General features: G+C 47.7%; 1 protein-coding gene across 1 annotated transcript; it reads left to right on the top strand.

The window, feature by feature from the left end:
* The first annotated feature begins 135,651 nt into the window (after positions 1-135,651).
* On the top strand, positions 135,652-573,865 carry SCAMP2 (secretory carrier membrane protein 2). Its single transcript, XM_069624513.1, has 9 exons — positions 135,652-135,930; positions 324,561-324,641; positions 325,519-325,611; positions 354,486-354,597; positions 366,078-366,206; positions 390,600-390,759; positions 413,036-413,137; positions 514,721-514,838; positions 571,334-573,865. The coding sequence occupies exons 1-9, from the start codon at positions 135,874-135,876 to the stop codon at positions 571,478-571,480; spliced, it is 999 nt and encodes a 332-aa protein (XP_069480614.1). The 5' UTR covers positions 135,652-135,873; the 3' UTR covers positions 571,481-573,865.
* The last annotated feature ends 2,851 nt before the right edge of the window (positions 573,866-576,716 follow it).

Here is a 576,716-nt window from a genome sequence, read left to right as displayed (position 1 = left end):
CCTCCTAAAGTTGTTCTTCCCCTTGGCCCTGGTTTGTCTGGGAAGTTCCGATGGAATTTCTTCACCAACCGAGGTGCATGAACGTGGTCACTAGGCTCCCATGACCTTTCCTGTGGTCCGTAACCTTTCCAGTCGATTAAATAAAAAAGTCTTGATTTAACCAACTTAGAGTCCAGGATATTCTTTACCTCGAATTCAGGTTCTCCATCTATTAGGATGGGGTCAGGTGGTTTGGCAAGTCTTGTTCCGGGTTGAACTGGTTTCAGAAGTGAAACATGAAAGACAGGATGGATCCGCATATTAGAGGGTAATTCCAACTTGACGGCCACCGGGTTGATAATGGCCTTAATAGTGTAAAGTCCCAAATACCTAGGATTAAAAGTCTGAGTTCCTTTTAGAGGTATGTGTTTTGTAGCCAGCCAAACTTGATCCCCAATCTGACATTGTGGAGCATCGCTTCTATGTTGATCAGCATTTTTCTTATATTTCTCTTTCGCTTGTTTTAAATGTTCTGTTGCCTCCTTAAAGGCTTGTGTAATAGTAGAGTGTAAATGACTAACTGCAGGCATTTCTAAGTGCTGAGGCGAATCGAGTTCTGAGGTTCGAGGGTGATGTCCGTATATGGTATAGAAGGGGCTTTGTCCGGTTCCAGAATGTACTGAGTTATTGTATGCATATTCGGAAATCCATAAAATATCCTTCCAATTGCTTTCGGTCTGGTGCAGCATGCAACATAGGTACTGTTGAAGGGTCTGGTTGGTCCTCTCCATCTGACCATCGGTCTGGAGATGGTGACTGGTTGATAACCTCACGTCGATTTGCGACAATTGACAACATTTCTTCCAAAATTGTGAAATGAATTGACTGCCTCGGTCAGAGACCAATACGGAAGGAAATCCGTGTATTCGAACAATGTTTTCGAGGAACTCCTTGGCCAAAATTGAAGAAGAAGGTAATCCTTTTAAAGGAATAAAGTGGGCCATCTTGGAAAAAACATCACAAATGACTTTACGTCTTTTCGCCAAGTGGGCCACCAGAACTGTCTCTTAATTTTCGCTTCAGTTTTTGCGATACCTGGGTGCCCTTCCATCAGGGTGTCATGGTAATTGGAGATGACTAGTTCTTGTATTTCCTTGTGTGGTAGAAATAGTCGTCCTTGATAGTAAGGTAGGTCATTGACGACTGAGTAGTCCGGGCCTTTCTTTACCCAGTCATGCAGGGTTGCGGGATCGAAGAGTTGTTGGATTTTTGAATGAATATCTTCTAGTGTCTGTTGAGTAGTTATGCCAAGAATTCTTTGCTCTGGAATTATTGGCACCGGTTCCGGGTTTGCATATGCTTCTCCCATCCCTATTCGGGATAAGGCATCTGCTTTGCCATTTTTGCGGCCTGGTCGATAAGTGATCACGAAATCGAATTCGGCAAAGAACAATTAATTAATTAATTACATTTATAAAGCGCTCACACATCGAGGCGCTGTTACAGGAATAGTTTTTTTGTCTTAGTTACATATTTATAACGCGCTTAAACAACCAGAGGTTTCTAAGCGCGGACCCGGGGATCGAACCTGTGTTGCTTCATGTCGTCTTGCTTCCAAGACACGCACGCTGCCGCTGAGCTATCCTCCCGGGACAATGCCCATCGAAGTTGTCGCGATGATTGGGCTTTTAGCTGTTTTTAAATACTGCAGGTTCCGGTGATCAGTGATTACGGTAATGGTATGTCTGGCACCAAGAAGGTAGTGCCGCCAAGCCTTAAAGGCGGATTTGATAGCTAATAGCTCTTTGTCGGTAATCGCATAGTTTAACTCAGGTGCTGAGAACTTTCTGGACCAAAATGCCACTGGGTGAAGTTGACCGGTTTCAGGATCCTTCTGGGACAAGACAGCTCCCATGGCTAAACTGGATGAATCAGTTTCTACTATGTATGGAAGCTCAGGGCGTGGATGCTTTAAGACCGGTGCTGATGTGAATTTCGCTTTCAGCTCTTGGAAGGCATTTTCAGCCTCTTCGGTCCACAAGAAGCGTTTGTTTTTTCGCAAAAGTGCTGTGATGTGGTGTACAACATGGGTGAAGTCCGGAATGAATCTGCGGTAGAAATTTGCAAATCCGAGCATGCTTTGTACCCCTTTGACTGAGCTGGGTGATGGCCACTTGAGAATTGCATCCACCTTTCGAGAGTCCATTCGGACTCCCTTTGGAGTCAGGATAAATCCAAGAAATTCAACTTTCGTAGCATGAAAAACACATTTTTCCAATTTTGCATATAACTTGTGCTGGCGTAGTTTCTCAAGGACCGCACGCACGTGCTTAACATGGTCTGATTCTGAGGAGGAGTACACTAGAATATCATCTATGTATACGACGACACAGACGTCAATGAGTTCACGAAGGACATCGTTCATAAAATACTGGAAGGCTGCTGGTGCATTGCACAACCCGAAGGGCATCACCTGATATTCGAATAATCCGTACTTGGTGCGAAAGGCCATTTGTCACCTTTCTTGACACGTACCAGATGATATGCCCCTCGGAGATTTAACTTAGTGTAGATACAAGCATCCTTTACTTGGTCTAGTAATTCGGTTCAGCGGCAATGGGTATCAGTTTTTTACCGTAATCTAATTTAATGCGCGGTAATCTATGCACGTTCTAAGGACACCTTCCTTTTTTGGCACGAAGAATAAAGCTGAGGATGCAGGAGACTTGGAAGGACGAATAAAGCCATTAGCAAGGTATTGGTCCAGGTATTGCCGTAGGTGAAGATTTTCAGGTTCCGTGAGGGCGTAGATTCTACTGCATGGGGGTTGTGCACCGGGTAGGAGGTCGATTTAACAATCGTATGATCTGTGAGGAGGTAATGTATTGGCCTGTTCTTTTTGAAAAACATCCTGAAATTCTTGGTATTCCTGAAGTAACTGCACGACTGGGTTAACGACTGTAGCCCGGCCTGTGTTCAAAGTTTTCTCCGGGTAACAGGTGTGTGCACAATCCGGGAAGGTTATTCTCTTCTCTCGCCATTCTATACAAGGATTATGTGTTTCCAACCATGGCATCCCCAGTATTATCTGGAACTGTGGGGCTTTGATTAGATCAAACACAATAGTCTCTCGATGCCCATCTTGACTCAACAGTGTCATCTCTGTAGTGGGATGAGTTACAGGCCCTGAGGCAATCTCAGTTCCATCAACTGTGGTGATGACATCCGAAGTGGTCTTTTTGCAAAGAGGTAGATTCATCCTTGACACCAATTCGTGGTCCATATAGTTTCCTACGGCCCCGCTATCTGCGTGCATACGTGATGGCTGCCTGGGATCAAGTATGACCATTGGGATGATCAGATGCAAGGTTTGAGTGTTCTTCTTTAAGCTCGGCAAGCGGACCTCTACGCTTGTCGGACGTGGTCGTTTCCCGAATCAGGCTCTATGTGGCTTTTATCAGCAACTCCTACCACCTTCTTGGGTGGTTTTGTAGGGCAATCCCGTAGAAAATGTCCTGAGGTTCCACAGTACAGACACAACTGCATCTGTCATCTTCTTTCTCTTTCCTTTTGAGTTAAGGGTCCTTTAACCCCCCCGATCTGCATAGGTTCAGATGCATCTGTTCCTTTGTGGGCAACGTTGGGTTTAACCAATACCCGATTCTCGAACTTAGCTCGATCAGTCTTTCGGTTCTGAAGTCGGTGGTCTAGCTGGACCACTAAGTCCATAAATTCTGTGCAATCCTAAGGTGGGTTCACAACTTGAGCCAAGACGTCTTTGAGTTCTCCCCGGAGTCCAAGATGAAACAATGTAATTCGTTTTTCCTCCGGCCACCCGGTTTCCACCAACAACCTATTGAAGGTTGCAATATAGGTTAGCAGATCCTGGTTACCCTGTCGTAAGGATAAAAGTTTGTTGTCCAGGGCTTGACCCTGTGAGTGTCTGGCGAATAGTTTTTCCATGCTCCTTTGAAAACCCTGAAAATCCCGGAGAAGAGGATCATCCTGGTTGACTAACGGAATGGACCAATCCCCTGCGCTGCCACTAAGATATGACAATACAAAGGCTACTTTGGCTTGGTCATTTGGAAAGGCTCCTGGTCTGCATAAAAAGTACAAGCGGCATTGGTTCATAAACACGGCGAACCTTTTGGGGTCCCCAGCAAAGCGTTCGGGTGGAGCTAACAGAATATTTCCTGGTAAAACCACTTGCACAGGATTGCTTGATGAAACGGGGGTTGGTTTTCCCCCATATCCAGGTAGGGGCGTTTGCCCAGCTTGGTTTTGCAGTAGTTGCCTAGCCAGATCATCAGTGCGTTACTTTAAGACAATCAGTTCTCTCCTGAGGGCATTAGTCTCTTGGTGAGCGGCATGTACTTCCGCCCTAAGGTCCCCCAATAATTGGGCCCGTTGGTCGGTTTCTGAGGTTTCCATAACACCCGGGTGGGTATTTTTAGAAAGGCTTTGTGTTCTGTTACGCTCACCTGGACCCCACAGGGGTGTCGATCGGACCCGGACAGCTGCGGTCTCCGTCAACGTGATGGGTAGTGCAAAGATGACTGTCTGGACTGGCCCGCCTAGTCTTGTCTGCTGGACCCGAAGAAGTATTTTCCTCGCTCTCCCCCACTAATCACCTCCGATATCCCCTTAGTAACCTCACCTTATGTTTGTAAAAGATGAGCTCTCCATCCTGCGTGTCTTGCAGGGGCGCGTAGATACCAGTTACTTTACTGGTTTGAAGGCGTTGGGAAAGTTCCAGTAAGCATTGACTCTGAAGTCCCAGGCGGGATTGGTAAGTATCAAGTTCAAAGAGTTCAATGTGCCCGATGTTCACTCTTGTCCCCTTCCTTCCTTAAGTTGCAACTGAGTTCGTGAGAAGAAGGTCTCGTAGCTGCTGCTGGCGTTCAGGTAAGAGTCTGTGTTACCCAACGCTGTCCGGTAACTATTGCATGCGTTAACGTGTTGTTTTTCTCCCTTTTTACAGATGCGGTATATGAAGATATGGAGAATAATACCCCCGGTGGTAAATCGGGTAAGTCTATGGTGGTAAGAGGTATTTGTTGATTCCCTTGGCTCACCTTGTTATTCTTGTGCCCCTAGGTGCCGGAGTACGGCGAGGAAATGATGGAGACAGTGCCGGATCGAAGATGCTGTGAGAACTGGTGAGTATGGCGCCGTGCTGGAGCTGGCGAAGCGACGCGTGCAGGACTGATGTACTTTCCAGGTCGGGAGATGAAATGGATCCGGAATCAGTTGAGGAATTTGAAATAAGTTTGTTTTCTAACCATGTCCTTTTCTTCCTCTTTATTCTAGGAGCTCCGGATTCGAGGCGGGCGTGGCAGAAGACTGGATGCTGGCTGCAGGCGCGGTGAGAGTCACGCTGCTGGATGCAGAATAACACGAAGCATGTGCTGCTGTTCGGGTGTGGTTTAAATAGCCTCCAAAGTAGTCCCAGGAAAGAAGTTCCCCAGGACCACACCCGAGTAAAAAATAGTCCCTGTAGTAAAATAGTCCCATCCAGGCCTTACGTTGGCTTGGATTTATTTGCAGCATGGTCTGCATGAGGTAAGTAATGTCTATGAGCCTGGCGTCTATGGCGCCAGGAGTGATTTTTATTATGAGCCTGGTGCCTACGGCACCAGGACTGAACCCAGACAGCCCCTAGCTGGGGCTGCTGGGGTTTTTGTAAATGTCTGGATGCTTGCTCCCGGGGCTGATGGGCTTGATCCGGATGCCGGGGTAGGCATCATGACAGTATGTATCTCTCACCCCCCAATCACACCCAGTTAGAGTATGTATCTCTCCCCCCCAATCACACCCAGTTGGAGTATGTATCTCTCCCCCCCCAATCACACCCAGTTGGAGTATGTATCTCTCCCCCCCCAATCACACCCAGGTGGAGTATGTATCTCCCCCCATCACACCCAGTTGGAGTATGTATCTCTCCCCCCCAATCACACCCAGTTGGAGTATGTATCTCCCCCCCCCAATCACACTGCCACGTGCTTGCCCTGCTACTCACCAAGTAGCCACAAACGTTGTCTGGCTTGTCGCTCCATGTAGCGTGGTATGGGTGAGTTCCGCAGGACCATTGAATCATGGGTTGATCCAGGAAATCAGGCACAACAATGTGTGATTATCTTGTTTGCGTCACATACCATTTGGACATTGATAGAGTGGAATTGCTTTCTGTTTCGGTAGACTACTTCATTGTGATGTGGGACCACCAATTCCACATGGGTACAGTTGATGGCCCCGATGCAAATTGGGATGCCTGCCAGTGAATAGAAGCTAACTTTGGTGTTTGCGATCTCCTGGGCAGTCCGTGGCAGGAATATGTGTTCACGTGCATGCTTCAGGAGAGCATTGAGAACCTGGTTCAGCGTGCGTGAGAATACTGGTTGTGAGATGCCATGCATCTGCCTCACTGTATGCTGGTAGGTGCCTGTGGCCAGGAAGTGGAGCACAGTCACCATCTTCAGTAGAGGGGGGATGGCAGTTGAGATGTCTATGAGGCTGACAATGTCGTCATGTATCATGTCCACGATGCTGGTGATGGTATCCCGGTCCAGACGGTACAGGGTGTGTATCTGCTCAGGGGTTAGGTTAAATGGACTGGCTCGGATCCTGGCGATTGGTGGCAGCCTCTGTGGTATTACTAGGTGCCCTGGTGGTGCATGCTTGCCCTCCTCCTCCTCCTGCGTCTCCTCTGTGCTGCCTGTTGTTGTTGCTGCTGCACTGCAATCATGTCCTCCAGCCTATGTAATGCTGCTAGTATTGGAACCATCTTGGTGTGGGAAGGGGTGTGTGAAGGGGTGTGGTGTGCTCCTTTTGTGCTGCCACAGTCTCCATTGCCTCCACCTGTGCTGATTGTGTCCACCTGTGGCAGGTGGGAACACTGCTAAGTTCTCTTAACGGGTGGTTCGCAATGCCGGTATTAGCGCCATGCCGGTAAGGGGTTTTTGGGGCTTTACCATGCCGCTATTAGCATGTCCGCATGGCTTGTGATGGTGTGCTATTAGCGCCATGCCGCTATTTACGGGATGCGCCCGCGAACTAGCCGCTATTAGTGGCACCGTACTTAGCGGTGCCTCTAATAGCAGTAACCCGGGTTGTAATTGGCCTGGGTATTTAACGATACCGGTATTCCCTTACCGGTAACGTTAGTCCCTTACCGCACAACGTGTAATGAGGCCCACAGTCATTAGACCCTCAATTCCCATTCTAACAGTCATAATTTGTGTATTATATACACTAAGACAATTTGATATATGTTGATTTGTTTTCTTATTTCACATGTCAAATTGTGCAAGCGTCAGTTTCTACCCAGACAGGATGGTTGTGAAAGGCCTGCGTGTCATACATTAGGGCCACTACTGGCTCTGCCTGGCTTTGACTAGCTTTTACTGGCTGTTGGTTCCTATGGTGTAGTTGTTGATGGTGATTTTTAGATAGATGTGCAGGAGGACACAGATTTGGCCCTGAAGATGGACACTGTCCGAAATGCTTTGGTCTGGGTATGTTTTAATATTATGGATGGATCTGTTTTCCTCATTGATCGGCACAGTTTGATATGGGAAATAAAAAATCAAATCACTATATGTAAAATTGTCTTAGTGTTTATAATACACACATTATGGCTGTTAGAATTTGAATTGACCTTTTGGGGAGCACACAGCACATAGAGGACACTTTAGGTTTATCAATTGCCTTATAACTATACCTCCCGTGTGCCTCAGATGGCTTACTACTGCAGTGCTCCATACACTAAAGCATACAATTTAAATAATCAAACACATTATCAAGCAGTGCTCAGTCAATTCCTATCCAAACTCTGTATCAAGACTACATAAATGATATAACACTGCACCTCTCAGAGATATTGTTGCTTCAAAGTATTTTACTTTTTTGGATACACACAGGTTTTTTAGGGGCAGATCAGAAGCACTCCTTAAAACGAACAGCTGTCACCTTTCTTCATTTCTTTAATGACACATGTGCATCACTTAATTTAAACAGTGTTTACAGTTAGATCAGAATGTTTAGCTTAAAACACCAATGACAATCGTGTACAGGGCACCCCAGCTTGCCCATGGCATGCATGTCAAGTCCCCCAGACTTTCCCTTTGTCTTTGTATTCTTGAAGGTATGAACTTAAAATGGGGAAAATATGCTCCAAGGTCCAGAATGCAAAGAGTAAAACCAAGACTGGACAACATGCTCAACTATGGAATTAACACACTTGAGAGCTATGCTTGTGAGTCTGTGCCCCTTTATTCCACTCCTGGTCTCTTATGCTGTGGCAAAGATATGGTTTCCAAAGTCAGGATGCCAGCAAGGGTTCATAAAAGAATTAGGCTACGGGGAATGAGTGCGCGTGGTACTGTCTTGCCTCTCAGCTGCACAGTACGTTTGAGGCCAGTCCATAGAATGAACAAACTGAGTATTGTGAAGGAATCATGAAGTACGACACAGACAACTGATTCAAGATTCAAAACAAAGTAATTAATTACTGTCAGGATGGTAGAAGGCCTAACTTGCCCTATGCTAAGGTGGGAATTTTCTACCTGTACGAAAGTAAGGAAAGTCTGAGTCAAAGAGTCCAACTTAACAGTATGTCTGTGTCCAAAATCTATGCTTGCCCTCACATCTAAACCAAACAACATGTCGGGATGTTAATAATCAAATAAAATTAAACCTGGAGAACAACACAGAGATTTTCTTTTTGGAGCCATTGAATGGATCGCAGTTTCCGAGTACCCTTCAGAGTCTCAGCTTGTGAACAAACACGGGTAGTTGTACTGCATTGAGCAGTGGAAAGTGGGTCACAAGTGGTCTGTCGTGGAGTCTTGGACAGTCTGCTTACCACTTCCATTGTTGAGGAGGCGGAGACTCTGACCTGCAGAGTCCAACAGAGACTATATCAAGGCATTTACAGCGCGGAGCACGTGCGGAAAGTGGGCGACAAGTGGTCTGTCGTGGTCCGTCGGGTGCCGGAGGACGGAGGACGGAGGTGCCCTCCTTACTACAGTGGCAGGACCACGCGCCACCCTCCACCCGGTGACATACAATCAACATACAATCGACCACGGTAAGTGGAATTTGAACGTGTGAGTCTGTTCAATCGCCGATCTGCCCACTTACAAACACCAGCGCGCACAATCACACAGAGAAACACACTACGCCCCAAGTAAATGACGTCTAAATCCACAAGAACTATGTCAGGCAATTTGGGGCTCGAGGAAGAGGATGGGCGCTGCCTCAGAAGCTCCCGTTCGAAACCTGATGGAGGCAATACATACAGTAATCCTCCGAACGAAAAGAGTATATGCATGCTAAGCACCAAGCAAACTCTTCAAACCAGCAGCAAATCTGCTCGGTATTACAATCAGCCGAGCGGCATACAGTTAGTTAGGCCTAACTGCTACCTCAAATAGAAACACATGCCCTCCCTTATGCCCTCCCCACCTACCTGGAAATTCCGGGGATGGACGCGAGCTCCATGCCGGCGCTGCTACACGGCCGAGTCCCTAGTGTAGAGAACTCGCCGCCGCGGCAGGATGACTCTAAAGCCGCCCCACTAACGCCTTCCGGAGGGAGGGCGGAGCATGCCGATGCTGGATACGTCGAACCGGCCGGTTAGCGGCCTGCAATGGTCTCATCGCAGGGGCTAAGCAGATGCACAGAGGTGGACAATCCAGTACCCCTGTCAACTAAGCGATCTGATGCGGAGGCTGTGCATGTCCATGAGCGTGTGGTGGTGGGCGAAGTCGACATTGTGACGGCTCCAGAAAGGTAGCGTGCGGAGCCAAGCTCCGTGTCAATCACAGCTGCACAAGTACACGCCTCAGCAGACGGCTTGCCAGAGCTAAAGACTATCACACCTGATCTGGCAGTGATAGAACTTCATCCGTCAGAGGCAACCCCAACTCACAACACCAAAAAGAGATCTAGAGAGAACAGTGGACAGTCTGCAAGACCTAGGAAAGCAAACAAAAAAAGAAATGGACCTTGCCAGGTAAAAAAACAGTGGGCGAAAAAAATTACAATCACAAAACAAAAAAGGCAGGGCGATCACCACAACAAGTCTTAGTACTACAACAAAACCAACCACAATGCGGATACTAACTGATTTTTTCAAAAGCCAGCTATTAACAAAAAACAAAGACTACAGAGAACTCACTGATGATGAAATGCTTGCCGCTGTCAAGGGAAATTTCCCTTGCTATAAACAACGCAAAATTGACGACAGAAAAACTGCAACTCAAGTTCTTCTGGAAACAGTATAAACCACTCCTTTGGTTGCACTGTGTGCGACCTCGCCAGAAGCGAGGCCAGGAACGACCTCGCCCCTTAAGCACAACAGCAAAATTGTTCAAGAAACCCATCTAGTCTTGCTGCAACAACAGATTTCGGCAAAGACAGCGATAAATGGCAAAGCTGTTAATAATCACAACTGCAATAAGGAAAGCTTCAAAGAAGGGCGGATTGTACTAACAGAAGCCATAATTAACTTAGAACCAGCCGCAGAGATGTCCCGGCCAGCAACCGAAACCTAAGATCTAACCTTCCCACAGCCCGGCGGTCCCTTGCAGTCATATGACAAACAACACAATGTAGGCTCCTGCCCTGACGAAGATATCCATAGTGGTCTGGCAATTTCAACACCACTGCTTGAAGATAAGCTGCATGCAGTGAAAGTCTCCAACATTATAAATTCACTCGCTGGAAGACCACGATGGGAAGAAGAAAAAGTGCAGGCCAGGACCCTTGACAAAAGGAAAAATGCCATAGAGCCACCTGGACACAGTTCAATTCATAAACTACATAGTCACACTAACCAGTGCCAAACGCCCAGACGAAGATCTAGCGATCAACTTCACACCCCGGGAAAGGACCACTCTGCGCAACCTGTTCTCCTCATTCCTGAAACACCAACCAAAAAATCAGACTTGTTGAGCATAATGTCCGCCATCACGATTTCCTTAGCTCCTTTCTGTAAACTTTACGAGGCGATCAATGACACCGCAAAAGATCAACAATCCATGATAAACACGATCTTAACCAAAGTAATTCACCTGGAGGCCTTCATTGTAGCAAACGACGAGCAAAATGCTCATGACAACAGACTGGACACATTGGCGAACCATCTAATAGAGAAAATCATAACAAAAATGACAAAACAAGCTGCACACGACAACAAGTCTCTCACCACAGCAGCAAGCAAAGACTCAGGTTCCCAAATGGTACCAATCATCGATTTAACTATAGACAACAAACTGATACCTGTGCCGGTACAGAATCTCACAAAACCAGGAATTGAAAATTAAACAACACCTAATTCAGCCTCTAATCCCAGTACATCCTCGGTGGTATTAGTCGTAGACAAAAAAACCGCAAACTCCAAGACAGCAACTGAGTCTCCAGAGATGGCATATCTAATTTTTGGCAAAGCCAATTCCAAGACCAAGGAACCTAAGATCCACAGCAACACTACTATCTACGATAACGCTGACCAACCAAAACAGTCATCCAACATACAGGCACAAGCTCAACCCACGAGTATTTCACACAGTAGCATTATTCCACATCCTATATGCAGTAAAGTCATCCACTCTAACTCCAAGCAGCCGGAAACTGACTCGTCCACTTTATCAGCGGATCTGCTAAAAGATGACATTCTAATGAACGTCTGTGTCTATTCAGATGATGACACATCGCTAGTCACAACATCTGCACCAAGCGCGAAAGACAAGACACAAACATCATCGTCTGATAGCGAAACACCATCAAAATCAAAAAGTAAAAAAACACAGTGCACTTCATTCGAGATTTCGAAACTTTAGAAGAAAGACGTAACCGTCTATCCCATGAAATATTTCAAGACAAAATCAAGAAGGCGCAAGCCCATTCTCCCAAACAATCTCAAGAACCAGAAGTACAACGCAACACTTCTCAAAACAAAAGACAGATTCCAAGTCTTCATAAAGGGACTCAAGTTCACAATCCCAAACAACTGCGAGAATCGGAAGCTAAACGTCATGAATCTCAAAATGAAAAACCAACTCCAAAGAAAAAGAAAACACGAAATCTGACGGCACACTAAAAAATGATCCCAATGCTCAAACAAGGTCCAGATATGAACCAGACAGAGTCAGTAAAAAAGTTAACTACAGATCAAGAACAGACACTCACGGGAGACACAACGACAAGTGCACTAAGGCAAAGGGGATTATACAAATGTCGCAACGATCTAGTAACAAGGATGAACTCACTCTAAACAGAAGAACAGTCATGTCGATCCTACACCAAATTCCCAAATTGAGAGATATAAAGACAGAAGATCTACTCATTGTTGAGCCCTGGCACGACCGGTACAAAGTGGAAACACTTATATATATTGGATCCTCTACAATTTACAATCAGATTTATAAAAGCAAGCACAAATTTTACAGCCTTGGCTTCAATCTAGAAGCCACAACACATCAAGAAAAACATACAAAAAAAGAGAGCAATAGAATGAGTGGAAATAACAACATCTGTACTACACGCACAAACAACAACAACAGAAACAATCGGAACAATTCTGAACAAAGGCAGGAAAGTCAGTGTGCACCGAAAAAACCAACATAAGGACCTAGACTCTTCTAACAAAACATATGAACGGCGAAAGAGCAAAGACAAAACCAAGAAGATGGATAATCCGAAAAACATGAGTCATGCTAGCGACCACCGAGGAGACAGGAAACAGTACTCACAGGGCAAACCCAGCGCAATAAAAAAGACCATCTTACAAACAGTGCAAATCAGCTCCACATCAATGGATACGTCCCAACATGTAGACAACAAACAAGGGATTTGCGCCTGGTTACCAAAAGCCTTCCCAATGCATCGGAAAAAATAGCAATCCATCCACAAAGAGCACAACCCCACAGCAACACGACAAGAAGAAGACCCGTATCATAAACTAAAAATATGCTCGTGCAATACAAGGGGGCACTCGCATCTAATGGTACCAGGAGACGTCAACCTTGGAGAATATGATATCATATGTCTCCAGGAGACATGGCTAACAAGCCGCCCAACTATAGAGGGATTCCAAATAGTATTGGCCCGATCAGCCAAGGGCCATTTAGGACGACCGATGTCGGGGCTCATGATCGCGTGCCGCACCGGTAGTGGCCTTTCCATTGGACCTACCCTGATCGCAAATCTGTCCATCTTGGCAGTAAGTGTTACATGGAAACAAAAAAATAACACCAAAGAAACAGAGAATATAATAGTCATTGCCAACACATACTAGAATCCGGCGGCAATCAGTGAAGAAAGCTTCATCACAATGTGCGAACAGGTGATTGACGACACAATGGCCAAGCTGTTAGTGACCTCCCTAATGATATGTGGTGATTTAAATGCGGTCTGCAACATTCAGAAGCATACCCGAGCAAAAAAACAGCCCAAGGCAGCTGAACAGCGTGGCAGAGCGTGGCTCGACCTGACTCAATCTCGCGAACTGCACAATCTCGATGTCGCCTTCCCACAACCAAACAGAATAGCGACCTGGGAACGAGCAGACTCGAGTGAGACAATCGACTACATATTTGTTTCCAAACCGCTACTAACAACACCATCTACTTCAATGTACGATACACAATTGCCAGCGATCACAACCTCCTAGAGACCTGCTGGTTAATTCACAGTGCAAGAAATCTTCCAGCAGGCATGGACATTGAGAACAATGCCCAAGGAACACGGCTTAAACTAAGTACAGCTGCGATTAAAGAACTAACGCACAGATACAAAGGAGACGTCCAGATGACAGAAATCAAAGCAGTCGATTACCAACCACTGCTTGTGGCATACGCACGCCCAAAAACAAGCTTGAAGACCACAGGTGTCAGCAAAAAACACATCTACAACTCCGACCTGGTAGCCAGAAGACGTGAGTACAGAAGAGCTCATAAGGAATGCAAAAAAAACCCAGCCAACTGCAGACGGCAACGTCACACTCAAAGTCCTGAAATCAGAGTACAAAGCCTGGGTACGAGTCCATCGAAGCAACCTATATCAGCTGGACGCAGAAAACATCACCAAAGCATTAACAACGAACAACGCCAGAGACTTTTGGTCCTTACTGAAAACAACAGAATCTCTGGTAGAAAACTTGATAACAAACAACATCCCTCAATGCACCTGGGAAACACACTTTGCCGAAGTGTTCAAATCTGTCACACCAGAAAACGCAGGGGAGTGTCAGCACCACAACGCAAAATGGATTAATCTAGAAGACAAAGAGGACATCCTAGAAGTTATCAAAAAAATCAAAAACTCACGAGCGCCTAGCCCAGACGGGATTACCAACTTTGAACTTAAAGCGCACCCCAAAGAATGGGCTGCTTTTATCAGCGCGTATTTTCAACGCTGTGCAGCGTCAAATTTTGTGCCTAAATCGTGGACCACAGCAACGAAAATTCCCATCTACAAAAAGTGAGACATAAAGGACCCTATGAACTTTCAGCCGATAGCGCTGCTCGACTGCATAGGTAAAGTTTTTGGTTCCCTACTTCTCAAGAAATTTCAAACCTGGGCCGCTTCAGCTAATTGCAATGACCATCTGCAATCAGGCTTAAAAAAAACGCCGGGACATCAGCCAACATATTAATCTACAGCATACTGAAAAGCAGAGCCCTACAACTTGATCAACGGCTCTTTGTCACGTTCGTTGATTTTACGCAGGCATTCGACTGCATTGAGAGACACCGCCTTTGGTCGAAACTGAGAGACTGGAACTGTCCGGAAGACATATTGGCTCCCATACAAACTTTGCATAATAACACTTCGATGTGGGTGCGTCTAAGTCGTGAAGGTGACCTATCCGACGAAATTCCGATCACACGGGGAGTCAAGCAGGGATGCCCATTAGCATCAGCTCTATTTTTAGCCTATATAGGCGATCTACAAGAAAGTACAACTACTATGCATGCTTTCCCACCAAAAATTGGAAACTCCACGATAGAACGACTCCTACACGCTGACGACCTCACATTATTCGACCAGACACCGGTAGGCCTGCAACAACAACTTACCGGTCTACAAGAGTACACAAGTGAAAACTTTTTGGAAATTAATAGAAGCAAAACCAAGGTATTGATCCTGCGAAAGAGGAAAAAGAAAATAGAAATCCTAAAATGGTTTCTCGGTGATACAAAACTAGAAATTGTCCAGAACTTCAAGTAGCTGGGGGTACAACTTGACAGCTCAAAAAGTGAAATCACCATGCAAACAGTGTTGTTTAAGAAGATCAAAAAATGTGCCGCTCAGGCCAAGACAATCGACCGTAAATATGGGAAATTTTCATTACAGCCAACACTCAACTTCTATAAAATTAAAGTGGTGCCCGCTGTAACATATGGCACTGAGGCCATGCCAACCATCCCAAAAAACATCTGGCCCAAATTGGAAGCCTCATTTGAAAATCAGTGCTCAAGCTCCCGAACTCCACCTCAGGAGTGGCGATAAGACGTGAACTGAGCCTCCAGTCCATGGAATGCACAGTGAATTGCAACACACTAATGCTATACAGAAAGTGCAGAATGGTCGATGGCAATGAAATTTATAAAATGATTTAAGCGTGAGATGGATGTAGGCAAATCCGAGATATTAACAACCTGGCAAAAAAACAACACCTTGCTATTGAACACCATTGCATCGGACGGAGAGGACCTCATCCATAATCCATGCAGAATTCTGCGAAAATTGAAGGAAGCAGACTGGGCAAAGACGACCGAATTAGCTGCGACCCAAAGGCTCACCGCTCATCTCCCTGGCAACACAAAAAAATTGAATGAGTTGCAAAACTTCATAAAGAAATTTCCAAACAGACGTGCACACAATCTGATATTAAGAGCACGACTTAATCTCTTACCAACGAATGAAATTTTGCACAGAAGAGGTCTACCAGCAACTGCAAATTGTCGTTTCTGCCAAGGCTTTGTGCCTCCACCACAAGAAACTATTCGACATCTCCTGATGGTTTGTCCCATGACGCGCTTAATAAGACAAAGGTACATTTTGCATGTATCAAGAGACGACCCACTGATGGAAGAACAAACATGGTGGTGTAGACTCATAGGTGGCGACAGAACCAGCTGGCAAATAATCACAGCAAAAATACTAGAAAACATTACGACTGAGTTACTAAAAGATAAAGAATAATCCAAAAAGACTTGCGGGAGTATAGTCAACTCGCAATTCGCTCAACCGATATAACCTCAAGGATGGGAGGCAAGCTTTGAGACATACGAAGAGACAATCATATTGTAAAAATCTTATTTTTGATTAAAACAATAATAAAAAAAATTGTGATCAACATAAAGTCCTGAGCTTCTTGCAGCTCTCAGCTTCCTCTTCAGCTCCCCTTCTCCAAGTTCAAGAAAGTTCCATGATTGGTCTCAAGATTACCTTTCTCAATTCAAGGTGCTACAGTTCCATACAATCCTTGGGGTTCCCTTCCCCCAAGTTCAAGACACCACAGTTAACACAAAAGATGTCTTGAGTTGGCTCAGAGCACTCCTTGGTTTATTACGAAATGTCTTTTGAGGTTCACCATTTAGGGCTCACTGGCCTAGGCGCAGTTGTCAGACCATACGGTCCACCCATCACAGGTTGCGCAACCAGGAACTGCAGTCAGGCAAGATGCGCGCTGAAGATGCAGAGCTGGAATCAGGTAAGCTGCGCTCCAAGCGATGGTGTGGCTGGAATCAGGTAGATGCACGCTGAAGAGGATGTTTCAGAACCTGATGAAATGCGAGCTGAGCTGGAGACAGGTAAGAGAGCTTCAGACGGCGGTAAGCGTTATGCTGTACACAGCAGATTAACGTAAAGCGCCTGCATGCGAGTAGGGCTGACTTAAATAGCCTTGCCCCAGCTACTCCCCTTTAGCCCCGCCTTGAGGCTCCACCTTGCCACTCCCAAAGACTCCTGCATGTGCCTTCCAATGCTTCTCAATGGCCACGCCCGGCCTGGATGCACGTGTTCTAGACACAAAGTGTGCAGAGCACACTTTCTTATGAGCTTGGCTCCAAAGGCGCCAGGACTGGGTCCATTTGGACCCTTTGGATAATGGTCCTTGACTAGTGGCCATGACAGCACTCCCCCTCAATGCCCCTCTCACGGGCGTTCCTCTTCCTGGTCCTGGTTCGGCGGGATTGTCTCGGTGGAATTGTTTGACTAGTCGTGGAGCATGTACAAATTGGACTGGTTCCCATGTTTGGTCTTGAGGTCCATAACCCTCCCAGTTGATCAAGTAGTAGAGTTTTGATCGCACTATCTTGGAATCCAGAATGTTCTTGACTTCATATTCTGGTTCTCCTTCTATGATTTCTAGGGTCTCATTGGTTTTAGAAGGGAAACATGGAACACCGGATGGATTCACATATTGGCTGGTAAATCCAATTTCATGGCAGCAGGGTTAATGATGGCTTTGATGGGACAAGGTCCTAGGTATCTTGGGCGGAAGGCCCGAGGTCCTTTCAATGGGATGTTTTTAGATGCCAACCATACTTTATCCCCGACTTGATAATGCAGAGCCTCTTTTCTATGTCTCTCTGCAAACTTTTTTTGTTGTTCCTTGGCTTGGTTCAAGTTTTCGGTAGCTTCTTTAAGGGACTGAGTAATGGTTTTATGTAAGGAGGTGATTACTGGCATTTCCAATTCGTCAAGCAGATCAAAGGAGGATGTCCGAGGATGCCGACCATTCATTGTGTAGAATGGGGTCTGTCCGGTACTAGTATGGATAGAGTTGTAGGCAAATTCAGTTAACTAGAGAATCCTTTTCCAGGATCCTTCCATCTGCTGTAACATACACCTCAGGTATTGCTCCAGAGTCTGAATGGTCCTTTCCGTTTGACCATCGGTTTGGAGATGGTGACTCGTGGATAAACGAAGGTTGATTTGGGCTATCTTACAACACCTCCTCCAGAAAGCTGAGACAAATTGAGTTCCACGGTCAGGAAACCAATACAGACGGGAAACCGTGTAATTTGACAATTTGCTCCAAGAATACTGTGGCCAGAGCAGCAGCAGTGGGAAGCCCCTTTAGTGGAATAAAATTCACCATCATGGAAATAGGTCTACCACTACCAGGATTGTATTAAACCCATCGCAGGGTGGCAGATCGGTAATAAAGTCCATAGACAGAGTATGCCATGGTGCTGGTGTTACTGTTAATGGACGCAACAACCCTGTGGAACTTAACTTCTGGGATTTGTGTTGTGCACAGACACCGCAAGTTGCAATAAACTGGGCAACATCTGTTCTCCAGGTAGGCCACCAATAATTCTTTTGGATGTTGGCTCGAGTCTTAGCAATTCCAGGATGTCCTTCCACTAACAACTCGTGATAATTGGCTATTATTTTGTTTTCTACTTCCTTGTCTTGGATATATAGTCTTCCCTGAAAATAGGGTACATTATTTTTGATGGAGTACCGGTCCCCCTTGCCCAACCATTCCTGTTGGGCTGTCTGGTCTATTCGAGATTGGAGATCGGTCTTAAAGTCTTCCCAGCAGGCGGTTGCAGCAATCTGGCTTCAAATCCGTTCCTCTGGAATAATGGCCACTGGTTCAGATGGAGTAAAGGCGTCTTTGTCCCCTTCCATGCGTGATAGGGCATCTGCTTTTCCGTTACGCACTCCTGGTCTGTAAGTAATAACAAAATCATATTCGGCAAAGAAAAGAGCCCAGCGAAGCTGACGCGAAGATTGGGCCTTAGCAGTTTTCAAATATTGTAGATTACGTGATCTGTGATAACAGTGACCGTGTGTCTTGCTCCTAGAAGGTACTGTCTCCAGGTTTTGCGGGCTCCCTTAATTGCTAGTAGTACCTTGTCGGTGATTGCGTAGTTCATTTCTGGTGCAGAAAATGTACGGGACAATAACACTATGGGATGTAGCTGTCCTGTCTCTGGATCCTTTTCTGATAATACTGCCCCCATGGCTACACTGGAGGCGTCTGTTTCTACCACATAAGGCAGGTCGGGTCGGGGGTGCCGAAGAATAGGTGCTGAGGTGAAGGCCCATTTTAGTTCCTGGAAAGCGTTCTCTGCTTCGGAGGACCAGAAGAATGTTTTATTCTTTCTCAGGAGAGAGGTGATTGGGTGGACGATCTGCGAAACATCTTGGGTTAAACCATCTGTAAAAATTAGCAAACCCGAGCACACTTTGCACTCCTTTGGTAGTTGTTGGGGATGGCCACTGGAGAATAGCATCCACCTTGCGTGTGTCCATATGAACTCCACGTGGAGTAAGCATGAAACCCAAAAATTCGACTTCTGTTACATTTTTCTAATATGGCAAACAGCCGATGCTGACAAAGCTTTTCCAGACCTGCCCTTACATGGCCAACATGGTCTTCCTTGGACGTTGAGTAAATGAGGATATCGTCGATGTAAACGAGGACGCAGACGTCCAACAGTTTGTGAAGCACATTTTCATGAAGAACTGGAACGCCGCTTGTGCATTGCATAACTCAAAGGGCATCACCTGATACTCGAAAGCCCATATTTGGTTTGGAAGGCTGTTTTCCACCCGTCGCCCCTTTTAACTCTTACAATGTGATAGGCCCCTCGTAGGTCTAGTTTTGTGTAGATTTGAGCATTCTTCACCTGATCGAGCAATTTGGGGATGCGTGGCAGAGGGTATCTATTCTTCACTGTTATGAGGTCACCCTCCTTGTTGGGTATGAAGAAGAGAGCCGAGGAGGCAGGAGACCTAGACGGGCGGATGAATCCGTTAGCTAGGTACTGATCTAGGTAAGTCCTCAGATGCTGATTCTCTTGCTCTGTTAAAGCGTAAATTCGACTGCAAGGGATTTGTGCTTCAGGGACCAGATCGATCTGGCAGTCGTAAGGCCTATGTGGAGGCAGGGTGTTTGATTGCTCCTTTTGGAACACATCCTGGTAGTCCAGATACTCAGGGGCTAAGACACCCGAGAGCCCGAGGATAGATTTCGTCTTGACTTTCAGGCTCTTCACGTCCTTGTGGTAGCAACTTTTGTCTCATTCTTGAGGAAAGGTCAGCACTCGTGTTCGCCAGTCAATCGTGGGGTTATGGATTTCTAGCGATGGCATTCCTAGGATCATCTGGAATTGGGGGGCCCCAATAAGATCGAAAGAAATGTCTTCCTGATGACCATCCTGACACATCAGCATCACTTTGTCGGTATGTTGTGTCACTGGGCCGGATGACAACTGAGAGCCATCCACTGCGGTGATATTTTCCGATTGTAGCTTCTGCTGGAGAGGAAGGCATATCCGTGTGGCCAGATTCTGATCGATATAATTTCCCACCGCTCCACTATCAATATACGCTTCCAAGGCATGTAACTTTGATGGTTGCTGGTGGTGGACCAAGAGTACTGGGATGATCAGGTGTGAGGTCTTTACAACTTTCTTAATTTCGCTCGACAAGTGGACCCGTAGGATTGTCGGGCATTCGAGTTTTCCAGGGTTTGTTCTTTTTCATCATTGCAGTTGTCCGTTGCACCTACCATTTTCTCAGGAGGTTTTATTGGGCAATCCCAAAGAAAATGTGCTGCCTTGCCGCAGTGTAAACAGGGTTGTTGTTACCTCCTTTTTTCTCTCTCTGCCTTGGAGATAGGAGCCCGTAATCCCCCAATCTGCATGGGTTCTGTCGGGGGGAAATTCTACCGGGGTCGGCTGGGCCGTCCGCGGACCTCCGGGCAGGGAGGCCCCAACTCCTCCCGTATATCCCAAAAAATGAGTATGAGACACACGCAAGAAGCAAGGTGATTCTGCTGTTTATTAGACAAACGGCAGGGATGGGTCAAGGAACGTACGCGTCCGTCCTGACACTCTCTTTGTCGGTGGGCTCGCAGGCCCTTTTTATCTTAGTATGACGCGCTACTTGCGCTCCCTGGGAAAGTTTAGCAAAAACCTATCGCCACCCTGGATTGGCTCCTCGAGTGGTAGGGTTAGTATAGCATACGTATAGAGAGCATTGTTAGTGGTTAAGGGTTAGTCAGGTGGTATAAATGGGTTGTCCCTTCAAATTGATACACGAAAATTGTTACATGAGGATCCCTGGGGATTGGTCAATGCTAATGGCGTCAGTGATAAGAGCCTCATGTTCTGATTGGTCCACGCACGAGCCCCCGAGTCTGGGACCATCGTTGTTCCCAGCTCGCGGTGCACCTGTCATTTGCAACAATGTTTCACTATGATTATGTGCAGACAACGTGGAGATTTATTGGTATGCCTGAAGGCCGACTACTCCCACCGCCGCAGATGTCCATTGGATCACTTCATTGTATCTGCCGGTGTCTTGAAACGGGGGGTTTCGGTGCCTCCCTCCTCCTGGGCCTGGCACCCTGTCAGATTTGGTTTGATCACGTGAGGTGGGACCGTGGTCGAGGCAGAATTCTGCACAATTAATATTGTATTTTCTACTGTGTGCCTGGTTTTATTTGCAGGTGTGACCTTGGCGTCGGCTTGCGGCATACGAGATTGCAACATTGTGCCCTTGACTGTCAGTCATCGCCAGGCTTATTCTGCAGGGTCAGCAACTGTACTCTTGCTCATTCAATGTTCATGGGAGCTCTTGCTTGCGGCCTACTTGGGCCTGGTGCATAGGTGGAGACGTTTGATACACCGCGCTTTAGGTTATGGTATCATATTGTTTTATCCCCAGTATCGTGTCTTCGTTATATTCCTTATTGCAATGCATGGGTTGTAGGAGAAGCGTGAGCAAGCGTTATAGATGAGTTCATTATGCGTCTTGCGTTTCAGCATTTTGAAAAGCCTATGTGAAAAATAATAAAGGTGCGCGTCAGTGAGTGTGTCCGTCACCTACGTTGGAGCACTGAATATGTTCTTCGTGTGGATTGGTGTGGGAGTGTCCAGTGTGCATGTTTGCACGGGTGTGCTGACCTGTGGCTAAGTCGTCATGGCATCTCTAACGATGTGTTCATTTACTGCTGCATGGTTCAGTCGAGTTCATCCATGCCGCAGGTGTTGGCACGGGCAGGACAGGCTGGTGGGCACATCCGTATGTTCTTGTACCAGGGTATTTGATCGTCTGGTAGATGGGCAAACTCCTCTCGTGGCGGGTGCCTGGGCCGTGATCCTCTAGGCCAGGGGCGTGAGGGGATTGGTGGGAGCCTTTTGTTCCATTTTCCCACTTCAGTCCCCCCTCTGGTCGACTTGTCGACCACAAACATATCCTTTTCCTTATCTCCTCTCACTCTCCATATTTTAGTTACTCCTCCCAAATGTCCATAGTGGTTGACATGGTCTTCAAATGACCAATACATGTATGCACATGTTCCTCCAGGTGTGCAGTATACCCATTTCCCTACGTAGCTCCTTGGGTTTCTTGGGTTTTCGAGTTTCACAGACGGCGGGTCCAGGTGGTTGGTGATGATCTGGTTGCGCAGTTTCTCTCTCTCTTTTATTATTGTGCCTGTGTGTTGGCCGTCATCTGCTGGCATCAAGGGGTGCATACCAACCATTTTGATCATTTCGTCTGTGGTGCATGCCTTCCGGGCCTTCCAAAATCTTATTATGATCAGTGCAGCTCCAGCCAAAATAGTACATCCAACTATAATCTTCAGACCGTCCGACAGCCACGATGGCATCCATGACCATAATAGCGAAAACCAGCTGTCATCCTTCTTCACACCTTTACTTTCATTCATCATGTTGGAGTGCATCTGGGCCAATTGTGATACTGCTTCTGTTAGTGTACCATTGTCAGCATCGTTAGCAGGAATGAATGTGCAGCATGATTGTCCTATCTTTGCGCAAACTTCTCCTTCCATTGCTGTGAGGAGGTCCAGTACATATCTGTTCTGTAGTGCTACCATCCTCACTGCTCGCAGTTCCTCTTTTATTTCGTTGAATCCATTTACTGTGGAATTAATTGTCATCATCAATTCCCATCGAGTTATCTGGAGCCATTTTGCATTTGCGTAGGCCTGTATTCCTGGATGTATTATTGAGGAGAAAAACATAGCTGCTCTGCTGAATAGTCTGTGTTCTGGTGGGATTGAAGTGAGTGCTGTTTCCGACCTTCCCCATAGGTAATTTCCTGTCAGAGGTTCTCCTTGTCTTTTCTTTCTATTCAGGACAGTGTCGTCGCCGTTGTTTTGGTCCTCTGGCCCCTTCTGGGATTGTACAGATCTCTTATCCCTCTTGTTTCCTTCAACCATTTTAGGGAAGCTTGCCATGTTCACATGTTTCTGGGGTACCACTAGTGATGGTACATTAACGTGTACCAACGTGCATATACCATTCCACAGAGGGGGCAGTGTGTGGTATGCCTTGTCTCCGCAGGCCCAGTAATGGTCCATTAATACCGCTGTTCCCGCTCCCCCCTCAGGTAACTCCGTCACGCTTGCACAGTTGGTGTTGTACCCCACGTTCACTTCTCCTTTATGTTGATAGCATACCTTAGGTGCAGATAGCGGCAGTATTGTTATTGGGTCTTCATCCTTCTCTATCCATGTTAGCATGGGTGCGTACTTGATCCAAATCGTCCAGCATCTATTGTTGTGTTCAGCAATAGTTGCAGTATCCTCTCTCGTTACCATGTTGCTGCCAACCACTCCTATGTCCCATTTGTTATCCAGGTACACCTTCCCTATTATTGTTATCAGTGGTCTTTCCCAACATCCTTGTTTACCAGGAACTTCAGTGGCGTACCAATCACATGGTAGATATTGTAGTGTTACTTTCTTTGTCTCTCCTTTTTCAAGGCCGCTTGTTATGAATCTGAACGCTTCAGCATGCAAACTGGTCTTGTGGTAACTCAAATAAGTCTTGAGGACGTTGTTTTCGTATGGATATGTGTCTCGCGTCTTCCATACCAGGTGCACCGTGCTTCCTTGAAATCTCCCTTTCGTTTGGAACAGTGCCAAGTATATTATACATCGTGCTGTCTTTTCATCTATTTCTGTGGCAACGAAAGTTCGGGAGGCGCTCATGGCGTATGGGATCAACGAGCAGACGTAGCAGCTATCTTCAGTTGTCTGCTTGCCTATTTGAGTCATGTGTTTGTACCACATGTTGTTCGAGACGTGTGCTGACTCTCGTATGTAGTTGTCGATACCTTTATTATCTGAGTATGTGCTGCGTTTAACTCTATTCCCCTTGTGTGGAATTTTGCTAGTACCACCTGACGTAGCACCTGTTGCAGCCGGGGGTGGGGGTATATTAGGTTTGGGAACAGCCAAAATATTGATAGCATAACTGTTCTGCCATACAGAGGCAGCCAAGAACCCGGTGATCATCAAAATCCCTATCATTTTTATTACAGATGCTAGTCTCACCGGCATTTTGCTCTTACCTTGCTGCAGTCCAGCAGCTAATTCTTGCGACGTTAAAGTTGCCCGCCTGAAAATACTCAATATGCTTGTTATTGGTGTTAGTTGTTGGTTTCAAGCTCTCCCTATCAAGTAGTCATTCAGTGCCCAGGCGAAGAGCTGTTCCCACGCCAGTCTAAGCGATCTATCTCTTAGGACAGGCAAGTATGGGTGGAGGTGGGGCATGGATTGTTCTATGGCCAGGAGAAATGCTGTGTAGTAGACACGTACCCTCCTTCTTTGCAGGTACTTTGGCCTTTTAATGTGATAGACAAATTGGTGTGACAGCTCTTCAGGGTGGTTATCGTCTGAGGGTAGCTATCTGTTTTCTAAACAGTACAATAATATGCGATACCTGCATGTGCGAGAAAGAAAAAGAGAACATTCAAGTGTTTACATGTGTAAATGTGCAAGATAGTGTCCTTTAGTCCGATCGTTACTGCATTAGGTAGGACATTGATAGGCAGAGGATTTTGGGCTCAACTGGTGGAGGTCACTTTACTCTTTGATCGTGTGACCATGGGGTGGGCGGTATGGGGATTGCCCTTCTCTATTTCAGTAGTTGTCTCTGGGGAATCTGTGGGGTGGTATGGTAGGGGGACACTTAGGTCGTTTGCTGTGGTAGAAGTCTCTTCCTCCGTTGGGAATGTCGTTGCTGTCCTCCCAATGGCCCTGTCGGTGACGCTAGGGCGGGTCTGGAGTTTGCAGATCTTTACGTCGTGTAGGTGATTCCAAGCGCGTTTGTCCTGTAGCTTTACTGCTCTCGTTGATACTTCCTCTACCAGATGGGGGCCTTTGAAACGTGGGCTGTTCCACTTTCTGTTGAAATTGCGGAGTAGCACGTGGTCCCCTTTAGCAATTTTGCACAGTTTTTCTTTTCCCAATTCTTTGTCCGCGTCTTCTTGTTGCTCACTCTTAGACCCGCCCCGCGTGTGCTCGAGCTGTTGAGACACAAACACTACACTAGTAATCAAAGAAGACACATATTGGTACATTTCATCACAGAGAACAGTTGCAGTATTTTCATAGTCGGTGAATGCTCTTGATGTTGGCGTTAGGGGGAGGCGCATTTGACGGCCGGTCACCACCTCGTGAGGAGTGAGGTGGTGGTCGGAGCCTGGCCTATTCCTCAACTCAAATAGGGCTAGTGGGAGGCAATACAACCAACTCTTCTTTGTTGTTTGCTGTATTTTTGCAATTGCCTCTTTTAGTAGGCCATTCAGACGTTCGCATATACCATTGGCCTGTGGGTGATATGCACATGCAAATTTATGTTTGATGCTCAGTAAGGATGTGATGTGCTGGAACATTTCATTGGTGAAGTGTGGGCCATTGTCTGACCGCAGTATCTCGCACACTCCCCACCTGGGGAAGACCTCCCTCACTAGAAATGTAGCTGCTCTGAATGCATCTGGGTGTGAGCAGGGTCCTGCTTCAATCCACCTGGAGAATGGGCATACTACTACAATCATATACCTATTTCCTTGACATACGTTGATCATATCAACATAGTCAATATGGATATGTAGGAAGGGTCCCTCTGGCCGGGGTATAGTACCTTTTATCACCTTTAGCGTGTGACCGGCCGTGAATTGTTGACATGTGAGGCAGTTGCTTATAAAATTTGTCACATGGGAATTTAACTCGGGGCAGAACCAGTCTTCCCTAATTCGTGCTGCAATGACCTCCTTGCCTGTATGGGCTGGGTGGTGTAATTGGCTCAGGGCGGTGTTCAATAGTGCCAATGGCATTACCATCTTTCCAGTGTTACCCTGGCGCCATAGTGCGTCAGTTGGTGACATTGTACATCCTCTTTTAACCCATATTTCTTTCTCTGCCATTGGTGCAGCTGCTTGTAGCTCCATTATCTGTGTGGCTGGGAGATGGGTGTACCCTTCTCTTATCAACATCTCTGTAGCTATCCCCCTCCCTCTCCCTCTCTCCGACTCTGGGGGGTTCCATATCTCACCAAAATATGCAGCATACTTCGCATGTGCGTCTGCTGCTGCGTTTCCTTTTGAGATATGATCTTCTCCATTAGTGTGTGCGGTGCATTTGACCAATGCTAATTCTTGGGGGTTATTTATTACTTCAATTAGTTCAGCCAACAAGACGGCACTGGGGTGCCGTCAGCTCTCCTAAACCCTCTTCTCCTCCATTTGGAGAATCCTGAGTGAACAGTAGACGTGACATATGCGCTGTCAGAATATATGGTCACTCGTTTGTCAAAGCTTTCCTGTAACACCAAGATCAGTGCAGCTAGTTCAGCTGCTTGAGCAGAGTAATGCTGTGGTAATTGTACACATTTCATCGCCACACACACCGGTACCTCTGTCATTTTTACCACTGCTGCCCCAGTTCTCCTTATCCCATCACTTTGGTCAATTATTGATGACCCATCAATGAACAAGAGCTCACCTCCATCTAGTGCGTTCTCTTCAACTTTTCTAGTACATGCGTTCATTTCAGTAGTCTGCGTACAATCGTGTGCATCGTCCCCTTCCTCAATTACTTCTGCCATAAACCTTGCAGGGTTAACCGTGCTGCATCTAACAATTGATAGTTCTGGCCTAGATAAGATGATCTCATAACCTGACGCCCTCTGTGTGGTCAGTGTGGACTTAGGTTTGTTCAATATTGCAAATAGTGCATGTTCTACAAATAATGTGGTTGGGCACCCCATGGTTATTGCTGATGCTTTCTCTACCACAAAGGCAGCTGCGGCGAGACCTTGTTCACAAGGGAAATGTCCTAACATCACAGGGTCCAGGTGGCCGCTGTAGAACGCTACTGGTTTGTAGCCCATGCTTGTTTTTTGAGCCAACACTGCTTTCATTACTGCTGAGTCGCAATGTGAAAATATAAAAAATTGTCGTTCATAATCTGGGGTGGCCAGTACCGGAGCAGTTGATATTGCATCTTTCAGTTCATCAAAAGCCTCTTTCATTTCCATTGTCCACCCCTACTTTTTCTCCCCTTTGTTAGCTTCTTTTAACCCTTCAAGTAGGGGACCTATGTATGAGCTGTAATCAAACACCCATGCTCTACAGTAGTTGCACAGTCCCAGGAACTGTTGTAGTTCCCGCACTGTTCGGGGCAGTGGCATTTTTGAAATGGCCTGTGCTCATTGTGGTGCGATCTTTCTTCCGTGTTGGGATATGAGCTGACCAATGTAAAGTACCTGTTCCTGACAGTACTGTAACTTTTCCTTGTCTACCTTGTAACCCTTTTCAGCCAATATTGTCAACATCTTTAATGAGTCCTCTCTGCATCTTCTTTCGTTTGTGCTGCAAATTATTATGTCATCAACATACTGCAAAACTGTGCTTTCCACTTCAATGTTGCCCAAGTCCATCTGTATTACTCTGTTGAATATTGAGGGTGACTCGCAGTACCCTTGTGGCAATCTGGTGTGTTTCCACTTTGTGTTTCTGTATGTGAATCTTGTCAAATCTTGTGAGTCTGGGTGCAGGGGTATTGAGAAAAAGGCATTTTTGAGGTCTACCACTGTAAATCGTGATGCTTCTGCTGGAATACCGCACAATATTGTTGCCGGGTTTGCTGCTATTGGATATTCTGCTTCTACTATATTGTTCAAGGGCCTGAGGTCCTGTATGAAGCGCCAAGACCCCCTCTAGCCTTGCGCACTGGGTATACGGCTGTGTTACATGGTGATTCTGATGGTACCAGTATGCCATTATTTATAAGGGCCGTTATTGTTTCATATATGCCCTCATCTGCCTCTTTTGATAGTGGGTACTGTTTCACTCTGGGGAGTATTGCACCTTTTTTCAATTTTATTCTTACTCCCCCTATACTTTTTATGCACCCCACGTCATAGGGACTAGTAGTCCATAATGATGTTGGTACCTTTGCCATATCCTCCTCAAAGAAGGGAACTGGGGTGGATGTGGGTGCTTCAAGTGCCATTGCAATTTTCTGTGCCACTTGTGTGTATGACACTCTTAGCCATATTTCTACACTCATCATAAACACCATTTCACCTTCTTCCTTTCCTTCAGAGTAGAGCTCCTCGTCTGACACCTGGGTGAGTCTACATCCCTCTGCTAGTGCTATCACTGCCCTCCATGCTCTTCCTTCTCTGTCTTGGGCATGTACTGCAATGTAATCAGCAGTTGCTATAATGCTCTCTATGTCCACTGAAATCACCTTTCCTTCTGGTTCATTGGCTCGTGTTTCTGGTCTAAAAAAATAGGCTCCTGGCCTTCTCCAGATCTTTCCTTCTATTCCAGGCATTCATGCAAATGTCATGTCTGTCCCGTACTGGAACAGTTCACCATCTACTGGCTCAGCCCTAATCACAGTCTGTCCGCAGTATGCTTGCATAATTTGTCGTGCAGTGAGCATGTTAATTCCTGGAGTGGAGCAAACTATGCCGTCCTCAGTAAAGGAGATCGTCATATTCAACCTACTCATTATGTCTCTCCCCAGTATATTCACTGGTGAGGCCCTATAATACAAAAGTGGCACTGACATGTCATAATCTCCTATTGATAAGGGAACGTTATCAGTAAAGGGAACCAACCCCCTAGCCCCAGGGAATCCTTGGGTGTTCATGGCTTCACCTGACATTTTAAATGTACCTTCCTTTATGCAAGACCGGGTCGCCCCGGTGTCAACAAGAAATGATAATTTTTTGTCACCTATCGTTACCTCTATGCGTGGTTCCTCCGCACTTTTAGGTGTTACCGACAGGATGGGACACACCAAGGCCATCTGTGGGCTGTCCTATTGAGGGTACAATGATTGACCACTTCCTGTGTAAGGGTTGTGTCCCAGGACCGTCACCCTTCCCAGTTGTGTTTGCTGTAGTTGTGTATTGGTAGAGGTTATGTTATGGTCTTGGGTTTGGGCAGGTTGCTGTACTTGCTGTACTTGGGGTTGTTGTGTTACTAGTTGTTGCTGCTCATTTCCTTGTTGCAAGTTCTGTTGTTGCCAAGTGTTCTGCTGGTCCTGTGCGGGCCCTTGTTGTCCCTGTTCATTCCATGACGGTGTGCCTGGTCCTACTCTACACGTGCGTGACATGTGCCCTACCAATCCACAAATCCAACACACCGGTGGTTCCCTGTTTTGCCATGGAAAGCTTCCTGGGTTGTCCTGGTATGCTGGTTGTCCCGTGGGGTAGAAATTTCTAAGTCCTCCCCCCTGCTGTTGAGAGTTATATCTGTACCCTCTCCCCCTCATCATTCCTCCCCTTCCCCTGTTGTAATTATAATACCCCGCCCCTGGCGTTGAGTATCCTCCTCCCATGTTGGCCGTGTATGGTTGGGGTGGCGGAAGCTGTTGTGTTACAGTCTGTGATGGTTGTATTTGATAGGGATCTTGCGCAGCCACTACTTGCATGGGGCTTTGAGTCAATGTTGCAAGTATAGTTATTAGTGCACCTTCCATCGTGTATTTAGTAAGTTTTTTCTGTACTAATTTAGCCTCTTCCGTTTTTCTATCCTCTTCCTTCTGTTTCATTTTCTCTTGCCATGTCCTACAATGATGTACTATTGTCAGTTGTATTTCTGGCCAGGCTTTTGCTTCCATCCCCACCACTTTCTTCAATTGTTTCTGAACTGCTTCTGGGAGCCCTTGTACTAGTATATGATAGAATATTGCTGGTGTCTTGTCCCATTGTTCTCTAGTTTCCATGCTCCACTTCTCTTGAATTTCCTGGATATAATCAACAGGATCTTCGTTCTCATGCATCTTGCGTGAGGTAATTGCTCCTATGTCTGACGTGTCCGGGTACTGTACCCTCAGTGCCTGCCATAATGCATATCTGCAGTTTGCGAATGGTGCCCCATCGTGCGAGGTGTTTGTTATTGTGACCCCGGGGAAGCCTGCTCTCTTCCAAATGTCATCTGCTGCATCCCCTAGTATTGATATTAAAAGGCCCTTTACATCCCCCACTGCCAATTTCTGTCCTGCAGTGTGTTTTTCCATTTCATATATCCATTTTCCAGCAGCTCCGCTTAATGATGGGAGCCTGCACTTTATATTTTCCTTGTCTGCGTGCTTCCAGGGGACGTATTGTGGTCTAACCCCTCCCTTCTCCAGAAGTGGCATTAGGTTGTGTCCTGGTAGGCCCTTTGGGTCCCACACAATCGAATCCGTACACCCCTCCTCATCCGACCTGTCTTCTACAACGTCAATGGGGTCCATATTTCTTCTGCTCGTAACCGTTTCTCCTCCATCTCTTCCCTTTCCTTTATCATTTACTGTGGGCGTGTGCATTCGTTCTCCCTGCCTGCGTCCAGGGAGGTCTCTAAGCCTACCTGCGTAGGGTGTCAGTTCGTGTGGGAAGAGCACTAGTTTAGATGGGCATGTTGCACGTAATGAGTGCAAGGTATTGGAGCATGTGGGAAGGGATGGTGACGGTGTGGCTGTACGTGTGTGCCTTTCCGCTATTCCTTGCTCTTCCTCCTCACTTCCCTCTAGTTCTTCCTTTCTCCTGCAGATCCATGGTGATCCTCTATTGGTCCGGGTGATGTATAATTTATCTAGGCTTTCCCTTTCACTCTCTCTCCCTTCCTTCTCTATTCCTTCTCCTTCTTCACTGCAAAAATCCTCCATTAATTCCAGCCCCCAGTCTGTCTTTTTTCCCATAATCGTTACTGATTCCAAGTCTATTAGGTCCGTTCCTCCCCTGTCATTCTTTCCAATTCCCCCCCTTTGTGCTGATGTTGTTGTTACTCCTGTGTCTCCATATACATATCTCCTTCCTTCAATCCCCCCTCTCCTTTCTTCTCTTTTCCCTTCATTTTCCTCCGCTATTTCTCTATCAATTTCTTCTCTTTTCTTTTTCAATTCCTCCATTACTTCAATACTCATTCTTTTCATTAACCTTTCTTCTTCTTTCTTCCTTTCCCATCTCGCTCTTTCTTTCTCTAATATACCCTCTATCAATCTCCATTCTTCATATTTCCTTTTGTTTTCTAATAATAATCTCCTTCTACATATTTCTATTTCCTTTTCTTTCTCTTCTTCCTCCCTTTTCTTCTCACGCAGTGCTGCTCTCGATTCCCTTTCTGCAACTGCCTTCACCCTTTCTGCTTCTCTCCTCTTCTCCTCAGTTCGTTCTCTCATTTTGTCCAATTCATTCTTGCTTTCTTTCTTTTCCCGTGCTCTCTCCCTTTCCTCTTTCTCAAGCTGTCTGATCAGTGTATTCTGCTCATCCCTTAATTCTGCTAATCGTTCTTCCAAAATTTCTTCCTTCTGTCGTAACAACTCCTCCTTTCTTTTCCCCTCTTCCCCTTTCCATTCCTCGTCCATTTTCATTACTGCCTTCTCTTCTTCTTCTGTTAATGAACCTCGTAATTTTAATAATACCTTCGCAGCTACCCACTCATCCTGTCCTATCCCTGCGATCTGTTCTTCGCCAATGCCCCCTTCCCCTGCGGGCATTTTTGTGTGAACTGGTCCCGTCGTGCTACTCTGCTCCCTTCCGGTGTGGCTACCTGTTACTGTATATGGTGGCGGGCTGTATGCCGGGTTCGAGTACCCCTCAGCCGCCTTAAGTTGGACCATGTCTCGTAGTTCTGTTAGGGGATATAACCCCCCTCCCTCCTTTTCCACTACCTTCGCTAGGGGTATATCGTCGCTCTGTTCCCTTTTTACTTCCTTTTCGTTTATGTTGTTACTCTTTTCTCCTCCCTCTTCTCCGTTCCCCGTGTTCCGTGTGCTTTCACTCTCTTTTTCCCCATTCTCTCTTTCCTCCTTAATCTTCTCTTCTTCCGTTTGTTCCCCCATAATAAACATTCCGTTCGGTCCTGGTCGGGACCCTTGGAACATCCTCCATAAGTTAAACACCTCCACGTGGTGCATTAACTTCTTCCCTTTGTATGTGTTATGCAGATGGTTTAATAGTGAATGTTGGGTATATGGATCGAAACTGCCATTAGGCGGCCATGGTGTCGTCATTTTGTTGTCCGTCCCCTGTGTCCATTCTATGCTATACTTGATCAGTTTCTCTCTATGGGGTAACAGTGTTTTACATATGTGCTGTAGCGGGGTAGTGAGGGTGTTCCCCCACCCTCCCGATCCTGCCCCGTATGACATAGTAGCGCTTTACTTGTTGTCCTTCCCTTATTTGGTAGCGGTTGTCTTACTAACAGTTTACACTATACAGCCTTAGATCTTTACCTGGCCCCGTAAGTTTGGGGACTTGCGATAGTCCGCTAAGAAAAATTTGTAAAATATAACGTTGGCATTTGTATATTCTTTTCTTTCTTTTCTTCCTTTACCGAACACCTGCACGGCCCCCTGCGGCCGAAGCGCACATAGCCCCCTGTGGCTCCGTTCCCTTTGTGACGTTCTTGTACAGCCGTCCCGCTTTCTCTTACTCCTCCTCCCCTTTCTTCGCTTGCTGTGCCGGCGTTCTCCGTGTGTAGCCACGCCCCCTTTTCACCTTCCCCTCGATCAACTCTTTACCATTTACCTCCGCTTCCACACCTTTACCATAATTCTCTTCCCCACCACTCTCATAAAAGATTCCTTGTGTTCGAAAATATCCTAAAAAAAAGCCCTACTGGTGACGTCACCGATGTCTTCAAACTACCGGTAAGTTCTTCATATGTTTTTTTTTTTTTAAAGTTCAAAATATGCTTGCAATCTACCCCCGTAACCCCACAGCTGTCTTCCTGTCACGCCTGGAACAAGGTAATCAACAATATAATCGGACTGCGCACGCTGCGTCGCCTCGCGTGTGATACGCCCCTCGACAGGAGGGCTTAACCAGCCAATTATCTTCCGTATTAGGCCACCAGCTAGCTACCACCTACAGGGAAACGTCATCTATCTATCGAGTTTCCTGCTCGACCAATAGGGATCCTCATCTACTCATTGATCAATAATCACCAAATCGTAGGAAACCGCACTCACACACACCCTTACATGCGGTCGCGACCTAGGCCAATCAGTGTCTACGAGCAGCCGCACGTGATGTTTTCGTGCTCTGCCCCCTTCTCTTCCGTAACGCAGTGGACTGCTCTCGCACGTGTCCAGTTGCCATTCATTGCACCGTCAACACTAAGTTGTCAAAACCTTCGCCGCGCACCTGTGTAACACCTCCCGCCTCCCGTATTCAATTCCTCCCCCCTCCCTCACAATTTCACATTGCTTGTTGTGCGCGGTATACTCACCAAGTTCTCTTGATGCGGGGCCGCTCGGCTGCGTGCACCCCTCCAAGCGGCTCGCCACCTCCCCTCGTCTGGACCACGTCCGGACACTCGCCAACCGCGGGCGGGATACTTCTCAATCGGCTCCCGAAGGCCAATATCCGGATTGCGCCGTCCAGTCTTCTCTCAGTTCCGCGATGGTCCTGTAGTCCTCAAAAGGGGGCAGCGGCAGAGGGGGCCGCGCCGCCGGGCCTCCTCGCAACGTGAGTACTCGGAAAAATAAAATAAAAGCAGACCTCAAACAGATCTCAGCAGTGCCTCCAACTTGTCGGGGGAAATTCTGCCGGGGTCGGCTGGGCAGTCCGCGGACCTCCGGGCAGGGAGGCCCCAACTCCTCCCGTATATCCCAAAAAATGAGTATGAGACACACGCAAGAAGCAAGGTGATTCTGCTGTTTATTAGACAAACGGCAGGGATGGGTCAAGGAACGTATGCGTCCGTCCTGACACTCTCTTTGTCGGTGGGCTCGCAGGCCCTTTTTATCTTAGTATGACGCGCTACTTGCGCTCCCTGGGAAAGTTTAGCAAAAACCTATCGCCACCCTGGATTGGCTCCTCGAGTGGTAGGGTTAGTATAGCATACGTATAGAGAGCATTGTTAGTGGTTAAGGGTTAGTCAGGTGGTGTAATTGGGTTGTCCCTTCAAATTGATACACGAAAATTGTTACATGAGGATCCCTGGGGATTGGTCAATGCTAATGGCGTCAGTGATAAGAGCCTCATGTTCTGATTGGTCCATGCACGAGCCCCCCAGTCTGGGACCATCGTTGTTCCCAGCTCGCGGTGCACCTGTCATTTGCAACAATGTTTCACTATGATTATGTGCAGACAACGTGGAGATTTATTGGTTTGCCTGAAGGCCGACTACTCCCACCGCCGCAGATGTCCATTGGATCACTTCATTGTATCTGCCGGTGTCTTGAAACGGGGGGTTTCGGTGTCTCCCTCCTCCTGGGCCTGGCACCCTGTCAGATTTGGTTTGATCACGTGAGGTGGGACCGTGGTCGAGGCAGAATTCTGCACAATTAATATTGTATTTTCCACTGTGTGCCTGGTTTTAATTGCAGGTGTGACCTTGGCGTCGGCTTGCGGCATACGAGATTGCAACATTGTGCCCTTGACTGTCAGTCATCGCCGGGCTTATTCTGCAGGGTCAGCAACTGTACTCTTGCTCATTCAATGTTCATGGGAGCTCTTGCTTGCGGCCTACTTGGGCCTGGTGCATAGGTGGAGACGTTTGATACACCGCGCTTTAGGTTATGGTATCATATTGTTTTATCCCCAGTATCGTGTCTTCGTTATATTCCTTATTGCAATGCATGGGTTGTAGGAGAAGCGTGAGCAAGCATTATAGATGAGTTCATTATGCGTCTTGCGTTTCAGCATTTTGAAAAGCCTATGTGAAAAATAATAAAGGTGCGCGTCAGTGAGTGTGTCCGTCACCTACGTTGGAGCACTGAATATGTTCTTCGTGTGGATTGGTGTGGGAGTGTCCAGTGTGCATGTTTGCACGGGTGTGCTGACCTGTGGCTAAGTCGTCATGGCATCTCTAACGATGTGTTCATTTACTGCTGCATGGTTCAGTCGAGTTCATCCATGCCGCAGGTGTTGGCACGGGCAGGACAGGCTGGTGGGCACATCCGTATGTTCTTGTACCAGGGTATTTGATCGTCTGGTAGATGGGCAAACTCCTCTCGTGGCGGGTGCCTGGGCCGTGATCCTCTAGGCCAGGGGCGTGAGGGGATTGGTGGGAGCCTTTTGTTCCATTTTCCCACTTCAGTTCGGTAGGCTCATGAGCCTTGACTTGGTTGTCCCAGGGTTGCATATAAACCGACCTCCCTTCAGTACTTATGCGGTCCATCTTTCAGTCTTGTAACCAATGGTCCAATTGTACCATCAGATTAAGGTACTCTGCACAACACTCGGGAGGGTTGACCACTTGGGCTAGCACATCCTTTAGTTCCCTACACAATCCCTGATAAAACGGTGTGGTCCTCTTTTCTTCCGGCCAGTTGGTTTGTTCTACGAGATGATTAAAGGTGGCAATATAGGTCAGCAGATCATGGTTTCCCTCTCTGAGGGACAATAGTTCGTTATCTAAGGCTTGTCCTTGGATGTGTCTAGCTCCTGTTGGAAATCTCCAAAATTGCGAAGTATCGGATCATCCTGATTTACTAATGGTATGGACCAATCTGCTGCGCTGCCTCCCAAATATGAAAGTACAAAGGCAACTCTTGCACTATCGTTAGGGAAGGCCCCAGAGCGACACAAAAGTGAAGACGACACTGGTTCATGAATATGGCATATTTGTTGGGATCGCCGGTGAAACATTCAGGCAGGGCCAAATGCACAGCCCCCGGGAGTACCACTTGGACTGGTGGTGATGGCTGCGGCAAAGGGGTTGGTGCGATTCTGGGTAATGGAACCTGCCCTGCATGAGTCTGGAGCATCTGTCTTGCCAGATCGTCAGTTCGTTCTCAGGCGACAATAAGGTCTCTTCTGTCTCTTGTTTGGAGACATGCACTTCGGCCAATAGTTCTCCCAGCAATTGGGCCAACTGGTCATTTTCCGAGGTGTCCAAAACGCCCAGGAAGAGGTTCAGAGAGGCTTTGCATTCTGTTACGGTCACCTGGCCTCTGAAGGGACGTTGGGGTGCAGTTGGAGCCCTCCCTGGACTTGGCTCCCCCGGATCAGCCTTTACCCCCAGCTGCTGTAGTGCGGACTGCTCTGGTTGCTGGCACTGCCCTTGGGAGAAGGTAAGAGACAGTGAGAATGCTGCGGTTGTATTGCGATCCCCCTCGAACCCTTCATTCTAGAATGAGATGAGCATGCGTTTTCCCATATGGTCTCACCTGTTATCTCGTAAGGATGAGCTCTCTGTCCTGCTTCTCTTCAGCAGGGGTGCCGTTGATGGACCTAGTTGCTTCACTGGTCCGAGTGCGTGGCGGCCCAGGCCAGCTGCTACCAATCCACTTTGAAGGTGTTAGTAACAATGATTATTGTTCGTATCCTTTTGCAATGTCTTTCCCAATGATTATTGTCCGTAATTCTTGTAATGTCTTTTCTCTCCCCAACAGGTGTGAAGATGGCCACGCGGAGTCGCAGTGTTGAAATTAAGTCCAAACGAAGCCAGAGGGAATTGAGCGGTCCCCACTGGAAGGTAAGTAGGGTTTCAAGGTTGTACGCAAGGTTTATGTGTTGCGCGGCCAAGCGTAACATGTTTTATGCAGTTCTAATTTTGTGCGTTCCTTTTCTCTTGCAGGGATGGCCTGGCAGAGACTGATAGAGAGCGGCTATCCGAGGACCTGTTGGCAGGTGCCAGATGGATGGATCTGTGAGGATGCTGGGCGAGAAGAAGACTCCTGCGTATTTGGACGCTCGGAACAAGTGAGGATGCGGCCCGACTCCGATGGCTCCGGGAATCAGGTAAGGTTCTAAGTGCTGTAGGCAATGGGTTTGCAGAGGCTGGTAAGATGCGTGCTGAAGATGCAGGGTTAGAATCAAGTAAGCAGTGCTTTGAGCAATGGTATGGCTGGAGTCAGGTAAGATGCACGCTGAAGATGTAAAGTTGGAATAAGGTAAGCTGCGCTTCGAGCAATGGTGTGGCTGCAGTCAGGTAAGATGCACGCTGAAGATCTAGAGTTGGAATAAGGTAAGCTGCGCTCCGAGTGATGCTGTGGCTGGAATCAGGTAGTTGCGCGCTGAAGAGGATGTTCCAGAATATGAAGAAATGCGAGTTGAGCTGGAGACATGTAAGAGGGCTTCAGACGGCGGTAAGTGTTACGCTGCACACAGCAGACTAACGCGAGCGCCTGCATGCGGGGGAGCTGGCTTAAATAGCCTGGCCCCAGCCACTCCCCTTTAGCCCCACCTTGTGGCTCCACCTTGCCACTCCCAAAGACTCCTGCACGTGCCTTCCAATGCTTTTCAATGCAACGCCCGGCCTGGATGCATGTGCCCTAGACACAAACTGTGCAGATCACACTTTCTTATGAGCCTGGCGCCAAAGGCACCAGGACTGGGTCCATTTGGACCCTTTGGAGATTGAGGATAATGGCACTTGACTAGTGGCCATGACACTCTCTCGCGCTGTACCTTCAGTTTCACTTAATGCCTTATCTGCTCGCAGGGAGCCTTTTCGTTGTGCGTTGAATTTGACAATGCTTTCTCTTCCCTTGTAACAGTATCACAAGGTTTTCGCGTTCGCTTGCGAAGCAACTCGGCGTCTCCGTTCACGCAGAGACTCACCAGTGTTTGAACGTGCTTGTGCCAATGACGCGGACCTCTTGGTTGTGTGGCCTCGCCAGTAATCCACTCCTTTTGACTTCCTCTGCTGAAAGGGGGTCTCTGGCTGCCCTCGGGCACTCTGGTGTCAATGCCACACCCAGAGGTAACGAGCATTCAATTACAAACTTATTAGAACGGTCCAACTCAGCACTGTTGTCTGCTGCTTGACCTCTACAGAAAGTGACAGCAGTTCCTTTGCCACTCATGAGACCTGTCACAAGCCTCACAGGGACTCTGGCCTCAGCGCCCTCTCCCTCGTAATTTAGTCAGTCACAGCCTCCTTCAACACCACGGCTTCTGCCTCTCCTAATGCAACAGCTTCCCCCTCTCTTGCATGCAGCCCCACCTCTTATACTCCCATCGAGTCTTAAGGGTTCACAGGTGTTGGTCAATAAGTTCAATAAGCTGACCTCTATCCAGCCTATTTGTAGGACATGCCTGACATTCACAATGGTATTCTTGTGCAGTCTTCTTCTTTGTCCCAGTACAAGAGTGGTAAATGTATCTATTGGTGTTTACTACTCCTAGTCGCCTGTTCCTCATCCCAGTACTGTCAAGTGTCACATGTGGGGAAATGAGGGGAACAGCTTTATAGTAACCCATAAACGTCGGGGAATGGTTACGTTGGTCCCCAAATTTGAAAATGTTGGACAGAGTAGCATATAATCAAATTTCAGTCTTTTTGGAGGAGAATCGTATCTTCCATGACTACCAATCAGGATTCAGAATGAATCATGGAACTGAGATGGCGCTGCTGGCCCTGAAGTCTCATTTACTTCAGGGAATGGACAAGGGTCTGATCTCCCTTCTTATGATTCTCGATCTCTCAGCAGCTTTTGACCTGGTGAACCATTCCATTCTGTCCACCAGGTTGAAGAATAATGCCAAGTTTTCCCAGGAAGCTATTGAGTGGATCACCTCCTTCTTGAAGGGAAGACAAGTTAGGGTTGCTAGTGATAATGTAGAAGCTAAACCCATGACTCTCATGTATGATGTTCACAGGGAGCCTGTGTGTCGCCCTGCTTTTATAATATCTTTATGATCCCTTTTTCTCAGATGTTGGAAAATGTGGGGATTGTATTTGCTAATTACGCGGACGACACTCAGTGTGTTATTCCCATATAAGGTTCATACTTGGAGGATGAAAAACTCATTAACAACATCTATCAGAAGATTCAGCACTGGATGGTGGCTAATGGTTTAGCTAGTAACAGTTCTAAAACCGAGCTCTTATTAGTTGGGTCAGAGACCAAACTTGAAAAATGGGGTCCCAGCTATAAGAATTGTAATATAGACGATTGCAATATCAGTGTTATGAGTAAGGTGAAGACCTTAGGAATGTATTTAGATAAGAATCTGAATATGAAGGCCCACGTCAATAGTCTGATTGGCAATATAGGTCAGCAGATCGATTTCATTAAATTATTCCGTTGCCTTAGACCAATATTGGAAAAAAAATCAGAAACATTGGCAAGGGCAATCATAGGATCTAAAATAGATTATTGTTGTAGCCTTCTGGTGGGCTTGCCGTTATCAGACTTTCACCGACTCCAGGTTATCCAGAATGGGGCGGTGAGAGTTGTTAAATGTCTCACGAGAAGAGATCATGTGATGGAGGCAAGAAGAAGTCTCCATTGGTTGCCTATTCAGGCCAGAGTATCCTTTAGGCTACTTCTTATCACCCACAAGTGCGTGCAGGGACAAATGCCCATGTATTTAAAAGAAGTAATCATTTTCAAGCAAAACATAAGACCTTTTAGGTCAGATGACTTCAACCTTCTCACTATCCCCCGATGAGACTAAGAAGTCCAAGGATGCTGCTTTTGCATCAGCGGCTCCCCAGGCATGGAACACTCTAACGCCTTCATTGAAAATTATTGCATCTACGGAGGTGTTCAAGAAAAAGCTGAAAACAGCACTCTTCTTCTAACCCCTCTTCTCCTCTGCACTCTCTCGATGACTGACTAGGCACTCTTTTTGACCTGCTACTGGGCGTGTTCGTGCAGCCCGCTCTGTTTAGCCTGTGTTTGTATGTTGAGCTCTGTAAGCCTTTGGGTACCTGGTGCACTATATAAATTCCATTACACAACATAACATAACAACAGAAAAAGGGGGATACCATATCTAGCCTGTCGGTACCCCACTCCCACTTTCCAAGGACCCTCCACCCAGGTGATCTTCCCTCGCTTCTCTATCACCATGGTCGGGATCCAAAAGCGATGGCCTTTCCCTGGCCATCTGAGAAGAGGATCCCGGGGTCCTAGGAGTGCGAGTACCCTAAGATTTCTCACAGTACATGCCATGCTATGCAGTGAAATTATTTGTAAAGACATAGTGGGAAAAGAAGGTATCAACACATTAGTGAATAATATTAAACCAAATAAAAAATGTTCAAAATGCTGCACAGTATTTGTAAAACAATGTTTCTTTATTGGACTAAAACAATGCAGGTTGTGCACATTCCATCATAAGAGAGATAAGTCTTCCAAGTGCCTTGAGCTGCAACCGTCCTCAGGACCATAAAAGCAAACGGCAGGGTTGAGTCTCTCTACACCAGTGCTCTTCAAACGTTTCTATTCCAAGCCCCCCTTGCGGAAAGGTTTTGCAAAATGTCTTTTTAGGTTCACCATTTAAGGCTCACTGGTCTAGGCACAGTTGTCAGACCACATGGTCCACCCATCACAGGTCTCGCAACCAGGAACCCCAGGCTCTCCGGCCCACACAGGTTCTTCGGCTCTTGTTCCTGTGTCCAGATTCACATTCGTACGCTTTCTCTTTATGGATCTTATGGCACTGTGTGTAATCCAGCACTTTCCTGGTTTCTCCTGGTTAGCCTCTTGGCTTTGACACCATGGGTCACACTCTTCCCTATTGTTATATTTCGACTTTGTTTTAAAGTTGCAATCAGTTCGGCATTTTTAAGATGGATTTCTGAACTTTGACCTGGTGGCCAGAGGTTTAGAAGGCCAGCCTAATTTCTTGGAAATGGGTAACCTTCTGGACAAGCCTAACCAATCATGGTAGCATTGGCGGCGGTCAAGACTAGGTCTCAGGAGGGGTGAGGGTGATCAAAAGTCCACAATGAGCACACACAGTAAACAACACCACAAACTACTCTCAGTCAGCTGTATATATAAAAAATACATATACATTTATTAAAGGCCTTTTAAATCAAACAAGATGAAACCACAGTAATATTAATAACACTAACACAACACTATAATAGGAACCATATATACAGTAACTATTAGTCTAAAGCAATATTCAACAAGCAGAAATCCACACCCTCAAACAGAAGGGGTACGACAGTGCAAATATACTTTAGGCAGTCCTTCAACAACTCAAACCATAGCTAACAGGCAGTCCAATCCCTACGAAGTGTGGAGCCTTGTGCTCCAAAGTATTTTCAGCATGGGAGCCCTTGATTGTACGGTTAAGTACAAAACAGGTCTCTTCAAGGGACTTTAGTGGCTCAGGAAGGTGGGTGAGGGGATGAAGAATAAAGTTTCACTATTCAAGGAGGGTCTCCACAAGAGGGCAGAGTGATTTCCAGGAATCAGGAATAGGATGGTACCACAGGCTACCCTAACAAAGGAGAGTGGCCCTTGAAGGACACTCATGCGTAAAAGCCTATGGATGCACAAGGGACCACCGGTAAGTGTTGCAAGTACTCACCGACCCTCGAAGCACTCCAGACCAAACTTCACCAGTGAAGTCCAGTTCGCTTGCAGGCTCGAGTCCAGCAGTTGCGCGTCTCTCCGGCTTTCAGGGGTTGTGTTCTGGGACCTCAGTCTGTGGCGGGACAGTGGCGTTTTCTCCACTTCTGGGGAAGGGATTGGGCCAGTTCCACTGCAGCTCGTTTTAGGGCACAGGGGGGCACAGCAGCAAGGCACCCACAAAGCTCGTCACCACAGCAGAGCGACACAGGTACCGCATAGGATCAGGTTCAGGTGGACTCCCCTAATTCCAGACCAAGGAAGGCTAGGTGTATGAAACACTGCAGGAGAGTGTCTTCTACAAGGAGCTTATGGTTTGCAAAGTCTCAGTTCAAAACTCGGCAAAGGTCCGATACGAGCTGGTTAGTTCACTGGGCGGTCCAGAAAAACTTCTGAAGAGGCTTGTTTGCAGGTTAAGCAGGAGGTGCTGAGAGTAGTTAGTCCCACTACTCCTACAGGTCAAATCTGTAATCGATGAGATACAGGGCCTCCAATGGGACAACAGCAGGTTCAGGGTGCCAAACCTTCCAGCGGGTCACCAGCGGTTCCACGGATCCGCTTCTTCGGTTCAGGATACTTAGCCCCTTTACTAAGTTCAGTGTGAACTATGAAGATAGACCTGGAATAGGTTTAGAGTGCCTTCTCCTATCCAGAATTATTTGCGCCAAAACAAAGGGAAACCAACAGGAGATCTGCTCACATTCAACCATTCCAGACGTGGACCAATTACGGACCACAGTGGTCCCAGTCATCCCAGCACACAAAACATCCGGGCACCCAGGATGTGTATTGGAACTAGACAGCTCCAACCCGCATCCTGGCAGCACCCACACAAGGCATGCAGAAGCCTGCAAAAGCTTCGGTTTCCAGGGGGGTCTGCATGAACAAATAAGGAATTTACTGGGCCTGCTCGACCTGGGTAAGGCAAAGGGCCAAAATTGCCAAAGGACAGAACAAAGGACCTTGTGGCATGGCCATTTTAGGCACTGGCCACTTTCCTGTGCCAAATGCGTTAAAAACAGTGTGGACCATAAAAAAGAGTCAAAAATGCTTTCAAAGTTACTGTTGCCACCAGCTCTGTCCTGGGCGTACATTCACCAAAAATCCTTTGAGGGTGTCTAGGGCCTTAAAATGAAAGAGAGTCCCCAGCCCACTGCACTGCAAGGTACATTGTGCACTGATAAAGTGTTGCCAAGAAATGGCAACAAAGTGAAAGACTAAGGGGAACAAAGTCTCCCAGTACAGACAGTCTGAAGGGCATGTCAGTTTCCCCTTAACAAGAGGAGCAAAAGCCCAGTGGAGTTCAGAAGGCTGGGCTCTACTGGTAAAAGTCAGGCTAAAATGGTTAGACAAAAGCAACAAGTTAGGGGGTTCACAACTGGAGAGAAAATTACCCATAAATGAAAATCGTTCGAAAGTATTTCAGCTTATTATTTTTTTTTTGTAAGGCTATCTCACAGTTTTCTGAGATTCCCCAGAGTTCTTTTGGCTTTAGTCAATACTTGTTTCATATAATTCTTCCTTTGTGCTTCTTTATACTAGCTGCAAAATTCCCTTGGCTTGGGAAATGCATATTTCAGTTTCTTCCTCCCTTTGCGTTCATTCAACATCAAACGCTTTATAAACAAAAACATTCAATCATTAGACAAAGAAAAAGTTCACCCGCGATCTGCCTCTCTCACTGTACCTTCAGTTTCATTTAAACAATGCCTTGTCATTTTTGACTGTTGGCAGAGGGCCATTTCATTGCGCGTTGAATTTTGCCACTCACGAGACGTGTCTCAAGCCTCAGAGGGACTCTGGGTTCGGCACCGTCTTCCTCATAATTCGGTCGCACACAGCCTCCTTCAACACCACGGCTTCTGCCTCTCTCCTGATGCAATGGCTTCCCCCTCTCTAGCAGGCAGCCCCACCTCTTATACTCCCTTTCAGTCTTAAGAGTTCACAGGGGTGGGTCAATAAGTTCAATTGTCTGACCTCTATGCAGCCTATTTGTGGGACATGCCTGACTTCCCCAATGGTATTCTTGTGCAGTTTCTTCTTCGTCCCAGTACAAGAGTGGTAAAAGTATCTATTGGTGTTTACTCCTAGTCGCCTCTTCCTCCGCCCAATACTGTTAAGTGTCACATTTGGGGAAAAGAGGGGAACAGCTTTATAGTAACCCATAAAGGTAGTGGAAGGGATAAGTTGGTCCTCAACAGGAAAAGGGGATACCATATCTCGCCTGTGGATATGAAACTCCCACTTTCCAAGGACCCTCCACCCAGGTGATCCTCCCTCGCTTCTCCACCCCCAGGGTCGGGGGTCCAAAAGCAATGGTCTTTCCCTGGCCACCTAAGAAGAGGATCCAGGGGTCCTTGGAGTGAGAATACCCTCAGGTTTCTCACAGTACATGCCATGCTATGCAGTGAAATTATATGCGCACCTCGAGCGAAGTACCTTGTGGAAAGTACCACTTTGCCCTCTCTCCCGCTCTGGAACACTGTTTACTGACTGCTACTGTGAGCCTGAAGTTTGGTTTTTCCAAGTACTGGTAATGCCCACAGGAGGGCTGGACTATTGACACTAACGCTCAAAAGCGTGCTCGCCCGCGCACCCGTGCGCACGCACCTCAAGCAAAGTACCTTGTGGAAAGTACCGCTTTGCCCGCTCTCCCGCTCTGGAACGCTGTTTACTGACTGCTACTGTGAGCCTGAAGTTTGGTTTTTCCAAGTACTGGTAACGCCCACAGGAGGGCTGGACTATTGACACAAACGCTCAAAAGCGTGCTCGCCCGCGCACCCGCACGCGCGCACCTCGAGCGAAGTACCTTGTGGAAAGTACCGCTTTGCCCACTCTCCCGCTCTGGAACGCTGTTTACTGACTGCTACTGTGAGCCTGAAGGTAGTGAAGCTTGTTCAACACTGCGCTGCTCAAGCAATCATTTGACCCTGTCTGTGAGTGAAGAGATTCATTTTTTTGTTTGTTTGTTTGTTTTTAGTTTGGTTTTTCCAAGTACTGGTAACGCCCACAGGAGGGCTGGACTATTGACACTAATGCTCAAAAGCGTGCTCGCCCGCGCACCCCCGTGCGTGCACCTCGAGCAAAGTACCTTGTGGAAAGTGCCGCTTTGCCCGCTTCGCCCAGCGCAGCTAGTGCAGCGGCGTATTGTTTGGTATTAGGTATTACTCTCTATTTCAGACAAAGTCTTATTTCTCGACCATTACACTCATCTTGATTAAGATTTCTCGTATAGACTTTGTTATCCTTGTTGAGATCATACAATGTTTAATCATCTCCATACTTTAAAGTCAGGCATGCCTGACCATGGCAGTATTGCTTCCAAAATGTCTACTGCTGGTAACCGCCATGCTATGTGCCGAACTCACGCCTCAAATTCTCTTTCCCCAAACCCTAATCATAATTCCACGACATATAATGCCATGCGCTCAAATGTTCCCATGCATGTAACATTATCTACCGTGCTTCCATCTATACACAGGACGACCCTAACAAACAGTTTTCCTGCCTCTAATTATTCCCCTCTCCGTGGCACAGCGCGACCATATTGACCTGCTTTTTTTAATTTGGATTCGCACAATGTGACAACTACTCCCTGATACTACTCTACTTGCCTCAGAAAACCGCAGAACTCACATCCCGTTGAATGCATCAGCCTCCATTCCACCTCCGATTTCTCACCATTGTACAACAGTACATGAGGATGACGCTTCTGTGCCCCTGAACCAAGGAGGCTCACCTATTTCCATTTTGAGCGAAAAACAAGATGATCAACCAGAAGATCAACAAGACATCTCCTCCATAAGTAGTGCTTCATAAGAGCCCTCGCAATATGTGCACCCCACCCCTCGCCATCCAACCATGTTTGCTTCCCAACAAATCCACTCCAACACTTCTCCATCCATGTTGGAAATCACCCTTGCTGCTATCAATACTACAATCCTAAGTGTTTTTGAACTTTTAGAACACCTGGATGAAAAAGCATCCCTCCAAGCCATGCAGATTAACTCATTATATGAATGGATGACTTCTCTGAAAAATACAACCCTCCCGGGGCACTCTTTGTATCCCTTAAATGCTAAGTATGGAACGTTTTACCCGATGGTACCAGCTTTTGATAACATCATACGGCCGCTCTCCAGTCCTACACCGGTCACAGATCCTAAAATGGCGGAAACCTCATGGATAAGTTTATCCCCTGATCAACAGCCTCTTCTTCAAGAGATTATAACAATCCCTGATGCTATACACATCAATTTGCCTCTACCATCTATACCGCCCCTTGAGAATCCCACTTTACCATTAGTTTGTGCACTGGAAAAGAGACAAAAGAAAAAGAGGCCAACTTCACGACAATCCTTGATCAAGAAATCCAAGAATATGGATATGCCAAAAATTCCAAAGAACTCAGTCGCAACCTTTTTTAAAGCGGTGTCATCTACTTTACCAAAAGAGCCTTCCACTCGCAAACATACCAACATATCTCCACCAATAGAAGCAGCCCAAGAGCCTTCCATTTCTAATCTCCAGTACTCCCCATTGAACAATCTGCTTAATGCCATGGAAGACATCACTCCTAGTCTTCCTCTTCCTCCTACAAGTGATATCTTTCTGGTTGCTAATGCACTTAAGGTATCGGTGCCAGCTTGCAACCGCAAGCAAACCACTAATTCCGTCCCACCACCTCTTCCCTCATCCAGCAGCTGTTTTGATGCTGCATCTCGTGATCATGTGAGAGGAATGATTGAAGAATATTTTAAAACAAAACACATATCACCGACACCTCAAGCTTCATCAAGACCATCAACAGTTATTAACCCTCCTCTGGTTATCTCTAAACAAGAGTCCCCTCGTTTATTAACTACTCCTATAATTGAAAACTTGCAGCTCATAGACTCTAGTATCCCACAGATGTATCCTACAGATACCAATGTGATTGCCTCACAGATTAAATCATTATAGATGCCTTCTTTACAAAAGTGACAACCACACAAGCAGACAACCACCTCTCAAAACTAAATTTTGATCCTTTGCTACAAGGTGGTTCAACTGTATTAACTAATACCCTTCCATCTGAAATAGAGAATATCAGCAGGACGCATGTTAATTCTACTTCTTGGGCATCCAGATCGACACCGCCTCCCTCGCATGATAGAGGCTCTCTGTCCTTACCAACTATGCCTACATCATCACATGCTGATACTTCTAGCAACTTTAACGTCTCTAAACCAACCCAGACGGCGCAACCATCAGGTTTGACTAGTCACTCACTCATTATGAAATGTCGAGGAAACAATTTTCCCCTTTATGATCTTAACAGGCAATGCATTTTGAATATTCTCAATGACATCGACCAGTTGGAAAATATCAGCACAAGCGATATTGACTTGGTAGAATTTATCGGTTGCAATGATTTCACCACAGTCCGCCTGTGGATTCCATCAGCAATAGTTGCGAAAACCATTTGGAATGGGAAATTTCACCTTTTTGATATGGGCTTCATCATTCCACAAGATCCTGACAGGTCGCAAGTCCTTTTTTTCCCGATGAAGCAATGTTTAACGAAATCCACATGCCCAAAAACTAAGACACGTACATATATGCCCATTAAAAAAACAAGCTCTTCATAACTGACTTGCATACTCCACACTTGCGCCATCAGGTTTTGTTCCTGGAATACACGTGGCCATGCTCATCTTCAGAAATCTATCTCTCTGTGGCCTCACTCATTTGATATTTTAATATTCCAGGAAACTTGGTTTATGCAACCACCAGTTTGGGCCAACTATACCGTTGCATTAAATCCTGCTTTGAAAGGTGATAAGGGACGACCAATGTCGGGTCTACTGGTGGCAGCTTGCTCTTCCTCGTACTTTTCGCTTGAACCGTGGCTTATACAATTAGTGAAACTCACCAGTCTAGCAGGAAACATTGTACTATTTAACATTTATCGTAACTTGGTGAAAGTCTCAAATTCTGTTTTCTTAGAGGCTCTCTCTGACATGTTAGAAATAGTGGCTCTCTCCAAGGATATCATAGCAACGCTCCTCGTTGGTGATTTCTCTCCAAGGATATCATAGCAACGCTCCTTGTTGGTGATTTGTATCCACCCCAAAAATGAAGCTGCCGTCCAAGAGGCCCGAACATAGTGCTCTTTTATGACTGAACGTAATCTCATAATGATTAATGGAACTGTTCCTGGTGTTATTCCCGCTGCCACCACTTGACACAGAGATGATAATGTTAGCACAATTGATTATATGTTTGTTGATTCCATTCTGTATCATGATATTAACACATTCACTGTCCTACCTCAGTTATGTAGTGATCATAACTTACTATCTCTTCTTATATCGAGGTCAGTTTGGTCTAACAGCTCTCAGAGTCAACGGTACAACTCATCTCTCACTATTAACCAGGAAAAATCTCGCTTTTCTTGGAATCCTTCTAAACTTAATGGCTTTAACTCTGCTATTACGAATATGATTTCAGATAGTGTGTCTTCAGACTACACTAATATTCTACAGAAATGTACAAATAACATTATCATTGCTAAATCTACACCTGTAACTCATTTACATACTTTTGACCAAGCACTTAAGCTCAGAAGAGCGAGTTATAGAAAAGAACGCAAGACTCTGCTTGCTTCCTCACACTTATCCCGCTTTGATGACCTCAAAAAGGCCAAAACCTGATATCACAATTGGACACGATCTCATAGAGCTATTCTATTCCAACGAGATAGTGAGAAAATGTTGACCACTCTTAAAGCGAAAAACTCTGCTGACATTTGGAAGCTTTTAAAACATACTAACTATGCCCATCAGTTAGATGCTCAAGCCAATGGTGTGAACGAAGAGCAATGGGTCTTGCACTACTCTAAATGATATGCTGGTCCATTATATGACACTTTGGATTATCATTTACAAACAAAATGTAAATGGTCCCTTGATTATGACATTGAAACATTAACTTCTTATATTAGAATGTCTAACAACTCAAGAGCGGCCGGACCGAATGGTTTACAAATAACATGTTAAAGAACAATCCTGATCTATAGGCACAAATTTTATATCAAGTATTCCAACATGTATTAGCCACTAAAAAGCTTCCTCTATCTTGGAAAAAATCTGTCTTTGTTCCCATATATAAAAAGGGTGACCGTTCCTCTCCTCATAACTACAGACCCATTGCACTGCTTGATACGCCTGGCAAAATCTTTGCTAAAGTAGTCTTGCATGATTTTTCAGCTTGGTCCCAATGCTATCATCTCCGAGACCCTTGTCAATCAGGCTTTGTTGCAGGTATGGGTACAGTAATCAACTTATTCCTTTTGAACGCCATAAAACAACAATGCTTGGCACAAAAGCAACAGATGTACTTTGCGTTTGTAGACTTACATTCTGCATTCGATTCGATTTCTAGAATCAAACTTATGTCCAAATTAGCCAGAGACAACTGTCCTCCAACATTGTCTGATATAATATATCATTTTCACTCTGACACTTCTGTGCGAATCTGGCTTAATTTGAATGGCCTACTTTCAAATCCAATCCCTACTGCACATGGCCTGAAACAGGGTTGTCTTTTGGCTTCAGCTATTTTCAATTATTTTATTCAAGATGTAAAAACTAACTTTAGAGCGGTCACTTCAGACTCCCCAAAAATCAATGGCATCCGGATAAAGGCACTTATGTATGCTGGCGATATTGTTCTAGTGTCTAAAACACCTGTAGGGCTTCAAACGTTACTGACTACCTTTCATTCATATATTCTTGAAAACGAACTCAAAGTTAATACAGCAAAAACACAAGTGCTTATGCATAATCCACATCATGGAATTCATACACTTAAGTATTGGTCTATTGACAATGTCAATCTATCGATTACTTCTGCCTATACATTTTTGGGCATCTTTTTGAACCAGTTCTCAAAGCAACTAAACATTTTGATCTCATAGACTCTAAACATTTGTCATTTACCTCTCAAACTCGGATTCTTTTGGCCAGATATGGTAAATTTTCCATTTCTCCGGCCATCACTTTCTGGAAAATGAAAGTTATCCCATCCATTTTATATGGACTAGAAACAGGCCCTCCTATATCTTCACAGATTTTAGACAAATGGGAAGCCAAATTCTGGCGTAAAATACTTCACTTGCCTCAATGTATCCCCATATCTTGGATACGCTATGAACTAGGAATCAATCCTCTGTATTCCATATATCAATGGAAACAATGTGCTCTTTTGAGAAAGTGCCTCATATCCACACAGTTAGACCCCTTACTTAAAATGCTCTCTTTTTATATGTTCAGTGCAGAACACATATTCATTCAAGATTGGCTTACTTCTACATATAAGACTCTGATACATGCTGACGTCAATATTGAGCTTCTAATAACAAATCCAGACAAGGCAAAAGAAAATTGGCCAAATAGCCTGGATTGACAATCAACAGCAATGCCTTTGATACAAACATGCAACTACCTATCGTTTCCCACCAAAATCTAGTGGCATCATGGAAAGTTACTTGTCTAAAGCGCCATCTCCATATTATCGACAGCTGATTCTGTGCTTTCGTTTTCACATTTGGCAAACGAGGGACCTCTTATGTACCAGAAAACTTTTATCACAAAATCAAAATATATGTCGTTTCTGCAATGAATCAGATACTCCTGAAACTTTAGAGCATCTTATTACACAATGCTCCATGTTATCCTTTAAAAGACAAATACATTTTCATAAATATTGTGCTCCATATATATTTTGTGAACAACAACATTGTTGGGCTCTTATTTATGGTTCTCAGTCAATGGCAGTACAACTTGCAACAGTACATTTTTTACGTTCACTACAGCTAGACACTACAGATACTCTTAAAATCAGTTATGCACAAACTTTGTTAATAAATGACTCTCATTTAGCTGAAAGTCTATAAGATCGTTGTTTCAACAGCATCTGTGTTCCACATATTCACCACACAATTTTGTTATTTGCTGACTTAGTTGTTTTTAATATAACTTGACGAATCAAGAATTTCTTTAAACAAAATGTGTGACATTCAACTATGGTTGTTTTTATATTTGTAATTGTTTTTTATGTCAAATGCATTATATTGAAAAGTTGATGTAATCAACTAAATCAATAAAAAAAATATTTGTAAAGACGTAGTGGGAAAAGAAGGTATCAAAACATTAGTGTATACTGTTACACACAATTAAAAATGTTCAAGATGCTGCACAGTATTTGTAAAACAATGTTTCTTTATTGGACTAAAACAATGCAGGCTGTGCACAGTCCATCATAAGAAAGATAGGTCTTCCAAGTGCTGTGTGCTGCATCCGCCCACAGGACCATAAAAGCAAACGGCAGGGTTGAGTCTCTCTACACCAATGGTCTTCAAACTTTTCTACCCAAGCCCCACTTGTGGAAAGGTTTTCAAGTCGCCCCCCCCCCCCCCCCGCCCCTCTCCACCCTAGTGCAATGAGGTTCTTGGCAGTATAAAAACGTTAGCTACTATGGGTGGATTTACACAGTATGACTTAGCAGCAGACTCCCTAGAATCATTATCACTTTTTAAATTCCTTCTCACCTGCCTCCTTATCCCTGCTGTATCCCACTTCTTCCTTATACCGTCTCTCTCACCCTAAACTCCCTGCTGTTTCTCTCTTCTTTCTTTACTGCGCCTGTTCTGTCCCCCTTCTTCTTCTCTGGGCTTGAGTGCCATTCTCTTGTCCTGTCACCTTACTACTTGCAATATCCCTTTTTTTCTAATTCCCTCAAATTCAGTCTTTTATCGTTCCTTCTTACGCATTTCCAACTCCACATTCTAGCTCCCCTTGACCCCACCCATTCTGTCTTTCCTCTTCCTCCAGGTCTGTCTCTTATTTCTCTAGCCGTGCACCCATTTGGTCTGCTGGCTCTCTAAACCTCTCATTCTGTCTCTTGACTTCATATCATTCTTGATTGGTGTCTTCTCTTTCTCTCCCTGCTGCGGTTTCTGCTCTCTCTCTGCTCCCCACCAATTCTCTCTTTTTCCCCTTGCTTTCTGTCTTTTGGTTTCTCTCCTATTCTGTTTTTCTCTTTTACTGTTCTGTCTCTTCTCTTATTGTTCTGACTAGTCCATTGCAGCTTCGCTTTTCCATATTCGCTCATCTTTCAATATTCTGCCTTCTATCACCCCTTTTACATTCTCTTTCCCTCACTCTCCTCCTCTTTCACATAGTCTTTCCCCTTCAATCTAAAGTCTTTCCTTTCCCATTCTGGCACGCTGCCTCTCTCCCTCTCCTCCTATTTTGCCTCCTAGTCCCCCGCTCTTCCTCACTCCCTTCACTCCTGCTCTGTCTTCATTCTTCTTTCCTGCTCTGCCTCCCTCCGTCCACTTCCATTCTGTGGAACTCCCATTCTATTCTGTCTAAACCTCTCCCTCCTGTGTCTGTCTCGTTTTCTGTCTACGCCTCCTGTCCTGTCCCTCATTATGTCCCTTCCTTCTTTCCTGTTTCAGTTCATCCTCTGATCCATGAAAGTAGCACCATACTAAAAGGCATAATGCAAAGGCAGTGCCTGTCACAACACAGCCAAAGGGCCTGTGTTGTGGCAAGCACTATCTTGGCATTCTGCCTTTCAATCTGGTGCTTTTTTCATGAAGTGAATATAGCGTGGAAAAGTCTGCACCGAGTTTACTTCATGAAAGTAGCTCCTGACTGAAAGGCATAATGCAAAGGCAGCGCTTGCCACAACATATCCAAAGAGGCTGTGTTGTGGTTAGCACTGACTTTGTATTCTGCCTTTTAGAAAGGTGATGCTTTCATGAAGTGAACACAGCATGGAAAGTCCACACCGAGTTTACTTCTTGAAAGTAGCTCCTTACTGAAAGGCACAATGCAAAGGCGACTCTTGCCACAACACATGCAAATCGGCTGTGTTGTGGTTAGCACCGACTTCGCCTTCTGCCTTTCAGCAAAGTGCTCCTTTCATCAGGTAAACAAAGCGTGTAAGCGCCCATGCTGTGGTTACTTCTTGAAAGGGATACCTTACCGAAAGGCAGCGCTTACCACAACACAGTCGCTTAACAGCTGGTCAGTATTTATTGCCCTTGGTGCGACAAGCGCTGCCTTTGCATTCTGCCTTTGTCAGGTGCTCCTTTCAAGAAGTTAACACAGCTTGTAAGAGTTGTGACGAATCAAGGGATTTAGACACTTCTCCCAAGGGGGGGACCCTTCCAGTAAGACTAGGGAGGTGAGCCTGCTATGCAACATTCCCTCTAGGGATGGCGGTAAGCAGGACCTCACAGGGAGAGACTTGCCTCGTGTGGTAAGGACTCCCTGTCCTATAAGTAACTCCCTTATTATTATCCCCAAAAACCAGTACGACAGTATTAACTAAGAGACAACTTAATTTCTCTTGCATGTGTTGACACAAAGAGGGCAACAGGTAGCATGGTGAATAAGGCCCCGACACAAAGGAAGGACTTTCCTTGGAAACTGGGAAAGCCCCAGAAGTACGTCATAAAAAGAGGAGGGCCAAGAGAACAAGGAAGCGAGACCCGGGAGTTTCAAACAGGCCGTATTGAGGAGGTGTAGGAAACCTTGGGAGACGGTGACTTGCTTGTCAGATAGTAGACACAAAGAAGAAGGGACAGCAGCACGCTGCCCGACCAGAGTGGAAGAAACCCATAAGAGTCCCTGGAGGGATGCTTGAGAAGGGTCAGTGAAGAAGAGGCCTGCCATTGGTGTGCCGGGAAGGCAATATGCCACTAACACACTGGAAGAGGTCTGTTCATGGGTAGAGTATCCAACCAAAATCCGAAAGGAGGAAGGTGGTGGTGTGCAAGGAAACTGGAGGAGAAATTCTTGTCCGACACCAAAACCGCCAAAGAAAAATGAAGCTTGTTGAGAGAGGGACACAGAAGAAACTGGAAAATCATCCAGACTGACCACGGACAAGAGAAAGAGAACGCCTACCCGGTGACGCAGAACCACTGTAATACAGGTACAGGGGCGAGCATGAGACCTGGCGAGCGAGGCTTGAAGAGTGAAGAGCTGTTGGGGACCTTGCATACTCGACCCAGTAATTGTCAAAAGTATATAAAGAGTAAGATCACTCAGGGAACCTGCATCCTCGTCCCAGTGATTGTCAAAAGTATGTGAAGAGTGAAGATCACTCAGGGACCATGCATCCTAGTCCCAGTGATTGGCAAAAGCATATTAATAGTGATGATCAATCAGGGACTCTGCATCCTCATCCCAATGACTGTCAAAAGTATATGAAGAGTGACGATCACTCAAGGACCCTGCATCCTAATCCCAGCGATTTGAAAAAGTATATAAAGAGTAACAACCACTTAGGGACCCTGCCTTCTCGTCCCAGTGATTGGCAAAAGTGTGTGAAGAGCGATGATCATCCAGGGGGCATATATATTCGTCCCAGTGAGTGGCCAAAGTATAGTACTACTGTGAATGGCAAGACTGTGAGAGGAATAATAATCAAAGAGAGACTTTGTTTATACATCCTAAGAAGGGGAAAAGTATTTGGAGAAAGTGGGGCAACAAACATCCAAAAGTCTGGAAAGACCAATTGAAAGAACTGAAGGAGCTAATATAAGGAATAGCAAGAGACTATTTGAAAATATCCTTGTGAAGAGACTTGTGCTGAGAAGCATCCGCCAGGAGAAGCAAGTCATTCTCCCGGCCTTTTTGTTTTGTAGTAATAGTGCTAGGGTCAGCTGAGGCCAGTTCTGACAGAGGACGCACTATCAAGTTTGGACTTCACATCTGTTGACGAGCACCCTAGTTTAGTTTTGTTACGTAGGGCGTCCCATAGATTAGGGTTAGGGAGGCATTATTATTATTATTATTTGAATAAAAACATGGCACATGATAGTCTGTCTCCTCCTTCTGACCTACAATAGCGTCCTGCTGTGTTTACTTCTTGAAAGTAGCCTTTGCAATGCTTCAGCACAGCAGATAAACGCTGATCAGCTTTTGTTCTTCAAGCTGTGCGATTCAGGACACTCGCAGGCAAGGTGCTGCGCACCACAGGGGGAGAGCACGTCCCAATGTTTGAAGAACACTTCTCTACATAGATGTGCAGCAATCAGTCTCTGTACATCAAAGGGCCTGGATGACCGATCCTTATCCCCTGCGCTGTCACACTTTTTGTGCACTGTCACAAACAGGAAGGTGCTCAAAATGCCATACATATGGGGCATCCCCTGAAAGTCAGTAGAGCAGAGAGAAATCAACCAAGTGAGAGCAACACAAAGTGGCTAGCAATAGACTGACAGTTGTTACATGAGGGAAGCAGAAAGTGAAAGAAAAATAGCCATGATAGGATTTCTTGACAGCAGAGATGGAGCCACCTAGGAGGAGGGGGGCAATTACAGAGAGGGAGAGAACCCGGAACAAAGAGATGCACCTACAACCCTACAACAGGAAAGAGGTGATAGCTTAGCGGCAGAATGACAGATATTGGAAAACATGAAATCACACACAAGACAAGCCAAAGCGGAGACATGCTTGCATGTGCTTCTATTTTTTTAACTGCCTTGTCAAAATTTGTATTTCAAACTTTGTAAGCAACTTTTGTACTGTAAAACACTCACCACTGTGTCTCATGGTGATACTAGTATACATCGCTTGTAGTTCTTAAGAGTGTTCCAGTGTCCCAAGATGCAGTTGTGTAGCACGCACCTACAAGTTATTGTGTGGGTGAATATTTTCCATAAGTGTAATAAATTATTTGTAGCCAAATAACTTTGCTACACAACTCTTTCCTTTCTGAAATTTCTTTAATGAAATTTTAACTTTTATGTGCACATTGTGTGTATTTCAGGTACCTTTTACTCTCTTGTGAAAGAATAAACTAATTTTTACTCTCTTGAAATTGGATTTAGTCTCCAATTCTAAAAATAGTGTATAACATACTCCAACATCAAAATCATACCTGGAGCACTGGACATTTGAATAAAATAAACAATGGATGGTATTTATTGTTATTTAATTGTTCTAATCTTGATTATTCTTGTTGTACTATTTGTTTGATGGTTTTTACTGAATTTAACAATATGTAAGAAAACAATCAAATACAATAAGAAGAAAACAATCAAATACAAAAAGAAACACAGAGAATGGAGAACGTGTATGTGAAAGGGCACCCTGCATGGATAAGCAGGGCTCTTCAGGCAAGGGACTTTGCAACATTGTCAATTTTTCAAGTATATGTCTATGGAAGGTATATAAGAGGACCTAAAGGTCACAGTTGTCCTTTAGAATTGACCAGATGTACAAATACCTTGGTTCATGTCTCTGTGTGCTCAACATTGCTGTGCAGGGCTTATGTAGGGTTTTCGCTGTAGAGGAACCAAAGTTGAGATATTTGAATTGTGCAGTCCCACTAGCGAGTCGGTTCAAAGTGCAGGCTCCTGCTGGATCGAGTTGGCATGGAGACAATTAAGTTGATGGCTTCCTACAGTTCGGGATGGTGGTTGGGTTAGCAGCAAAACAATACTTCTGCTGAGTCTGATGGCTTCCATCAGTTTCAGTCTGTGGTTGAGTCATTTGCCTCCCCAGAGTTCAGCCGGCAATCAGGTTCATCGCTGCGATCTGTCACAAGGGGTCAAGCATGTGTCTAGATGGCTCACAGAGCAGCAAGTGGTTTGAAGGTTTAGAGAGTACCAAAAGCAGTACCATGGAACCTGTGGTACCTCGGAGCATGTAAGCATGGTGGAGCCAGTGTAAAGATGTCATGAGGCGGTGAAACATGGTTCAAGCTGCTTCTGGACTTCTGGATTTCTGAGGGCTCTATCCAGGGTCAACACAGCAATGTGTGGCCTTCAGCTCAGCACTTTCACTCCCTGAGGTTTACTGGCACCTACAGGGGCAAATTCACTTCCAGTGAGCAGGATCCTAGTTCCAGTGCAACAGCCAGTAAGGAGTGCTTGGACCGCAGCAGTTCTCCCCCACTATTCCTTGGAGATAGTTAGGCAGCCAAGGTAGAGGATAACTTGCCTCTGCCTTGGATACCTTCTGTATTCACCTCTCTAGAAGAGTACTTTGGAAATTGCTGTATGTCCAACCAATGTCCAGTGAATCCTTCTTCTTGTCTTGAGAGTCCAAAGATGAATCTAAGGAGGGGATGCATTCTCCTTATGAAGGCATCATGCCACATGGTATTTGATATCAAATGTCAGTGGCTATATAATTGTGTGAATTCTGATTGCCACCATGACACAACCAGGCATGGCTTATACTAAAAGATTAACATGCCACCAGGCTGACCCAGGCACACAGTTATAATATTTTAAACCAGTGGTGCTGAAAATTAAAAAGCCACCTCTACCAGCTGTCACTTTGTGTTCCAGCAGCTGCCAGGAATGCACGTGAATTTTTAACCTGCTGTGTGCCACTGCAAGGCTATTGCTGAAAGTGTCAGTAGACTATCTCAGCAAAGGCACATGTTTGCACTATCATTTTGTCATGGAGCATATTTGAAAGGGGTTCTGAGTTAGCTACCCAAATATATGCCTTCTTTCAAGACAACGAAAATATGTGAAAGAAAAACAAAGTTTTAAACTATCTCCTTTACTTTTATCAACACTTATTTGAGACCAAAAAGCATTTTTTGTACAATGTCACATGTTCTTCTTATATAAAGCAAGCCTTTGTGAAACTGAAAAAAACAGGCTACATTTTCACACATTATTTTTCCTTGGTAGTCTAAGGACATTGTTATAAATTGCCGTTGCGTAATTAATGTGCCAGTTTTAACGTATGCCGGCACGGTTCTGCACCAGGTGTCGGAATGTTGTCAAGTTAAAAGCTGGAAGTCATTCTGCTACGGCACCGGCAAAAACCACTGGCATTGCAGGCGCATGGAATGCCAGCAGACTCCCCCATGGAGTCCTAGAGGACACCATGGAATAGGGAGTTGCACCATCACCCTGGCACTCGTAATCCCGCGGACATTCCACTGGACCGAATGCCGGTAATGGTAATACCGTTTACCGGTATCCTGGTGGATTTACCGCCAGTAAACTTGCAATGAGTCCAAATCTTGAATGCACATTTACAAAATACAAATGGCATTTTCTAAACCCACACTGAATTGCATTTTGGTATTTGTAGCCTTCAATTCATGGTGGGGGACCTAATACTACAATAATTCCTGTTTTGCTTAACATACTTCTTTAAGGATTCATATATTTGTCTGATGGTTTATTGTGAATTGTGCACTTTTTAAGTCGCCTCTATGAAATAGAGAGTACTATTGAAAGTCAGACATGGGTGTGAGGAGGGCAAAGGAGGAGAGGACAAGGTACTGGGATATGGGACGGAAGGTTGCTGGTCTGGAGGTGTCGGGTCCCTCGTTCCGGCCCTGTGCTGATTTATTTAACATTTGACGACCTCTAAAATGGCTTACTCCTACTACCTCAGGATCTCTCAGGTAAATAGGCTCTGCGCCAATCACAGGCTCAGTTCCTGTCCCGATGCCCTCCGTCACAAAGGGAGAATTCTTTAGCTATGTAGCTCACCTTACATTTTAAAAACAATCATTGCTGGGAGATTCATTTCTTCTGACGGTCAAAATAATCCTCATTAGCAACTTCAAAATGAAAAGCATATTTTTACTTCGGACAATATGGGTGCGTTTACACACACTCACACACACCATACAAATAATAGCAAACATCAAACAGCTGCAAAAAAACAGTCATTTAACATATCATAGGACAATTGTTTCCACAGTATTCCAAATTCAGATCGTACTGTCAAACCAAAGTTTCAAAAGGACTTTCAGAAAACAATATTTCATTAATTACAGCTGGGAAGACGTGTTCAAGTACCGAGCTGCCGACTGATCTCAAATCCCAACTCGCCCCTAAACCAAAGTGAGTCCTCTTGGGGAAATCGTTTTATCTCACAATGGGCCTGATTCACAGACGCGTTTTATAATGGCGCAGTCCCACTGGAAAACAGTCTGTGAATCAGGCCCTATTTCTTATCTGCCAAAATCAGAAGTCGCTATAAGTGATTCAGTTAACCCTGTCCGGTACCCCAAAAAAGAATATCTTAAGTTACAGCCCCATACAGAATACATGACCAAATAGATATTGGGCCTCATTCCGAGTATGGCGGTAAGGGATAGCGGCCACCGCTAACGAGAGCGGTGGCGGTAATCCCTTACCGCCATACTCCGAGTTCCCTTAGCGCCATGGTGCTTTTAACACCTGCTTTTAGCAGGCGTTAAATACCATGGCGCTAAGGGACCTTGATGTTAATTACGCCACCGTAATTTACGGTGGCGTAATTGACGCCTTCCCCACTCCCATTATGCCCTATGGGGCAAGAATGGGAATGGGGAAGGGTAAATGGGGATTGGGGAATTACCGCCCCGCCAACCTTGGAATGGGGCGGTAATTCCGCCAACCACCAAGGCGCTGCCGGTCCGGGTACGGCGTCAACCAAGGCGTTAATAGCGCCATTGGTTAGCGCCGTACTCGGAATGAGGCCCATTGTATATCACTGCATTTATTTGTTGCATAGGGCACTCCTGACAGCTCTTCATGTAACTTCCCATGATCCCCTTGAGTATCAAAGACTTGTTCTGTGCTATACATTTCTGTGATGTTACTTCATATGCAAATTAGGGGCCTCACAAATCCTATGCCAATAAAGGGCCCCACAAATGCCAGGGCCGATTCATAGTGAGGCCCTGCCTATGGCTGCGAAGGTAGTCGAAGATGAGGGGAGGCTAGAAATATACGGGATACCAAGCATTCTCCAGCATTGGATCTGTCATAGATTCACATACAGTTTGAATATTCCCTGTCAATCTGTCATCAAGCTGGGAATCCTCTGTAATAGTAAAGCAGTTTATGTTTACATTTTAAAACTGCTGTCACTTTAGTGCTCTATCAGAGTCATTTTAGATGATATTGGCCCACAGCCAATTGACAGGTCTCCCTTAGCACCTCCACCAGAGACCATCTTCAGATCTTTTACTGCACATTCTGTGTTGGGAGTCCTCAAAAAATTTCAATTTTCTTCAACCATTGTTTTACTATTTCTACAGTTTTTTTGAGTATTCATCAACTCTTCATGACGCCAGGAACTTTCTCTGGCCGTCAGTGGTTTAGTTACAGCTTCCCGGCTGTTACGGAGATACTGTTTCAATATCCGCTCGTTGAAGCCTAGGACCTGTCTGTGAAGCTATGACTGGCATCAGGAAGAAAAACCTTTTCAAAGCCTGTACAACTTGTCGTTTAAAGAACGTCTATGTGGAGGATCTCTATGATGACGGCCTCTACTGTCTTTATCCTGACTATGAGATAATTGACAGTCGTTCTCCAACAAGACCTTTCAAGACTGTCACCGGCGGATAGTGACATAGCTAGATGATGGTGCTGGAGCCTCTGATATGCCCTCTGCTATAACCATGCTTCCCAAAGGCAGAGCAGGCCCCTGGAATTCACCTCTTCATCAAAGAGGTTAAGGTCTCACAATGACTCTTCCCGTAGGAAAAGAGCAAAAAAGGGTTATTCGACCCAAACTCAGGCTGCCACCTCGTCCACAACAATGTTGACATCTTCATCCACAACCCCATTGGTGACGATTTTGTCTGCAAAGATTGCATCTTCGGCAGCAAATAGCCAGTCGGCATCTTCTTCTGGTCTACACCCCCCAGCCTGTAAAAAGCATGTATGCACACCTCCACCTGGCTTGTCGACAACTTCTTCGTCTACGACTGCGTTAATGACTCACAAGCAGGCCTAGTCCTCTGCCCCATCAATGCCTTTTCCGACAATGACGTTGTTGATGACTGTGTCTACGATGCAATGAATTCCATCAACGATTGTCACCACAAAGACCACCTTGTCCGTGACAAATGTGCACACCTCCTGGTTGACGGCTCCATGATCCGTCTCACCGGCTGGGGATTCTGCTTCTGCGCTTTCTGTGCTACAAAAGCCTGCACATACCCATCAACTGGATATGTTGGCCCATTCACCCTTCATGCAGTTCCTGGATTTACTATTCTTCCGCCTAAGGTCACACTGCAACCTGCCAGTGATGGAGATTTTGACCAGGGAGGTGTCTTCCCTGATGATGCCACCCAAGTGGATGATATCCAAGTGGAGTTTCGACCACCTGCTCCGGCCAGTCTCCACAGCTATGCCGCCGCCAATGGCCGCTTTGGGTTCCTACTGGGCCATCTCCAAGGCTTGCTCCCACTCCACCAGAGCTTCAAGATCTTTCCTTGGATATCCTATCCACGCTGCAAACTTTGGCATTGGAGCTGCAGCAGAGTCTTTGTGCACCACCTGTACCTCCATGCCAGGAGCTTCCTGCTGGCCCAATGCCTGTTCCTCCAACGCCTACTGGGTGCCCTTCATGCACCCACATGACTGCTTTTCCTCCTTCTGCCACCCTTACGGATACTGATACAGAGGATGATGTCTCCCAAGGTGATGTCTCTACTGGAAGGAAAGCATGGCAATCAACAGTAAAACAGACACAAGTGACCACAGTGCAAGGGTGTTTATTGAATTTCAAATAATGATGAGATGAATGCCTATCGAATCCTAAATCTACAGATGGGAGCAAGCTACAACCATCAAATAATAATAACACAGTCCTAGTGGTGTCTTGTCAAAATAAAAGGGCCTATACTATAAAAATATATATATATTGCCAATCCTTACGGCTAAATACAAATAGTGTGGGAAATATTGTTATGAAAAAGAAAGAAGTGTTCAAAAATGATATGTCAGGTTTTCAGGCCATTGGCCTCCCTTCCCCGCGTTTTTAGCACGGGATAAGGCCGTACAGTTGAGCATAACATAAACTCTGGCTTTCTTAGCCCGAGGTTACAGTTCACTCATCACCATCAAGGCCTCCGGAACGTAAGTCTGCTTGCTTCCCAAAGTCTCTTCACTCAAAGGGCCTGATGCAACCAAATATATAACAAGTTATTTTCCCCTTTTAGATTTTCACAAGTATTCACATTGGGTGATTCAATATCCACCCCGGATCCTTTTCAGCCGGACTCAGATCCTTTTAGCATAAAGTTCTGCACAGGCTTCCCTCTGCCGGGCTCGAGTCTGTCACATAATGTTCGTAGGTTCTTCCTTTTCGGGTGACTCACAGTTCACCCCGGATACCCCTCAGCAGGGCTCAGATCCTTTCTACACCATTAGTCTCCCTCAGTCAGGCTCGTACCAATGTCAATTTTACATCAAGTATTGAAGAACTTTCGAATGTGCATGGGGTTTGCTTAACCCGTTGCAGGACCACTTCGATTTCATAATTCTCTTTCTTTAACTTTCGCACCCTTCCGGGTGGATACCTGACAGAGACCTTCGAATGAGCACCCACGTGATGCCCGACCACTCTATCTACAGTATAGTATTTTAGCTTCAAAGTTCATTTACTCATCTGGTCTCTTAATAATCTTTTTCATACAATGTTGCGGCTTGCAACCTTGATTTCCACACAGACCGGTCTGATATCAGTCTCCCCATCTCACCGGCTGTGCTGCTTTGTTGTAGGTACCAAGGACAATACCACCCTGGCTACCACTTTTCCTCGCCTTGACTATCGGCGCGGAAGAGCCCTGGGCACCTCCGAGACACAATGCAGGGTTCTTTAGCTTCAATTCCAGGTATTACGCTTTCTACTTTTTCTACTTTTGAAGGCTCATGAAAGATGCGGTTTGCGAGTAAATGGGCCAAGGGTATTTCCCTCCTTGCAATTCTCTTCAGTCTTGCCTTCTTCCACCTTGTTTTAAATTGCCATCTTGGAACTGCTGCTTCCTCGTGTGCTTTTCCTTGCTCGGGTTGTGTTTTTGTGCTCCGCCTTTTATCCATGTGGGGAAGTGTGATGGAAGTATGGTGTGTGTAATTATCAGTAATTGCCTGACTCGGCCTGACCCTTGTGCTGGGACATGCTAGGTGTACGGCTCAGGTGTTAGTCCGTTTTCTCCCACAATGAGCTGTCTGTGAGAAAGTGTTCATGTCTGAAGGGGGGTTGAGGTCCTAAGTATCCTACCTGGTAGGATGGGGAAAAGGTGTTACAGGGAAAGAGGATACCGCGTCTCACCGTCTGGTGTCCCACTTCCACTCCCTGAAGACCCCTCATTCAGGTGATCCTCCCGCATTGGTCCACCCCCAGGAACAGGATCCAAAATCAATGGCTGTGGCCTAGCCACCTGGATGGCAAATCCCTGGGAACTAGTGGGTGACACACCTTCAGGTTTCTCACATACCCTGCCCCTATGCAAGGTGGATATGACTGGTCTTTGTCCAGGTCATTTACTTTTAAGACCTGGGAAAGAACAGGGATGAGATGTATCCAAGGATTTTCGCATAGTCCACTGCTCTCTCAGGGGTGACTCTAATCTTATGGATTCCCTAGGTCTTGTGTGAGGGTCATGGGGTTTTTGTTTCTTCCCAATCCCATTTTGGGTAGTTTTGGGAGTAGTAATAAGAATGCCAGCAATCCTGGGGTGAAAATTCTCTACAAGAAGATGGGATTTCCTGCAAAAGAGTGGAAAATGCAGGGAAGTCTCGACCTACAATGACTTCTTCGGGGAACCCAGGAATGATGGACAAAGATATAAAGAGATGACTTGCCCCTGATGGTAAAGTACAGGTATCTTAGGGTACATTTCGTTGTCCCTGTGCACACAGGTAACTCTAACGAGGGTAGCATTCTCGAGGTCCGTTGTTGTGACCAAGTCAGCTCTTATGGCAGTTTGCGTGCTACCTGAGACAATTAACGCCTTCACTTTCTTCCCATTCACCCAAGCTTTTTGATACATGAAGTCAGCAGAAGACTGACATAAACATATGCTAAAGGTCTTCTTTGGGTTATTTCCACACTTTTCCCTTTAAAAAGCCTATTTCCATAGGTTCTTCTTTTAGGTTTTTCCGACAGTGCCTAGCCAAATGCTCAGTTTCTCTACATGAAAAGCAGATAAGTGGAGGTGGTCTACTTCCTTTAGGTTCCTCCGTTTTACTCTCTTCTCTACTTTTAGGATCAGATCTTTTGGCTTCTATTCTTTCCTTCGGTAGCCATTCCTTGATTTTATATGACCCTCCCTGTTTGTCTACGCCCTGAGGTTGGGGTCAGTGGGTAGGTTTGTAATCTTTCCATTCCTCACCTCGATGTACTGAGTGGAAGTGTTTGGCTGCATCTGAGTGGTTTTGGGCAGTTTCAATGGCCATGGCTAGGGTAGGTCAATTTAATTGTAATACAGCCTTTTGCCAGAAAGGGGGTAAGGAATTGGTGAACTGTTCTAACATAATCATTTCTATCAATTCTTCTAGGGATTTGTTATAAATCCAAAGGGCTACAGTATTTTTGGTACGTTCACCTATTTCAAGGGGGGTTTCTCGAGATTTAATCTAATGGCCCTCAATTTTTGACGATAGAAGTTACATGTTTGGCCCACTCTCTTCATTAACCCTTATTTTATGGATACAAAGGTGGCTCCCTGGGCTAGATTGAGTAATTGGTAGGCGGTCGGTATTTCACCTTTCAACAGGGGCCCCCAATAACATCTTTTTAGGTTTTCTTCCTATCCTAATTCTTCTGCTAAGCATTCGAAATTCAGAAAGAAGTTCCCCAACTCTTTGCCTTCTAGGTATGGTTGAAGTATCCCCTGTGGTAGTAAGGTCCCCTGTGGTAGTAAGGTTTTGGCTTGTAACACTACCAATTTCGTAAAGTTTTCTTGAAGCCTAGCTTTGGCCTGCATTTGATGGGCCGCCAACTAGGCATTGACATCTGCTAGGTCAGCCATTTCTTCCGGTGGGGTAAGGGTTCTTTCGGCGTTTCTTTCTGAATCAGAAAAAAAACGGGTTTCGACTCCTTTGGATAAAGTTTCGAAGTCATCCGATCCCCCTGAGTCTGATTTCATCCAGGGGTGGGATTTAGGTAGGTTGGTCTCTAACCATGATGGCCCTGCAACTGATTGTAATTGGGTACCAAAAACAAAAGGTTCAGGAGCAGGGGGATTTAGGACACTAGGTCTAATGATGGTGAATGCTGGTTGGATTTTCAATAGTATTCAATCCCACTGTTGGATATTACTTGAGCTTTGAAAAACAGGCATTGGTGACTCGTTGGGATATGTAGTTGAGAGAGGAAAGCCTTGTTAACCCCTTAAGTGCCAGGCTATTATGCAAGTCTACGCAAAAAGGAAGAGCATACTCGTCCTTAACAATTAAGGGGTTAAGAGTGGATACACGATCAGAGTGAAGAAGTTCAACAATTCTATTTTCCCCTTCTGGTAGTACAACAATTATCAGCATGGATTCTCAATTTTTATCAATTTAATCAGGCTCATGAAAGATGAGGTTTTCCGGTAAAAAGATCAAGGGTATTTCCCTCCTTGCAATCCTCTTTTTGTTCTTGCATCTTCCACCTTGTGTTAACCTGCCATCTTGGCACTGCTGCTTCCTCGTGTGCTTTGCCCTTCCTCAGAGTGTGCTTTCGTGCTCCGCCTTTTATCCGTCTGGGCAAGTGTGATGGAATTCAGGTATGTGTAATTATCAGCAATTACCTGACTCTGCCTGACCCTTATGCTGGGACATGTCAGGTATACGGCTCTGGTGTTAGTCCGTTTTCTCTCACAGTGAGCTGTCTGTGAGAAGGGTTTGTGTCGAGAAAGGAGTGGGTGGGGGGGTTGAGTTCCTAAGTATCCTACCTGGTAGGATGGGGAAAAGGTGTTACAAGGAAGGGGATACAGTGTCTTGCCCTCTGGTGTCCCACTTCCACTCTCCAAAGACCCCTCATCCAGGTGATCCTCCCACACTGGTCCACCCCCAGGAACTGGATCCAAAAGCGATAGCCATCCTGGACACCTGGATGACAGATCCCTGGGGACTAGCGGGTGAGACACCTTCAGGTGTCTCACACTACCCACACTAATACCTCTGATGCGTTTGATAATGTTGTACCAGGGGAGGATGAACCAAAGGACCCTCCTCTTCGAGATTCTCCTCCTGATGAAAGTGGCTCCTTTCACACCCTTATGTCCAGATCTGCCAAGTTGTTTGATCTCATCCCATTGGAGCAACAGAAGGAAGGATTCTTATACCAGCAATGGGAGCAGACAAGGAAATCTGTGGTTGCCATACCAGTCCTTGAAGAAATCTGGGAAGACGGTCTTGTGACCATGAGAAATCCCTCTTCTGCCCCTCCAAAAAAGAACAGATTTGAAATGTAGTACAAGGCTCCGGATTCTGCACATATGTGTCTGCAAACACAACCCAGTCCAGACTCTGTTGAATCAGCAGCAGCACAGAAATATTCTGAAAAACCTTCCTTGCCTTTGTTCAATATCACCTGACAAGGAGGGGAAACTGCTAGACTCCTTTGGGGAGCGCATCATATTTGTTTGTTTGTTTATTTGATAATGCGCGGCAAACCCTTAGGTAGATGGGTGCAACAATACAAGATTTCTCGAAGCTTAGTTACAGTGCCTATCTCAGGCAGCTACATTACTGTGAGTACAATACAATATGATACAATACAATACAATACAATACAATATAATACAGTGTATAATACAAGATATAGCTGATCAAGGTGCAGGTCTCGTCCAGGCTAGGCATTGCTTATGCTTAGGGAGGGTATATAGGTGAGAGTACGACATATGCTACAGTGTGAAATATAAAATCTAACTGATCAATGGAGCAAATCAAGGACTAGGCTAAATAAAGGCTATGTTAAGGTGGGGGTAGGGTGGAAGTAAGGGAAGGAGAAGGTTATGAGTCGTTAGTACGGAGCCAGTTGAGAGCATTGTATCTGAATTTGGCATAGGGTAGGGTACGTCTAAGGTCAATTGGGAGAGTGTTCCAGGATTGCGCAGCTTTGACTGGGAAACTGCTTCCTCCAGCTGTGGTCAACTTAAATCTAGGAGTTTCAAGCATGAATGAGTTTGCAGATCTGGTGGGTCTGGTCGTGGTTCTCCTAGAGATTATTTCCGCTAGGGACGAGGGAGCTAGGTTGTTTAAGCATTTGGATGTGATAGAAATGGTTTTTAGTAAGATTCTGGGCCAAATTACGGCTTTGGCAGTAGCCATGCCGCTACTGGCGGCATGGCTGCCACCAAAACCGGGTCCGGGTCGGGGTTCCCTGAATGGGGAATAACCAGGCCATTCTGAGTTTGGAGGGCCCGGTAATTCCCCCCACAGGGAACCCGGGCCTGGACTTTCCCCATTCCCATTTAGGAATGGGGGCAGGGCGCTAACAATGGGCCGATTACGACCGGCCCGTTGTTAGCTCCCTGCTCCCCTCGCGGGACCCTGTAACGATGCCTGGTTTTACCAGGCATCCTTACCGGGTCCCGCAAGGGGACCTCGTAATCAGGCGGAATGGGTTTAACGGGTCCGCATCCATTTGCGGCATCCGTTAACCCATTCCGCCACTCTTATAATGAGGTCCTCTGTCTTTTATTTTTAGCCAATGGGTCTCTTTCCTGAATTTAGTGATGTGGTCTCTAGTTGGGATGTGCAGTGCTGCTCTTAAGGCATTATTTTGCAATTGTTGAAGTTTGTCAATGACATATTTGTTAGCTCCTGGGTACAGGGCGTTACAATAATCTAGTCTGGACATGATAAGGGCATTAGCCAGGGTGATACAGCTCGCACTGGAAAGGAATGGTCTGGCAGCTCGGATTAATTTGCAAGTGTAAGCTGTTGTGGAGGCAAGGGAGCTAACTTGCTTTTTAAGAGTGAGGGAGGAGTCTAGATAGAATCCTAGGGTTTTGTAACGCTCACCTGATTCCCGTAGAGGCGCCGGTCTTGACTGGGCGTATACCGTTTCTTCAAAGGTGATGTGTAACACACGGCTGGCTCTTTGGGCTGGACCTCTGTGCACTTGTTGTTTGACTCGAAGGGTAAGATGTCTGCAGATAGAAAATATCGGATTAAGGAACTGGGTTATTGAATGTCTCTCTCTTCTTCCCTTTCTCTTCTCCTGTAGAACCCCAAAGGTTAACGCTCTCACCTTAGGTAAGTGAACGCCGTGCTCTCCATCTGCCTCGGGGCAGGGTGCTGTAACCAGTTTCTTCACTGGATAAGGGGAGCAGGCCTCTTGACTTCAGAGGACTGCTGTCCGTCGTTTACTGCACGAACGGTAAGTTTCGAGTAATTCTAATGTCTTTAAAGTCTTTAGTAATGATGTTTCTTGTTTTGCAGGGTTCCGGCGATGGCGGATGACGGGCTGAAGTGAGTTGAAGATGGAGCCCGTGTGATGAATAGAAGCGCCTGGAAGCACGTAAGTAAGCGCTTGTTGCCTGCTTCACGATGCGCTCTAACTGTCTTTTTATTTTGCAGGTACAAGTTCGGAACGGCTGCAGGGTGCCGGAATACCCACTGGGTTAGATGTGGAAAGGAGTAATGGCACGTGAGTATTAAAGTTCCCCAATGTCTTTAAACGCACCTTGTTTTGTCTTTCAGATGCGGGATGCAGCGCCGAAGGCCTCCGGAGCGTGCGAAGAGTTGGTAAGCTTTTGTCTTTCAGATGCCGGAATGCAGTGTGAAGACCTCCGGAGCGCACGAAGAGTAGGTAAGCCTTTGTCTTTCAGATGCCGGAATGCAGCGCGAGGCGTTGGTGACAGCCGATGGACCAGGTAAGTGAAGAGCTGTCACTGAAGACCGTAATGCTAACCTGTTCTTTCTTGTCTTTATAGGTGTTGCTGAAGACTGGATTCAGGATGGTAAGCCTTTTTCCTTATGCCCAGGATCAGATGCAGAAGACACGATGAGCGTTCTGCTGCAGAGGATGCAGAATAACGCAAAGCAAGATTCATCCATCGGGTGTGGTTTAAATAGCCTCCTGTAGTGCTTAGGTGTCTCCTTCCACAGCCACGCCTAGGTAAGAAAAGAGTTCCTGCTTTCCAGAAGAGTTCCAGTGTTCTGAATCTAGGGAGTGGCTCCTGCCCCAAACAACAGGAAAAGTAGTTCCAAACAGAAGAGGATCAGAGGCTCAACTGGCAGGCAAGTAAGCAGCATGGTCTGCTGCAGGTAAGTCCACCCAAGCATTATGAGCCCGGCGCTTCCAGCGCTGGGACTGGGCATATTTATGAGCCTGGTGCCACTGGCGCCAGGACTGGGTCCAAAAGGTCCCAATTGGGACTGGTTGGCACTCGGAACCTGGGTTATGGATCTGCTTCCAAGGGAGTTGGGAAAACCCTGACCTTTTGGAAGCAGAGATCATGACAGGTTTTTACTACAGGCATGACTTTATTGATATTGTTATCAATATTGAAGGATGCGTAGTTTGGGGGTAGTTTATTTTTAGGTTAGTGTCAGATCCGAGCAGCAGTATCTCAGTTTTACCGTCATTCAGGCAGAGGCCACGTGTCGCCATCCATGCCTGAATGAGGATGTTAATCTTATTCACCAAGGCCAAATCCATTTCATAGTTGCCCAAAAGGGGTATGAGGATCTGGGTGTCATCTGCATAGTTAGTGTAGATGACACCCAGTCTGTCCAACTTGTCAAATAGTGGCTTGGTGAAAAGGTTATACATGGTGGGTGAAACACAGGACCCCTGTGGGACTCTGCACGTTATTTGGATGGGATCAGAGAAGGTTGAGGCTGAGAAGACTCTCATAGTCTGATTGGCTAGAAAGGATTGGACCCAAGCTATAGCTTCTCCTGTGAAATTGGCAGGAACCTGAGGTGGTTGCATAAAACTGCATGATCCACAATGATCCATCAGGACGAAGGCTGCAGACAAGTCCAGTAGAAGTAGCAGAGCCGTTTTCCCGCAATTCTTTAGCTCCTCGATTTTAGTCTTAAGGTCTAGCAAAGCAGTTTCAGTACCATGGAGGGGACGGAAACCTGATTGCCGAGAGCCTAGCAGGTGGTTAGCTTCCAAGTAGTCCTGAATTTGTAAGTATGCTACTCTGTCAATAATTTTGAGAAGGAATGGCACGGTGGTGATGGGTCTGTATGTTAAGATCTTGATGGTCGTGCAGATTAATAATGCCTCCGTCCCCAAGTACCACACAGACAATTGGTATATAATGCCTGTGCAGTCTTTGAGGCCACAGGTTTTTTGTGAGCCGTCAGGTCTGGAACCGGGAACTGCCAGAAGGACCCCTTGAGCGCTGTAAGGCAATGAGTGGTTATCAGATAATGTGCGATTTATACAAGGTATACCCAGCAAGGAAACAAAGCACCTCTTACCTAGAAATACGGGAAGTGACACCCTGATGGAAAAGGCAGTGAAACCCGGGACAGAGGGCTTGGTGAGCTTCTCGGTGTGGAAGGTGGGTGTCTGGTATCCAAACCCTGTATAGCGGCACACAAGAGGCTTGTGGTAATGTAGGTCAGGCAAACGCCTAGCAGGAGGCCAATGGCCAAAGTCACTGAATCCAAAAAACGAAATCCGTAAGACAGTCCAATTTCAAAAACCAAGGTCGGGTAACAAATGCCAGGGGTTGACAGAACAATCCAGTAAACAGAGTCCGAGGTCTAGTAACGTGTAGATCCGAGATTCAAGAAGCAAGAAGTAGACAAAGCAATCCAGTAGACAAGGCAATCCAGTAGACAATGTCCGAGGTCGTAGTAACAAGATTCAAGCATGCGAACAAGAGCCGCATAGTCCTGAAGGTAATCAGCTGTGAAGCAACGCTATCGATTTCAGGACGCCTTTTGAGCCAATGGGGAAGGTCACATGATGCGCTGGAATGGTCATGTGACGTGCCTCAGGTGATGCAGTCACATGAGGTGTTGTCATCATGTGACGTTTGATCGTGCTGGCCCGATCACGTGACGTGTAGATCTTCGTGGACAATATGGAACGTTGCGGGCCAGCAGATGTTTCCATTGTAGACGCCAGCGATGCGAAGGCCGGTAAACACCTGATCCGAAAAACAATGTTCTGGCATAACGGGTGAGAGGACGCAGCCTCCGTATGCCGGAATGTGTGCGTGGGCTACCCTTGTTTTGAAGTGTAGAGGGGTTAATACGTGTACCTGTGGGTTGTTTGGCAGGGACAGGGCGTGTTGTGGGAAACGTAACACTGTAATTGGTTGGAATGGATGGGTCAAGGATTTGTTTTTTGAGTAGGGGAGGACCCAGGATTCTTTCAGGTTGGTGGGTACTGTATTTGATTTAAAAGAGGAGTTTATAAGCTTCGAGATGAAAGGGGCTAGGTCCCTAGCTGCATCCTTTATTATTTGCGCTGGGCAACAGTCGCCCTTACAGTTGGACGGTTTTAGGGAGAGAATGACCTTTTCAGTATCAATAATGGAAATTGTTTTGAAGCTGAAGGGAGGGATAGAGTTAGGCTCGGTAGGCAGTGGGGATTGTTGAACAGAGAGGGGCAGAGAGTCCTTTTTTTTGTTATTTTGTGTTGGAAGATGGTGATTTTGTTAGATAAGGCATTTTGTATGTTAGTACACCATGGGCCTCATGGTTGCCGCCGGTAATTTACCAATCCTGCCATGGTGAATGGCGGAATTACCACCCCATTCCAAGGTTGGCGGGGACGTAATTCCCCATTCACCATTGGCCCTTCCCCATAGGGCTCAATGGAAATGGGGAAGGCGGCAATTACGGTACCGCAAATTGCGGTTCCCGTCCTTAACGGCTGGTAAAACCCCTCGGTGGCAATATATCAGCACCAAGTACCATGAAACTGAAGAACGCAGTAACAATAAAAAGACAATGGGCCTCATTACACGGAAGGCGGTGATCGAGGGTGCTATTAGCACCCTGGACCATGCCGGTAAATTACCGGCACCGCCTTGGCGGTAAGGGGATTTACCGCCCCATCCCAAGGTCGGTGGGGCGGTAAATCCCCCTTCCGCCATTGCCCTTCCCCATTCCCATTTCTGCCCCATAGGGCTCTATGGGAATGGGGAAGGCGCTAATTACGGCACCGCAAGTTTGCGGTGTCGTAATTAGCTCTGAGGTCCCTTAGCGGGTTGGTTTTTAACGCCTGCAAAAAGCAGGCGTTAGAGCACCAACCCGCTAAGGGACCTCGTAGTACGGCGGTAAGGGTTAACGGTCACCGTTGCCATTAACGGTGACCGTTAACCCTTACCGCCGTCTGTGCAATGAGGCCCAATGACTGCAATATATTATTCGGCATGGACTACGACTGCAACAATATTATGAGTGGTACTAATCCATAACAGGAACAACTGAACAACTAAACCATAGACCGTAAATGAGTAGTTTAAAATTACCGGGTGCACAGCGCACTGAGCACAGACACGGACACAGACACACTTCTACAATGCACCTCCGCAGTGTGCGTGCGCTTGTGTGTGTGCTCGTTCCTTTTTGAGGAAGTTGCGTGAGAAGGTGGGCGGGACCTGAGTAAAAACAGGTAAAATCAGGCAATTAATAGCTATTTGGCAATGTGAGGGTCCACATTATAGTCCACATTAAGGATAGGAGTCAAAGTTAGTGCAAGAGTGTTTTTCCTAAGGCGTACCAGATAGATCTACAAAGTGAACACCAACTGTAATCCAGTAGTCCGGAGGGGCCAGGAAGAACGGCAGACTCCACAGACACACTTCTACAATGCACTTCCGCAGTGCGCGTTACAGTTAAGGTCTGATACCCAGTCAAAGGTTCTACCTTTGATGTGGGTAGGGGCGAGGACTTTTTGGGTAAGCCTGTGATCATTAAGTCGAGTTACTATTGAGTTAGCATTTTTGTTGTCTGGGTCATTTAGGCCGATATTGAAATCGCCCATCAGCAAGGTTTGGGAGTGGTTTTGAGTGTTGTTTACTATAAGGCTGGTGAGGTCGTCTTCGAAAGTTCTTATTGGTCCTGGGGGCCTGTAAATCAAATGGATAGTCAACGTACGGTTATTGGATAAAAGCAGTTTGACGGTGAGTATTTCACAGGAACAACACAGGGGAGAGGTGGCGAGCCTAATGGGCAAGTTGGTTTTGGAAATGATGGCTAGGCGGCCACCTTTGGCATTGGGTCTATCTGCCCTAAGGATCTGGTAGTTGTCAGGTATGGCTATCATCAGGGTGGGACCGGCAGCCTCTTGGAGCCAGGTCTCTGTTATGGCGAGTAGGTCCAGGGTGTCATTGTTAAGGATGTCTGCAATTTCGGTGGAATGGGCAACCATAGATATGGCGTTGATGAGTGAATCAGTTAACGTTAGGGTAGTCTTAGGGTTAGGATTGTGCAAAGGTTTAGTTGTATGTCTAATTTGGCTCGAGTGCTTTTTAGTGTGAGGGTGGGCCAGCACTGAGATTGGGGTATCTGTTTTGGCTGCCTGTGCTCGCTTGGCCAGGTAGTCAGAGGTGGAGAGGGGTCCAGTGGTGTTGCTTATTTTATTTCTTTTGGGTTCATAAATGCAGGGTAATCTTGACCTAAGTCTCATATTTCTATCTATAGGTGGCTTAGTGCGATAGGTAGCAGAAGCCATGATTGTGATGAGACCAAACGTGAACATAAGAGTCAGGGTATTTATTTTTTTACTCATGTTAGGCAGGGAACTTTGCTAGCGTTATAGGTAGTAGTAATTAATGTGGGTGTCGCTAAAGGGCTACTATATATTGGTGGCCGGAAGCAGATAAAGAGTGCACAATGTAGGTTTGACTCGTTTAAGCAGTGAAGGTTCACCTAGATCTGAAAATCACAGTATATGCTGAGAATGCATGTGACTAGTTTACACAATGAGGGGACACCTAAATTCGAAAATCACAGTAATATAGGCTGAGAATGCATGTGACTAGTTTACACAATGAGGGGGCACCTAGATTCGAAAATCACAGTATAGGCACAACATAGGCAGAGAATGCATGTGTCTGGTTAAAGCAATGAGGGTTCACTTAGATTCGGAAGTCATAGTGTGGGCTAGCAAAGCGATATGCAGGTGGGTTCAATAGTAAAGGTTCAATGGTAAGCAGTTAGACTGTGGCTCCTCTATGGATGTGCCTTGCCGGTATCAGGATAGATAGGTGGGGTGTGGATAATCTAAGCCCAGAGAAAGCCCCAAAAAATGTCGCAACTATGGCTAGTATCAACAATAGATGGCTAGTGTCAAGTCAACAATGCAGTAGTTATGGCCAAATACACATATATATATATATATGCAGATGGCGCCTGTCTTGAAGCTAGGTTCTCAAGCAGCACAAGAGTTCAAGTACAGGTGCTTAATAATTGAAAAGTGTGAGCAGACATACTTACAATTGCAATACAGTATAACAGTTAGAGACATAAGCGCAAGTCTCATAAATGCAGTGAAGAGAAACATAACAGGAGAGGATAGCCAGGGTAGCTGGTGGGATCAGGCAAGTATGCAAGTCAGAGTAGTAATGGGGAACATTGTGATATGCAAATCTATGGTAGTGTGAGCAGGACAAGGTGTCGGGGGTGCTCAGGTGTGGGACAAGCACAGTATCTTTGTTTGCGCCTTGGTGGGGGGCTCTGTGGAGTCGAGCAGGGGTTCTGGCAGCAGGCAGTTCAGGCAATGGACAGGCAGGAGAAAGGCGCTGGCCTTATTAGGCGGGCCTTAGTGCACTTGGGCCGGCTAACGTCAACCGGCGGCACCGCGCAATTTAAATGCACGCCGTGGCCCAATCAGGGTCGTTTCCTCATAGGGTGGTTGCTTAACAACCTAATAAACAAAAACACGGTTGGCCATTTTCTAGGGCACGATCTCGTGTGTAGCAATGGCAGCTCACAGGACGTCTCACAGGGCGATGCAGTAGGTAGGCATTAAAAATGAAATTGGTGCAGGAAGGCGCTCACACGACTGCAACTACCTCGACTGCAATATACACGACTGCAACTACCTCGAAGGCAGCTAATGCTATGGCCATTCTGTCCTACTACGACAGGGAGCAATGGTTCAAGCTTGACCCAATATTGGATTTCCTTGCAGACGACAAGAAGGATGAAGATTTTTCCCACTTTCATGAAGGGCAGGCCGCCTCTTACCATGCAATTTAAGTGTCAGTGACTATTGCGGACACTAGCTTCCGGAAGATGGGAAACTGCGCTGCCCTTCGCTTTCAGGTTTGGCTCCAAGCCACTAATTTCTATCTGGAAGTACAATTCAAAGTGGTGGGCATGCCCTTCGAAGGGCAAAACCTGTTTGGCAAGAAGCCTAATGACACACTTCAAGCCATCAAAGCATACAGACAATGGCCTTTCCCTGGGCAATCTGTAACAATTGTGCCTGTCCTTTTGGTCTGGGAAAACACATTTTTTGAGGACATCCCGCAATTACAAGCCTTCTGTAACGCTCACCTGATTCCCGCAGAGGCGCCGGTCTTGACTGGGTGAATGCTGTATCTTCAAAGGTGATGTGTAACACACGGTTGGCTCTTTGGGCTGGACCTCTGTGCACTGTATGTCTGACTCGAAGAGTAAGATGTCTGCAGATAGAAAATATGGGATTAATGAACTGGGGTTATTGGGTGCCTCTCTCCTCTTCCCTTTCTCTTCTCCTGTAGAACCCCAAAGGTTAACACCCTCACCTTAGGTAAGTGAACGCCGAGCTCTCCATCTGCCTCGGGGCAGGGTGCCGTAACCAGTTTCTTCACTGGATAAGGGTGCAGGCCTCTTGACCTCAGAGGACTGCTGTCCGTCGTTAACTGCACAAACGGTAAGTTCTGGGCACTTCAAATGTCTTAAAAGTCTTTTGTAATGATATCTCTTGTTTTGCAGGGTTCCGGCGATGGCGGATGGCGGGCTGATGAGAGTTGAGGATCGAACCCGCGTGAGGAATAGCAGCGCCTGGAAGCACGTAAGTAAGCGCTTGTAGCCTGCTTCACGATGCGCACTAACTGTCCCTTTTATCTTGCAGGTACAAGTTCGGAGCTTTAGAGAAGCTGAAGGGTGCTGGAATACCCACTGGATTCGGCGTGGGAAGGAGTAATGGCACGTGAGTAATAAAGTTGCCCAATGTCTTTAAACGCACCTTCTTTTGTCTTTCAGATGCGGGATGCAGCGCCGAAGGCCTCCGGAGCGTGCGAAGAGCTGGTAAGCTTTTGTCTTTCAGATGCCGGAATGCAGTGCGAAGACCTCCGGAGCATGCGAAGAGTAGGTAAGCCTTAGTCTTTCAGATGCCGGAATGCAGCGCGAGGCGTTGGTGACAGCCGATGGACCAGGTAAGAGATGCGCTGCCACTGAAGACCGTAGTGCTAACCTGTTCTTTCTTTGTCTTTACAGGTGCTGCTGAAGACTGGATTCCAGGATGGAAAGCCTTTGTTCCCTTAGGCCCAGGATCAGAAGCAGAAGACACGATGAGCGTTCTGCTGCAGAGAATGCAGAATAACGCAAAGCAAGATTCATCCATCGGGTGTGGTTTAAATAGCCTCCTGTAGTGCTTAGGTGTCTCCTTCCACAGCCACGCCTAGGTAAGAAAAGAGTTCCTGCTTTCCAGAAGAGTTCCAGTGTTCTGAACCTAGGGAGTGGCTCCTGCCCCACCCAACAGGAAAAGTAGTCCCAAACAGAAGAGGATCAGGGGTTCAATTGGCAGGTAAGTAAGCAGCATGGTCTGCTGCAGGTAGGTCCACCCAAGCATTATGAGCCCGGCACTTCCAGCGCTGGGACTGGGCATCTTTATGAGCCTGGTGCCACTGACGCCAGGACAGGGTCCAAAAGGTCCCAATTGCGACTGGCTGGCACTCGGAACCGGGGTTATGGGTCTGCTTCCAAGGGAGTCGGGCAAGTCCTGATCTTTTGGAAGCAGAGATCATGACAGCACCCCCCCTCAAGGCCCCTCCCAAACCGGGCTTCTCCGGGGGTTTGGGCTTGTTAGGAAATGTTCGATGAAATCTTTTGATTAGACGAGGCGCATGGACATTTTCTGCAGGTTCCCAGGATCTTTCTTGGGGACCGTAGCCTTTCCAGTCAATCAGGTAAAATAGTTTAGATTTGGAAATGTTGGAATCCAGGATGCTTTTGACTTCAAACTCGAGTTCTCCATCAACTAGAATAGGTTTTGGAGATGTAGTTAGTCGGGTTTGAGGTTGCACGGGTTTTAATAGAGAGACGTGGAAGACCGGATGTATCTTCATGTGAGGGGGCAAGTCCAACTTGACCGCTACTGGATTTACTATGGTAGTGATGGAATAGGGACCAAGGTATCTTGGGTTGAATGTGCGTGGTCCTTTTAGAGGTAGATATTTGGTGGATAACCAGACTTGATCTCCTACTTGATATTGGGGGGCTTCCTTCCGATGTTGGTCTGCTCCTTTCTTGTATTGTTCTTTAGCCCTTTGAAGGTGAGAAACGGCTTCCTTAAAGGCTTGGGTGATTGTAGAATGCAGGTGGTCTACTGCTGGTGTTCCAAGATCTTGGAGTGGATCCAACTCCGAGGTTCGAGGGTGACTACCGTATAAAAGAAAAAACGGGGTCTTCCCAGTTCCCGAGTGGACAGAGTTATTGTAGGCATATTCGGCTATCCAAAGGATATCTTTCCAAGTTTTTTCAGTTTGTTGTAGCATGCAGCGCAAACACTGTTCCAGAGTTTGATTGGTCCTCTCGGTTTGTCCGTCGGTTTGAGGGTGGTGGCTGGTCAAAAGTCTCACATCAATTTGAGCCGACCGACAGCAACTTCGCCAAAAATGAGAAATAAATTGACTACCTCGATCCGAAATTAGAACTGAAGGAAAACCGTGCAGTCGGACGATGTTTTCGAGAAATTCTCGGGCCAGAGTTGCTGCTGTTGGTAAGCCTTTGAGTGGAATGAAATGCGCCATCTTGAAGAATAGGTCCACGATTACTAGGAACGTATTGTATCCGGAGCATGGAGTTAGATCGGTGATGAAGTCCATAGAAAGCGTATGCCAAGGGCAAGGCGGGATGTCAATAGGGCGTAAGAGGCCGGCTGGTTTTTCCTTTTGACTCTTGTTTTGGGCGCATACTCCACAGGACATTATAAAGTCTCTGATATCTTTTTTCCAAGACGGCCACCAGAAGTAGCGCTTGATCTTTTCCGAGGTCTTGGTCATACCGGGATGTCCTTCCATTAAAGAATCGTGATAACAAGAGATTACCTTTTTCTGTAAATCTGTGCTGGGCAGGTATAACCGTTCTTGGAAATATAATAGGTTGTCCTTCACCGTAAAGTTCTTTCCCTGCAGATGCCAATTCTGTATGTCTGCTGGAGTTACCAGTAGCCTGGCTTTATCCTTAACTTCCTCTATGGATTGTGTGGCGATTACACCTAGAATTCTTTGTTCGGGAATGATAGGTACAGGTTTAGGATTGATCAAATGTTCTTCCACTCCCATCCGAGAAAGGGCATCAGCTTTACTGTTTTTTGTACCAGGTCGATAGGTAATTATGAAGTCAAACTCGGCAAAGAATAGTGCCCAACGGAGTTGCCTAGAGGATTGAGCTTTTGCGGTTTTCAAATATTGCAGGTTTTGGTGATCTGTAATCACAGTAACGGTGTGTCGGGCCCCCAGAAGATAATGCCGCCAAGCCTTAAAGGCGGACTTGATAGCTAGAAGTTCCTTATCAGTAATAGTGTAATTGATTTCAGGAGGCGAGAATTTGCGGGACCAAAATGCCACGGGATGCAACTGATTGGTTACTGGGTCCTTTTGTGATAGAACTGCCCCCATGGCAAGGCTCGAAGCATCAGTTTCAACGATGTAGGGGAGTTCTGGGCGAGGATGTTTTAAGATCGGTGCAGAGATAAATCTAGTCTTCAAATTCTGGAAAGCTTGTTCCGCCTCGGTAGACCATTCAAAACGTTTTTTTTTCTTTAACAAGGCGGTGATGGGCTGGACTATTCGAGAGAATTCGAGGATAAACCTGCGGTAAAAGTTAGCGAAGCCTAACATGCTTTGAACACCTTTTACGGAGGATGGCGATGGCCATTTGAGAATTGCATCGACCTTCTTTGAATCCATACGCACTCCGCTAGGTGATAATATGAATCCCAAGAATTCAACTTCAGTCACGTTGAAAACACATTTTTCCAACTTAGCGAAAAGTTTGTTTTGACGCAATCTCTCGAGGACCATTTTCACGTGTTTCCGATGAAGAATAAACGACGATGTCGTCAATGTAAACAACAACACACACATCTATGAGCTCTCTGAGGACATCGTTCATAAAATATTGAAAGGCGGTCGGGGCATTGCAAAGTCCGAAGGGCATGACCTGATATTCAAATAGCCCATACTTGGTGCGGAAGGCCGTCTTCCATTCATCGCCCTCTTTTACTCGTACCAAGTGGTAGGCTCCTCTAAGATCCAGCTTTGTATATATGCATGCTTTTCTGACTTGGTCCAGGAGTTCAGGGATCAAAGGTAACGGATATCTATTCTTAACGGTGATCTGGTTCAGGGCGCGATAATCTATACAAGTTCTAAGGTCCCCTTCTTTTTTTGGAACGAAGAACAAAGCTGAGGAAGCAGGGGACTTGGAAGGACGAATAAACCCATTCGCTAGGTATTGATCCAGATATTGTCGGAGGTGAAGATTCTCAGGCTCGGTGAGGGCATAAATTCTACTACAAGGAGGAGTAGATCCAGGTATCAGGTCTATCTGGCAGTCATAAGACCTATGAGGAGGTAGAGAGTTAGCCTGATCCTTCCGGAAAACATCTTGGAATTCTAGGTATTCAGGAGGTAACTGGGGAGCCTCCGAGGAAATTGCTGCCAGTGCAACACCGGGTCGAGGGTGACAAGTAGAGACACATTCTGGAAACTGAACCGTTCTTGCTCGCCAATCGATCTGAGGATTGTGCTTCTCTAACCAAGGAATTCCTAGAATAATCTGGAACTGAGGGGCCTTGATCACATCGAACACGATCTTCTCATGGTGTCCATCTTGACTTACTAGCGTCACTTCTTGGGTGGTATGCGTTACTGGTCCGGAGGCTATCTCCGTACCATCCACCGTAGTAATGACGTCCTTTACAGCCTTTGGACAAAGAGTCAGATTCATTCTCAAAACCATTTCATGATCCACATAATTGCCGATGGCACCGCTGTCGACGTAAGCTTCAATCGCATGTAATCGATCCGGATGTTCAGGGCTAATGAGGACCATAGGTATCACGAAATGCGAGGTCACGGAACCGGTTTTAACGCTCGGCAAGAGGACCTCTATTCTTGTCGGGCGAGGCCGTTTCCCTGCTCAAAGTTTGTGACCCTGGTAACTGCAGCTCCTACTGCCTTCTTGGCTGGTTTCACCGGACAGTCTCGAAGAAAGTGCCCCGAGTTTCCGCAATAGAGGCATAATTGCAGCTGTTTTCTCCTTTCCCGCTCCTTTTGTGTTAGTGGTCCTTTCAGGCCCCCTATTTGCATGGGTTCCCCGGAGTCTACTCCTTTGGTAGGAGTTGGTGGTTTGGAAAATACTCGAGCATCAAACTTGGAACGATCGGCCTTCCTGTTCTGCAGTCTGTGGTCAATTTGAACGACTAAGTCAATATAGTCCGAACAGTCTTGCGGGGGATTCTCTACTTGGGCTAACACATCATTGAGCTCTCCACGTAGACCTCTACAAAACAGCGTAATCCTTTTGTCCTCAGGCCATCGAGTTTCCACTATCAGTCTGTTGAAAGACGCAATATAAGCCAAAAGGTCTTGATTACCCTGTCGCAATGAAAGGAGCTCATTGTCCAAGGCCTGCCCCTGTGAATGTCTTGCAAACAGTTTTTCCATACTGAGCTGAAAAGCTTGAAAATCATGGAGGACCGGATCATCTTGATTAACTAGAGGGATCGACCAGTCTGCCGCATTGCCACTAAGGTACGAAAGCACGAAAGCTACCTTAGCTTGATCAGTTGGAAAGGCTGCTGGCCGGCATAAGAAGTGCAACCGGCACTGATTAATAAATACTGCAAACCTCTTTGGGTCACCAGAAAATCGTTCGGGCGGAGCCAGAGGTACATTCCCAGGTAGGTTGATCTGCACTGGGTTCGTAGAGGATGTTGAAGGAAGATTTGCCCCTAATGCCGGTAACGGAGTTTGTCCGGCTTGTGACTGTAGCAATTGTCTAGCGAGATCGTCTGTTCGCTCCTTGGAAATAATCAGTTCCCTTCTTAGAGCATTCGTTTCCTGACGGGCTGCATGCACTTCTGCTCTTAGTTCCCCAAGTAACTGGACTAGCTGGTCGGTATCCGAGGTCTCCATAGCGCCTGGGTGGGAGTTTTGCGATTGGCTTTGCGTTCTGTAACGCTCACCTGATTCCCGCAGAGGCGCCGGTCTTGACTGGGTGAATGCCGTATCTTCAAAGGTGATGTGTAACACACGGTTGGCTCTTTGGGCTGGACCTCTGTGCACTGTATGTCTGACTCGAAGAGTAAGATGTCTGCAGATAGAAAATATGGGATTAATGAACTGGGGTTATTGGGTGCCTCTCTCCTCTTCCCTTTCTCTTCTCCTGTAGAACCCCAAAGGTTAACACCCTCACCTTAGGTAAGTGAACGCCGAGCTCTCCATCTGCCTCGGGGCAGGGTGCCGTAACCAGTTTCTTCACTGGATAAGGGTGCAGGCCTCTTGACCTCAGAGGACTGCTGTCCGTCGTTAACTGCACGAACGGTAAGTTCTGGGCACTTCAAATGTCTTAAAAGTCTTTTGTAATGATATCTCTTGTTTTGCAGGGTTCCGCCGATGGCGGATGGCAGGCTGATGAGAGTTGAGGATCGAACCCGCGTGAGGAATAGCAGCGCCTGGAAGCACGTAAGTAAGCGCTTGTAGCCTGCTTCACGATGCGCACTAACTGTCCCTTTTATCTTGCAGGTACAAGTTCGGAGCTTTAGAGAAGCTGAAGGGTGCTGGAATACCCACTGGATTCGGCGTGGGAAGGAGTAATGGCACGTGAGTAATAAAGTTGCCCAATGTCTTTAAACACACCTTCTTTTGTCTTTCAGATGCGGGATGCAGCGCCGAAGGCCTCCGGAGCGTGCGAAGAGCTGGTAAGCTTTTGTCTTTCAGATGCCGGAATGCAGTGCGAAGACCTCCGGAGCATGCGAAGAGTAGGTAAGCCTTTGTCTTTCAGATGCCGGAATGCAGCGCGAGGCGTTGGTGACAGCCGATGGACCAGGTAAGAGATGCGCTGCCACTAAAGACTGTAGTGCTAACCTGTTCTTTCTTTGACTTTACAGGTGCTGCTGAAGACTGGATTCCAGGATGGAAAGCCTTTGTTCCCTTAGGCCCAGGATCAGAAGCAGAAGACACGATGAGCGTTCTGCTGCAGAGAATGCAGAATAACGCAAAGCAAGATTCATCCATCGGGTGTGGTTTAAATAGCCTCCTGTAGTGCTTAGGTGTCTCCTTCCACAGCCACGCCTAGGTAAGAAAAGAGTTCCTGCTTTCCAGAAGAGTTCCAGTGTTCTGAACCTAGGGAGTGGCTCCTGCCCCACCCAACAGGAAAAGTAGTCCCAAACAGAAGAGGATCAGGGGTTCAACTGGCAGGTAAGTAAGCAGCATGGTCTGCTGCAGGTAAGTCCACCCAAGCATTATGAGCCCGGCGCTTCCAGCGCTGGGACTGGGCATCTTTATGAGCCTGGTGCCACTGGCGCCAGGACAGGGTCCAAAAGGTCCCAATTGGGACTGGCTGGCACTCGGAACCGGGGTTATGGGTCTGCTTCCAAGGGAGTCGGGCAAGTCCTGATCTTTTGGAAGCAGAGATCATGACACCTTCCTAGAAGTGCCAGTCCTACCGATCCAGCACCTACCGCTTATCTGAAAGATACAAGTGGAAGTCTCCAAACAGGCCTGATCAGGCTCCTCCCTCGCTCCTCCACGTTCACACCCCAGTGGGAGAGCGTCTCTTGAAGTTTGTCGAGCAGTAGCGTTCCATCACCACAGGGCATTGTGGCTGACCCAGCAGAGCCACATGCTAAAATTCATCAGGCACCCGCCCTCTGTTCCTCCCTTGTCAAAGGTCGAGAATCCTTTGCCATTAGTCCTGCGAGAAGTTCAGTCTCTCCTCTCCAAAGGGGCCATTAAGCACATCCCACGCCAGCAACAAGGTCAAGGAGTCTACTCAAGATACTTTCTCGTAAAGAAATAAATTGGAGAGTTGGAGACCCGGGCTCAAACCCTCAAGATGGTCACTGTGATGAATCTAGTAAGATCATCCCTAAAACTTTACAGCTCAAGGCTTGTTGGTGCCCCGCAGGAGGGACACGAATGCTCACCCTACTGCCCAGAACCCATTCAGGAGGCCCAGTACCCTCTTTCATCACACGATACGTCGCTTTTCAGCACCGTTCCATAGGCATTGGGAATTGCCATGGAGGCGGGCCATTGCTGCTATTTCCAACATTAGGGCTGGACTACGTTTCCAATCAGACCCGTGCCGTGTCCCTGCAGTAACCAATGGGACCCCAGAGCCTTGCTTCCAGTCAGTCAAACCTCTGTGAGGGACGCGGAGCTCTGCTTCCAATTGAAGTTGATTCCGGCGTCTTGGTGAAGTTCCGTCTTTGACCTTTCTGAATCCTATCATGTACCAGACCTCCCTTCTGCCTTAAACAGACTAGTTTGGATTACGTTTTGCTGTCTTGAACGTCCGTGTACAAGACTTCCTCCCTGCTTACACGGACTGCCTATGGATCACGTCTCGTTGAAACAACACAATACTAAGTACCTACCTGCTCTTGTTTGTTGCCTCATACTGCATGAACTGCTCCCCGCCCATTTATCTGTGTTGTAAGGATACTCCCAGTTTCCTGCATTCCCTTGCACTATTGACTCTTCTTCTTGTGACTCATTATCTACTCCACAGTATTGCCTTGAAGGATTCCAGCTGTACGTGCACATTTGGGACGCTTTGCTGAACATGCACCACCCTGACTCTAGTGCGCTCCTCGTTCCACCGGGGTAGCCCCTGCACTAACCTACCTCTTTGTTATTTTATCCCTTCATTGTGGTACTACCCAGTTCTTCTTGCCGTGCCATAACAACACGGTAAGAACTCAGACACTATCATTGGATTGATTTTCCCTCCCCCCTACTCCCACCCTTGTTTTACTTGTGTTCTTCTCTCCCATCTAATAGTTGAGTAGCTAACCTTCCTCTCTTCTATAGGAAAACTAAGGGCGGGGATATCTTCGAAGAGGAACAGGACACCACAGTTCAGGTATACCCCAGACTTACCCAATTGTACCTTAGTCGTCACCTCCAACTAAAGTACTAAACTGTGTTTCTTCCTTTGCAGCTGATGTTCGTGGCAGAGCGTGCTCCCGCTCTTTTAAGTGATCAGCCTTCCTTGCCTGTCTAATAAGATCAGTCTTGGGGCATATCATTGAAAAGAGTTATATCCCTCAACAGAGAGGAGGCCCCGGTTTAGGTCTAACCAGAGCTCTACAATCAAGCCAGGTTCGGGTCTCTCCGGTATCATTAGGCATTCCATCCGGTGAGTGACATAAAACCCTGGTAGAGGCCTACTCTTGTGTGGCCAGGGGAAGGCAGCCACTACCTGATCCTGACCCTGGGGGCGCTATTACGAGGGAGGATCACATAGGAGGAGACTCCTGTCAGGGGGAATTGGTGACCACTTTAACTCATGATTTCCCTATTCTCCCTAAAGCATTGATGGCATATTGTAAGGTAGAGCAAATCAATGTAACTGCTATGCATATGACATCTTCTAACTAATAACATTCAGTTCAACAATCAAACAGAAATGAGTAGACAAAAATACTTAAATCCATTATGGAGCCCAAGATCCATAATGCCTTTGGTACTGGGACGAGGAAGAAGGACCAAGAGTCAATGAGGATAAAAAGTACCAGTGAAGAGAAAATGAAGTCTAGTTTTTTGAAGGCAAGGCACCTGAGCGGGACACTTAAAACTGAACAGGAGCCACAGCTGGGTGAAAGAGGAAGGGAAGGAGCAGCAGAGGCAGAAGCAGTCCGGGAATATACTGAAGTGGTTGAAGCTGCAGGTGAAGCAAGAAGAGACGTCACTCTTCCAAAGCTGCCAACAGTAAACGATGAGCCTCAGAAGAGATACAGGGCAACGGGGACACTTTGTAGCATTTACCGCTCCTGCAATTAAGCCACAGGGAGTCCGAAGGCCAAGTCAAACAAGGAGGGGGAGGCAAATAGACTTAAATGAATGCCTTATTTAACCCCTTAATTGGTGAAATATAAGAGGGCAAACAGGGCGCAATTCTCAATTTCTGAAACGTCAACTTCAGGAAACATATAACCCACATTGCCAAAAGCCACAAGGCTATCCAGAAGAAGTAAGAGGCAAAAGGGCACAATTCTCCTTTTATGAGATGTCAACTTGCGGAAACCTGCAACCCACATTGCCAACAAAGCAGAGACTATAACAAAGAGATAAAAGGGTAACAAGAACACAATTCTCCACTCCTGAGACACCAGTTTGGGGAAATCTGTAACCCATTTTGCCACTAAGAAGAGATCAACTGTAGTATTAGGAGTTTTCTTCCTGGCAGGAGAGTGAATGGGGAAAGGGACCACTTGTAGTTAGTCCTGGCAGGCGAGTATACCAGGAAAGAAACAGTTGCTTTGAAGAGATGTGGTTGGGGTAAAAATGTGTTGTGGAAAGACATTGGTAACTTTATCATGCTGACAAACTGTTGCCGCATCAAAGGGAGTTGCTGTTCTATACTGACCAAAGTATTCCATTGAAAGAATAGTTGTGAAACTGATATTTGCCTTACATGCTGAGAAAGCCATTGAGTGCAGGAAAACAATTGCCTTGGTTTATGAACTACAGTTTTGTGTAAAAGAGACATTTACCTTACCAGGAAGAATTCTGTTGAGGAAAACAATTGTTTGGATGTTTGGATTTTTGAACAAGTGTTGTGAAAGAGACATTTACTTTGGAAAGTAGGAAGATGCAGTGGATGGAAAAGAAATGTTTTGTTGAACTGAACAGAACTTTGTTGAAACAGAAGTTTCCCAAGGGTATCCCTGAATTGTTCATGGGAAGGTCAAAAGGAATATTCCTTAAAACCTATAAGTTGGAACTTTTGCACTGTTTTATTGAACTGAAGACAGCCAATTATTCCTTGTACACTTTTGGTAAATGTAGTAGTGTGAGGGTCAGATGATCTTTGGAAACTAGGTCATCTTTCTTTATTTTCTTTTTTCTATGTAGAGACTTTCTCATTAGGATAGGGAAAGATAGGCGTTCATCTCAATCCTTTTTATTTTAATAAATGGCAGACATTGAAAAACCTTTATCTTTGTGTCCGTCTCGCATCTCTGACTCCTCACGTTACCCTCCAGCATATTCTCATGCAACTGCAAGAAGGGGATTTCCTGTCATCCTTAGATCTAGAAGACACAAACGTTCATGTCCCGATCCATCTCCGACACTGAAGGTACCTACTATTCACTGTTGCGGGACAACATTTTCAGTTCAAGGTCTTGCCCTTCAACCTCCCCTCAGCACCAAGGGTATTCGCAAAATGTCTGCCTCTGGCGGCCACTGATCTACACTGTTCAGGGGTGAACGTCTTCCCGTACCTCGACCATTGCTACTCTCTTCTTCTGGCTCATCGGTAAACAGAGACCATAATTCATTGCTTAACATTGCTGGGTTTCTCCACCAACTTTGCCAAATCCTACTTAACCACCTCGCAACACGCTCTGTCTTTGGTAGCTTGACTGGACATTCTGTCCTGCAATGCTACCCCTTCAGAGGACAGAGTGAAGTCCATGCTAACGAAAACTCTACTGCTATTGCCGAAGGTGTCTGCATTATTTCAGCACAGCAGGCTTCAAATGCAGCCTCTCAAGGAGTTCCTCGAAGTTCATTGGAAACAAGTCTCCGGAGCATGGGAAGACAAGACTCGGTTAACTCACCAAACTCACCAAGGGAGCATACTTTCACCTGCTGGACCATCAAGTCACAGTCACAACTGATGTGTCCACAGGGGTGATCTCCGTGACAGGGGTCTCTGGTCACAGGAGGAGAAAATGTCGCACATCAACATCCTGGAATTGCATGCTGTGTTCTGCACCCTGATGCCCTTTCTACTGCAACTCCAGGACCGGGTGGTCCTTGTGTTTACCGAAAACACACTACATTGTTTTACATCTCCAGCAGGGCTACAACTGGTCCTCTGTTCTGTCAACTTAAGCTCAGGACCTATGGACTTGGGTTCTGGTCCGCAACCTCTTCCTCATCCCTTTCCACCTACTAGGGATACACAGCACAGTCGAGTGGGAACTTCTAGACAATCATCTCCTCTACATCTTTGGCAGGTGGGGAACACCAGATGTCGATCTGTTTGCAACTTGGGAGAACAAGAAATAGAGGGCGTTTGTCAGCAGATACCATCAAGCAAGGCGCCTCAGGGACACCTTTACACTCTTGGGGGAAGGCATGTTTTGTAATGCGTTCGCCCCAATTTCTCTCTTCCATCGAATGATAGATGTGTTGAGATAGCATCAGTTATGAAAGCATCATGAAGTAAGACACAGACAACAGATTCAATTTTGCAATCGAAAGCATTCTTTATCTTTACATGTCAGGATGGAGTAAGTCCTAACTAGACCTACACTAAAGTGGGATTTCCTTACCTAATGAAAACTAAGGATAGTCTGCATCAGTAAGTTAAAATAACAAGTCTGTCTGTGCCCAAAATCTATGCTTGCCCTCACAACTAACTGTACACAATGTGTAGGGTTGTTTCTTCACTTCAATTCACTTCAACAAATGTGGCCAAACACAAACCTCTTGACATTTGCTTTCCTTGGCTTTTCTGAATTCTGGGTCTTTCGGTCTAGGCGCAGTTGTCAGACCACATAGTCCACCCAATTCAGGTCATGCAACTGATACCCATGTGCACTTCAATATGCTGTCTGTATTCCTATGACTTTTACCAACACAGGTTTTCTCTCTCTCCACCTGTGGTTTCTCAAGGATAAAAGGATCCAAATCTCAATTTCACATCTCATATTTTTTCATTGCAATCTTTTAACTTGGCCACCACTTGTGGCTTGCACTGTTATTTACAGCTTTCTGGCTTTGCTACCACTGGTGTCTCACACCTCTCAATTCCTGGTAATTCCATCAGTACCACTTTGCTTCAATTTACTTCATAAGTGTTCATTATGTGGCTTTGTTTTATACAGCATCCAAATATATTCTTACTGTCTTTCAGTCACTTCGTTATTCAATAGTACATGTTTCAACTTTGAAACACACTTGTAATTGTTTGCAGCTTGTTTGGTATTCAAATATACTGGCTTTGACCTTCCACAATACTTATACTTATAATTGTTCTTTCATAACATGCTTAATAACGGTGTGAGAAACCTGAGGGTATTCTCCCGAGTAGATCTCGAGAATCCTTTATTGAGGTGGTCAGGGAAGGGCTGGCGCTCTCAGATCCCAACCCTGGGGGTGAACAAGTGAGTGAGGATCACCTGAGTAGGGGAGCCCAGGGTTATGCTTGGGAGAATCCCCCAGGTGAGACGCTGTATTCCATCCGGGAAGAGGACAAGGAGGACAAAGTCTTTGAGGCATTTATAGGCTGTTCCAACTCAACCTCCTTTTCACCCAAAGAATCTCCCTTACCAGAACCCCTCCTTATCTGTTAAGTCCAATAGCAACTCAAACCCTGCTACACTAGGAAACTGCATCTCCCAGAATCCCTGTTTTCCTGTTGCATACCCAAATACGCACAATCAGTCTTATCCACATCCCTCTGATTATTATTTCCCGAACTCCCAATCTGTTTTGACAAAACAATACCTTCCCCAAAATCGCCCCCATTCATTTGACAACCCCTACAAATCTCCCCTTTCAGAGTTGACCAACAACTCCCACTTTTCCTACACAAACATTTTCTCACACCGTGACAGACAACGGACTAACAACAAAGCTGTTTACCTGACATGTACCAACACATGGGTCAGGCAGAGACAGGCAATTGCCACTAATTCCACACACCTGATGGCCCTTTCTCTTCCCCATAGGGATGAAAGACAGAGCCCGAGAGCACACTTTAAGCAAGGCCGAACGCACAAGGAAGAAGATATTCAGAACCAACAGTTCAAACAGAGGAGGAAGGCGGCGAGACCTAAAAGGACGAGGAGGAGGGAATTGCGCTTGCCCTTTTCAACTCAGACCTGCAAAGCCTCCGGAAGGGAAATCATAAGACTGAGAAGGCCAGCTGAAGTGTGGGGTCACAAGTGTCAACCATACACAGAGCCCTCCTGTGCTGATTACAAAAGTGGGGAGAAGCGCTTGCCGTCGTGGTGCCATCCTTGACTCCCGAGAAGAGAAACTCAAACCGTTTGTCACGCCTTGTAGAACCCTCCTCACCTGGTTCGTCCAATGAGCTGTCTTGGGCTTCTGAATCCTTTTTCTTGCAAAGCCTTCTGGATTTGGAGGCCACCATGATCTAAAGCAAAACCCTGAATCCGGGGACCCCGGGGAGCTGACCCCAAGTTCAGGAAAAAAGCCTGAAAGGCTGAAAAAATCCTGGATGATGAGATGTTGTCCTGTCTTTATTCTTGGAAATATGTCTCTGAAGCGGCATAAGATCTCAGGTATCCAAACTACAAAGGTCCGTATTGGAGAGTAGATCTTGTTAGGTTAAGAATGTTCTTCAGGCATAGAAAGGGTGATAAATGTCTTTCAGGCACAGGACGAAGTGTAAAGTATTCCAAAAGATCTGGGAGCTGCACCTCCAGTGGAAGGTAATTCAATGCAGCACGGAAACACAAGGTAAGAAACTGAAGGCACCGGAGTGCTGAAGTGAAAGAATGAATGCAGTCAAAGGGGCATAACAGCCGATACAATAAAGGGAAGACGAGAGATGTATGTGCAGATCACGTGAATAAAAAGGTGAGTATAAACAAGTACCAAACAGAAGTTTGGAAAGGCAAAGAAAAAGTAAGACAGGACCGTCGCCGCTAAAGAAAATGAAGCGAGATGAGTAGTAGGAGTGAAAGTAAATAGATAGGATATACCAGCAAGTAACAGAGAGAGAGCGAGAGATACCAGACCCGACAATTCAGTATCCGGAAGCGGGAAAGAAGTCCAAAGAGGATAGCAAAGCATAGCAGAAACACAAACAAAGCAGGAAAATCCAAACCCCAGACAGCAAAAGAAAGGAAAACGGAGATAGGGAGGACTGAAAAGGGTCACGAAAGCAGGAATCAACAGAGCGTAGGTGCGAAAACACCATAAAACGGATACAACACAGAGAAGGAAGTCTCTGCACCCCTTTTACACCAAGCGGCCATATTGGTGGAAGACTAGACCGCACGTGTACAAAGGGGAAACTGAAATGAATTGCCAGTGTTTCCAGCATTGCCACAGCCTCCATGAACGGCACTTGACACTGTTCAGCACAGCCGGTGAGTCAGAGAGAACTGATAGAAAACCAGACTGTGTTGAGCACAGGTGGCGAACAGCAACATTGCAGGAACTTGTGAACAAGAAACTTGTGTATTTGCACTTTTAAAGAAACCCCAATGAAGGTCCAGATGCAGAGTGGTCCGGCGTCGCGTGTGTGCTCATTCGAAGGACTCTGACTGGTCCCCTTTGTTGAAACTACAAGTACCCCAAGGCCCTAGGAGAGGCCGGTATAAGGAGTCGGAGGTGTCATACAAGGGATTAGTCAAACCCCTTGTACAATCTAAAGTCTCTGACGCATTGACAAGAAGGAAAGTAAAGGGAAGTGAATTGTATTAATTGAACATCGTGAAGCTTGGCTGGGGGCTTTAAGGAAAGCCTGACTGGGGGCTAAAACCTAGACTTAAGTAAACAGAAGAACCTAAGGGGTCTAGAGTGACTTTTTTGTGAGCTGTGGCAAGTGTGAACCGGACAGAGGGATGCCAAGAGAAAGCTAGGGAAAGGGAACCCCCGCTTTCTGATGAGATTGTGAACATTGTGAATTAAGGCAAGTCTGAACCCGACGGATGGCGGCCGAAAGATAGCTTGGAGAAGGGAACCCTGCTTTCTGATGAGAATTAGCAAATCATGAACTGTGTTAGAATGGCTACGTGAACCCGGCAGAGGGATGCCAAGGGGTAAGCTAAGGAGAATGAATCCCGCATATTGATAAAGCAAAGTGAACTGTGTATTTGGCAAATGTGAACCCAGCTGAGGGATGCCTGCGAATTGGGGTGAACAGTAATACACCTGTGAACATTGTGTCAACAAGAGTAAACCCGGCCGACGGTTGTCCACAGTGAATGGTTGGTTAAAAAGACATTCAGACTCTTGAATGTTACAATGTGAATGAAAGGGCATAGTGAACCCAACGGAGAGAGGCCCACATTGTACGAGGGACCGGAACCCGGCAGAGGGGGGTCTTAAAGTGAAGAGAAATCACCCCCCAAAGATTTAAGCACGTGATCGCGTTCTCTGAACGCATATTTAAATCCTGCCTAGCTACACAGCAGCGCTTCTGATTGAAGTTGGTACGCCAACCTCTAACTCCCGTTCCGTGTTCGGTTCAGCTCTTGTTTCTCTGCTGATCGTCCGTTTCTCCCTTAACTCCAGATTGTATTACGGACTGCCTTGTTAAATCCCTTGCTTGTTGCCTGCCTTGCACACCCAGACCACAGAACGCATTACAGACTCCCTTGTTTAATCCCTTGCTTGTTGTCTGCCTTGAACACCCAGACCACGGAACGCATTATGGACTGTCTTTGTAAAATCCTTTCCTTATCTCCTGCTCTTGAAATTCCAGACCTCAGAACATATCACGGACTGCCATCGCCTAATCACTTGTTTGTTTCCTGTCGTGGAGCTCCAGGAAACATTCTTCACCTGTAATTTTAGTTTTTGTTTTTAAGAAATCACCAAATTCGATTGTGACCTAGACTTTGTTAGATCCTGAATCTACTTACTTGGCTTATGGATTATTGGACACTATGCAGTGCTCCATCACATGCTGCCCTTTTCATCGGTAGTGCATCCTCGTTCCGCCCGGTGGTAGGTCCTACTAACCAACTAAGTCCCCATCCCTCGGTCAGTCCTTTCTCTGTCCAATCTGATTTAATTTAACTCGCATTCCAAGAATCTTGGCCAGTTCAGTTTTCTGCACACACCTGGAGTTGGGCCCAGGACATTACTATTAAGGTTAGTTCTGCGTTAGCTCATTTATCTGTACTAGTTCTTTCAATGTTGGTTCTTTTTCAAATAACACAGTCCTCTCCTTCTTCCTCAGCTTGGCATATACTGGTAGTACTAACGCTTTTGTCTGAATCACAGTGGAACCCTTTTTATTCTACGAGTACCATGGTGTCTCAAGTGAAAGGTTGCCGTCTATTGGGGAGACCCTCATTGGGTTCAATTCATGATCTGGGCGGTAGCAATCCAGTCGGATCTCGAGTATAACAGTCTTCAGGCGACCTGATCATTGGAACGTGAGTACTGACATTATTGAAGGAACTTTTGAATTTGGTTGGTTGTGACACATCAGGTCCTCTGAGGCAAGAGACTTTGTGTGAAAGATACTTGGCCACAGAAGGCCCTGATATTTTGAAAACTAACTGTAACCTTGTGCTGGCGAGGGTCAGGAGTGTTCTGTGTTCAGGAGTCCCGCCTTGTCCCATGCTAAAAAACATGGGGAAGGAGGCCCCAGCCATACCATCGTGACTTATCATTTTGAGAACACTTCTTTCTTTTCTGATGAATATTATCCCACACTATTTTGTAACTTGGCGGTAAGGATTGGCAATAGTTTTTTTAGTATAGATCCTTTTTATTTGACGAGACGCCACTAGGACTGCCTTATTGTTATGTGATGGTCGTAGCTTGCTTCATGTTAGATTTAGGTTTAGATTAGGCGTTTTTCTCACCCATTTGTACAGTGTAATAGACACTGTGATCACTTGTGTCTGTCTTTACTGTTGCCACCATGAGTTCCGTATACCGGAGACCAGTTTCTAAGCGCGAGATCAGGATTAGCGCGAGATCAGGATTCAAACCTGTGTTGCTATGCGTTGTCTTGCTTCCAAGACAAACGCGTTGCCCCTCAGCTATCCTCCCAGCCCGAGTATATAGCAGTTCTTAGCTTGTTCAGCATTCATACACGTTCATTTCCAATCACTGAAGCACCCCGGTTTGAGTGTTCCCTTCTTGTCACTGACTGGTGTAGTGCGGCAGCTCCTTCAGGTTTCACAGCTTTGCTTCTCTGCTTCTCTCCACCTCTCTGTCACAGAAGCTACAGCGAGCAGCGTTTGCCGTCCTGGAATGTTGTAGCGCATAGCTCCATTCTTCCCAAGTGGACGCTACCGAGAGTACCACTCACTCTCTTGGAAACTTGCAATGATCAGGAGGCTTTGGTGCTCCCCAGCTCCTGTGGTGAGCATCTCACTGCCAGCCTTGGCCTGGCGTCTTTTCTGCACTCCTGCTCTGCACAGCTCCTCTCGAGCCTGTACCTCTCCCACCTGCTTCACTTCTCCAGAGCGCGTCCTTCTCTCCAGGTCGTCTCCCTTCTTGTGTTGCACGATTACACTTTTTATACACCTGTGGCTTGGCAAATGACTGCACGTGTGAGTCCTTAATGTTGATTGCCTGACCATGATAAAATCTATCTGTTGGACATGCCTGGCTACAACTGAACTCCTCAGAGGCCATCTTTCTTGTCTCAGTACCAAAGTAGTGTTTAGGCGAGTTTTTTCTGAATGGAAGGGTGCATAACTCCTTGTCAAAATCAGCAAGCAATAAGCCAGGGCTCACCTGAGTAGACTAGGATGCGGTCTTCTTCCAGAATGGTGACTTGTTCTTTTTTCTAGTAGTTCGGGTCTCGCGTAGAAAGGGGCGAACTTCCTCCGACTCCACCCTGCTGGTTCAAACAGACCCAGCAGGCTGACTCCGGTGACACTGCCCAGGACAGGGGAAAAAAACGGTATCAGGAAAAACCCTGCAGATGACGTGTAGGAAGTCTGCTGGCAGCATGATGATAACCGCTGAATGATCTTCAGTAAGCTACGTTGAATGCAGCAATCCAAGCGATGCAAAGGTAGGCACAAAGATGCTTGCAAGGGGAGAATCCAGGAAGTAGGCAAGGCTAAGAGGTGGAGCAGCAGCTCACAAGATAGCAAGGATCCAGGAAGCAGGCAAGGCAAGGATGCAGAGCAGAGACTCCTTCCTGTTCCATCCTTCCCTCTAGAACCTGTCTCGCTGGAATCCCCGGAATCGAACTGGTAACGCTCTTTGACTCCCATGCACCTGCCGATTTCAACCCTGAACTTGTTCTCCTAATAACAAAACCGGAACGCTACCTGACCATTATACTGTCTGCCGATTTCAACATTTGTCCTTGCCAGCATAAAGACGAACCCGGACCGTTAACCGTCCATTCTTCCTCTCGCTAACTTTTGATCCTTCGTTTCTTTGCACGATGACGAATTCGGAACAACACGAACCGCACCCCGAATAACATCAGGATTTGCCTCCTGCCATTCGGATTCAACTGCCATTACGTAAACACAGCCCAGATCCATATTATTATCAGTCTTCAGGATCCAACATGGAAACCTGCTCTGGGGGCAGCCCAGTGTATTCCAAAACTAGCGCACAAACTTGGGACTCCCACCACTGGTGCTTACGTTAGGCGTCCTCATTCCGTCGGGCTAGACATATGGGACTAGAGACTTGCTGCTTGCCGTTTTAGGCATCCTCGTGCCGTCATGGGTAGGGATAGCTGTTGGAACATACTGGGTGCCCGATTGGTTTCCATGCCTGCTCCTTGCCCAACCTGGTAAATTCCTTTCTGGCTTGTTCTATACTCTGTCTGGGCATTCTCTATGCACTCCACTAGTCCTACTATTCCACGCCCTGTTTTTTAGGTCTTGTTCTGGATATCCTTGACAAACAGAATAATTAAGAACCGTGACCTTGGCTAGAAAGGAAGGAGATATTGTTTCACTGGTTAGTCTTGTTCTTCATATTTGATTCCTTGTATACTGGAACCTACTTTCCAAGTGACCTTATTGTTTGTTCCCTTACAGTTCCTGGCCTTTCGTGTGGTGCTTCCCTCTTCCGACTAATAGACTTCTCTGCATTTAGGTCATTGTGTCCGGAGGGGTACATTGGTAGGAAGAACTCGACAAGGGCCATATGTTAATGGATTCACGGGTGCTTCTTGTTGTAAGCCTATTGGAATTGAGGACCAATCCCATACAGAAGATGTGGGTACAAAGGATTCTTCTTGCCAGGTTTTAAATGGGGAGAACTGTGAATGTCATGTGTTGACCCCCTGTAAAAACCGTGGAAAATTACGGAAGTCTGTCCCGATAATAGTTTCTTCTGGTAGACCTGGGATAATAGCTAAAGGGAAATTGGTGGTTGTTCCTTGCACTCTAATGGGTATAGCCACTTTGGGGTAAATCTCTTGGTTTCCATGTACACAAGTGATTTTTACTTATGTTGCCCCTTTTAATTTTTCAGGTGGTATTAGATCTGCTCGTACTGCTGTCTGTTTACTACCAGAATCGACTAAGGCCTGAATCGAGATTCCATTCACAAGAATAGATGTGTGAGAGGACTTGGATCATGTTCCACAAAAGAAAATGCTCTGAGGTTCAACATTTTCACAAAGGCCTGGTTCTTCCCACTCTTATCCTGCCATACATTCAATTTCCATAGGTTCCTCTCTCTTGTTCTAGCTACATGTCCTGGTTCTTTACATGAAAAAAGAATCAGGATCATGGGGTTTGTTGGCCTACTGTTTTCTCTCCTGCCCTCTTCTTTGGTGTTATGGTCTGACCTTTTCTCTATCTTTCCCCGCTCCCCACCAATAAGGTACCTGGACCAGTTAGGGAAGTCCAGATTTTCCTTTTGGGGAAATTGTGGAAGAGGAGGTCCCCTATTTTCTTTCCTCTCTTCTGTTTGGTGTAATAAATGGAAAGGCTTGTTAGCATCTGCAAAATGTTGTGCTGTTTCAACGGACAAAGAGTGGGTGGGCTTGTTTAGTTGTAGGATGGCCCTTTGAAGTGATGGAGTTAATGAGAATTTTTCTATACTTAGAGCCTCCAACACTTTAGGTAAGGCCTTCATTCCTAACTACAAAGATAGCACATTCTTAACTCCCTCTCCCAATTCCACAGGTGTTTCCCTGGGGTTTAACTTCAGGCTTCTTAACTTCTGCTAATAGAAATTACTGGTTTGGCCCACCCGCTGTAAGAGGCCCTCTTTGATCTTAGCAAAAGTGGCTGTCCGTGGGAGGTTTAGTAATTGGTAGGAAGTTTGTAATTCTCCTTTTAACAAGGGTCCAAACTAACATCATTTTAACTCGTCCTCCATTGGAACTCGGCTGCAAATCTTTCAGAGTTTAACAAAAAATGTCCTGGTTCGTCCCCTTCTTTGTAGGGCTGCTGAACTCTGTGTGGAATGTTTGGTTGTTTTTGAGTGGCAATCAGCCATTTCAACCCTGTTTGAAACTACTCTTCTACCTGGATTTGATGTGCAGCTAACTGGGCTAACCTCATCTAAAGATGCCATAATGCCTGGGGGTGATATGGTTCCACTTGAACTCCCTTCAGAATCGGACATAGAAAAGAATTTGGAGTGCTCTGCTGTTTCAGAACTTGCCTGAATTTCAGGTAATCATGTGGTTTCTTCCTCTTTTATTGATTGAGGGAGAGGAGTAGGGGGGGTGACACGGAAGACTTCCCATTCCAGACTAAAAGGGCCCAATGCACCAGGTCAAATGAAGGTTTGGGGTTTTCTAATGGTCAAAAAGAATGTTGTGCCAGTGTTTCAAATGATAAGTGACTATGGGCAGGGTGTCAAGAAGGATCTGTAATCTGTAAACTAAATCTTGACACTTAATTGGGATCTGCAACTCAGTGGAAATTAACCTTTTTATTGTTGACACTCAGTCTTGAGTCTGAACTCTCACAATTGTTTCTTTCCCTTAGGGTTGTTGGACTACAAGTAACATAAGGGTTCCCCAATGTGTATCAATTGAGTTTATCCCACCCTGACACCATTTGTAAAGTCATTATGAAGTAAGACACAGAGGCATCATGAAGTAAGACACAGACAACAGATTCAACTTTCTTATCTAAAGCTTTGTTTTTCCTATTTGTCAGGATGGAGTAAGGCCTAACATGCCCTATACCAGCAAAGGTGGCTCTCCCTGTGAGGTTTAGTAATTGGTAAGAAGTTTGTAATTCTCCTTTTAACAAAGGTCCTACGTAACATCATTTTAACTTGTCCCCCCACTGGAACTGGGCCGCTAATCTTTCAAAGTTCAAGAAAAACCCTGTAGATCGTCTCCTTCTTTGAAGGGCTGCAGAACTCCCGGTGGAATGTTTTTTTTTTCCTTGGGCGGCAATCAGCCATTCCAAACCTGTTTGAAACCGCTCTTCTGCCTGGATTTGATGTGCAGGTAGCTGGGCTAACACCTCATCTAAAGATGCCATAATGCCTGGGGGTGATATGGTTCCACTTCATCTCCCTTCAGAGTCGGACATAGAAAAGAATTCTGAGTCCTCTGCTATTTCAGAACATGCCTCAACTTCAGGTAAACTTGTTGTTTCTTCCTCTTTTATTGATTGAAGGAGAGAAGGAGGGGGAGTGACAGAGGAGACTCCCTGTTCCAGACTTAAAGGACCAATGCCCCAGGTCGAATGAAGGTTTGGGGGTTTCTGATGGTTAAAAAAAAAGTTGTCCCAGTGTTTCAAATGATAAGTGTCAAGAAGGATCTGTAAAATATATACTAAATCATTTTTTAAAAGAAACTTTATTTAATACTGGCAGATTATCACAGCAGCAAGGTCACATTTTAATTATGGCAATACAGTGTACATACATGGCAAGGGTCTAGATTGGGGCATGTTAGGGAGAATTCTCTGTTAAGGCTAATTTCCCAAACCTAGTGAGTCCCCCAGCATCTTTGCTGGATTTTTGGGGTTTCTTTTTTTCTCCTGCTAGGAGTGAGACTCTTTTACTCCAACTCTTAGACATGATTTGAGGCATTCCTTTGACTTTGTATGTGTGTGATGGGCTATAGGGTCCTTTACCCCATAGGGCTTCATGTATTTTTGGTATGTGGGTTACACAGCACCCTCCGTGCAGTAACCCAGGGGTGTCGTAGTGACCCCCAAACATAGACTCCATACCCTGGGACTGACTACTGTCTCCCAAGGCATGTAAAGTCACCATTGGCTTTACTAGTCTCAAATTGTGAACAGAACCAGTACAAACCATCATATTGTGGACGTACTGGTCGGGGCAATTCGATTGCCCCGGGGTCTGTTATTCGAGGGGGCACTGTCCAGTTCCCCCTGACCGAGTTTTGGCTGGTGGCAGTGGATACTACTTTTTATATTCGACCGCAAATATATTCCTATGGGATTTTCCCGTTGTTCGAGGCTGCCACTTTTTAAAAGAGCCTCGAACATACCGCCGGTTTATTAAATTAATATAAAATCACCGGTTGGTATTTTTTGCCGAAACTCGGTTCCAAAATGGCGTTTGTGTTCACTTCTGTGACTCCAACCCAAGTCGGGCCCTTTGTTCCACTTTTTTGCGGGATTCTCCACAGAAGCCTCCAAAAGTGGTGCCACTCTGCCTGGGCACCACGGGGGGTATAGGAGGGGGTTTAGGCACCCTGGACTGAGTTGCCTCGGCAACTCAAGTCGCACTCTTGTGTGATTGGCCCAAGTGGTGAGCAGCCCGGCTCACCACTTAGCATGTTTGAGTGACAGCTAGGCTGAATGAATGGGGGTTTTCTGCATAAAAGCAGGGCTTTGGGGACTGGAACTTCAGAAGTCGCCACAGGACCTAAAGAATCTGAGGAGGGAGAAGCTGAGCTGACCTGCAATGATGACACCACCGGTGGAGCCCTGCTGAACCGTCTCACCACTTTTCCCGACGACAGAGGAGATCTCCAGTCCGGAGAGTCTTCTTCCTTTGACTAGTGGGGATAACCAGTTTGCCCGTCTTTTCGCCTTCCTGGAACATCTCGTGGCCGCCTTGCCTGTGCCAAGCACACCGGCAACCGGAATACCACAGTTTACCACTACCGCAAAGAAAAGGGGTAGTACCCTGTAACCGGAGCACTCTGCGGCTGGTTTCTTCCCTGGCAGTGCAACGACCTTCATCTTTCCTCCACGACGAGACCTCCTCTTCCTCTGGACGAAACACCAACTTGCACCCGCTGCCAGGAACAACTGCCCCCGCTGGAACGTTCTTCCCATTTTCAGGTATTGTGTCCCGCTTGGCTTCCCTTGCGACAGATCGTTCGGGGTGACAGTAAATCCTCGACTTTCTAACCTGGGTTAGCCTGGGGCCTATTAACTAACTTTTCCTGACTTGATCTCATCTTTTGTTGAACTATCTACAAAGACTCTTTGGGCATAACACCACTGTGTGATCCTGGCACATTTTGCTTGCTCTCTCTAAGAGTGGGCCTGGCATTTGAACTTCCTTGCTCTCCAGTAGACTTTGCCTAACCTGCCTCTCTGTGGTTCTTTTAAAAGTATTGAAATTGTGTGCTTTCATAACTCTGCCTTTTCCCTCCCTTTTTTAAAACTTATTAGAGTGCTATCTTAGGTTAAGCGCTCAACTCTGTCTGAAAATAAGTGGTGTTTCTCACTAAGACTTGTCTAATAAGTAATCAGGGTTGTATATATATATAATAGTGACTGTGTGTTGAATTTACTTACCTCTTTTTGTGCTAGTGTAATTTACAAGTGTGTCTTTAAATAAATAATTATATACTTTTACACCAAAGCTCTGGTCAGTGTTTGCTTGTGCTACTGTATCTCTGTACCTATTGTGTATACTCTATATTCTGCCTAGCTCATCTTGAGAGAAGTCTGGCTGCTCAGCCACAGCTACCAGGTAAATCTGGGTGATACAGACTGCTACCAATTGGGTTTACTGCCAACCACCTGTAGTCCTAAATCTTTTGCAGTGGTCCCTAAGGGAACTGTACAGGTTTCTGCCTAACACTGGTGTACAGCAGTGGGATTTGTATTGAGTATACATTTTAGTGTGCTTATAGATACCTTATTGCAACTAACCACAAAGCTTAGCACTCCAAAAAGTTATTTTCTAACCTGTCATCTATGGAAAGTTATAGTCAAGAGTCCCTTGCTACAAAAAGTGCTGATTGTTTAAGAGTTCTCTGTAAGCATAAGAATCTCCTGACTTAAGGCAAGAAAATAGAGCTTATAGAAAGGTTGTTAGCAAACCAAAGTCTGGATGGTGGTTCAGAGGAACCTATCACTCCAGCAACTGTAGATAACAGCAATGATATTGATATTAATGTTAGTATTGATAACTGTGAGTCAGAAGCAGAAGAGGAGGGTGAAGATGATAGTTGTCTCCCCTGGGCCTCTACCTGCCCTGCCAGCTGTACCTACTGGACCTTTACCAGGTCCCACATTTAATCCCTAATATATGGAACTAGAAAATATGAAGCTTGAATTAGGATTCAAAAGAATTAGTGCTCAAACAGAACAACGGCACCAAGAACAAAGGCTCAGAGAAACGGAGCTCAACCATGAGCTAGAAATGAAGAAATTGTCTGTGGAAAGGGCTTCTCTCTCCGAATCCTCTAGGAGTTCCAGTCCCAAAAGACCCCGGATGCCTAAGGAGTTGGTGCGTATGTATGAGCCTAAGTTGGATGTGTTAGATTGTTTGAGTTTGTTTGAGTATAATCATGGGCTCCAGAACATTACATGAAATGAGTTACTTTCCTGGTTGTTCTCTAGGCTCCCCCCTGTTGCAACTGATGTGGTAATGGAGTTGGGGGAGGAGGATAAGAAGTATTATGAATGTGTGAAACTAGCCTTAATAGCTAGATTTGGGAAGACCCCTTCCCAGTACCTTCAGAGGTTTAGGACCCTCAAAAAGCATGATGGTACCCCTTGGGCTACCTGGGTGAGTGAAAGTTTGAAGAACTTAGAGGGATGGATTAAGGGTTACAAGGTGAACACTTATGAGGGAATGAAGAATCTTGTGATGTTGGAGTCAATTTATGATGCCTGCTCTCCTGAGCTCAGACAGCACTTGGCTGATTCAAAGGAATTAGATTCCAGAAAGCTAGCTAAGGCTGCTGACTTGTGGGTTGCCAACAGGGCTACTCACAAGGACTCTGGAGTAACTCAGAAAAAGGATGATGGGAAACAGCCAAAAAAGAACTCCAAAGAGAATTCTAATAATTCCAATCCCAAAGAGGGCCCCAAACAAAACAATAAGGGTAAGCCACAAGGGAAACCAAATCAGAGTAGTGCACCTTCTGGTGGTAAACCAGAAGGAGGTCAGAGAAAGCCACCATTCCAGAAAGCATTTGGTAAATGCTATGTTTGTGGCTCGCCTGACCATGTGAAAGGAGATCCCAGATGTAAGGGTAAACCTTCAGGGGTCCAGCTTGTCTCCTTAGCCTTCGCTCCAGAGGAGGAAGTACAAATGGCAAGTGGAAACTTTCTACTACTGGCTGATGAACCCATTGGAGTCTCAGCCAGTGTTTCTTTAGTGTCTCTGAGTCTGTGGGAACAACAGAATTTAGAGGTCTATAACTCTATCCCAGATAATACTAAAGAGTATTATAAGGACAGTGTCCAGGTGAATGGTCAGGAGACTCCTGCCATTAGGGACACTGGAGCCAGCATAACTGTGGTGGATAAATCATTTTTTTCAGGCAGAGGATGTTGCTAAGGCACCCAAACGCCTCACCAAGTTAGCTGGAGGGCCTGCGCAGATGCTTCCCCAGTTACCAGTTCTCATCCAGTGTAATGACATGACTGTGAAGATACCTGTCAGCATATAAAGTGAGGTACCAGGAAGGGTTCTGTTGGGTAATGACTTGAAGACTCCTGGAGTAGTGTCACATACCCCCAGACCTCCTAGTAAAAGGTTACAGGAGCTAACCAGACCTGCAAGGGAGAAAACCATGAGAGGGACTCCCCAGGAGATGATGAAGAAAGATATCACTCCTACTCCACTGGAGTTACAACTTGCTATCACTGAACAAAAAGAAGCAAAGGGCAAACCCAAGACTTCTAGGAAACAGCCAACAGCAAGCACTCCAGTGCTTCCAACAAGGACTTCCCCTAGGTTGTCCAAAGTTACACCTGTAACTCCACCTCCAGCTGAGGCTGAGAGGGAGGTACAACCCTATGTGGTTGAACTAGACTCTGAAGAAGAGCTAGTGGAAGGCCAAGAACTCATTGGAGATCTGGATCCTGTTGACCACCCTGAGCTGCAGTCTTTACTGGCAGAAGGTGGACCCAACAGGGCAGACTTCAGTAAGGGACAGAGAGAATGTCCAACTCTGGAAGGTCTTCGCCAAAAGGCAGCTTCTCAGGCTGATGGGCAAGAGCCTGGGAAGTATAGGTTGCACTGGGAAGATGGCCTCTTCTACAGTGAACCAACTGCGTCTGCACCTGGAGACTACAAGCGGCTTGTAGTACCTCAAGGAAACAGACAACAGTTCTTGCAACTGGCCCATGAGATTCCTTTGGCTGGTCACTTGAGTTTCAAGAAGACCAAGGAAAGGCTCTCACTCTACTTTTATTGGCCAAAGATGGGGGCTGAGGTAGATAGGTTTTGCAAGAGCTGCTATACCTGCCAGACTTCTGGTAATGTTGGGTCCAAGAATGTGGCACCTTTAGTGCCTCTCCCAGTTGTGGGAGTCCCATTTGAGAGGGTAGGGATTGACATTGTTGGTCCCCTTGAACCCCCAACCTCCTCAGGCAACAGGTTTATCCTTGTTGTAGTAGACCATGCTACTAGGTACCCTAAGGCAATTCCTATGAGGACTGTTACAGCTCAGGCTGTGGCAGAGGCCCTCCTTGGTATTTTTACCAGGGTTGGATTTCCTAAGGAAGTAATCTCTGACAGGGGGTCAAACATTATGTCCCACTATATGAAAACCATGTGGAAAACCTGGGGAGTTACTTACAAGTTCTCTACCGCCTACCACCCTCAGACAAACGGATTGGTAGAAAGGTTCAACAGAACCATGAAGAGCATGATAGGTGCTTTAGAGGATCCCCTTAAAAGAAAGTGGGACCTTCTATTGCCATGCCTTCTCTTTGCTTATAGAGAGGTCCCTCAGGAGGGAGTAGGTTAATCTCCCTTTGAACTTTTTTATGGCCATCCAGTCAGAGGTCTATTAGCCCTGATTAAGGAGGGGTTGGAGAGTGCTCCTTCCCCCAAGCCAGTCAGAGGGACTGACTATGTGATAGGTCTCTGGAGGAGAATCTCACAAATGATGGCAGAAGCTAGTGATAACCTGGAAGCTGGACAAGCTTTGGTCAAGCATTGGCATGACCAAAAGGCTAACATGGTTGAGTTCATTCAAGACCAGCTAGTTCTAGTTATGATCCCAACAAGGCAGAGGGCCTTGCAAGATAAATGGATGGGACCCTTCAAGGTGGTGGGTAAACTTGGAGAGGTGAACTATCTGGTGGACTTGGGCAATCCCAAGGAGGCTCCCAGAGTCTTCCACACCAACAGACTAAAGGCGTATGTCTCCAGGCCTGAAGTAGGAGCCTTGCTTCTAGCTTCAACAGAAGAGGAAGAAGAGAGTGAAGCTCTCCCTGATCTCCTCAGAGGCTTACCCTTGGACGAAAAGATTGAAGGAGTAAATCTCTCTTCAAATCTGTCACCTGAGCAACAAGAAGAGTGCAAAGCTATGTTAAATCAGTTTGCCTCTCTGTTCTCACTTTCACCAGGCTTGACCCCTTGGGGACAGCATGATATACTCACTGGTGACTGTCTGCCAGTCAAAAGCAGAGGATATAGAATGTCAGAAAATGTAAGGACCCACATCAAAGGGGAGGTCAAGAAGATGCTTGATCTCGGGGTAATACAGCCCTCTACTAGTCCATGGTCTAGCCCAGTTGTGTTAGTACCAAAGGCAGGATCCAAAGAACTGAGATTCTGTGTGGACTACAGAGCTCCTAATGCAGTCACCAAGACTGATGCCCACACTTTGCCCAGGACAGATGTGTTGGTGGTTAGACTTGGTTCAGCCAAGTTCCTCAGCACATTTGACCTGACGTCAGGCTATTGGCAAATAGCCCTGACAGACCATGCCAAGGAGGAAACTGCATTTTCTACCCCAGTTGGCTTATACCAATTTAAGGTTATGCCTTTTGGATTGAAGAATGCTCCTGCAACATTCCAAAGGATGGTAAATCAGGTTCTGGCTGGGATGGAGGACTTCTGCATGGCATACTTGGATGACATGGCAGTATTCAGCCAATCCTGGGAAGAGCATGTTAACCACCTAGAACGTGTTTTTGCAGGCTCTTGGACAGGCCAATCAGACCATAAAGGCAAGTAAATGCCAAATTGGTCAGAGTAAGGTGGTCTACCTTAGGCATGAGGTAGGAGGTGGAGAAATAAGGCCTTTGCTCAGTAAGATTGAAGCTGTGCAAATTGGACAACACCTACTACTCAAACCCAGGTGAGAGCCTTCCTAGGCCTCACTGGGTATTACAGGAATTTCATAGAGAACTATGGGACCATAGCTTCTCCACTGAATGTAATCTCCTCTCCTAAGTTCCCTAAGAAGGTCAAATGGAATGAGGAATGCAATCAGGCCTTTGAAAACCTGAAGAAAGCTCTTTGCCAAGCACCAGTATCGAGAGCTCCTGACTATCACCAAACTTTCATTGTGCAGACAGATGCTTCTAATGTAGGTATAGGTGCAGTCCTTAGCCAACTAGATGAGAAAGGTAGGGAGCACCCAATTTGCTTCATCAGCAGAAAGCTGAAGGATCCTGAGACAAGGTGGGCAACAATTGAAAGAGAATGTTTTGCTATTGTGTGGGCACTGAAGAAGTTTCGGCCATACTTGTATGGTTCTACTTTTGTCATTCAGACCGACCACCAACCCTTGAGATGGTTAATTCAAATGAAAGGGGAAAATCCAAAACTATTGAGATGGTCAATCTGCCTGCAAGGATTTGATTTCACCATTGTGCACAGGTCAGGGTGTCACCACCAAAATGCTGATGGTCTCTCTAGTATGTATGTGATCGACTAGAGGTATGAGATTCATCCAGGAGTGGATTAAATCCTCCTGTCCCTTAGTCTGGAGGGGGGCGAGTGTTAGGGAGAATTCTCTGTTAAGGCTAATTTTCCAAACCTAGTGAGTCCCCCAGCAGCTTTGCTGGATTTTTGGGGTTTTATCTTTTTCTCCTGCTAAGAGTGAGACTCTTTTACTCCCACTCTTAGACAAGATTTGAGGCGTTCCTTTGACTTTGTATGTGTTTGATGGGCTATGGGGTCCTTTACCCCATAGGGCTTCATGTATTTTTGGTATGTGGGTTACACAGCACCCTCCGTGCAGTAACCCAGGGGTGTCGTAGCGACCCCCAAACATAGACTCCATACCCTGGGACTGACTACTGTCTCCCAGGGCATGTAAAGTCACCATTGGCTTTACTAGTCTCAAATTGTAAACAGAACCAGTACAAACCATCATATTGTGGACGTACTGGTCGGGGCAATTCGATTGCCCCAGGGTCTGTTATTCGAGGGGGCACTGTCCAGTTCCCCCCGACCGAGTTTTGGCTGGTGGCAGTGGATACTACTTTTTATATTCGACCACGAATATATTCCTATGGGATTTTCCCATTGTTCGAGGCTACCACTTTTTAAAATAGCCTCGAACATACCGCCGGTTTATTAAATTAATATAAAATCATCGGTTGGTATTTTTTGCCGAACTCGGTTCCAAAATGGCGTTTGTGTTCGCTTCTGTGACTCCAACCCAAATCGGGTCCTTTGTTCCACTTTTTGGCGGGCTTCTCCACAGAAGCCTCCAAAAGTGGTGCCCCTCTGTCTGGGTACCACAGGGGGTGTGGGAGGGGGTTTAGGCACCCTGGACTGAGTTGCCTCGGCAACTCAAGTCACACTCTTGTGTGATTGGCCCAAGTGGTGAGCCGCCCGTCTCACCACTTAGCATGTTTGAGTGACAGCTAGGCTGAATGAATAGGGGTTTTCTGCATAAAAGCAGGGCTTTGGGGACTGGAACTTCAGAAGTCACCACAGGACCTAAAGAATCAGAGGAGGGAGAAGCTGAGCCGACCTGCAACGACAACACCACCGGTGGAGCCCTGCTGAACCGTCTCACCACTTTTCCCGATGACAGAGGAGATCTCCAGTCCGGAGAGTCTTCTTCCTTTGACCAGTGGGGATAACCAGTTTGCCCGTCTTTTCACCTTCCTGGAACATCTTGTGGCCACCTTGCCTGTGCCAAGCACCCCGACAACCGGAATACCACGGTTTACCACTACCGCAAAGAAAAAGGGTAGTACCCTGTAATCGGAGAACTCTGCGGCTGGTTTCTTCCCTGGCAGTGCAACGACCTTCATCTTTCCTCCACGACGAGACCTCCTCTTCCTCTGGACGAAACACCGACTTGCACCCGCTGCCAGGAACAACTGCCCCACTGGAACGTTCTTCCCATTTTTAGGTACTGTGTCCCGCCTGGCTTCCCTTGCGACAGATCGTTCGGGGGGACAGTAAATCCTCGACTTTCTAACCTGGGTTAGCGTGGGGCCTGTTAACTTACTTTTCCTGACTTGATCTCATCTTTTGTTGAACTATCTACAAATACTTTTTGGGCATAACACCACTGTGCGATCCAGGGCACATTTCGCTTGCTCTCACTAAGAGTGGGCCTGGCATTTGAACTTCCTTGCTTTCCAGTAGACCTTGCCTAACCTGCCTCTCTGTGGTTCTTTTAAAAGTATTGAAATTGTGTGCTTTCATAACTCTGCCTTTTCCCTCCCTTTTTTAAAACTTATTAGAGTGCCATCTTAGGTTAAGTGCTCAACTCTGTCTGAAAATAAGTGGTGTTTCTCACTAAGACTTGTCTAATAAGTAATCAAGGTTGTATATATATATATAATAGTGACTGTGTGTTGAATTTACTTACCTCTTTTTGTGCTAGTGTAATTTACAAGTGTGTCTTTAAATAAATAATTATATACTTTTACACCAAAGCTCTGGTCAGTGTTTGCTTGTGCTACTGTATCTCTGTACCTATTGTGTATACTCTATATACTGCCTAACTCATCTTGAGAGAAGTCTGACTGTTCAGCCACAGCTACCAGGTAAATCTGGGTGGTACAGACTGCTACCAATTTGGTTTACTGCCAACCACCTGTAGTCCTAAATCTTTTGCAGTGGTCCCTAAGGGAACTGCACAGGTCTCTGCCTAACAGGGAACATTATACCAGACACAGGGTATGGGGAAAGAGGGGCGGAGAAGACAAGACATGATGGGTCATTCAAGCAGTGTTACAGTTCACATGGTCTCTGTCGCCTCCTCCTCGGTCAGTAGGTATGTTCTGAGGGGGGCCCATATGTCTTTGGGTCTAGAGGTCGATTGGATCCCTTGAACGTAGGACTCTTCATAGTCTTGTGTGCTGATTAAGTCCCGTAGCCAGCATTGGTGTGTGGGGGGGTGTTTGGATTTCCATTTCATAAGAATGTTCCGTTTAGCCACGGCTCCCCCCACTGTGAATAATCTATGGGTTTTGACAGGTGCTTTGTATTTGTATTTGTTTATTTGTATTGCGCACCTTGCTCTGGAGCATCTGGGCACATAATTTGTAGCATATGGTTACAGTGGTTACAAGTTAACATAAAGACAGCTTTCCACAAGGAAAGGGAGAGAAGAACATCTTGAAGAGACGGGTGCAGGTCTGAAGATACAATCAAGGTATAGAAACACAGGCAAAAAACAAGATATATACAGGCATGTGGATGGGTTACAAAGGACGATTGGTAACAACAACATGAACCAATTATGCAGAGTGTGTGGCTGCAGTAGTGCGGCGGGTAGGAGTGAGATGGGCGGGGACCCAACTTCACATAGTGGTCCCATGGAGTTTAGTCAGATAAGGAGGGTACATCAAGTTCGTGTAGCCAGAGTTTGGTTTTATTTTTGAAGGAATAGACGGAAGGTTCTGTTCTGAGGGGGTTGGGGAGAGTGTTCCAAAATTTGGCCGCAAGGACTGGGAAACTCGAGCCCCCGGCTATCTGTAGCTTGAAGCTAGGTATAGTCAGTGTGTGTACTTGGGCAGACCTCAGTGATCTGGATGCGGTGTGTCGCGTGAAGCGATTGGCCAGGTAAGCAGGAGCCAGGTTATTCTGGGCGTTGTGTGTTAGGGCAAGGGCTTTAAGAGATATGCGACGTGTGACCGGGAGCCAGTGTAGATTACGTCTTGTGTCAGAGATGTGTGATCTCCTCGGGATGTTAAGGGCAGCCCGGATGGCATTGTTCTGTGTGACCTGTAACTTATCCAGATTTCTTTGTCTAGTCCCTAGATAAAGTGCATTGCAGTAATCAATTTTGGACATGATGATAGTTCTAGCGAGGATAATACAATTGTCAGTTGTCAGGAAAGGTCTGCATGCTGTGATGAGTTGCACTTGTAGGCCGAAGTAAACACAACTGCATTAGTTTGTCTGATAAGGGACAGTTTTGAGTCTAAATAGATGCCAAGTGTTTTTGTGACGTTGGACACTTTGATAATGTTCCTATCAATAGTAAAGGATTTGTATTCTAGGTCAAGTTTGGTAAGTTTGGACGGGGAGCCTAGGATGTTTTTTCGTCATTAAGGCAGAGCCCATGGTGAGCCATCCAGGCTTGGATGACTGAGTAGACTGCATTGAGTGCTTTGGCATCGGTAGTGTAGTCACTAGTGATAGGGATGAGTATCTGGGTGCCATCAGCATAGTTGGTGTATGAGACACCCAGAGACGTTTTTATGGGAGGGCAAAAGGGGCACTTGCCCAGGGCCCCCACCTTGGAGGGGGCCCCACAATGCTACCTGATCTAAAGAAATAAGATTCCTTTGTTCACCAGACTTAAATAGCACACATACAAATATTTTATGGCATGGTGCTGAGGCTCTAAACCTATTGCCTGTCTGTTTTGGCAAGTGCATTCTGCCTCGATCAATTCATCATGTAATGCTTTCTGTGTTCACTGTGGTATATTTAGTTTGTGTGTTCCTTGCGGCACAACTCCTGTAAAATTATTTCCTTCCTGTAGGAATTATGTTGATCATGTGCAATAGCCACATTTAAAATGCATATTGGTAAATTTCGTGCCACGATGGTTCAGAAGTTAGCTCAGTGTGTTCAGCACTCATTGCAGAGATATGTGTTCCTATGCAAGATTAGAATAGCACATTGCCAGTCCCTAAACCTTTCACAATTGTCAGCCCTTCAGAGAGATTTCCTTCTCAGGGTATGATCTTCAAAGCCTCTAATCTGCATCCACTATCCATGCTATGGTATGTGTAGCTTTCTACTTCCTACCAATTGGTCTCCTCTATCCATGCTTGAGCACGTTTGCGTTCTGTAAGGCAGCAAATGTGAGATTTCTGTCTATTCTGGGTTACATGTACCTTTTACATACAGTCCTACAGGCTCCATACCTTCCTGGATTCTATTGATAAAAAGTCTCCTGAATCTATGCTAGAACAGAAGTAACCTCTTCGCAGACTGATAATGTTGGCCTTCAAATGGTACTTGTTTATCACTCTGATTAGAGCAAGAATAAAGAGGGTAAGGGGACTTAAAGGGAGTAAACATCCTTATTTTTAATGCTGTGAGGCAGCATATCAACCTATGGGTATGATTGCGGCAGGGGGAGGGGGCGGGCAGATATTCTTGATCACTTAATTCCTTTGGTTTGGTTGAGGGGGGCCCCAAAGATGTCCGTGCCTAGGGCCCCAAAAGTGCTTAAGATGGCCCTGGCGACACCCAGATAGTCAAGTATATCGAAAAGCGGTTTAGTAAACACATTGTACAACGTGGGAGAAACACAAGAGCCTTGTGGGACGCTGCACGGGACGTGTGCTGGTTCAGCTGAAGCAGACGTAGAGAAAACCCTCATGGTTCTGTTAGATAGAAACGATCCAATCCACGATGTGGCTTCATTTGAGAAGTGGGCCGCTATTTTGAGGTGGTGACATAGGATTTGATGGTCAACCAGATTGAAAGCTGCAGAAAGATCAAGGAGAAGTAGGAGTGCCTGCTTGCCCTTGTCTTTCAAATCCTCAATTTGGGTTTTTAAGTCAATCAAGGCTGTCACCGTCCCGTGTCTGGGTCAGAAGCCTGATTGTCTAAGGCCTAATAGCTTATTGGTTTCAAGGTAATCCTGTATTTGGAGGTAGACTGCCCGGTCCAGGATTTTAAGTAAGTAGGGCACCGTGGTGATGGGCCTGTAATTGGAAGGGTTATTCGGGTCGAGTGTGGGTTTTTTAATTAGGGGGATGACCCACGCATCCTTAAGGTTGTCTGGGACAATGCCTGATTCGAAAGATGCATTTATGAAGGTTGTGATGAATGGTGCGAGGTTGTGTGCCGTCTCCTTAATGATGGGGGCAGGGCAAGAATCCCCTTGGCAATTAGATGGCTTGAGTTTCTTAATAATATTTTCAACTTCCTCGATAGAGAGAGATGCGAAGCTGAATGGTTTGAAGAGGTGTTTAAACGTGGGGATGTTGAACGATGGAGGGTTGCCTACATGATCAGAGAGATGGTTTCTTTTTTGCATTGATTTTAGCTTGAAGTTTAGTGATTTTGTCTAAAAGTGCCTTTTGGATGTTTGAGCACCAGGCCGTATCATGGGTGCATGTGTCAGGAGGGGCTACTGGAGTCTCTAGTTCCTTGAAGATTTTAAAGAGTTCCTTGGTGTTTGATTGAGCTAGGAATATCCGTTGGTTGTACATATCTTTTTGGCGTCTAGTATGGCTTGTTTGTAGGTAGATGAGGCAGTGGTCAGGTTGTTTTTATTAACTAGAGATGGTAAGCTTTTCCAGTGAGCCTCGGCTTTTCTTTTGTCCTTGCGCAGGTCTCGGAGATGTAGGGTGAACTAAGTATTGAGGTGGAGGCAAATTTTTGTTTGCGCAGTTTGAGAGGTGCACTCGTATTGAGGGCTTTTAATATAGCCTGATTGTATGAGTCGACTAGGACTGTAGGGTCGTTGCAAGTGGCAGAAGCTCTATTGAGCAGTGGGAGGATGAGAGGGAGAAGTTTCTCTACCGTGATATCCTTCTTGTTGCGAGTATGTGTAGGTGGGGCGATGTTTTGTTTGGCTATTTGTGGGTTAGAGTTGATAGAGAAAACAATTTTATAGTGATCAGACCAAAAGCATGGGTTCACAGAGATCACGTTAAGCGAGCAGTTCAGGTCAGAGACCCAATCAAGGGTGCGTCCCTTGATGCGGGTAGGCTCTTTGATGTGCTGGGAGATGCCGAAATCGATGAGTGTGCTTGCTAAGTCGAGGGCTTTAGTGTCATTCACATCCTGGTACCCTAGATTGAAATCGCCAAGTAATAGGATTTGTGAGTTGGGCTTGGTACTCGTGGCTAGGATGGAGGAGATGTCTTCAGCGAACGAGGAGATAGGTCCCGGTGGCCGGTAGATAAGATGTACTGTGGCAGTATGATTAGGTGAGATGGGTAGTTTAATGGACAGTAATTCAGCAGACGGGATTCATAGACTCGGGATAGATTTAGGTTCAAGTGAACTCTTGAAGATGAATGCTAGTGCTCCATCCTTGGTTTGGTTGGTGTCCCTGTCACACCTAATGATAGAGTAATTGTCTGAGATTGCCAAGGGCAGGGCAGGGCCTGATGCCGCATGCAGCCAAGTTTCTGTCACGGCTAGGAAGTCTAGGTTTTCAGTTGTAATGAAGTCAACGATATCTAGGGCATGAGCTGGGAGGGAGCACGTATTGATGAGCGCACCTTTGAGCTTGAAGTCTTTGGCAATGCTCGTAGCCAGAGGTGCTGGTGCATTATTGTTGAGGGTTTGCGCAGTGACTCTAGAGGTGTTAGGCGCAGGTGATTTGTTATTAGGGGTGTGCACCTGATGATAGGACATATGGTGACATCTGGCGGCCAGTCTCCGGTTTCTAGCCTGGGTGGCACAGGGTTGGCTAGAATAAGTCAATGTGCTCTGTTTAGCTGACTGTGGATGAGTATTGGTGTGAAGCAGCGGGGGACTGTTGGCTGTGCAGGCCTGAGAGGGTGTAAGGCATGGTCTAGTACCAGATCTAACGTTACTCGTGTCAGACACGGTGTGGTGATTGGTTGGGGGGGCTTTACTGTATAGCAGTGGGGTCTGGTTGCGGTAAACGTGGCAGAGGTGCAAGCCTAACCTTAAGTTTCTGCTGTAGGTAGGGCAAGGTTGATTAGGGGTGGGTTTGCTTGCAAAGTGTTGTAACCAGAGGGCCGGTGCATTCAGGTAGGGGTTGGAGATTGACATCAGGGTTGCAGGAAGATTGAGTATGTGCAACAGTGTTATGCAGGTGGTGGTTGAGGGTGTGTGATGGAGGAGGGAGGTGGTGGTGCTAGGTGTGTGGGTATCGAGCAGTGACCAGATCAGGATCCAGATTGCGGGTAGGAGGTACGTTCTGTATTGTAATACAGATAGGTGTATAGGCTTAGGTGTATATCTGACAATAGTCTGGAAGATAACCTGGGTACAGTACATTTTCCAAGGCAAGTCAGGAAGTAATTAGGTAAATCGACTGCCTGAGTACAGCTTACCCTACAGGAGGATTAATAGACAAATATGTGAGCTGTAAGTTGCCATGCACAGTGCCACAAAGACCAGCGAACAAAAAATAGTGTAGTGTGTAGGCTACCAAGTAGTCGAGATAATACAGGATTAACAACACGTTATACAGGCAATAAAGACCGTTGTACCCTGTGAACAGAGGGTAGCCACATCACTAAGTCCGACTGCCTTTTGGGATGGATGGCGTTACCATAGCAAGTACTGGCAGCAGGGACAAAAAGCATATAAGCAACATGGAATAGTATAAACAGCGATGCAATAGTAGGATTATGAGCAAGGATTGAGTAGGTCCAACTGTAGTCCTGCCAGATTAGTGAGTTGGACGTATTTTGAGACAGCATGTGCAAAACAAGTGCTCATGTAAGGACAGTACACATGTTCGCATTAAAGGTCACAGTAATGGTTACATGCTGATGAGAAGTGTATCACGCATAATAACAGCAGTGACATTTACAGTGGGTATTAGACGCGGTCAGACAATGGGGGGCCCACAGCTGAGTGTACACCCGATATCTCCTAGTAGGTATTTCACCGGTATGACCGGGATGTTTGTATTTAATATGGAATCCATAGTTGTCGCTACTTCTTTCCAGAATTGCTCAATTGGTGGGCACTCCCAATACATATGAATAGCTGTTGCAGTAGATGCACCACATTTGGGGCATGACTGTGGTTTGCAAGGGTCAAACTTAGAGATTTGCTTGGGAGTAATATGCAGGTGGTTCGGGATTTTGAATTGGATAAGTCTAAAATTTGGGAAATAGTTTTTGTATATCTGCAGTAGTTTGTCCATTGCTGCTCATCTATCTGGATGTTCAGGTCTCGTTCCCACTTGCTTTTCATTTCATTCTTGGATGGCGTGTTAGACCCAGTTATAGAGACACTGCCTACGAAGCCCTCCTCCATCAGAATCTCAGATAGGAATTTGTGAGTTGGTGGTGCAATCGGGAAGGATGGCCACATCTTCTTGCAGGACGCCTTTAACCGTTCCTGATGTAGAGTTGTGGATAGACCTTTACCTGCTCTGTTTTGGATCTCTACGGCAGTGAGGAACCGGCCACCTGGGAAGAGATCTCCGACCCTGGCCTGTGTTTCGGGGTCCCATGTCGCTTGTATAGTGCGGTCCATTGTGGGTTCCAGACCTGGGTAGTGCCATAGGGGTAGGAGCGGCCAGTTTGGTATTTTACATCCTACTTTCTTGAGGATCTGTGACCATGCTCTCACTGTCGATTCTATAGGGTCGGCCATTGTCTTTTCCCTTGGTACCTTAGCAAATATCATGCTCTTGAGGTTCTGGGAAGATGCTGCAAATGTTTCTGCTTGTATCTGTGCAAATTGTTCAGCAGTGTTAGTCCAGTATTTAGCGAAGTGTGCTTGTGCTACGTAGTAATATAGCTGGAAATCCGGGGCTGCCAGGTCTCCAGTATCATAGTTCTCGCATAATTTGGACCAGCTTAACCTGGGCGCCTGTCCTCCCCAGACGAAACGCGTGGCGAGCTTGTGTAGTGTGTCAAAGAATTTCCTTCCCGGCCAGATCGGGATGCCGTCAAATAGATAGAGTACCTTCGGTACTACTAGCATTTTCAGTAGGGATATGTGGCCATATAAGGACAATGGCAGCTTGATTCATGAGCTGAGTTTGCATTCTAATAGTGTCAGGTATGGGGCATAGTTATTGGCAAACAAAGATTGCTTGTCCGGCGCTATTATGATGCCCAAGTATCTTGCAGTGGTGGGAGACCAACGTAAGTCAGTCGTGGCTGCTGTCTGGATTGTGGACTCGGTCATAGGGATTATTTCGGACTTGGCGCGGTTAATTTTGTATCCGGAGTATCTGGTGAATTCGGTTATGTCTCGTAGCACCGGTACTAGATGAAAGTCCGGGTTACTGATGTATAGCATCGTGTCATCTGCATAGAGAGAGATGAATTGTGGAGATCCCATTATACGAATCCCCCTCCAGGCGTGCTTATATCCCATGCCCTCTATTGTTAGTGCAAAAATTAAAGGAGAGAGTGGGCCGCCTTACCTAGTACCCCTCTGTAGTATAAAGCTGGATGATATCATTTTATTAGTCCGCACTCTGGCTGTGGGATTATGATACAGTAGTTTTATGAATCGGAGGAAACCTGAGCGAAACCCCATTTTCCCAAGGATTGCGTACATGAATTTCCATGAGATGGAGTCAAACGCTTTCTCCGCGTCTAATGTAACTGCCACCGTCTGTGCCCGGTGGTCCATTTGGGATGTAATGGGGAAGATGTGTCTAAGGTTCAGAGCAGTGGAGCGCCCAGATATAAACCCAGTCTGGTCCGGGTGTACCAGTTTAGTCATATATGGGTTTAATTTGTTGGTTATGGCCTTAGCGAAAATGTTAGTGTCGACATTGGTGAAGGACAGCTGTCTGTATGAGGAAGGAGAGTGTGAGGGTTTGTGCGGTTTTAGCAAAACCGTGATGATGGCTTCTCTCATTGATGGCGAGATTGTTCCATTTTCCAGGGATTCTTCCCATACTTCTAGGAGCGGTGGGGTAAGATCGTCAGTAAGGATTTTGTAAAGATCTGCAGGTAGGCCGTCCGACCCTGGTGCCCTTCTGGCCTTGAGGTCCTTAATCGCTTGTTGTATGTCTTCTAGGGTGAGAGGCAGATCTATAGTGACGCTTTCTTATTGGGTGAGCGTGGGGAGTCCAAATACTCATGCAGCTCTTCTGTTGTTACTTGGTCCAAATTCGTGTAGAGCTTGATGTAGAATTCTCGGAACACCTCGTTCACCTTCAGGTGGTTGACATGCGTCCAGCCCAGTTTGTTCGTAAAGCTGGTGATCATGCTATGTCCCTGTTCAGTCTTGATGAGGTTGGACAGCAGCTTGCCGGATTTGTTGCCCTCACCATATTTCCTGGCTCTGATGGTTGAGACGTATACCACACCTCTCGTTCCGCCAATGCCATGAATTTGGCCAGAGCATCATGTAGGATGGTTAGTGTCCCGGGTTCTGGTGTTCTGGTGTATGCTGCCTCTGTATCTTTAATACGATCTTCGGCTAGGGCTAGTTGGGTGCGTACGTCTCTCAGTGTGCCATGAACCTTGGAGATCAGGTGTCCTCTTAGCCACACTTTAAAGGTCTCCCAGATTGTGTGGTGTGATTTTACTGAGCCTTTGTTGAGATCGAAGAAGTCATTCACCTCGATCCGCAGTGGTTCGTGGAACGAGACATCTCGCAGGAGGTCAGGGGGCATTCTCCATAGGCAGTGTTCCAGTGCGGGTGACCCAATCTGGATTTCAAGTACCACTGGAGAGGGATCTGAAAGTGTTCTGGGCAATATAGTGCAAACCTTCAGGTCCGGGGTGAAGCTTGTGGAGCAGAGCCAATGGTCAATTCGGGAGCTTGAACCATGGACATAAGAATGGAATGTATAGTCTCTGGCATTGGGATGTAATTCTCTCCAGGGATCAGTGAGCGGCAGAGAGGACATGGCCTGTTTTATGGTGAGTGCTGCTTTCGAGTTCGTCCGTTGAGCCGTGGATGTTCTATCAAGGGAGGGGTCAAGGATGGTGTTGAAGTCTCTGCCCCATATCACTCTTGTTTCCTCAGCTGGGGATATTAGAGACACAATCTGCTGATAGAATTCAGGTGAGTCAATATTGGGCCCGTAAGTGTTTATGATTACTGTTTCGTGTCCGTGAGGTGTGCCCCATATTATTATGAATGTGCCATTTGGGTCTATTGTAGTTTTCTGCACCAGGAATCCAAGTCTGCGGTGGACCAGCGTCAGGACCCCTCAAGACTGTGCTTAATTTGTCATGAATACCTGTGGGCCAAAGGATCGACTGAGTGAATTAGACATTTGCTCCATGGTGTGTGTTTCTTCTAGTAGGAAAATGTCAATTTTGTGTCTATTGGCATATGCACCAATTTCCCTGGCCTTGATTGGATTAAGGAGTCCCCTCACATTCCATTCCAGGATAGAAGTCTGGTGCCCCTAGTTACTTGTTGAGGTGTCATTTGTAGTATATAAGTAGCGTGCCCTTTATGACCACAGTGTAATGAAGATCTTCTTCCCTTCGTAGCGATTCCAGGTTTTTCTAATTATTATACCAACATTCAGTAACTATACAAACTGTTCCGCGGTGCATCATATTATGGAACTTTGTTCCGAACAGGCAACTGCCCTGTTTTCCCTCTCTCCCCCCACCCTCACCTTCCCCCCAATTGAGCGGTTGTTAGGATGTGCAGTGTTTCCAATGTTTACCTGTTAAACCATGAGTGTATAATATTTCCTTCACTATGGGCCTCATTAGGACCCAGGCGGAGTGGGTTTCCGCCAGCGCTAATCGCGGCGGACCCGTCCGCCGTACTACGAGTTCCCTTAGCGCCATGGAGGTTTTCTCCGCCTGGTTTTACCAGGCGGAGAAAACCATGGCGCTACGGGACCTCGTTGTTAATTACGCCACCGTATTTTACGGTGGCGTAATTAACTCCTTCCCCACTCCCATTATACCCTATGGGGCAAGAATGGGAATGGGGAAGGGCAGAATGGGGATTGGGGATTTACCGCTCCGCCGAGGTCGGAATGGGGCGGTAAATCCGCCAACCCCCATGGCGCTATCGACGGCTTTCCGCCGTGCTTCGCGGTGCATTTAGCACCGCGAAATCCGCCTGGGTCCTAATGAGGCCCTATGTCTATTGTCACTTAGATACTATAGAACATAGAACTGCATCTTATGTAGCAGGGTTCCAAGGAGAGCCAGTGAAGAAGCAGGGCCTTAGTGGGAAGATTGTACTCCTCCTGCTGGGGGTCGTCTTATGTCATCAACTTGCAAATAAAAGGTTCTTTACCTTTAAACTACTGGTTATGTGAAAGCCTCCCTTTGTACATAACATTTGGCGACGAAGGTGGGATTTTGACTGGGACCCGGAGGACGACCCCCAGCGCCTTTTCTACAGATCAAGTGTGCTGGCTGTGGAGCGGAGCCAGCCTGACTTGCCTGAGGGAGGGCCTTTTTCAGTGGATTATTGACGGCCTGACATCCAGTGTGTGGCATCCACCGGAGGGACATTGCTAGCGCCAGAGGAAAACCCCTGGAGGCTCCGTGGTCTGTGGGAGCTGGAATTGGACCCCTGCAATTTTGTTGAACTTGTGGAGACCGGGCTGGCAAAGACACGGCTTTGGCACTTTTATAATTGGATTTTGGGTTGTGTGTTTTCCGAGCGGCCCCACACTGAGCAAGGTTGAGAAAGGAGTCGCCGCCGATGACCCTGGTGAGGCGCTCCAGGGTGAGTACATAACCAAGCAGCTATCTTTTAATTAGTGTCACCTACCTGTTTGGGTGGGAGCTCTATTGGTTAAACCAGAATTGCAAGCTTGTTATTCTATTCTGCAACTTTGAGACATGGCAAATGTGCCTGCTCCTGTGTTTTTTCTGGCAGTGCCAGGTGAACCCAGGGTTAGATGGGAAGACTGGAAGGAAGGATTCAGCAAATATTCCTTAGCAGTGTTTGGTGCCAACTACTCCAATGAGCGCAAGGAGGCATTGCTATTTCACTGTTTGGGAACTGCAGGCCAAGAGGTCTTAAAGAGATTGCCGGAGCCTTCTGACATTTTGGATGCTGGTCCATATGAAAGGACATTAGCCAAACTGGACAGGCATTTTAGAGTGGAGGAGAACATTATATTGGAAAGATATAAATTTGCCACGAGAGAGCAGAAGAATGGGGAAAGTATCGAGGATTTTGTCACGGCTTTAAGGGGCTTAGCAGTGAAATGCAAATTCACTCACTGTCAGGATGAGCACTTGAGAGACCAGCTAATGATTAAATGTTCCAATGACAGTATTAGGAAAGAACTATGGAAAGAGAGGAACCCCACTTTGGATCGAGCAATTGAGATAGCGAAAATGGTGGAACACACAGATAAGTGCATTGAAGTTCTTCAATCGGATACTGTGAACAATGGTAAACCCAAGTTGGATGAGAGTCAGGGTTCAGTGCTGAAGGTGTCAAAGGTTGTTCAGAGGCAGAGTACGTGGAATCCAAGACGCGCCTCGCAGAATGCTAAAAGGAGCGAAGAGAACAGACCGGCAACTGGCAGAGGATGGCGTCAATGGGTTCCTGCAAAAGATAGCAGAGGGATTCCCAAAGACATGAATTCTTTCAAGATGGTTAGGGATTCAGGACAATCCAGAGGTTTTCCGGGGAGAAGATGCTTTAGATGTGGAAGCTTGTCGCATATAGCCTCGGATAAGGATTGCTTTGCTATTCATATCATATGCAATGAGTGTGGTGTGAGAGGGCACATTGCCCGATGTTGTAGAAATTTTAATGCTGGGTCAAATCAAGTGCATGAAATAAGTGCAAGTTATGAAGATGAGTCATATTGTGAGGATGGCAGAGAAGTGGTATTTACAGTGAATGCTGTCAATGGCAGAGTGAAAATGCAGAAACCTTATGCTGAGGTTGTAATTCGAGGTGTACCCGTACGCATGCTAATGGATAGTGGTGCTGACTACACCTTGATAAGTGTGGAAGTGTGGAGGAACAAATTCGATAGTTGTACTCTGTGGGAAAATACTGTTAAAGCAAATGCTTATGGAGATGTTCCCATAGATATTATAGTTTGCTTTGATGCTGAATTACAGTTTAAGGACAGGAAGGCCAAAGGTTGTGTGTATGTTACCAACAGAGGGGGTGAATTGTTGTCATGGAGTGATCAAGCTGAATTGAAGATAAGGCTTGAGGCAAGTCATCCCGAGCAGGTAATGTCTGTTGCGGGAGGAGAGCCCACAGAGATACAAAACACGTTATCTGGGAAATTGGGGTGTCTTAAGGGCTTTGTACATGTAATTCGCCTAAAGAAAGGAGCTGTCCCTAAGATTGCAAAACTGCGAACTATTCCTCTTGCTCTTAGAGGAGATGTAGAGGAAGAACTCAAGAGAATGGAAAGAGATGGTGTCATTGAAAAGATAGAAGCATCTGAATGGGTCAGTCCTATAGTTGTAGTCAGAAAAGGCAATGGGTCTTTGAGGCTCTGTATAGATCTTAGACATCTAAACAGCATGGTTGTGGCAGACAGGTTTCCTCTTCCCCGAATAGATGATTTGATGGTAGGAGTAGCTGGTTCAAAAGTGTTCTCCATACTAGATCTTAAATCGGCCTACCATCAGGTTGAATTGCACCCTAATTCCAGGGATCTCACCGCCTTCATCACCCCGATTGGATTGTTCAGGTGTGTTCGCATGCCATTTGGTTTGGTCTCAGCCGCAAGTGTGTTTCAGAGTATTATGCATAAATTACTTGGGGGTGAAAAAGGGGTGATGTCTTATCAGGATGATGTTCTTGTATGTGGGAGCGATGAGAAGGAGCATGATGTTCGTTTGAAAAGAGTTTTGGATATTTTGAAGGAGGCAGGCCTCACCGTTGCCTTGGAAAAATGTACTTTTAAAGCCAACAAAGTGGTGTACCTGGGTCATGAGATCACTGGGGAAGGGGTTAGACCCAAGGAGGAGGCTATTGAGGCCATAAAAAGAATGGAGGAGCCTAAGTCTAAAGGGGACATACTATCATTTTTGGGACTGGTGGAGTTTTACGGCAAATTTGTCAAGGGGTTAGCAGAAATGTCGAGGAATATGAGATTTCTCACTCGCAAGGGAGTCGTTTTTAAATGGTGTGACCGGTGCAAGAAAGAATTTTTGATGATAAAAGAGGCTATTGTCAATGCTCCCATTTTGAAAATATTTGAGGAAAGTAAACCCACATTGCTTTTTGTTGATGCCAGTGATTATGGTGTTGGGGCTGTTCTGATGCAGGAGGATCAGACAGGTTTACAGACTGTGGCTTTTGCGTCCAGGTCTTTGAAGGGCCCAGAATCTAGATATTCAGTTATTGAGAAGGAGGCTCTAGCATGCGTTTGGGGTGTCGAGAAATTTAAAAGATTCTTGTGGGGGAGGAGTTTCACCATTTGCACTGACCATAAACCCTTGGTTGGAATTTTTACGAAAGGTGGTTTGGAGCGAGTGTCAAGACGCATTATGAAATGGGTCACGGCATTGCAAGGGTTACAGTATACCATGCTCCACGTAAAGGGGGAGGTTAATGTGGTTGCAGACGCCTTGTCTAGATCTGTCCAGAGGGAAATTTCTGACGATAGTGACTTTACAAGTTCAGAGGAGAGTGCAGAAATATTCCAGGTGCATGAAACATTAAAGAAAAGTGAGTGGGATGTGTCTTGCACGGAGGATGTTGTATATCAAGGAGTACTTACTCTGGTTGCAGAAGGTAAAATTAAGAGCCACAGGGGCGAGATGAATGGTTTTGCCAAAGTGAGGGAGGAACTATGGATTCAGGATGGTTATTTATACAAGGGTCACCAGATGGTTGTGCCAGTCGGTATGAGGAAGTCTGTCTTGGAGTTGGCCCATGTTGGGCATTTAGGTCTGGCCAGGACGAAGGGACTTGTGAGGTCTGAATTTTGGTGGCCTGGTATCGACAAGGACATAGAGGAACAAGTCAAAGACTGTGTGGAATGTATTGAGGGAAACAAAGGCTTGAAAGTGCAAAAAGTTCCCATGGTAGTGAGGGAGTCCCCGCGTGTCCCTTGGGACGAAATTGCGTTGGATCTCCTCGGTCCATTTAATATTGGTGGTGGCAGAGATAGCTACCTATTAGTAGTCATGGATTTATTATCAAAATGGCCGGAGGTATGTGTACTCAAGGACATATCCAGTAGTAGTATAATCAGATTTTTGGAACAACTGTTTTGGAGAGAAGGGTTTCCAAGAAAGTGTTTGTCTGACAATGGGACCCAACTTGTTTCCAGAGAGTTTAAAGAATTCTTAGAGAATCATGGGATTGAGCAGGTGAATACTTCTTTATATCATCCCCAGAGTAATGGGTGTGTGGAACGATTTAATAGGACTCTGATGGAGGCTATTAGGATAGCGGTGGCTACTGGAGGAGATTGGGTGAGAACAGTGATGGAACGCACGTTCCAGTATAGGCTAACTACCCATAGTGTCACAGGCGTGAGTCCATTTGAGATCTTGAGAGGAAGAAAACCAAATACTCATTTATGTCCAGGTTGGATGGGCAAATCAAAAATGGTGGATGTGGATCTAGAGAGTGTAAAAAGGAGAATTTTTGAGGCTGGAGTTAGATCCAAGGAGAGGTATGATCAGAAGAATTGTTGTAGGGAACTCAAGGTCAAAGAGGGTGATTGGATTAAAGTCAAGCTCCCCACCAAAGTTCGTAAAGGAGCCTCGTTGTTTTCTGAACCCAAGCAAGTTGTGAAAGACTTGGGTTCGTCAGTGTTGGTCAAAGGAGGAGCTATTTGGAATAAGGAAAGGGTGGCTTTTCCGTTTCAATGTTAATTTGTCTTCAGTTAGTTGGAGACAGGGACTTTCTTGTGACTCTACCTAATCAACCACTAGATGTCATATATCTATGCTCTTGATTTGTGCCAGGACTTGCAGCGCATCCAATGTTTTACCTGTTAAACCGAGAGTGTATAATATTTATTTTACAGGTTTCAATTTCAGTTGTTCAATATGTGTTTTACAGGTTTCAGTTTTAGTGGGTCCTCACCCACACAGTTACTTGTTATGTTTAAGGAGGAGAGGTGTTAGGATGTGCAGTGTTTCCAATGTTTACCTGTTAAACCATGAGTGTATAATATTTCCTTCACTATGTCTATTGTCACTTAGATACTATAGAACATAGAACTGCATCTTATGTAGCAGGGTACCAAGGAGAGCCAGTGAAGAAGCAGGGCCTTAGTGGGAAGATTGTACTCCTCCTGCTGGGGGTCGTCTTATGTCATCAACTTGCAAATAAAAGGTTCTTTACCTTTAAACTACTGGTTATGTGAAAGCCTCCCTTTGTACATAACAGCGGTGTACCCCAAAAAACCATATGCAACTTTGCAAGAGAAACTTCAAACAGAAATAAAGCGGGGGGGTCCTGCGTGGACCTGCCCCATTGCAGGGCCGCAGCTTCCATCGTTGTGTTGATCGGTGTGCTGCTATTTCTGCAGGAGCGTGTGATATGGGCCTTTGTTTCATTTCTGGTTTATTTGCTGGGAATATGGTTTTCAGGTCTCGTTTGGTACCTCCGGAATGTGGCTCTCAATGAATGCCATGGTGTCTTCTGGCGACTCAAAGAACTGAGTCTTGCCTGCGTGTTGAATTCGGAGCCTGGCGGGGAACAGCATTGCATATACTATTTTCCGCTCTCTGAGTACTCTTTTCATGGGGGCAAAGGATCGTCGAACAGTTTGTATCCCTGTTGAAAAATCTGGGTATATGTGGACTCGGTTAGATTCAAAGGATAGGGGGCCTTGCTCTCGTGCCAGGAGGAGGACAAGGTCTCGGTCTCTGTAGTTAAGTATTCTAGCTATAATTGTTTGTGATGGTGCCCCGGGTTTAGGTGAAGGGATTGGTACCCTGTTTGCTCTTTCAACAAGGAATTGTTTTGAGAATTATGCATTTGGGAATAGAGAGTGGAGCATATCTTCCAGAAAGTATTCCATGGGCACATTAGTTTTGCGTTCTGCAACCCCGACCACCCTTATATTATTGTGTCTAGATCGGGATTCTAAATCCTTGCATTTATTCTAGAGTATTTTGACGTCTTTTTGGATCTTAGCGATGGTTTTTCTTTGAGTGGCTGATGTGTCTTCCAGGGTGGAAACCCGGTCTTCTGCCTCAGAGACTCTGGTGTTAACTTTCTTAATGTCCGTTCGGATAGAGGCGATGTTGTCGCCTATGTCATCTAATTTGGCGTTGATTGCTGCAAACCCTTTCTCCATGGAAGCCATGTATGGAGCCATACTCTGTGCTGGAGGGTCAGGCAAGGGGTTGCTGGAGGATTCAGTGAGTTCTGCATAGTGGTCTTGGTTAGGTGAGTTGGTAAATGCGTCCATGGGACCCCTTTTCTTATCTTTGTTTTTGGCGCCTCCGGCCATGGTTGTGTAATGGTTATGGTGTGATGTTGTCTCCAGTCCCGGGGGTTTCTGAGTAATGGCATAGGGAATCTGATGTCCCGTCTGTGGTGTTTGGTGCTTGGGTATGGTGCCAGACAAGCAGTCTCAGCATATGCCCCTTTATGTTCCAGTGTGCCTGAGTGTGCAGAGGGAGTTTATGAAGGGGCTTTGTGTCTCAGCTTCCTGTGCCGAGTATTGCTGATCTGATTAGGAGTTGTTGAGGGGCTTGGATGGAGGAGATATAGACTGTCACACGTCCTTACTAGTGGTGCGTTGGTTATGCCTCCTCATAAGGCCCCTGAGCAGTGGGCTGGATATGGTTTCTGTTCATAAGTTTCAGGCAGGCGGAGGTTGTGGCAACGGAGTTGGCGGCTAGACCTCTGTTGTGAATAGTGGCCCAGGAGGCTGGAGGCAGTGTGAGGCAGGAAGCCGCGCCTGGTGTCGTGTCCTTGCTAGATGGCGGAGCGGGTAGCGGGGGTGAGGGTGCCACGGTACATTACTTCAGGGGGAACGGTGGTGTTCCGTTCGCCCCCCGACGTACCTTGATGGCTGCGGTTGAATCTGGCTTTTCTTGGATCAGCTCCGCCGCCAGCGAGCGGGGTGCTGTGAGCACTGAGACCAGTCCTAGTCGTGCCCCGTCTGCTGAGGTTGCAGTAGATCAGGGTGTCGTCCACCGGAGTGGGAGAGGGACGGTCTGGTCAGCGGGACACTCCCTTCAGTTAATTTTAGCAGCCTTCGTGCCAATCGCAGGGACAGGTCGAGCGGCAGCGGTCAGGATCTGTGGGAAACCACCTACCCCGCATTCCTCCACTGGGGCCGCACTTGGGTTCCGTCTGCAGGATACTTTCGGCGAGAAGGAGTGCAGCCGTTAGATGGAGTGCCTTTTATTCCGGGCGACATCTCTCAGGAACGGAGGGTCGGATGTTCCCCAGACTGGCTCAGGTTGTGCTAGGGATGGTCAAACACACTCCCACAAATGTAGCGTTATCGGCAGGAGCACCGTTTCGCAGGATATCGAGGACAGGATATGTTTAGCTGCGGAGCTCACAAGTCAGGCGGCCATATTGTTCGGCGCGTCACCATATATACTAAATTTTGACACTTAATTGGGATCTGCAACTGAGTGGAAATTAACCCTTTTATTGTTGACACTTGATTCTGAACTCTCACAATTGTTTCTTTCACTGAGGGTTGTTGGACTACAAGTAACATAAGGTTTCCCCAATTGAGTTTATCCCACTCCTGACACCATTTGTGAAGGCATCATGAAGTAAGAAACAGAGGCATCATGAAGTAAGACACTGGGGGTCATTACAAGGTTGGAGGTAGCCATGGTGCTAATGGTACCATGGCTACCCACTTACTGCATACCGGGTCCGGATTCCTCGAATAAGGAATTACCGGGCCATTCCAACCTTGGAGGGCCCGGTAATTCCTCATTGAAGGAATCCGGACCCGGTACCTCCCCATTCCCATTCGAGCCCCCATAGGGCTCAATGGGAATGGGCAGCATGCTACGGGCCTGTTATTAGCATGCTGGTCCTTTAGCGGCTCCCACTAAGGGCGTCTGGTAAAACCAGCCGCCCTTAGTGGGACCCGCTAAAGGACCTCGTAATGCGGCGGTAAGGGTTTAACGGCACCATTACCGATGCCGTTAACCCCTTACCGCCAAGGTCAGAATGAGGCCCACAGACAACAGATTCAACTTTCTAATCGAAAGCTTTATTTTTCTTATTTGTCAGGATGGAGTAAGGTCTAACTTGCCCTATACAAGCAAAAGTGGCTGTCCCTGGGAGGTTTAGTAATTGGTAGGAAGTTTGTAATTCTCCTTTTAACAAGGATCCTAAATAACATAATTTTAACTCATCCCCCCATTGGAACTGGTCCGCTAATCTTTCAAAGTTCAGGAAAAAATTCCTTAGATCGTGCCCTTCTTTGAAGGGCTGCAGAACTCCTGGTGGAATGTTTGTTTTTTCTTGTGCAGCAATCAGCCATTCCAACCCTGTTTGAAACCACTCTTCTGCCTGGATTTGATGTGCAGGTAGCTGGGCTAACACTTCATCTAAAGATGACATAATGCCTGGGGGTGATATGGGGCCACTTCAACTCCGTTCAGAGTCGGACATAGAAAAGAATTCTGATTCCTCTGCTATTTCAGAACATGCCTCAATTTCAGGTAAACTTGTTTCTTCCTCTTTTATTGATTGAGGGAGAGGAGAAGGGGGAGTGACAGAGGAGACTCCCTTTTCCAGACGTAAAGGACCAATGCCCCAGGTCGAATGAAGGTTTGGGGGTTTCTGATGGTTAAAATAAAAGTTGTCCCCTTGTTTCAAATGATAAGTGGATATGGGCAGGGTGTCAAGAAGGATCTGTAATATACATACTAAATCTTGACACTTAATTGGGATCTGCAACTGAGTGTAAATTAACCCTTTTATTGTTGACACTTGGTCTTAATTCGGAACTCTCACAATTGTTTCTTTCACTGAGGGTTGTTGGACTACAAGTAACATAAGGGTTCCCCAATTTATATCAATTGAGTGTTTCCCACCACTGACACCATTTGTAAAGGCAACTTTAAGTAAGATACAGACAACAGTTTCAACTTTCTGAGCAAAAACTTTACTTTTTCTTATATGTCAGAATGGAGTAAGGCCGAACTTGCCCTATACTAAGGTGGGATTTCCCTACCTAAAGAAAACTAAGGATAGTCTGCGTCAATAAGTTCAAATAAAAAGGCTGTCTGTGTCCAAAACCTATACTTGCCCTCACAATTAACTGTTACAATGTGTCTGGATCTTAGTAGCAAAAGAAATAGGGCCTCATTATGAGTCACCCGGTATGGAAATAACGGTGGTGTTAAACCCGCCGCCACCGTTGTTTCCATACTGGGTGATCTCGAGTCCTGCAGGCGGAGGTGTCATTCCCGCCATGTCTGTCTCGGGGTTCCCTTCCCCAAAAGTTCAACTCTTCGAGCTTTCAAAAACCAATATCAGTTCAAATCTTTAGTCATCCAGGTTTTCCAATAATTCACTTTGTTTTCCCTGCCTCTTCACTTTTGAGTCACTTCAACAACTGTGGCCAAACACAAACCTCTTGACATTTGCTTTCCTTGGCTTTTCCTAAGTAGGGGTCTCTCGGTCTAGGCGCAGTAGTTGGACCATACGGTCCACCCATTACAGGTCATGCAACCGATACCTCTGTGCACTTCAATATGCTTTCTGTATTCCTCTGACTTTTTCCAAAGAGGTTTTCTCTCTCTCAACCTGTGGTTCTTTGGATTGTTTTATTCTTGGCCAGTGCTCAATTTCACAACGTATATCATTTTGTAGCAATCTTTTAACTTTAACACCACTTGTGGATTCCACTTTAATTTCCAGCTTTCTGGCTTTGCCAATACTGGTGTCTCACACCTCTCAATCTGTGGTAATTCCCATTGGTACCACCTTGCTTCGATTTACAATTTTCAAACACACGTATAATTGTTTGCAGATTGTTCCATTCAAATATACTGTATTTGATCTTCCATAATACGTATAGCAGTTCTTAGCTTGTTCAGCGTTCATACATGTTTGTTTCCAATCCCCGGAGCTCCCGGGTATGAGTGTTTCCTTCTTGTCACTCACCAGTGTTGTACGGCGGCTCCTTTGAGTTTCCCAGCTTCGCTTCTCTGCTTCACTTTGCTCTGCCTCACTGTCACGGAACCTACAGCGGGCAGTGTTTGCCATCCTGGAATGGTGTAGCGCGTAGCTCCGCTCTTCACAAGTGGATGCTACCAAGAGCACCACTTGCTCTCTTGGAGACTTGCAACGGGAGGCTTCGGTACTCCCCAGCTCCAGTGGTGAGCCCCGGGCAGGAAGGACAGCAGGTTCGCAGACCCTCTCACGGCCAGCCTTGGCATCTTTTCTGCATTCCTGCTCTGCACGGCTCCTCTCGAGCGTTCTCCTCTCATGCCTGCTTGAATTTTCCAGACCGCGTCCTTCTCTCCAGTCTGTCTCTTTTCTTGTGTTGGGCGATTACCCTTTTTATACACCTGGGGCTTTGCAAATAACTGCAGGCGTGAGTCAGTTGATTTTCTGACCATGATAAAACCTATTAGCTGGACATGTCTAGCTACAACTGAACTCCTCCAATGCCCTCTTCCTCGTCTCAGAACCAAAGTGGCGTTTAGGGGAGTTTGACTGAACAGAGGGGTGCATAACTCCCGGTTGTTTATTTCTTCTTTTTGGCATCAAGCTGATATGTGTCTCTATTAACAAGGGAAGGCGTATATGTATTGATCCTGCCTAAATGAGGGTGTGTCCTACTAGTTGTTCTCTTCCTCATCCCAAAATAAAAGTGGCATTTTGGGGAGCCATTGGGAAAGGAAGAAAAGGGGAACGGTTGATGGTAACCTCTAAAGGCGGTTTGGATAGAAGGTTCCTCATGAAAAAGGAATGGGGGATACCATGTCTCAACCAAGGACATCCTCCCCCATTCCCCAGGTTCCCTCCACCCTGATGATCCTCCCTCGCATCTCCATCCTCAAGGTAGGGATCCAAGAGCGATGGCCTTTCCTTGGCCACCTGAGCAGAGGATGCTGGGAAAAAAGAAGCAAGGATGCCCTCAGGTTCCTCACACAGTGCAAACTGATCTTGGTGGCCCCAGCTTGGCCAAGGCAATATTGGTTCTCAGATCTCCTCAGCCTCTCGCCGACACCTCCCATCAAACTATCACCGCTTGTCAACCTTCTGGCCAGGGACCAAGGAGCAGTGCTGCACCACGACCCAGACTCCCTCAATCTGATGGCCTCACCCCTGCTTTCTTAGAGTTTGGAGGAAAACCTATGCCATCAAACTGCCGTGAGGTTCAGGCCAAAGCTTGGGCTGCCTCGACACTTTCCTGCTACAAGAGCAAGTGGTTGCGTTTTTCCACATGGTGTTCCGGTCGTGGCCTCTACCCCTTCCATGTGCAGGCTCAGGACGTCTTGCCATACCTTTTGTCTTTGTTGGGGGCCGGTCTACCCTGTTCCTCCATCAAGGTACATCTGGCTGCCATCTCCAGGTTACGCGTTCCACAGGGACACGTCCTATGTGGACTGTGAGGAACCTGAGGGCGTCCTCACTTCCTTTTCCCCAACATCCTCTGCTCAGGTGTCCAGGAAAAGGCCATCGCTTTTGGATCCCGACACTGGGGGTGGATATGCGAGGGAGGATCATATGGGTGGAGGAGATTTGGGGAGTGGGTAGAGGATATCCTTGGGTGAGACATGGTATCCCCATTGCCTTTTCACAATGAACCATCAGTCCCAGCAGCCTTTGTAGTTTACTGTCAACCCCTTCCCTTTCCTGCCTTTCAAACTGACCCTCGGAAATGCCATCATTATACTAGGATGAGGAAGAGACCAACTGGGAGGACACCCTCTTATTCGGACAGGTTAAACACACATCAGTCTCCTCTGATTATTTCAGGGAAATATCAGATCAAGGCCAAAACAAAGAAGAAACAACAGGGAGTTATGCATACTTCCATTCATTCACACCACTTTGGTACTTAGACGGGGAAGAGGACGGTGGAGGACGGTGGAGGACTACTATTGCAATAGCCAGGCATGTTCAGCTAATAGGCTTAACTATGGTGAGGCAACTGAAGACAAGGGCTTGCACATGCAACCATTTAACAGGCCCCGGGTGCATAAAAGATTAGACTGACACAGAGAAAGGGAAACCCTGCCTGGAGGACAGGATGTGGCTGGCAGACGTGGAGCAGGCTGCAAAGGGGCTGGCAGGAAGGACGCTGTGCGCAGCAGACGGGTGAAAAAGGCGCAGGGCCCGGGCGTGCCGTGAGAGGGTTGAAACACCTGCAGCACCCCTTGCCTTGTGTCCAAAGCCGGAGCTGTGGGACACTGAAGGCTCCCAACCATTGCAGGCCGCCGGTAGCTTCTGCGAAATAAGAGCAAAGCTACACGCAATGAGCAGCAAGGTTTGAAGACGGGGAGCGCTGCTGAAGTGAACACTCAGACCGGGGCACTCCAGGGGCTGCAAACAGGCATGTGCTAATGCCGAACAAACTAAAATATATGACTGTTGGTTTTGGAAACCAAATTGAGGGTCTGTGAAAGCCGAACAAACTGCAAAGTGTTAATGAGACTTTTTAGAGTGCAACGAGTAATATTGACTACCGAACTAAGGGAAAGATATAATGAACTTATGAACAAAGTGAAAAGCAAGTGATGAGAACTTATGAACAAAGTGAAAAGAGAGTGATGACAACTTATGAAAACTGTGGAGGCAAGGTGATGGAAAAGGGTGAATACCAGGGAGTGAGTTGTGTGGAAAGCACTTTGTGAAAACGCCAAGAGACTGCCAAGGAGAACCAGAAATTAATGTAGACCAATGACACAGGTTCAGAGAGAGAAAACCTGTGTTGGCAAGAAAGCCCAAAGAGGGGAGAAGCATCACAAAAGTGCCAAGGGTTATTGGTTGCGTGACCTGTGATGGGTGGGCTATGTGGTCCGACAAATGCTCCTAGACCAAGTGACCCCTGCCTGGAAAGAGCCACGGAAAGCAAGATACAGAAGCTGTGTTTTACAATAGATTGCTGTAGTGGATGAGAAAGAAAGCAATAAATTGAACTGGAACTGTTTTGAAAGCCAATAGATTTGAGCCGGTTATAGTTTGGAAACGGAGAGAGCTAACTTCTTGGGGAAAGGAACCCCACGACCTTGTGAACTATGTTGAATCATTGGGGAAAATGAACCCCAAGGCTTTTTGAAACTGTTCTAAACTAGATTTGAACTGATTGTACTTTTGAAACTGGAAGAACTGACTTCTTGGGGAAGGGAACCCCCGATACCTTGTGAACTGTGGTGAACTCTTGGAGAAGAGAACCCTGAGTCCCTTTTTGGAACTGTTTTGAACTTGTGGAAGGGAAAGCTGGCAAGTAAGCCAAGAGCTGGAAAAAGCTTAGAACTTTATTTGGAACAATGTTTGTTTTTTTGCTGACATCCCTGCACATTGTATATCTTTAGTTGTGAGGGCAAGTATAGGTTTTGGACAAAGAGAGACTTTTGAGTTGAACTTCCTGACACAAACTATCCTTAGTTTCTATAGGTAGGGAAAAACCACTTCAGCATAGGACAAGTTAGGCCATACTCCATCCTGGCATATGGGAAAAAGATAGCATTATTTTGAAAAAAATTGAATCTGTTGTCTATGTCTTACTTCATAATGCCTTCACGGGTCACACAGACTCATCAATGACTTAAACAGCTGTTTCTGCTCTTTCCCTTCTGTCACAGTACCTGCTCCCGCATGGGAGTTGGACGTGGCCTTCTTCAAGCTCACAGAACATCTTTTTGAGCCTTTGCACAAAACCTCTAATGGTTTTGTCCTGTAAGACTGCTGTGTTGGTTGCCATCACCTCTGCAAGACGTGTGCGGGAAATCCAGGCTCCCTCATACAAGCCGCCATACTTGACTTTTCACAAATCCAAGGCAGACCTTTGCACATATCAACGTTCATGCCCAAGATTGCCTTCTTAGTTTCACCTAAACGAACTGATGGTGCTACTTTGTGAAAACATAAAAATTGATATGAGGCTGGGAAGCCCAAAAGAAACACACCAACACAGGTTACAAAGGACATACAAGTGCTTTATTTAAAAGCTACAACAGTTACCAAAAGTCAATTGACAAACGGATAGCTATTCGGCTCTCAGAGTAACGTAACGAACTTCAACGAGGGTTCGATGCATTAGTAGAGAGACCGTACATTGGAATACTTGGGCTTTTATATCCTTTATCCAGCCCTTGGCCAACCCCCTCGCGGGTTAACCATTCTTGGGACCAGACCTAGGGTTCCTTGCCAGGTCAATCCTATAATGTATGCATTTTGATCAGTTCCGCTGACACAGTTGTTCATTTACACATAGGTCAGGGATAGGACAAGGTCTCAGTTCGCGACCCCGACAAGTGGCCTGCAGGCATATTAATTATTCGTGTGTGCGGAGGTCACAACGGCCAGAATCTCACTCAGAATGTTATTCGGCCTCCATTTTGATGTTCAGGGTGACTTCCACTTTACAAGAGAACCTAAAATGGCGGCTAAATCGAAGATGGCGACTTACATAACTTTTCGATAAGGTCAAGACCTTGCCGCGGAGTCTATTTACATGATATTTTTTAGACAACTTGGCGTAGGCCAATACACATTCAAATACTGCGATAGAAGGCATAATATCATTTCAATTCCAACAACTTGTCTTTTTTCATTCTGTGTCCTCTACTGCAGAGCATTTGTTGCACTCCTTGGGCGTGGTGTGAGGATTGAAGTTCTACGTGTCCTGCACAAAAAGCTTTTGCAAGTCCTCACAACTGTGACTTTTGGTCAGGATGGCATGAGCAATGCTCTTTCCAAAGCCTCCATTGCTTATTGTCTGTCTTCCTGAATTTCCTACTGGCACCAACTGGCTAACAGGCCTCTTCCGGCCAGGCCCAGAGCCCATTCTACAAGCGATGTAACTGCTACCCCGGCTTTCTTTTCCGGTATTCCCCTGCAGGACATTTGCACGGCTGCCGCATGTAGATCAGCGCACAGCTTCGCAAGGTTTTACTTCGATGGCGGGGATTCCACAGAGGAGTCCAGGGTCAGCCACGCAGAGCTAACCATCCTTTGGGGGTGGGGGGTGAGTCTTTCCTTTAGGTGAGCTTTACCTACACCCATTGTCGTACATGCCAACCCTCCCAATTTAGGCATAGATGCATGATTATTTCATTTTTTGGGGTTATTAGCATTTATACATTGAAATAACAAACAAGAACAATGCTCACGTTACAGCTGAACTTGATCTCCCCTACGTGCGGGAGAAATTGCTGAGACAATCAGAATGAAAAATCTCAAAACAATAGTCGTACAAAGAAACATCCAAACCAGGAGGTAAACACTATCTTATTCACACATGCCTAACGATAGAAGCCGAGGAGTGGCAAGCGTGTGACCGTAGGAGCATTCCAGCAGACCCATGGTCTATAACCTGGCTGGGCAAGTCGATTCTCTATTGTGTTCACATGCATATTTCAAGAACTCTCTCCACCTCAGGAAGAATGCCATCTCCTCTGCAGCCATCACTGACCACATGCTAGTCATCCAACTTAGGTACCCTTGTAGACTTCCAAAAGGACGCTATCACGGCCCTTCCCATAAGGAGCATAGTGCGTAACAAGGGGATATTCTGGTTATGCCCGACACTCTCCCTTGGAAGGATCCTAGCAGGCACAGGACTGGGTCCCTTTCGAGAGTTGGCCCCAAAATGCAGTTCAACGTGTTTACGACCTCCATCCAATATCATGTAAGCTTGGGCCAGCACCACCATATATGCAGGTAGGTACCTGCGCTCCCTCCAGCACTGACCACTTACCCCTTCTCCCCCATGCGCTGCATCTGGTCTGGTGTAAGGTACCCCCTAGCCAGGAAAATACATTTTTTCCTGCATATTGAATACTCCTAGTTGCCTTTTTCAACCCTCGCCATATCTCCCTCCAAGCCTTGGGTGGGATCTCCCGACCCATCTCGTTGTGCCAAGCCTGTATGTAAGCCAGCGGAGCACTCTCCCCTCATCCCCAAACAAGCATAGAGGCTAGATACGAGGCCCTTGGGGGAAACGGCTGCGAATTTCAGCTTCTCAAACTCAGTAAGCGCCCTAGTTCAGTGAAATGCTGTGTCCTCAGGATGGACAACATCTCTGCGGTGAGGTACATCAATCACCTGGGGGGTACGTGCTCACGGCTGCTGGCGGAGCTGGCAAAGGACCTTTGGCAGTACTGTTTGGAGTGGAACATCTCACTTCAAGTGGAATACCTCCCAGGGTTGGCGAACGTCGTTGCTGATTGGAACTCACAGCATCAAGGGGATCAACCGACAGCTGGAGAGATTTTACAGCTGGAGGCCGGGCCCGGAGGCAACAGCGACAGACGCCCCACTCCAGCAATGGGGACCCGACACAGAGTACGCCTTTGCCCCGTTCATCATGATCATGCAAACGCTGGCAGCAGTCTGGGAATCAAGCAGTGAGGTTAGTACTGGTTACCCCGTGGTGGCCGGTGCAAGCTTGCTAACCAATCATCATGGAGCTCTCAGTGGAGCCACCCATGTTACTGCCCAGAATACTGCATATTCTTCAAGGCCCAAAAGGAGAGTTGGACCCGTTGCTGAGAGACAGAATGATGATGTTGATGGCGTGGAAGATTTCCAGAGCTCCTGGCAAAGGCCAGGCCTTTTGAGATTCGCTGGATGGTTTATCAACAGCTCCTGGTTACCAGGCACTGCCAAGGCATACAGGGAAACCTGGGCTGGTTGGCGTAGTTGGTGCATGGAGAGGAACGACGATCCCTTTGAAGCAGATGTGGTAGAGGTGATTAACTTCCTCTTCGAGTTAGCGACTGAAGGCAAAGCCTACAGGACGGTGAACATGTACAGTTCAGCAATCACAGCAAGACATGCAGCCACAAACAGTACGCCTATCAGAGAACATCCTTTGGTAAGAAGGTTCATGAGGGGAGTGCGGTTCCTGAAGCCCCCTGTTCCTAGATATTCCAAACTCTGGGATGTCAACGAAGTTCTGAAGTGGTTCCAGAGATGGCCACAGAACAAGCAATGGCCCAGGAAAGCGATGATGGCAAAGCTGACGACTCTCTTAGGTCTGATTTCCTGTAAAAGAGTGTTGGGCGTAAAAGCACTGGAGTTTACCAGTGGGAGTTATACGCTGGAAGGGGAAACCTTTCACGTAGTCAGGTGCACTAAGATGAATATAGCCTCAGTGTTCCATCCGAGTTTCCCCGATCAACCGAAGATCTGTATAGTTAAGTGCCTTAAGGTTTACGAGGCAGAGACAGCAAACCTTAGACCCCTCAGGGCGACGCAGCTGCTAGTGGGTTTGACCAAGCCGTTCAAGGCAGTTTCTTGCGCGACACTTGCCAAGTGGGTAACATGGGTCAATGCCGCATTGGCTTCAAAAGCATTCACAGTAGGTTCAAGACTGGAGGACATTATGAAAGCTGAAGACTGGTCAGCGGAGTCCGCTTTTAAATGTCCTATTTTAAGCCGATCAACCAGGTGGCATTTCTGGTGGTAAGCTTTTAACAAGCATAATATGAGCCTCCGGTCTTGAAATAGAAAACAGATTTTTCACACTAATGTTCTGGAAACTCATGATTCTATTAAAGACACCGAGGTGAAGTATTATCCCACCCTTGCAAAGGAGGAAGAGAGCGTTATGATATCGTACACAAGTGTTTCAGAGCGTGACCAAGCCAAGAGAGGGGAACAAGGGAGAAAAAAAAATAAGAAAAACGATCTTACTAGGCCCAGTGACATTAAGAACGTGCAAGTGCACGGAGAAGGGAAAAGAGGGAAAGTACGTGGAAGGGGGAGAAGTGGAAAGTGCAGAACAGAGGAGAGAAAAGAATACATAATAAGTGAAATAAATAAATACAGGCAATGAAGAGGTGGTAGTGCAGCCAGCAAGTGGCAAGTGCATGATTGCTCAGATAGGGTATATCTGATAAGTGCAGAAGAAAGATGGGGGGCTGTATGGGTACAGATATAGATCCCAGTGCAATAGGTGGGCCGGAGGCAGGACAGGGGGGAGGCAGGCTGAGCAGGTACCTGGGCCCTAAGGACAGTGGGTGGCCAGGTGCACAGTGCCAAGAGAGAAAACAGGTCAGCAGGGGAGAAGAGGGGCAAAGGAAGAAGCGAAGAGGAAGGTCTTGAGGTGCTTCCGGAACCGGAGATGGTTCTCCTCAAGCGTTTAAGCTGACTAGAGTGGCGGTACTTTAGGGCACGACTGAGCGCATGAGTAGCTGCAGTATGGGAATACTAGTGGGGAATGTATGAACTAATGTTATAAGTCACACTATGAATATGCCATGCTTTTAATATGTATCAAGGAGCTGCAGAGCCCAACCATTGTTGGCATTCTTGCGCTTAAGTTTCAGGCACTGATTCGAAGGCACCCTGAAAAGGCCTGAAAGGGAACTGGTGCAGCTCACGGAGGTCCTTCGGGATCCACGGTAGCCGGCCAAAAGAGCAGGAGCTTCACATCAAAGAAGCGGAGTTGATGCAGGGGAAGCATTACTTTTACAACAGCCAGGACGTGATTAGTTAAGGACTGTTACATGCTTTTGGACTGAACTACACTTCTTTTCCATCGATTTTTGGGAAATGCAATTTAGTTATGTTTGGTTGTTCATGTTTTTTTTTTTTATAATTCTTTGACATTAAAGTAAGAGAAGCAAGCATAATACTTCACCTCAGTGTCTTTAACAGAATCATGACTTTCCAGAACGTTAGTATGGAAAATCTGCATTCTCGCACAGTTATTATTTGTTTTAAGGGTTATGTGATACATGTAGGTTTTGGAAAATAACTCCGGTCTGGGTGAGGTGAACAGACAGAACCGTCTCTGGCTTTTCGATACTTCTTCGGCTACGTTGTGCGGAAGGGGAGCCCTCTTAAAAAAAAGAGAATACATTCAAGTCTTTCCGCCTGACTCTAACTAGGCCGCTTCTCGCGGACACTTTTGTGCACATGCGCATCGCCGGGACTACCTGCTCCGTACTGTCCTAGTTTTCTGTCTGTGAAGTCACAAAGAGTCACGCACTCCGCATTCCGCAGGTCCCCCAGCCCAGTAACACTTTTAGTTTGGACACGCCCCTATCTTTGAACGTCATAGTCGAAGCAGGCGCCACGGGAACACAACACACCCACTTGAGCACGACACTGGAAGGTGGCGGAAGGAGTTTGCACAAGCCCGGGCGAACCCGGAAGCATCCCCCAATCCAAGAAACGAAGGCACTGACAGACACTAAGACGAACTGTACTCTCTGCCGCTTCGCCTTCTGCCCAGTGCCCCCTCCGGGGGCCCAGCACACGCTGACATGTCTGGATTCGACACAAACCCCTTCGCTGATCCGGTGGACGTAAACCCTTTCCAGGTAAGAAGCGCTCGGCAGTGCATTCCGTGTTAGACTCCTGACAGTCTGAGCAGAGAGACTTTGCGTTCGATAAGAAAGGGGTCTCTTCCAAAGGGGCGTTTGTTGTTACAGACGTGGCTTGAGGGAACATCGTCTGTAGGATATTCTGTACGGAAGTAGACAGCCAGTCGTGGGGCGGGCTCACTCGTGACAGTCGACTCACTTGAATAATATATGTTTTATCCTTAACTACCCATGAGTCCGTGTGTACCATTTATCGATGCCCCTGAGAGACATGTCGAGTGTTTGCCGGTCAGTGAAGCCCCTAACTGATGGTGGACTATTGGTTAATATCCATAACATGGGGTGTGTCGTCTCCAATAGCCCCGAGCAGCGGGCGCATGACAAGCAATGACAGGTGTGTGTCAACCACTGATGCTCCTGATCAGTGATATGCAGGTGTTAACTAATAATACCCCAGCCCCACATACATCAATATATCCCACGATTAGCTGTTTATCAGCCATTAACACACTTCAGTAGCACGTGCGTCGCCCATTGTTGCACCGTCACTAGCATCTGTAGTCACCGCCCTACCCCACCTCTGAGCAACAGGTTTATCGCAGCAACCATCGAATATTCGTTGTGTAAAGGTTACTGTCAGCTAGAGTAGGAGCTGGCTGAATTATCAGAAACTAAATGTTCGTTAAGTGTACTTGCACAAGGAGTTGAATGTACGAGGGGAATTCTACATATCTGTAGGGTTCCTCACAAGCATGGTAAATGGGAGGGTAAGTGTAACTTTTATGTATCCGGTTCCTGGAATGTTACCTCTGGTCTGCAGCAAAAAGAACAGTTAACCTCACCTACCTCTGGCCTTCCCGACATGCTTTTCCTCTCCAGTATTGTTCCATCTTGTGCTGTTAAGCTAGTCGCTGTTGTTTTACAAAAAAACAATAACACAAATGTTTTTCTTCATTGGCGTTGGTATTGAGAAAACTAGCCTTTGATGAAGCTTTACATGCTCTGAAGGGTGGCGCAGGTTAGATGCTTAGTGACGTGAGAAACGGAAACCAAGGTTGTGAGGGGGTGTAAAATGCACTTGAGGTCTTCGCTCAGGTGATTAATCTTAGGGGTTAGAACTCTAAATCACTGCTGAGGTATTCGGTGTAGTATTGTGTTCAGTCCCTTGGACATGAACCACATCTCTGGAAGGATTAAGGCAGATGGTACATGATGTATAGGAGAGCTACATAGATGGCAGGATATAACTCCCAGGCAGGTGGAGGAGGGGTGGAGGTCCTTGGAGTTTGTTATCAGAACTCATAGAAGGCCTAAATCCTTCCCTTCCCAAAAGGAACACAAGCCCAGATAGACAGCAAGTTCGAACTGTGGTTGATTACAACCAAAACCAACGGGGATCGGTACAAGGGACAGAGCAATCCGTGGACATCTCAGTGAGCTCTGGCTCGCAGGCCAGTTTTGTCGCACAATGTCGTCGGCATGACACCACAGTCTTGGCCCTTCTCTAGAAAACCTATTGAGTGAGTGAATTGGGCGCTGAGTGGTAGTCCCCCACCCCCCATAGCAGCCCCTATAACTGTTAGATTATTGGCTCTCCCAGGTCAGATTGCTGGCCTGGATCATTCCTGAATAATGCTACTTCTACAATGTTGGAAGTGTGAGGGTCCGATCATTGGTCCGTGCCCGTTGCTACCCACCCCTATGGTCCTGATCTGCGATTGGTTAGAGCTGTTGCCCCCAGGCCTGAACTGAAGTCGGTTCTTAGCTCGAAGTGTACCTTTTCAAGGTAATAAGAAAACCTATGTGTCTGCATTATAACATGTGTGAACCACCACAGACTGAGTGCTCTTTCTCGTTATGCAACACATGGCTCCTCTGTAGCAACTTTGTTGCAAAACGTTGTGAGACTGTTCTGCTTTCCCATCTGCTAGTTTCGGTACATCATTGGCTTGGCCGGTCACGTGTCCAGAGACCTTGTACCTGAGCTCTGCAGCTCTGAATCAGTCTGAATTTGTGGGGAATTATTTGTATTTTCTGTGCTGGTGTTACTGCAGTTAAGGGACTGGAATGCCACACGCATCATGGCGAACTTGGCAGCAGGCACTGTCCCACATGGTTTGTTCTTCTGTTTGCTCTGAATTCAGCTCAGCTTTCTCTGAGATGGTTGTGACATATTTATAATTTGCCTCAGCCGTGGCGTGGCTCCTAGCATGGTTGTGCTACTCTGTAGTATCAATAGGTTAATTGTGTATGGCGCTGTAGGTCCCTTAGGTGCTCCTGCAGTTCCATAGAGTGAATCACACATAAGCCTCTGCAAGCCTTTACACAGGATCTCTTGCTTCTTGCGGTTTCCATGTTGCTGCGGTCAAGCTAATGACAAAATATGACAGTATGTATATGTAACTGTCCTATCTTATAGAACGGTATGCACCTGTTCTTCATGTATTCTGGTGCGTGATTATGTCCCGATGTGCAGATGGCATGTGTGCTTCATGTCTAACGCTGCTATGTCGTGGTGTCTCTAATGAGGTTGAGTATGTTTCTCTGCACTTTAATCAAGGCTGTCAATTGAAGTGTCTTTAAGGGCATCCGGAGGCTCCTCATCCACTCTAGGCAGTGTCTGTGCTTGACCTGGGCTGTAGGGTTGGCGGAGTGGGTACCTGTCCTCGTATTTATCGATCAGAGGAGCATTGGGGGGGTCGGTCCCAAATGTTATGAACGGTCATGATTCCTTCAGTTCTTCTTATGATTTGTATTCCTGGGGAGGGGAGAGTAGGGGTAGATTTCGGCCTTCCCTCTTCAGTCTCCCCTCTGGTCGACCACATCACGATAGAACCACTCGTCTTCCTTAAGTCGGCATATCTTCTTCACTCCTCTGAGGTGTTCATAATAATTTACGCGATCATCAAAGGACCAGTACATGTAAGCGCATGCTCCTTCGGGGGTTGCACCAAGCCCACTTCCCTTCATTCTTCCTTAGGTCACATGGATTGTCCACTTTTGTCCCTGTCGGGAACAGGTCTCTCATCGTTATTCTCTCTTTATTCTCTCTTTAGTCTGTCTATTTCTTTTACAATGTCATCCATTGCTCCTCGCTCCCGGTACAAACTCTGGCCATCGGTTCGGTATATCAGCTGCATTCATTTCATGTTTATCAGCTGCACTATCCCCATCTTTGTCATTGTGGCATATCACCAGTTCCAGTGCACCAAGTCGAACGCCTTAGTCGCATCTAATGAAGCAACTGTGCACAATCCCTTGTGATCCCAAGGTTCTGTGGTGGTCTCCCCCCTGAGTACATAACTGCTCTGATCCGGGTGGATCAGCACCTGTATCATCCTGCAGAGCCTATTTGCCAGGATTGCCATAGGGATCTTGCTGTCTTGATTCAACAGTGGCCTATAGGATCTGCAATCTGTGCTCATCTTATCTGGTTTTAATAATGGCACTATCGGGGCTTCTCTCAAACTGTCAGAGTATGTGGTCTACATAGGTCTCATTATACATCTTCGCCATCAGCAGCGCCAGCGTATCTCCGTAGGCCTTGTAAAATTCACTGGGGAGTCGCAATGTCCTGATGGTAGCTACCACTTCCTCTGGCGTTCTGGGTTCCTCTAATGACTCCGCTTGAGTTGCATCAAGTCGGGGCAGAATAATGAGGTCAAGCACGTCCAGCAGGTCCCTATCCTCACCCACCGGGGGTTCTGCGCAAAGTGCTCTGTAGTATTCAGAGAGAACCTCATTTAATACCCACCTGCGTGTTTATCATCTCCCGGGCCCTGTTCTCGATGGAACATATAGGGGATCTGGTGTCGCTCCGCCGACGCAACCAGGCTAGCATTCTCCCAGGCCTGTCCCCTTGAGCATGGCTCCTGTCCAAATATTTCCCATAGTTGAACTTTCCCAATCTATCCCACTGTTTTAGGCATGCCTGTTTCAGATCTAGTACCCCCCCCCCCACATGCTCCTTATTCACCTTCGCCATCCCTTCTAATACCTTCAGTTTCTCTTCCATGTCTGTAGTTCATTAATAATAACTTTTTGTACATCCCCTGTCTCTATCATTTCCCCTCTGATAACTACCTTGTACGCCTCCCACACTGTGTCCATCTTCTGTATACTCCCCTCATTCACTACAATATACTCAATTGTCCTCTTATGAATGTGCTCAGCAAATGCATCGTCTAGCAGTGAAACACTTCTCAGCTTCCATGTAGGTATGGGCAGACACTCACCATCTCACTATGAGCGGGGAATGGTCTGACGGGACCCTGGCTAGATATTACGCCTCAGATAATTCGATTTTGTTTTGCCAACTTGCGAACACATATAACCTTGTATATACCTTATGTGGGGCGGAATAATGAGAGTATTCCCTGCTTTCTTTGCGCGCCCTCCACAGATCCCGAAATCGAAAGTGTTCTAGCAGTGAGTTCAATACCTTGGCATACAGCAGAGACGGCTGTTTGTTTCTCATCCGATCTATCCACTGGTTTGGTCTAATGTGCAATTGAAGTCCCCTCCCCAAATCAGAGTCCCACTCCTGTAGGGACCCAAAAAACACTGGCGTCCTGGTTGGGGGCATATGTATTAACAATGCATATCTCGTGGTTCTCCAACATGCCGTGTACCATTGCCATCTTGCCCTCTTTATCGGTTTTCACGGTCAATAATTTAAATGGGACATCAGGTTCCACCCAGATGAGGACCCCTCTTGTATATGTCGAGTAAGCAGAGCCCACCATTACTCCTCCCCATACCCTCGCCAGGTTTACCTGCTTTTGTGCATCCAAATGCGTTTCCTGTAACAATGCTAACCCCACCCTATTCCTCTTGATATTCATTCTCACTCTTCTATGTTTCACGTAATTCATAATTTGTCAGTCATTGTATTATCAAGACCGGGGTATCTGAGGCCACCAACCTGTTACCCGCCTCAGTAGGAGTTTGATCCAGTGTTTGTCTATGCATGTCAGGCTCCAACCATAACCCCATCTCAAACCATACTCCACTTGTCCCGCTATGCGAAGCATGCTGGGACTTCCCCGTTTCTGCTCCATACAGCCTAGCTGCTAGACCAGGCTACTGGCGCCCTACGGGCGGGCTCTGTACTGAGGCTCTAAAACTACTACTATTCGGGGGCAGGGTTGGTGGAGGGGGGAGCAGTGGGTCTGCTCTTGACGTTCCCTCTACTGAGATTCGGTGCCCACTGTATCGCTCCTGTTACCTTGTTAACAAATCTTATTGCTTCCATGTTACATTCATATTTCTATCACTATGTACCTTAAACATGCCTGCGCCCAGTTCCACGTATCACATGTACATTATGTGTTCTATAACTGCAGGCTGTACAGGGTTCTACTCTACTCGTACGTTGGCTCTGGTCCGGCATGTCCGGTATCTGGGCACTGTCCATACAGTTGTGTGCTTCCACCGGCCTCTCAAAGAAAAGAACTTTGCCATTGTGTATCACCTTCAACTTTGCCGGGTAAAGCAACATATACCTGAGGCCCGCCTTCCTGAGCCTGGCCTTGGTCGTGATGTACTGGGCTCTCCTTTTCTGGACCTGGAATGTGTAGTCAGGGTACACTGAAACCTTTGCGGACGCCATCTGTATCTCGCCGCCTGCCCTGGATCTTTTCACAGTCCTTATAGTTTAGTACCTTGGCAATCACAGGCCTTTGAGAGCGGGCGCACCCAGTGGTGGTCTTCTGATGAGTGAACCATGTGCTGTCTCTATCGTTAACCCCTGCGTGAGTTTCTTCTGCTCCGATTTCCTGGAGCAACATGTTCTCAATGTATGTATCCTGATGTTCCTGCGTGCCCGTCCTTCCGCTTCCTCAGCCCTATCTTCCAGTAATTTGACTTTCTGCTGGAGGACATCAATGTCCTTTGCTGTTTGTGCCCTCCCTTCTGTGTTCTCTTTGACCTGCTCCTCCAGTTTACCGGTGCGTTCTGCTATAGCTCGGACGTCTTGCCGCAACAGCACCACGTCTATGGCAACTGCATCGATCTTGGCCTCTAGCGTTGCTTGGAGTGTTGCTATGGCCACCAGGATCTGCTGCAGCCCTGTTTCCGCCATGTTTTCAAGGGCCGATGCCTGTCTCTTGCCTTGATGTTGTAGCGCCCCCGCTTCCGCTAGTTTTAAGGAGGTCCGGCCCGCTCTGTTATGTTCCCCAAATGTGGTGCGCACTGCTGTCTCTCCGGAGTTTATCAACTTCCCTCGTAGGATGCAGACGCTGCTTGCCCTGTCAAGGAGTCTGTCCACCCTGTCCTGATGCACCGGGGCTCGTGGGTTGGTGCCTCTGTTCCTCTACTCTTTACAGTGCAGCTCCAGCCCCTTGTAGTCTCAGGATGCACCTTGTCCCACTGGACTAAGCTATACCCATTTGACCTTCCACTCTCCGGGCGAATATAATGTATCGGGACTCTGCAGCGCACTTTCCTCTGGCCTCCCGGCTACTTCCAATGCAGACCGTCGGGTCCTGTCATTGCCTGCCACTGTATCGGCTCTGGTCGGTGGTGGCATCTTTTCGCATCCATCGTTCAATATGGCCCCTGCGGGTATACGAGGTCGGGACAGAGGGAGGAAGTCCAAGGCCTGTCCTGCCCAGCCACCCTGCTTATTCAGTTCAGTTGGCCACTTTTAATTTTTAACTACTCCCCAGACTGCCCTTGTGGGCTCCTGCGCACTTCCCCTTTAATGTGGCAGTTTCTTAAATTATTGCAGAGGCAATGTCTGTCGTCCCAAACGGAGGCCTATACACCAGATTCACGGTCTAGTAGGGCATGGGCATGCACAGTCCTTTGCAAGCACTCAGCTCTCTACCCCCCCCCACCCCCCCCCTTGCGGTGTCACCATCTGCAGGGGTCCAGTCTCCTGACTACTGGTCTACACTCCAATTTCACGGCCTCGTTAGTAATGGTGGAGGGGGAGGGACTCTTTCACCCAGTAATGGTGGAGGGGGAGGGACTCTTTTACCCCGATAGGAATTGTCTTTTCCTGGGGCTTTTTGTTGGTGCACACATCTTGTGACCCGTTGTCTGCCACTCAACATAAAGCTTCCACTTGAAGGGCCCTTGCATGTCTCCCACGTTTGTCTTTCATCTGTTCTCAGTCATCCTAGCCACCAATCTGCCCCTCAGTACCTCTTGTCGGTGGGCACTGTATCCGAGGCTTGCAGTCACAGTTCCCTCTTTGCCTGCATTGTCCCTCAGTAGAAAAGCTCTGTCTTGCCTGTAGGCAACGGTGCAAATTCCAGCGGCCTCCTGTTACACCCGCTGCCGTGCCACCTCTGTGTCGCAGGTGGGGGATCGGGGTGCCATCATCCCAGCTAATAATGCAACACTGCTTGTGCGCTGGGCCCCCGCCCCCACTCTCCTTACTGCCACTTCCAGCAGCAATGGGCCACGCCGCTGGTCTCAGTCCGGCCTCCGCCGTGTCCGCATCAACCGCTCCTGTCTCCCAGGGGAAGTTCGCTAGTCTCTTCCGTGGCGGTTGGAAGTGATTCGCTGACCGCCTCCCAGATATATCTTCTTAACTGTGGTGCTCGATTCTGTGCACCACTATGTACTACCACTTTCTTTTCGGTGTTGCTAGAACGATCAGGCTTTCCCATCTGCCGGCAGACCTCACTTACTTCAGTAGGAGCTTTTAGGAGCCGCTGTCATACTGGAGAATCGGCTTCCCTCCGCTGTGAGCGATCTGTTTCTACGGCTTCCTGACTCCTCTCCCTCCGAACTCCTACGCCACCATCTTCTTATCGTTCCTCTTCCAGCTGTGTTAGTACGGAGCAGTGCTTCTCAGCGCAGGAAGCACTGTTGGGCTTTTATCTTGGCTCACCGCCTCCCATGCCGTTGCTAGATCTTGCTTCCCTGTCATTGCGTGGCTTATACAAATGTAGTTACAAAGCTTCTTGCCGCTGGATCCTCAGGAGCTCTGAGTGAGTACGTCTATCTTGCATGGCTCCAAGCCACGCCCCCGTCTGGGTCTCCTTATATAGTGGACAAACATGTTGTGTAATGCTTCAGGGTGGTCTGTAGGAGGTAAAATCAGGGCAATTCCCTACACAATTATAACAACATATGCATCAGCCTGCATGTGCGAGAGAGGGAGAGGACAACCACAGTGTTTGAGCTGTATAGTGCACATATATTACAGTTGTTAATTCACGACCTGCGTGTGTGAAAGAAGAAAAACAAGCAATGTTTTTCAGCTGTCAAACTGCACCAGAATGTCGGTTGCTACGCCAGCTGTTTGGCAATGACGGACCATGGGGTGGCCATGCTTCCCTAATTGAGGAGTATTTGTGCTTTCTTGTAGTCCATCGAGATCTGTAAAGTTGGCCCTGTTTTCGTTGCTGTGCTGCTAGGCAAGGCCACCGCTTTGCAGGGCTTGATGTCCTGGATGTGGTTCCAGACACTTTTACCTTCCAGTCGGACAGCTCGATCAGTAACGACCTCCACTAGGTGAGGTCTGGTAAACCTAGGCGCATTCCAGCGCTGTGTAAAGTTTATCAGGAGAACCGAGCCTCCCACTTGCACCAAATGTTTTATTGCATTCTCTGGTTCTGTCATCTAGGGTTACTTGGTTGTTGTCTTGGCCCGTGTCCTCTGTATCTGGCGAGAGATAAAAGTAGCGCTAGAAACCAGGGAACTGACATATACATACATTTCTTGACCTAATATCTCTGCACTGTTCTCACAATCCTTCAATGCCCTATTGGGAGGAGCCAGGGGGAGATGCATGTGCCATCCTGTCGCCACCTCGAGGGGCGATAAAGGGTGGTCGGACCCTGGCTTGTTGCACAGTTCGAAAAGAGTGCCAGAGGCAAACGGTGAAGCCAGTTCTTTTTGGTGTTTTGCTGAGGCTCCTTCAGGTGGCCATTGAGGCGTTCACACATTCCATTTGCTTGCGGGTGGTACGAACAGGCAAATTTGTGATTAATTTCTAGCAGGGTGGTGATATACTGGAACATTTCATTGGCGAAGTGGGGCCCATTGTCAGACCGCAGGACTTCACACACGCCCCATCTTGGGAATACTTCCCGGACCAAAAAACGTTGCAGCTCTGTGGGTGTCAGCATGGGAACATGGCCCAGCCTCTCTCCACTTTGAGAATGGGCAACCATGATAATGTCCACACAATCTCCAGTAGCAGAAATGGGCCTTCGGGTCTGGGTATGGCTCCTCTGACAACTCTCAGGGTGTGTCCAGGCGTGAACTGCTGGCAAGTCGACAGGTACTAATGAATATGCCTACATGTTTGTTTAGATTTGGGCAAAACCACTTTTCTCCAATATGTGTAGCAAGGACCTCTTTTCCTGTGTGTGTTGGATAGTGTAGCTGTGCCAGTGTTTTCAGTAGGGCCAATGGCATGACCACCTTCCCTGTGTTATTCTGTCGCCATAAGGCATCTGTTGGAGACATGGAACATCCTCTCTTCACCCAGAGCTCCCTTTCCTCTGCTGGTGCAGCTCCTTGCAACCTTGGAATTCCATAATTTGAGTTTGATAGGTGTACCCTTCTCTCATCACCATGTTTCTCACTCCTCCCAGGACCATGGGCCTTTCCTCCAGTTCCCGCCGTTTTCCAAAATGCGCTGCACATTTTGCCGCCTAGTCTGCTGCTACATTTCCCCTTGAAATGGCGTCCTCCCTCTTGGTGTGTGCCTGACACTTCACAAGTGCTAGCTCCCGCGGATATGTGATCACTTCAATCAATTTGCCTAAGCAGCAGCGCGTGCTGTACAGGGGTCCCATCTGCTCTTCTGAACCCCTTCCTGAGCCATCACGCTTTTCCAGAATGTACTGCTGATGTGACGTGAGCTCTGTCAGAATGTATCGCCACATTTTTGCCTACGCTGTGCTCTAGGGCCAGTATTAGGGCCACTAGTTCTGCTCCCTGTGCTGAATAGTGATATGGTAACCGTGCACTCACAGCTACCTCACTTGTCCAGTCCTCCTCCAATCTCACTGCAGCAGTCCCAGTCCTTCTGACACCATCAGTCTGATCAATAGTTGATGATCCTTCAATACAAAGCACGTCTTCCCCCTCAAGTGCATCTTCTTCCACCTTGCATGTCTCTGTCTCACTGAATTGCTCTGTTTTTTGTGCAGTCATGGGCGCTGTCCCCTGGTTAGTAGATACCTGCCACAAATAATGCTGGGTGTACAGTCTTGCACCTTACTATCCTCAATCCTGCCTTGGTGTCATGATTCCTGCCCCTCATGTCCCCAGCCCTCCCAAGATGTCAGGCTGGAGCCAGGTCACAATCTCCCACATGGCCCTCAAGGGCCTCTCCATCCCTCCAAAGACCCACTTGGAGTCAGACTTGGCGCTTGTGGCACCAGACTCACTCACTCCCATAGGATAACATTGGGGATTGGACTTGTAGTGCTTTGATGGGGACAAGATGGATGCCCCCACATATTTTGGTTCCCAGAGCTGCATGTGCAGTCTAGTCTTTTGGGTGTGGTTCAGCCCAGTGACACCTGGGATACCCAGAGACTATTTAAGCCACGCCCAGGCTGAGAAACATGCTTTTTGTTTTCTGCTCCTGCAGCGTGACACTGTGTTCAGATCGGTCTCCAGTAGGCCTGCATCTTTTTTCTGCGCTCAGTTCCTGCAAGAACACTTTTAGGAACAGCCTTACCTTGCAGCGCTTCTGCGCATCATTCATCGCTCCTTCTGTTCAGCGGGCATCTTCGGCGGTGTCATTCCCACCCCGGCACGCCGCTTCCTAAGGAAAAGGGAGAAGAACAGAAAAAAGGCATTAGTAAGCATTCAGCAAATCTTCGCTTATTTTTAAAGACTGTACGAGCTTCAAATGCTTACCTGAATCTCAGCCGCTCTGGGGGAACTCTGTCTCCAGAACTTCTTTTCCCTCTTGCAGATGGATTAGACACTCCAGGTTAGCGTGGAAACATCTAGAGGCGCCGCATATCTCACTTACTCACCGCATTTCTTCTTCATAACCGGCATCCACGCTGAAAACGTCACCTAAAAGACACAGAAAAAGAACTCCGTTCAATACAAATACGAAAGGGGTGCATTGCGCATCGCGCTCTCACTCACCTTCAGCGCTACTCATCTCAGCAGCACGTCACTATCCCCGGACGCTGGCCATCATCTAAGGAAGGAAAGGAACAAAGTTGTAGAACTGTTCAAAAGACTCATTATACTTACCTGTCGGACTCTTGCCAGTGAAGTAACTAGGCAGCAACAAGCCCGCATCAATCAACGCGCGCCTGCGCTGAAACCAGAACGGAGAGCACAATTTCTAAGAAAACAAGGTGAGCTGTGGATCAAAGGGAAAGGTTGGACCCCAGAAAAGAAGGGGTTCAAGCACACAGAGACAGTAGAGTTAAACTCTACCAATCATCCTGTGTTTCAGGCCCCGTCCCCAGTCGAGTAGACTCCAGGGAAGGGTTTGAGGTCGTAAGAGGTCAGAACAGGCTGAGTGACGTCCCTGTGGATGCCATGTGAGCGTTACACTTGGATAGTATGACCTCATAGCCTGATTCTCTCTGTGTAGTCAGGGTGCTATTTGGCTTGTGCAGTATCGCAAACAGGGCGTGCTCCACATAAAGAGTGGTGGTGCACCCCCTTGTCACTGTCGATGACCTTTCCACTGCGAAGGCTGCAGCAGCCAATGATTTTTCGAATGGCTAATGTCCTCTCATCACTGGGTCAAGCTGTCCACTGTAGTAAGCAATTGGCTTATGGCCCATGCTCGTCTTCTGTGTCGGAGCTGCCTTCATCTACAAACCATCAGTGTGGGAAAAAGAACTCCTTTTTATAGTCCGGGGTCCGCAACACTCGAGCTGTACATATTGCCTGTGTCAATTCTTCAAAGCCGTCAGACATGTCTGCAGTCCAGGTGAGTGTCTTTGCTCCCCTCTGCTCCTTTTTCAATGCAGGAGCGGTCTGGTCTATGTGCTATAGTCAAAGACCCATGCCCTACAATAATTGCACAATCCAAAAACTGTTGCATTTCCCTCACTGTCTTTGGCTGTGGCGTGTTGTGTATTGTCTGTGCTCTCTTTGGGGCAATGTGTCTCCCGTCCTTTGATATCATCTTTCTGATGTACAGCACCTCCTTTTGACAATACTGGACCTGGCCTTGTCTACCTTGTACCGTTTGTCTGCTAGAACTATCAGCATGTGCACTGAATCTGTCCTACATTGATCTTCTGTCTTACTGCAAATAAAAATGTCATCTACGTACTGTAGGACTGTGCTCTCTGTCTCAATATTGCCTTAATCCATCGGAATCACCCTTTTAAAGATAGATGGTGACTTGCAGTTACCCTCTGGCAAATGAGTATGTCTTGTGAGTCTGGGTGTAGTACTACCGAAAAGAACGTGTTGGTGCAGTATTTGCTGCTACTGGATACTCTACGATGTGGTTAAGAGGCCGTAAATCCAGAATTAAATGCCATGCCCCCTCCCCCCCCCGGTGGCCTTGCATACGGGGTACACTACCATTTTGCATGGTTATTCTGAGGGTACCAGAATGCCTTTTTCAATGAGGGCGTTGATTTGTCTCATAGATGAACCCATCTGCTTCTTGGTCAGGGGGGTACTGTTTTACTCTTGACAAAGTTGCTCCTGGCTTCAATTTGATCTTTACTCCTCCTATGCTCTTTATGCACCTCACGTCATAAGGACTTGTGGTCCATAAGCTGTTGGGTACCTTGGCCATGTCTTCCTCCCAGAATGCAGGCACCGCCTCCATCGCCATTCTCTGTGGCACTTCTCTTTAACCAAAACGTTACTCATTTCGAACACCATTTCCAATTCCAGCCTTTTCTCCGAATAGTTCCTCATCTGTCAATGTTGTAAATGTGCACCCTTCTGCAACTGCGATTATTGCTCTCCACGCCCTCCCAGTGTCATCTGTTGCATGTACTGCAATCCAATCCTCTGTAGCCAACACTGCTTGCATCTCAATAGATACTATTGTCCCTTCTGGCTCGTCCATTGTTGTCTCTGGCCTGAACAGATATTCCCCTGGCACTCTCCGCACCTTCCCTGCAATGCCTGGCATCCATGCAATGGCAATGTCTGGCCCGTATTGGAACATTTCTGGGTGCATTGGCACCCCTCCCTTCTGTACTGTGTTACCACAATATGCTTGCACAATCTGTGTTATGTTTAACATGTGTATGCCTGGTGTTGAGCATATTATGCCTTTGTCAATGAATGAAATGGTCATGTTCAGTCTGCTCATGTTGTCACGGCCCAATATGTTTACAGGTGTCTGTCGAGAGTAAAGGAAAGGTAGTGATAAGTCGTAATCTCCTATTGATACAGAGATATTATGAGCGAAAGGAACCACTTCTCGAGCCCCACAGAATCCTTGAGTGTTCATGGCCTCGCCTGACAACGCAAAAGTCCTTTCCCGGATGCATGACCTAGTTGCCCCAGTGTCGCCAAGAAAGGACAACGTTTTGTCACCTATCGCCACCCCTGTGCGGGTTTCCTCTGCAGGATTGGGTGTGACTGACAGGATGGGACACATCAAGTTCGTCTGTGGGCTGTCCTATTGAGGGCACAATGACGATCCATTCCCAGTGAAAGGGTTGTTTCCCACCATGGTAACACCTCCTAGTAGTCTAACTGACACCGTCGCCCCCTGTGTCCATGAGCTCCGGTGTGTCACTGTCATGTATTTGTGCTAACTGCTGTGCACTTCTTCTGGGTTGCGATGCTTGTACGTATTGGGGTAATGGTGCTGTCATTTGTGGGGTCTGTACCTGTGGTAGTGGTGTTGGTGCCTGTGTTTGATCTTGTGGCATCTGCTGATAGATGCCCTGTATCTGTCCCTGTGGTTGTTCACCTTGAACATAATAATAATAATAATCATCCTTCCCCCTTGATACTTCTGCTGTCCCTGATCTGTTGAACCCCTCTTAATCTACACGCTCTTGAACTGTGCCTTAGCTGTCCACACGTCCAGCACTGATGTGGCTTCCTCCCCTGTCCTGGAAAGCCCCCTGGAAAGTCTCCTGGCCCCAGCTGTATCTGTTGATTGTACCCCCGGAAACCTCTTTGATTGTGATGTTTTTGGTCCAAAGCCACGTCCCCTCTGAAACCCTGCCCCCCCCTCCTCGGAATCCTGGCTGCAACCCACCCTTCCCCATGTATCCTCCTCCCATGTGCGTTGCGTACTGCTGTGGTTGTTGGCATTGCTGCTGCGATGCTGGTGCCTGTGGGGTGGGGCTGGTCATGACTACCTCTCCCATTGCATATTTTGCTAATTTATTTTGCACTAACTTGGCCTCGTCTGCCTTCCTTTCCTCTGTCTTTTTGTTTAGCCTTATCCTGCCACAATCTACAGTGGTGCACTATTGTGAGCTGGATCTCTGACCATCCCTTTGCTTCCATCCTCACCAGTTTCTTCTAACTCTTCTGTACTGGTTCTGGGAGTCCCTGTACTACTATGTGATAAAGAGATTGCTATTGTTTTGTCCCACATCTCTCAAGTTTCAAGGCGCCAAAGCTCTTGAATCTCCTGAATATATTGAACAGGATCCTCAACCTCATTAATTTTGCATGACGCAATTGCCCCAATGTCTGACACGTCTGGGTATTGTGTCCGTAATGCTTGCCATACTGCTGCTTTGCAATTTGCGAATGGCGACCCGTCGTGTGCTGTGTTTTGTATCGTCACCCCTGGGAACCCTGCCCTCTTCCATAGATCAGCTGCATCACCCAATATTGATACCAACAGTCCTTTGACATCACCCACTGCTAGCCTGTGGCCCGCTGTCAGTTTCTCCAGTTCCTAAATCCATTTCCCAGCTCCCGCACTCAATGAGGGTAATCTGCCCTAAGATTTTCCTTGTCTGTGTTTCCAGGGCCCATACTGAGGCCTTGTCCCTGCTCTTTCTAACAGGGGCATCTGTGAGTATGCTGCCCTTTCCTCTGGCATCCTTCGATACTGTCTAATCTGAATAGGCCCTCTCGTCCTCAATGTCTGTGCATATGTCCACTGGCTCTAGTGTGCGTACTGTTGGGTATTTTGTATAGATTTGGGGCCTAGCAGTATTTTCTTACTGCCAAAATAAAAATAATTCAGTAATAATCACTCTTTGCATTCAGATTAGATTTGGTATATAGTACTACAGTATACATACATTATTTCAGCACTCAGATACATTTATTGGTATACATTATGTTGGTATGCCTTATTGGTGGTATTTCTGGTGAGCATAATTCCTTTGTTTTATATGTGGCCCAATATCCAGAACCCCTTATTTTTGCTTAGTTTGTTCGTGTGATCACTAGAGAGGCCTCAGGCTTACATTTCAGGGACACCACATTTTCAATTGGAGTGCCACCATGGGCTGTCCTCACTGACTTATCTACGGCAGCGAGCTAACATGTGGTATTCATCACCAACTTATCTACATCGGTGAACTATGTCCAGGGCCTCTCTTTCTGCTGACTCATGTACCTCCAGCAGCAGGCTATTTCATTATGCTATTATTATGTTCCGTTCAGAAAACACACCATGCACACAGCTACCACCAAGTCTTATTTTTAGCTACCTTAAAAATGACAATTGCACTGTCTAAACCTCTCCCCATATTATCAGTACTGTAATGGTAGATGCACAAATAAAAGAAAAAAATAAAACGCACTATCCGTCTGCTTTCAGATATTTTTGTGTATTATAAAAAATTACATTTCAACACGATCTTACTCTTTTTACAGAAATAAATGGAAATTGCACAGTAACAACATTATCTGTAACAAAATGAGAAGAGAGCGGCGAGAACATATTCAATTTGCAACATTAAACATGTTGATTAAAACACTGGCATTCCCTCTTCTACTCTGACTGGTTTCGCACACATACACACTGCCCACGCACTCTGCAATATAATTACCAAGCCTGTCCAGCATGTGAAATTCTTCGGCTGGTCGCCTTCTGGAAGTCCCTCTTAAATCACCCCAGCAAGGACGAGCATCTGCCGTCACTCAAACCGGGGCTTATTGACTGGAATTCCCAGTCTCTGCAGCAATGCACTGGGTCTGCTTTTTCAATCAGGAAGCTCCCTATCCACCAGCCAGGTCTTTCTCCCATCTGTGTAAAATGTCTTCTCCTCTCTTCTTCCCCGAGGTTCATTAGAAAAGCTCTGTTACAGCCTACCAAATGAGTTCAACCAATGAAATTCAATCATGTCCTACCCTCCTTCTCTTGAACAATGGATTGGCTTATACAGTTGCAACTGTAACCAAACTGATTTCCTGCTTATTCGAGTCTTTGCTTCCTGCAAATACTGTGGACAGAGCACAGATAGAAGCAAAGAAAAAAAAATCTGGATGCGCGTTTAAAATGACTTTCAGAGCCTGTCATTTTCCATCTCATTTTGCACTGGAGAATACATTATATTATTAATGAGTTAGAATGGTTGGTATTGTTAATGAGGTTAGTTCATTAATCCTCAAATGTGTCTCCTGCAACAGAGGAATTTCAGGTGGAAAAAATATATGCTTTTAACTATGAAAAAAATCATTTGCATTTTAGATGTAGAATCGTTTTTGACTGAATAGCCTGTTTTCATTTACATGTCCATGTCACACTGGCAACACATGCCTTGCTGTACCGCATTATAGCAATGCACCAAACCCATGCAGTGGTGCTGCATAAAAATAATGCTAAATACTCTTACAGTACTCGCTTGCTTTCATCATGAGCTCCAGACAGGGAATGCGCCAGTGCTGTCTCCTCTCCCCTGCTTCCTGCGAGATGCCATAGTCTATTAACATATGTGCTATATGGTTGTGGGTGAAAGGATTGAATCCAAAGGATCGAAATGCAATACATTCGAGTCAAAAGTACCGAAAAAAACCTTTTTTTTAAAAAAAAAAAATTCTTTTTTTGGGGGGGTCCACCCCCAAACTCCCATTTTTAGACAAAAAAACATTAATTTTACCTATACCGAAAACCCCCCAAAAAAATGCATTCAAAAAGGCATTCAGTCTTTTTTTCCCGGTCCTTTTGATTCAAATGTATTGCATTCGATCCTTTTGTTTTAGAATGAATGACTGGACACCGTGCTATATGTGGTGCACTTGTCGGTTGCTTGCTGTTCTAGATCGACCCCTTCTTCTCTCTGTGGGTGGGACCTGCACTCCCATGATGCTCCCTCCCTTATCCTTGTGAGGTAGTCTGCTCCACTCCGCCGTCTCGTCACCGCTACATCTCGTCATTGTCGGACCCCACGTCCATTTTGCTACAGAAATCATCAGAGAAACTCATTTCCTTGATGTCGAGTCGGTGTTGGGTAATGTCCATTAATTATATTTGCTATCTCCTCTCCATAATCCTAAACGTGCTGCACCACTTCCTACTGAGCTTCTCCCTCTTAATTCATGCTGTCTCGTTCTACTCATCTCTCCCCCACCCGTTTCAAGGGCCCTTTGTTGGCTAATCACCCTTATTGCTCGTTCATCCTCCTCCTTACATTCTCGTTGCCTCGCCAGTCTGTCCAGCTGGAATTTCCTCTGTTCCCTCCTCCTGTCCGCCTTCTCTGCTTCCCTCTTTGCTCCCTTATCTCTCTCTGCCCTTTTCTTTTTCCTCACAATCCAGTTCTATGCTTTCTGCTTGCTCCTTTTCCATGAGTTCCTTCTCCTCCTCCCTTCTTTGTTCCCTTTCCTCCCATTCCAGTTTCTCTTCTCTCCTTCTCTCCCCCTTTCCTCCCATTCCAGTTTCTCTTCTCTCCTTCTCTCCCTATCATCACGTTCCAGCCTTATTTCCCCATTCTTTTCCCGCTCCTCCTCCATTCACGCTGCCCAGTCAAGTCTTTCCTGATCCTTTTCCAAGGCCTCTATTGCCCTTGTCGCTCCTTCTGCCTACCCTGTTGCCCTCCCTTTCAGTTTTAAGTGCATCTGTGCTGCTATCCATTCCTCCGTACCTATGCCTTCGAACTCCGCCTTCACACGATGCAGCCCCTCCTCGCTCGCTCCTGTGCCACTGGCTGGTTGTCCTGTACCCGTCTGTTTCTCTTCCTTGGTTTCTCTTCCTTGGTATATAATGGTGGCTTGTATGTCGGATTTGAATATCCCTCTGCTGCTCTGTTCCCTTACTGGATATATCCCAGGGTCATCATCTGTGTCATCGGATAATACACTGGGAGGGGCAGGCGAGGGTGTGGAAGGATAAGGCCCGTCTTCCTTCACCTCTTGCTGGTTTATCATCCATGTGTGCCTTGCCTGTTCTCCCACCTCCCTGCTGAAACATGCGCAGTTCAAATCTAGCCATGCGCTTGGCCAACTTCTTCCCCTTATAGGTGCCCTGCAGATGGGTCAATAGTGATTGCTGCACGTCCCTGGAGAAACTGCTGCAAGGCGGCCATGACCTGGTTAATTTTCCTTCAGTGCTTTTGGACCATTCTGGACTGTATTTAACAATTCTTTCTTTATACGGTATCAATGTCTTACACAGATGCTGAAGGGGAGTTGCTCCCCGCTATTTCCATGGTACATTGTATGACACCTTTTACCTGACCTCAAGTCGAGGTTTTCGATAATCCACTGGTCAGGGGAATAACAGTTACACTTGTTATGATAATGCGTTTCAATTTCTATGAGCCTTTTCAGCTCTGTACCTTTTTTATATGGCGTGCTCCGCGCACAGCCCTTCCTTCAGTCGCTGCCTCCTCAGGCACACCACCACAATCCTGCGCACCGGCACTGGTTCACCTCGTCTGCCAATCGCAAGTTCACAACACTAGCTCCTCCCTGTCAAAACTCTGTCCTATACACCAACCTGGTGACTTCAATCTAAATCACAATACGAATAAATGAATAATTGTGCTCACACAATGACCCATTACTCCAACCCAAACAGCTGTCTCCCTGCCTCTATTCTCTTGTGACTGGACTACACCCGCTGCGTCGTCTAACGTGTGAAACGCCTCTCTCCAGGAGACTTAATCGGCCAATTCACCTTCCGCAATCTAGGATAGCACCAGCTAACCCTTACAGGAATACCGTCATCTGTGACCTAAGTTAAAACTGCCAAACCACAGGAATACCTTTTATTTACAAACTGTCATCATCCAAGTCCTCTAAGACTGAATGTCACGCAAACATAGAAAATGGACTTCTACCTCCGCTCAGGTCCCTACTACTTGAAGCCACTTACACAATACTAAACACTACCAAACCATCCCTCAACACTACACCCCCATACCCTACAATTGCTGTTAGTCTGGACCAATACTTACGTTACGTGCTGTACTGGTGCTGCTCAAGTGGCTGAATCCCTCCTCAAGGCGCTCTCCTCCCCGCCGTGGTCTGCTTGGACAACTCGCTGATTCCGGGTGGGATGGTTTCCAAAACTGCTCCTGACGACCTGTATCTGATTACGCGTTTCCCTGTGTTCTCGAATGCAGTTGAGGGTCCCAAAGCCTCGGCAGCGAAGGAGTCGGTTTGCCATCCATCCTCTGCCTACCAACCTGTTGGGAAAGAACTCGCGAAGAACTAACGGAATGCCTAACTGCTTCCCTTCCCAAAAGTAACGCAGGCCTAGACGGAGAGCAAATACAAGCTGTGGTTTATCACAGCCAAAACTAACAAGGATCAGTACAAGGACAGAGGAATCTGTGGCCCCCTCAGTGAGCTCTGGCTCGCAGACCAGTTTTGTAGCACAATGTCGGCCCTTCTCCAGAAAACATATTGAGTGAGTGAATTGGACGCTGAGTGGTAGTCCTCCCCCCCCCCCCCCCCCCCCCCATAGCAGTCCCTATAACTGTTAGATTATTGGCTCTCCCATGTCAGATGGCTGGCCTGGATCATCCCTGAAAAATGCTACTTCTACAATGTTGAAGTGTGAGGGTCCGATCATTGGTCCGTGCCCGTTGCTACCCACCCTTAGGGTCCTGATCTTTGCTTGGTTAGAGCCGTCGCCTCAAGGCCTGGGACCCAAGTCAGTTCTCAGCTCTAAGTGTACCTTTTCAAGGTTAAGAACTATGTGTCTGCATTATAACGTGTGTGAACCACCACAGACTATGAGAGTGCTCGTTCTCGTGCAACACACGGCTCCTCTGTAGCAACTTTTTTGCAAGCCATTGTCTGGCTGTGCGACTGCTCTGCTTTACCAGCTGCTAGTTTTGGTTCATCATCTGCTTGGCCGGTCACGTGTCCAGAGACCGTATTCCTGAGGTCTGCAGCTCTGAATTAGTCTGAATTTGTGGGGAATTATTTGTATTTTCTGTGCCGGTGTTACAGCAGTTCAGGGACTGGAATGTCACACGCATCATGGCAACCTTGGCAGCAGGCCCTGTCCCACATGGTTTGCTCTTCTCTTCGCTCTGAATTCAGCTCGGCTTTCACTGAGATGGTTGTGGCCTATTTGTAATTTGCCTGGGCCATGGTGTGACTCCTGGCCTGGTTGTGCTGCTCTACAATATGCCGCTGTAGGTCCCTCAGGTGCTCCTACAGTTCATAGAGTTAATTGCAAATAAGCACCTGCAAGCATTTACACAGGTTCTCTTGCTTCTTGCAGTTTCCATGTTGCTGCAGTCATGTATTTATGTACTGTCCTCTATCTTCTAGAACGGTACGTACGTGTTCATGTATTCGGGTGTGTGATTATGTCCTCATATGTGGAAGGCACGTGTGCTTCATGTCTAACTCTGCTATGTCGTGGTATCTCGAACGACATTGAGTACGTTTCTCTGCGCTTTAATCGAAGTGTCTTTAAGGGCATCCAGCGGCTCCTCATCCACTCTAGGCAGTGTCTGTACTTGCCATGGGCTGTAGGGTTGGCGGAGTGGGTACCTCTACTTGTATTTGTCGATCAGAGGAGGAGTGGGGTCGGTCCCAAATGGTACGAACGGTCATGATTCCTTTGGTTCTTCTCCCGATTCGTATGCCTTGTGGAGGGGAGAGTAGGGGTAGATTTTGGCCTTCCCTCTTCATGGCACAACATTGGTATCAGAAATGAAATCCCTTTACCCATCGAACAAAAATATCCATTTTATATGGGGTAGAAGAAGATTGTGGCGGGGGGAATTAGCTTGATGAAATGGGTGATAAAGGCTTGAAAATATTTGGTAGGTTAAGACCTAATACAAAAAAAGACTAGATGTGTACAAGGGGGAACCTAGGCAAATGTGTTAACTAGACATTTATGTGCCATGTGCCACCACCAAGAACGCCCCTATCCCCTTCTCATGTAGCAGTTATGTGCTCTCCTTTGACTCCAAAAGACATGTCACAAGCACCATAATGTTACCACTTATATTGGACCTCGCTGAAGTTAAACCAAACCCTGAATTTTCAACCTCGCCCACTTAATTCTGCACAAGTATATTACAACCTTGCTTAATGCCATCCCAGGATCGCGATTGCTTCAAAACATTTTGTGATTTATATGACAAAATGACTACTGCTCTGCAGGAGTACAAGCATGAGTAGTGGCCAAACCCCCTTCTGAGCCCCACACTACTACTACTACTTCCTTGCCCTCTTTTGGTAGCTCAGGCAGAGGACGGGCTATATCTTCAGCAGGAGTCTGAGCTGATACAGTTGCAACATATCCTTTAACATAGCACAACAATTCTACGGTGGTACCAAATTAAGACTGCCCAGCCGTGGTACTCTATTAAAATAAATGGATACTTCAATACAAACGGGCGATATAAACTAATGTAAAATACTAAGGACCCAGTATTTTACACCAAATTAATCCTTCGATGTTGTCTGCCCAAGAGGAGCAATCTATGACTCTAGAGCATAGAGGAAGGCGGCAGATAATTTCTGTTTATAAAAAGTATGGATGCCATATAAGCTGTACCAGGACAAAACCGCACCCATAGTGGACAAAACCTTGGATCTCTTTTTCAACTGCAGTGACTCATGGACACAGGCATTGCCTGAGCTAACCTTATATCCCATGTACTTGCATATATATTCACCCCTTTGATATCACCAATAGGGCAAGAAATAATGGTCTTTTTACACTGCTGTTGACCTATAGCCATGATTTATGTTTTTGTAAGATTTATTTTCAGGCCATTGCCATCTGCATAGGCACAAAAGGCCTTTGCACTATTACAGATTCCACTACAGGTATTGTCAAAGATGACAATATCAGCGTAGCAAATCCAGCCCACCTTATTTATGCCGTTCTTGGGGGTGCTGGGGGGTGGGAGCATTCATTTTTAATAAATATTTCCCCAAAGTCTGCCATAAACGGATTGGAAAAACATGGGGGCCAGTGCACATCCCTGATGTACTCCCCTCCTAACAGTTATCCAATCAGACATAAGGCCCAAATTGTTAAGCCTTGTTTTCTTCATTCATTAGCTTACAGATATAGTAAATGGGATGGCATGCCCATACGCTTCAGTTTTACCAAAAGCATACTTCTATTTACCATATCAAATGCGGATGTGAAGTCCACAAAAAGAATAAACGGAGGCAGGTCAGACGGACATTTAGCCTGCTCAATGAGAGTATTGACCAAAAAGGAATGATCAGCGGTAGCATATCCCTTGTGCATCCCTGTTTGGGCCTTATCCAGAATGTTATTTTCGGATATCCACACATTTATTTCCTGAAGGATGAACGTGCAGAATATTTAGCTGGGCACATCTGTCCATTTTTAAATATAGTGATAGAGGTCTTCCATGACTTGGTTATTATTTCAGGATCTATGATTTTGCAATGGGTAATAACTAATATATCAGCCCAGATGTCTGTGTTTTCCTTAATAATATTGTTGCACATACCATCCGGGCCTGGGGCTCGAGATGTCTTCAAGTTCATAATAATAGCCTTAACATCTCGATTTATTAAGAGATTTTTGATAGGCTTCTTTTCCGACCTCACAATCTCTCCCTTAAATTTCTCCACAAGATGTTTCACCCAGATTTCACCATTGATGCAACAGACCAGCTCATGGTTGCCTTTATTAGATATAGCCCTAAAGTTTGCCCACAATATTTTTTAGTATCACCTGCCAGAAGAATATTAACCATGGTTTTCCAATTAACATTGTTATTAGAGGCTCTATAGAGATATATCCAATTCTTGTAGATGTTCATTTTCTTTCTCTTCTCCCAATTAAAGTGGGCAGGAGAGGAGGTAGTATATTCGAGAACTTTTAATGCTTTGCACATTTTTCTTTTTTTCAGAATAATGACCTTATCAAAAGGAAAGACTTGATGTGAAGACGATTGTTGGGGAGGCAGTTTACATCTCGGCATCATACCATGCATGCAGGTCGAAACCCACCCAACAATCTCTTCAACCAAGCACTTGGCAATTTCTTCAATTTCAAAGTTCATGCTCTAGGTACTAGCTTTGGCCAAGTTCCGATCTGTCCTGCCCAACCGGTTTCCCTTACCCAGAGCACCAACTTCCCTGATATCATATGTTAACACTTCATGGGCTTTTAGTGCTAAAATGCACATCAGCACAGAGTGGTCACTAAAGGAGGTAGGCTGGATGTGGAACTGAGCCAACAGGTCAAAGAGTCTGGTACTGAAATGCATATAGTCAGTGGCATAGGAATAGGCCCAATTCGTCCAAGTCGAACCTACACCCGTTTTTTCCTTGCCAAACCCATTGGCCATATGCAATTCAGCATCCTCCATCTTTCCAGTTTTACATTACCTTTGCAGCCCACTTCATCCCTATTCCTATCGTACTGATAATCAGACAGGTTGTTCATTAAGATAACCCCCAAGTATAACATTGACCTCCCTATCCTCAGCATATTTATCAGTAATACATTGGTATAGATTCAATTGAATGTCCCTGGTACACCCATCTCCAGGAGGATCATATATATTAGCCAATACAATTTTCAGCCCACCATCAAGTAGAACTTCAACCCTCAGCAGATTAGAATTACTGTTCATTTGAGTACATTCGCAAGAGTTGATGTTGTTTCTGACCAGAATGGCTAGTCATCCATATGGCCTACCCCTTTCCCCTTTCTTAGCCTGATTAAAATAAGCATTATAGCCATCAAATAGAGGATTGTGGAGCAACCAGGTCCCCTGTACAAAAAAATTCTTTCAGCATCTTCAAATAGGCCATAAAATCCAGCAGGATCAAATGGATGACTAGGGCCACGAGTATTCCAGGAGATTATGGCTAATTTACCTCATTTGTGGATATTAATTGGTGGCAGAAATGAGCAGAGTCACTCCCAATGAGACTTGGTGATGTCATATTTATCCACTGGGATTTTCGATTTCATACATTGCAAGGGCTCAACATTTTTTACGTCCACATTTTAGAATTTTTTTCTAGGTATTTGGCCACCATAAACTTCATAGCCAAACATTTTTAGGTCACATTTAGAATTTCTAATAAGTGCTACCACCGCCTCAGAAAAACAATGTACTTTAGTCACTGCATTGGGACATTGCTCTACAAACAAAGTCACTTCTTTTCACAATCCTCAAAGGGAGCTCTGACTGGAGTATCTCAAGCAGCTACTTCTATTTATTGAGTTCTTTTGCCTATTTAAACCTTTGCAGGGACCAATTATCATTGGTTTTTAACCTGCCGTCCCTGATAGCCTTTACATTAGTAGTGGGGCAAGCAGGCATTCGACTCTTTGCTTTAGAGGCTTTACGGACAGGTGTTCTGACAGATATACTATTTTCAGCTGAAGTATCCATCTGCTCAGTATCACTTGTGCTCAAATCCTCATCCGATTCCAAATTAACCTTTTCAGGCATATTCGACTTTTCCTTTTGCATCGATGCCCAGAGGAGCCACGTTGTTAAATTACCAGTTTTTTAAGGCATGTCTTTTGGAATTCCTAGCAACTCTCTTTCCTGCCCTCTTAGAGGATCCTTGCTTAGAAAGAATTGCAGGGGGAGCACTTAAAGAGTCGACCACCGCTTCCACTGGCAATTTGGTCTTCAAGTCGGAGATCAATTTAATCTTCCTATGTCTCTCTTTTATATGGCACTGCTCATTTCCATCAGTTTCATCACCTGCCAAAATCTCCACTATGTGGAGTCAAGATTGGAAGGGACTATCCCTCCCTGATCTACAGGGATAGACACCATGGGCTTAAGTGGTTGTGATAAACCCACAGATGACTCAGCATTTCCTTTGGCCACAGTATTCAACATTATAGAGTTCTTCTCCACCAAACACAGAATATTATGGGATAGTTTCAATAGAATTTTTCAGTGCGTAGAAAAATTTCTACTACTGTGCTAGTAGAAATGTGATATGCTTCCATGTCTTTGAATTTGGCATAACAAATACAGTTCACATTTACTTGATTGTCCCTTTACTTTCCATGGAAGACCCACTAGAACAGTCTGCCAATCCAGTAAGCCGTGGAGAGCACGAAAGTCTATCAGGGATAGGTACAGAAGCATTCTCTAAGGAATCCGTGTGAGCATTGGGAACACTACTAGGCGCCGTATCACCTAGTGTAGAGCCCTCACTCAATCCATTATGCACCAAATTAGCTATCTGACCTTCAAGGCTATAGCACAGGTTGAGTAAAGAATTATCAAATTCTGCCGATATAGAGGCGACTTCACTCAGAGCCCCTGCAGACACTGCTGGTTCCTCGTGAATTTTGACCACCACTTGTTACCCCAGAAAGAAGTCAGTGATCTTACTTTCTTTGCCATTTGCAGTCTGCGTACTCGCTTCACCAGTAGCATTGTTGCCATTTGTACTTCCATTTTGCTTGTTTGCTTTTAGTTTGCTCTGCAGTTTCATATTTATCAACACTTTTTTTTTTTTTTTTTTTTTTTAAATGAGCAAGACTTCTGATTGGCCGTGTTAGTCTCCCGGCCCTCTCTAGTGGCTCAAAGTGCAAACTCTGCAGTCGCCACTAGTGAGATCAATATCTCTGGGGGCTCGAAGACCACTAATCGGCAGCAAACCAATGGAGACTCAGCAAGAAGCAGCAAATCAATCACAGTAGAGTGCTACAGATAATTCCCCCTACAGGCTCAAAGAACATATGGCTTCTCACTTCATCTCTAAAACTCGGGACATCCAGTCCCCTCTCTCTCTCCCTCTCCCCCTACCCCCTCTACTCCCTGCTCTTCCTGTAGCCCTTATTTGGCCACCTCTCCTCCCTCCTTTTCTGCCTTTCCCCTTTCCTCCCCAAACAAGGTTTCTAGACCAGTCCAATCTATGAAAGTCTCATCGAAACCGGTTCAACCCTGTTCCTCCAAACCTATCAAGGACCACATTGATTCCCTGGCTCCTGCCCTGGCTGATTTCTGCAACCACTCCTTTGCCACTGGAGTCTTCCCACCCCCCCTGAAGAACTTGTGCACTCTCTCCTTAAGAAACCCTCTGCCGACCGGTCCTGACCGGCTAACTATCGCCCAATCTCCATCACTCCCTTCTTGGGCAAACTCCTGGAAAAGCTGGCCATCTCCCAGCTTAATATTCACACTGAATCTGTTGGTTGTCTTCATGACTATCAGCCTGGCTTCAGAGCTGCCAGAAGCATGGAAACTGCTCTCCTGAACATCTGTGAAGACCTGCTCTCAAACCTTGATTCCAACACCCCCTGTGTCCTCATCTTACTTGTTGTCTCTTCTGCCTTTGACACAGTCAAACATGCCATCCTGCTCAACCGTCTCCATGATGAGCTGGGTATCACCGGTCAAGCCCTGGCATGGCTGACTTCTTTCGTCTCTGATCAACCCTCCCAGGTCCAACTTGTCCTTCCTCGCCTCTATCTTTACCTCTACCTGTGGTGTCCCCCAGGGGTCTAACTTCTCTCCCTGGCTGTTCAACCAATACCTGGCACTTGTCCACCGAATTGCTGCGCTCTGCGCCAACTTTCAGTGCTATTTGGGTGACACTCAGCTCATTTTCAGGCTTCCTTAGGCCACCTCTTCTCTGTCCCTCACCTCTGACTGTCTGCTATCCAGGAGTGGTGTGCCACCAATGATCTCTGCCTTAATGCCAGTAAGACTGCAATTCTTCTCATCGGCACACCCACTCCCTCCTTTCCTGTCACTCTGGTCGGCCTCTTGGCCCTGTTCCTGCTCACACCTGCGAGGCTAAAAACCTTGGGTCATCTTTGACTTCACACTCTCCTTCTCTCCTCACAAAGAAGTCACATTACCAGATGCACCTCCTCAGAGGTATTCTTTCTTTCCTCTCCTTCCCCGAGAAGCTCACTGTCTCCAGAGCTCTGGTGCTCTCTAGGCTGGATTATTGCAACAGCCTCTTTCTAAATCTTCCTGCTTCTACTCTCCGCCCTTTGCAACTCATCCAGACCAGGACTGCAAAACTTGTTCTTGGCCTCAAGCCCAGGGATTGTATCTCTACAGGACTGAAATCTCTGCACTGGCTCCCAGTGGCTGCGAGGATTAAGTTCAAAACCCTATGCATTGTCCACAAGGCCTTCTGGGGCCAGGTGCCTCAATACCTTCAACTCTCTCTTCCTAAATGTCTACCTTCTCAAGTTCTTCGTTCAGCCACCTCCAACTCCCTCAGGGTCAGTCGCTTCTCCAAGCAACAAATTGGTGCTAGATCTCTTTGTTTGGCTGGGGCCTCCCTCTGGAGCAGCCTCCAGAAGCACCTCAAAACCTTCCTCTTTGCTTCTGCTTTCTCTCCTCTCCTCTGCTGAATTCCTGGCCAAAACTGTACTGATAACCTGGCCACCCTCTGATCTCGGGCCCAGATCACCTGCCCCGCCAGTTACACATCTGCACTGCCTCCCTGCCAACCCCCGCACTTGGGGACTGTTTCTGTATCCTTACAGTCCCCCATCAGCACTTGACACCTGATATCTGCACTTACCCTTGCCACCAGCTGGTCCTCCTTCTCTTATTGTTTTATTTATTCTATTACCCCTTGTACTGCACTGCCCCCAGCCGCCCTCCCACTCCATACTTTTCCTCCCCCCCCCCCACTTCCTTTGCACTTGTGCGATCTGAATGACAGTTGGCCAAGTAGGATCGATGTCTGTCTTTCGTCTGTTCCCCCTTCATTGCCGCATCGCTCCTTGAAACACTTGTATAGGCGTGTTAAAAATGCCATATAATAGATTACGCAGTCACTAATAGGAAAAAGTCAAATTTACCCACTTGATTGTAGCAGCGCAGTCTCAGCTTGTAAGTAATAATGGGCAGAGCCAGTAAGCAGAGCAAGGTTAGGATCTTACCCAAGTAGCCTCTGTAAAACAGTCCCCGCTCGCCAAGCACCAAACGCAAAACACACTGAGTACACCGCGCAGAGCTCTGCGCATGCGCAGTGTATTTTGTTGGAGAATCCTTGCAAAAAGGTAGGAAATAGAAAGCAGACTGTTGTAGATCCAAGCAGCAGAGTAACAACGGGAGCAATCGCGGACACGAACCTCCTTCCAGCCTTCCACAAAACACACTGCAAGCACACCACAGCACTATTATATACGTGGCTGCCTTCCTAAAAAGGCACCCTTTTAGAAAAAGGACCTACCCTATTCTCGGATCCCTGCTGTTATGGTTTTTTCAACGTTTTTGGAAGTTTCGTCTTGCGGCACTGTTCCTGCAAAACAAAATTGGTATGGCGTTCGTTGGACAAGTGTCGAGCATGAGACGCTCAGAAGTATTGGATATTGATTCATTGGTGGTACTAACCAACGTATGCATAGTGTCGCTGCCTATTCGTACCTCACAATATATCTCAGTTGTACGCATTTGTTTTTGTTCACTTGGCGTGAGGTAAAGCACTGTTGCAAGAGGTTTTTATAAATGATTCTGGCAGTTTGGGTTGGGTGGATGCAGTATTCTGCAGTCGGTTGAGCTAATGTCAGGGTAGCTCTATGAACAGGTCAGTGGTTCGAAGTACAGAGTGCCAAAATCAGCCTGGCGTGTCCTGTGGTGCCTTGGAGTGGGATGAGCATGGATGGGCTGGCTCGAAGATGCGTTGAGGTGGTAAAACGGGGTCCCAGTCACTTCTGGACTTCTTGGTGGCGGGCAGGCCCAATCCAGTGTCTCCTGGTACGAGGTGAGTCATAAGTTCCTACCCTCCGGTCCAGGAAGTTGTCTGGCATCCCACATGGGTCTACTTAACTTTGTTCCCTGGGAATGGTTAAGGAGCAGAGCTTTCCTTTATCTTGGAACTCTCTTTATGCACCTCTCTGGCAGAGGACTTTGGAATACACTGTCTTCCCAACAGAGTTTCATCAAATCCTGCCTGTCCTTGTAAGAGTCCAAAGATGAATTGGCTAAGGATATGATTTCCTGCCTTCACAAAGGTAAACTTTAAACCCTCTTGTCCAACCCACACTGCTGTAACAAATGTATTTTGCCTTCTAACATCATACCCAGAGACCATGACTGCAGAAAGTGAGCGGGGGACACAAGTGGTAGATAGCCCTAGCAGAAACCAAAATGGTGGAATCCCTCTCTTAGCCTGCCTCTCTCCTCATGCAGCTGTAACTCTACCCCTTCCCGAGTATGTTAACTTCATAAGGACTCCAGCGATCAAGACCCCCCCTCACCCCACCCCTTGCCCCGGTCCATGTGGCTTTATGTCAAGACTGCCTTTTGAAGCCCTGGTTCCCAGCGAGGGTTCCTGTGCCATGGAAGGAGAGTTTTGTCCTTCACGGGGATGAGAGGCAGTTTCCTGGGCATTGTCCTCCATGGCATTTGTGGAGACTACCAGGTCAGACGGCTAAAGAACATCACCTGGAGCACTGGTCACAAAGCTGACACTAGCATGCTAGATACCCAAATGCTGTGGCGGTGTAATTGTGCGACTTCAGTAGCCGCCACGCCATTACCAGGCATGGGTTATATTTACATTTTAATGTGGCACCAGGTTAAGTAGGGCACGTCATTTAGTATGTTTTGATCAGAGGTGCAGAAAATTAAAAAGCCACGTCTCTCTGATGGAACTTAGTGGAGTGTGTGGGGAATCCAGATGACCTTTGTGGAGATGAAGGGGTTACATAGCTGTTCTCAAAGAAGAATCTGATTTCAAAGTATCCCCTCCAAACTCGGACAATTTCGTGTCCTAGCAGGAATGCATATGCAATCTTAAATCCCAAGGTTGTGTTGATGATCTCCGAATTCACTTTTTTGAGACCGACGTGCCTTGACTGTTAGTGCGAAAATCCACTGGGCTACTCCAATTATAGTTCAAGCCCTTCCAGTTCTATTTACATTTTTGATGTTTTTGTCTTTTTATTTGCAATTTAAACTTTTAAGTACTACATAGCTCTGTGTTGGGAAACCTTAGTTCATCGTACATGGATGACGTAATATAATACCAGGGTTTTTGAATACCTTGGTGAAGAAGATCCTGTAGACTAGTGTAGGATGTTTTGGTGAACGGCTATTACTCGGTCACATAGCATTAACATCCACTTAAGTGGAGAGTGGATCGTTCCTTCTCCCCGATTTAGGACACCAAGCATAACGCTGATGAATGTAGAACGCCTTTAAACTTCCATGGAACCTGCTTAGATGAAGAATTCTCTAGCAAAGCTTACAAAACTTTGTACGTAATTTTATTGTGCAGCCTGCCGACATCAACTATTTAAAACGGAAACGCTGTAATTGTAAATAAACTGTAATTGCTATTAAAAAGAAAATGCACACGTGGCATCTTGGCAAATCCGGAACAAGTCTTATTGTATGCTTTATGGAAGGTTGTTACTGTGCATTTGAACAGGTACGCAGCTTCTGGAAAGTAGTTTGGGGGACACCACCGTTTACACTAGGTTCACTTAAGATCATTTTGCCAGGTGCTGCTGGTCAAGGGGCTCTTTATAGCCAGTTTTGGAGAGACCAGTTTTTGGTTGCTTGCCGGGCGTTCTGATTATCAGTGTGGGATAGTGCCCTGGTTTTACATGATGCAAACCACTTCAAAATCAGAAGCACAGTATAGAGTAGAAAAACACTGTCACTAAACTGCTAATTTGTGAATTTTTATGACTACATTAGGGAATCTGTGGCCTATGTTTAAAACATAATGGGAGTTATGTGACAGCTTGCATCTCATTCGGCTTGGAGTTTTGGTGTGCAGGCACCCCGTTCTCTAGATTTGGATCCTGCTTCTACTGGCTGCGCTTAGGGCCTGCTCGTCACATTTTTATTTTTATCGCCGAGTGCGCCTACTAATTTGTTTGACGGAGACCAATGTGTGCAATCGGGAGTAGTTTGGGAGAGACATAAGGTAATTTTTCATATTCGCCTTCTGGTTGAGGAAGAGTCCAGGCTAGATTTTTCGTTTGTTGCTGTGTTTGGCAGCAACGTATGTGATCATACACCATCTAGTGGTGGGTTTATGTGGAAGACTGTGAGTGTCCAGAGATAATGGTTCAGAAAGAGCTGATGAAAGGGACGCTGTTGGAATACATCCGCAGCTGTGACTATGAACCATTGGATACTGGAGCAATGAAGTGTGTCTGAGTGGCAGCAAACGGCAGGCACCGCAACTAGACCTCTGTTTAGTCCTGTTGTCAAAACGGCCCTCGCTCCCCCTACATCGTATTATACATCTTTATTTGTTCAATTTTAATCTCGCCCTCTATTTACCCTTCTTATTTTGTTTCTGTGATTAGTAGCCGCCCCACAGTTTATAATCTTTTTTTACTGTTGTTCTAAAGACCCCATGGGTAAACGTGGATCCATAAGTAATACAATTAAACAGCCTTTGGCTATTCCATTTTCCTGACAACATAGAGCAGTTTATTTATAATTTTTTGTTTTAAATCTCACATAAAGCTTTATAGCTTGTACCCACCGGCCCAATGGAGATCTGAGCAGGTTTGGTTATGCTCGTGGGACTGGTGTTTTGCTCGTGATAATCATTGCCTCATCAAATAAATAAAACCATACAGAATATTTGGGTAGTTGCATGCTCGGACCTCTTGAAGAGAGAGGTTCACTACTGAACACAATCGCTGCTTGGGTCAGTCCAATCCGAGATGAATGTCGTAGCCTCCCTTCAGCAAAACCAAAAGGTGATGGCTAAAAGGCTTTGCATCAATGATATGCCACCACCTTTCCTCCACCGCCAAATTCTCCCCAGAGGCCACAGCTTGGATCACCTCCTTCTTACAAGACACAACCATGCAAGTATTCTCTGACCTAGCCGCCGCATCACCAACTACTATACTTTGTGGTGTACCCCAAGGCTCCTGTCTCTCCCCCACCCTGTACAACATCTTCACACGACCCCTCTTCCTCACCCTCGACGCTATGGGCATCTCATACACCAACTACGCCGACGACACCCAGATCCTCCTCACTCTCACAGGTAACTATGACACCGACTCCCTGACCCTCAACAACCTCTACAACACCATCCGACGGACTATGCCTCAACTCTGACAAGACGGAACTCCTCCTGGTAGGTTCCCCCGACACGCTAAAAAACCTAGATGTCCAATTTAGCCACTTCACCATTGACGCCATTAAAATCCCGGTCTCCGATTCTGTCAAAACTCTGGGAATCTACCTGGACTTCAGCCTATCCATGGATAGACGAGTCAACGCAATAGCATCCGGAGCTGCATATCATGCTAAACTTATCAACGCAATCAGGCCCTTTCTATCCAAAGAGAACTGCACCAACATAGCCAGAGCCATCACCGGCTCCAGGCTAGACTACTGCAATGTACTCTTTCTAGGAACCTCCAACAAAAACTTAGTGAGACTACAAGTAATACAGAACAATTCTCTCCGGGCAGCCCAAGGCATTGCTAAAAGAGAACACATCTCTGAAGCCAGAAAACTAGCCCACTGGCTCCCAATAAAGGAAAGGATCGTATTCAAAGCCCTGACACTGACGCACAAGTGCATTCACTTCACTTGCTTACCTTTCTCAAAGGATCCACCCTGTCGCCACCACCAGGCCAACCAGATCCCCGTACACCAACATGCTCTCTGTGCCACTAGTAAAAAGAGTAAAAGCGGGTGGATCCAGCTTCCCCTACCTCGCGCCCACCCTCTGGAATGCCCTACCTCCCACCATCCGTGGCGAATGCCCTACCTCCCACCATCCGTGGCGAGGACTCCCTCACCACCTTCCGCAAAACACTGAAAACTACCCTCTTCACATAAGGACCGACACATCAGCACAAATACTTATCATTTATGTTTGTAATATACGCCCAAATGCAATATTTGTAACAACAGTATGATTTCCTGTACTACTCATAATGTGTCAACAATCGCTATCATATGTACCATGTAACTAAGTCATTGCAAGTAACAGCGCCTCAATGCCCCTGGGCTGCTTGCGCGCTATATAAATTTAAATAAATAAATTAACACCTGAAAAGCTCTGCCAGCCATGCATACCAGTCTTTTCAGCCTGTCAAGCCGTTGTAGCAGGGGAAAGACCATATTGCTCTCACCCCAAATTGGCAGAGCAAACCAAACTGCTAGGTCACATCCCTTCTGCATGAGACCCCCGTACAAAACCCATACACTTTTTGGCCTCATTGGACCAGACAGTTGTTTGTCCCTTGCTTGCAGCGCCAAAGGGTTGAAGGCAAGACCCTCTTTATGCACACTCCAGAATAAAGACAACCCACTAGGGAAATAGGCCAGGAGATAGCGTTCCAAGGATGGCAAGGTTTAATTGTACAGAATACAAAATCAGCGAAGGATTCTGCTGCTCGATAGTGCGCTGTTCTCGCAATTGCATACAATGGTTTATAAATTCAGGAATCGTCGCAACATAGGGTACATTCCAGGGCCAGTGAGTGGAGGCACCCTACAGATGGGCTTGCTCCATAGGGGATGCCAAGCAGTAATTGGCTGGTACTTCCCTGTCGATCTGGATCCACGTGGGTCAGTTGGGCTCATCCTCACGGGGACGGTTGGGGGCATGCATAAAATAATTGTTCCCTTCTAAACTAAACAAGCTAAGACTGAATATTCACTCATTGTGGCAGGCACCAGGGCGGCACAGGAAATGATGCCAGGGAGAAGGGAGGGTAAAATACAGTTGGGCTGACTCCCACATTCAGAACTTACGTAGAAATACATTTGCGCATGCTTGTATCTTTTGGTGGACAATTGTGTGGGGGATAGGATTTGGGAGAAGGGGGTTCTCTTGCTTATCAAGAATGCAAAGTGTGTCAGTGGCGGGAGGCCGGCTCCGGCCTGACTGGATGGGGACTAGAGACCTACTGGCAGTTTAGTGGGGATGGATGGACCCAGCTCAGAGCCTGGTCTTGTCTCACGCTCTTGCAGGGCGCATTCTTGTAGAATATACTAAATATTCGCAACACTGGAGGGACGAAGGGAAATGGACTTCCGTGGGGGAACAGGTCTTGTGCGGGGTCTGTGTGTTTACACAGAAACTGGGACCAGGGACGAACCGTGTGGGCCTGCAGTTTTATTCCTTCTGGTTCTAATACAAAAGGGAGTCGAGGGCTATGAGCTTTTCTAGTGCCACACATCTACTTCTAAACACTGCAGGGCCTCTACCTGTTGTCTAACAATGCAGATATATTTCCCTTTGTATGTTATATCACCTTATATGGTGTCTGCCTTATTTGGAAGCGCCTGAAGGGGCGGATAGGCTCATTTCCATCCCTACACCTCACTGGCTAACTAGGCTGAAACAAGTTTGCAGTTGCTTGTGTTTCCATGCACAGGGGGCATAGCAATTCAGGCTTGACTGCTGCCATAGGTGGCAGGAACAAAACTTATTTGACTGTGGCTGGTTCCCTTTTGCAGTGGCACAGACGGGCTAAAAACCATTGACTGGAAGGTTGCCCAGAACAATGGCAGTAGGTTAAGATGAACCTTCCCATCACTTTTTTTTAGTTTTTCAGCAGCCTTAACTTCTTGGTGGAACAACAGAGATGTTCATGCACCCCAGCCTGATGTTCCGTTCCATTGGCCAGATTCTCAACATTTCTACTGGCTGTTTGTTCATCTGAGTTAGAAGCACCAGCAGTGTTTATCCTGCATACCATGTATTTGAGCATATTTTTGCTCAGGCTTGGAAAGGCTTTTATGCTAGCTTTACATGTGTGGATAATGCTGGTAAGATCGGATCTTGTTTAGACTCGTGGGGTTGGACTGGAACATTATATGCTTTTTTGACTGCTGCGCAGAGAAAGGGGACCCAAGTGTGCATCATGCATGGCAACAGTCTTTATTCTGTCTCTCTGCATCTCCATGCTTTCTTTCCACTATGTTCAGCTCACAATTTCCCCCACAAATATTTGTTCTATGGGTCTCGGCCACTGCTGCTCTCTTCTCAGTTTACTGCCTCGTTCCTGCATTTGCACTGTCTGCTTGACTTCTCAGAACACGTGCCCCTGTCGATCCATCTGTGATTTCTTTCCTTGTTGGAAGACTCCTTCACTGGCTGTTGGATTTTTGTGATTTGCCACTTGCAACATCCTGCACTTCATAACACCTCAGTTATGTAAACCCAAAGTGGTAATTGCCCTTTTGTGGCGATTTGTCTTAACAATGGCATAGTCCCTTTCTAGCTCCAGTCACGTTATTGGATTCTGTATTCTTACTGGGCGCATCTTAACATGCGCTGTATGCAGAGTACCATGATGTGTCCCAGGTTGCTATTCTGGCCTGAATCTTCTGTGTTAGTGTAAAGGTGCTACTCCAACCCAAATCCACCCAGTGTTCTCTAGAATATTGCAATTGCCACTTAAAAAATATTTGCAGTTTAATCTTTGTCCAGGAGCAGAAAGCTTTCAGTGAAGAATGCTTTGCAAGTAGTGGTCCGATGAACACCCAGGACTTTCATTTGCCGGACACCACAATGCTTTATTTGGGCCTCTCGTGTGCCAAATAAGCAGCCCTGAATTGAATTTTGGCCCTGAGAAGTAGCCAGAGTAGTTATTAAAGGCGGGCATGACGTGGCCGAATTTCCTTGTCCCACCAACCATTTTAACTGCAGAGTGCAAAACTACCTTCAGCGTAGCAAGTGTGGCCTGAGGAAGTCTAGCAAGAACTTAATTACCAGTGAGTTGAGAAGAGGAAACCAAGGATTTAGCAGTTTAAGCAAATGAAAAGGAATCCCTGGGATAGAACCTGTAGAAAAGAACAGAAATCCAGGGGTTAGCACATCTTGGAGGTATCCACTTTCAGTAAATGAGAAGCGGTTTCACTTTTCAAGCTGTCTGCAAGAAGCCTCTTTGGGTAAAATTGGGATTTGTCTGTGTACTGGTGCGTGGGAAAGGCTCTTGTTGGCAAACTGATCTACCTGTGGCTCAGTGTATAGACTGACAAAATGGACACCCTGTATGGTATGGGCAGTGGACTGATTGCTGGGGTCCCCCACCTAACCAGTTGTGACTGCTTGGCTAAGAAGAAACAACCCTATTAAAGCACCATTTCCTTGCCTTGCGGCCCATCTGATAAAAAAAAGGAAGCACCCTATGGTCAATCAGATTAAAGGCTTCATAGTGATCCTGTACCGCTTCAGCATCATGCACGTGGTCTTCCTCATCCATGCCCCGAAGAGTAGTGTTCTCTGCCCTTCAAAAGACACCATTAAAAATGTTGTTTACTATACCCACTAGCATTATTCTACACGTATGGTTTAGTCTGCTTGTCTATTGCAAAAGGGGCCCTTTGGTGGATTTCCTCTCTTCCCCCCGCCCCTTCCCCCTCCCTGACGGAGTCCAGCCTTCACACCCTACGCTCTTGACTTGACGTATGTGTCAGGAGTTGCCGTAACATTTGCCATTTGTTTTGCAGTTTTTATTAACACTACTCCCTTGGATGTTGGCCAAGCACCCTTCTTAAAAACCTGTGATGCCACACCCTTCTTTCTAATATTCCTTCAGTATGAACGGAAAGAAAAGGTCTGATGCACTGGGGCTCGCAAGCGAGTATGCCTCATGGATATCAATGCCGATATCCGACTGCCAGTCCTCGCATCCCTGTAGAGAGCAACTAGTGCTTTTACGTTTACAATTTATTTTTTGTGTATGCGTGCTTTGCAGCCATTCCCCTCCCAAATACTGTATAGAAATAGTCAATTACTGCCCAGTTCAACCAAGTTAAAGCCAGTTTTAAAATCTAGTTATTTGAATTTTAGCGTCTTTTTATGTTTATCACTTAATAGCGATGGCAACAGTTACGTCAAATAAGATTACTTATTCCTGCTTTGGAAATACTTTCTAACTCCTATTACAGTGTGTCATCTCATGTGTTTGGGTGATTCCATGTGTCAATCGGGGCTATACAGACACAGAACGGGTCACATCTTATAAACTATTTAAACTGACTCATAAGCAGGACCGGTAGTGTTTGGAGAGCTAAAGATTCATATCGCTCCCACAGCCTCGTGCTCCTAGAACCGTACTAACCTTATAAACTATTTAAACGGACTCATAAGCAGGACCGGTAGTGTTTGGAGAGCTAAAGATTCATATCGCTCCCACAGCCTCGTGCTCCTAGAACCGTACTAACCTTTAAGCAACTTCTTTGCCGTGGTGGCTGGACCTGGCGATAAACCAATTTCCCTATTAAGCACGCCATTCCGGGAAATCGTTGCACCCATTTGTCTGATGGCTCAAGTACACCTAACAAACAAGCGAACGGTGATTTTGGCACAAAGCAACCATTGTTTTCTGCTTTCTAGACGAGAGTGCATGCCATTATGTTACTATTGGCAAGGGGAAGCAATGCCAGGAGATATGAAATAAGCCAGCCCTGTACCTACGGCATGCATCAGTTTTGTTGCGCGAGAAGCTTGCTAATTCTTTAGTGCTTGGTAAAATTGCATGACATACTCATCTTGCAGAAGTATGTGTGGGTTAATCAATTAAACAGTTTTTGTGTCGTAAAATTCAAGCTTGCCGTACAGTCAATGGTCCTCCGATAGGTCTGCCTTACAGCACCTCTTTGGGGCTATGCCTGCCATGTCAGAGATGCATGCAGATTGTACAAGGCCTGGAGGGTTCTATAGTATCCCTTCATATTGATAATAAACCATACGTTTTCTTTTTCGAGTGGACCTGCTGGGGAAAGTCAAAAAGTAGGTGCCGGAATGTTGCAGCCTCATATACTAGTTAAGCTGCATCCGTGACTCGCAATACCTCTTTATGTATAGTAAACTAGATTGAGGAAAGTTCCATTTGAAAAATTCACAAATTCAATGAGGCAAGCCCGAGTTCAAATCACAGTGAAAAACCCTCTTCTGTATTTTTATCTTTTTTAATTAAGCATTTAGTGTAAATTAATACCAGATTTTTTTGCTTTATTCGTTAGTTTGTTCCCTCTCCCACCTAGCCAAGCCATTGAAAATGTGTCCGTCCTTTCTAGATCATCGGTTTTAGTTCCTCATGTGTAAAATTGGTTTGGCTAGGCACTGTTATGTTTCAAATTCCGGAGTGGATTTGTCTTCCAAACCTGTTAACTTTGTTAACATTTTTTCCCAAAAAAATGCGAAGTCCTCTTGTTAAGTTCAACATACAGGGCTTCCCACCATAGTTCAGAGTCTTGTGCACACATCACAGACAAAATGCTTTGTAGATGCTTTTCTTTCTTCATTTAGATATTTACAAAACATTAGCAGATGTTGTAGAGATTCTTTGTTTTGTTTGCATAATCTACATTTATCATTTTTTGCTAGTGCATATTTCTTTAAATTTTGTTTTTTTCGTAAAACATTTAACCTGAAACGTAAAATCAAATCCCTATGTTTGGGATTCACACTCTTCCTTAGGTAGTTCGGTAGGGTGTTGGAGAAGTTAACCAAGTTACTTGATAGACTGTGGGACTTGGAACCTGTACAAACAGCCTCCGTTTGATCCCAATCTACTGATAAGAGCAATGTTTTTACTCTCATGGGATGGTACGAAGTGTTTCAACGTTGATTTGTATTTTATTTATATTGCGCACCTAACCGGGAGGTAGCAAGGCGCAGAGGCAACGAGGTTTGCAAAGCTTGGTTACATACAAGGTACGCGGTCCGGCTGTGGTTACAGTGCTGGACGCGTAAAAATGGAAACCATGCATGCCGAGGAGGCATAACTTACAAAGAAAAACAATGTAGGCAATATTATATACAAGGAGCAGGTTGTCACATGACTGATGTCTACGTCAAAGCAGGTGGCAACCTAAATGTACATATTTACAAACATAGTAGTCTGGAGCATCAGGGCAGCAAGAGAGCAGGTGGTCGTTTATATGTCGTGAGTCTTGAGCCAATGGATGGTTTTGGATCTAAATTGGCGGTAGGGATGCACAGGTTGATGCACAGGTTGTCCAAGATTTCATTACATTTAAAATGGTTGGCCAGACTCATTCCATGTGAAACGGAGTGACGAAAGGGCCATTCCAGGGAATCTTTCTGTGTCTAGTACCTGAAATGTTTACATCGATTTGATCACACAAGCGCCATATATTGTACAGGGTAGTTCTGCCGGGAGTGACAACTGACTGGTTCGACAGGGTCTGCTAGTAATGATATATAAATGGAAACTGGTTACCCCTCTTTATGTATCACAAGCATTCGTAGTTGCACTACCTTATGCTTCACTCACTTTCAGCATCTGGCCAGACAGAGGTTTATCTTATTCCAAAGTATACATTTATTTACATTAAAATGTTTGTTATTTTGGATAACGTACACGGGTTATAACCATTAAAATACAACAAATGCATTAATTACAACTTCGTTCGGACAGATGCCAACAATCTAAAAAAAAATATATATATATTGTACCTGGGGGTTTGTAAGATGCGACTTTAACATTTCTGCCCCCATAACACCAAAAATAGTTCTGACATATTTCATCACAGTCAAAAGCGGAGGATAATCTTCATATATCCTTTCGGGAAGAAAAGGGGGTGGGGGAAGGATATCTGGTCACTCCAGCTATGATTTTTGTCTACACTTGTTTCGGCCCCTATGCCGCAATACGTTTTTTCCCAAACGTTCCTGGTCAGTTGCTTTATGGGGCGCCTTCAGGACGGAATTCCTATTTCGTGTGTGGATTAATCGGATGTCACCCCACTTGTGCAAAGCGGACACTGTACAATACGAAAAATCATTGGAAAAATGGAGAGGACTCTCCTTCCAAATGTGTAGCCTCTAGTCTTTGCTGTTTCAAAATGTTATATACAATGAAGCTGTGTTTGGTTGTGTGCTATCATGCTTCAGCAATGATTACAACTTATAAGTTGCATTATTTCTTTCTTTTGCTTTTTCAAACCAAAATTCAAAACGTTTTTGCGAAGACATTCTTGTAATCTGTCTCATTGGGTCATTTACAGCATATTCAATGGGTATTGCGGTTGCCTAGCTGCGGATTCTAAAAGCTATCCTTAGTTTCTATATCCCCTCGTTAGATAAAAATAACTGCACCAATTTGATTCTGGAAAAAGGCCTTGGCGTCTGATAATACTTACATTCTGCCATAGTATTATGAGTATATCGTTTGTATACACGGGTCTTATCTGTTAGAGCGTTATTACCTGTTTAAACAGCAGCCTCGTACAACACTGTGCCTGTCTGCTCGTGTTTGTTAAGAAGCGCGACGGCGCCGGCACAAGTTTAAGCGCTTGAATGAATTGTTGGTATCTGTCCGAAAGAAGTTGTAATGAATGTATTTGTGTTTAATGGTTCTAAACCATGTATGTTTTTCAAAATAACAAAAAAAATGTAATGTAAATAATGAATACTTTTATACTTTGGAATAAGATGACCTCTGTCTGACCAGATTCTGAAAGTGAGTGAAGCATAAGGTAGTGTAACTGTGAATGCTTATAATGCATATGAAGGGTTAACCAGTTTCCATTTATATATTAGTATTTGCTGCATTTTCCCCTTTTGTAACTGGTCCCCCAACAACTAAAAGTTGGGAAATTACCCATATGTGATACAGGATCAGCCAGGACAGAATTGAACATTTCAAGTTGCAATCTACTAGCGAACCAAAAAGTCATTTTTCATGCACCCACCACACCATTTCTTACTGGCCAGGATTCCATTATCACTAATCTGTGGCTTGTAGAGAGTGCAAAGTTTGAGGCCTGAGCGATGGCATACGTGGAGCGTAGTTGCTTTCCAAGAAGCTATCAAATATTTGATTGCTAAAATTAAGGCGTGATGGGGCGGCCCTACAAGCGGAACATGATGGACGCTCTTTGCTTGCTTTGAATATGACCATTCTATGCGCACCATAATCATTTTAGATAGATCACTCTTTTCCAGTGCTACTTTATAAACATGCAGCAGTCTTGTGGCATGTAGATAACTGTTAATCAAATTCTAGGACCAGTCCATCAGGCCCTGCGGCTTTACCAACACGGAGGTCTGCGATTGCTTCTTTGATCACGTACATTGTCCACTCCGTGACCATCCACTGCCTGTGCCCATCTTCTGTCCAAGCTAGTGTAGTCTGTGGCCCATTAAAGGCCCGGTTAGAAGGAGCTGCATGCATATCCCCTACGGGAATACCTGGGAATAAAGACCCCAGTGGGTTAATACAAAGTTTATTAAGTTTGTGTAATGTGAACCAATCCATCCCGCCCACCATGTGGCTTTTTGAAATGTTTAAAAGAGAAAAAGGAAGATAATAAAGGGACAGAATTTCACTGCCCAAGAATGGGATGGGCGGGTAGAGCAGAGTCAAAAGAAGACTTGAGTTGGGAAGACCAAAAAATGGTGGAAAAGGGGAAGAAGAGAAAAATGATACTGCACAGGGAAGAAGAAACCAGCAGCCCGAACCAGGCAGTCTGGCTGTGCATCCATGTCAGCACACCTCCTCGCCCGGCGAGCTGAACCCTGCTGAAAAGGTCTCCTGTGCCGTGTCTGTCAGGCGGCGTCAAAGGTGAACTGTGGAGGAAGTCTGCTCTGTCCACCAGAGCGGCCTAGGAGAAGAAAAGCCCTGGGCTGCCGGAGCAGCCCAGGTGAAGGGAGAAAGTCCCAGGCCATTTGGTCATTGTGCCCTGGTTAAAGACAAGCCCCGGGCCACTTGGTCATCATGGCCTGGGTGAAGACTGTTCTGCCCGCACCTCTATATTCCATAGATACAGCGACGAGAGAGGGTGGGGTCTGCGAATGAGCACTGAACACGGCGGCAAGTATGGCAGCGTCCCCATTGCAACTCTTGACGCCGCCTGGAATGAAAATGATGCCATAGGCGTGGCTGTGACAAGTCCCACAGCAACGGGGCAGCCCACCAGACTTTAAGTGGCTGTGCATTCGGTGGTGAGGGTGGGTGGCTGGCTGGCTCACTGCAGCCTGTGGGCCACACTGATGATGTAGAAGACCGGAGGCCTCGGCGGTGAGGTCGGCGAGCCTCCACTCTGCAGCGGCCACCCAGCAGCTATTAGCAAGCATGGGCTGTTAAGACGGATTTCTGAACTCTGTCCTGGTGGCGCAGAAGTTCAGAAGGCCAACCTAATTACTTGGAACAGGGTAACCTCTGGACAAGCCAGACCAATCAAGGTAGCGATCGCGGCGGTCAAGACTAGGTCTCAGGAGGGGTGAGGGTGACTGAAAGCCCGCAATGAGCACACAAAGCAAGAGCGCTTACAAACTACTCCAAACAGGTGTTATATCAAAAATATAAACACATTTATTTTAAGGCCTTTAAAACAACGACCGTAGCGAGAAAATCACAATATCACAATATTAAACCAACACATACCATATCAACACAATATATATACAAATACACAGTCGCAAGCGTTTAAAGCACGAAATATGTAGTCCACCTGAAAGGAAAGGAAAACAGGAGTGCGATAACGCTTTAGACTCAGTTCGCCTTCAGAGGCACCTAACTAGATGGAAGTCCGAGCCCTGCGAAGAGTGGAGCCTTGTGCTCAAAGTACCTGCCACGCCGGTGCCAACGGGCAAAAGGGGAAGCTCTTCGGAGGAAGTCAGGCAGTTCGGGTTAGTGCATAGCAGAAGGAGAACAGGTTCCGCAACTCAAGCGCAGCCTCCACAGCGAGCAGAAGCAGAGCGCGAGTACGGCCAAAAGGGTGCTGTTTTTACACAGCAGGGAAAAGCAATGGGATACTGCAGGAGGGCGACCAGATCCTAGCTAAACTACTCACCGGTCCCCGAAGCAAGCAGACCCAGGCTTCTCCACGTTAGTTTCAGCAGCTGGCAGGTTCAGAAGAGCAGGGAACGCCTCGTAGTCGTGTAGAGCAAAAAGACGTCCCAATCGACGAAACCAGCACAGTTTTGTTGCCGCAGCAGGACAACGGAGCGGCCGTGTGTATTCAAGCCAAATGTACACTCCTCCCTTCAGACTTGGGAACGTCAAGTGTACGAAGCGTGGGAGAGTGACAAGGACTCGAAATACAACACAACCTGGCGGCAGTTACAGAGCAGGACTCCCTTGTAAGCTGGTCAGTCAACTGGATGGCCCAGAGACACTTCCGAAGGCTTACTTGGCAGGAGATGATGAAGTCGCCGGGAATAGCTGTTCCTGCTATTCCAAAGGTCGAAGCACCAGTACAGGCCTTCTGGTTCGATCCAAGGAGGAAAGGGTTTCACAGGACGACAGCAGTGCAAAGGAGGATTCCTTCAGCGGGTCACCAGCGATTCCTCGGTCCAGCCTCTTGGTTGCAGGATACTTGGCTCCTGTATTCCTTCGTTCGTTAGAACTCAGGAGATCGACATGGTAGTGGTGTTTCCAGCCCCCTCTTATCCACGGTTCCCTTCGCGCCAAAACGGAGGGGAGCCAATGGGAGATCCGCTCATCAAAACACATACCATACGTGGACCAATCACGGACCACAGTGGTCCCAGGCATTCACACCACCCTAGACTCTCTGGCACCCAGGATGTGTATTGGGACCAGACATCCCAGCCCACACCCTGGAGGCACACAAACGACATGTAGAAGCCCGCGAAAGCAACCACGTTTCGCGGGAAAGTACATGCCCAAATAAGGAAGGCCCCGGGTCGCCGGACCTGGGGAAGGTGACGGGAGCAAGACGGTCAATGGACAAGACAAAGGAGCCTCGCGGCCTGGCCATTTTGGGAGCCAGGCCACCATCCTGGGTTCAGTGCAAAAACGTGCTCAGAACGCCAAAAGGAGCTCAAAATAAACAAAACGATCGCTGCCACCATTCGAGTCCCCGAATGACCCGCACCGATCAAATACCATCCTAAAAGAGTATCTAGGGTCTGTAGAAGGCTAGAGACCCAAGAGAGCTGTAACTTAGCTTACAGTGCCCTCTTGTGTCATGTTGCACTAAAGCCGCAACACGATAAAAGAAACTACGGGAAACTGCGTTCCCTGGTACTGACTGTCTTAAGGGCATGTCAGTTTCCCCGTAACAAAAGGAGCGAAAGCCCAGAGAAGTGCGGCAGAAGGCTGTACTTCTCTGGCAAAGTCAAGAACAAGGTTAAAAACAATAGCAAAAAGTTTAGGGGTTGCCACATGGAAGGAAAATTCCCTACAATTACGAAATCTTTCCTAACATGGGCCATGGCTGGAAAACATGGCCTACACTAGTGTGATGTTCACTAGGAATGTTTTGACCATTGCTAGACTTGGAAGTAATATTTAAAGCTGTGATTTTGAATTGCTGCATCATTCATATGTATGACCCCTGTTTCGACTTTAATATAAGTGATGGGGTCCTTGTTGCTCTCATGTCTGATCAACAGAGAGGAACTGGCCAGGCCTATCAACATCTCCACATTTCTGTTACATGATTGTACACTTAACAGACCGTCCTATCAGCTAGATAATAGTCTGGTGCTTTTTCACGCAACAAGCTGAGCTTGGATTGGTCCCTATAAGCTTCGAAGCTGGTTTTGAAAATACTCTGTTCTTTGGATTTAAGAATATTAAACTCTTTGGCCAAGCAGATTGCCTGTATATACATTACGTATGTTTCACACATTAGTAGATCATCAATAGTTTGCTAATTTAAGATGAGACCCAGCGGTCCGCTCCTCTTTCAGTGGTAGCCTGTTGGGTACAGATTAACTGGGTCTTTTGCAAAAATGCAATATGCATACTGTGTTTACGAAGATGGGTAATATCTTACTAGTCCTGTTCCTCATATTCCAGCAGATATGTACATTGGCAGTACTGAGCTTATCCAGCATATGTGGTGTAGGGTAAGACCCATAAGTCAAGAAACATTAATCCAGATGAGTAAAGTGCACTGGAGCAAGAAAAACAAAAATGTATTTCATGCAACCATGGCCGGGAATCATTCACAAAAATAATTCGGAGAGCATTACAAAGTGGAGTTTTATAGTGCAGAGGTTTTGACATTTACATTGTCACAGAACAGTTAGGCAATGTCCTCTTCCCATTGGTTGCTCGCGGAAGCTCTATAGGAGATTCTATACAATTTCTTAGCCCTTTTGGCATATTCTAAGCCTTGTGACTAGTATTAGTAAAAATTACTTCATATTAATTTCAGCTACTTCGTTTTGTTTCTCTTGGTGTTTGATTGGTGGAACTCCTGTGGTCATCCTGGGATGGACACTTCGATCATCGCTAACCAATGCCAAAGTGGGGTGTGAACAGTGTGGCAACAGTTGTAGACTGTACATCCTGGTCTCATGTGAACTGACCTGCTGGCACCATCTTACCGGTCCTTCCCCTTCCCGCTGCGTCAACCAGCAGCATACTATTGCAACGTCTGATGTTTCCATTCTCATGGCTGATTTGCATGACCTCATGTGCTGTGCTCTCAGCCTGTTGCTTTCACCTGAATACTGGTCAAGATTGTGCGTGTATATTCCGTTCTATAAACTAGTGAACAAGGCAACTATACAAGACAATGGAATAAAATAACAATGATGAGCGAAAGGAAGAGGCGGTCCTACTAGGCCTGTGAACCTTCTGAATGTGGAAGTGCAGAAAGAGAGAAGGGACGGGGAGGTGGATAAGTGTTAGAGGTTCCACTGAGGGGGAAGTTCCAGGCAGTGACCACTTGGTGGGAGAGTGGTCCCCTGCAAGTACTCTAAGTGCGGGCCTGTGAGGCCACACAGGCCAGTGGGGTGCACAAAGACAAGTGCAGGGGGAGGGCGGAGGTTGCAGGCGATTGGACAGAAGGCAAGGGCCCAGAAGGACACACAAGGGCCCAAGCCACCAATCTCAGCGACTGGGGGTTAGCGGTTAGCCCGGGAGGGAGAGGGGGAAGGAGGAGAAGAGGAGGAGCTTGCAGAATTTGAGGCGTTCCGGCTTAAGACTGAGATGAAGGGGGAGGCTGTTCCAGAGGAGGGAGTCAGCCGAGGAAAGACATCGGCCACCTGCTTGCTACTTAGAGAAGCGCTTGACAAGCAGAGAGTTGGAGCCAGAAGAGAGATCTGGAGGGAGACTAATTGTTGAGAGCAAGTTGTAGATAACGATGTCCCAGGCCCCAGACAGCCTTATGGAAGATGCAGAGGCATTTGAATTTGATCCTTGCAGCAATCAGGATCTTTTGGGGAGTTTTTAGGAATGGAAAAATGCCGTTCCTGGGCTTGACTAAGGTTAAGTCTTGCAGCCATATTCTGGATTAGCTGGAGGGGGTAAAGAGAGGAAGAGGGTAGATTAAGGAAGAGGCTGTTGCAATAGGCCAGCCTATAGAGTACCAGAGCTCTAGAGATGCAGAGTTTCAGGGGGGGAGGAGGGTACCTCGGAGGAGGTGGAGGTGGAGTTGGAAATGGGCCTTCTTGGCAAGGTTCAGGATGTGAAGGTTTCTGGCTTCAGAGGAAGGGGGGGGGTTGGGGTAGAGCACATCGAGGGTGGCTAGAGTGAAGGGAGAAAAGAAGGAACAGAGTCCCTATAAGAAGCATCTCAGTCTTGCTGGCATTGAGACGGAGATCTTTAGAGGCTCACTAAGACTGGATATCGGACAAGCAGTCTAGAATGGTAGAGGAAGTGGGAAAAAGTTCAGAGGGAATTTTGAAAAAGAGTTTGGTGTAATCTGCATAACACAGTGCGGGGAGAAAGTGGAGATAAGGTGAGCAAGCGGGGTGAGATAGATGTTAAAGAACCAGGGCAAAAGGAAGGAGCCCTGGGGAAGTGACAAGTGGAGATGGAGGTGGGGGAGGAGAAGCAAACCAGGCTAACCTGTGATGGATGGTCCGTGCGGAAGGAGGCCAGCCAGTCATGTGCCTGCTCTGAGATACCCAGGGTATCGTGGAGCCGCTTTGAGGATAGTGGTTGAATATATCGAAAGTAGAGGCGAGATCTTATAGGATATTTTATTTGCATCCCGCTCATACACAAGTGGTTCAGACCGTGAATGAGAACAGCGGGTGAGTTGGAGTCAAGAAATGCAAGCATTTCTTCACGTGTGTTCAGGAGAGCAGTTTCCGTGCCTCCTGGATAGTTGGAATCCAGATTGATGGTCATGTAGGCAACTAACAAGCTCAGTATGCTGGGTTAGTTGGGGGAAGACAACTTTTCCAGAAGTTTCCCAAGGAAGGGAGTGATGGAGAGGGGGTGGTAGATGGCTGGACACGAGTGGTCGGTGGATGGCTTTTTCAGGAGGGGGTAGCACAACGGAGTGCTTGAGAGGAGGGGAAAGACCTGACAGAAATAGTATCATTTTAGAGATCGGCAAGTGCAGGGGCAAGGGAGCTGATGTCCTTTTAATAGTTCTGGAAGAACAGCGGGAGACCTGTTTGGAGGAGACCTTCATAGAGCGGACGGACAACTTTAGTGACCTCTTCTGATGTGATAGGAGAGAGAGGATGAGGGAGCATGATGAGAGACCAATGGTGGCCAGGAGATCGTAGGATGCAAGGGGGAAAGGAGGAGGAAAGAGTACTCCTGTTTTTATGCAGTGATTTAGGTGGTCTGTGCAGTACAGAGGTTCTGGGAGGGAAGTGGCAAGGTGGAGACTGCAGAAGGATTAGCTAGTTGCAGATTTTAGAGTTCAACCGTGCTGTTGGATGTTCCAGAGATGCGAGCCTGGGTGTGGGCCCCCCTTTTTTTTTTTTTTTGGGCTCAAATGTAGACAGGCCACTTTGTTAGAGGATGAAGTCTGCCACTTCCGTTCAGCAGCTCTGCACTTGCATTTCAGGTCTTCTAGATCAGAGTCATGCGAAGTGTTCAGCTTGGCAGCAGGTTTCAGGCGGATCCTCATGACCTGGGCAAGAATGTCGAGAGTGTTAGCGATTGCGAGGTGGAGGTTGTTGAGAGCTGAGTCAGAAGTAGAGTCTGCAGTGTGAGTTTGGGGATGGGGGAGGGGAGTGGGTGGCGGTGAAGGCAGCAACTGACACTCTTCATCGGTTGGATGTCCGTGAGCAAGGCTGGCAAAGCTGGGGGAGGTACGGGCAGAGGGCCGAGAGGACCCAGGTGGGAGGAGAGGGAGTGGTCCAACCAGGAGAGCGGGGTGGAGCAGAGAACAGAAGATCAGTATGGATGAAGGCATCAAGAGTGTGAGCAGCCGAGTGGATAGGACCAGAGGGAAGAATGGAGTGGGAGAGGGAGGTGCAGAGGTCATGGGAGAGTGGAAGCCGTAATTGAGTCAGGTGCAGAGGTCATGGGAGAGTGGAAGCCGTAATTGAGTCAGGGTGTATGTTGAAGTCACCGAAGATAGAGGTAGATGTCAGGAGGGAGGAGGAGAAACTGGCCCGTTCAGAGAGGACCAGTGAGATGGGGCCTGGTAGCCTCTAGATAGTGGCAATGGTCAGAGAGGTAGGAAAGATGGCAAGCTTGCAGAGTCTTTTTGAGGAGGTGTAGGGCTGGGTGGGTATGAGGGAAGAAAGGACCCACTCAGGGAAGATCAAGGCAAGGCCAGCGCGGTTAGGGCGAGGCTAAGAGATGAGTTGTAGCCATCAGGGAGAAGGGAGTCAAAAGCAGTGACTGAACTGCCATTGAACCACGTCTCAGTGAGAGCGAGGACGTCGAGATCAGTCTTCAAAGATGAGGCAGATGTCAGAATAATGTTTGAGGCGAAGTGGAGCCGGTCATCAACTTCAAAAGTTTTCCGAGGTGGGGCACAGGGGGGGCAATACACCCATCGGAGGTGGTGAAGGAATAGCAGAGCGAGGGGAAGCAGGAGTGGGAAGGAAGTTGATGAGACGTTGGGCGCCAGTCAAAGAGTAGGAGATTGGTTGGTGAATACTTTTCTTAAAGGGGGCGATGTGTCTCTTTTGTCTGAATGACTTTGCCTAATGCCTGTCTCTGCTCAGGGTCTGACTGTCTCCAGGGCTGTGATCTTGTATTGGTTAGTTTTTGGAACATGGGCAGAACTTAGATTTGTTATGTTTCACTTGCTGACTGTGTGGGACAAGATTTAACTTTCTTATTTGCAGCCAATCAATGCACAGCCTTCTACCCCTTCCCCTTGTGGGCCCTACTTCTCTTAGTAATGTTTGATTAGGTCATGCTTCTTTGTGTTTTCGCCTGGGAAAAGTATTTCTCATATTTCTGACCAATTACTGCACGACTTTACAGTGTTCAAGGCTGTCGACCCTGCCACTGCATTCCTTTGTGATGTCCTAAACTGACTGCCTTTGCTGTGTACAACAATTCCTAATGCTCTGAGGCCTGTTATTCGAATGCTTAGGCTGTTCTCTCACTGTTGAGGTTTATTAAAGTTCAGGCATCTTTACAGTGTTGATCAGTGCACTCATATGCGTCTAACTGTATCGTGTCACGACCCTCGCCCATAACCCCCTCTGGCAAACCCATTGGCCAGGTGAAGTCAGGACTCTGGCCTCTAGAGCCTGGCATCCTCTTCAAAAGCCCTCATGGGGCCAGTCCTGGCACCTATGGCGCCAGGCTCATACACCATGAAAAACAATGTGTTTGGGAACTATTTTATTGTATTGTCAGCCAACAGGCATCCACATAGCTTGGTTCATAAGAACCAAGCTATGTGGTCTAGTGTTTTGGGTGTGGTAGCCTAAGGACTACTTTACCTGAACTCTTTTGTGGGGGCTATTTAAACCACACCCGAGCAAGACAACACGCTTGGCGTTACTTTGCAGCTTGCAACGTGACGCGCACCATGTCCAGCTATTCCCTCGAACCTCGGAGAAGCAGAACATGCAAGGAGACAAAAGGAACATCATTAGCAGCAGCATCTTACCTGCAGTCTTCATCTTTAAACACTTGCAGCTACTGAGAACAGCTTCCTCGAATCTGCACGCCTCCCGGACAGAACGACCTGAAAGAGGAAGATGGAGGCAACAGTAAAGAAAGCAGTAGAGACATTTACAAATTACGAGCTGCTCAAAAGGCTCACCTGGTTGGTCGCCTCTCGGCTGGCACCACTCCGGACATTCCACTCTCACTAAAGAACACCGCAACCTACAAGGAAGGAAAACACAGGTTAGCAAAGGCAAGACTTTGCAGCGCTGTGCATAGCGCTTACTTACCGCATCATAGCGCTCTTAATGCGCCATCATTTACCATCGGGGCTCAACCAAGCCAGTTCGCTGCGATGAAGCTCCGCATACCTAAGGGAGAAAAAAGACATTTTAAACCAAGAAAGGCATGCAGGATAGCAGCAAAACTAAAGAACAGCAATAAGACCTACCTGAACAATATCAAACGGGCCGGCGTCAGTGAAGTAACTGGACCGCACTCGCCCATGAAAGACAACGCGCCCCTGCAAAGAAGGCAGGACGGAGAGCATGCCTCTACCACAAGGTGAGGAGAGGGCGCCAGAAGGACTGAAATCATACGGGGGTGGAGGAAGGATACTTCCCCCAGTCGGTCAGTCCTGAACACAGTCCTCCTGTATTTTCAGGCAGAACCTTCCCCGCAGACCACATCAGGGCAAAGCTGAGAAGCATACCAGCGAGTAACCCGGCTGGCTGGCGCCCCTGTGGATACCAGGTGAGCGTAACAATCGTGTCATATTTTGTATTAATGTTGCCTTCACAAGCTCCTACCTACCTAGTGTAGCGATCGTGAAAATAATGTGCTTTGATTAGGCCCCAGCGTCTGTTCCAGTGTTGCTCTGTCATCGCGATTACTTGCATAGCGTAGTCTATTTGTATATGCTCATTGGTTGTGTGATTTCCTTTTCGTGTGACCTCGAACTATTCCTGCTACTGGCATATTATATTCATAGCCTAAATCTATCGCAGCGTTCTTGCCTACTATATGGCTGCTCTAGCTTCTATTGCGCTTCTTGTCTCATAGGTCTACATGCTGTACCTATCCCTAAGTTTGTCATATCGACCTTTTGGAGTATACTATGTGTTTTTTTTTTTTTTTTGACACCCTAGCACATCTATACCTATTGTGCATGTATGTGTGCTATCTTAAAATTCTCTCTCTTAGTGAAGGGATATATATGGTGGGAATGACAAGGTAATCTGCTTGCGACCTCTGCCTTTGTTTTTTAGGGGGTTCCCTGACTCGTACTTCATGGGTTATCTTAGTTTATAATTCCTCTTGCGGGTGGGATGTAGGGCGTTCATCCCAACAGGTGACTATTTGGTACATGGCAACACTTTTACAGAGATTAGATGTTACAAAAGACCTATCAAGTGATAATTTTTTAACCTCCTCTCACTGTCCTTTGATATCGTCTCCATAGCCTCACAGCAAACCCCAACTGAGCAGTGAATAAATCGCCCCAAGCAATCATGAAATGGAAACAAGGACATTGCAGAAGTGGAGCTTCCTAACACCCTGAGCAAAATCGCGTCTAGAGTAGTTCCTGTGTGCTGGGTACAAGGAGCATGCAGGGCCCTCAGTAGTATGACCTTCTGATACATCCACTGAAATATTTAACCTACATGTGCACATTGCTATAACGTGCAGAATGTACTTTCGAGGCTTACATTTGAGTAATTTGTAGTTTAAACTATGCAGGTAGGAGGAGAATTATTTAAATCAGATTGTAGCGCAGCTATTACAGTGAAACATGGACCGTGCTGTCTATACTCCTAATCTGCTTTACCCCATAATCCTTTTTGCAGATTGAAATTCAGGATCTCAGCCTTGCCACTCTGGCAGTTAATCTGCATAAGTAAAAATACAGTTTAGTAAGCATCCATGTCGTGGATGGCCCGTGTCGGCCGCCCGGCGATGTTGCTGCTGCATGGGCCGGTGGCCCTCTCTGATTCAGGCCTCTCCCGCGTTGGGCTGCGTCAGTCGCGCTCCGCCAGATCCGCGCCCAGCATCGAGGGCCGGGGGGGAGGCCCCGATGCACCGCGGGTGCACGGCCTCGGGTTCTTCCTCTGTGCGACGCCGCCTCCTCCTCGCCCGCGGCTTCCTCACTCCGACAGTGGCCGCGTGTGCGCAGCAGCTGCGGCCTCCCTCAGTGCGCCGTGCCGAGCCGCGGGGAGGGGCCGCGGGAACTTTCAGGCCCATAGAACTCTGCTCAGGGGTGTCGGATTGGCACCGGAGTTGGGTGTAGCGGGGGGGGGGCACAGGTTCCCACAGTGTATGGTGGGGGTCACGTGGCTCATGGGACCCTCGTTCCGTGCTAGCGCCGTCGTTCACCCGGGGCTGGGTACGGAGCTCGAAGCTCAGGCGACGATCCTGCCTGCGCCCCCTGTTGACCTTTCCACCATCAGTATTTTTGAGGGTCCTAAACCTCTTAAGGTACTGGGAAGGAGTTTTCCCAAATCTGGCTATTAATGCCAGCTTCACAGATTCATAATCCTTTCGCTCAATGGCACACAACTACATTCCAGCATTGCAGGCATTCAGAGGGTGTCTAGATGTTAGTGAGAATTCTCAGAAATGTGCTAATTCCCTCCACCTTGGAGACCCCCAGCAACTTTGCTGGATTTTGAGGACTTGACTTTTTTAACCTGGAGAGAGTGAGATCCTTTTCCCCACTGATGTATTATAAGGTGATTTCTGAGCTTTGTTTCTTTTGGTCGTGGAGTCTGACAAACTCCATAAGCATCTTTTACATTGTCACACAGCACCCTCCGTGCAGTGGCCCAGGGAAGTCTTTCAGATTTCCCAAAGGTTTAAATACCTTCTCTTGGTTAAACTACTGTTTCCAAGAGCAGTAAAGTGAAATTGACTTTACTTACATTTGTAACTTTCTAGACCCAGCACACACTATCTTACTATAGGGTGCTGGAGGGGGTTACCTAGGATCCCCTTAATCTAGCTTCTCATGTAACATTTTTTGTTACCCTTTCTTCACTGAATGGCTGGTGGCAGTGGTTTCGTTTTAACTACCATGGTGTTTGTTACCGCGGGCTGCGTTTGCAGCTGCAGTAAAGCGCCCAAGGGTGCCATTTTTGTCAAAATGGCCCTGGTCGTCTTTTTTTTCATAATTTCTTTGTGGAAAGGTACTTCTTGAGATTTACTCTGCGCGCCAAACCAGGTTTGGTCCCATTGTTTGCTTTGCCTTTGGCGGGATTGACGCGTTAAGCCCACCTCTTGCTCCAGGGTGTCTGCGGTAAGCAGGAAGTGAGGGAGGTGCCCGAAACTCCCTGTACTTAGTCTCCTAGGAGACCCAAATGCACTCTGTAGTGATTGGCTGGCTGACTGTCCGGCAAGGACAGCCACCCTGCTGGGTGACTGACAGCTGGGCTGGAATGCTGCACCTCCCTCTGAGTTTGGTAACTTGATGTTTGACTTCAGCTTGAGCATTCCGTTTTTTGAACTCCAACTCTAATCTCGTTCTATCAAGAGAAACATATTCTGGGCTTAAAACTGGACCTTGTGGGGTCTCAATGGAAATAGACTGGCATAATGGCAGGCTATGGCAAAGAGGGGCTCTCTTCCTGAGACTCCCCTACCTCTGACTCCTCTTGCAGATTGGAGTTGGTAAACGGTCATCCTCATTGTTAGGGAGAATTCTCATAAATGTGCTAATTCCCTTATCCTTAGACCTCCAGCAACTTTACTGGATTTTGAGGACTTGATTTTTTTAACCTGGAGAGAGTGAGAGCCTTTTTTCCCACTCGTTCATGTGTTTTACACTTGTGTTCTTTGAATATGGGGTTTTAGATAACTCCATAGGCATCATCTTTTCATGTGTGTTACACAGCACCTTCAGTACAGTGAGACGGGGATGTCTTTTAGACTTCCCAAAGGTTTAAATCCCTTCTCTGGGATAAACTACTGTTTCCCAGAGAATGTAAAGTGAAATTGACTTTACTAGTCTTTCCAGATTCCCAGACCCAGCACACCATCTTACAATGGAGTGCTGGAGGGGTTACATAGTATCCCCTGTCTAAATACTCATGTAGCAGTCACATGCTACCCTTTCCTATTGAAAAGGCTGGTGGCAGTGGTTTTACAACAAACTACCATGATTTTTCCCGACGGAGAACACCGGTAGCTAAAAATCACGGGAACCATATTTTTCAAGATGGCGCCTTAAGCCCCTTTGTTTAAACGGGTTCCAGGCTTCTTTTTTTGCCGTTTCTTTTTGGAAAGGTCCTTCTAGTGTTTGTCTCTGCACGCCAAACCAGGTTTGGTCCCTTTGTTCGTGTGCTTTTGGCGGGCTTCAGGAGTGAAGACCGCCTCCCGCGTCGTGAGTGTCTGGGGGTGGGCAGTAAGTGAGTGAGGTGCCCGAAACGCCCTGTCCTTAGTCTCCTTGGAGACCCAAATAAGCTCTGGCGTGATTGGCTGGCTGACTGTCGGCAAGGACAGCCACCCTGGTGGGTGAATAACAGCTAGGCTGGAATGAATGGGAGAGAACTGTTTAAAAGCTGAGTCTCTTGGACTGGAAAGCGGAGTCGACCACTGGAACGAAAGAAACTAAGACTAGCTGGAAGAGGACGGTTGCTGCAACTCCTGGACCGCTGGTTTGCCTGGTGAAGCCCTGCCGAATCTCCAAGTTCATCTCGACAGAGAATTCTTCAAAGACGGCTTCTTCCTTTGAGTTGGTGGGACCAATGACGCCTGGATACCATTCTCAAGGCTGGTTAGGATTAACCAGGGAGAGGGACACCAGTTTGTGTTCTTGAATCTACAGCTACTGAAGTGACTCCATCTTGCTTGCTTTCTTCAACGATCCCATGCAGTGCAGGAGTCCCCAGACGTCCTCCCTCTTGTCCCCACGACTGAGGCTCATGAACAGCAAGATCTGCAGGAACTGCCAGGAACCAACGTCTTCAGCTGCATCTTTTTCTTCAAAATAAGGTATTGTGAAAACCCGACCGAGTGAACTTACCTCTCACTGTGAAAGTGCGTACAACTTTGTTTGCTTGTGACCCGACATACAAACCTTTCTTCCGTGAACTACTTCTGAGAACCGTGGCAAAGACTTTTCCGTTTTAAATACCAAAACTGTTTTTACCTATACAAGACATTAGTCCATTGACTTTGTCCTACCTATTGCATTGAATCAACTCCTCTGGTGAACTCAAACTATTTGCACTGTTTTAGAGTAACTGTAATATTCGTTTGATTAACTTATGCCTTTTTGCTCCTACTTCAGGGGAGCTCAACTGCTTAGTATTCAGTATTGTAGTATAACTTTTGTGTGATATTGGTTGCCTCATTTAGTGAATGCTTTATAAATGATTGTGTAATAAATTAAGAAGTGTTTTTCCAAGAAACCTTGAGTCTAAGTGTCTGTCTGAATACTTGTCATTGTAGATCTTTGTGTAACACCCTTACAAGCTCACATTCCCTCTTGAGGAGCCTGGCTGCTCAGCTTGCTATCAAAAACTGTGTGGTACAGACTTGTATCAAAGGTTGGTTTTGCTTACACCTGTAGTCATAGTTGTGTGTAGTGGTCCAAGAGGGGACTGCATGCAAACTCTGTCGAACACTCATCATTTTCCATCTTACTTGGAATAGTAGGTGTTACGGGCCTACTATCCATACATTGGTGATTCAAAAACATTGCAACTAATTCTCTTTTGTTTCCATTCAGTCAGACCCCTGATAGAGCAACTGAAAGATAGGTGCACAAACTATCTGAACAATCAGGGCCTCTTCTTTGAAGTTATCCAGATTTGGCGTTTTACAATTGATTCAATTTTTTTGATGGATCTTAGCCATGGGGCTGATTTAGTTGGGCACAAGAACAGCAAATCGATGTAACCACTCTACACAAATCCTCATTGCCTGCGACCAGTGTTGAATTGGAGTAGTAACCCCGTGGGAGACTACACCACCCTTGTCCTCTTGGTAATTGGTAACCCACCTATTGGTATAGGTCTGTACTACACAAGTTGGTAGTGTGACTGAGCAGCCGGACTTCTCTCGTGGGGTAAATGTGAGCTGTAGCAATGAAATCCACCAGTACAAGTATCCAAATAATACTTGCACTCAAGGTTTTCTAGTAAAATAATTAAACGGTCAGTTTTAAATAAGCAATCTTTGAAAAGGGCAATGTGCAACGATATAATACACTTCAAAATAGGCTCCTAGGATCAAGGTAAAGCAAGTAGATGCTCTTTAGAGATGCCTCATACACACTTCACTGCAGGCAGCCGGCGCGAGGTGAGGAAGCCCATCCGGGCACGCCGCCTATTTTTCGGGCGCCAACTGGGCCCCCAGGCCCTCCGAGCGTCCCTCTCCCACCTGCACCCTCTTCCTGATTCCCGCCTCCCAACCCGCCCATCCCCGCTCTGATTGGGCCGTGAGCCCTTCATCACTTGTCCTCCCAGGGCAGCCCTCTGCCCGGCAGCCCCAGCGGCTAAGGGCCCCGAGGCCAAGGGCGGCTCCAACAGAGGCGGCTCCAGAAAGTGTCTGCAGGTGTCCGCAGGGGACGCCAAGGAAGCCAGCAACCAACTGACACCAACAAAAACCGTGAGTGTGGCATGGGTGGGGAGTAGAGCAATCACTCTACTCCAGAAAGTTCCTGCCACTCTAACTTACCTATCAATGGCCTAGACTGCTACAGACCTGCACCATGCATTATTAGAGAGATGTGACCACCAGCCCAAACCTATTAATGGCGGGACATCAAACACTGCCTGCAGTATAATGCTAACCATACCACGAGTGAACCACAAAGACGAGCCCGCGCCAAATCTAGACAGAAACATGATTGTTAGCATGGATTCTCAAGTTTTATGAATCCTAGCATGTCCACACTTAGATAGAATTGTGAATGTTAGCATGTCCACACTTAGACAGAATTGTGAATGTTAGCATGCCCGCGCTCAGATGGAATTGTGAATACTGGCTTATCCACACCTAGATAGAATTGTGAATGTTAGCATGTCCACTCTTGGATGGAGTTGTGAAAGTTAGCATGTCCTCATTTGAATAGAATTGTGAAAGTTAGCATGTCCACACTTGGATAGAATTGTGAATGTTAGCATGCCCACTCTCAGATGGAATTGTGAACACTGGCATGTCCACACCTAGATAGAATTGTGATTGTTAGCACGTCCACATTTGGATAGAATTGTGAATGTTAGCATGCCCACTCTCAAATGGAATTGTGAATGTTAGCATGTCCACACTTGGATAGAATTGTGAATGTTAGCATATCCACACTTAGATGGAGTTGTTAATATCCGCCTGCGTCGCATCTAGATGGAATTATAAATGTTAACATGTGAAAGATGCATTAAGAAAGCGTGCCCTATAGCCTCTCCATAAATTTAGAAATGTGCCCAATTGCCTGTCTGGTAAACTGAATTTAGAAGTGTACCCAAGATCCTCTGTGACAGTTGCATTTAGAAGTGTGCCCAATAGACACTCTGGAAAGTTGCATCTAGAAGTGTGCCCAATAACCTCGCTATGAATTTAGTAGGGTTCCCAATAGACACTCTATGAAAGTTGCATTTAGAAGTATGTCCATTATCCCCTCAGTGAAATTTAGAAGTGTACCCATAGCCTCCCTGAGAGTTGCATTTAGAAATGTGCCCAATAGTCTCTCTAGTAAATTGAATTTAGAAGTGTTCCCAACACCCTCTCTGGAAAAGCCTCTCTGAAAAACTGACTTAATAGTGCGCCCAGTAGCCTCTCCGTAGAAAATGGAATTTAGAAATGCGCCCAATAGCATCGCTGTGAAGGTTGCATTTTAGAAGTGTAACCAATACCCTCTGTGAAAGTTGATTATAGAAGTGCATCCAATAGACGCTCTGTAAAGTTGAATTTAAAAGTATTCCCAATTACATCTATGAAAGTTGACTATAGAACTGTATCCTATAGACACTCTGGAAAGTTTCATTTATAAGTGTGCCCAATAGCCTCTAGTAAACTGAATCTAGAAGTGTGCCCAATTAGCCTCTCTGTGGAAAACTGTATTTAGAAATACGCCCAGTACCCTCTCTGGGAAAGTTGCAATTAGAAGTGTGCTCAGTGAAAGAGCATATAACCGATCATACCACACCACCATGCTTACTCTCTCCTTACATCACCACTCAACTAGAACACAGAGATACTATGACACCATTCGGTATAACTGTTCTCATACCAACATTCCGCCGCTTACTCCACATCATTCTATGTAATCACTGCTGGTTCCACACCCCCAGCCAGGCGTTTTCCTCAGGCCTAACGCAGCCACATCCGTTCCGGATAAATCCTGCCAGAACGAACACATTCTCCTGATCTCTCAACCACCACACCTACCGCTAAGAAGCAGCTATTACACGAGTACCGCACGAGCTGCACACATACCCGGTGCTCACACGCACCTTTTGACTCTCCCTACTCTCTCTACTGATCTGAACTTCGGTTCCCAAGGGCGTTCAACCTACAAGCGCCTTCAGACCATACCAATGGTATATAAGGCGCTATATAAGTGCAAAATAACAATAACAATAACAATGTACTTTTCGCCATTGTTTCCCCCATTAGTATGCTAGCCTTTAACATCACAGTATAAAAGAAATACATTTTTTATTGCACTGATATACAGATGGATAATTTTCCTCTGGCATGGCAAAGATAAAACATATTTGTAAATGGGCACAGTCTCACGACTGGTTATTTGGCCTTGTTTGCTACCCTGAGAGGGGTGCTCTTGCTTTTGTCTAATTACAATCTATTTAAATCAAAATGTCCTTCTTGCAAAATAACAAAACCAGCATCCCTGGTGGGCGCCCCAGTTCCTGTATTAGTTTTTTTTAAAGTTTTTTTTTTTTTAAAGTACTTTGTCAATGAGAGTTTTGAACGTCAAAGCATCGTACAGTTTATGCTGCAGCAAAATGAGACCAACAAGATCTCTCTTTAAAGTGGCTCCCTATCGGCATCAAGGTTAACTAGTTGTAGAAAGGTTTTGTGGAAACACGTTCAATTCTGTTGTGAAGTGAGGTTTGATGTCGGGTGCTTTTTCTTATTTTTGTGTCTCCTTACTGATGGTTGCATCACCACCCATCCAACTAGTTGGGGAAATTAGAGCTCAGCAACGGGCCTTCATTGTTGAAGGGTACTCTTTCCTTCATAAATTATGTTCATTGCAACCTGCTTTCATTGGATTTCTAAAAGCTGCGATCTGAATTGCCTGTTCAATATGTTAGTATTATTTATAATGTATATTTGGAGAGTTTATATTAATGTACATGATGAGTTTGCTTTTGGAAGCTCATGGTCTACTACTATGGCTCTTTTGCCCCACCGTATAGGTTATTTGGCAAACTTATGGGTCCAAAACCTTTTAATGATTGTTATCCCTCTCCTTGCACACTTGGTCCTACTTGGTTCTAGCAATCACTACAGTCCTTGGTGTGGTTGGGTCACTTTATTTGCTTCTGCATTCACAGTCGAGGTTCCCAATACCTTTTTGTCTTTTCTAAAGCCACACACTGGTGTATATTTGGACACAGCCTCCTAGTGTTCCCCTTGCATCCTCTGAAGAACCTTGAAGCTAGGAAGGACGATGGCGGAGTCCATTGGACGTGCAGGGACTGTGACTCTAATTGTCAAACACCCGTCGGTCCACTGTCTGCAAGGAGGTATAAGCATGTGGTGATACGTTGAGGAATTTGAGCGCCTCTTTGATGGCTTGTGTCGAGGACAGGTTGTGGAGGGAATAAAGACTGGGTTTACTGGCAGTAGGTTCAGGACCTCGATGCACCAGTGTGCTAGAACCTGACGAGGCACCTAGACCCTCTTGTCCGAACTCTCCTTTGAGAGACCCTGAAGCACTTTCTGGAACAGATCCTGGGACTTCACCATGAATACATGCAACACTTGAGCAGCATTCTATCATCTGTGCCCTGCAGGGAGAGGACAACCAGTAAACAGTAGGACACTATCTAGTCAGGGCAACTTTGCACCTGTGACCTCGGTGAGATGTTTGCAAGTGCCTTTCGAAGCAGCAAGACTGTGTGTATTTCGGACCCCCTCTGAATTATTCAACTTTGTGTATGATCCCAAATAAACATTTCAGAATTAAATCCTTGAATTGTCCTCTTGGGCCTTGTGACAGCATCATAGTTGGGATCCACTGAGGTCTGACTGGAGGCCTGCTCATCTCCTCCCGATGTAACATTTAGAATAGAGATGATTTAATCAATGGTTGAGCTGCCCTTCCCAGGCACCCTGCCAGCTTTCACCTTCTTTAGCATTGCAGAGCTGGACGTTTCCTCCAGTGGTTCAATGTTGGGACCTACAAGGGTAGGGTTCTAGTTTGCAGAGGGAACCTTTTTGGAGGGTTGCTGCCAAATTTGGAATTGCTTTTTAAGTGTGGCATAGATGTGGGGCCATTCGTAACCTGTAACAATGGTGACGGAGGGAGAAGGTTAACCAGTTGCATTTCAGTCCTAACAATGAGACTTTCATATTGGGAAAGGGGACACATTAACACAAATTGTGTCGAGTATGGTGATGGAAACTACAGATCTTGGACATGGCATCCTTCACTTCCATTCACCACTGCAAGTTTTAGCTCTGTGGAGGGTGGGCTTTGGCAGAGAGGGATGCATTTTGTAGAATGAAGGGGGCCCACATACCGGGTAGAAACATTCCCTACTCGGAATGGGCAAAAGGTATTGCCAGTAGCTGGTACTACCACCATTTATAATGGCGGTAGTGGACCGTGCCCATTCTCACTTAATCACTGGCACCAGGAAATAATCAAGTGACATGACCATGTATTAAAGTCTGGTCAAGTCGGGATCTGTTCAAGGGCGAGTCCTTTAGGTTCCGTTTTTGGTCTAGCTGTCAGCACGCTAAGGCTCAGTTTATTGTGACTGTCACAATAACGCACAATAGCTTTTTACTTCCAATCTGAACCATTCAAGCAGTGCTCTAGCTATTCTTTTTACATAGAATACATACTCGCATGTATTGGTATTACTTAAATTCTTTTATTCCATACTTCATTAGTTACTCTCAGGGTAGCATACATCTGTAATTAACTTCTTACAGTTCATTCGCCCCTCTTTTTAGATCATCAATTGTATCTTCAATGACCATGTATTAAGTTGTTGTTTTGGGCACCAATATTCTAGTGGGAGCATGCATTCTTGCGAAACGTGTCCCATAACTCAAGTCATCTCCCAGTGATCTCAGCTTGTCTCTCTTGCATCCTCTTTGCTTTTCTGATGTCCTCTTCTCTCGATTAGTAGTGGACATCATGGGACCCCTCAGACCTTTGAGCAGCAATAGTAACTACATCATGGTCCTAGTAGATGATGCCACCAGAGAGCCCAGTGCCTTACCTAATTTGATGGACATTGGAACATAATCGTGTAAAAACATATGCTTAACCTTAAGAATCCCCTCAACCCCTGTAGCAAAGTACAGATTAAGAAATGGCTCTTCTCGGGCAATGCCTCTTCACTTGTGGGACGCTCATCCTTTCCACTGGATGCTTGCTCTCCCTGCAAAAACTTAAGAAAGAACATCAACTATTCTTTTCATACCCTCCTTCCAACCCATCGACCCTGTTTCTTCCACCTACCCATTGGTTTGGATTCTGGGCCTAGGGGAACGGTACACTTTGTCACCTAATTCTAAACCCTAGATCACTTATCACTTGCAGTGATCTATGAGCTCCTTAACCTCTCTGTCCTTTGGACTTTCCCTACCTCCTTCAAACCTGCAAATAATGTACCCCTATTGATTACACCCTCTGCTGACCCCAACGTCCTAGCAAACTATCGCCCAGTTTATCTCCTTCGCCACTATTCAAAAGCCCTTGAGTGGGTGGTCTTCGTGCGGATCACCAAGTATCTAGAGGGTAATAGTGTAGAACAACCTTCAATCTGGCTTTCGTACGTGGTATATACTTGAGTCTGCACTCATGCATGTCTCAACCTTTCTTTCTAATGCTCACCACTCCAAACTCTCTTCTATACTTATACGTTTGTAACTGTCTGCTGCTTTCGACGCTGTCGTCCACTCCTCTCCTTCTCAATCTCCAGGGCTTCAGGTTTCACAAATCTGCTCCTTGCTTGATTTGCCTTCTACCTAGCAGGTTGATTCTATAAAATCTGATAGAACTCTCAAACCTCTGGCTGCCTTCCTCTCTACTCCTTCCTCCTTCTAGACAAAGTCCTCCAATTATGCTACCCGCACTCTACAATCTACCCAGCTCCTCCCCCGCTTATACTTCTACCTACCGACAATGCGTTGTCTGTCCATGCACAATTGCTCTTAAAGTTTCTTCTCCTAGTGTACAAAGCTGTCGGTGGTATTGCTACCCGGTTTATTCACGATCCTGTTCCCTCTAATCCTCTGCACTCTATCTCACTGCCCCATACTCTCCCTGTGCGTCCTCTTCCATCTGCTTTTTCTCTCTACATACTCGCCTTGCTCAACTGGTACCCACTGCCCATAACAAAGCACGTCCAATTGTGAATGTCTTCAAAGCTCGGCTTAAATATCACTTAATAGCTGAAGGGGGAGCGCCCCTGGTTCGTCTCCATCCTGGCTACATGACCTCACCATGGCCTCCAGTGATGCTTAATGCAATTGTGTAAGTTTAAATAGTACTCTTCTTAGTTTAAAGCACTTGTCCTCTTAGGTTAATGTTACATTTTTGTAATAAAAAAAAAAAAATACAGACCTTGCAAATGCTTAAACATCTCCTTAGACCTGCAGGGCGAGTTCCTTTGTTTACAAACTCTGCCTAAGAGAAATGCACTCGTTCCATGGTTTGCGGGTGAGAAAAACATTTCCCAGTGCTTTCTGTAAAATGGTTAATGTCACCATAAGCATACTTCTTACTTGGTACAGTGGCTGCCAGAAAAAGGCCAGCCATGCACAGTGAAACTTTATTCACTATGTTTGCAATAAATATAAAGTTTAAAACATCCCCATACTCGCCAGTAAGATAATACAAATGGTACGCTCATTTCACAAAATCTACTTTCCAGTGTGAGTGGTTTAGTAGATTTTTCAAGCCCTGATATCTTTTTTTTCTAGTTTTTTTCCATCCCTGATATGTCCCTTTTTTTAAAAAAATGTTTTATTTATTTTTACACACTACGCCCTCATGAACTGGCTCACCACTTGTTCTCATCTTTGCGCTATTCTACAGGCACCCTTCGGAATGCTGTCGCCATCTGTAAATTGACCCCCCTGTTCTTAAAATAATTAAATGTTATAATAGCACTTGCAAAATGCCTTTCACTAAAATGTTGACGGGTTTGTCCTGTTTGACCATGCTATAATTTTAGTCGGGTGACCTGACCCGCCACCCACGTAGCATCCAGCCTTCCCTGCCTACACTTTGCTCTCCCGTTTAGCTTGGCATATTTTTAATTATTTCTTTTTACTTTTAACAGTTTACCCTCTTGCCAATATTAATTGTATGTCTATTCTTGGGCTTTGCAGGGTGGATCGTAGTGTTCAGTATGGCCGGCATTAGAAAGTTCTACGTTGAGTGCTTCTGCCTAGCCATATTGTATGGACTGGAGGTGCTTGTTTTGCCTGATTATGACTGGCTCAATGTCCTTGAGGGCTGTTTTTGGAAGCGTATGTTGAATCTTCCTCAGGCGGTCCCAATGCATATATTGAGGTTGGAACTTAGTTTGACTTCATTGAAGACTATGGCATTGAAGCGTACAGGCGAGTTGTACCCAACATAGTTGGATTCTCCTAAGTGTCCTGTCTTGGGCGCTCCGGCAGGGTACTATGAGAAGGAACTGATTATCCGTGGGGGGGTGGGGCTAATTTAGCATTGGCTATTCGTTCTCTATTTGAATCAATCAATTGGTCTTTGCCCACTTGTAACGGTGGAGAAAGGGAGGACTATTATTGGCTAAAACGTTCATTCTATAATAAAATCTAGTTGTGGGATTGGAACTTTAATTTTTCACATCTAGAGAAATTGTGCTCTTTTCAGATGATGGGACGATTGGTGTATACATTATTGTGCCCCTCCCCCCCAAAAGTACCTAATGGAGTGCCCTGATTCTGAGGTTAGAAGGTTGATATTACAATTACTTATCAACCAATTGCCGGTTCTTTCAATCATGGGCTTCTCGACTAAAAATAGATTCTGTAGGATTTGCAAATTGCCCCACATGCTAGAGACCCCATAGACATGTAATGACAAGATGTTTAAATCTCAGGAATATTTACATGTGCAATCTACGAGCATTTATAACAGAGTACAACGAAATTAAGAGCAAATATTTCTGGTTTTACTGCCTGAATACGAGTTTGGTACCTTTTACATATTGCCTTATTTCAATTCTGGACAACAGTGGAGAAGGGTTTGATTTCTGAGTGAGCATAAATTATATTACATGATTAAGATCTAATCTGTAGTGAAGATGTTGGTTATGTTAAATGTTTAACTTGTTCTTAATGTGATTTTTATCTTTTTTTATGATTGTTGATTTTATATGTGAAAAGTTCAATGTGAGCTAAAAAACATTAAATGGAAAATAAAGAAAAATTTCTGCGTTTTTCTGATCCATGTTTTCCAACTTTATTTCAAGTTATTAACGTGGTGACTGTAAACATCCAAACCTCTGTCTGTAAATCTGCACAGCTCTGTATGTGTGTTTACTACATTCTGCTATGTGAAGTGCTCCACAGCCGTCGGGCCAGGTCCAAGCCACATTACCAGCTCCCCAGAATTATCAATACAAAATATTTGTAAATAAAAAGAAATGTGTAAACTATACTAAACCTCTTTTAAGCTTCACTCTCAATCATATCCAGCTTTTCCAAAAAGATACTTCTACTGAAGGTATGTACTGTTTAATACCCACTGTCGTTTTTAGACCGTTTATTTTTTTGTTTTGATGTTGAGTGTTATTCCCATTTACAATGTGGTTCTTAAGGATCACGGGCTGTGGCCTGACTTGGAGACCCGTACAACTCTACCATGTTTTCGTCATTTGTTTTTGGGGACAAACCTTTTTTGGGAGTAAATGCCTAATAACACAAATTAAATACTACTAACACTTTCATCCCCACCCATTCATTATTCATAGTATGTGCCACAGAATGGTAGGTATTTTTTACCCACACCTTTTTATCAATTCATTTTTTCCCTGAGTTGCAGATATTTTGGATATTAAAATGAATAGGAATCTTTGAATACTTTGAACATGTATTCCCTCTCAAATGTCTCCATCTACACAGATCGTCTAATTTTTTTTTTTGCCTAAATGGAAGTTCTGTTGCTTACAACATTTTAGAATCCAAATTTAATGTCAGGCTCAGTTAGAAAAATCATACTGTCCCTTGCATATAGTAACGCTAAATTTACATTTTTATTGTAATGTTTTATGCTGGGTATCCTCTCCAAGGATGCTCTTCTTAGGCTCCATGCTTTTCTCAGTTCAAAGGTGAATGGGCGGTCGATGGACACCCGTGTGTTTTTACATCGTCATGATAAAAAGTATTTAGAAAAAACTCCCTCAGTTTTCAACTCTTTAGCTTCCCTGGTTTAGTAAATTGTTTTAAACCGCCATAACGAAAAGCACTTTCTAGTATTCCCATTTGAACCTTTTGCAGCATTGGCACACACTATTGGAGTTGGAATATTAATGTTTTTGTACGGGGCTTGCAAAATCTACTAGCCATCTCTCATTGGTGAGGAGATTTTATGAAGGGTGAGCACTATTTGAATGGTCCCGACCTTACTGGTGAGTATGAGTTTGTTTGAAACTTTTGTTTGACTGCAAACCAGCTGTTTGCAGTCAATGGCAAAAGTTCCACTGTGCATGGCTGGCTCTTGGGTGGCAGCATTGCACCAACTTTGAAGTGTGCAAATGGTGACATGCACCATTTCACAGAAAGCGATGGTACATACTTTGTCATGCATTGCTAAGGAGCGAGTGCATTTCTTTTAGGTAGTGTGTGTAAACTAAGGAACTTGTCTCACTTCTAGCAGGGATTTTAAGAATTTGCAAGGCCTGATTTAAGATTGTTCATGACCTCCTTATGTAGGTCTTGGGTTCCATTTAAAAAAAAAAAAAATAAAAAAATAATAATAATAATAATTGAAAGTGCAAGAGTACTACCTGTCTTGCATAAGTTAATATTTATGATCTGTCCACAAAAGTTTAACCCATCAACAGCCAGTGTTAATTCAGTTGTGGGGATTAAAATACATGGTGTTCTGTCTGCATGTGGTTTGAAACTTGATATTTTTCACCCTGGTATCTTTTCATATCTTCCTTCGAACTGGGTGAAATGCCTCTGCTTATATTACCATGCACAGAGTGTTCTTGTTTCTTTTGTTTTAATCTTACCAGGTTTCAGAATCCTAGTAACCGAGACATCCTATCATTCTATAACTTTATTACATTACTTTGTAATTACGGTAATGATTGCTGGACACAGTTGATCTTGTTTTGCTGATATGATGGTGCAAAATTGTTTGTTTATTATTTTGTTCCCTCTGTTCCGTCCGGGGTGGTATATTACCTTTAGCATTTTGTGGATTTTTAAAAACGTTTTTGATTAGTTTTCCTCCCACTGGCCCTATTGATTGTGAGAGACTGCAGATGTGTGTGTGCATTTTGCAGTAATTTTAATTTTCTGTTTTGCTAATCGGATTATAGACTTTTTTTTGTGGATAAACCACTTGAGACTAAGGGCCCGATTCCGAGCTTGTGATAAAAGTAGTGAAGAAAGCAGACATTCTCCACTCCAGTTTTCAGCACCACCATTCTGACGTGGGTGGAACAATTGAAGGGGAAAAATGCTTTCCGGCAGCAAAAGCTGCTAAAATGTATGCTTTTGATAGAAACATGTGCTCTAGTGGCAAAGCGAGCTTTGCTTAAGCCTGATTCAAGAACGTTTCCTTAAGCTTTCAGTAAACTAGAAAGTGGTTCTGCAGTCTAAGAAATGATAGTTTAATAAAGGGAAATGGTGTTCAGTATAGATTAACGCCACCTCGCAATCAGTGTATTTTACCTCCCTTTTTATTTTATTTTTTTAAATCAATTTTTGCAGAAAGAAGCACAAAACAGTGTACCATCAGCAGAACAGCAATTTGTGTCCCATCTGGCTACCATATCCCCCTGCCCCTTCCCACAAGAACAAATATCTTAAACAAGAGTAGTCAACATCCACTGTTTCACCGAATCCATACTGGCCTCCAGACCATAGAGGTCAAACATCGTTTACACAGCTCCGTGATCTCACGAACCAGCTCTCAATGACCAGCTGGGCTACCCCGGTACGGACTCCCCATTCCAGAATTCTATTCAGGTTCCTGCAGGGCCCAACTATCTCCAGTTTCCACAAATTTAACCCGAAACTGTGACCATTCACCTTCCACCCCTGAACTCTCCATGCAGTGCAGCCGTAATCTTTTCCACTCTGTAGATCTCCCGGGCCTTGGGAGACCACTCTCCAAACCCGGGCAATCTCTCCTTCTTTCATTGCTTAGCCAGGCACGCCCTAGCCGCCACCAAGAGAAAGTGTGCCATGCGCGTTAGTCCCCTCCAACCCTCCTCCTCCTGCTGCTCAAGACCAAAGGTACCACCATAGGGTTGATGCAGTGCCCCACTCCCTCCTTGATTCACCCCAAGACCTTGTCCCAAAACATGTGCACCCTTCGGCACCCCCACCACGTATGCCAGAAATGTGCTTTTCCTCCACAGGATCATATTGCCACTGATGTAGTAATTTACCTTTGTGCATCTTATATTGATAGGCCATGGAGGTCTTAAAAGCCCTCCTGCACATCTTTTTCCACAGTTGTTCATCCAGCTCAGGACCCAAGTCCCTCTCCCACCTTTTTGCGAAGCCCTTCAGTGCTACCCGTCTCCACCGCCACCAGTGCTGCATATAAGTGTGATATCAACCCCTTCATATCTCTCTGGGTATCTACATCTTTTCCATCATAGTAGGCTACCTTTGTACTGATTCTTTCCACTTCTCTGTTGAGGACCCCCTTTAACCTTAAGTACAAGTAGACCGATGCCTAACCACGATTCCAGCTCTTGAATCATAATTAAGTTCCCCTTCACCCACAGTTGTCCCACCCTAGCCAATTCTGCCTCAAATCATTCCTGGTACCTCTCTGGTTCTGGGATGTAGTCTCCTATCAAAGTGGCCCACAACTGACTTGGGGCAGAGGGCCACGTTTTGACCCCTCTCATCCCGGGCCACCTCGCCATATGTTCCACAACACCCCCAGTGTGGGGTGTTCTCTAAATCTCCAGAGTACCTTGTACCGTGGGATCCAGAGCCATTTACCCACTGTAGCTGGATGTAGATGGCGGTTCTCAAGATACACCCCCTGGTTGTCTGGGTCCTCGCATAAATGCAGCACCAGTACTGTTGGGCAGCTTTGTAATAACGGATCAAGTCCAGCAGATCCCCCTCATACCCCCCCCCCCCCCAAGCCCCCTGCTCTTTGGACAGTACTAGGGTGTCATAGGCCACCCACAGCTTTTTCCCCTTGAGAAAGAAACTTGAGCATCCGCGCTTTAGGCTCTCTCAGCATGCGTCTCGCACTTCTATTGGCAAAATTTGAAACTTATATTATATCCTCGGCAGGAAATTCATGTAGCCCCACGCCTTCATACACTGGTACCATTTTTTGAGGGGAGAGTAGTTGGCTCTGCTTAGCTTTGGTAAGGATCTAGTAAATAATGGATGCTATCTAGTTGGGTCTCCATACCGAAGGCATGGAGCTTGGGCACTTCACTATCCCCATCCACATCGAAGGGGAGCAATACATACTTGTGTCTATTAACTTGGAACCCAGAGAAGGACCCATATTTCTGGTGCAGCAGGAACGTCTTCTGCGTACAACCCCAATTTGATTTCTCTATTCCCCCACTCTAATTCCTTCCACTTGAGGTGCCCTTCTCAGCTGCTCTGCTATAGGTTCCAACGACATTGCAAATAGCAAGAGTGAGAGTGGACATCCTTGCCTGGTACCCCTCTGCAGTGGGAGCGCCCTAGAGAGTTTACCATTAACGCCCACCCGTGCCCGAGGACTAGTATAAAGTGCTCTGAGCCCGGTAGGGGTTTTCACTCCAAAGGCATACTTTTGCATTACCTTGTACAGAAAGGCCCTCTCCGCTATATATCAGGCGCCTTTTCGGCATCTAGGGAAAGCAACATGGCATTGCTACCACCAGGAACCAGGCGGGGCATGAATCGCTCCAATCTGGAAGCCATCACTCGTGTGAACATTTTAGCATTCGCTTTGAGGAGGGGGATATATGCCGACATGACTTAGTTATGAGTGTCCTTCCCTTCCTTTGGGATTACTGATATCCGAGCCCGACCAAACGAGCTGGGAGCCCTACTCGTATCCAGGATGTGGCTATAAAGTCTTACCATGTGTGGGACTAACTCACAGGCCAGTAGCTTGTAAAATCCCACTGCGCAGCCATCATCCCCTGTCACTTTCCCCTTCTTCATTCTTTGAATGGCTAACAGCACCTCCCTTTGGGTTATCGGGGCGTCCAGCTCCAGAGCCTCCTCTCCTTAACTGCAGAAGGGATACACCCTGCAGATACCGCTTGAAATCAGCCTCATTCACCTCACGCTTCACCTTGTGTAACGCCACATAACGCTGCAAATTCCCTAATGATTTCCTCTGTCGTTGTGCATACCCTTCCCTGCGTATCCATAAACCACTCCACCCAACTCTGTGCCTGCTGACCGCTGAGCCTCAGTGCTACACGTGCGTCCACCTCATAACCCTTCTCATAGAATCTCTGACAGAACTGCAACTGGCGCACCACCCTACCCAACTTTAGTGCCTTCAGGTCCTGTCTCTTTTCCCTTGCCGCCTTTCTCCAACCTATCCCCTTCCAACTGGTCTCCTCACTTAGCCTATCGGCTATCTGGTTCCTCTCTCTTTTATTAGACTTCCCGTCCCCCCATCAGCAAGCCTTTCCATATCGCCTTTGCTGCCTCCCACACAGCGCACAGATCCACCTCCCAGGTATCATTCGGTTGGGAAAACTCTGACAGCCATTTTCATTTCTTATCAAAAAAGACTTAGTCATTCAACAGCATATCATTCTACTTCCAAAGGGATTCCCTAGTGTGCAGCCCTTGCAAAGAGATGTTCATAAACACCATATCCTGGTCCGTCCAGCTGACTGGAACCAAATCGCATGACGCCACCCTGCCGAAGTGCTTCCTCTATAAGCTTCAGTAATCGATGCGAGTATGCATACTGAGCAGCATGGAAAAAAGGCGTATCCTCTGACAAAACATCCAGAATACCCTGCAGTTCCAGATAGTCACTCAGTCCCCACATCCCTGAGCCTACCCCAGCCCTTCACCCTCGCCAGCCCCACACCTATCTATACTCTGGTCCACCCACAGATTGAGGTCGCCTCCCAAGAGTAATACACCTCTGCTTTCCTGCAAAACCTCTGTTGGAGCCTCCCTCAAAAATCTCTGCTTGCCCTGATTAGGGCAGTAAACAGTCACCACCATCACCTGCACCCCTCCAATGGTTTCAGAAACAAACTGTGCCCTCCTGTCCACCCTCTTTCACTCCCTCTGATCCTCCATCCACAGCCTTTTGTGTGAAAGGGTCCCCCAACCCCCTTGGCATTTCCCGAAGCCCAGAACCCCCTGTCCAGTCTGTCCACCCACTGCCTGTCTTTCCTCCCCCGCAATGAACCTAGTCTCCTGAATCAAGAGTATGTCCAGCCCCACATGTCGTAATTCCCTAGCCACCAGAGAATGATTGGTGGGCGAATTCATAGCCTTTACATTGAGAGCTCCCACCCGACGCCGGTCAGCCAGTCCACCCCTATTCTCTCCTATCAAAGCCATCATTTTGGCAGAAAACCTTTCCCCTGCATCCAGTGGTAATCACGTACCCAACTATTAAAAACGTCCTTCCTCTTTCCCCAGAACCCCCTTCCCCGCCCCCCTCCCATTTCCCTTTGCACACCTTCACCCACCACCCCAGTCATGTTCAAGATGCCCAGAACCCCCTTCACCGCCCCCCCTCCCATTTCCCTTTGCACACCTTCACCCACCACCCCAGTCATGTTCAAGATGCCCATTTATCAATGGGCCACCAAAGGTGGCTTATTCTGCATCCCGTTCCTCACTATCACTACCAATATTACCACTCCTGTCCCGCCTACAAATCAACAAACCTGACGCACAATTTCCAGTTCCACATCAGCGTCACTTCACTGGTGATGGAGTATTCAGTGTATTATAGTTTCTTCTGCCCGGTACTCTATTCCTCGGAGGAAGCCCCCACGTTTTATTCTGGTCCACAGGTGCTCCATCAGTCTCCTGCTGCCGTGCCCAGTCAGGGTTCATGTCCTTTAGAAGTCGCAGCACCGGTTGCGCTTCCTGGCCATTGGTGACTATAGTCCCCGTCACCGACCTCGTAGTACAGGGCTAATGGGGGAAAGCCCTGCGGTATCTAATCTTCCTTCTCGGACAACCATTGTGTGATGGGGTGGCAATCCCTATTACGTGACAAGGTCAGCCCAGAGCGGTCTTGATAAATCCAGACACCATCTCCATCATGTTGAACACTCCCAAGTCGCTTTTCCGTCTCAGTATTTCCATTTTCTCTCCATACCAGAGGAATCCTGCCACTATGGACCTCGGCCCCTTTCCTCCACCGCCTCTGCTCTCTCCCCAGCTCCACCATCTTCCTGACGTCTGACAGGAATATAGTGTTGATCAATTCCTTTTTCCTGGCCACATCCACCGCCATCTCTCCTTTCTGTTCCCTCAGACTTAGAACACGTAAATTGTTCCTCTATTCTAGAGGATGCCCATTTTTAGGACTGTATCCTCCTCCCTCGTCTCCAGGTTTGTCAATCTTGCCTCATTTCATATTTCTGAGCTCCACCTGCAGTTGATTATTCTAAACTCCCTGCATTTTGTTCTTAAGAGTATCTACCCTTTCTTTGAGGTCCAGTATTAAGGCTTGGATCACTCCTAATTGCTGTGATCTCTTTAAAAATATCTCGGAAGTAGTCCCTTGTCAAGTCTCTTGACCTGCTGCTCCCCACAGCTTCATGTTTCTGGACATCCTTCTCCCCCCATTGCCGTCACTGGATTCCTCCTAAAACGTAGCGCTTGGGTGCCCACGCTAGACTGCTCCTCCAGCCTTCCAACGCACTGATGTGCCTGCCGCGCACTCCACCTAGCACCAGGGGACCACAATCCACCTGTGAGAGCCACGTGCACACCCTGCCTGAGGCCGCCTTCCATGGTTTTCACCTGGGCTGGTCCGTCCAATCAAGGCCTCCAGACACTAGGTCCTTCACCAGCTATCTCGCAGGGGATCCCAGCCACCAACTAAGCAACGCGCCAGGTTGGCCCTATGTCAGATAACTGATGGTCCTGGGCGCAGCCCCAACAGAGGCAACAAGTGCAGGCCCAGCAGTAGGCTTCACCAAGAGATCCTCGCAAGCACTGCAACCTCACTCTGTGGCAGGCCACCCCTGCAGCTGCCTCCGGTCCTGCTGAGAGACTGTTGGGCTTGGGCCAGGCCCTGCAGGCACAATCCTTCACCCACCTTGACTGGTGGGGTGCTGCGGGCATGTCCTCTCCCAGCCTTGTCTCCTCTCCCCTCGCTTATCACTCCGCTCTGGGCCTCAGCTCCCATGGACAGTCTCCCAACACAATGTCCTCTGTTGGGGCCACCTTTCACCATCGGCATTGTCGTATCAGCAGTGCTCTTTACTCCTGTGCTGAGCATCCTGTCTCGCCGCACACTGCCAGCCCTGTCACCTCGAGCTCTCTTTACAGGCTGCCAATGCCTGACCGCAATTCTCATCGCACCTTGCTCCCCACACTCCGTAGGTGCTGCAACCATTCTGCGGGAGCCGCAGGGATTCTGCGGCTCAATCCCTATCGGGATCCGACAACAGACCTTGGGGAGAAACCTCTCTACAGTTCACTGGACGGGGTCTGACAGAGCTTAGCCACAACACAGCCATTCTGGTCTGCGCCCCCTGGTGGTCTCCCGACTCCTTTTTGATGTGCATAAACTAGAGCTTTTGGAACAACCCTCACAGTGCCCCTAACTGCATTCCTGAAGATTGCTAGGGCCGTAAATCGGGCACATCAAGAGCGCCACATTTTCACTTTGATAGAATATGGTGCTGTTACGGAAGAACACTTTTATTTTTGCATGCACCTCAGAATGGGGCCCCATTTCTGACACCAAAGAGGGAAATCCTGAGCATGTGCCACGTGGTGCATTTGACCGCCTTTGTGAAAACATTTGGACAATTAATCCAGCAATCATTTTAGGTATGAAAATATTGATGGCACTTTGCACAATTTTTTTTATTATTAGTGTTTGGATTTCGCCAGATCAGTTGCATGCAAAATTTGGGGAACTTTCATGAACGAGAACAAACGTTAGAGGTAGGAATGACTTGCAAGCCTCGTTTGAATAAGGGTGCGAACAGCACACCAGACATGTGTTTTGGCCTAGTCGGGCCTCATCAGTGAGGTGGAGCTGTGCCTCTCTGAGCACAGTGAGCAAGGCGTCCACGTCTGTGTCCCCCAGGTAATTTAGGGTGACCAACCCCGTTTTCCTTGTAAAAATACAAAAAAGGTAGCAGGCTCCCCTCTCAAGACTATGTACTACATACATTTGATATGGAGCAAAAACCTTTACTGAATGGATAAATAACTATTGTGTTTTGGCCATTGGATCTGAACTGTAGGTGTTTTTCCAGGGATGGTTAATAGATGGTGCTGTTACATGCAGCTTGTTTGGCCTATTGTATTGTCATCTTGTCCTGATCCACCCGATCGCCAAACACAGAATTTGCTAATTTCCTGCCGAGGTTCACAATTTCCAGTACCACCTACCTTGCGGTTCCATTCTCGCAAGCAAACCAAACAATAGAAGGAAGAAGCATCCATGAAATTGAAACCTCACGCAGATCGCATCCAGATCATTTAAGAAACGTACCATAAGACTTTCGTCTCAGTCTTCTTCCATCCCATCAAACCGGATAAACTGTTGCATGCTTTCAGCACCACTCTACATTAGATTGCTGATCGCAACCCTCACTTTGCCTACCTAAAACACATTTCCAAACAAGGGAGCAAAAATTAAAGTTGATTGCTACTAGCCAGCCATAAAAGATTCACTTGCAACCTCATTTCTATATATACAGACAGCACACCATTTCTAACTCGCCACGAGTAAAATATACCAGCCAATGGCTAGTAGCGAGTGCACATTTTGTACCCAGCCCAACTCTTCGCCCGTACATGCATAGGAACTCTGCGAAGAAATTAAAATAGGCAATCTTTAACTCAATCTGTATCCCTTGTTGACATTTGTCAATTTCGATGTAGCTTTCGCCATTTGAAAATGCTGCATTGCTTGAACCAAATTTCATGGTTCTCTCCGCCTCATCACAGAAACCTGAAATGCAGAGCACTTTTAAAGGCAATCCAGGAATTATAAAGGTGGAATACATCAATAGTTATTAACCGTTGTCCCCAAAATAAACGCACACAAGCCTTCACACACTCCTCCATCCACACACCTGCCCGCAAGTATCTGCCACTGACTTGAGATGACATTGCCTGCCTCTCTTTGCACAGTACTGCATATTATGAAGATGATTTTGCTCTGGGAAACCCTACCTTTCAAAGCTCTGCTCTACAGTGTGGTAGTTGACGCCTTCATCTAAAATGCGCCCTAACTCTATACACTGGTTCCTCCCTTGCCTGCACACAATCCACTCTGGGCCAAGCTGAATATCCATCTACGTTTTCCATTGCCTGCCTCTCCTTTTGGGAACGATCCCTTAAAGAGCTGCAGCAATTGAGCTGCAGGAAAACATTTATACTGACTTTATACTGATTGATCTTGGGGCGGCCCACGCTGTAGCACAGAGACTTTAACCGAAAGAGACTAACGCCCCCTCTGAATAATGGGCACACTACACAACTCCTTGCTTACAGTTCTCAACCTGCCTGCTGCCTTTTGTTGACAATAATGCACACCTCGCTTCGCATGTACTTCATTGTATTATTCTGCCAGCAGTGTTTTTACCATGGTGGGTTTTACTGGTCAACTGCATTTTCCCCCTTCATTTATGGAATTGTTAATTGAAGCTGTGGTATTTGACAGTTACTGCTTGTGAAATTAGCAAAACATGGGGGGGAGGGGTCTGGGAATCTCTCTACCAGCACAAACGCAGCCCAATGACCTTTTCTTGGGTGAATAACCCCTGGGAGAGAGACTACCAAGTCTTTAGCTGACTGTCCCTTTCACAGAGAAGACATTGCCCTACATCTGATATTGTGAAATTAGTCCTGCCTTTTCTGAAGTATGCCTCGTAATGTCTTGTCTCAACCCTTTGAGTTCGATTTGTTAACCTGTTGGCAAATGATCTTACCCCTAAATGTCTAAACTCATCGAACCATGATTAATGATTATCTGTATTCTAATGAACAATAACTTCAACTTCTTGTCTCTGATTCTCTCCTAATTGTTTAGTTTTGCGATAAATACAATGCAACACATAGCAAGGTGCCGATATTCTGTCAAAGGCGGTTTCAGACTGCTTTGGAATGTCCATTGTAACATGTAATTGTTGAGAATTAAAATATAATGGACCAACAGGAAAAAACCACCTTGCTACGGCAACAGGATGGAAGGCCGAAAAAGTCTGGGAAGATGAGCAGCGAGTCAAGCGCGCAAATTAGTAGTAGTATCATGGTTGGAGAGGGGTTTCTGGCTTTTACAGAAGCTAGTGCCGGTTTGTATTTTTCACTGCTGTGGGTAGAAGTTATTTAAGGATTTGATGTAGATCAGAGGAGGGAAACCCTCATGGTTTTTCTTGCTAAATTTGGCAGCGATTCGGTAATTAGACTGTACTGAACGCAGAGCTCCATGAGGTTTGATCACTTTTTTGTGGACATTTATAAGGAACACATTGAACTTTGTGGTTGATGGATTGCAAGTCGGTCTACTTTATTTTTGGATTAATGTATGTGCTGGCTTAATGTTGCAGTGCAGACGAGGCTCGCTGCTTAGTTTTAAACTCGGTCCAAAGTGGAACTTTCTGCATTTAATGATAGTCGGAGAGAAAGAGCACCAGCTACGGTATCTGATTTGTTTTGTGCTGTCGCAGCAAGAGAATGTTTAAGCTTGAACTAGGTGCGAACCATTTTAACTGACTCCATTGGGCATACTTTTGGAGGCTGTGGGACCAGATCCTAATTTGGATCTGGTGCAAGGACCCTGTTGATTTCCCCACCCCACCACCTGAGCCTTTTATAATTCCATGACGTATCAGCAGCACAAATCCTTCACCATTTTGTGTTACCGATGTGCGCAGTGTTGCATAGTCGAGGGACCACAACTTATCTGGTAATGTCATGTACTCCCACTTTCTCCATGTGAGCCTCAAACATCTTGCTGTGGGAGCTTTGCTGGTTGTTGGTAATCTGTTCTCAGTTTTCCAGGTTAAGCTCCAACCGGTGACCCTGTTACCCTCTGCCCCCCCCCCCCCCAACCCAAAAGTCCAGTGCAGAGCACTCCTGTGTCTCTTGGCATTGTTTTTATAAGTGCGTAAATGGATGAATATTTGACATGTATTATTTCTGCTGGCCATAGTGTTGGGGTTGCTAAAGCTGTGACCGTATGAGATCAGTTTATTTGGCAACCTATAGGAAAATTAGTCCGCTACACAAGTCGACAAACCATAAAATAGGAAGGACTGAATGCAAACTAAAATTGTGACATGACCTACACGAAAAATAGGTACAACTGTGGCGGCTGCTCTGATGTTGAGTACACATCACTTCGTGCTCTATGGACTACATTTCCCAGCAAACCCAGGATTCTGCACAAGTGATGTCTCACATGCTCTGCTCTCCAACGTGACCCGGAAGATGCTTGTAGTTAAGAATTATAACTTGCCGGGTGGCGCTCCTTAACCATCATGTTCTACCCGGCAAGCAGCTTTTCATGTATCCTGGTCTCCTTGTTTTCTTTCCAGCTTCCAGACTCTTTTGGGTCTTGTTTTTGGACCCTGCCCTTGCCTTGCCCTTGTCTGTTCTGGCGTTCGATTCCTTTTGACTGATCTCCTGGCTCCCCTTGAACTCAGCTTCCATTTCCCGGACTGCTCCTTCTTAATACCTTTTGGCTGTGACTACTGATTAATTTGTCGTATGATTCTCCTTGTTTGTCTGCAGATTCTTGTTTCTACGCCCTGGATTGCTTTGGTTTTCTTTATTTTCTACATCTGAATCGAATTTGGCACAAACTTAGATTGACTTGGATTCTTTTGTACATTTTTTTTTTCTTTTTTTTCCCTTTTTTTCTGGTCATCGACTTCGAGACTCTCGCTGGGAACTGCTTGCATATTGCAACTGGACAAACTGCCCTTCACCTAGATTGCGCCCGTGTGCCATACGGGTCTGGAATCTTTCGCAAAGAAGACTTTGTTGGACCTCTCTGACACTTTTTCCTTTTGGTATCCTGGATTCTCTGTACTACCTTGGCAGGAGCTTGCAAGTAGGTTCATCACCTCCATATACATCGCAGCAGGTAGGAGTTCGTAACTGTCTGAGGGAGGTGTGGCCTATATAGCTAAGAATTGGAAGAAATACTGATATTGTGTATTTGTTTCCTTTACCTTCTCTAGCTCTGCTGGTTGCTCCTGACTTTTCACCTGAGTCCCTAGCCTGACGGGTCGTCATAAATCTCTGTAGGCTGCGCTCTGGGGCAGTGGGGTGGTGGGGGGATGGGGGATCTGCCTGTGAAAGGAGTCCCTGGTTGGCATTATAGACTGGGGTTATCAGAGCCAGACTTGATCCTGACCCCCCTTAATATTGATCATCCAAATGGGATTTTGCAGTCTAATATGAAAATCTCGGGGTTCCACCTCCACACCGTCTCCTAAATCTATTGAGGATCTGGTTAGAGGCCACCAGTCTAAAATTACTTTGGTCTCTGAACACGAAAAAATCTGGTTCCACTATTTCCTCTACTTCTGAGTTAGCCGATAGTCGGCTACCAACATTGCTTTCTACTGCTCAAGTTGTTAGTATGGCTGTACTGCCAGCTGCAGAAGTGGTATCTCCTGCTGTGACCTCAGTTTTCATTGGGACATGCCAACTAACCTTGGGTCAGGTGCTTCACATTTGAATAATGAATAGCCAGTACCAATTGACCTTACTTCGACCTGTTCTTCTAAGATCATAGGGTGGGAGGCCAATAAGGTTGAATATAGAACTAAGGTACTTGACATATTTAATTTGATTCCTCCTTTAAGATCGTTGCACTCTGGAGACATCGACTTTATCTCCCTTTCTCTTGCAAACAACAATCGTATGGTCTCCTACTCAAATATCATTGTAAACATGATCTGGGCACAGTGAGGGATCCTATATTGCTTGAGATATGATCCTATTGAACTTAATCTATGGAAGCGGTCAAGTTGTATCTAGGACGCCGAGAGGTTGTGCAGAAATTGCCTGCATCATCTGTCAATAATGTTGTGTACTTTACCCTCTACACAACCTGATAGCACACTTCATTTCAAAGCTTAAAGAAGTCCAGGAACGGTCCTGGGTTGAGTCAGCGATCAAAACGTTTGCGTCTTTAACTCAAGGACTTAACCATAAAATCGATGGTATTAAGATCTTATGCTAGAACGCTTGCCAAAAGTTGTTAATTTGACATATGTGGTAAGGGTTTGTGTACCTACGAAAATGTAACTTCTTGTTTATCCAGTAAACTATGCGTATGGAGAATACTGAATTTAATGGCCTTTCGACTTGTTGCGTTACAGCAACTCGATCGACTTGTGTTCGGCCTATTGGTGGTCTGATCATAGCGATGGATAATAATCTCAAAACCACTTCTAACTTGTGCTTTGTATGCAAGGGGATTTTGGCATTGCGTGTTCGTTTCCCTGATGTAGTGGGGGAATAATTATTAGTGAATATATATATTGGAACCCGGCCAAACATCCTATTGATACTTTTCAATCTGTACTGCTACAGACCTTCGAAACATGGTTACTAGAGGGCCACCAGCATACAATGGTTGTGGGAGGAGGCTTTAATGCCAATTGTGCTACTGGCCAGTTATATAATCATCGTACCTGTATTCCAAAACCAATAAATAATCTCAAGTGGTGCCTTGCTTGGCATTATTTTCTGTTGATTGGAATTTACAACAAATAGATATTGTTTCTACTACAAATGATGCTTTTTATACCTGGTATAGGGTTGATGCTGCTTTTTGGATCAAGTACTTTTTGCTTCTTCCATTCTGAAACCTATGTGTAGCAATATGGATTCTCATGATCCTCAATTAGTAGATCATTTATTGATCTATTTTACTTTGAAATTACAGATTGCTTTACACAAAGTCTGTCCTATGCGGTTTCCTATGAGACCCGATAGGAAGGGTCAAGTTTGTCGTTGGGATGGAAAACTGTATAATAGGCTAATCAGGCTTCTTTATGAATGTGAAATGGTGTACCAGAATGATTTGGTGGACGAGGATGGGGATTTTTCTCAAGTGAGCTATAAACCCCTGGACACAGGAATTATTGAATGCTTTAAGAAGGTGTCCTTTGAAGTTAATGTTCAAAATAAATGCATCCTCGTTACTTCGATCCCAGAATCAAGGCCCCAAGGGTCAAAAACGGAAAGACATTAAGTTGTTGAAGGCAAAGGATCTTCCCCATAATGAATATCTTACTCACAGGAGGCACGCCTGCCAGCGACATCGAAATTTTGTCAAATCTCTCAATTATAATCTGTATTTTAGAGCCAATCGGACAATGCTTAGGATTCTTTTAAAAATCAAATTCTAAACAATTTTGGACACACATTAACAACAAAGCTGGGACCGATGCTTCATGTGTTGGAGATGTCATCCAGGAATCTTTAACGTAGGGAGATGACAGGCTATTGACTAAGAGAGGGGAGCAAACCTGGAATGTACAAAACAAGAACACTAGACCAGCTCCCAATCTTTTGTATTCTGTGGTGTAGGTCTCTAGGGGTTAAGGATTTAAAATAAGTCTATGCAAGGTTGCATGTGTATAGGTCGTCTATGTTGTCGAAATATTCTACCTGACTAATAAAGTTAACCATCATTGGTATGTATGAATGAATTCTCATTTATTTAATACAAAAAAGCTTAAAATACATATTCAATTAAAACCATAAGTAAAGTGACTCGTGCGAGATAGTCACCGATAAAGGCGTTATGCACTGGTCACTTTGAAGTGCAAATACAATAAAATACAAAAGTTTACAGATTGAGTATAATCTATGTTCGTCACTCTTATTTAGAGGGACAAGTACATTGTTATAGACCACGAATCTCGTTAATGTCAACAATACATGTTCAACACTCTGTCCGATATTGCATGTACAGGCAAAACTTCAGTAAGCCTTTCAATTAGTATTCTCAGTTTAAATCATGAAATGAAACAAAACCACTGTATGGTATTGTTAAATATAAGGCCTACCTGGGTTTTTTAAATTTTTTATTTTATTTTTTTATTTATTATTTTTTTATTTATAAGTTGATAATATAGTATGGGCCATAGAAAAACTTAAACCATCTAGGGCCTCCGTCCATTTATATAGAAAAGGGACCCTATGGCATGGGCCCATTTGCTCAAACCCTACTTTGACCACATCAATGCAACACACATAGTACCAGATTCTTGGTTGTGCTCCACTATCATTCCCATCTATAAAAGGGGAGACCTAAATGATCCAGGTAATTATAGGCCAATTGCTTTGATGGACTCGGTAAGTAAGGTCTTTGCAACTTTGCTGATGAGAGATCTTAATACCTTCTTGAATCATGTGAAATTTGCCGTAGAGGCCACAACTTATCAGCATCCCATAAACACACCTGACCCTGCTGACCCTATCCTCTGCCCAGCATTTCCACGTACTGCTTAACCCTACTGCCTGCTACTGCATACTTCTCCCACATGAAAGATATTGTCAATACCTCCCACGGCCCGGCGGGACGTCAGACCCTTAGAACTACTCTGACCCTAGCCTTGCCACGCCTAGTCACTTGGTCCTTTTAGCCTACTGTACTGCTAATCTAGGTACTGCATCTTAGCCTACTGTGCTGTCTCAAATCTAGGTGATGCCCTGCTCTGTGTTTTTTAGCCTACTGTACTGCTAATCTAGGTACTGCATCTTAGCCTACTGTGCTGTCTCAAATCTAGGTGATGCGCTGCCTTGCGCTTTTAGCCCACTGTACTGCTAATCTAGGTGCCGCACAGGTATCTGCCACCCAGGCCCTACCTCCAACCTCCGAATTTCAGTGAACCCTGTTTGCACATGCATCTTAGCCCTACGTTTGAATCCCTGACTTTAGATGAACCTGCTTGCACATGCATTTTAGCCTCACTCCTGATTTCTGAATCTGAGTGAACCCTGTGTACCTAGACTCATTCGCGCAGCCGTTGTGTTGCCTTACCAAGCCATTGTGCAGCCCACATCTAGCCACCGTGTTGCCCACACCTAGCCAATGAGCTGCCATTACCGAGCCATTGTGTTACCACTGCCCGTACTTGGCCACTGTGACAGCCATTGTACGCTCTATAGAATGATCCCCATCCTCTTCCTCCTGATCACCCTTTGCCCTACAATGACAACAGCAAACCACCCACCGCAGTCTATGCCTACTGCAACGTCAAACTCTGATGACGAGCCCCGACCGATCAGCACCCCAGACACTAACCCACAAACTATAGAGATAAAGATACCTACCACCCACCACCCCATAACAAATATCCCATGCGATACCTTAAGTAGAAATGCAAAATTACGATCTAGACTACCCAAAATCTATGAACCACTAGCCAGACTAGCCACCAAACCTAGCTATACAAGAAACCACCAATGCAATGCCCCCAAACTAGACACCTCCCCCACCAAAGAATATTCCCACACTGACAGTCCCACTAACAACCACCGCAAATCAAGCAACAGACCCACCAAAAAGAAAAGCCATGTCGCCCCTGCGACACCCAAACCAAACATACCGCTGAAGGGTGCCCTCATTAATGCTAGATCATTGATGGCACACGCCACCGAAATTGCCGATCTCATCCAAATAGGCAATTATGACCTTCTAGCCATAACAGAAACCTGGCTTCACCAAGCAGCAGGACCCGCTTTGATGCTTGCCCTGCCCCCTAACTACAACATTCTCAGAGAGGACAGAACCAACTCTTGAGGAGGCGGCCTAGCCATCATCGCTAAAAACAACCTCGCCATAACAATAGAAATGCCTTCAATCACCAAATCTTGTGAATCCTTAACCGCCAAACTCTCAACATCACCCTCCCAATCTATCAATATACACCTCATCTATAGGCCACCAGGTCCCATTGGAACCTTTGAGGAGGACATCTCTATGATCCTCTCAAACAATCTAAAAAACTCATCGCAAGCCATCCTCCTGGGAGACATGAACTTAGGCTTCAATGACCACAAAGACTTGCAAGCGACTAACATCGCCAATGTCATCACAGAACTGGGATTTACCCAAAGAATCTCACAACCCACCCACGAAAAAAAGTCCGAACACTCGACTGGGTAGCCAACCACAACTGTAATGTAACAATTACCGATGTCTGCCCACAAATCTGGACAGACCATGCACTAATAACCTTCCTCATAAATGAAAACACCACCCAACCCAAGGAAATTGTACTGCCCCCCCCCTACCGACCAGAAATAAAAAAAAAACATAACCACAGACAAACTGCTACCACTTATCCTCCCAACCCTAAATTCCTTATCTGAATCGCTAAACCCAACAGCCCTAGTGAACGTATTCAACTCAACCATGGCCACAGCCTTGGACACTATCGCCCCGTTGAAAATGAGAAAAAGCAAGCCCAGAGCACACTTAAATACTTGGTTCACCCCTCACCTCAAATCCCTAAGAATTGAAAAACGCAAATGCGAATCCGCCTGGCGACTAACTCCATCAGAGACTAACAAAATAGCTCTTATCAGTGCCTCTAAGATCTACAAAAATGAAATACGGAAGGCCAAAAAAGAAACAGAATATCACAGGCTAAGTCTGGAACCAAAGAACTATTTCTTATACTAAAGGAACTGGAAAAACCCTATCCCTGCTCCAGACAACTGCGATAAAAATAAAACGTGGTGCTCCAACATACAAAAAGCTCTAAACAACAAAATTGCCACACTCCAAACCAAAATTGAGAAAAAGAAACAAACTATACCCACCTCAACCAATCCAAGCGGTAAACCACCCACCTCCACCAAGCCAGAACACAAATTCAACTTCAACAAAGTAACAATCCTGGAGATTGAAAAAATAATACTCTCGCTCAAACCAACTGTCGAGGCGACATATGCCCAGCCCAACTGATAAAAGACGCGGCCAGAGACCTTTCCCCATTTATCACCAAACTTATTAATGCTTCCTTTGCATCAGGCACTATACCAGACAATCTTAAGCAATCATGGGTCCTCCCCCTCCTTAAAAAGCAAACCCTGGACCCCGCCATCCCGACTAACTACAGCCAATCACCACGGTACCATTTCTGCTAAAAATCCTAGACAGAGTGGCCTACCTACAAATCCAAAAATATCTGGAGATGCACCAACTATTAGGTACCAGTCAGGCTTCAGGCCTCAGGCCTCAACATGGCACCCACCGAAACTGCACTTATCGATCTCAAAACCCAGGTCGATGAGCTGAGAGATCTTGGAAAAACTGCCCTACTCCTCTTGCTGGACCCATCAGCGGCATTTGACCTGGTGGATCATGATGTGCTTTGTACCCACCTGGAAACCGCGGCCCACTTCTCCACACATGCCATTGCATGGATCAGGTCGTTCCTAAGCGGCAGAACCATGAGGGTTTTCTCCACCTCCGCAGCGGCTGACCCAGTACCCATCACATGTGGCGTCCCCCAGGGATCCTGTGTCTCTCCGACCATGTATAACATCTTTACAAAGCCCCTGTTCGATGATCTGGACCTTCTTGGTGTCACCTACACAAACTATGCAGATGACACTCAGATTCCCATCCCACTTTCGGGGGATTATGAACAGGATTTGGCCTTGGTGAACAGAATATACCTCATTCAGGCATGGATGGCCCGTCATGGTCTATGCCTGAATGATGACAAAACGGAACTCATCGTACTGGGGAACACTCAAAATATCAAAAAACTGAACGATAACTACTCATCATTTGTCATAGATGGCAACACCATTAAAGTAGCGAAACAAGTAAAAACACTAGGTTTTTACCTCGACTCTTGCCTCTCCCTAACAAAGCAGGTGAATGCGATGGCCTCTAGCACCGCTTACACCTGTAAGCTGATTAGAGCAGCTAAACCATATCTATCCTCCGCCAGCTGCCTCACCCTATCAAGAGCCCTGGTATTATCCAATTTGGACTACTGCAATGCACTATACATAGGGTCCAATAAACACACACTGCAAAAAATCCAAACCCTGCAGAACAACGCCCTTCGAGCCGCCCTAGGAATCCCAAGAAGAGAGCACATCTCAGACGTCAGAAGACAATCTAATTGACTATCCACAGCTGACAAAATTAAACTCAAAACAGCATCACTGACTTTCAAAAGTATTAATGACCTAGCCCCCAAATACCTAACAGAAAGATTCAAAAGGAGAACTTCTAGCAGACCTACCAGAGAAGCATACACCAACCAACTAGCCGTGCCCCCATTTAAACTGAGCACAGCCGGAGGCACCAGCTTCCCTGTCAAAGCGGCCCAGCTATGGAACTCCCTCCCATCATCCTTAAGATCTGTCCAATCTTATCCACACTTCAGACTCAATTGCATTAAATGGCTCAAAGAAAATGACCTATAACCTACTAGACTAGGACTATTCACATCTGACCCACCTGTTAATCCGCAGCCGAACGCATACCGCGTTCATCACCCGCTTAACCCACCTTGCTCCTGACACTCATGCTTACTGAGTACACATCCCTGTGCACACTCACCTGCGCATGTAACCACGCACACTGTCATCACTTACTAATGATACACCATGTAACGTTCCTGAAATGTGTAACTGTAACACGTACATTGTCATCATTTACTGCTAATGCACCTTGTAACCCTCCTGAAATGTGTAACTGTAACATGTAAGCTTAGGTATTCTTGAACATGCGCCCGGATACCCTCGGGTCTGGCGCGCGCTACAAATAAGATGTTATGTTTGTTTGTTTATTTATTTATCTCCTTTTCACATAGATTTTCCTCAAAATATGGGTACGTCTCTTAGTGCCACTATGCTTAAAACTTCTGTTGTGTAAAGTTAAACATAATAAAGGTGGCAACGTATACATGGCTCTGTTGGGCTTTTCATCAGCCTTCAACTATGAGAACATCTATGGAATAAATTGATCAAATACAAAACTCCACCCAAACTGGTACAGCTGATTTCTCTCTTACTTCAAAAATCTTTGAGAGTTCGCTTGAACCCCGAAGGTGCGGTTTCACGGCCGATCGCTGTCAAATTGGGATTTAGACAGGGATATATCCTGACGCCTACACTTTTTAATGCTTACTTAAGCAAAATAGTGGACTTGTGGCGGAATAGCAACATGCTACTGGTAGAATTGGGTCATATGAAGATTCATTGGTTGGCCTTTGTTGATGATCTTATTTTATTCGACAGGACTCTGCAAGGTCTCCAAAGAAAAATGGAATCTATTCTATGTGTATTGCATAAGTAGTAATTTGGTGGTTAATGGTGCAATATTGCAGGTGGTTATCCTTTCGAGCAACAAAAATCCCAAACTATGTGGTACTGAAAGCATTGAGTTGGTTTTGTTTATTCCTTTATCTTGGCTATAATCTTAAGAATATGCCTTTTTATAAATAGAAGTATAGGTTTAGGCACTAGCCTTACTCGGGGTGTTTTTGGTTTCTTGCAGTTTGGCCTGAGCTGCAAGGTTGCCGGTGGTTGAGGTGTTGCCATCACCTTGTCTTCTCTAGAAAGTGTATTTTCCCGCTTTACCTTGCGCTTAAGATCATTATAAACCCTAATATTAAGAGTCTTTAGTGTTGAATTTGAATCTCTAATATCATTATTATTGTCAGCCGACACTTGTTTTGACCCCTACGGGTTGTTATCAAAGCTAATATTCTTTAGAGTGGTTCCGTGGTTACTGGGGCTCAGTTTCTCATCGTCGCCCATGGGTGGGCCTTTGTAGGATCGGTTTGCTCTTTGGATATTTTGCATTCCTTTCGGGGTTGCTAACAGGGGTCGAAACGGGTGTTGGTGATGATAATTATTAATGATATTTAAAGATTAAATCTCAACAATATCCCTAATATCGAGTCTTTAATGATCTTAAGCGCAAGGTAAACCAGGGAAATGCAGTCTTCTATGAATATGTGGACGGTGTCCTTAAAAGATAGTGTCTCCACTGTTGGCACACATGAAATGGATGAAACTGGTATTTGGAAAATTGTCGATTGTCTGTCTATTCTTCCAACTCTAAAATATATGTAGGTAACATTGAGCCAGCTCTATTGTATTGGCTGGATATGGCATCTATAAATATGGGTCCATATCTTGACCTTCTCCAAGGTACAATCTGGAAGAATATATTGGGGCTTTCTCTCTCTATTTCTAACCCTATTATACGTCACAAACTGAAAATAATTTCACTCCAAGCTCGACATCAGTGGCAACAACTGGCATCTTATTATAGGTTTCCGTCTCTGCCGCACAATTCCTTGTATATTGATTTGAAACAGATATTGGTAGACTGCTCTGCAAAAACAGTTGCCTTATTTAGGGATGAAATACAAAATCTGTTGGAAAGGATTGGTTCTTTAGGAGATGGAGCTTTTATCTAATCATGATGTGGTGAAGCAAAAGCTTTTTGATGATGATTGGAGATTGACTCTCAAAGCTCGTTCTAAATATTCCTCATATGGTGAATATGCCAGGTTTCCTCGTAGGAGTGGTCAAATGTCAACTTGCTTGAAGGGTTTTCCATGTAACAATAGTCGCTAGATGTATATGCGATTTAAACTTAACCAGATTCATACCAAAGAGAGAATGAAAAACTGGTCTGCAATTCAGTATGAGGATGCAATGTTGGCTTGTCGTTTTTTGTAACTCAATGACTGGTATTGAAAGCTTAAAACACTGGATCATTGGTTGTCAATCGCTGAATGAGATTAGATTTACCTCATTGTGTAAAGAATTGAATTGTTTTTTGACTATTCAAAGGAATTGTTGTGGTCGAGAATTGTGGGGTGATAATTTGTCGTTAATTATTTTACATTAGTTTGCTTTCTGAATACTTGATTCTGTTATTTTAAGAATGTGGATGGTTTTAATATTTATGTAGTATAAAATATATTTTTGTATGAATGTTCTATTTTATTTGTGTAGGGTTTTATGTAAACCGTTTCACAATTACTATAATTCTTTCACAATTACTATAATTCTTTTTTTAAACTTATCTCTGGCAAAAATAAGAGTCATAGTAGTCGGCTTTGTTTGGAAATAAGCACCAGAAAAGTTGTACTTCATAAAATCGGTGCATATGAATGCTCAATTTGAATAAGTTATTTAACACAATAAATGAATTATGCATTCTTATTTCAAATTAACATTTTATTGTCATTTTAACATACAACGGTACATCAGACATTTCATAAAGTTTTGTTACAACTCATCGCATGCTAAATTCTTAGTTTAGCCATTTGTCCATCTGTGTGGGCGGGCTCTGGGCACTGGGTTCTGCTTCAGTTCGGTCCCTAGTGATATGAGGTGGGGAAGGAAGTTCGATTGCTCTGGCGCTTCTTAGGTTCTTATCTAACCTAGCCAGTGGGTAAGCGGGGGGGTTGGGGGGGGTCTGCGGGACAGAGTTGGGAATTGTTGTGCGAAGTCCATGAATGGGGCCCAGGTGTTCCGGGTGTTGCTCGGGTTCCCTGCGCGTAGGGCCGTGATCTTCTCTGCGACTACTGTGTCCCAGCATTTTGCCCACCACAGCGGGATTGATGGACCTGCGGGGTTATTCCAATGGCTGGCGATCACGATTTTTGCTGCTGTTAGGAGGTGTGTGCACAGGCGAGCCAGGTGTCCGATGAGGGGGAGTGCCGGTGTCACCCAACAGAACTATCCCTGGATCCCAGGGGATGGTAAGGCCTGTGATTGCTTTTATATGGCTCTGGATTTCTCCAGTATGCTTCTGCCTGCGGGCATGTCCATAACATGTGGAACAGGGTTCCTTCGGTTTTGCATCCCCTCCAACAGCCCGATGGAATGTTCGGGTCGATTTTTGTGCAATTGGGCAGGCGTGATGTAGTATCTGTAGGACACCTTGTAGCTGCATTCTCTGTTGGTGATGCATTGGGAGCTTTTATGGTTCCTCGTCCATATCTTGCTCCAGGTGCTCTCATCCATGAGTCGCCTCAGATCTCTTTCCCAGTTGGTCATGTACTTTTCTTTGGTTGCAGTGTCGTGTTTGTCCAGAAGCCGGTATAGTGTGGAAATCCTCCCTTTAGGCGGGACTGCTGTCTTTGTGCGTTCTAACGGCGTTCGTTCTCTGGAGCCTTTCTCTTTGATGGTCCTTTGTGATAGCCAGTGTCTTATCTGGGTGTATCTGAATCTTTCGGTTTCTGGAACCTTGAATTTGGCTTTAAACTCTTCGAACGTCAGCAGATTACCTCCAACCAGGAAGTCTGATACTGTCTGTAGGCCTCCGGAGTTCCATGTAGCAAAGCTCAGGGCGGTAGGCCTGGGGAGAAGTCTGGGTTGCCCCAGATCGGTGTTAGTGGGCCTGTGATGCCTGTGGATCCCCATTTGTGCGCTGCTGCTTTCCAGTTCGCTATTGTATTGTATGTCGCATTCCGGGGTCGAGCGTTTGTTTGATTTCTTGGTATCCGTATGTGCGGGAGATCATGCAGGGGAACTTTGCACCATGCTTCTTCTATTTGTGTCCAGTATGGGTGGTCAGTGGCTTGTGACCATGTGAATGCTGGGGCTAGTTGAGCGGCTTGTTCTGGTGACCTCTGTGACTCCTCGCCCTCCTATGTTTTGGCCTCTTGTCATTATGCGTCTCGCTATTTGGGCTCTCTACCCACCCCGCCCTCCCCATGTGAATTTCAGTATTGCTCGCTGTAGTTCTTTTTCTGGGCTATAGGTTGGCAGTGCCATGCAGTGATAGATTAGTCTTGGGACTAGGTTCATTTTTGTGGCTGCTACTATCACCAACCATGGTATTTCCTGCTTGGTCCAGTGTGTTAGGTCCTTTTTCAGTTCTTTGAGTAACTGTGGGAAGTTGCTCTGGTATATCTGGGTGTTGTGTTTGGGGATGCGCATGCCTAGGTACTGGATCGTGTCTTCGGCTCATGGGATGGGGAATTTGGGAAAGAGCTCTTCTTTTTGGCTCTTTGTGATATTGATTGCTAGTGCGGCTGATTTGTCATAGTTCACCTTAAATCCTGAGGCCTTTCCAAATGCTATGATCTCACCTCGTATGTAGTCGATGGAGGTGGTCAGGCGGGCGATTGTTAGGACATCTTCGGCGTATAGTGCCGCCTTGTATTCCCTACCGTCCACAGTGATGCCATGTATGTCTGGGTTCTGTCCAATTCTTCCGGCGAAAGCCTCCATGGACAGTGTGAACACCATGGGGGAGAGTGGGCATCCTTGCGGAGTTCCCCGGTTGATATGTATGCTGTCGGACCTGTGGCCATTTATTCTCAGTTGGGTTGTTGGTGATTGGTAATTTGCTATTATCCAGGTTGTGAATTTGGGTCCGAATCCCATATGCGCAAGAGTGTGCTTAATGTATGTCCATTCCACCAGGTCGAACTCCTCGGATATTAGTTCTTCTTTCTGCCGATTTGCGCTCTATTAGGTCTATTGTTCGCCAGATGTTGTGGAACATGCTTCTCCCGGGGATGAATCCGGTTTGGTACCCGTTTGTCAAGTCTGGGAGCAATCTTCCCAGTCTGGCAGCCAGGACTTTGGAGTAGATCTTCCCGTCTAGGTTCATGAGGGTAATCGGTCTGTATGCTGTTACTTGCTTTGGGTCTTTTCCCGGCTTGTGAGGGACTCTCCCATAGATTTGATGATGTTCCGTGAGTCTAGGAATGAGTTGAACACTTGGGAGAGTTGTGGTGCTGGGTATGTGAGAATGATTTGTAGAGTTTCGCTGTTAGCCCGTCAGGGCCGGGAGCTGTGTTCTTCAGGGTTTTGATGGCTTCTCCGACTTGTTCGGATGTTATGCTGTTTGTTGCTGTTTGTTGCTGTTTGTTGCTGTTTGTTGCTGTTTGTTGCTGTTTGTTGCTGTTTGTTGCTGTTTGTTGCTGTTTGTTGTGAACGACTGTAGATATTGCTTGCTCTGGTGTTGTGTTTCAGGGTTGATGGGTGGGCCCGTCATTATCGTTTTGTGATGGGCTGTGAGGGCGTTCATTTTACCTTGGTCTGAGTATTGGGCGGAACCGTTTTCCCCGGTAATGCATATTATGTTATCCTTTTTGTGTATCTGCTGCAGTTTGTGGACCATGATGCGGTTGGCTTTGTTGCTTTTGTTGTAGTAAAACTGCTTGGTATATGCGAGGGCTTTGGCTGATCTGTCTGCCCAGTGCGTTTCTAATGCGATTCTGGCTTGTTTCAGCTCTCTTTCTAGCTTTCTGGTGTGGCGAATTTTAAGTAGTTTCTCTATCTCTGCTACCTTGATCTCCAATGTGCTGCTTGAATCCCTGTGACGCGCTGATACTGTCATTGCGCTGATTATGGTGCCCCTGATTACTGGCTTCATTGCTTCCCACACAGTGCCAATGGGCGTGTCGGGCGGGGTTGTGTTTTCCTGGAAGTAGGCTGTCGGTGCTTATTTAATTTCCGTTTTGATCGTTTTGTCCAGGAGGATGGAGTCGTTCAACTTCCAGTATCTTGGCGGTGGTGCCGGGAGTCTGTTTATGGCTAGGTCCGCTGATACTGGTGCATGGTCAGAGATCATTCTGGTGTGTATTCGTATGTTTTCCAGGCATGGGAATAATGTCCCTGTTATCAATAGGTCGATTCGGGAGTGCCCTTCGTGGGCGTTGGAGTAAAAAGTGAAGTCGTTGGTGCCATTGTTTGCGAGCCGCCATGAGTCTACGGTTTCGGTTTCTCATTAATTTTGCAAGTGCTAGGGCGTGGGTGTAGTCCGCGTTGGATGCTGGATGAGTTTTGTCCATAGCGGGATCTGGGACCATGTTGAAATCCCCTCCTATGATTAGGTACCCCATGGTGAATGCCGCTAGTTTTGGGATTAGGTTCTGCAGGAATTTGGCTTGGTCTGTGTTCGGGCAATATATTCCCACTATAGTGACTGCTTGTTCCATTAGGTTTCCCTTCAGCATGAGGAACCTGCCTGCTGGGTCTTTTTTTTACTGTAAGGTCTTGAAGCGGGAAGTTCTTGCTTAGTAGTAGTGCTATGCCTGTTTCTTTTCCCCCCGAGGTGGCGAAGAGGGCCTGCGTGAATCGGCGGAACCTAAGGTGGTGTTCGTCTGCTACTAGTAGGTGGGTTTCTTGCAGAATTACAATATCCCTGTCTAGGTTATTCAGCCTTCCGTCTACTGATTTGCGCTTCCTTGAGTTAAGGCCGCCCACGTTCCAAGTGAGGATGCATATGTTCCTATACTCCATCTGCGCTAGTGTGTTTGTATCGAAGAGTCCTTCCAGGATTGTCTGTTCTACCCCCCAGGGCCCATTATTGACTGTCCCCTCTTGGTGAATTTATCTGCGATGTGTCTGATTCTTTCCAATGTAAACTGTCTGTTTCCCATTCGGGGGGCAACGTGCCCCAACTTTACCTCCCCCCCTCACTCTTTCCCAGTTTCCTGGATCAAGACCAGCCTCATCCAATGGGGATGGCTGGCTGAACCGTAACGTTGGACTCTTTGTGGCCAACTGAGCCTGAGTGCTGCCGATGTATTGTTTGAGGAGCTCGATGACAGCTAAAGTGGGGTCCGACTCCCATGCAGTGCGTTGGAGTGATTAGGAACGTGGACCGTGTGGTAGTAGTGGGACTCTTGGCTATTGGTGCTGTTTGACTTGTTTTGAAGTTCCCCCGGGACGTGGTCCTCTATTAGTACTGCAGTATTGCCTTGTGTGGGCGGCATTTTGTAGTGCGGGGCTAAGTTTTGGGTGTATCTCATTCGTGTATCTCAGTCCGGTTCCTTGGTCTTCTGAGGGCCTCTGAGTGTACGCTTTCTGGTGACTCTGGAAAAGGCTCCTTCATTCAGGGTTTTCAGTTTGTGTTGGCTGTGTGTCTCAGATTCTGAGGCTTTGCTTTCCGGTCCTGCCCCCTGTTAAGATGGATTTCTGAACTCTGTCCTGGAGGGGCAGAGGTTCAGAAGGCCAGCCTAGTTTCTTGGAACAGGGTAACCTCTGGACAAGCCAGACAAATCAAGGTAGCCATCGCGGCGGTCAAGACTAGGTCTCAAGAGGGGTGAGGGTGACTGAAAGCCCGCAATGAGCACACAAAGCAAGGACGCTTACAAATTACTCCAAGCAGGTGTTATATTAAAAATATAGACACATTTATTACAAGGCCTTTGTAATATTGACCATAGCAAAGAATCACGATAAAACTCAAGTAAACCAATACATCACAATCAAATACAGTATATATACAATTACCGAAGGGTCTAAAGAAGCACGAAATATGCAGACCACCTAGATGGGAAGGAAAACGGGCAGTGCAAGTAATCGTTTAGACCCAGTTCGCCTTCAGAGGCCACCTAACTAGAAGGAAGTCCGAGCCCTAAGAAGAGTGGAGCGTTGTGCTCAAAAGTACCTGCACACGCTGGTGCCGATGGGCCAAGGGGAGTCTCTTCAAGGAAGTTGGGCAGTTCAGAACGGTGAACAAAGGAGGGCGAACAGATCTCCGCTACTCAAGCGCGGCCTCCACTTGCGGGCAGAAGCAGAGCGCAAGTGCGAAAAAGGTGTGCTGTTTAACACAGCGAGGAAAAGCTACGGGCTACTGCAGAAGGGCGACCAGTTCCTAGCGTTGCTACTCACCGGTCCCTGATGCAGGCAGACCCAGGCTTCTCCGCGTCAGTTTCAGTGCTGACAGGTTCAGATGCGAGCAGGGGACGTCTCGGCGTCGTGTAGATTCCGTGGCAGCAGGAGTTAGAGTTGAGGATGTCCCAAACGCAGTGAACCCGCACAGATTGTTACCACAGCAGGGCAGCGAAGCGGCCGTGTGTATTTCAGCCCAATGTACACTCCTCACTTCAGACCTGGGAATGCCAAGTGTATGAATCGTGTGAGAGTGTCAAGGACTCGGAATACAACACAACCTGACGGCGGTTACAGAGCAAGACTCCTGGGTAAGCTGGTCAGTCCACTGGATGGCCCAGAGACGCTTCCGAAGGCTTACGTGCAGGAGATGATGAAGATGCCGAGAATAGTTCCCACTATTCCAAGGGGTCGAAGTACCTGTACAGGCCTTCTCGTTCGATCAGAGGCAGAATGGTTTCACAGAGCGACAGCAGTGCAGAGGAGCAGTCCTTCAGCGGGTCACCAGCGATTCCTCGGTTCAGCCTCGTGGTTGCAGGATACTTGGCTCCTGTATTCCTTCGTTCGTGAGAACTCAGGAGATCGACATGGTAGTGGTGTTTCCAGCCTCCTCTTATCCAGAGTCCCCTTCGCGCCAAAACGGAGAGGACCCAATGGGAGATCTGCTCACAAAACACTCGCACCATACGTGGACCTATGACGGACCACGGTGGTCCCAGGCATTCAAGACACACTAGACTCTCTGGCACCCAGGATGTGTATTGGGACCAGACATCCCAGCCCACATCATGGAGGCACACACAAGGCCTGTAGAAGCATGCAAAAGCATCTGTGTTTCGCGGGAAAGTACATGCCCAAATAAGGAAGGCCCCGGGTCGGCTCGACCTGGGGAAGGTGAAGGGGGCAAGACGGTCAGCAGGCAGGACAAAGAGCCTCGTGGTCTGGCCATTTTGGGAGCCAGGCCACCATTTTGGGCTAAGCGCGAGAAATGCGCTTAAACAGCCAAAAGGAGCTCAAAACGCAAAGAAACGATGGCTGCCACCAGTCCCGTCCGTGATTCACTTGCACCGTTGGTTAACAATCCAAAGAGAGTGTCTAGGGCCTGTAGAAGACTAGAGACCCAAGAGAGCAGTAAAATAGCTTACAGTGCCCTCTTGTGTCATGTTGGGCGAAAGCTGCAACATGATAAAAGAACTACGGAAAACGTTTCCCGGTACTGACTGTCTTAAGGGCATATCAGTTTCCCCGTAAGAATGGAGCGAAAGCCCAGAGGAGTGCGGCAGAAGGTTGCGCTTCCCTGGCAAAGTCTAGATCACGGTGTAAACAGCAAAAAGTTTAGGGGTTGCCACATGGAAGGAAAATTACCCACAATTAAGAAATCTTTCCTAACACCCCCATAAATTTGTCCGCTTCTTTGGGGGTGCGGATGTATTTTCTGGTCCCTTCCCAAGTGAAATTCAGAGCTGTTGGGGAAGCTCCATCTATATTGCACCTTGCGTTCGATCAGCCATGTTGTGAGCTTACGGAGTGCTTTCCTTTTCTGTAGGGTCACTGCCGACGGGTCCTGATATAGTGAGATGTTTGCTCCTCTGAAGAGGATGTGCTTGGTTGCTCTGGCTTCTCTCATGATCTCTTATTTTATCTTGAAGTGTATGCATGCTAGGACGTCTAGCGGGAATTGTGATGGTTGCCGTTGGTTTGTGCGGTAGACCCGATCGATCTCCATGGGGGAGCTGTCTGGTAGGGTCAGGATGAATCTGAATAGTTCTCTGGTGAAGTTCTCCAGTTCGGCTTCCGTGATCGTTGTGGGAATTCCTCTGAGGCGGATGTTGTTCCTCCGTGAGCGATTTTCCATGTCTTCTTTCTTGAGTTCTAGCAGGCCATATTTTGCTTCTAAGGCTACTATTCTGTCTAGGTTCCTTTCCATGTCGAAGGCGTGGTCGCATATGGTGTTTTCTAGGTCACCGGGGGGTGTTGTTCCACCTCCGCTACCCGTTTATCTAGAGCAGTGATTTTTTTTTGTGACCTCTTAGGTGCCTTTCTGAATTTCTTTAGTTATTGCTGATGGTAAGTCTTTTAGATCGGACTTCATTGCTGATTGGGTTGTCTCTGGGCCCGTGGTGGGGCCGGCAAGTTCTGAGGTTGGGACCTGTGTGTGGTCAGTTTTCTTTGGCTTTTCCGTTGCTGCAGCGGCCATTAAGGCCGCAATGTCTGTCTGCTTCGTTGTTTTTCTGCTTTTTGTCATGTTGGTGCTGGGATTTGTGTGTTCACTGGAAATGTGTGGATTCGGCTGCGGCCAGCTTGTTCTTTGGGTTTTGCTGGGACCCCTGGGCTAATATTAGAGTGGTTCTTTCTCCCCCACTGGGTTTTCACGTCCTGGCGGTCGTAGTTGCTGCACTGGTGATCTTTTTGTGTTGCGGGTTGGTTTGGGTGGTAGGTGGGCAGCTGGACGCGTGATGTGCACAGGGGGGTGGAGAAGGGGCAGGGTAGTCGGGTGGCTGCAGGTCCTTTGGTTCTGTAAGAAGCCAGTGAGTTATGCTTTCCGGATGCAATGACTTCGCCCTACTTTGTGGGGGAGTGATGTGGTTGCCAATTGGGAAGCACCTTTGGCTTGGGTTTGCTTGGTTTGGGGAGGCAATCCTGGGGTCAGGCGCTTTTAGGGTCCTTGCACTTGTGTAACTCCCTTTATTGCGGCTCAGATTTCGAGGGGAGTATGAGGTGTGGGTCCATCTGGCGGAGATTTGCTCAGGCTTTATGCTGGGAGGTGAGGAGTCCTCTGCCCCTGCTTATGGGGTGCTGCTCTGAGTGGCTCTGGGAGGGTGTATGGCTACTTTTCCCCGGTGGTGAGGGGCATGTAGGCTATTTGGTTCAGGCGGGGGCCCTCCTAGTCCAACACGATATTGGTGGTGTGGGGCCTCCCTTCCAAGGGCTTTGGGTGAAGGGGGGGGTGGTGACTCACCACTGCCTTTGTATGTGGGATCCTCGTCTGGTCGCGCTTGGTTCCTCGCGTCACTAGCTGCAGGGTCTACCGGCAGGTGTTCGGTGCCTCGGCCGCAGCTCCGGTGTTGTGGATGTTCCACTCCCCTGGGTTGTGGCTGGGAGGTCTGCCAGGCGGACGGCTCGAGGATCCTGGTGTGTCAGGGGCTAGATCCTGGTGTTGTGGTCCAGTGGCTGCCGGGTGCTGTGGCTGTTTGGGAGGTGCCCTCTGGGCGTGCCCAGGTGTGTCGAGGGGCAGCACTCCTCGCTCCTGGAGCTCTGTGTATTGGGCTTGGGTCCCGCGTTGGGAGCCGGACGTGGATGCTCCGGTCCCGCTTGCCCCCGTATGCTGATTTGTGAGTATGCTGTGCTTGCACACGCCGTCTGTGCCATGGACGGCTCACGTTCTCTCCCGGTGCTGCTGGGGCTGACACAGGGACCCCAGTGCCGTGGTCCCGCAGCTGTCGGGTGCTATGGCTGCTTGGAGGGGTTCATTCTAATCTGTTCCCACTTGGTCCGGGGGCTGCTCTCCACCCTTCAGGAGATGTGTGCGCCTGCCTCGAGTCTCGTGAATGGAGTCCGGTATGGATGCTCCGGCTCCGCTTCCCCCGGCGCACCAATTCTTATTGTGGAGTTCGGATACACTCCGTCTGTGTCGCGCTCCCCTGTGGCAGTCTCTCAGGCGGATCTTATAGTGGCCATGCTTCTGCTCCTCCTAGGTGCTTGGTCCGCCCTGGGCTCTGGCAGGCTGCGGCCGCCATTTTTGTTCCCGCAGATGAGAGCGGGTGCTGCCTTAGATTGGCGCTTTCTTGAAGGTGGGGGTCTTTTGCTGCAATCTGCATGGAGCGCCGGGCTGGGGATCGCTTTAGGTCTGCATGCTGCGTTTTTGGAGTAAAAACGGAAGAGGAGTTGCTGCGTGAATCGGCCCGAATGGTCGGCTCAGCCAGGAGCTCTCAGGGAGCCATGTTGTCACGTTGGCGTCAAGCCACGCCCCGATTTATGCATTCTTATGAGGGAGAAAAACCCATGGGTGACACTTTTATGCTTTTTAATAAAAATGTAAAAATGTACTCTTTTTCTCTATCTACAACAGGTGATTGCATTGTTAAAAAGAAAAAACCAACTGGGTCATGCTACTGAACTGGGTTCTACTATATGTCATACTTGTAAACTGAAACAGTATTTTATATTTTCCTATAAGTAGTGGCAATGCATGTATCGGAGGCACAACAGCACTACAGCTATGATGAGGAATATGACATGGTACGAAACAAGGCAGGAATCTGTAAACCCACACAGACTATACGGCTGTTAAGTTAGTCTCTGTCCAGTGTTCATGCACGCCCAGTGGTGCATCACACGTCGCACGTGCGTGCGTCGTACATGCGCCTGAGACCAGGAATAGGGTGATATGGGTGCGTGTCATCTGGCCAACACCCGTTACCTATGATGGAGGGGGCAGGTTTGACTGCAGACCGATAATATCACATTTGTTGGCTAAGCAGTATTGTACAGACCATGTACGGTGCTGATAATTCAAGCCCCTACTACCCCCATACCTCCGCCAGCCCCCAAAGTCAGATAATCTTCTGTTGGGAAGCTCCTTGTTAATGTATCCGACTAAATGTCCTTGTTAATGTATCCTGCTATATTTTTTTTATTTTTTCTGTATGAATCTCGATATGTAAACCCTATAAAAGCTGGTGTATTTTGTGCTTGGGGTGGCGGGTGGACTCTTTTCCGGGAAAGGGATACTTTGCTGATTTGTCTGTCCTATTTTCTGCACAGCTGTATGTTAATATACCAGAGTCTGCTGCTTGGTTTCCCTTATTGGATTCATTGGCAGGTTTCTACACTTGCAAACAGATGAATGGGGAATATATTGAACATGAGGAGGAATACGTGGCTCAGAGGGTATGCAACCCATATTCTCCCATGGGCATTACACATATGGTTGTATTGGAAAGAAGCCATGCCACAGCAACCCATTTTGCCTTGAAATTCATTGAGAAATGGAGTCCCCAGGGAACATATGGCCCCGTGTTTGAATCCTAGCTTGCTGCCATGGCATATGGACTGTTATCCAAGAGGGATATCGCTGTAAAGGACAGAAACATCCATCCTACAGAATTTTCCACCCCACGCAACCAGGAATATCCTGACTGGATGAAAGGGAGCGTCCTTATAATGGGTGCTGATAATTCCATTCCCCAAATCTAATTGGTCAGAAGCTTGCCTTTCAACTTTAAAATGTGGTAACGTTCAATTGGCCTTAAACAAACATGGCGCGGATTGTGTCTGAGCACCATATGGAAAGTACCATTCCAACAGTATCAAAATTCTGAGACTGTTCTAAGAATTTCAGTAAAGAAGGCCCAGCCTCCCCAGATGGGTACAGCTAAACTCTGTATCCAGGGAAGATATGTACCCAAGTCTACCCATCTCTATTTTCTTACCTCACTTCTCTCTAACCTTTCCCTTCTTTCCTCATCTTTTCCCACATAATTTAAGCAAACCACGATTCTTCCTATTCTAAAAAAGCTGTCCCTCGACCCTTCTCTCCCTTCCAACTTCCGGCCCATATCCCTTCTTCCCTATTTCGCCAAGCTTGTGGAATGTCTCGTCTGTTCTCCAGTTTCTACTTTTATCGCTACTAACTATTTTCTTTGCTTCCTATCAGGTTTGCAATCCCACCTCTCTACAGAGACTGCACTACTCTCTGTGACACTCTTCCTCGTGTTCTACGAAGCACTCTTCTCTTCTGATTCTTCTCAACTTATCAGCCGCTTCTGACACTGACTATCACTTTCTGCTTCTTTCTTCTTTCCTATTCTGGGTTTTCTAGCTCTGTTCTGTGCTGTTTTCAGTCTTATCTGTCCAATCGCACTTACTCTCTTTAGTGGGCTAGCAAATCTTCTTCCACTTTTACTCTTCACTGAGGTGTCCTCGTGGCTCTGTTTTGCATCCCTTTTCTTTTTTCCCTCTACATTTCCCCTCTTGCTTCAGTTATTTCTACCTTTGGGCTTCCCATCGCCTTTAATGCTGACAACACCCGACTTTGTATATCCTTTTTCTTCTTTCTTCTCTATCCACTCCACTTTAACCACCTGTCTTCTGGCCATCAAATCCTGGATGTCCGATCACTACCTTGTTCTTAACTCTTTGAAGACTCAAGTCCTTTTCTTTACTGCTTCTTTTCCCCCTAGACCCCTGCATCTATTCTCCCCTTCATCTCCCTATTTCTTTTTCCTCTAGTAATCTTGCCGTACTCAGATTCCTCTCGCTTCACTTATCTTTACTTTCTCGTTCCTGCAGGGCCCACCTTTTTGACATCCGTAAGGCAAGGCCCTTTATTACTTTCCAGGCCGCTAAGTTATTCATTTCCACAATTATCTTTTCTCTTCTTTTCTAATGCCCTTTCCTCCTCTTTGGCTTCCACATCTCATCTTAGTCCCCTCAAGTCTTTTTTTCAAATCTTCAATTGTCTCCTCTGTTCCCTCTCTCCTGCGATTCAATCTCTTCTGCTCTCTTTTCTCTTTGCTTGCTACCTTTTCACTTCAGTCTTAAATTCTGCTTTATTTGTATGGTCTTTCAATACATCTGTAATCTTGCTCCCCCTGAACATTCTTCCTTTCTTTCCTTTTAGTCTCTGCCTCATACTCTTTGCTCCTAGTCTTTCTTTTAACTGTTCCTCACTCGGCCCCGCTTTCGCTCATTCTCTCTTGTAGCTAGTTTCCATTGGAACACGCTTCCGCTCTCCCTTCATTATATTTCTTCATACCCTCCTTATTTGCTATGCTCTTAAAGCTCATCTTCTCTATGGTTATTCATATCATATTTATTTTTATGGCGTTGTGATGATGCATACAGCACTTTGGCGTAAAGTGCTTAATAAATAAAAACTAAACCTCCGCCCCCCACCCCCCCATCCCACCCAAAATGCAAGCCATCAGCATATAGAGGTGTGTCACCTTGATATCACTATTCCTAAGTAGGTAATTGTTGCGGGCGGGGAGCATCTAAAATCACTCATGTCTGGATGAATTAAAGCTCTGGGAGCCAGTTGAAAACTTTTCTGCATTTAACATTGTGGAGAACCTGAGCTGGCAGATCAATCTGTGAAAAGGTACAAATGAGTGGAAGTCCAATGCTGTGAACTTGCCAGGAAACAACCTGGATCGATTTTGGTCAGTCAAATGTGGCATAGTTGGAAGTAGAGGGGGTTGCGAGAGCTTGTGCAAACATTTTCAACTACTGTTTTGGGCTTTAATAGTAAAGTGATGAGTCTCTCTGGGGGAACATGGGAGAAGTCTAGTTGCCAGTGCCTCCTCCATAGTTGTAGATGCTCTTGGGCCAGAAGCGCCCAATATTCTTTATAAAATGTATAGACCATTTAGACAACCCTGGTATGGCGAGGAGATACGGGGAGGGTGAGCGCCCTGGCCGATTTCTGGCGAGACTTATCCGTCATGAGATGGGGTCTCCGCATATCCTTGGGATTGAAAGGCCCGACGGCTCTATGGCTGTTACCTCACAGGACATCAACACAGAATTTTTCACATTTTACGAAACCCTGTACTCCAGCTCAGACGAGGTATCAGCGGCGGAGATCAACTCCTTTCTTGATACCCTTCCCCTGTCGGCCCTTTCTCAGGAGACCGGGGGATCCCTTGATTCCCCACTTACCCTTGAAGAGCTCTCTGATGCTATGGACTCCCTATCCTCGGGGAAGGCCCCCGGCTCTGATGGCATCCCAATTGAATTTTATAAACGCTAGAAAACACTAATACTCCCTCACCTAATGGCTCTCTGGGAAGAATCGGTTGAGGCGGGTGTATTTTCCCCTTCACTCCGAGAAGCCACAATAACGGTACTGCTTAAACCTGGTAAATCTCCCTCGCAGTGCGGTTTCTACCGCCCGCTTTCACTTATAAATTGTGATGTCAAAATATACGCCAAGGCACTGGTGCTCCGGCTGGCTCCCTTTTTACCATCCATCATCCACCCAGATCAGGCGGGCTTCATCCCAGGTCGCTCTACCTCTCTGAACCTGAGGCGTCTCTTTAATATAAGCAACAGAATAAACCCCGAGACACATGCGGTGGCCGCCACGCTTGATATGCAAAAAGCGTTTGATTCGGCCTCTTGGAGGTACTTGTGGCGGGTTCTTGAGTGCTGTAAATTTGGTCCCACCTTTCTCTCCTGGGTTAGATTGCTTTAACCGGATCCTGTGCCTAGGGTCCGCACTGACGACCATTACTCCCCTCTCTTCGAGATCGCCAGGGGGACGAGACAGGGATGCCCCTTCTCTCCCCTGATCTTCGCTATAGCAATATAACCTTTTGCCGACATGCTCAGCCAATCCCATGCACATAGAGGGCTCCATACTGCGGGCCAGGCTGACATAGTGTCCCTATATGCTGACAACGCATTGCTATTTATACGCTCCCCCTCCATCAACTTATCCCCAATACTGGAGGACGTCATCCACTTTGGCCGTATTTCGGGCCTCAAGGTGAACTGCTCGAAATCCACACTCTTCCCACTCACAGATGGTACCCTCCCCCCTCCTGACACCCAGAGGTTCACATGGGCTCAGTCTAAAATTACCTATCTAGGGATAGAGGTAATGCGTCACCATGCGTTGACCTTCGAAGAGAACTATCGGAATTATCTTACACATCTGTCGCTAAAGGACTAGCCTGGGATAAACTCCCGATATCCCTCGCAGGCAGAATCGGACTACTTAAAATGGTAGTTGCCCCAACTACTTTACAGGTTCACCAACATCCCCTTATGGCCAGGCGAGGGCTTCTTCCGAGGGTTGACCCGCACTATCAATTCCTTTCTGTGGAGCTCGGGTGCAGTCCGCCTTAAACTTGATTCCTTGTCTACCCCTATGACCCACAGTGGCTTTGGCGCCCCTGACTTTCTTAAATACTGGCTGGAATCCCAAATCCAATATGCATCCTATTGGTTCAACACAACGGACCCCCCTCCACATGTTAGACTCGAGAAACTAGCGGTTAGTGACCGCGACATCCGCTCACTGGTGATACAACCCGCCCCCCTAGCGCTGGACTCGCAGAACCCGGTCGCCTGTACATCCTTGGCATTGGCGAAAGCATGGAGGTTGACCGGTACCGCTTACACCTTCCATGGTAACCTCCCTCTCTGGAACTTTCTCCCGGAGGTCCCACGTGTGCCACCGTCCATGGTTCGACGCTGGGCCGAAGCCGGATACGAGCTACTCTGTGACGTCTTTGATCAGGGTATATTTGTTGAATAGCCTGACCTCCCGATGTCCCTAAGGAGAGGCCAGTGCGCATGGCTTCAGTATTCGTCCCTTCGTAAGACCCTTAAACGTAACTACCAGATGTTCCCGGCATTACCACCAGACAACCCCGTCATTGAGGAACTGACCTCTCCCTCGCCCACCAGAGGTAAAATATCTAGACTATACACTATGCTGCAGTCCAGATCTATTCCGAAATTCGCTAAACTGAAGCCGGCATGGGAGGCTGACCTTGGGACTGAGGTATCGGATGAACACTGGGCACATATGTGTGAGCGCATACACTGGGTGTCCTTTAACTCCCGTTTCAAACTGATTCAGTTTAAAGTACTGCATAGGTTCCACTACACTCCGAACAGATCTGTTCGGTGACCACCCTCCTAGCTGTCCTAGATGCGGTCAGGATACTGCTGATTACATTCACATGATTTGGTCCTACCCCCGTCTCTCACAGTTCTGGGATGCAGTGTGCTCAACAGTATCTGCTATGCTCGACCACCCCTTCAATCCCTCCCCAATGGGATGCCTCTTCCACGACTTCTCAGGACTTTCCCGGAATTCCAAAAAACTGGCTGGCCTCTGCATGCTTCTCGCAGTACGATCCATCCTACTTTGCTGGCTCCGTCCCACGCCTCCCACTCATACCCAATGGCTAAGGGCGGTCACGTGGGCCTCAGACTCTGAGGAAACTTGGTCTTACCTACAGCCCACCCGCTCAAGGCCCAGAAATATCTGGCTCAGATTCCGATCTTATATGTCTGACTTGAATACGACACCGGATACATCTTCTCCAGCTGCTCCCCCCTACCAGTTTGGGTCCCCACCCTAATCCTAGCTCTCTTATATCTAGCCTATGTTATAGATATATCCAATGGTCATGATTGTATGTGAAGCAACCTTTGTATGCCTACATTGTGTACATCTGTATTCGTATTATACTTGCCCGGTGTTGTTCGCCTGTGTTATGCTGCCACGCTGAATAAAAAAAGTTTTTAAAAAAATAAAATGTATAGACCCTTGGACCCTCAGCCCTTGCCATTTGTCATTGATGGCTCATAAAATTCATTGATGGTGAGTTGGACAGTCCAGCTGTCTCAGGGGTGAGCACCAGACAGGCCCCAAACAGTAGAATTTTTCAGGAGCTGCTGGCCCACAGATCCTCATGATCATCAATTGTTTCAGTGATTGCGGTTATTGGTGGATCATTTTCCCCATTCTCTTAGTGTTCTCTGTTTAATTTTCACTAACTGGATCCACCTCCTTCCCAGGAGTGGAACCCATTTGTTGTAATGTGGTTAATTTAATTTTGTGATTTTTTTTTAAAATTTTTTTATTATTGTTTATTTATAACGCGCTAGTGGTTCCAAGACAAACCGTTGCCCCTGGACGATCCTTTCTCCCCTGACGTGTATTCTTCACTGACTCGATTCATCATCACCACTTCATCGACCGCCCACCCCCCCCCCCTCCCCCTCCATCCCCATCATCCTCCGGTATGGAGCCTCCAATGCCCTATCTGCTGTCTTGTGGTTATGTATGTTTTACAGCAGTGGGATCATTCATCGCTTTGGCCTCTGGGGCGGTCAATGATTGCGTGTGTTTGTCTTTCTGTGTGGTGGTAATACACTTTCTATCTTTCCCTTTTTCTACAGTTTATAATCCTGCTCAGCATTTGTGAGTGGATCTCAGAGAAGATGCCCACATTCTTGCTTTCACAACCGTTTGTTCAAACGCCCTTTTCAAGTAACTCTTGATGGGGAAAGGGGTGGTTCTCCTCTCTACATTATTTCCCCAAAATTGTGATAACTTGTGGCGATTTTCTCCACTTACCATTGAATACATGCCCCAATGGTTCATGTGCGTGCTGCTGGCTAGTTAAGTGGTGATTGTTTGGGCATGTAAGGGGGCTCATGAGCGAAGATTGTAGCTGGTCCCCAAGTAAATGTGTTCCTCTGGGGTGTGACAATTCTCTAGATGAGCTAGAGTATGTTTTGAAGCGGGTCTTAAGTAGGTTCCTTGCTGACTAACAAAACTCTTAGGGTTGGACATGTTCCCAATAAGGCCATTGGCAGAGCTTTCCTCTCTTACTCACTTTGCATCCCTCAGCCTTCAATTGAGGTTTAACTACTGAAGGGTTCAAGGAGGTGTTTGTTATTTAACTATGTTGGCAGCAAAACATTGTCAGATGTTTGATTTAAAGCCTGAACTGGTACTTTGAAGCTAGTTGACTAGAACCGCTAGCATACTAACTGGTTTATGGGACTTCGCATCTTTTAATGGAAGTCTTTTTCGTCTTTGATCCTGCTGCAATCTCTGGATTCCAGTCATCTCTGCTTGCACTCACTCAGCTTTACTTGTCTATTTCTGTGGTTTTGCACCTAGTCCTTCAAAGCCTTTGCATGGGTTTAAATTCTCCCAAGTCTTTTCCATCACATTTTGCACATGGTCGAGCAAGTAATCGACAATACGCAGATTATCGTCTATACACACGTTGTAGGTTTTTAGCACGTGAACTTGCAGCATAATCGCAGATGAGACGATGCCTATATTGCGTGACGTCTCCCAAATGGTTTGTAGTCCCATGCCACACGTTTCGTCCTCTTGCCCCTCGATATAGCTGCTTATGGTGGAGCAAGCAGATGGAGGGTCTCTGTGGACGATAAAGAAAATGATAGTGGTCGCTGGCATTTCAATCAGATTTAGCTAGAGTGGAGGGGCTCCTGTCACTCAAACTAGTGTGTGCCCACCAAAAACGAGTTGTGCTAGGATGATGGTGTCTGTGTGAGTAGGGCCTCTGGCTGTCTGTGGCTTCCCTCCCCCCTTTAACCTATAACCTGGTAGTAAGGTAATAACCCTACTCACCTGCGTTGAGGATTTTGTGCGGAAAAGAAAAAATTTGCCACAGTTTGGGATCAAACACAGCAAACCAGGTCCGAGGAGTGCAAATTGGTTCAGACTTGTGCAAAGCACAGAAAATGCAACAGCTATTCGTACAGCCGCACATGTTCTGTCGCCTATTCTTTCTTCATTGCAGTTTCCTCTATTTCCTCCTAGGTCCAGCATTTTAAAACTTTCAGCATTGAAGCTTTCTTAAGTGTTCTTAGGGTTCCTTTCAGTGCTTCTGTTACCTTTCTCCTATTCACCTGCTCTGCTGCGGATACAATGTTAAGGTTGAGCTACGAGCCAGGCACACCACCTGGAACATAGTGCCCTTATCTACCATGATTTGGAGTCTTGTTGGCCATTTTGCCCCTTCAAAGTCACTGGTTTTGAGAATGATAATTAAGATTTTCAAATCTGCGGATGGGCCCACCAAAACTGACAAGCATCTTCTTGTCTGCGGAAAGCAATCTGAAAATTCTGACCAACCGGCTAGTCAACTGAAGATTAAGAGCACATGCCCAGCATCTAGATTGCAGCAATTATTTTATTTTCTGGTACTTGTGGGCCATGCATTCTCTCTTCACAGAATATCCAAAGGCCACCAAGGCAGAACCTTCTTGCTCATGCATATTCTGATGATTCCTGTGGAGTGGCGATTCCTTCTCTGGGCCTTATATATGTGTTCTATACTTCGTCATACACAGAATGACCATGTTTCTTTGCAAATCTCTCCAGAGGTTCCACTTTGTTGGCCTTCTTTGGTTTGTGTGGCAGCACCTGTTAGAAAGATTACCCCTCCACCACCATGTTGTTGAACCCGGTAGCTCTGGAAAGGTTTTAGGGATAGTTTGCTTAAGCCCTGTGCCCAGGGTCTTTTAGGCAGGTCTTCCTGACCTGGTTTACCAGTGCTTCCGTCAAGCTCACCAAGCTAAGTGGTGTTGTGGAAGATCAGTCGAGGCTGAACTCTCAGGACATAGAGTAGTGTGATCTAAAAGTACAGTGTACCCTTAATGCTAATGAGTATGTCCACACGCTAGATTATTATGAAAATATCTGTAGGCAATTGATAAAACACTACACTAATTTGTAAACTGTATGAATAAATGCAACACTGTAACCAATGTGAGACGGACACTAAGGTATAGTTTTCTCAATGTTTGCCATCTTATTAAAATTAAAAAGCAGTGAGATAAAATGCCAGTCTGTCCCTATCCAGAATGTTCATACCTAGCAAACTAAAACTAACGAAGGATGACTTAGTGTACAAATGTATCTGACCGAAGTGTACAAGGTAAATATATCTGATTTCAGTTCAACAAAATACTGCAAAAGTTCAAACGTCTAATTGCCCCGAAGTACTCCTAGTGACCAAGGTTCGGTTCCCTTCCCCTGGATCAATTCAGGAAGTCCTTTGCAAAGATTTTGTTGCAACAAAGTTCTATTCAGTTCAACACAAAATGTCTTTTCCATTCAAATTGTCCTTCCGCGTATGTCTCTTTCACAAAACACTTGTTCAAAATCCAAAACTGTTTCCTCCACAAAGTGTTCTTTTCCGGATATAAAGCAGATTTGAGGATCCCACAATATTCTTCTAATTGATTACCATTGTCAGGACAGCACAGCAAATGTCTTTTGTTAGGATGATAAAGTAAAGTTTCTTTCCACAACTCCTTTTTGCCCCCACCTTCTTTCCTGGTGTACTCTCCTGCCTGGGAGAAAAACTCCTACAACTAAAATTGATATTTTTCTTTTAGTGGTAATTTTTGTTCCAGGGCTCGCCACACAAGTATCCCTTGTTAGGAGAGTTGCACAATACTTGTCTGTCTTTGTAGCCTCTTGACTGCTGGCAATGTAGGTTATAAGTTTACGGTATCTGGTCATTGCATCTAATGCCATCCCATCGAAATGTTTCCATCTAAAAAAAAAAAAGTTCATCGAATGCATAGTTTTGGATGGTAAAGGGTTAATTTTTGCATTTTAAAGGGTAAAAAACAGGAGTTTGGGGTGGGTCCAGTCACAAAAAACCTTGATGGTGAACAGGGGACACAGAAGATTCAAGTGGAGAAAAGGCTCACCAGTAGCACCATTATCTGTGGAGCAGTAACCTAGGTACGTAAAGCAGGTCTGCAGCAAGAGTTTTTCAAAGACGGCAACTGTGCATGTTTGGTGCCCTTATTTTGGTGGTTCCTGGGTTGTGGGTCTGAGCCAGAAAAGCTTCAGAAATCTGTGATGGAAGGTACCTCCAGTATACACTGGCACCGTTGGGGTTCTGCTCGGCTTGAGGGGACTAGTAGGAAGAACAGTTTGTCGCAGAGAGTCTTCCGGGCTTTGCCAGCGAAGGGACTCAGACCTCTTGATCTGGCGATGTAGTCTTGGTTAGAATAGGCCTTCAAGCAGGAGCTTTAATCCAGTTCTCACCATTTTAGGGGGTAGAGGCCGCAAAGACAGTTCCTTCTGGTCTTCTGGAGAGGCACAGCTGATTTGGTAGTGTGTCAAATAATGCTTGTGTAGTGCTTTGGGCCTTCCTTCAAGGAGTGCTATGTAGGGGAGGCATGGTATCACAAGTATGACACTGATACAATGGATACAATTTTTGTAAAACTTTTATTGAAAATGTTGGGGCTGGAGAAACTCCTACTTTGCCCTAGAACTAAAATGGGAGTAGTCCCGACCAACAAACGATTAACAAAAAGTCCTAGTGTAGTCAATTCAAAATGGTCTATGTTGACAAAACCTAATGCGTGCCCTATCTCTTGTACAAAAAGTGTAAAAAGGAGAAATGTATGCAAAGGAAAATCAGTTTTCAAAAGAATAAATGTGGTTGAACCAGCTCTCCTCCCCACGTTAGATCTCACGAAGGAAGGCTGTCCCTGTAGGCAGGATGAGACTCTGGTTCGGTTTCCAACACTATAAACCATTCCAAAATGTGGATTGAGGCTCGCCTGTGCTTCAACGTTAAAGTCTTTTCTTGATTTTCGAAATAGTACTTCAACACAAAGTTCACAAAAGGTCCCCCTCGGCCAGGGTCAGAAGTTTCATCACACAGTTCACGTAGTTTCCCCTCTATCGGGCTCAGACATCTCGCGTCAAAGTTCAACACAAACTTTCATGGGGCTCTCTTCCCTAAGCTGCTTATACTTCGGGTCTCCCTCTGTCGGGATCGGACCACTTTCGGGCATCAAAGACTTTTGAATGTGCGTGGTGTTCTTTTTAGACCACCTCAGGACCACTTCGAGACAAAGTTCACGTTTTACTCTTGCTTACTTCACTTTTGCTGCTCTTTCGCTTTATTGCTCAAAACAATGTACCTTTCACAAAGATTTACGAGTGGGCTACTTCCTTTTGCCGGGCCACTCTGTTACTTAGTACCGCTGATCTCACATCTGTCCTTGCTTCAAAGTTCACTCACAGGTCTGCCTTTCTTCGCATCTCATTCACACACGTGCAACCTTCACTTGCGATTTAATGTCGATACTTCATTCGAATTAAAACGCACTGGTCTCTCAGGTCGCTTGCCAACTCATCGACTGTGGGCATCCCTTTCTTGTTTTGCTATTTCCAATTTACGAGTCCAGGTTAGTTCCACAGGCTTGGCCTCGCCTTCCCAAATCAGCTTTTCACCCAGCAGGGTTGCTGGCGTCCTTGGAACACAATGCAATCTTCACTTGTGGGATCTGGCCTTCTCCACGTGTCTTGCGGCCTGTCTGAGGCAGCAACCTCTCATAAGGAAAGCCTGGGGTTTTGACTCGCTGCGCTCGTCCCTTGGTCCGTTGCTCTGCTCCAGTAGGTGTGCCTTCGTCCCGGAAGTTCTGCTCATACTCTGGTTCCGCCTTGCTCAGTGTGTGTCTTTAGGTGTTGCCTTTTATTCGTGTGAGGAGAGCTAATTGGCATTGGGTGTATGTACTTCGAGAAAAGTGCCTGACCCGATTTAATGGGACATGTTTAGTACGATGTGAAAGAGTTGGTCTGGTTACTCTGAGTCACCCTCTTCTTCGGCCCAGTGTCTGTGTAAAAATGGGGGGAGGAAGGGGTTGGGACTTAAGAAAATCCTAAAAAATAGGACGGATCAGATAAACAAAAGAGGGGGGGGACTTATCTCATCATTGGCTGCCTCACCCCCACTCCCTGAAGACCCCTCAACAAGGTGATTTTCCACTCCCAAACCCCTGCACTGGTCCAACCCCAGGGTCTGGATCCAAAGGCGATGGCCGTGCTCTGGCCACCTGTGAGAGCTCCCCGGGGACTAGCGGGTGAGACACCCTCTGATTTTTCATAGCAAGTACAAGGTTGTGGAGGGGTAAGGGGGGCAATCTGCCTTAATTGAGTGAACACAGCACCATATTGCACACCAAGCATCATTGAAACTGCTAATGGCGGACAATTTCTCCAAACACACCCATGCACTTGCGGAGGGCTTTTACACAAAGTCAGTGAACCACACTATCCCAGATGGCCATATGCCAGTCAGAACTGATTTAAGGATGACTACAGTCTCTGGTCCTGGGATACAGGCAACTAGTGGCCGAATGTCGCCACAAAGGATAGTTCATGACCCTCAGGTCTTGGGGCAAAGGGACAACCACCATTTTGTGAACTGGTGTGGGTCAGAAAGGACCAGGCCAGTTGATAGAACACCACTATGTGGAACTATATTACACAGTTGCAAAAAGTCACCAGCAGCCTAGACACATGACTAGCACAAGGGGGGGGTACGGGGTACCTTCTCTGGGACACAATGTGCTACCTCTTGGCATACCTCCCACCCCCTCTTATGAGTCCTAAGGAATCTTATGGTAGAGCACAAAAAAAGAGCCTCTGTCCGGCTTTGGATCGGGCCTTACTGTGGGGAAAATAAAGCGGAAAATCAATTGTGGGCCTTGTACCCAATAGAAGGTTAGATCTTTAACACCTAAATGATGGCAAACCATCTATCATCCCTCTCAATATAAACCATGCAGTGTAATGTGTTACTGCATAGTGCACCATCTGCCATATTGGCGGCCTTTTGGTGCCAAGATGACATCTGCTGACAGTGGTCTCTTGTGCATGATGTGGCCAAAGCCACCTTGCAACCCTTCCCTGCTATGACCAATTTGCCAATGATTCTGGCTGAGAGAAACTCAACAAGATGGTCATTTTCATCTGTTTCTTCCTTCATATGTGCATGCTGTTTGCCCAATAGTGCAAAGTCTTGTTTGTCACTTTAATATTATGATGGTTGAACTATATTAGCAACTTCTCAAGAAATTGTAGAAAATGTGTTGCTGTCCCTTTTCACTGGATTAAAGTCCTACCCGAATAGTTTGTTTTTCAGACGATGCCTTGTTACCTTATTACCTTGCCACCGATTGACTATAGCTTAGGCTTGCAGGAAAATGTCGAAGCATTTGGAGCCATAGGTAGCTGCTTTTTAAGGCCTTCCACTTCAATAATTTGGCTATTGCCTAGCAGAAGGAGTGCTTGATTGGAAAATAAAGAGTGAAATATCATCTGTGGTCCTTACTGTGCAGTGAGCTTGACCGACACTGGCCTACATTTTCTTTACATCAAATTAACTGCTGAACAATGTGGTGTTACGCTCCCTTAGCAATGGCTGGCATGTGGGTGACAGGGCGTCAGGGGGAGGGGGAGGAGTAATGGCCCTGCAGCTCAAGTTAATGACGCTAGTGAAGTAAGGGCCATTAACGAGGGCTCTGGGCCATTACCCCCATTCCAGCACTTGGAACCGGGCTTTACAGCCATTAGCACCCCAGGTTACCAAATCGGTAACCCAGGGTGCTTAAAATGCATCCGGTAACAGAGGGGGAGTGGCTCTGGGCCCCGAGGGGGAGGCTCCTTAGGAAAATCCGGGAGCACATGTTCCTTGGGGTCTATTGGGAGGTGCTGAGCATGGGAGAGAGGGCGAGTGGGGTTACCACATGGCCCTGTTCGATGAGTCGTATTTGGGCCCCCTCGTCCGAGAAATCGTACCTGAAGTTGCAAATTATCAGGAGTGGTTTGAAGGAAGTCTCGCTAGGGTGGGTCAACTGTGGAATAGAGGGGGATTCATAGGTATACAGGAATTGGAGGACGCCCTTGGTATAGGCAAATTATCAGTGCTCCTGTACCTTAGACCGAAGGGAATTTTTACAGCAGAGCAGTGGAAGGAACAGATCCAGAGGGATCTCGCTCCAGTGGAAAGGGTGCTTGATGGGTACACGGAGATGAAGAGTCTTGTCTCACATCTTTACAAGGGGCTTGTTGGAAGCAAAGGGAGGGTCGGTGCAGGGACTCCGGCAGAGGTGGGAAGGGGACATGGGTATAGAATTGAACGAAAAACTCTGGCAACAGATGTGCAGGAGAGCCTTTAAGACATAAATATCATGCCAGTATTTGCTCCATGGCCCGAAACTGCTGCACTGCTGGCAGTATGACCGATTTTGCCTTTCTGAGATGTTCCCTACAGTGAACCCTCAGTGCTGGCACAGCTGTTGTATGGGGCAGACTAATGGCACATGTGGTGGGGCTGCCCAAGGGTTCAGGTATATTGGGCAGAGGTCTTGAGATGGATCAGGGATGCTGGGGGTGGGGGGAGCGCGTGGTTGAACCAGTGTTGGTACTATTTGGTCTTGAGGATTGGAGACAAGCCCTCCCCCCGGTGCAATTTCTCGTGGTAGCTAGGGCTGGCTGTGCTAGGTACTGGAAGAGGATGACGCTTCAACTCTGAAAGAGTGGTCCAACACAGAAAAGGATATATATTTGATGGGAAAGATCACTGCAGCAATCCATGGAGGGAGTTCATCCATAGAGATGGAACCACAACAATCAATTTTTTTAACACTTTTGGGTGATGGGTTAATGGGCAGATAGGACATATGACTAGGTCCGGTCCGGCGTGGATGGATAACGGAGACATAACAGGAAGCACATTATGCTGGAACTCGAACTTTAAGGGACCACTCGGACATTGAGTCTTTGCTTGCAGTTTAAAGGTTGTTAGGGGTTGGGTTCGATTAGGGTTGGGGGGATCCGTATTGCTTGTAGCGGGCACGTCCCTCAAATGTTTTGTGGCTTTCAAAATGAATAAAATCTAATTTACAAAAAAAGTAAAGTATTTTCAGTCATTGAACGGCACGCCTCGCGCGTCCCGTTCTTTGAGTGAAAATACTGTCTTAAGATGGCCACCATGGAGGGGGAAGGCGGGGCTCCATACAGAGCCTTTCTTCCCTTTCCATACAAGCCGTAGAAACTGAGAAGCTGCTGTGGTGGCGGGGGCCCGCGCAGCTGAGAAACTCAGGTAAGTGGGGCTGCGTGGGGGGGGCGGGTAATGGACCACAAAAAAGGACAGAGGGTGGGGGGAAGATGGCGGCCGTGGAAACAGCTGTCACGTGGTTTAGAACGCAAGCTGAGATTGTAGGCTTCAGCCTGCATTTCTAGGTTCTGCTTAACATTGTTTGAAATGTAGTCCCATTTTTGTCCCAATAACATTTTTTAGAAGTATTAACTTGATGGAAAGGGCAGTGGTGCCTGTCTCAATGGGGCCAGGTGGAAGATAGTGAAAACATCGTAAGTACATTGCACCAATAAAAGGAATTTAGGGCAAACTTCCGTCCATAAAAACAAAGAGGCCTATCTCTTTTGTGGAAAAAGTTAGCATGTTCTTGGAAAGTTTTTCCCTTTTGTGCCAAAGTCCAGAGTGATTAAGAAATCCCCCACCTTAGAGAAGCTATCCGTCTCTTTTTACAGCTTTACCTTCTGCCCCTCTGCCCAGAGAAGACTGGATGCATCTGATGGTTACTACTTCTCTCTAGCTCATCTCTATCTAGGTGCTTTCACGGCATGTTAATGGGAGACCTGGCGGGCTCTGTATGATGGAAACAGTGTCCACGATTTATGGACACTTCCGTCCCATGCACACCTATATATACCGAAGAGAGCTTCAGTCAATTATTTAGTTTGGCTTCTATAACTTTGTGAACAAATGTTATTCCAAAAAATTCCAAATAATACTTATACATTCTGTTAATAGTGATAACATGAGTAGCGTAGAAACTCCTCGATACATCAAGTTATTAGTACCTTGACATATTAATTACAATTCAATGTATAGTAGTGTAAACAACCAAAAATATTCTAACAAAAGAACTCTGCGTGTTTTGAGAATTCAATCTCTTCTTCAGTAGCTAAAGAAACAATTTGTCTTCAATTATCAACATATTCTCTAAAAACAAATTCAAAAAATATATATCGGAAACTCTAGCCTCATGACTTTTGAGACATTTCAATAATTCAGTGACTTTCCAAAATTCAATGACTATCATTTCTCCATACTTTACTTAATTTGTCTTAATGGTATTGTGAAGTTGTGAACTTCCTTTCTGAGTTGTGCCGAAATTAAATGTAGATCACCTGTAGATGTTACATTTATGGGGAATTAGAAATTCTGTGTATTAGGTTGAATATGTGTCAAACTTGCCCACAAACGTTTGAATTACCTTAAGTGCGCTCTACGCACTCAAACACTTGGACAGCTGTTCAGTGGTGCAGGTTCAATTCAAATTCTGTTGGATGGCTTATCTCCTTTGCGCGAGAACAGCTGTCCAAGTGGGTAGTATCACATTAGTTCATTGTCTAGTTAATGAATAACTATGTCTATTTTGTTTGATGCACCCCCCACAACCCTTTCCAGACACTTTTCCCCTTTCCCTAACCAATGCAATTATGCGTTCTCAAGGTCACTGGGCCTAGTATGATCGTAGTTTTTGTTCTCCCTTTTTCCCTCCCTTGCCTTGTCGCGCTTTGAAACACTTATGTACGAGCGCGATACAAATAAAATATCAATACTTGCCGCTAATGTTAGCGTGCTTCAACTCTGTATGATGCCACCTTACACTACGCGGACACACACACACATCCCCTGCTAGACTCCAGCCACAGGCTTAGCACATCAACACTAACCGGGCTATGACCAGCTCTTCTTTTTTGCCCTAGCTGATTACCCAAAATTAGTGGCTTGCCGAACACTGTAGCCTAAGAAATTCTGGGCGCACTTTACTTTATTAGATTTATATTGCACAGCCATTGACCCTTGGGCTTAAGGGCACAACAAGACAGAAACAAGTAACAGATGGGCATATAGGTGATATGCGGGGAGATCGGAGTCCTATCTGCAACTAGCTAAGCAAACAAGTGGGTCTTGAGTTTCCCTTTGAAAATATCAAGGTACTCAATGCCACGTATTTCTAGGGGAAGGTCATTCCAGGCTTTCGGTGCAATAGCATAGAAGGCAGCATTGGTGACTTTCACCGTCGGCCAGATAGTTCTGCTGGCTAGATCAAAGTCATCTAGTTTTGAGTTTTATTAGTAAGAAATTCTCGCAGGTAGAGAGTCATTTTTCCCTGAAGATACTTCTGCGTAATGGTGAGGATGCAAAAGAGTATTCGTGATTGGATGGGGGTTATCAATGCAGGCTCCGTCTAGCATCCGTGACATGATCTCTCCGGTCAAGACTCTCTACCACTCTCACTGCACCATTTTGGACCTCTTGCAGTTTATTGCATGTGGTTTTTCGATGCCTATCAAAAGGCTGGAGCAATAGTCAATATTTGCGCCTATAATTGTACGTGCAATTGTTGCTGCCCTCTTTTGCGTTATGAATGGTCTAAGATGAGCAAGTAATTTTAGGCACAAAATATCGAGCTGCTTACATGTGGTTTCATGGTCAGATGTTGGTCGAACACTACTCACAAGGTTTTTCCTTTTTTCAAAGGGGCGATTGTTGTAGCTCCTAATGCAAAGTTCTCATAGTTGGGGGCCTAGTTTCTGTATAGTATGAGGTGAGCTGATGACCAATAATTTGGTCTTTTCTCTATTAGGCGCTAGCTTGTTGGACATCATCCAGTACTCCACTAGGGAGTAGATCTTATTGATCAAAAGAATATCTGCATCATAGTTGCCAGTTAGTGGGATGACACATTGTGTGTCATCCGCATAGTTCGTAAACATCACTCCCTCTTGAGTTAGCATAGCAAATAAGGGAGCGTTAAATATGTTATATAAACATGGTGATGTACAAGCACCCTGTGGTACTCCCATGGTAACCTTGATGGCGTCTGATTCCGCTACCTTAAAGAAAACCCTGCTTTCTCGATTCCTAAGAAAGGAGGAGATCCAGTTGACCGCTGCATATGAAAAGTTCGCTACTTCCCTCAGCCTGGTGGACATGATGGTATGGTCCACCAGGTCGAAGGCAGCCGAGAGATCAAGTAACATCAGCAGGGAGGCTTCTTTTTTATCCAGGCGTGCAAGGAGCTTGGATTTAAGTTCTAAAAGAGCTGTCTGTGCCGAAGCCCACTCGAAAGCCCGACTGATGGTTATGTAGGACTGAATATTTATCAAGATGAGTGGCTATTTGCTCATAGGCTAAACAATCCAAAATTTTCAGGAGAAAACTGGTATTAGTAATAGGCCTTTAATTTTTTGTGAGATTCACATCAAGGCCAGGTTTTTTTATGATCGGCATGACCCAGGCATCTTTTAATTCCTGTGGGACGCTCCCAGTAATCAGTGAGGCGTTAATAAACCTGCATATCGCATTGAGCAGTGTTGGTGGGCATGTTTTAATCACCCTGGCTGTGTGAATATCTTTTTTACATTTAGTGGTTTTAAGATGATTGATTATTCTAGCCAATTAAGTTATGGTAATTGGTGAGAAGTCAAAAACGGGAATATCAGGGCATCTGGTATAGGATTCCTGTGGTCTTATTGTCGAAGTGAGTTTTTTCATATTTATGTCCTTACGGATGTTATCAAGTTTATCTTGCATGGCTTTTTGCATAGTGTTACACCAGGTGCTGTCCTTGTTGACCATATCTTCATTCATACCACCAGTGCATTCCTGCTCCTTCAATATTTTAAAAAGTTCTTTTAGAATCTGATTGGCCTGTGTTATTCTACGATTAAATGAATCTTTTTTTGCCTCAATGATAGCTGTTCTGTATTTTTTGGCTACTGTTTTGTAATCTATTAGATAATCTTGGGTTCAGATAGATTTCCATATATGAAAGCTTTTGAGAGTATTTGATTTTAATCTTTGGAGTTCAGGGGAGAACCATAGGTTACGTTTAGTGCCTTCCTTCTGTTTTTTAAATTTTTGATGGTACTAAAATATTGGCGGCTGCGCACAGTGCGTCTGATATAGTTTTAGCCAGTGCCTGGGGCGTATCCCTTTTTATAAAGTTTAACAATTTTATTAGAGGGTCCAGCTTAGTTGCTGTGATATATTTTTAAGGTTACGGGCAGAGAAATCTTTATCCTTATTAGGTTTATTTTTCTCAGTAAAACTAGAAATAAGGGTAAATTCCACGAAAAAGTGGTCAGAACAGGGACCTGGGGATGTTTATACGTTACTGGTTTCTACTTTGTGACTGGCGACCCAGTCAAGGGTGTGACCTAAGTTGTGAGTCGGTTCATGAACAAGTTGTTCAAAGCCTAGTTCATTTAGTGCTAGGCGTAGCTCGTGTGCAATGGGATCATCCTTGTGGTCCAGCAATAAGTTACTCATTGATGACCTGTTTCTGCCAAATCCATAGCAGCAGAATTGCACGCATTTCCTGATTACTTCTGCCCTTCAACCATCAACACCATGGGTTTTGAATCTGCCTCTCCTGCTATCCCACTAACAACCCTCCTGCCTTTGTTACGGAGCTATGCGCAGCGAGGCCAGGAAATATCGCAGAAGGGCACAATATTAAGACCACTTTACATTACATGTGTCCTTGTTAGTGCTGGCCTCTCTCCAGCTCCTACCTTTTCAAGCAGTAGCGGCAAGCTTCACTGCTAGAGTAGTTATACTGTTGCCAACAATTGGAGATTATACCAGGTAGCCCATAGCGGCGGAATCAACAAAACAAAGGATACTGAAGTTTGTCTTCAAAAAAATTATTTACAGTTAGTGGTTGGTGTAAATGGCTATAGTGACTAGGGGTTTATCTATAACAGAACACAGATTCTCTCCTTTTGATCAGCCTATACCAACAGGGTCCTGAGGGGTCAAACCATACATTTTTGTTGGTATTCTGCACCGTCTTCCCCCTGCCCCCTTTCCCACCAACCTTCTGTAAACACTAGAGTCTATGGGATATAATTCCCAGCGGCTTCGTTTGCCACAGTCCCTCTTTGCAGGGATGTAGTGCGCAGCTCACTACTTGTAGTCTACACCTAAAGGATCGAGCCTGGATCACTTCTTCCAGATCTGGATTATAGTGACCTTCCCACTGCTAAGGGACCTGGTGCTCTTCTTAGGAGCTATTGCGCCCGTCACAGCAGCAAGCATCAAGATTTCTCAATGGGCCAATGGGCCATGCGTGGCCCGTTTCCTGAGGCTTCTCCTTCACCGCAGCTTGTTCAGTTGACTTGGGACTTCTAATACTTTCTTCTTTCTAGGCAAACTCTTGGGAAAAGCAGGCCATCGCCCAGCTTAATTTTCAGACCGATTCTGTTGGTTGTCTCCATGACCATCAGCCTGGCTTCAGAGCAGCCAGAAGCACGGAAACTACTCTCCTGAACATCCGTGAAGACCTGATCTCCAACCTTGATTCTAATATCCCATCTGTCCTCCTCTTACTTGATCTTTCTTTTGCCTTTGACACATTCAACCATGTCATCCTGCTCAACCGCCTCTGTGATAATCGGGGTATCACTGATCCGGCCCTGGCCTGGCTGACCACCTTCCTCTCCAACTGACCCTCCCAGGCCCAACTTGGGTCCTTCCTTTCCTCTATCTCACTTTCTACCTGTGGAGTCCCCCAGGGGGTCTAACTCACTCCCTGTCTCTTCAACCAATACCTTTCACCGCTCGCCAACTGCTTTGCTGCTCTCTGCTCAAACTTTCAATGCTATGCGGATGACACCAAACTTGTTTTCAGGCTCCCCTCTGCCACCTCTTCTCCCTCTCTCATCTCCGACAGTCTGCAATCCAGGAGTGGGGCGCCGCCAACAACCTCTGCCTTAATGCCAGTAAGACCGAGATCCTCCTCATCGGCACACCTGCACCTTCCTTTTCTGTCACTCTCTGGCCGGCCTCCCTTGGCCCACTCCCTGCTCCCACTTGCGAGGCTCAGAATCTCGGGGTCATCTTTGACTCCACGCTTTCCTTTTCTCACAACATTTCTGACGCAACTACCAAGTGCACCTCCTCAGAGGTATTCTTCCTTTCCTCTCCTTCCCCCAGAAGCTCATGGTCTCCAGAGCTTTGGTTCTCTCTAGGCTGGACTATTGCAACAGCCTCTTTCTAAATCTGCATGCAAACACACTCTGTCCTCTTCAGTTCATCCAGAGCAGGACTGCAAGATTTGTCCTTGGCCTCCAGCCCTGAAATCGCTTCAATGGCTCATAGTGGCTGCAAGGCTTTCTGGGGCCTGGGTCCGCAATACCTTCCACTCCCCCCTCCGTAAATACATTCCTACTCGAGCTCTTCGCTCCTTCACCTCCAACTCTCTCAGGGTCAGTCGCTTCTCCAAGCATCGAGTTGAGGGTAGATCCCTTTACTCAGCTGGGGCCTCCCTCTGGAACAGCCTCCCTGCTTCTCTGAAACTTGAGGAGAACCATCTTCGGTTCCGTAAGCACCTCAAGACCTTCCTCTTTGCTTCTGCGTTGGCTCTCCCTTTCCCCTGCTAATCGGTCTACTTTGGTACCGGGCACCTGGTTACCCTCTGATTTTGGGGTCAGATCCCTGCCCTCCCAGCCACACACCCGAACTTCCTCCTGGCAACTCCTGCACTTGGGTCTGTATCTGCAACCCTACAGTCCCCTTCCAGCACTTGTCAGAAACTTGTTGTCTACATCTTATTATCACACCTGCCACCTGCTGGCCGCTCTAGCTGTTGTTCTATCACGTGTTCAGCACTTTCCACACCCCCTCACACCTCCCGCCCACCCCTTTGCGCTTCCCCTTTCGCTCTCCCCTGCACTTGCACATTCTCAATGTCTCTGGGCCTAGTAAGATCGTTGTTTTGTCCTCCCTTGTTTCCCCTCCCTTGCCTTGTCGTGCTCTTAAACATTTGTGTATGGGCGCAATCCAAATAAAATATATCATATATCCAAGTCTCAGTTTACTCTGCAGCACCCCCAAGTTGCTGATCTTTGACCAGCTCATGATGCTTTTTCTGTGGTGCTTGATGCTTTGGCTGACCCTCTTCTGGACTAACTTTTATAGAAGTCGTCCCTGTTATTCCTCTTTCTACTTTTTGGTTGGCTTTACTTCCTCACACCATTGTGAGGTATTGGTCACATAGGTGTTGTTTGCCCCTCTTGCATTCGTTCTGCGGCTCGCTCAGCTACTATCGGGCTCTGCAACCATCTTTACTTCAGGTGGAAGTCCTGTGTCAGTGTCCTGCTGCAGTATTTGGTGTTGGTACCATGTGTCCTGTTGTCCTTCATGGAATGCTCTACTTCTCTCTTCCACTATCTGGCTTCTGGCTTCTGGTAAGGAGTTGTGATGTGCTCACAGGTTTCCCGATTCTCAAGCATGGAAATCCCCTTGCATTTTCAGTTTCTTTCTCCTTGTTGGATCTTCATCAAATGAGGTATACATTATTTTATTTGTTTACACCTTGGGGATTGGATTCTAATCTCCATGCTTTCTGACAAAGGGTGCTTGGCCACATTAGACAGCATAACTGTTGTCTCTGCTTTTAACGGTTTTAATATCGGATGAGTCCCAGGATTGAGTCACTACCCTTCACAAAGCCTTTAGCTCTCTGCTGGCATTTTGTACTTTCCTGGACCTGCATATAGGTGCTAGAGACAGAAACAAGGCTATGTCCAGATATTGGGTGGAGAGTTTCTGCACCAGAGGGTATGACGTACCTTTTGGCAAACCTGCTATGGAAAAGCTGAAGTGTATTTTGTAAATGTTTGGGTACCTTCCTTTTTTTAATTGAAATAAATGGGGGCATATGGCCAATGGACAGGCCTACTAGGCCACCAAGGAAATTCAATGTGGCTACCAGATGCTAATGCAAACTCTCATGCCACTGAGAGTGCACATTGTGTGCTCCTGGGTACTAGGTAGAGGCAGTGCTCTAGCCTTGTCCTCTCTCCACCCATGCTGCCTCCTCTTTCCTGTTCTGGATACTGGTGGTGGGTGAGACTGAAGCGCCTGTCTCTCTAGGGGAATCTATAGTGAGCTCATCATACCCAGCATAAGCAGATAAAGAATGCAGGAGAAAATAATTCCTACTTACCAACGTGCACCAAGAGCTTTAGGTAGCTTAAATACTGATGCTGCTCTGGACAAGGGACAGGACCACCAACTGGTGAGTGTGTAGCAGAATTCATCTGTGTAACACTCTTGCACGTGATATGGTTTGCTATACCAGCCGTGCACTGTGTGCAGCATCGCTGGTACATGAGCAGCTCATGTACACAAACTGCATGCACCCCCAGAGCCTGGTGTATGGGTAGCCCAGACATGTGTAGCCTCATTTTCGCATTAATAGACCTGGTGTACCCAACTATCCCACCTATACGAGCAGAGACATTGTCCTATTGAACTTCACACTGGCATAGCTGGGCAGCACGCATATCAGGCTGTTAGACTGAGCAGTCTTGGAATGTTTGAACAGTGACATGGTACATTCTGGTAATAGTCTTCAGTGAGTTGGGAACTATTATGAGATTATTTTTTGCCACAAAGAATCTGATGAGTTTTTGCCATTTTTAATATTGGAGCACGGTATTTAAAAAGGATTCATTTACTTTTGGCAAATGATTTATGGTAAATTGCACCCAGTAGAAAATGATGTGCCACTCTACCCCCTCCAGCACATGCATTCGTCTGCTGTGCAGGCAGTGTTACTTCGGAGTACGTACATTATTTAATTTATTATGCTTAATGTTTTGCGTTTTAGCTTGTCGTTAGAACTGCTTTTAAGACCACCTTTTCAGGCCACTTATTTGGAAAAGTGGACCTTCACATTATCTACTTTGCCCTCTTTTCTATAGGTTCATTCATGAAAGAACCCCTTATTCTGCCTTACATCTTCACCGAACCCACCTTGAGATTTTGAGCTTGCTTGCATGAATGTGTGATATATTGGCATGGTGTTGCATACCTTCCAGGGCTCCTTTTTGGTTGCCAGAAATCCACCAGCCCAGACTAATGTGCATATGGGATTATGCTGTACAAGGTGAAAGCATGGGAGACGCTCCACCTGTTCAGATGGTTCACTGGAGGTAAAAAGTTATGTGCGCCTAGTTGGATTTTGGAGCTAGGATAGGGAATGCACTTGGATGGATTTTTGATGGTAGAAATGGTGATGCATTAAGATGGCTCTTGGGAGTATGAAACGTGACGCACTTAGACAGATGTTTTTGGGGGTGGGAAATATATCGTAGATCATAGGTGAGATCCTTCTATTACCTGCAAGGAACATGCCATAGGGCTGGGGCAAGACATGTGGGTAGCCTGGCACTGCAACTAATAAACACATGTGGTTTACTTGGAGCATTACGCCTACAAGGTTCAGCCCACCCATTATGCTCCAAGATACTTGTTAGCAATCCTCTCTGCACTTATACCTGCTTAGGCTAGCCATTGGAACGCACAGTGGTTACATGTTGGCATTTCTTGACATTGTGCTTATTGGATTTCTTGGTTAACATCTGTCGAACGTGAAAGTCCTGTCGCAGCCATTTCCTTTTTAATGTACTTAACTTTTGCACTCTGAGAATCTCATTAACCTTGTCGTTTCCATGGTGGTATGTGTGCCCCTTCTACAAGATGTTCTAGTACAACCAGTCTATCGTCCTGGCAGACTTGGGGCTAGTTGGCTCATAGTGCCCCAAAACAATCTGACACAGCGACATAGAAGATAAACTCTGCCCGAGTTTAAGCTAGGTATAAGCGCGCCACTTCTGTGGACAGGTGCCGAAGGACCGGCTTGCCATCCACGTACTCTAAAATGCAGCTTATGGCTATTACAAATTCTGTCTAGCTGGTCACATAACTTTTCGCACTGAAACACCAGACCTGCCTCAGCACCTCTGCCATTAGAATACAAGAACCTATGACAAATTTGGTCTAGGTGGGTACACATTGAGAAACCTGCGCTAGCGCCCTGTCATGACCCCCCCTCCTTATCCTCCCACGTACCCAGTGCTCCAGATATGGAGAGAGTTTTTTACTCCCAATTTTTAGAATTGGAGATTAAATCCAATTTCAAGAGAGAAAAAAATATTTTCCTCTTTTGCAAGAGTAAAAAGTGTCAAACTATCCAGTTTGTGAGTAAAATGTTAAACTTTGTCCGAAAACATAAGTGACAAAACAGCTGCATTTCAAAATGGTATTAAATAATTTATTGCACCTGTAGAAAACATTACTCCTACGTCCCGTCCCCATTCCTCCATACTTGTAGGACATCTCTCCGTCCTGTGGGACGGGACCGGAGCACTTTGTAAAAAGCATCCAAAATTTTCTTTTTTTCAAAAATGTGTCCCTCTCTTTACAGCGCGGGGCCCGGCACGCGGCCATAACCCCACCCACCTTGGCTCCGCATCGCCCATCAGTCCTTTTATCCGCTCGAGCGGGGCCGGACGCACTTGCATCCTTGGAAGGTTTTCTTCCCTTTTTTCCTCTCTGGCTCTCGCTGGCGTTAGTTTACTACTCTCTCTGTCTTTCAAATTAGACTTTCCAGATTGGTCATCGTGTCACCGTTGCTTCGCGAGGGCGGATCCCCATCCTCTTTGTTTAGAGTGTTTGGGTCCCGAACACCGTTGGGACTCCTGTTTTTACTGTGACTCCCTTTCGGTCTGGGCACTTCGTCGGTTGGAGCGGTGGGAGGAGGTGTTCTGACGAACTCCTCCTTCGCATTTTCAGGCATTCATCGACGAGAAAAAAAAACGCGTGGTAAGTTCTTTACCTTTCAGAGCACCCCGACCGGGGGGGGGGATACCTTACCGGGTTCCTCTCGGTCCGGGAGGGGCGTTGATCGCTCTTTTACCGGGGTTCGCCCTGACATGCCCGTTGGTTCTAATAATTCTACATGAGTTTATTCCGAGGGTCTCCGTAAGGGGCCTGTGAACACCGGAGTACGCTCCGAGGCCCCTCCTGTGGGGACTGTTTGTAGACCCAGCTCTACTGAGTCTTGGGGTACCGGAGCTCGCTCTGAGGCCTGTCGGCTTCCCTCAAAAACAAAACCGGGGTGCGTCCCGAGGCCTTGGCTGGGCTTGTAGTTACCGAACGGGGGCTCCAGGCCCGCGCAGAAAAGGCTGTTAACGGGCCTGAGTCCGAGGTCCCTTGTACAGAGGCTAAAGCTACCAACAGTTCTGAGAGGCCGGTCAAGGCTTTGTCGGTGAAAGCGCACCCTTCCCGCTCTTGTGGTGACACCAGATCTGTTGAGGGGGCAAAGAAGCAAGGTTCTTCTTTTACCGGCAGTGCCAACGTCCTTCCTTCAAAGGCTCAGTTGGTGGTTGGTATGTCACAAAAACATTCCAGGCCTCATAGTACCGGCTCGGCCGAGGTTCCTTATGTTAAGGCTAAGATGAAGACCCCTAATCCATCGACGGGGACCCCTGCCTCACTTCCTCACGTGCCGCAGCTCCCCTCAGATGAGGACAAAATGGCGCCAGTTCCTGCCACGACCATGGTGGCCATTTTGGGTGTTACCCCTACAACTACGCCATCGGCTTCTGGTGTAGGGCTTGGTCTCTTGGGTGAATCTAAGGTCCCTTGTGCGCATCCTTACCGGCCGGTTTATGATTGGAAAGCCCGGATACCTCTTCTGCACAATGTTTCGTTGCCCGCGCGGGCGGCTCCTTTGATTTATGTGGATACGTCGGTGGCGGGGCCGGTGTGGCACCCTTCCCCGTTACGTCCCTGGATTTGTCCACCTCATGAGAGGCCTCCTCAGGTCCCGAAACAATCTCCCGAGGATGCCTTTTTCGGTAAATTTCAAGCGCTTATGCGCACCGACCTCATGAGGGAATATTTCAAAGGGCTTTTCAAGGGGATATGTCCACTGGCGCTTCCGGCTCCACCTGTTCCTCCGGTGGTTCTGCCGGCGCCTCCCTTGCCCGTGGTGCCACCCCCTGCTCTCCCGCCTTTGCCTCCATTGTCCCCAGTGGACAAGGCAGTGCCTGACACGACTCAGCAGGATCCTGACCCGTCAGATGACCCTCAAGGCGATCAGGACAACAAGGACCTTCCCCGCTCTATCAGAGCCTTTCATGACCGTGTACTGGACATGAGTTTCTTAGATGTTCCGGTGCCTGAGGCACTCAGGCACCCGCTCCGCAGGAAGGCATGCTTTCTGGGGCGTTCACCCTGTCTCCCTTGGAGCGTACCGGCCTGTTCCTGCACAAGGACATTCTGGCCGAGGTCCAAAGAGTCTGGGAAAAGCCACACTCTGGACTTTTTTTGTCAAAAAAAGATTGACGCGTGGTACAGGCTGCATTCTTCGGAAGAGGTGGCCCTGCCGTCTTGTCCGCCTCCCTCCTCCACAGTGGTGGCTGCGGCCACTTTGCAGTCCAGGCCTGCAGCATCGTCTTCCACGACGGCTACTCAGGTTCTGGGAAAGTAGGACAAGCTCCTTGACTCCCTCGGGAGGAAAATCTTCGCCAACTCGGCCTTGCAGCTCAGGCAGGCCAATGCCGATGATATTGGCAGGAGCTAACATGCGGATGTGGAAAGGTCTGTCGGAGTTTGAGGAGTACATCCCGGTTGAGAAGCTGGAAGACTTCAAAGAAGGCCTTTCCGATGCCAGGGTCTTGGCCCAGGATCTCCTGGAGGCTGCGGCTCATCACGTAGACACCTCGGCTCGGGGCCTGATGCTTGGGGTTGATACCTCACGGCAGGCGTGGCTGCATGCGACTAAATTTTCGAAGGAAGTGCAAGACAAGGTGTTGGACCTTCCATTCGATGGTAAGGAGCTTTTTCATTCTTCTACTGATGTAGAGCTCACCAAAACCAAGGATAGCACTCAGATGGCTAAATCATTGTCTGTTCTGGTTAAAGCTCCTTTCAAATCCCAGAGACCGTTGCCACAAAGTCGACCTTCCTCTGGTTTTAGGGGCTTCCTCGACCGCAAATCTCGCAGAGTGGATACTCCTGCGTGGAATAACCGCCGTAGACAACAGCGTACGTGGTTTTTCTCCCGCTCCTCAGCCTCCTCATCAGGTTCAGGTGGCACCGCCACCGATGAGCCTGCCAAATGAGGGTTTTCCGCGCTCGCACGTGACCCCGGTGGGAGGACGCATTGCGTCTCATTGGGAGGCGTGGCAGACCATCACAGAAGACAGATGGGTCTTGTCAGTCGCTCGAGCGGGCTTCCGCTTACCTTTACCCCCTACCCGACCCCTCAACCCTCCTTTTCAGCTGTCGGGCTCACCCTCCCTCAAGGCCGAGGTTCAGAAACTTCTGGATCTCAGAGCTGTGGAACCCGTTCCCCTTGGGGAGCGAGGGGAGGGCTTCTACTCCCGGCTGTTTACGGTGCCCAAACCCAACCAGGCTGGCCTGCGCACCATCCTAGACCTTTCCCAGTTCAATCTTTTCCTACCCCAAGAGAAATTCAAGATGATCACCCCCGGCCACATACGCTCCTCTTTGCAGATGGGCGATTGGCTCAGCGTGGTGGATCTTCAGGATGCGTACATGCATATCCTGATTTGGAATCCACACAGGAGATACCTCCGCTTCTCTTTGGGAGAGGAGCACTTCCAGTTTCGGGTGCTTCCCTTTGGCCTCAGCTCGGCGCTGCGTGTCTTCACGAAGATGATGATGGTGATTGCGGCCTATCTTCGTCTCCAGGGTATCCATGTGTATCCCTATTTGGACGACTGGCTCTTACGCAGCCCTTGTCCATTGGCAGCAGCGGGCAACCTCCAGTCTCTCCTTCAGCTCCTGTTCCATCTTGGGCTGTCGGTGACCTGGTGGAAATCCTCCATGACGGTCTCACAGGACCTGATCTTCCTGGGTTTTCGTTGGAACGCGATCCGACTGCAGAGTGTATCTGACCGGGGACAGAATGGTGGATCTGTTGGCCACGTGTCAGATGTTTGCGCAGTCGGACTGCATGTCGGCCTGGTGGTTCCAGAGGCTTCTGGGCCTCATGTATACTGGCTCTTCCTCTTGCTCGTCTAAAAATGACACGAACCCAGATGGCTCTTCGGAATTCATGGCGTCGGGCAGTGGATCCGGATTCCATGCGGATAATGATTCTGGATTCTGTGAGAGTGGATCTGGACTGATGGTCATCTCTCAGCAAACCCGTCGGTGGGCGCGGGATTTCAGGACCCAGCCCACATGGTGACGATCACGACGGACTCCTCCCTTCTGGGGTGGGGTGCGACGTTAGATCTTCTTCAGGTCTCGGATCTCTGGTCGCCTCAGGACAAGCTCCTGCACTTAAATCATTTGGAGCTTCTGGCGATCTTTCTGGCGCTCAGGGCGTTCAGACCGTTCATTGTCAACAAGGTGGTCCGCATAAGAACGGACAACGTGGTTTCAATGTATTCCATAAACAAGCAAGGGGGAACAAAGCCCCCCCCCCCCGCCCCGTGGACTTGTCCATCCAGATTTGGGAGTGGGACGAGCTTCATGGTGTTTGGCTGCTTGCAGTGCACATCCCGGGCCAGCTGATTGTCACAGTGGATGCCCTCAGCCGGCGGACAGTGGTCAGCTACGAGTGGGAGTTGGAGGCGGGGGTCCTATCATTGATTTACTCGCGTTGGGGCACACTGGAGGTGGACCTCTTCGCCACGGCGGTGAACAAACTTCCTCAGTATGCCTCCAGAGGGGGGCTGGGAGCCTCCTCTCTGGGGGATGCTCTCGAGATTCCATGGCACAACATAAGAGCTTACGCCTTCCCGCCTCTGCCTCTAGTTCACCGTGCAATTTGGAAGTTGAAGAACTCTGTGAACGGTTCCCTTCTACTGTGGTGGCTGGCCAGATTTTGGTTCTCAGAACTTTACCACCTGTCGGTGTCTCCGCCGATTAGGTTACCAGTAACTCCCAACCAGGGGGAACAGATGTGGCACCCCTCCCCACAATCGCTCAGCTTGGCAGCATGGTGCCTGAGTTCAAGTCTTTAGAGCATCTGAGTTTGTCTGCGGATAACATGCGCATTATTCAGGCAGCCAGGAAACCCTCGACCAGATCTCAATATCGGAGTAAATGGCTCAGGTACTGTCATTGGTGTTTGCAGAAGAAGTTGGATCCGAGGGTGGCCACGATTGACACGGTGCTGTCCTTCGTGTCCTCCCTAGCAGAGTCAGGGGTTCATGTTCTGTCATGCAGGACTTAACTCTCAGCGGTTTCCGCTTACCTTTCTACAGACCTTTGTTCTTATTCTCTAACTAATCCAGCGGTGAAGAGGCATTTTGCTGGCTTGACACGCCTCTACCCTCTGGTTCGTAATCTGCACCAGCCTTGGGATCTAAATGTTGTACTGACGGCGCTGTGCCATAAACCCTTTGAACCAATGGCTACGGTAGACCTCAAGTACTTGTCTTGGAAAGTGTCCTTTCTGGTCGCCGTTATGTCAGCGAGGAGAGTGAGTGAGCTTCAGGCATTGTCGGTGGAGCATCCTTTCTTGGTCTTTCACAAGGACAAGGTAGTCCTCCGGACCCGGCTTTTTTACCGAAAGTGGTGACCAAATTCCATCTGAATCAGTCGATCTCCCTTCCGGTCTTTTTTCCGAACCCGGCCTCAGAGGCTGAAAGGGTTCTACACTGTCTTGATGTCCGAAGAGCTCTTAAGTTCTACCTGGACAGGACTTCTGAGCTTAGGAGTTCTTAACTTTTTGTGACCTTCGGTAACCCTCAGGACAAGCCGGCGTCTAAGGCAACTATTTCTAGGTGGATCGCCGCCTGCATTACGGAGTCTTTCACCGTCCAAGGGCTGAAACCTCCTAAGGGTATCCATGCACACCTGGTGCGGGGCAAGGCAGCCGCGGTTGCTTTTCAGAAATGTCCCCTGGGAGTCCATCGCTAGGGCAGCTACTTGGGCCTCCCCATCTGCTTTCTGTAAGCATTACTGTCTCAGCATGAGCTCAAGAGCTGACGCTCAGTTTGGTCAGGCTGTGCTGAAGATCCTGTTTCAGTAAGGGGTATTTCCATCCACCCGTAGTTCCTGTAAGGAGTGCTTGGGGAATCTCCCACAAGTATGGAGGAAAGGGGACGGGACGTAGGAATATTACCAGGTTACTCACCGTAGTGACCACCTTACTCCTAGTCCCCTTTCCTCCATACGTCCGCCCGCTGTCCCCTCTAATAAGGTTCCTCTGTTATTGCTAATGGGTCTTTGACCCGGCGATAGAAAAGGACTGATGGGCGATGCGTGGGGCGGAGCCAAGGTGGGCGGGGTTACGGCCGCGTGCCGGGCCCCGCACAGGAAAGGGAGGGACACATTTTGGACAGATTTCCCACAAGTATGGAGGAAAGGGGACTATGGACTAGGAGTAAGGTGGTCACTACGGTGAGTAACCTGGTAATTTCCCCATACAAGAACCCTGTAGATGCATACTACCCAGCTTCATATTAATGATACTTTGGCACAAAGTGTTAATACAGATGCCAGCTAGGTTCATCAGGTGATTCAGAAATCAAGCCCCTCACTCTACCAGCATCACTTCTCTGCCTCTCGGGCCTACTGTTGCTGTCTGGCACTTCCTGCTTGACAGCCACTCCATGTTTTTGCTCCATCTCCCTTCCCTTTGCTTCTTTGTTTCCCCCTGTCTCTCACTTTCTGACGCTTTGCCACTCACCCTTAAGTGTTGCAATGCCACATGTTGCAGTCTGTTTCTCTGTCACTCTGCCTCTCCCATCTCTGCATTCGATTGTTGCTTTTCCCTCCTATATCTAGCTCCTCTTCTCCTCTCATGTCATGTGGCTATATCTGTTTTTTCATTTTCTTGGTTGTGGTTGCTACTCCTTTTGATTTACCTTTCTTGCACTGTCTCTTATGTTATTGGCCTGCCCTTCTCTAGTCTTGCTTTTCTATTTTCATCTTTCCCCACCTGCTGTTGATCTGTTTTTATTTTACTGTCTCCAAATGTCTTTTGCTCTGCTTCTATTCCTCACTCCTATTGTGTGTATGTCCTATTATTAACTCGGTTTCCCATCTCATTTTCTTTGTTGCCCTATCATTTAGCTCATTGCCCCCTCTTGCTGTAGCTCGAATTCCTGTTTTGCATTGTCTAGTATGTTCTCTGTCGCTTCGCCCCCCCCTGCCACACCTTTGTTCTGCTGGATTGCTTAGGTTCAGATTTGCTCTTCCTCTTCTGTTTTTGTGTCTTTTAACATAGCACCAATACATATCCAGAAAGCTGAAAATGCTTTTTCTATTTACAAATCTAGTGCAGCTTTACCATTGGGTGCTCCTTTTTAGATGTGTGCAAACCTTCTTTTGGCCATTAGTCTGGGAATTATAGAGTTAGAGGTTTGGCTGACCAGATGCAGCACTTGCTTTTAATGCAGATGCTTTACCAACACTGTATGCCATTACACGTACAAGAGCCAATATGAAGGTGTGTCCTGAGCCATTACAAGTATAGCAGTCCTCATGGGATTTGCTTCTTCTGAGCCATTACAAGTATAGCAGCCCAAGGAGATGTCTGTTCTGAGCCATTACAAGTATAGTGGTCCTCATGGGATGTGCATGTTCTACTTCTGATCCAACACAGGTGTAGCAGCCCTGATGAGGTGTGTTCTGAGCCATTACACATATAGCAGTCCTCATGGGATGTGCTTCTTCTTGGCCATTACAAGTATAGCAGTCCAAATGAGATGTATGTTCTGCGCATTCGCAGGTATAGCAGCCCTAAGGAGCTGTGTGTTCTGAGCAATCACAGGTATAGCAGCCCGAATGAGTTTGGTGTTATGAGCCATTACAAGTAGAGCATCCTGGATGAAATGTGTGTGTTCTCTACTGAACATTAAGTAGTCCTTTTGATAAGTTGAAAGTTAAGTCAACTGTGTTACAATTGAATGTTACCTGCATCTTAAATGCATGTCTGATGCAGACTCATTAACTCACCTGTTAACAGGATTTGAACTAACAGGTTACACAATAATCTCTACAGCAGGGTTATTGACCCACTGAGCTGTCTTTCCCAACAGGCTCTTGACACTGAAAGGCACATAGGGTTATGGCGCTGGCCGTTCCATGTGAGGCTTGCTTGACATAAATGGCTCGTCAAAAGCTCTAAGCCTCTTTGGACTATCCTACATTAGTCAGGAGATTCCTAATGAGGCTTTAAAATGCGCTAGATTTTGGCAGTGGGACTCAGTAATTGGACATGGGAGAAGCAGAAGTTGTGAAACATGCAAGACCGAGTAGAAGGGATTGAAGTATATGACAGCAGTGCCATCTCCTCACACTGTCGGAGGTTTGTGGGAAGAGCTCAGACACTGTTCTTGCTCTGTACTTTAGCTCGCTGCACAAAATGCCACACATGTTTGTGCTTTAACTGCAGCTCTGTTGAGAAATTCAGGTACTGTCCCAAAACATAGCAGTCCTGCTAATAAATGTGGGCATGATGCAATCAGCCCTTCTGTGAATATTGTATAGCAGCTCTATTAATATATTAGGCTACTTTGTTTGAATAAATCGCAGTCCTCTGGAGAGGTACAGGTACAATCTGTGCCACTGAAAATATATACACTGCTGCTTCCACCTGTATCCATTATACTTGCTTGCGGTGGGTGGTCAGAAAGGGAGTTAAAGTACAGACCACATGCCTAGCTATGCAATTGGTGTGCTTCTGTGATGAAAAGAAAACAAAGTATGAAATGCCCATGCTGCTGCAACTGCGCTGCCTCTATTAAAGCCAATTAAGCAGAAATGCAGCCCTTGTTTAAGATCATTTTCATTTTAAACAATAGCACCTGTGTCCTAAAGCAAAGTGAAAAGAATGTTCATGATTCAAGATGCTTTAATAGCTCTGTAACCTACAAAATGCAGGCAGTTGAACACAGTAAACAAAACACAAATTCCCTTTTTACATTACTCAGAAAGTATTATCTTGATCGAATCATTAACAGAGGAGAGTGTTAAAAAATGTAAACAGACAAGGACTCATCCCAGTTGCTTCTTTCAAGGAACTGTGTCGATTACTAAAGTAAATAGTGGATTTGCAAGCTTTTGCTAGTCAGGCTGTCACCCGTGAGCCCCATGATTTATGGGGGTTCTGCCATAAATAGCCTGTGTAAGTGGTACGCAAGGAAGAATTAAGAGTTGTATTGACAAGATTTCTGTGCGTGAAAAGGCCTGATGGGCATCTTATCTGGAGGGCTGCACGTAGCTGACCTCTTGGGCTGCTTACTGGGAGCCTAGCTAGCCCTCCTAAGTTCTAATTTCAGCCAAATGCACACATGCATCTTAAGACTCCTCTTAGAACTTTTCCCATACCTGGACTTCGGTCCCCGACGGCGTTCCTACCACAAAGCGCATGAAGGCCATACAAATGGGAAAAGGCCCTATTTAAATGACTAAAAAACAATACCCACGAGTAATACTGCATTAACTAAAGCCACCTTCAGAATATCAATTATGTCACTGGTTGAATATAAATTGACCTCTCTCCCTAAATGCAAATTCTGACATGGTCTTCGGTGACTAGGTGTGAAATGTTCCTTGGGTGAAGCCCACATTCAGCAAGTTTCTTGTCCGTACCAGCAGAATGTGTGCAAAGGTGGAGGGGAAACCGCCTTCACATGTGTGATTTATTGGTGCCTGGTCCTCTGATGCTGCCCTGGAACAGCCTGAGCCTGCTGGGAGGGGTTTGTGTACTCATGGTGTTGGTGGCTCAGGAAGGAGCCTTTTCTATGTCTCTGTGTAACATTCAAAGATCCGGGGTTGTACTTTGTACTTTCCTTTTAAAAATAAATAACGTGTGTGTCAAAATCCTACCTGGTGATTCATCTAAACCCATGCAGAGTATGGTTTGGCAGAATGCTCAAGTCTCCCCTTAGCAATGCCTGAAAGGGTCATCACCTCTTTGCTCGTTATCGTCTCTACCTTGATGTCCTGCTCTTTTATTTATGTATTAGAAATGTTAAAGGTTATGGTAACTTGACTTGTACCGCACACTGTTGCCATTCGCCTATTATCGTGGTGCTCACGTGGCACTGCAAGAAAGAGGGTGGGTTGGGTTACTGAGGGTAGAAGGATAGGATAGGTTTAGAACCAGGAGAAACTGGCATCTGTACTAGTTTGGCTTGCTGATGAGTTGATTACGTGCACTGGCTTGTTGTATCTGTAAGGGTCAGACCCAGTGTCTGGGTTTTTGTATGTGAATGTTTGCTGTGTCTGGTGGGTATTTGTGTGTACATGTGTAGTTTTGCAGTTAGTTATGATTGTGTGCACTGGCTTGTTGTATCCGTAAGGGTAAGGTCCAGTGTCTGGTATTGATTGTTTTATGTGAATGTTAGTTATGTTGGTTGTGTGTTTGTGTGTAGTTTGGCTAACTCACAGGGTGTGTAGTACTTGGGAGGTATGTTGGAGGGGAGGGAGCAACTTGTTTAGTACTTTGTAACCGAAATAAAGCAGATCTATCATATCATCACTTAACTCAAAGGGGGAGCACAAACACTTTCAAGGTTGTCCGAATTGTGGTCCTCTCAACCCTACTAGCCCACCCATCAAGGCTAACATTGGCTGTGACTTGGTCTGAGTTGGCAGGCATAAGAACCAGGCAGAGATGGTAGAACCTGAATCATTGACCAAAAAGGAGGAGCCCAATCGTGTATGGCCTCTTCCAGACAACCCATGCCTGCCATATAGCAGGATTTGTGAAATAAAACGGGTCTCAAAATGTGCACTCACCGTTGGCAAGTGATAATTGGCTGTTGGTAAGTATAAACAGTGTGTTTTATGGATGCTGAGAATTGAAGGGGCAGGTGACTTTATGCTTGGATCGCTTGCGACTTAAAATGTTTAACCCTGCAAGAAGACATACCAAACCATCAATAAAAATGCGCACTGAACCTTGTGGCAGAGCGTGGCTGCCTTTGGCCAGGGTATAGGTCCCTTTGATCAGTCATTCTTTTTTCAGAAGCTTAAGCTCCAAGGGTAAATCAATCTCCAGCTAGATTTCAACAAAACGGGTGAAACAATGCCCTCAAGTTTTCCAATGAGACATAAGTAGCAAGTCTCATGTTCTCTAGTTTGTGGGACGTCTAGTTTAGCTTACCCCATTTAAAATGCTGGACTACAAAGAAAAAAAGAATTATTGAAAATCTTGGCCTCACATGGGACAACTTGAGTGTTCAGAAGGATGTGTTCTAGTGATTGTGTTGCCCACTGTGCACCTTTCTACCCAACGTTCCCCAAAAGGTCTAGTTGTATTATCAATGGAAAAGAATTGACATATCGCTGGTGAAATATGTGCCTGAACCATGAAACAAGAGCGAAGCACCATAATTAACACTCAATGAGTGTTTGCGACTCGCGCTCTCTCTCGCTATTCTTCCCTCGGGCCGGCTCACTCCGCAGGGCACACTCTTGATGTTCGGATCTCCTCAGACCTCCCCCTCTCACCAGTCCTCTCTGCTGGAGTGGCCACTTTCTCCTTTCCTATTGTCTCTCTCTCTCTCTCTACCACTCAGGCTAAGCCTACCCCCAGACAGCCACCCACCTGCTCAGTCATTCGACCTATGAAGCGCGTGTCAGTTGAGGTTTTCGCTGGATCTTTCTCTCCACCTCCTGCACCTCTGGCTGACTCGCACCCTGACACAGCCCTTTCCATGCTCCACTCTGCTATCTCTGATACTCTCAATGTACTTTTCCCCTGTCATGAGGATCTGCATGAAGCCTAAAATCAAGTGCAACTCCTGGTACGACTCAGACCTCCTCACCCTTAAATACAAGTGTAGGGTGGCTGAGAGAAAATGGTTGGCATCATGTACATCCTCTGACAAACTGGCCTGCCGCCTGCTCCAAAGGCAATATCGACTCTGTCCTCACTTAGAAGAGAGCTCCCATCCAAGCTCGTGTTTCTGCGGCATCAAAATACTCGACGGACCTCTTTAAAATGTACAAGGAGCTGGCCAATCCTGCCACAGTCTTTACATTTCCTGTCCCTTCCCAGGCCCTCTATACGGCCCTGGCTTTTCACTTCATCTCTAAACCCCAGTACATACTGTCCACCCTCACGGCTTCTGCTGCCTCTCCCTCCACTCTGTCCTCTTCCTCTGGCCCCCTGTGGCCAGCCCCCTCCCTTCTCTATCTTTCCTCTCTTCTCCCCCGACAAGGTTTCAAGACGAGTCTGAACTATGAAAACCCCATCTAAACAGGATCTTCCCTGTTCTTCCAAAACCATCAACAACCACATTGACACCCTCGCTCCAGCCTTGGCTGACTTCTGCAACTACACCTTTCGCCTCTGAAACCTTCCTTCCTGAAGCACTCTTGTGCACCCTCTTCTCAAGAAACCCTCAGCTGGTCCCTCCCTACTGGCTAACTATCGCCCGATCTCTATCACTCCTTTCCGGGGCAAACTCCTGGAAAATCTGCCCATCTCTTAGCTTAATCTTCACACTGAATCTGTTGGTTGTCTCCCATGACCATCAGTCTGGCTTCAGAGCAGCCAGATGCACGGAAACTGCTCTTCCTGAACATCCGTAAAGACCTGCTCTCTAACCTTGATTCTAATCTCCCCTTTGTCCTCATCCTACTTGATCTCTCTTCTGCCTTTGACACGATCAACCATGCCATCCTGCTCAACCAGCTCTGTGATAACTTGGGTATCAGTGATCAGGCTCTGGCGTGATTGACTTCTTTCCTCTTTGACCAACCCTCCCAGGTCCAACTTGGGTCCTTCCTCTGCTCTCTCTCTCCACCTCTGGTGTTCCCCAGGGGTCGTACCTTTCTCACTGGTTGTTCAACCAGTACCTGGCACCTCTCGCCCACTGCATTGCTGCTCTGTGCTCCAACTTCCAGTGCTATGCAGATGACACCCAGCTCACTTTCAGGCTCCCCTCTGCCGCCTCTTCTTCTCATCCCAGTTTGTCTGTTTGCAATCCAGGACTGGTGCGCCGCCAATGATATCTGCCTGAATACCAGTATGACTTTCTCTCTGGCCGGCCTCCCTTGGCCCTCTTCCTGTTCCCACCTGTGAGGCTAAGCACCTCTGGGTTATCTTCGACTCCACACTCCTCTCCTCACGATACCGACGTCTCTAAGAAGTCAAACTACCAACTGCACCTCCTCAGTTATTCTTCCTTTCCCCTCCTTCTCCCAGAAGCTCAGGGTCTCCAGAGCTCTGGTTCTCTCTAGGCTTGACTACTGTAACAACCTCTTTTAAATCTGCCAGCCTCTACTGTCCTTCCTCTGCAACTCATCCAGAACAGGACTGAAATCTCTCCATTGGCTCCCAGTGGCTGCAAGGATCAAAGTCAAGACCCTTTCCGTTGTCCACAAAGCCTGCTGGGGCCTGGGACCAAAGTATCTCCAGCTTTCTCTTTGGAAGTATCTTCCTCCTCAAGCTCTTCGCTCCTCTACCTCCAACTCCTTGAGGGTCAGTCGCTTTTCCAAGCAACAAGTTGGAGCCACATCTCTCTTCGGCTGGCACCTCCCTCTGGAACAGCCTCCCTGCCTCTCTGAAACTTGAACAGAACCATCTTCGGTTCCGGAAGGAGCTCAAAACTTTCCCCTTTACTTCTGCCTTTTCTCTTACTTTTCCCTGCTGATTTCCTGTCTGATACTGCACTGGTTATCTGACTACCCTCTGAACCACGGGCCTAGGTCACTGCCCTCCCAGTTGCTCACCTGCATTGCCTCCTTGCAATCCTGCACTTGGGCTGTATCTACAGCCCCCCCCTACCTGCACTTATCCCACACTTGTAGTCTGCACTTAACCCCTGCACTGCCACCTGCTGGCTGCTCTGCCTGTTTTTCGATGTTTTGATCCTGTGTCTTGCACTTGCTCCTCCTCCCCTTCCCCTGGCACTTTTTCCCCTTCCCTTTCCCTTGCACTTGCGGGATCTCAATGTCGCTTGGCCTAGTAAGATCGTTGTCTTGTCCTCCCTTTTGTTCCCCTCCCTTGCCTCGTCGCGCCTTCAAACACTTGCGTATAGGCACACTATAAATATCATATCCTAACAATAGAAATTAACATGTAGACTTCTGCTTCTTTTTAGTCGTCCACGGAAGCTTATTTGCAGAAATGTTCTCTGTAGAAGACCATAGGCACGCACAGGCTATGAATCGCTTAAAGGGTGCTCTGTGCGAGACAAGAAAGGGTAAGATTTGGCTTGAAAGTACAGAAGAAGTTCGCTTCGCTTCACTGCACTGTGCATCACAGTACCATTCCCAAGTATCATCACTCAGATGAGGCCAGAAAGAAAAGCTACACAGGCTGATTCATGTAATTCCTCCCAAAAGTGTCGCACGCGGCTGGCGCATAGCCTGCCCGTGCGAATGTCTGCGCCAGCCGCGTGCGATAAAATCAATTTCCGCGCACAGCGTATTCATGGATTCCCACCTCCAAAAGCAGACGTGGCGCAGCGACCCTGCATCAGCGCCAGTTACGCCCCCAAGAACGCCCTCGCGCAAGGAAAAGCCATCAAGATCGCAAAACCATCGCAAAGGGCTGCGCCTGCGACAAGTATTACACGCGAATGGCCTGGGTGCGTGTATTGCAGGGGTGCGCGAGAAGTTCCACACGCGATTGGCCTGGGCGCGTGTATTACAGGGGCTCGCGGGTGGTCTACATGCGATCGGGCCTGGGGGAGCGTGTGCGTGTATTCCAGGGGTGCACGGGTGGTTTCACACGCGATCGGGCCTGGGGGAGCGTGTGCGTGTATTCCAGGGGCTCGCGGGTGGTTTCACACGCGATCGGGCCTGGGGGAGCGTGTGCGTGTATTTCAGGGGTGCGCGAGAAGTTCCACACGCGATTGGCCTGGGCGCGTGTATTTCAGGGGCTCGCGGGTGGTTTCACACGCGATCGGGCCTGGGGGAGCGTGTGCGTGTATTTCAGGGGCTCGCGGGTGGTTTCACACGCCATTGGGCCTGGGGGAGCGTGTGCGTGTATTTCAGGGGCTCGCGGGTGGTTTCACACGCGATCGGGCCTGGGGGTGCGTTTGCGTGTATCCCAGGGGTGCGCGAGAAGTTCCACACGCGATTGGCCTGGGCGCGTGTATTTCAGGGGCTCGCGGGTGGTTTCACACGCGATCGGGCCTGGGGGAGCGTGTGCGTGTATTTCAGGGGCTTGCGGGTGGTTTCACACGCGATCGGGCCTGGGGGAGCGTGTGCGTGTATTTCAGGGGTGCGCGGGTGGTTTCACACGCGATCGGGCCTGTGGGAGCGGGGTACGTGTATTTCAGGGGTGCGTGAGAAGTACCACACGCGATTGGGCTGGGTGCGGGTATTCCAGGGCTGCGCGGGAGGTTTTACACGCTCGCCTACAACACGTATTCATGGAAACGAACGTGGCCAATCCGGAAACACGTACGCCAGCAGGAAGTATGCGTACGTCCACCCGCACAGCATAAAAGTGCACGCAAACAACAAACCAGCTCAGACGCCAGGATGAACATACCGTTCCTAGCAGCAGTGGCCGTGGGATACCGCAGGAGGAGGAGGATAGTCCGGCCCAGAATTTTTACACCCAGAACCAGCCTTTTTGGGATGCCTGATGACCATGTGTATGGGAGGTACAGGTTTCCACCTCACATAATACTCGACCTGGTCAGTGAGTGGGAGGATGACCTCACATCAACCACCCTGTGCTCCCAAGCACTCGGCCCCCTGGAGAAGGTCCTCAATGTACTGTACTTCCTGGCCACTGGATCATTTCAGCGGACAAGTGCCATAGTGGGGGGGGGGGGGTGTCACAGGCCACGCAGTCACGCTGCCTACACCAGGTCTTGGCCATCATCACTGCACGCCCATCAGTCCGCAGGCACATATACCTGCCCAGAACACCTGCAGAAAGGCAGGCTGTTGCCCAGGACTTCTACAGGGTGGCACAATTCCCCAAAGTGCTAGGTGCCATTGATTGCACCCATGTGGCTCTACGTCCCCCCAGGGCAACTGAGCACATCTATAGAAACCGCAAGCACTGGCATTCCATCAACACCCAGGTAGTATGTGATGCCAAGGGAATCATCACCTCAGTATACGCCAACTATCCAGGCTCCACCCACGACAGTTTCATCTACAGAATGTCTACCCTAAACCGGGACATAGAAGCTGGGCGGCATGGCGATACATGGCTGCTCGGTGAGTATAAATGCCACTGCGAATGCATGCATGTCAGATACTGAGTAATGTCACAACCCCACTGATGATGCCCATCACCACCTCCCCAGGGGACAGTGCCTACCCTCTCAGCACCCACATGATGACGCCAATTCGGAACCCCACCACGCTGCCCCAGGTGAGATACAACACAGCCCACATTGCAACCCGGGGCATCGTGGAGCGCACATTCGGAGTACTCTCACGCTTCCGCTCCCTTGACCGTTCTGGCGGGCAGCTGTTATACGCTCCCCCAGTAGTGTGCAGGATCATAGTGGCAGCATGTGTCCTGCACAACGTTGCAACACGCCGGGGCCTGGCCGTGGACATGGTGGTGCCCCCACATCCCCAACCACATGCATGCCCACTGCGCATGGGAGGGGAAAGGGCAGGGGGTGAGGCAGCCCTTACGCAGCTCTTGGCTAATTACTTCACATAAAATCACACCCCTGTGGAGTGCACACAGCCCTGGCACATACCAGCTGACAATCAATGATGATTGTTACTGACAATTATGTGTCAATGGACAGTCAACTGTCACAACCATACCAGCCTGAGATTGTACATCTGGAAGTGTTCCATTGTGTGCTTCCCAAACTACACAAACAGCACCAATGCTGTGTTCAAAAGACACACTTCTATGCTGCTGAAATCATTACGCCCTTGCAAGACACAACATGACAACCGTGCCATGTCACCCAACCCCTCACCAGCACCGCCACCTAACACACCATGGCATGACATGCCATGTGAGAGCAAACAAAGTCATCCCCCAAACATGACACGTGTCACAAAGTACAGTGTCCCTAATGGAAACTGGCCACACACAATATGCCCACATGAATGTAGAAACAACAACACACATGACCAAATACAACACAATCGACATAGCATAAACATGAAGGTACTAAGGCAAAGGATACGTAGTCTTACAACATGAGAATGCCAGCACATCCACCACCTCCAACTGTACAGTGTTGTTGCCACGCACATCTGGAAGTCTACTGCTCACAACATGAGCCCCATCTCCAAAGTGGACGGCCTTGTGAAGACATAAGGAATGAACCTGCAAATCAGGAGGGAGACATGGATGCACAAGCACACATCAATACACCATGCAGTGCACAATACAACAACAATATGCACTAGGAATGTATACACAGTATTGACTACAGACTGCCCACACAGCTCATGGGAGTCCAACGTCACTGTGTAATTCACTGTCACTTGGGCACACCCTTTGCAAGCCCATGGAAACGGGAAGCAGGAGGGGTGTGTGTCTCACTGACCCAAGCATCTAACCCAAACTCAGGACAAGCCTGCATGTGCCCAGCCGGAATACAGTGGATGCCCACGGGAGCCACACAAGGCAACACACTGCAACAAAAATTCAAAAATCAAAAATGGCCATGTGGGGGAGGCCACCCAGGAGGTCCGAGGACAGGGTGCCCACCAACAGTCACCTGCGTGAATGTTGCGAGAAAAAAAACACCTCCATGGGCTCATGGCCTGCACGGCTACTAAATAGTGGGAGATTCACTGCTGGATTCGCTCTCCTCAACCTCTGCTGCTGCTGCCACAGGAGGTGGTGGTGCCATGGGAGGCAGCCCACGCAATGCCCTAGTTTGGTCCTCCATGGCAGCAAGCATGCGGGCCTGGAAGGCCTCGTTCTGGAGGGATATGGTGCGGAGATCCCCATGCAACACCCGACGTGTTGCCCGGACCTCAGCCCGAGTTGCCTGCATCTCTGCTGAGAGCGTACGGTGACGCGCTCCAGCAGCTGTTCCGTCCTGGTGATAGTGGAAGCCTCAAGGTCCACAAGAGTCTGCCTGAGGTGCCGGACCTCTCCCCTCAGGGCTTCCCTCTGTCCCTGGGCATCTATAGAAATTGATTCCCTCAGATTGTCCAGGGCCTCCTGTCTGTCCCTGTTAGACGCCAACATGTCCTCCCTGACTGATTGGCAAATGGAGTCTGTTGCCTGCTGTAGTAGCTCCATCTGCCTTCCTGGGGGGACAATGGAAGTGACCACCCTCTCCATGGCCTGAGCAATCCTTTCAGATGATGCTGCCTGTTGGTTGGCCATACCGTAAATGGATTGCTCCATGCGGTATTGCCTGGTGGCGGACGGCCACCGCGTTGGCGGGCACCTCACCTGTCTGGGGCAAGGCGAACAGCGCCTTGCTGTGTCGGCACTGCCTGAGGCTGCAGGAATGCATTTCCCCTCTGAACTGCTGGCCCAGGAACAGGATCAGATGTTGCGGAGTGTGGCCCTGCATCCGTAACCACCACAGGCGCACCTACCAACACTGACATCCCCATGATTTACACATGTCCCACATGACTATGACCCTCCCATGCATGCACTGTCCATGAGTTGGAAGGGGAGGAAAATGTCAGACACTGATGACACCAAGATGGGAGAGCAACACATCAGCTGCATGCTGGCTAGCAGTGCCATCACACATTGGCCTGTGAGTGGCATGTCCAATACACATACATGACACATGCCATCACACAGATGGCATGTACCATGGGCATGACATATATGTGACAATGGGGCAGAGTGATGCGCAGTAGAACCAGGTGAATTCCTACAATCAGCCTGAATGAACACAGCTTAATACGGAACAATGTGGTAGCAAGATGCCACTTCAAGGGCAACTGGCGCAATGTAGTGCAGAACGCCTACTGTGGCCAGAAGGGACACTGTAATACCCAAATCCCGGGGCGCAGAATGCATTGGATGAAGCACATTGGTGGGACAAAACACTCAGGCACACACACCCTGACCTGGCACTCAACCGAATCCCCTCCCACAAACTACATACACATGGATCACACACACATGCATGTGCACTCACCGGACAATGCCTCGTAATCTGGCAGTTCTCCCACACCTTGGATCTGCTCCTCTGTGACGAAGGTCCCAGCAACATGCTCATGTAGAGTGAGTTCTATGTCCTCTTGTGGAGACCCACCTCCAGTCACCAGAGTTGCGGCATGACTTGAGGCCAGCTTTTTCTTTGCCCTACGCTTAAGGTCGTTCCAGCGCTTGTAGCACTCAACAGCTGTGCGCCTCATGAACCCAAGGGCACTTATGCTGTCCGCGATGGACTGCCAGTGTGCCTGACGTCGAGCAGGTGTAATCCTACACCCTGAAGTGACCAACATTTCGGCGTCATGTTCGGACACATACTGCACAAGTGCATCCAGTTCGGCATCATTGAAGCTAGGCTTCCTTGGCGTGCCGGACTGTGTAGCCGTGTCGGGGTCATCAGCCTGTACTGGACGAGCACTCTTCCTCTTTCTTTTTGTGGGTGGTGGGGATCCGGAGTGCCCTACGCCGCTCTGGACACTAGAGGCAGGAGCACCGGTGGACTATGTAGTAGTAGTGTGCGATGGCACACTGACCACATGACTATCTGCAGGCATTAGCTGAAGTGTGATTATGGCAGGGGGAACCTCAGTCTGATGTACCGGGACCAACACTGTCCTTGCTGGGGGAGTCAGAGCTGGGGTGGACGGAGCTGCAGCTGCCCCTGCAGCCTCCCCACCCCGCCTACTCGGGGCAGCAGATGACATGGCTGCCCCTGTACCATGTGGCCTAGTGACACTGGCTTGCGCCGCCACCCGTGGCCTGGACTTGGCGACCTGGAAGTCAGCCTGGTAGTTACCCTGTGCTAGGTCAGGTGCCACAACGGGCCGGTCCAACAAGGGCTGAGCAGGGATGGTGTCAGTCACGTTTCCCTCATCCATGGGGGGGGGGGGGGGGGATGTGTGTCCCTGACTGGTCCTCCACACGTGGGGGGCTTGGGGGAGTCTGCAAATCCTGGCCACGTCCCCTACCGCGCCCACCTCTTGAGGCTCGGCCACCTTTGCCACCCTTACCACTTGCTCGCCTCCCAGCCATGGCACTGATGGAGTTGTGCGTATGGGAGTTGCAGTGGACAATTGTCCTGGGCAATTGGGGGTCAAAGGGGTAGGGTACTAGATGGAATTCGTACCCAAGTGCTCTAGCAAGGCTGTATGTAACCCCTGGGGAAAGATGACGGGTCACGCAACGCACAGGCACCCCTAAAACAGAAAATGACGTGCACGCGACCCCTCGTAGACCACATGCGTCGGAAAAAGAACCTGCACTACGCTGTGGCACCCAGGAACACAAAAATGAACGTATGCGTGTCACACGCAGCCTACAATGACCTCTGAAGGGGTACGCTACACACGGGGCTAGCACAGTTGGTAAATACGTGCGCGACTCACCGTCTGCCTGGGAAAAGAGCGTGAAAAATACGCACGTGTGCGCGTTGGCAACACCCCCGCCAAAAGAAGAATTGTACACTGTCTGAGGAGACAGGACAAAAGGAGAAGTCAACGCTGTTTGAGGAAACGGGTCGAAAAGAAAATCAGCAAAATACTGACAGAGGTAACAGGGAGTACGAACTGGAAACGCTGTGAAGTAAATCGCGTGTGAACCGACAAGAAGTACAGATTTCACCCACTCGCTCTCCACAGGAAGCACGTACAAGGAAATGACGTACTACACGCACCTTTTAAACCGCACCACACGTCCAACGTCACTTCCGCGTATACACACTGAGGCACTATCCTCCAATCACGCAGGCTGACACTCGGACGTGCAGTTTTTGGTCTTGTAACATTCCCCCGGGTACAGGGACACGCCCGCGCGTGTCACGTCACAGACGCGCCTGCGCTGTCAGGGCCTTTGGTCCAATGGAATTGCGTGCACTGGCCAATCGCGTGTGGAACTTCTCGCGCACCCCTGAAATACACGCGCCCAGGCCAATCGCGTGTGGAACTTCACGCGCACCCCTGAAATTCACGCACACGCTCCCCCAGGCCCGATCGCGTGTGAAAACACCCGCGAGCCCCTGAAATACACGCGCCCAGGCCAATCGCGTGTGAGAAGCTTCTCGCGCACCCCTGAAATACACGCGCCCAGTCCAATCGCGTGTGGAACTTCACGCGCACCCCTGAAATACACGCACACGCTCCCCCAGGCCCGATCGCGTGTGGGCCTTCTCGCGCCTGTAGGACTTTGGCGCACATTTTTTTCCTGCGCAGGGACGCTACCGCCTGCTTTCGTGTGGCGGACATGTATGGGCCTGTGCGCGTCTTTGGCCGTGCGCTGTTTTTCCCTATTCGATTCCATGAATACGTGTTGTAGGCGAGCGTGTGGGCGTTCTGCGCACTTGCCTCCTGTACTTCCCCCGTGACGCCCACATTTTCACGAGTTGTTCCCCATTCTGCGTGTGACGCCCCGTGTTACGCCTACTTTTGTTATGTGCGCCGCGCTATGTGCGAATTCGCTGTGGCCTTATCGCACGGCGTTCGTTGACCTGTGCGCCAGCGTGCGCCGCGCACTTTCTCAGCGCACATCCCACATTTCGCGCGTGCACGGACTTCCGTGAATTGATGTGCGATGTTTTCTGTGCGATAATCGCACTTGCACTGCGATTTTTGCTGTTTCTCTGCGAATCGCACGTTTTCGCCGTTTTTTCGGTGCACGTTGATTCCATGAATCGGCCTGTAAATACTTAGGCCTACAGAGACCACAGAAAAATACCATCTCTATATATAGGAGAGGTTCTTCCTAGAAATAACAGGGGAACTCTGTAGATTTATATGGCGTATTAAAATGCGTAGGGTGAAAATGGTGACGCTCACACTTCCGAGGGATAAGGGGGGGGGATTTGGGTTTCCCGATGTTGGACTAGATTATAGGGTGGCCCAGTTAAGGGTGTTGCTTGAACACATGAGGGACAACCTGAGGACCTACTGGACCTACTTGGAAGATTGACGGCTCACCCACTAAAGGCGAGGTACTATTTTTGCCCCCCCCCCCCCCTTTCAGGTCAGTCCCTGAACGCCTAAGGTTGCACCCCACCCTGGAGATTTTTTGGTCCATCTGGCATGACACAAAGTAACCGCAATCTATCAACATGTCCCTCCCCTAATGTTTTCAGTGCGGGATCCGCCATTTAATCTTGCGCTCCAGAGGCTGTCTTTCTCGCAGAAGTGGTCTATGGGCTTGGAATGGGGGGGGCAACTCTCAATGGTGGGGCCTTTTTGGACCTGGAAGCAGAAGGGATTTGCTTTCAGTTTCTCTGCATCAAGGGCATATTGACCGACCCAAATTGAGGAGGGAATGTTGCAAGGGAGCTAACTAAGTTTGAGAAGGTCATCGACATGTCCACTACCAGAAGGGGTATTTTGACCAGACTGTAAAAAGCCATGAACGAATCCTGTCTTGTCGGGGAACGAACATTTCAGAGGTGTTGGGTGGACTTGGTGGGGGAGGATAGAACAGAAGAGGACTGGGCACGAATTTAAAAAGTACCTCTCCAGGGCAGCCTGTTCACCTTGTCATCCAAATGTTTGTGGGCCTGTCCTTTCTGTCCCGGGTATGCGGCCAGCCGGGATCTCTGGCCCACATGTGGTGGCATTTCCCCAAGGTTCAGATGTACTGGACGGAAGTGTTAAGTTGGATGGAAGAGATCACAGGAGTTCAGCTGGGTCTGGACCTGCTGCAGATGCTCTTGGGGATCCCTGAGAAGGACAGGGAAGAATTTAGACCCAGGATGTGGTAATCCATGCTGAGAGCGGTGCTGGTGCCCATAGGCCAAAGTTGGACAAGCAAAACACTCCTTCCAAGGAGGTTTGGGAGAGGAAAGTACATAGCATGATGGTCATGGAGAGGATAACGGCAGTAGTGCACGATGGGTTTAGTCTGTTTAATGCAGAGTGGAATGCGCTTCTCCCCAAGTGGGGGCTTGAAGATGGCGGCCCGGTGAGTCCAATAAGCATGTAATCTGGGAAGGGGTTGGAGGGGGGACCTTTGAGGGAGCTGACACAGGACCGTAAAACATGGGGGGGACGCAGTTCCTTCGAGACACAAAGGAACGGCCATCTACACACCTGGACGAGTTTTTGAGGGGGGTTAGATAGGGGTCGGGAGGCGAGGGGTCACTGAGGCTTATTAAGGATTGGGTGTAACGGTTTTTGGACCTCCATTTTAAGGTGATGTATGGGGGGGAGGGGAGATGGGGGGGGGGGGGGCAGGGGAGATGGGGGGGGGGGGGGGGGGTGGGCGGGGGGGGACCAAGAGTTCATTGTAGTTTAGTTTTAAGATGCTGGTATTTTGTACCGTCTTGTTTCCTGAACAAATGGCAACAAAAACTAAGTTTAAAAATAAAATAAAAGGCGTTGCAGTAGTCAATACGAATCAAGACTAGCGAGGCAACTACCAAGAGTCGTAGATGATTAGGCAGAAATGGCAATACCTTGCAAAGCACTTTAAGATGAAAATGGCCCGTTTTGGAAACCGCACTCCCCTGAGCAGCCATCGAAAGTGACGAGGAAAGGTAGACGCCCAAGTTCTTAACCACCGTCACTGGCATAGGAAAGCCACCCTGAACAGAAGGATAGAAAGAAGGAGCCAAGAGAGCAGGATTTGGAGGAGAAGCTATCACCAGAATCTGTCTTGTTTCCATTGAGCTTAAGCCTGTTGCTGTTCACCCACCCCCTCACGGCCGCTAAGCACTCGCACAAACGCAATGACACCTGAGCCTTGTTAATAACTAAGCGGACCAGAATCAGGGTGTCGTCGGTGGTACTCCTAGGACGGAGGCATAGGAACGGATGAGACGGACAAGAGGCTGAACATAAATGTTAAATAGCAGAGGGGACAAGGCAGATCATTGAGGGACATCACAGGAAAGCAGGAGCAGGAGCAGGAGCAGGAGCAGGAGCAGGAGGAGGAGGAGGAGGAGGAGGAGGAGGAGGAGGAGGAGGAGAAAGGTGAAAGAGAAAGTGATTTACATATTTCATGAGTCAACCATGCCAGAATGGAACCAGAGAGACCTGCTGAGGCCAGCCAAAAGATCTAACCATATCCGTAGTGTGTTGGATGTGTTCATTGTTCTTACCTGGTGGTGTCGGATAATTGTCTAGAATGCATGCAGCGAAACCAAGCCCTCAACGGAGTGTGGTGGGGTGTTTTATTGGGGTCAGATTGAGTTGTTGATGGTGGGGTCAGGGTGAAAATCTGTTAACCTGTGGCATCGGTTGACCACCAAATAGGTGGCTTTGAGTAAGATGTTTGTAATAGGGTTAGTATCCTGACCCTGTCACGAGGGGTTGGGGGACCCATCTCACTCTGGGGTGGGAGTCTACCAGAGTGGAAGCTGTAGAAATAGCTCCATACAGCAATAGTGCTCTCTTGCAACAGAGACATGGTGTGGATCCCGACAAGATTGCACTCCCCTCCAGGATGAACCAACGCTTACCTGTAATGGAGCCACAGAGCAGCTCCTCATCCAAGACTTTGGAAACCCTCACACAAACTGGACATTTTACTATAGCTGGATGCCATTGACAAGCTTCTGAAGGCATGAGAAAGGGGTGCGGCTTAGACACCCTTCTCGGCAGAACCAGTGGCAGATGGGGCTGGGGGATGGGTGGGGAGCGAAGTGAGGACACAAGAGGGCACATGAAACAAGAAATTGTGGGCGGTTCGGGTGAGGCCAGAGGAGGTGAATCAAGAGACCAGAGGGAGGAAGGACCGTGTGGAGGAGTGTGAAGTCGGTTTATAGAGGATCTGAGGTATTTGCTGGTGAGAGGAAGTGATACTTTGGTGTAAGGTGTGTGTGTAAAAGTGGTAGGAGAGTAGGGAGTGGGTGAGAAGGTTACTAAGTGAGTTTGAGCAGGGTGACTGATGAGAAAGTGGGGTACATTTTGTTTGGGCATTTATATAGCGCTACAAACCCTCAGGTATTTGAGCGCTGCTTATTTCCCATGGTGTGCGGTGCTAATTTATCGACTTTGGAAGGATGAAGGGCTGAGTTTAGCCCTGCCGGGATTCAAACCTGCGTCAGCAGGCTCTGCACGGATGTCAAAGTGAGCGCTCTACTCGCTGTGCTAGCTGACGGCTTGTGTTGTAAGGTAGTAATGGTGTGGGAAAAGTAGTGGTGTGGAGAGAGAGAGGGAGATGCCATCAGAGGTTCAAAGAAAGGGAAGGAAGAAGAGTAGTGAAGTGGGAGACTGAGTTTAACGTCAGGGAAAGGAGTAGGCGACGTGGGAGACCAGGCGAATGCTCTGTTATTGAAAGGCACTATCCAACGAGGGTCTCGGATAGGCGTCACCTACATTGTTGCCAGAGGAAGTCTTAAACAGAGAAGGTATTTTTGTTTAAGGCCATCACAAGAAGATGGATAGATTTTAGATGGGAGTGGTCACCGATCATTAGTACCAGTCTGGGGTCTAGGGACTCCTGGGTTAGTGGGACTGCCCATTCTTAGGTTAGAGAGACTGCCATTAGCCCTTGCTGATTTTTAAAACCATGAAACCGAAAGTTGCACGCAGAATAGAATGCCCAATCGGCAGAATTCATTAGGCTGCCCCCTGATATATTTTATTTGTATTGCGCCCATACACAGGTGTTTCACAGCGCGAAGTTCCAGATCAAAGTTTTATTTCCATGTTATGTAATCTCTGGTTTTATTTATTCATAAATTGAATTACTGCCAAGTAAATAATTAACATGTGTACAAATGAAACAATCGACCTCAACCTTAATGCCGGAATTCAATTGTTAAATTGGGACTGTCTGGGTTTGCCAGATTTGAATGGCTCTTAAAAGCTGGTAGTCCTGATCTAGGGTGTCGGTGCCATTTGTTTGTTCTTCTTAAATATTTCAAAAGCCTACTTGCTTAAGGTGAACGGGGAGTTGTGCTTGGATCACGGCAAGAAGGGCGCAATATAAACTAGTACCTAAACGTCAATTAAAACCAATGTTCCAAATGCACATTATCCGGGAAGTCTGAGAACATAAGTGTATGTAGTTCTTCAGGTGGGTCCTCCACTGCAGCAATACCGATTGTTTTGCGTTTCCTCCTTTTGGAGAAGGAACAAGGCCCAGGACCTTTTATATAGATAGAAGATGCTCGCTCAGTTGGAATCTGCAATGACGTAGTGCTCTGCGTCATACCAGAGGAGAAATAACCGTTTGCATATCAGTCTGGTCCTGCCAGCCAGGATATTCTTCTCTGAACAAGAGTACCAAAGCAAGCGTAAATGCAGCTTTCCACCTGTGAGGCGCTGCTGAATTTCAGCATCTTTCTCGGCACAGGTGTCTGGATTACCCTGAGTAACAGACGTTTCTCCTCTGCTAAGGGACAGAGAGCTAAAATGTGATTGTGAAGCCTGCTGAGCGAGCACCAGTACGAAGAACAGATGTGGCATTGCTCCTTCCTTCCTTCTCAGTAGACTCAGATGGATGGCAAAATCTGATTGTTCCTCTTTGTCTTCTTTGAAGTTGCTTGGTGGAAATATTTACAGCACCAAATGTGCAAAATAAATCTCTTCAAAAGTGCACTGGGAGGAAAAAGGGAATTGCAGAGGGAAACTGGATTTGCGTGGGTGGAGTAAGAAGCCCACTCAAAGTAAGACCGAAGCCCCATTCTTGTCTCTTCAGGGACCATCTGAGGAATAAATGTCAATGGGGGAATCGGAAGATCATGCAGGTGGTACTCGCTGGAATCTTAGTTATTCAAGGTTGCAGGAAGGGTGCTCAGTTACTGCTGTTTACAATTATTCATATTTGAACTATTTCCTGAACCACATGAGCGCCCCTTAATATTTCTAGGTCTTCCAGTAAGTTGTTCCAGATGGGAGGCCCTTGTATGTGTATCTGCAGCAGTTCGGCTCCCATTTAAAAAATAAAATAATTACATTTTTTCGTGTTCTGTCTGATGACCAGGGTAGTAGGTGGAACAGACTGGCGTTTGGGACCACATTTCTATGCTGTCTTTTGGGTGCGTCAGAGTGCTTTGAATGTATTCCCTTATTCCACCTGCACCAATTGGAGTGTCTTCACTAATGATGCAATGTGACTTGTTGTTGAGGCCACTTATCAGGAGTGTTCCTTTATTCTTCACCAGTTCTAATTGCTTGATTAGACCCTTAGGGAGGCCTAGTCAGAAGAGCACGAGTGGCTGTTGTAGTTCAGTATTTATGGTTCATGTTCAGGAACTATTCATTCAAACAAAGGAACTGGGTAAAGAGTAAGGAAGATTTTGGTTAAGGAAGCTTTGGTTTAATGAAGATAAATGAGATCACATGGTCTAAAGATTGCTATCATCATGGTAGTCATGTTTCATGTTCATAACTGTAATGGAGGTCAATGCAGATTTCCCTGCAAAAAACACAACTTAGCCCACAACATATACAGAACTTTGCAGTCAACCTCCCCTTTGGCTTGCAAAGTTCATATCGTGACACCCCAACAGGGGCCTACTAATCAATCAGCAAGTAGACTTGAAGACAGTCTCTCCAGCTCACAAAGCACTCTAAGTAATGGCATTATCCTACCTCACCAATGTGTCTCCCCGCAACCAGCTGAACAGATGCCAAAGCTCTTCTCCCCAACACAAACTGGTCTGTTGGGGATGGTGTGGGATTGGATCTCTGTTCAGTCAGTGTACCTCCTTCAGGCATACCTTTCAGCTATTGTTTCACCTTAAACCAGATCACTTGTATGTCAGGAAGTCTCTGAAAATGCATTCGTTTCTGACCACCTGTAGGCTTCTGTTACTGATTGGTGCTCAATCTTTCTGCCCTATACTCTGGAGTGAACTGTTGGCATGTTAAAAAAAAAAAATCAATAAGCTAAACAAAAATGAGTACATATTTTTTTCACAAGCGAGGGATGGCTCAATTTTCCGATTCCATGATGGTTTTTCTTGTCTGGGTGCAAAGTACCTTGCATGAATGTATCTGTAGTTAGTATATTTCTTGCTTGGAAAAAGTAGAGATTCAAGTCTTGCGTCAAAGAAACGCTGCTTTTAGGAGGATCCACGAAGAAACTGCTGAACAATGGCGGATTTGAAAGGGTCTTTCGTCTATTACCCAGATACGCCTCCACCTCTGACTACAGATCAAAGATGGCACCCACCTTGGGAGAGTCTATCTTAATCTGTATTGCTCTTCCTTGGCAATGAAACAACAATGATGTATTTCTGGGCAAAGTGTGCTCTAGGTATCTGATGCAAAACGTTTGCACTCGTCTATACCAGAAACTTGCAGGAATGGCTGAGCTCTGTGCCCCAAAGTCTCAAGCAGCTCTTTTGCTTTCTTTGCCTTGAATGCTTTCTACTCTGTTGTCTGACTAACCTAACTGGGGCTTTAGGAATGTCGGACAGCAGTGGATCTGTGTCGCAGGACTGTCTTTATTCAGGCGAAGAAGTAGGGGGTTCTCCAAGCTTTAGCAAAGCAAACAGCGTTGAAATTGCTAAAAGGCGACTCCTTTGGTCCCCAAGACTTACTCCAAAGTCTTGAGTAACGAGAGTTGCTATGGCTGCATATCTGAAGGAGCACTGCCACACCTGAGCAGTGCCGAATTCATGTAGTACCCCTCCACCCCCACACTCCTGTGTCCATCCCTAACTTCCAAATCCTGTACGATGGAAACAAACACATGCCACCCTCTGTATATTTTTTGTTATATCCTTTGCTCCCTCTGTGTCATGCAAGAGAGCCAAAGTTATGTGGTACTAAACCACCACTTATGTACCAAATGTAACAGTGGCGCTACAGTGCCACGTGCATGCCAAAACTAGTAGTGGTACCATAGGCTATATAGTTTTAGCTCGTAGGGGATAATCGATGCCTGCAAACCTTCTACCTTTTCGATGCCATCTTTTTCACTCTACACACTCGCCATCCTTGTTTTTGTCTCACTTTGAGCCATAAATAAAAACATGCAAATCCAGATGCAGGTCAATCAATTTGATTAAAACTAAAGCTTTGCTGGTTTCGGGCATAAGGTAAACCAGGTTACACTGGTTGCCGAAACTGATTAGCCTTATCTAGGTTTAGATTTGATGGCAAGTGGAGGTTATGCTGTAATCATAAAGGGGGGGGAGTAAAGCACGCCAACTTACTCAGCTGATATACAAGTTTGCACCACTTTGTCCGGTGTGGAGGTCTTGGCTATGGGTGATCTACAATGGTTGGATGTTCTGGAGGGAAATTTTTGAAGGATGCTTAAACCCCCTCTTCCTTTCCGCACTTGCACGTTCTGAATACTCACAAGGCATAGTAGGTTTGTCCCTCTTCCCCTCAGCTCTTAATATTCTATTGTAATATAGCCTCTCTCCCGCCCTGCCCTGTGGGCGGTCTGAAACAGTATATTCTTATTGTATAAGTCCCTAACGAGCAAAAAATAATCTGGCTCAGTCTACCTCCATGGCCTACCTGAGATTAGAATTGGGTCCGGTCGCGTTAAGTACATAGTCTTACTGCGCTGGGGGATCCTGTACGTTAAATCAAAAGTTAATCCCTTATGCCATCTTTTGAGGATGCTGGCCAAGAACTATGGGACTGATATTTGGAGCAAGTTTGGTATGGTTGGGTTTGGGAAATTGAATTTGGAGTGCTTTACTAAAATTGACTGGATCCCAGATTTGAATAGGGGTATGTGTTTCCATCCTGATCCTGAAAAACATCTTTAAGGCCAAAATGCAGAAATGGGACTGGGTGCAGAATTACAAACTTCTCTACACGAGTTATGTACATGTGGATATAGTTAGAAAACCAATGCCACACTACGGCTACCCACTCTTCACACGTTCAGATTGTGCATGTGCACACACACATGCAGGGTACACAGAGCTGTCATATATCATTTAGACAGAGGTACACAATCTACTAGAAAGACATATTCATATTTTAATCAATGTACACAGTATTTTTTACAAAACTACAAACATATAAAATACAAGCATCGTTTTGACACATACATTTGTCCAATTCATATCATCCTTTCTAAGTCAACTTATTTTTCATGCAGAGATAGGTGAGGTTATTATTAGAGAGTCAGAGGCATTATTCAGACATCATACGAATGTGTGTGCCCTCTCTGTTTTCATTATAAACTTGTCATGTCAACACTTAGTCGTGTTTCTGGGTCCAAAGATGGGAGTGCAGTAATGGACTAATCTAAATTGTGGACTCCCTTGGGCCCGTCTTCAGGACACTTCTCGTTAAATACAAGTAGTGGACTTTGACGTGTTTTGATGGCACATAATGGACTTTACGTTAGGTGCTCCAATTTCTTTTAGGCGTGTGAGAAGACGTGTCTCAGATGGCTTTTTTTGGAATTCCTCCATCAATGGCTATTATTGCACACTTAATTCCAATTAAGGTCTCTAGAGAAATAAAAACATTGGGGGTCTACCTTGATTCAACTCTCTTCCTCAAAAAACAGGTAAACAGCCTAGCGTCCTCCACTGCCCACACCAACAAACTGATCTACAGATGTAAAGCCAACCTATCAACAAGCAGCTGCTTAACTTGGACTAGAGCACTTGCACTATTCAAACTCTATTATTGCAATACCCTTTTTCTGGGCTCTTCTGAACATAACATAAGCAAACTCCAGGTACTTCAGAATAACTCTTTGAGAGCAGCCCTCAACCTTCCCAGATCCTGCCACATCTCCTCTCATAATCAAACAAAGGTCATGTCAAGTGGAACACAATAGAAATCTAATACATGAGTGTTAACCAGACAAAGATAAATAAGAAAAGAGCCCAGAGCGAGACCAAAAAGACAATTTTATGTAATTTTGTAAAAAAAATGCATAGTAATTTTATTATATTACAAATTCAATAAAATTCATGTTCAGACTATATAAGCCTATACCAAATATAGGATCAACATGTTACAGAAGAATTGCATTGAGGTAGAAGTACATTTATTACATAAAAGAAGTGGGCCCACTAAAGGGTCCATACCGCATGCAAACGTGCGAGGCAGCGGAAACCCAAGGTGAGTGAAGGGGATCACTCAGAGGGAGAACGGTATCCACACAGAAATGTCTGCGGAGTGTCTAACAAACCATCTGTAAATTATACAGTTACAAACATTAATAATATAAATTTAGATAAAAAACGAAATGTCCAAACAATTGAATAGAGGTGCCATTCCACATCTCTCTCTCTCATAGACAGCACGTCAACTGGCTACCCATCCGTGATGGAATCACTCTATGCACCCTAGCCATTATGCACAAATGTCTAAATTCTGCCCCAAAATATCTGGCAGACACATTTTGCAAACACCATCCTACTCGCACTACCAGATGAGCTCACTCACACAACCTGCTAGTTCCAAGATTCAATATAAAAACAGCTGGTGGAGTCAGCTTCCCAGTACAGGCTGCCAAACGTTGGAACTCCATTCCCATCCCCTTCAGACGGGAACCATCGGGCCTCACCTTCAAAGCCAACATACAAAGTTGGCTGAGCAGTAAGTCACTTCAGTATGCCGTTACCATGCATACTTACCATTGACTATTTAAGACTTAATTCATCTTGTGTTCTTCATACTTGTCTTTATGCCTCCTTTCCCCTTCATCGACCCACCTGTAACGAGGGTCCTTCATTGTTATCATTACATTGTGTTGTAAATGCCTGCACCTTCTGTATATTACCTACAGGTTTCTCAAGCGCCCAGTTACCTCAGGGTTTGATGCGCGATACAAATAATAAACAAATGCAAAATGTCTGTCTACAGTGATGTGTTCAGTGTCCGCTGGTCTTCAGTGTCCCCGTTTAACATCTAGTTTCCCCTCGTTATTTACTGGAGCTGCGTGTGATATATTCTGTGAGCGAACAGGCCGTGTCCTGCCTCTCTTGTGGAACGCCACATTTCTGCCAAATGGACAGGAAAGTGTTCTAGGCAGGCATCTTTATTTGGACTTAGAAGGGATACTAGTCAAGCATCTTTGTTTTGAACGTGGTTTTCATGTGTGTTCGATGCAAATGAGTATCGCATACAGTTTCCGCACTGGTGTATCACTCCGCTCACTGTTACCGGATGCATGTATTTGATATGTTAGTTTATTTAAAATGCTGTGTAAATTAATTAAAATATGAAGGTTTTTCTAGTACATTGTGTACCTCTATCTAAATGATATGACAGCTCTGTGTACTCTGCATGTGTGGACATGCACAATCTGAACGTGTAAGAGTGGGGGAGCCGTAGTGTGGAATTGGTTTTCTAACTGTATGTTTTGGTCCTCACCCACATGACCCCCTAAAAATGAGGACCTTTTTTTGCTCATTTGTAGCATATCCACGTGGATATGATCACACATAAAACCCCAACGTTATTTTATTGCGGTGCCCAAGCCCAGCATTGCAGAATTTCAGGCTCTGCCTTCGCATGAATCGACTCCCTTTGTTGATTATCCAAAGTGCGTATATTAAAATGCCCAAGAAAGAGAACATGTCAAATTTGATGACCTTATGGGAAAGTGGAGACACCGCAACATGTCTTCACAGAATGTACACAATTGGCTTCCAATTACATGTGTATAATGGGGAAATGTGTGGGCCGTTATGATTCTATTAAGACCATTGAGTTCTGCGATTATTGTCTGAACACAGATTGTGAAGCTGTGCATATCGCGTTGTTTAGACTGTGGCAAATTATTAGCAAACGTCTTCTTGAAAAACCTGATGGGAAGTAAATTAGGTAGTGTCGATTTTAAAAATCGCAGGCAGTGCAATGCATGGGCTTTTGGCTAGTTGCGTTGATGATTTAGTTTCTATGATTTATTTTAGAGGTTTGAATGATGACATTATATTTTAATTCCAAAATGTTGTTGTAGATAGTATTCTGTATTTGATGGCGCATTTGCTTTAGGGTTTGATATTTATACTTGTAGTTTGTCTTGTAAATGTTAATGTACGATATGATGGATGTTTGTCTAGATTTGTAAAAGTTGGGAACTAAATAAATAAAATAAAAATGTGTTGATGGATGCAACGCCTAACACTTGTAGAACACTCTTGGAATTGCAGTGGGGTGTAGGGATTTTCTCTTGTGTTTGATTGCACAGGAAATGAGTGTGGACATGCAGAGCTGTTCACCGCTAGAATAGTTTATGCTCCTGCGATGGTCACAAATGTGCAGTCTTTTGCCCCCAGAAGTACAGTTGTTCAGACCGAAACCAAATGCAGATCCTCTCGTTTATAGGAAGGCATGACTTTAGGCACAAGTCAACAGTACACGTGAGTGGGTGGGGACCTCAACTTTTTCTTTAGGTTTTTAAGGAGGAATCCACACCACTCGTAGGCCAGCACAGGGACGAGGGGGCAGGGTTTCATGTGTGTGACCATGCAGAGCAAAGCTGGTCCTTGTGGTAGGCTCTGGTTACCTGTTGTCATCCTGTCACTGTTTGTTTTAAGCCACTTTTTATATTTACATCTGCATTTAAAGGTTACAGCACCACACTGCTCCCAGTTAGCTGTTCAATATGGTTTATAGTCATAATGTCGACAACAAAAATGTCGACAGTCAAAAAGTCGAAAAACAAATGTCGGAAAAAAAAATGTCTTTTTTTTTCAATGCATTTTTTTTCGAAATGGGGGGGTTCCCCCCAGCCCCCTTTTTTTTTTTTTTTTTTTATTTTTCCCTTTTTTTTACTCCCGAACCCCTAAAATAAATATATAATTAAAAAAAACGAAAGTCGCCATTATTTTGTCGACATTTTTGTCTGTCGACATTTATTTTTCGACATTGACTCCCCACCGTTCAATATATACCAGCATTCAAGAAAACGAAGTGAGCTTTGTTGCATTTTCATGGTGACTGCTTATAATTGTATTCAGTTTAAGCCCCCCACCCCCTGCTCCCAACCCTCCTCGGAAATCTTTCCCCACAATATTTCGCAACATGCGGAGCACTTGCCCCAGAATGTCAAAACTGGACATGCGATCCACGAATAAAGTTCTTCTCCACAATTCATTCCAGTTATTAGAAAACATTTCTTTAATCACATACAGCCTTGCCTTGCTGGAGCTGTACCAGTGATGAATCACCCGATTTTCGAAATGTCCTTATGTTCTCCTCAAGTCGATATTATTTAGCCCCCACCCAGATCTTCAACCAATTCTCTTCTGAAAGTTACCTGCCCAGATCCTTTTCTCATCAGAATGGTAATTGCAATTCGACAGTTGGGTAACTGATCTCACAATTTTATGTAATCGTAGGTGGGACCTCTGGTTGCTGTAAATTATTTTAAAGATGGTTCAGACTGTGCCGGGAGTCTTGTAGCTGCATCAATTACCTCTTTCTGTAAAACCCAATGATTCCCACTTACAATTTCCCTCACCCCAAAATCCTCATTGCATTCCTGAAATTACCTTATTTTCCGCTCCTTTAAAAGGTCCAAGACTCGCAAGCAATCCCCAGCCTTCCAGTTCAGGACAGACCCTTTTCACCATTCCCAGGGAGAAGTCTGGAAATCCAAATAATGGAATATTGGGAGAGGGACAGGTGGTGAGACCCTCTATTGTTGTCAGCTGGTCCCATATCTTAAGCAGTGAGCGAGTGCTGGGCTTACTCCTATGTCCCGTCCCCTTTCGTCTTTCTACTCTTAGGACATTCCATCCATCGGGACCGGAGCACCTTTGAAGCATCCACGCTGGGCCACTGCACGTGACCGCAGCCCTGCCTTCCTGAGCTCCACCCAACGCATCACCCTTCAGTCCTTTTCTCTGTGCAGTCTGGGTTGGACTTGAATCGTAGGGACATTTTTCTTTTTTATTCCCTTGTTCTTGATATTCCTGCTCTGGTTCCACAGTGTTCTTTACTCTGTCTATGCCAGAGCTTCTGGGATTCGTGTCCAGTTCTTAGTGTGAATGTCGTTTCACGAGGGCGGATCCCCATTCTGTCTGGAGTGCTTGGGCATGGAGCATCAGTGGAACTCTTGCATTCTACTGCGACTCACTCTCCGTCTGGGCACCCCAGCTTCGACTCTTCAGGTGGGAGGAGGTGTTCCAACAGATTCCTCCTCCCCATTTTCAGCAGTTCATCGACGAAAAAGGAAGCGTCTGGGAAGTTCCTTTTTTAGGGCACCACAGCCAGGGGACTCATTCCCAAGGTCTTCTGGTTCCAGTAGGGGCCCAAGTGGCTCTGGTACCAGGGTTCTCCCTGAGGTGTCTGAAAAGGGATCTAACCTGGATGCCAGAGTTTGCTCTGGGGCCCCTGTGAAGGTGCTGTCAAAAACGGATTTTCATCCTAGGTTCCCCATCTGGGGCTTAAGGTTAAGCCCAACATTTCTGGAACTGTTTTGACCGGGGTTATTCCTGAGGTTTAGAAGTCTGGAACTAAACTTACCAAGCCTAGACTTGAGGGTTCCTGTACAGTGACTAAAGGGACCAGGGCTATCCCTGAAGATCCTCCAACTAGGGACTATATTTAAAATGGGCAAGATCAAGGGTCCTCCTCCGAGGGCTCTCTCTATGGGGGGGGAGAGGGGGGGGGGGGGGGCCCTAAGCCTTCCCAAAAACAGTCTTGTGGTGGAACCGATCCTTTTGAGGGGGAAAAGGAGGGCAAAGGCCCTAAGTCTTCAAGTACCAGCCCTGCCGAGGTTCTCTCACAGAGGGCTAATTGTTCTGCAGAATACATAGTAGCTCAAAAGCGCTGTGGATCTGCTAGTACTGCCTCTGCCGAGGTTCCCTGTCACAAGGCTAAAATGGATAAATAAGCCCCCCGAAACCCCTGTGTTGACAATTGCCTCACTGACACCTGTGACGCATTTCACCTCGCACAGTGACAAAATGGCAGTTCAACCCACGTGGTCTCCATTTTAGAGAGGGCCTATCTGATGCCAGAGTTCTGGCTCAGGACATGCTGAGGCAGCGTCCCATCATGTAGACACTTCTGCTCGGGCCCTTATGGTTGGTGTAGACCTCTCCCGCCAAGCGTGGTTGCGTGCTACAAAGTTCTTGAAGGAGGTTCAAGACAAAGAACTTGATCATCCCTTCGAAGGTAAAGAGCTGTTCCACTCCTCCACCAATGAGAAACTCAATAAAATAAAAGCATGCATGCAAACGGCTCAATCTTTCTGACCTTGCCAAACCCCCAGCTAAAGCGACCTATACGCAGAGGTTGGGGACCCAGACCGGGTCTTTCTCAGGTTTCAGAGTCCCAGGAGTGTTGAGCACACCAGACAGAGGGCTACTCTGGTGCACGTCAGCGCACGCAGCAAAGGCAAAGTGGCTGGTTTTCCTCTCGGTCTTCAGCCTCCTCTTCGGCAACAGGTGGTCTTGTCACATGAGGAGGGAGGACGTATATCGTCTCATCTGGAGGCATGGCAGCCCATCACACAAGATCAAATGGGACCACAAAGACCAGAATTTCGTCCGAGATTACCTATCTTGGTGCTAAGACTAAGCCCAATGCTTCGTGCTGGGGCTGCTTCAACCGGGGTGATTCCCGAGGTTTCTCAGTCTGGGACAAAACATACCGAGCCTAGTCTCGAAGTTTCCTGTCAAGTGACTAAAAGTATGGGGGGTAAAACCCTGACGATCCTTAATCGGGGGCTTTTTCAAAGCCCATCGCGATTGAGGAGGTCCATTTGGGAGCTCTGGCTACCAGGCGTGACCCTAAGCTTTACCACAAACAATCTTGTGGCCGTACCGGTCCTGCTGAGGGGGCAAAGAAAGAGGTCAAAGGCCCCAAGTCTTCAAGCACTGGCCCTGCCGAGGTTCCCTCACTGAGGGAATACTAATAAATACCAGCAGGATCGTAGGGCCCTATTTAGGGGCTCTGGCTTCCGTATGTGACCTTAAGCTTTCCCACAAACAATCTTGGTGTTGCCGGGTCCTGCTGAGGGGGCAAAGGAGGGCAAGGGCCCCAAGTCTTCAAGCACCGGCCCTGCCAAGGTTCCCTCACTTAGGGCTATTTCTTCTGCAGAAACTAAAGTGGCTGAAAAGCGCCCCATGTCTGCTAGTCCTGGCTCTGCTGAGGTTCCATGTCAGAGGGCCACAATTGATTAAAAAGGCCCTACAATCACTCTGGTGACAATGGCCTCAATTATGGCGGTGGCAAAATGGCGGTTCAACCCACACAGTGATTATGCAGGAGGCACGTAAGCCTTCTACAAGAGTACAGTACAAAAGTAAATGGCTTTCTGTTGACTGTCATGTTTTTTATATCAGACCGTGCAGCCTGCCGCATCCACGTCTTATCCTGCAGAACATATGTCGGCCATTGCAGCTTCTCTTTCTACAGATAATTGTTCTTTTTCTCTTGACAACCCCAGTAATCGGGAGGCATTTCGCAGGCTTTCGGTCGGTTAGGCCTGCTCTCCAAAAATGGGATCGAAACACGGTCCTTACTGCTTTGTGTCACAAGCCATTTGAACCAAAGGCCACTACGGAGCTCAAGTTTCTCTCCTGGAAAGTGTCCTTCTCGATTGCAGTAACATCTGCGAGAAGAATATGCGAGTTCAAGCTCTCTCTCTGTCAAACACCCGTTTTTGACCTTTCCCAAGGATAAGGTGTGCTTTGCACTCCTTCTTTCCTTCCAAAAATTGTCTGAGTTCCACATAAATCTGTTTATATCCCTACCGGTTTTCTTTCCGAACCCGTTTTCGGATGCAGAAACGGTTCTACGTAACCAGGATGTCAGAAGAGCTCTAAAATGTTGACAGAACAAGCGAACTTAGAAGCGCCTCAAAACTGTTGCTTTCGGGGACTCAAAAGGTAAACCGTCTTTCTAATGCTGGATCGCTTCATGCATCTCAGAGGCGTATACAATTCAAGGCCTTCAGCCCCCAAGAGGCATTCATGCACATTTGGTCCGTGGCAAAGCGTCTGCTGTTGCTTTCCAGAAATATGTTCATTGAGATTCCATAGACCAGGCTGCTAGTGGGCTTCTCCCTCTGCTTTCTGCAGACACTTGTCTTGACCTGAGCTGCCAGGCAGTTCTTAAACTGTTCCAGTAAGGGAAATTTCCACCCTCCCGTTTCTTTGGCCAGTGCTTGGGAATCTCCCGAAAGTATGGTGGAAAGGGGACGGGACGTAGGAGTATAACAAAGTTACTCACCATAGTGACTACCTTACTCCTGGTCCCCTTTCCGCCATACGCCCGCCCGCCGTCCGCTCCAAAAAGTATCTTCTATTTTGCTAATGGTCCTTCGACTTTGGTGTTGGAAAAGGACTGAAGGGTGTGGCGCGGGGTGGAGCTCAGTAAGGCAGGGCTACGGTCCCGTGCAGTGGCACCGCATAAAAACAAAGACAAAGTTATTTTTGATACTGCTCCGGTCCCGTCCCGATGGACGGAATGGCCCAAAAGTATGGAGCAAAGGGGACTATGGACTAGGAGTAAGGTAGTCACTACGGTGAGTAACTGTTATTTGGATCCATGTAGCTCTCGCACCCTTTTCCCAACCCCCGTGCCCTCCCTCTGGCGACCCCTACCACCACCCTCTCATTACCTGCCCCACTACTCCAAGAGTCTGCAACCTACAACTCCCCTTTACCCTATCCAGCTTAGTCCATGGTGAGCAATTATGGATCCTAGTCCAAAACATTTGCGCAGCCAACGGTTGCAAACATCTGCTCTAGTACAACACTGCAGTTTGGTCTGAGTTACTAAGGTTTGTGGCCAACAGTTTTTATTTGGTTTCATTAACCTTGAAATCCGACACCGTCTCGCAGTTGTGTGATTCTTTTTGTAGAACGACTAGTGAGGTACTTAGTTCCAAAAATATTGTCGGCAAACATTTGGTGCTCTTATTCAATGAATTTGATCCCATGTATGGTTGAATCTGCTCTTACCCTTCTAGCAAAGGGTTCTAATGTGAATATAAACAGTGGGTATAACGTGCACCCTTTTCTGACTCTGTGCTTGATGTGAATTGCCCAATAAGCCTTTATTTCTCTGACTTTGGTAAATGATTCAAGATAATGATTCAACATAACATGCTACAATACTTTTTTAAAACGTGATTCTCGAAGCTGTTCACCTTTCAGGTCATTACTATGAAGTCCCAGCCCACCATGGCGAATGCCTTGCCAGCATCCAATGTGCGAAGGGTGGTCGGGCCTACCGGAAACATGACTGTATCTTGGAGATGGATCATTTATTTGATATTCTTGCTGGATACACAGTTCCATGAAGTGGTTAACAAATATTTTTAGGGATTACCACCCATCTTGCAGTTCAGGTTAGAGTAAGTGTCTCTAGGACTCCTTGTCTGTCAAAGTATTCCACCAAGTTCTTTCTTTCTCCATTGAAATCGGAGGCTCCTTCTGCCCCTGTTCGGAACCCCTCCCCCTGGTTCCTACCACACCCTGGGGTTTTGGGTGTCGCACCCCTTTTCAGGGTCGGTCAGCTTTCGGCCCACTCTGGGCCTTTCTGGTTCTCACTCTGCCCTGGGGTCTGGGGTCTGGGGTAGTCTTCCTGCCCTCCTCCCGGTTTCCAGTAGTGACCAAATATCTTGTTCTGTGTGCAGTGCTTTTCCAGGTTGCGTTACAGAAGACTGCTTCCCTCCTCCGGCTTAATTTAACACCTCTGGTTTGGTTGGATCAGCTGTCATTGTCCCACGGCCGCTGCGCTAGTCTTCAGCTCTGATCTCTGACCTCATTAGTTGCCGGTAAGCATTTCACAATGTTACCGGTCCTCTGGGATCTGGATTCCTCGGTGCGGGTCTCGTCAGGGAAGATGATTGCTTCACGGGTTCTCCACCAGACATGCACACTCCTGCTCTCACACACCCCAAGAGGGAGGTCACAAACCTAACTATTGGAATCCTGGAGTGAGGGAAGATGATACATAACCCTATTCAGTGATTGCCCGTCCACAAAGTGGGGTCACCCCAGTGGGATACAGCTTGCCCTGTCCTATGCGGGGTGTCAAGCTTAGCAGACGCGCCTCCCTAGTCCCAAAGGGGGTAGCTTAACATTGGTGAGAGGGGATGAATTCCCTGGATTCGTCACACAGTACAATGGGCCTATATGAACTACATAATTCTGGATTTCTTCGATGAGATTGCACTGATTTTGGTTTGCCAAAAACACACTTTATAATTTCCTGAAGGGAACACCTGTTTCCTAGAATGTGTTTTTGCTTTTTTTTTTTTATTTAAATGTTGGTCAATGTGGGCACAGGGCTTTTTTTCATTTTCAATGTGCAGATCACCTATGTCAATTTATCCGCTGTTATGTGTTTTTCCAACTGCTCCCTCTGCTTTGGCATACATTTTGGAAGATTTGCCTTTAGGACATGCTCCCTCTGTAGTAATGGCATAGTGTGTTGAGCAGGATATACGTTTTTATAATATTTCTTAAAGGCTGAGCTTCTCGAATTGCCAGGATGAACAAGCACTTGATTTTAGATTTACACATCCCAGCCAATACGTTATCCAGCTTCTTTCCCTTTTCATAGTACATTTGTTTTTAGATTAAGGACTCCTATGCTGGGCTCTGCAAATCTTCGAATTGGAGAACTGTATTCTTATTGCTTTCATACTTGTGTAGGTTTTCCTAGAGCTGTAGGTCCCTATTCTTAACGTCTAGAGACTTCAACAGCCGTAACTAGAAGTTCACACACTGTATTAAACACATCACATGCGTTATTGTTGGGGGCATCTTGAGGAGTTCAGTGTAAATATTTTTTGAAAACATTGAGCTATATGGGCTGTTATCTTTTTAATGATCACCCTGTATTTCAGGACATATTGCTGTATTGGCTATGCATGTTTTATTCTTTCCTGGTTAGATGACATTTGTCAGTTACATTGGGGAGCGGTAGAAAAGGCATGTAGCTCTATCAGGGTGTTTTCCTGAGCAGAAAAAAATGATCTATTCTCCTATAAGTGAGATTGTGTTACTACAGATCAATAATTGTTCATGAATTTCGGATTATTGCACATTTTAATAAACATGAATTTAATTAATTTTCAACTTTCAAATTCAAGAATATTTGTGTGCTTTTGGTGAGCGTCCAGGGCACGTGGACACGAGAATTACCTAAACAATTGCTATCCTAATTAGGACAGGCTTTGTCTCGGCACACCTATAAACTGAAAAATTAGACAAAACCTCTGACAAAATATTTGTAATTAACTTGGAAGTCGTTTTTAATGACAAAATGTTTTAGCAAATATGAACACATATAATGGTTGAATATCATTAACCGGTCTATATGAACAACAAATGGTTCCAAACAATGTCATAAAGCTCAACCCAGTTCCGGAAAGATTGTTCATCTGTAATCAATGTGAAAACGCATGTTTCAATATTTATCCAATGAGTTAACCACATTTTAAAGCAGAGCATAAACCCCATGTTTAATAGGAAGAATAAAAGTTACAACCTTTGCATAGTATTCACCATATCATACAAATATGCTCTTATGCTGATATATATTTTTAGATTTTTTTAAATTTTGAAGACCTATGGATGTTTTCTAAACTGGGGTTACTTGGTATTTAAACAACCACGTTACATAGAAATAATGGATTATTTTCCGAAACTGATGAAGATTTTATACTGCCAAATGGCCAAAGTGAGTTTATTGAACTTTTGCTACAGTCCTAGCACTGGTTTCTCCAAATACACTAGGTAGTCTAGATTCATTAGTAGTGTCACTGTCCCATGCACTTTGGAAGTGAGGATGTCCTGCTATCTAGGCATATGGTCATTCTAATCTCATGCTCTCATCCTTTGGCGACTGCTGATCTGAGGAGTTTGGTCAGACATCAAAAGCAGACGAAAGCCCGAAAGGATGGCTTGCAAAATTCCATGCTTGACCTGAGCAAAGAAATGCAGGGTCGCGCCCATGTGGATGAAAAATGGGTACTGGTGGGTAGCCCATCCTACAGGTCGAACAGCTAACTGGTCCTCTGGGTGCAACAGCCCCCCCCCGATTTCCCAATGCCCCAGTCGTTGGATGCTTTCCATCTTCAAAAGCCTTTAAGTGAGATATAAACATTGGGACCTTTCAAAGGTATCCTTCCTCTTTATCAGAAAGATCTTGCTGAAGAAATGTTGGTGGGGGAAGCACCACTTTTGCGTTCTTCCCCTCCGAATCTTGTACCTCCTTGTTATGTTATTCTCTTCCAAGGAGAAGTGAAGGTGAATGGAGGGTAGCCTTATTTTAACTCCACGTAAAAAGCACAGTGGCATCTTTAGTTGGGCTGGAACACCCACATGACCCTGAAATCACCCACCAGGAGTCTCCACATTGTGCTCACCTGCCCATGGCAGTAACTGAAAGCTGGCATTACTTGGCTGCAGGGGCTGGCTGTTGCATTTGGTTCCCTCTGCTGCCTTGTCATTGGGAGCGGGAAATGACTTGCGGTAGTCCTGACACGGCCAACCCTGTTGAGTCCAGCTGCTGCAACCCATTTGGTGGACTTTAAGACTGCATATGTGCCAAAGAATCTGCATTGTCTCTCTGATAAATCTTCAAAATAGAGGCCTGTCCGCCTTATCACTGGACTCTGGAGGCTAGTTGTCCTTAGCATTCGAACTGTTTTCGTCAGCACTGCCCAGAGCCTTTCGGCTTCAATGGTAGCACTTGTACCCACACAGGCAAACAGCCCATCCCACTAGTATATCGGGAACCACAGACCCTTGATGTGTTTTGCCATTTTTGCCAAAAGGCATGCCGTATCGAGGAGCTTGCCCTTGCCCTTGTCATGGCATCTCTCCAAGATGGAATTTGATTTTGGTCCTTGACATACTGTAGTATGAGTGTCCTGTCCGAATTAGTCCGAATTGGCAGGAGCTGCTGTACCCACACGTCTTAAGTGTCCACCCTACAACTATATGCATCACTGCTGTATCCTCGACACATCCAGCAGAAAGAGAACTGGGATAAAATAAGAAACGAGACACTTGTTTTCCATGTGACAAGATGTGCATAAAAGAACATGCCGCCAAATTCTACAGGTGATCCTAACCAGCATCTACCAGACTCACTCCACACTTCAGCATACACTGGGGCTCCTCTGCTGGATAGCTGAGATCCGAAATAACCAAACAAATGCTGGCTTCGATTTCATGGGCAGTATTGTGCTTTCTGAACCTCTTGTCCTTGTTTTCTATTTGTGTGGCTTCTTAAACTTTTGAGAGCATAGACTTTAATCCACTCTTGATTTCTATTATATAGTCTCTTCACTCTTCATACTTGGAATGTTGATGTAGTGTTTTTCCTCTTATAATTACACTCTCAAGTACTAAGGGCCTGAAGCAACGAAATGGATGCCTTAACTTTCCCTAAGCTTTCCCTGAACTCATTTCTGCAGGTATTGCTGTTTTTTTTTTTGGTCTGCAGTTGCACCAACTCTGAAACCAGTTTCCAGAGATTTCCAACAATAAAGATTGCTAGCTCTTGGTAGTGTTTTTATATTTCGAATTTCACTGAGACCAGTGGCATAAATCTGAAATGGAGTCCACCCTGTCCTCAGTGCACCCAACCTCATGCAGTGAAAACATTATCCCTGTGAAGGTTATCTCAGAACATAGGGTCAACTCATTGTTTGACCATTCCCAAGTTCCTGACAAAATGAAGGTTGTTACCATCTCGCTCTTAGTGAAGAAAGCAGGCTTGGACCCAAACAAGGCACAGAGGACCTCCAGACAAACATGTTAGAACTAGCAGATGAGCGAAAGAATGGATGGACTATTGGTCCTTCTCGACCTATCTGCTGCGTTTGATCTGTTAGATCATGACCTCCTCATAGATACGCTCAGGAAGGTAGAGAAGTGTGAGTCCCTTGCCATAAATTGGTTCAGATCCTTCTTATCCAATAGGCAATCTTCCATCTCTTGTGATGGTGTCTCCTCTGTCGGCCCCCATTTGGTGTGGAGTCCCGCAGGGGGCATGTGTCTCGCCAACCTTATTTGATCTGTACATCAGACCACTGTGTGACCTGGTTGAGTTACTCGGGTTACGTTTACCAACTACGCTGATGAGACGCAACTGATTTTGGAAAACGTTGGAGACTATGGGAAGGATAGCAAGAACTTGACTACAAGTCAAAGTAATAGTAATAGAGAATTGGACGAGGGAGCATTGGCTCTGCCTTAATGAAACTAAGACCGAATTGCTGGGGGGAGAGCACAGCTGGGTCATGAATACCGACAGTTTAGCATTTAAGACTCAGTCATTACAATGGCTGACAAAGTTAAGACCCTAGGGGTATTCTTTAACGCAGATATCAATACAGAGGCACAGACCTCCTAGACTGTAAAACTGCAACTACTACTTAAAAATGATGAGGAATGTTAAACCACTCATCTCAGAAGAGAATTGTGCGTCGATTGGCAGAGCCATCATTTTATCACGTATTGACTATTGCAATTCCCTGCTGATCGGGGCTAAGAAAAAATGTACCCAGCGGTTGCAAACTTCAACTATGGTTAGAATCATTAAGGGCATCCAGAGAAGGTAGAGAATCACTACACTGGCTGCCTTTTGTGGTCCAGATCCCCTTCATAGCAGCCAATATCATCCATAAGTGTCTCTGTGGTCCGTTCCCAAAGTATCTAAAGACCTGCACGTTCCTTTATGTACCCAACTGGGCGCTAAGATCAGCCAATTTGGGAACAATTAAATCGCTCCGGTTAAGAAAGGCCGGAGAATTTGGTTGAGCTTTCCCGACTAGGGCAGCACAGATTTGGAATAGGCTTCCAAGCAAACTCTGGCTGGGGAAAAAAGATAAACAGCTTCCATGCCCAATTGAAAATGTTACTGTTTAAAGGGGTTAACTAGCACCACCTAGCATTCTCTCCTGAGACTACCACATAAATGTTTAGTCCGGTCTAATAAATGTCCTTCGTGTCCATGTGCACCCTGATACCCGAGGGTTCCCGGCGCTATATTAGTAAATAAAATAAATGCAGAGACCCTACTATCCTAAGTGTGCCTTGATGGCTAGAAATCCACGTTCGACAGGAGATGCTTCTCTCCAGAATGAAAGGATGCAGCACCTCATCTCACTTATGGGCGCATGTTGATAAGGAGACACTCCTGGAAGCCAGTTTCAGTCCGCACTCATTGCCTCTCACAGCCCTAGGGGATTCCAGAGAACAGTGGCATGGTGCTGCACCTGGAAAACAGTTGATGCACTGCTGTCATGGCTTATTAAAGCTAGTCCCTAGTGCGTGGGAGCAAGTAGCCCACATAAGGTTTGCAGTGCCCCTCTCCTTGATCATGTCTGAGTGTAAATTCAAACATTTACCTCTTCTGTTTGAAGGCCTTTATTACAGACTCCAGGCAGGGACACTTCTGCCTTGACTCTACTTTAACTGAGCCTCTGCATTCCCTCCTCCAACTTGGGTTGGGACCAATCGGGCCCCTAATAGAGAACTTGGGAGGAAGATTACCATAGTGTGTAAGGTGTTTGAGTAAACTTTAACTACCACCTGAATACCCCCAATAGAAACCCTAACCTAACTATTCGAAGCTCTGACCCTAAAGGACCCAACTTATAAACCACTATTGATTACTGCCACGGTTAAAGTTCTGTGAGACCTGACCCCATCGTTCTTGAGTCCAACATGGGAGTCTGACGCTACCTTTCAATGCTAACAAGAGAGCAGACATTCTGCCCTGAACTTGTTCCTCGCTTCTTTGCATAGCGCAGTCCACAGTCTTTTGTGAAGGTACTCTGCAACTTTAGGGGCTGGGGTCCAGTGTGATGAGGGTGAGTGAATGAGGGCATTGTTCTCAAATTCTCAGAACACTACAGCTTGCAATTGCTCCCTTCATTGGTGCCTTGTTCGTAGACTATATCCATTTCCCCGTCTGTTGTGAAGGGATCTGGTGTCGTGGAGTCCTAGTCATACCCTGAGGAGGTGGTGGACCTCTCTGTGAACCAGATGGTGATCATGAGTGGGAAGAGCCACGCCCTATCATCCATCCTTGGGCTGGAATTGCATCACAAAAGGTCAGTAGCTGTTGAGACAGTCAAGGGGCTTTTCCATTGTCCATGTTAGAGGCTGAAGACTTCAGGGATGGCTTTCCTTCCTTCCAGTTAGCTGCCGTATAAGCAGAGTGCTACATTTAGCGTTGTTTTGTTCCTTCCTGTCTGCTTGTTCATGAGCGCCGCTTTTTATTTTGCACTTACTCTGATGTATTCCAGTTCGCCGTAATGGTTGCAACAAGGTACGTTTTATTCATAAAGACCCTGCAGCACAGACCCCAGCCAACAGCAGCATCCCATCTTTCCAGCTGACAACCTACTCCCACATTCCAAATGACCTCCCAACAGTCTGTTAGTTGACTGTGTAAGCAACCACACATTACCCCCCCTCCCTTACTCCCCCCAGCCCTCACCCCCCAGGCCCCACCTAACACACTGAACTGAACAATACACAATAGTATCTATTCCGGAAGAGCAGGGATAAGCTACAGAGCAAATGTTGCATTCTAAGATGAACAAAACAAACACATACTGTGAAAACTATATGACAATAAACCATACCACTACAAATGGAAATGATACCACCCATCTTCCCACCACCCAAGAGCCAAGAATAAATAAGAAAACCTGCAAAGAAACATTGAAAGCTGCTAATAAGTATTCCTACAATTCCAAATAAACAGGTCACCGAACACTATAAGGCAAACACAAATAAATTCACATCAAACCTCCAGAGACACAGCCAGAATCGCCCAATATAATCCTTCATCCATACTGTTGCTCTTCTCCTCATCCCATTATCACTGACACAATCAGTGCCAACACCAACTGCAACTGAACCCATCACATTACTGTTAACCCCATCTGAGCCCACTCCACTTTCCTCCAGCTCCTGTACCACAATCATCTCTGAACACATCCTCCAACCCCACATAGCTCTCCCTACATACAACTCTTTCATCCACACCTTACACTGCTACCACTCTATCCAGATTCCAGATGGACCCATCATCCACCCTAACAGCATTACTTAAACACTCAAGAACTTTCCTGGGCTCTGAAAACTTTGACTTTCCTTTGGCCATGTGCACACCCTTCTCCTGCACCCATGACCCAACCATCACCACAACCCTCGCCTTAGTCTTGCGCCCCAACTTGACATCATAGTACTCCTTGTTTCTCCTTTTAGCTTCCATCATCCTTTCCTTCAACCTAGCATCACACTCTGCACCTTCCTGGGCACTCTCAGCCCCATCCTCGCCTCTAGTCATCCTGTTGACCCATGCAGGATTAAGACCTGTGTTGGCCTCTCTATCTCTCATGATCCTAAACGGTGATACCTGAGTGACACCATTGGGAGATGCTCTCACATTCCACAAAAATCTCTGAACCGCCTCTTTCACCTCTATTCCTTTCCTCACTGTCTGTTTGATCACTCCAACCAACACCCTGTTAAACCGCTCGTCCACACCATTGGATTGAGGCCTATACAAGGACGTGAATTTCCATTTGAAACCCTGCTTCCTCACACACTCCGCTATGTCTGCACTTTTAAATTGGGTAACATTGTAGCTGCACATTTCCACTGGAAAACCTTCTCTCGTGAACACTTGTTCCAGGAACTTTATTATCTCACCACTGGAAATACTTTTCACCTCACCTCTGGCCACCTTGAAAATTATCTATCAGAACAATCAAAAACCTATGCTCTTTCCCAAACATTTCATACGGACCCAGAATGGCCTCCGTTGACCACGCTCCTTCGGGCAACTGCAGCAACAACACTTCTTGATTGTGAGTTTGCAAAGCCTTCTCACAGTTGCGACACACGCTTCAGACCCCAATCGCCCTCTCCACCATCGCATCCATTGCCGACCACCAATACCTCTCACTCAGCTTCCTTTTGGTGCACGTCGTGCAAGAATGCCCTTCATGCGCTTTGTTGATAAGCTTTTCCCTAAAACAAATAGGTACTACCAATACCCCTCCTCCCAATAACACTTTGCCTCCCAAAGTCAACTGATCTCTAATTTCTCAGTACGCCTTCAAATCATCTGAAAACTCCCTTTTGCATGGCCAACCTTGTTTCGTCCTCTACATCACTTTACAAGCACAGGATCCTCCGCCATACCTTCCTTCCGCTCCTCTTTCTTAATCACACATATTCATCCACAAAAACCTCCTCAAGGAACGCCACCATGAGTCCCTCTTCCCCCTGCTCAATTTTAACTTCTCTGCCCTTTCCACAGGTGCCTTTGACAGAAAATCAGCTACCCTGTTCAAAACAACAGGTACATACTCCACTTTATTCCTGTACTCTCATACACAAACTAGCTATACCTGGTGTGGCCCTCCTCATACCCTTCACTGACAACTCCACCAAAGGCTTATAATCCGTTCTTATCAAAAACCACTTACCCCACACATAGTTCCTGAAATGTTCTACCCCCCACACCGCATAAGCATGGCAGCAACTTCCTCTCGATCACCGAATATCTACTTTCACATTCCGTAACCGCTCTAGAAGCATGGCAAATTGTTCTCTCCTCTCTCCCAACACCTTGGGAAAGAATTGCTCCTAAACCCTTCAAATTGGCATCTATTGTAATAGTGCACTCATCCTCCATTCTGAACCCTCCCAAATTCTGCATCACAAATCTCATCTTTTATAACCTCCAAAGACGTCCGACACTCCTCCCAAAAAAATTCCTCTCCCTTCCTCAAAAGTCTGCGAATGGGTTCCGAAAACCACAGCAAAATTCCTAACAAACCTGTTGTAAAATTCAGCAAGTCCCAAAAATCCCCTCACTTCATCCTTATTCTTAGGTACCAGCTCTTCTCTTACCGCCCTCATGGCATCTTCCTTGGGTCGATAGCCCTTGCCACTCACCACATGTACCAGATGCTCCACTTCTTCCGTCCTGAAAAGACACTTAATCAACCTTGTCAACCCTCTATCCTTGAACATACCTAATACTTCAAACAACCTCTTATGTTCCAGTGGAGTTTTCCCATGTATCAAAATGTCATTGTGGTACACTAACGTACCTTCAGCCCCCTTGAGTAGCTTACTCATCACCCTCTGAAATACTGCTGCAGCAGACGCTAGTGGGATTCTTCAGAAACAAACCAAACCAAAAGATGTGGTAATGTCATCAAACATTGACATTCCTCCGTCAACGGAATCTGGTGATACGCGGACGACAAGTCTAAACTCGTGAACACTGCTGCTTCTCCCACATTGCGCAAAATGTCTGTGGTCACCAGCAACGGAAACCTGCCTACAAGAATGTTCTTATTGACATCCCTAAGGTCCACACACATTCTGATATTACCATTCATCTTCCTCGTCACCACTGTTGTGCTAACCCATTCTGCCTCCACTCTTTTTAATGATAATTCCATCCAGAAGCCTTTCAAGTTCTTTCTCCACCTCTCCCCTGATGGAGAGAGGAATATGTCATAACTTGTGAGCAACTGCTTTCGCGTCAGACTTCAAAGCAATCTTGTGAGCGAACCCACACAAACATCCAACTTTGCTGGTGAACACCTCTGGAAAACACTCCTTTTCAGTGGCAGTGTCATGTACACAAAGAACCGGCTCATCAGTCCTGGGGTCCAACCTGATGCCCAAAGCTGCTTGGTCTTCGCCAACCCAAAACGTCTACACACTTTCTTGCAACACAGACATTGACCACCACTAGCCTTCCCTTCTACTCCACCACAGATTTGAACATCCCCTTCATGGTGATCCTAGAACCTTCGAATCCACCAGGATCCTTGATGTTGGATCTCTTGAGCACTCCACAAAACCCTTGTTTCTGTCAATATCGTGTAAGGTGAACAACTGTCCACCATTAGCTTAACCTGGAAACTGTCTATCCTGATCTTACAACTCGGGCACTTCATTTGGAAATAATCTTCTTTATTCTCTTGTATTACCACTACTTGCTCTGCCTCATCCAAGCTATTTTAATCATCTTCCTGAACACAGGAAACCTTTTTTTCTCTCCTGCACGTCAATGCAAAATACCCCTTGAGTCCACAATACTTGGCCTTTTGATTTATTGCTGGACACAATTTCGAGCTAGCAAGATGTCCAAAATGACTACATTTGAAACATTTCCCTTTTTCAGCTTCAGAAGGTGACCATCCCTTCTCAACCCTGGGTTCGCTTTCCCGTTTGGGTTCTTCCTGCTTCACGTTGCCCTTTTTACTTCTCTTGGTAACAACGTTCACCTGGTTGAGATCTTTTGCCAAATCACATTTGCTTGTCTGACAAGTCACTCTTCAACTTAATGGCACGGGTACACAACACTGTGTGCTCCACCTTTTTGTTAATCTCAATAGCCTCTTCAAGAGTGGACTTCCCACACATCCATAAGCGTTCTTGGGTGACTGCATTGCTAGTGTGAATAATGATTTGATCTTTTATCAACTCATCAGTGCCCGTCCTTTCTGTGAACTCATAAGTGCTTGCCAATGTCCTCCGTGCACCAACATACTCTTCCACCGATTCGTGCTCCTGCTGCGTCCTAGTGTAGAAATATAATTGTTTTATCGCTATATTGGTCTTGGGTGCAAAAAATATATCCAATTGCATGAGAGCCTTTTGATATTCATACTCATCGCTCCCTCCTTGGGCATCTGTCATGAGCGGCAAGTCTCTGTACTACTTCTGCCCCAAAGAATGCAACTGCAACATTCTTTTTGGTAGGGGTCATCCCTTCGTATTCGATGGCTCCCAAGTAGTTCATCCAATATTCCTTCCACGCTATGTTGGGTGTACCTGGACTCGACAGGAAGGTCTCCGAGGGGGTGGACGGTCACTGACATGTCCCCAAAACCAAGACATGGCAACATCAAAGCTTCAGTCAATCTTTGTCACTTGTAATGACACTTCCACCATAAACTCCTTTATCTTTGGTTGATTTCCCCTTCTTCCCCACCCAGCACCTGTGCGTAGTGAACAGTGACAATCTGGGACAATTGAGGTGAATGCAACCATTGGGACGAAGATGATCACATCAGGGAATGAAAATCTGTGTAAAGTTGTGGTGGGTTGCTACAATAACCAAAATGGCCGCCTGAAGTTTTACGATGGTCGTTGACCTTTCCTCTAACCTGTGACGCTTGTTGTTCTTCTTGCTGATAGATTTTTATCCATCAGCGGTGATTTTTGGATACCGAGGCTTGAGCCTCATTACTCCATCTTCTCAGGTTGAGTGTGTAGTCGTGGGTTTGTATTCTTCTTGGTCTGTGTGGTCTTGTCACAGTAGGGCTGGTTTCACAGGGTCTTCGCAGTGATGGGCCGTGGGTAGCAGTCGAAGGGGTTTGCAGTGGTGGCAGTGAGTCTTCTGATCAGAGGGTTCGGGTTCTGATCCAGTTCTTGGCAGAAGTTCTTACTCGGCTTCGCTAGATGTTCATCCAACATCTCGATGTCCAGGTCTCTGTGAAGGTCTGCTATCCTTGTGAAGATTGGAGCTCCAGACGATATCCGCAGGGCCTTGTTCTGGACTATCTGAAGACTCTTCCGGTGTCGCTCATGGCAGGTCATCCATGCTGGGGAGGCATAAGTCAGGGTTGCAATCTGTGAGTGTGCAAACTGCTGGATATAGCCCCCAGGGACTCTGGGACAACGTAAACTTATCAGGATGTTGCTACAGCAACAGAAATGGCCGCCTGACACCTTGACGCTTGTGGGTCCTCTTCTAACCCGCGAGCGCGTCAGCTGCTTCGTTCTGTCACTTGCTTCTTATTCAGGCAGCGATGCAGGGAAAGCTCATCCGATGCCGCCCCTTCACTCCTCACAACGTTGGCACCACAGCAGCCTCGCCTATCCAGGACCTCCCACAGGGCACTCCCCACTGTCCGCTGCTGGGTCAAAAGCACCTGCCAGCACTGGTGTTTGCTCCGCGGGCCTCAGCAACAAAGGAAACACGGCAGAGTCATCTTGGTCGCCAAATTGATGTATTCCAGCACGCCCTTATGGTTGTAACAAGTTGAGCTTTATTCATAAAGACCCTGCAGAACAGACCCCAGCCCACAGCAGTATCCCTCTTTCCAACTGATAACCTCCCCCCACATTCCACATGACCTCACAACATTCTAATAGTCCAGTGAGTAAACAAAGACTCAATACCTGCCCTCAGTGTTGGAGTCCACCTCCTCATCAGGTGACTCCTTAAAATAATTCTGCATTTTATGTAAATTAATTGGTTGATTCCTGATTCCCCAGCGTCTTCAGTGTCAAAGGGGGCTCTGTGTGCAGAACTTGTTAATTATTAAACACAATATACAGTGTCTACAGCTATGCATCACAAGCCTGACCGTGAATGTAATTAGAGGGCCCCCTCCTGACCTAGCGTCTGCACTTTGGAAAAGTGGACAATTTTGCTCCGGTGCTCGGCAAGTACATCCTAACCGAGGACCTGCCAAGGTACATGCGCAAGTGCTTGTTCTGGTCAGATATGTGTTCGTTCATAAATATAGCTTGCGGGAGGGAAGAGCGCATCGGAACATGCGTGAAGGACTCAGTGCTTTAGGTGGGCCGGGGCCAGGCCCCGGCAGTCTCCAAAAAGTGGGACTGAGCCAGGGCACTGCCAGGGCCCACACTATCCCACCACAAAATTGACGGGACACATTATCCCGCTGCGATGGGAGAAGCGCCGCTTCATTTTCGAGTTAGGCAGTGTGGCTGAGAAGTGCCAGCCAGCCACAGCTGTGGCTGGCTGGCATTTGTCAGTCAGTGTAACTTCCTCCTTTGTTTCCCCCTCCCCAGGTCACTGAGGCATCTTTGACGCTCGGCGAACCTGGCGACTGGTGCCTTATTTCTGTGCTTATAAAAGATGGCTTGAAAAGTACACAATTAAAGCCATCTTTTATAAAGCTTTGCCGACTGACAAAGACGTCTCTGACTTTGTCCATCGTCAAAGCTTTATAAAAGATGGATTGAATTGTGTACTTTTCAAGCCATCTTTTATAAACCTAGAATGTTTAAGATAAAGTATGCAAACCATAAGGGGGGGAGGGGTGTGTGTGTCTGTGTCTGTGTCAGTCAAGCCATCTTTCCTAAACATAGGTCCCTTCAAGAGAAGTCTCATCTGCAGGTTATAATGATCGTGACCATTGGAAAAATGTTAGTTACTGGAGTGACATTTTCTTGAAACCATGGGATTGTTCTCTCCCCACCCAAGACCGGATTCGCAGACTTGGTGCGCTTGTCAGACCGGTGTAACCAGTCCTTGGGTGCGGGGCGGAAAGGAGCCAAGTCTTCTGATGTTACAGATTAAACCGTGCCAGCAACTGTGAAAGATGAGCCGAAGGCGAGGCTGCCTGCAAACCTCTCTCCCTCCGTCACTGCAGAGGGGAGGCTGCGTCAACCAAGTGAGGTTTTCTTCCGCGTAGCGTACACTGCCAAACCGGTGCTCCCGGCACCACGGTCTGTGCCATGTTGTCTCGGCCCAGTCTCTACCGCCTTGTCGCCTACCTCGCACTGTGCGAAGAGTGTAGAGCCCGTTGCAGTGAATGCCCAAGCTGCCACTGGTTGCTTTAAATACACCAGAGAGGCTTTCAAGGCCTTACCTGTGCCACACACACTATAGTTGGCTAATGCATTACATGAACTGATGTATGTGGATTTCTTGCGTTTCCTCTAAAATGGTCGATTGCACTTTTCAGTTATTTGGCTTGTTTTCAGAGCGGCACTTGGGGGCCGAGGGCCGGAGGATATGCTGGGCTCAGTACTGTACATGTTGCTCTGCCAGTAGACTGTCGTTCACAGTGCGGTTCGTTTTTTTTTTTGGTGGAAATCGGTCCCTGGCTCTTAAGGCCTGCAGGAAGTTCACGTCCAGATCACCAGTTCCTGATATCAAGCTGAAGTGACGTTTACATTAAAGCATTCTCGTGGGATCGGGTTTCTCCACACCACCGATTCCTTACAACTTCAACTTCTTTCTGTGTGCTCCTGTGCTTTTGTATCTGCGACCGCACCCACCACTCGTGCATTTCTCCCTTTTTGTTCTGCAGGTGTCGCTGCCATGCAGCGGCTAACTGCACAACCCGTCTCCTTTCTAAACTTTGTTGGCCTCAAGCCTATCTGTTCCAAGATTTGTGGGACCTGGATATCTGCGCTCAAGCTTGTCACAGCCGCAGGCCACCTACCGACCCCAACCCATCTTGAAAGAATCCAACAAAAAGCTCCCACACAATTTCTGCAGGTCACCCACCATTCCCAATAAACGAATCCTTGATGTCAACGCAGCATTTCTAGTGTAGAGTAGGAGCTGGAGTGAAGATCCCTGCCATTCTGGTCTGCCTTGGACGGTTCCAGTAACTACCTAGGGGCCCATCTGCGAGTCATCTATAAAAACTGCTTTAGTGGCGGATGTGTGTGGCGGTATCGTATGGGATTTACAGGCTGCATGTTTCCCCAAAAGGCATCTTGGCTCAGTGTTTATTTGGCATTATTTCCATAGTTCTCCACACTTAAAATGATGCGCGCCGTACCGCTGCAGACAGAGCTTTGTTTTTTCTGGAGAGTGAAGACGAACGTTCTGCTGTCAAGGGTATTGGCCGAAGGAATGCAGGCCTGCTTGTCAATACTAGATACCGCTTCGTACTGCCACAGTGTACTTAACCTTCCGCGCATGCGTACAAGTGAAGTTACACGTTTCCAGTAACACGGGGTGACACAAACGATGAAGAAGAAACACATTTGGGTTGGTTAAAAACAAAAGTGCACAGTCCACCCATGTATTGTAAACATGCAAGCATGCTGAATAGGGCGGGGAAAGCCTTGTTTGTGAGTTTGCTTCCACTCGCTTGCCATCAAGATGGCAGTTAGCTAAAGTTGTATTCACCTGCTAATTGGCTCCAGCCTTGGATGCAACCAGAGTACCATTTGTTCCTTTCTTACACTTCCACCCCTGAATGCCTGGATCTACTCGTTACCACAAGGAAAAGTGCACTGCAGGCCGTTTAAACTGCCACCTCCCTTCCTGCTTGCTCCACTTCTCCCCCCTGCGCAAAACCATGGTTTGAATGGATTGTGTCCTCCAACGTATTCCACATCTTTGACACATGTAATGTCCACAGCTGTGTACTTTGGAAACTTTTTCGGCAGAGGGCGTCCTGCGTCAATGGCGTCGGGTCGATGTCCCTCGAAGGCTCAGTCGAGGGCGACGTCACCGGATGTTATAAATCTGATGCACGGCACCCGTAGCCTCGGTTCCTTTTCCGCAAACATGTTTGCTTCAGAGACTCGGCACGCCTCGTGTATTCCTCGTGAATGCCTTCTTCTTCGACTCCGCGGTCTGGCTCTTAAGACTTGTCGGGACTGTAAGTCTAAGATGCAATGCGGGTCCGTAATCGACATTTGTTTGTGGTGCCTGGGTGAGAGTCATGACACAGACGACTGTTCCAAATGCCAGTCACTGACTGCCAGGGCCTTGCGGAAGCGTAAGGGGAAGCTCCAGGTAGATAGGGGTTCTAAACCCAGTAAGTCTCGTAAAACTTATAAGGGGATGTCCATCGACGATTCGAGGGGCGGCTCTCTGCGTCGGAAGGAGTCCTAGGGATCTCGGTCCTGGAGTGGTTCCCACCTTTGCCCTCCTCGTCTCGGCATTCCAGGAAGCGCTGTCACCGGTCGCCTTCCCCGTCCTCCTTTGTGGATGGCGCAGCGAGGAAAGTGGCTTGTCCTACTAAGTCCTCGACTCCGGAGGAATGGGAAGCCTTCAGGGAGCAGATGCTGATGTTTTTTCCAATCCCAGGACACAGCTCGTCCGCGCCTTCGGACGAAGCTGGCAGGGAAAGGTCTCGATCTGTGGCTCGTGCGTCTTCGTGCTCCGGTCCTCGGCTCGATTCTCATTGGAACCTTCAAGGTCCTGTTCGGATAAGGTTCAGGATGATCACAAGAGACGTGCTTCCAGGTCTCGGTCCTCGTCCCCAGCAAGATCGCAGTAAACCTGGTAAGGGCTTGAGGTTGGCGTCGACTGTCGGGGCAGTGTCCGTCTGATACGGATGTCGAAGCTTTGCCTTCACACCAGCCCTCGGCACCGTCGGCGCAGCAGTCGGCGCCCTCGATGCCTTCGGGACTTTTGGCTGGAATTTGCCGATGCAGACTCTGGTACGGTGGCTCCTCCAAGGAAGGCTACTTCCACGTCTGTGGGGCCTGTTAAAGATTCCAGACCCTGTTCTGCCCCGAGGAAGGAGTTTTTCCTCCCTCTGGATGACATCTATGAGGATGAGAAGTCGGATTTAGATTTTTACCCTATTGAGCCTGATGTGGCTCCTGTCTTTTCCGGGGACAGTCATTTGAAAGAGTTACGGCAATCTCTTCATGATGCCAGTGGCTTGGACACTTCTCCTGAGGTGGAGTTTGGCAGGCCTGAGCCTGGAGCTCATGCTGAGTCATCCTACAGGAGACTGATAGCTAGGGTCACTGAGTATCTTGGTTGGTCTAGTCCTCCAGAAGCTTTTGTTCAGGATGACTTAACAGATATTTTGGATCGAGGTCTGTTCCCTCACCCGGTGTTATCTTTTCATTTGACGTTGCAGAACAGGGTGGGGCTGCTTGGCAGACACCGGAATCTCTTCTGGCAGTTAACAAATCCTTAACTAAAAAATACTGCCCTTCCGGTAGCAACCCCAGCTACTTATCTTCTCACCTCACTCCTGAGAGTTTGGTGGTTCAGGCAGCTACGGCACCTCGAGGCAACCGGCGTACCCTACCATCCCTCCTGATATGGACGACAAACGCCTCGATGGTTGGGCACACAAGGTGTTTTCTGCAGGGAGTATGGTGCTGAAGTCAGCCAACTCCACTTGCGCCTTAGCAAGATTTTCACAAACTTTGTGGAATTGTATTTCTCTTGCAGCTGAGTATATTCTCAAAGGGGAAGAAAGAGATGGGTTCCTTGCTCTCGTGCAAGATGGCAAGGATGCCATGTGTGAAACCCTTCAGTCGGGAGTGGACACGGCCGGCATTCTTAGCCGGTCCATGGCTGCGAGCACCATTATACGCAGATTTGCGTGGTTGCGGAAGTCGGGTTTTCGTCCTAGGGGACAGCAGTGGAGGGGAGGTTCTTTTCGTTACTACTCCTCCTTTGGTAGGACGAGAGGAGCCGCCAGTCAAAGGCGTCAGTGTAAAATTACCCGTGGTGGTCGGGAAATGGAGGTGCCAAAGCTGCTCAGGTAGCTGCCTCTTTGCCGTCAGGTGCTGCCGCAGCCGCTCCAAAACAATCATGAGGGCATGTTCCATTGTTCGCCGGTTGGGGGCAGACTGTCTCAGCATCTCGAAGAATGGCAAGCTATTACTTCGGATGTGTGGTTTCTGGATACAATAGCCCACGGCTACTGCCTTCCCTTCCGAAAGCGGCCTCACGACAATCCACCGGGGAATCTCTTTGAACCTTCCAGATTCGCTCCTTGTGCAGGAAATCTGGACCCTGCTGGAGAAAGGCGCTATAGAACTGGTGCCTGTAGCCGAGAGGAACAAAGGATGGTATTCCCCATATTTTTTTATTTGAAAAAGGGGATTGAGACCCATCTTGGACTTGCGTTGGTTGAACAAATGTCTCGGGAAGGACGAGTTCAAGATGGTCACTCTTTCTCAGGTCCTCCAGGCCCTTCGACTTCAGGATTGGTTGGTGTCTCTGTACCTACAGGATGCTTAATTTCATGTGCCGATTCAGCCAAAGCACAGAAAGTACCTGAGGTTTGCGGCTTTCAGTTTCGGGTCCTGCCGTTCTGATTGACCTCTGCCCGAGGGTCTTCACCAAGCTAATGGTGGTGGTGGCAGCGTATCACATCTACCCATACCTGGACAACTGGCTGATCCATGCGGGTTCTCCCGAGCAAGCAATGGATCTAAAGTCTCACCTGCCGCTCCCTCCACAAGGTGGGTTTCTCTCTCAATTTCAAGAAGTCACATCTGACCACTTCCCAACAGCTCCAGTACATCTGGACTGTGTTGGACACGTCCTTGGGGAAGTGCTCGCCTCCCAAGGTGAGGGCTCATCACATTGTGCCTATGGTGGACAAGTTTCAACATGCCCAGCATCTCCCGGCTTTCGAATTCTTAAGGTTGCTCGGCCTAATGGCATTCTACATTTTTCTGGTGCCAGAGGCCAGACTGAGGATGAGATACCTGCAATGGTCCCAGGCAAGATGTCAGATCCCGTTCAGATTCCACCGTCTGTCTCCCAGGATCTGCTGTGTTGGGCCAACGCGGGGAACCTGGTGAAGGAGGAGCCGTTTTGGTAACCGTGGCCGGAGATGACGGTAGTGACGGATGCTTCTCACAGGATGGGGAGCTCAAGCCGAAAGATTTGACCGCCAGTTGGTCCAAACTCCACATCAACCTGTTAGAGCTGAGGGCCACCAGCCGTGTGTGGGGGAAGTGTGTCCTGGTCATGACGGACAAAACAGTGGCCATGCATTACCTCAACAAAAAAGGGGGGTGTAGGGTCACTCCCGTTGTGCAGAGAGGAGATGCAGCTCTGGTTCTGGGCAATCAAGCAAGGAATATCACTCTGCATTTCATCTGGCCAGAGAGGAGAATGCGTCGGCGGACGCTTTGAGCAGACAGAGCACAGTCTCTCACGAGTGGGAGTTGGCTCAGGAAGTCCTTTTGGAGATCTTCGCCCTTTGGGGGACCCCACAAGTGGATCTCTTCGCGACCAGTGGCAACTGGAAGTGGGAGAAATTCTGTTCAAGGGACTTTCCTCCGAGAGGAGCCTTAGGAGACGCCTTCGTAGTGTATTGGTCATTCCCACTTCTGTACGCGTTTCCTCCGGTCCCCGTCATTCATCAAGTGTTAAGGAGGTTGCAGAGGTTCGAATCCCACATGATCCTCATTGCTCCGGTTTGGGCCAGGAGAGCGTGGTACCCGGACCTTCTAGAAATGTCCATCTGACATCCACGCTGCCTTCCATACTGAGAGGATCTGTTCTTGCGGGTTTGCAGGGTCTGGTTCTCCATCCAGAGGTCCAGACTCTCAACCTTCATGCTTGGTATCTGAAAGGTTGATGTATAAGGATTGGGACTTCCCGGTTAACGTGATGGAGGTGTTGCTTTCGGGCAGGTGGCCTGCAACCTAATCCCTGTACCGTTGGCGTACGTTTTGCAACTGGTGCAGGGGCCAAAATGTTGAGCTTTTCAGTGTTCCATTCCCATGGTTCTATCTTTCTTGCTTTCCTTGGCCCACAGGGGCCTTCAAGTAGGTACCATTAAAGGTTACCTGGCGGCGCTGTCTATCTTCAAGTGCTCGTTTGAAGAATGTTCTTATTTTAAGATTCCTTTGATTTCCCAATTTCTTAAAGGGCTCATAAAATGTGTTCCCACCGTCCCAGGTGCCGGTTTGGTCTTGGAATTCCTGATGGGTGCTCCATTTGAATCTTTGCACTCTTTTCCTTTGAGACTGTTGTCTTTCAAGACGGTGTTCTTGGTTGCGGTTACATCCGCTCAGAGTGAGTGAATTGCAGGCACTTTCATCTAAGCCGCCCTTTACTGTGTTCCACATGGATAGGGTTGTACAGAGGGTACGTCCTTCCTTTCTACCTAAGGTAGTATCGGAATTTCATTTAAGTTTTAGCCAGAAAGTGAGTCTTCCGTCTTTCTATCCTCCTCCTCATCCTGGTAAGGAAGAGGAGCGACTCCATAGGTTGGAGTCTAGGAGAGTTTTGCGATTTTTATATTTCTAGGATGTCCAGGGTCAGAGTGGACGATCAACTCTTTGTGGGGTATGCGGGACACCGATTGGACCAGGCTGTTACAAAACAGACCTTGTCCAGGTGGTTTATCCTCACCATTACTGAATGTTACTGATTGGCAGGAAAGGACCCTCCGGAAGAGTTGCCAGCGCATTCCACTAGGGGCGTGGTTACGTCCACAGCCCTGCAGCGGGGAGTTCCTATTAGGAATATTTGTGACGCAGCCACCTGGACAAGGTCTGTTTTGTAACAGCCTGGTCCAATCAGTGTCCCGCATTTCCACACCTTTGTCAAACATTACTCCCTGGATACGCTCCATGGTCCAGATATGGTCTTTGGTAAGGCGGTTTTGTATTCTGCCATCTGATTGGGTATTCCAAATTCTTTTCCCTTCTCCATTTTCTGGTACTGCTTTGGGAGTCTGTCAAAGATGTGGAATACGTTGCAGGACACAATCCATTCGAAGAACAAGTTACTCACCAACTGGTAACGTTCTTTCAACTGGATGTACCTCCAATGTATTCCACATTGCCCTCCCAGCCTGCCCCTCTTGAGAATTTCCTACTCTGGAGAATTTCCTATGCTATTGCGGCTTACGTTCCCGCAAGGCTATGTGCAGTCAAGCAGGCATTGGATATGTGCATGTCGCACATTATGGAGGAAAAAACATATGCTACGGGCGCTGTGCGTCCTATTTATAACATCCGATGATCTCGCCCTCGATGGAGGCCTTAGAGGGACATCGACCCGACGCTATCGACGGAGGACGCCCTCTGCTGAAAAAGTTTACGAAGTACACAGCTGTGGACATTACATGTGTCAAAGATGTGGAATACGTTGGAGGAGCATCCAGTCAATAGAACGTTACCAGTTGGTAAGTCAACTTGTTCTTCTGCTCTAAAAGCCCAGTTACGCGCCACAAAATATGTAACCTATGTGAAAAAAATCTGTCGATCCATGAGACATTGTTAACCTCCATCCAGTCCTCTATTCTACTTGCTGTTGTCACTCCATGAATGGCCTTGACGCGCTTGTAATTTCACGTCTGCCTAAAGCTCAGTGGAGAAAATAAGAGAGGAAATGTGTACACCTTTTCGGCTGCCATACAGTGATGCAGGGAGGGGTTGTGCTGCAACCTCCTGTGCTGTGCCAATGCGAAATTAATTTGTTATATTCGTATTTGAGCAAAACAGAATTTTAGGCCCATTTTCAATATTGGGGTGGTGTGATAAATATTTGTAGACGGGGACGTCATTTCACCAAAATGCCAGGGTTAGAGGAAGTGCCACCACACGACCCTTGACCTCTGATGACATCACAGGAAGTGATGTAATTTGAACCATCCCAGAGTGACATCATGGGAAGTGGTGGCACACAACCTTTCACCCCTTGACAAAACAGGAAGTGGAATCACATAGCATCGTTCCTTAGTAGACTACGAAAATTATGGTTGTGATATCACTGTAGTGCGATATACATTTCATGCAAGAATGGATCACCATATGTATCATTAATATCTTTATATAGAACAAATATACATACAATATCACCCAACCTGTGTTGGTACTTACTTATGGGCCTCAAAAGGATGAAAGGCTGAGTTGGCTCTTAACCTGCAGCTAGTCCTCTCCTTCTCCGCCCCCCCCCCCCACCCCCCTTTCATCTATCTTACCGGCTATAGTAAAATGAGCAATTACCTGTCTGAATGTTCTCAAAGTAAAAAAGCAAATTACACTCTGTAGTGGATACCATTACGCTTGTAACAGATTTAACAGCATGCCAGTTAATCTGCAGGTCTGGTGCAAAGGTGGCCACATGTCACGCCTGTGTGGATCTATGTTTCATGCTCCGAGGTTGGCAAAATACATGCCATTGGTGAGAGCGTTCATAACTGTGCGTTAAAGAATTTAGAGTAGCGCAGGGAAAGCAGTGCGCTCACACAGCATCCCATACTCCGGCCACTCATTACCTCATACATGCAAACAAACATCCCGAACAGCATACCATGGAGATGGGAAAGATGGACACATTACAGCAAAGCATTAATTGTAGGTCAATGAAATAAAGGGACACTTCATGTGCTATGGTCAAACATTTCTACACTGTACACAAGCTTTTAGGCACAAGGATTTTGTCAATTGACTGAGGACACCGAGATGGAATGTCTTGTGGTGATCGTAACACAGACAACGGGAAAAAAAATGCTATAACTGCAACTTGCGAAAAGCAAAATACATAGTCTGAAATGGATACTTATTCTACTGTAAATGCTTTTTGGAAGTTTTGGTCTGCTTTGTGAATTTGAGCAAAGCTTAAATCAGTGACTCGCCCCCTGAAGTGTTCCTGAAATAAAACTAAGTCTAGCAATTGTATAGAATTCCAGAAAAACAAATTATTTGTTATTCGAATTCTTTGTTATTTAGGGTCACTGCTCAAAGTGTTACACTTGTGGAACCCCCTGTATTTTTTTAAGCGGACTGAACAAGAAAGCCACAACTCCAGAAATAAAGAGCCACATGGCACTGCCCACAGCCCAGGAGCTTCAATAAAAAATAAAAAAAACTTTGCCCTTCTTAATACCGTTTAACAATTTTCTTCACTGTAAAGTCGGTATACCCCAAAAAACTGGTGTTTTTCCACTACCCTTTTGCATGTGAAAACCCTAAACGAAACCCCATCAATTGTTTGATGATGCAATATGCAGGTAAGTAAGCCCCTCTCCACCCTCGTTTGGCAATGGGCCATGTGTGTCCCCAGCAGGCCGTACTGTAAATTCCTTCCTTTGCATGGCTTTACCACACAAGGAACGGCTTATTATTTATGGGCCAATTCGGACAAGACTCAGCTGTTGTGGTGATTAGTGCAAAATAAAATACTGTTTACGTGGCATTCTTGAATGCCCATCCAAAAATGTAATTTCCTAATTTAGCATAAGCCTCTGTGCACGCTTCACTAAAATGTACTGAACTCGCACTTCTTTTTTAAATTAAAAAATCTTTGATTCTCGTTACACTACTGTATTCATTTATTTATTTCTTCACATTGGTAGGCCCCCTCCAGTTTATATAATATACCTGCCGGGGTCCAAATATGCAAGGTGCACCCTCTCGGCCAACTCTCTACGCCTGGCTGTTTCGCTCATGAAAAAAAGCACACAAGTCTTACTCTACCAAGAGTGAATTAACACTCCCAAATGGCAAGTTGCGAGAGCCTTTTTTGTTTCCCTTTTTATTTATTCAAATGTATATAGCGCACAGCGGCCCTGGGGCATCGTGGTGCTGTTACAGAATGCTTGCATAGTACAGACTTGGATAAGAAGAGCAACAATGCAAACAATATTGACAACCGTAGGAAAATGCATGCTCATTGGTTACGGAGGAAACAGCATACCAGGCTTGAAAAAGTGTTGCAGGTTACAGAGCAGTGACCTGATTAGTTGAACAGATTGGTTTACAGCATTTTGGTCATTCTTTTTCAACTGTTGGTCCTTTTGACCTTTCGCTGGCTTTTTTAATCCAGATTTATTTTGCTGGCAGGGAAGTACTTTACGGAGGTTCCTTGGAAAACTGCAACCTTATTATGTTGTCCGGAGGAATCGACATTATATGTTGTCCGGAGGAATCCGACATCGTCAGGGCAGCAGTAATGCAAAGTTGCCACCTTTTCGCCCAGATTGTGCCCCCTTTCCCTGTAAAAGTCTGTCATGGGCCATGACCGCGTCATACATTTTATTTGGGTGTGCAGTCCTGTACACTTTTTACCACGTTGACAGCTGCTTGTTACCTAAACCGGAGCAGAGTGGCTACCGGGTGCGTTTTAAGGCCTGTACCCAAGCCATTTTGTTTGAGATTATGTTGCACTGAGGAAATGCCGTTTTGTGTTGGTGACATCCAGTTTTGATTGCATGCAGGTCTCCCAGAAGACTCCATCCACACCCTTGAGTGAATGCCCATGAAATGTGAGTTTGGATGGTGGCCAGTCCTGCATGAATGGTGATTGTACGGCTCAGGGGGCTACATCTGTTATAATTATTGTTAGGGTATTTATTCAGCTCAGACCTAGCTTCGGGAAGCAATAGAGGGCGCTTTACAAATCTAGGTGAAAGAATAAGGTTAGGCTGCATAGAAAAAAGGGAGTGTGGAGATCTAACCGGGAAGGAAGGGCAATTTGTCAGCAATGGATCTACAAGTAACCAGGAGAGGAAACAGTGGGGATCAGATCACCCAGTCTCAGATATGGTGGGGGAGTGGACCGTGTATGGACCTAGGTATTGGGGACAAGCCATTCCTTGAAGAGGATGGTCTTGAGCTCCTTCCTGGACTGTAGAAGCGAGGGTGTGGGTCGGATGTTGATGGGGAGGAGGTTCCAGAGTCTTGGGCATAGACAGAAAGGCCTGTCTCCTGTTTTGTTTCCTTCCTGCACCAGCAGAGTTAAAGTCTGCACATGGCCTTACTTCTGGTGGATTGTAGGCCTCTGGAAAAGCTAAGTTTCTCAGTGAGATATCTTGGGGTCTTCGGGGTGATAGCCTTGTAGATCACACAGCAGGATTTGAAGATGAGATCTTGCAGCGGGAGCCAGTGCAGTTCGATGAGGGTTGGGGTGATGTGGTCGAATTTGCAGAGCTGTATGTTGTGTCTTTCTATATCTGTTGGAATCCTCAGCTATTTCTGATTTAATCCTGTCCCTGAACAAGATGTTGTCCTGTGATAATTTGCTGTGGGACTGTGCCATACCTTTTTATTAAAGTGAAGCTTGCTTTTTCTCCATGTAGAGGAATCCCGCCTCAGGCTCTTCCTTGGAACCAGCAAGAACAGCTGACTCATCCAATGTAGACCTGCATGCTCCTTGTTGAGCCCCTGCTTCCTTTATCTGAGACTAGGACAAAAAGTTGGTGCCTTAGCTGCCTTGCTGAAACTGAGTGGCTTGTTGCTGCTGCTCAAGCTTTTCCTTTCAATCATAGGGCATCTTTACTTTGATACCTTCAGCTGTTTTGCTTTGATGGACTCCTCTCCTCCAGTGCTGAAGTCCTATTACATAAGAGAGGCCAGTATTTGCACATCTTGCTGCCTTTGAAGTCCTGATATCCACCATCCCGAAGTTAGTCACCCATGGGTCATCTGACAGCCTAGCTGCTTAAACTATCCTCCTGCATCCCGGGGCTTTGAGTGCCGTCCCTGGATTAGGTGTTGGAATGGAGCCCTGTAAAACCCAATGTCTCCTTTAACCGATGAACCCTTGAATCATGGACCATTTCCACAGGACTCTTCCTCTACCACATCCTTGGGGCTTTTGGGCCATTAACCAGTTGCTGGTGGCCATCCTTTGCTCTGAGGGACGGGTGCGTTGTGTGCATGTCGTCTTCCAAGCTACCATGAGTGCAACTGTCTGCTTCTGATCCCCCTAGGCCACTTCTACAACCTTCTCCTTCTAGGACTGTGGTTGTCGAATTTGGGTCTGGAACACATCTCGTGGGGTTCCTCCCTGAAGCTCCAAGAAGGCAATCTGCAATAAAGGAAAGATGTCAAAATGATGCTCTTCAAAAAAGTATTCACTACATGATCAACTATCGTTTGAAAGCGCTCTATACGTTTCTGTCCCCTTGAAAGCCACAGAGCCCACCAGAGAATGTTCCAAGCTTTTGTTCAGGGTCCCTCCACCTGCTTGTACTCTTGCACTTGTGTCCCGGCAAAATCCCTCCACGTACCACCCAGGTCATTACTTTCTCCACATTTAAAGCATGTCTTGCCTATATGGACCCAGGATTGCAGCCCTTCGGCATGCTTTGAATGCAGAGGTCCCCAATCAACCTTGCCCCCCCCCCCCCCCCCCCCTGACCGCACCCCTTAGAGATATCCCATCCTCCGCCGCTCTTCTACGCTGGTAATTGTCCTGGCAGTTGTAAATGCAGGCTAGCAGTCTACAGGCTTGCCTTGAATGAGATTACCCCTTAAACTCCTGATTTCCCTTACCACCCCTCACCCTGCTCACCGTTATCCTCCTTCCACTACCCTTTGCTGACCCCTCCAAGCGTTGCGAAGAAGTACACTCTGAATGCTGGTGCTGCATGAAGAATGTAAATAAAATAAAGTGCGAACACTAGAGGCAGGATTTAGCTTCGTCATTGCAGGTTGAGAGAATGCTGTAGGCCTGGTGCCAATGCTGGAGACCAATGTTGAGAGGAAGTGGTGGAGAGAACTTTGATGTTACTCAACATGCGGAAGTACACATACTCTAATAGCACGGAGTGGGAGCCTGAAGTCAGGGGATGTGGGAGAGACCTGGCACCATCATGCCACATTGGGTGGAGCGGGCGGGGAATAACTTGCATGATACAGCGATGCAAAAAAGACCACCATTTCTACGACGGGGCGAGGAAGGGCATGTATTGGTGCTGCAGGTTATTGATGAGATTGAGATGATATGACCTGTGAATACTTACCTTTCTGAATATGAAATTGCATTATAATCTGTAATCTGTTTTGCAGGACATCCTAGATGTCCAATGTCTGTGTGTTTTGGTTGTTAGTCGTGCGCTTTGCTTATGCACTGGGTGATATGAACTCTGGTCATGGTGAAGGAGGGAATGTACCATCTGTATTATCTGCAGCCAGGAAGGGGTGTTACTCATTTACATCCTGGCCTCTTGGCGTCATGTGTCCTATGTGTTTTCCCTTCTGCAGGATCCTTCAGTGACGCAGCTTACAAACCCGGCGCAGGGCACCCTGGAAGAGTTCAATCCCTTCTCTGAAAACACGCGGCTGGTAAGTGCCATATCTTCCCATTGATAACATTTGTGTAGCATTGATTACATCTCGACTGAGCATAAGGTCTTCCCTTGCCAGTATTAGATTCAGCAGTGCACCCATGCTAAAGTCCCAAGCCCATCTGCTGTAAGGGTGCAATCCACTGGGCATGGTTGCAGGCTTCTCTGTACATGGGTCGCCCCAGTTTCGAGCAGCACCCAATCCATCTGCTGAAACCCATACGCTCCACCAAATATCCTTTCTGAAGCAAGTAACAAGGATGCTGGAACTACTAATGCAAAGTATGCTTTCCTACCCTGCCATGCTGCCATCTGTTTGTGAATTGACAGTCTGGGGCTATGGAGAGGAGTGGAGGGCTGGAGACGAGGGGGGGGGGGTACGGGGAAGATGTCATTTCTCTCTCTCACTGGATTTTCAAAAGGTGTTATGGGCTGCCTTTTGAATAATGTAAATGTGTGGAAGAGGAGTTTTCCAGGTTACTTAAGTGGTATGTAGCAATCCGTTGTGGCATCAACTGTAATCTGCCTCTGTATACCATTGAATGCTCTTACCACTCACTGCCAGTGAACACATTTTCATCCTTCCACTTTTACCCTGCACTTCAGACATTGACAAAATGGTTGTGTTAAAAAATATATTCACAAAACTAAAGGGGATGCATGCAAATACTTTAGATCACTACCATTTCCTCCTGCTCTTTATTAAGACATGTACGGTCTTCTTCACGCGGAAGCACTGTTGCTGTGTTATGCATGCTCTTCATAAAGTGCACCCTGTCTGCTAGTATGAAACACCCGAGTTCATGCCCGCCTGGGAAGATGGAAGGGAAGGAAGCCCAATGCAAGATGGAAATAACTGTGCTTTGCCTTTTTAGACCAATCCGGCGCAGAAGACGATCCCAGCAAACCAGCCCAATGCTCCCTCCCAGCCCGCCGTGCTGCAGCCGTCTGTGGAGCCCAGCCCACAGGTATATCACTTTTTTGTGGTAGTCATTGAAAGCAGGCCTACAGCGAAAGCTGTCAAGGGGTTACTCTACCAATTAAAAAGATAGAGACTCTGAATACCCTGCAAAGTTAAGTGTTAAACAGAGGGCTACAAGTCTTCAACTATTCATTGTTTGCATTGTAATTTTCCCTCCAATGTGTATGTATCACAAATATATGGTGATGATCACTTAATCTAAGCGCACAGCTCCTCTCACCAAGGAACTAATGGTCTGTCACGTGGAATTTTTATCGAATAAGTTGGTTGTGAGAACTGAACTGGGTGGATCCAACAGATTCTCTCGGGGCATGAGCTGAGACCACCAAGATTGTAGTCCAGAGCGCAGTGCGACTTGAACCTGATGACCGAATTCCCAAAGTCCAGTCAGGTCTTTTATTTGGTACGGAGTGACTTTTGAGACCTCTTCTATTGATTTAACGATGTGACAGATGTATACCAATCTTAATAAGAATCAGGGTTTCAAAAGTTACCAAGATGTAATGGTGTAATGTAAAGGTCCTCAAATAACGTTAAAACAGATTCAGAGTTTCCAAGTTGAAATATGAAAGACCATTGCAGCACATTAGAATGTAGGTATTCTAATATTCCCTGTGTCAAAATAATGTCAGTGGGAAATGTTATTACTTAGTTTGTATATGCCACCATCAAAATGTCCACTCAGGGCTCCAGTGATTTTTGCCATTCACATGTGTGTGCACGCCTTGGGTAAACGGCTGCAGGAGAATAGTGTTGAACAAATCCACAGCTATGCTGTCTCAAATGATGTAAGGTGAAAGGAATGCTAAGGCTAGCGTGAGCAAAAGGGGAGCTAGGTTCAAGTGAGGTATTCATATGTGCAGGTCAGAAGTAACATTTTCCTGTACCTTGTGTTCTGAAAACTGTTTTTCTGGTTGTGGGTTTCAAAATACCTAGAGGGGAGAACCATGTATCGGTAACTTGCTCCATTAACAATCAGTGGTGGTGCATGGGCAGAGTGGATGATCTGGAAGATGTGGGATGTATGCATGGTTGGGGGGGTAGAAGTGTTGCATTATCATGCAGAGTGTTCTCAACGCCTTCACCGGGGTTAGGAAGAATGGTGAAGGATGCCAGCATGCATTGGGCTTCAGTGTGTTGGCAGGTCTGTTAATGTAGTGAAAGGTGGGAAGAAGAGTTAGAGAGACGTGTGAAAGGCCAGTACTTTTCCGACCAGGGAGACTTTGCTGTCGTTGGTTATGTTCTTGAGATGGCTTGCTTGGGTATGTTCCACTTTCTCCAGCATTGGATCTTTCATGGATTCACATGCTTAGAATATTCCCCGTCGTCAGACTGGGACCCCTCGGTACACTTATAAAGCCGTTTTCCATAGGAAAAAACTTCAACACTTTTGTGTCCTATCTACATTGTTTTGGGCTGCTTACGCATGCCCCAATAGGACGTAGCGGTATAAATGCCCCGCCCCCGCGGCTCCTTCCAGATTTCAACCGCCTTCCAAACTAGTGGGATCACCTCGCGTCTTCTATTTTGACTTGGTTGTTTCGTTGTGTTTTTTCCTAATGTCTGGAAAAGCTCTTTTCTGCCCGTGCACTACATGTGGGCTAAAGAAAGTGTATGAAGGAGATGGCCATATGGACTGTGTATATTGTCTCCACCCTCCCCATTCGGCAGACAAGCGTGACATCTGTAAGGGGTTCTCCCAGAAGACTCTTAAAGACCGAAGTCGGCGGTTGGTGGCCTGGTTGAACGACGGAACGGGTGCATACCCCCCTTCGGAGGTAGGCTCCATGAGTAGCTTGGCCTCGACAGCAAAATCCTTGGGGGGGAGAGGGCCAAACCGTTCATCATCGGCTGAACCTCCGGTGAAGAAAGCGTGCCCTGCGGAGAAAGGGTCTTCGGGAAAGCATCTCACAAAAGAAGCTTCACTAAAAGGGAAAACCTCGTCATCGTCCTCTTCAAAAAAGGAGAGGAAAGAGAAGTTGAGATCCTCCCCAGGTGATCATCATAGATCATCCTCGAGTCGAGAGTCTGAGAAACACGTCAAGTTCAAAAAAGGCGGGAACGCCTCCAGGAGCTGCACAGATCCCACCACCGTCGTCGACGGGAGGGCGGTCGTCGACTCCCTCGCTACCAATGATGCAGTTGGTTTCATTCTGGTGTTCTGCCACAGGCGACTACGATGACTGGGCAAAATTTAGCCTCGTCGATGGAGATTCCACAGCAGGCCTGGCGGCCGGAAGTATACGACCCGGTTTTGCCGGAATCCTTGTTGCAGCAGTAGGCGGCCTTGTCCATAACCTCTGTGGACGACGAGTGTGAGAGGGTAGCTGGACCTGCAGAGCTGGGGTTACAAGGGGTTAGCAAACGGACTCTTTCGAGTGGGACAAATATCCCGGTTACAACCCTGTTGCCTAACCCTCAGACTGTTCTATCTCTGGAAGTTCTATCTACATTTCAGACCTTATTAAAGAAATTGGATGAGAAGTTACCTCAGGTGGCAGCTCTAATGATACCGGACATCGACGAGCCGGGTCCTTCCCATCGACCAGCTCTGACGGTGTCGAAGGCAATGCCGGCCCGTGAAGGCCTCCCATGTGCACGCCCGGAGACCTGCTGGACTCAGAATCAGACAGGAGGTCCATATCGGATATTTCGTTATCCCCCTCTAGGGATCCAACATGGGAGTCGGAAGCTCCAAGAAGCCCAGCTCAACCGTCGCCTCCGGACGACATTGGGTCTTTCCATGCCATGATTAGTAAGGCTTGTACCGAATTCGGATTGGCCCAGTAGGAGGAGAAAAAAGACTGTTTTCTATTCGACCATATGGGGAAGGGAAGGAGGTCCGTGTTCTCAGTTCCCATCCTAGATCATGTGCGGCAAGAGGGTCTACAGACGATGCGTCATCCCTTCTCGGAGCCCGCAATAAAAGGTAGACTGGAGGAAATTTTAAGGCTCCTGAATCCACTCCCAAATGTTTGTCCTCTCAACCAACCCCAGAGTCGGTGGTGTCAGCGGCTGCGGCGAGAAAGGCAGGTTCCCAGCACAAATGCAACACTCCTCTGGAGAACGAGGCCAGGAGACAAGATGCCTTTGGCAAGTAGGTGTTGTTGGTGGGTGCAACGACGGTGAAGGCGGCCAACTCTCTGGCTATAATGGCCAGGTATGATAGAGAGATGTGGCACCGGTTGGCACCTATACTAGAACATCTCCCAGACGAACACAGAAAGGCGGCGATGTTACTCGTCCGAGAGGGGGAAGAGGCCTCTAATCATTCTATAAATATTGCTGTGGACCTGGCAGAATCGGGGTTCAAGCAAGTCAACAACGGGGTGGTTCTACGGAGACAGGCGTGGCGTAAATGCACCAACTTTAGATCTGAAGTGCAATACAAGTTGCTGGATATGCCCTTTGAGGGAGACCTTCTTTTCGGCGAAAAGGTGGACGAGGCCTTAAAGGGCATGAAGGAGGACTCTGACACGGTGCGTTCTCTGGGTGCCCTCGAGTGGAAGAAATTTTCATTCATTTCGCCCCTTTAGAGGTGCATCAGGAAACTCCCGGTTCTCAACATCAAGGGACCGGGCCTTCAATAGACTGACGCACTCCTCGCAGGGCTACAGGCGGGCTTCTCAGACCGCGAAAAGACGTTGAGATTATCAAGCCTCTAGGAAGAGGACAGGTTACTCCTCGTCGAAAGATTAGCAATCTAAAGACCAGCAATGACGGGCGTCAGAACGTCCTGGGAGGAAGGGTATCTCATTGTGTCGACGAATGGGAACAGATAACCATGGACCAGTGGGTATTGGACACTGTGAAGTTAGGGCATTCCTTGCAATTCAAAAGCAACCCCCCACACATTCCACCAGCGTTTTCGGCTCAACCCCACCTGAGCATGTTAAAACAAGAGGTAGTGCTTATGCTACAAAAAGGGGCTATAGAATTGGTACCTGTGTTGCAGAGGGGTCAAGGTGTGTATTCCTGATACTTCGTAGTGAAAAAGCCCAACGGAAAATGGCGCCCCATTCTCGACCTTGGAGACCTCAACAAAAAGTTGAAAAATCTAAAATTCAAAATGCTCACACTTCAGGAAGTGATCCGATCCATTCAACAAGGGGATTTTCTGGCATCGCTGGACCTTCAAGACGCGTACTTTCACATACTAGTGCGTCGACTGCACAGAAAGTTCCTAAGGTTTATGGTCGGGCGGACTCACTACCAGTTCAGTGCTTCCTTTTGGACTAAAATCCTCCCCCAGGACTTTCACGAAATGTTTAGCTCCGGTTGCAGCATGGTTGAGAAAACAGGGGCATCACGTTAACCCGTATCTTGACGACTGGTTGGTGAGGGGACCGTCCCCTATGGCAACTCATGCAAGTCTACAGGCCACCATGCAGTTTTTGCGACGACTAGGATTTGCAGTAAACTTCGAGAAGTCCTTGTTAACTCCGTCGAGAAGCTTGGTGCTCTTGGGTGCACAGTTGGAAACTCAGTCAGGATTGGTAAGACCGTCCGTGGACAGAATCCACAGACTCAATCAGCTGGCAAAACAATGGAAGTTCAACACCAAAGTGTCAGTGAGGAGATATATGTCGATACTGGGCTCTATGGCGTCGTGCATCCCTTTGGTGAACAAATGCCGCCTTTTCATGAGGCCAGTTCAAGAGTTCCTGGCGGACCGATGGACCCAGACCCAGGGACTTTGGTCGGACAAACTGATCGTCGACGACGGGCTCCTGCGAGCTCTTCGATGGTGGCAAGGCTTCCAGAACCTATCCAGGGGAGTACCCCTGCAAGAACCGGTGTTACACGTAACCATAGCGACGGACGTGTCGCTGACTGGATGGGGAGCACATATGGGCACTCTCCAAATGCAAGGTCGGTGGTCGCCGAAGGAATTGCTCCTGCATATCAACATACTGGAGTTGAGGGCAGTGCGTTGGGCCCTGAAAGCCTTTCTACCGCACATAAAGGGCTCGGTAGTGAGAATATTGACAGACCATACGACAACAATGTTTTACTTGAGAAAACAAGGAGGTACTCGTTCCAGAACCCTTTCCACCGAGGCTCAGAGTATGGCAGTGGGCTCTTCAACACAATAGAACCATCGTAGCCCACCATCTTCCGGGAGCAAAGAACGAGCAAGCGGATTACCTCAGAAGGGAAATGGACCAAATACACAAATGGGAACTGGACAACCTTCAGTTGTCGGAGATTTTCAGAAAGTGGGGGCATCCTCCTCTGGATCGCTTTGCAACATAGGAGAACAGAAAATGCGAACTGTACGCCAGCAGGTGGCCACAGATAGGTTCTCTGGGGGAAGCGTTGTTCCCGTGGACGGACAAGTTTCTGTACGCCTTTCCCCCGTTTCCTCTCATACGGAGGACCCTGCAATGGATTCACAGATACAGGTGTCGAGTGATCCTAGTGGCTCCTTATTGGCCGAGACGAGCGTGATTCTCCGACCTGCTACAGCTGTCAATAGCGCGGCCGATAACATTTCGGAAAGTCCCGAACCTCCTGTCCCGGGACAAGGGAACAGTGTGGCATCACGACCCGGACAGTCTCGACCTCACAGCTTGGCTCCTGACTTCTCAGAGTTTGGTACCCTGAGTATTTCGTCGGATTGCCGTCGAATCCTGCAAGCCCCGTCCACGAACTCTTCGTATGCATGCAAGAGGAGGAGATTCTATGTGTGGTGTCAAAATCAGCCGGGATTACAGCCCCTGAATATAACTCCGGAACAGCTTCTACCATATTTGCTGCATTTGGCGAAGAGTGGGTTATCTTTTTCGTCGAAAAAAGTACACCTAGCAGCCATTTCAAGATTCACGCGGAGAAGACAGTCGTCCCCCTTGTTTAGTGATAGGCTGATAAAGCACTTCAAGAAAGGTTTATTCCGTACATTTCCACCGATTAAAAGCTTTCCTCCGACCTGGAGTCTTAACTTGGTGTTGGCGGGGCAAATGAAAGGACCCTTTGAACCGATGGCTTCCTCGTCTATGAAGTTCTTATTGTGGAAGTTGGCTTTTCTGATAGCTATCACTTCAGCACGGCGGCTCTCGGAGATACAAGCATTAGTCATAGATCCGCCGTACTTGAGGTTCTTTAAAGACAAAATAGTGCTGACGACTAACCCTCATTTTATTCCGAAAGTTCCCGCTATTTTAGTTCCTACTATTTATCATAAACATTTGTCAATTGTTCTACCTACCTTTTTCGCAACTCCTTCATCGGCTGCGGAAAAAGCCCTCCATACTTTCAACGCGAAGAGAGCTCTAAAATGTTATCTTCATCGGACTCAGCAATTCAGGACTACGCAATAACTGTTCCTAGCTTATGGTCCGTCGACGAGAGGAAAGGCAATCTCAAAACAAGGACTAGCTCGATGGGCCTCGTCGACGATTGCTTTTTGTCACTCCAAGGCGGGGAAACCGCTAGAAGGACGTCCGAGAGCTCATTCCACGAGATCAACTACGTCTTCAGCAGCGTTGTGGGCAGGGATTCTGTTGACGGACATTTGTCAAGCGGCGTATATATATATCTTAATGCATATGGTGGTTAGTGTCATTACTGTCGTGGTTGTTGTTTTAAACTAACCTGTAGTTGCTGTTTTAAAAAAAAAAAAAGAATCTATGCTTGGGATGATGTTGGATTGCATTCACACCGCCATATCAGGATTACTGCTATACAATCTATTCTAAGCATGTGAATCCATGAAAGATCCAATGCTGGAGAAGGGAATAGTTTCTTACCTGTAACTCAATTTCTCCAGCATTGGTATCTTTCATGGATTCACATGCGCCAGCCGGCCTCCCCTGAATGCAATGTATATGTTTGTATTACCCCATTCTACTTTGGGACGGGTTAAAATTTGAAGGGAGCCGCGGGGCGGGGCATTTATACCGCTACGTCCTATTGGGGCGTGCGTAAGCAGCCAAAAACGACGTAGATAGGACACAAGTGTCGCAGTTTTTTCCTATGGAAAACGGCTTTATAAGTGTACCGAGGGGTCCCAGTCTGACGACGGGGAATATTCTAAGCATGTGAATCCATGAAAGATGCCAATGCTGGAGAAATGGAGTTACAGGTAAGAAACTATTCCCTTCTTGACCCTGCCAGTGTAAGTGCACGTGAGGAGATATTGAGGCCCCATGCTCCTGGTGGAGGATGAGACTAACTTGGTAGGGTCCGGCTACCATGGTGGGGGTAACTGCGTCATTGTGATAGAGGGGCACTTCAATTATTGTGGAAAGGGTCGTTTGAGACCAAACAGATTGCAGAAGTCAGTCATAGTTGTCCTTGGGTCTGTGCTGGAGGGTTAGTATGAAGGATATATTGGCGAGTTCAGCCTCTTGATTGCTAGTCTCTGCGTTAATATATTGAAGGGGTGGTGTTAAAGTCTGGTGTGCGAATCAGTCAATGGGGGCGTGTTTGAGCTGTGCAGAGTGTGGGTTGTTGGCACACTGCCACGATTTAAGGGTCTTCCTGAAGGTCATATGGTTTTCCAAGGTATGGAGTCTCAAAGGTTTGTTTCCAGGACTCAAAAGGATCCTCCTTTTTGTTTTTTTCCGGTTGAAACGGAGGACTTTTTCTAGAACTAGCTTTCTGGATTGAAGCGTTCTGACAGGTGTGTGGGCTGAAAAACTTTGCAGTGGATTCTGGGAACCTGCTGTGGAAGGCGCATTGACAAAACGCAGGGTTTTGAGTTGGATTTTATTTGGCTGTAGCCAAAGCAGTGTCCTGAGTGCCGTGGTGAGGTGTTTCCAGATACTTACTGCTGAGTTTTGTAATTTCTTTAGATGGTTCAGCATGTATGCCTGGGAGACCTGGGTAAAGGCTGTTGGCATAGTTTATTCCCAGTACTAGGGCGAGGATTTTCACAGACAGCCTAAAGAACACTCCAACTCCCACAAAACATTCAAGGGGTTTTGAGTTCTTTGGTAGGGAGCTAGGGAGGTCTCCCACTCTTTGTATAGATGTTGGGGTTTCCTCTGTAGTCCATGTGTCACCGGCCCTGGGTTAGTATATAGGGACTATAGGGACTATTAACTCCTACTGACTAATCTCTAGATGGCTGTTAATGAAGACCTAAAAGCGAATGCCTATTCGATCTATGCTCCCTCTCAGATTTACTAAGCTAGTTCTATGTGATCAATGTTAATAACTATAGAGATTACAGGGTTGTCCGTCTCGCCTCCTTCCTCTCGCATCCTGATGTTCCTGTCGCTAACTGACTGCTTTTCTCCAACTACTCTCCTCCGTCCAACTCTACCCACTTTTTCTCCTTCCTCTCCCTGCGTCTTTTCTCTCTATCCCATTCGATCTCCTAACTACATAGACCCATCGATGTTATTAATCCCTCTGCCAAGCGACTAACACTCCACGCTACCACTTAATCACAAACCTTTCACTCTAACGCTCACTTTTCACTCTCCACCCTCCCTCTAACTCGCTCATTCGCCTTACATGCACACTTGCCACAACGTACCACATGCTCTAACCAACCAATGCCTCCCTTTTTGTACAGTTTGCCTCCACACTCCATGATCCACCATCCTTCTTGCTGTTGGTTTCTTGATCTGCCACCTCCTCCTCTAAACTCACACGAACAACCTACACCCTTCTGTTTTCTGTTGCCCCTCTTATTCCCCCCGCCTCCTCTTTCTCCTGTTAGGTTACTGGCCCTTGGAATTGTACTTTTCAAATTACAGTTAAAGCCACATCCTCTTTTCCTTACGAGGGGCTGCTATGCTGCAATAATGACACCCTGGGTTGCAAGGTGTCCCAGTTCATGCTAGCGAGCCGGGATGCTGTAACCCCCAAAATAAGTAAAAACCAGTTAGACGAACACTGTCCGTTCGAAGTCCTTAGTGCAATAATAAATAATAATAATTTAGCATTTATATAGCACTATGAACCCTCGGGCATCTGAGCGCTGCTTATTATTGCCCACGGTGTGTGGTGCAATATTTCAGTGTAGCAGCTAGGCCCTGTGTGCTGGTTCTGGGCAGTCGTGCACTGCGTGTCCGGCAGCCGCTGATGTTTTGTTTATTCGTTAACTAGCTCTCTCGCTTTTCTGCTTTCCGGAGCTCAGATGACTGTCAGCAGTTAGTGTGCGAAGCTTGTGGGTTGCAGTCTTGTGACTGGTATCTCCATATTGCTTCCCACCCCAATGTGGTTCTACAAAAGAGAAAACTTGGCCAGCTTTTTTTCTCAAAAGGTATGAAGTGATGCAAGTTGGTACTGTACATATATAAGCAGGCACTTTGGGAGGACAGGCGTTTGGGCCCTCTCGACTGCCACCATTACGCGCGTGTAGGACTGGCTCTGGCTTCCACCCTGGCAGTCCTCCCACCCCAGGCAGAGAGGGATTCCTATTGCCTTGTGATAAGGTCTGATTACTGACCTTGTCACCAAGGTCATCTATTTTAAGCAATGAGGTAGTGCAGCAACAAACATAGGAGTAAATGGTATATTTAGCAGTCTGTGTAGTAGCGCTAAGTATTATTGTGTGTAGCGATCAAAGGTGTAACAGTGAAGGTGAAGTATATGGGATGGGAACGTGTTGCTCTATCTCCAGGTACAAAGATGAAAGCAGTATAGTAAATGCACCAATACATTCTAGGGGTGCTAATACTCCAGTGAAAGTGAATTGGTAAATATAGTGTGAAATGCTGCTTGTAACACTGATCAGTAAAAGGTGTTGCCACGATATTTATAGTCACACATGCAGAATACCAAACAGCAGTTGATCTGAGAGATCCATTGCTAAAGTAGTTGTATATAGTGTACAGCAATCCATATACTAACAATCCAAGAGATGTGTGCAAAGTTCCCTGTCCCGCTCTGGTGTAGTGTGGGGCAAAGTGCATCCCCAAGCTAGAGGATGAGGGGCCTTGAGATGGTTTGTGGTGGATCCCTTGTCACCCACTCTTAGTTCCCAGCTCTAGGCAAGAGAATGTCACTTTGCCAACACACACACTTTATTCCTTCAAGGGAATTGAGGAACGGAGGTCTGGTAGAACTGTCAATCTGCATGCTCTGCTCCCCCTGTGAGAGTGCACGAATCCCCTATAAATATAGAGATATTATATGAAGGACCTGAATTGCGAAGGGTAACTTGTTAGTCATCCCACCATCCATCGCACAAGGCTTGTACTCTCGTATACAATTAAGAAAGATGTGGTGAGGTAGTCTATCTTGGGGCCATGTGCGACAACCTAGAGCGGACTGCCCAAGAGGAGGGTTTAGCCACTCCCGACACTCATCCAATTTGGGAGCCATTTTGAGGGGTTGTGGCTCCACATGCAATGCCTTCACCAGGTACCTGAAGAGACGCAATATAGTTTCCGTACTCCAGACAGAGGCTGGAAGGCTGGGCCAGATGTGGCAAGCAGAAAGGACTCCAAGGAGAGGGATGATCCAATCCAAAGTCAAACAAGAGGACTGTAAGCCATCTCCATGGTTGGAGCCAGGTCTTCAAATCCCTTTATACTTCTTTAGGGAAGTCCTGGCGGCGGGGCAAAAGCCCTTTTTGCAGCTGTGAGGAATCGCAGGATTCAGTAGGGAGATGAGCCTGCTATGCTATACCCTCCCTAGGGGTAGAGGCAAGCAGGACCTCACCAGGGGAGACCACCCCCTCTTAACCCCCCCCCCCCTCCCCCTCCTGGGGACAAGGACTTCAATTCCAGTGAGGAACTCCTTAACCAACATATCACCCATTGCTAATAAAACCTGCAAGAAGAACTTGAACAAGCTGATAATTGGTATTGTCACTCAATCTTTGTGAAAACCTGAAAAGAAATACTTATGTGCTACTGAGACGGAGAAAACCACTGGAGCCGTACAAAGTACAAGTAGAACAAAGAAGGCCTTTGACACTGTGCTAGGGAAGTCTGCAGCATCATACATATGAGGGGACGAGACCTGGGAGAGAGAGAAGCCTAGGAGTTCCAAATCAGCTGTCGGAGCGAAGCTGAAGGAATCTGGGACGCATGGCTTCCGATGTTGGGAGGGACCTGACATGCAAATACTAGCGTGTTGCCTTCCAGGAAACCTGAAGCAAGAGAAGTCAAAGGACTGATACAGTGTCCATGGGGTGACCGAGTGAGAAGTGTTGGCGTGACCGAAACCCGGTGGACTTGAGAGGCCCTAAACAACCCAAGACCACTTATCTGAAGGTACCTCAGAATGTGCTGAATGAAGAAGCGAAGAGCCGAGAAGCCAACCTGACAGTCACTGAAGAGAGCCCTGTCCGGACTGCAGGCACAGTGACTTGTTCCCTGAGACAGAATTCTAATTGGAGCAATCCTATTTGTCAGTCAAGAAAAGGACTGGGCACCAGAGCTGAGAGTCTCAAATTTAACTAAGCATGAAATAACTAATTTGTCCCAAGGAAAAGGGGAAATAAAAACAAATAAGATCACAAGAGTGAAAGCGAGAGAGTGAACCAGCATGTGAAAGACACAGTTGAAAAGAGCCCAATATCTGAGCTATATGACTTGATAAAATTATTTACAAAGAACTACCTACGAATACTTTAGTAAAGTGAACTTGCTGTGCACCCAGCCTACAAGAGGAGGGGTGGTCATTCTCCTGTGCCTTAGTAGTTTTTGTAGTGGTAGGGTCAGATTAGATTAGTTTGGACAGGGGACAGATCTGCAGGGAGTCCAAAAGGAAGAGCACCCTAGTTCGTTTTTGGTAGGTAGGGGAAATCTGTAGATTAGGGAAAGTCACGTTTTTTTGATTTTTTTCTTTTAATTAAGAAAAAATCATAAAATGGAAGACCATAGACTGTGTCCTTCTTCTGACCCGCCACAAAGCTCACAAGTATAATCCGGCAGTTTGGAGTAGGAGCTGGCGACCGGAGACTGGAGACTGGTATTGTTTGGAGGAGAGAGCAAGAGATTGAGCTAGTCTCACACTGTGTGCAATACTTGTACTTGAGAGCTGGAGGTGAGACCCAGCAGATTGAAGACCAATGCGGGGATTAAAATTAAGAATTGATGAACAGGAGCTAAAAGCAGCTCCTCTGTAACCTGAATTAACAAGTAAGCAGGCCTACCACTGGGGAACCAGGAGCAAGTACATAGTGTTTCATAAATGTAACTTACACATAACATGCACACATATCACTTTGTCCATTATCTATGACCCCTTCTGCTTTAAATGTTGTATACATGTGACCTAATGGTTATTTATAAATGTTCCCAAACACACATAGTTAAATCCACATAGGTGTGTGTGTTTGGCATCAGTTGGCATAGGGAGCCAAAAATAGCTCCTGGTAACTGTTGGTGTTAAACTAACCAGGTGTCACGATTCTTGCCCCTAAAGTCCCCAGCCCTCCAAGATGTCAGGCTGGAGCCAGGCCGCGATCACCTACATGGCCCTCAAGGGCCTCTCCATCCCTCCAAAGACCCACTTAGAGTCAGACTCACTCACTCCCATAGGATAACATTGGGGACAAGATGGATGCCCCCACATATTTCGGTTTCCAAAACTGCATGTGCAGTCTAGTCCTTTGGGTGTGGTGCAGCCCAGAGACACCTGGGATACCCAGAGACTATTTAAGCCAAGCCCATGCTGAGAAACCTGCTTTGCGTTTTCTGCACCTGCAGCGTGACACTCGCCGTGTTCGGATCGGTCTCCAGTAGGCCTGCATCTTTCTTCTGCGCTCAGCTCCTGTAAGAACACTGTTGGGAACAGCCTTACCTTGGAGCGCTTCTGCGCATCATTCATAGCTCCTTCTGTTCTGCGGGCATCTTCGGCGGTGTCATTCCCATCCCGCCACGCCGCTTCCTAAGGAAAAGGGAAAAGAACAGAAAAAAGGTATTAGTAAGCATTCAGCAAATCTTCGCTTATTTTTAAAGACTGTACGAGCTTCAAACGCTTACCTGAATCCCAGCCGCTCTGGGGGAACTCTGTCTCTGGAACTTCTCATCCATCTGCAAGAGGGAAAAGACACTCCAGGTTAGCGTGGAAACATCTAGAGGCGCCACATACCGCGCTTACTCACCGCGTTTCTTCTTCATATCCGGCATCCACGCTGAAAACGTTGCAGCACCTAAAAGACACAGAAAAAGAACTCCGTTCAATACAAATACGAAAGGGTCACATCGAGCATCGTGCTCTCACTCACCTTCGGCGCTACTCATCTCAGCAGCACGTCGCCATCCCCGGACGCTGGCCATCATCTAAGGAAGGAAAGGAACAAAGTTAGAGAACTGTTCAAAAGACTCATTATACTTGCCTGTCGGACTCTTGCTAGTGAAGTAACTAGGCAGCAACGAGCCCGCATCAATCAACACGCCCCTGTGCTGAAAGCAGGATGGAGGGCACACTTTCCAAGGAAACAAGGTGAGCTGTGGATCAAAGGGAAGGGTTGGACCCCAGGGAAGAAGGGGTTCAAGCACACAGAAACAATAGGGAGTTAAACTCTACAAATCCTGTGTTTCAGGCCCAGTCTCCAGTTGAGTAGACTCCAGGGAAGGGTTTGGGGTCGGTCAGAGCAGGCTGAGTGACGTCCCCGTGGATACCAGGTGAGCGTTACACCAGGCTCTTCGGCCATAAGTAGGAGCTAAATAGCTCCAAGCTCACCTCACTTTCGAACCCTACAAGGAGTGTGAGAGCTGGAGTAAGAGGCAAGGAGTGGAAGCATGAGGGGCAAAAAAGAGTGACCTTAAAAAAGGAGTTGGTGTGGAAAAGTGAGAGAGATTGTGACGGAATGCCAACAGCGAGGGCGTGAAAGCCCTGTCCTTTTTAAAATGTGTATTAAATGATACAATTATTCGGTTAATTATGTTTCTAATGAGGCCTGCTAAACGGACCCCTTCTCTTTCCTAAAAAGCTTCATGCCAAAAGCATAGTACATAAATGTGCCCTAGCTGTATCCGTCCCCGCACAACTGCAGTGCCTGATTTTCAGTGGCACAGGGCAGGTTCAAAGGTCACATGCATTCCTGAGAGCTGCTGTGACCCAAAGTCACTTCAGCCAGAGGTGGCAATTAACAATTGTTGCCTCATCAGTCTGGTTGCAGGGTAACCTCTAAAAATAAGCCATCCATTGTTCTGTTATGTCATGTCCGAGCTGCTGAACTCCACAGGCCCACAAAGGTGTAATGCTCTCAACTAACTTAATTTCCAGCTGAGTTCGGTACACCCCAGGGGGAATTGGATAAAATACCGGTCCTGGTATCTTCAAAGATGAGAAATAAACATACAATGTAAGTTCACCCTTCATTCTCTCCCTCCAACAGAATGCTGACGGAAGATTTAATTTAAAAAGAAGTTCTTCCTTAGTAAACCTTTTTACCTACAACTAATTTCCTGGTCTTTACTGAATATTCTTAAATGAAACTAAAGGAATAACTACCCAAACTTTTTATTTTCCTATTTATTCAGACTGCATACCCTAAACTAACATCATAGAATTCAGGTTAAGGGTTACTTTGCCATGTGCCTAGACCTTCTCAATAGCCTGCTTATCTAACTCTTACCACCATTAGAAACGTATATAACTTCTTTTGGAGTTAAAAGTTCATGCCCTAGTGTTCTCCAGTTTAAGCATGTACAATTTCTCCAATAGTGTTTACAGTTCATGTATAGTTCACCATTTTAAAACATGTAAGTCTTCTTCAAGATTTTAAAACTGTGTGAAATAGTTTGTCAGGATAAATAAAACCCTGTGTCACTGCGCTCTCCGTACAAAGGTTCGTCTTGTAAGTTCAATCGCTGCACCAAATGCGCGCCTCTCACCTTCTTCTTGAAGAATGCTGGGATCCCTGAACGCCACTGTGTTTTCTCACCTCAAGCTTTGCGCCGCCATGCAGAACCGCTACCCTGTCTCCTCCACTACAATCTCACTGTCTGGACCGCAACGCCGCTTCTGACCTCTTCTGGTCTCTTATCTGACGAGCACTGCCTGAATGAAGTGTAATGAAAGATAGTGTTACTGCGCAGCGTGAAATCGGACCCCTTCAGCACTAAAATAAACACGTGCCCACGGCAATGTCAACCCAGTATTTTCACTTGAACTTCCTAGCTAGACAACTGGTCTGACACGACTTTTTTTTACAAAGAATTCTAAACTGCTAGCTCAAAAGAAACTTTCTTATTTAAACTGCAGAATGAAAAGTAGCTTTTAGATTTTCTTTCTTCTTTTCTCTTTCCTGATGAGGTATGTCGCTTCTCTGGAAACCAAAGGCCTGAAACTCAAGAACTCCTAAAACCTACTCAAATGACAACTCTAATGAAGGGCAGTTTAAAATGTTCTGTTTGCCCTTTGCCCTTCCAACCTCCAATCACAAGTCCTGTCCTTTCCCTCCATCTTGGTTAGGGAACCCATTAGCTCTCTGAATAACACAGGTCAAGGTCCAAACCAACCTCAAAGTCAACTTACAGAAGAATGTATAGACTGTAAAGTGGATGTTACCTTTTGTGTATGTCCTTGAAACCTGACCGTATTGTGACAGATGAGCGCGCACAAATGTTAGTCACAACAATTTGATAACAAACCAGTGTTAACCCTCTGAACCCACGTCAGTGATGCCAAGGCAATGTATATTCATGGCTAGCCTGGCTTTTTTCACTACTGTCCCAGTGAGACATTAGCCAGGATGCTGCCTGTCTTTGATTCCCCGGGAGGAAGGGTAACGCCTTCCCTCTGGCCACATGAGCTCTGAACGGATCTCATCTGAAACAAGCTTCAAAGGAGCACTCCCTTTAATAAAGGCCAGCCTTGCATCATGGCAATGCAATACAGAGGGCCTTTGAAGTCAGCAGGCATTGGAAAAGGGCAGAGTTGGAGCAGTCAGAGAAGGGAAAGGTGAACTTGAAAAGGGGTTCCACAATCTTGCTTTTCTGTTTGGGCTCTTTCCCTTTCCGTCCATTTTCTACAGCCAAGGCCCTCTGGAGATAATATGGCAAAGGTCACTTGTTAAAGCAACAGGAATTGGACCCCTTACTGCAGGCTTGCTTTGGTCCAATCCTCTGTAACAATTTGCTGTTATAAGGAAGGGTTCTCCCACTCTTTCCTTTCAGACTTTCAAGAATAATAAATTCCACCTGAAGGTGAAGTCCATTCCAAAGTCCTTCAACAGTGAGTTGAAGATAGGTGTTCAAGGCAGAGCAGTGCATTGTCCCCGTACCATCCCTTGGAAAAAGTTGGGTGAACTGCTATGAACCAAGGCCTGCAACTATGCCAGCTGTACTGGAACCAGACTCCACTGGATGTGAAAACTCCTGTAGAGGGTAGTCCAACTCCCTGGATTGGAGAGCAGATCAAGAACGGTCTTGCTTTGTCATTGATTGATATATTTGTGTCCTGCTGCTAGCTCTATTCCTGCTATATTTTATACGTTTAGCACTCGATTTTAACGCTTTTGCTTTTAATTACCTTTTAGTCAGTACTCCTATTGCAGCCTAACTTGTGTTCTTCTTGACCTAAAACATTCTGGTTCCCGTACAGCATAGTGCGATTCTAAAACAGAAACCTTTGTGTTTCTGCACGCACTTAGCCACACAAAGACTACATTACCCATAAGTCGTGTAGTCTTTGTGTGCATTTCTTTTGAAACTCGCGTGAACGCGCCAGCGCGAAGGGGGCAAGCCGGTCTGTCCCGGTCTGTTTGGGCCTTGGTGGGCCTGCTACGCTGCTAGTCGTTCATTCACTATGGGGATCTCCGAAGTTCTCACTGCAATATCGGCCGCCAGAAATATTTTCAAGGCCCAGTTGCCAGAATTGCTGAGGAAGCTCTGTTATGTCCTGCTCCCCAAGTTAAACAGATGTCTGATCATAACTCCTCGTATAACGCTACTATTGGTGGTGTTGAGACAAATGTATCCTCGCCTCCTCCTCTATAGGCAGCGAGTGGTTTGGGAGGATCAGGGGGGCTACCGATGGATGCAACTTTAGCCTCTCCCGTTAAGGCTCCCTCTGCTACTCAATTGCCAGAGGTAGGCATCACGATACAAGAGCTTATTAAAGACTGTTACCTCGGTCTCTAAATTAGCTTCTCTGCTTCTAAACACCAGATCTTTGGTCAAACATGCCCATGAGGTATGTGACTATTTAGAACATGATAACATCGATCTTTGCGCACTGACGGAAACCTGGGTTCCAATGCCGCTGGCCCCTCCCTCAACTTGGCTATATCCGAGGGTTATGTTATGCTATGTTATGACAGAACAGACCAGAAGGTAGATGGGGTGGGGTCGCCCTGATTTTTAAAGTGGATTTGAGTATCTGGGAATTGCATTGCCATATTCTGGACGGCATAGAATCCCATCACATTAAAGTGGGCCTTAATGCAGAATCTACTGTGAATCTTTTATTAATATACAGAACTCCCACCTTAACAGAAAATTGTACCCTAGCCCTGTCTATCTGCTAACCACCCTTATGCCAAACTCCTGTTTTATTTTACTAGATTTTAATTATTGGTTGGGTCATGAAGATGCCTTGGTGGCAGAGTTAGAGCAGGTTCTTGCTGACATGGGGTTCAAACAAAAAAAAAATCTGTGTCCTTACCCATCAATTGGGTTACACGTTAGATTGGGTTTCAACAGTTAATGCTACTAGCCAGGACGTCTTGGTCAACTCTTGTCCATTGTCCGATCGTGCCTTTATGCACTGCTCTGTAATGGCTATCTATCCAAAAGAATTGAAGACTAGGAAGACTCGCACCATATTGGCTAGGAATCTGAAATGTCTTACACGTGAAAAAATTGATCCCCTAATGGATCCTGCTATTGTCTTTGTGGACTCTGTGCTAGTGGCTGCTATGTCCAAATCCCTAATAGCTAATCTGAACGCTATCACAAATTCTCTCGCCCCTTTAAAACCTAGAAAAAACATCGAAGGGAAGAAAAGCAAACCCTGGTTTTCATCAGATCTACAAAAATTTAAATCTACTTCCCTTAAGTTTTTTCATTCTTGGAAAGCAAATCCATGTCCTCAATCTCTGGCAGACTATAAAGCAGCCAGTAAACTTTATAAATCTGAGATTGGGGAAGCCAAGAAAAATTTCCACAACTCTAGATTTCAGAACACTAAGTGTGATGTTAGAGGACCATAAGGGTCCATGGTTGCACTATATAAATAAAGTTTAAAAAAAAGTCCTAGAGCCACTTGGTTGGGACTCTGAGCAACCAGAAAGCACAAGAGCAGTTGAAATCTTTTTTGCACAGCTTTGAACTGTGTTTGATGCCTATCGAACTGACACAGGACCTGTGTTACTACTGCCTTTGGCATTTCACAACTTCGAACTGCTCTCCTGCATCTTAAAATCGTCTTGCCACCATTGTACTAGCAGGGTTCATCACTGCCTCAACTTGAACACCGGCTCATTGCTGCAGAAGCCTTTGAATTTCTGCTCATTTGAACATCTCCTCAACCCAACGGGGCCTCTCCTCAACCCGACTTCAACAATAATTCCGACCAGCGGAAGTCATGGTGTTATGCGCCTACTTGACCCAGCAATAACGGTCTGGAACAGACTCAGCCGCTGATCCCAACCTGTTTGACCCTTCAAAACCCATCAAATGAAACTGTATAGAACCCCCGTCCCGACGCTGACATGCTACCTGTATCAACGCGACTCGCTGCATCTCGCACTGGTTCATCCGGAAGGGAAGTGCGGAGAAGCCCAATTCGATGATGTTGAACCACTTAAGGCTAAGAATAAGATACTGTCAAGATGCCCCGTCACCGTGGCCTGCTTTTAGGACTAGAGTCCCTTTTTCAATCCTTTTCTTTAAAGACCTGTCCTTTTGAACAGTGATATTGTTGCAATTGCTTGCCTGATTACTCCATCTCAGGTACCCAGAGTGCTGTTGTCTACCAGTTCTGTGTTCTCTTGGAGGGGTGACTTTTGCTTGTCTTTTCTAGTTGGGTGTTTGCATTGTTATTGGTTAATTAAGTCTATATTTGCATAGCACCTTGATTGCCATTTTTGTTTTGGAGTGGTTTATAGTCATGTCGAAAAAAAAATGTCGACAAACAAAAATGTCGACAAAAAAATGTCAATTAGAACTATCAACACCTCACCCAACACCCCCATGCCACCCCCCACACCCCTCCACCACCCCCTCACCCCTCATACTCAACACATTCTAATTATATATTTATTTATTTTTTCAATAAATAATTAAACAAAGAGTCATTTACTATGGGGGGGGTCCCCCCCAACCCCCCTCACCCAACACCCCCCTGCCACACCCCCACCACCCTCTCACCCCTCATACTCAACACATTCTAATTATATATTTATTTATTCAATAAATAATTAAACAAAAAGAGTATCATTTACTATGGGGGGCGTCCCCCCAACCCCCCCTCACCCAACACCCCCCCACCACCCTCTCACCCCTCATACTCAATACATTCTAATTATATATTTATTTATTCAATAAATAAACAAAAAGAGTATCATTTACTATGGGGGGGTCCCCCAACCCCCCCTCACCCAACACCCCCCTGCAACCCCCCCACCACCCTCTCACCCCTCATTCTCAACACATAGTAATTATATATTTATTTATTCAATAATTAAATAAATAAAGAGTATCATTTACTATGGGGGTACCCCCCTCACCCAACACCCCCTGCCACCCCCCACCACCCTCTCACCCCTCATACTCAACACATTTTATTTATATATATTTATTTATACAATAAATAGAAAATTTCGAAAAAATGTCGACATTGTTTGTCGACATTATTTTTTTCGACATTTATTTTTCGAAATTTTGACTGTCGACATTTTTACTGTCGAAATTATGACTGCCCCTTTTGGAGTCATTGTACTATTGCGGTTTGGGTTGCAACTGTTGTCATTCCACACCCCTACTGAGAGTATAGCCTTCCCTTGGCCCACATTGCTACAAAAGGCAAAGGAGGTTTATGTTGAGCTGTGGTGCGGCCAGTCTAGCCATTGCTTACTGTGGCTCGACATTTATCACTCGTTATCTTTGCTAAAGCAAGCATGATAAGTAGTATTACCTCGCTAGACTGACGTTTTGGTGTAGTGGCCTGTATATGTCTAACTGTAGCATGACCTTTTATTAACTGAGCATTGATGATGAATCAAGGATGAGTGTTCTTATGGGTCTAGACTGGCTTACATTGGAACCAGTTTGGACATGTTTTCTTATTGCTACATGTCACTTTTAATGGCCAAACCAACGAGAGTATATTCTTAGATAGGAGTACTGGCATATATTGGCAAAGCCAGCTTTGTGCTTGTTGCCAGTAATACTATAAAAAAACATCTCCAAGCGAACATGAGTATGTTCTTATATGGGAATACTAGCATATGTTGGTGGAGTCAGCATGGAAATGTATGGGTACAGCCAGCATGGAAATGTTTTTTATACTGGCATATATTGCAGGGACCGGCATGACAAGGCATTGGGAAATGCGCCGGTTTACTTTTGGTGACCTGTGTCTATTGTACTTTTTTTTTCATGATTCACCCTACAAAACAGATGGCAAACTGTCTGGTCTTTTACCCACGTTTTCAGGGTGTGCTGTGTAATGCACCATTTTAACCCGTTATTCAAACATTTAATCAAGGGAGGGGTAAGAAACCCCCAACCTGTTTGTTTGGACTCACTCGCTACGCTTGGTCACAATCGCATACTTGTGACAAATATTTAAACCCTCCTAATAAAACCACTCACCAGCCACTGGTATATTTGGGGACCTGGCCCACCCCCTTCTTTCTCCGCTAGGCGAAACATTTCAGCTTGATTATAACAAATATTTACTTCAACTTGGAGTAGTTCATTCCCCTGCAGTGGCATAATCATCATCATGGACGTCGCACACACATGGTAGGCCGGCCTGGCCCTGGTTGTGTCGTGCCCTGTGCTTTGAGCTTTGGGAGGTGTACAGGCCCAGATGTTGTGCTACGCCCCCACGCCTAGGGACTGAGATCCTAGTGATGGGAGATCTTAACCGAGTTATCTATCCACTCCTCCTGCCAAGCTCCCCTCATCATACACGACTGAGAGGTGCCCTACTTGATAGCCAAGTGCTTTATTCCTTTGCTGCTGGAACCAAACTGGCAATTCCACTGAGAAATAGCCTTGAGGAGCAGATAGTGGGATTCCGGTGGAAAGGCAACAAACTGCAGACCACATCAGAGAAGAATGAATTATGAATTCAGGAAACTAACTGGCGCTCAAACACCAGCGATTGTAGATATATACACTGATATCGGAATATATCACTAACAAATCAGATGGTATAGAGTTCAAAGTTTTTAATTTTCAAGAATGAACAGCCGACACGTGTTTCGACCACCTGGCCATTTTCAAGGCCCACTGATCAGCAAGTAACTCGTATGTCTTGTTGGATTGGTATATTATTGAGAGCCACAAAGGTCTTAGTCGCTGTAAATCAAGGAGTAATGTAGCAAGTCACATGCAAGATTGCCTTCATCTACAGCCTTCAAATAGTGAAGAGACAATAAATAGGGATACAACCCATGCATATTTTGAATGGCAAATTCCCACAAATCGTCACAGAAGAAAGTGGAGGCATCCCTGTGAAACCAGTTAAGGCATTTGTTGTACCACCCAATGAGAATTCTACAACCACCAACACTAAGGGGCAGGCTAACGCACCTGACTTTAGGTTGTTGTAGGTTGACACAGCTGTACAATTAGTTCATGCATCACACTGTTACTAAGAAAGATTTCTACTTTAATAAAGTCACACACATAAAACGATCTGTTATGTCTTTTGGGGTAATACACAGTATTACAAATATACCAGCATAAAAAAAGAATCCCTATACAAGGACTCTTCTGAGTCCAATGTCTATATGTGGACCCTCTACCTGAGGTGAGCACCCAATATAAAATAACATGGGGGAGGGAACCAGGCAACCATTAAATCTAAAAGCAGTTATGTACCCTATGGCCTGCCCAATTAATTAAGTACAGTGTCCTAATGACCAAACCATGCTCAGCAGCTCACATATATGTAGCACCACTGCCTGCTCAATTCAGATCCTGCATTGATGGGACCAGACACTAATGTCTCAGGGCTCATGGCATCACAAACTGGGAGGAAGAACTTTAGAGCTACATAAAAGGTGAGGCACAGTTTAAAACCAGGCCTTCTCACTTGCACTTCCACTCAGTGTTTGAGGTAAAATGTTCCTTCACCCGTTTCTTCATCCGCTTCATGGGCTGATTTCAAATTGTTGTCTACTGCATTCTTTCTGTGGGAACAAACGCCAGTACAAAAGGAAAATCCTTTAATACAATACTTTTTCCTCAAGTGCTTTTGTTTCTGGACAGTATATAGTGTGATCATTCCATCAAAGCGGAAATCAGTCTAATCCTGCATAAAATAACCACCATGTATGGGTGTCCCTGCGCAGGAGTCAAGTGCTAACTTTGATTCTTGTTCGTGGCAGAATAAAGTTTGCCCAGGCTTACAGCTCAGGTAGTCTTGATTCTATTTAAGACAAGGAGGTGAGCATTATGCTTTACTTTCTTTATTGCTGCCAAATAAGCACTTTAAAACATGAACATTTAAGCTGGGCATTTATGGTTTTTACTCTAGCCCTCTGAGGAAAAATCAAATAAAAGTTCAAACCAAAATGTTCCCATGGCACCACAAGCCCCATGATCCTCTGGGCTCTGGTAGTCATGATCTCCTCCTCTCCACCCATCAGGAGCCTGGGTGAGGTATAGAAGCCCTTAGCCCCAGGTCCCTTCCCCTTTCTTTGCCATCATTGTCCTTTGATCCTGAAAGTCAAACTGTGCTCTGCGAACAAATAATCCCCACGATCGGAACTGTCCACTGCTCCTCTGAAGCGTAGTACACTCTGGTCCAACGGGACAACATGCAACCACATGCCTCAACCCTCAATCCTTCAAGCTCTTTCAGGCTGTCTTCTGGTAGGCTCCTGCGAGGAATGGAGAGGAAAACATGAGGGCGGGAATGTGCTAAAGCTTTTACACAGCATACATGTAAAGTCAAGATATTTGCAGTTCTGGGTGGGATATAATGCTCGCCTCATTGACTTTAATAGAATCAAGACTACCTGTGCTGCAAGCCTGGGCAATCTTCAGTCTCTGGCAAGACAGGAGGCCCGCATTATGCTTGTTCAAAGCTTGCTACCACCCTATTCTTTATATCTGATACAGGTGTGAAATACAATGTCTTAAAGGTCTACTCAGAGGAACAATCTGCTGATTTCATTATGTCCTGTAATGAGACACCTGCCGCGAAAGCTCTAGAAGCCATCGCTTCCCTAGCAGAATGTGTTCCAAATAAGGAAAAGTCTATCCCAACCCATTGCATCACTTCTCGCACCCACCTAGCAATTGCTGCTGTTGCTACAGCATGATGGGGCCTTCTGCGCGCTATAAGGAGGTGTTACACCCTGCGGCCTAAGATGGGCTGTCATCCCCTCATAGTCTTTAATGCATTGTGCTACGCATATTTTCTCATTCTCCGTGAAATAAAGATATGAAATTATTCTGGAATTGGTCTTTGGTCTCTTCGATATGCTAAAGGCAACTTCTTCTGGATAAAATATCTTCCTATCTATCTCTAGGGCCTTGACGTCCGACATCCTTCGACATGCTGCTCGGCAATAACGGCATCGCTATCTTTCCTCACAGTTGTGATCGGGAAAGGCTATTGTTTTCTGGCCATTAAGGAAGAGGTGAAAAACATCCCTGGCTTCCCACAATACTATGTATTTAGGTTCTGGCGGTCTCTTCAACTTTATTCCTCTGAGAAGTCTAATGACCGCTGGGTGTTCCCCTGCGGGACCCCCTTCAACCTTGTCATGGCCTACTGACACTGCTGGTCTGTAGACCCCTAGTATTCTGTAGGCACAGCCGTCTTTGAACCTGGCCGCTAGAAAGTTAAGAACATGTACTACAGGGGCTGAAATGGGATCCAAACCATGTTCTGTGCACCATTGGGTCCAACAGTCCCATGCGGCGTCACAGGTCCTCATGGTGGAAGGAGCCCAGGAGTCTCTGATACAGTCTGCAGTGAGTTGCGAAATGCCTGGCAAATACCATCTCTTCCTGAAACCCTGCAGGCGATCCAGTGTTGAGTGCCCGCTTCTATCAACTGGTGAGGCTGGCCGGTTGGCCCAAGAAGAAGGTCCTGCCGATGCTGAACTATCCTCGGAAAATCCAAAGAAAGTTCCATTGCTACTGGAAACCAGGCCTGGGACTTCCAAAATGGTAGTATCATTACGATCTCCACTCCCTGTCTGCGGACTTTCGCCAGTGCTCTCGTGAGCATGATGAACGGCGGGAAGGTGTAATGCACTGCCCCGCCCCACAGTTGCAGAAAGGCATCCGTCCCTGCTGCTCCCGGGTCTATCCTCCAACTGAAGTATTTGTGCGTCTCAGCGTTCAGTCTGGATGCAAATCGATCGGTATCTAGGGGACCCTAAACTTCTTGTAATCATCTGAATATCTGTGGCTGTAGCTTCCAATCGCTGTAGTCTACAAAATACAGTGAGTTCCAGTCTGCTACTCTGTTCTGTGTCCTTGGTAGCTACTGCAATTTGGTGTTGCAGGCAATAGTGCCAGAAATCATTTGCTAGGTCTGCTAGCATCTTGGATTTGGTCCCTCCTAGCTTGGTTATGTAGCGTACGGCTGAGATGTTGTCCATCTTGAGTAAGATGCAACATCTGACTTTCTTTGGTGAAAGCGCGTACTGCAAAAGAACCCGCTAGCAGGTTGACAGTTTATGTGCAACTTCAATTCTTCTCCTGACCATTTCCCTCCTGTCTTTCTGAGGCTTTGCAGCCTGTTCTGCTTGCGCCCGACTCTATCACTTAGTCTGGAACGTCGCTGAAGATCGCTCGCAGGCTTCCATATTCTGCAGCCACCATTGCAGTTCTGTGAGAGCTTCGCTGTCTAAGTTCACTAGTTGATGGTAACCTACACCTCCCTATAGGTGTCTGGTTTTGAGCCTTTGTAACGCCCGATAATGGAGCGGGCTGGGAAATATCACCTGAAAGGAGGCTGCAAACAGTCCTACTATCCTGGTGAGAATCTGAAGCGAAATTATCTTCTTCGCAATAACTACTCTTGAGTTCTTTCTTGATCGCTCTCACTTTGTGCCCCGGGAGCTTGAGAGTCGCTTTTGTGGTGTCTATCGTGAATCCCAAGAACTCTATCCTGCGAACTGGTAGAAGCTGAGACTTGTCTAGGTTAACTAGAAAGCACAGCGAGGATAATAGGGTGAAGACCCACTGTACGTTCTTGCTGAGTTGGTTGCTCCCAACAAAAGAATGTCTAAATGATGATCCGTATCCCTCTCTCTCTCTTATGGCTGCAGCCAGGGGTCTCATCCGCTTGGTAAATGCGCGGATGCTAGGCCGAATGGGAGGCAATTGAAGCGCCATATCTCCCTGTTCCACCACGCTATCTGTATCATGAGGTATGTGTCTTTGAGATCCAACCGTGCCAGCCAATCACCTGTGCATAGGAGATCTCGGAGCAGATGAATGCCTTCCATCTTGAAATGGTTGGTCATGAGCCATTCGTTTAAGCTCTTTAGATTGATGACTGGTCTTCTCTTGTCGTGCACTACGAACATATCGATGAGGAAACTTGCTCCCCCCTGCGTATCGTGCTCTATGGCGTTTTTGTCTACCAGCTTTAGCAGGTTGCTCTGCAACAGCGCTGCTTCCTCTTGTGGCATGTGTATCGGGTGAGGTTCTATCTTCTGTATGGAGTTTCCTACAGACTGATATTGGAGGCCCGCCACTGTTTGGAGCACACATGCATCGTGCAATAACGGTCGCCATTCGCTCAAAAATCGGCGGGTTCTCCCTCCTACTTGCTTGCATGCTGTACTCAACGCCTCTGTCGCTGTGCTGCCAGTAGGCACCTCTACGACCTCTTGGGAATCTTCATCTGGCCGGGTAGAAGGTGTCCTTCTGTCTTCAATCAACTGGTGTCCCTGTGAAGTTGGTCTTCCCTGCCAGATCCATTATTTTCGCCAGTGTCCTGGCTAGGTCGAGGACCTTATATTGACGCCCCTTCCAGGCGTGGTGTACACCTTTCCTGATGTCTCTCGCCGACTTGGTCACAAAGGTGACCATCTTCGGGTCGAGGTCCGGGGTGTCTGCCAACTTGCCTGATAACTCTGGCCTTGGGCATTCTGACCTCATCCGGGAGTGCACCTCTCTGTCTAGAGGTTTTCTAATTTGTTGTGCCATATACAAGGCCACTCTGGGCAATGGCACCCATTCAGACGACTTAGGGTGCCTAATGGCTTCCGGGTCAAACATGTCCCCTGTGTACTCTTCTTCAGGGGCAACGCTCTCCTCGATGGGCTCTTAGTTGGCGCATCCTTCTTCACCTCCTTCATCATCGGGCGAATAGCCCTCATCATAGTCCCCTGGTAGGGGGTTTGTCATGGCGTTCTGCCGTTTCACCTCGGAAGACTATTTTTTTCAATCTGGCGACAGGATCGTCGTCTCCTTGGGGAACCGTGTTTACCCTCTCCACTGTGCTCGGGGGGGGTGGCCGAGGAGGTAGCAGGGGGGGGGTCAAAGAGTCTTTGCTCTTCCGAGCTACTTTACACCACTTCTTCTCATCCCCTTCTTTGGGAGTGTCTAGCTGACGTCCCTTCTCCAGGGCTGTCTGCCTGTCTTTTTCTGGCTGCCAGTTGCTCTCGCTGTTAAGCCATTCATTCCTCAAGCATATCCAGCCTTTGGGTTATGGGTTGTACCCCTTGCGAAACTGCTCGTGTAAGGAATTCTCCCAGCACTTTTTTAAAATTGAGGGATAATTCGGTGTCTTGCTGCATGGGCTCTTCCTCCCACTCCTCCTCACTCCACTCTGTGGTGGTGGATTGAGACCCTCTGGGGCTTTCATAGCGAGCCATTACTCCTAATGTTGGCATAGCCAACTTTCGGGATGTCGGCTGATAATGTGTGAGTTAATGCTCTGTGAACACTCTCTGCCTTGCAAGCTGCTCACTCGATAAATGAGCGTGTATTATGACTATTATTTTTTTCTGAATCCTGCTGGGCCCTTATCTCGAAGCTGCGCGCCATTTCGCTGTGTAGACTAACTGCGTGAGCCTTGGGGGAGTCCCGGGGATGCCGGGAAGCTTAGGAGCTTTCCAATCCCCCAGGTCCTAGAGTTTGCCGGTGCTTGCAATGCAAGTTACTCTGAGGAGCGGGGCCGGGTGCCTGGGGCAAGGTGCTTGGGGCGGGCGTGTTAGCTCCCGGCTCCGGCCCTGACTCCTCACAATCACTTTACAAACTAGAAATAATTTGCTTGCGCACGCGCTCGTCAAGCCCTTTGGGTGAATGCTACCACCAAACGCACGCGTATTAACGGGGCACGAGCTACGCATTTACCATTCTTACACACAGTAAACTTCAATACTTAATTCCTACCAATGGTAAAACATGGTGGTATGCCTTGATATTATTTAACAAAATTAGGACAGAAACTAGTGTTCATTGCGAAAGCATTATGGTATTACAAGGCAAGTAAATTGTTCTGTATATTGTTCTCAGTTACTTGATTCATGATGTGCATTAACTTGCTTGTATAATGTATTCACTGTTGCATGTAAAGCGCCTTGGCTTAAAGCGCTATATAAAATCCAATAAATACAAAGTAATCAGAATTCACTTTGTTCAGGCAGCAAAAAGAAAGAGGATGGGCCCTTGGCCCTTGGGCTAAAGGCTCTTCTACCTCATTCAGGCTCCTGATGGGTGGAGAGTCGGGACTACCATAGCCCAGAGGATCAAGGGGCTCGTGGTGCCTTTGGAAAATTTCTTGAACATTTTGGTTTGAACTTTAAACTTTGATTTTTCCTCAGAGGGCTAGAGTAGAAACCACAAATGCTCAGTTTAAATGTTCATGTTTTAAAGTGCTGATGTGGCAGCAATAAAGAAATTAAAGCATAATGCGAGCCTCCTGTCTTGCCATAGAATGTATATTCTTATAGTGTGGGTGAAAAAAATGAGAAAGTTACACGCTGCTAGCCGGGCATAAGTCATTCGCCCTGTGGAATGAATGCCAGTTCTCCACATGGACACAGCACGCCAATTTTGATCTTGCCTATAGTGAATTATCACTTGCAAACGGCAAGTGACCCTTTTATGGCCTGTACAGAACATTCTTCTGTTTACCCCAATGAAAGTTAGTTCGAAAATTGCTAGCCACTCCCTCGCCTCGTATACTCCAGTTTTGCCAATGGTCCTTTCTTCTGTTTTATTCTGTTGTCTCTATAACTTTGCTGTCCAACATTGCCCCTTCACCCCTCTTGGGCCCTGATCTCCCTCAACTGCAGAGTGGTATGATGATCTCCCTTCACCTTTATGGACCTTGCACTGTCACACAGTTAAAGGTTTTGTTTTAAGTCCTTTTGTAAAAATAAAATCTTTTTACTTGCGCTCCCCCTTTCCCACACTGGTAGAAGCTGTGTACGTGCCATCCTTCTTGGTGCATCAGCACCATCCAACCCATACTTGGAGCTGCAGTCTATATCATTGCTACTCGCTGTCCATCCTGCCCCTGACAATTTTCTAGCCCGACCGCTAGTCATCTTGAAGTCTCATTTAGCCCACAGTTGAAGGTACTTCTCATTGTTACTCCAGAATTCCCTGTATCCTGCAATGAAAAAGACGTGTAACCATTCCTGCCGCCTCCAAAAAGCATATAATAGATGGGAGCTTTCTCCACTCCACCCACTGCCATTAATACCCCACAACCCTCTGTTATTAAACCGGATGTCCAGATAAGCGCAGTAATCGTCCTTTTCAGTTGTTTCCCAGAGGTAGACCTCTTGTTGCACATTCTTTATTGATCGCATGTTTTTTTTTTTCTTCCCATCTGCAGGCGGTGGCCGCAGCAGCCCAGGCTAGCCTGCTCCAGCAGCAGGAAGAGCTGGAGAAGAAAGCAGCTGAGCTGGAGCGGAAGGAGAGGGAGATGCAGAATGTGGATGTTAATGGTGAGTACTAGGCCACTGTACTGACTTTAGGGCACAGCAGGCAATAGCCTGGGTGGGATGTTCCTGTGAGTGAGTGGCTGAAGTGGAATTGCAATAAGGTTAGGAGGTACTGGTGGAAAAAAAAGGGGTAGGGTAGGAACAGGGAGTCACAGTGATTGATTAGCAAGTTTTATCATTGGAGGTAGGCAATCTTGCTTGTTCAGTGGTATGCAAAGGAGGTCCTTCATTTGCATGTTCTCCAAAGATATGTGAGAGCCTGCTCTCTTAACTGGAAAGCCTGTCACATGGAGTGAGCCATTTATGAAGTGCAGTTCCTTTTCAATAGAACAAAGGTTAAAATGCAAGTAAACGGATGATGGTCTTACAATGATCACCTAATTGTGCAAGAAACCCAAAATATGTATGGCTTTCTGTTGCAGTTCTGGTGCACTTGCAACTCCTTAATACACAGACAAGATGACTTACCAGTCAATTGTTGAATTATTGTGGTTTAACTAAATGCTGTTCTAATGACTGTAGGTTGGCAAGAGGATGGCTCTGCTACAATATTGTATGACTGTTTAGTTAATGTGTTTTTCATTTAATGGAGTGATTTAACACAAAAATCTTTCTTAGAGGTAATATAAACTGGTTATGATATGCACCCTGTACATCAACCGACTGTACAAGGCACTTGTAGATTTGGACGCAGACTTTCCCAGGGATGGGAAGAAAGCGTTCCCACTTTTGACATACGCCGATGATACTGTCATTATAGCACGTAAACCGAAAGCTCTCCAAAAACATATTAATGTTTCTGATGCTTGTGTATCTGCTTAGAATCGCATGCTGTGCATATAGTCCGACATCTAGTGGTAATCGCGCAGTATTGCATCTTTTTTTCGAGGATCGAAAGGGGACGTCGATATGGGCGTGCTTGTAACACTATTCCCTAGTGTGACGTGTAGTGTACCCAAAATCCCTGACGCGTCAATGTCCCTCAGATTCTTTTTTTTCCGCCCAGCTATCTGGTCGCCATATGTGGAGCTCGTTGGAGATATATTGCAAAAACGTTTCATTCTTTGTCCCACAGCCGTTGGTCATTTTAGTATTTCGACCTTTTTAATCGACGAATGCTGTGGACTCCTATGCCAGAGACGTCTGAGACTTTCGGCGACTGGTGCTTCGGTCGACGCTGTCGACTGCGTGGACTCAGCCCTCCGGCCTATACAGTAGGGAGCGTGGGACCCCGGGTTTTGTTTCTTTAAGAATGAATTTCCTTTCCCCTCTTTGTCTGGCTGCCACCCTTTACCTTTACTATGGAGAGGAGTTCCCTTTAAGTTCTGTCCGTCCTGTAACAGAAAGTAGCAGTGGACAGAAATTCACCGAAAGGGCAACAACTGTCTGCCTCGTTATCACAAGCGATCCTGCAGGTCCTGGCAACTTTTTCGTCCGAAGACGCTGAAAGATCGGCGGATGAAGCGGTGGGCGACCTAGGCCATGCAGCAGGCCGAAGGTAGACCTCCTTCGCCCCCCCTCTTCCCCCAACTTGTCGGCGCAGGTGCCTCTAGTGACGAGGATTCAAGCCACAGCCATGGCTCCGATGTGGAGGCCATAGACTTACCAGAGAAACCGGTTGGTTGGCAGGTGCCCGTCCCCAGCCCTGCTAGGCAGACTGCCGCTTCTGATATGGGAAAGTTACTTCCTGGCGACCGGGGCACACCGGCACCACAGAAGGATAAACACACAATCCCACATGCTCCCTCGACAGATATGTTGAGGAAGCAATGGACTGCTACAGGCCCGGCGAAAATGTTGGCGACGCCTTCCGGTCCCTTGGATCAGCCCCCTCCCTGTATCCGACGTCTCAACATGCGCCCCGGAATTCAACACATAAGGGTGTCCCTCCCAAAAAACACAAAAGCACTGACGCGCCGACTAAGAGCGCATCCGCCAAAGAGGCTTTGACAGTGCCCAAGACCTCTTCGACGCCTACAGGCGCGTCACAATCTCTTCTGAAACCGCCAGTTACGCAAGAGTCTCGCTACCATCATTTCTGCGACAGAGAAACCTAAAATTCCATCCTGTCGTTGAGTGGAGTATTCAGAAGGGTCTCCGCCCCTCAGCAAGACTTTGTCTGACAAAGCCACTCGCTCTAGGGACCCCTTATCTCCAGGAGAGCCCTTCCCTCCTCCAGACTCCTATGGAACATCTACATGGACAAGAGTAAGGTGTGAGGATTGTATGGACATACTGTCTTAAGTTTATATACTTCTCTGACAAATATTCTAACCCTAAGAGACCTAGGGAGGAGGATGCCTGCCCTAGTTTTCCAAAAGTACAAAAGCTCTCTAGCCAAACTCCCTAAGAAGAGGTTTTTCAATACTCAGAATCTGAAGAGGTCTATGAGGATCCCTTTGAGGAACAGGACAATCCATTTGGGCAGGATTCACCAGACCCATGTCCAGATAGGAGCCAAGAACAACCTGCAGAGGAAACACCTTGGCTTTCACGCACCCCAACACCTGATCCAGATGCCATTTATCTTGATTCCCCCTTCCTCGCCTCTACCGAGACCAGCTTCCCTCATTGACGACCAAATGGCATTTAATGCACTCCTCAAGAGGGCTGCCGAACATTTCCAGATTGCCACCTAGGAGGCCGTACAGGATACTGACTTTTTGGAGGACTTCCTAAAGGAAAACTACCCGCAAGTCGGGCAATCGCCTTACTGAACTCCGTCAAAAAGGGCATTGCGCCTTCTTGACTATCCCCTTCGCTAACAAGGGCCGTCACGCCTAGAGTGGAAAAATTGTTCGCCCCTCACCTTCTGATCCTTTGTACATCAGGGGGCATGCCACTCCAGACTTGTTAGTAGTTACTACTACCAGGAAGAGGGCTGTGGTGCCATTGTCAACGGCTTCGCAAACTGGAGTTCCCAGAGATCGATTTGTTCGCAACTATGTAGAATGCTCAATGCCCAGATTATGCCTCCAGGTACCCGTAGAACCGCTCCAAAGGGAATGGTCTCTGGATAACATGGTCAGGGAAATTTGTTCATTACTTTTATTACTTTTATTGCTTTATTTCGACAAAATAGTCAAAAAAGCAGTTCACAGAAAAGTAAAAAAACACACTAGTTACATTGTCACAATCGCTTAGCTCATAATTACTCCACTAAAATTACACAATCCGTGCTTTACCGTAAAACCAAATAAAAACAGATCAACATTACACAGGCAATAGCAGATCGTACAGAAAGATGTCTTTACCCCATAGCACTGTTCAGCAACTTAGTCTTCCTCGTATACATTTTTCTTGCCCAGCTCGGATAACTTGTAGTGGCAAGCACATCCTCCTTATCCGAGGCGTCCAGGCAAATTCCCATAGCACCAGCTAGGGACCTACATCCATGGCTTAGGAACAGAGGCTTCAGGGAGCGCTTGCTCAGAGGCATGGTGGCCGGACAGAGTAACAAATGGTGTTGTACCGTCTCTTCATACTCGCCACAAAGGATACATGATGCAGAAACAGCAATTTCTGATGCTTGTTAATCTGCTTAGAATCACGTGCTGTGCATGTAGTCCGACATCCACTGGTAACCGCAGAGTATTGTATCTAATCTTTCGAGAATCGAAAGGGGACGTCGACATGGGTGTGCCTGTAACACTAGCCCTAACGTGACGTGTGATGTACCCAAAATCCATCACGCTATATTGTTATATTTATCGACCTTTGGTCGTTTTATCTTATCTTACCAGTCCCTTCCCCGATGGCTGTTTCCTGATCTCCGCTGAAGCCTGCTACTATGGAGCTTCGACGGCAGTTGAGCAGGTCGGTGCTGCCGACCACGTGGCCGGGCCTTCTGGCCAGCCTACACAATAGGGAGAGTGTGGGGGTTGGGGTGGACATTTCCTTTTTAAGTGCCTTCCCTTTCCTCTCTTTGTTCCCTTGGTCTTGTCGTCACTGTTATTCCTGCGTTATGGACAGGACTCCATTTAGATTTTGTCCTTCATTCAAGGCAAAATTCCTGTGGAAAGACAAACACCTTAAGTGTAATAGGTGTCTTCCCCTTAAACACAACAAGGTGGCCTGTGCGACTTGTAAGCTCCTGGTCCCTAGTCCCTAAAGGAGCGCTGTGTTAAGCGGTGGGCGGCCTACGGAATGTCGCAGGCCGAGAGTAGTTCTCCTGCCGCCGCAACCGCCGAGTGTGATGAAGGGCTTAGTGACGACCAGGGCTCCAATTCGTAGGCCATTGACCTCACAGCGGAGCGCTCTCGCTCCGAGTTGTCCGTCCCCGGCGCCAATAGGCATGACTTGAGTCCTGCTATGGTGACTGTACATCCCGGCGACAGGGACGCACATTCTTCCCACACTAAAACGCAACCCCCGGTTTGTCTTCGACGAAACAGTCGAAGCGTTCCATGGCGTCAACAGGCGCACCGGATAGTTTGGCAGTGCCTGCCGATCCTCATGATCGGCAGCCCTCCCCGCAACCGCAGGTACGGCATGCGTCCGGGCAGCCTAAATCAAAGGGTGCTACCACCAATGTGCAAGCGACTGTCGAGACTCCTCAAAAGAAGGCACTGACGCCGCACATGGCCCCGGTTATGCCAAAAACAACTGTGCAACTGCCGGCCCAGTCCAAACACTTTCCTGTTACACCAAGTATTACCGAAAGCATCGCAAAGATTGTTTCGGCAGCAAATCCAGGAGAATGGTCGAAAGGAGGAAGAGTCTTATGACATCACTGAAGATGAGATCCCTTAGGACCAATTTAATCAAGATGAATACCCCTTTGGGGACCATGTGGGTGATCCCATTGACCCCACAGAGGGTTGGGAAGACAACCACGACCAGCCAGTCGACCCTGAGCCTTGGGCATCACCTACTCCAGCAACGAACCTGATGCACTGTGCATGGATTTCCCCCACTACCACACCTGCTCGACAGGCGTCCCCAGTTGATGACCGGATGGCGTTTAACGCTATCTTAAGGAGGGCAGCAGAACATTTCCAGATTGTTACTCAGGAAGCTGTACCAGAGGCTGATTTTGTCAAGGACATCTTAAAAGAAAAGCTACCTGCCAGCCATGCTATTCCATTGCGGAATTCAATCAAACGCTTGGCTCCTTCATTGATGACACCCGCCCTAACGAGGGCTGTCAATCCTAGAGTCGAAAACTGTTTCACCCTTCCTCTTCTGATCCCCTCTACATCAGGGTACATGCTACTCCAGATTCGCTGGTGGTAACTACAACCAGAAAGAGGGCGGCGGTCCCCTTGTCCACGGGGGAAGCGCCCCCCTGCAAAAGGTTATACGCATTGGGAAAAAGTGTTGCAACTGCTGCTGCATTTTCCACTCGCATATCTAACAACACTACTTGGTTAGCTAGCTATTCAGACGTACAATGGAACATGCTACAAGAGGGCCTTCAAGAAGTCCCTGAACCGTTGCGGGCTCGCCGCTTTCCATTGGCATGAGGGCAAACAGGTTAATCACAGTATTCTCAAATACTTTGGATGCAGCAGAAACAGCTGGCAGGACCTAGGCACAAGGTACCCGCCTAAAGAGGGATGCCTGGTTAATAAACTGTTTTCAAACCAGAAACCCAAGCTTCATTGATAAAAAGACGGTGGAGGAGGCCAACTTATTTGGGAAAGCTGTGGATGAGGCGCTTTAAACGGCTAAGAAGGAACACCACACCCTCAAGACCCTGGATCAAATCTCTGAGGCCTTCCCAAAGGAGAGGGGGCGGTTCTCGACGTTCCTTTCGTTGCCAATCCCGCTCCCCTCACAACCAACATGGCTCGAAATAACTGGTCCTCTCCTCAGGGAACCAACTACTCCACCCCATATGCCCCAAGAGGTCAACAACGTGGAAAAGGAAGGAGCCAGAATTCCACCCCTAGAGGCTCCCCAGCCTCAGTCATAAATGACCAACAGATCCGCGTCATCTCCCATGCCTCCCCGGTCGGAGGCCGGCTAACATCATTTCTTCAAGCATGGGAGGGGATAACAGACCAGTGGGTACTCAAGACAGTCGCCCACGGGTACTGCATAGAATTCTGCTGGACCCCCCAATTCAGACCTCCACTATCAAGATGCCAGACGCCATCCTGCAAGAGGTCGAGATCCTGCAGGAAAAGGGCACCATAGAAGTCGTACCTCTTCTACAGGTAAACAAGGGTATTTATTCACTGTACTTCCTTGTACCCAAAAAAGGATCTCACCATGCGCCCTGTACTAGATTTGTGCCCAGGAAATAAATTTACGAAACCTCAAAAGTTTCGTATGGTCACTCTGCAGGAAGTAATTCCCCTGTACATTCCTCACGCAGGGAGACTACCTCTTCTAGTAAGGGAATGCCTGAGCCTTAGAATTACAAGGCTGTGTATTGTGTCTAACATTTAGTTCTCAAATTGGTTTATTTCTTAGCTTGTCATTTTATTCAATTACTTTGCTATATTACAATGTTCTATTGCAGATCTTGCTGCGTTTTAAAGTAAAGTGTTGGTGTTCTGTGTCCAGAGCACCCCAAATATTAATGTGTTTATACTAATGGTATTTATGTATTGATGTACTTGTGATTTTTGATTGATAAGAGTTGCCCAAGACCTAAATTAGCAGTGTGGGTAATTAACCTGTGTCAAAATGGTGCTGGGTTAGTTGGTAGTTTCCCTCGATTAAAGTGATCTATAGTGTTGAGATAGCTTTAACTGCTCAACGTTTGAGATATTGTAGAAAGCCGTAAGAAGTTCAAAAGCTCAATGTTGTATATATTGGTGATTGTTAATTGCACAGTTTAGCCGACACGTTTTTGACCCAACAAGGGTCTTTTAAAAGGCTGTCGCAGACGTACATAGAATACAATGTGGAACATGTGGTGAGCCAGTGTGGTATAATGTGTGTGGTAAACAGGTTATTTTACATAATTTTCTCCCATAATGCACTCATCCCAGCTAAGCACCAGCTCAGATGCCAGCATGAATCTCGCACTGCGTTGCACATTCTGGACCACAATCTGGCCACCAGGTCCTTCAGAGCCTTTATGTATATTTATAAGCGTGCATATCATTTAATGCCCTTGAAAAAGACCCTTGTTGTGTCAAAACATCCACCTAGATGCAGTGGTGGGCAAAGATCCCTCAGAACGCTGATGAGCCCAGGTGGGAAGTGGAGAACAAGAAGCCACCCGACCGAAAGAGGAACTGGCTGCTGCCAGAGCAGTTTGCTGGCATCCGCTGAACCACATGCCAAAGTCTTGTCCAAGAAGAGCAGGAGTAACCCAATGCGGAGACCAGACAGTAGGGAGGGCTGAGTAGCCTTTCTGCGGCAGCTGAAACTGTCAACTCCAGCGACGAGAACTGTCGCAGGAAAAGGTACGCAGCTGGTGAGAGAGGGAGAGCGAGAGCGAGCGGGCGTTGGGTGGAAAAATCCTGTAGATGACGCGAGGGGCTGAAGGCGAAAGTAGCAGACAACAGATCCACCCCCCCACCCCCCTGTTTATTTGACAACAAACTGAAATGAGCAGAACCTGTGAGCTGTGGATATACAAAATACCTCAGAACAGGGGAAAACCAGAATCGGAAGCCCACAAGGGGCAGAGAGTGAACATACCCAACGGGCAGCTGAAATACAATGAGAGTCCGGGGGGAACTGGGAGCTGGTATTCACTTCCCTCCTGGGATGCTGAGCACAATAAGGCCAGAGAGGCCAATAAGCCTACAAGGGGCAGAGATTGAAAACACCTTGCAAGGGAGTGGAAGACGGAGCAACTAGTGGCCTAAAGGGTCCATTAGCTCAAGCCAAGAGAGAAACCCCATCTCCCTTCGTATCGGTGGGAAATCAAGACTTACTGTGAGTGCCAAAAAAAGCAGACTAGGGAGTGCCAGGCACTTCTAAGCAGAAGCAAATGTTTTTGTACTATTCGGACAATTCATATGGGGGGTCAGAGTAACATTCCCCAGGAGCGGGAAAAGACTGGAAGGACTGAACTTGAACATTATCACTGTGCAGGAGCCTGAGAGTAAAGACCAGAGAGAGCTGGGTAGGTGCTTAGAAACCCGCCAATCAAGCTAAAGTAAAGTGAAAGAAATGTGCTTAAGCCATTTACATTATTTAGTTTCAGTGGTAGGGTTAGCATAGGATAGAATAGTTTTTTGGACAGAGGACAGAATTTATCAGACAGCCTGACTAGCACCCGTTAATTTTCTTTGAAGATGGGGGGAGCTTCATTATAGAGCTTGGGGATGGTTTATAGTGACTTTTTCGAACGCCTTATTTTCTAAATGCCATTTTGTCGACACAAAATTGCCATTTTTTTTTTTTAATGATTTTTATTTTATTTTTGAAATGGGGGGTTCCCCCCAACCCTCCGTTTTTATTTTGACATTTTTCTATTACCAACGAAACAAAAATAAAACATATAAAATAAATAAACCATTCAAAAACATTTTTTTCCCCATTTTGTTTTAGCCAAAATGGCATTTCGAAAATATGTTTTCGACAATTTAACAGGATACCCTTGGGGATATCTGAGGTTTTCTTTCTTTTTTTAAACACCCTTGAATCGTCTTTGTGGTAGTCTCCTTTTGTCTGACTTTCCACAGCTTCCTTCTTTCTATGCATTACAGACCTCATCCTGAAACAACATGGATGAGGAAAGGTTACGCAAGGTTTAAAAGGTCAAGCTAATGCCCCAAGTCTGGCTGAGACCTATCATTTGCTCTCTAGTAACATGGATTAGAATGCCATTTAAAGGGAAGGCGTGGGGTAATCCCTTTATTTTAGTACATTACCAGTATTTTTTAGGCAAGCAAAATGTATTTGCACTCTGAAGCTATTCTCATTTTAGAGATCCATGCTTCACTTTACATAGAAACTCAATCCCATATCTAATTCTCCATAGTGCATCCATAGCGCAGAAAGTTGGGAAGATTTTTCTCAGCACCTGTGTTCTAGATAGATGAGGATTCATTTAACAAATGGGCAACAAGGTTACCCTCCAGTCCACCTGACCCTGCTAGTGGGTGTTGGGGAGAATTCCCAGAAATGTGTTAATTCCCTTCTACCTTTAGAGACCCCCAGCTCTTTTTGCTGGACTTTAGGACTTTCTATCTCTCATGTAATTTTAATGTGATTTATTCTCTGTTTCTTTTTACTTTGGAGTCTGACGAACTCCATAGGTATCATCTTTACATTGTGTCACACAGCATCTCAGTGCAGTGGCACAGGGAGTCTTAGATTTCCCAAAGATTTAAATACCTTCTCTTGGTGAAACTACTGTTTCCAAGAGCAGCGAAGTGAAATTGACTTTACTTACATTTGTAACTGTCTAGACCAGCACACACTATCTTACAATTTGGTGCTGGAGGGGTTATTTCGTATCCGATTTGTCTAGTTTCTCATGTAAAAAATGTTCACGTTACCCTTTCTACAATTAATGGCTGGTGGCAGTGGTTTACTTTGTACTACCATTGTGTTTTTTTTACCGCGGACTGTGTTCACAGCCACTTTAAGGCACCCATGGGTGTCCATTTTGTCAAAATGGCCCCAGTCGTATTTTTTGCCATTTTCTGTTGGAAAGGTCCTACTTGAAAAGATTTGGACCCTTTGTTTGTTTTTGTCTTTGGCGGGATTCACGAGTGAAGCCTGCCTCTGGCTCAAGTATGTCTGGCAGGGGCAGGAAGTGAGGGAGGTGCCCGAAACTCCCTGTGCTTAATCTCCTTGTTTACAGGAATGCACCCAAAGATGATTGGCCGGCTGGCTGTCCGGCAAGGACAGCCACCCTGCGATGTGATTGACAGCTAGGCTGGAATGAATGGGAGAAACCTGCATAAAAGGTGAGGCTTTTTGGCTGGGAAGGCAGTCGACCACTGGATGAAGGAATCCGAAGAAGAACTTGGAAGAGACGCCTGCTGCAACTCCTGGACCATTGGTTTGCCCGGTGAAGCCCTGCTGCTGTGCTGAAGCGCCAAATTCGCCTAGACTAGAGAACCCCTGCAAGGACGACTTCTTCTCTTGAGTTGGTGGGACCAATCGACTCCAAAGTAAGCCCGTCTGAACATCCTCTCGGAGATGGTTGCATTTCCACTGCTGCTGAAACCGAAGAGCCAGGGAGAGGAACACCAGATTGTGTGCGTTGCTTTTAAGTCAGACCCGAGCACTAGGAAGATCCTCCAGACTTCCGGGATGCAGGGCTGACCAAGCCGGAGCGGTGTTGCTATTTGCTGTCAGACGCGAGGAGCTAAAACACTGAAGGACCGCTGAATTGAAGTTTTCCCATTGCTGCCGCTCGTCCCATTGCAGAGCAGGAGTCCCCAGACGTCCTCCCTCTTGTCCCGACAACTCAGTCTCAGGAACAGGATCTGCAGAGCTGTCCAGGAACAGAAGCCAGCTGGAACCATTTCTTCTAACCAGAGGTACTTTAAAGTCTAAGAGAACTTATCTCTTGTTGTGTAGCCTTACTTGCTCTCAGTTGAGACCTATCTTGGTTACCTTGCAGAGTTGCTAAAGCTTTGCCCCTCACAAGCCTCTCAGCTTGTGGCCCTTAAAGTGTTCTATTTTCTACAAACATTGTGAAAGACTTTTTACCTACCTGCAAAGATTTGTGCAACTAACATTGGCTGTCCTGGCTCCCCGAGTGACTATTCTTACCTCTGACTTTGTGCTTTGGCCTTTTATTCCAGGAAAGGGTTAATTTACTCTGCTTTGGAAGGTTTTTAAAATTACTTACCTGTTTATGAATTATTTGTTAACCTTTGTTTTATTCCTCTATTCGATCTTTTTCACCAAACTCAGTATTGCTCTAAATGTACCAGTAATAAATAAATGTCCACAGTGTCCTAGCTATGTAAGTCACCTGAGGGTGTAGGAAGTGTCTGTGTGCCATCCCCAATGGGTATCATCTGATTTAGAGAATCTAAGAGTGTGTTTTGAAGTATATTTAAGTGTTACATGTTATGCTCCGATTCTGAAGAAGGCTTATATAACTGACTGTGAAATAAATTAATAATTATTATATCAAGAAACCTTGAGTACACGTGTTTATTTGGATAACTGTGTGGTGAAACTCTGTGTCACAACATTGCTGCTCACATTGACTCCTCTTGAGATGAGCCTGGCTGCTCAGCCACACTACCAACCTGTGTAGTTCAGACTTGTACCAAAGGTTGGGTCCCTATTGCCAGGAGGTCAGGATTATTGTAGCGCACCCAAAGGGTACTGCATACAATCTTGCCTAACAGTGCATATCAGCCAACTCAATTTAAAATGGGGGTAAAGGTGGTAAAAGGTAGAGTAAATGCATTACAAACTTCAGTAAGGTAATGTCCACACACCAGATTATCCAAATTGTATCTGTGGTTTGCTGTGCAAAGTAAAGGAAATCTAGGCCTGCATGCAAGGAACTGTTTGCAAATATCATTTTCCATTTCAAAGTGGTTTTATATTGAGTTTGGAACTGACCACCATCTCATGTTTTATTTCGCTTTCTACAGTGAGGCAGAACAACTGGCCACCACTCCCTCCAAAATGCCCCATCAAGCCTTGCTTCTATCAGGACTTTGCAGCTGATATTCCAGCAGATCACCAACAGACATGCAAGATGCTGTACTACTTGTGGATGCGTGAGTAGACCTCCTGCTGCCTTCATTGCCTGGTTTGGGTTCAGAGAGTGCTTATCTAGGTATCGGTATCAGGTAATATTTTCGCCAGCAAAAATATCGCCGTACATATGGTCGTCGGGAACGGCCATAGGTGATATTTTTGGTGGCGAAAATATTAGGTGTGGGGGTGTCCCCCGCACATAAAAAAAAATGTTGCGGGGGTGTCCCCCAAAGGGTCCATGTGTTATTTTCGCCGCAAAAATATGGCGATATTTTTGCATCGCGATATTTTTGCGGCGAAAATATCACATGGAACCCACAAATCTACTTGACCACTCGCATAGTTGACTATTTATGAAGGCCAAGTACCATTTACGTGCTGCTTGACCTTGCTGGCAAGTACAATGACATTGTGTGAGGTTTGAAACTTTTATTTGACATTTACTACAGACCAGCTTTGCTTGCAGTATATGTAAAATGTTTCACTGTGTGTGGCTGGCCTCTGGGTGGCAGCAGTGTGCCAAAAATGAAGTGGACCTATGGTGACCTGCACCATTTTACTGAAAGCACTGTTAAAATTGTCACCTGTCTGAATGGGTTGGGTGCATTTCCCTTAGGTCGAGTGTGTAAAAGTTTCGAATGGATTGTGTCCTCCAACCTATTCCATATCTTTGACACGTTCTTTGGACCATATGTGCATTACAATTTCTTTGTACTGATTCTCCAACCCTCTCTTCCTCCTAAAATGAGCATGGCTGCTCTGTCTACGTTACTATATCCTCAGGTGGTACAGCCTTATACTAAGAGTGGAGCCCGGTACTGCCTCAGTTTAATGGTTTTACTAAGCCCTTAGTTGGACTTCAGAAAAACTGTCCTAACACACACCTTTTAGTAAAAACGTATGGAGAATCCCTCACCCTCGCCGCGTCCCCTAAAGTGATTAGACTGTCTAACTCTGCCAACTCTGGTCTCTCAGATATTCATTTACCTCCTCCCTTGAAACTTCCTCCCTAAATAGCCTTGGTTTAAATTGTGAGCAGTATCCCAATATATCCTCTGCGGGGGTCCATAGTTTCCCCTGCTTATCCCTTTTCCTGTCAACCCATCTCTCTAATCTGTGATCTTGGTTTCCCCTCTGCGCTTGCTGTTTCTTCCCCTCTGCGCTTGCTGTTTCTTCCCCTCTGCGCTTGCTGTTTCTTCCCCTCTGCGCTTGCTGTTTCTTCCCCTCTGCGCTTGCTGTTTCTTCCCCTCTGCGCTTGCTGTTTCTTCCCCTCTGCGCTTGCTGTTTCTTCCCCTCTGCGCTTGCTGTTTCACCCACGTCCTGTCCCCTTTCCTCCATACTTGTGGGACATTCCGTCCTTCGGAACCGGATGGTACCGGAGCACTTTAAAGCATCAAAAAGTTCTGCGACCATAGTCCCGCCTTCCTGAGCCATGCCCCGCGCATCGCCCTTCAGTCCTTTTCTCCGCGCGGTCAGATGCAATTGCATCACAGGGAATATTTTTCTTTTTGTTCACTTGTCCTTCATTCCTGCTCCGGTTCCACGGTCATTTTTCTTCCATCTTTTTTTTTTTGATAACACATTTTATTGTTTTTCATCTTAACATCATTAAACATTCATTCTTCAAATAAACATTGCACCTATATAACCAATAAAACAATTGTTGGTTAGGTGAAAGAACAATAAAGGAGAAAATAAAAAAGAAAGGGAAGAAAAGGGTCTTGCAATGTTCATTTTTTCTCACGCTATGTGCCAGATTGGATTACTTTTGTACACTGTGCCTTATCGTCCATTATTCATGTTGGTACAGTCATTCACTGGGCCTCCTCCCATTTATTCCATACCTTGTCTGCCTTCCTCGGGCACCCCCTGGCTGTATATACCCTTCGTTCCATTGCAATGCAAATGTTGACGTCCGTCACCCATTGTTCATACTGCTGTGTTATTTCCGAGCCCCACAATTGTGCAATGTTCCTTTTGATTATTCCTGATGTCGATAGGAGCAACCTCTCGTATTTAGACATTTCTCCCTCCTCCACCCCAAACAGGAATAGCTTCGGATCTCTGTGTATTGTTCTCCCCAGTACCCGCGAAAGTTCATCCCAACATTTTTGCCAGTACTGTTGTATATGGTTACAGTCCCACAGTATGTGGAAGAAGGTTCCCTCCTCCCTCTTGCACCGTAGACAGTGTGGGTCAGTTGTTTTCCCCCAGCGATATAGCGCCACCCTTGGGTCGTAGATACTATGTAATATTTTGAGCTGGATTAGTCTGAGTCTGGCCGAAATGGCCACCTCCCGAGGGAACATGAGAGCCCCCACCCAGTCTTCCGGTTGCATAGGCCCTATATCCCTTTCCCATTTGTTTTTTAGGCTGGTTAGTTCGGTGGTGGCAAAGGAAGTAATTACATTGTACATGGTGGACGTTACTTTACTCTCGATGTTTGCCTCAACTATGTTTCTTTCTTGGGGAGTGCTTTCGGCCATGTCTTCTAGTGCTGGGAGGTGTGCTTGCAGGGCATGCCGCATCTGCGCATATTGGAACCGTTCAGTGCCTGGGAGGTGAAATCTGGATTCAAGGGTTTCAAAGGATACCAGTCTACCCCCCCCTCCACAATATCGCCCACTGTATTGATATCATGTTGTAACCATGTGCGCCACCTCGGAAGCTTATTCACCTCAGGTAGATTCCTGTTGTTCCACAGTGGTTGTAGTGGGGTGATTTACCCCTCCCCATCCCAGGAACCTGTGTGTGTCTTTCCAAACTCAGGCAATGTGTGAATGCATAGACTGTGGGGTTGAATTACCTATTACTCTGTAGAGGAGTTCAGTTCGAGGTCTGTCGCGTCCTCCGATGCTTCCCAGTCTATTTTGTGGCAACATGGTGTCCCCGTGCAGTAAGTCATTGACCACTGCCATTTGGCTGGCCCAGTAGTAGGACTGTAGGCGGGGGAGCCCTATTCCTCCCTCCCCTATGGAGCGCTGCAGAGTGCTCGGTGCAATGCATGGATGTCCATTGTTCAGAGGAGTTTCCTTAGTGCGCTGTCTTATCTTTTTGAATTCTTTCGCTGAGATGTGTAATGGGGCGTTTTGTAGTATGTATAAAAAACGTGGTAGAGCCATCATTTTGAATAATGCTGCCCTTCCTAGTAGGGTCAGTGGGAGAGAGACCCAGTGTTTGGTATCTTCTGTGAATCTGGTTGTTATCGGGTGGAGATTGTTGGTCACATATTTGCTTAAGTCGTTAGTAATCTGAATGCCGATGTATTTAAACTGCTCAGTTTCTAAGCGAAAGGGACAATTGGCTGGTAGTATAAAGGTTGTGGTGCCTATTGGGAACAGAGTTGATTTGGACCAGTTTACTCTTAGACCGCTGAAAACACCGTAGCCCTCTAATATGTCTACAATCACAGGGCTGGTGTGGGTCTTTTAAGTAAAGAAGCAGGTCATCCGCGTACAGGGAGACTCTATCCTCTCGTCCGTCTTCCCATTGAATACTGCGCCAGGCCGGTGACGTTCTCAATGCCTCTGCTAGCGGTTCTATGGCCAGGGCAAATATCATGGCGGACAGTAGGCTTCCCTGTCTGGTTCCCTTCCCAAGCTTAAAAGTGTGCGATGGCCACCCATTCACCCTCATTTGTGCCTCAGGGGATTCATATAGGAGTTGTACCCAGCTCAGGAACTGGGGGCCAAACCCCATCCTGCGCATTATTTCCCAGATTGCCTCCCAGTACACAGTCGAAGGCCTTTTCAAAGTCAATCGCAAGTACAGCCAGGGGACCTCGTGTGGTGGGCGCTTCCTCTATTACTGTATGTAGCCTGTGAATGTTCATGCGGGTGGACCGTTTTGGCATAAAACCGCACTGGACAGGTGGATCAATGTCGTGATGACCTGTTGCAAACGGTTGGCCAGCACTTTTGCTAATATTTTGGTCTCACTATTTGAGTGAAATTGGTCGATATGAACTACAGAGGTCCGGCAGTTTGTCTGCTTTGGGGATCACAATTATCGTGGCTTTCCGGAGGTCTGCCGGTAGGCATCCTCGCTCTTTGGATTGTAGGAACATTCGTAGCAGGTGGGGGGCAATTTCGTTCGTACCCAATTTACGCCACATCTCAATCGGGAAGCCGTTTGGCCCTGGTGTTTTCCCTGTCTGGAGTTCCGACATGGCCGCTATCAATTCCTCCTCTGTAATATCTCTCTCAAGTAGAGCCTGCTGTTCTGTGTCGAGCATGGGGAGGGTTATGTCGTTTAGTACCGAACTGTTGATAGGCAGTGTGGGTGGCCTGTAAAGCCCTGTGTAGTAAGCTGCGAAGCCCTCGGCTATATCTCGGTCGGTCAGTAAGGGTTCCACTCTTTCTGATCTCATCTCTCTGACCTGGCTGCTGCCTATTTCGCGTTTTTCTAACCAAGCCAGCATCTTGCCGGCCTTATCACCGGTCTCATATATTCTGGCTCTCATCGTCTTATGCGCTTGTCTAGCATTATCTAGTGCCACGTTCTGTAAACGTTTTTGGGCAAGTATTAATGCTCAATTTGTTGCCGGTTGGTCTGCTGCCAAGTGGTTTAGTTCAGCCTGTGTCACTTGGTCTTCGGCTTCTGTTAATTTCTGTTGGTGTTTCTTTTTGTGTGCAGCAGACCATGACAGAATCTCGCCTCTCAGCACCGGTTTGAGCGCCTCCCACAGGATCCCGGGATCGTCCACCGATCCCGTGTTGAACTCAAAGTATGTTTTAGTCGCTTCTTGTATTTGTTCCAGAAAGTCTGGGAGGCCTAAGTAGTAGTTATTTAAGCGCCAGGAGGGAGGCGGACGTGGTCTAGCCATGTTAAGCTCGATTAGCAAGGGGGAGTGATCTGATATGCCACGTGGCAGTAGAGTTGCCATTGCGGCCCTGTGGGTCTCTGGCCCTGGCAGAAAGAAGTAATCTAGTCGCGATAAAGAGGCATGTACCCCTGAATGGAAGGAGTATTCTCTCTTGCCTGGGTGCAGGTCACGCCACACGTCTCGCAGCCCCATCGCCGCGGTGAACGCTGCTAACTTGGTTCGGGCAGTGGGGTTTCTTCCTCTTAAGTGTGAGCGGTCCATCCCCACCTCCATGACTTCGTTGAAGTCGCCCCCAATTATCATTAGGTCTGAGTTATCTCCCGATATCAGAGGTGTAATATCCTGTAGCAATGTGGTAATCGATGCTGGTGGCGAGTAGATCCCGAGCAGGGCTATCGTCTGGTTCCATAGTGTTCCTGAAATGAATGTATACCTGCCACTAGTGTCTTGGATCACCCGTGTCATGGTCAGGGGCAGGCGTTTGTGTATTAATAAAAGTACCCCACGAGAACCTGTGGTGAACCCAGGATGTATTGCAACTCTGTAGTTCGTGCGTTTGAACAAATTACATGTAGTACCTGCTAAGTGGGTCTCAGTTAGGAAGGCTACATCAGGTGTGTGCCGATTTAGGAGCTGTGTGATGAGTCGCCTTTTGATCGCGCCTCCCATCCCGTTAACATTCCAGGTTAGGGGTCGTAGGGTTCTGACATCTACGTTAGTGGAGGCCATTTAGCGAGGAGAAAGGGTTAGACACTGGTTCATAGCACCGTGTACACGTGTCATTTGCTGGTGGTGTTGTGGCAAAGCGTTCTGGATATGGACACTGGACCCCTTTCTTAACAAAACTAACGTTTAACAAACTGCCCATCCCCCACCCTATACTCCTTCCAACTCGAAGCATCTGTCGCCTGAACATTCAACTATAAACCTCAGCTAACCGCAGCTGAGTGAGCCCGCTTACAAGTAAACTGCTCGGAACTGTATCCCTGTGCGTAAGTTCCAGACATATCCCAGTGCGATGTCGCACAGTGACATCCCAGGGGAAGGGGGGGGGGCTTCCGTCTGGGCTGGCCGCTTGGCTGTGTGTTTCTACGTGGCTGTTCTGTACCCATATTCAGCATTGAGTTGATATACAGTACCTTAAACCCCATATAGTAGGGTCACAAGTGTTCCTTCTCGCATACATTTCAGGAGTCGATGCTCTCATTCCTGCGGCTGTGGTGCGAGTCCCGGGGCAGGCGGCCGTTGGTCTGGGGTTCAGGACCTGGTCGAGCACGGAATGGTCTGTCTCTGTTGCCCCTTGTCGCCGTCCAATCTCCCTCGATGTGGTGTTCCGCCCATTTCCACGCTTCTTTGGGGTCGGTGAAGTGGACCGTCGTGCCTCCATGGTAAATTTTGAGTTGGGCAGGGAACATCAGGCCGTATTTCACCTTCAGGGACTGCAGCTGTTTTTTCAGTTGGTCAAACGATTGTCTAGCCTTCTGCACTTCTCTGGTGTAGTCCGGGAAGAATGCTATTTTGGATCCATTGTAGGTAAGAGTGCCTTTCGCCCTTGCGGATTGAATCGGTGCGTCACGATCACGATAGTTCAATAGTTTGGCGATCACTGTACGGGGTGGGGCGCCTGGCAGTGGACGACCCGTTGGTACACGATGGGATCGTTCAATGGAGAAAAAGTTAGAGAACGTGTTTGCTTCGAACATATCTGTGAGCAGCTGCTCCAGAAATAGCTCCATCTGTGGGCCTTCTGCTTTCTCCGGTAATCCCAGGATCCTAACGTTGTTGCGCCTAGATCTTCCCTCGCTCTCATCCACTCGCTCCTCCATGGTTTTCAGGCGCGTTGTGACTCTAGCCAGTTGTTGTTCCATGTTTCTTATTCCCTCCTCCGTGCCAGATATGCGTTGTTCTGCCTCTCCGGTACGTGATGTCAACTTCTGGAGATCGTGGCGCAGGAGGGAGACGCCTGTGCTGATCCCGTCCATTTTCTGTTCCATAGAGGCGCGCAAGTCTGCTATGGCTGCCATGATGTCCTTTAGTGATATCGTGCTCTCCATGCCTGCCATGGTGTCTAGTTGATCTTGCTCTGGCTGGCTGTTCATTGATGGCGTGGTGAATTGATCTATCCTACTCTGGGAGATCAGCCTTTTAGATTTGTCCTTGCCCATGCTGGATATCTGCCTGTGTTGCTGTGTTGTTGTAAGGATTGAAGGTGACTCTTTTAGTACACCCTCAACGTGTCGGTGGTGGGCGTATGTCTGGCTGATGCGGGCCGGGTTGCAGGTTTGCAGATGCAGCTGTCGGTGATTCTGCACTGTGTTCTAATTTCTTTAGGGTGCAGCAGTCCTGTGTCACACCTTTCCTGCCGAGGCTGAGAGGCGAACTGTTTCCGCTTAGCGCGGATGCTGCGCTAATGTGATGGGGGGAGTTAGAGGAATCCTGTTTCTTGCACCTGCAGTCGCAGGCAATTTCCAAGTACTGGCAATCCACCCCCACTTTACAGCCCACCATTCAAGTGTGCATGCGGTGGATTGCGCGTGTTTGTCCTCCGCTTCGAGGCCTCTTATGGCAGCCTTCCGGACCGTATCGTATCGCGGGTGTGGGCATGTGATACTGTGCCGTGCTTTTTGGACCGTCTGTTTTTTTTTTTTCCCCCTTTTGGGTGGTGGGGGGAGGGAGAAGGGCTCCAGGCTGCGTTCGGCTGTTGGCCATGGACTTGACAGGGGGTCTGCAGCAGCCTCCCCAGGTTAGATCGTGGCCGAGTCCGGCCGGTGCGCCTCAGGTTGCGCGTCCGCTGGGCCCTCACTTCCCCTGACACCTCCGCTGTCTGGGAGGACTGCACCCCGGCGCTGCGCCGTCCACACCAGGCGTTGGGGGTATACGTGTTTGTCGGGCAGGCAGCCCCCCTCCGACTCACCTCCGCCGCTTCGCTAGCGGTTCTCCCCAAAACCGCGCCATCTATTCCCGGATTCGGGAGTCTGAAGGTCGTTCCGATGCGGCACACAGCCTGGTCCTCTCCCAGCACTGAGGCTGTTACGGTTCGCTGCATTGCCTGCAGAGGCTCTCGCCTGCTTCGTCTCTCCAGCCAGAGACTGTCGGGGCTCCCGTGCAACAGTTCAGGTGGTGTAGTGGGATGCGGTCGACGGCCCATCCACTCACAGTCCAGGGTGGGCACAGTCGCGGGTCTCTTTCAGTGCGGTTCTCCTCTTCCCGGTTCCATTCCCAAGGGCGCGGCCATTTTGTTCTCGTAGTGCCGCGCTCGTGTCGTCTTTACTCCGCCATACCGAACCCGCTCAGAATGTCTCGTTTTGGCCTGTGACTTTGTCCGTGTGCGCCCAAGGCGCTTACCCACAGGAGGAGAGCGTTTTGGGTCGATTAGCCTCTTGTAGCAGGCTATTCAATCAGGATGTTTGCAGCGGCCGCCGGAGCTCCAGGGGCTCACGTCCTCATCGCTCCGATGCTGGCCACGCCCCCCTTTTTCTTCCGTCTTTGACGGAGCATCTGGGATTTGTGTCCTGCCAATCGTGCAATCGTTTGGTGAGGGGGAAGGATCCCCACTCTTTGCCTGGAGTGCTTAGGCCTGGAACACAGTTGGGACTTGTACTTCCACTGCGACTCCCTCTTCGTACGGGCACTCCAGTGTCGGCTTTTCAGGTGGCAGGAAGTGTTTCAATGTGTTCCTCCAGCACATTTACAGCATTTCATTGATGAAAAAAGGAAACAGCTGGTACGTTCGTTCCTTTTTAGGGCACCCCGGCCATGGGACTCCTTCCCGGGTCTTTTGGGTCTGGGAGAGGCTCAAGCGGCTCTGATACCAGGGATCTCCCTGAGGAGTCACGAAAGGGATCTAACCAGCGCTCCAGAGTTTCCTCCAAGGACCCCTGCAAAGGGGCTGCCAAAAGCGTATCTTCATCTGAGGTTCCCCCTTTTGCGGGCTAAAGTTAGGCCCAGTACTTCTGGGGCTGTTGTCACTGGGGTCAGCCCAGAGGTTTCCACATCTGGAACCAAGTGTGCCGAGTCTCAGCTCGAGGTCCCGCTCAAGGTGACTAAATGTATCCGGGTTATCCCTGAGGTTCCCCTTCTTGGAGCTGTATCTAAGACCAGTACGATTGAGGGGGCCCCTTTTGAGGGTTCTGGCTTCACGGGGTGACTCTATGCCTTCTCACACTCAGGCCTGTGGTGGAACCGAACCTGCTGAGGGGGGCAAAAAAGCCAGATAAGCACTTTAAGTCTTCGAGTACCGGCCCTGCCGAGGTTCCCCCAATTGGGGCTAATTCATCAGCAGTCTCTAGGGTGTCTCAGAAACACTCTAGATCTGCTAGCACCGGCTCTGCCGAGGTTCCTTGTCACAAGGCTAAAATGGAACATAAGACCCCTGACTCCCCTATGGTGACCACGGCCCCACTTAGACCTGTGACAGAGTTCGCCTCAGGCAGTAACAAAATGGCGGTCCAACCCCTGCAGTCCACGGCTGCCATTTTGTCTTTCTGTCTTACACCAACGTTCACCACTGCTGGTGCTGAGGGGCCTGTTTTTGGGGCAGAGCAGCCTTTTCCACATAACCCGTTCTGCCCTCCAATGGATTGGCATGCTCAGACTCCGCTGGGGCATAGTCTCGCTCCCTCCTACGTCCGCACCTTTGATTTACATGGATCCAGTTGGTGGGGGACCATCCTGGCAACCATCCTCTTTGCGATCCTGCGGGCATGCCCCTTCCGAGCAGCCACTACCCACTCCATCGCCCAGACCTTGGTCTGAGGATGCGTTTTTTGGCAAGTTTCAGACTCTTGTGCTTTCTGATCCCATGAAGGTGTACTTTAAGAATTTATTTAAGGAAATGTATCCTAATGTATCCTAAGCCGCCTGAACCGGCCCCTGCTCCGGCAATCCCTATTCAGGTCCCAGCAGTGCCACCTCCTCCACCACTTCCCGTGGGGCCTCCTCCTCCCATGCCTCCTCTTCCCCCCCTGTGGAAAAGACTCCTGTTGCGCAGTCAACTGTGCCTTCAGGGCCTGAGGCGCCACATGTGGCGGATCAGACTTCTGCTCCAACCTCATGGGATGAGGACCAGGCGGACCAGGACAGCGATGACCCGTACTGCTCTATTATCTCCTTCCATGACCGGGTTGTGGATAGGATGGCGTTGCTAGACATCCCAATACCGAGCCCCTGGCTCCACAAGAAGGGGTACTTTCTGGTGTCTTCACTCTGTCAACACAGGAGCGCACTGGCCTGTTCCTTCGGCAAGACGTCCTGACCGAGGCTCGTAAGGTCTGGGGAAAAACGTAATTCCGGGCAACACCTAAACAAGAAAATTGACACTCGCTACAAGCCACACGCGTCTGAAGACATACATTTGTCTGCATGATCACTCCCCTCATCGAATGTGGTGGCAGCAGCTATGCTCCAGTCGAAACCGGCCTCAACATCCTCCACTGCAGTGTTTCAGATCCTTTCCAGAGAGGACAAGCTTCTTGACGCCATTGGGGAAAAAGGTTTTTTCCAATTCGGCTCTTCGGCTGCTTCAGGCTAATACAGAGCTTATCCTGGCAGCGGTGAATGTCACACTGTGGAAGGAGTTCAGAGTTTCAGGAATGTATTCCTCCTGATAGGCTTGAAGACTTTAAGGGCGGCTTATCCGATGCCAGGTTTCTGGCGTAGGATCTACTTGAGGCTGCGGCCCATCATGTAGATACTTCCGCTCGAGGCCTCATGGTCGGAATAGACATCCCCCGCCAAGCGTAGCTGCATGCGCGAAAGTTTTCCAAGGAATTTCAGAACAAGGTGCTTGATCTCCCCTCCGAGGGTAAAGCACTGTTCCACTCCTCCACGGATGAGGAACTCACAAAGACCAAGGCAAGCACTGAAACTGCCAAGTAGTTGTCGGTCTTTGCGAAAACCCTAGCAAAGGCAGCTTATACTCAGAGGTTGGGGTCTCAAACCAGGTCCTTCCTAGTTTCAGAGGCTTTCAGGACCTCAGTGCGTTCCGCGCAGTGGCTCCATCTGGTGGCTCTTCTGTAAACAACGGCAAGGTGGACGGTTTTTCTCTCGCCCAACAGCCTCCTCTTCAGCATCGGGTGATCTCCCCGCTGATAAGATACCTAAATATTTTCCATCGGCCGCACAATACTCTGGAAGGACTAATTTCATCTCATCTGGAGGCGTGGCAGACCATCACAGAAGGCCGATGGGTGTTATCCGGGTGGGCTCGCTCTTGCCTCTACCCCACCCCCTCACCCTCCTCTCCAGCAGGCTGGGTCACCCTCCGTCAGAGCAGAGGTATAGACCTTTCTAGACCTCAGAGCAGTGGACCCTGTTCCCTTGCGATAGCAAGACGAGAGCTATTACTCCCATCTTTTTAGTGCCCAAACCCAACCAGGCTGGCATGTGCACTATCCTCGACCTCTCTAAGTCAATTTCTTTCTACCCCAAGAGAAATTCAAGATGATTAAGCTCAGCCAGATAAAGTCCTCTCTCTCTGGAAGAGCGATTGGCTCAGCATGGTAGACCTTCAGGATGCAAACATGCATATTGTGATCTGAAGCCCGCATCGAAAATATCTGCAGTTCTCTGTGGGAATGGAACACTTCCAGTTTCGTGTTCTTCTGTTTGGTCTCAGATAGGCATCATGTGTCTTTACGAAAATGTTTATCACAGCATTCCTCCGACTGCAGGGGGTTCATATATATCCATACTTGGACGATTGGCTCCTGTGCTGTTCTTGCCCACAGGCTGCTGCGGCCGATCTTCAGTCACTCCTTCAGCTCCTGTTCCATCTTGGGCTGTCGGTGAACTGACGGAAATCGTCAATGATGGTCGCTCAAGATGTGATCTTTCTGGGTTTCCGTTGGGATACCAACAGTACCAGAGTGTTCCTGACGGAGGACAGAATTGAAGAACTTTCCACCACGTGCCAGCTCTTCCTGCATTCCTCCCACATGTCGGACTGGTCGTTCCAGAGACTCCTGGGCCTCATAGCCTCTTGCAGGCCTGAAAATGAGGCTCACTTAGCTTGCTCTTTGGAGCTGCTGGTCCCAGGCTACGGATTCGCATTCCGAGATAATTCCAGTCCCGTCCGGCATGACGGCGATCTTCAATGGTGGTCATCCGCCAGCAACCTTTCAGTGGGGGGACCTCCTTCCAAGGGCTGTGCCCACAAGCAGTGGTTACTACAGACTCCTCCCTTCTGGGATGGGGAGCTACACTGCGTCACCTCGAGGTGTAAGATTTCTGGACGCTTCAGGACAGGCAGTTCCATATCAGTTACCTGGAGCTCCTGGCAGTTTTTCTGGCACGCAAGGCTTTTCAGCCCTCTATCACCAACCGTGTGGTTCGAATTTTGCACCGTCACTTCTGTAGCAATGTTTTACATAAACAAACTGGGGCACCAAGTCTTCCCCTCCTGGTAGACCTTGCTATCCAAATTTGGAATTGGGCTATCCAACACAATGTCTGGCTTCAAGCTGTGCACATTCCAGTTCACATCAATGTGGCTGCAGACTCCCTCCGCTGCCAATCTGTGGCGAGTTACGAGTGGGAGATGAACACCGATGTTCTCACCAAGATCTTTCAGCAATGGGGTACTCCAGCGGTGGACCTCTTTGCGACATCATCGAACAGGAAACTTCCTCTCCCTGCTTCCAGGGACAGGCTCGGAGTGTCTTCCTTGGACGCCCTCAAGAATCAGTGGGATAACATGAAACCTTACGCTTTCCCTCCTTTGCCACTGATTCATCGGTCGCTCTGGAAACTCAGGAGCGCATCAAACTGCACTCTCCGCTTCATAGCTCCTTGGTGGCCAGCCAGGTTCTGGTTTTCGGAACTGCAGCACCTGTTGGTATCCTCTCGGATCAGGTTGCTGCAGATTCCCGACCTCCTTCACCAGAGCAATCACCAGTTGTGGTAACCCTCCCCACAATTGTTTAACTTGGCGGCCTGGTGACTGTGTTCCGATCATTGGCGCAGTTCGAGGACAACATGCGTATAATTCAAGCGGCACGAAAGCCCTCTACGAGAGCTCAATACAGGAGCAAGTGGCTCTGTTTTTGTCATTGGTGTCTAGCCAAAGAGCTTGATCCAAGGCATGCTTCTATTAAGTGTCTTGTCTTTTGTATTTGACCTTGCAGCCTCTGCATCCATGTGTTAACATGCAGGACATATTTGTCCACCATTGCGGCTTACCTGTCTACAGACAGTTGCTCTTATTCACTGGTTAATCTAGTCATCAAAAGACACTTTGCAAGTGGTCTTCGTCTTTTTCTGCCGGTTCGGGTGGGGCCAAATGGGATGTGAATGTGGTCCTCACCGCTTTATCATAAGCCTTTTGGACCTATGGCCACTACCAAACTAGAGTACCTTTCTTGGAAGGTGGCCTTATTGATTGCGGTAACATCTGCAAGACGAATAAGTGAACTTCAAACTCTCTGTGGAACATCTGTTCTTAACTTTCCACAAGGATAAGGTTGTGCTTCACACTCACCCTTCCTTCCTTCCTAAAGTGGTTTCTGAATTCCATTTAAACCAGTCAATATCTTTATCGGTCTTCTTCCCGAACCCGGTCTCTGATGCCGAGAGGGTTCTACACAACCTAGACGTCAGACGAGCTCCGAAATTTGACCTCGACATAACAAGCGAACTGAGAAGCTCTTCACAACTCTTTTACGTTTGAGGTCCCAAAAGGGAAACCAGCCTCGAAAGCATCCATCTCCCGTTGGATAGCTTCATGTATTTCCGAGGCCTACAAAATTCAAGGCTGTCAACCACCAAAAGACATTCATGTACATCTGGTCTATGGCAAAGCGGCTGCTGTTGCCTTCCAAAAATACGTCCCTTGGGAGTCCATTGCCAAGGCGGCTGTGTGGGCCTCCCAATCAGCCTTTTGCAGACATTACTTTCTTGACCAGAGCTCCCGTGCTGATGCTCAATTTGGACAGACCGTTCTTAAGAATGTGTTCCAATAAGGGACATTTCTATCCACCCGTAATACCTGTGGTCAGTGCCTGGGAATCTCCCACAAGTATGGAGGAAAGGGGACGGGACGTAGGAGTATGACAGTTACTCACTGTAGTGACTACCTTACTCATAGTCAATAGTCCCCTTTCCTCTAATAAGTATCCTCTATTATTGCTAAGTGGTCCTGGAGTTTGCGATAGAAAAGGACTGAAGGGCGATGCGGAGCACAGGAAGGCGGGGCTACAGTCACGTGCGGTGGCCTCACGCAAAAATAAAAGGACACACATTTTTTTTGATGCTTTAAAGTGCTCTGTTCCCGTCCCAAAGGACGGAATGTCCCACAAGTATGGAGGAAAGGGCACTATGGACTATGAGTAAGGTAGACACTACGGTCAGTAACTTTGTCGTTTCCCGCCTGGCTGCGCTTGCTCTTTGCCCCTCCTGGCTGCGCTTGCTGTTTCCCCCCTACCGGCTGCGCTTGCTGTTTCCCCCCTACCGGCTGCACTTGCTGTTTCCCCCCTACCGGCTGTGCTTGCTGTCACCCGCCCCTGGCTGCGCTTGCTGTCACCCCCCCCCCCCCAGGCTGCACTTGCTATTCCCCCCCCTCCCCGGCTGCACTTGTGGTTCCCCCCTACCGGCTGCGCTTGCTGTTAACCCCCCCCTGGCTGTGCTTGCTATTCTCCCCCCCCCCCCCCCCCGGCTGCGCTTGCGGTTCCCCCCTACCGGCTGCGCTTGCTGTTCCCCCCCACCCCCCACCCCCTGGCTGTGCTTGCTGTCTACCCCTCCCCAACCTCCCTGGCTGCACTTGCTGTCCCCCCCCTGGCTGCGCTTGCTGTTCCCCCCCCCCTGGCTGTGCTTGCTGTCCCCCCACCCCCTGGCTGCACTTGCTGTCCCCCCACCCCCTGGCTGCACTTGCTGTCCCCCCACCCCCTGGCTGCGCTTGCTGTCCCCCCACCCCCTGGCTGCGCTTGCTGTCCCCCCACCCCCTGGCTGCGCTTGCTGTCCCCCAACCCCCTGGCTGCGCTTGCTGTCCCCCCACCCCCTGGCTGCGCTTGCTGTCCCCCCACCCCCTGGCTGCGCTTGCTGTCCCTCCCCCCCCCTGGCTGCGCTTGCTGTTCCTCCCCCCCTGGCTGCGCTTGCTGTTCCTCCCCCCTGGCTGCGCTTGCTGTTCCTCCCCCCTGGCTGCGCTTGCTGTTCCTCCCCCCTGGCTGCGCTTGCTGTTCCTCCCCCCTGGCTGCGCTTGCTGTTCCTCCCCCCCTGGCTGCGCTTGCTGTTCCTCCCCCCTGGCTGCGCTTGCTGTTCCTCCCCCCTGGCTGCGCTTGCTGTTCCTCCCCCCCCTGGCTGCGCTTGCTGTTCCTCCCCCCCTGGCTGCGCTTGCTGTTCCTCCCCCCCTGGCTGCGCTTGCTGTTCCTCCCCCCCTGGCTGCGCTTGCTGTTCCTCCCCCCCTGGCTGCGCTTGCTGTTCCTCCCCCCCTGGCTGCGCTTGCTGTTCGTCCCCCCCTGGCTGCGCTTGCTGTTCGTCCCCCCCTGGCTGCGCTTGCTGTTCGTCCCCCCCTGGCTGCGCTTGCTGTTCGTCCCCCCCCCTGGCTGCGCTTGCTGTTCGTCGTCCCCCCCCCTGGCTGCGCTTGCTGTTCGTCCCCCCCCCCCTGGCTGCGCTTGCTGTTCGTCCCCCCCCCCTGGCTGCGCTTGCTGTTCGTCCCCCCCCCTGGCTGCGCTTGCTGTTCGTCCCCCCCCCTGGCTGCGCTTGCTGTTCGTCCCCCCCCTGGCTGCGCTTGCTGTTCGTCCCCCCCCCTGGCTGCGCTTGCTGTTCGTCCCCCCCCCTGGCTGCGCTTGCTGTTCCTCCCCCCCCCCCTGGCTGCGCTTGCTGTTCCTCCCCCCCCCCCTGGCTGCGCTTGCTGTTCCTCCCCCCCCCCCCTGGCTGCGCTTGCTGTTCCTCCCCCCCCCCCCTGGCTGTGCTTGCTGTTCCTCCCCCCCCCCTGGCTGTGCTTGCTGTTCCTCCCCCCCCCCCTGGCTGTGCTTGCTGTTCCTCCCCCCCCCCCCTGGCTGTGCTTGCTGTTCCTCCCCCCCCCCTGGCTGTGCTTGCTGTTCCTCCCCCCCCCCCTGGCTGTGCTTGCTGTTCCTCCCCCCCCCCCTGGCTGTGCTTGCTGTTCCTCCCCCCCCCCCTGGCTGTGCTTGCTGTTCCTCCCCCCCCCCCCTGGCTGTGCTTGCTGTTCCTCCCCCCCCCCTGGCTGTGCTTGCTGTTCCTCCCCCCCCCTGGCTGTGCTTGCTGTTCCTCCCCCCCCCTGGCTGTGCTTGCTGTTCCTCCCCCCCCCCTGGCTGTGCTTGCTGTTCCTCCCCCCCCCTGGCTGTGCTTGCTGTTCCTCCCCCCCCCTGGCTGTGCTTGCTGTTCCCCCCCCCCTGGCTGTGCTTGCTGTTCCTCCCCCCCCCTGGCTGTGCTTGCTGTTCCTCCCCCCCCCTGGCTGTGCTTGCTGTTCCTCCCCCCCCCTGGCTGTGCTTGCTGTTCCTCCCCCCCCCCCTGGCTGTGCTTGCTGTTCCTCCCCCCCCCTGGCTGTGCTTGCTGTTCCTCCCCCCCCTGGCTGTGCTTGCTGTTCCCCCCCCCCCCTGGCTGTGCTTGCTGTTCCTCCCCCCCCCCCTGGCTGTGCTTGCTGTTCCTCCCCCCCCCCCCTGGCTGTGCTTGCTGTTCCTCCCCCCCCCCCCCCTGGCTGTGCTTGCTGTTCCTCCCCCCCCCTGGCTGTGCTTGCTGTTCCTCCCCCCCTGGCTGTGCTTGCTGTTCCTCCCCCCCCTGGCTGTGCTTGCTGTTCCTCCCCCCCCCTGGCTGTGCTTGCTGTCCCCCCCCCCCTGGCTGTGCTTGCTGTCCCCCCCCCCCCCCTGGCTGTGCTTGCTGTTCCCCCCCCCCCCCTGGCTGTGCTTGCTGTTCCCCCACCCCCCCTGGCTGTGCTTGCTGTTCCCCCACCCCCCCTGGCTGTGCTTGCTGTTCCCCCACCCCCCCTGGCTGTGCTTGCTGTTCCCCCACCCCCCCTGGCTGTGCTTGCTGTTCCCCCACCCCCCCTGGCTGTGCTTGCTGTTCCCCCACCCCCCCTGGCTGTGCTTGCTGTTCCCCCACCCCCCCTGGCTGTGCTTGCTGTTCCCCCACCCCCCCTGGCTGTGCTTGCTGTTCCCCCACCCCCCCCCCTGGCTGTGCTTGCTGTTCCCCCACCCCCCCCCCCTGGCTGTGCTTGCTGTTCCCCCACCCCCCCCTGGCTGTGCTTGCTGTTCCCCCACCCCCCCCTGGCTGTGCTTGCTGTTCCCCCACCCCCCCCTGGCTGTGCTTGCTGTTCCCCCACCCCCCCCTGGCTGTGCTTGCTGTTCCCCCACCCCCCCCTGGCTGTGCTTGCTGTTCCCCCACCCCCCCTGGCTGTGCTTGCTGTTCCCCCACCCCCCCTGGCTGTGCTTGCTGTTCCCCCACCCCCCCTGGCTGTGCTTGCTGTTCCCCCACCCCCCCTGGCTGTGCTTGCTGTTCCCCCACCCCCCCTGGCTGTGCTTGCTGTTCCCCCACCCCCCCTGGCTGTGCTTGCTGTTCCCCCACCCCCCCTGGCTGTGCTTGCTGTTCCCCCACCCCCCCTGGCTGCGCTTGCTGTTCCCCCACCCCCCCTGGCTGCGCTTGCTGTTCCCCCACCCCCCCTGGCTGCGCTTGCTGTTCCCCCACCCCCCCTGGCTGCGCTTGCTGTTCCCCCCCTCCCCCCCTCCTGGCTGCGCTTGCTGTTCCCCCCCTCCCCCCCTCCTGGCTGCGCTTGCTGTTCCTCCCCTCCCCCCCTCCTGGCTGCGCTTGCTGTTCCCCCCCCTCCCCCCCTCCTGGCTGCGCTTGCTGTTCCCCCCCCTCCCCCCCTCCTGGCTGCGCTTGCTGTTCCCCCCCCTCCCCCCCTCCTGGCTGCGCTTGCTGTTTCCCCCCCCTCCCCCCCTCCTGGCTGCGCTTGCTGTTTCCCCCCCTCCCCCCTCCTGGCTGCGCTTGCTGTCTCTCCCCCCGCACCCCCCCGGCTGCGCTTGCTGTTGTTCTCCCCCCCCCCCCCCCGCGTTTGCTGTTTCTCCTCCCCCTGCCCTCTGCGCCTGCTGTTGCTCCCCCCCCACCCCACCCCAATCTACGCATGCTCTGCAAAGTGTTGGGGACCAAGATGGGCTACTATGGGATCCTCTCCTTTCTCCAGCATGGGGTCTGGCATGGATTCACATGCTCATGAATATTCCCCGTCGTCAGGCTGGGAATCCTCGGTAAAGAAAAAACCAGTATCAGTTACGTTTCTGATCTGTCTTTCGTAGTAATAACCAATCACTGGTCTCTGCGTCATACTGACCACAGCCAATGACTGCCCTCTACCTAAGCACCGCCTCTGGCAGCCATCTTCAGATTTTTACCGCACGTTCATGTGTTGGGATCCTCGTGCTATTGCTCTCGAGCGTTAGTGCTTTTTTCGCGCTTTTTCACAAAAAAACTTCCATTCTTTCGGTCAAAAGAGCCTCAAGCTCCACCGATCCTACATCCGATCAACGGGGACCCGTGTCGGATTCATCTGTGCCCCTCAAGGGTGAAGATTTCGTCGAGCTACGCTTCGGAGGACTCCAGAAGCTTCTCAGGCCCGGTCTCGGAGATGGCCCAGGAGAAGGGAAGCTCGACGCCCGGAAAGCTGTTCAGGGTCTGCCCTGGATGCCAGCTGCAGAACGTCTTCAAGGAGGACGAACACTCTTTCTGCCTTTTACTGCCTTCATGAGGACAAGACGCACGTGGAGAAGGACTGTGCGTTTTGCGGCAACATGTCGGAACGGACCATGAAGGACCGCCATCAACGTCTCGCCAACTGGCTGGAGGGTAAGAGCCCGTCTGGCGAGAAGAAGAAGAAATCCGAGCGGTCTTCTAAGACCTTTGAGGGCGCCCCGGCGACGGGGGCCCAACATAAGGCCAAGCACCGCGAGTCCGCTGGCACCGGGAGCGCCGAACGGTCGGGCTCTACGGGCGCCAGGCAGGGCGCACCCTCCCCGGCAACATCAACCACGAGCCAACGCTCTGGGTCGGGTAAGAGGAAGGCCGAGCACCCGGCGAAGCTCCTGGAGAGGCCCCGGTCGAGCTCTAAGGCAGAGGAGGAGCGTGGCAGTGCCCCCTCCCTCAAGGATAAGGCGGTGAGCGCACCTAAGGTGGTGAAGGCCTTGATCCATCCGACCAAGCCCTCTATCGAAACGGTCGCGGCGGCCCTGGCTCAGCCTGTGGTGGCTACACCAGTGGTGGCGACCTCAGGGCCCAGAATCTCCCTGCCTCCGCGGAGGGAGTCTTCCTTTGTGCCCATCGATAGGACCCCCGTGAAACCCTCCGTGGGGAAGAAGGGGGGGCAGGGCGTCGTCGTAGATTCGGCCTCAACCTCAGAAGAGGAGCTGATCGAGGTCTTAAGCCACGGCCTAGGCGTGGAAGAAGGCCAGCCCGCCGGAATGGACCCCGACGCAGGTGACGACGACGACATCGTCGAGGATACCGACGGGGCCCCTGCTCGCCCGTCGGATTCCCCTCTGCCAGCGCCGCAAGACAACTCGGCGGCCATTTTGTTGGCCATACAGTCCTTATGCTCCGAGATAAGGACGAGGCTACCGTTACCGACGGAGGAACCTCTCCCGTCGGGGGATCCAGAACCGGGACCTTCTGGTGTTCCCCCTACCAAGAAAAGAAGGATCCATCCACCACCTCCTTTTGAACCGTCGCGCCCCGTCCAGCCCTCCTCCCCGTCCACCCGAGGGGATGATACGGGGACTGACACGGCAGCGACGGGTACGGACGACGAGGCATACGACGAGGATTTTCCGTCGTCGCCTCCCACCAGGGCTTCTCTGCCCGACGAGATCGGATCTTTCCACTCCATGATCTCCAGGGCTTCTGAGCTTTTCCAACTCTGCCCTGAGGAGAAGAAAAAGGAAGGCTTCCTTTATCAGCGGCGCGAGGCCAAGAGGAAGACGGTCCTCGCAGTGCCTCTGTTGGACGACATTTGGGATGAGGGCCTTTCCCTCCTCAAGAACCCTTCCACGACGCCAGCTAGAAGAGACCGGTACGAGAAAAAGTACCGGGTCCCGGACACGGCCCCCCTATGCCTCCGGGCGCAACCTACCCCGGACTCCGTCGTCTCCGCGGCAGCCAGGAAGAAAGCGGGGGGGGGGGGGTGCGGCCTCCACATCGACTTCCCCGCCGGACGGCGAGGGAAAGAAACTGGATGCTATGGGACGTAGAGTCATCTCGTCGGCAGCGACGACGATTAAAGCGGCCAACGCCTTGGCTATCGTGGCCCGCTACGACAGGGAGCTCTGGTACAAGATAGCTCCCCTGCTGGATTTTCTGCCGGACGACAAGAGGGCGGAGGCCCTTGAGATCCTGCAGGAAGGTGAGGTGGCGTCGGACCACGCCATCACCGTGGCGACGGACATCGCCGACACTGGGTTCCGCCAGCTGGGCAACGGCGTTTGCCTTCGACGTCGTGGATGGCTCAAAGCTACAGACTTTCGGCAGGACGTCCAGACCAGAGTCCTGGACATGCCCTTCGACGGGAACAACCTGTTTGGGAAGACAGTGGACGATTCCCTTCAGGCCATCAAGGCGGATACTGAGACGGCCAGGGCCCTTGGAGTCCTGCAGCAACGACGTACGCCCTTTCGGAGCGGCGGAGGCAAGGGCGCCTCCAAAGGTTCCGGCGGCGGTTTCGCTTCCTACCGTCAAGCGGCCTGCTCGTCGTCGCAAGAGGCCTACAGAGGACGAGGCAAGTCTAGCGGACCCCGCCGTCGTCGCCAAGGAGGTCAAGGCGGCAAGGCCGCGTCCAAGCAGGATTGAACCGGCCGTGGGGTCGGGCCCCCACCGAAGCACCCCGGTGGGAGGCCGGCTGGCGGGCTTCGTCAGCGTGTGGGAGTCCATCTCCACCGACCGTTGGGTGCTGGACGCCCTGGCCCGGGGCCACGCGCTCGAGTTTCAAAGAAGGTGCCCGCGCGTCCCCCCCGTGGCCAGGAAAGAACTTCACGTCCCTCAACTTCTCCTGGAGGTAAAGGCGATGCTCAGAAAGGGCGCCATCGAACTCGTCCCAAAGAGGCTTCGGGGCTCCGGAGTCTACTCGCGATACTTCCTCGTGAAGAAGAAGACGGGAGGATGGCGCCCCATCCTAGACCTGCGACGTCTGAACAAGTTCATCAAGGCGCAGAAGTTCCGGATGGTCACCCTCCAGCACGTCCTGGGTCAGCTGGAGGAAGGAGACTTCCTATCGTCGTTGGATTTGGAGGATGCCTACTTCCACATTCCCATCCTAAAGGGGCACTGAAAATTCCTCAGATTCGTGGTCCAAGGGCGTCATTACCAGTTCAAAGCCCTTCCCTTCGGACTACGGTCGGCACCCAGGGTATTCACCAAGTGCCTCGCACCGGTGGCGGTGCAGCTGCGCCGCGAGGGGATTCACGTCTACCCCTACCTGGACGACTGGCTCATCCGCGCCAAGACGAGGGAGCTCGCCGTGGTCCACACGGCAAGGACCGTCCAACTCCTCACAGACCTGGGATTCTCCGTGAACTACGCCAAATCCCACCTGGTGCCCGCGCAAGTCGCACTGTTTCTGGGAGCGAGGCTCGACACAGTGTCCCTTCTGGCCTCCCCGTCGGAGGAGAGGACCAGGACCATCTTGGGCAAGGTGCAACGGATGTTGGTGGCCGACGCGGCCAAGGTGAGGTCCATCAAGTCCCTCCTCGGGATGATGTCTTCCTGCATCTACCTCATTCCCATGTGCAGGCTCCGGATGCGCCCGTTGCAAGAATTCCTGGATGCGCGCTGGATCCAGACGACGGGCAGCTTCGAGGAAAGGATCAAGCTCGACGAGAGTTTCCGACGAGCGATACGGTGGTGGGGCACCCGCGCGCATCTGACGGCGGGCATGGACTTCCAGACCCCAGCCCACCAGGAGACTGTGACCACGGATGCCTCCCTGGAAGGGTGGGGAGCGCACACCGAAAATCTGCACGCAAGGGGACTCTGGCTCCCGACGGAGAAGTCCCTGCATATCAACGTCCTGGAGCTCCGTGCAGTGTTTTGGGCCCTCAGGTCCTTCCTTCCGTCCCTCAAGGGCAAGGTGGTGAGGATCTTCACCGACAACACCACCACCATGTTTTACATCAGGAAACAGGGCGGAACCAGGTCCCCAGCGCTGTCCAAGGAGGCGCAGGACCTGTGGCATTGGGCCGTCGCCCAAGGGATTTTTCTGGTGCCGTTTCATCTGGCAGGGATAAAAAACACCATCGCCGACTCACTCAGCAGGGAGCTGCGCTCGTGCCACGAGTGGGAACTACGGCAGGATCTGGTGGATCGCCTCTTCCGACGGTGGGGCACACCCCAGATCGACCTGTTCGCGACGGCAACGAACACCAAGTGCCGGAGGTTCGCCAGCAGGTTTCCCCAGACGAGGAGCATGGGCGATGCTTTCTCGTTCCCCTGGGAGGGCCTGTTCCTCTACGCGTTCCCTCCCTTTCCTCTGCTAATCCGGCTCGTCAACCAGCTCAAGAGGTCACGGTGCAGGATGATCCTCGTCGCACCTGCGTGGCCGAGGCAGATATGGTTCCCGGACCTTCTGGACTTGTCAGCGTCCCCGCCGATCAAGCTGCCGGCGGACGCGGATCTACTCTCCAGGGAAGGAGGCGCCATCCTCCACCACGACCCGAAGTCGCTGAACTTGCAGGCCTGGCTCCTGCAGCGCTAGAGTTTGGAGGATACGACATACCGGCCGATTGCAGAGAGGTTCTTGCAAAGGCCAGGGCGTCCTCGACTCTTTAATGCTACGGACACAAATGGAAGAGGTTCTCTGTCTGGTGCCACGCACAGAAGATTAACCCTCTACGGATTACGGCTCCCCAAGTACTGCCGTACCTGCTGACGCTGGCCAAAGCTGGTCTGGCACACGCGTCCATCAAGATTCATCTTGCTGCGATCTCCCGATACACCAGAACCACGGGGCGGACGTCCTTGTGGTCTCATCGTCTGGTGAAAGAGTTCATGAAGGGACTGTTCAGATCGTTCCCGCCGGTGAAGGCCCCGGCCCCGGCGTGGGAGCTCAACGTGGTGCTGACCAAGCTCATGGGACCTCCGTTCGAGCCTCTGCACTCGGCCCCGTTGAAGTTTCTATCGTGGAAAACATCTTTTCTTGTGGCCATCACCTCCGCACGACGAGTGGGAGAGATCCAGGCCCTTTCCTGCAAGGCCCCGTACTTGACTTTCCACGACACGAGGGTAGTGCTCAGGACGCACCCCTCCTTCATGCCCAAGGTGCCGTCGGACTTCCATCTCAACGAACCCTTGGTGTTGCCTGTGTTCTTCCCGTCGCCTTCGTCGCCGGCTGAGAGGACTTTGCACTCGCTGGATGTGGCTAGAGCGCTGAAGTTCTACGTAGACCGCACGAAGTGTTTTCGGAAGACGTCACAACTCTTTGTGAACTTTGGACCTGTCAATCGGGGGAAGGCTCTCTCGAAGGCTTCCATTTCCAGATGGCTCTCCGGCTGTATCATGTACTGTCATCGGTTGGCAAACCGACCGCTGCCTGGCCGTCCGAGAGCCCATTCCACCAGAGCGATCGCAGCTACCACGGCGTTCCTATCTGGTGTGCCCCTGCTGGACATATGCAGGGCTGCTACGTGGAGGTCGACGCACACCTTCACGAAATTCTACTGCATCGACCGGGATTCCAGGGAGGAGTCCAGGGTCGGCCAAGCAGTGCTGCGCAACCTGTTCGCCTGAGGTGAGCCTGGTGAGGAGGTAAGATGCTTAATGTTGAGTTTATGTGATGCTTAATGTTGAGCCTTTGCCACCTCCCGTGGTTGTGCATGTGTGTACTGCTATGTATTCTTTATTCATGAGCATGTGAATCCATGCCAGACCCCATGCTGGAGAAGGAACAAGTTACTTACCTGTAACTGTTGTTCTCCAGCATGGGTCTGGCATGGATTCACATGCGAACCCTCCCGCCTACCCCTCTGCGGCTCTTCACTTGGTCATACTGCCACTTCACGTGCTTCCAAATCTGAAGATGGCTGCCAGAGGCGGTGCTTAGGTAGAGGGCAGTCATTGGCTGTGGTCAGTATGACGCAGAGACCAGTGATTGGTTATTACTACGAAAGACAGATCAGAAACGAAACTGATACTGGTTTTTTCTTTACCGAGGATTCCCAGCCTGACGACGGGGAATATTCATGAGCATGTGAATCCATGCCAGACCCATGCTGGAGAACAACAGTTACAGGTAAGTAACTTGTTCCTTCTGTCCGAGTCCAACATCTGCTGACTTGGGGCGGTATCTGGCCCCCTTACTCTCTTGTTGGTACTCCGAACCAGATAAATGACCTAATTGCAGTAAGTATACTGCCAACTGGCAGCCATGTGTCAACTAGCTATTTTGGAAACAGGCATTGATCAGCAAACTGTCCATAACGTAACATGATAGTTGGGCTTAATGTAAACTGGTAATGTGCAAAGTAGTTAAACTGCGATTTTGTGCTAGCTGATAAGAGATTGTACATCAGAATATGTGGCGCTTTATAGTGGCATTGCCACTTTGATTATAGAAGTGCAATATTTATTTTCCCTTAACAGATTCATGCCTTCTCTTCTCTGACAGTTCATGCTGTAACCTTGCTCCTGAACCTGCTCGCTTGCCTGGCGTGGTTCATTATCAATTCAACTAATGGGGTGAACTTTGGCTTGTCTATTTTATGGTTCATTATGTTCACCCCTTGCGCCTTCATCTGTTGGTACAGGCCGATCTACAAAGCTTTCAGGTGAGTGCTATCCAGGCAAAGGCAGCAGCAAGATCTGTCACATTAGTGCTTGGATTCATTTGTCATGCCTAAAACCCACTTATCCTTTTCAACTATGTATGGTTCTCTTTCTATGCTTTTCTTTCCTATTTTGGCAGTCTATTGTTTTGTGTTTTGTGAACAAGAAACCAGACAACCTCTTTGGGCATAGAATAATTTCTCCACATTGAGAGGGGATGCTTCTGCCAAGACCCGGGAGGATAGTTCAGCGACAATTATCGCCTTGGAAGCAAGACGATACGGAGCAACACAGGTTCGATCCACGGGTCCGCGCTTAGAAACCTCTGGTATTAAGCGCGTTATAAATAACCTATCATATCATGGCTGTATCATCTTAGCTGGAACCTCATGGCTAACTTGTATAAACATCCCTTTAGGGCCTTGAAATTACCCAACATGCTTGTAGCACATCATGTGCTGGTTGGCAGGATTCTATTGAGGAGTACATTTAATTGACCGGATTCCTGCAAGTTGAGAACAGCAACTATCTGGTCAGAAGGCCTTGTCTGAGATACGATGCATGGTGCGTTTATATCTCAGTGATGCCTCTGCTCACGTACCTGTGATCTTCAGCAGGCAATCCACCTGAGGGGATGAACAGTGGACTAGTATTAAGATATTGAGGGGCAGTCACTGGTGACTGGGATTCACTGCTTATGGTCCATAACTGTTGAGTGAAGAAAAACACTGAGCTAAAGCGGGGCATGAATGAAAGGTGTCGGCTAGAGCCTGAACCCTTCCTGGGACGCTGTTGGCAGTAACGGTAGTGTGTACTTTTCGCCTTGCCTACATAGACACAGGTGGCAGAATGATGAAAAGAGAGTGGCAATAGAAGAGTAACTGTGCCCTTACTACATGCTGGCCATGCCTCAGTCAGATTGCTTAACTGAGTGATTATTTTTATTTACTGTAGAGTTGTGCTTTACTTGCAAGGTGGTGCACTCCTAGTCTTTAGAGTCTTGGAGAAAGAAGCAGGTTGAGGGACGTAGCACAGCAGTACAGTGCCAGCTACCTCACAGCAAAGCTAGAGAAGATGTGACAAGGGGGAGCTCCCGATCTGTTTTTGTGAGACTACCATTTCTGGTACTCAGGAACCTACCCTAAAGTACCGAAAGGACCTAGATTATAGGCCGTTGTATGCTGGTGCTCTAAATAAATCCTTTCTCTTTTGCCAATCTTGCTACGAATCCTTGATAGGGGCAGTAGAGCAATCTCCTGATGGCTTCTGGGAAAATTAGGAAAAAAGAAAAGCAAGCTGGAATAATTGTTTTCGGACCACGTAACTCAACAAACACTCGCCGGTGCTTGGATGCAATGATAAAAAAGTGACACACCTTGTGGGCGTCTGAATGAAAAAGTGGCTGAATTAGAAACTAGAATCGAGACCCTGAAACAGAAAACCTCTGAAATAGTTCAACAAAATGCCCAGACAGTCCCAGCCAGGGATAAAGAGAATTTTAAAAGACGTTAAAGAGAAAGCAAACCTGGAATACCAGCAACATAGGATGATTCTTTCTCTGGATTTAGCAGCTGCGATTTAGGAGGAGGAGACTTTTGAACACCTTAAAGTTTTATCGCCCAAGGAGCAAAAGTGACAAACTACATCCTACTCATCTGGCTTATTTAAACTATTTTATCTGTGATAGCTGTCTTTTTAGCACAGGCATAGGTTTGGTTCCTTCAAGCTCAGAAGTTTCCCCTTTACATAAAAATGAAGACCTCCTAGAGAGCCTCTGGTAGTTACGTTGCAGGCTCAAGAATATATATATGGTAGTTACGTTGCAGGCTCAAGAATATATATATGAAGTTTGATGGCCCTTCATATTGTGTGCCCAGCTCATGTTGTGTTGAAAGAAGTTTTCAGTTGACAAACCATTGCTATGTTGACAATCATTTTTATTTGTGTACTATGTGCGAGAGTCTATTTGAATTTTAGCGTGGGCATTTTTTTTCCTCATGTTCAATAACCATACTCTCGCTCTCCCTCATGTATCTGATCTCCCCGCTTACATCCTGCATGTCTCTTGCCCTTCACACATTGTCAACAAGATAATTCCACTACCTTTTCGCTCTGTCTCTCGGCCCACCTCTACTTGTTTCTGCTACTATTTTCCTAGTGGGTTGCATTTCATATCTTCTCTCCCCGTCCGATGTGGTTCAAATTGCTGGTGTTCTCTTGGACAAATGTCCCTCCTCTGTGATGGGGCCACTATTCTTTCGGTTCATTGTGCCAGGCAAAATAGTCTTCCTCCACCTGGTGCACTAGTCTTTTGCCCACCACATGCGCCATGACCAGCCACCCTACATTGTCCCCACAATGTAACTGCTCTACACCATGTCAGTTCCCCCCTATTCTCGTCTGCCCATTCAGCTTACGATGCCATTCCAACAATGAAATACTTTGTGTGACAGTTCCATGCCTCACTCTGCGGAACTAGATGTCTCCCCAGGCCTAGTAAGTGATGGGCTCTGGACGGTATGGTGAGGATCTGTTGGTCGTCCTCTCCTGGACCCCATCTTGGCAGTCTATCCAGGAGGCTTGGTTAGAGATAACAACCAGAGAAAGTTCCACCCAAGATGTAGAACTAGCCAGCCCCCAATTTGCACGTCAGAACTGGGAGCCTTCCTCACATATGGGGTCCATTAGTCTGTCCCCGCACCTACTTGAAGAGACACCTTTATTCCTTTTACCATGGGAGTGGTTGGAACGGAGAATCAGAGTGCTGCAGACAGGACGACGGGCCAATTCTAAGTCTCACACCAGGGCAGTAAGCCATCCCGGAGGGCAGGGCCTAACTGCCAGTGCTCATCTCGTTTGTTTGTTTATTTATATTGTGCCGAAAACCAGCAGGCATCAAGGTGCACAGTGGGAAAACAAGAAGGTGACAGGACAAGAGGAGGCAGCATGGGGTTAGGACAGTCTAAGGCTGTCCGCTCTAGCTGAAAAGGAAGGTTTTCAGTGATTTTCGGGAAGACCTTGTTTGTTTCCAGTCAAATGTTCGATGGGAGGGAGTTCCACAGTTGTGCTGCTAAATTAGGGAAGGATTTACCAAGGCCATTGGCACGTTTCAACTTAGGGCAGGCAACCAATGCCATATTAGATAAACATAAGGTTCGAGGGGATTGGGTCCTCCGACGTATTCCATATCTATGACATGTAATCACCACAGCTGTGCTGCTTCGGAAACTTTTTTCGGCGTCTGCACCCTGCGTCGATGACGTCGATGCGCCGTCGTCGAGGGCCTCCTCCGACGTCATCCGATGTGATAAGTAGGACGCACGACGCCCGTATCCTCAGTTCAGTTTTTTCCGCGAACGTGTTGCTTCGTGAATCTCGGTTAACGCCTCGACTCTTTGGAGTTCTGTTCTTCTCGGTTCTTCGAACCTGTTCGTTTTGTGAAAATCCTTCGTGTGAAGATGTCTTCTACTTCGTCTTCGACCCCGCGTCCGGGTTTCAAGAAGTGCGGGGAGTGTGGGTCCAAGATGTCGGTGACGGACTCGCACGACGCCTGCCTCTGGTGCCTCGGGGAGGCCCACGACACGGATGACTGTATCGACTGCCAGTCGCTCACGTCCAAAGCCTTACGCAAACGTAAGAAGAAGTTGTCGGTAGGTCGGGTGTCCAAGCCCAGGAAGTCGAAATCTGCAGGGCTTTCGACGGATGATTCGAGGGGTGACTCTCCGCGTCCTCGTCGGAAGTCTCGTGGGTCTCCTTCTAGGAGTCGGTCTCGCCACTCCTCAGCCTCTTCGAGGCGTTCTCGGAAGCGCCGACACCGGTCGTCTTCCAGGTCCTCTTCGGAGGACTCTGCCCGGGACGTCGCTTACCCCACCAGCCGTGCGACGCCGGAGGAATGGGCTTCCTTCGGGAAGAAAATGCTGGCGATTCTTGAGTCGCAGGGTACTAAGCCGTCCGCGCCCCCGAGTGGGGTCGGTCGGGAGAGGTCGAGAGACACCGCTCGGAAGAGTGGTCGGCACGAGTCACGGGAGAGGTCCCGTTCGGACAAGGAGACTCGTTCTCGCCGTACCCATTCCAGGTCCCGGTCCTCGACGCGTTCGAGACCGTGTGCACCTGTGAGGTCTTCGAGGAAGACATCAACGTCTGAGGCATCGAGGGCGTCGACCGGCTTTCTCGAGGCTCCGGCTCCGAGGAAGTCGTCGAAGCCGTCGACGCTCGGGTCGTCGAGGGACACGCTCGGGGCTCCGGCTTTGAGGGCTGTGTCGACGCCGCCGATGCTGGAGGCGCTGCGTCTGACGTCGACACCGATTTCCTCGGCGCGATGCCGGTTCTCTCGACGCCGGCGCCGATTTGCTCGACGCCATCGACGCCTTTCGTGTCGGAGGTACCCCGTGGCACGGGAGAACCCCCTTGGAAGGCTCTGGTTAAGAGCAAGCACTCTCGGGTGCCTTCTTTTTGCCACCTGGACTATATTTCAGAGGCGGATGAGGATTCTGATGGCCTGGTTCCTAGTCAGGTTCCAGATGAAATTGTCTCGGGCCATAGTCAGTTTGACGATTTGAGACAATCACTGCATGATGCCAGTGGACTGGACACCTCTCCGGAGGTGGAGTTTTGTAGGCCTGAGCCTGGCTCTCATGCCGATTCCTCGTACCGGCGCCTTATGGCTAGGGTTTCTGAGTACTTGGGATGGTCTGCTCCCCCAGGGGAGTTTGTGCAGGATGATCTGACGGACATCCTTGATGTTGGTCCCCCAACTGACCCGGTACTGCCGTTCCATATGGCTTTACAGCGAAGGGTGGCGGCGGCTTGGACTGCTCCAGAGAGTCCCCCGGCGGTGGGCAGATCCTTGTCGCGAAAATACCGTCCAGCCAGTAGCGACCCCTGCTACTTGACCAGGCACCCCACTCTGGAGAGTTTGGTAGTGCAGGCGCCCACGGCCCCGGCGAAGCAGGCGTCGTACCCTACCATCCCTCCTGATAGGGACGACAAACGTTTTGATGGCTGGGCGAAGAAAGTGTTTTCTTCTGGTGGTATGGCGCTTCAGGCGGCCAACTCCATTTGTGCCTTGTCTCGTTTCACACACACTCTGTGGAACTGTGTTGCGTTAGCGGCTGAACATATTCCCGAAGGGGATGAACGGGATGGTTTCCTTGCTATGGTCCAGGATGGTAAGGATGCCATGTGTGAGTCCGTTCAGTCAGGTTTGGACTTAGCTGAATGCGTCAGTAGGTCCATGGCGGCGAGCACCGTGATGCGCAGGTTTGCGTGGTTGCGGAAGTCGGGGTTTGCTCCTGATGTGCAGTCTCTGCTCCTCAACATGCCCTTTGACGGTGAACACCTTTTTGGCAGCAAGGCTGACGAGAGCCTTGAGAGGTTGCAGACCTCGAAAGCTGCAGTGAAGTCGTTGGGCGCTGCAGTTCGCCAACCTCCGCCTTTTCGCCCTAGGGGACAGCAGTGGAGGGGTGGTTCCTTTCGCTATTACTCGTCCTTCAGTAGAGCGAGAGGAGCTGGCAGTCAAAGAGGCCAACGCAGGGGTACCAGAGGTGGACGACAGGGTACTCGTGGTGCCAAGGCCGCTCGGGCAGTTGCCTCTTTGCCCTCAGGTAACGCCGCGGCCGCTCCCACTCAGTCATGAGGCCATGTCCCATGGTTCGCCGGTTGGGGGAAGGCTGGCGCAGCATAATGGTAGAGTGACAGGCCATTACTTCAGATGTGTGGGTTCTGGAGATCATAACCCACGGCTACTGTCTTCCCTTTCGGCACAGGCCTCGCGACAATCCACCGGGGAACCTCTCTTTGCAGAGTCCGGATCCGCTCCTTGCGCAGGAAATTCAAGCCCTGCTGGAGAAAGGTGCCATAGAACTGGTGCCTGTAGCGGAGAGGTACAAGGGATGGTATTCCCCTTTATTTTTTGATTTCGAAGAAAGACGGGGAATTGAGACCCATCATGGACTTGCGCGGTTTGAAGAAATGTACGCTCACCTGATTCCCGCAGAGGCGCCGGTCTTGACTGGGCGAATACCGTATCTTCAAAGGTGATGTGTAACACACGGTTAGCTCTTTGGGCTGGACCTCTGTGCACTGTATGTCTGACTCGAAGAGTAAGATGTCTGCGGATAGAAAATACGGGATTAATGAACTGGGGTTATTGGGTGTCTCTCTCTTCTTCCCTTTCTCTTCTCCTGTAGAACCCCAAAGGTTAACGCTCTCACCTTAGGTAAGTGAACGCCGAGCTCTCCATCTGCCTCGGGGCAGGGTGCCGAAACCAGTTTCTTCACTGGATAAGGGTGCAGGCCTCTTGACCTCAGAGGACTGCTCTCCGTCGTTTACTACACGGATGGTAAGTTCCAAGTATTTCAAATGTCTTTAAAAGTCTTTTGTAATGATGTCTCTTGTCTTGCAGGGTTCCGGCGATGGCGGATGACGGGCTGAAGTGAGTTGAGGATGGAACCCGTGTGAGGAATAGAAGCGCCTGGAAGCACATAAGTAAGCGCTTGTTGCCTGCTTCACGATGCGCACTAACTGTCCTTTTATCTTGCAGGTACAAGTTCGGAGCTGCTGAAGGGTGCCGGAATACCCACTGGGTTCGGCGTGGGAAGGAGTAATGGCACGTGAGTAATAGTTACCCAATGTCTTTAAACGCACCTTCTTTTGTCTTTCAGATGCGGGATGCAGCGCCGAAGGCCTCCGGAGCGTGCGAAGAGTTGGTAAGCTTTTGTCTTTCAGATGCCGGAATGCAGTGCGAAGACCTCCGGAGCACGCGAAGAGTAGGTAAGCTTTTGTCTTTCAGATGCCGTAATGCAGCGCGAGGCGTTGGTGACAGCCGATGGACCAGGTAAGAGAAGCGCTGTCACTGAAGACCGTATTGCTAACCTGTTCTTTCTTGTCTTTATAGGTGTTGCTGAAGACTGGATTCAGGATGGTAAGCCTTTTTCCCTTAGGCCCAGGATCAGATGCAGAAGACACGATGAGCGTTCTGCTGCAGAGGATGCAGAATAACGCAAAGCAAGATTCATCCATCGGGTGTGGTTTAAATAGCCTCCTGTAGTGCTTAGGTGTCTCCTTCCACAGCCTCGCCTAGGTAAGAAAAGAGTTCCTGCTTTCCAGAAGAGTTCCAGTGTTCTGAACCTAGGGAGTGGCTCCTGCCCCACCCAACAGGAAAAGTAGTCCCAAACAGAAGAGGATTAGAGGCTCAACTGGCAGGTAAGTAAGCAGCATGGTCTGCTGCAGGTAAGTCCACCCAAGCATTATGAGCCCGGCGCTTCCAGCGCTGGGACTGGGCATATTTATGAGCCTGGTGCCACTGGCGCCAGGACAGGGTCCAAAAGGTCCCAATTGGGACTGGTTGGCACTCGGAACCTGGGTTATGGGTCTGCTTCCAAGGGAGTTGGGTAAGTCCTGACCTTTTGGAAGCAGAGATCATGACAACAAACTCCTCAGGAAGGACAAGTTCAAGATGGTTACTCTCTCTCAAGTCCTCCAGGCCCTTCAGCTTCAGGACTGGTTGGTGTCACTCGACCTCAAGGATGCTTACTTCCATGTGCCGATCCATCCCAAGCACAAGAAGTACCTGAGGTTCGCGGTTGGCGACTCGCACTTTCAGTTTCGGGTCCTGCCGTTCGGATTGACCTCCGCCCCGAGGGTTTTCACCAAGCTCATGGTGGTGGTGGCAGCGCATCTCAGGCAAGGGGGGATTCATGTCTACCCCTACCTGGACGATTGGTTGATCAGGGGGAGCTCTCCCGAGCAAGTCCTGGATCATCTGTCCGTCACCTGCCGCTCCCTTCACAGGCTGGGCTTCTCCCTCAATTTAAAGAAGTCCCATTTGACGCCAACACAGCGGCTCCAGTACATCGGAGCAGTGCTCGACACTTCCCTGGGGCAGTGTTTTCCTCCCCAGGTGAGGGCTCTTCACATTCAGCAGATGGTGCACAAGTTTCAGCATGCCCAGACGCTCCCAGCGTTCGAGTTCTTGAGGTTGCTCGGCCTCATGGCATCCTGCATTCTTCTGGTGCCAGAGGCTCGCCTGCGGATGAGATCTTTGCAGTGGGCGCTCAAGACGCAATGGTCGCAGTCCTCCGGCAGGATGTCGGACCCGGTTCAGGTGCCGCCCTCGGTCGCCCGGGACCTTCTGTGGTGGGCCGTCGAAGGCAACTTGATGAAGGGGGCTCCATTTCGGCTTCCCTGGCCGGAGGTGACGATCGTGACGGATGCATCCCTCATGGGTTGGGGAGCTCATGCCAACGGGCTGACAGTCAGCGGTCGTTGGTCTCCGTCGGAGTCCAGACTCCATATCAATCTGTTGGAGCTGAGGGCCGTCAGGCTAGCCCTGAAGGCTTTTCTGCCGACTATGCGTGGAAAGAGTGTCCTGATCCTGACGGACAACACAGTGGCCATGCACTACCTCAACAAAAAGGGGGGGGCAGGGTCACTTCCTCTGTGCAGGGAGGCGATGCAGCTCGAGTTCTGGGCCATCCAGCAGGAAGTTTCGATCTCGGCAGTTCATCTGGCCGGAGACGAAAACGTGACGGCGGACGCTCTGAGCAGGCAGAGCGCGATCTCTCACGAGTGGGAGTTGGCTCAGGAGATTCTCCTGGAGATCTTCGCCCTTTGGGGGACCCCTCAAGTGGATCTCTTCGCCTCCAGTGTCAACCGGAAGTGCGAAAGGTTTTGCTCGCGGGAATTTCCTCCAAAAGGAGCCTTAGGAGACGCGTTCGTGGTGGAGTGGTCGTTCCCGCTGCTGTACGCGTTTCCTCCAGTCCCCGTCATCCCGCAAGTACTGCGGAGGTTACGGAAGTTCGGTTCCCGGATGATCCTCATTGCTCCGGCGTGGGCTCGGAGGACGTGGTACCCGGACCTTCTCGACTTGTCCATCTGCCCTCCGCGTCGTCTTCCCTACCGAGACGATCTGCTCTCACGGGAGGGGGGTCAGGTTCTCCATCCAGAGGTCAGATCCCTCAACCTTCACGCTTGGCTTCTGAAAGGTTGAGGTATAAGGATTGGGACCTCCCTGAAGACGTGATGGAGGTGTTGCTTTCGGCCCGAAGGCCAGCAACAAAGTCTCTGTACCGTTGCCGTTGGCGTAAGTTCTGCGACTGGTGCCGAGTTCAGAATGTGGATCCTTTTGCATGTGACATCCCTTTTTACTTTCTTTGGCCCACAGGGGCTTGCAAGTGGGTACCATTAAAGGTTACCTGGCGGCGCTGTCCATCTTTAAGCGCTCGTCTGAAGAGTGTTCTTACTTTAAAATCCCTTTAATTTCACAGTTTCTGAAAGGGCTCACTAATGTGTTCCCTCCGTCACCTTTCCTGGTGCCCGGTTGGGATTTAAACCTTGTTCTTAAGTTTCTTATAGGGGCTCCGTTCGAGCCTTTACATTCTTGCCCTTTGAGGCTGTTAACTCTGAAAACTGTGTTTTTAGTTGCGGTTACTTCCGCTCGCAGAGTGAGTGAGTTATAGGCACTTTCAGTTAAGCCACCCTTCACTGTATTTCACAAGGACAGGGTTGTCCTTAGAGTTCATCCTTCTTTTCTTCCGAAGGTAGTGACGGAATTTCATTTGGCCCAGAAGGTTGTTCTTCCGGCATTCTATCCTCCTCCGCATCCTGGTAAGGAAGAGGAGAGGCTCCATAGGCTTGATCCTAGGAGAGATTTAAGCTTTTATGTTTCACGCATGTCCCGGGTCAGAGTGGGCGATCAACTCTTTATTGGTTACGCTGGAAAGCGTTTAGGGCAAGCTGTGACGAAACAGACTTTGTCTCGCTGGACTATTTTGGCCATCTCCGAGTGCTACCGCTTGGCGGGTAAGGCCCCACCGGCTGGCTTGCGGGCCCATTCTACCAGGGGTATGGCTGCGTCTACTGCCCTGCAGAGGGGTGTTCCTATTCGCAACATCTGTGATGCAGCCACCTGGGCTTCAGTACATACATTTGTACGTCACTATTCCCTCGATTCCATCCGAGCACAGGATCTGGCCTTTGGCAAGGCGGTCCTTTGCTCTGCTATTTGATTGGCTATTCTAAATTTTGATTCTAAATTCTTTCCCTCCTCCTTGCTCTGGTACTGCTTTGGGAGTCTGTCATAGATATGGAATACGTCGGAGGACCCAATCCCCTCGAAGAAGTTACTTTCTTACCTGGTAACGTTCTTTCGATGGGATGGTCCGACGACGTATTCCATATCGCTCCCGCCCTCCCTTCCCCACTGCAGAATTTCTTTTGCGATTGCAGCTTACGTTCCGCAAGGCTTTGTGTCTGACTGGCAGTTGACTAGTGTCACACCTTCTGGGGGAAAAAACTACAACTGAGGCTACGGGCGTCGTGCGTATTACTTATCACATCGGATGACGTCGGACGTCGGAGGAGGCCCTCGACGACGGCGCATCAACGTCATCGACGCAGGACGCAGACGCCGAAAAAAGTTTCCGAAGCAGCACAGCTGTGGTGATTACATGTCATAGATATGGAATACGTCGTCGGACCATCCCATCGAAAGAACGTTACCAGGTAAGAAAGTAACTTGTTCTTCTTGTAGGCTCATATCTAGTCAGTTGGGTTTTCAAGTAAGCAGGCTCTTTCCCATAATAGACGTTTGTGAAAAAGGGTGGCTGACTTGATGGTGGTAGTCTCTGTACCCGGGTAGAGACTGGGAACCAGTGCAAGGCCTGTCTACTGGCCAAGATGTGCTCTCACCCGGGAGATCCTCTTGATGATGTGAATTGTCATTTTGGATGATTGGAAGTTTTTGAAAACAGCTTTGGTTGGCGCCCATCAATGAAGCATTGCAGTTATCTATTTGAGAGAGTATGATGGCCCTTGCTATCGTGAGGCAAGTCATTTCAGGTAGTGTTGGCAGTTTCTTGAGATCTGGTTCACATGTGTCTCAGCACTAAGGTAGGATTCAAGGTAAATACCTAGGGTCTTGACTTTCCCTAGGACTGGGATGCTGCAGTCCTTGATTTTAAAACTGGAGTAGGCGGTATTCAATTTTTCCCTGGCTGAAGAGGATCCGTAGATCATTAGCTCAGTCTTTCCTCCATTCAGGCACATCCATTTCTCAGTCATCCAACATTCAATCGTACTGTATGTGATTTGGTGACTTGAACTGTCAGTATCATACTCCCCGCTGATTTCTAGTATCAGTTGGGTATTGTCCAAGTAATTGATAAAAAAAGACTCCCAGTCCCTTGAAGGCTACACAGTGGTCTGATGTATAGTTTGAAAATGGTGGGAGATATGCAGGCTCTTTGAGGCACACCACATAGGATTGAGGCCGATTTTAGATGAGGCATGTCCCCAGCATACTGTGGCTTCCTATGTGAGTGGAAGGACTGAATCCACTTGATAGATTGCTGAGCACAATTCTACATATCTGCCAATGTGTGGAGCAGGCGTTGATGGTCAAGAGGGTGTAACACCACTGATGGAAACAAAATAACTAATAGTCCCGTTTTCCCTCTATGCAGTAGTTCGGACATATGTATCTGGAGATCGAGTAAGGCCGTCTCCGTACTGTGGTCTGATCTAAAGCCCGATTGTCTTGTGTGTAGCTTGGAGGTCTCATCTAGATAACCCTAAAGTTGTAATGTTGTCAATTTGGCCGAGACCTTCAGAAGAAACTTGGAATTTGTAATGGGTCTCTGGGTTTTTGGTGTCATTTGGTTCCAACCCTATTTTCTTCACTAGTGGAGTAATGGTAACCACCTTGATGATATCCGGGACGTGATTGTGAAAGAAGGATGAATTTACAAATCTGGTACGAAAAGGGACAAAGAGGTCTTTATTGTCCATGATACGTTTGGCTGGAATTATATTCTCAGAGCACGATGTTGGGTGCATTGTGGCCAGAGTCTTTTACTTGTCAAGATTTGGGACAGGTTTAAAAAGGAATTCATTGTGGTCATTCTTTGGGATGACTCCGTGGTGGTGTCCGCCCCGACAGCTCTGATGAGCTTGCCTTCGGGTCAGCCTTAATTTTGTTATGGGACAAAGCTAGTTCATCTGCGAAAGCATCTGTACAGTCCTGATTTGTCGTGGAGATGGGCATGGAAAGTGATTTGGGCTTCAACATTTCGATGAGTTTTTTGGAGTTGTTGTTGGCTTCGTTTGTTTCGTTCATTGAAGACATTTTTTTTTTTGTATTCAATATGGCCAGTTTATAGGAGTGTTCCATGGTCTTCCAGTTGGCTTTGTTCAAGGTGGTCGGACCTTTTAATCAGCAGTACGCTGCGCGTCTTTTCTTTTTTCCGATTAGAGAGATCTACGGTGAACCACTTAGTGATCTAGATTTTCACTGGTCATTTTCCGCTAAAATAAGGCTACTTTGTTCAGCATTCCCATCAGGGTGTCTCAGCCGATAGACATTAATCTGCTTTCCCTAGAGGCGCTTGGAGAAGTGGATAAATCCCTATAAAAAAACCACGGGCTAATGAGGTTGGAAGTAGTTGTACCAGGTGCTGGACTAGGGACCGAAGACAGGAGCTGTGTTTGAGATGGCTGGAGGAGAGAGCAGGAGGCCTTGGATGGTAAACTGAACACAGGAGGCTTTAAGAGTGGTCCAGAGGGCTGGACCATACTGGAGCCAGGGGTTGGAGGAGGGCCCCAGGAAGAGCCAAAGGAGCTGGGACTGTTGGTAAGGAGTAATCAAATGGTGGCCACCGAGAGTAAAGGTGATCTGGGAGTGGAAGGTAAAAGGGATAAAGTAGGCGAGCATGGAACAGACCTTGGAGAGTGAGGAAAGTTGGGCCAAAAGGGGTAAAGGAAAGAGTAAGAGATGGTGGTAAATTAGTGATAGACATGTCCAAAGGGATTAAGAAGGTGATAGTTGAATGGAGGAGAAAGGTGTATCCAACGGGGTAAAGAAGATGATTGTGATAGAGCTCTAGAATAGGGAGATGGGTGTGCTCAACAAAGGTGAAGAGAGAGTTGGTCAAGGCTCTGAGAGACGAACGTAGCCCACGGGCGACGAAAGTAACGAAGTATAGAGGAGGTGACAAATACACCAGTGGTGGCTGTCAGGCTGAGAGGTCCTGTGTCCGCGGAAGCTGCTGAACCCCCGACAATCCCCCTGAAATGTAATTCCCAGAACTAGATTTCAATTCAGCTCTGCAAACTACACCCCAAAGGGAAAGGGGGAAGTGGATAACAAAACAACACCAGGCTGACTGCATCAAGGCTAACCAAAGCTGAACCTGCAGGGGATATAAGAAAAGCAGATACAAATCCTTTTATTACTTACTTAACCTTAGGAGTGGGAAAGACTTTAAATCCTTAACTAATAATTATGAATCATACCTGGTGGTTCTTCTCTTGAAATTTCTTAGAGAAGCTTGTAAAGAAGCTGAAAATCTCTCTTACTTGAGACTCTTGAAATTCACAGCAACTTCTTAATTTGGGCAAATCTGGAAAGTTTTGTTCTTTGCCTTTTTTCCAAAATTCACTAGTTGTCCAGTTAAATTGTCTTTATTTTTTCTTTCTTTTTCTTTCAAACTTTTCTTTTGTTTTCAAACTTTTTACAATTCAATAAAGTTTGTGAATTCTCAAAGAAACACGTGCTAAACACACGCGGATTATTTCAATACAGATGAATTGCACGTTGAAAACTTCCCGCGTTGAAGAACACGTGCACTGTAAGCAAAGTCCACGCGCAGAAAACACACGCGCTTGCCAAAACACACCAAGCAGAATTCACGCGCAAACGAGATCACGCGCAGAAAACACATGCGCTAGTAAATTCCTGCGCTGATGAATTTCCGCGCCTATTCACACGCGCCTTATAACCCACGCGCAAAGAGTTCAAATGCGATCGAGTACACGCGTTAAAAAGGACACGCGCAAGTAACCACATGCGCAGTTGAGTTCTCGCGCTGAAGCACACGCGCTTGAAAACACACGCGCTATAGAGTTCTCATGCGGCAAACAGATTATCGCGCCAGGAAGAACACGTGCTGGAAACGCACACGCTTTAGAGTTCTCACGCGACAAACGATTCTCACGCTAAGAAGCACCCGTGCTGGAAAACACACGCGCTATAGAGTTCTCACGCGCCGAGCCGATTCTCGCGCTAGGAATCACACGCGCTATAGAGTTCTCACGCGACGAACAGATTCTCGCGCTAGGAAGCACACGCGCTGGAAAACACACGCGCAGTTGAATACTCTCGCACGCGCAAAGGTTCAACGATAGTTTCAGATTACACGTAGTACGCGTTTTACAAATAGCGTTCAAGCGCACTCGGAGAGTTCAATAATATAAATTCAAAGGTAACATTTTACGATTTCTCAAGTAAATGTCATTAAGATAAACAGAGCTGCAGTTAAAACAGTCACTTATCTCCAGAACGATTTCTTAAGGATCTTCAGAGTTTCCTGTCTTCAAAACGAATTCCTGACAGCTAGCTTCTCCTGAAACCCCCAAGAAAGTAGCTGCTCAACTGCTAACGCCTGAAGGATAAAAATCCACCAGGCCCAAGTCGAAAGCAAGAGCAGCCACTAAACACGTCCTCTTAGCTGGGGTTTAGATGATGAAAGGCAAAGAGTGACAGTTTAGAATGTTCATTGTTGTTCAGCAGTGTTTTCTAACCAATCGGAGCTGTCACTGTGAGACTCCATTTTGCCTTGGGTCAGAACCAGGATTCTGAATCAGCAAGTTAAGGCCAAACCAACTACAATAGAAAACTTCCCACCCACACAAGGCTAATCTAAAAAGGATAATAAAAGAGAAATAATGGGAAAGAAACTTGAATAAGGGAAAATAGCCTGAATAGGGGAAGGAAACCTGACAGTACCCCCTCCTAATGCCCAGTCTCTGGGCCTACCTTAGGTGGATTTTTAGCATGAAACTTAGCAACTAAACGGGGGGCATGTACATCAACTGAATCTTCCCATGATGGTTCTTCAGTTCCATATCTCTCCCAATCAATTAAATACTGCAACCTTCCCCTCACTTTCCTGGAATCCAAAATTTGTTTAACCACAAATTCCTCAGATGAATCCTCTAAAATCACAGGGGAAGGTGGTGTTCTAAATCTAGTTCCTGAACAAACTGGTTGTAAAAGGCTAACATGGAAAGTAGGATGTACCTTCAAATGCTTGGGTAATTTCAATCGTACTGCCACAGGGTTGATGATTCGCTCTACCTCGAATGGGCCTACAAATCGTGGACTGAATTTATTCTTCCCCTTAATTTTTAGGTACCGGGTAGAAAGCCAAACTAAGTCTCCCACCTTATATTCAGGACCAGCCTTCCTTCTCAAATCAGCACACCTTTTATATTTCAACTTGTTTTCTCCCAGCACCTTTTTTGCTCTATCCAAGTTATTCTTCATTACCAACAAACGATCTTCCACTCTTGGATTCCCGGAATCCTCCAACACCTCAAAACTCAGAAAGCGAGGATGAAACCCACGACCCAAAAAAGGGGACATAGAAGTAGCATCTTTACCACAATTGTTGTAAGAGAATTCTGCCAACCATACCAAATCCACCCATTCCTCTCCAGCTTGTAAATGACACCTTAAAAACTTCTCCAATTCCTGATTTACTCTCTCCACTTGTCCATTACTCTCCGGATGATACCCAGAAGTCAAACTAACGTCCACCCCAAGTTTCCTACAAAAGGCCCTCCAAAATTTTGAAATAAATTGAGATCCCCTATCAGAGATAACTTGACTTGGGAGTCCATGTAGTCGAACTACACCTTGCAAAAAACTATGAGCCAGTTTTTCCGCGGTAACCTCTCCCTCCATTGGTAAAAAATGCGCTTCTTTAGTAAGAAGATCCACCACAGCAAGAATGGTAGTACAACCCTTATCTTGAGGGAGATCAACAATGAAATCCATAGAAATAGTGTGCCAAGGACGAGGAGGAACAGGCAACGGCTCCAATAAACCATGCGGCTTCCCAACTTGACTTTTTGCTTGTGCACAGACTACACAAGTTTTAACAAAGTTCAATGTGTCTTGGCAAATTTTTTCCCACCAAAAATTTCTTCGAACCAATTCCAGAGTTTTTCTGAAACCAGGATGTCCTGATAAAATGGATTCATGGCAATTTCTCAAAACCTTTTCTTTTAACTCTTCAGTAGGTACATAAAGCTTGTTATCAAAAAAAGGAAGATCGTCTTTCAAACTTCTGGCTGGATCCAGTCTCACCCACTCCATCTTCTGCAAGGACATATTCTGGCGAACTTCATTCAAAAAATCCATTTCTTTAATGGCTCCGGCTAACAAAAAACGTTCTGGAGCAATTAGAGGTTCTGGCTCCAGAATCTCTCTCTCCTCACTACCAGGAAATTAGCGGGATAAGGCATCAGCTTTTTTGTTCTGACTTCCGGGTTTAAAAGTCACAATGAAATCATAATCGGCAAAGAATAAGGACCAACGAAGTTGTCGTGGAGACAAGGTTCTTGCAGATTTTAAAAACAATACATTTCGATGATCAGTAAGAACCGTTACCGTATGTCTTGCCCCTTTCAGAAAATGTCTCCATTCTTCAAAAGCGGACTTTATTGCTAATAGTTCACGATCTGCAATTGTGTAGTTCACTTCAGCAGCAGAAAACTTCCTAGAAAAGAATGCAACTGGATGTAGTTGACCAGTAGTTTGATTCCTTTGAGAAAGCACCGCCCCCAATGCTAAATTTGAAGCGTCCGCCTCCACAAAAAAAGGTTTAGAGAGATCAGGATGAATTAGAATCGGACTAGAAGTACATTTTTGTTTTAACTCTTGAAAAGCTTTTTCTGCTTCAAGGTCCCAGTCAAATTTCACTCCTTTTTTCAAAGGTCTCGTTATAGGAGCAACCAACCGAGGAAAAACCTTCGATAAATCTCCTATAAAAATTGGCAAACCCTAAGAAACTTTGTATTTCCTTAACCTTAGTAGGAGAGGGCCATTCAAGAACTGCTTGAACTTTTTTAGGATTCATTTCTAAACCCTTAGGTGAAATTATAAAACCTAAAAACTCCACAGAATCTGTATGGAATTGACTTTTTTCCAATTTGGCAAACAAATGGTTTTCTCGTAGCTTTTGTAAGACTAAGCGCACACGTTTCTGATGTTGATCCAGGTCAGAAGAGAAAATCAAAATATCATCGATATACACAACAAAAATATCCAGGTATTCTCTAAAAACCTCCAATAAAAAATTGGAAAGCCGCTGGAGCATTACATAAACCGAATGGCATAACTTTGTATTCAAACAGCCCAAACCTGGTCTTAAACGCTGTCTTCCATTCGTCCCCTTCCTGCACACGCACAAGATGGTAAGCTCCTCTCAAATCTAATTTAGAGAAAATATTTGCTCCTTGTATTTGATTAAGCATTTCCGAGATGAGAGGAAGAGGATACCGGTTCTTAACAGTGACTTTGTTAACTGCTCGATAATCTATGCAAGTTCGAAGCGTTCCATCCGGTTTTGGTACAAAAAATAAAGGAGAGGACGCCGGTGACTTAGAATCATGAATAAACCCTTTGGCCAAGTTTTCCGACAAATATTCTTTTAAATAATCATTCTCTTTCTCTGTAAGAGCATATACTCTACTACTAGGCAAAATTGTTCCTGGCTCCAGCTCAATTTTACAATCAAAGGGCCTATGGGGTGGTAATTCTCCTGCCACTTTCTCATCAAATACATCCCAAAAATCTTTGTAACACTGGGGAAGTTGACCCACTACAGCTCCCACATCATGACATCCAATTCCAGTCTCAGCCATAAAACTAGACACGGAATTACTTTGTTTAACATTTTCCTCAAAGAGACTTCCTGAAAAGCAATTCTCTTTACAAAAATCTGACTGCATGTCAATTGTCCTAGCACTCCAATCAATCAGAGGATTATGGAGAGTAAGCCAAGGCATACCCAAAATAATCTTTAACAAAGGAGCATCAATAACTCGAACAAAATTATCTCTCTGTGACCTCCTGATAACTCCAAAGTTAAAGAACCGGTCCTGTGAGTAATAGGACCAGAAGATAGAGACGTACCATCAACAGCCCTAGCCTGCTCTACAACCTCCTTCTGAAGAATTGGAATTCCCAAAGATTTTGCCAGACCCCAATCCATGAAATTCCCGGTGGCACCAGAGTCAAGAATAACGGGACCATTTCCCTTACACTCCAACTCAAAGAACAAGGATACATTTACGGTTATATGGGGAACCGCTGTCTGCACAGTATTGGCGATCTGTTGTACCTTGACCGCTGAAGTAGAAGTCTTCTTGGGAGTGTAAGGACAGTTCCCTAAAAAGTGCCCACCTCTTCCACAATATAAACACAGATTGTTCTCTCCTCCTAGCCTTTTCTTCCACGGTTAAAGGACCTCGGACCCTGGGAGGTGGATTATTCCCTTTGGATCTGCTCTCTACTTTAGATCTATCCACTCTAACTAGAGACTTTACGTCACTCTGACAATGACGCCTCTCTGCCTTCCTTTCACTCAAACGAAAGTCCAATTGAATAACCAAATCAATCAGACCTTCACAAGTAGAAGGGCGTTCAACCACTCCAGACAATGCATCCTTTAACTCATCTCTAAGGCCCCGATAAAACGAGGCCTGTTTATCCTCGGGCCACTTGCTTTCTAACACAAGGGGCTTAAATTGTGTTATATAAGCAATCAAGTCTGTATTACCTTGTTTGAGTTCTAAAAGTTCACCATCCACTTCCAGAGATAACTGTCTTCTATCAAACATCTTTCGGAATATCTCTAAAAAACTGGTGTAATTTCCTAAAACCGTACTCTTTTGACTCACCAACAACCCAGCCCAAGCAAATGCCTCCCCAGAGAGAAAGGACAACATAAAAGTTATCTTAGATGCATCCGAGGGAAATAATTTTGGTCTACTCATAAAATGTAATTCACATTGCGTCAAAAACACCCTAAACCTCTTGGGATCCCCATGATAACGTTCTGGAGGCGCCAGAGGAACTGGCATAATTAAACTCCTTACCCCTTCTGCCACTGGAGGCGCCCGTTGTATTTGAGGTAATTGATCTCCACCTTCCCTTTCTAACTCAGGTGGAGAACCAGCGCCCCCTGAAACCTCATCCTCTCTCCTTTCTCCCCTCTGTTGAATTTGTGTTACTTTAACACTCAAGTCATCCACCTTTTCATCCCGAGATATTTTCAACTCCTCCCGTAACTCCCTGATCAAAGATCCTAACGCCTCCATGGATTCGTCGGGGTTCATGACAGCTCGGGCGGACAAAATTATTGGCCTTTCATTCTGTCAGGCTGAGAGGTCCTGTGTCCGCGGATGCTGCTGAACCCCCGACAATCCCCCTGAAATGTAATTCCCAGAACTAGATTTAAATTCAGCTCTGCAAACTACACCCCAAAGGGAAAGGGGGAAGTGGATAACAAAACAACACCAGGCTGACTGCATCAAGGCTAACCAAAGCTGAACCTGCAGAGGATATCAGAAAAGCAGATACAAATCCTTTTATTACTTACTTAACCTTAGGAGTGGGAAAGACTTTAAATACTTAACTAATAATTAAGAATCATACCTGGTTCTTCTCTTGAAATTTCTTAGAGAAGCTTGTAAAGAAGCTGAAAATCTCTTACTTGAGACTCTTGAAATTCACAGCAACTTCTTAATTTGGGCAAATCTGGAAAGTTTTGTTCTTTGCCTTTTTTCCAAAATTCACTAGTTGTCCAGTTAAATTGTCTTTATTTTTTCTTTCAAACTTTTCTTTTGTTTTCAAACTTTTTACAATTCAATAAAGTTTGTGAATTCTTGAATAAACACGTGCTAAACACACATGCAGATTATTTCAATACAGATGAATTGCACGTTGAAAACTTCCTGCGTTGAAGAACACGCGCAGTGTAAGCAAAGTCCACGCGCAGAAAACACACGCGCTTGCCAAAACACGCCAAGCAGAATTCACGCGCAAACGAGATCACGCGCAGAAAACACATGCGCTAGTAAATTCCTGCGCTGATGAATTTCTGCGCCTATTCACACGCGCCTTATAACCCACACGCAAAGAGTTCAAACGCGATCGAGTACACGCGTTAAAAAGGACACGCGCAAGTAACCACACGCGCAGTTGAGTTCTCGCGCTGAAGCACACGCGCTTGAATACACACGCGCTATAGAGTTCTCACGCGGCAAACAGATTATCGCGCCAGGAAGAACACGCGCTGGAAACACACGCGCTATCTCACGCGACGAACAGATTCTCGCGCTAAGAAGCACCCACGCTGGAAAACACGCGCGCTATAGAGTTCTCGCGCGGCGAGCCGATTCTCGCGCTAGGAATCACACGCGCTGGAAAACACACGCGCTATAGAGTTCTCACGCGACGAACAGATTCTCGCGCTAGGAAGCACACGCGCTGGAAAACGCACGCGCAGTTGAATACTCTCGCACGCGCAAAGGTTCAACGATAGTTTCAGATTACACGTAGTACGCGTTTTACAAATAGCGTTCAAGCGCACTCGGAGAGTTCAATAATATAAATTCAAAGGTAACATTTTACGATTTCTCAAGTAAATGTCATTAAGATAAACAGAGCTGCAGTTAAAACAAAGTCACTTATCTCCAGAACGATTTCTTAAGGATCTTCAGAGTTTCCTGTCTTCAAAACGAATTCCTGACAGCTGATAGCTTCTCCTGAAACCCCCAAGAAAGTAGCCGCTCAACTGCTAACGCCTGAAGGATAAAATCCACCAGGCCCAAGTCTAAAGCAGGAGCAGCCACTAAACACGTCCTCTCAGCTGGGTTTTAGATGATGAAAGGCAAAGAGTGACAGTTTAGAATGTTCATTGTTGTTCAGCAGTGTTTTCTAACCAATCAGAGCTGTCACTGTGAGACTCCATTTTGCCTTGGGTCAGAACCAGGATTCTGAATCAGCAAGTTAAGACCAAACCAACTACAATAAAAAAAACTTTCCACCCACACAAGGCTAATCTAAAAAGGATAATAAAAGAGAAATAATGGGAAAGAAACTTGAATAAGGGAAAATAGCCTGAATAGGGGAAGGAAACCTGACAGTGGCTAGGGAAGGAGAGAATTCAGGATAAGAGACCTGGAATTTGTAAACCGTCTGATCAGAGAGATTGACAGGGGGCCAAAGGCAGGCAGAGTTGGTTAGTTGATGGGGCGATAGGAAGAAGAGTTGGCCACCCCCTCACCATACCAAACTTCCCTGACCAACATCCTTGACTCTGGGAAGTGGCAAGATTGATACCTAGGCCCCTGCTTCCCTTGACATAGGAGAGTAAGTACTACAAAGGGGTGGACTACCCTGAAGACCACACCAAGGGAGTCCCTGTGTCATGCATTACCCCCAGCGGACCAGCAAGGGAGAAGTAGAAGCAAAAAGACGTCTGTGTAAAAATAGTGGTTAACTCCGCCCTTGGGAAGCTTGGTGGCTGGAATGCCGGAGGATCTCGAGACATTTCTGTTTTGTGGAAGTCATTTCCTTGGTCGCTAATTTCACTTTCCAGGAGGGGAACCCTGGTACCCTGAGACTTGGAGACATTGTGAATGCCATGAATTCTAATTAGAAACCACAGAACCTATCCTGATGCTTTTTCAACTACACTTTACATACCTGTTTTTTATTTTGCCCCGCACACTTAGTCACAAAATGAACCACTTTAAATTTTACATTTAAGTTTTCTGTGTTGGTTTCCTCTGATTCCCATCACCTATGTGACGTGCTGAATTGTGATACCGATCTCCAGACTTTCCATTATCCTCTGTGCCATGATTTTATGTTTTGCTTCCAGCAGCATTTTCAGTACCAACATTTTTGTCCAAAGGCTCTCATTAGTTAATTGCATTTAGGATTAGTGTTTCTGTATGAACCTGGCCATTTTGTACCCTTTAACTCTGTTCAGTGAGCTATGTTGAAATAAATGATCACAGTCCCCATGCTTCTCTTTACTGTTGTATTGGGTATTTGCATACTTGATCGAAAAACATTTGACCTTTTCCATTTGACCCAAAAAATGGTATCGTTCTTTAGGTGAAATTAAATTCAATAAAAATATGGGGAGGGGTAAGGAAATAGGTTAAGGGGGGGGGAATGAAGGGATGCAGGGGGTCTCCCCCCGCATTTTCAACCAAAAAAACGACCAAAACAAATAAAGGTCAAATATTTTCGATCAAGTAGACCTAAACCGTTGTATTTTTCTCATTTTACTATTCTCATTATGCACTTTATCCTATGGTATGTCTTCTTCCACCTGGAGTGTGCACCTCTGTATTAGTTTAATATCTTCCCTTTCAAGTCCACATAATTTGAATGTATCAATCCTCTTTCCCTTGCAGGACGGATAGCTCTTTCAATTTCTTCGTTTTCTTCTTCATATTCTTCTGCCAGATTGTCATCTACATCATCCAGACTATTGGCATTTCCGGCTGGGGCGTCAGGTGAGTTCTTTCTTTTTTTTTTCCTCCATTATATTCGTTTTTGCAGCTGCGTTACAATAAACGCAACATCTTGTGAAAAATAGCTTGGAAGCCATTTCCACCCTCACCTTTCTTACCATCCCTCCCCCCTGGCAAAGCACAACGAGATATTATCAAGACTTATGTAACACGGTACACTTCTAAGCAATGGCCAACAATGTTGAGTTTTTATGGGCATATCGGGAGTCTAAAATCAGCTTGAGAAAATTCAGGACATCCCTCCATTCCCCGCTAAAAAGTATTTGGCCTTTAGAATGCAGTGCGTTACCTGTTCTAATGTCCCAATTTCCTAAATTCTGTGCAACCGTTCTTGAAGAATTGACACATCTCCCCCTTCCATTTTTGAGCTATGAGCAACAGCGCAGCTATGATCAATATTGCAAGAGCTCCATGGATTGCATTCACTTTGACGAAGGCAGGAACATTTTCTGAAGTCTAACGGGCGTATAGTTACATCATTTTATACCATATTTCCTGTGTTTGCATAGCTTTCATTTACCTCAGTCTATTCCACAACAATTTTTGTTTCCCATTTTTCCAATGGAATATCTTTCCCTGTAGACTGCTCCCAGGAACTCCTGTTCACATTTCTTGATTGCCTACATTAGCGAGTATCCCATAAATGTCTGTAATCGCCCCTTTCGCCCCTTCATGTGTAATTATACATTTCTTGAACTGGGTCAATATTCTAATGGCGGATTGTTTAATATCCACATTAGAGACCCAGTGTCTTAATTGGAAGTAATGTAGATGTTCCTTTCCATCAAGGGTAAAGCATTGCTTACACTTTGGGAAAGCTATAATTTCCAGTGAATCAGTCATTTTATTTGAGGCATCCCCCAGGTGAGTCCTTTCAATTAGTATTATTGTGACCATCATCCCACACAACTGCTTTAACTGGCACACCCAAAGGGAAGACTGGGAAGTTTGTTGCAGGGGGAGGGAATGAGTTGGTACGTATCTACAGCACCTTTTGCAAAATGTAATCTCTAGGCACCAATATTCATTTGTTGTAAAAAAAAAAATAATTCATTTGCGGAAGTGACAAGTGATGGGCATTGTACTTTTTCAGAAAACCGAACAATGGTCAATAATCGTGTTAACTAGACCTATTATGTTGGGCTCAAAAACTCAACCTTGACTAGAGTGCTGGAACACAAGATCACCAATGTGTGGTAGGCGGGGACTGATATGTCAAGGGAGGCAATGGAGATAGAGGTGGGCCTGAAAGGTGGGGCGGACAGTTGGCACTACTCAACCAGGGTAGACCCTCAGCCATTCCAAGGTGGGTAGATTATTTTATTTATTGAGCATTTATAAGGGGCACTGTACAACAAAAAGTGTGTCGAGATGCACAAGGCTACGAAGGAGAGGGGGGCAGGTGGAATGAACAGGGCATATAAACAGTAACAGCCCTACTTGGCCTTGTGATATTCGGGTCGTGCAGGTGCAGGGAGAAGTGCTGGTGGTAGAGGGGAGGGGAGGGGATGGGAGGGATGTGGGAGAGTAATGGGGATGGGCCCAGCCCATGGGCCAAGCAAGTGCCCAGGGGAATGGTCTGCAATGGGTCAGACAAGTGCTCAGGGGAGAGGGGGGGACAAGGGAGGGCCACAGTCCAAGTGCGAGAGAGGGGGTGGGGGGGTGGTAAGGACTGGGGGGGGGAGGGGTGCCCAGCCATCAGGTTGGGCAGGGAACGAGACAAGGGGGAGGGCAAGGTATGGGCTCAGCCCATGGGCCAGGCAAGTGCTGGTTAGAGGATGCTGGTGGAGACTGCTCATAGAGGGCCTAGTACACTGTGACTCATGAGTGCACTGGGCTATCCGTCACAGTGGTAGGAGGGGGCCATTTCAGCAAGGGAGGGGGGAAAGAGGTAGAGAATAGTAGTCTTTAGAAGCTTGTGGAACATAAGGAGGTCCGACTGAAGTCTGAATTTGATCCTTGGAGGAGCCAGTGGGGAGATTTAAGGGCTGGAGAGATGCGGCCCTGGGGCTTGAGGCCAAGGAGAAGTCTCTGTCCTATTCTGGATAAGTTGAAGAGGCGAAGAGTGGAAAGAGGTAGATTGAGGAAGAGGTTATTGCAGTAGTCCAACCTAGAGAGAACCATAGCTCTGGAGACATTGAGGTTCTGGGGGAAGTAAGGAAAGGGAGAATAACTCTGAGGAGGTGAAGCTAAAAGTGGGTCTTCTTGGCAAGGTCAGTAATGAGGGGAGAAGGATAGAAGAGAGTCAAAGATGACACCAAGGTGTTTAGCCTCACAAGATGGTGAGGGGAGGGGCCCCCAAGGATGGTGCCATAGAGGATGAGAAGCAGGGGACCCTGTTATAACGAGAAGGATCTCACTCTTACTGTCATTAAGACCGAGATCAATAGCTTAGCAATCAGGAATGAGAGAGGAGGAAGAGTGGGGGGCACTTCAAGGAGAGCGTAGTGTCAGCAGCATAACACTGGGAATGAGGAGAGGAGGAGGAAATCAAGCGGGCCGAAGGGGCAAGATAGTTGAGCCACGGCAATAGTATAGAGCCTTGAGGGATGCCGCAGGTAGAGTGAGAGATGGAGGAGAGGAAGGGGCCCAGTTGCACCTGGGAAACACTACTGTGCCAAGGTAGATGGTGGAATGAGGCATGTCCTGACCTAGATGTCAGCAGTATACCTATAGGAAACACAAACTGGGAATTGAACAGGGGACAAGAGTCATGGAGTTACATAGGCATGCATGTAGCCTTGTATGAATATTTGAGAGATGGGTACTGGCCAGAGGGGTGTGGGAGTGTACAGCAGTTGCTTTTTGAGTATGCCCTTATAGTTTCACAGGGAGGAAGACGATGGATATAATTTCTGTTGGATGAAACGTCCTTGTGCATAAGTTGATGTCAATGCTATTCTGGTCAGAAAAAGGTTGGAGCAAGAAGGATGGGCAGGATTAGTTGTAACCAGCCCCTTCATTCATAACAAACCTGCGTAAGGCATGAATGAAGTCTGTGTACTTGCTCCCACTCTCATGGCTGCCATACACAGTGGGGGTTAATCTGTAGAATACTGTAGGTGTGTCGGAGGCTTCATAGATGAGTGCCCGGGAAAGTGAAGTACCCTGAGGAATCCTGGATACATGTGGTCCAAGATTGATAACCTACATTTGCATAGTTCTGCTCATTGTGCCCTCACAAGAGATGTAGAATATGTAACCCGATGGAGCAAAAGGCCATGATTCGCTCTGCCAAAGGCAAAATGTGATTTTTGTTTGTTTGGTTTGTTTCTTTTATTTATTTCTATAGTGCACCAAACCCAGAGGTTTCTGGGCGCATTGGAACAGTTACAAGTATTGCATAATAGGCATGATCACACATTACAGAGAAGTACAATGAAGCAGTGATTGGATCAATAGGATGCAGGCGATGAACGGACATAATAACATCACTAGCAGTACAATGAGAAATAGTAAAGTATACAGTAGGATACCGAAGGGGTGGTGAGATTGTCTTTCTTGACGAGCAGAGATGTCATAGTTGCCTACAAGGGGGACACACACAATTGTGTAAATACACTCTGATAGCAGTTCATATTTTCCACCAATAGCCTTCCCAGCATGGTGGTCAGCCAAAGTAGGTTTAGGAGGCTTCATTATCATGAAGATCTCCTCTTGCGTGGGTTTCTTCTTTTTTTTAAAACTTTTATTTATTCAGCTTGGCAGCATAGGTACAGGTGAGTTACACACATGGCATATACAATCGGAGCAAAAAAGCAGTACACATGAGTAGAACAAATGAGACGATCAGTTTGTACACATGGGGGATACATTCAAGGTGGATGCGGGGTTGAGGGGGAGGCATTTCAGGAGGTAGAAGGGGAGTGGCGAGGGGGGGAGGGCTGGGGATGAAGGTCCTGAGTCCGTATCCGCAGGAGACATTTATGAACAAAACTTTAACCAGATATCTCTAGACCTGGAGTGGCGGGCCGGTGTAGCGCCCATGATTCCTCGGCGTCCGAAGCCCATGTGACCGCTTTGAGCCACTGTGCGTGAGTAGGTGCGGTGGGCCGGAGCCAGCAGAGTAGGATGGAACGCACTGCAAGTAGCATAGAGGCCAGCCAGTTTCCTAGAATCACGGTGGATTGCTGAGAAGTCGTGAAAGACACCTCATTGGGGATGGGGTGATGGGATGTTCGAGGATAGCTGATATTGTAGCGCACACTGCATCCCAGAATGGAGTGAGTCGAGGGCAGGACCAGATCATATGGATATAGCCAGCGTCGTTGCAGCCGCACCTGTGGCACCTCGGGGAGAGATCATTCGAGATGTGATGAAGCCTGGTCGGGGTGTAATGGTACCTGTGGAGTAATTTGGATCATTTTAAAGCGGAGTTAAAGGAAACCCCATGGGTGCGTGCGCACATGTGGGCCCATCGTTCGTCGGTCATTTCCAGTCCGAGGTCAGCCTCCCAAGTGTTTCTTATTTTGGCAAGTGGGGGGGGGGTGATCTGGTCTGCACCAATTGGTAAAGTCTGGAGATTTTGCCTCTCATGGGGGAGGGTGAGGACAGTTCCGTAATCGCATGTTCATCAGGTGGTAGCGCGGGGAAGGTCCGGTATTTGTGCTTAAGGATTTTTCTGAGGGACGAGTATTGGAGCCAGGCGGAAGGTCTCCGCCTCAGAGACAATTGAAGGTCCAGCCACTCTATGAAATTGCCCTGTTCAAAGATGTCCCGTAGCAATTCATATCCCGCCTCTACCGACCGGCGAACGATGGAGGGGGGTACTTGTGGGACCTCTGGTAGGAAATTCCAAAGTGGTAGGTTACCATGAAAGGGATAGGGGATGCCCAACAGTTGCCAAGTTTTGGATGAAGCTAATGATGTACAAGTCGCTGGGTCAAGTGAGTTTAGTACCTGTGGCATGGGTGTGATCACCAGGGATCAGATGTCAGTCACTTACTGATAACTTTTCAAGCCTGACGTGGGGCGGGGGGTCCGGCGTGTTAAACCAGTGTGCGGTATGTTGGAGTTGAGCCACCAGCCAGTACTTGAGGAAGTCCGGAGCCCCGAAGCCACCAGACTCCATCGGGGCAGCTAGAGTCTTAAGTTTAAGCCGGACCGCGCCCGAATGCCAGAGGAAGGTGTTAACGGTGCATGTCAATGCCTGGAAGAACCCGCTACCCGGCCACTGTGGGATATTGGCAAATCTGTAAAGAAGCTGGGGTAGTACTACCATCTTCAGTATACCTATCCTGCCGGCTAGTGAGAGCGGGAGCTTGATCCAGCCCAGTGCCCTTACTGTGAGATTGGTGAAGTGGTATTGGTAATTCTCTTCTGCATATCAAGCGTCGCAGCTACCGCGTGGACATTCATGGCTCACTCTGCTTATGATGATGAAAAGGCGCCTCAGATTCTAGGAAGTGGAGTGTCCCGGGATAAATCCCGCTTGGTCAGGATGAATAATGTGTGGCATATAAGGCGCAAGACGTAAGGAAAATAGTTTGGCAAAGATCTTGACATCACAATTGATAAGGGAAAGTGGACGGTAGGAGCCACATTGAGTAGGGGGTTTACTCGGTTTTAGCAAGACTGTTATTATTGCTTCGCGGAGCGAGGGGGGGGGGGGGACTGACCTACTTCCACTAACTCTTCCCAGAGGGCCATCAAGCGAGGGAGTAGGAGTGATTTAAAGTGTTGGTAAAATTCGACGGGAATTCCATCTGATCCCAGGGATTTGCCTGAAGAGAGCGAGTCTATAGCTTCTGAGAGCTCCTCGGGGGGGTGAATGGATTCTCGAGGGAGCCAGTGGTCTCGGGGGAGAGGAATGAGAGTGGGAGCCTATCCAAATAGGCGTCTATTTCCGATGTTGTGGCGCTGTCCGTTTGGGCATATAGAGATTCATAGAAGGAGAGGAATTCGGAATTAATATTAATATCTTGGGTTGAAGTGGCCAGTGTACCATCGGGTCTCTCTATCCCGGGGATGGGCGGGGCTCCAAACACTCGGCGGAGAAGTCTAGCCAGGAGGCGGCTTGGGCGTTCACCCTCGCCATATTTCCTCGCAAGACCCGGGTTGTCCAAGAACCTTAGCTCACGATCCGCAAGAGAGCGGAAGGAGTCCAGTTCTGTGCCGATTAACGCAAGGGTTTCAGGGGTTTGATGAAGCGTACATTGGGCTTCAAGAGCGGTGTAGCCTCGCTTTCGGCAATTTCCCTTCGGATAGTTTTGAGGATACCGTTTTCCTTAGAAAGGGCAATGCCCCTGATATAGGCTTTGAAGGACTCCCAAAGGGTGGCCTGCGACGACACCGCGCCGGTGTTGATCTCGAAGAACTCCTCGATTGCCGATTCCAACTCGGAGCTGAAAACCGGGTCGCGGAGGGAGAGCGGTTTCATTCTCCAGTACCTGGTCCGACCACGGTCTGGGCCCCAACCTAGGGTGATAGTCACCGGTGAGTGGTCAGAAAGTTCGGGGTAGGATCGTTAGAGAAGATATATTCCTTATAAGTATGTCAGACACTAGCCATCGATCGATTCGGGAATAGGAGTCGTGTACCGAGGAATAAAAGGAGTAAGAGCGTGAGTCGGGATAGAGAAGTCTCCATGCATCAACAAGGGCCAGACTGGGGAGAGACGAGAGTGTAGTGTAAGCAGCCTTGGTGAGTTGACGGGCTAGAGCCAGATCTGTCAAGGTTCAGATCAAATATGGTGTTAGTCACCTCCCCACAGGATTGGTAACAGCGGGAAGCTGTCGAGGAGAGCAGTAAGGTGTAAATAGAATTCAGGATCATCAATGTTAGGACCGTAAATGTTTACAGGACCACCTCTTTGTTTTGCAGGGTACCATGGAGTAGCACATATCTGCCCTGAGGGTCAATTATTGTAGCTGTAGGGATAAATTTAAGGCTCCTGTGAATTAGGGTAATAACGCCTCGGATCTGGGTAGAGTAGTCGGTATAATATCTCTGAAGACCCCATGTTTTAGCAAACCTTTCGCAGTACTCAGTGCGGGCATGTGTTTCCTGCAAAAAGAGGATCTTAACCCCATGACGTTCGTCCTGGAGCTGTAATAGCCTCATTTTCTTATGGTTTCCCAGACCCCGAAACATTCCAGCTCATGAATGTCAGGGTGTCCTCACCCAACAGCCCAGGGGTAGTCATCGGGGAATACGGGTAAATGGCGCAGTGCCCCCCATGATCGATATTAGCACAGTTGGATCTGCAATGCCAGTGATTCCATAGTACCCTGCACTCTACCTCTTCCGTAGCTACCAAGCCTTTTTTAACATACTACCCAATTCCCCCCGCCCCCTCGCACATCCCTCCCCCAAACAGAGGAATAACCCCATAACTATACAACCAAACCAGTGGCATCAACGCCTGGGGGGCCTGTGAACTGGCCAGGCGGTGACGCTCCGAATCAGGAGGCAATATTAGGATAAACTTGGTGCCCAGAGATAATGTCAAGCACCACCCGGGTAGAGTCCTTTCCAGGTAGCAAGTCACGGTCGCGTGATTGAGAAACAGATTGCACAAAAATTGGGTTACTTAGTTTCTTAAGCAATCGGATCATGACCGTATGTGGGTCCAGCAACACATACGAAAGAGATGTTATGATGACAGATGAAGAGAACGGTCTCCACCACATCCTTCCAGCAGGTAGTCCATACAGTATTAAATCAGTGACTCAATTTGTAGACATTAAAGTCAAGGACCTGAACATTAACAATATATATATATTACGGATGTGACTTTGCTGTAACAAGACAAGGACCCAACTTTGAGCAATCAGGGAATAACATTGTTAAAAACAGTGTGCGTTGCAGGAAGGGTTCAGCCAGGGAAATGTTCATCGAGGAATCTGGAGGCCTCCTCCGGGATTGTAAAGAAATACACATGGCTAGAGTGTTCGATCCTTAGCTTGGCAGGGTATAGCATGGCGTATTTGACCTGCAGATCTCGAAGCCTCCTCTTCACTGCCACAAAGGTTTTGCGTTCCCGCTGAACCGCCACCGTGAAGTCCGGATACAGGTGAATCTTTGCTGCGCCCAGAAGGAGTTCCTCCTTAATCCTCACTGACCTGAGGATGGCGTCATGATCACGGAAATTAGGACTCTAGCTATAATGGGGCGTGGTGGTGCGCCCGGTCTAGGTTTTGCCTTGAGGGCACGGTGTGCACGCTCGATTGCAAACTGGGGAGAAAGCTTTGGAGAGTCTAGTAGTTGCAATAGCATGTGCTCGACGTAGTCCTCCATAGGTTCCTGTATGCCGTTTTCGGGTACCCCGATAATGCGGAGGTTGTTGCGCCTCGAGCGGGATTCAAGGTCCTCATTTTTCTTCTCCACCTTGGTGACGCGGCCATAGTGCCGAGACCTCAGCCCTAAGCAAGCTTAAGCTATCCTCGGTAGTGCTCACTCTTGTCTCAATCTCAGTAACCCGGCCATCAGTCTTTTCTATATGATCGAACATTGTTTCTTTCCAGCTCCCTTGGTCATGGTGCCAGGAGGACTGTGGGACCAGTGTCCCAGGGGGGCAGTAGAGGTGCCGGAAGGGATAGGTGATAGAAGGGAGGCCGACAGCCGTTCGAATTGTTCTGGGTGAAGAGATCCTTGCAGGTAGGATATGGTGCTAAGCCAACGCTGGGCACGGGTGCTACCGTCGCCCGCTGGGCCTAGGATCTGGAGGGTTGTAGGGTGGTAGAAGAGAGGGACCCCCAGGCGGATCACACAGGGGGGGGTCCCGGGCACAGGCTGAAGGAGCAACACAATGCGGTAGCAGATGAGGGCGTAGTGGCCGTGAGCTCCGCTGTAATGAAGCAATTGGGGAGTGCGCTCCCAGATCGAGTTGTCAGGAGACAAGGGCCCTCTGCGTAATGAGTATGGGCCTCCAAGGGCTGGCAGGGCGTCCGGGGCCTGGCTGCGCTGAGGAGGGCAGTCCGGGGGGATCCACAATTATCCGGGCATGCGGATAGTGCCAACAGTCCAGTATGCGCACAACACTGGGGAGGGCGCCTGTTAGGGAGAATTCTCTTTAGGCTGAATTTCCTAACCTAGTGAGTCCCCCACCAGCTTTGCTGGATTTCTGGAGTTTGTTTTTTTCCTCCTGCCAAGAGTGAGACTCTTTTTCTCCCACTCTTGGACATGATTTATGGTGTTCCTTTGACTGTTAATGTGTTTTATGGGCTATGGGGTTCGTTACTCCATAGGGTCTCATGTGTTTTTATTATGTGTTACACAGCACCCTCCGTGCAGTAACACAGGGGTGTCATACTGACCCCCCACCATAGACTCCATACCCTGGGACTGACTACTGTCTCCCAGGGCATGTAAAGTCACCATTGGCTATACTAGTCCCAAATTATTAACAGAAACCAGTACAAACCATCATATTGTGGACGTACTGGTCGGGGCAATTCGATTGCCCCGGGGTCTGTTAGTCGAGGGGGCACGTCTCCGTCCCCCCTGATCGAGTTTTGGGTGGTGGCAATGGAAACTACTTTTTATATTCGACCGCAAATATTTTCCTATGGGATTTTCCCATTGTTCGAGGCTACCAACTTTAATTATTTAATTCTCATAGCCTCGAACATACCGCCGGTTTATTTAATTAATATTAATTCGCCATGTTGGTATTTTTTGCCAGGACTCGATTCTAAAATGGCGTCTGTGTTCTCTTCTGTGACTCCAACCCAAGTCGAGCCCTTTGTTCCACTTTTTGGTGGGCTTCTCCACAGAAGCCTCCAAAAGTGGTGCCACTCTGTCTGGGTACCACAGGGGGGTGTAGGAGGGGGTTTAGGCACCCTGGACTGAGTTACCTTGGTAACTCAAGTCGCACTCTTGTGTGATTGGCCCAAGTGGTGAGCCGGCCGGCTCACCACTTAGAATGTTTGATTGACAGCTAGGCTGAGTGAATGGGGGTATGCTGCATAAAAGCAGGGCTTTGGGGACTGGAACTTCAGAAGTCGCCACAGGACCTGAGAATCCGACGAGGGAGAAGCTGAGCCGACCTACCACGACGACACCACCGGTGGAGCCCTGCGGAACCGACTCACCACTTCCCGACGGCAGAGAAGATCTCCCGGCTGGAGAGGCTTCTTCCCCTGACTGGTGGGCACAACCAGTTTTACCTTCCTTCTTCGCACCCCAGACCGGTTTGTGGTCGAACTGCCCGTGCCAAGCACCCCGGCGGCCGGATAGCCACTCACCACTGAACCGCGAATCAACGGCCTGCTCCTTGTACCTGAGAAACTCCGCGGCTGGTTTCTTCCCTGGCAGTGCAACGGACTCCTGTCTTCCTCCACGACGAGATCCTCTCTTCCCCCGCGGACAAAGCACTGACTTGCATCCGCTGCCAGGAACAACTGCCCCCGCTGGAGTGTTCTCACCACTTTAAGGTACCGTGTCTGCCAGGCCTCCCTTTCTAAAGATTGCTACAAGGTAATAATAACTCATTAACCTTCTGGACTGGGCTGGCCGCATTGACCCTCTATCTGGTCCCTTTCTTTGGTCCAACTCCTTTTTGAACCGTTACAAGACTTTTCTGCACTGCAACCGTGTGACCTTGGACACATTTCGTTTGATCCTCTTAAAGTGGATCCGGCCTATTGAACTCTAACTTCACGGTTTTACTTTGCCTTCCTCTCTTGTTATGTTCTTGTAAAAGTGTTGGGATCTGTTTCAACTTGTTCTCTGCTTTTCTCTCCCTTTTAAAAACGAACTGTTAGAGTGCCATCTACATTAAGCGCTCACTGCTGTCTGAAAATAAGTGGGGCTTTACTTAAGACTTGTCTAATGTTCTTTTAAGGGAGTGTATATCTTTTAGTGACCGTGTTTTTGAATTGCTTACTATTAGTGCCTGTGTGTTTTTCTAGATGTTGTTTTTAAATAACTATATCTCGTTTACACCAAGCCCTGGTCAGTGTTTACTTTTTCTATTGTGTTCTCTTGACCTATTGTGACTACTTTGTATACTGCCTAACTCTTCTTGAGGGAAGTCTGACTGCTCAGCCACAGCTACCAAGTGAATCTGTGTGGTACAGACTGCTACCAAGTGGGTTTACTGCCAAACACCTGTAGTCTTAAATCTTTTGCAGTGGTCCTAGAGGGAACTGCACAGGTTTCTGCCTAACAGTGCCGACGTGGGCCCCCCCCCCTACCGCAGTTTATTACGGCCCAGGAGCTCAGGCGGTGATTGTGGGCAAATGAGCTGGGGGCGCAGCCCATCTATGAAGACCGCAGGCTGGTGTGAGGATTAGCAAGGGCTGTGTCTGAAGGGGGGCACACCAGGGGCCAGTGCTTGGCGCTGCTCGCCAGTGCTTGAGGATCGTGGGGGGTTCCAGTGACCACCAAGCCGTGGCCTCCCTGTAATGTCAGTGTGGGCGGGGGCCAGGGCTCAGAGTATTTAACTTGCATGAGAGTCCGTGATAAGTGGCAGGAGGCGCCCCGGATGCCGAGATGAGGGGAGGAGGCGATGCAGGGAGGTGCTGGAGCACCCACTAGGCAGGTGGGCAGGATATCCCGTGGGCCTGCGTGACTCACCGGTGTTCGGGATAAAGTGGCGTCCCTCTTGTTGGCCCTTGGATGATGGGCCTCTGTAAAGACCGGTAGGGGGTGTCTGTACCTCTGCTCCCTATATGGTAGAAGAGAGGCACAGAAGACCCCAGCCAAGATTCTCTATTACGGTAGCAATGGACGAGCAATCAAGGCCTAGCTTCTCAGGAGGTGATGCAGGCTGGTTCTTAAGTACAGTGTATTCCCCAAGCCCCCACAAAGGAATGTCCACACTGTATTACTGAAAACACAGTCTTTATATAATTAATTCAAAGGTTATGTACACTTATCACAATAACGCACCTTGTGCTCAGGAAAATCAATAATGGTAAATATCTACAATTCTAAAGTGGTACCACTAATATTAGACCTCATTAAAGTGCATCCACAAAAATGTCACACAGATCAATAAGTGAAACCAGCAATAGAGAGAAGAGAGAAAATAAGGTGGTTGAACAATAGGCAAAATACTGGCCCCTAACACTAGACAGTTCTGTGTGGAGATCCCCCCACCTGGGCAACCTGTAAAAGAAAGAGATCTAACACAAGCCCAGTCCCTATGTTGTTCGATAGTCTTATTCTCTCCTACAATGTTTTTACCCCCCCAATGTACCTGGTGGAGTCGAGTCCTTCGAAGAGGCGTCGACGGATCCTTCTTGAGCGACCCCCTTTCAAGCGGGAGTCGCGGATCGTCGAGAGGCGTCGAGAAACGTCGAAGACCTCGGGGTTCGGCGACGGGGAATTGACGGCCCTTCTTGAATGCCTTCCCTTTCAAGCGGGAGGCACGGGGCGTCGAACGTCCGTCGACAAACGAGGTAGAACGATGTCAAAGAGGCGGCAGCTTCGTCCGAGCGGTGCTCGTCGGCGTCGGGGCGTCGGCGTCCTGCAAGGCGGAGGTGTGCGGGGCACCTCGATGACAATAGTTCTGGACCGCAAAGATTGTAGAGACGGAAGCCCAGCAAGGGCGTCGGGTCGTCCGAGTCTTTGAGGTCGTTGGGTGGCGGGAAACCCACCGGCAGGTTTCTCCTCGGCGCGTTGGTCGTCCTCGACTTTCTCCGGCAGGATAAGCGGTCGACGATGCGGTCGAGGGAGTCCTTCGATTGAAATGTTCTTAGGCAAGGAGCGGACGGCTCCGGTCGTCGGCGGCACGGCGTCAAGTGGTTCCCACGGCTGGGCAACACAACTTCGACGGGCCTCCAGCGGTTACACAGACCTGCGAACCCTGGTCGACGGCAATGGACTTCGACAGCGTCGATGTCCGGGTGCTTCACTCCGATCTCCTCGGCGGTCCCGTCTCGGGTCGGCAGCCTTTCGAGGGTCTGACTTCCAGGGCGCTTCGGCGAAGATTCAGCAGTGCTCGATGGTCCCTCGGAGCACGGGAAGAGGGCGCCTAGCCAGGTCCTCTCTCGGGTCAGTCCTCGACGATTTCGACAACCTTCAGTTTCTGTCGAAGCAAATGCCACAGCAAGTCTTCTTCTTCCAGCTGGACGTCGAGGATCAGCAAATCCAGTTACTCTTGAGTGGAGACTCAGCTTCTGAATGCTTCTGAACAATTTCCAGTGGTGAGAGGTCCCCAGATATACTATTCTGTCTCTCATCCACACTGCTGGCACACACACAGCAGCCAATCACACAGAAGGGCATTCATGCAGTCAGTCAGCCAATCAGGCACACAGTGCATTCAGGCCACACTCCTCCCTTTCAGACACTCACAACAAGGAATGTGGATTGGGACAAGTACCCAGCCATTCAACACTACACACTGCATTCAGGCCAGTTTCGGGCAGGGCTGTCTCAGTCTTTGTCTCACATGCCAGAAACCAGACAACCACAACAAGAAGTGTATATTGGTCACACACTCCATTCACCCAGGTCCCACCCACAGGAGGTACCCACAACATACAGTCAAAGGGAAGGCTCCAGTCAGTCTAGCTGGGCCTTCACAACAACACCATATATGGAACTTCCACCCAACAGCCAGTCAGGGGGAAGGTACAGAGTCAGGGCTTCCCAGGACTTTGGGAAAAACAAGACAACAGGCCATAGAAAGCAAGAGGCCACAGGGGCCATCTTATTTTCTATCAGGAATCAACTGATCCCAATGGCAGGGCCTGGGTATCCCAAAATGGAGGACACCCAGAGCACCTGTCCAATTCAGCATGGAGCTGCCACCAGCCCATACCCTGCTCTGTGGGCCACCCACAGGTGCCCAAAAACATACACTAGGGGCACAGGGTTGTACCCCTACCCAGGGGTGCCATAAGGGTATCCCATGGGTCTGTTCACCAAACCAAAAGAGAGAGCTGCACTGCCAGGAGTCCCAAATGGACTCCTGGGCAGAAAACATAACAGAACACACGATAAAAGGCAGAAAAGGACAAGGATTCAGAGGCCCTGTCCCTCTGATGCATTTCCAGCATCACAGCCTCCAAATAAAAAAAGGGAGAAAACAGCACGCTGCCCGAGAAGGGGCTGCAGAGCAGCCCGCTCTGGATGTAGGGGGTGGGGGTTGGCCCCCGGGTCCAAACAGGGGCCGATGCCTCTGGCCGGGCCGCCAACGTACCATGCAGGGCAGGAAGAGAGGTCGGATCAGGGCGTAGCATGCCCCTCCCCCACAGAAGGCCTCAAAGCCGCGGCGCAGCTGGCTCACTACTCTGGAGCTGGGAGGCGGGGCGAAGCGGCGCCGGCTCCCGGCCCGGGATGCGGACGCTGTAGCTGAGCAGCCAGGCGATCCCGGAGGACGGCGTTCGGGGGCACTCTCCCAGGGTTTCGGTGCAGTAGGAGCGGTAGCAGGGACCAGGTTCAGCCGGGCACCCATGCAGTATTTGTGCGAGGAGAGTGCCTCGCGACCCGGAGCACATGATCAGGCGACCATCCTCTTCAAGCACAACAGCGATTAATCCCCCCCCCCCCCCCCCTTGTGCGGGTTTCTTCTAACGCTAGCAACCATCCCGGTTTCCCTCAGCTGGGTTCTATAAAATATAGGATCATTATTAATGCTGTGTTTTGCCTGCCCTTCCCTACGTGCTGTAGAAAATATCTCACGGGCGACACGCAGTCACATGTTTGTCGCTGATGAGTTACGTCTTTCTCTGCAACAAAAAAAAACGGACTCGCATTATTACACTATTCACACTATTCATCCAAGGGAACCAGTATGCTAGTCAACTGATCAGGCGTTACAAGCTAATTAAAAGTGCACAAACGTTTGTTTTCAGTTGGCTGCATTTCAGCTCTTTTTTGCAATACAAACTTTTTTTTTTGTTGCAACCAATATATCTTAGCGATATTTTTCAACTGTTCATGTTTAAAGGGTTTTCCTCACCTTTCCTGTCAGGGTGTGAACGACCTATTCACAGCTAGGCGACATGCTTTCCCTCCAGGCCAGACAGTCCTATTCCCCACACCTTGCCACAAATATATACTGCCCCTCCCCCGGATAGCCCAGGCTTGCCTGCAGAAGTCCAAAAACTTGTGGCACAGCCATTTTAGCGGATATGGCATTCAAAATGGTGGTATGCTGTGAAATGCGAAAGTGTACGTAAGAAAAATAAAAACAGTATAAAAATATCTGCTGCCAACAGCCCAGCTTTGACACAACAACAAGAAAGGTTATTTATGACAAAAGAAAAAGGGACACAAACTACTCCTGCTGCACCTCACACTGTAAGATGTTTTCAGTTTAAAATTTAAAAAAAAAAAGAATTTGTAATGATGGTCTGGGTTCCCACTGCACTGATGGCCTTAGGGACTGATCATTGCCTCCAATTAGATGTGCTTTGGAAAAACTGCCACCTACAAAAGTCAGGTGAGTTTTCCAATAAGTGTTGTGGGGGGAGGTGAGGCTCCATAGATGGATATGGAGGGAAAGCAGCAAAAAGAAAATCTTTCCTAACCAGCTAGGATGTAGAGTGAAATCCCATTGCCTGCGAAAGCATTTAAAACACTACTTGTGAAATCGGAGAAAGTGTTCCGAGATCCTCCTCACGAGGTCATAAAAAAAGAACCGATTTCAGCTGACCGTAAAAAGAATTATGGGAGTTGGGAAATGCTGCCTGTCAAAGTAGCAGTGCCTTTTTGTTTCACTTAACATGCAAGGCTGCCTAGTTTGTTTTGCTCTATTCATGGGATTTTGTTTATTGGAATACCTAGTGCGAGCTCACAAATGTACTCATAGAAACTTGGAAACATATAATCCAGACAGGGCAGAACACTGAGTATTTTCAGTGATTAAATCTATTCTTTTAATAAAGATGTCTTTTTATTTAAAGGATAGTTCCGGGACTTTTTTTTTATTGTTCCTATGGTTCGGCCATGTGTTTTTAAGCATAAATCGGTAGATCGTAGGAAACTTTCCTATGGACCTTACCCGACTTTTCGTCCATTAACGCACTCGAAAACATCCGCCATTTTATGATAATCCTCTCACTTGCCGCATCGCCCTGGCTCACCTGCTTTTGCGGCACTAAATCAAATCCCCTGCCCCTGAAACAGACTTGATCAAAACATTCATATTCCCCGCCTCTATCCGTGACGTGGCTGAGCTGCGTAGGCAAACGCGCCCAGGCGTCTTCTACGCGACTCCACACAGAACCAGGAAATCAACACAGATGAGCTCAAACAACACAGCGCGCCACAATTGGGAATATGAAACTGTACTTTTAAATTAAACCGCAAGATTGTAAATTTGGTAAAGTACATTTATTTGACATAAAATGTTTTGAGAATATTCAGCGATTTGCATTTTTATTTGCTCACGTTCCGAAAAGTTCGTTTCGAGGCACACGATGTTCCTTTGCTGTACACGGGGTCTTAGATAAATGAATTTTTATTTGCTCTCGATCCAAAATATTTCGTCTTGAGGCAAGCGATGTTCGTGTGCAGTAGACATGGTGTTGGTTTACGATAAAATAAGCTCTTCGGTCGCACTGATAATCGCATGGCTATTCCAACAACGAGGCACTAGGGCACCACAACGGTCTGTATGTTGCATCTAGCCGTTAGTACCGCGTAAGGGCATACTTGTACTTGGCGATCGTCCCACAAAATGGTCAGGGTGCTAACGTTGTTCACGCGGAGAAGCAATTGGCGATTATAGAAGCCATCCGCCGGTGTCTGGTACTCGTGACACAGACAATAATGGACGATATATCTATTTGAAAAACATAAAAAAAGGAAATTAGTCTCACCATCAGATCTTTATTAAAATTATTCATTTTATATATTAGGTCTGGAAATTATTTCATAGCTAGGACAGTGCAACTGGGTTTTATACGTCAAGGGGGGCTGTAGGATACTGAGACAGTCCCCCAGTGCAGGGGTTGACAGGGAGTGCAGGTGGAGAGTGGAAGGGCCCAGGACCGAGGTCGCAGACAGTGGACAAGTTGTAGCAGGGGAGAGGGAGAGAGAAAGCAGAAGCAAAGAGGAAGGTTTGGAGGTGCTTCCGTAAAAGGAGACGGTTCTCCCCAAGATAGTGCGCGGTACAAAACAAGTACAACTTAACCCGTCTTTAAAGCTACTGCATAGTAATTAAATTGCGGTATAAACTCATCTAAAGAGTTACTTACATTATATTTGCATTTTCCATTGTGTCTGTGCGTAGGGCAGCCCCGAAATACCACTCCTTCTATGCCGACGTTTTATTTCTTCTAATGAACGAACATGAAATGGCTTTCGTTTCTGAAATTATATTCATTATCGTTTCTTACGTGGTCCCGGCCTGTCAAGGTCAAATAACAATAGAACCTTATACTGAGTCGTGGGCCATTCTGGCACCCGAGAAAAAATGAAAGCAGCTGACCTTCACTTTGAACGAACACACATTCCTAGTTAGCTACATTCAGTGTAAGGCCGTCTTACAGGACTTGAAATTTACACTCCATCTTTGCATTTTGTCTGCGTGCTTTGCTGCCCCACAGAACCATAAATACGGAGACATTCTATATTTTTGGAAAAATCATTTATATTACTGTTTGGTTTAATTTAATGCGCAAATGAACAAGGTTGGATATATAAACATATTCAATGGGCCTGCGACATGAGGAGACTCGAGAGAACAGACAATCAAATTACAATCATTTAAACCGTGATGTGTATTTCTCAATGAGCTCTTCTTTAGGTGGACATGGAACAGAGGCAATGTTGGGTGGCAATGCAGTTGTCACCTGCACAGGTTCGTTCACAACTCCATTTATGTGCCTATCTAGGACGTCAACAATAAGTCTCTCAATAAACTCATATTGCATATCCTCAAACACTGGTTTGATCACCCATTGTTTACTTCTTTTAGTGAAGGCCTTATTGTAGCGAAGCGTCCCTAAAGTTCCGGTCGTCCTACTTTGTTGACGGCCGACATTATGGTTATGTGCCAAGACCGCTAAAAGAGTCCGATTTATCATGCCCTCCATGCCAAAATGCAATCGTTTTGGCCTGTACTTTAGGCACATATTGTGGAACACCTCCAAATCTCCTGTGTGGCAGAATTCCGTGAGTCCCCTCAAATCTCTTGTTATAGTTTTATCAAATACAATCTTTTCAATGGCTTTGTGAGTGGGTGATGAAGGAATCAACCACTTCTTCTTCCGTGCCTCCTCTGTGGGCAAATGGCCATGTTCACAATTGTGGAAATGTTGGTTCGTGTTCCAGCTGTGCACGTTTGTACAGTGTAGCAGTACTGACCGCCATTTTTCCAGTAGAATTTCCAACGACCCTCCACATGTTTTTGAGCTCCACCAAAGATGGTTGCTGATTGACTTGGACCACTGTGAAATACCTTGCATATCTTTTTTTTTACCTGCAGCCGACAATTTTTTATTGATTGTTTTTGCAAGATGCCAAACGTCAAATTGGTGATTTATATTTTTGTACTCTTCTCTATGTCTTGGCAATTGAAACGTGTCTGTCCGTGGCTATCAAGTCGATCACCATTCCCCGCGATTGTAGTTCTTGCAATGATGCTACAAAGCCAACTTTCTCCATGGCCACTGAGGATGTACTTTGTGACACCTGCACAACCACCGAACTCACAATTTTCTTACTTTCCATGTCCTGAAAGTGGTAGGTGCAGTACTTGGCTGAAAATCCTGGGCTGTCGCACTGTCCATCACCGGCTAGCCTGAACCGTTTGCCCGCGAATGTACTATCAATAGACATTTTTTCCATTCTCCAAGCTTCGCTAATGGCTGGAAATAGATAATCGGTTTGGTATTTGTAGAACTGAGTTTTCGCAATGAAATGGATTCCCACAAACTGAAAGAAAGACTCTAATTTTTTAAAACTTGAACCACTAAAAAGTGCAGCCGCTGCACAAAGTAGATTGCCTGCTGGCAGTTGTCCCAGCGTGGGTTGTGCAGACCATGAGAAAGGATGATATTTTGTACAGGTGGCATGTATTTTAAGGTTAGTGCCTCGAATTGCACGAGTCACATTAATCAATGGCTCCCCACATACTTCCCCACCTACCGAATGCCCACATTTCAACCGAATAATAATATCAATCAAACAACTATCGAATACAATGAATTTGGCCTCTTTCCTTATAGTGTCACTCTGCATCCCAGCTGGTTCGGCCTGTAACGTTGAGGACATGTCACTCACATGAAAGGTAGAATCTCTGATATCGTCTTCCGCTATGTTCAGTGATATTGAAGGTGTTTCATTGTAGTCCACTTCATTCTCTTCCATTGCAACATCTGTTCCTTCTCCGGCAATGGGTGAATAGGACAATTTCTTCAACTTTCTCGCGGTTTTAGTTTTTGCGGGTGTGGATTCTGTGAATTTATCTCCAACTGCATCCGAACTACCAGGAGGACATTCACTATCAATGGCTGGTGGTGGTATAGCTCCGTTGTCAATCACTTCATATTCTTCCCATTGGCACGATGCATCTCCAGTCTCAAGTCCCTGCCAAAAGGTTTGACAAGCAACATCTCTCGTTCGCTTCACTGTCTGTGTAGATCTAGTTCGTACACCCACTCGCAACTAGAGGACAGATTGGAAAAGGGATGTTCAGTTTAAACACAACTTACAGTATTGAACTATTAACAGTGAAAAACAACATAATATAGTGACCAGGACACTAACCTTCTTTTGCTTTCTTTTCTTTGAAACTTTCTTGCCTCGAACTTCAACATCAGGACGCTGTTGCTCCGACTCGTGTGTGCATGTCTCCACTTCCTCTTGCGCTGCAACGACTACATTTTCATGATAAGCACATCCATCACGCACTGATGCTCCATCGACTCCCTGAAACATAGAACTTTCATTAGTATGTATAATAATATTGAAAACACAAAATGTACTTGGGGACCAATACCCACGTACATCTCAATAGCAAAACACGAATGAACGCTTTGTGTAGAACATTCAAACGACAATTATTCACGCATTGTTGATCTAGTTAGATGGAACTGTCAAGATCCATACCTCGGGCTCCTCATAGACTTCCATTGATGATATTATTGAAGATGATGCTTCAGTGACTCCCTGAAACACAGTAATTGCATTAGTATGGTTTTCTATTTTGATAAAAAGAACAGAAACTTTGTGCAGGCGTGAACGGCTCATCTAAATAGACCTGCACAAATGATCAGTTGTCTAAAATAAATAATGGATATGTAAATATGATTCGATTTGCTTGATCGTTGGAAGTGTCACCACCCAGAGATCTGCATCAACTACTAGGGGTGATGTTCTTGTAGAAGAAGCTCCGTCATCTCCCTGAAACATAGTACTTGCGTTAATAAAGAAGGAAGTATAGCGGATGTAATCACGTCATATGATTTCGCTTGATCGAACTGTCAGTATCCATACCTCGAAATGCATAAGAACATCAAGGGACGATGTAACTGCGGTGCACACTTCTGCAAGCTGTTGCGCCGACCCATAACTGCATGCTCCCCCTTCTTCTTGGACTAATGCTCCATCGACTCCCTGAAACATAGGACTTTCATTAGTAATGAACACAAAATTGAAAAAAGAAGACACATAGGAGGGCGACGGAACTGTCCTGAAACGTACCTCGAGCATCTGAGTGACATCAACGGTAGTCGTCAATACGTTGGACTCCTCAGCATCTCCCTGAAAGACAGTACTTGCATTATTTTGGATAACAATAATTATAACTGAAAACAAAGACTAGAGGACGAGTACAAGGGTGTACCATTAGGTAACATAATTACACGATAAATTAAAACTATTGATTTACATGCCTAAAACAAGTCAGTGGCAGAATAGCCAAGTAAGATTACCCGATAGGCGCTTGAAGTGGCTGATGACTGCAATAACGACACGGATGGAGAATCTTCCGCCTTCATATTGAGTGGATACATAAATGGGAAATTATTGTTAGCTAATGCTACACACTACCGCAATGCCAAGAGATAAATACGTAAACTTGACTCACCAGTGTAGGGATGTGGACGAATAGAGTGGGAATAGCGGTTGAGAGCAATTTTCGCCTTGCTCGCGGTGTGTTCTTCTTTATTAGCAATGATGTGGAGTACATGTCAGAGGTAAAGTGCCTGCTGCAGATGCGGTATCGATCACCCCTCTTGTCCGCAAAGACCTCTAGGACTCTACTTTCAAGCTCAGACGGTGGATATCCGCAATATCGGACCCATTCTCTTATCTGATCTATTGTCTTAGGGAAAACATGCATTATAGTACCTTCAGATTTATTATGGGTCTTCGAAGGGCAACCGCCAATGGAACAGGCAGGCATTGTGGAAAGTTCTGAAAAGTAAAGATCAACAATTCTCTATGAATACCAATGTAAACTCAGAACATGTGACTAGTTCCTTGCATGTACTGTCTTGAACGAAAAGAAATTGGACGCAAAATGATTATGGTACATGGCCTTACCTTGACGAACAAACAGTTAGATGCAGGGATCAGAGTAGTTTCTTGTCGTAGAACAGGGAGCAGTTCACAGGTTGCAAACTGACGAGTTTCCTCGAAGTGGTCACGGAAGTTCACAGAGACGAAGAGCAGATAACCAGCACCTTCACGGGTTGACTAGCAAAGCGCAAAGAAGTGCTCATTAGAAATATGAAGTGGGTTATAAAGAATTCGAAACAGGGGTGTGTTTGTGAATGAATGACGTGTATATGTCGTGGCATTATGTGGATTGCAGGGGGCCGTCCAGCGTGAGGGGGGATGCTTGGCAGGAGACACGGGGTCTGGAGGTAGACATGGGAACAACAACCCATGCTCTGTAGAACACTTTGAAGTGTACATGGTCTTTGGCACCTCTTGGCCTTTATCGCTCCCTGACTGCTCCAGTTGCCAGCACAAGTACCCCGGTGCGAACTGCCTTTGATAGGGCGGGGGGGTGGATTGGGGCGGTGGTCGTGCAGACAAGACACAGGAAGACTCGTGAATGGAGACACACTTATGTGGATTGCAGGGGGCCGTCCAGCTTGAGGGGGGATGCTTGGCAGGAGACACGGGGTCTGGAGGTAGACATGGGAACAACAACCCATGCTCTGTAGACCACTTTGAAGTGTACATGGTCTTTGGCACCTCTTGGCCTTTATCGCTCCCTGACTGCTCCAGTTGCCAGCACAAGTACCCCGGTGCGAACTGCCTTTGATAGGGCGGGGGGTGGATTGGGGCGGTGGTCGTGCAGACAAGACTCGTTTGCCGCAGGGCCTCACCAAGGAGAGGCCATCTAACTGCATGTAAGAGGCTGGCTGCAGGATCTAGTACATGGAAGGCAGGGGGGTGAGTTTATAAATACCTCACCCTCCCAGGAGAATATATGGGTGCAGTTCACCCTGGAGACCCTGGATGCCTAGGCAGTTAGTCAGCAGCAGGCTGGCCTGTGGTGGCAAGGCGGCACGGGCCAGAGGTGGTCATCTCTGTACCCGGTGCCCAAAAGGATGATTTATTATGATCAACCATATTTACCTATAACCATGTTTTGTATCAATAAAATACAACGGCCTTCCTTTTATTGCCAACGCTTGAACAAATCAAAACAACCATTGTTAAAATATATATTGGGTTTTATTTTGGATCTTAATTTCAATTGAACATAAATAATAAACATTACACATTGTAAAGTTCCGGTTGCAGCACATCCAGGGAAAATCCGCGGTATTGTCCACTGTCGCTGGGGAAATGTTGTCTAATGGCAAGTACCGCACAGGCAGGTATTACTCTCCGAACGCGGTGTCCGAGCCTCCCGTGAAGCCACCAAGTGAAGCAACGATAGGCCACCAGCCTGTACCACCTGTGAAAATGAAAGATGCAAACTGTATTAAAATGACAAAACTTTCTTATCACTGTCGATTCAGGTAAAAAATGTCATTCTGCTTTGAAAAAAATTCTATCTAGAAAATGCACAATATGGAACCAATTTACATGCATTCGAATGATATGTAGATGTAATTTTATATGTGGGAGACGACCATGACATAGTAGTGGCATCACTGACATCACAACCAGAGTATACATACTCGTTACTCGGATTACGCGGACGAACAGTGCCGCGAAGTTCGTGCATAAGCACCATCATCATCCTCAACACGGTCCGTGAGAGGCAGGCTTCCCTGAACTCTGGCAGCTCGGTGATGCATTGCGGACTTTGCTCGCCTTCCTGCAGACTTTGCTCGCCTTCCGAAATGTAGGCCAGGCATCCCGAGTTTTCTCGGCAGCAGCAGTTCTCCTCCTCAGTTGGCATTAGCTCGCACCGATTGCACGTGCACCAGGTGGAGACGCCGTCCATGCGACATGGTCCAGGCTCTTCATCCGTTGACTGGTCCTCCCAACTGCCGTCCGAATCCCCATCGTTTTCGCGTGCTTGCCTTTCCAGTAGTTCTTCCTCGGTGTACTCGGGCTCGAACATATACGGCATTATTGTAGCCATTATGTGGTAAAGAAAGTAAAATAATTTATAGCGGTGGTACTGGTATCTGTTCACACGGGCTACAATCAAAGAAGGTAGCTGACCAGAGCACAGAAACGAGTCACAGAATACTCAAAGTAACACAGAGAGAGGAATGGATTCGAAAATCTGCTGCTGTGTGTTGTGAAACGGTCTGTTTATACTTATTGAGGAAAGAGGCGTCCTGCCATTTCCATGGCGACACTTCATTAGCTGAGGCGCAGCGATTGTTGACACGAAACGGGAAATGGGCGGTACGCGTCTGCTGATGTCAGGCTCAGGGGCGGGGGATTTGATTTAGTGCCGCAAAAGCAGGTGAGCCAGGGCGATGCGGCAAGTGAGAGGATTATCATAAAATGGCGGATGTTTTCGAGTGCGTTAATGGACGAAAAGTCGGGTAAGGTCCATAGGAAAGTTTTCTACGATCTACCGATTTATGCTTAAAAACACATGGCCGAACCGTAGGGACAATAAAAAAAAAAGTCCCGGAACTATCCTTTAAGTGTTTTGAGATTCCCCCATGTTAGCATAGATATTCAAATTCATTAAAGATACCCAGAATAAATGACGATTTACACATCTATTCCTTTATGTAATATGTCTGCAAAGTAATAACTACAACATATAACTAGTAAGTAAAAGTAACTTTTCACAATTCTAGAAACCGACAAATGTAACCCGACAGGTTCACATTGTTAAAATAAGTGCACAAAGTCCAACTGGGCTTTTGATGCTCACAGCTCCCTGTTTATTGCAACCCCTTAGTTAACCGGCCCTCATGCACCATTCAAAGTTTTAGCAGCCAGCCAATCAATGCAGGTCACCCATACATCGGTTGCAGCCATCTTCGGGGGCAATGTCTGGGAATGTGAATTCCATAAGAATGCTAGCCTTTCCTCCCATTACCAGCAGACACAGCACACCGACTCTGCTCTTTTTGTTAGCACCTGCCAAGAACTCACAACCAGAAATGTTCCCTATGTGGTCGTTCCCAGTCTCCACCCATATCATAAAAGGGCAACTGTTAGGTCACAACATGCCAACATTCTCAAGAGTTTGTAAACGTTGCACACCCACTTGGGTGTCTAGTATACAGCCCACACAGCTGAATCCCCAACTTGCTCATGGGAAAAAAAGGAAGTGGGTAATAAAACGGCAGTTGGCGGTCTAGTTTGTGAGAAGAAAAACTTTGAAGTCTGATTCATTCTCTTTGGGTAACTTCACACAACCCCACCCCCAGGCAGCTCAGTTTTTCAAATTACCTTTGCACCTCCCCAACTAAGACTTCAGGCTGTGTGCCAAAAAATTGCAATCTCAGGAGGACAGATCCCAGAGGCAGGTACAGAGAACCTGATAGTTTGTGTCCCGCTTCTTTGACACCTAGAGACCCCACTTGGAAAGTCTTAACCTCCAGAGGTAAAAGATGACGAGTTTGTATGCAGTCCCCTTTGGGACCACTACACACAACTATGACTACAGGTTCAAGCAAAACCAACCTTTAGTATAAGTCTCTACTACACAGTTTTTGGTAGCGGAGCTGAGCAGCCAGGCTTATCTCAAGAGGGAATGTGAGCTGTAAGGATGTTACACAGAAGTCTACAATCACAAGTATTCAAATAAACTCTTACACTCAAGGTTTCTTGGTTAAACACTTATTAATTTATTGAACAGTCGGTTATAAAACATTCACTAGAAGGAGGCACTTCAATACTATACTTGTTAAGTTTCTGAGGCATTCAAACTACTTTGAAGGAGGAGCAAAATGGCATTCTGAATACTTTTAAGGAGGAGAAAAAAGGAATAGGTTCAGAACATAAAAGAATTACAATTTCGTAGACAGTGCAGATACTTTGAGTTCACCAGAAGATTCAATTCAATAGGATAGGCCAAAGTCAATGGGATAGAGTCCTGGATAGGTAAAAACGGTTCTGGTAAGTAAACGGTAAAGTCTCTGTAGACCTTCTTAGAAGTAGTTTGTAAGCAGAAGAATTATTCATTGGGTCACAAGCTGATTAGGCCTGCTAGTTGCGAAGGTTTCAAGCACTTTCAACGCAAGAGGTCAGTACTGTGTCTCGTTTCACAGTGCCTTTCAAATGAAGAAAAAGATGCAGCTGAAGACTTCTGTTCCTGGCAGTTCCAGCAGATCTTGCTGTTCCTGAGCCTCAGTCGTGGGGACAAGAGGGAGGACGTTGGGGAACTCCTGCACTGCACGGGGACTGGTCGAAAAAGCTAGTACTTGGCAAATCTTCAATTTCCGGTAGCTGTGGTAAAGCACACAAACTGGTGTCCCTCTCCCTGGTTATTCAGTTTCCTGCAGCACGCTGAGGAAAATACAACCAGCTCAGAGATTGGTATCCAGGTGGCTTACGGGTCGAGTTGATTGGTCCCACCAACTCGAAGGGAGAGGTCGTCCTTGCAGGGCTTTTCTGTCGAGATGAACTTAGTGATTCAGACCTGCAGCAGGGGTTCACCAGGAAAACAAACGGTCCAGGAGTTGCAGCGGCCGTCCTCTTCAAGCTCGTTTTTGGTTCCTTCGTTCCAGTGGTCAACTCTGCCTTCCAAGCCAAGAGACTTGCCTTTTATCCAGTTTCCTACCATTCATTCCAGCCTAGCTGCCACTCGCCCAGCAGGGTGGCTGTCCTTGCTGGACAGTCAGCCAGCCATTCACGTCAGAGTGCATTTGGGTCTCCTAGGAGACTAAGCACAGGGAGTTTCGGGCACCTCCCTCACTTCCTGCCCACCCCAGACACTCGGGCGCCAGAGGCGGTCGTCAGTCCTGAAGCCCGCCAAAGGTGATGAAACAAAGGGACTAAACCTGGTTTGTAGCGCAGAGCAAAACTCTAGAAGGACCTTTCCAAAAAGAAACGGCGAAAAAAGATGACCGTGACCTGTTTAAACAAAGAGGGCTCAGACACCATCTTGAAAAACATGGCTCCTGCGATTTAACGCTACCGGTGTTCGCGGTCAGGAAAAATCATGGTAGTTCACTGTAAAACCACTGCCACCAGCCATTTCGATAGGAAAGGGTAGCATTTGACTGCTACAAGACAGACCTTCCAGGATTTTGCGGCATGAAATGGCAAATTTTGCGGGACAAACCTTTATTTATTGCGGCATTTTTGCGGGACATTTTGTATTAACTGGAGGGTGTAAGATTGCCACATTGCAGGAAATAGGCAGAGTGTAAGGCTACAAGAGAGCCAGGGTATCATTATTCTGTATCTTTTGTATTAATTTAATAGGAAGAGTCCCAGATGTGTCTGGCTTGGCAGAACAGTGTTTGATTTGGCTACATTTTTGGTTTAATGTTCATGCCTATTTAATAGTATTAGCTAAATTGATCATTATCAATTGTAATGCTGAAAATATTCCCCTTCTATGTTCTCCATTCGCCCAAACACCCACACACCTCTCTGACCAACACACATCTCACCAACTCTCCATCACAACTTACATTCCTTAACCTCTCACTCTGTCATACAAATACTCACGTGCTATGTCACACTGTCAAGTCACAATTTGCACTGCCCAACCCCTGCCACACATGCAGTGGCAGCCCCACATCTTGTGCGAGTAGGGTTTGCCTACAATTTCTGCAAACCCTACTCGCACAAGATGTGGGGCTGCCAAAGTGCATCTTGATTGGAAATGAGGATGCGCTTTTAAATTGACAGAACCGCCACTTCATTTGATCAAGGGGGTGAAAAAGGCCATCTGAATGGGCACGCATATAAAATGTGCCGATTCATGTGTCCCTTGTGGATTGGGCTGCACTTTTTGGGGCGCAAGTGATGAGATGTTAGCGCATTTCATTTCTTGTGTTTAAAAAAAAAAAAAGTTGAGACCCTGGCACCCTGAGTATTATTTTTTTTAAAACAGTAATTTTTGCAGATTACTTAAAAAATCAAAAATATTTTAAACATGTTTTTTTAAAATGCTGTTTTTGCACAAAATTGACGTTTTTGCAGCATTTTGCGCAAAACGGCCGTTTTCGCTGCATTTTGCGGGATCGCTATAAGCTGGACGGTCTGACAAGAGTATCTAGACACAGGGGATACTAGGTAACCCCTGCGTCACTCTATTTAAGATAGGCTGTGCTGGGTCTAGGAATTCTAAAAGACAAGTAAAGTCAATTTCACTTTACTTACTCTGGGAAACAGTAGTTTATCCCAGAGAAGGTATTCAAACCTTGGGAAAGCCTGAAAAGGTTTCCCTGTGCCACTGCATTGAGCGTGCTGTGTGACTCCATTACCAAAGAAAACACGAGTAAAACACACAGAATTAAAAGTTCAAAGTCCCAAAGTTTAGCAAAAGAGCTGGAGGGCTCTAAAGTAGAGAGGAATTAGCACATTTATGCAAATTCTTCCTAACATTTAGAATAATTGTATTTGATTCCAAAGGTGCATGTTTGTTTCTTAAAACCTACTTTTTGTAACTGTGTCCATATAACCTCTATAGAAAATCACTTTTATACCAAACTCGAAGGTCAGTACCCAGGAAGTCTTTCCTTGGCTACTCGATAGGTTCCCATTTCTCAGCTCAGCCTTGCTATACAGCAGGAAAATTCTTAGTCACTACCCAATCTATAACTTCATCAATTGGTGTTAATCGGCAAGCACGGAAGCTGCTTTCAGTCTCTGTTCTGAGCCCTCTTTTGGGGTGAAGGAAAGGTAGTGTCTACAAACCTAAGCATTTAGGAAAGATTTTCGTTTTGCTGCTTGCCTCCAATACTGCAAGACCCTGTTTCTTAGTGGGATTCTTGTTGATTCTGAACTGCACACATCACCATAACGTGAAATATGGTTAAGATACTTTGTATCTGTATAACGTTTTATTTTACACTCCTGTTGCGTTCACAATGTATCCACGGTGTGGTGTTAGGATGGATTTATAGAATCTGGCCTTTAGGAGGCCACCTTATGTATGGCGAGCAGTGAGCTCTGACAATTTAGCCAAAACCCAGTCAAGGTAGCAGGGAGAGCAGTCAAGGCTTGGTCTCAGGAGAGAGTGTGTGTGTTAAGGGGCCCTCATTGAGTCCACACAGAATGAGATGCAATAATTCAGCTTAGTCCGTTCTAAAAATAGTTATTTGTTTAGGCCTTTAGAGCACACTGAAAAATGTCATTAGTAGGTACTATCACAAAATGCTCCATAATATAGATATATAATTAAATCACTAATAGGTTCACTTAATTTACATAATCGAATAACTTAACCCAGGTAATGCAGATGGAGTAAAATGAGGGGACCCACCACAAATACAAACATCCCTTTCTTTACAAGTCCAACCCCAAGATGGATGGGACCTAGTGCCCAAAAGTCACAGATTCCAATGCAGGTTTTCACAGGTATGAGTTCTCTAAGAGGATGCAATGGGCTTGTGGTGATGATGAATTTTTAACTAAAGTTAAACAACACTTTACAAGCCAAAGTGAAAAAACAATTTACCAGAAGGCGGGTAAGTTCTTCTCTCTCTTCCAGAACCGAGGCTAACCCAGGTAAAGGATAACTGACCCAGGTTCTTCGACCAAAGGTGAGGAAGAGGGAGGTAGGAGACGGAGACTTGTTCCCAATGTATTCCGTGGGAGGACACGGGGAGGGTGTTCATGTTTTTTTCCTCCTAAAGTCCCACTTGGAGGTCCCAGTTGTTTATAGATCCCCCAACTCTTAGTATCAGTCTGTACTACTGCTGGAACCTTGGCAGAGTGGCAGAGCAGATATCTGGCTTATCATACGAGGAAGATGTGAGTTGTAGGTAAGTACACTGAATCTAGTTACTAATGCACACCAAAGAGAAACTTACAAATAAACATATATTAAAATATAGATGTATTCTATTTACACAAAAATCCCTTTCGATTGCTTGGCACAATAAACCGAAACACTTAGGAATACTTTTCAAAGGCCACTGCTTAGTTGGTAGTTGGTCACATTTGTTACATCTTTTGGCAGTAATGACAGTTCTATTGTCTTATCGGTAATAACACCCACTCTTGAATTTGAGCAGAAATACAGTAAAGACGTGTACTCTACATACACATATAAGATGGTGACCTTTGTAATTTATTTGTAAAGCGCAACCAGGCCCTCGGGCAACCGGGCTCATCTTCTAGAGAGCAGTTTACATACAATGTAGAAAATATTTACAACACAATACATACACAGTTACAGTATATTACAAGACAGAGCCATATCTTGGCTAAGTGTTTCATACATTCTGCAAGAACAGCCAGGATTTGGTTTTGTTCTTAAAGGTTCGAAAAGAAGGATCCGTTCTGATGGGAGTGGGCAAGGAGTGCCAAAGCTTCTTGGCTAGGACAGGGAAACTCACCCCACCAGCTTTTTGGAGTTTGAATCTGGGCATGATGAGGCTATGAATATGTGGAGTTCTAGTGGGTCGCGTGGAAGTGTGGAGTGTGAGTCGAGAGACAGGGTAAGGTGGTGCTTTGTTGTGCAGGCATTTGTGGGTCAAGGCTAGAGTTTTCAAAGCGATTCTATGTTTTACTGGGAGCCAACGTAAGTCGGAGTGGGTGTTGGAGATGTGGGATCGCCTTGGGATGTTGAGGGCGCCCCTGATGTCATTGTTCTGGACTGTTTGCAGTTTGTTGAGGTTAGACTGACTGGTCCCTAGGTAGAGGGCACTGCAGTAGTCGATTTTTGACATGAGTGTTCTTGCCAGTGTAATACAATTGTGTGGGGTGGGAACATATCTACAGGCAGTGATGAGTTCCTTTGGGAAGGAACACTGTTGGTTAGTGTTTCACTAGCAGTTCTTAAGGTTTTACCAGTAGTTTCTTCGCACAGCAAGTCTTTTAAGGTCAAAAATGCAACCCTAGCTAAAGGCAGTTCAGAGAGGGCCTACGCTTCACAAGCAGCAGAATACTAATGTTCCTGTGGATACTTTACAGTCTCTAAGATGCAAGAGGACACAGTCCACGTTGGAGACCCTATTAAGGGACTTGCTGTTAGGGGAGTTTTCCTAAAGTCCTACTTGCAGTAAGATCCCAGTGGTTTCTAGATCCCCAACTCTTAGTATCAGTCTGTATTAGCTCTGGACCTTGGTAGTGTGGCAGAGCAGTCGGGCTTATCTGAAGGAAGATGCGAGCTGCAAGTAAGTACTCCGAATCTTAGACAGGGACATCAAAGAAGCACTTGCATGTATATATTTATATCAAAGCTATATATTTTATTTACACCAGAATCGCTTTAAATACTTCACAGTAACAACAGAACACTCAGAAATACTAGATAACACACTTCAAAGGGCACTTTCACTTGTTTGTTCGTGTTTACAATTGTAGCAACGTTGGCAAGGGAAAAGACAAGGTTATTGGATCTTCAGTGTTGGGGAGAATTCTCAGAAATGCGCTAATTCCTCTCTTCCTTGGAGACCCCAGCAACTTTGCTGGATTTTGAGGACTTGAATTGTTAACCTGGAGAGAGTGGGGGGACCCTTTTTCCCAATCTCTCCTGTATTTTAATGTGATTTTGAACTGTTTCTTTTGGTTGTGGAGTCTGACAAACTCCATAGGCATAATCTTTTTACATTGTCGCACAGCACCTTCAGTGCAGTGGCACAGGGAAGTCTTTCTGATTTCCCAAAGGTTTAAATACCTTCTCTTGGATAAACTACTGTTTCCAAGAGCAGTTAAGTGAAATTGACTTTACTTACATTTGTAACTTTCTAGACCCAGCACACACTATCTTACAATGGGGTGTTGGAGGGGTTACTTAGTATCCCCTTTGTCTAGCTTCATATGTAACATTTTTGTTACCCTTTCCCCGATGAATGGCTGGTGGCAGTGGTTTACTTTTAACTACCGTAGTGTGCATTTACCGCGGGCTGTGTTCGCAGCTACAGTAAAGCACCCAAGCGTACCATTTTTGTCAAAATGGCCCCAGTCTTCTTTTTTCGCCATTTCTTTGTGGAAAGCTCCTTCTTGAGATTTACTCTGCGTGCCAAACCAGGTTTGGTCCCTTTGGTCATTTTGCCTTTGGCAGGATTCATGAGTGAAGCCCAACTCTGGCTCCAGGGTGTCTGGCAGCGGCAGGAAGTGAGGTAGGTGCTCGATCCGTGCTTAGTCACCTAGGAGACAGGAATGCACTCTGAGGTGATTGGCCGGCTGGCTGTCCGGCAAGGGCTGGAATGAATGGGAGAAACCGGCATAAAAGGCAAGACTTTTTGGCTTCAAAGGCAGAGTCGACCACTGGACAAAGGAATCCGAAGAACTTGGAGAGAACGCCTGCTGCAACTCCTGGACCGTTGGTTTGCCCGGTGAAGCCCTGCTGCGCTGAAACTCCAAATTTGTATCGACAGAGAAGCCCCTGCAAGCACGACTTCTCCCATTGAGTTGGTGGGACCAATCAACTCCAACGTAAGTCACCTGGACATCCTCTCGGAGCTTGTGTGCTTTTGCTTTTAAGCTGTCCAAGAGCTCCAGGAAGATCCTCCGGACTCCCAGGAAGCAGGACTGACCGAGCCTGAGCCCCTTCAACAGAGTGCGGGACCCCAGATGCAAGGAAAGCCCATCTCGACAGCCAGGAAGACGCGGGGAGCTGAAACACCAAAGTGCCACTTGTTTGAAGATTGCCGGTAGTGGTCGGTGACCGTCCCATTGCAGTACAAGGGTCCCCAGAAGTCCTCCTTGTCCCCACGACTGAGGCCCCAGGATCTGCAGGGCTGCACAGGAACAGGGGCGCCACATGCTGCTCTTTTCTTCAACTTAAAGGTACTGTAAAGTCTCAGAGAACTTACCTCTTGTGCCACCCTGCTTGTCCTCATTGGAGACTTGTCTCTGTTGCATCTGTAGAGTTACTACCAGCTTCTTTACCTCACAAGCCTAATCGGCTTGTGGCCCTACTTTGATTTCTTCTTATTGTACAAAAACCTCTAAAACATTGCAAGACTTTTGCTTACCTGCAAGAAGTGCTTTAGTTCACCTTGACTTAACATTGGCTGACCTGGCCCCCTGAATAACTCTTCTCACTTCTGTGTATGCGTTTTCCCTTCCGTCCAGGAAAGGGTTAACTGACTTTGCATTGAGGGTTACCAAAAGTACTTACCTGCTTCAGAGTATTTGCGTGATCTCTTGTTTTATTCTAATAACCTTTTCGCTTTGACATACTTCTAAATCGGATTCTAAATGCAACAGTGATTAATGTTAACAGCACCCTAACTATTGAAGTCACCTGAGGGTGTACGTAGTGTCTGTAAGCCATCCCAGAGTATTCCACGATATACACCATAAAAGGCAGTCTTGAGGTCAACGAAAACGGAATACAGTTTTCTCCCCTTAATTAAAATGTATTTCTGAATCATTAAGAACAATCATAAACTTTAGTCCATAGTACTTTTCTGCTTTGGAGACTCGGCCTGGAGATCAGTGATGGCACTATCTTTCTCGACCCAGGTTTGTAAATGGAACAAAATCACCTTCGCAAATCTTTCCTGCACTATCCAGGAGCGAGATCAGCCTTTAATTTGCCTGAGACTCTTTGCCCCCCCCCCCCCCCTTTTTGTATATTGGTACTGTTGGTGTGCATTGCCAGGAGGACGGAGCTGTATTAAGGTGTATAAGAGCATTTAACAGCCTGCACTGCACAGGTCCCCAGACATGAGGCTCATCTTTAAAAAATCCAAAGGGACCCTATGTTGCCACTCTACTCGTTTTCCATCTGCCCCAGAAGCAGCCCCAGAAGCAGACTATCTGGCACCAGTGATGTGGACTAGGAATAGATCACGGGCGTAGTGGGGCTCCCTGTAGCCCCCGTGGTGTGGGGGCGCCAACGCCGAGGGCGCCCTGTGGCCGTCCTGCAGCATTGCTGCTCTCAGCGGGCCATGTTGCCGGGTGGCTCTCCAGTCCGTGCACGGCCACGGTGATGGCTGTTGAAAGCTGCTGTGCTGTCTGACGCCCATACTGCTGCAGCGACAGGCGGTAGACTCGGCAACAGCAGGGTGAGGTGTCGGACCGACCTCCAGGCAGTTCGGTCCTTGCACATTGCTATGCTGCACCCATGTGCAGCAATAGGGAGCCCTGCCTCTGCACGAGCCCTCAGCCCAGGCAAGCCGCACCCGGACACGCCGGAGTATAACTCTGCAGTTGGATTGTGAACTCTGCTTGGTTCCCGACCTGGGCCACACAGGAAAGTGAGTCTTCATGGAGAAGGGCCATTTGTGTTCAAGGGGCCTCTTGCTTGTTTTTTCCCCTTCATTTTCTTATATCACGTTAGCTTATGATTCTGCATGTTATATTATTTTTGTCATATGCAGTCTTACTTTACATCACCTTACAATGTTATGATACGTAAACCTGTTTTTTGCTGGTCACTTACTTTAGATGATGTGATCTATATTACGTCTTCGTGTTACGTTGCGTTCTATTATGCTATGGTATACCATGTTTATTTAAACACAAATAGCCTCGCTTACTTCAGCAGCGACTACACAGCCTGCAGAGGTGAAGGGGGCTGGGGGAGGGGGCAATACAGTTCATTATATCATGGTTGCCTCTCTATCGGCTGACTAGTAAAATGCAGTCGGGGTTTCAGGATGTGAGAAAAGGGTACATGCCATAGACTGAACCCGAGAGTATTTGCAGAACCTTTAACACTGGAAAACCAATCATGGATTTACATGCGATGGTGGGTAGAGGTGAGTCTTGCCCCAAAATGGCATAATTGTGCGGATTGGTGGGAAGTGAGTGACCTCTCAATCACTGTATGGGAGAAACCCTATCCTTCAGTCCCCAGAGCTACACTCATTAGCAACTAGGTGCTCTCAACCCGCCACCGCAGACGAACGCCAACCAGTGGCAAAGCATGACCTGTGGCGACCCCCTGCAAACTGTGGTAACAGGCTTTGCTATTCTGGAATCCTTGATATGGGGAAGCCCTCTGCAAGTGCTATACCACTGCTCCACCCATACAAAAGTAAGCCATCTCTCCCCCCCTCCTATCAATCCCCCCCTTTCTCTTACTTCCCATTGATAGTTCTCACCAAGGCTTCCATCTGGTAATGGGGATATCCCTACAGCACACCTTCTCAGCTCATTGCCTTGATCTTATGTTCACTGTTCGGTCTTCACACCTCCATGGCCCTCTTACTGGCGAAGCCTGACACTGGCATATAGAGATGGCTTTCCAGAATATCCAATCTTATGTTGGCTTGCATTTGTAGATCGCCTCCTGCCATAGGTTATGGCTTCTAAGCGCTTTGCTTATCAGGGAGTCCAGAGAGCAGTATGATGCAACAGTCAGCTATTCCTGACTGTGCCATTCTTAGGCGAAGGGAAATAACATTGACATTTTGGTGTTGGTCCTACATTTCGAGATGCATTCTGGGTTAACAAGCATGGATTTCTTATGCTGTTTAGAAGCTACATTTTCTGTGCATCGCTCCCGTGAAGAAGTGCGGGTCTGGCGATTTTCAAGTAAGAATGGATTTCACATTGCAGGAACCCAACTGTGCCCTGTGAAATATTGTTGCACGAGGCACGTATCGCATCGAGAAAGCCAGTAAAACCACCACAAGTAGGAAACGCACTACAGTAAAAGCTGCAATCAAACGCATTGTGTAGATCCCTCGCCCACAGATCCTGCTATAAACAAGCATTGTCAAAGCCAAAACATTTGGCTTCTGTTTAGGTATGAGAAAGGTGTTTGTTTCCCTGAGCATTGCAGTAATGGTATTACCTGGCTATACGATGACAATAGCTGGAAAATGGTGTGAGTACCTGAGCATGTGATGGAAGTGCGTGACACATTCCCATCTAATAGCTAGATACAAGTCAAAACTGTTGGGTTTGCCAATGTTTTCAGCAGGACTTCAGTGCACCAAACCAATGCAAGGACACTTTGACCACATAAATCAAGTGGCAAAAGGCACACTGGGCAAATACTTTTTTCATTATGCCATTCACTTATTTAAGCTGCAATTGAGCCATAAACTATCCCATGATAGCTTAGAAAAAAAAATGCTTACAGGACAAAGTTGGTTTTAGCTTGATAGAGCTAGCTCAAATAGATTCCAGGAGGATGTGGTTTGGGTGGGGATGGCCATAGAGATTAATATGGCCACTTGGCAATTCATTGGTGTGCAAATAACCAAGCAACACTGTGTGTTCCTCCTCACATATCTCCTTCCTAGCTGTAGTCCCATGCAATAGTTTTGGATGTTAGGTAGCGCTTAAGTAGCAGCTATTAGGCAACACTAAATATTATCAGAAGTGAAATGTGTGCATGGGGACTGCATTTTCCCTTTCCGCATATAGTTGGGAAGAGTGTTACCCCCCCCCCCCCACCATCATGTTGAAAAATCCCTGTTGTACGAGTGCGGATGCTTGTTGAGGTATGAGTGGGAGGAATGGCTATGAGTGAAGCATTAATGTAAGAGTGGAGCAAATCTGGATGGGCGGGGCATATGGTGGTAGGCGTTGTCTAATTTAGTGGGCTGGGCATAACTGTTGGGGCGGAACTTAAGAGGGGGCCCATCCAGAGGTCACGCAGCCCTCCCCCCACATTTTGCGTTACGCCACTGGAATAGACTGCCCCAGCCCCCTTCCTGGGCCACACAGTCTCAATAGGCCGCGAAAGTAGTAGCTTTTGCAGGCACACATGACCTTTAAAAGGGCTTTCCTGACCTGAGAAGGCAGGAAGAAGGCCAAACTATAAAATGGCAAAAGAACAAGCAAAGATCTTGTGGCACTGCCATTTTAGGTCACTAGTGGGAAATGCAAATGTGCACACCGAAAATAATGCACCTGCTGCTACCAATTGTTCTTTAGGCACATCTAAAAGTAACCAAAAATCCCATGTGTAAAAAGCTAGAGTGAAACAAAAGTATCCCTATTGCACTGCACTGTAAGGTGCTGTGTGGACGGTAAAAATACAAGAATTAAAAAAGGGGAACTGTCCAGTAGTGATAGTCTGAAGAACTGATCAGTGCCCTCATAACAAATGAGCAAAAGGAAAGTGAAGCTGAAAGCCTTTACTTCCCTTCAAAATATCAGGACAAGATCAAAAACGGAACAAAAAGAATGGGGTTTCGTAGCAAACTATGGAGAGATAGTTGCAAAAAGAAAATATTTCCTAACAATAGGGTGGTGGTAGTAGCAGATATTTTTCTACCGTTTTGCTCGTGCACTTCTGCATTTCACCGCACAATGCTATTCGGAGTACCTTATACACTAAAATGGCTGTGCCACAAGGTTTTCGCCTGTCCTTTAGTCAATTTCTGCATTGGGCTTTTTCCTGTTGGCTCTCATAATTACCTCTATGGAAACTCTTTCCCAGGCAAAGTTGCAGTCTGTGTGCGTGGCCAGATGTGGAGGCTGTATCTGCCTTGACCCACAAGCCAGTGTGTCTGTGGCTAGGCAGGTGTCTTGGCCAGATTGAATGTATATCCTTACCATTGATGGACTTGGGTGAATGACTCCAGTCTAGATCGTAGTTAAAAGGAGGACTCCTGCAGCAATTCGACAGATCATTGGAGCGAAGACCCCCCTACAATAAATTGCAGCCCGCTGATGAACCTAGGATGACCATTGCCACTGGCCAGCATTGCCTCCAACCGAGTCCCAGTGAAGCCCTGCTCTTCTCTCATAGCTCCAGAAGGCCCTTGACAGTGCTGTTGCAACTACTGTTCGGGGGTCTGTGCCTCCTGAGTCTTTGGAAATGTCTTTGGACCAGCCGGTGAACACTGACCAGCTCTCTCCCAGGCTACCTTGCTTCACCTTTCATTCCATGTTCATTCATGGGACACTGCAGGTCTTCAACTTGTGTAGCAAGACGCCTTCTCCTGCAGTTTCAGCCTTTCTGCCTTAAGAGAAGCCATGCAGGGCACCACGAGGATCGCCTGTTGCTGCCGGACTGTGTTGAGTCCCACGGAATCCCACATTCTTTGTGTCTTTGAGATTGCCTAAGGTTGCCTGATCTGTGGAGATCTTGTCCTGCCAAAGGTGTTCAGCTGTTCATTCTCCACAACAGTCTTGCAAGAGCCTTGAACTGCTGAATAACCAAAGGTGACCTCGGCACCCACAGCCCCTGGACCTCCTTTGAGCGGGCAAAGCCCAGAAGTGGGCCCATTGGATTCAGGAAGCCTGGAATGGTTGCTCAAGAAATGAATAAGGGGGTGAGTTTGCATAGCTATTCCTCTGACCCTGCCTGCCCCCCCACTACTCCCCAACCTATACAATGCCCACATGATATAAATGGCATGAACTCTTAACCAGTGGATTCTGGCAAACTTTCTTGTGAAAGTTTGAACGCTGGGCAGCAGAGCGGCTCTTCCTGGAACCTGATACATTGTTTGATATTGTGCAAAGCACTTTGGGCCTTATTTCAAGTTGGGCAGTAAACCTAAAACAAGTAGCATTTATGAATACTGCCATATTTACTGTTGCACCTGTTTATGAGATGGGAGTTATTTACCCCATGTGGTTTTCTAAGAATTCCGTATGTGGTAAATACTGCATACAGACACATTCTGCAAGTTCAAATACCTAATAAAACACTTCCAAATTTGACCTCCACCCAATGGGAAGTTGGGAAGTGGGGCCCTGCAAATATCAGAGATGTAACCAATATCTTAACCCCTTCACCGCTAGGGGGGTGAAAAACACCACTTCGTAGAGCCCATGGAACCTGTGGTTGTTCCATTTTCACACAAAGCTTCTGACATAGACCAGTTCCTCCGGTATCAATGGTTGTTCAGGTGTGGTGTCAGTTTGTGGGGCAGATGTCGTTTGTGCTTCTTCTGTGTGTGGTGGAGCCATTTGTTTTGCAATACATCTTATCACACGTGTCAGTTGGGACAGATAATGTTTAAACTCTTCCCCCAGGATTGCTGCTGCTCTGTGAGCATCTGATGCTCCCCTCACAGGTGATTGGGGGGGGCAATACACCCAATTCTTTTTTAGGGTGTTACACACTTAGGAGAGTTTACTTTTAAAGAGGCCATTGATCCTTTCTACCATTCCATTTGCTTGCGGGTGGTAAATGGAACACAGGCAATCTTTGATTCCTAGAAGGGCTGTTATCTCTTAGAAATGCTCATTGAAAAAATGGGTGCCGGAATTCCAAGATGACCGCCGACATCAGGTAGACGTGTGTCGTCAGCGCTCCAGAACCTCCAACTCACTTAAGCGGTTCCACCACCCCTTATGAGCTGAGGGACTCAGGAAAACAGCAGCTGGCGCCCCCCCGCACTTTCGATCACCCGTAGCTGCTACATCACCCAGCAGGAGAAGGGGAAACAACCGCTGCACGCATCAGAGGCCCGCGGGCGAAAGGAGACTCATCAGGCCTACTGTGCTGGGCAGGAGAGAGGGTGCTGCAGGCGGGACGAGATCACAGCCCCGTCCCTGTCCTCACGCCGGGGAACGGACAGAGTGGCGGGGCCTCGGGGGGGAGCGGACGTGCTCTTGGCCGCACAGCGGGCTCTCCCGCCGACCATCGGGCGGGCGCGGCTGGCTGAGCCGGGGAGGAGAAGACCCCGGGAAAGGAGGCACCTTCGGGACACACCGGCGTAGTTGTAATTGGCGCGGCGGCTGAGCCTTGAATCGGAGGCCCGCGGGAGCCGGACGCACGCCAGGGGGGGGGCCTGCGCAAGTCCTTTGGAGCGGTGGCGAGCTCCGGGCAGGAACGCCGACCCGTGACGTGGAGTACAGCCCCGGGCGGCGAGTGGATACTACCAGAGCAGTGCGGTGAGCGGCGAGGGGAGTGGGGCCCGGGGGACATTTATTCTGGGCTAGCATCGTCGCCCCACGCGGCCTCACAGAGGTACTGTCCTACTACACGCAGCCCCAACAGGCCCCAAGGCAACGTTAAGCACTGCAAGGCTGGGGATTCGGGCCCGGTCAGGAACAGCGAGGCAAGGAACTCGGGCCCGGTCAGGAGTAACTCCCTGGGGAGGCACGGGCAGGATCAGAGGGGACCTTCTGGCCTTCAAGCCACAATTATGGCGGCTAAAAACAAGAGCAAGGCCAATAAGAGCGGTCAGTCGCAGGCGGAGGCCTCAGGCCCCATCATGGCCCTCTGGGCAAGCAAGGACGCAGCCGAGGAACGCAGGGCCACACGGGGGGGGGGGGGGGAGTATGGAGCAGGAGCACGCCGAGACCCTGGAAGCGTCCGTACAGATCTCACGCCAGGATCTGCACGGGGAGCTGCTTTCATTCCAAGCATCCTTGGGGGTGGGGGGGGGACCTTTCAAGAGCAGTTTCAATTAATGAGGTCTGACATCAACCAGGCGCTGGCCGAAATCAAGCAGGAAGTGGGTCAACTGGGGGAGAGAACGGACATAGTCGAAAAAGGCCTGCAGGAGATAGGCAGAGAGGCCACGGAGAACAGTGAAGCTATCCAGAGACTCGACACGGTAACGCAGATCTTGGAAATAAGAATGGAAGACATGGAAAACGGGTCTCGGCGGATCAACATCAGGTTGAAGCTCCTGCCGGAGATGGTGCAAGATAGGGACCTGAAGGAAACGGTTCAAGGAATTTTTGCGGAGCTACTGGGCGAGCCTTTACCTGATCAGATCGAGTTGGACAGGGTTCAGAGGGGGCTTCCTCAATAGGAACCCGAAGTCTAGGCCGTTGGACGTGTTGGCGGCTGCACAAGATATGCTCAAAAAGAGGCAGTACTCAAGGCCGCTAGACAAAAAGATATCCTTTAACGACCAACGTATTGAACTGTACCAGGATCTCGCCAGCTGTACCCTGCTCAAGAGGCGACAATGGAGCCCCCTCACCCTGAAGCTTAAAGAAAAGGGTATTAGATATAAGTGGACCTTCCCTTTTGGACTTGTCTTCGAGTGGGCTGGTTCTCAGAAGCGGATAACCACGATGCAGGAAGGAGCGGACCTACTTCAACTTGAACTGGATCAAGAGCTGTTCGGGGAATCGAGGGTGGCGGGCCCGAGCGTCTCTTCGGAGGCGGGAAGTGGTGTCCGAACCAGGCCATGGGAATGGTCACTGGTCGGTGAGGGGAAAAGGAGGAGGCCCGTGCGGCGGAGGCCCCCGGGAAAGGAGCTGATGTGGAGCCAGCGGCTGTGGAGTGATCTGGACCAGAGAACTAATCGGGTATTTGAATAATCTCAGGGGGTGGTGGACACAAAGGCTGTTTTGATTACAAGGAGGAGAGAGGGCGCTAAGAGCAAACATCATGGGATCACCAAGGACGAGGAAGCCTGGGGGGGGGGGAAGCGGGTGGACCACGTTTTAAGGTCATTAGGTGTTGGGAGGGGGGCGGGGGAAAAGGGGGGGATCCTCAGGTGCTGCACGAGGGGCGAACTAGAAGTGATCCACGCACCCGGGTAACAGACATGGGGCAATTGAGTGGGGGTGGGGAGCTGCTGGGGGGTCTTGAACAGCGGGGACAAGTGTCTAATCATAATTCAAGTGGGTAACGCATAATGTTAGGGGCCTCAATACCCCACTGAAAAGGAAAAAGCTAGAGCAATTTACGAAGCGGGGAAAACCGGATTACAAGAGACACATCTGCTTCGCAAGGACCAGAGTCACTTAAGGTTGAGAGGGTTTGATCAGGTGTTTCAGGCGTCTGGTCCCACGAAATCGGGGGGGGGTGGTGCTGGCCATCAGGGGCACGGTAAACTTCCGCTTGAAGACACCCGAAAGGACAAGGAGGGTAGGTTTGTTGTGGTAAAAGACACAATTGCGGAAGAGATGTATACAATAGGGGTGATTTATGCGCCCAACACAGGGCAGGACTCCTTCCTCTGCGATCTCATGGGGAAAATAGGTGACTGGGCAAGAGGCCAGATAATCATAATGGGGGACCTGAATATAGCATGGAACAAGGTTAAAGACAGGTCAGGGGGGGACTAAAAGCCTCGGGGGAGGGGCGGTAGCCTCAGCGGAACTCCGGGACAAAGTGGAGAGCGTAGGGTTGAGGGATGTCTGGAGGGAATTGAAAGGGGACGAGGAGGGCTACACATTCCTTTCCGAAGTTCACGGGACCCAGTCCAGAATTGACAACATCTGGATCTCGGCCACTCTGGTGGGTAAGGTCAAAGTGATAGAGGTTGGGCCCATGAGAATAGCAGATCATAAAATATTGTCGATGCAGCTGGAACTGGGAAGGAGGAGGGGGCTGTGGGGTTGGAAATACCCGGAACACCTGCTGAGGGACCCTGTGGTAAGGGAGGAGATAGAGGGCAAGATGAGAGTTCTTTGATAACAACAAGAGAGGGGACACGGGTGAGGATATAAGATGGGACAAGTTTAAGGCCACATTGAGGGGGGAAATTATAGCAGTTAAGGCACAGACAGAAACGGCTACAGGCCTTTGAGTCCAGGCTAGAAGCGGAAGTTGAGGAAGCAAGAAGCAGGGTAGCGGCGAACGCCAGCAGGACTAACCAGAAGGACTACAGGAGGGCAGTAGCACAATTGGGGATCCTTCGGACCAAAAAAGCGGAGGGGCCCTTGCTTTTCGTGAGGCAAAAATGTTATGCAAGAGGTAATAAGGCGGATGCCCTGCTGGCTCGCCTCCTTCGGGGAGCTGCCTCTAGAAACACAATCGCGGCTCTGAACTCAGATAGGGGGGAAAGGGTTACTCGAATAGAAGATTTCTGATGTTTGTTAATCTGCTTAGAATCACATGCTGTGCATAGGTCCGACATCCAGTGGTCACTGCGGAGTATTGCATTTTGTTTTTCGTAGTCGAAAAGGGGACGTCGACAAGGCGTGTCTGTAACACTATCCCTATAGTGACGTGCGTTGTACCCACAATCCCTCACGCGTCGAGGTCCCTCAGATTGTTTTTTTCCGCCCAGTTTCTGGTCGCCTTTCGCGGAGCTCCTAGAGAGACATTGCTATACTTACCACGGACCTCGGTCCTTTTGTCATAACTTAATATACTGATAACTATCCCTCCCCCTCGACGTTAGCTGTGAAGCTGTTTCTCCGCCGAACTGATTTTCGACGGAGAGGAAGAGCGGAGGAGATCCTTCGGCGCTGCCGAACACGTGGCCTGGCCTCGACGGCCAACTTACAGTAGGGAGAGTGGGGGTTAGAACTTTGTCTCTTCTCTTTGAGAATGTCTTTCTTTCTCCCTTTTCTTTCCCTTGGGGTTGTTATCGCCAGCTATTATTGCCTCAGCTATGGAGAGGACACCATTTAAGTTTTGCCCACGCTGCAGGGGCAAATATACTTGGAAAGATAAGCACAAGCTCTGTAATCGTTGCTTACCCCTCGATCACATAGAGAACAGCTGCGCAGCCTGCAAGCTCTTAAAACCCAGGACTATTAAAGAACGTAGGGTTAAGAGGTGGGCGGACTACGCAATGTCGAAGTCAGTTTCCTCACCCGCTGCCGCTGTTACTGAAAGTGACGAGGAGTGCGATAACTCGACGTCCGTTACGGAAGTCATTAACCCCCAGAAGGAGCGCTCCCGCTCCTCGTCGTCCGTCCCCGGCCCCGACGGGCTCGGCTCACGCCCTGCTTATGGGGATGAACACCCCGGCGACAAGGACGCACACAAACCCCATAAGGCTAAACACACTACCCACGGCTCTTCTTCGTCGAGAACGAAGGATCCATCAGCGCCGAAGGGGACGCAGGGCACTCCGGCGTCTACCGCAGACCGTAAGGGTCACAAGCCCCACCCGCAAACGCAGCCGCGACCAGCGATTGGGCTTCCATCTAACACGGGCGCTACCCCAAAAACATCCGACGCAACGCTCCATAGAGCGACCGTCGAGGTACAACGCGCAACGCGCACAACGTCGACACCAGAGCCCTCGACGGACAAAATCGTGGCCGAGAGCCTAGCGAGAATTGTCGCCGAGGACAAACGTACGCGGACGGCGAAACAAACGTCGAATACCGCGTCGAAAAAACACAAAAGTAGCCAGGAACTGCCCCTTTCTCCAAAGGACGCTTCCGAACTACCTGAAGGCTTTTCAGAAGGAGACGGGAACCTCTCGTCGACGTTGTGGGAGCGTTCGAAACGATTCGAAGGCGAAAACACTAATTTCCCCCCTCTAGACTATTCAGGGGTACCCCATGAGACCCTTGAAAGACTCCATTCTTGCATGGAGAAAATGGAAAGGTTTCTAGGAAACCAAGACCCACCCACTCACAAAAGACAAAGAGAATGGCCACAGGATGACCCTAGAGTCAAGATTCCTAGGCTGGTTGACCTCACTGAGGAGGAGCAATACCTCCAAGAAGATGAGGAGTGTTTGGGTGGAGAAGAAGAGGTAGAACTTGAGGAAGAGGGGTTCGAAGAAAATCCTTACACCACTGCTACAGGGTTTGAAGAGGATACAGCTACCTCGCAGCCCTGGCATTCACCGTCAGTGCAGCCTTGGCAATCTCCATCAGTACATTCAGACCCTGAGGCCTTTCTCCCTTCTCCTCTCAAGGATTCACATGGGAACTCCTCTCCCATAGATGACCAACCTTCCCTCAATGCACTATTGCGCAAGGCAGCAGCGCATTTTGAGATTGATACAGGGGAAACGCTTCCAGACATTGACTTTGTAGAAAAAGTCATCAAAGAAAAAGCCCCTGTTAGCCAATCTATTCCACTCCTGGCTTCTATTAAAAGAAGAATTTCTCCTTCCCTTACTAACCCAGCTTTAGTAAGAGGGGTCAACCCTAGAATAGAAAAGCTCTTCAGCCCTTCATCCTCTGACCCTTTATACATCAGAGGACACTCTATTCCGGACTCCCTTGTGGTTACCAACACAAGAAAAAGAGCAGGGGTGCCACTATCCACTAGTGAAGCACCTCCAGACAAAGAAGGCAAAAAACTCTACGCACTGGGGAAGAGAATCACGACCTCCGCCGCCTTCTCTACTAGAATTGCTAATAACAACTCACTTTTAGCTAGCTACGCAGATGCACAGTGGAACAAGCTGCGCAGCGAAGCAGAGGAAGCACCTGAACCTCTGCATTCTCGCCTGCTAGCTATAATATCAGAGGGCACACTGGTAAACCAGGGCATCGTTAAAAACTCCCTAGATGCCGCTGAGACGGCTGGCCGCTCCCTAGTGCAGGGAATACTTCTCAAGCGCCACGTTTGGCTACGCAATTCAGGTTTTAAGCCCGAAACCCAAGCCTCCCTCATAAATAAACCCATTGAACAGACGCATCTGTTTGGGAAAGCAGTAGATGAGGCCCTAGAACATGCTAAAAAAGAGTTTGATACCATCAAGACTCTGGATCAAATTTCTAGGCCCCCTAACAGGCGAGGCTATGGTAATAAACGCTCCTTTCGTGGCCAAAGACAGCAGCAGAACCAACAACAACAATATTACTCTGGCTCCAACTGGCCCACTAACCAGGGTAACACCCAGTTCAGTCAAAGAGGCCAACGCCGTGGCAAAGGAAGAGGTCGTGGCTCCAGCCCCAGAGGTTCCACGCCCAATACCAGCAAATGACCCGAAAATTCGGGTCCCCTCCCATGCATCACCGGTCGGGGGCCGGCTAACATCGTTCCTTTCAGCATGGGAGGGAATCACGTCAGACCGTTGGGTATTATCCACCATAGCCCACGGATACTGCATCGAGTTCAACGGTTCCCCGAAGTACAAACCCCCACGGAACCGGCGCATGACACCGCAACACCTCTCCATTCTTCTTCAAGAGGTGGAAGAACTACTGAAGAAAGAAGCTATAGAGCCCGTCCCCCTATCACAGGTAACAGAAGGTATTTATTCAGTGTACTTCCTTGTACCCAAAAAGGACTTAACCATGCGCCCTGTATTAGATCTGCGCCCAGCGAACATATTTGTCAAACCCCAAAAGTTTCGTATGGTGACCTTACAGTAGGTAATCCCACTGTTATCACAAGGGGATTACATGACAACACTGGACATGAAAGATGCATACTTTCATATTTTAATGTTGACATCGCACAGAAAATACCTCAGGTTCAAAATAGAGGACAAACACTACCAGTTCAGAGTACTACCCTTCGGGATAGCATCTGCACCAAGGGTATTCACGAAAGTACTGGCAGTGGCAGCGGCCCACCTGCGCAGATTATCCATCCCGGTATACCCTTACCTCGACGACTGGCTCATAACAGGGGATTCTTACGAAACATGCTTCTCCAATACCCAAAAGACCGTAGACCTTTTGTCCCAACTGGGCTTCTCCATCAACGAAAAGAAGTCCAGCTTAGACCCCAGCCAAACCAAACAATTTCTAGGGGCTCTAATTCGAACAAAGGACGGCCTCGTATTCCCCTCCAACGAGAGGGTCCAAAACATGCTGTTTCAAATTCCCCATTATGTAGCAGGCCGAGAGGTGACGGTACGCAAAGCAATGCGCTTGCTAGGGATGATGGCGTCATGTATTTATTTGGTACCTCACGCGCGCCTGCGCATGCGCCCAATGCAAGAGTGGCTCTACAGCCAGTGGTGTCAGGCCAGCGGACAATGGGACGATCTAGTGGTGGTCTCGCAGGCCTTGGTTCTCTCGCTACGGTGGTGGACAAAAGAAAACCTGTTATTAGGGAAAACTTTTGCCACACCCGCAGTGGAAGCCACTCTAACCACAGACGCATCCCTTACAGGATGGGGGGCTCACCTATCCCATCAGACGGCACACGGAGTGTGGACTCCGAGTTTAGCATCCAAGCATATAAACCTGCTGGAACTACTAGCGGTGTTCAAAGCACTGAAAGCCTTTCAGGAACACTTACAAGGAAAGACAGTGATGGTCCTCACAGACAGCACCACAGCCATGTACTACCTCAACAAGCAAGGGGGCACTCACTCTCCAGGACTGTCCAAGCTGTCCCAGAATATATGGAAGTGGGCTCTCAAACACAACATGTTCCTACTATCACAACATGTACCAGGGGAACTCAATCTGCTAGCAGACAAACTCAGCAGAGACTTCCCCCTGCCCGAAGAGTACGAATGGCAATTGCACGAAGACATCGTCTTAGACGTCTTCACGCAATGGGGATTCCCGGAAATAGACCTGTTCGCAACCCTGGAGAACTCACAATGCCAAAGTTACGCCTCCAGGTACCCCCAGAACCAGTCCAAGGGGAACGGTCTGTCGATTCAATGGTCAGGGAAATTTGTTTACGCCTTTCCCCCGACTCCCCTTCTCAACAAAGTGGTGCACAAGATGCACCAGGAGCAGGTTACCATGATACTAGTGGCCCCAATGTGGGCCCGGCAGCCATGGTTCGCTCACTTGATGGAGATGTCCCTATCTCCCCCAATGAAACTTCCCTGCCCGTACAACATGCTGCCACAAGACAAGGGCAGGACACTGCATCCATGCCCTCAGACCATGAACTTAGCAGCCTGGCTCCTGAGATCATAGAATTTGGACATTTACAACTCCCACAGAGATGTATGGACATCCTCAGGGAAGCCAGAAAACCTAATACTCGACACTGCTATTCTAGCAAATGGAAAAGATTCGTTATCTGGTGTAGAGGTACTAGCATCAACCCAGTTGACTGCTCTCCTACTGACATTATTCTATACTTGACCCATTTACTGGATTCAGGTTTAGTGTTCAATTCCATTAAAGTCCACCTAGCGGCACTTTCTGCATACACCACTTCCCAACTTAGTGTCGTGGTGGAAGATACCAGTTATCAAAGCCTTCATGGAGGGGGTAAAGAGGATACACCCTCCGATAGCTAACCCAGCTCCCGGATGGGACTTAAATGTGGTACTTTCCAGACTCATGGGCCCTCCCTTCGAACCCATGCACAAGGCAACTCTTAAAGATATCACCCTTAAGACTGCTTTCCTAATAGCTATCACCTCCATTAGGAGAGTAAGTGAACTACAGGCTCTCTCTGTACTAGACCCCTTCGTAACAGTTCACAAAGATAAGGTGGTTCTACGCACACACCCAAGGTTTGCACCTAAATTTATCTCGAAATTTCATGTAAACCAAACTATAGAACTACCAACGTTCTTTCAAAACCCTTCCAGCTCGGGAGAAAAAAGTCTGCATACACTAGATGTACGCAGAGCTGTCATGTTCTACATGGAAAGAACCAGACCACTGAGAAAGACTAATCAGTTCTTTATCTCGGTGGCAGCAGGAAAAGAAGGAGATGCGGTCTCAAAATCCACTATATCTAGATTGATTGTTCAATGCATCACTCTCTGTTACACTCTTGCTAAGAGAGAACTACCCTTCAAGCCAAGAGCACATTCCACTCGAGGCACTGGGGCTTCCATAGCATTCATTGCAAATGTTCCCCTTGAGTCCATCTGCAAAGCGGCTACCTGGAGTTCTGTGCACACCTTTACAAAACACTACTGTCTAGATGCACACTCTAGATCTGACTCCCAGGTGGGACAGGCAGTATTAAGACATCTTTTCTCTACTGTTCCTTCTCATAACCCACCGCCAACTCCGGGTACTGCTCGCTAGTCTATGCACAGCATGTGATTCTAAGCAGATTAACAAACATCAGAAGACAATGCATTACTTACCGTAAAAGCATTTCTGATGGTTGTATCTGCTTAGATTCACATGCGCCCACCCTTCCTCCCCGCTCGGATCGAAGGAACATAGACTTCCTTTTATATCTCTCTTTTCTGTACTCACTCACGTCTATAAGGCTCCCTCAGGGCAGAAAAATACAAACAGAGGGACCTCGACGCGTGAGGGATTGTGGGTACAACGCACGTCACTATAGGGATAGTGTTACAGACACGCCTTGTCGACGTCCCCTTTTCGACTACGAAAAACAAAATGCAATACTCCGCAGTGACCACTGGATGTCGGACCTATGCACAGCATGTGAATCTAAGCAGATACAACCATCAGAAATGCTTTTACGGTAAGTAATGCATTGTCATCCAAGAGGCCATGGCCGAATTTTACGAGACCTTGTATGCTTCACAGCACCCCTGCGGCCAAGCCCAAGAGAAATTCCTGGAAAGGGTTAACCTGCGTAAAATTGAGGGGGACGCCCAGACTGGTTTACAACAAAAGATAACGGAGGAGGAGTTGAGGGGGGGTATTCGGAAGCTGCCCGCTGGTAAGGCCCCTGGCCCTGATGGGTACACTGCATCCTTTTTATAAGACCTTTGCGGTAGTGCTGGTTCCACAGTTGACCTACCTTTTCAACACTTTTTTAGGTAGTTGGGGAAAATCACCCGGTCCATTAAAGAAGCCAATATTTCCCGGATTCTGAAGGAGGGCAAGGATCCCCTCGAAAGATCCTCCTACAGGCTAATAGCGCTTATACACGTAGATGCAAAAATCTACACTAAGATCCTGGCGAATACGCTCGAGGGGCTTCTCCCGGATCTGATCCATCAGGATCAGGCGGGATTCGTGAAGGGGAGGCAGACAGCGGATAATATTAGAAGGGTGGCCCATCTGGTGGAAAATGCGGAAAAAACTCGTACCCCGGCAGTACTTCTGTCCTTAGACGCTGAAAAAGCGTTCGACCGGGTGGAGTGGTCCTTCCTTTTCAAAACCATGGAAAAAATGGGGTTAGGAGGCGCTTATTTACAGATGGTCAAGGCGAACTATGAGGCCCCGCAAGCGAGGGTGGTGGTTAATGGGGCTTTAACTAGATCATTCCAACTCCAAAGAGGTACAAAACAGGGATGTCCTCTATCGCCCCTGCTATATGCGGTTTACTTGGAGCCGCTCCTGCAGGCAATTCGGGAATCCGAAGGAATACAGGGAATACCGTTTGGGGGCAGGCAGCACAAGGTGGCTGCCTTCACGGACCACATGTTGCTTGCCCTGACCAATCCCATAGAGTCGAGTATGCAATGCAGGCTACTACTAGAAGACTTTGTGGAAGCATCCTGATTACGCATTAACATGCACAAGTCCAAATTGATGGACCTGACATTGGCAAGGGTAGAGAGGGAGGAGTTAAAGGGGATGACGCCCTTCGCCTGGCGACCGTCGGGAATTACGTACCTGGGGGTGAGAATCACTCTGGCTCTACAAGGGTGGTATGCCACAAACTACCCCCCACTCCTGCAAAGAATTAAAAAAAGACCTCCTTAAATGGCGGAACTTGGGGATCTCCTGGTTGGGGAGGCTAGAGGCACTTAAAATGGTTACCCTGCCGAGGCTGCTCTACCTCTTCCAAGCTATCCCTCAAGCAGACCCGGCCAGCTTCTTTAAGGAGCTCCAGGTGGTAACAAACGAGTTTATATGGGAGGGAAAAAGGGCAAGGGTGAGTAGGATGCAACTTACGGCCCGAGAAAAGGGGGGGGGGGACTAGCTCTTCCCGACTTCCGTCAATATTACGAAGCGGCCCAACTGAGGGTGATTAGGGAATGGCTGCGGGAGGGGGGAAGGAAAACACTGGGTTCAGATGGACAGTGCGGTCACGCGACACGAACTGGGGGAGGTTCTGTGGCTACCCAGACAGCATCGTCCGGGCCATATGTACCTGAGCTCGAACACCAAACTATTTGCAGACAATTGGGACAGACTGGTCCAACGTAAGGAAATTACCCCCCATCTTCAATAATAAAGACTTTACCCCGGGGTTGGAAAGAGGGGCATTCCGGAATGGCGGGAGGGAGGATGCCGTTGGATGCAGGACATGTTTATAGGAGGGGAGATCAGTTCTTTTGTAGATTGTAAAAGGGATTTCGCACTGGGGGAAGGTGAAAGGCTGAAATACTCTTCTATACCACATAAATAAGGAGGCGGCTACTATATCACCAACCCTTTTTGAGAAATTCCTGGTGACCAACGACGGCTCGAAAGGCCTTATCTCACAGCTTTATAAGATCTTGGATGAGGCTACCCCGAGGCCGCAATGGGCATGTATGGGAAGGTGGGAAAAAATTCTGGGCAGGGAAATAGAGAAGACGGAGTGGGAAAATCTATGGAGGAAGATCCCTAAACTAGCGAGAGCCTCTCAAACCCGGGCGGCCTGGTATAAGATATTATATGGGTGGCACTATAGTCCAGCTTGGCTGCGCAGGGTCTACCCGGATTCGTCGGGAACTTGCTGGAGGGGATGCGGCCAGGAGGGCACTGCGCAACATATTTGGTGGCGATGCCCAAAAATAGTCCCGTTCTGGGGAGACATCAAGCAGGCGATGGAACAAGTGTTTGGGGCAGAGGGAGGCATACCCCCGGAATGGTCACTATTAGGCTTGAGGCCAGCAGAAGGGCCGGCGGGTTCGAGGGGCAGGGAAAGAGCGAGGGTGATGGTCACTCTGGCAGCAATGACAGTCATAGCCCAGAGATGGAAGAGCTCGAACATACCATTGTTTCAAGACTGGTTGCGTAAAGTCTGGGAGATAGTAGCGATGGAATGGGCCTCCTATGCAATGAACAATACAATACAAGACTTTGCGGGCGAGTGGGGTGAGGTCTTTTCCTTTCTCAGAGATGACTTCAGGATCGGGTGGCGCAACGTTTAAGACTTTTGGATCTGGAATAACCCTGACTAGACACTTTGTGGTGACATGGAGCTACGGAGACTTTGGAACAGCACCGGGAGGAGGTGGGGAAGGGAGGGAGGAGGGAGTTATGGGGATTGTTAAAGTTGTTGGAAAATTCAATAAAGAGAATTAAAAAAAAAAAATGGGTGCCATTATCTGTTATTAAAACGTCACACACTCCCCAGCGGGGGAATATCTCTCTGACAAGGGATTTTGCAGCACACTTGGCATCTGGGTTCGTACAAGGACCAGCCTAAACCCACCTCGAGAATGGACACACCAACACAATCCGATATCGTGTCCCATTGCATCGCTCTCCCATGTCTGCATAGTCAATGTGCAACTCACGGAAGGGACCGACGGGGCGGGGGCAAAGTCCCTCTTAGTGTAGTTGTACATTGGACAACCATTGTTGAGAGGTGCTCCTGTAGGTTTGGGATAAACCAGTCTTCTTGGGTGTCTCCTGCAATGTGTTGGTTGAAGCTATGAGACTGGTAATGCAAGCTCGGCGAGCTGCTGGTTAGGGCGGGGCTGGTGTGGTTGCATTGCTTGTTACTGGTGTGGTGGGTGGTAGGGGCCAGAAATCTGATGGGGTAACTGCGTGTAGGCCTGGTGAATCTTGTAGGGTATCGAAGTCATTCAAGGGGTGGGCCCTTGGCGGCTACCGCGGTGGGGATACTCATGCTGTTGCTGATCGTTTTTATAAGTCCCTCCCTGCTGTGACATTCTCTCGAAAAATGGCCCCACCTCCCACATGCCCAGCACTGCCCACGGCCCTCCACCTCTGGGTCCTTGCCTCCCCCCCCCTTCCTCTTGGCCCTCGAAACCCACCTCATCCTTGTTGCTGTCCTCCAGCAAAGTGCTGATTTCCTCCCCACTATCCTTGCCCGCCTTCAGCCCAAACTGCTGCTGTCCTTGCCTGGGTCTCAACCGAGGCGCACCCCTCCTCTCCTGTCTGCTCTAGGGGCAGTCCTGTTTATACTACCGCTACCTTCACTAGTTTATTTTGAATTAGTTTTGCTTCCTCTGCCTGCCACCTCTGAATAGTTTTTCTCTCGCTCTTTGATTCTCCTTCAATGTTTGAACTATAATTCTTTGAATCTCAGGCCACCCCGGCTATCTTATTAAGTGCTTTCTGCGCTTCTTTGGGGAGTCCTTTTTCCAATGAAATACAATAGTGATGTTGGTTGATCCCAGGCGCTGCCTGTTTCTGCTCTCCACATCTCCTGAACCCTTAGCATGTATTGCGCAGCATCTTCTTCATCCCCCATTGTGCATTGCATTATTGATTGTAAATCTGGGGTGTCTGGGGATGTGCCTTGCAGCACATCCTATACTCTTGCTCTAATCTTGTTGGATGATGCTTCATCATGGGCATCATTACTTAGCGTTACTCCCAGGTACCCAGCTCTGATCCACACTGTCTGTTTGATCTCCCACTGCTGCCACCAACAAACTCTCAATGTCCCCTATTGCTAAGGGTTATCCGTGCTGTGTTTTTCTCAGATGCATAAATCCATTTCCCTGCCCCCGCGGTGAGTGGTGGGAGTGCCTTGAGGGCGTTATTTTTGTCCATTTGTGCCCAGGGTACATAGTGTGGTCGTCCCGTGCCCTTATGTTTCAGGGGTATTTGCAGCTTCACTTTTCCTTTCCTGCCCTTAGTTGTGCTTCCCTTTTTTCGTGCTAACGCTATTCTGCCAAACATCCCCTTAATCTTCTGTCCCATAGACTCTCTAATCTTGGTGTGGCGTGGGGTGCTGCTCGGGCTCTCCCTCTGTCTTTTTCCATGTCATCAAAATCACTCCAGTATTCCTTCTTCCCTCTTCGGGAACCTACATTCTCGTATCCCAAACTGTCTGTTTCCCCGTCCTGCTCGAAGTGCGCTGTTCTTATGGGCGCACAGTCTATTCTAAACAGGATGTCACCTGCCTTCCATTCGTCCCCAGGTGGCTGTTGGGGTGCCCCTGCAGGCAATATTGGAGTTGTGCCACCTTCGTTGCCTCGCATGCTGCCTGTTATCTTGCCAGTTCAGTGCGTGTGTAGGCCAGTGCCACCTCTAGGTCTCTGGCGCTCAACCCTTTGTGGGCCGATACCTCTGGGCGTGAAACGTATGGGAGATGGGGCTGTACCTGGTGTTGCCACAATGGTGCCTGCTAAAACATATATCGGGTTTGTATACCCTTCTGCTGGGTGAGTTGCTAAGAGGTATATTCCCTTGTTTGTCTCCCCGCTTTTCCCAGTCTCTTCTGTACTTTTATTAGTGCCGGTTGTCGGCCCATCCCTTTTTGGGACCCCTGTTTCTTCGAACATTCTCCAGAGGTCTAATACTTCCCTTCTATTCTGCAGTGGTCTCCCCTTATACTTTGTGGTCACATACGTGGACATGTGGTCCAGAGAACAACTGTCAAAAGACCCATGTTCTGGTCAGGAGTGGGGCATTCCCTCCCCTTTAGTCTGTCACCCATTGGTTGTGGTACTTTTACAGTTTCTCGCCATTTAGGGACAGGGCCTTACATATGTTGTCTTGGGGGGTGTCTTGGGTCAGGGCTATGCTTATACTGCTGCGCCACAGTCAACAGGAATTTGTCTAAAACAGTTTATGCATACACTACTCAGTCTTGTCTTTAGTATGTGTCAATGCTATCAATTCATTTACAGACAAATCATCAGTTCCCTTGTCTCCCTCCCATGTTCCCCACTAGAGCTCGTCATACACTCCCCACACGCTCTACAGATGTGCTTGCACACACGTCACACATGCCACTCCTGGGCATCAGCTTGCACGTTAAAATACACCAACAAAACAAACTAATGAAACAATAACCACTACTTTGCCCGAGCTCTCTTCTATGGAGCTTCTATATTTCTCCTTATATTTTTCTCCCGCACTGGTCGAGACAGTGCACGTGGCACCACCCTACCTTACTCGGGGGTGAGGAGGGGCTCCCGTATTCCTTTCTTTATCCTCAATATCCTTACAATGTAAATAAAAAAATGGCCATATAAAATCCCCACAACACGCTAATTTTTACTTACTACGTGTTCACCCTATTCACACTGCTCTACACACCCAACCCTACTTTGTTATCCCTTGCAGGCTATACTCGTGCGTTTACATTCTTCTGAAAGCCTCTGTTCACAGGGATCCACAACAGGCGTGGGCCTCTCCTTGGGGCCGCACCCTGCTCCAACGAGCAGGCGGAAGTTTGCAAAGACGGCACCCACAAAGCCACTTCCGCATATGTGTTTTGGGACTGGTCACTGTAGGTGGGCAAGCCCCTTTCGGAGAGGACTGGATACCTCCGCAGGTACGAGGACGATGGAATCAAGTCGCAAGGGTCACCAAAATGAAGGCAAGTCCCTTTATTTACGCACACTCCAAAGTGAATACAACTCTCTAGGCAAATCAGCCAGGAGATAACTTTGCTAGGATAACAAAGCTTTAATAGTATAGAATACAAAATATCAGCAAAGGAATCTGCTGGTGCTAGAGAACATTCTAGTTTGTCCTGGTACAAACAAGAGCTTAAAAGGCATTGTGGCGTCATCACATACAGTACAAATCGGCGCCACTGATTGGAAATACCCTATACATGGGCTTGCTCCATAGGGGATGCCAGGCTATCATTGGTTTGTAGATCCCCGTCAGCTGGGCTCATTTCTGAGGCTGGTTGATGGTCGGGACACTCTCAAAGTACAATGTTGCTTCTAAACTAGCATGCTAAGCCTACATACTATATCACTGTGGCATTCACCTGGGCGGCTTGGGGAATTGGTGCCAGGGGGAAGGGAGGATAACATCAGTCACGCTGACCCACACATTCAGGGCTTTGTTGTTATTGCACCTTCTCCACCCTGGATTTGATCTTTTAATTTATCCCTCCCTGTACCTCGTGTTACAAAGGATATATTTGATGCTGAAGGAAAAACAGTTGCACATGCTTAGATCTTTTATGGACACTTGATTTGTGTTGGAACAGGAGGGTTGTTTGCTTATAATGGAATGCAGAGGTATGGGGGTCGGGCCAGTGCTGTGGGGCTGACTCTGGACTGGCTGGGTGGGGATTAGAGGCCTGCTGGCAGCTTAGTGGTGATGAATGGACGCTGTGCAGAGCCTGCTGTTGTCTCACGCTCTTGCAGGGCACATTCCTCTAAGCGATCCTAAATGATTGCAACAGTAAAGGGACATGGACGGGGGGGGGGGGAGTGAACTTCCGTGGGAACTGGCGATGTGCATTCGCTCTGCCGTGATGGTGTTGGGCCTAGTAAAATCTTTCCATGGAGCCTGGCGGGTGCCATGCATCTGTTGATCGTGCAATATTGCTTCGGCACCGAGTTCCATAGTGCGGTTCTCTCCCTCTTATACACTATACTATCTCGTAGGGGATTTTCCCCACCTGAAAGCGCCTATGGGTGTGGGATATACTAATTTCCATCCCAACAGTAGCTATACTTTGGCCCCTAAGGTAAGCTTTATAGGCGTCCCAGCACCTCAACGTTTTAAAGCCACCCTTCAGGTTGCTCTCCAAAACGAGTCCTCAGCTCCTAGTGGCTTTTCCATAAAGTGGGTAATCCAGGGTAGCTAAGTTTAACCTCCACGCATTTTTCACACTACCCGGAGTGCGCAATTTGAGTTGAACCAGGGGCGTGGTTTGCAAGAGTTATCAGCAAAATCTGGCACGAGTCTACCGCATGTACCACCTTGGACGGGAACACCCAGTAATATAGCCTGGTTTAGCTGTGATGTCTGTGTGAGTAATATGTAAAGTCCTTAAAAGTGTGGCACATTGTGCGCCACACATCTAGTAGCTTAAGCTCTCTCATTAATGTGGTTTGTGTCATTACCTTCTTGGGAGTCAGATAGGGTTCCGCCCTAAGCGATTGTCCAGCCATCCTAGGTACTAGGGCAACATTCAAATCCTCCCCTCTACACCCTCCATCACTGTCAATAGGCCCAGAAAGGGTACGACTAGGCAACAAGTGAGTGAAGAAGCCTGGGTTATCCTCAATCGGCCCATACGTTTTCACCAGCGTCATGATCTGGCCACACAGGATCCCATGGACCAACAAATAATACCCCTTTTCTGTGTCCCATTTCGTAACTTCTCCAGCATGGGGTCTGCCATGGATTCACATGCTCATGAATTTTCCCAGTCCGGCTGAGAATCCTTGGTAAAAGGAAAAAACTGTCACTTACAAACTGTATTTGTCCTTTAAACCAATCGCCGTCATCTGGGTCTTACTGCCCCCATCCAATGACTGCCCTCTCTCTAAGTCCCTCCTCTGACAGCCATCTTCAGATTTTTACTGCACGCTTCAGTGTTGGGAGTCCTCAAGTTTGCTATGCGAGCTACTTCTACGTTTTTTCGTGTTTTTCTATGGACAAAGATACTATTTTTGTTCTGAAAGAGCCAGTTTGCTCTCTTCCCCACCTTCTGACAGCGGGGATCCGTGTCGGTGAATTTCAGTGCTCCTCAAGGGCAAAGATCGTTGAAGATTCCAAAAGGCCATTGGGCCTACTTCACGCCCTCTTCAAGTCCTGCACCAAGTGTGGGCTACAGAATGTGTTTGTCGAAGACAAGCACCTGCAGTGCCTTTACTGCCTGCATTCAGACCATAAGGAAGGAGAGTACGACATATACCTCGGTTTCTCCAAGAAGATGGCGAAGGATAGGCATAGTAGACTGGCGGGGTGGTTGAGAGCCAAGGCCTTTTGTCCCGTTTTCCGAGCAGGGTCATGCCTCACCCAGGACTGGCTGGTCCGAGGAGCAGTCTTCTAAGTCCTTTGAGAGCACCTCATCTGTGGGGCCAAGACCAGGCCAAGATCCGCAAGTCTGGGTCCACTGGGGTTGTTGCAGAAGCAGGTCCCAAGGTGGACCGGGCACAATCGACGTCACCCTCCGCGTCCATTGCCAGCCGGCAATCGAGCTCCTCCTCAAAAAGGAAATCTACCCAGGCTAAACTGCGGGAGAAGTCTGAGGAGCCACGGACCGAGGAGAAGGCTGAATTACCCAAGCATGCCCAGTTGGCACGGGCTAAGACTGTCGACGATAGAGTTGGTGGGGGCTGCTTTTGCGACGGCTAAGGGAGCTGACCCTGTGAAGGTAGCTCCCGCAGCGCAGGTGTCCCTACCCCCAAGGCGTAAAACCGCTGCAGTGACTATTGCAAAGTCTGCTGGTAAGCCATAAAAGGGAACACTGTCTCAGAACCCGGTTCCAGCCCCTCAGGGTGGATAAAAGGCTCAGGCGGGGGGGGGGGGGGGTGAGGAGGCCCCGGATCAGTCCCAGGCTGTGGCCCATGCCATGGAAGGCTTGTCCACGGGCAACGAAGACCTGGAGTACTTGCACACGGTCCACGAGGACGTGAAAGAGGACAGTGGCGACGATGTCACAGGGCCTAGTTTTCCGATCATGCCAGCTTAGCTGAGGGATGTATCTCTGAACATCCTATCGACCCTCCACACCTTGGTGTCGGAGATCCAGAAGAGGATGCCATAGGGCCTGGTACCGATCGTTTCCTAGGCCCCGATCAGCCTCCAGCGAAGAATAGGAAGCGTCATCCGATGCCCCCAATTTTAGCCTCCACATCCGCGTCAGACCCCCTCTCACCCAGCGGACCTAGACACAGGTATGGGGACGGGTATGGCCACATCAGCGACGGACGATGGCAAAGATATTGTCGTAACGGGCAGCGGGTCTCTGCAGCCTAGGGCGTCCCCACCGGATGAGGTGGGGTTGTTCCATTCCATGAGCGCCAGAGCCTCTGAGCTATTCCAGCTTGTGCCCGAAGAAACAGGACAGAGGTTTTCTTGTACCAGAGGCGCGAGTCCAGGAGGAAGACCATCATGGCCGTGCCCCTTCTGGACATGTGCCAGGAGGGCCTGGCCCTCTTGAAGAACGCTTGCACGGCTCCGGTCAAACGGGATAGGCTGGAGAAGAAATACTGTGGGCTGGAATCCGCACCCAAGTGCTTGAGGTCGCAACCCTCGCCGGATTCGGTAGTATAAAACTGTCAACTAACCCATCCTTGTCCTCTTCAGTCCAACATGGGCGCCATCAAGGCAGCCAACACACTGGCGATCCTAGAGGGGTATGACGAGCAGCTCTGGTGCAAGCTGGGCCTGATTTTTGAGTTCCTCCCTGACAATAAGAAAAGGGAGGTAGCGTCAGATCATGCCATCACAGTGGTGCTGGACGTTGCCGACACATGGTTCCGGCAGATGGGGGGGGGGGGGGGGACGGGCGGGACAGTATCTGCCTTCATCGCCAAGGCTGGATGAAGGCCACAAATTGCCGCCAGGAGGTCCAAGCGAAGGTACTGGACATGCCTTCCGACAGACAACCTTTTTGGGAAGGCCGTCAAGGAGTCCCTACAGGCCATCAAAGCGAATACAGAGACGGCCGGTTCCATGGATCCCCTCCAACAGCACCGCTCTTCTTTTGGCTCCTCCAGAGGAAAGTCGAGCAGGTCTTCCCAAGGTTTCTCCTCCTTGTACCGTCAGCCTTCCAGAGCCACAACTCAGAAAGCCTACAGAGGCCATTCTCAGGCCAACTGTAGCAGAGGACAGCGTTGCCGTCGCCCACAGGCCAGGACGCTAGCGCCTGAACCAACCAGGATGTCTGGCCCCCATCCGTGCACCCCGGTGGGAGGCCGACTAAGTTCGCCAGCGAGTGGAAAAAGATCACCACCGACAGATGGGTGCTGGACGCTCACCCAAGGTCAGTGCAGGTGTCTGCGAAGCCCTCTGGTGGCCTGTCGGGAGCAGCACATTCCTCAGCTCATGGAGGAGGTACGGGCCATGCTACTAAAAGGGGCGATAGACCTAGTTCCCCAGCAACTCAAAGGCTCAAGTCTATTTTAGATACTTTTTGGTCTGGAAGAAGACTGAGCTGGAGGCCCATTCTAGACCTACGACGTCTGGAATAAAATGCCTCAAGTCCCAATTTAGGATGGTCCCTTTGCAATACGTGCTCGGCCAGCTGGAAAAGGGAGCCTTCTTGCTGTCGCTGGACCTGGAGGACGCCAGCTTCTACATCCCCATTTATAGGAAAAACTGAAAGTTTCTACCCTTCGTAGCGCAGGGACAGCACTACCAGTTCAAGGCCCTACCTTTCGGCTTGAAGTCCTCCCCCAGAGTGTTCACGAATTGCCTGGCACCAGTGGCGGCCCATCTACGCCTCCAGGGCATACATGTATACCCAGACCTTGACTGGCTGATCCGCACTCCGCTCGCAGGAGCTGGCCCAAGGGCACACAGAGACAACTGACCGGCTACCGACTAACCTGGGATTCTCTGTCAACTATCCAAAGTCCTGCTTGACGCCATCGCAGAACGCGCTGTTCCTAGGCGCCAGGCTCAATAGTGTCCTGCCTGGCATTGGCCTCGGAGGAGAGGATAACAGCCATTCTAAGGAAGGTGCAGCAGCCGTCGCCGACGAGGACTGCCACGGTATGAGCCGTCCAAGTCGCTGCTCGGCATGTATTCCTGCATCTACCTCATCCAGCTCTGCAGGTTAGATGCGTCCCCTCCAGGAATTCCTGGACGTCTGCTGGATACAGGTTTCCAGAAGCTTCACAGACAAGCTTTCGCTCAACGAGTTCCAGCGGGCGATAGTGTGGTGGGACGTTCGCTCCAACATCGCCTAAGGCATGGGATTCCAGAACCCTCCATACCAGGAGACTGTCACAACGGACGCCTCCCTTGAGGGATGAGAGGCGCACACCGGACGTCTGCACGCCACAGGTCTGTGGTTGCCAGAGAAGGATCTTCATACCAACATCCTGGCGCTACATGCCGTGTTCTGGGCCCTCGAGTCGTTCTTCCCGTCCCTGAAAGGCAAGGTGGTAAGCAACGGACAACACCACCACCATGTTCTACATTAGGAAACAAGGGGGCACCCGCTTCCCGGCACTCTCCAAAGAGGCGCAGGACTTGTGCCGATGGGCTGCCGAATAGGGGATGTTACTTGTCCCTCTTCACCTGGCAGGAGTCAAGAACACCATCGCAGTCTCCATCAGGGAACTGTGCTCCTGCCACGAATGGGAGCTTTGTCTGAACCAGGTGGACAGGTGGACCGCATCTTCGCCAAGTGGCGCAAGCCTCAGATTGATCTGTTTGCGACGGTGGCGAACTCCAAATGCCAGAGGTTTGCCAGCAGATTCCACCAACCAAGGAGCTTGGGGGACGCATTCTCCTTCCCGTGGGAAGGGATGTTTCTGTACGAGTTTCCTCCATTTCCTCTCCTGCTATGAGTCATCAACACACTCAGACAGTGCCAATGCATGATGATACTCATCGCCCCGGTGTGGCCGAGGAAGATTTGGTATCCAGACCTTCTCAGCCTGTCGGCATCGCCTCTGGTCAAGCTGCCAGTGGTTCCGGATCTTCTCACCAGAGACGGCGCAATCCTTCATCACGACCCAGGATCGCCGAACCTTAGGGCTTGGCTCCTGCAGCTCTAGAGTTTGGAGGATAGGAGTTGCCTGCGGACAAGTGGAAGTGCTTCACTACGTGGTGCCGATCTCAGAAGATTACCCCTCTGAGGATCACGGCCCACAGATTCTTCCATACTTGCTATCCTTGGCCAAGGTCGGACTGGCACACGTTTCTATCAAGGTGCATCTGGCGGCTATCTCCTGCTACACCAGGTCTCCAAGAAGATCTTCACTTTGGTCTCGTCAACTCATCAAGGAGTTCTGCAAAGGACTTTTTTGATCTTTCTCGCCGGTGAAGACTCCTGCCCTGGCGTGGGAACTCGGCGTTGAGCAGACGAGGTTCATGGGGGGGGGAGCGGGGGGTCCCCTTCGAGTCTATGCCTCATGCCCCTCTGAAAACGGCATTCCTTGTGGCCATCACCTCTGCCAGGAGGGTAGTTGAGATCCAGGCCCTATCATGCAAACAGCCATACCTGACTTGGAACAAATAGAGGGTGGTGCTGCGGATGCACCCCTCTTTTATGCCGACGATTCTGTCGGAATTCCACCTCAACAAGCCTTTGGTGTTACCTGTTTTTTTCCCGAAGCCTTTGTCACCGGCTGAAAGGGCCTTGTACTTGCCGGACGTTGCTCGTGCCCTGAAGTTCTATGTGACACGCAAGAAGAGTTTTCTGAAGACTTCTCAACTATTTGTGAACTTTGTTCCTGTGAACCATGGGAAGGCCTTGTGCAAGGCTTCCATCTCAAGGTGGCTCTCTGGCTGCATCACGCACTCATCGATTGGCGAACAGACTGCTGCCCGGCTGTCAGAGAGCCCACTCCACCAGAGCGATGGCTGCGACGATGGCGTTCCTATCTGGTGTACACCTGCTTTACATCTGCAGGGTGGCTACATGGAGGTCCACGCACACCTTCATGGAATTCTACTGTGTCAACAGGGATACCAGGGAGGAGACTAGAGTCGGCCAAGCAGTGCAAAGCAACCTGTTTGCTAGAGGCAAGTCTGTTCCAGAGGTAAGAGTTGATTGCTTCTGTTGAGCCTTGCCACCTCCTGTGGTTGATGTTGGGAAAGATTTCTTAATTGTGGGTAATTTTCCTTCCATGTGGCAACCCCTAAACTTTTTGCTGTTTTCACCATGATCTAGACTTTGCCAGAGAAGTGCAGCCTTCTGCCGCACTCCTCTGGGCTTTCGCTCCATTCTTAAGGGGAAACTGACAAGCCCTTAAAACAGTCAGTACCGGGAAACGTTTTCCGTAGTTTTCGCGCAACATGGCACAAGAGGGCACTGTAAGCTAAGTTACTGCTCTCTTGGGTCTCTAGTCTTCTACAGGCCCTAGATACTCTCTTTGGATTGTGAATGAACGGTGCAAGTGAATCACAGACGGGATTGGTGGCAGCGATTGTTTCTTGTGTTTTTGAGCTCCTTTTGGCGTTTTAAGCGCGTTTCTCGCGCTTAGCCCAAAATGGTGGTCTGGCTCCCAAAATGGCCAGACCACGAGGCTTTGTCCTGTCCGCTGACCGTCTTGCCCCCTTCACCTCCCCCAGGTCGAGCCGACCCGGGGCCTTCCTTATTTGGGCATGTACTTTCCTGCGAAATACAGATGCTTTTTCAGGCTTCTACAAGCCTTGTGTGTGCCTCCAGGATGGGGGCTGGGATGTCTGGTCTCAATACACATCCTGGGCGCCAGAAAGTCTAGGGTGGTGTGAATGCCTGGGACCCCCGTGGTCCGTGATAGGTCCACATATGGTGTGAGTGTTTTATGAGCGGATCTCCCATTGGGTCCCCTCCGTTTTGGCGCGAAGGGAACCGTGGATAAGAGGGGGCTGGAAACGCCACTACCAGGTCGATCTCCTGAGTTCTCACGAACAAAGGAATACAGGAGCCAAGTATCCTGCAACCACGAGGCTGAACCGAGGAATCGCTGGTGACCCGCTGAAGGACTGCTCCTCTGCACTGCTGTCGCTTTGTGAAACCCTTTCTAACTCGGATCGAACGAGAAGGCCTGTACTGGTACTTCAACCCCTTGGAATAGTGGGAACAACTATTCTCGGCATCTTCACCATCTCCTGCACGTAAGCTTTCGGAAGTGTCTCTGGGCCATCCAGCAGACTGACCAGCCTACCCAGGAGTCTTGCTCTGTAACCGCCGTCAAGTTGTGTTGTATTACGAGCCCCTGTCACTCTCGCACGATTCGAACACTTGGCATTCCCAGGTCTGAAGTGAGTAGTGTACATTTGGCCGAAATACACACAGCCACTCCATTGCCCTGCTGGGGTAACAAACTGTGCGGGTTCACCGCGTTTGGGACATCCTCAACTCAACTTCTGCTGCTGCGGAATATACACAACGCCGAGACGTCACCTGCTCGTATATGAACCTGCCAGCACTGAAATTGATGCGGAGAAACCTGGGTCTGCTTGCATCGGGGACCGGTGAGTAGCATCGCTAGGAACTGGTCGCCCTCCTGCAGGAGCCCATAGCTTTTCCCTGCTGTGTCTAACAGCATGCCTTTCCGTACTCGCGCTCTGCTTCTACCCACAGTGGAGGCTGCGCTTGAGTCGCGGAGCTCTGTTCATCACCAAACTAAACTGCCTGATTCCCTCGAAGAGACTCCCCTTTTTGCCCGTTGGCACCAGCGTGTGCAGGTACTTTTGAGCACAAGGCTCCACTCTTCGTAGGGCTTGGACTTCCTTTTAGTTAGGTGCCTCTGAAGGCGGACTGGGTCTAATTATTATTCGCACTGCCTGTTTTCCTCCCCATCTAGGTTGGTATACACATTTTGTGCGTCTAACTCGTTGGACTCGTTTGTATTTGTATATATATTGTATTGGTTTGGTATGTGTTGGTTTACTTGAGTTTTATTGTGATTTCTCGCTATGGTCAATGTTACAAAGGCCTTGTAATAAATGTGTATATATTTTTAATATAATGCCTGCTTGGAGTAATTTGTAAGTGTCCTTGCTTTGTGCGCTCATTGCTGGCTTTCAGTCACCCTCACCCCTCTTGAGACCTAGTCTTGACCGCCGCGATCGCTACCCTGATTGGTCTGGCTTGTCCCGAGGTTACCCTGTTCCAAGAAACTAGGCTGGCCTTCTGAACCTCTGCCCCTCCATGACAGAGTTCAGAAATCTGTCTTAACAGTTGTGTAATGTTGTACTGCTATGTATTTGTTATTCATAAGCATGTGAATCCATGCCAACACCCATGCTGGAGAAGGAACCGGTTACTTACCTGTAACTATTGTTCTCTAGCGTGGGTCTGGCATGGATTCACATGTGAAACCTCCCTCTGTCCCCTCTGCGTCGGCTCATAGTCATACTGCCACTTTACGTGCTTACCAAATCTGAAGATGGCTGCCAGAGGATGGGCTTAGAGAAAGAACTGTCATTGGATGGGGGCAGGATGACCCAGGGGACAGTGATTGGTTTAATGGTGGAATACAATTTGTAAGTGAAACAGTTTTCTTTTACAGAGAATTACCAGCCTGACTGGGAATATTCATGAGCATTTGAATCCATGCCAGCCCCATGTTACAGGTAAGTAACTTGTTCCTTATTCGTCAAATGGTAATCTGTGGAGCAAGGACACCCCCCTTTTTGTGTTCAAGTGCATGATATGCCTGTCACACCCAGCCTATGAAAAGCTTACCCGATTATAATTATTATTGTTATTTTTTTTCCCCCTATTGGGGTGTCTCTTGAAGGAATGCCGGATCCACATTTCTGTCCCTTATGTAGGTCAGAACTCTACATCTCTTAATCAGGTTCCCCAGCCCTTGTATATTCATAGTTATGCCTATAATCAATACCATTTTCAAGAAGTAACAATCTGTGCCCAACCGTTAGCCCCTACAAGCTTTGGTGTCACTTTTGTCTGTACCCTGCCCAGTGCAGTGCCTCATTTCGGCATTAGCCCATACGCCCACTGTTGGGGAGAATTCTCTCTTTAGGCTGAATTTCCTAACCTAGTGAGTCCCCCAGCAGCTTTGCTGGATTTCTGGAGTTTGTTTTTTTTTCTCCTGCCAAGAGTGAGACTCTTTCTCCCACTCTTGGACATGATTCATGGTGTTCCTTTGACTGGTAATGTGTTTTATGGGCTATGGGGTCCTTTACTCCATAGGGTCTCATGTGTTTTTACTATGTGTGTTACATAGCACCCTCCGTGCAGTGACACAGGGGTGTCATAGTGACACCCCACCATAGACCCCATACCCTGGGACTGACTACTGTCTCCCAGGGCATGTAAAGTCACCATTGGCTTTACTAGTCCCAAATTATTAACAGAAACCAGTACAAACCATCATATTGTGGATGTTCTGGTCGGGGCAATTCGATCGAGTTTTGGCTGGTGGCAGTGGATACTACTTTTTATATTCGACCGCGAATATATCCCTATGGGATTTTCCCATTGTTCGAGGCTACCAACTTTAATTATCATAGCCCCGAACATACCGCTGGTTTATTTATTTAATATTAATTCGCCGGTTGGTATTTTTTGCCAGGACTCGATTCTAAAATGGCGTTTGTGTTCTCTTCCGTGACTCCAACCCAAGTCGAGCCCTTTGTTCCACTTTTTGGCGGGCTTCTCCACAGAAGCCTCCAAAAGTGGTGCCACTCTGTCTGGGTACCACAGGGGGTATGGGAGGGGGTTTAGGCACCCTGGACTGAGTTACCTTGGTAACTCAAGTCGCACTCTTGTGTGATTGGCCCAAGCCGGCTCACCACTTAGCATGTTTGATTGACAGCTAGGTTGAGTGAATGGGGGTGTGCTGCATAAAAGCAGGGCTTTGGGGACTGGAACTTCAGAAGTCGCCACAGGACCTGAGAATCCGACGAGGGAAAAGCTGAGCCGACCTACCACGATGACACCACCGGTGGAGCCCTGCGGAACCGACTCACCACTTCCCGACGACAGATCTCCCGGCTGGAGAGGCTTCTTCCCCTGACTGGTGGGCACAACCAGTTTACCTTCTTCTCTTTGCACCCCAGACCGGCTTGTAGTCGAATTGCCCGTGCCAAGCACCCCGGCAACCGGATAGCCATTTACCACTCGACCGCGAATCAAAGGACCGCTCCTTTTACCTGAGAAACTCCGCGGCTGGTTTGTTCCCTGGCAGTGCAACGGACTCCTGTCTTCCTCCCCGACGAGATCCTCTCTTCCCCGGACGAAGCACCGACTTGCATCCGCTGCCAGGAACAACTGCCCCCGCTGGAGTATTCTCACCACTTTAGAAAAGGAGGCCTGGCGGACACGGTACCTTAAAGATTGCTACAAGGTAATAATAACCCCTTATCCTTCTGGACTGGGCTGGCCGCCTTGACCATCTGGACTGGTCTCTTTCTTTGGTCTAACTCTTTTTGAACCTTTTCAAGACTTTTGTGCACTGCAACCGTGTGACCTTGGACACATTTCGTTTGATCCTTTTAAAGTGGATCCAGCCTACTGAACTCTAACTTCACGGTTTTACTTTGCCTTCTTCTCTTGTTGTGTTCTTGTAAAAGTGTTGGGACCTGTTTCAATTTATTCTCCGGCATGGGGTCTGGCACGGATTCACATGCTCATGAATATTCCCCGTCATCAGGCTGGGCATCCTCGGTAAAGAAAAATCAGTACCAGTTTTGTTTCTGATCTGTCTTTCGTAGTAGTAACCAATCACTGATCTCTGCGTCATACTGACCACAGCCAATGACTGCCATCTCCCTAAGCCCCGCCTCTGGCAGCCATCTTCAGATTTTTACCGCACGTTCATGTGTTGGGATCCTTGTGCTATTGCTCTCGAGCTTTAGTGCTTTTTTTCGCGCTTCTTTCGTAGGAAAATGTTCTCTTTTTCGGTCAAAAGAGCCTCAAGCTCCACCGTTTCTTATCCGATCAACGGGGACCCGTGTCGGATTCTTCTACGCCCCTCAAGGGTGAAGATTTCGTCGAACCACGCTTTTGGAGGACTCCAGAAGTTTCTCAGGCCCATCTCGGACATGGCCCAGGAGAAGGGAAGCTCGACGCCCGGAAAGCTGTTCAGGTTCTGCCCTGGATGCCAGCTTCAGAATGTCTTTAAGGAGGACGAACGCTCCCTTTGCCTCTACTGCCTGCATGAGGACAAGACGCACATGGAGAAGGACTGTGCGTTTTGCGGCAATATGTCGGAGCGGACCATGAAGGACCGCCATCTGCGTCTCGCCAACTGGCTGGAAGGGAAGAGCCCGTCAGGCGAGAAGAAGAAGAAGTCCAAGCGGTCTTCTAAGACCTTTGAGGGCGCCCCGGCGACGGGGGCCCAACAGAAGGCCAAGCACCGTGAGTCCGCTGGCACCGGGAGCGCCAAACGGTCGGGCTCTACAGGTGCCAGGCAGGGCGCATCCTCCCCGGCGCCATCAACCACGAGCCAACGCTCTGGCTCGGGTAAGAGGAAGGCCGAGCACCAGGCGAAGCTCCTGGAGAGACCCCGGTCGAGCTCGAAGGCCCCATCGGAGGGGGAGCGAGGCGGTGACCCTCCCCCCAAGGAGAAGGCGGTGAGCGCACCTAAGGTGGTGAAAGCCTTGATCCACCCAGCCAAGGCCTCTATCGAGACAGTCGCGGCGGCCCTGGCTCAGCCTGTGGAGGCTACACCAGTGATGGCGACCTCGGGGCCCAGAGTCTCCCTGCCACCGCGGAGGGAGTCCTCTTTCATGCCCATCGACAGGACCCCCGTGAAACCTCCGACGGAGAAGAAAAAGGGGGGGGGCAGGAGGTTGTCATGGATTCGGCCTCAACCTCTGAAGAGGAGCTGATCGAAGTCTTAAGCCACGGCATTGGCGTGGAAGAAGACCAGCCCGTCGGGAGGGACCCCGACTTTGGAGACGACGAAAACGTCGAGGGTGCCGACGGGGCTCCTGACCGCCCGTCGGAATCCCCTCAACCAGTGCCGCAAGACAACTCGGCGGCCATTTTGTTGGCTATACAGTCCTTATGCTCGGAGAAAAGGACGATATTGCCGTTACCACCAATGGAGGAACCGCTCCCGAATGGGGACCCGGAGCCAGGCCCTTCTGGGAGCCCTCCACCTAAGAGAAGGAGGATTCATCCTCCACCTCCTTTTCAACCATCGCGCCCTGCCCAGCCCTCCTCCCCGTCCACGACCCGTGGGGATGATAAGGGGATGGATACGGCTGCGACGGGTACAGACGACAAGGTTTACGACGAGAATCTCCCGTCGTCACCTCCTCCCCGGGCTTCCCCGCCCGATGAGATTGGATCGTTTCATGCCATGATCGCCAGGGCATCCGAGCTTTTCCAGCTCTGCCCGGAAGAGAAGAAGGAAGGTTTCCTTTATCAACGGCGCGAGACCAAGAGGAAGACAGTCCTCACTGTACCTCTACTGGACGATATCTGGGATGAGGGTCTCGCCCTCCTCAAGAACTCATCCACAACGCCTGCGAGAAGGGATCGGTACGAGAAGAAGTACCGGGTCCCGGACACGGCCCCCGTGTGCCTTCGGGCGCAGCCGACCCCGGACTTGGTCGTCTCCGCGGCGGCCAGGAAGAAAGCGGGGGGCCTCGGCCTCTACGTCAACCTCCCCGCCGGACGGCGAGGGAAAGAAATTGGACACGATGGGACGCAGAGTCATCTCATCGGCAGCGACGACGATTAAGGCTGCCAACGCCTTGGCTATCGTAGCCCGCTACGACAGGGAGTTGTGGTACAAAATCGCCCCCCCTGCTGGACTTCCTACCAGACAAGAGGGCGGAGGCCCTAGAGATCTTGCAGGAAGGAGAAGTGGCGTCGGACCACGCCATTACGATAGCAACGGACATCGCTGACACTGGATTTCGCCAGTTGGGCAACGGCGTGTGCCTTAGACGGCGTGGATGGCTCAAGGCAACGGACTTCCGGCAGGACGTGCTGACCAGGGTCTTGGACATGCCGTTCGACGGGAGCAACCTGTTTGGGAAAACAGTGGACGATTCCCTACAAGCCATCAAGACGGACACGGAGACTGCCCGGGCTCTTGGTGTTCTCCAGCAACGACGGCCGCCCTTTCGGAGCGGCGGAGGCAAGCAGGGTGCCTCCAAACGTTCCGGCGGTGGATTTTCCACCTATCGTCAAGCGGCCTGTTCGTCGTCACAGGAAGCCTACAGGGGACGAGGCAAGTCGGGCGGACTCCGCCGTCGCCGCCAGGGAGGACAAGGCGGCAAAGCCTCGTCGAAGCAGGACTGAACCGGCCGTGGGTTCGGGCCCCCACCGAAGCACCCCGGTGGGAGGCCGGCTGGCGAGCTTCGTCAGCGTGTGGGAGTCCATCTCCACCGACCGATGGGTGCTGGACGCCCTGGCCCAGGGTCACGCGCTCGAGTTTCTAAAGAAGTGCCCGCGCGTCCCCCCTGTGGCCAGGAAGGAACATCACGTCCCTCAACTTTTCTTGGAGGTAGAGGCGATGCTCAAGAAAGGCGCCATCGAGCTCGTCCCAAAGAGGCTTCGGGGCTCCGGAGTTTACTCAAGATACTTCCTCGTGAAGAAGACGGGAGGATGGCGTCCCATCCTGGACCTACGACGACTGAACAAATTCAAGGCACAGAAGTTCCGGATGGTCACCCTCCAGCACGTCCTGGGTCAGCTGGAGGAGGGCGATTTCCTGTCGTGGTTGGATTTGGAGGATGCTTACTTCCATATCCCCATCCTAAAGGGACACCGAAAGTTTCTCAGATTCGTGGTCCAAGGGTGTCACTACCAGTTCAGAGCCCTTCCCTTCGGATTGAGGTCGGCACCCAGGATGTTCACCAAGTGCCTCGCACCGGTGGCGGCACGGCTGCGCCTGGAGGGGATCCATGTCTACCCCTACCTGGACGACTGGCTCATCCGAGCAAAGACAAGGGAACTCGCCGCGGAGCACACGGCGAGGACCGTCCAACTACTCACGGACCTGGGATTCTCCATAAACTACGCCAAGTCCCACCTGGTGCCCGCGCAAGACGCGCTGTTTCTGGGAGCGAAACTCGACACAGTGGCGCTTCTGGCCTCTCCGTCGGAGGAAAGGACGAGGGCCATCTTGGGCAAGGTGCAGCGGATGCTGGTTGCGGACACGGCCAGGGTGAGGTCCATCAAATCCCTCCTCGGAATGATGTCTTCTTGCATTTATCTCATCCGCCTGTGCAGGCTTCGGATGCGCCCGTTACAGGAGTTCCTGGACGCTCGCTGGATCCATACGGGCAGCTTCGAGGACAGGATCACACTCGACGAGAGCTTCCGACGAGCGATCAGGTGGTGGGGCACCCGCGCGCATCTGATGGCGGGCATGGACTTCCAGATCCCGGGCCACCGGAAGACAGTGACCATGGATGCCTCCCTGGACGGGTGGGGAGCGCACACCGAAAATCTGCACGCGAGAGGCCTTTGGTTTCCGACGGAGAAGTCCCTCCATATCAACGTCCTGGAGCTCCGTGCAGTGTTTTGGGCCCTCAGGTCCTTTCTTCCGTCCCTCAAGGGCAAGGTGGTGAGGATCTTCACCGACAACACCACCACCATGTTCTACATCAGGAAGCAGGGCGGTACCAGATCCCCAGCCCTGTCCAAGGAGGCGCAGGATCTGTGGCATTGGGCCGTCGCCCAAGGGATGTTTCTGGTGCCGTTTCATCTGGCAGGAATAAAAAACACCATCGCCGACTCGCTCAGCAGAGAGCTGCGCTCGTGCCACGAGTGGGAACTATGACAGGATCTAGTGGACCGCCTCTTCCGATGGTGGGGCACACCCCAGATCGATCTGTTCGCGACGGCGACGAACTCCAAGTGCCGGAGGTACGCCAGCAGGTTTCCCCAGCCGAGGAGCATGGGCGATGCTTTCTCGTTCCCCTGGGAGGGCCTGTTTCTATACGTGTTCCCTCCATTGCCGTTGCTGATCCGGCTCATCAACCAGCTCAAGAGGTCACGGTGCAGGATGATCCTCGTCGCACCTGCGTGGCCGAGGCAGATATGGTTCCCGGACCTTCTGGACTTGTCAGTGTCCCCGTCAATCAAGCTGCCAGTGGACGCGGATCTTCTCTCCAGGGAAGGAGGCGCCATCCTCCATCACGACCCGAAGTCGCTGAACTTGCAGGCCTGGCTCCTGCAGCGTTAGAGTTTGGAGGTTACGACATACCGGCCGACTGCAGAGAGGTTCTTGCAAAGGCCAGGGCGTCCTCAACTCTTAAATGCTACGGACACAAATGGAAGAGGTTCTCTGTCTGGGGCCACGCACAGAAGATTAACCCTCTACGGATTACGGCTCCTCAAGTACTGCCGTACCTACTGTCGCTGGCCAAAGCTGGACTGGCGCACGCTTCCATCAAGATTCATCTTGCTGCGATCTCCCGATACACCAGAACCACAGGACGGACGTCTTTGTGGTCTCTTCGTCTGTTGAAAGAATTCATGAAGGGACTGTTCAGGTCGTTCCCGCCGGTGAAGGCTCCGGCCCCGGCGTGGGAGCTCAACGTGGTGCTGACCAAGCTCATGGGACCTCCGTTCGAACCTCTGCACTCAGCTCCGTTGAAGTTCTTGTCGTGGAAAACAGCGTTTCTTGTGGCCATCACCTCCGCACGACGGGTGGGAGTGATCCAGGCCCTTTCCTGCAAGCCCCCGTACTTGACTTTTCACGACACGAGGTTAGTGCTCAGGACGCACCCCTCCTTCATGCCCAAGGTGCCGTCTGACTTCCACCTCAACGAACCCTCAAGGGTTTTCGGAAGACGTCACAACTTTTTGTGAACTTTGGACCTGTCAATCAGGGGAAGGCTCTCTCAAAGGCTTCCATTTCTAGATGGCTCTCCGGCTGTATCATGTACTGTCATCGGTTGGCAAACTGACCTCTGCCCGGCTGTCCGAGAGCCCATTCCACCAGAGCGATCGCAGCTACCACGGCGTTCCTATCTGGTGTGCCCCTGCTGGACATCTGCAGGGCTGCTACGTGGAGGTCGACGCACACCTTCACGGAATTCTACTGCGTCGACTGGGATTCGAGGGAGGAGTCCAGGGTCGGCCAAGCAGTGCTGCGCAACCTGTTCGCCTAAGGTGAGCCTGGTGAGAAGGTAAGAGATGCTTAAAGGAGAGTTCCGGGACTTTTTTTTTATTGTCCCTACGGTTCGGCCATGTGTTTTTAAGCATAACTCGGTCGATCGTAGAAAACTTTCCTATGGACCTTACCCGACTTTTCGTCCATTAACGCACTCGAAATCAGCCGCCATTTTCTGATAATCCTATCACTTGCCGCATCGCCCTGGCTCACCTGCTTTTGCGGCACTAAATCAAATCCCCCGCCCCTGAAACAGACTTTATCAAAACATTCATATTCCCCGCCTCTATCCGTGACGTGACTGTGCTGCGTAGGCAAACGCGCCCAGGCGTCTTCTACGCGACTCCACACAGAACCCGGAAATCAACACAGATCAGCTCACACAACACAGCGCGCCACAATTCGCAATATGAAACTGTACTTTTAAATCAAACCGCAAGATTGTAAATTTGGTAAAGTACATTTATTTGACATCAAATGTTTAGAGAATATTCAGCGATTTTCTTTTTTATTTGCTCACGTTCCAAAAAGTTCGTTTTGAGGCACGCGAGGTTCCTTTGCTGTACACAGGGTCTTAGATCATCTCACAATACAGCGCCACAATTCGGAATATGAAACTGTGGTTTAAAAGCAAACTGCAAGATTGTACATTTGGCAAAGTACATTTATTGGACATCAAATGTTTAGAGAATATTCAGCGATTTTCATTTTTATTTGCTCTCGATCCAAAATAGTTCATCTTGAGGCAAGCGATGTTCGTGTGCAGTAAACAGGGTGTTGGTTTACGATAAAATAAGCTCTTCGGTCGCACTGATAATCGCATGGCTGTTCCAACAACGAGGCACTAGGCCACCACAACGGTCTGTATGTTGCATCTAGCCGTTAGTACCGCGTAAGGGCATACTTGTACTTGGCGATCGTCCCATAAAATGGTCAGGGTGGTAACGTTGTTCACGCGGAGAAGCAACTGGCGGCTGTAGAAGCCGTCCGCCGGTGTCTGGTACTCGTGACACAGACAGTAGTGAATGATGTACCTAAAAACATAAAAAATGAAATTAGTCTCACCATCAGATCTTTATTAAAATTATTCATTTTATATATTCGGTCGGGAAATTATTTCATAACTAGGACAGTGCAACTGGGTTTTAAACGTCAAGGGGGGGCTGTAGGATACTGAGACAGTCCCTCATTGCAGGGGTTGACAGGGAGTGCAGGTGGAGAGTGGAAGGGCCCAGGACCGAGATCGCAGACAGTGGACCAGTTGTAGCAGGGGAGAGAGAAAGCAGAAGCAAAGGTTTTGAGGTGCTTCCGTAAAAGTAGACGGTTCTCCCCAAGATAGTGCGCGGTTTAAAACAATATGCCACATAGAACGAACAAGTACAACTTAACCCGTCTTTAAAGCTACTGTATAGTAATTAAATTGCGGTATAAACTCATCTAAAGAGTTACTTACATTATATTTGCATTTTCCATTGTGTCTGTGCGTAGGGCAGCCCCGAAATACCACTCCTTCTATGCCGACGTTATTTCTTCTAATGAACGAACATGAAATGGCTTTCGTTTCTGAAATTCTATTCATTATCGTTTCTTACGTGGTCCCGGCCTGTCAAGGTCAAAATACAATAGAACCTTATACTGAGTCGTGGGCCATTCTGGCACCCGAGAAAAAATCAAAGCAGCTGACCTTCACTTTGAACGAGCACACATTCCTAGTTAGATACATTCAGTGTAAGGCATTCTCACAGGACTTGAAATTTACACTCCATCTTTGCATTTTGTCTGCGTGCTTTGCAGCCCCACAGAACCATAAATACGGAGACATTCTATATTTTTTGAAAAATGATTTATATTACTGTTTGGTTTAATTTAATGCGCAAATGAACAAGGTTGGATAGATACACATATTCAATGGGCCTGCGACATGAGGAGACTCGAGAGAACAGACAATCAAATTACAATCATTTAAACCGTGATGTGTATTTCTCAATGAGTTCTTCTTTAGGTGGACATGGAACAGAGGCAATGTTGGGTGGCAATGCAGTTGTCCCCTGCACAGGTTCGTTCACAACTCCATTTATGTGCCTATCTAGGACGTCAACAATAAGTTTCTCAATAAACTCATATTGCATATCCTCAAACACTGGTTTGATCACCCATTGTTTACTTCTTTTAGTGAAGGCCTTATTGTAGCGAAGCGTCCCTAAAGTTCCGGTCGTCCTACTTTGTTGACGGCCAACATTATGGTTATGTGCCAAGACCGCTAAAAGAGTCCGATTTATCATGCCCTCCATGCCAAAATGCAATCGTTTTGGCCTGTACTTGAGGCACATATTGTGGAACACCTCCAAATCTCCTGTGTGGCAGAATTCCGTGAGTCCCCTCAAAGCTTTTGTTATAGTTTTATCAAATACAATCTTTTCAATGGCTTTGTGAGTGGGTGATGAAGGAATCAACCACTTCTTCTTCCGTGCCTCCTCTGTGGACAAATGGCCATGTTCACAATTGTGAAAATGTTGGTTCGTGTTCCATCGGTGAACGTTCGTACAGTGTGGCATTACTGACCGCCATTTTTCCAGTAGAATTTCCAACGACCCTCCACATGTTTTTGAGCTCCACCAAAGATGGTTGCTGATTGACTTGGACCACTGTGAAATACCTTGCAATTCTTTTTTTTTACCTGCAGCCGACAATTTTTTATTGATTGATTTTGCAAGATGCCAAACATCAAATTGGTGATTTATATTTTTGTACTGTTCTCTCATTGTCTTGGCAATTGAAACGTGTCTGTCCGTGGCTATCAGGTCGATCACCATTCCCCGCGATTGTAGTTCTTGCAATGATGCTACAAAGCCAACTTTCTCCATGGCCACTGAGGATGTACTTTGTGACACCTGCACGACCACCGAACTCACAATTTTCTTACTTTCCATGTCCTGAAAGTGGTAGGTGCAGTACTTGGCTGAAAATCCTGGGCTGTCGCACTGTCCATCACCGGCTAGCCTGAACCGTTTGCCCGCGAATGTACTATCAATAGACATTTTTTCCATTCTCCAAGCTTCGCTAATGGCTGGAAATAGATAATCGGTTTGGTATTTGTAGAACTGAGTTTTCGCAATGAAATGGATTCCCACAAACTGAAAGAAAGACTCTAATTTTTTAAAACTTGAACCACTAAAAAGTGCAGCCGCTGCACAAAGTAGATTGCCTGCTGGCAGTTGTCCCAGCATAGGTTGTGCAGACCATGTGAAAGGATGATATTTTGTACAGGTGGCATGTATTTTAAGGTTAGTGCCTCGAATTGCACGAGTCACATTAATCAATGGCTCCCCACATACTTCCCCACCAACCGAATGCCCACATTTCATCCGAATAATAAGATCAATCAAACAACTATCGAATACAATGAATTTGGCCTCTTTCCTTATACTGTCACTCTGCATCCCAGCTGGTTCGGCCTGTAACGTTGAGGACATGTCACTCACATGAAAGGTAGAATCTCTGATATCGTCTTCCGCTATGTTCAGTGATATTGATGGTGTTTCATTGTCGTCCACTTCATTCTCTTCCATTGCAACATCTGTTCCTTCTCCGGCGATGGGTGAATAAAACAATTTCTTCAACTTTCTCGCGGTCTTAGTTTTTGCGGGTGTGGATTCTGTGAATTGATCTCCGACTGCATCCGAACTACCAGGAGGACATTCACTATCAATGGCTGGTGGTGGTATAGCTCCGTTGTCAATCACTTCATATTCTTCCCATTGGCACGATGCATCTCCAGTCTCAAGTCCCTGCCAAAAGGTTTGACAAGCAACATCTCTCGTTCGCTTCACTGTCTGTGTAGATCTAGTTCGTACACCCACTCGCAACTAGAGGACAGATTGGAAAAGGGATGTTCAGTTTAAACACAAGTTACAGTATTGAACTATTAACAGTGAAAAACAACATAATATAGTGACCAGGACACTAACCTTCTTTTGCTTTCTTTTCTTTGAAACTTTCTTGCCTCGAACTTCAACATCAGGACGCTGTTGCTCCGACTCGTGTGTGCATGTCTCCACTTCCTCTTGCGCTGCAACGACAATGTTTTCCTGATAAGCACATCCATCACGCACTGACGCTCCATGGACTCCCTGAAACATAGAACTTTCATTAGTATGTATAATAATATCGAAAACACAAAATGTACTTGGGGACCAATACCCACGTACATCTCAATAGCAAAACACGAATGAACGCTTTGTGTAGAACATTCAAACGACAATTATTCACGCATTGTTGATCTAGTTAGATGGAACTGTCCAGATCCATACCTCGGGCTCCTCATAGACTTCCATTGATGATATTATTGAAGATGATGCTTCAGTGACTCCCTGAAACACAGTAATTGCATTAGTATGGTTTTCTATTTTGATAAAAAGAACAGAAAGTTTGTGCAGGCGTGAACGGCTCATCTAAATAGACCTGCACAAATGATCAGTTGTCTAAAATAAATAATGGATATCTAAATATGATTCGATTTGCTCGATCGTTGGAAGTGTCACCACCCAGAAATCTGCATCAACTACTAGGGGTGATGTTCTTGTAGAAGAAGCTCCGTCATCTCCCTGAAACATAGTACTTGCGTTAATAAAGAAGGAAGTATAGCGGATGTAATCACGTCATATGATTTCGCTTCATCGAACTGTCAGTATCCATACCTCGAAATGCATAAGAACATCAAGGGACGATGTAACTGCGGTGCACACTTCTGCAAGCTGTTGCGCCGACCCGTAACTGCACGCTCCCCCTTCTTCTTGGACTAATGCTCCATCGACTCCCTGAAACATAGGACTTTCATTAGTAATGAACACAATATTGAAAAAAGAAGACACATAGGAGGGCGACGACAGAAGGACATATCAATGGCTAAAAACGAAAGAAACATTGTGTGTAACAATCACGCTACAAGAATGCAAGATCTGATGATCTCCATCGATGGAACTGTCCTGAAACGTACCTCGAGCATCTGAGTGACATCAACGGTAGTCGTCAATACGTTGGACTCCTCAGCATCTCCCTGAAAGACAGTACTTGAATTATTTTGGATAACAATAATTATAACTGAAAACAAAGACTAGAGGACGAGTACAAGGGTGTACCATTAGGTAAAATAATTACACGATAAATTAAAACTATTGATTTACATGCCTAAAACAAGTCAGTGGCAGAATAGCCAAGTAAGATTACCCGATAGGCGCTTGAAGTGGCTGATGACTGCAATAACGACACGGATGGAGAATCTTCCGCCTTCATATTGAGTGGATACATAAATGGGGAAATTATTGTTAGCTAATGCTACACACTACCGCAAGGCCGAGAGCTAAATCCGTAAACTTGACTCACCAGTGGAGGGATGTGGACGAATAGAGTGGGAATAGCGGTTGAGAGCAATTTTCGCCTCGCTCGCGGTGTTTTCTTCTTTATTAGCAATGATGTGGAGTACATGTCTGAGCTAAAGTGCCTGCTGCAGATGCGGTATCGATCACCCCTCTTGTCCGCAAAGACTTCTAGGACTCTACTTTCAAGCTCAGACGGTGGATATCCGCAATATCGGACCCATTCTCTTATCTGATCTATTGTCTTAGGGAAAACATGCATTATAGTACCTTCAGATTTATTATGGGTCTTCGAAGGGCAACCGCCAATGGAACAGGCAGGCATTGTGGAAAGTTCTGAAAAGTAAAGATCAACAATTCTCAATGAATACAATTTGTGTTAAAAAATTAAATGACACATAAAAGGTCCAATGCAAGGTTCGTTTTGGTTCTTGTAACTATACACGTTATTCACATGCGGATAAGTATTTGAATAACTTTAAAAAAATAGAAAAATAATTTGACTAAACTCAGAACATGTGACTAGTTCCTTGCATGTACTGTCTTGAACGAAAAGAAAACATGGATGCAATTTGATGACTACTAGCAAATAGATATAAATTAAAAAATTGGACGCAAAATGATTATGGTACATGGCCTTACCTTGACGAACAAACAGTTAGATGCAGGGATCAGAGTAGTTTCTTGTCGTAGAATAGGGAGCAGTTCACAGGTTGCAAACTGACGAGTTTGCTCGAAGTGGTCACGGAAGTTCACAGAGACGAAGAGCAGATAACCAGCACCTTCACGGGTTGACTAGCAAAGCGCAAAGAAGTTCTCATTCGAAATATGAAGTGGGTTATAAAGAATTCGAAACAGGGGTGTGTTTGTGAATGAATGACGTGTATATGTCGTGGCATTATGCGGTTTGCAGGGGGCCGTCCAGCGTGAGGGGGATGCTTGGCAGGAGACACGGGGTCTGGAGGTAGACATGGGAACAACAACCCATGCTCTATAGACCACTTTGAAGTGTACATGGTCTTTGGCACCTCTTGGCCTTTATCGCTCCCTGACAGCTCCACTTGCCAGCACAAGTACCCCGGTGCGAACTGCCTTTGATAGGGCGGGGGGTGGATTGGGGCGGTGGTCGTGCAGACAAGACACAGGAAGACTCGTGAATGGAGACACACTTATGTGGATTGCAGGGGGCCGTCCAGCGTGAGGGGGGATGCTTGGCAGGAGACACGGGGTCTGGAGGTAGACATGGGAACAACAACCCATGCTCTATAGACCACTTTGAAGTGTACATGGTCTTTGGCACCTCTTGGCCTTTATCGCTCCCTGACAGCTCCACTTGCCAGCACAAGTACCCCGGTGCGAACTGCCTTTGATAGGGCGGGGGGTGGATTGGGGCGGTGGTCGTGCAGACAAGACACAGGAAGACTCGTGAATGGAGACACACTTATGTGGATTGCAGGGGGCCGTCCAGCGTGAGGGGGGATGCTTGGCAGGAGACACGGGGTCTGGATGTAGACATGGGAACAACAACCCATGCTCTATAGACCACTTTGAAGTGTACATGGTCTTTGGCACCTCTTGGCCTTTATCGCTCCCCGACAGCTCCACTTGGCAGCGCAAGTACCCCGGTGCGAACTGCCTTTGATAGGGCGGGGGGTGGATTGGGGTGGTGGTCGTGCAGACAAGACTCGTTTGCCGCAGGGCCTCACCAAGGAGAGGCCATCTAACTGCATGTAAGAGGCAGGCTGAAGGATCTAGTACATGGAAGGCAGGGGGGTGAGTTTATAAATACCTCAGCCTCCCAGGAGAATATATGGGTGCAGTTCACCCTGGAGACCCTGGATGCCTAGGCAGTTAGTCAGCAGCAGGCTGGCCTGTGGTGGCAAGGCGGCACGGGCCAGAGGGGGTCATCTCTGTACCCGGTGCCCAAAAGGATGATTTATTATGATCAACCATATTGATTATTTACCTATAACCATGTTTTGTGTCAATAAAATCCAACGGCCTTCCTTTTATTGCCAACGCTTGAACAAAGTGGTGTGGTAAGTATTTTTGGGGGAGGAGGCAAGGCCGGGAGGCTTGATGCCAACCCGCAAAATAACATATGTATGTCTGCTGCATATGGGTTCAACGGTTATGTGGATTGAAGGTGGGCGGCCTGCGTGAGGGAGGATGCTGGCCGGAGACATGTGGTGTGACAAGACAAGGCACAGGAAGACTATTCAATGGAGACACACTAGATTCATTTAAAAAATCAAAACAACCATTGTTAAAATATATGTTGGGTTTTATTTTAGATCTTAATTTCAATTGAACATAAATAATAAACATTACACATTGTAAAGTTGCGGTTGCAGCACATCCATGGAAAATCCGCGGTATTGTCCACTGTCGCTGGGGAAATGTTGTCTAATGGCAAGTACCGCACAGGCAGGTATTACTCTCCGAACGCGGTGTCCGAGCCTCCCGTGAAGCCACCAAGTGAAGCAACGATAGGCCACCAGCCTGTACCACCTGTGAAAATGAAAGATGCAAACTGTATTAAAATGACAAAACTTTCTTATCACTGTCGATTCAGGTAAAAAATGTCATTCTGCTTTGAAAAAAATTCTATCTAGAAAATGCACAACATGGAACCAATTTACATGCATTCGAATGATGAGACGACCATGAAATAGTAGTGGCATCACTGACATCACAACCAGAGTATACTTACTAGTTACTTGGATTACGCGGACTAACAGTGCCGCAAAGTTCGTGCATAAGCACCATCATCATCCTCAACACTGTCCGTGAGAGGCAGGCTTCCCTGAACTCTGGCAGCTCGGTGATGCATTGCGGACTTGGCTCGCCTTCCGAAATGTAGGCCAAGCACCCGGAATTTTCACGGCAGCAGCAGTTCTCCTCCTCAGTTGGCATTAGCTCGCACCGATTGCACGTGCACCAGGTGGAGACGCCGTCCATGCGACATGGTCCAGGCTCTTCATCCGTTGACTGGTCCTCCCAACTGCCGTCCGAATCCCCATCGTTTTCGCGTGCTTGCCTTTCCAGTAGTTCTTCCTCGGTGTACTCGGGCTCGTACATATACGGCATTATTGTAGCCATTGTGTGGTAAAGAAAGTAAAATAATTTATAGCGGTGGTACTGGTATCTGTTCACACGGGTTACAATCAACGAAGGTAGCTGACCAGAGCACAGAAACGAGTCACAGAATACTCAAAGTAACACACAGAGTAATGGAATCGAAAATCTGCTGCTGTGTGTTGTGAAACGGTGTGTTTATACTTATTGAGGAAAGAGGCGTCCTGCCATTTCCATGGCGACAGTTCATTAGCTGAGGCGCAGCGATTGTTGACACGAAACGTGCTTTGGCGTTGGGAAATGGGCGGTACGCGTCTGCTGATGTCAGGCTCAGGGGCGGGGGATTTGATTTAGTGCCGCAAAAGCAGGTGAGCCAGGGCGATGCGGCAAGTGATAGGATTATCAGAAAATGGCGGCTGATTTCGAGTGCGTTAATGGACGAAAAGTCGGGTAAGGTCCATAGGAAAGTTTTCTACGATCGACCGAGTTATGCTTAAAAACACATGGCCGAACCGTAGGGACAATAAAAAAAAAGTCCCGGAACTCTCCTTTAATGTTGAGCTTGTTGCCACCTCCCGTGGTTGTGCATGTGTGTACTGCTATGTATTCTTTTATTCACGAGCATGTGAATCCATGCCAGACCCATGCTGGAGAACAACAGTTACAGGTAAGTAACTTGTTCCTTCTCTGTCTTTCTCTCCCTTTTAAAACAAATTATTAGAGTGCTATCTGTTTTAAGCGCTCACTGCTGTCTGAAAATAAGTGGGGCTTTACTTAAGACTTGTCTAATATTCTTCTAAGGGAGTGTATATCTTTTAGTGACCGTGTTTTTGAATTGCTTACTATTAGTGCCTGTGTGTTTTTCTATATGTGGTTTTAAATATATAATTTTCTGATGTTTGTTAATCTGCTTAGAATCACATGCTGTGCATAGGTCCGACATCCAGTGGTCACTGCGGAGTATTGCATTTTGTTTTTCGTAGTCGAAAAGGGGACGTCGACAAGGCGTGTCTGTAACACTATCCCTATAGTGACGTGCGTTGTACCCACAATCCCTCACGCGTCGAGGTCCCTCAGATTGTTTTTTTCCGCCCAGTTTCTGGTCGCCTTTCGCGGAGCTCCTAGAGAGACATTGCTATACTTACCACGGACCTCGGTCCTTTTGTCATAACTTAATATACTGATAACGATCCCTCCCCCTCGACGTTAGCTGTGAAGCTGTTTCTCCGCCGAACTGATTTTCGACGGAGAGGAAGAGCGGAGGAGATCCTTCGGCGCTGCCGAACACGTGGCCTGGCCTCGATGGCCAACTTACAGTAGGGAGAGTGGGGGTTAGAACTTTGTCTCTTCTCTTTGAGAATGTCTTTCTTTCTCCCTTTTCTTTCCCTTGGGGTTGTTATCGCCAGCTATTATTGCCTCAGCTATGGAGAGGACACCATTTAAGTTTTGCCCACGCTGCAGGGGCAAATATACTTGGAAAGATAAGCACAAGCTCTGTAATCGTTGCTTACCCCTCGATCACATAGAGAACAGCTGCGCAGCCTGCAAGCTCTTAAAACCCAGGACTCTTAAAGAACGTAGGGTTAAGAGGTGGACGGACTACGCGATGTCGAAGTCAGTTTCCTCACCCGCTGCCGCTGTTACTGAAAGTGACGAGGAGTGCGATAACTCGACGTCCGTTACGGAAGTCATTAACCCCCAGAAGGAGCGCTCCCGCTCCTCGTCGTCCGTCCCCGGCCCCGACGGGCTCGGCTCACGCCCTGCTTATGGGGATGAACACCCCGGCGACAAGGACGCACACAAACCCCATAAGGCTAAACACACTACCCACGGCTCTTCTTCGTCGAGAACGAAGGATCCATCAGCGCCGAAGGGGATGCAGGGCACTCCGGCGTCTACCGCAGACCGTAAGGGTCACAAGCCCCACCCGCAAACGCAGCCGCGACCAGCGATTGGGCTTCCATCTAACACGGGCGCTACCCCAAAAACATCCGACGCAACGCTCCATAGAGCGACCGTCGAGGTACAACGCGCAACGCGCACAACGTCGACACCAGAGCCCTCGACGGACAAAATCGTGGCCGAGAGCCTAGCGAGAATTGTCGCCGAGGACAAACGTACGCGGACGACGAAACAAACGTCGAATACCGCGTCGAAAAAACACAAAAGTAGCCAAGAACTGCCCCTTTCTCCAAAGGACGCTTCCGAACTACCTGAAGGCTTTTCAGAAGGAGACGGGAACCTCTCGTCGACGTTGTGGGAGCGTTCGAAACGATTCGAAGGCGAAAACACTAATTTCCCCCCTCTAGACTATTCAGGGGTACCCCATGAGACCCTTGAAAGACTCCATTCTTGCATGGAGAAAATGGAAAGGTTTCTAGGAAACCAAGACCCACCCACTCACAAAAGACAAAGAGAATGGCCACAGGATGACCCTAGAGTCAAGATTCCTAGGCTGGTTGACCTCACTGAGGAGGAGCAATACCTCCAAGAAGATGAGGAGTGTTTGGGTGGAGAAGAAGAGGTAGAACTTGAGGAAGAGGGGTTCGAAGAAGATCCTTACACCACTGCTACAGGGTTTGAAGAGGATACAGCTACCTCGCAGCCCTGGCATTCACCGTCAGTGCAGCCTTGGCAATCCCCATCAGTACATTCAGACCCTGAGGCCATTCTCCCTTCTCCTCTCAAGGATTCACATGGGAACTCCTCTCCCATAGATGACCAACCTTCCCTCAATGCACTATTGCGCAAGGCAGCAGCGCATTTTGAGATTGATACAGGGGAAACGCTTCCAGACATTGACTTTGTAGAAAAAGTCATCAAAGAAAAAGCCCCTGTTAGCCAATCTATTCCACTCCTGGCTTCTATTAAAAGAAGAATTTCTCCTTCCCTTACTAACCCAGCTTTAGTAAGAGGGGTCAACCCTAGAATAGAAAAGCTCTTCAGCCCTTCATCCTCTGACCCTTTATACATCAGAGGACACTCTATTCCGGACTCCCTTGTGGTTACCAACACAAGAAAAAGAGCAGGGGTGCCACTATCCACTAGTGAAGCACCTCCAGACAAAGAAGGCAAAAAACTCTACGCACTGGGGAAGAGAATCACGACCTCCGCCGCCTTCTCTACTAGAATTGCTAATAACAACTCACTTTTAGCTAGCTATGCAGATGCACAGTGGAACAAGCTGCGCAGCGAAGCAGAGGAAGCACCTGAACCTCTGCGTTCTCGCCTGCTAGCTATAATATCAGAGGGCACACTGGTAAACCAGGGCATCGTTAAAAACTCCCTAGATGCCGCTGAGACGGCTGGCCGCTCCCTAGTGCAGGGAATACTTCTCAAGCGCCACGTTTGGCTACGCAATTCAGGTTTTAAGCCCGAAACCCAAGCCTCCCTCATAAATAAACCCATTGAACAGACGCATCTGTTTGGGAAAGCAGTAGATGAGGCCCTAGAACATGCTAAAAAAGAGTTTGATACCATCAAGACTCTGGATCAAATTTCTAGGCCCCCTAACAGGCGAGGCTATGGTAATAAACGCTCCTTTCGTGGCCAAAGACAGCAGCAGAACCAACAACAACAATATTACTCTGGCTCCAACTGGCCCACTAACCAGGGTAACACCCAGTTCAGTCAAAGAGGCCAACGCCGTGGCAAAGGAAGAGGTCGTGGCTCCAGCCCCAGAGGTTCCACCCCCAATACCAGCAAATGACCCGAAAATTCGGGTCCCCTCCCATGCATCACCGGTCGGGGGCCGGCTAACATCGTTCCTTTCAGCATGGGAGGGAATCACGTCAGACCGTTGGGTATTATCCACCATAGCCCACGGATACTGCATCGAGTTCAACGGTTCCCCGAAGTACAAACCCCCACGGAACCGGCGCATGACACCGCAACACCTCTCCATTCTTCTTCAAGAGGTGGAAGAACTACTGAAGAAAGAAGCTATAGAGCCCGTCCCCCTATCACAGGTAACAGAAGGTATTTATTCAGTGTACTTCCTTGTACCCAAAAAGGACTTAACCATGCGCCCTGTATTAGATCTGCGCCCAGCGAACATATTTGTCAAACCCCAAAAGTTTCGTATGGTGACCTTACAGGAGGTAATCCCACTGTTATCACAAGGGGATTACATGACAACACTGGACATGAAAGATGCATACTTTCATATTTTAATGTTGACATCGCACAGAAAATACCTCAGGTTCAAAATAGAGGACAAACACTACCAGTTCAGAGTACTACCCTTCGGGATAGCATCTGCACCAAGGGTATTCACGAAAGTACTGGCAGTGGCAGCGGCCCACCTGCGCAGATTATCCATCCCGGTATACCCTTACCTCGACGACTGGCTCATAACAGGGGATTCTTACGAAACATGCTTCTCCAATACCCAAAAGACCGTAGACCTTTTGTCCCAACTGGGCTTCTCCATCAACGAAAAGAAGTCCAGCTTAGACCCCAGCCAAACCAAACAATTCCTAGGGGCTCTAATTCGAACAAAGGACGGCCTCGTATTCCCCTCCAACGAGAGGGTCCAAAACATGCTGTTTCAAATTCCCCATTATGTAGCAGGCCGAGAGGTGACGGTACGCAAAGCAATGCGCTTGCTAGGGAGGATGGCGTCATGTATTTATTTGGTACCTCACGCGCGCCTGCGCATGCGCCCAATGCAAGAGTGGCTCTACAGCCAGTGGTGTCAGGCCAGCGGACAATGGGACGATCTAGTGGTGGTCTCGCAGGCCTTGGTTCTCTCGCTACGGTGGTGGACAAAAGAAAACCTGTTATTAGGGAAAACTTTTGCCACACCCGCAGTGGAAGCCACTCTAACCACAGACGCATCCCTTACAGGATGGGGGGCTCACCTATCCCATCAGACGGCACACGGAGTGTGGACTCCGAGTTTAGCATCCAAGCATATAAACCTGCTGGAACTACTAGCGGTGTTCAAAGCACTGAAAGCCTTTCAGGAACACTTACAAGGAAAGACAGTGATGGTCCTCACAGACAGCACCACAGCCATGTACTACCTCAACAAGCAAGGGGGCACTCACTCTCCAGGACTGTCCAAGCTGTCCCAGAATATATGGAAGTGGGCTCTCAAACACAACATGTTCCTACTATCACAACATGTACCAGGGGAACTCAATCTGCTAGCAGACAAACTCAGCAGAGACTTCCCCCTGCCCGAAGAGTACGAATGGCAATTGCACGAAGACCTCGTCTTAGACGTCTTCACGCAATGGGGATTCCCGGAAATAGACCTGTTCGCAACCCTGGAGAACTCACAATGCCAAAGTCACGCCTCCAGGTACCCCCAGAACCAGTCCAAGGGGAACGGTCTGTCGATTCAATGGTCAGGGAAATTTGTTTACGCCTTTCCCCCCGACTCCCCTTCTCAACAAAGTGGTGCACAAGATGCACCAGGAGCAGGTTACCATGATACTAGTGGCCCCAATGTGGGCCCGGCAGCCATGGTTCGCTCACTTGATGGAGATGTCCCTATCTCCCCCAATGAAACTTCCCTGCCCGTACAACATGCTGTCACAAGACAAGGGCAGGACACTGCATCCATGCCCTCAGACCATGAACTTAGCAGCCTGGCTCCTGAGATCATAGAATTTGGACATTTACAACTCCCACAGAGATGTATGGACATCCTCAGGGAAGCCAGAAAACCTAATACTCGACACTGCTTTTCTAGCAAATGGAAAAGATTCGTTATCTGGTGTAGAGGTACTAGCATCAACCCAGTTGACTGCTCTCCTACTGACATTATTCTATACTTGACCCATTTACTGGATTCAGGTTTAGTGTTCAATTCCATTAAAGTCCACCTAGCGGCACTTTCTGCATACACCACTTCCCAACTTAAAGTGTCGTGGTGGAAGATACCAGTTATCAAAGCCTTCATGGAGGGGGTAAAGAGGATACACCCTCCGATAGCTAACCCAGCTCCCGGATGGGACTTAAATGTGGTACTTTCCAGACTCATGGGCCCTCCCTTCGAACCCATGCACAAGGCAACTCTTAAAGATATCACCCTTAAGACTGCTTTCCTAATAGCTATCACCTCCATTAGGAGAGTAAGTGAACTACAGGCTCTTTCTGTACTAGACCCCTTCGTAACAGTTCACAAAGATAAGGTGGTTCTACGCACACACCCAAGGTTTGCACCTAAATTTATCTCGAAATTTCATGTAAACCAAACTATAGAACTACCAACGTTCTTTCAAAACCCTTCCAGCTCGGGAGAAAAAAGTCTGCATACACTAGATGTACGCAGAGCTGTCATGTTCTACATGGAAAGAACCAGACCACTGAGAAAGACTAATCAGTTCTTTGTCTCGGTGGCAGCAGGAAAAGAAGGAGATGCGGTCTCAAAATCCACTATATCTAGATTGATTGTTCAATGCATCACTCTCTGTTACACTCTTGCTAAGAGAGAACTACCCTTCAAGCCAAGAGCACATTCCACTCGAGGCACTGGGGCTTCCATAGCATTCATTGCAAATGTTCCCCTTGAGTCCATCTGCAAAGCGGCTACCTGGAGTTCTGTGCACACCTTTACAAAACACTACTGTCTAGATGCACACTCTAGATCTGACTCCCAGGTGGGACAGGCAGTATTAAGACATCTTTTCTCTACTGTTCCTTCTCATAACCCACCGCCAACTCCGGGTACTGCTCGCTAGTCTATGCACAGCATGTGATTCTAAGCAGATTAACAAACATCAGAAGACAATGCATTACTTACCGTAAAAGCATTTCTGATGGTTGTATCTGCTTAGATTCACATGCGCCCACCCTTCCTCCCCGCTCGGATGGAAGGAACATAGACTTCCTTTTATATCTCTCTTTTCTGTACTCACTCACGTCTATAAGGCTCCCTCAGGGCAGAAAAATACAAACAGAGGGACCTCGACGCGTGAGGGATTGTGGGTACAACGCACGTCACTATAGGGATAGTGTTACAGACACGCCTTGTCGACGTCCCCTTTTCGACTACGAAAAACAAAATGCAATACTCTGCAGTGACCACTGGATGTCGGACCTATGCACAGCATGTGAATCTAAGCAGATACAACCATCAGAAATGCTTTTACGGTAAGTAATGCATTGTCATATCTTTTACACCAAGCCCTGGTCAGTGTTTACTTGTTCTACTGTGTTCTTTTGACCTATTGTGAATACTCTGTATACTGCCTAACTCTTCTTGAGGGAAGTCTGACTGCTCAGCCACAGCTACCAAGTGAATCTGTGTGGTACAGACTGCTACCAAGTGGGTTTACTGCCAAACACCTGTAGTTTTAAATCTTTTGCAGTGGTCCCAGAGGGAACTGCACAGGTTTCTGCCTAACACCCACGATCCCATCCCAGCAGGCACAGCCTCCCGGCCCGAAGAAATGCTTCGCCCACAGTGTGGGCGCGACCCTTCTCGCCCCGCTTGTATTATCGTAAATGGATTGTATGTCTGGCTGCAAAAAAAACATGATAAAACAATAACCACATTAGATTCCAAACATGGAACCACAGTGAAATTTGTGTAAAACCAATGTGAGCGCTATTGGTCCCCTCTCCAAGGTATCTGTCAAAGCCGCCAACAATATGGAACAAAGTTGTGTGATCAATAGTCAGTCTGCAGTTGGAGGCAACAGTGCAGTCCTCCAAGATCAACTGCAGTTGTTTGCAGGAGTATCTCCCCAGAAGACTAGCAGTTTGTCTGTGTCAAAATAGATGGCTATGCATGGTTATCTGAGTGTTGGGGGCACACAACATCTACTTAACTGGGACAATTGTTAGTTTCTTCTCCTTTGGGCCAATACTTTTCCACTGCGTCCGATCCACCAAATTGTGCACCCCCTGATCCAGGACACCTGGACCCGGTGGTTCCAGTGCGGTGGGCTTGCTCTTTGTGCAATGGCGGGTCCCTTGGGTTTCAAGCCCACTTTTTTCCATCTTGGACGCACATCTCTGGAGTGCTGGTACTGACCCCTAGACTGTGCTCACTCGTCTGGGGTCATATCGGTCTTCACAATATTGCGGTCGCATAGATATCTCCAGTCATCCTCAGAGCTGTCGAATGAATGCCATCATTTCTGGTTTCTGGTTTTGGAAGCACCATCTGACCAGGAATCGGAGATAATAGAGGTGGTCAGAACCTTTGAGCGCTTTAAACAGCTGGATGAATTATTTGTGCGTCTTGGAGACTTCCCTTGAAAGCCCATTGAACATGCCGATTTTTTACGCAGTCCATCTGTATCAACAGCATGAGTCTGAAGGCCTTCTTGGCGGTTGCATATGTTAATATCCCAGCAAAAAATATCGCCATATTTCTGCTGCGATATTACGGCATGGAACCTGTGGTGGACACCCCCACATCCCCCTGCATTTTTAAAGGAGCAGGGGACTCCCCCGCAAACCCTGCTCCCAAAAACCCCAAAACGTATCCCCGTTTCAGACGACCATATATACAGCAATATTTTTGGTGGGGATACTATGTAGTGATACCTTCTTGGCGCACAGTTTGTGTTGGAAATTCGAGATTCTTATAGTTGATGTTAAAGGATATTTGTACTTTGCACTATCACCACCCGAGTGGTCCCCTGGCGCTCTGGCGGCTCTGAAAAAGGGAAGGGAGGGGTGAGTTAGTGTGAATAAAAGTGCAAGAGAGCAGTGATGTGCTGTTGGCGGCCTCAGCCCGGTGGGGCCTTTGGCTGGGCTTGGGGTGTTTTACGGTCGGTAGTCGTGTGCTGTTGTGCTAGTCTGTGTGGTTTGTTTTGCTGTTGCAGTGTAGTGAAGTTTGTGCGGATGGTTGTGATTGGTTAGAGTTTGAGAGGTATATGCAGAGGGGTGAAATTGTTAGTGGATTGGTTAATTGCCATTGCTGTCCGGAAGTGAGGCGCTGAAATTCCATATTCTCTCCAGGTGTGGTGCAGAAGCATCTCTGCGTCTGTCCTGATCTGGCCCGTCTGGTACTCGCAGACCCTTTCACACATTGTACCCCCTCACATTCATAACCTTATCCAAGTTCGGCCTTGGCCACCTACGTGACACCTGTCTGTATACGGGGCAGGCAGGCGTTTGTGCGTCCCTTCAAATCTGGCCCAGAGAGCATTCCCAATTCAGTCGGTGCAAGTACAAGACTTGTGTCCAGACTATATAAGGCGTGGCAGGCTAATCAACCAGCAATAGAGCCAAAGAGAAATGGGAAAGAGATCTAGGTATAACAATACACAAAGAGCAATAGCTGCGCTGGTGCCGTTTGACAAAGGAGATCTCCCTAAATGCCTGTTTTAGGCTAATACAATTCAAGATACTCCATCAATTACACTACACACCTGCTTGAATCTCCAAATTTGCGCCAGCGGCTAGTGATGAATGTGCAAAATGTAAGGCAACAGCCACAGACTGCCTGCATATGTATTGGAGCTGCCCACAGATTGCCCAGTTGTGGCTGTCAGTTGCTGACGTCGTACACGACATTACCGAAATACCCCCTAAACGTACATCCCCTAAATATTTGCTGGGTGATATTGGTAAGGTTCCTGTGAAAATCTGCAGACTTTTCAATTTGGGTTGCTTAATCGCCAAAAAATGCATTTTAAAATATTGGTAATCCAGTGCATCCCCCAGTGTCAATGAATGGCTTACGGAACTGACGTACGCTAATGAAAGGGAAGAGTGCTCTATTTCATTGACTGTATCCATGTCTAGACCCAAGGACATATGGGGCCCTTTCTGTAGCTTCCTACAGAAAACTAACGCCTCAGGCATAAGGGATCCCTGCACCAGACCTGCCTCCTACACCTCTCACTCCATCTCTTCAACTGGTGTGGCAAACCCTATGTTGTCAGACTGCAGCCTCCTTGTCCATCTTCTGTCCCTCCAGCAGTGGCAAACACTATAACCGCCCACTCCCTCCACTCCTCTTCCTGAGCTGTCCACCAATGATTCTCCTGCATCAATAAACAACTGCGCTGGCTGTGGGCATCCTGCCCCTCCAAGGTCCACAGTCACAAGAGATCTGCCATTCTCCCCTGCGAATCCACTTGGCAATCAATATCTTCATACCACATAAAGTCAACATCCTTTTCCTCCTCTAATCCCTGTCCCACTACATAATTTCAAGTGCATTAGTCTTAGGAAGGACTAGCACACAATAACAACAAATACAACTGACTTGAGCAAACACATGGATTTGCAGGGCTCTTAGACACCCTTCGGACAAGCCTTGGCACTGGAAGACCACACCTTTGTTGGTTAGCACAGTAAAGAAGCTGAGAAAGCTAATCTAACAAACAAATGTAGGCGACTAAATTAGGAACCATTCTCTCTGTCACAGACAGATGGGAATGTTGAATAGGTTTCACAAATAAACTGGAATAGTAATAGTAACTATTCTTGGCTTTTTGCCCATGCCAGGTTTGGGGATATGTGCCCTGTGTGCCCACTCCATCACATATTCCCTCGGGTTGGGCAATTGAGATCTTCCTCGTGCAGTACATATATATGAAACATTTCACCTCCGGAAAACATGGAAGGAACGGAACGCCGACCAGCCGAACATTTTCCTTCTGCAGCGATTTTCTTGGTAATCAATTTTCATGTGACAATCTCTGTATTTATTTTATTGTTGCAGCCAGTTCAGAAACTTCAGAGTCTTGCTTGTCCTCCAGCCAACTGATTTGTTGCTCATTCTCTGTGGTTCGCTTGGTCTGAAGATTAAGCAGAGTGTTGATTTCATTCATCCCCTTAAAAATATTGTGAACTGTAGCGTTTGTTTCTTGCGTGCGTTGGTTTAGGGTTTTCATCTCTTGCAAGATCACCTGCAGTTGCGCTGTGATGTCCATCTTGCTCATGCACCTTGTTAATCTGTGCCGGACAGTCCACGTCTGTCGTTTAATCCCGCTTGCCCATACTAGCCATGTCAGATTCTGAAGATCAGGCAGGCATTTTGTTTTAGGACTGTCTTGATCAATGGCATCACACGCCTGCATATAACTGGTGTTGACAATGGTTGAATGCACCACCATTGCTTTGCCTCAAGTGACCATTGCATGTCTAGCCCTGGTCTTGTCTGTGTTTATTCTTTCTGCGGCAGAGATGGCCGCCTCTGGCCACCCCCTGGTGAGGCTACCCAGCTCCTTCAAATGCTCATCTATCTGCTAACACATTTAGCAGCTGCAGTGCATGTTAGCAGGATCAGGAGTATTCGTGGGTGTCTGAGCATTTCATAGTCTTGGGCAACATAACCCCTATGTGGGCCTTAAAGTACACATGGGCTCACACAGACGCAACAATAACAATATCGTTGTAACCCCTCTGGATATGGTTGTCCATCCTTTTGCACAATGTACATCTGCAGCTTCTGTGCCCCATGGGCACTTACCCAGGCCAATAGTTGCTCTCATCTCCCTTATCCTGTGGCACCATGTGGCCGCTTCTCTATCACCATGGGGAGAGGACCATGGCCACGGGATATGCCCTGCAGTGCCTAACCAGAATCGTCTACACTGGGTCTCCAAATCCATGCGGTGCCAGTCAGCGGGTGGGGGGGGGGAGTCACTGTCTTTGGTCCTCCCTCTTGATGCTGTATCGGTGCGTCCTTCACTGCCTGTTTTTAGAGCATCCCAGCAGGCAATGCCCGCTGCAGGCGCTGGCTGTGACACTGGGACGCCGGTTGGTGTGCCGCCAGTCTGCTACAGGTGTAAGGAGCAAAGGGGATGTGATATCCTTACAATAGCTCAGTCTGAGTGAGTTATTGGGCTCTTAATCTTGTCATTGAGCCATCCAGGCACGCCCTTTCCTTCAGTTTCTCATCCCCTCCTACAGAGTTCATGCTTCAGGGAGCCATCTTGCTTGGGCTTTTGCACGCCCCCACAGCAGATGGCATTTTGTTAGTGTTTTAGTGGGTTAATTGGATTTCTGAATATTTAAAGGGAATCTATTTTTAGAAGAGCATTAATTGGACAATCTTTTATTTTTGAGTCTTATACTAATGTTGATTGGGTGGCTCATACCTTACACCCCTCCTTAAAATATAGCCAGCCCTTGACCCACTTTACTGAAAAGGGCAAGAATGTATATTTCTTACTGTGTCCAGTTTATTTTAATGATGGAGGGCACTGTTGGTCTTGTAACAGTGTGTTGCTGAGTAGGTGGTTTAGCCATTATTCATCTTAATACTTGTTAGGGCAGAAGTCCTGTCATCAAACTAAACAATTTGGAATGTAGTGTAAGTCGCAATTCGGGGGCCCGGGAAGGATTATGGACACAGCCCCTAACCATGGAACATCCAAACCAGCTACTGAATGCAAGTTGGAAGGCCCCCTAAAATGTAGGCCAGGCTGCAGAAAAAGGTCCAGGAGTCGGAGGTGCCATGTTTTGCTCAGTTGTTGGGCTTTATTTTTGGTTTTGTTGCTGGTTTCTGTAGCAGCATCTGCACCCAGAGTTTCTGTAAATGTCTAGGTGAAAAAAAAACTCATCAAAGTAGGACCCCCCTGCCACCATTACATGTGCGAGATGGTCTACGAAACTCTGGTCATTACAGCAGCAGGAAGGAAGCACAATGTTGACTTTTTAAAATTGGTCTGAGGATGCTGTCAGAACAAAGCACTTCAGACCGTGAATAAAGGAGGCATTGTTGAGGAAGAATAGCTGCAGACCTCCAGTCCTCTGTGTCCTGCAATGGACAAAAACCTGAAAAACAAGAAATATTCTGCTCCGCTTCCTGCAGGGTCTCCCCTGTCTCCATTGGATTGCACAGTGCCAGGAGCTTCCAGGGGAGCACACAGAGCTGCAGCATAAGAGGATCCAGCAGTCTCCAGCAGATGAGAACGAGCCTGAAGCAGTATTCCATTGGAATGAGAGGTACAGATGCTCGGATGTCACCAGCACAGCTTCAATAAGCAGGCTCCAGCAATCTCACCCCTTCAGCTACACCTGATGTAGCTTCCGGTAGGTTCCGTTGAATGGCTCGGGATACCCTTAGGTATACATATAGAGGACTAGGGCTATCCCAGCCAACTCACCATCCATATCCGTATTCAAATTCCAGCATTCAGTCAAACCATGGGCACCACCCAGGGAAGTAGATTGAGGCTTTGGAAGGCTCTCCCCCAGTCAAAACTAGATCGGTTTCACACAAAGAAGCCTTTGAGCTCTGGCCAGAGCTCATAGACAGAACAGCCAAAATGGCCACTCCTTGGTAGAAAAAAACAGAGCGGCTAAAACAAATTGCCAGGTCACAAGGATATAACAAATTGCCAGGTCACAAGGAGGATAGCTCAGCAGCAACGTGCTCGCCTTGGAAGCAAGATGACACGGAGCAACACAGGTTCGATCCCCGTCCGGGTCCGCGCTTAGAAACCTCGGGGTATTAAGTCAGTTATAAATAACCTATCGTATCATATCACGACCTACATTGTAGCCACTGAACAATGGTAGCCAATATTACACAGCTATCGCCATCCTATTATCCTTGAAAACCTTTTGGCAAAGATACTCACAAGGTACACGATGGGGCACTTTAAGGAACTCCCTGCCCGAAAAGACACATGGGTTTATGTGGCAGCACTTCAAAAATGCAGTTGGTTGCAGCTTTCAGGGACATTTGTTCTCACAGCAGAAATTAGTTGGGACAAAGCCCCATAAAGATCTCGGACTGCCAAAATTACCGAAAGGAGACTCAAAAACCTTTGAAAACAGAATCTTGATCCAGGTGGGCAACAGTTAACCAATTATGTACTACCTATAAGGAGCAAAGGGGATGTGATATCCTTACAATAGCTCAGTCTGAGTGAGTTATTGGGCTCTTAATCTTGTTCATTGTTGCCAGTGGCACTGTTTTAGATCACATCCTTCCCTAACTCAGTTTGACCGCTTGACACGTGAAGTCCTCGCCTATGGACATTAGACTATGGTCCTTGGCTGTATGGAAATTCTGAAAGAATGTCTCCTCCAATCAAGTAGATCATAATAGTTTCTTAGATGGAAATATGCAGTGCGTTTTTTGACAAGTACTGCAAGCTTTTTCCATGCCGTGAAGTGGCATTAATTAGCCCAATACTACTTGCACTTTGCCTAAGCCTGCAGTATGCAAGAGCACTTGTTGGCAGTTGTGGTGTACAAGGTGGCAACCATGCATTCATCTTAATACAAGATCAAAGTGAAACATCATTTTCTTGAAAGAATGAAAAGGAAATTCTTCCCTCCTCGCCCAAAACAAAGCCACAGTGCCACCTATGGACCTAACTGGTACTATCAAAACCCGAGCAACATCAATGTGACCTGAAACGTTCCTCTTGGTGTGTGGTGTTCACAGGCTTACTTAAGGTGGTGATAACCATACATCTGGCTTTTCTATGTTGGATTTCATAAGTTCTATGTACACTTTCCCGCTCCCATGTCAGTCAAGCCCAGCAGATGGGGCACATCGTTCTGTTAATGACCTGGTAAAATCGCACAGCCATTTCCGAAACAGGTAGTGTCTAGGTGGAATCTTAACTTCTTATGCTTGTTAATCTGCTTAGAATCGCATGCTGTGCATATGGTCCGACATCGAGTGGTAACCGCAGAGTATTGCATCTTGTCTTTCGGGGACCGAAAGGGGACGTCGGTATAGGTGTGTCTGTAACACTATCCCTATCGTGACGTGTAGTGTACCCAAAATCGCTCACGTGCTGAGGTCCCTCGGATTGTTTTTTTTTCCGCCCAGATAACTGGTCGCCCTATAGCAGAGCTCTTACATAAGAGACATTGTTTCTTAAACCGACTTGTCAGTTATTCCTGTTAAGTCACTTCGACGGCAGAAACAACTTCGCTAAAAACTGCAGGGGATTTGTCTACGGCAGTGGATTTCGGCACCTAAGATCCAGCGGCTGAAGCATCCACGTGGTCGGGCCCTCTGGCCGGCCCTTAAAGTAGGGAGAGTGGGGTCGGGGTGGCCATATCTGTATCAGTTAATATTATCCCCATGTATATGGTCGCCGTAAATATTTCCGCGAAAAGGTTGCAGCGATATTATATGGGTGACCATATATATGGGGACGGGGGCAAAAAAAAGGAAAAAAAAGTTTGGTTGCGGCATGTTCCATGCAATAATGTCGCCACAAAAAACAGCAATTTTTCAGCGATATTTTTGCATGGCGAGATTTTTGTGGCGACAATATTACATGGAACCGGCCATATTTCCGTTATGTCTTTCCTCTTTCCCCCTCTTTACCCTCTAGGTCTGGTCATCTTTGCCTTTTGCTATGGAAAGTACTCCTTTTAGGTTCTGCCCTAAGTGTAGGGTCAGATACCCGTGGAAGGACGAACACAGGACGTGCAACTCCTATCTCCCCTTAGATCATGACGAGAAGCGGTGTGCGGCTTGTAAACTCCTTCGTCCTAAGACCCTTAAGGAGCGCTGTGTAAAGCAGTGGGCCGCGTACGGTACGTCGTGGGCAGAACCCTCTTCCCCCCCCCCCCACTGCCACACCCGCTGAAAGTGACAGGGCACCTCTGATGACCAAACATCCGTTGCGGATGTGATAGACCTCGAGGCGGACCCTTCTAAGTCCGCCACGCGCCTCCCCGACCCTTCAAGGTCTGACACTAGTCTCGCTTCAGGGACAACACCCGGCGAGAGGGGCGTACAAAGAACGCATTACACTAAGCACACAACCCCTCCACCTATTTCGACGGGTACGTCAAAAAAGGTGAAAGCGCCAGCAGGGCCGTCGAAAATTTCAGCGGATTCCGCTGATCGTTCAGATCACATCCTTCTCCGCAGCAGCGTTTTGCGACTGGGCATTCCAAAACAAACCAGGGCGCTACCCCTAAATCAGGTAAACACATCGAAGCACGGAATTTCAACGCTCCGATGGTTCCGAAAGGCCCGTTAGGCCCCAAAATTACAAATAGGCCTCAAAGCGAAAAACCAACCGCTAGGCCCACCACCGCCGCAGTAGGCGGTAAATCTACTGATAGGCCTTCAGACCCACTAAATCACACCAATTCGGCAGTAATCGAACACAGTATCGCAAGAATTACTTTGGCTGTTGGACTTATACCGGTTCCGTTGAAAAACATGGGGCAGGCCGCAGACAAATCTATAGATATACCATGGTGCCCTGATTCTCGCGAGACCTATGAGGACAATGAAGAGCCTCTTTCCAACAGCTTGAGCGACAAATTTCGGCGTCAAAGGGCGGAAGACGATGTTTTTCCACCCGTAGGCCCTTCTGGCTCCTAAGTGGACAAGGGAGGAATTTGAAGGGTGTATGGATCGTCTTGGAAAAATTATCAATATTTCTGAACATCCTTCCCCGAAAAGATCTCGTGGAGAACCTAATCTTAAATCTGCTTCACATTTCCAAGAAGATCAGCCCTCTGTCCCCGTCCATCATGAAGACACCATTCAGATGGATACTTAACAGGACATTTACAGTGAAGATGAAGAACCTTCCTTGCTGCAGGGCTACAATGAGGACCAGGCAGATGCCACGGACAATTGGGAAGCAACCCAGCAAGTGGGGGACGGACCCATGGACGCTGCCCCAACAACATCAGGACACTGATGTTCTGTGCCTGGATTCTCCTCCGTCCATCCTGGCTCGCCAGGCCTAGCCTGTAGACGACCAAATGGCCTTCAATGCCATGTTAAGGAAGGGAGCTGATCACTTTCAAATCACTATTCAAGAGGCGGTACCTGAGCAGGACTTTGTAGAAGACATTCTCAAGGAGAAACCCCCCTCAAGCCATGCCATTCCCCTCCTTAATTCTGTTAAGATTGGCCCCTCCCTGGTGTCGCCAGCACAGACCCGGGCTGTGAACCCAAGAGTAGAACAATTATTTCGGCCAGCTCCTTCGGACCCTCAATACATTAAAGGGCACGCCACTCCCGATTCCCTGGTAGTGGCTACCACCCGAAAACTGGCAGGAGTACCCCTTGCTAAGGGGGAGGTGCCTCCAGATAAAGAATCCGAGGTTGTATGCCTTGGGTAAGCGGGTTACCTTGGCTGCCGCATATACCACACGCATAGCGAATAACACTACGCTGCTGGTGAATTATGCTGATGCTCAGTGGAACCTAGTACAGGAAGGTCTCCAGGAGGTCCCAGAACCAGTCAGGTCCAAGCTTCTTACCATTGTGGCCGAAAGCAGGCAAGTACACCGGAATGTAATAAACACTCTGGACACGGCCGAAACAGCAGGCAGGTCTCTGGCCCAGAGCACTTTACTGAAGTGCCACGCTTGGCTTCGTAACTGCTATCATCAACAAGCCCATTGAAGAAATTAACCTCTTCGGGAAGGCGGTCGATGAGGCCCTAGAAACAGCCAAAAAAGAGCATGAGACTCTTAAATCACCACAACAAATTACTCAAAAGCCTTCCCTCCAATGGGGAGGTAATTCCCGTCGGTCCTTTCGAGGGCAGTCCCGTGCAAGTCAGAACAACTATAGCATGGGAAACTTTAATGCTGGACAAACATCAGGAAGCCCTGCATACTACCCACCAAGGGGTCAGCGACGCGGCAAAGCCAGCGGGAGAGGCCCCAACCCTAGAGGAGGCACGGCCTCTGGTCAGAAATGACCATCCGATCCAGGTCCACTCCCATGTCACCCCAGTCGGGGGGCGACTAACATCTTTACTCACGACATGGGAGGGCATAACTTCAGGCCAGTGGGTTATAAAGACGGTCACCCACGGATACAGCCATTGGAATTCGCCCGACCTCCACAATTCAGACCATCTGGAGATCCTGAATCAAGAGGTGCAAGCACTGCTGGGAAAGGACGCCAAAGAAGCCGTCCCTATTCTTCAGGTAAACAAGGGTATTTATTCAGTGTACTTCCTTGTACCCAAAAAGGACCTCACCATGCACCCTGTTCTAGACCTGCGCCCAGCGGACAAGTTCATAAAACCTCAAGTTTTGCATGGTAACGCTACAGGAGGTGATCCCACTGTTGAAACAGGGGGACTACATGGCAATATTGGACATGAAAGATGCACACTTTCATCTTTCAATGTGTCCAGCGCACAGGAAATATCTAAGGTTTATGATAGAAGACAGGCATTACCAATTCAAGGTGCTCCCCTTCGGCATCACCTCGGCGCAAAGGGTTTTTTTCAAAGGTCCTGGCAGTAGCAGCAGCACACCTGCGCAGATAATCCTGCTGGTTTACCCTTACCTCGATGACTGGCTCATAAGAGGGAACTCATACAACACATGTTTTTTGAATACCTAAAAGACTGTGGACCTTCTGTTCAGTCTGGGGTTCTCTATCAACGAGAAAAAATCCAATCTAGTCCCCAGACAAATAAAACTATTTCTGGGAGCTCTAATCCGGATGATAGACGGCCTCGTCTTCCCCTCCAAAGAGAGGGTTCAGAACATGCTTTTTCAGATCCCTCAATATGTAGCCAGTCAGGAGGTGACGGTGCGCAAAGCCATGCGTTTGCTAGGAATTATGGTGTTGTGCATATACTTATTTCCCCACGCGCGGCTGCAAATCCATCCCATGCAAGAGTGGCTCAACAGCCAGTGGTGTCGGGCCAGCAGACAATGGGAAGATCTGGTAGTTGTCTCGCCAGCCCTTGTTCTCTCTCTGCAGTAGTGGTCAAGAGAAAACCTCTTGAAATGGAAAACCTTCACCACCCCTACAGTGGAAGCCCCTCTCACGACAGACTCATCTCTCACGGGGGGGGTGGAGAGGGGCTCACCTGCTTCAGCAGACAGCGCATGCAGTGTGGTCCCCACAAGTAGCGTCCAACCATATAAATTTACTGGAGCTATTAGCGGTGTTCAAGGCATTAAAGGCATTTCAGATGCATCTACAGGGGAAGACAGTGCTGATTCTAACAGACAGCACTACAGCCATGTATTACCTGAACAAACAGGGGGCCACTCACTCTCCGGGGCTATCCAAGCTGTCCCAAAACATTTTGATGTGGGCTCTCGGACACAAGATGTTTCCGTTGTCCCAACATGTTCCAGGGGAACTCAACCTTCTGGCAGATGTGCTCAGCAGTGATTTCCCTCTGCCCATAGAATACGAATGGCGTCTACACAAAGACATCGTGTCCAACGTCTCGCAGAATGGGGCTTGCCAGAGATTGACCTGTTCGCAACTCAGAACGGCCAATGCCAAGACTACGCCTCCAGGTACCCCCAGAAACGCTCCAAGGGGAACGGTCTCTGGATAACATGGTCAGGGAAATTTGTCTACGCTTCCCCCCCACCCCCCCCCCGACTCACCTTCTCAAGAAGATGGTACACAAGATGCACCAGGATCCCGTTACCATGATACTGGTGGCCCCCATGTGGGCCTGCCAACCCTGGTTCGCTCATCTAATGGAAATGTCCCTCTCCCCATCAGTAAAACTACCCTTCCCGTACAACATGTTGGCTCAGGACATGGCGGGGTGGAGAGGGGGGGGAAGACCCTACACCCATTCCCACAAACTCTGAACTTGGCTCCTGAAGTCAGAGTTTGGACACCTACAGCTCCCTCAGAGGTGCATGGACATACTTGTGGAAGCTAAAAAAAAAAAACTAACACACATTATTGCTATGCCAGCAAATGGAAACATTTTGTCATCTGGTGTAATTCCAAGGGCATCCATCCCATCGATTGCTCACCCACACACATTGTGCTGTACCTAACCCATCTATTGGACACTGGGTTGGTCTTCAATTCCCTAAAGGTTCATCTGGCTGCTCTTTCAGCCTACACCGCATCACAACAAAAGGTGTCGTGGTGGAAGATACTGGTGATTAAGGCCTTTATGGAAGGGGTTAAGAGTATTTATCCTTCCATTTCTCACCCAGCTCCTGGATGGTATCTAAATGTGGTTTTAACCAGGCACAAGGGATCTCCCTTTCAGCCAATGCATAAAGCAAGTCTAAAAGACCTGACTTATAAGACGGCCTTCCTAGTGGCTATCACTTGTATTAGAAGGGTTAGCGAACTACAGGCACTTTCTGTTCTAGACCGCTTTGTTACAGTCCACAGGGATGAGGTAGTTCTGCGCACTCACTCCAGATTTGCACCTAAATTAATCTCGGAGTTCCATGTGAACCAATCGATTTGAACTACCTACCTTTTTCCAGAATCCCACTAGCATGGTCGAAAGAAGCCAACACACACTAGATGTGCGCAGGGGAGTCATGTTCTACCTGGAAAGAACTAAACCACTGAGGAAAACAAACCAATTTTTCGTTTCAGTGGCGGCTGGTAGAGAAGGGGATCCTGTCTCTAAATCAGCTATCTCAAGGTGGATTGTTAAATGCATCACACTGTTAAACTTTTGCTAAGAGAGAACTGCCCTTCAAGCCTAGAGCACATTCTACTCGGGGCACTGGGGCATCCATAGCATTAATTGCTAATGTTCCCCTAGAGTCCATTTGCAAAGCGGCAACCTGGAGTTCTGTACACACCTTTACAAAACACTATTGCCTAGACACTCATTCTAGGGTTGATTCTCAGGTGGGACAAGCAGTACTAAGATATATTTTCTCTACTGTTCCTTCTCACAACCCACCTCCAACTCCTGGTACTGCTCGCTAGTCTATGCAGAGAATGTGATTCTATTTGGATTAACAAGCATCCGAAGACATGCATTACTTAACGTAATAGCATTTCTAATGATTGTATCTGCTTAGATTCACATGCTCCCTCTCTACCTCCCCGCTCGGGGTGGAAGGAACATAGACGTCTTACTACTTTCTCTCTTTATGTACTCACCCACTATAGCCTTGGGCTCCCTTATGGCAGAAAAAATACAATCGAGGGACCTCAGCACGTGAGGGATTTTGGGTACACTACACGTCACGATAGGGATAGTGTTACAGACACGCCTATGCCAATGTCCCCTTTCGGTCCCTGAAAGACAAGATGCAATACTCCGCAGTTACCACTGCATGTTGGACCATATGCACAGCATGTGAATCTAAGCACATACAATCATCAGAAATTCTATTATGGTAAGTAATGCATGTCTTATCCTGATGTATCAGAAATATGCCTCTCGCTGGTTGCCACAGAGCTCATCCAGCACCGTGGAACACTGCAACTTTAGCATTTCTAGTAAATACCTCCTTCATGGGCAAATGTACAGCAGCAACGTTTTGTGTTCATGCCAGAAAATATTTCTATGCAAGATCCTCTCAGGTTCAGGTTCCGCATATTCTAGAATCCATTGCTGTAGTAGGCAAAGGGACTTACCTGTAACAATAGTTCTTATGAGGGTATTTGCCACAATTAATTTTCAACCTCTGCTCCCTTCAGCCCCTCCCCATTGCCTGTAGAGCCTATCACCCGCCACCCCTGTGTGCTTAGTATTGTGGGACTGTCATTCTTTTTGGCTCTAATGTTTTAAGGATACACCCCTTGGGACAGATGTTTACAGTCTTTTAATTGTTAAAGGAAACACATTCATGTTTAAACTATTTCCTGGTTCTGGCTTTGAGATAATTCTAAGGTGAGAAATCTGGGGAAGATCCCCTTTCTGGAGATCTGATGATCACTCATGGCCTATGTTGAGACATTTTGGCTGTGCGGGTTGTCTGCTGCAACATCCCTGTCACATCCATTTTAATTGCGGCAATTCTGAAATCACTGGCCATGTAAGTGGTTAAAGGTAAGTAACGTTTCCTCTCAAAGACTTCCACCTGTGACAGGCTAAATGAAAACACAGCTTGCAAACGGAACCTGCTTTGTATGTGTAGCGTGGTTTGCTGGACCCAGGGCACACCTTGAGCTGTAAAAGGATTGGCTGTGAAATTCCTTTCTGCATTCCAAGATCAGATTTAATGATGTAATTGATACAGATGCATTTCAGATGTTTTCATTAACTTGGATTTCTTTTTTGCAGTGGGTGGATTGCCGCAGTGACTGTTCTATCATCAAACGTTGGAGTTGGGATCATAATGTCGGTGGTAGCTGCATTTTTCACGATGTGCAGTGTTCTTTCGATTATCCTGTTAAAGAAGGTAATGTTTGCCCCTCACAGAAAACAGTACTACCCTACTTTAGGATGTTAGTCTGATTGTGTATACTATCATTTTGTTAATCTGAACAGAGTTCTACAATTCTGAATTATACAGTCCTCTCACCAGATGAATCCTAACCCTTTTACTGTGATTTGACCCTTGTATCTCGCCTTCTTCATCCACAATGGGTGGGAATAGTGTTATGTCCTGGCGCAAGCACATTGCTCCTGCTTGCACATCCCCAGCTTGCATGTCCCTGCTTCTATCCTCTTTCTATTTGTATGCAATGTTTTGTCCCGGGTACGCTTCCATATAAGTTTGAGCGGTGAGCCTTGTCAAATTACTTGTCATGCTATATGCTTTCTTCAGTTTGAGCACAAGCAGCTTTCCTCAAGCAGCAACAAAAAAAATAACAATTTATAATGGTGGCTTCCCACTGTGGTAATATGAAGTTATTCGATAAATATAGTTGGTAGTTCTGCAGCAACAGACCAAAACGTGTCGGACTCCTTCTATCCTGACAACTGTCCAATGCTATATTTAGATTTTGTTATGATACTCTTCGGATATGATGTTTAAAGTGGTCATTCATAATGAATGTCCTTCGTTTGGGTTATTGGCCTAGACATTGATTGTGATGTAAGATACATTACCCTGTTATGCAGTTAGTATTTCTCCTTTCAGTAGAAATGATTCCGAGAGGTTTCCTGAGAAGCTGATGGATCTTTTTTATATTGAAGTTGCTTCAAATGTATCGATGTGATCATTAACATCTACATCCTTGTTTTGTAATATTCCAATCCCATCACTATTTTGCCTTTCTGCCTCCTATTCTGTCCTATTGCTGCCTCACACTCCTGTTCTTTGTTTTTAATGCTATTCGATCTTATAGCAGCAGTGAGAAATGTTAAACTTTACACTGTCTCAGTACACACTTGGTTTCTCAACAGCTGTAACCCGTTGTGTATTCACCCTTTATCAGAGGTGCTCCTATAATCTAGTCTATAGGTTTATACTAACATGTCGGCCATTTGACTGTTTTGAAGATCCCTCCTTTCCTCCACCCAAAACACAGGACTTCTTTTCACTCTACCGTAAAACGCCTAAGGTGCCAAGGTGGTGGGGTTCAGCACACCAACCTAGAAAGGCGGGCCACCCTTTGATTCCTATATATGCTCCAGTGTTGACATATGTGGTAGGGATTAACTCATTCCAAGGGCTCGCCCTGCTGTGTATGCAATTCTATTTCAAGACAGTGCCACATTGTTAGTCATCAGAGACATTAGCCCTTCCACTGGCAGTGCCTCTCTATAGCAGCCAGGCCTCCTCTCCCTGAGGAGTGGGAAAACTATTTGACAAAGGCCTAAATTATGCCCAAGTTACTCCACTGAACATCCTAGGCGCTCCAAGACTACTATGGTGGTGATTTGGCACAGTATAAAAGCCTATTTGCCTGGCATAACAAATGGGATATAGCCATTCTCTGCACTCTTTTATCCCAAACATAGGATTTTACTAAAGCAAAGGGCTATTTCTCAACATTGATATGAATCCAGAAAATGTTGTGGGATTTCTTCTTCTTGCATTATCAGTATCGCAATCTCGGATTATCTTGTGTGACCCCTGCTGCGAGGAAGCCTAGGTTTGGATTTTGAGGACCAAGCTTTTCTTGAAGTGGAACTCTTGAGGAGAAGGACAGAGCACAGCCCTGGAACTTTCCGATTTGTATCATCTGTCTATTAGGAAACATCTGGACACTAGCCTACAAGTCTTCCTCTGCAACCGTTGCTCTTTAGTTCCCTCTTAGTGGCCCATCTAAGCGAAGGGCAGAGTGCCAACACCTAAGGCTCACTATGTAGATCGGGTACTCCGCTTGCAGAGTCTGGCCCGTGTTAGTACCTGTTGATCGATTGCGAGTCTACCACAGTGCTTTCTTCCCCTTTTGTTAAACTGCATGTCTCGCTTGTGCTGGGTACCAGTTTTACTTGTATCCAGACTCTTGATCTCTTCTGAACTTTATGGATGATGCAAAGAGCCATGCCCAACCTGCTCAGAGGCAGACACCCGGGGACTGACTGGGAGCGGCTCCCCACACCACGGGAACCCCTGCGTCACTTACCTGTGGAGTACCCCACGGATCCACACGCTCACCTCTCCTTTTCAACATCTACAAGAGACACCTACTTGACATTGTCAATAAATCCGGTATCTCCTGCTACAACTACGCTGATGACACACAAATGCCTCAGACATCACAAACTGCCTTGCACAGGTGGACCCATGGATGACTGCAGTCTAATCCTCAATCCTAGCAGAACAGAGGTGATGCTCCGTAATCCAGCAGGTTCTAACTTCACCACAATTCCATGGCCTAAAGCGGTGGAACCTGCCCAATCCCATCAAACCATAGAATGAAATCTTGGAGTGAAAAGACAAACCCCTCACTATTGATCCACAGGGCAAAACCATTGTCATAAGCCATTTCCCCCAGCTACTTAACATTCACCCACAGGGCTCTGACCATAATTTCTTTTATACTATACAAACACTATGCAAACAGCCTCCATCTCGGAACCCGATTACCTAATGAGGAAACTTCAAAGCATTCAAATGGCAGCAGCAAGACTACGTAGAATGAAGAGATAAGAACAGATTTACGGCAGCATATGCACTCCCCACTGGTTACCCCTAAAAAAGGGTTATTTTCAAAACGTTGTGCAACCCTCCTCGTTCATACCAGAGGGGGCCCTTGCTCCTTCAGAAGTAAGTTTCAACACTACACTCCTTTCAGAACGCTTAGATCTAACAATGTGGCACAATTCCCCAATTTCAACAAGACACAGCAAAGAGTATCCTCTTTTTCAGTTCTGGCCACGAAACTGTGGAACACCCTGCCCAAAACTCTCCCCCTGGAGGCGATCCACCCGATTTTCAGGAAACCGCTCAATACTTGTCTTTTCAACCAACCACTTTGAAAGAAAAGGAAAATAGCCACTGACCAGTAACTTGGACTAATTCATGACCAGCATTTTTCAAAACTCTTGCCACTCCCATCTGTGGGAACCAAGCTGACTCATGGAACCTCTCCTGCATGACACGGGTTTGCACTTTTTAATCTCGGTAAGATCTACCACCAAGAGGCAGGAAGTGACAACACCCTCACCCCACCACCTCATCCCTTAACTAACCCCTCACTACTAAAATCTTGCATCTTTACACCTTTCACTCTCCTGTAGATAACCTCCTAGGTCTACTGTACTGAACAGATTCAGACCCTATCCATCTTCTTTCAACAACCATGTAAATTGTTGCACTCACAATCCGGGGGCTGCCCATGTAACTGACATACCCAGTTGGCGCCAACCACAAATGTTTTTCATATCGACACACAGGTAACTGGTGCTTCTGAACTGCATCTATCAACACCAAAGGTTTCTGCATGGAAAAACTGAATATAAAAGACTGAATGGGATATTTGGTGGAATTTCGACCAAGTGAAAATCTCAAACAGCCGAAAAATGTGGCCAAATGCCCCATTATATGGCATTATAGTAAACTAGGAAGCAGGGCCTGCCGGGTGTCCCCTACCCACCCCACCACTGCACCCGTTCGAATAAAAAATATTAAAGGACCGGACCCTGCAATACCGGTTCCCGATCACGGAAGTGAATGGGAATAGGCGTTGCAGGGACACCCTGAGTTGGCAGCACACAGAAAAGTGTGCCGCCAACAGGTAAGTGGGTTTTGGGTGGGATCGGGTTATCTGACAGGGCTGCAGGAGGAAATAATGAATGTTAGTTTCAAACAAATAACTTGCAGTCATTTCTTCCTCAGTCATTTTGGATGCAGACAATTTACCCAAATTCTTCTGCATCTGCATTCCCGCTATCTGACTAATGCACCCTGCCCTCTTTTCTTGCATAATCATACGCAGCAAGGCCGAAATTATCGGCAGAAGGGTGCTATATAAGACAACTTTACATTACATAATTGGTGTGGTGTAGGAACCGTGCAAGCACTGTTCTGGGAGGTCTTGGATGTTACTGCAGGGGAGTCCAGAAGATCCGAGGCATAGTAAACCGAACAATGAGGAGCGAACAAAGAATCCAGGAGAAGCAGCAGGTGATGCCAAACCGAATGAAAAAATCAGCAAATTGAACCAAGGGGCAAGGGTACTGGACAGGAAATAAAGGATCCAGGTAGAAGAAATGAGGAGCCGAAGGCAGGAGAAGGTACAAGGCAAGAAGAAACAGAAGAGTCAGGGAAACAAAACTGGTAAAGTGCAGGCAAGAAGGAAACCAGAACAAAAGGAATCGCAACTTCTCCAGCATGAGGTCTAGCATGTATTCATATGCTCATGAATATTCCCTGTCGTCAGGCTGAAAATTCTTGGTAAAAGAAATAAGTTTCACTTTCACTTAAACTGTATTCCTCCTCTAAACCAATCACTGTCCTCTGGGTCATACTGCCCCCATCCAATGATCGTCCTCTCCCTAAACCCCTCCTCTGGCACCTATCTTCAGATTGTTACTGCACGCTTCAGTGTTGGGAGTCCTCTAGTTTGCTCTCCAAGCTATTTGTACATTTCTTTAAGTTTTTGTTTCAAAGAAATCTGTGTGCTCTTTTCTTAATCTGCTGACAGCGGGGTCCTGTTGTCGGTGAAGTTCCACGCCCCTCAAGGGTGACGATCAACAAAGATTCTACAAGGCCTTTGAGCCTACTTCGCGCCCTCCGACCATGATGGAGGCGGAGGGAAGTTCTCTCTTCAGGCCCTGCACCAAATGCAGGCTATGGAATGTGTTTGTGGAGGACAAACGCCTTAAATGCCTTTTCTACCTGCAGCCGGACCACAAGGAGGTGGACTAGGCGATATGCCTCGGATTCTCCAAGAAAACAACGAAAGACAGGCATAGTAGGCTGCCGGCATGGCTTAACACCAAGGCCTCTGACCCGTGCTGCAAGCAGGATCATGCCTCACCCAGGACCGGGCAGTCCGAGGAGCGGACCGTTGAGGGCGCCTCATTAGGCCAAGAGCCGAAAATCTGAGTCCACCAGGTTAGCTGCAGAAGCGGGTCCCAAAGTGGATAGGGCACGATCAGCATCACCTTCCGCCTCCATCGCCAGCCGTCAGTTGCGCTCCTCTTCGACCAGGAAGTAATCTACCCCGGCTAAACTACGAGAGAAATCCAAGAAGCAACAGACGAAGCAGAAGGCCGAACAACCCAAGCAGGCTCAACCAGCGCAGGCTAAGACCTTGGTGGCTCCGTCAACGACTGTGACTGCCACGACCTCTAACTGCGCTGATTCTGCGAGGGTAGCTGTCACGGCTCAGGTGTCCCTACCCCCAAGGCGTGACACCGCTGCAGTGACTTTGGCAAGGTCTGCAGGTATGCCAGAAGGGGTGAACCCAGCTCGGGCTCCGGTTCAAGAAAAAATTGGGGGGTGAGTATGCCCCAAAACGGCCCTCCCCGGCTGTCACTAAACCATGGAGGTCTCGTCCACGGACGACGAAGATCAGGAGTCCTTGCATACGGTCCACAAGGACGTGGAAGAGGACGACGGCACAGTGCCTAGTTTTCCTGTTTCGCCTTCTCGTTTCCTTGGATATTCTGTCGACTCTTCACACCTTGGTGTCAGAGATCCAGATGAGGGTCCCCGATCAGCCTCCAGAGAAGTCATCCAATGTTCCAATTTCAACCTCCTCCACCAAGTCGGACCCCTTCTTCCCAAGCAGACCCAGAAATAGGTACAGGAACGGATACAGCCACGACGAATGATGACGAAGACAGTGAATCACCACATTTGGATGCTCCACACAGGGTGTCTCCACTGGATGAGGTGGGATCGTTCCACTCCATGATTGCCAGGGCCTCCAAGCTGTTCAGCTAGTGCCCAAAGAAACCAAAAAGGAGGGCTTCTTGTATCAAAGGCAGGAGGCCAAGCCTATCATGCCAGTGCCCTTTCTGGACGTTGTTTGGGAAGAGGGACTGGCCCTCATGAAAGAACCCTTGCACGGCTCCAGCCAAGCAGGATAGGCTGGAGAAGAAATATAGGGTGCCTGACACCGTAACCCAAGTAAGTGCCTGAGGTTGCAGCCATCGCCGGATTCGGTGGTATCGGCGTCCGCGTGGAAACGGTCGGCTAACGCGTCCTCATCATCTTAGGTCCCTCTGGACAGCGAGGGGAAAAGGATGGACGCCAAGGGAAAGAAGGTGGTTTACACTGCAGCGTCCACTACAAAGGCGGCCAATGCCTTGGCGATCCTGGCCAGGTACGACAGGGAGCTGTGGTACAAACTGGGGCCGATCATGTTTCCTCCCCGATGAGAAGAAGATGGAGGCAATGGCTCTCTTCCAGGAAGGGGAAGTAGTGTCTGATCACACCATCACAGAGGCATTGGACTTCGCAGACACTTGGTTTTGACAGATGGGGAACAGTGTCTACCTTCGTTGCCAAGGTTGGATGAAAGCCACGAATTTCCATCAGGACGTCCAAGCGAAGGTGCTGGACATGCCCTTCGATGGAGAGAATCTGTTTGGGAAGGTCGTCGAATCTGTCCAGGCCATCAAAACAAATACGGAAACGGCCAGTTCCCTGGGTACTCTCCAGCAGCACTGCTCGTCTTTTCGCTCCTCCGAGGGAAAGTCAAGCAGGTCTTCAAAAGGTTTCTCCACATTGTTCCAACAGACTTCCAGATCATCAACGCAGGACGCTTACCGAGGCCGTTCCGAGGCCTACGGTAGCAGAGGACAGCATCGCTATCACCCGCAGAGCAGGATGTCCGTGCTAAAACATGCCTGAACCGACCGGGACATCGGGCCCCCACTCGTGCACCCCGATAGGAGGCCAGCTAAATAGGTTAGTCAGCGAGTGGTGAAAGATCACCACTGACAGATGGGTGCTGGACGCTCTCGCCCTAGGACACACCCTGGAGTTTCAACGCAGGTGTCTGTGGATCCCTCCAGTTACCCGTCAGGAGCAGTACATCCCTCAGCTCCTGGAAGAGGTATGGGCCATGCAGCGAAATGAGGCGATGTAGCTAGTTCCCCAACGGCTCCGGGGCTCCGGAGTCTATTCCAGATACTTTCTGGTCAGAAAGAAGACTGGGCTGGATACCCATTCTAGACCTACGATGTCTCAACAAATACCTAAAGTCCCAAATATTAAGGATGGTCACATTGCAACACATGCTCGACCAACTGGAAAAAGGAGACTTCTTCAACTCATTGGACCTGGAGGATGTCTACTTCCACATGCTCAAGAAACATCTGAAAGTTTCTATGTTTCATGGTGCAGGGACATCACTACCAATTCAAGGCTCTACCTTTCGGCTTAGTCAGCCCCCACTAAATGCTGGCACCAGTGGTGCCCATGTACGTCTACAGGGCATACACGTATACCCTTACCAGGACGGCTGGGTATTTCGGGCCCACTCACCGGGAGCTGGCTGTCGGACACACAGACACGACTGGCTGGCTACTGACTGATCTGGGATTCTCCGTCAACTATCCAAAATCCTGCTCAACGCCATCACAGAACGCACTGTTCGCCAGACTCAATACAGTGTCTTGCCTTGCTTCGCCCCCAGAGGAGAGGATAGCAGCCATTCAAGGAAAGGTGCAACGGCTGTCGTCGGCAAAGACGGCCTCGGTGCGGGCCATCTAGTTGTTACTGCGCATGTCGTCCTGCATCTACCTCGTCCATCTTTGCAGGTGCTGCCCCTTCAGGCATTCCTCGACGCCCGCTGGATAAAGGTGCCCAGAAGCTTCATGGACAAGATCTCTCTCAATGAAGAGTTCTGTTGGGCGATAAGCTGGTGGGGTGTCCGCTCCAACATTGCCCAGGGCACAGGGTTTCAAATCCCCCCCCCCATTCCTCCCCCATACCAGGAGACTGTCACCACGGACGCCTCAATGGGGGGTTGGGGAGCGCACACCAGATGTCTGCACACCAGAGGCCTGTGGCTACCGGAGGAGAAGGTTCTTCATATCAACATCATGGAGCTACAGTCAGTATTCTGGGCCCTCAATGTGGTGAGGATCTTCATGGACAACACCACCACCATGTCCTACATCAGGAAGCAGGGGGGCACTCCATCTCAGGCGCTCTCCAAGGAAGTGCAGGACTTGTGGCGCGGGGCTGTTCCTCGTCCCTCTCTACCTAGCGGGAGTGAAGAACACCATTGCAGACTCCTTCAGCAGGGAACTGCGCTCCTGCCACGAGTGGGAGCTTCGTCAGGATCGGGTGGACCACCTATTCATTAGATGGGGCAGGCCCCAGATCGATCTGTTGCAGCAGCAAACTCCAAATGCCAGAAGTTTTCCAGCAGATTCCACCAGCCGAGGAGCCTGGGGGGTGAGTTCTTCCTGTGGGAAGGACTATTCATGTACACGTTCCCTCCGTTCCCTCTCCTGCTACGAGTCGTCAATGCACTTATATTGTCCACGCAGTATGATGCTCATCGCCTGGCCGGGGCAAATTTAGTATCCGGACCTTCCGGTCAAGCTGCCAGTCGATCCGAATCTTCTCACCAGAGAAGGAGACGCAATCCTTCATCATGACCCAAGATCGCTGAACCTGAAGGCTTGGCTCCTGTAGCCCTAGATTTTGGAGGATATGAGTTGCCTTCGGACTGCAGAGAGGTCCTCTCCAGAGCAGGGTATTGACTTTGAAGTGTTACAGTCACAAGTGGAAGCGTTTTGCTACATGGTGCAGGTCTCAGAAGATTACCCCTCAGATTATGGCCCCTCAGGTCCTTCCATACTTAGTATCCTTGGCCAAGACCGGACTGGTGTATGCCTCTATTGTACATCTGGCGGCTATCTCCCGCTACACCAGGTCTCCAGGAAGATCTTCACTTTGGTCCTACCGACTCATCAAGGAATTTCTCAAAGGTCTTTTTGTTTTGATCTTTCCCGCCGGTTTAGGATCCTACTCCGGCGTAGGAACTCAATCTGGCCCCTTTCGAGTGTATGCGTCAGGCCCCTCATTGAGTTCCTCTCATGGAAAACGGCTTTCCTTGTGGCCATCATCTCTGCCAGAAGGGTAGGTGAGATCCAGGCCCTATCCTGCAAGCAACCATACCGGACTTTCCACAAATCGAGGGTGGTGCTGTGCACGCACCCCTCTTTCATGCCGACGGTTCCAGCAGAATTCCAAAAACACCTTTGGTGTTATCCATTTTCTTTTCCGAAAACCTTAGTCACCAGAGGAAAGGGCCTTAGTACACTCACTGGACGTTGCTCGTGTCCTGAATTTCTACGTGACACGCACAAAGTTTTCGGAAGACTACACAACTGTTTGTGAAATGTTGGTCCTGTGACCCATTTGAAGGCCTTGCCCAAGGCTTCCATTTCAAGGTGGCGCTCTGACTGCATCACGCATTGTCATCGGTTCGCGAACCCCCTGTCCGAGCACCCACTCCACCAGAGCGATCGCTGAGACAACGGCGTTCCTGTCTGGTGTGCCCCAGCTGGACATCTGCAGGGCTGCTACGTGGAGCTCGACGCACACCTTCACAAAGTTCTACTGTGCTGACAGAGATTCCAGATAGGAGTTGGACAGGCAGTGCTACGCTTGAGGTGAGCCTGTTCCAGAGGTAAGAGTTAATTGCATCTGTTGAACCTTGCCCCTCCCCCATGTTTATGTAATGTTGTACTGCTATGCAGTCGTTATTTATGAGCATGTGAATCCATCCCAGACCCCATGCTGGGGAAGGTTTAAGTTACTTACCTGTAACTATGATTCTCCAGCATGGGTCTGCAATGGATTCACATGCAAACCCTCCCTCTGTGGCTCTTCTTGGTCATACTGCCACTTTACGTGCTTACCAAATCTGAAGATGGCTGCCAGGGGAGGGGCTTTAGAGAGAGGACTGTCATTGGATGGGGACAGTATGACCCAGAGGCCAGTGATTGGTTTACAGGAGAAATATAGTTTTTAAGTGAAAGTGAAACCGTTTTTTCTTTTACTGGCTGGGAATATTCATGAGCATGTGAATCCATGCCAGACCCATGCTGGTGTATAATAGTTCCAGGTAAGTAACTAAAACCTTTAAGACCCAGCGAGTAGAGACATGAGGACTTATGTAGGATACTGCATCAGAATGAGGCTGGATGACTGTGGCAAAGGGAACCATGGCAATGGTTGTAGTGTGCAGACAAGGGCCCAGAATTTTGATTCACATTCATGCATGTTCGAAGAACAATTGCAGTACCCATAGTTTTGGCTAGTAACCACGCCAGCATAGAGGGCGCAGGCTAGGATTCCATGACGGTCTGCCCCAATTGTGCTAGAGCGGATACAGACACCATGCCCTGGGGGCAGACGCAGGTAAGTGCTGCAGTCTTGCGAGAAACACACAACACTCTGCACCATACTTCCTAAGAGGGACAGGCAGGTTTCCAAGGGTACTGTTAATAGAAATGGCAATAGAGTAGAAATGCATGGACGTGTGAGGCTAGTTCCCAAGACCTGTCACTGGCTGAATACCCTTTTCAATCAATGTAATGCAGGTGACCATGCCGAATATGGGCATCACATACAGCCTTGACTTCAAACTAAGGTTGCCAATCGACCGGTAATGGTGGTGGCCGAGGTGGTGAGAGGCCATAGGAATGGGGAATGCAGGCCTTCAGCAGGGATACATGAAATCTAGGATGTACATGCCAACCAGTCGGTAACGTGAGGCTGTAGGCTACCAGGGATATTTGCTTCTGAACAACAAAGGGGCCGATTTAAGGGTGGGGAGGGGGCACCTTTTGTGGGTACATTCTGTAAGGACATTTCTGATGCTTTTTAATTTGCTTAGAATCACATGCTGTGCATATGGTCCGACATCCAGTGGTAACCGCAGAGTATTGCATCTTGTCTTTTGGGGACTGAAAGGGGACGTCCCTCACGCGCCGAGGTCCCTCGGATAGTTTTTTCCACCCAGATAACTGTTCGCCCTATGGCGGAGCTCTTACAAGAGACATTGTTTATCTTACCGACTTGTCAGTTATTCACCGTTAAGTCACTTCGCTCACCAAGAACATCTTCGACAAACTACAGGGGAGTCTACGGCTGTGGATTTCAGCGCCTAAAATCCAGCGGTCGGATTTTCCACGTGGTCGGGCCCTCTGGCCGGCCTATACAGTAGGGAGAGTGGGGTCGGGGTGGCCATATTGTCGGTATGTCTTTCCTCCTTTCCCCTCTTTTCCCTTTCGGTCTGGTCATCCTTCCCTTTAGCTATGGAAAAGACTCCTTTTAGATTCTGCCCTAAGTGTAGGGTCCGATATCCTTGGAAGGACGAACACAGGACGTGTAACGCCTGTCTCCCCCTAGAGCACGACAAGAAGCGGTGTGCTGCCTGCAAACTCCTTTGGCCTAAGACCCTTAAAAAGCCGTGTAAAGCGGTGGGCCGCGTATGGTATGTCGCAGGTGGAACTCACTTCCCCCACCGCCACACCCGATGCAAGTGACAGGGGTACTTCGGATGTCCAAACATCCATTGCAGATGTTATAGACCTCGAGGCGGACATTTCTAGGTCTGCCACACCCTTCCCTGACCCTTTAAGGCCTGACTCTGGTCTCGCTACAGGGACAACGCCCGGCGACGGGGGCGTACAAGCACATCACACTAAGCAAACAACCCCTATACCATTTTCGATGTCTTTGTCGAAAAAGGTGAAAGCCCCAACAGGGCCGCCAAAAAGTTCGCCGGTTCCCTCGGATCGTTCAGATCCAAAGCATTCCCCGCATCCGCAGCAGCGTCTTGCGACTGGGCAATCTAAATCAAGTAAGGGCGCTGCTCCAAAAACTTTACACAGCGAAGTGCGGAAATCTGACGTTTCGACGGTCCCGAAGGCTGCGGTAGGCCCGAAAACTACGGCTAGGCCTCTACCCGGGAAACCGACTGCTAGGCCCTCTAGCGCCGCGGAAGGTACTACACCTACCGATAAACCATCGGAACCTCTGTCTCACGCCGATTTGGCGACTATCGAAAGCAGCATCGAACGAATTACTGTGGCGGTGGGTCTTAACCCGGTCCCGCCTAAAGTTATGGGACAAGCCGCGGAAAACGTTTCGACGGATTGGGATCCCGATTCTTACGATGAGTACGCAGATAGTCAAGAGCCTCTTTCTCCAGCATGGGGTCTGGCATGGATTCACATGCTCATGAATATTCCCCGTCGTCAGGCTGGGAATCCTCGGTAAAGAAAAAACCAGTATCAGTTTCGTTTCTGATCTGTCTTTCGTAGTAATAACCAATCACTGGTCTCTGCGTCATACTGACCACAGCCAATGACTGCCCTCTACCTAAGCACCGCCTCTGGCAGCCATCTTCAGATTTTTACCGCACGTTCATGTGTTGGGATCCTCGTGCTATTGCTCTCGAGCGTTAGTGCTATTTTTTCGCGCTTTTTCACAAAAACTTCGATTCTTCGGTCAAAAGAGCCTCAAGCTCCACCGATCCTACATCCGATCAACGGGGACCCGTGTCGGATTCGTCTGTGCCCCTCAAGGGTGAAGATTTCGTCGAGCTACACTTCGGAGGACTCCAGAAGCTTCTCAGGCCCGGTCTCGGAGATGGCCCAGGAGAAGGGAAGCTCGACGCCCGGAAAGCTGTTCAGGGTCTGCCCTGGATGCCAGCTGCAGAACGTCTTTAAGGAGGACGAACACTCTTTCTGCCTTTACTGCCTTCATGAGGACAAAACGCACGTGGAGAAGGACTGTGCGTTTTGCGGCAACATGTCGGAACGGACCATGAAGGACCGTCCTCAACGTCTCGCCAACTGGCTGGAGGGTAAGAGCCCGTCTGGCGAGAAGAAGAAGAAATCCGAGCGGTCTTCTAAGACCTTTGAGGGCGCCCCGGTGACGGGGGCCCAACATAAGGCCAAGCACAGCGAGTCCGCTGGCACCGGGAGCGCCGAACGGTCGGGCTCTACGGGCGCCAGGCAGGGCGCACCCTCCCCGGCACCATCAACCACGAGCCAACGCTCTGGGTCGGGTAAGAGGAAGGCCGAGCACCCGGCGAAGCTCCTGGAAAGACCCCGGTCGAGCTCTAAGGCAGAGGAGGAGCGTGGCAGTGCCCCCTCCCTCAAGGATAAGGCGGTGAGCGCACCTAAGGTGGTGAAGGCCTTGATCCATCCGACCAAGCCCTCTATCGAAACGGTCGCGGCGGCCCTGGCCCAGCCTGTGGAGGCTGCACCAGTGGTGGCGACCCCAGGGCCCAGAATCTCCCTGCCTCCTCGGAGGGAGTCTTCTTTTGTGCCCATCGATAGGACCCCCGTGAAACCCTCCGTGGGGAAGAAGGGGGGGCAGGGCGTCGTCGTAGATTCGGCCTCAACCTCAGAAGAGGAGCTGATCGAGGTCTTAAGCCACGGCCTAGGCGTGGAACAAGGCCAGCCCGTCGGAATGGGCCCCGACGCAGCTGACGACGACGACATCGTCGAGGATACCGACGGGGCCCCTGCTCGCCCGTCGGATTCCCCTCTGCCAGCGCCGCGAGACAACTCGGCGGCCATTTTGCTGGCCATACAGTCCTTATGCACCGAGATAAGGACGAGGCTACCGTTACCGACGGAGGAACCTCTCCCGTCGGGGGATCCAGAACCGGGACCTTCTGGTGTTCCCCCTACCAAGAAAAGAAGGATCCATCCTCCACCTCCTTTTCAACCGTCGCGCCCCGTCCAGCCCTCCTCCCCGTCCACCCGAGGGGATGATACGGGGACTGACACGGCAGCGACGGGTACGGACGACGAGGCATACGACGAGGATTTTCCGTCGTCGCCTCCCACCAGGGCTTCTCCGCCCGACGAGATCGGATCTTTCCACTCCATGATCTCCAGGGCTTCCGAGCTTTTCCAACTCTGCCCTGAGGAGAAGAAAAAGGAAGGCTTCCTTTATCAGCGGCGCGAGGCCAAGAGGAAGACGGTCCTCGCAGTGCCTCTGTTGGACGACATTTGGGATGAGGGCCTTTCCCTCCTCAAGAACCCTTCCACTACGCCAGCTAGAAGAGACCGGTACGAGAAAAAGTACCGGGTCCCGGACACGGCCCCCCTATGCCTCCGGGCGCAGCCTACCCCGGACTCCGTCGTCTCCGCGGCAACCAGGAAGAAAGCGGGGGGGGTGCGGCCTCCACATCGACTTCCCCGCCGGACGGCGAGGGAAAGAAATTGGATGCTATGGGACGTAGAGTCATCTCGTCGGCAGCGACGACGATTAAAGCGGCCAACGCCTTGGCTATTGTGGCCCGCTACAACAGGGAGCTCTGGTACAAGATAGCTCCCCTGCTGGATTTTCTGCCGGACGACAAGAGGGCGGAGGCCCTTGAGATCCTCCAGGAAGGTGAAGTGGCTTCGGACCACGCCATCACCGTGGCGACGGACATCGCCGACACTGGGTTCCGCCAGCCTGGCAACGGCGTTTGCCTTCGACGTCGTGGATGGCTCAAAGCTACGGACTTTCGGCAGGACGTCCAGACCAGAGTCCTGGACATGCCCTTCGACGGGAACAACCTGTTTGGGAAGACAGTGGACGATTCCCTTCAGGCCATCAAGGCGGATACTGAGACGGCCCGGGCCCTTGGAGTCCTGCAGCAACGACGGACGCCCTCTCGGAGCGGCGGAGGCAAGGGCGCCTCCAAAGGTTCCGGCGGCGGTTTCGCTTCCTACCGTCAAGCGGCCCGCTCGTCGTCGCAAGAGGCCTACAGAGGACGAGGCAAGTCTAGCGGACCCCGCCGTTGTCGCCAAGGAGGTCAAGGCGGCAAGGCCGCGTCCAAGCAGGATTGAACCGGCCGTGGGGTCGGGCCCCCACCGAAGCACCCCGGTGGGAGGCCGGCTGGCGGGCTTCGTCAGCGTGTGGGAGTCCATCTCCACCGACCGTTGGGTGCTGGACGCCCTGGCCCGGGGCCACGCGCTCGAGTTTCAAAGAAGGTGCCCGCGCGTCCCCCCCGTGGCCAGGAAAGAACTTCACGTCCCTCAACTTCTCCTGGAGGTAAAGGCGATGCTCAGAAAGGGCGCCATCGAACTCGTCCCAAAGAGGCTTCGGGGCTCCGGAGTCTACTCGCGATACTTCCTCGTGAAGAAGAAGACGGGAGGATGGCGCCCCATCCTGGACCTGCGACGGCTGAACAAGTTCATCAAGGCGCAGAAGTTCCGGATGGTCACCCTCCAGCACGTCCTGGGTCAACTGGAGGAAGGAGACTTCCTATCGTCGTTGGATTTGGAGGATGCCTACTTCCACATTCCCATCCTAAAGGGGCACCGAAAATTCCTCAGGTTCGTGGTCCAAGGGCGTCATTACCAGTTCAAAGCCCTTCCCTTCGGACTACGGTCGGCACCCAGGGTATTCACCAAGTGCCTCGCACCGGTGGCGGCGCAGCTGCGCCGCGAGGGTATTCACGTCTACCCCTACCTGGACGACTGGCTCATCCGCGCCAAGACGAAGGAGCTCGCCGTGGTCCACACGGCAAGGACCGTCCAACTCCTCACGGACCTGGGATTCTCCGTGAACTACGCCAAATCCCACCTGGTGCCCGCGCAAGTCGCACTGTTTCTGGGAGCGAGGCTCGACACAGTGTCCCTTCTGGCCTCCCCGTCGGAGGAGAGGACCAGGACCATCTTGGGCAAGGTGCAACGGATGTTGGTGGCCGACGCGGCCAAAGTGAGATCCATCAAGTCCCTCCTCGGGATGATGTCTTCCTGCATCTACCTCATTCCCATGTGCAGGCTCCGGATGCGCCCGTTGCAAGAATTCCTGGATGCGCGCTGGATCCAGACGACGGGCAGCTTCGAGGAAAGGATCAAGCTCGACGAGAGTTTCCGACGAGCGATACGGTGGTGGGGTACCCGCGCGCATCTGACGGCGGGCATGGACTTCCAGACCCCAGCCCACCAGGAGACTGTGACCACGGATGCCTCCCTGGAAGGGTGGGGAGCGCACACCGAAAATCTGCACGCGAGGGGACTCTGGCTCCCGACGGAGAAGTCCCTGCATATCAACGTCCTGGAGCTCCGTGCAGTGTTTTGGGCCCTCAGGTCCTTCCTTCCGTCCCTCAAGGGCAAGGTGGTGAGGATCTTCACCGACAACACCACCACCATGTTTTACATCAGGAAACAGGGCGGAACCAGGTCCCCAGCGCTGTCCAAGGAGGCGCAGGACCTGTGGCATTGGGCCGTCGCCCAAGGGATTTTTCTGGTGCCGTTTCATCTGGCAGGGATAAAAAACACCATCGCCGACTCACTCAGCAGGGAGCTGCGCTCGTGCCACGAGTGGGAACTACGGCAGGATCTGGTGGATCGCCTCTTCCGACGGTGGGGCACACCCCAGATCGACCTGTTCGCGACGGCGACGAACACCAAGTGCCGGAGGTTCGCCAGCAGGTTTCCCCAGACGAGGAGCATGGGCGATGCTTTCTCGTTCCCCTGGGAGGGCCTGTTCCTCTACGCGTTCCCTCCCTTGCCTCTGCTAATCCGGCTCGTCAACCAGCTCAAGAGGTCACGGTGCAGGATGATCCTCGTCGCACCTGCGTGGCCGAGGCAGATATGGTTCCCGGACCTTCTGGACTTGTCAGCGTCCCCGCCGATCAAGCTGCCGGCGGACGCGGATCTACTCTCCAGGGAAGGAGGCGCCATCCTCCACCACGACCCGAAGTCGCTGAACTTGCAGGCCTGGCTCCTGCAGCGCTAGAGTTTGGAGGATACGACATACCGGCCGATTGCAGAGAGGTTCTTGCAAAGGCCAGGGCGTCCTCGACTCTTAAATGCTACGGACACAAATGGAAGAGGTTCTCTGTCTGGTTCCACGCACAGAAGATTAACCCTCTACGGATTACGGCTCCCCAAGTACTGCCGTACCTGCTGACGCTGGCCAAAGCTGGTTTGGCACACGCGTCCATCAAGATTCATCTTGCTGCGATCTCCCGATACACCAGAACCACGGGGCGGACGTCCTTGTGGTCTCATCGTCTGGTGAAAGAGTTCATGAAGGGACTGTACAGATCGTTCCCGCCGGTGAAGGCTCCGGCCCCGGCGTGGGAGCTCAACGTGGTGCTGACCAAGCTCATGGGACCTCCGTTCGAGCCTCTGCACTCGGCCCCGTTGAAGTTTCTATCGTGGAAAACAGCTTTTCTTGTGGCCATCACCTCCGCACGACGAGTGGGAGAGATCCAGGCCCTTTCCTGCAAGGCCCCGTACTTGACTTTCCACGACACGAGGGTAGTGCTCAGGACGCACCCCTCCTTCATGCCCAAGGTACCGTCGGACTTCCATCTCAACGAACCCTTGGTGTTACCTGTGTTCTTCCCGTCGCCTTCGTCGCCGGCTGAGAGGACTTTGCACTCGCTGGATGTAGCTAGAGCGCTGAAGTTCTACGTGGACCGCACGAAGGGTTTTCGGAAGACGTCGCAACTCTTTGTGAACTTTGGACCTGTCAATCAGGGGAAGGCTCTCTCGAAGGCTTCCATCTCCAGATGGCTCTCCGGCTGTATCATGTACTGTCACCGGTTGGCAAACCGACCGCTGCCTGGCCGTCCGAGAGCCCATTCCACCAGAGCGATCGCAGCTACCACGGCGTTCCTATCTGGTGTGCCCCTGCTGGACATATGCAGGGCTGCTACGTGGAGGTCGACGCACACCTTCACGAAATTCTACTGCGTCGACTGGGATTCCAGGGAGGAGTCCAGGGTCGGCCAAGCAGTGCTGCGCAACCTGTTCGCCTGAGGTGAGCCTGGTGAGGAGGTAAGATGCTTAATGTTGAGTTGATGTGATGCTTAATGTTGAGCCTTTGCCACCTCCCGTGGTTGTGCATGTGTGTACTGCTATGTATTCTTTATTCATGAGCATGTGAATCCATGCCAGACCCCATGCTGGAGAAGGAACAAGTTACTTACCTGTAACTGTTGTTCTCCAGCATGGGTCTGGCATGGATTCACATGCGAACCCTCCCGCCTACCCCTCTGCGGCTCTTCACTTGGTCATACTGCCACTTCACGTGCTTCCAAATCTGAAGATGGCTGCCAGAGGCGGTGCTTAGGTAGAGGGCAGTCATTGGCTGTGGTCAGTATGACGCAGAGACCAGTGATTGGTTATTACTACGAAAGACAGATCAGAAACGAAACTGATACTGGTTTTTTCTTTACCGAGGATTCCCAGCCTGACGACGGGGAATATTCATGAGCATGTGAATCCATGCCAGACCCATGCTGGAGAACAACAGTTACAGGTAAGTAACTTGTTCCTTCCGACACCCTAAGACTCTTTTTGACACCGTAGGGCGGAGAACACCGGTCTTCCACCCGTAGGCCCGTTTGGGTCCAATAAATGGACTACACAGAAGTTCGAAGGATGTATGGATCGGCTGGAGAAGAGTATCAGTTTTTCTGATCATCCTCCCCCGAAAAGGGCTCGGGTAGACCCTAACCTCCAAATTCAAGAAGATCAGTCTTCTACTTTTCAGCAGGAAGACGTTGTCCACATGGACTCATATAGGAACATTTATAATCAAGAGGAGGAAGCTTCATTCCTGCAAAGTTATGAGAAAGAACAGGATACTATGGAGAACTGGGAAGAAACCCAGCAGGAAGGTCTAGACCCATGGACACTGCAAGATCATGACACTGATGTTTTGTGCCTGGATTCTCCTCCGTCCACCCCGGCTCGCCAGGCCTCTCTTGTAGATGACCAAATGGCATTCAACTCCATGTTGAAAAAAGCAGCTGAATACCTTAAAATGTCCACTCAACAGGCTGTACCTGAGCAGGATTTTGTAGAGGATATCCTTAAGGTGAAACCTCCATCTAACCAGGCCATCCCCCTCCTTAATTCTATCAAAACGGGTGGCCCCCTCATTGGTGTCACCCGCTCAAACTCGGACGGTGAACCCAAGAGTCGAAAAATGATTCCGCCCCTCCCCTTCCGACCCTTTATACATCAGAGGACATGCCGTCCCTGATTCATTGGTAGTGACTACCACTCGGAAAAAGGACAGGAGTACCCCTTGCCACAGGGGAATCGCCGCCAGACAAGGAATCCAAGCGACTGTTTGCCCTTGGCAAATGTGTCACGTCGGCGGCTGCATATACTACGTGGATTGCTAATAATACAACACTATTGGCAAGCTATGCCGACGCCCAATGGAACTTGCTCCAGGAAGGCCTCCTAGAGGTTCCTGAACCCGCCAAGTCAAAACTTCTCTCCATTGTAATGGAGGGAAGACAAGTTAACCAGCATGTCATCAAAAACACTCTAGACACTGCGAAAACTGCGGGCAGGTCCCTGGCCCAAAGAACCCTACTGAAAAAAGACACGCTTGACTGCGTACATCAGGGTTTACACCTGAAACTCAGGCCTCCCTCATTAATAAACCCATTGAGGACTCTAACCTCTTTGGGAAAGCGGTGAATGAGGCTTTGGAAACAGCCAAGAAGGAGCATGAGACTCTAAAGTCTCTGCAACAAATTGCGCAGAAAACCTCCTCCCAGAGGGGTAATAACTCTCGGTGGTCCTTTTGAGGGCAAGCCTGTGCTGGTCAAAACAACTACTATCAACAAATAGTGACCCCACAGGGTATAAAAAATACAGGTGATGTAGTATAACTATTACTGATACTCACCTCACTTTTTCTAACCTCAAAAAGCAAACAACTAGTGTACAACACTGTAGCATACAAGAAAAATGCCACAGACTAGTAAGCAGGTCTAGCATAAGGTTCCCTTGCAGGATCACTCTCAATTGGGCATATTACTTTCTAGTTCCAAAGAGTGTCCTAATTGACTCTGGCTCTTTGTATTTTACCTCTGCTTAGCATGTGGTCATGTCATAGCTGTTTTCAGAGGGTCATTGCTAGGAATTTAACGCTTAAATATTGACCAAAGACTTGGCTATAATTCTCATTATTTTAATAGAAAACATAAAACAACTTTTGGTGCAAGAGCCTCAGTGACATTTTACACAAAAATATAATTTTTCGATCAAAATGACAGCATTTGAAATAATCATGCACCATGGAGAGCAATAAAAGTTAAGTACAAGTGAAACAAAAAGAACATACAAACATTTTTTGCAAAAAAAACCAATAAAAAATGTTTTCATTTGGACAAGAACTATAAATAACACAGAAAATAAATTCTATTCCTATGACAGAGGGATATTATAACATTACTTAGTTTTCACCCTATTTTGGTTCTGGAAATCCACATATGTGTTTGCCAAGGAATCCCAGACAAAGGAAAACAGGAGCCAATTTTTGTTCCTTGTGGGGTTTTTTTGGGAGTAGATGACTGGTTTCAACTTGACTTGTGTATTCACATTGGACTACTGTTTCTTACAGTACTGCTCAGGTCTACGTATATGCAAACTGGCATAGCTGATGTAAGTCCAGTGGTCAACTCAAACAGCCAGAGAAGGTCAGGCAGATGTAGTTGAAATACGTTTCGGCGTAATGATCTGGACAGAAAACGCCTTCCTCAGGACCAAGAGTCAGATGTGTAAGAATTATAGCCCCTATAAAAACAAGCAAAAACAGAAAGGGCAAGAAAGTGGAACAAAAAATAATGTTAGAGAGTTTTGGGAAGATTAAAAAGTCCAACCAAAAGCGACTGTTAAAGAACTAGAGGCGTGCCAATTTCTATTCAAATAATACATGTAAAGGGAAAAAGCCGAACATGAAAAGAAAAGGCAGGAGAAAAGACAGAAAAGAAGAGGGAAACACCCAAACCCATCACAGGGTGAAGAGCCAAATTATAAGGAATATTGTTCATAACGAGATACAATATGTGTGCATAGTCCAACACCGTGAAGAAATATTACAATGTGTGAATAATGAATCAAGCAAAAAACAATTGTGTGTCAGAGTAGGCCGAGATACTAAATAAATATGAATATTGAGGCCAAATGATCTAAGTAGAGTCAGATATGGGAACATTTTTGTGACACCCTCAAGTGAGAAATCACCCCTAAGTTGGAATCTTGTGTTCAGTATCGAGGGGGTATCTTTACCTCAAATTGGGCGATCGAACAAAGGTCTGGAGCCACATGCAGTGTTACCGGATTGGGTAGTATCTGTATACTGGAAGGTATTGATGACCAGAGGACCCAGTAACGTGTGTACACACTTCACTTATCTAGAGGGAAACACAAATGTATACCACATAAAATAGGTGTCTCTCTGAAATCCGCATGCAGAATTCCAAATAGTGACAAATGTACTTGGAATACATGGCAGAAGTGAGAAAATAGAGGTCTGTGCCTGAAATCATGGGCTTATCTGGGCACTAAAATCAGCACATGTCAAAGTCAGCGTGCCGCAGTTAGATTGCTGGTTACTCGTCGGAGCTATGTGTCTCTGCAATAGGAGTAACACAAAGGCCAAAAGAGGCGTATTAGAGCGCCATGCTAGCTGTGTGGGACCAGCGGTATTGATATCAAGCTAATCCAGCACTCAGCGATGGAAATAAAAGTAGACATGTACTCACCCGATGCCCTTGAGCAGGTCAGACGAGGGAACTCAGGTCTTCTCTGTAAGGCGGGCATACGGGTCAATTAGAAACAAGAAACGGCAAATGCCGTCTTCGTGGCCGTTAGCGGTCTGGTAGATTCATTTGTGACCCGCAAGTAACTCTCTCAGTAGTGTTCGTCACACATAAAGGGCGCGGCCTCTATAGGGCAGAATATATCCTAGTTGTAATCAAGTGGCTATGGAGCCAGCGAGTGTAAAGACGTACAGCTAGAGCGGCTGCTGTAATTACGTAACGTGGAACTTGGAATGCAGTCCGAGTTGCCGGAGGTGCGCCATTGTTATGATGGTGGCCAGAAAAGGGAATGACACTCAGCTTGATTCTGGTAGACAAAAGCTGCCCATAAGCGGCAAGTATAGTCTAATCTCATGCTGATAGTAACTCAGGGGAAAGGGAAAAAAGAGAAAAAAACTATCGGATGTCTCAACAGAAAGATGGAAAGGGAATCAATGCCAATATTCAAATCCTATGGGTTAAAGCAAAAATTAGAGAGGACTGGGGTATATTTAAACATGCGATACCTATGGGGCCAAATTGGCAGTGACTTGTCCAGTTTGTGCAGCTTAAAAAACTCCAGCTATTGATACATCTGAGTGCAGAAGGTGGAGAAGGGGAGGGGGGGAAGGGGGGGACGGGGGGGACTCCTGGGGCCACAGGAGGGTAAATGGAAAGCCGAAGTCTGTCTGAACAGCAGTGTCCCCAAATGGAGATGGCTAAAGACAAGAAAGAAGGAGAAGAGAAAGTAAAGCTGTGCTCCAGAATGGTCTGCAGCAAAAACCATGTTTGACTCTGAGGGACCCCAAGGTCAGTGTAGAAATTGACATTGCGGAGTTTCCTCATTTAGACCTCTCCGTTTATCCAAAGTTTGTAAACGATGGATCCATCTGGATTCCTTGTCATTCAATGCTCTCTTTGGATTGGAACTGTTTTTGACAGTGTCCAGAACCCACCAGTGTAAGTCCTCAGGGCTATGGGCAAAAGCCACATAGTGTGACACCATTGGTGCTTGATGATTCTTGCACTTAATCCTGGATCGATGTTCATTGATCCTTATGTGAACTGGTCTTGTGGTTTGGCCCACATATCTCAGTCCACATGGACATTGGATGCAATAAATTGCATTCGTAGTTTTGCAGTTAGACAAGAAACGTATGTCCCATACTCTCTCCTCAATTTTAAAGTTGGACATTTTCTTTGTGTATTTACATGCCCGGCAGTTTCCACACGGGAAGTGTCCCAACAGGGGTCTAAGAATTCTATGACTTATGTTGGGTTTGCCATGGCTAGTAGAATGCACCAATTTATCTCTCAGGTTTCTCGATCTTTTAAATGCAAACAGAGGTTTGCCTTTGTCTTGAAGACAGTTTCTGACCATTGGCCAATACTTCAAAAGGGTTTTCTTAATGGCAAATGATTGTGTACTGTAGGTCGTAACGCATGTTATGCGATCCTGATTTTGTATTTTCGGGTTGCATTCCAATAGATTTTCACGGGGCGTAAATCTTGCTCTTTTTAATGCATGGGATACCAATTTCTTGGGGTATCCTCGTTCCTTTAACTCACCGGCCAATTTATTGGCATGTATATAGTAGTCAGCAACCTCAGTACAATTTCTTCGGAGTCTAAGGAATTGACTGAAGGGCAAATTCTCTTTGAGAGATCTGGGGTGGAAACTCTTAAAGTGTAGAAAAGTGTTTCTGTCTGTGGTCTTTTTATGTAAAAACAACTACGGCACGGGTAGCTTCAACACAGGACAAACATCTGGAAGCCCCACTTACTACCCTTCAAGGGGTCAGAAACGTGACAGAGGTAGAGGCCCCAATCCCAGAGGAGCCACAGCCTCTGGTCAGAAATGACCACCAAGTCCAGGTCCCCTCCCATGTCACCCCGTTCAGGGGGCGATTAACATCTTTCCTCATGTCATGGCAGGGGATAACTTCAGACCAGTGGGTCTTAAAGACCGTCGCCCACGGTTACTGCATGGAATTCGCCTGACCTCCACAATTCAGATCGCCGTGCTCGCGACGCCTTTCACTGGACCATCTGGAGATCCTGAATCAAGAGGGGGGAAGCACTGCTGGGAAAGGACGCCATAGAAGCCATCCCTATTCTTCAGGTAAACAAGGGTATTTATTCAGTGTACTTCCTTGTACCCAAAAAGGATCTCACCATGCGCACTGTTCTAGACCTGCACCCAGCGAACAAGTTTATAAAACCCCAGAAGTTTCGCATGGTAACACTGCTGGAGGTAATTCCATTGCTGAAACAAGGGGACTACATGGCAACATTGGACATGAAAGATGCATACTTTCATATTTCAATGTTGCCAGCGCACAGGAATGATCCAGGATAGGCATTACCAATTCAAGGTGCTACCCTTCGGCACCCAAAAAACAGTAGATCTCCTCTTCAGTCTGGGTTTCTCAATCAACGAAAAGAAATCCAGTCTAGTCCCCAGTCAAACAAAACAATTTCTGGGAGCTCTAATTCGGACGAAGGACGGTCTCGTCTTCCCCTACAATGAGAGGGTTCAGAACATGCTTTTTCAGATCCCTCAATATGTAGCCAGTCGGGAGGTTATGGTGCGCAAGGCCATGCACTTGCTAGGAATGATGGCGTCATGCATATACTTGGTTACCCACGCGTGGCTGCGCAAGCGTCCCATGCAAGAGTGGCTCAACAGCCAGTGGTGTCAGACCAGCGGACAATGGGAAGATCTAATAGTTGTCTCTCCAGCCCTCGTTCTCTCTCTGCAGTGGTAGTCGAGAGAAACCTGGAAAACTGAAGGGGGTGACCTTCACCACCCCTGCAGTGGATGCCACTCTCACTACAGACTCATCTCTCACAGGGTGGGGAGCTCATCTGCTTCAGCAGACAGCACACAGAGTTTGGTCTCCTCAAGTAGCGTCCAACCATATAAACCTACTGGAGTTATTGGCGGTGTTCAAGGCTTTGAAAGCCTTTCGGGTGCAACTGCAAGGGAAGACAGTGCGGATTCTAACAGACAGCACTACAGCTATGTACTACCTAAACAAACAGAGGGGCACTCACTCTCCAGGGCTATCCAAGCTGTCCCAAAACATTTGGATATGGGCTCTCAAACACAAGATGTTTCTGTTGTCCCAACATGTTCCAGGGGAACTCAATCTTCTGGCGGACGTACTCCGCAGAGATTTTCCTCTGCCCGAAGAATACGAATGGCGGCTGCACGAAGACTTTGTGTCCAATGTCTTCGCAGAATGGGGATTCCCAGAGATCGACCTGTTCGCAACTTAGGAGAATGCCCAATGCCAAGACTACGCCTCCAGGTACCCCCAGAACCGATTCAAGGTGAACGGTCTCTGGATAACATGGTCAGGGAAAAGTTTTCTACGCTACCCCCCCCCCTCAGCCCTCCAACTCCCCTTTTCAACAAGATAGTGCACAAGATGCACCAGGAACCAATTACCATGATACTGGTGGCCCCCATGTGGGCCCGCCAACCCTGTTTCGCTCACCTGATGGAAATGTCCCTCTCCCCACCAGTGAAACTACCCTGCCCGTACAACATGTCTCAGGACAGGGGGGGAGACCCTACACCCATGCCCACACTTGATGTGCGCAGGGCAGTCATGGTCTACCTGGAAAGAACTATACCATTGAGGAAGACTAAACAATTCTTCGTTTCAGTGGCAGCTGGTAGAGAAGAGGATCCTGTCTCTAAATCAGCTATCTCAAGGTGGATTGTCAAATGCATCACACTGTTACACTCTTGCTAAGAGAGAACTGCCCTTCAAGCCTAGAGCACATACTACTCGGGGCACTGGGGCATCCATAGCATTCATTGCAAATGTTCCCCTAGAGTCCATTTGCAAAGCGGCAACCTGGAGTTCTGTACACACCTTTACATAACACTATTGCCTAGACACTCATTCTAGGTTTGATTCTCAGGTGGGACAAGCAGTACTAAGACATCTTTTCTCTACTGTTCCTTCTCACAGCCCACCACCAACTCCGGGTACTGCTCACTAGTCTATGCACAGCATGTGATTCTAAGCAGATTAACAAGGATCAGAAGACATGCATTACTCACCGTAATAGCATTTCTGATGATTGTATCTGCTTAGATTCACATGCAGCCACCCTTCCTCTCTGCTCGGATGGAACCAACATAAACATCTTACTACTTCTTCTCTTTTCTGTACTCACTCATGATAGTCATAAAGCTCCCTCACGGCAGAACAAATGCAATCATAGGGACCTTGACGCATGAGGGATTTTGGGTACACTACACTATACTATATGTCACGTTAGGGATAGTGTTGCTGGCACGCCCATGTCGACGTCCCCTTTCGATACTTGAAAGACAAGATGCAATACTCTACGGTTACCACTAGATGTCAGACTCCATGCACAGCATATGAATCTAAGCAGATACAAACATCAGAAATGCTAGTACGGTAAGTAATGTCTTATAGGGATACAAAGTATCCTAACAGTACTTCACTTTACGGTGATGTGTGCAGCTTTAAAAATGCATGACATCCACTAACGGAGTTGGTCTCACTGAAAGGGGCCCCTAGGGGTCCCTCGCGATATGGAAACAAGGCAATAACCATACACGAAAAGATGCGCCAGACACGAGGTTCAAAACTCCCAATGCTAGGGTTTATTGCAAGCAAAAAATTAGTCCCAATTGGCCAACTGTGGTCTCACGCCCCGCGACGTGAGTTTCCTAGACCTCGAGGGACGCAAGAGAGCGAATTACGTACATCAGTTACATATATACAAAATGCATATCATACAATCAGCTATGTCATGTTTAACACCCCCTTTATTAAGTTTCTTTGAACTCGGCATGACGATGGACATTTCCGACGGGTATGACAATTATGATACTTTCGATGTCTATTCTAGTAACAATGTGCAATTAGAAAGTGCGGAGGCATCTTTTAGTTGTTGAACAGAAAACGGTGGTTCTGTTCTTGGAAGCAAGCTGCAGACGGGGGAAGAGTCACATTTCAAGCTTTGCTATCTAATTGGTACTGTTCGTGTCCTGGGAGCCGACACGCTCTAAAGGGTTTTGCGAAGGGGGTCCGTAAGAAGAGCATAATTCAAGCCTTTAGCTGCTTTATTCTAACATATTCTACTACAGTACGAGACTGGCTGGCAGCTGTGAAATGATTAAATGCCCTGCAGCTCTCCCTCAAGGCTACAGAGAGGGAGCGTGGGCATTCCTTTCTGGGCTACTCATGAGGAGTTTCAACAAACTCCTCAGTCCCGCGACCTTGCCCTTTCATATTCAGACAACAATGTTAACAGTTGAGCAGAGTAGGCAGAATCCGCAAGAATTGCAAGCTGCAAAGCAGTTTTAGACAGAAAGCAATGAGCAATGGTTAACAAGCAAAATGGCGATTCTTGCTACGTTTAGAATGGCCGCTTGTTGGTCAAGCATAGCAGTCTGTATTTTCTATAATTCGGTGCACAAGACGGTTGGCCTACGGCCATCAAGTTACGTCCGTCATTCAAATGAAGGGTATTCACTTTTCCAGATTGACAAACCCTCCTTCTGGCTGTATGCCAAACGTCTTATTCATTCATTGTATCCTCCTCCGATGAGGATAAGTCTGGGGTATCTGTCTGAACCTCTCATGCTATCATGAGCATCATCCTCATCATTAATGTCTATAGCTATGAATTGTTTTACTGTTTTTGTTTCATCAGTGTCTGTTATTTCGGTCATGCGTTTGTTTTCCTCTTGACACCATGTGCATACATCCCTTAGTACATCCATCAGTTATTTCAGTGCAAACTATTGGTAAGCATTGTATGCAACAGCAGCAGGTTATGAATATACCAAGTACCGCCATTAGTATCGAAATTAACTTCCATCCCCAGGACCGCAACAGTCCCCACAACCAGGATCCTATCCCCTAACCCCCTTCTTCAGTAGAGTGTGGAACTTAGGACATGTAATTTCCGAATTGCTTTAAATATCGTAGGGGAGTAATCATCTATATACACACAGCATGCAGTTTTTACGAGTTTGCAAACTCCCCCACGATCAACTAATATTATATCGAGAGCCATCTTGTTTTGTAGTGCCATTAGTCTTATTCCTTTTTCTTCTAACGTCATATTCAATAAAATATCCGTTGTTGAATCTATTGTATTTTTTAATATTCTAGACAGAGTTCTTATATTGTAGGAATTTTCTATTTGGGGCAAGAATGGTATAAATGATTTGGCTATATCTATTGCTATCATTCCATCCTCGCTACTCCTTTTAATAATAATAATTTAATTTGAGTTCTACCTTTTGTTTGTCTGGCTACTTCTGCTGTTTCTAAGAGGAACACTCCTGGAAACAGTAGACGTAGGTAGCATGTACCTCCCCAGTTCCTGGGTAACCATGGATATGCTTTTGCCCCACATATGTAGTAAACAGGGTCCCCTACGTACACGGGTTCTATTTCGTGCTTTAAAACTACTGTGGTCAGGCAGTTGCTAAACGTTCCTACTTTATAGGAAACTTTTTTTTGTAAACATAGGGGAGCAGTTTCGGAGCTGTGATCCACTGTATAGGCAGGGGGCACAGCATCCTTATTCCATTCATCCCTCATTCGAAATGTCATTACTGATGTTTCTTCTGCTGGCGGGGTCGGTCTATTCTGCCTATGTAATCTATCTAGTCTTGTTGCCTTTCGTGTATTCTTCCTCATGGGATCTGGTGAAAACACGCAAGCTTTGTGGAATATGGAACAACCCACAGGCCTCATGATCACTTCCTCAAATTCATTCATATTGGTCTCATCTAGCTGACCCGTATTACTCTTGTTCCATTTCCCAAAAAAACATTGCACTCAACGATACTTCACATGAATAAACCAATGGTAATGGTTGTACATACCAGCCTATCCTTTTCCCACAATGCTGTGGTAAATGGGCACAAACCCAGCAATCTTTTTTCTTTAAAACTGCATGGGTCATGTTCATGATGAGCAACAATGTATTGTTGCCGTATCCTTCTGTCTTTCTTCCATTGGGGGCAAAGTACCAGTGATGACATGAACCGGGCTTTCAGTAGCTGCTTTTGGCAAAAGTGTTTCTAATGGGTGCGCGACTCCAGGAACCATAGTGTAATAGCTGTTATTGTTGGTACTACCATACTTAAGAAACACAGGACTAATGTCCAAATCAGTACCTTATTCCTCTTACCATGCTTTTTCCCTAAATTATAGTCTCTAAATCGATCATCTTTTCAGCAAGGGTGCAGAAGGAGGCTGAAACCGGTCTTGACTTGTTCTTCGTCCACCTTCTTGCTGGCAAAGTTCGTCGCAAATGTCTCTCGTTCTTGATGCCAGAAAAGTTCAACGAAAATGTCAGTTCAATTCTGCAAGCCCTTTCACAGCCTTGATCACTTATCCACTCCGAGCAAGATTAGTTGTTCTTTCTCCCACTGCTCAGACGATTTCTGAACAATTCTTTATTGATAGAGTACTATGTGCATCCAGCTTGTCCTGCTCTGGCTCCTGACACATGTACTTTTCTTTATAAGCGCACAGAGGAGCCGTGACTCTTGAATTGTCCGACTTGTACAATTCTCACACTTCTCTTCTCTACGCCCCAGGTTCCTACTCCGTCCGTGAGTGGAACCAAAGGCAAAAGAAAAACACCAAAGATCTGTGGATCACTTTGCCCGTCGAGGCCGCAAATTATACCGTTTCACTCCTGGTATTGTATGATCCGTGAATAGTGCCGTTGCACTTTCAGTATCAGGTTCAGTGTCAGCCTGCGGCACAAGGATGGGTAGCGATGAGCGCCGTGGCAATGATGTAGTTTCTTTCTTTGGCTTTGGTGCGTTTGCAGAGTCTGGCGGGCGCCAAAGGGGTATACGCGTTGTTTCTGCTCGTGTTTGCAATGCAGGGTTTGTGTCGCTCGGCAGTGATGTTTCTGCTGAGCAACGTTGGGGCACTTTTCGCCCTTTCCCCTTACTGGCAGCCTCTTCAGGCTCTGTTTCGAGTTTCACTTCTCGCTTGGGCTTTGTTTCAACTTTCACTTCTCGCTCAGGCTGATGCTGTGGCAATGGACTGGCAACAGTTTCTTTCGTTTCCGAGACCGTTTTCTTTCTCTGGTCGTCGGAAGTTGTCAGCAGTCCTGGGAATCTTTTGGCATGTGTCGCATGGATCCATGCTTTCCGTCCGTCCACTCGAATGGCCGTTTGCGTCGCCAAAAGTACTTGATAGGGGCCGCGCCACCTGGGTGCTACTGCTGTCTTCCGCTCAGTTTTTAATCAGGACCCAGCTTCCAGGTTCCAGCGAGTGCCCCGGTCCGGTGTATCGCACTGGTAACGCCTCCTGCACCTGCTGATGAATTAAACGCAACTTCTGCATTAAAAGGCCACAGTACGTGCTTAACATAGGATGCTCGACCTCACATAATCTTTTGGGCTGCGGTGCACACCATACATTTGCCGGTCTCCCCATTACAATTTCGTAGGGGGAGAGCCCAGTTTTAGCCTGCACAGACGTGCGCATGCACAATAGCGCTAGGGGTAATGCATCCACCCAACTCAACTTGCTCCCAGCACAGAATTTAGCTATCTTTGACTTTAAGATACCGTTATGTCTCAACAAGCCCTGCAGAACTGGGATGCCTAGAACTGTGGAATCCTTTCTCTATCTGTAGACCTGCACAGATCTGTAGTACTACTGCGCCCACAAAGTGTGGGCTGTTGTCTGACCACAGGACACGGGGCAACCCGAACCGGGAGAAATACTCTTTCAACATTACTTTTGCCGTTGATATGGCAGTGCAGTCTTTTAAAGGATATGCCTCCACCCACTTGCTAAATGCACAAATCACCACTAACACATGTTTGTAGTTCTGGCACCTTTCCATTTCTATGAAATCAAAATGGATCACCTCAAATGGCATAGAGGGTGGGCCAAAACTACCTACTGGAGTCATGGTTCCCTTCCCTACATTGTGTTGCAGGCACGCAATACAATTCTGCACTAGCCTTTCTGCATTTTTTTTTTATGTGCTCATTTTTCCATACTGTGGATAAATGCTGTACCATCTTCTTCGCGCAAATGTGGGTAGGGCTATGCGCCATTGTAACCATTGTGGTTACATAACAATTTGGCAACATCCAGTTCTTGGTCTCTTTGTCCACCCAACATCCTTCCAAATCTAACTCAGCAGAGCCTTCAGCCCACCCCTGAATCTCTTCGGTCGTGGCCTCAGCCTGCATTTCTTTGACTGTGGCAACTCCAATCTCTATCATACAAGGTACTTCCTCAGTCTGCACTGTCATCATCTTATTTCCCAAATCTGTGGCTGTTTGTTTTGCAATCCTGTCTGCAAATGCGTTTCCCCTCTCCCACTTTACATGTTATTTTTTTACGCTTCGGAAACGTGAGTGCAGACAACAATCGCACAATCAAAGGCCCATGCTGAATCCTGGCCCCATGTGATGTCAAGAAATCCCTCTCAGCCCAGAGTCGGCCAAAGTTATGAACCACGCCAAAGGCGTACTGGCTGTCAGTATAAATGTTCACATTCAAATTCTCAGAGTTCACAGTCTCTGGTCAGTGCTATTATTTCTGCGGCTTGTGCCGAATTGTAGGGGATTCTTCTGCTTTCTACAACACTCTCTAGGGTAGTAATTGCATATGCGGCCGTTGATGTGCCATCAGGTAATTTAAAACAAGAGCCGTCGCAAAACTCCCCATCTGGCTCTTTCTGTGGGATGTGGCTCAAGTGAACTCTTCCCTTCGTTTCTTCTTCAGTGACCATTAAACAATCATGGGGTGGTGATTCGTTGTCACCAATTTCTGCTATGGGCAGTAGCATTAATTCTGCAGGATTCAATGCGCTACACCTCATAATTTGGATGTGGGGTGCAAACAAGATGAGCTCATATCTTATTAGTCTAGCAGAAGTGAGGTGTTGCGTCTGTGTTCTATTTAATAGAACATCTATAGCATGTGGCACCATCAGAATTAAAGTCTGCCCCAATACCATTCCTTCCGTTTGTTTCACTGACGCAGCAGCCGCTGCGACGAATCGCAAACATCGTGGTAATGCGCGCGCTACAGGGTCCAGCGCGGAAGAATAATAGCTGCACGGCCTATTTATTCCACCTTGTTCCTGTGTCAAAACCGCCAATGCACATCCTTCACTCTCGCTCACAAATAGTCTAAAGATCTTTTTATAGTTAGGAGTGCCTAAAACTGGCACAGCACACAATGCAGTTTTCAATTGCTCAAATGCTTTCTGACATTCCTCATCCCACTGTAAAGGCATCACTGCATCCTTTTTAGTTAACTTTATCATCGGCTTCACAATCAATGAAAAATTACTGATCCACTGCCGACAATAAGAGGCCATGCCTATTACAGCTCTCACTCCTTTTTGAGTTTTTGGAATAGGCATACTAGAAATACTTTCTATGCGTTCTGGTGTTAATCTTCTCCCTTCTTTCGAAAGTAGGTAACCCAAATAAGACACCTCCTTTTGATTTATACTGGAATTTCTTCAAACTTGCCTTGTGACCATGGGTCGCTAGGTTTGTCAATAGTAATATAGTACTTTCTTTGCAGATCTCTTTTGTGTCAGCAGCTAGTAATAAGTCCTCTATGTACTGCAAGAGTACGCCACCTTCGGGTAATTCTAACATGTCTAGCTGCTCTTTTAACGCTCTGCTGTAAATGCTCAGGCTTTCTCTGTATCCTTGTGGAATGCGTGTGAATGTGAATGATCGACCTCCTAGAGTGAACGCGAACAGATATCTACTGCTTTTATCCACTGGAATGCTAAAGAACGCGTTCTTCAAATCAACTACACTAAAGTATTCTGCAGTGGCCGGTATCATTGTCAGTATTGTTGTGACATCTGGGACCAAAGGGAATTGTGGGTCTACCACTTTGTTCAATGCGCGCAGATCAATTATGAAACGATATGGTACTTCATTGCCTCCTTTCTTGTAAACTGGAAGAATCGGGCTGTTGCACGTGCTACCTGCAATTTCTTCAACCACCCCCAATCTCACCAGGTCAGTAACAATACTCTTTAATCCCTTCTCACCTTCAACAGAAATGTTATACTGGGGAATTTGTGGTAATGTAACACCTTCTTTCAAAGTTATTTTTGCTGGCTCGATTTTCAAGCATCCTACATCGTTATCATGCATTGCCCACAGACAGGTTGGTACTCTATTTAGCTCTTCTGGTAACGCTTTTGACATAAATTCCGTCACCGGTGCATCGTGAGGCCACATCGTGAGGAACACCCCATCTGCCGTACAATGTATAACTGCCCCCAATTTTCTCAACAAATTTAATCCTTGCAAGTTCTCCCCACAATTTTCTGTCAGAAGAAATGGACACTGTTCCGTAAATGGTCCTATTGTAATCAGGACAGCTTCGGACATAGGGTTAATTACTGGTGTACCTGCAAACCCTACAGAAACATTCTTTTGCCCCGACAGTGGGATCTCCGGAAGTGGTGGTCTATCGAACACTTCTGCGCCCCTGTATCTACATGGAAACGGTGCCCCTTATTCCCGACTCTCATTTCCACGTAGGGTCCTCTCTGATTCACGGAAATAGATACTGGTTCCGACCCCTGCCGTGGGCTGTCGTATAGCGAAAATAACACATTTACCGATGTATAGTCACCGTTGCTGCTATAATACGTGTGTGGCTTTGTATCAAAAATATTCCCATTTCCCCCTCTGTGTCCTCCACTCTGATCAATTCTCTGTTGGCCCTATCCGCCCTGATTTTGGTTCGGAACACTTTGGTTCCATGCCTGGTTCTGTTGAGCTTGGTTTTGACCAAAGGATTGGTTTAGATTACCTCCATTGGTATATCCCTGTTGCTGCTGCATGCTATTTCTGCTTGGGCCATTTGACCCCTGATGTCCTCTGAGGCCTTCTCTGGCCAAACCCACCTCTATTCTGTAGGTGCGGGCATTGCGCTCGCCAGTGTCCTTCCTCCTTACAGTACGCACATTGATTTACTCCCAAAGACACCCCATGCATATTATTCAAATTTCCCCTGCCTTGTGCATTTCTTCTACCTCTATTGTATCCAATTACCTGCTGCAGTAGCACTCCTACTATCGTTCGCATAGCTTCTTTTCTCATCTCCAATGGGTACCCATTACATATCTCACTTACGTCCTTCACTGACGTTCTTTTGTTCAACATCCATCGCATTGTTTCCCTCACCCATGCCTGCAATCTCTGTTTATCACCCATTTGTCCCGGTACCGGCAAATGCTTTGCACCACCTGAAAAAACTATCGGCCTCGATTTTTGCATATACAACCTCAACGCCTCCTTCCTACCTTTCTTAATACTCTCCTTACTATATTCAGGTGTAGCAAACATTTCAGCATATCTTTCTTCCATTTCATTTTTTAGTTCAATGAGTTTGTACACATGTTTTCTTACATCCTCATCTCTTTGCTCACTGCGTGCTAACTTATTCAAATCTAACAATCATTGTGACGATAAATTCCCAAGTATCTTTTTCCATTCTCCCACCAAAATTTCCCCCATGCATTCCAACACTACCTGTCTCTCGTTGCTTCTTCGGTACCCATACAATGAGGCCAATGCTGCCGTCCCATCATTTCCTTCTATGTACCTTTCTGCCTCTTGCTGTAATTCAATCTTTCTTTCTTTGCTGATTGCGCTTCGTGTTACCCGTCCAAATCCTGTTCCTTCAGCCCCGCCTCTCGCCTCCCCGTTCTCAATTTCGACTTCGGGAGGGGCGGATGGTGCTGAATCTGTTTCTGGAGCGGGAGGTGCGGATGGGACAAATAACACAGGTGGCATCTGTGAAGGGCCTTCCTGGGTGCTGGGAAATTGTGTGTCTGCGGTCTGCGCTTGTGGGAGGGCTCGAGCTGTGGGTGGGGCTTGGGTTAATGCTTGCGTGAGGGGAAGTGCTTGGGCTTTGGGAGGGGGTATGAGAGCTACTGGTTGGGCCTGCGCAGTCACTACTGGTGTGTTTGGTTTCGATCCTGGTTTTGGGCCTCGACTCGTATTAGTTAGCAAATGTTCCATTAATTCATCTGCTATGTGTAGTTCCTGCTGCGGGTATATTCCTTCTATGTTCATTTGCTCACATCTCCCTTCCCGTCTTAGACTTGCCGTCCACTCCTCCTCCTCCTCCTTTTCTTCTGCTACCTCAACCTTCGATTTGTGCCTACGTGCATGCTTCTCTCTACTCCTAAGTCGGAGCATTGCTTCCCTCCTTCAATCTTTGACAGTCTCAAAAGCTGCGGGTCATGCTTTTTTCCTAATCGGCACCCTTTCTAGGTTATCTATCCTCGCAATCTCAAAACTACCATTAATCGGCCACTGATGGTCCTGTTGCTTTCTAGTTTGCCTATGCCAAATTTCACAAAATATTATCGCACCCACACCATATTTTGCATACATGTCATAAGCCGGCGTTCCCCCAGGCGGTGCACTTTGGCCATATTCTAAGGACTGTCTACTGCAGCGGAAAAACCCCGCTAAAGTGGACAGTACTCCAGGCATGTTTTTTTTAACCTTTACCTGGACTCTACCAAAAATCAGGTTTTTGTTTGAATCGGGGAATGACTCACCTGATAAAACAAGTCGCCTGTCCTAACGCAACCTCTCCCAACGTTGTGTCTGCGCTTCTATGGCCTCTGCCTCGTTTCGGGACCCTCGCCTCCTTTGCCCTCTGTCCCGGTATGTCGATCAGGGATCAGATGTGTGCAGATCTGCGAAGGAATCTCTCCTCACTTCTACAGGGCGCCCCGTACACCTCTTGATCCCGGCTCGATCATCCCGTCCTCGCCGTTCTTCCGCCTTTACTCCGTTAAAACGTATACGATGGGGCAAGTGGGGGAGGGTCCCTGTTCGGGCGCCACCTTGAAAGGGGCCCCTCGGGGTCCCTCGCGATATGCAAACAAGGCAATAACCATACACGAAAAGATGCGCCAGACACGATGTTCAAATTCCCAATGCTAGGGTTTATTGCAAGCAAAAAATAGTCCCAATTGGCCAACTGTGGTCTCACGACCCGTGACGTGAGTTTCCTAGACCACGAGGGACGCAAGAGAGCGAATTACGTACATCAGTTACATATATACAAAATGCATATCATACAATCAGCTATGTCATGTTTAACACCCCCCTTTATTAAGTTTCTTTGAACTCGGCATGACGATGGACATTTCCGACGGGTATGACAATTATGACACTTTTGATGTCTATTCTAGTAACAATGTGCAATTAGAAAGTGCGGAGGCATCTTTTAGTTGAACAGAACACGGTGGTTCTGTTCTTGGAAGCAAGCTGCACACGGGGGAAGAGTCACATTCCAAGCTTTGCTATCTGAGGTACTATTCGTGTCCTGGGAGCCGACACGCTCTAAAGGGTTTTGCGAAGGGGGGCCTTAAGAAGAGCATCATTCAAGCCTTTAGCTGCTTTATTCTAACATATTCTACTACAGTACGAGACTGGCTGGCAGCTGTGAAATGATTAAATGCCCTGAAGCTCTCCCTCAAGGCTACAGAGAGGGAGCGTGGGCATTCCTTTCTGGGCTACTCATGAGGAGTTTCAACGAACTCCTCAGTCCCGCGATCTTGCCCTTTCATATTCAGACTACATTATCAGTTGAGCAGAGTAGGCAGAATCCGCAAGAATTGCAAGCTGCAAAGCAGTTTTAGACAGAAAGCAATGAGCAATGGTTAACAAGCAAAATGGCGATTCTTGCTACGTTTAAAATGGCCGCTTGTTGGTCATGCATAGCAGTCTGTATTTTCTATAATTCGGTGCATAAAACGGTTGGCCTACGGCCATCAAGTTACGTCCGTCATTCAAATGAAGGGTATTCACTTCTCCAGATTGTCATTAGCCTTAGAGACTGATCAGTTTCTGCATAAAAATGAGTACAAAGCAAGGGAAGTAAAGCAGAAGATTTTAATTGGCTACAAACTGTCAGGTCAGCAGTCAAAAGAAAGAAAAAGGGTATTCCATACAAGTATATAGGAGGAAAGCAGCAAAAAATATGTTCTAACTATATAATTGAGTATATTCCTACTGACCCAACGGTGCTTAGATGTGGTGTTCCATTCATCCCCCTGTTTGATGCAGTAAGATGAGCCCAGCGCAAATCCCGCTTTGTAAAGATTTTGTATTATTGCAGTGATGCCATGATGTCCTTGATCAAAGGCACAGGGTACAATTTTGGGTAGGCCACACAAGGCTGAAGGGTACCTTCTGTTTTGGTACAAAGAAAAAGGGAGCCGATGCTGGAGAACAAGGGTTGCTGTGTAACCTTGGAGATTCACTCCTCTGTGCCACTGAAGCTCTACATTTTGTAGCAGGGTAAGGGAGTGGATACAACCAAGCAATCTGTTTCTCAGGCAATACATTGATTGCACAGTCAAATCGACAATGAAGTGGAAACCTATGGTGCAGAAAATAATTTTGCTTAGTAGATTTCGAACTTCATGTTTGATGAACAGAGCTAAAAACAGCTCCTGGGTGTCAGGCATCATCCAGAAGGCAGAAGCTACCACTGGGGAGACACTCCCCTTTCCAACAGGCCCTCACACAAGCAGATTGTTGATTGAGGAAGCAATCCCCACTGGACCACCAGTAAGGTTGCCCCCCTCAAGCCAAACAGGCCCCCACCAAACAAAAAAAGGGGGCACAATGTTTTGCCTTCTTTGGGGGCAGATTGGTGCTGTTTTGCACCCATTTGCCCCCAAGGAAGGCAAACGAATTATTTGGGGCAGACGTGGGGGAGAATTAGGGTGCTGGGCCCATGCCTGTGGGCCAGCCCCTCTCAGTAATTCCCACCTCAGCCCCACCCTCCTTACCCAGGAGGGGCTGATACTTAATGCTTCCCTGGGGTGAGGGGGGAGTCAGAGTCTGGCCCCATTGTGCCACCCCTGGGAAGCAGAAAGGAGCACTAGACCACCAAGGAATTGATTTTGGGGGAGGATGGGGCATCCCAGATCAAACTACCCTACTACCCCCTATAAAAGCCACAAAGTGGCACAATGTTGTTTTGCCTTCTTTTGGGGGGGGGGGGGGGCAGGTGGGTGCTGTTTTGTACACATTCGCCCCCAAGGAAGGCAAAACAACATTCCACTACATAGTTAATTGCACACTGGGGGGTGGGGGGGGGTCGGATCACGGCAGGGGGACGGGCAGTCCTCTCAGGAATCTCCCGACACGGGGCACATCCTTTCTGCTTCCCTTGGGGAGGGGGGGGCATAATTGAGGGACTGGCCCAATCTTTCCACCTTTGGGAAGCCGAAAGGAGCACTAGGCCACCAGGGAAACAATTTTGGGAGTGGTGGCGGTTTGGCCCGTCGCAGCACGCCGGCCGTCCTGGATCTCTGGCCGAGCCACGTTCGAGCTTTTCCCTCCTGGGATGGGCGGGGGACCCGTTGGGACGCCCCATGATGGCTGATGGGTGGGGGAGGGGTCGGGGCAGTTTACACATGTGCGAGGCAGACGCCCAAGCCAGGGGAAGCTTCCCCCGGCCGTCCTAGAGCTCTGGCCATGCCGCATTACAGCTTTTTCCCTCCAGAGGGATGCAGACCCTACTGGGGCTCCCTAGAACCGACGCTGGAATTGGGGACGGTCGACCAACAAAGGAGACAGGTGGCCAAGACCGGGGCCATCACCCCTGACCATCCTGGAGCTCTGGCTGGGCTGAATTACAGCTTTTCCCTCTTAGAAGGGACGGGGGGACCCTGCAGGGAGTTCAATGGGAGCGCTGCTGGACTTGGGGACGGTTGACCCACATTGGAGACAGGAGCCAAATGCCAGGGACATCACCCCCAACCATCCTGGAGTTCTGGCTGGCCTGCGTTACAGGGGTTTCCCTCCAAGGAGCGATTGGGACCCTGCCGGGGCTCCTTGGAACAGCGCTGAACTTGGGTACGGTCGGGTTTCAGTCAATCGAGCCTTGTGCTCCATTGATTAACGGGGACCCCTTTTTCCAAATTTTTCAACGCCCCTCAATTTTGTCACGTTTCTTTGTGCAGGCTTCCAGAGGAAGATGGCGGTCATCTCATTTAGACCGTCCCCTCTGGACGCGAAGAAAGGAGGGGGAGGTGTTGAAGTCCTCCAGGGGGTTGCCAGTCAATTCGTCGAAAAAAATTGGTCGACCAGACAAATGGTCGAATCAAATTGGTCGAAAACCATTTCGTCGAATTTTTTTTTTTTTCTATTTTAACCCTTTTTTTTTTTTTTTTGGGGGGGGGGGGTCCCCCCCCAACCCCCTTTTTTTCTCTAAAAACCCATTTTTTAACAAAACGAAAACCCAAAAAATAAATATATAAATAAAAAAATGTTTTCGCCGAAATGGTTTTCGACCAAATTGCGTCGACCAAATTGCAGTCGACCAGTTTTTTTTCGACGAGTTGACTGGACACCGGTCCAGGGCACAGATATCTCCTCAGCTGAGGAGCAGGAACTAGTCTACCTCCAAACCATCCAGGAAGGCGGTGATGACGACGAAAACATTGAAGTCGCACCCTACAATGAGGGTGACTACGATGGAGACACTGTCGAGGAAGGTGACGGAGGGCCTCTGGACCGCCTAGAGAAGAAATACAGGGTGCTGGACTCTGCGCCGAAGTGCCTGCGGGCCCAGCCGTCACCAGACTCGGTGGTTTCTGCAGCGGCCAAGAAGTCATCGGGCTCTAGATCTTCAGCAGCGCCCACCCTTCCTGACAACGAAAGGAATAAATTGGATGCGATGGGAAGGCGAGTTACCTACTCTGCACCGACGACCATCAATGCCGCCAACGCCCTCCATCGTAGCGTGCTACGACCGGGAGCTGTAGTTCAAGCTCGCACATCTGCTGGACTTCCTCCCAGACGACAAGAGGTCCGAAGCGTTGGAGATTTTGCAAGAGGGTGAGGTGGTGGCAGACCACACCATCACGGTGGCCCCGGACAGGACATCACCAACGCGGGTCTCCGCTAGATGGGCAATGGCATTTGCCTTCGCCGCCGTGGCTGGCTCAAGGCCACCAACTTTCGGCAGGAGGTCTAGACGAGGGTTTTGGACATGCCCTTTGACTATCTTTTCGGGAAGGCTGTAGATGAGTCTCTACAGGCCATCAAGGCGGACACAGAGACGGCATGTGCCCTGGGCACGTTACAGCAGCGACGGCCGTCCTTTGCAATTCTCCCCGTTCTTCTAAGGGTTACAATGGGCTCCTTCTTACCGCCAACCCTCCCACTCCTCGGCCCAAGAGACCAACAGGGGCCGCTCCAAGGCCTTTGGAGAAGGACATTGCCGTTTCCAGGGACCCCAAGGCGGCACATCGACATCCAAGCAGAATGAGGCGACCGTGATGTCTGGCCCCAACCCGTGCACCCCTGTGGGAGGCCAGCTGGCGAACTTAGTCAGTGTGTGGAAGATCATCTCCACCGACCGTTGGGTGCTGGATGCACTTTCCCACGAACATACACTAGAGTTTCAACAGAAGTGTCCCCAACTACCACTGGTGGCCCGACAGGAAAACCACGTCCCTCGGCAGCTGCTGGAGGTTCTGGCCATGCTAAAGAAAGGGGCGATTGAGCTTGTTCCAAAGCGACTCTGCGGCTCCAGATTTTATTCAAGGTACTTCCTTGTGCGAAAGAAGACCTGGGGTTGGAGGCCCATTCTCGACCTACGATGACTAAACAAATACCTCAAGTCCAAAAGTTCTGAATGGTCCCTCTTCAACACGTGCTCGGAAAGCTAGAAAAAGGAGACTGTTGTCGTTGGACCTGGATGATGCGTACTTCCACATTCACAAGGGACACCGCAGGTTTCTGCGCTTTGTCGTTCAGGGGAAGCATTTACCAATTCAAGGCTCTACCTTTCGGATTGAAGTCAAAACCCAGAGTCTTCACCATGTGCATGGCGCCGGTGGCGGCCCATCTGCGACTACAAGGGATCCACGTCTAGCCTTATTTGGACGACTGTCTCCGGGCCGGCTCAAAGAGCTCTGCCATCGACCACACGGCGAGGACCGTTCGCATACTGACGGATCTGGGGTTATCATTGAATTATGCAAAGTTCTGCGTGACTCCATCGCGGGGCACGCTGTTCCTGGGATCCCAGCGCAACTGTTTCATGCCTACCGTCACTGTCGGAGGAGAGAGTGGCGGCCATCCTGGGAAAGGTGCAACGGCTGCTCACTCTGCAGATTGCCACAGTGAGGGCCATCAAGTCTCAGCTCGGCATGATTTCGTCCTGCATTTCTCATCCGGCTCTGCAGGTTACGGACGCGCTCTGTTAGGCAAGATTGTATGCAGTACCCTTTGGGTGCACTACATCAACCGTGACCAATAGGAACCCAACCTTTGGTATAAGTCTGTACTTGGACTAATGCTCTCAAAAATTGACTACTGTAATACTCTTCCTTGGCACCACAGAGCGTAACCTGAACAAACTACAAGTGCTTCAGAACAGTGCCTTGAGAGCGGCCTTGAGTATCCCGCGGCACTCTCATATATCCAGATACAGGCAAGATGCCCATTGGCTTCCGGTTAGAGACCGAATCACCTTAAGGTCTCTCATTATAGTCCACAACCGCCTGTCCATAGATGCCCCCAAGTACCTGGCAGTCAAGTTCAACAAACGCACATCAGCCAGACCCACCAGAACGCCATATTCTCATTGCCTAGCCATCCCTAAATTCTCCCTAAAAATAAAAAAAAAGCAGGCAGCTCCAGTTTCCCAGTCCTTGCTGCCAAACTGTGGAACACTATACCCCTGAACCTTAGAGCTGAACCATCCTTCTGGACGTTCAGAGCAAAAATGAACTCCTGGCTCGCCAACAAGAATGCCCCCTCTGTTTGACTTACTAAGCAATGTTTTACTCCTCCTGTGTGTGCCACTAGACCACTCTGTAACCCGGTCTTATGCTCTTACTTTTATATATGTATGTCCATATTCTTGCTGTACCATGCTCTAGGTCTCTGGCGCCCAGTTACTTCAGGGTTCGGCGCACAGTATAAATAAACTAAACTAAAACTACACAGGTTGGTAGTGTGGTCGAGTAGCCAGGCTTTTCTCAAAAGGGGTCAATGTGAGCTGTAGGAGAGTTGCACAGAGATTCACATTAAGTATTCAAATAAACTCTTACATTAATAATTGTTTAATCAAGAAACCTTATGTGCATCAGTCAGTTAGAATAAGCCTTATTCAGAAGGGAGCAATATAAAGCAACACACAAACGCACTCCAATAATACACACTCTTAGTTTTCTAAATCAGCAAATACCCATTTGGGATGGCATACAGGCACTACCTAAATCCTCAGGTGACTTCAATAGTTAGGGTGTTGTTGACATTAATATATCACTGTTGCATTTAGAATATTCTTGAGAGGAGAGAGAATAGTCATTCAGGGAGCCAAGCCTGCCAATGATAAGTTAGCAAAAGTCAAGGTGAACTGAAGCACATCTTGCAGGTAAGTAGAAAGTCTTTCACAATGTTTAAAGTCTTTGTAGAATAGAATAAATCAAAGTAGGGTGACAAGCTGATTAGGCTTGTGAGGTAAAGAAGCTGATAGCAACTCTACAAATGCAACCAACCAAGTCTCCAATGAGGACAAGTGGCTACACCACCAGAGGTAAGTTCTTCGACTGTACAGTACCTTTAGTTGGTAGAAAAAGTGCAGCCAATGACCTCTGTTCCTGTTCAGATCTGCAGATCCTGTTGTTCCGGGCCCCAGTCGTGGGGACAAGAGGGAAGAGAGGACTTCTGGGGACTCCTGCACTACAATCGAACGGTCCCCACTCGCAACCGGCAAACTTCAAACAAGTGGCACTTTGGTGTTTCAGCTCCTCGCGTCTACCGCAAATAGCAACACTGCATTTCCTGGCTGCCGAGATGGGATTTCCTTGCGTCTGGTGTCCTGCATTCTGTGGAGGGGGCTCGGGCTTGGTCAGTCCTGCTTCCTGGGAGTCCGGAGGATCTTCCTGGAGCTCATGGCCAGCTTAAAAGCAACACACACAATCTGGTGTTCCTCTCCCTGGCTATTCGGTTCCAGCAGCAACTGCAGTGGAATGTCAACCAGCTTTGAGAGGATGTCCAGGTGGCTTACTTTGGAGTGGATTGGTCCCACCAACTCAAAGAGAGAAGTCGTCCTTGCAGGGCTTCTCTGTCGATACGTATTTGGAGTTTCAGCACAGCAGCAGGGCTTCACCGGACAAACCAACGGTCCAGGAGTTGCAGCAGGCATCTTCTTCAAGTCCTTCTTCGGATTCCTTCATCCAGTGGTCGACTCTGCCTTCCAAGCCAAAAAGCCTTGCAGGTTTCTCCCATTCATTCCAGCATAGGAGTCAGTCACCCAGCAGGGACAGCCAACCGGCCAATCACCTAAGAGTGCATTCCTGTCTCCTAGTACATCATTTCAGCCTATGACGCAACCTCCTAGGTTTTTGTCTTAATCAAAGCAATTGTGTACATTATTCTCAGTCTGCTGCACAAATTCTTTTGTTTTTTGTTTGTGTTCCTTCGCCCGAGTTAGGCTTAATGCACAGTATCTTTACCTGTTGCATAACTTCATTTAGCTTTTTTGTGAAAAAAGACTTCCATTGATTTGCTATCTTTGTTATAACTAAGTTTACAAACTATACCCCTGAGCTAGTAAGGGCCAGATAGTTATAGTCTGCCTCTTTTCCAATTGAGTACAAATAATTGCATGTATAGATCTAGATCGTTATTAGAACCAGTGTTCTCTGTGCAAATTGGATGGATAAAGACTTTTGCTTAACGAATTGTTCTTGCTACCTTCTTCTTCTACTTATCCCTTTCCCCTTTATTTATTATTTTTTGTCCCCTTCCCTAACATAACTGAATGTATTTTGTTTATATTTGCAGATGTGTATATGTCTACCTATCTGTGTTCATATTGTCAATGTATGAAGCCAACAAGTGGCTATATTCGTGTTTTCACCTAAAAAATAAAAAATATATTTTCTTTACATATTGTTTCAATGTTGTATTATATGTGCTACCAACAATAGGCACAATTGAGGTTTATTTGATTGGTGATCTAAATATAGATATGTAACTGAATGATTTGTTTTGTTTCAGCTATCAGTTGAATATGCACTGACAGCTTCCTAAATCACATTATAACTTAAGCCTCTCTGGAACATCGGAACATCTTTTGTTATATCCTTGGAGACTAAACACAGGGAGTTTTGGGCAGCTCCCTCGCTTCCTGCCCCCACCAGACACCCTGGAGCAGGAGGCAGGTGTCACTCGCGAATCCCACCAAAGGCAAAATGAACAAATGGACGAAACCTGGTTTGACGCGCAGAGTAAATCTCAAGAAGGACCTTTCCACAAAGAAATGGCGAAAAAAGACGAGGGCATTTTCATAAAAATGGCACCCATGGGTGCTTTACTATTGCTGTGAACGCAGCCCGCGGTAAAAACACACAATGGTAGTAAAAAGTAAACCACTGCCACCAGCCATTCATCGAGGAAAGGGTTACACAAAAATGTTACATGAGAAGCTAGACAAAGGGGATACTAAGTAACCCCTCCAGCACCCTATTGTAAGATAGTGTGTGCTGGGTCTAGAAAGCTACAAAGGTAAGTGAAGTCAATTTCACTTTACTTCTCTGGAAAACAGTTGTTTATCCCAGAGAAGGTATTTAAACCTTGGGGAAATCTGAAAGACTTCCGCACTGAAGGTGCTGTGACGCACAATGTAAAAGATGATGCCTATGGAGTTTGTCAGACTCCACAAACAGAAGAAACCGCAATCAAAATCACATTAAAATACATGAGAGAGTTGGAAAAAGGGTCTCACTATCTCCAGGTTAAAAATTCAAGTCCTCAAAATCCAGCAAAGTTGCTGGGGGTCTCTAAGGTAGAGAAGAATTAGCACATTTCTGAGAATTCCGCCCAACACTCCCATTGCATGAGTTCCTCGACGCTTATTGGATTCAGGTGTCTGGAAGCTTCCAGGACAAGATGTTGCTCGGCGAGGGGCTCCACCGGGCGATAAGGTGGTAGGGCGCGCGCTCTCATCTAACCAGAGGCGTGGATTTCCAGGCCCCACCGCACTAGGAGACTAACGGCGGACACTTACCTGGAAGGATGGGGAGCCCACACTGGAAGTCTCCACGCCAGGGGCTTGTGGCTACCGGAGAAGATGTTGCACATCAATGTTCTGGAGCTACAGGCAGTGTTTTGGGCCCTCAAATCGTTCCTGCCATCCCTCAAGGGCAAAGTGGTGCGGGTCTTCACGGACAATACCACCACAATGTTTTACATTAGAAAACAAGGGGGCACCAGATCCCCAGCGCTCTCCAAGAGGTGCAGGACTTATGTTATTGGGCAGTCGCTCAGGGGATGTTCCTCATCCCATTTCATCTGGCAAGAGTAAAGAACACTGTCGTCGACTCTATGAGCAGGGAGCTTCGCTCTTGCCACGAGTGGAAACTTCAGCACGATGTGGTGGAAAACCTGTTCCTCAAATGGGGCAATCCCCAGATGGACTTGTTTGCGACGGCGACAAACACCAAGCAGGGGAGCTTGGGAGACGCATTCTCATTCCCTTGGGAAGGCCTCTTTCTGTATGCGTTTCCTCTGTTGCCTTTGTTACTTCGAGTCATCGGTCAACTCAAACGGTGCCGGTGCGAATGATCCTCGTCGCACCGGCGTGGCCAAGGCAGATATGGTTCCCGGACCTTCTCAGCATGTCAGCGTCCCCACCAGTCAAGCTGCCAGTGGTCGCGGATCTGCTCTCCAGGGAAAGAGGTGCCATTCTTCACCACGATCCAGGATCTCTGAAACTGAAGGCCTGGCTCCTGCAGTGCTAGAATTCGGTGGCTACAATCTCCCGGCGGACTGCAAGGAAGTTCTCGCCAAAGCTAGAGCATCGTCTACTTTGAAATGCTACGGTCAAGTGGAAGAGGTTTGCTATTTCGTGCCGTTCCCAGAAGATTGACCCACTGAGGGTCAAGGCCCCTCCGGTACTTCCATATTTGTTGTTGGCCAAATGGGGGGCTGTCCCACGCCTCCATCAAGGATCGTCTGGCAGCTATCTCCCGCTACACTAGATCTCCAGGACGACCATCCTTTTGGTCTCACCGATTGGTCAAGGAATTCATCAAGGGACTATTCCGCTTGTTCGCACCGGTGAAGGATCCGGCACCGGCATGGGAGCTCAATGTGGTACTTACTAGGCTCATGGGACCTCCTTTTAAGCCTAGGCATTCTGCACCGTTCAAGTTTTTGTCGTGGAAAACCGCTTTTCTCGTGGCCATCACCTTTGCACGACGAGTGGGGGAGATCCAGTCCCTCTCCTATAAATCACCTTACTTGACTTTCCACAAGACGAGGGTGGTGCTGCGGACGCACCCCTCCTTCATGCCCAAGGTGCTGTCAGACTTTCATCTGAACGAGCCCTTGGTGTTACCTGTGTTTTTTCCGACTCCTTCGTCCCAGCTGGATGTGGCTAGAGCGCTGAAGTTTTGTGTGGCCCACACAGAGTTTCCGGAAAACTTCTCAGCTTTTTGTGAACTTTACAAAGGCTTCCATTTCCAGGTGGGTCTCCGACTGTATCACTCACTGTCACGGGTTAGCAAACCGACCATTGCCTGGCCGTCCAAGAGCCCATCGCTGCTACTACGGTGTTCCTGTCTGGTGTGTCCCTGCTGGACATCTGCAGGGCTGCTACGTGGAGGTTGACGCACACCTTCACGAAATTCTACTGCGTCGACAGGAATTTCAGGGAGGAGTCCAGTCGGCCAAGCAATGCTGCCCAACCTGTTCGCTTGACGGCTAGTCTGGTGAGGAGGTAAGAGATTGCTTCTGTTGAGCCTTACCACCTCCTGTGGTAGTGCATGTGTGTACTGCTATGTATTCTTTATTCATGAGCATTTGAATTCATGCCAGACCCCATGCTGGAGAAAGAACACATTACTTACCTGTAACTGTTGTTCTCCAGCATGGGTCTGGCATGGATTCACATGTGACCCCTTCCTCCTGCCCCTCTGCAGTTCTTTTGGTCCTACTGCCACTTCACGTGCTACCAAATCTGAAGATGACTGCCAGAGGAGAGGCTTGGGTAGAGGGCAGTCAATGGCTGGGGGCAGTATGACCCAGAGTTCAGTGATTGGTTTATAGGAGAAAGACAGTTTGGAAATGAAACTGAAACTGTTTTTGTCTATTACCGAGGATTCCCAGCCTGACGACTAGGAATATTCATGAGCATGTGAATCCATTCCAGACCAATGCTGGAGAACAACAGTTAAAGTTAAGTAACTTGTTCCTTCAGCCACATTATCATTTGAACACAGATTTTTCCTTTTGCATACATTTATCCCTTTTCACAGTTATTCTATAAGTGCAAGGGCAGGCATTCTTTAAGTATAGGCCATTTTTATTTCGACTAAAAGACTGACTAGGACTGTTTTCTTTTTGATGGTAGAGACTACTCCCCTCTTAGTGTTAGGGCAAGTTAGGAGTTTCCGAACCCCACAAATATTAAATAAAGGTTTACAAAACATATTTCTTTTGTGTGTCTCTGCTTGCGATACCATGCCTCCCATACAGTGCCCACCCCTTCTCGGAGGGAAAACCTGTAATGCAGGACAGCCAGAACTCCTGCATGTTTGAGGGTGATGTCCCTGGCCTTTGGCGCCTGCTTCCCATGTTGGGCTACCATCCCCAAGTCCAGCAGCGGTCCCTGTGAACCCCAGCAGGGTCCCCATCCCTTCCCAGAGGGAAAAGCTGTTACACAGCCCAGCCAGAGCTCCAGGATGGCCGGGGGTGCTGCCTCTGAGCTTGGGCGTCTGTCTCCCTTGTTGTTCAACTGTCCCAAAGTTCAGCGGTGGTCCCAGGGAGCCCCGGCAGGGTGCCCATCCCTTTCCAGTGGGCAAACCTGTAATGCAGGCCAGCCAAAACTCCTGCATGTTCGAGGGTGATGTCCCTGGCCTTTGGTGTCTGCTTCCCATGTTGGGCTACCATCCCCAAGGCCAGCAGCGGTCCCTGTGAACCCCAGCAGGGTTCCCATCCCTTCCTGGAGGGAAAAGCTGTAAAGCAAGCCAGCCAGAGTCCCGAGACGGCTGGTGGTGCTGCCTCCAGGCTTGGGCACCTGTCTCCCATGTTGGTCGACCGTCCCAAAGTCCAGCGGCGGTCCCAGGGAGCACAGGCAGGGTCCTCATCCCTTCCCAGAGGGGAAGAGCTGTAACGTAGCCTAGCCTGCTCCAGAACGAAGGGGGTGATGTCCTCCTCAGCCTTGGGGACATCACCCCCTTCCTTGCTAAAGTCTGACCTCTTGGGATTCATACAGACATCTTTTTTCAGAAATGCATGGGGTTCCCTGTTTTCCTTTGTGGCTCCGACACCCCAGGGCCAAATTTGTGGGTTGTCCAGAAGACTAAAAAGTCCCCTTCCCGGACCCTTTGGTATACCAGTGGTTTAGCCTTTTCCCTTTGCGCCCTGGTCAGTGAACCGACACATGTGAGGTACCATTTTTATCGGAACATCTGTGGGAAGGTGGGAAGGCATTTGCTTTTGGTTTGGATAACGTTTTCATACATTTCCTACTGCACTTTATTACACAACCCTTTAATTTCCCAAATGTGATCTACATTTCTCCAGCATGGGGTCTGGCATGGATTCACATGCTCATGAATATTCCCTGTCGTCAGGCTGGGAATCCTCGGTAAAGAAAAAATCAGTTTCGTTTATGAACTGTCTTTCTCCAAATAACCAATCGCTGGTCTCTGGGGTCATACTGCCCCCAGCCAGTGACTGCCCTCTACCTAAGCCCCTCCTCTGGCAGCCATCTTCAGATTTTTACCGCACGTTCAAGTGTTGGGAGTCCTCGTGCTATATCTCGAGCTTTTACTGCGTTTTACGATTTTTCAAAGAGTTTAACCTCATTGTTTCAGTCAATCGAGCCTCAAGCTCCACCGTTTCTACTTCCGACCAACGGGGACCCGTTTCGGAATTTCCTACGCCCCTCAAGGGCGAAGTTTTGTTCGAGTTTCGCTTCTTGGAGGATTCCGGAAGATCTTTGAGGCCTACCCCGCGTGATCATGGCCCAGGACAAAGGAAACACGACGCCCGGATCCAAGCTGTTCAGGAGCTGCCCTGGATGCGGATTACAGAATGTCTTCAAGGAGGATGAGCATTCCCGATGCCTCTACTGCCTTCACGAAGACGAAACGCATGTGGAGAATGTGGCTAGAGTGCTGAAGTTCTACGTGGACCACACGAAGACCCTTCGGAAGACATCACAGCTGTTTGTGAACCTTGGACCTGTGAACCAAGGGAAGGCCCTCTCGAAGGCTTCCATTTCCAGATGGCTCTCCGACTGCATCATGCACTGTCACCGGTTGGCAAACTGACCGTTGCCCGGCCGTCCGAGAGCCCATTCAACCAGAGCGATTGCTGCTACCACGGCGTTCTTGTCTAGTGTGCCCCTGCTGGACATCTGCTGGGCTGCTACGTGGAGGTCGACACCTTCACGAGATTCTACTGCATCGACCGGGATTCCAGGGAGGAGTCCAGAGTCGGCCAAGCAGTGCTGCGCAACCTGTTCGCCTGAAGGTGGGCCTGGTGAGGAGGTAAGAGATGCTTAATGTTGAGTTGTTGATATGCTTAATGTTTAATGTTAAGCCTTGCCACCTCCCGTGGTTGTGCATGTGTGTACTGCTATGTATTCTTATATTCATGAGCATGTGAATCCATGCCAGACCCCATGCTGGAGAAGGAACAAGTTACTTACCTGTAACTGTTGTTCTCCAGCATGGGTCTGGCAGGGATTCACATGCGAACCCTCCCTCCTACCCTTCTGCGGCTCTTCTCTTGGCCCTACTACCACTTTACCTGCTACCAAATCTGAAGGTGGCTGCCATAGTAGGGGCTTAGGTAGAGCGCAGTCACTGGCTGGGGGCAGTAGGACCCGTAGACCAGTGATAGGGTATTAGGGGAAAGACAGTTCAGAAACTAAACTGAAACTGATTTTTTCTTTACCGAGGATTCCCAGCCTGACGGGGAATATTCATGAGCATGTGAATCCATGCCAGACCCATGCTGGAGAACAACAGTTACAGGTAAGTAACTTCTTCCTTAGTCGATGCTTTCGGCACTTTATGCTTTTGTAACCTGCGTATGTCACCTATCCATCAAAAGGTCTGCCTGTGCTGTTTGGAAAAATGTATGCTTGCCATTCTTCACCACATTTTTTTCCCCTCATTTTCAAATGCAAGTACATCTATTTAGGCTGTCAGCATACAAATCCTGTGTACCATGGCTCCATTTTTGGCTTATGGTTTTGCTTGTTTTGCGAAACATTACAGCAAATGTGATTTCCTAAATACAAAAGTCGGGGGGGGGGGGGGGGGGATGTAGCTTTGCATGGATTTTCTCAATATTCACTCAAGTAATTACTTCACAAGTCCAAACATGTCCAGCACATACCTTTTTTTCTGTAATTTTTCCAGTTATACCAAACAATGGGAATTTTAGCTGCATAGTTGTCTGACCTGCACAAAAAACCCCTTCCTGAACTTGGAATTTTGTGTACTTTTCAGTGTGTCTTTCTGTCTTCCCATTCAGCTTTCATACCCTCCGCTTCCATTCTGTCCAAGCATGTCCTATTGAAAAATAAATGGAAAAATCGTGTACTTCTCACAAAAATGATGGTAACCTTATAAAAAATGTTTCTTTTGTTTCCACTCAACGTGTTCTTGAGAGCTTGGACAATGGCAAATTCAGAACAAACAATTTGTTCCTAGAACCTTACAAGGAAAGAACCACAGGCTTCTTTGTACATCATTAGTTTAGCCTTTTCTGAAAAAACTAAACATTTTCCCTTTTTTATTTTCTCAACCCCCCCCCTAAAGCAAACTAGGAATCCTTGGTGGTGGTAGGACCGCCTACATGTGGGAAGAAAAGGGTGCAAATTTGGCCAGGAAATGTCCAAAAAAGGGCTTGAAAACCCTCAGGAGTTAAGCGGTTAATGCCACATATGCATGTTTGTAAGGCACCAGGTCTGGAGAGCCAAAATTAGCTCCTGGTAACTGTTGGTTTTAAGGTAACCAGACTTTCCTAGGGTAGAAACAGGAGCTAAATAGCTCTCAGCTCACAGAAATGTTGAACCCTGCAAAGGAATGGTATTCCACTGTTATCTAGAGTAATGGGCACAACTGACATGCACTGTTTTGGTTGCTGGATAGACCAGGAATACAGCAGGGGACAAGAGGGTAAAGTGAAAAGGTTGGAGTTGAGTAGGAGTCTGGGTGGCCTAATTGATAAACCGATTCTTTGTTCATAAGCCTAGGAAGGTCCAAAACAATAGGATAAGAATCGATTGAATGACTTTCAGGGCGATCAACTCTGTAACTTGGTTAATGGGCAGACGTCGGAATGTTTTTTTTGATAGCTAGGTCCCGAAGACAGGGGTGTACCATCAATGAATTACCACAAACCTAGTTAAGTACTTATTTTCAGAGGTGTGCCGTGTTTTTGGTCAAAGCACTGATTGATGTAGGGGCCTGAATCAATGAGGACTATCATGGTGACAGGTGACGAGGTTCATGATAGTCGTATGTCTTGTGCCAGCAAGCATCAGATTCTTTGTAGCAAGAGGGGTGTGATCTTCCGGGTTTGTTTTCTTCCCATCTGATAACAAGCCCATCAGTGTCCTACCAGTTTGGGCCAGTGGAGTGGGCATGAGCCCCAGGTAGTGCCCAGTTCCTCTGCCGTAAAAGCACAACCGTTGCATTCATTTATCGTCTTTTCTTCTCATTCTCAGACAAAGGTCCACACATGTTGAACAGTGTTGCATGGGCTCCCTGGATCACTCTTCTGGGAATCGGGCATGGTGAGGGATGTCCTTAATTTGTGCAGTTCTTGCCTTTTTATGTCGCCTCTCCTTTCTGATAACAGATCTTTTGGCGTGCTTGCAAATCCGGGAGTTTCAGGCACAGGCACTAATTTGTTGTTATATTCCACCTTGAGGCCTTGGCAGATAAGGCTCTCTGTGTAATCTCGGGCCATTGAGTCATCCGCTCACTAACGGATACAACTGATGTACGTTACTTGGTCCTGATGCCCCTACTTGATATCAACCAGTTGGTGTTGTGCTTTGGCTATCAAGTTCAGCGACTGAAACCCCAAAAAGGGCATCTCTAAATCCCCAAAATTATTAAGGATAAGAATGTTGGCCAACACATAAGGGGAAGCCCAGGCGAGCACGTTTTCCGGTGAGATTGCCCAGTGTATGTACTGTGGTAGGTCAGAATTAGTAGCTGGACAAGGTAGTATTTTATTTGAACCCTTGTATTCTTTCTTCAATGCAAAAAAAGGCCTCATCTTTCCCTAGGAAAAGATTGTATGTTGTACTCTGAAAAGAAACGAGCAAAAGTGTGCTTGTCAGGATGTATTTACATAAAAGTCCCTGGTCCAGAATCCTATTCTAACCTAGTTTATCTACAAACCTCTAAAGTAAACACAAATACAGTGCAGGCATACTTTGGGCCCTTGCTCGAAAAAATGGGGCTGCTGGTTTCTGACACCCACCCTTGAGTCTCTTTACCATAGGCCTGTACCTGTCTGCACAGTCCCACACATGCATTTCATACTGCTGGAGCATTGGTCCAAACTCCAGCGTGCTGTTCTTTCCTCCCTCCCCCCCCCCCTTACCCCTCTTGTCCCCCTTCCTCTTTCTCTTCCACTTTCTTTCTCATTCTCTTTTTCCTTTACTCTTTCTCCCTCTTTCTCGACGGATAGATTGAAAAGACACAAAGGTTGTGTGTAATAGGAACCGGTGTGCAAAAAGGAATTGCAATTGGTATTCCCTTTCTTCAACTTTTTTTTAATGCAACCTGAGGGCTTTGGACTAGGGGAAATAGTTTCTGGAAGTGACCTTTCCTTTACTGTCCAGTGCAGAGTTTGTAGCTACAGCTCAGCAGTAGGATTGGTTCAAGGTTGACACCCAAGTGACATTTAAACTAGGAAAACAAATTCTCACCCTTAAACATGGACTAATTATATAATTAAAAAGCATGTGCACATACAGGCCCCCATTAACTAATCTCTGCAGACATCCTATGTTCTAAACCTACAGTTTGTTTCTCAGCTTTCATTGAGGGAGAGGCCACTGGCGATGATAGCTCATGCTCGGCTATTTCTCGTTAATTTGGAAAGTGTTTTTGTGTACAAACATTTTTTGTTTCCAGACTGTTTTGGATGAGACTTTCTCTTTCATGCTGAACAGTTGGCTGTATTCCTGTGTTCTGGGCAGCACCACAGATGTCGCTTTCTCAAAACCTGGAACAAGTGTTTGAGAAGAAATGTGGGTCAGGGGAACTCCCACAAGTTGAGTCGGTTGCAGCCCCATCAGGGGGATTCCTGCCAATTGTGCCCAGGTTTGTTTACAAAAACTGGGGAGTGTAGAGGCTTTTGGCTTGGCGGCATTTGTCTGGGGGTGAGAAGTGTGTTAAAGACCCTAAAAACACTGCAGTGTGGAGGGGACGACAAGGAGAAAATGCAGGTGAAATAACATTGAAGCCTAAGTGCCCCAAAAGTTAAGGGAGCCCCACCCAGATCTCCCTCAAAATCACTAGTAAAATACAGTAGACTAGGTAGTCATGGAGGAAGAAAATACTGATGTTGCTGCCTTTTTCTTCTTTGGGAGAAAAATGTACTTAACACCTGTTGTTCAGGAAACTTTGCAAAGATTAGATTATCAGACAAGGTCTGGGCAGATTAAACACCTATCTGTCACTCTATATGCAGTAATAGTCCTCTCCCAAAACAAGCCTGCATCTCAAATCCCAGAAATATGGGTCAAGGGCTCCTTGAACTCTAATTATATATATATATGTGGCTTCACTCTAAGTATGTGCACCAACTATACCACACCAAATAGATTCCAATCTATTTCCCTAGGCCTTTTATAGTGCAGGTTTAGAACGTCTGATGCTGGACCTACCATGTTCCTGTGTCCCCCAAACCCACCATGTTTCTGTTCCCCTAACCCCACGTACACGTCTCCTGTGAGGAGGTGTTGCATTTAGCAAGATTGATGGGTTTCTTATTGATATCACCATTGTGCTGACCTTTCTAAAATGGTCAGGTGGTTTGCGGGCCAAGCACTTACTTAGCCTGGCCTGGAGAAAAGTGGTAATGGTTCGGTGCCTGGTGCTCCTCTGAAGCTGCGGTGCTCATAGAAAAGATGTGGCCTTTTGCAATGAAATGGGGGACCACCTAATACCAAACAGTTTGTTTGGCCAGAGCTAGCGGTATCCAGATGCATTATAAGTACTTACTCATGAACTCTTCCCTAGCCTCTCAGGCAGTAGACTTCTAGGATTTGGTGACTACTCCGAAATGTGCTAATTCCTCTCTACCTTAGGGACCCCCAGACCTTTTGCTGGACTCTAGGACTTTTACATTTTTACCCTAGAGAGAGTGAGACCTTTTTCCCCACTGCCTGTATTTTTCTGTGATTTAACACCGTTTCTTTTTGGTTCTGGAGTCTGACAAACTCCACAGGCATAATCTTTGCATTGTGACACACTGCATCTACAGTGCAGTGGCACAAGGAAGTCTCTTAGATTTCCCAAATGTTTAAATACCTTCTCTTAGATAAACGACTGTTTCCAAGAGCAGTAAAGTGAAATTGACTTTATTTACAATTTGTGACTTTCTAGACCCAGTGCACACTATCTTACCATATGGTGCTGGAAGGGTTACTTAGTATCTCCTTTGTCTAGTTTCTCATGTAACATTTTTGTTACCTTTTCTAGATTTAATGGCTGGTGGCAGTGGTTTACTTTTTACTACCATTGTGTGTTTTTACCGCGGGCTGCGTTCGCAGCTGCTGTAAAGCACCTATGGGTGCCCATTTTGTCAAAATGGCCTCAGTCTTCTTTTTTTGCCATTTCTTGCTGGAAAGGTCCTTCTTGAGATGTACTCTGTGCACCAAAGAGTGTAGCCCGCCTCTGGCTCCAGTATGTCTGTCAAGGACAGGAAGTGAGGGAGTGCCCAAAACTCTGTGCTTAATCCAATTGGTTACAGGATAGCATCCAAAGGTGATTGGCCAGATGGCTGTCTGGGAAGGACAGCCACCCTGCTGTGTGATTGACAGCTAGGCTGTAATGAATGGGAGAAACCTGCATAAAAGGCGAGGCTTTTTGGCTAAGAAGGCAGAGTCGACCACTAGACGAAGGAATCCAAAGAAGAACTTGGAAGAGACGCCTGATGCAAATACTGGACCGTTGGTTTGCCCGGTGAAGCCTTGCTGCTGTGCTTAAGCTCTGAATTCGCCTCGATAAGCCCTGCAAGGACGACTTCTCCCCTTGAGTTGGTGGGACCAATCAACTCCAAAGTGAACCCGTTTGGACATCCTCTCAGAGCTGACTGTACTTCCGCTGCTGCTGCTGGAAATGAAATGCCAGGGAGAGGAACACCAAACTAAGTGCATCATTTTTAAGTCTGCCCGTTCTTGTGGAAGATCCTCCGGACTCCCAATAAGCAAGACTGACCAAGCCTGAACCACCTAAACAGATTGCTGGACCCCAGATGCGCGGAAAGTCCAGAGTGGTATCCAAGAGTCAGCGGTGGTGCGATTTGGTGAAACGCGAGGAGCTGAAACCGCAAAGTGCCGCTGAATAGAAGTTTGTCCTTTTCTGCTGCTGACCGTGCCATTGCAGTGTAGGAGTCCTCAGACGTCCTCCCTCTTGTCCCCACGACTGAGGCCCAGGAACAACCGGATCTAGAGAGCTGCACAGGAACAGAAGCCAGTGGGAACCATTTCTTTTAACCAGAGGTACTGTAAGGTTTGAGAGGATTTACCTCTTGTTGTAGCCTTACTTGATCTCAGCTAAGACTTATATTGGTTGCTTCTGTAGAGTTGTTTGCATCTTCTACCTCTCATAAGCCTCCCAGCTTGTGACCCTATTTGATTCTAATTTTTGTACAAAGACTTCTAAAACATTTTGCAAAACTTTTACTTGCGTGCAAGAAATGCTTCGACTCACCTAGACTTTTGCCCAACTGACATTGGCTGGCCTGGCTCCCTGAATGACTCTTCTCTCCTCTGCGTGTGTTTTACCTTCCCTTCAGGAAAGGGTTAATTTACTTTGCATTGGGGGAATCAAAAGTATTTACCTGCTTCAGAATATTTGTGTGATCTCTTGTTTGTATTCTGAAATCTCTTTACTTTAACACGCATCTCATTATTGCTCTAACTGTACCAATGATGTGTCCTAATTATTTAAGTCACCTGAGGGTGTAGGGAGTGTCTGTGCCATCCCAAATAGGTATTTGCTGATTTAGAGAAACTAGGAGTGTGTATTATTGGAGTGCGTTTGTGTGCTGTTTTATATTGCCCCCTTCTGAATAAGGCTTATTCTGACTGATAAATTAATAATTGTTTAATCAAGAAACCTTGTGTGTGTTTATTTGGATACTTGTCACTGTGAATCTCTGTGTAACCACCCTACTGCTCACATTGACCCCTCTTGAGATGAGCCTGGCTGCTCAGCCACACTACCAACCTGTGTAGTACAGACTTATACCAAAGGTTGGGTTCCTATTACCGGGAGGTAAGGGTTGTTGTAGTGCACCCAACGGATACTGCTCCAAATCTTGCCTAACATCGTACATTCAGCTTATGAAGAGTGCCCAGGAAGGGCTTTTACTTGGGTTGAGCCTCCCTTTGGTTACTATTTAGCTAATCTGTCGCAGTCCATTCTCCCTTGTGTTGTCGATTTCATCATTGGCGTATATGTACCAAGTGCTATTGTTTTGTACCTTTTGATGTTGCATCTGATTTGATTGTGGGTATTATGAACAATGTCTTTTTTTTTCTTTATAAAATATTAAATGTAGGTGAAGAAAGGGAAAATAACCTGCTGCTAAACTGAGACCTATGTTTGATAGCTGCATATTGAGCGCCTTAGAAAGAATTCTGGTCACTCAAAAAACCTTATTGTGTGGTTCTTTGTCTCTCTTCAGGTGCACTCTATCTTCCGTCGGAGTGGAGCCACTTTCCAGCAAGCTCAGGCAGAGTTCTCCCAGGGTGTCCTCTCAAACCGGAATGTTCAAAATGCAGCAGCTGGAGCTGCCTCTTCCGCAGCACGGAACGCCTTCCAGCCTAACTAACCGCCACTCCTTTGCCTCCAACGCCCTGTTTTTAAAGAAGATGCACTTTCTGCGGGTACCAAGTGAACGTCAGAGACTATTCGCCTCCTGCATTCAAGGGAAAAGAACTTTGCCCTTACGGTTTCATCTCCATGCATCTACATCGAGGAAGTTACCTTGCCAGTCAGCAGAATGGAAGCTTTCCCAAAATGACTTGATTTACACAAACCCATATCTATCGAGATATACACAGCGAAAGGAAGGGGAACTCTCTCTTTTGCCTCCCCCCACTTCTTACCCCCTCCCCCAACCTAGAGCAGCAGTAGATGCAATCACAAACTGCTTATCATTATTGTTTTGTACGTTTTAAGATTTTATATTTTCCTCCTACACTAGTCTTTTTTTACTCAATTAGGCAAATTTTGCTTGGAAGCAATTATTTCTAATTCTCCAATTGAAGAATGGAAGAGTTTAACGTCTGGTTTCTTTATTTGATGCAATGCCACAGTTCATGTTCTTAGCCTGTTGGGGCTGCTGGCTGCAGCGGGGACATAGCCATTGTCGTGGGTACTATATTTCCCTTGAGTTTGATCTGCAGAATTGTAAATGGGGAGGTAGTGAGCTATGGGATTGTGCACTGCTGTTGAAATACCCTTTAAAGTTGTAATGGACTCTGCACCAATCCTTATAATTGCCTCGCTTAGATTAAACCTACCAAGCACTATTTGCAGGACTGAAGTATTCTACTTTAGTGCTCTGTTGAGTATGTTCGTTAGAAAACAAACTGCAGATTTTGGTCACTGAAAGGCCCAACTCCTGAGTTTTTCTTGATCTCTTTTCCAGGCACAAGCTACTAATGAGAATGATGCTTGTGTGGTTGCCCAGACCTTAACTGTTAGGGCAACTTGTTATTTCTCAGACCAGAAGTGGTGTGGCTGCCGTTGGAACTAGAGGAGCCGCTTGTGATCGCCTAGCCAAGAAATAATTCTTGGTTCATTGATCACAGCATCCAAATACTGGAAGAATGCTAGAAATTTTCAACTGCTGACATTTGGTGGAGCCATCATTTTTAGCGTTAACCCGATTAACATGTGGCATTAAAAATGCAAAATGACAATGGCATTGACGAGCACAAAAAATATTACGTTGCTTAGGCTCTAAAACCAGCTTTATAGTCCTCCTATTACATTTGTGGTCCTTCCTAACACTTCCCCTGTTCCTGTACTGGAACAGTGAAAACCTACTGCTGCACAACTGCATTTGGTGAGGCAGTGATGCAGAGGTAAAAGGCTACAACTGATAATGTGTGGCTCAAAGATCTTTTTGTGCCAAGACCAAGTCCCAGGTTGTCTGTCAGTAAGATGTGTGTAAAGGATGAGCAGTGTAAGGAATGTGTGGTGCTTGAGATGCCATACAGAAAGAAGCTTGTCCGCTAGAGATCGGTCATATGCATCTTGGACTAATTCCTCTTCCTCAGTATCGATAACTTATTTTGCTCCTGATCTTAGAGCCATGCCCAGGGCAGGCTCTAGGACAAGACAATGTTTTTATGTGTGTTCAGTAAACAACAAAGTGGTGGTTTGGTCGCTGCATCTGGCCGCTAAAAGCGGCATTGGTGAAAAGCTGGTGGAGAAAATATCTGACTTAATGCAGTCCCACCACACAGCTCAATAGCCTACCCTAACCCCACCATGAAGACGTTTGCCGAAGACAATGGGTGGCGAAGTTAAGGTGTGTGGTTTGATAGCAGTTTTAGCTGTAACTGTTCGACAATTCATAGGAAAATGAAATGTTTGGCTACATAAAACTTGGTAAACAAACTGTCACACTGCCCCTTGGAAATTGTACCAGAGGAGTTTGGTGGATGCCTTGTTTGGCATATATATGTTTGAATCCGATCTGCCCTCCTCAGAGAGAGGATACATGAAGCTTTTGGGAAATATGCATGCTTAATATGGATGTAAGGGCTATAATAGATCGCTTGCCTACATCCTTTAAGTTTTTCATAGTGCAGCATTTTGGCAAATGTAGCTTCTTGGAGGATGTGTTTGGTCTCAAAAACAGTGATTTCTGCAAGAATCTAGTATCAACTGTGGTGAGGCACAACCCAAAAAGCAAGATAAAAAGACAAGATATATTAATGTAGGTGTTAATTGTTGTATCCTGGCTATTTTGTTTTTAAGAAAGAGTTGTTGCAGCGAATATATAGCAAGGTATGCACAATGCAAACATGATAAATATTTAACATCACAGTTTGATATGAGCATGTTACTTGCCTGTGATTTGTTGACCATCACTTGGATACCAGTACCTGCCTGGTCCCTTTTTAAGAACGTGATGGTCGTTGCTTTTCCTTCCTTTCCTTTGCTCTTTAAATCCTCTGAATAAATCTTCTTGCCCACCGGACCTGGATTCATATGAAATGGCATTTCCCCCATAATCCTTTGTTAGCAATTCTGATCTTGGTGCAGTATGTTTGTCATGCATAATAGCTAACAAATGTCTATTTATACTTGTAATTGATAGTTGATTCTGGACACAAATGTAAACCCAGCTGATTAATACGCTGTATATGGCCCACTGGTTCTGTGCTACCTGTGTTGATTTCCCTCTTACCTCCAAATGCTATGTTTTCTTCACATGAAAAACGTTACCAAAGCACAGAGCTTATAGTTGTGTAGACCAACCCTTTTTTAGCTGTTAAACCTAACGAGTCTCTGTTTGGCTGTGAAGCGTGTGTCAGTTCTGAACTTTCTGGCAAAGTCGCTGGTGACGGATTGTGGTGTATGTGGTGATTGGCTAGTCTTCTTTCACTTATCTGGCAGCTGGACTATGAGCTGGTCATGAGCTTTGGAGTGCTTGGTCTTGCCTATTTCCCAATGGTCTTGGTCAGAATTGGTTCTTTTGATCAGGACTCATCACTTCTGACAATTATCCAGGTATGAGACACCTCAGCCTGTTGATAATTGGATTGCTGCCTTGTGCCCACCAAGGGGATGTGTCTCCGAATAACTAACACACTAGTCTATTTCTCTCTCTCATCAGTACTGCAATAGATTGCTCATCCCTGGGTCAGTTATCTGGCATCCTGATGCATTTTTACTGCTTCCAAGGTGTCCATGTGCAAAAGTATATGTTGGTGGCATTTCTACAAACCTAGAAGCAAGATGAACTGATGTTCATAAATGAACTAGATAATTGCTCCAAAATATTCACGCTACGTGGGGTCGGGCATCAATCTTATACGATTATCACTCTTCAACTTAAGTCCATCAACCTTTTGATCATGTCACCCTTCAGACCTTCTTTCCTAATGTGTCATCTTACCCTCCCACACCTACTCTGCATGTTTTTGTTTTAAATTAACTTTTCTGTCTCCTTGAGTTCTTGAAAACTTTGATTATATTCTTTACCCTCTGAAGCTAGAGCTCTGTCGATCCACAAATACCACTGAAAACATGCAATGTTTTGTGTGTAATTTTTACCTAGCTTCAGTACTCTCTAAGGAGACTGCTTATTCACAGCATGGTCTGTTTTTGTACAGCGAAAAGTGTAAGCATTTGTTCCCCTGGAGAGACGAGATTAGTTCACTGTTGGACCTCTTGAACACAGTATGTTATTTACTGCCATACCAACCCAGGTGTTGAATGTTTTACTGTATAATCATGTACTGTCTAGAATTCCACTTTTTAGCATTCTTAATGAATTTGTTTCATGGCTTTTTCTTTACTTTCCATTGTCAAAAGAACATACTGCGTGGATGAATTATGTAAAGGAGGTGGAGGACATATTACTTGTTTTGTGGACGGTTGTGAAACTCCCCTAAACCATTTAGACGCATTGAATCCCCAGCCAGCACCAGTGACCTCCTGAAGTATCTGTTTCAAAATAACAGCAATTCCTGCGGGCTGGGTGCAATGGAGGGTTTTTGTTTAGATCTCCCGCTGCTCACAAATGAGGTGGAGGATTGCACACTCTATCTTCCCACATCCCTGTGGTTTTTATGTCCTGGATAAGCCTATCATATGTCTTCTGATGTTTGTTTTGTCAGTCTTTCCGGCAGAGTCAAGAGGCAGCGCTCTTGAAGCATGATTTGTCTAGTGTGCATTATTTGTGTTCTATATCTGTGATCACAGGACTGATTCAGTAGAAAGTACTCTGGTGATCATTAACTGCCTATTGTAGATTGCATTCGAATTCAAGAAAATTAAGTGACCATCTAGTCATTTTCGTGTATTTGGATGAAACTTAGGGTTGCTTCTAAAACACATCTGTCGGTCTGCTGCTTTAAACTGACTGGACATTTTTTCTGCCTTTTGGCCAAAAAACCACAAGCACATTTTCTTGCCACACATACAGTACAAGCAACCTTTTGTTACTTGTTTACATTTTGACAGCAAAGATGGTTGTGCTTAAGCCTTTTTATTTTTTCTTCCTTCTTGCAGCTTTTTTTTTCTCATTGCATGGATCAAGTCAGTCAATGAATTGCATTTGTCTGATATCATTTTAGTAACCATTGTTTGAAATAGCACTTCCGGTGTCAACTTATCCTAGAAAAGCTGATATCTTCATATGCTTCCTGCACCTCCGTATCTCCATACTGAAGCAAAGGTGCAGCTATAAAACGATAAGGACAAAGTGTCTTCAATTGATAATGGTACTGTCCCGATACTTGTAGTGCTGAAGGATGATCCCAGCGATGCCCACTGTTCTACATTGAGACCCTGTGTATGGTATGGACTCCTCTGCTGAGGATCTACTGTAGACTTCATCCTATGAGTCGTCGCCATGCGATTGGTACTGTTCTTAAATTAAGTTGTCAAAAGTAACCAGAATTCCGATTGGCTGGACAACACTTGAGTTTCACTAGCCTTTGTTTGGCGAACAAACACAAAATAAACTTGCAAATCCCACCACACAAGCAGATGCACTTGGTTCAAGGTTTCTAGGAAAGGCATTTGTAGAGTTCTGGTTGTTCAAATGACCAGAAGTTGGAGCTTTCCTGCTAGACGATGAACTCTCTACAAGCAGTTTCTTGGGTGATCAGAGCCTAGATTTTGCGGTCGGCCAGTACGACACCAGCGTGGGTGAACACCTCCTGATGGTGTGCTGTTAATATTGAAATTGGACTGGATACTTCCAGCTCAATGCTATCGCAAAGAGCTGGCATTGGAGGTATTGTTGAAATAGGACTGGATGTGATGAGTAATGAGTTATGGACGTTTGATTATAGAGTGTGATGACACTAAGAGGTAGG

The sequence above is a fragment of the Ambystoma mexicanum genome, chromosome 11 (genome assembly GCF_040938575.1).
Source record: "Ambystoma mexicanum isolate Mex_15411 chromosome 11, UKY_AmexF1_1, whole genome shotgun sequence".
Lineage (NCBI taxonomy): Eukaryota > Metazoa > Chordata > Amphibia > Caudata > Ambystomatidae > Ambystoma > Ambystoma mexicanum.
This window is presented reverse-complemented; position numbering and strand designations above follow the sequence as displayed.

Bases quoted from the DNA above. Each gene is read 5' to 3' on its own strand.
- SCAMP2 (XM_069624513.1), top strand. From the start codon at position 135,874: ATGTCTGGATTCGACACAAACCCCTTCGCTGATCCGGTGGACGTAAAC. The intron at 135,931-324,560 runs GTAAGAAGCGCT...TCCCTTCTGCAG, and splicing joins TGGACGTAAACCCTTTCCAG to GATCCTTCAGTGACGCAGCT. The intron at 514,839-571,333 runs GTAATGTTTGCC...GTCTCTCTTCAG, and splicing joins CGATTATCCTGTTAAAGAAG to GTGCACTCTATCTTCCGTCG.